The sequence below is a fragment of the Melitaea cinxia genome, chromosome 16 (assembly GCF_905220565.1).
Source record: "Melitaea cinxia chromosome 16, ilMelCinx1.1, whole genome shotgun sequence".
Taxonomy (NCBI): domain Eukaryota; kingdom Metazoa; phylum Arthropoda; class Insecta; order Lepidoptera; family Nymphalidae; genus Melitaea; species Melitaea cinxia.
The window spans coordinates 9,583,146-10,159,861 of record NC_059409.1 but is presented as its reverse complement, the minus strand read 5'-3'; the positions used below and the strand labels follow the sequence as shown (position 1 = coordinate 10,159,861).

Sequence of the window (576,716 nt, the reverse complement as noted above, 5' to 3'; positions counted from 1 at the left end):
GTGTGTGCGTATATATGTATATATATTTCAATGATTTAATGTTTGCTTTTGTACGTCTACCTACTTTAATTTCTGTCTCCAACCGTTCCTTTTTGGGTGTGCTGGAAGAAATCTCTTACAGGGTAATTATACGTGAGTCTCCCCATGACAAATATATTATATTATATATAATTTTGTACGTATAAAAAAATGTAAATAAATAAATTAATAAATATTAAAGTTCTAGAAATGTCTTAAGTCACGGGTTTAGTTCTCACAGGAGCAAAATTTGTATGATACAAATTTAATATGTTAATTTATACAAATTGATACTCGCGTATGTTATATTTGTATTCGTATAAAATATTTGTTTGTGGTCTGTTTCAAAATATTGTTAATTGTTCAGTAGAGCAGGGTAGCAAATTAAGTTCTAACCGTTCTTGCCTAACAGATTAAAAAATATTGTGAAATCTTTGTCCGAAATATTCTGCTCTTGTACAATAACACCTACCTATTAGCTCTAGAATATAATAAATCATAATGTATAGACTTACCACCTTTATAATGTGATTTCGTTCCTCTACAGAATACCTCGTTCCTCTACAGAATACTCCACGATCCTAATTTTCCTGCATACCTGCGTTCTCGTTTCCAAATTCTCCCTTCTCCCACACGTTCTAGGCGGTCTTGCATCACTACAGTGCTCGACATACCGAAGAGCAACACCAAATTCCGCTTGCAATCTTTTCGGTATATGGTGCATCGCTCTGGAACAAACTTTCTAAATATATCCAGCTTAGTCTTTCTATCTATACCTTCAAAAAGAAGATTATGAATATTATTTAATTAGCTTTTTATTTTCAAAAATCGGTATATCTGTATAATCTCAATCATAGCCCATACATTTGTTATATTATCTCTTTGTCAAATGTAAACATACGACGCAATATGCCTTTATATCTATAAAAATCTTATATTTTATAGAACGCATAAGTTTATCAAATCATCATCATCATCATCATCACTTCAGCCTATTGCAGTCCACTGCTGGACATTGGCCTCAACAAGTTCGCGCCAAAAATGGCGTGAACTCATGTGAGTTTATCAAATACACTTTTGTAAAGCACCGAAAAATTATTTATTCCTATTAAGCTCAATCAGTACCTTACTTCTTTAAAAAAAACAATTAGCAATAGTGATCTGCCAATGTTTACTATAAAATATGTTATAGGGTTATATGTCACTACATAGTATAAAACAAAGTCGCTTTCTCTGTCCCTATATCCCTATGTCCGTATGTATGCTTAAATCGTTAAAACTACGCAACGGATTTTGATACGGTTTTTTTTAATAGATAGAGTGATCGAAGATGAAGGTTTATATGTATAATAACATCCATTAAATAGTGGAGAAATACTGTTATTTTTGAGGTTTCTAATGTGATGTCGTAAATAATTACATTTTTTCCGCTTACATTGCAAACGCAGCCTGAACCCTACGAGATTCAAAATAATGTACTAAGTATTGTACACATTGAAAAGGTCTACAGAAAACTCCGCTATGGTATATGTCTATCTCTTATGGATATCCTACAATATCATTTTTTTTTTGTCATTTACTTTTTACGACAAATAATGGCTAATTTTCGAAGCGATTTTAACCAATACATCATTAATCCTTATCTAATTAAATAACTCTAAATACATTGTTGATTTAATATAGATCTAAGGCCCTTTACAGCATATAATTCAAATGAATATTTTCGAAGATATTACAGATTTAAAATTTGCGGGACGTAGCGTTTGCGGCGGTTCCGGACGGCCAGGGGCCGATAAGTATAGAGGGGTATAAAAAGTAAATAAGTAAAAATGTAGTATATGAAATTTAGATATTCCAAAGATTGACATTTTCATGGTTTAGGAAAAGACGAATTGTTTTACTCTAAAGTTAACGCGTGCGGGCCACGGGCAGTAATGAATAAAACAAAACTACTGGATCGATTTTAATTATTTTTTCAGTGAATGACATATCTTATCTTAATATATATAAATCTCGTGTCACAATGTTTGTCCTCAATGGACTCCTAAAATACTTAACCGATTTTAGTCAAATTTGCACACCGTGTGCAGTTTGATCCAACTTAAAAGATAGGCTATATTTTATTTTGATATATTATGTTATTATTATATTTCAGAAAAAATAAGGTGGTACGAAGTTCGCCAGGTCAGCTAGTATTTTATATATTTTATATCCGTGCGAAGCCGGAGCGGGCCGCTAGTATATAATATTTAATTTATTTCTACTCTTAATAGTCTAACTGTATGAGACATTTTCCTTTATTAAAAAAAAACATATAAAATAATACATTGGTTATTACTGAAAATAAATTAAAAGCACTCCGGACTATCAAAGGTTTATCTATACGGTTACACTAGCCATTTAGCGGCATGTTCGTCAATTTGAACCGGAATCAATACAGGCCGGCCGAATCGAGCCGGCACTATCTAGTTTTACAGTGAAGTAATAACGTACCTACAATACTGTATAATATGTTGTGTAATAAATCTTTAGAGGCTGAAATATATTTTAGTGATTTTCTTAATTGCACCTGTGTGACGTCTTATCATAATGTTGAACAATTACTAAGTAAATATCTTTAACACCACTTGTTCCAATAAAGGAAAATTAATGATTGTGTTATAGGTACTGATATACATATATTTGACAAATATATACATATAAATTAATACACTACACCCACACTCAGAATGGAAATTAAACCCATAATCCCTGGAGCAGTAAGCAGGGTCACTGCAAAACTGTGCCAACGGACTAGTCGAATTGATCTTAAATAATAAATGTTTTTAACCGACTTCAAAAAGGAACCACAATCAGCCAAACAATTACGCCTACATTTTTGATCTGTTAGTTTAATTCAGTTTGGCTCAGTAGTTTTTATTTTATGAGCATTTTTGTTCACTTGGACGATGTTGATACTTTGTGTAAGTACGGCTTTTTTAGGGGAAAACAACGAAACCAACCTAAATATAACACTCGCCGTGACCTCGTCTAGAACAACCCAAGTGTAATAGGAATTTTATTACAGTAGTTTACTAGTAGTACAGTAGTTTATTACTATTTGGGTTGTCTGGAAGAAATGGCTAAATAGCCATAAGTCCGCCCATTGTACTTCACAATCTGTGTTTTTAAATGTGTTTATTGTTTAAAATGTAGTTGTGGTGTACAATAAAGTATAAATAAATAAATAGTATTCAATAAAGCTGTTTATAATATTGAGTTTTATTTTATTTAGGGCCTGACACTGACTTGAAACCTATCAGTAGGTAGCACATATAAATAATAGCATTTTATTAAAGGTAGTAAGTAGGGTTGCATAAGAAGACGTGTTTCTAATTAAATCTTCATTGAGTTATTTTTTGCTTTTTGGTTTTTGAACTCGATTTTTTAAACGTAGTTTTTTTTATGCAAAATAAAAAAACGTCACATGTGATCAATAATTCATGTCTTTTTTTTTTATTTCTTTATTATAAAGCTTATCTGTTTAAATTTATTTATTGCCATCAAATTGTATTTATTTACTGAGGTTCATAGGAATTCTGCACCGAAAAGAACGCGGCCTATCGCAGACACTATCAGAAAGCTGAGACTGCTTGCAACCTGTTTAAAGTTATCTATCCACAAGATAAGAATTCTGATGACCCTTTACTTCCCTAAGGCTTAGGTACTAGTCCAACAGCAGAAAACGGATCATTGGCGTAGGACCGAAATCGGAACTCAATCTTCAATTCTGAATCAGGCAGATCTATGTGGTTGCTACTTTTAACTGTTTTTCTTGCTTATTTTATTTTTGTAACCTTCTGATAGTTTTATCCATTTCCGATTTTTTATTATAATTAGTTTTACATAATATTTTTCTTATGCGTATTGTATAACTTAATATAATCGTATTTTATATACTATAATGTACATGTTATGTGTGTTATATAAGTTTAGAGTATCTCATTGACACGAAAACAGTCACTACTGTATCAGTAGATATACTAAACTACAAGAGTGATAGAACAATAATTGATTACTTTCTAGTATATTCGTCTTCACTACAGTTTGATTTTAAAATGACTAAATTAGTAATTTCATTCATTAGGTATAAATGTTAGTCACCTGTCATATTATACTCACGTAATCATACTTATTCGCGTGGAGTGTTGGTGTTCAGCCTGCATGACGTCACTGAGTGGCTTCGAACGCCGTAATATGATGCAATCAAATCATATAATTACAATTTTACTATACCTTCAATATATTAATTTGATTAGGAAAATTCACGTTCTTCTTACTACTCTGAAAAAAATATTTCAGTTTTCTGTTATGTTTTTAAAGGTGGATATTTTTATGACATATTTTTGTATCTCGAAACACTCAGTTTACTGTAAAAAATATTAACTTAAAGAATACCTTGTCCAAGGAAAATCTAAACTTATTGTATATAAAAATATGCTTAATCCATGCATTAGTTTATTTACCTTTTAATTCTCATTTTCTAAGTTTTTTGACGTCTTTATAAATAACCACTAAATAATAAATGCTATTACGTACCACAAAAACCAAATGGCACAAAGAATAACTATATCTTTACTTTTTGAAGTAAAACTTCTTTAAGCACGCTTGACTTGTGGAGTGAGCTGGTAAATGCGTGCAGAAAGCTTTACGAAAAGTGTGATCGGGCAAGTTGAACGGAAATTGAGAGGGAGATATAAGTTAGTGAAGATAGAAAGAGAGCGAGCTACGTTTCGTATATTACTGTACGGGCAAGAGACAGAGAGATACGAGCACACATTTTCTTACTCTCTTTCTCATAATTTGAATTATTAATATATACATACATACATAGATAGAGCTAATGAAGTTTTACTTTAGTCGTATGGCCTAAAGTACACTTGTTTTTTATCTTTTACAAGATCTCTGATACAGAACCTAGGTCGATTGGAGATAATTTATTAAGAGGAAAGGGTACCGGCTCTTTCTCCATACAAACGTAGTCGACTGTTTTCTCCCTGGATAATGACACTAGATCAAATATTTTTGTGTCATAGAACTCTTTGCTGCCATGACCATGCCCCTATGTTTTGATTTTTTTCATATTCTTATTATCATAGGAATTAGGAGACTTCAAAAACTCGAAATCTTGCATAATTTTTTGTACATTTTCAGACACTCATTAAAAAAAATATATGCATATTTTCAAAAAAATGAGAACATAGGGGCATAGCCGAAGTCTTCTTTTATTTTCTAAAAAAAAAATTTAAAAAAAATTGTCATGTTTTGAGGAGAAAACAGTCGACTACGAAACACTGTTTTGGTCAAAAATTATCTACCTAAAACGGTCTGAGCTGCAGTTGTCCCTTTCTTGCTTTTTGGGGGATAGGTCTGGGGGAGGGAAGGGTCAAAGCAATACGTATATACGCCAGCGAAGTGATGCCTCATAGTCGATAATTATATCGATACACTAGTGATGTAATTTTTAGTCGATATTTTCTAAAATTCGTATTAACAAAATTAAATAATTTCTCTTTTCATAACTACAATAAACCGTATTTGTATATGCGGTTTTTATTGTAACACTGTGTAAACCTGGGCTAACGAAGGGTTTCGCTAACAAATAACAATGATAATTATGGTAAATAACTGTGTTGTTTGTTTTTGGTATCAAATTAGAGGGCTCAATACAAGGATTTCAAAAAAGTATATTATGATTATTATTACCGTAATACTAATAAAAAATAGAATAAGAAAGTTTAAAAAATTAGGACTCTGCTCTTTCCCATGCCTATGCCAAGCAAGCTGCGAGCCGCGCTTCTTCCTCGCCTGCTAGGCGAAAAACAACTTCGGGGTTTACTCTTTCCAATATATTTTTTTATCAATTTCGGAATACTCTGTAAAAAGTTCATTCATTCATTACAGCCGATACAGTCCACTGTTGGACATAGGTTCAAGTTCACGCCAAAAACAACGTGAACCCATGTGTTTTGCCCATAGTCACCACGCTGGGCAGGCGGGTTGGTGACCGCAGGACTGGCTTTGTCGCACCGAAGACGCTGCTGCCCGTCTTCGGCCTGTGTATTTCAAAGCCAGCAGTTGGATGGTTATCCCGCCACCGGTCGGCTTTTTAAGTTCCAAGGTGGTAGTGGAACTGTGTTATCCCTTAGTCGCCTCTTACGACACCCACGGGAAGAGAGGGGGTGGCTGAATTCTTTAGTACCGTAGCCACACAGTACACTGTAAAAAGTTATGCATGGTCAAACATAAATAAATATAGGTACGTAGCGACTTTAGAACCTTCTCTGTTTTTTTCATCGGTAAAAAAATGCTTAGTTGTTTTCTTGACATTACTGAGGAGCAGATTATTAAATTGGGTCGAATCTATGTACCTATGCGATTCGTATTTGGACTTCGCAAATAGAATCATATTTCTGAATTGCGTAAAAAACTCAAGTGGCACCACTGGCGTAGCATTCCTTGGAACCCCGGGAACCTTGGGGCCCTGTATCAAAATTAGTGGGGGGGGGGGGGCAGGCAAATGATGGGTAAAGATTTCTCACAAAAAATGCTTGCATTGAATTAAAATAAATATTTATTGATTATAAGTTATTACTTCCTCCTAGAATAGACAATAGTGAGTGTAGTCTGCTGTAGCTGTTCCTGTTCCATCGAAATCCTTAGGTAATTTTTTATCAGTTTTAGTTTTGAAAAACATCAAGTTAATACCTCCGGAAAACTGGATGCAAGGTTATTGAATTTTATCAGTAATAATTCCATGAGTTCTTTAATGGAATGAATGTTTTGAATTTCGGATTTTAAGCTAATTTAAAGAGCTTGTAGTTCCAAGCTGGAGAGTTATTAGCCTTGACCTGCAGCAATAGATGCGGGGGATCGTTCGCTTCAGCCTGTGAGGCCAATACTATTAGTGAATTCCTATGAATCTTCCGCATCTATTAGGGGGATTCACAGGCGCATAACCTGAAGAAGAGATTCAACGCTGCCTCCAGGTCTTACAGTTAGTAAATCGCTAGGGCAAAGTTCAAACACAGCAGAATTGGCGAGAGACTTTGGGCTTTCCAAATGGAACCCGTGCCTTTTGTTTCTTACAAAAGCTGTCGAAGGTAACGTTTTTTAGTCTACACTTCCATCATTGCGCGAACCTGAAGGCTCTCTGGCACATTATGCGAAAAAGTAAGCGAAAATTCTTTGCACTCTTTTTGCGTCGAATTCAACTCTTGACGATGAGGGAAAAGCACCATCGAGCATTCCACGGTGCGAGCACGCGATGCGTAATGTGCACTATGAGCAGTGTCGTTTGTCGTGTTCTGCATTCTTTCGATGCCAAGAAGTCTAGTGGTGCTAATAGTATCCACCAGTGGTTTGCAACCAATGTGTGAGCTTCGTGCGCATTCTTTCCGCGTACATTCAAAGTGTGGAATGACCTTACTAAAATTTGGGGGTTTTCAAGCGTCTAGTGTCTACATCTTTTCTCTAAAGGCCATGGGCGACGGTAGCCGTTATAAATCAGATGGCTTCGTCTGCTTGTGTGCCCCATTCTTATATAAAAAAAAAGATTAATTCATTGTTCATAATGATTAACTGAATCCCGAAATAAACGATACAGAATTTTATCCACAATTGAGCGCACGCTTGACTTGGATATGCCATTTTTTTATTCTTTTTTCCAGGAAGCACAAGATTAAGTGACGTTGTGGATAATATTTTACTAATTTTTGCTTACACACCTTACCTGTAATACCCTGTAAATAGGGGGCCCCGTATCATTGATACGGCTGATACGGCAGTAGTTACGCCCTGAGTGGCACCCAATTCCCTACTGCGGGAATACGTATATTCTCAACTTACTTTACTCTATTCTTTTTAACCCTGTTGTACCTGCTTATCTAAAACGACGATTTAAATTTCTTAGTGATTCCAATGAACACAGTCTTCGTTCTGAGGAAAGCTTACTTCTTGAATTTCCCTCTCACTCCTCTTTCTTTTATACTAAATCTTTCACTGTTCAAGCTTGTCGACTTAGGAATTCTATAGACGTGTAAATTCGGTTTCTATTTTTAACCGACTTCCAAAAAAGGAGAAAGCTCTCAATTTAACTGTATTTTTTATGTATGTTACTTCAGAACTTTTGACTGAGTGGACCGATTTCAACAATTTTTTTTTAATCGAAAGGTAGTGTGTGTCATTTGGTCTCACTTAAGTTTATTTGAGATCTAACAACAACTTTTCGAGTTATATAAATAATACGTTTTTACTTGACTATTTTCGTCGACCTACGTTGTATTATACCGCGTAACTTTTTACTGGGTGTAACGATTTTGATGATTTTTAATTTAATCGAAAGCTGATGTTTATCGTGTAGTCATATTTAAATTTACCGAGATCTGATAACAACTTTTTGAGTAATCTTTAATAACGCGTATTTACTTGACTATATTTTCGTCTACCTTTGTTGTATTACATGTCGATGTAATTGAAGTCGGCTTTTTTTCCTTTGCGTACAAGTCGAACTCGGTCCACTCAGTCAAAAGTTCTGAAGTAAAATATATACAAAAAAAAAAGAAAAATACAGTCGAATTAAGAACCTCCTCCTTTTTTGGAAGTCGGTTAAAAATCAATTTGTTACGTATTATTATTTTCTGTTGGTGTACAATAAAGTGTATTGTTATGTTATGTCATGTTAATCAACCACTCTTTAAAAAAATTGAATAGATTACGTAATTTGCCTAACTAAAAAAACATAAATAAAATAATAATTGAAAAAGCCGCCTTCATGATTTTTGTGAGTGTACAGTACATAATGTGTGAAATTGTTGTGATTTATTTAGCTATCTTTGTGTAATTATTGAATTTTTATCTTGTTCAGGCCTTTTTAGTTGACTTTCTAATAGTTGTTCTTCACGCAGGCGGCTATTCTTGTTTGTTTTTTTTCTTAAATTATAATATTATTTTTAACCATTGTTATATCGCCGCAATTATATGTTAATTAATACATATACCCTATACCTATGTACTAATAACTGCGACAAACATGAGACATTACAAATTATATAGGTACTAAGACAAACGTTTTATACTATGTATGTACTACATTACATAATATATATATTATTCTTACACTTATACTATATACTACATGTATACACTATAATTATGTATGTATCTCAATACCCATTCTTACACACACCTCAACCATGTAATTACATACCTAATTCATAAATAAAGTACCTAAGTATTTCGATAATTACCCACAAAAATATAGTAATGTATCAAGTCACAAAGAGTATCCAAGTCAAAATAATAAAACATAATAATAAGTAGTTTACGAAATCCAATAATAGTAAAGCCGAATCACAGCAATACGATGCAGAACAAATTCAATAAAACAAGCCAAATTCAGAAAAATAGCACTATGTGCTATATGTACTCGTAGTCAATAAGAAACGAAAGATGCGAATACTCAAATATCGTCAACAATTAATAGCTGAATAGCCGGCGCACGCACACTAAGAACGCGACAGTCACACGTAGAAAAAACGGAGCGGAGATGGTGCGGGGCGCGGTAGCGGCATGCAGCGCGACAGAAACATTTTATTCAAATACCTATTTTTGAAAAGTCTCTTCGGTACCCTTTCCTCTTAAAGCATGACAGATACATTATTTAATGTATATGTACATTATTTAATGTATCTGTCCCCATTATACACACTGCAATTACTTATTAGCTACAGTAAAATTTTAAAATAAATCTTATAAATATAATACATATGTTACGTTTAATGTAGAGTCCGAAATCAGTTTGTGAAACTAGGAGTTTGTTAAAGTTACTTATAAAAAATGTTTTTTTAGTAGTTACGACTTTAATTTTTATTTTAGCACTATTTTAATTTATGGTTGGTTTTTGTATTTAGTACAGTTTCAAGAAAATATTGAAACAATAAACAAAACGAAGTTTAACATCCTTGTACGATTGACACACGTTGGAGCAGTGGTCACAACAACTAACTATAATAAATAAGCTGGCGGCCCCGGACGCGATTTACATGACAAAAAATTGTTTATGCTATAATGTTAATATTTTTCGTCATCTGGACTTTTCTGTCTTGTCTTTTTCTTGCTTATGTTGTGTATAATTCTAGCCCCCGAAGCAAAATTCACATCCTACTGGGTTGAGTTGAAAATGATTTTATCGTTCAAGATGTACATTTTCTTAAAATAAACTTAAATCTGGTTTATTACAATGTATAGTCGGTATGAATCTTGTGAACGTTTTCCACTCTTGTTTTCTACAACTTTAACCCATTTAAACTGGACATATCTAGCGACTAACAAGATAAAATTCAATTTGATTATGGCGCAGTACAGAAACCTCACACATGCGGCTTCTTGAAACTGCCAACTTTATTGCGTGTTTATAATATAACCCATGTGATATTTCATCTTTTGTTCTCTGTATCACGTTTTATACAATAATACATACCTACCATTAAATTTCATTTATTATGCCAAGTATAAATTTCGCAATTACATACTTTCATATTAATGTGTTTAATGTGTTAGACTAGTTATTACATTAATAATTCTTGATTCTATGCTCATTTCATGATAAAAGTACCTATTGTTTTATTTTATATATACGTCGACACGATTCAGCCTGTAACATCACACTGCTGGGCCTCCTATAGGTCTCTTTCTCCATGTACGAGTAAGAGAAGGATTGGAGCTTAATGCATTCTTAACCCACCACGCTACTCCACTTCGGGTTGACGGAAATACTGATATAAGTGAGTAACGTTTACTCATTCGAATCAGTGCCTATATTTTTAACTATTTAGATATATAAGACTATGTAAATCGTTTCACAGTTCCGACTCAGTCCATTAGTTTTTAAAAGAACGACTAAAACAAAAACATTCATCTATATATCTCTACAAACTTTCTCATTTATGGTAGTGGTACATATTTGTACAATTAAGAAGTGGATAACTCCCCAAAGTTCTAACAGGTAATAATTTTTTTACAATAACGGTACTGTTCACTATACTAGAATAACAATTTCTTCTCTAATTTATTGAACATTTCGAACCGATAAATAAACAGACCTAAAATAAAACAACTTTTTCCGATTTTATCGCGGTTAAGTTCTTTAGGTCCTCGACGTTTCGAATACTTTATAGCAATCATGGTCACTGAAGGCTGGAATGTCGGGCATCAAAAAAACTTAATAAGCCGCAATTAAAATCTGAAAAAGTCGTTTCATTGTAATAAATGAAATTCGCATAAAAATTAGTGTTTTCTAATTTACACCTATAATAATTACAATAGGCAATGTATAAAACTTAAATCGTACAACAAAATAATTTCTAACATTTTTTTTTTACAACCATTCAATACAACACAAAAAAAAATATTGTATTACACCATTGATTTATTAAAAAAATATAAATCAGTGTATTACCCAGATAATATTCTGCTTGCTGGCGGTTATTCTCTTATAGCTTGGAACTTATAATTTGATAATATACCTATATCTAATTTAAATATTAATAAATAATTACCATATTTAAAAAAAGAATTTGCACATACATGTATATCGCAGCTTATATATTTGTGTTTACTTAAGTTACACTAAATATTAGATACTCGTAAAGAAGCAGAGGCGCCTCCCATAACCAGGAACCCTACTCGTACACCAATACTTTCCGCTTCTCGCGTCCTTGACCTAGATTAGCGTGGGAATTGGGCACTGTAAACTATTATGTATCGATCATTTCGATCCATTCGGAATTTTCTAATAATTTATATACTCGAAAAGTGGGTTAGGGGTCACGGACATAGCTTCTATTTAAGTATTAAAACACATTTTAAATCACCTTCATAATCAGTTCTGCTAATAGCAGAACACAGTAAAGAACACATTCAAGTCTAGCCTTCGGTAGATATAATCTTGTTGAAAAACATTTCTTGTCGTCTTCGCTTCGGACATTTTCGCACATATCCGCTTTGATCCAGTCCTTGTCTTACACTACTATTATTTAATAAGTTCACTAATTTGAGTTCAACCAAATTATCAAATAGATGCCTGCACTCGTATATGGCAAACTAAACATAATGTTGTGATAGATATTTTTTAAGTACTTCATATACGGATAGGCTTATTCCAAAATCAGGTCAGGTTGTGAAGTAAGCTTCAGCCAAGGAACACGTAATTTATTACATGACCGTCACTAATATTTCTTAGAAACTTTAATTTTACGTAGAATATTCTAAAAATAGTTATTTATTTATTTATTTCAATATCTATAATTTATTTATTCATATATTAAATATTTTCGTAATACCTCTTTACTTTTTTGTTTTATAAGTAACTAGATGTACCTCGCGTTTTCGCCTCCGGTAATTTGAGGAAAAATTTACTTAATTTTAATTATTATTATAGCTACTATAAGCCTTAAGGCTAATGGACTCCATGGAAAACTGGAAACAGTAGTTCCTGATAATAGGGTTGTTTTAAATACGTTTAAACAAACAAACAAACTTTTCAGATTCAAAGTATTTTAACTTTTTTTTTCTATTAAAAATAAGTTTTTTCATACTTATTAATTTAAACTAAAGCAGACATGAGCTTACAAGTTATAGGTTACACGAGCACGTGAACTACGTTTAATATTATTTAACATCTAAAACAGGTTTTGTGGGAACGTTTTTGTTGATTATGTCGTTTGTTACGTGTGGACGTGATAAAATATTTCACCATCTATAAATATTAAATACCTAAAAATCGTAGATCTGACCAGCTTATTTTAGTTATGTATTACATCGTTTATTATAGAAATTTATTTTACTGCAAAAAATAACCTTAACACGCTATTGTCTAATTTCCTGTCTATGATTGAATAACATCTCAAAAAATGCGTTTTTAATTTATTTGAGAAATATGTGCATTTTTTTTATAACTCATGATCTCTTTCTCCTAAAAAATGTTTTTATGCTATAATGGCAAACGACATCGGTACAGTGTTTGCCACCGAAGTCTGTGAACGCCTGCAAAGCTAGGAGCAAAGCAAGCGCGTTGCCTGCGTGCGTAGAATTCTGATTACCTTAATCACCATAGAAACACAACGCTACTTAAAAACAGTGTTATGAAGCAGTGATCATCTGTAGAATAGTTGAGCAAGGTATCATGAACCTAGGAATGACACATGATGTGACCACTACTGCCATAAACACCAGTACTTTACCTTTTTTAAACTCTACATTAGGTTATATACCTACCTACTTCCATATTAATCGTGCACGTGGTTGGCCGTTTCCTCAGTCATGTTATGGAAGGACTAAACTACACCTTTTCATATGTATTGCTTTGATTTATGCTTTATTATTTCATTACACAATTTACCTGAATTATTGCATTGTCAGTCACATTAAAATACCCTCACAAAACAATGCTGACACAAAACTAATACAACTAATTTCAAGAACATTCATAAAAATAACTGGTCCCTTAATAGTTTCTACAGAAAGTACTTTTTTAAGCAATGTGAAAACAATGCCAATCATTGTAAAAAAAAATATTCGAAAGTACGGGCTCCATAACAAAAATACTAACATAAATATGCATCCATTTATCCGAAATTGAAACAAAAGACAAAAACTAAAAACAACTATTTTCAAATTTGTACGGTACCATTTGAATAAGGCCAGCTAGAACGAAATAAAAATAGATGATTTTTATTTTTTAAATTTATGTAGGTATGTAGGGTTCTATACATTTTATCAGTACATATTAAAATGTGTCTTTCTAAATCAATTAGAATATATTTTATTGAATGTGACTAAATAGTCGTGAATCTGTCAATTTGTTCGTGCAGTGACGTACAAAGTAAATCAACCAGAGCATTGACGTCAATAGTGTGTAAGATCACTTATAAAGATCAAATTGATAAAAATTGAATTTGGAACATTGTTTTTTTTTAGACATTCATAGTATGAATTAATAAAATTCCTTCGTAGATTAATTCAATTTGACGTTTTATGACTACTATTTAGGAAAAATATTTGTTGAAGTAGATTTATTTTACAAAAATTAATACAATATTTAAAAAATAATGATAGTTAATGTAAAGCTACTTAGCAACAATTACTTTTTTAAAACCGTCAATGATAAATTTAATTATAACCGCAATACTTCATCGATTACTGTTTGATTTTCTTAGTAAAAAAAAAAATACTTAATATCGTATATGACCAGATAATAATAGTTTTGTTTCCTCTGCTTATTTGTACTCGTAATTAATCAACATCTATATTTTATAATTCTTTTTGTTTCTAATATTAAAACTCAAACATTGCCCGAGTAATAAATTCCAAACGATCTTAGGGTGGTAACCCTTTTCAATAAATTGTAGGTATACGATGGTTTTTAAATCATGTGATTTAAAAACCATCGTAAATCCAAATCATGTGATTTAAAAACCATCTAATTGTAAGTTAAATAGTGAAGAAAATTATCTATTGTTAAAACTCATTTTTGTTGTAAAAAGTCCACAGCTTCACGCCGCGCGTTATTTCAACACAAATCTAAATTTAACCTTAACGGTTTATATAAACACCTTTTTTGGATACAAAAGGTGTATTTGCAGGTTCTAAGCATCTGTTACAGAAACAAGTGAAAGTCGGATATTTTGGAAGTCGCCTTGCACAAGCTATCAAACAATGGTGGAAATAATTGGGATGTGAATAGCCGAGCATCCGAGACGGCTATAGCAGACGTAAATGAATGTCCTTACTCTATTTTCTGGGAATCTCCTTAGACATAGTTTTATTTTTATTACGACCAAATAGCTAAAGCGAATTTTCCTATTATTTTTTTTACGTTTACAATCGGACTGTTAGTACCACGTAATAAAGTTGAAAATGTCTCAGTTAAAAGTATAGCGACGGTAATCGATAAAACTAACGTAATCTACTCAGTAGATATATATTTCCTGCAACTTAAAGATAAGGTAATGGAAAATTTCCATAACGAAATATTTAGGTAAAGTTTGTGTGCGTACACTGAAAATGACACACTGTCCACTGATATTGATATTCCGTGGACATATTTTTATGTGACAATAGCACAATACACAGCACAGGTAGTGTGTTTGTACTTTGTATGTGGTTGTTACTTATGAACTAACAAAATAATGTAATCTAGACTAACCCTTTGGTTTTTGTTGGTTATTGTTTGTTGTTGGTGAGCAATGACCCTGCTTTCTACTCCGGAGGTTGTCGGTTCGATTTCCGCTTCGAATGCATTTGGAATGTGGGTGGATGTATTTTTTTTAAATATTTGTGTGTATTTATAGAAAAAAAAAAACAGTAATATCAATCGACTGTTACCTATAACAAAACCGTGTGTATCTTACAATTAAAGATATTTATTTATTTGATTGTGATAAGGATTACGTGATATTTTAAATTCCGAACTTATTTTATTATTTTTATTACTTATTATTTAATTTACATATTTGTTTCATTTTGACAATAGTTCTGGTGTACATACTGGTGCGAAAGTTCTACTATCGTCCACCTTCGTGCCCTCTATATGAATTCAAATCAGATATTCGTTATAATCCCAAGATATATGTGTGTGTGTGTGTGTGTGTGTGTGTGTGTGTGTGTGTGTGTGTGTGTTTGTGTGTTCCACACACAAACACACACACACACTTATATTGGATCTTTTGGTTTTCCCAGCTGTGCCTTGTGAAGCGCTAAAGCCTCCTGTCCCAATTGGTTGCCATTATTACCTCGATAGCGATTGTTACTGTTATTAGATATTAAGAAATTAATTCGTTGGTTCGCGTTAAAACAAGAGCGCAGAAGAGTTTCAAGTATTCTTCTACTTGGAGACAAAACTAATAATGCCAGAAATGCATTTTTACAAGTGTCAATTCATATTTTTGAAACATATTGTATTTTAGTTTTTCAAGCATAAAGAAAACGATTGATTTTACACGAACGATTGATTCATACATAATTCATGAGAATGAATGAATGAATGAATGAAGTACATTTGAAGATGCAGTTCACGTTATGGTGGAATGTGTCCGAAATGAAGATATTAGAAATGATGTGCTGTAAATAACTCAAAATTTTAACGAATTATTTAAGAACTTGGAGGTTGTAATTCAATTTTGGCTTATCCTCTCTCAGAACCGGCTAAACTATTGTATAAGATTATTAAGATTAAAAGATTGTTAAGATTATTTACAACATTGGTATGCGACGACGACCTCATTAATTTCTTGTGTAAATGTGTGATGTTCCTATGGAGTGACGTAGTCCTTATGGACTAAAACTCCTTAAATAAGGAAAAAAATGAAGTACATGTACGAAACTGTACGTATATACATATAATATTATGTATTCATTCGCATGCAGTTTGTATGAATAAAATACGTTAATTTACTATGCAAATAATTATAGCGTCATTTAAATTCCCACAATGCCAGAAAGTAATTTCTTATCGAAGGCATTTGTTACCTAAAAGAAATTACTTCATCGTGTCATGTTTTGATAAGGTCGTATTGCGGTTCTTTTATTTACCTTATCATAATCATATTTTATTCGTTAAACTTGATGCATGCAACTTTTTAGTGCTTGTATTATTTGAACAAAAGTCACCTGTATTGAAAGTATAATATTTTCAACACACTTAAGTACTGTTTTTTATATATATTCCAATAATTATTACAATAATAAATCGACATACATACAAATGTAATCGTAATTTTAACTAGGTAGGTAATTATCATCTCTTGCATATTATTATAATGAATTTTTTTTTAATATTATTATACTGTTACTATTATTACTATTATACCTAGTAAGTTTAAACTTTTTTCATTCCTATAATGCTACAATTTTAACCATGAAGGTACTGTAAGTACAACACGTGTAATTAAAATCCCTTTGAATGTAGCCCCACTCTTCTGTGAGAAGTCTAGAATGTTCGAAAAGCAGTGGATCGCTTTTCTCGAATGCTCGACGCGGGGCGACGACACAAACCTTGAGTACCTTGTAACAGAACAAACATATAACAGAAACTTTACTTTTCTTCCATATTTACCTATATTTGTAATGTTCGTATTAGACTTGTTTCATCATAAAATAAATAATTTCTGGACTATTTTTCAAAATTCTGTATTTATTACAAATATCCCTTTAAAAGTATCTCATTTTATTTCTACCTGCTTATATTAGGTATAAAGACTATTTAATTCTTTGTTTCTATTAAATAAATTCAAGAACTTCTAGGTCGAATTTAAAAATAATCTCATTTCTTTCTAGTAGTAGTAGTACAATATTACTACCGTTTTATATGCCAAGTATATTTTAACGGGAGAAAACAAAATCGCATAATCGACGCGGGGCAAAAAGAGTTGTAGGTATTTAAAAATGTTGACGATATTTTAATTTGCAATTACTCATTTTTAATATTGATATAGGTAGGTGTCAGGTATGTACTAGTTATAATTATTTATAATTACCTGTTACCTATAATGAAACATTTAAACGTTAATATTAACAATAAACAAAAGTTCATAAATATTTATCACCTTCAAAGAAAAAATGAGTTTCGTTAAATTGTTATGAAATTCGTTAAAATAGTAAAATATGGTTGTAGGAAAAAGAAAAAACGAAAACATTATTAGGATAAGCAATATATTTTAAAAAAACCATCAGATCAGACAATGCAGATTACATGCAAATATGTACATTCAAACACTGTATTTAACGATTACATTATTTAGACGAAAACTCAGTAACTTAAATAAATACGGCAGTTCTTTTATTATAAAAAAGGAACTTAATTTTATATGCAAAGAAATCTAAGTAAGTAGGTATGATATTTGCTTATTAATGGCTAAAAGTTTAAAATACAATCACTATAAGTCATTTGTGTTCAGTTTCACTGAATATTTAAAATTTAATATGGTCCATTTACACAGTCATTTTAATATCACATAAAATCATGCATTATTTAACAAAAAAAAAATACTTTACCATACGTAATACAGTAATCGGGACGAGCCCATGTTCAATAGGTAGCTAATATTAATATTATATCTAACATATAAGTATTAAATAACTATATTGTAAAAGTTTAACGCAGGTATACATCTTGAAGTTAAAATGTAGAGCAGAGAATAGTAAACTCAGTTCTGAAACCAACATACATGTATTTAGTAATAAGTTAAAAAAATTGCAAATTTTAGTAAAATACTTTCAATTTGCTCGCGTCTTTGATATTTCTATTAATACGGCGTCCACACTTAAAAAATTAAATAATAAGGTACTTCTTTTCATTTAAAATAAATAACTCCGTAACTTATAGTTATAGTTAACAAATCACAGATACCCATCGCGAACTGCCAGAACTACTGGGCAAACGGTATTAGCTTTTCGTAATAGCCTAATAGACGTTACCGGTATTCCAACTTAAGCTAATCGCAGTCTTAAACATTCATCATACAGCCCCGTTACAACCTCTCTCCTAACAACCCTTTAATACTCGAAGGTGAACATAATACTAAACAAACATGCAACCGTCAAAGCGAATCTAATGGATGACGACTATATTGCTATTGCATTGGGATGTTCAAACGTTAAGGTTCCAGTCCCATCCTCGGTTAACACATTCAAACGTACTCAACTGGTATGCTCTACCGCGTACATATCACAGATGGTGTGTCGGCGAGGGCGCGAGCGCGAGCCCCCGGGGCCGGCCTCGTCACAGGTAGGGCATGCAGGCGCCGCAGCGCGAGTGTCGCTCGGGGGAGCCGGCGCACGCCCTGCACACAAGCACGCCCGGTTAACTCACGAGCTCCTCTCGTCGTTCCGGGTCTCCGAGCGACCGAACGCTCGCCGCAACTTCTTCACCAACCTGCTGTGAAACTTGTCGCTGTCCCGCGCTCCGCTGGACGGGCTACCCGAGTCCTTTCGGCTTTCGTGCACTCGTAACGACGCCCGTGACGGTGGTACCCGACAGTAAGATAGCGAGCGCATCGCAGGGGCGCTCCGGTGTGGGCTGAGCGCGGCGGCTGTTCGCGGTGATAGAACGGGCCCCTCCGATCTTGATTCTGACACTTTCCGCACCCGACCTCCGATCCCCGCCTTGTCCGCAGACTCCGAAGTCCGTCGCGATCGCTGCGAGTTGTAAATGTCCCAATCGTTCTTGACTACAGGCATCATGAACGCCATCTCGGCGACGGTGACGGTGACTCTTAACTTTTAACGTTTTTGTTGAAGTATAGTAGGCGCCGCTGTAAACTATAGCTTATTCACGGAAAACTGTTTGCCGGATCGATACTGGTAAATAGCAGCTAAAGTACTTTCCACTGTATTGACTCCTTTTGAAATTGTAGTTTGATAAAAACTTCTGATTTGGTTTATTATATTATTATTCTTAATGATGATTATAACATTAAAAGGTGTTCAGGAAGAAAACACAAGCTTTCACTTCAATGTCACACACGCTGCAGCTATTAACCTCGGATGTTCACCTTAGGACGAATTGCAGTAGAATGAAGAATCTGTGAAAACACACCCTGAATATAAGGAAAATAATGGCGCTACTGTAGCAGCGGCCACTAGGGAAAACATTCGACACTAAAAACATTTATGATTTCAATTATATTTGTCACTGCTATAATATATATACAAGTAACAATTTTTTTCAAATATTTCCGACACATAAATACTGCAAAAGTTCTTTCAAATTACCGAAAAAGTTATGAAAATACAAACTACTGTAAAAATTAAATTTGTGCTATTCGATAATAGATGGCGCTCTTACTGTAGAGAAACGTAAAATAGATATATCAAATATTCAATTAAATAAAAAAAGTCATTATAAATACACAATAAATAATTATTTAAGAAAAAAAAAAACAATATTACCTTACTATTCCATCTGTAACACTTTCAATATGTAGGTCCTACTGTGCTGAGGCAATATAATTTCGATTAATCTAGTTAGCATTTTTTTCACTAGATGACACTAGTAGAAGTAAGATTTCGCATGTAGTTTGTTATCCTCGTTAGATGGCACCATTTATCATATTCCATAATTCGTAAAATATGTTAATTTCTAAATAGGTAATTTCACCTGAAAATATAATTATCAATTATTAAACGGCAAATATATATATTTTAGTCTTAGCACGATCTATTTTTTTTTTCTTAAAACTTAATTGGAAAAACTAAACGCCTTGTGAAGTTGTGAGTATGTCGGTGTGAATAATGTGTGCATAGCGTAAGTGAAGGTCAAATTAATGGTTCTCATAACGGATGAACGATTCCTTTTAGATTTGGGCACAGGATAGATATAGTAGCAGCGGTTGGGAAGTATAAAATAGAAGGAAATAAATGATGAATAATAGCAGTGTTTAACGGATTCAATATATGTATTAGTGATGTGCCAGATCGTCAAAAATGCATATCCGCGGATACGAATCTGGATACGGATAATTAGTGTCAAAATCCGCGGATACGGATCTTTAATTACTAACGCAATCGGTTTTGGCGCCTGACCTTGAAACGATAGTTGATGTCACGCCTACCACAACGACAAGCAGGACTAGGGTTGCCAGATCAAATGACTTGATTATCGGGAGAAAAAAACAATTTTTCGGGATATTGGGACTTTCGTCGGGAAAAACAAAAATAAAATAAAATTAAAGTTCATACATATATATTTAAAACAACAACATTAAACGTTATTGTTATATCATCTGCTGCCGATACAAATGTCTATATGAATAAATACTAACAAAAAAATTCAGAAAATGGTTCCCTTATTACTTGTATTATCATATTATAAAGTAATTTATTTTTCAGCTTTCCACATGTATTTGGCAGACTTTGTCGAGTCTTCACTTCGAAGATTCCGCAATGATTGAAGACAAAAGCCTTCGAGCAATGCGTCCTGCCTGTGTTAACATACGGAGCCGAGACGTGGACACTGACGAAGGGACTGGTCCACAAGTTTAAAGTCACTCAACGTGCAATGGAACGGGCTATGCTTGGAGTCTCTCTCAAAGATAGGATTAGAAATGAGACTATCCGCGAGAGAACGAAATTAACCGACATAGCCCATAGAATTAGCAAGTTGAAGTGGCAGTGGGCTGGCCATCTGTGTCGCAGGACCAATGGTCGTTGAAGTAAACGGGTCCTGGAGTGGAGACCGCATCTTGGCAAACGCAGTGTGGGACGTTCTCCAGCCCGTTGGACCGACGATCTACGTAAGATGCCGGTATAGTCTGGATAAGGATTGCGGAACATCGGGATGTTTGGCGCGAACTTGGGGAGGCCTATGTCCAGCAGTGGACTGCAATAGGCTGAGCTGAGTGCTGAGTGACATGTATTTGGTTACTTTTCACGAATTTTACCATTTTCTGTGCTTTTTCACTATTTAACTTGTAATTCAAACAATTTAACTCAAAGTTGAGTGAAATTATAACCTCTGCTTTTGTTAAATCCATAGATTGTTCAGCAAACTAAACACTCTTCCACAATAAGCATTGCTTACTGGAATAGACATCACGAGGTGATTTGAATTAAATGTTTCTTTTAAAGAACAATAATCATTATACAATTAACCATTATTGATCCAACAGCTCATTCCATGAGAAATAAGTCTCCTTTTTTAATGAAAATTGAGAGGGTCTTTTATATAAGGAGTTCTCACTGAAATGAAATCGTTCTTCTAAGGACTTAATAGCTCGTTTGAAAAGCTGCTCTGCTCTTTATAAAATTGTTCCTTTTCAGCATCGGATACTCTAATTGATATGGATATGTTCTTACTGATATGTAATTTATCTTGCATTCGGTCTTTGAGCTGGCTAGTAGCTTTCTCATTACAACATCTTTTTTTACACTAGGTCAGTAAACAACCGTAAGGCTCACCTGATGGTAAGCGATTACCGTAGCTTATAGACGCTTGCAACACCAAAAGCATCGCATGCGCTTTTCCGACCCTTTCCCCAATCCCCATAGACACCTTACTCACCACAGAAACACAACACTGAATTCAGTATTATTTAGCTGTGATCAGTATTATTAATGTCGAGGTACTTCCCCAGTCAGGCTGCTACAGATTTTAAACATGATATTTCCTGCTGCGCTCTACCTCAGCTGCGTAACAACATGCCAATACTGCCGGAGCGCCGAGTGGCAACGTTTCATTTGACAAACATTCGAAACTTAAAATCATTGTTTTCTAAACTGAAGTTGTTTTTCGAGAGATTTTTCCTTTTTGGGAGTGGGGGTATACAAAAATTCCGGAGAACCCGCCATACCCGACCATCTGGCAACCCTAGGCAGGACAGGTTTCACCTTGCATTGCGCGCGTATTACTTTTGTTTAGCAACTAGGTCCAAGAAACGTCGAGCATCTAAAAAACTTAATAAACCGCGACAAAATCCGAAAAATTGTTTCGATAAAAAGTTGTGTGTTTTTATTTTTCATTTTCTTATATTTATAAAAGTAATGTCATAACTTTCTATGTGTAATAGTGATATCACAAGATCAAGTATATTTGAGTTATATATTAATAATAATAAATAATAAGTTATATACTATTAGTATGGTAATAAATTACTAGAATATATGTATGTTTGCAATTGAAGGTGCCAACTATTTTTAATTATACTATTTAATGACGTAATCTAAGTTATTATGTAGAATTTTATCGTGTCTATTAAATTTGAAAACTAATAAAAGATCTGTAAAAGATCCACGAGAAAAGTGACGGATACGAATCTCATTTTTCCCACGGATAGCCGCGGATATCCGCGGATACGGCTATTCTGAACATCACTAATATGTATACACCTATTTACCAAAAAAATATTAGAAATACAAATACATATAAATATACACGCATACATATATATGTGTGTGTGACATTAAGATACCGCAATTATGTGTTGAGCGAAATATGGTTTCTTAAAACGTTGCTCAAGACAAGCTAGAGTTGAAACACGTCTGATTGGAAACAGAAGGGAATCCCAAAGTCGAACAGCTTTAACAGTGAAGGAATTAGAAGAGAAAGAGGATGTATGAGGAGTTTTTAGAAGTACATTGTAGTCAGATCTAAGGGAACGTTTATGGGAGTTGCAAAGAAACGTGAACCGTTCTTTGAGGTATTTAAGGGCATCAAAATTGTGCAATATTTGCAATGGTGTGGCAAATGCTGAGTGGCTGCCTGTATTGTTCGTAATATCTATGAAACCGTATTTGTATTTTTTTGATCTTTTTATTGTGAACAATAAAAATATTTTTCTTTCTTTCTTTCTTTTCTTTCTTTAAAATAATGAAAGTACATGTACAGTAATATTCCTGCGTATGAAAATGGGAGACATGGTCATATTTGCTAAGACCAAATATGGACCGTACACAGAGATTCTGAAGGTGCTCAAGCCTATTTAGTTGCTCTTCTTTAAATTTGATCCAGAAACATGTCATAGTATCATCAAGCATGTTTAGTTATAAGATATTATTAGTAATTAACGTGGTCATCTCAATCCATAAATGGTTTTTTTTTTTTTTTTTTTAATAAAACTCACTGTTTTAATAAGAATGTGTATTTACAGCAACATTAAAGTTCTAATTAAATTAAATAAATAAATTACAAAAAGGTGAGTGATTCGACCGGCGATATTCAATCGGCGCATTTCGAATAATTTTGTAACCGACTAAAACTTTAGTACAAGAAAACTTAATATATTGATAAAAAAATGTGTTTTAAATCATCTTAATGAGATTGCTCAATTTGGCATTCGTATGTTAATGTTACTTTTTCATTATTTTAATGATTATATCCATAACTTAAAACATTACTCTACTGGCGCTGACTACATTATTTTACTCAACAAACATTCATAACAACACAATAGGTACACAAAAATTAATAGGTGGGTAATTTATCACATAATTAAAGACAAAGCGTTTAAAACATCATGTACATTTACGTTTTTGTTAACAGTTTACATTTTCAACTAAACAACTAATTATAAGTTAAAAGTTTCGTAAAAGATTTTTTTCCCAATAAAAAGTCGATAGCACCTTAAAATACAATAAAAAAAATTTATAAATAATTTATTGTCCTAAATTATGATATGATCATAGTAACTTTACCGCCAAATAGCATAAATGTCAAAGAATTTTTAATAAAAGTTTAAAAAGTAATATTTACCAGTTTTTTTTACAAACATTTAAACATGATTTAATCCTATATCGCATACGAAACTAATGTCTTGGTTCCTCCAGTTGAGATTATTTTTTGTGTAAAAGCACAAAAACCATAAGCGAAAATAACCAATATTGAATCATTCGTAATCCAAATTTTTTTTAAAGCCCGCGACAGCGTGAACTTCAACTCTGTGCATATTATTGCTGTTGCTCTGTTCCGTTTTCAGGTTAAAAAAAATCTACTGGAATACGGAGTTTAAATTTAGTATTATTATTATTTGTAAATCTGTTGTTCTACTTTAAAATTATATTAGTATTTTTTTAAATATATGTTTAAAAGGATATTTTCCATGAGACCATATATGGCTGAATTTCGCGGTAGTTGGCTTATCTATATAATATAATTATTAAACGGCTTTAAATTGAACAAGTAACAGCGCTCGTTAATATAACCCCTTTAAATTAGCTAGTTTTCCAATTAGAAAAAAAATACATTTTTTTGAATTCCTTCTTCTCTGGAATTATATTGCTAAGTTAAGAAATCCTCAAGCTGCATTCATAATCACTTTCAAGAACCATCACCAGTAGAAGATTGACATGCTTGTTATTACCATAAAAACGAATTAGATCGATTCTAGGGGCAAGCAAACACGATTCCTTGCTTATTACGTACAAGGTCCGAATACATACGAAACTATTTATGATTCCGTCAAAAAATCGCACGGATGCATAAAAAGCTATATATGGTCTATTTTTTTTTTTTTTAGATTCTGGACGTGATATTTTTTTCACGTTTGTTATTTTTATTCGTCTCCTATAAAAACCTCAGTCATAAAATATTTTTCATTTCGATTCATTCATAATTCATGCAGTAAATGATTAATAACAAACATAATTTTTAGGAAATGTAATAAAAATTGTTCAATATATTTACATAATAGCTAATCTTCATTGGTAAAAAACTAACTTAGTAATTCCGTACTTCTAGCATTCTGAAAATGTATAATTGTTTCAGACAAATAAGTCGTTATAATTTACATAATTAAATTTTGAGTTAGTTTTTAGTTCGTGTTTATACATGTAAAGTCCCTTATTTCACACAAGAAGGCTCAGTGTATAGAAAACGAATGTGCAAAAATCATCACCATTAAATTATTAATTGCTAAAGTTTGTCTCACTCTTGATGATGAAGGAAATTCGCTAATTTATAGAGAAACAATTTCGCATTATGATCATATTTTTGACCAAGGAGTTGGGCCTTTGATCTTAGGTGAGAGCTAGGCTTAAACATACAATACAATACGAGAACTAAAAGTTACAGGTTACTTAAATAATTGGTAACAAAGAATTCGTTTCCTACATGTTATGTAACAAAGTTACAAATATAAGTTCTAGGACAATTAATAATACCTAAGGTATTTAGTATCTAACATTTAAAGCAAAGTGTACATGAAATTTTTGGTGACTATCATTTATCATATTGTAAGCTCATATTAGTATCTTCTTTCGACCTGTCTGGGTCGTAGTAGCCATTTAAGTTTACCATAGTCAGTAATTCGACTAAGTGCCTCTGGTATCCACATTCCATTAATTTTGTGATGACTTTGTGTAAGTATTTCGCTAATTTTTCAAACAAATGGAAAAGTTCTTCCATTTGAACATAGTTTGTATGCGTAAAGTAACCGTTGAGTTCGTTTTGACGCCATTCTCTGCGAAATTGTAGATATCAATTTTAATATTATTATATTTAAAATTCGAAATTATAATTATCAAATATAACCTTATTTTTGCACATAAATTTAAAAAGTAACATTTTAATATAACAACTTTTTGTTTTACCATTTATAAATATATAATATTCTTAAACATGAAAATATTTTTAAATTCACCTATAAATGTAACATTACACATAGGCAGATATATTCAAAGGTTTTTAACGATTAATATTACGTGTACATGTTTGTAGTTTTAGAATCATAAAAAGAACTCACCCAGCCTTTAAGACTCGATTAAATTTCAATATAACAGTGAAAATATCGTTCAGAAGTTTCATTACGGGCGTCGATCTATTATTCAAAAGGCATCTAAAAAGAACTTTCTTTATATAAACAACGTGACATTCGTACAAATCGTCCAATGTCCGAGCTTTCTTTAGATCTTTCTCGAATTCCGTCCACGATGTTAGTATACATGTCGTGACAATATAATTGTCTAATGCCCTTATTAGGGATGCCATATTATGTCTATAGATCTGTATCGATATGTATTGCGGCGACTTCAAGAGTTGTCTTGAATGTTGCCTCGATAACTTTGCTGTTAATTTAAGTGCCTGAAAATAGTAAAAATAATGAAAGTTATGATAAATTTTTATAGTAAACTAGTTAACATATTGGTAGTACATATTCAATAACTAAGGCTATAGTATAAGGCAAACTGCGATTTTCGAATGAAAAAAAAAAAAATTGCGCAAGTTCTAAAATATCACTATTCAGATTTATTATTCTCAACTGTACAAAATTTATTGAGGAAAGCCTATAGCCATAAAGTCCTATATACCAGCCAACCTCAAGGGAACTAAAAGAATTTAAGATGTACAAAATTAAGATTTAAAAAAAATATTCACAAAAAAAAAACACTAACCTCGAAATCCTCGCTTAGCACCCAAAATATTCGTCTCATTTTAATTAAAAACTGAAATACTTTGGCGTATCGTTGTAAAGCTTCCTGAGACAAGATAATATTTAACGGCCAACTCACAGAATATGTAAGAGATAGACATTGCAACACATCTGGGGAACTGTGTTGAAAACTTAAAGGAGGTTCCGTGATCGTAAAGGATAAATTTTCGGAAAATTTGTGGACATCTGTAAAATAAATGTAAACTATTAATAAAAAGCGTATGTATCTGCTCCGTTACGTGACTGGAGTTTACTTCTTATGAACGATTAAAACTAAATTATTAATAATTATATTTAAAAAAAAACGAGTGCGCTTTAAACCACACGACTGAAGTAAAACTTCTTTAGCTTCATCTAAATTATATTTCCCTCTCAACTTCCGTCCGCCTTATCCGAACACACTTTTCGTAACGCTCTCGTCCCGCATTAACCAGCTTAGTCCCCAAATCAAGCGTACGTAAAGAAGTTTTACTTCAATAAAAATATTTGTTCTTCTGTATTGCAAACAAATAATAACACAACACACACACACAAATACAAACTATCATATTAATGACACATCATAGATGTATGATGCAAAGAATTCATAGATAAAACTTATTATTCGGTGCAGGATTACATCCCTGATAATAATAGTCTAAATGTGAATGTAAATTTGTTTGTTACGATTTCACGCGAAAACTACTTAACCGATCATCATGAAACTTTGTACATATATTCTTCGATGTATTAGAAGTAACATAGGATACTTTTTATTAAAAAAATTTAATGCGAGCGGAACCGCGGGTAAAAGCTAGTAGATGTTAAATGATGTTAAATTCATGCAAAATATTACTAATTTTGTACTAAAACACAATATGTACATTATTTTAAAAGAAGTAGCTGCGGTTGTTTCTTGCCAATCCTTCTCTGCAGATTCTTTATTCCGAATCAGTGCTAGCTTCACTTTTAAAAACGATTATCACTTAAAATTTTAATTTATAAAATAACAATTCGAAAGTGCTTTTGAAGCCTATTTGAATGAAGTTATTTTGATTCGATTTTGATTTGAATCAATATTTAACCAGAGTTCCAGTACAAATTATTAACTAAAAAGAAGAACTTACGCGAAATCGATGATCCTAGGGCTTTATCTAGAATATTGTGCAATGTAGCAAAATTCAATAATTCTTGTGGATTCAATGTTTTAATTAATTTGGTAAACAAGTTGTGACAGATACTTCTAGAAAACTCTCCATCCATCAGAAAGAAGTAATCCTTCAAACTTCTCAAATGTTCATACATATCCAAATTAACGAGGAAATGCGTTAGAATCGAATTATTCACGACTTCTAATTGATATGTCAGTGGCAACATTACTGATCTTTGTAAGCAAGCGGTAAGTGTTGCTATATTATCACACGATATTTTCTGATCATCCACGTCTGGGTCACAGTGTGACATGAAGATATTGTTATAAGGTTTCCTTTTAACTTCCTCCATTAAAATTGCTGGATGGGTATAAATCGAACATGTGTCTTGATTAATTTTATTATTAAAATAATCTTTAGTGTAGTACTGGAGTTGCTTCATGCCAAATGGATCAAATGATTCAAGACTGTACGAGCCATCTATTATATTGAATAATGATTGTTTACTAGATATTGGTAAATCATAAAAATCTACACTTTTAGAAGGTGAGTTTCCTGGACTGACTTCTGTTTGAACGTCGCTTATGACTTCGGAGGCTGCGGTTTCATCCTCAACGATCAATGAAAAGTTAAATCCTTCTGATGTTAAATACTCTTTATCTGGTTTCACTTTAGCCGATTCTAAATCCTTACTACCTTCACTCCGTGGTGTAAAAATGTCACTTGTTAAGCCTCCGTCCACTGGTATGTCTGCAGTTGTAGGAGTTTCTAAGTCGAGCTGTATATTATAAAAAAATGTATTATTAACAACATATTTAAACATTAATTTGTATTGGCCATACAGATGTTTGCCGTGGTCTGGGTGTGTATGCAGTCAATGTGGGCCTCTCCACCGTGCCTCGGAGAGCACGTTAAGCCGTCGGTCCCGGTTCTTATCATTTACACATGATAAAGACTGTTACTCATAGTAGGGAATATATCCTCCAACCCGCATTGGAGCAGTGTAGTGGATTAAGCTCTGATCCTTCTCTTACACGGCGAAATAGGCGTATGCCCAGTGGTGGGATATTACAGGCTGAAGGTAGGTATTTAAATACAATGTTTTAAAATATTGTGGTTTGGTAAACATTCATTTTAAGGATTAAAGAAATAAGTCAATTTTATAAGACCATCAACTTAATTACTTTATTTTCTATTTACTTCTAAGCAATTTGAGTTTAGGACACAAATTGTAGTACAACACTTGCAGCCAGTTTTTTTGAGATAAATAACAACCCAAAATTAATTAAAATATAGTTATTGTATCTCTTACCTGTGGAAACAAATCTCCAGGAGTTATCGCCCCAGCGTTTGGTGTAACACTAGCAGTCTTCACAACTGATGTTTCACTGTATGGTTTTAAATTTAACCTTAAGCCAGATTTCTTAGCAGAATCAAATTTTTCTGCACTTTTTATGCTAATGGCATACTCCGAACCTAAAACTTTATCCCTATTACGTAAAGCTTCTTCTTGAGCCGTATTTGCTGGCTCTTTTATGACAGTATTTTGTAATGGAAGATTGTATTCAACACCTAATACTTTAAGTTTATTTTTCAGTGCTTCTTTTTGAGCCTCAGTTCTAGGCTCAACTACAACATCTTTATTAGATTTCTCTTTGATTATGTCAAATTCAGCTCCTAATACTTTTAGCTTATTTCTTCTAGCTTCGGCATTAGGCGTCCATTCCTCTTTATTATTTTCTTCATCGAGTGACTGAATATTTATATTCAGCAAAGGATCTTTAGTCTGATTATTCTCTGTATCTAATTGACCGAACTCATGAGCCATAACTTTCTGCCGATTCCTCAATGCTTCCTGCTTATTTTCAAGGAATCTAAGATTATCGATTGCGTTGTCCAAGTTAGCGCCAATGACGTCATTTGACGTTTCTTCTTTAGTTTCCAGTTTATTTTCTGTATTAGCTCTTACGACATTTCCTTGGTTATCCATTTCTACTTCGTTATCACAGGGCGATCCCTCCTTAGACGTTGAGACACCAAAAATACTTTTGGCTACATTACAAATAGAGCTAAATACATCTGAAGAGTTTTGTGTTTTTGCTTTGTTTCTACTGAATTCTGATACTACTGATTGTCCCTCGCTTATATCTGCGGAGGGTGTTGAATCAGCCGTTGACGTATTGCCATTATTGTTATCAACATTATCGAAATCATCATCTGATTTAAAATCACTTTGTATTGACATCGCCATAACTTCATTGCACTGATGTTCCAGTTCTAATTTCTCTCTTTTTAAATTCCTTTCTTCTGTAGATAGAAGTTGTATTCTAGTTTGATCTAATTGTAGACGTTTTATTTTCCATTCTGTATGAATTTTACTTTTCTCTACTTCCATATTCAATTTCGAATAATATTCCATAATCTTCGTCCTGGAATTAAGAAATGCATTATGGACATAAAATTATGAATTTGGCGACTTCGAAGTATATTAGATATTTACTGCCACACTATGTGTCTAAAACTTAAGATTTGATCAATGTTATTACAAATTTGATATAGGGTGAATGACAAATAAAGCTAACTGGTTTGGCTATTTTTTTTTTTTTTTTATAGAATATTTGTAATCTTGCAAAATAAGATAGCATTTAAGAGAATAGAAAAAAAAAATTGTTACTAAAACATACTTTTCATCATCTCTTAGCTTAGAGTCTACTTCTTCAGAAGCCCTTTCAGCACTTTCTTCTAACTCACTAAGCTGCTTTTGCCGTTTTTTAGCCTTGTTCTTTGTGGCTTTTGCTTCAGCCATTGCCGCTTCTAGGATCCTTAAGGAATGCTGCTTTTCTGCTATTATTAATTGTGCTAATCTTTTTCTTTCAGCTACAAAAACAAATATAAAAATATCTTAATAATTAACGTGAAACAAAATATCGCCATACTTTAAATATATAATTACGCATTGTGAGTGTAGACTTTTATACTTGTGGGTAAGCTTACTTTGCTTAGTAAAACAACAACAAATAAACAAACTAGGTGCACCTAGAGGTTTTACCCGCGTAATTTCTGATCCCATAGAAATGTTTGGGATAAAAATTTGTTATTGTGTTATTCTGAACCTCCAACTATCTACGTATCAGTTCAGACGTTTTTAAGTGAAAGAGTAACAAAAATACATTCATCCATCTCTACTACAAAGCTTTCAAATATTATATTTTTCCTTCACGTAGAACTTATGCCAAAATTATATGTTGTATCATGAGAGAGGGTGGCTCATCATCCTTAACACAGATTATACTAATAATTCTATCCATCCTATATATCCATATAGTTTGTTCAATCTGAACAAAAAAAAATTATGTAATTAACCTTTTGAACGCCATAGTCACCTATACTTAACAAGAGCTTGCGGGTCCTGTGCGCCAATGACGTCTATAGGCGACAAAAAACCCGGACCACAAAAATATTAAATAAAATTATTTAAAAAATATTTCTAGTGTTTTAATTCAACATTTCTGAAAATAGAATATCCCTGCAACATTTGAGTATAAAAAACAAGTCTTTTTCAATTTTTCTCAGTACGTGTAGCTACACGTACTGAGAAAAATTGAAATAAAAACATGCATTCTTATTCCACGTAAATGATATGTCCAGGCCGAAGTCTTCTATAGTTGATCGCTAGGGATGTGACGCAAGAGGTATAAATAAATAATAAATAAATAAATAATTATTTACAACATACACTCACGGTCATCTGTTTCTAAAGCAAGCAACTTAATGCTTGTGTTATAGATAACAGCCGACTAGTATAGCTACATTTTTTTTTTTTTTTTTTGATAAACTTACATATAAATAATACATCTAATAATACATCAATACAATATTACATACATATATATATATATATATATATATATATATATATATATATATATATACATCGAACCCACAACCCCCGGAGCAGAAAGCAGGGTCACTACAAACTGCGCCAACGGTCTAGTCAAAATGGTATAATGTTTTTTAAGCTATTCAAAATTGAACTCAAACGTGTTATATTTTCTATAAATAATTTGATATTTGAATAAAACAAAATGTAAAAAACATAGAACTATCAGCTAACACATAAATAGCAAATGAATAAAAAAATCAAATCAACTAAAATCAATCAAATTGCCATAATAAATCTAATATCGCAAATCTGGCGCATCCCTAGCGTTTCACCATTAATCCGTTTACTACACGCCGTTGTCAAGCATAGACGACACTGTGGTGACGTCATAAGCGAATAGTGAGAAAAATAGTACAGTGCAACATAAGCGATACCTTAGAAAATCGTCGCCTTTTGGAATGCGTCGCGTCGATGATTTTAATAATATAAAATTAAAAATTAAAAATAAAAATTTCAATTTTTTATCTAAGGTTAAGAGCGAAGATTACGATTTTCTTTCTCATTCTCAAAATCATCTGGCAGCATCTCAACATCATCTCTAACCCCCACTCTCATAAAAGCTTTTCTTCTGTGCTTAAGTTAGCCTACGCTTGTGTGCGACAGACCCACGGCTTTGGTGTCGTGAAATTAAATGGCGGGATCTATTACTCAATACTGTTTTAGTACTATTTGCTACCTAAGCGAAAAAAACGTACTTTAGTAGTTGATCTGATGAAGCAAATTAATATAATCGGTGCGGTCGGTGCCAGCCTTAGTTAAAAGAAATATTTACAATCGTTAAATATTAAGGCTGGCACCGACCTCTAAATAAATAATTGGCATATTTAGGTAAGTACTTTAGATTTTTTTTAATATGAAACTTATTACTTCATTTTTAGTTATTAATTATCTAATAAGAAAAATTACAAATTTGAATTGTTAATTTTTTTTAAATTACTTTTCATATATATCTATATCGATTCGAGCTCGATATATAGCGTGCGTGCAGAATATTAAAAAAATAATCCTTCCTAGATTACATAAGTAGTAATTTACTGCATAAAACCAACAAAAACGAGTCACTGTGTGGTACTCGATAACGACTCTTGGCAACACTATTTTTTTCGTAGGTATTTTTGTTTATTTTATGCCTTGGCGTACAGGGCACAGGAATGGATTTGAGGCGTGGCGATCAAAAGGTTAAACCCTTTACATAAATAAATTTTGTTATTGACACCTTTTGTTGTTATTACTTTTTTATTTTTTTATTTTTTTTAAGATTTTATGATTAGGACAGACTCACCAACAATTTTCTCCAACGTTTCAGCCTGTTTCAATGAGGCCATTTCAGTGAAGGCTTTCCTCTCTGCCTCCCTCTTAAGCAATATCTGTTCGAATGTGACCGGTTCTCCACTAACAAACAGACATCGTGTACGATAAACGTCTAATATTTCTTGCTGCCTTTCTAATTCTTCGAAGCTAGCGCAACAACGTACTGAGGGGTGGTCTGATGATATAAGCAACACTAGGGGATCCTAAAAAAATTATATTTATATTAAACTAGCTATCCTGGCGAACTTAGTACCGCCTTCTTTATTTTTTTCTTAAATATAATAATTAATATATCAAAATAAAATATAGCATATCTTTCAAGTTGGATCTAACTGCACACGGTGTGCAAATTTGATTAAAATTGGTTAAGTAGTTTAGGAGTCCATCGCGGACAAACAACGTTACGCGTAATTTATATAATTATAAAAAAAACATCGACAAAGTACGAAAATGTTACGTATTTATATAATCTTAATATTATTAAGATTATATAAATACGTAACATTTTCGTACTTTGTCGATGTTTTTTTTTTTTTTTTTATACATAGATAGGCTGGCGTTTGACCGCTATTTCACCTGATGATAAGTGAAAATGCGGTCTAAGATGGAGCACGCTTACCTAGAAGTAACCTATTCACTCGCGAGGTCATAGCTTTCAGGAAACACAGAAGCTGGTAGAGAGTTCCATTCTTTGGCCGTACGGATCAAGAATGTACTAGCGAATCGCTTAGTGCGTATAGGGGGAATGTCAACCATATAAGGGTGACGAAATGCAGAGCGTCTGGTTGTACGATGATGGAAGGGGGAGGGAGGAATCAGGTCATGGAGTTCTTGCGCACACTCTCCGAAGTGTATCCGATAAAAAACCGACAGGCCGGCCACCCTACGCCGATGATGTAAGCTTTGCAGCTTTGTGGCGACCAGTGCATCGTCACCGATGAGCCTCCTGGCTCGTCTCTCAATTGATTCAAGAAGCTCCAGCTGGTACTTGGCTGAGCCATCCCAAAGATGAGAGCAGTACTCCATGCATGATCGAACTTGTGCTTGATATAAATTCAGAAGCTGTTCCGGAGTGAAGTACCGTCTCACCTTCGAGAGGACGCCCAGTTTTTTGGCAGCTGTTTGAGCTTTTGCCTCTATGTACGAGCCAAAATTGAGGGTGGATGTTAGAGTAACGCCAAGAAGCTCCAGGTGGCCGGATATGGGCACGGGCACACCTCGTAAAGAGGGAGTCAGTTGGAAAGGACTCCGCTTTGCCGAGAAAAGACACGCCTGGGTCTTAGAGGCGTTGAACTTGACCAGATTTGCGTCACCCCAATCAGAGACGGCTTTAAGGGACAAGTTCAGACGCTGAATCATGGCTTCCCTCAGCGACTGGATCTCAGACCCACTCGCTCGTGCGTCGGACATGTAACGCTCGACAACGGTGCTGTCATCTGCATACCCAAAGGTCCCGGGTTTGAGCAGGTCGTTGATGTGCAGCAAGAATAGCGTTGCCGAGAGTACAGACCCCTGAGGGACCCCGGCATTGACCCCGGAATTGTTGGGACTCGCAACCGTCTATAACCACGCGAATTGATCGATCCCTCAGGAAGTTAGATATCCAAACACAGAGAGAAGCGGGTAGGCCGTATGAGGGAAGTTTGCTAATAAGGCCATCGTGCCAGACCCTGTCAAATGCCTTCGAGATGTCGAGCGAGACCGCTATGGCTTCCCCGTGTTTCTCGATAGCCTCACTCCAAATGTGTGTGGCATACGCGAGAAGATCACCCGTGGACCGCTTGCGGCGAAAACCGAACTGTCGGTCGCTAAGAAGATCGTTCTCCTCAAGGTGTGCCAGGAGCCGATTATTCAGTATACGTTCCATACTCTTACAGAGTATGGACGTTATGGAAATAGGTCTGTAGTTGACAGGGTCAGCTCGACTGCCCTTTTTGGGTACAGGTTGCATGTTAGCTTGCTTCCAGGCTTTCGGCACTTGTCCTGTCGCTAGAGAGAGACGAAACAGACGTGTCAGGATTGGAGACAACTCAGGTGCGCAAGTTTTGAGTACTATGGCAGGTATTCCGTCAGGACCACTAGCTTTATTCACGTCCAGATTGCGCAAGGTTTTAAGGACCTCTTTTTGACGAATTCGGACTTCAGACATAGACGTCTCGCATCGAATCGAAGAAATTGGAGGTGTGGCGCTGCCTGAGTCTAAACATGAGGATTCTGCAAAGAGATTTGCAAATAGGTTTGCCTTCTCCTCTGCGGTGTGGGCTAGTGATCCATCGGGTTTTAGCAGTGGAGGTAGTGAGGGGCGACAGAAGTTCGACTCAACCGACTTAGCCAGGGACCAAAAGGCCTTACTACCAGGTGGGTATGACGAAAGCCTAGTCCCAATTCTGCCAATGTGGTCAAATCGAGCCTTCCGCAGAGCCTTCTTGCAGGACTTGGCAGCTCTATTATAGGCTTTCTTCCTCTGGCTCACGTCTGTTGTCTTGTGGTTACGAGCATCGACCCAGGCCAGGTAAGCAGTGTTCTTTTCTGCTTCAGCACGAGAACAGTCAGAGTTGAACCAGGGTCGAGCTGCCACGGAGGCTGAAGCGTCAGTGAATGGAATGTAATACTCCATTCCCTGACGCAGCACATCAGCCACAGCATTCGCACATGATGAAGGATCATCAGAGGAGAAGCAAATCTGCCGCCACGGGTACGATGCAAAGAAAGAACGCATCTCATCCCAATCTGCTGACTTGTATCGCCATATTCGCCGGGTGCCTTTGGGGCAGGGAAAGGGCGGCGAATAAATGGCGATGTTGCATATTTATCATGTATTTTATATCTAGATGGTAAAAACCTCAAAAAGAATAGAAGAAAAAATAAAAGGTTATAAAATACTACACTACTACAAATTATAAATTTGAAGGATAAGCTTTTATTTTAAATCGTTGATTCGTCAAAAACTACTGTAGTTTTAGGGACTTTCTTTATTTTTAGCTTGTTTTTATTAATATTATTATTTTATTTCTTTAGCAGATAGAGCCATACGAAAATGTATAAATTTTTAAGCGCCTAATTAGTACAATTTCAAAAATCCCAAAAAGTATGCTGATGCTAAAGTCAATCAGTAGAATTATTAATGTTAAACTATAGACACCCACAACACGACGCCTCCAATATATTTAAAAAAAAAAAAAAACTTTAATTTACTTACACTAGGATTACAAAGTTTCAATAGTCGCAGGGATTTCCCACAGAGCAGTATAAATGTTGCCAGTGGTCTCAAGAAATCAGGCACCGCCACACTTAGTGTGATGTGAAACCCTTTATCCCAGTAACGTTTCGAACGAGAATTCACATACTGATTGTCTTTTCTTATAAAAAATTCGTGGTATTTATCATCTAGTTCACCTTCGAAAATGAATCTTTCAATAAATCTGTAAAATGAATTTAATTATATTTAATTATAGTTGTTATTAAAAAAGCATAAGAAGCAAATTTAACCGAGTGTATTTATTTTAAATTATTGAGGTGATGCTGTTGAACGCTTACAAAAAAAAATGTAGCGCATCACTTGAGTAGATTTATCAAAATCTTGTTAAGAATATGAAATTAGAATATTTTTTATGCTAAACCATTATTTTAATGACAAATAATATGAACATAAATATTACAAAAAGTACTAACTTAAAATAAACCTTGCAAATACAAAACAGTGAGTTGAAAAGTGTAAGTGTTGTCTTCCTGTGGGTTACAAGAGATATTTCGTTGAACAAATATGACATCAATTCGGCTCCATGTGGTATGGATGTCAAATCTAAAACATTAATAAAATATATTAAAAATTAATCCTTATTACTTACTACATATATTACTAATAAGAAGGTAATTTTTAAAATTACTAAGTCCATTTAACCGTAATTTCACCTACAATGACATTTGAAATTTAATTCGTTTATAATAGGAACAAACATACCATTACTTTTACAGATGTTTGTCATGGTCTGGAATGAGTTCCTATTTAATTTTAAAAAAAGAAACCAACTACCTGAATCAACCATTTTGTATATTGAAGCAATAGTCTCAATCTCATAACTTAAAGGTTCTATATGATGGAGAAGCTGCAATAACGTTGGCATACAATTCAGTTCCTCTGGGTTGTCTTTACAATGTTCTTCATATATCTGTGTTGCGATCAGACGGAACTGTAGTAGATATCTCCTTATTACTTCTCTGGAAGCCTAAAAATTTATTAGAAATTTATATATATTTACTAGCTGTGCCCACGACTTACACACAGAGTTACAAAATAAGTAAATTTTCAAAGTTACTAAGATAGCCTAAGTTACTCCTTATTACATCAGCTATCAGCCAGTGAAAGTCCCGTAAAAAATCGGTCCAGCTGTTTCAGAGATTAGCCGGAACAAACAGACAGACAGACAAAAATTGTAAAAAATGTTATGTTTGTGCGACGTCTGTCAGTAATATACATTATTAAAATTATTCAGGATTTGAATGACCTAACACTAACAAATTATAAATATCTGCAGCAGTTAATAAATAATTAAATTAAAGACATGTAATTACAAACATCTTTGTGCAAATAACAATAGGAAAATTATTGTACAGCATTATAAATAAGGACGCCGCGTTGGCGCAACGGTCACAGCCATGGATTGTACCTGTTGCGCTGGCGGTTGCGGGTTCGATCCCCGCACGTGACAAACATTTGTATTGGCCATACAGGTGTTTGCCGTGGTCTGGGTGTTTGTGCAGTCCTTGTGGGTCTCCCCACCGTGTCTCGGAGAGCACGTTAAGCCGTCGGTCCCGGTTGTTATCATGTACACCTGATAGCGATAGTTACTCATAGTAGGGAATATATCCTCCAACCCGCATTGGAGCAGCGTGGTGGATTAAGCTCTGATCCTTCTTCTCCATGGGGAAAAAAGGCCTATGCCCAATAATGGGATATTACAGGCTGAAGCGATTATAAATAAGTGCAATGTTACTTATTTTCTAGCTCCTAAAACTACAAAGTAAATTGCCATAAAACTCACTTCAAAAACAAGTCCTTTGCTATGAAAATGATCTTCAACGTTGAGATTAAAAGCGAAATTATAAAGACGCCTATAATATGTTCCTACAAGTAGTAAAGGTGCTATATATCCCTTTAAATGTTCCTTGGATACAGCCTCCAAAACTAAGTTATCTTTCATGTAAAAACAATTTGATTCCACACTAAACGGAAATGAAGTAGTCTCTACACCAACTGAAAGATAAATGAAATTAATTTTTAATGAAAATATATGTTTTTTAATGATTGCTAAACAATTAACTAATAAACTAAAAAATTAAAAATAAAAATATTATAAAATTAAAAAAAAAAAACAAATACAAAATCTAGAAAAAACTTGTTGAAAATTAAATTTTTAGTATACTTACTAATCAAATACATTATATGTCTTATAAACTGTTTTTCAGAAATAATTTTAAGATCTAAAATTTCTCCACCATAAATATTTCTCCACAAACCCATTTCTCTAGCAGAAGAGGATATTAGCTGTCTATCTTTTATTTGCGGCATTTTGCCTGAAACAGATAAAAGAAAATCTAATATTATTAAACAATAATTGTGTTTGCAGGCAAACGAAGAAAAACCGCCTTCAATTATATCGACAAGTAATACAACGTAGGTAGACGAAAAAATAGTCAAGTAAATACGCATTATCAAAGATTACTTTAAAAAGCAATGGGGGCCTTTTCGAGCATTTGGTGTAATTTTTACAGTCTTTGTAATCATTTCAAAGAATAATAATAAACGATGACAGTATGACTTGTTTTTTTTAATGCCTTGTTCTAATTTACAAGTTAGGCCAAGATCACTCTGTAACAGTAGTATTTTTTTTTATTTTAAGTCTTTTTCAATTAAAATTGCAATAATTTTTTTTATTAATGGGATGGCAAATCATTTTTAAAATCTGTGTTTAGTAGGAATATTTTCAAATGAATAGGCACTGACAGTGTAGTTTTTTTTAAAAAAAATCATAAGTATTAACGCAACTAAATTTTAAAATGTATTTTAATGAAAATCTTCTTTTCTTCAATTAAAATTGGATATCTTTCTGTTAAACAAAAGGATCTGCTATTGTGATACCATTTTGAAATTGGTATTTAGTAGGCATATTTTTAAATGAATGGGCACTGACAGCTTAGTACATTTTTTTACAAAAATCGCTGTTGAATTAGCATGATATGTTAAAAATTTGGGTTAAAAGTAGAGTAAAACCAAGTTTTTTCTTCAAAAGCTTTAAATTTACATTAAAAACATGTTATTTAATGATAGCTCTAGTAATATTCAGCAGTAATTACCAGTAATCAAAATGAAAAAATAATGGTATTTGTTAAAACTACAACCAAATTTGTAACAAGGGGTACAAATATAGTAAAAAAATAAAAAATAAAAATATTTCCGGAACCTTTGGGTAAAAATGGATAAAATTGTAATATGTTATAGTAAATTATATGGTTTATCGAATCCTTAATGGTGGACCACTATTTACGCCACACCCTGTATATTCATACATACACATATACATACATACACACATACATACACACATACATACACATATACATACATACACATATACATACAAATACACCTACATAAATACATAAATATACACGTACACAAATACCTACATAATATGTTCGCAAAGTTCTGAAACATGGTCATATTTACATAAACCAAATATGAACTGAATACAAAGATTTTGTAAGCGCTCAAGTTTATTCAATTGTTCCTCATCTAAATTAACAAAACTAGTATCAGCACAGTCAAGAATCGGTAAAAGGAGAGTCTGTGCAAGCATATTATATATTTATAAAACAACAAAAATTTTATATAAATAACAAAATATAAATTAAAATAAGTTTAGTTAGGTACTCACAAACTATATCCCAAATATCTTTGGGTATATCTTTATCTATCTGAGTAACAATCTCCCAAATATCCACTAAATCATTATTTCTTACTGGGAATATTTCAGGCATGTCTGATTTTGGACTTGTGCTTACTAAAGATACCTAAAAAATTAGTTTCAATAAAAATTAATGTTACAATCAAATATTTTACAAATATAAATTAATTTGTTTGAAAAACGATTAGTTCTAACACTATGATTGTTAAAATATCTTGAAGACTAAACTTTTCTATGGTTTAATTTGGAGAAAAACCACTTTATCTAGAATTTTTGATGATATTGTAGGTTAAAATTATTTTTTAATATTAGAAACATTATAAAAAGTTGACTGAAGTGCTAACAACAAACACACAACAACATAATACAACTTCAATGTAATTAAACCTGACAAAAAAATTCGATGGCAACTGTTTGGAACATTCGATGTATCAGGAGCCTCAAAAGGGTTAAAAGGAATTAACATAACAATTTAATTATTAATCACCAACTTAGCGAGATAACTAACCTTAATATTAACACCTGTACTTTCTGATCTAGGTATTTGAAGATCTCTCGGAGCAGTTAACCTTGGATAGTTAAATTTTGCAGACTCTGTATATGGAGACAGTGATGTTGAAGTCAATGATGCTAATGACATTGGACTAAGAAATGTTTTAACATCTTCAGTTGCTTGCGATTTATTATCAGGAAGAACTGCAAAGATTTAAATAACAAAAGTTAGGGTTGAAATGATTTTGATTCAAATATTTAATTTAACGTCTCTCCGGGTCTTACCCCAAAACTTGTGACGTATGTTCTGTTACTATGAGTCTCAGCAAGATTTTGTGCGCTTATGATACTTCTGACAATGTAAACTACATTATGACTGAGAAAGAATTATTGATACAAATTTTGTAGTACTGATACTGAGGTAAATGGAAACTGAGATAAAGCATAGCAGGAAATATTATGTTCAAAATTTGTTGCAGCCCATCTGGGGAAGCTTAACCTTATAGAAGATTATACAGCTAAATAACACTGCTTTCAAGCAGTGTTACGTTTCTGTGGTGTGTAAGGTGACCAGAGCTCCTGGAGGGGGTAGAGTCAGTAACAAGTTGCAATGCTTCTTGCGTTGCAGGTTCATATGTTATAAGTTATGGTAATCGCTTAACATCAGGTGAGCCATACGCTTATTTGCCAACCCAATTGAAGAAAAAAGAACATTTTATTGATAAGGTATGGACAAAAAAGGAATTATATTATTTTAAATTTAATTTCTTATGTTAAAAACATTTATATACTTCCATTTATTTATTAAATATTATCCAGAGGATTGTACAATGCAATATTAAGAAAATTAAGTGAATATCTTACATGATCTTGAATCAAAGCTTTCTACTGTATACTCAGTGTAACATTGAGAATATTGCCTGTCTAGAATATGTTCCTGACGTTTCAGTGAATATGGTAGTTCAAATACATATTCCGGAAAATATGGATACGGTTGTGGTGACCCGAATATCTCTGTCTTAGGCTTTGGTAGCATTTCATCGAAAAGACCAAGTGAAAATGGATTCTACAAGAAATTTTTTTTAATGATAGACAGAATTTTAAATGTAATATACGTTAATAGCAAACTGCTAATTTTATTATCTCGAAAATACCTGAAACATTTCAGTTGATAGATCTTCCTTTACAGAGTTTATAAGTCGAATCAAACATCGAAGGACATTGTTAACTACATCGGTTTTCTCTCCAAAATTAGTGTTGCGAATTTCCGTAATAACTTTCTTTAATTCAACAGACCGCTTGTATTCAGCTACATTTTTAATTGTTTGATGTGACACAAAATGATGAGACAATAACTCTTTGATTGGATCAGACTTCGATACTGGAACGCCTGAGGGAGACTTCTTTAAAATAACTTCATACGAATGTGCCCTCAATTTTGAAGCTAAAAGCTTGCGTGATATTGACCTGTTCTGACATTTTTCTGCTGTTTTCTCGCATAATTTTGTTATTAATTCATAAACACCGGCGTTTTCTACGTCCAAAGTTTGATTATGCATTTTTAAATAATTCATATAAAAATAAGTTTTTATTTTCTTCAAACCTTTAAAAAAATTTTCGTTGCAATATTAATAATAATTACTCTTCTTTCCTAATTCTTCATAATTACCGAAAACAGAAAACCGAATCAAACGTTAACTATTATAAAATAACAACAAAGTAACAAAACAATAATATTATACATTTATATTTTATACTTATACTGTCTTATACCAAAGAGTATATAGGTAAGTACTATTAAGTACCCACAGATTATTTTAAAGCACAGATTACTATATGAATCACATATAATTATAATTCCGACACGGTAAATTGAAAAAATTGTCACTAATAAGTTCCAGATCGAAAATGTACTCTATATGAAGCTTTTAATTTATTTAATAATGTACAAGTAAAATAAATATAAACTACTAAAATGCGAAGCAAAAAGATTGCGGATATTCGTAATAAAAAAGATGCTAATCGTTCAATTTTCAATAGCTCAATTCAAATACGTTGTCCTTTTAAGTTGCTCACTTCAAATTATTACATTAAAAATTCAAAATTTCAAAATTTTAAAAGAATATTTTTCAACGACTTTTTTGATTTATAATTAAATAATTTGAGGTGAGCAATTTAAAAGTCACCCATCATTGTCTATGCGCATCTGCAGCGCTCACTTTATCGATATAAACGTTAAATTTGTTCCAACTTTATATATTTATTTAAAAATTTAGGAAAGTGGAGCTGTTCAAATCTGTACTTGAGCAATTATAAATGCAACTTGAGCAGGGTTTTAACACGTTGAGCAATTTAAAATATTGTATACATCAAAAGATATAGGAGTTTGAAAATATTGATAAAAGAATATTTTTCAACGACTTTTTTGATTTTTAATTAAATAATTTGAGGTGAGCAATTTAAAAGGACAACGTAGTTGAATTGAGCTATTGAAAATTTATCGATTAGTATTTTTTTTTTTACAAATATCAATATTTTATTTGTTCAAACAATTTATATTTATTTAAAAATTAAGGGAAGTGGATCTGTTCCAAACTATACTTGAGCAATTATAAATGCAACTTGAGCAGTTTTTTAACACTTTGAGCAATTTAAAATATTGTATACATCAAAAGATATAGGAGTTTGAAAATATTTGATTTTTTTTAAAAAATTTTGATTTTTAATTAAATAATTTGAGGTGAGCAATTTAAAAGGACAACGTAGTTGAATTGAGCAATTCAAAATGTATCAGTTAGTATTTTTTTGATTACAAATATCATTATTTTGCAGGCTGGGGTGGGGTAGGTCTTTTAGATGTTGATTTATTTTAATTTTTATCGTCAGTTTCTTTTCTCTATACCTATACCATAGATTATTACACTTATATACTTATACCTATACCAATACCATAAAGTTTAGATATTGGGATTCGGGACATCATTTTGTATTTTCAAATTGTCAAAGAATTTTATAACCTAAAATTAATTGCTTTGCTGTTTCTAAGTAAAATAAACTAAAAGTAAAAAATATGAATCAAGCTGATGTTTCAAAATTAGTTTCAAAATTACGGATAAAGGTACCACCAAAACATCGTAAATTAAGTAGTCCACAAGGCCCAGAAGGAAGGCTAAACAAATTAAGAAAAACTGTTACTGGATTAATTAAATATGAAAGAATTGAACTTAATTATCGGAGAGCAGATGAAGCGCGTCAGTATGCAGAAAGGGTAGGTATTTAAATTACAAAATAACCTTTAATAGATTAAAATAATGTAAATACTTGACATTGATTTTCACGTATAATTTTCAGTTAATATCTGAGGCTATAACTAATGGTGATTGTCACAAACCAACAATGGAAATAGCAGACTATTGGCTACTTGAAAAACAATTGGTACATAAATTATTCAAAGTTCTAGCACCTAGATATGAAAACTTTAACACGGCTTTCACTAAAATGTACAAAGCACCTCAAGCATATTACGGAAGGCACATTGATAAGGCTGTTCTAGAATTAAGAGGAAATCCCTATCCTGCATTAACTAACAAACAATCCAATAATAGGCTATTACTACAGAATGTATTATTGGATGCTGCAAAATATGACTACAGACAAGCAAAATATGCAGAAATGGCAGAAAAATTAGGCAAAATAGAAGAGGTATCATCTGGACTAAAAAAAGAACATCAAAATAAGCCTACTAATGAATCGCAATAATGCCAAAATCCTAATTACATCAATATTACGATTGTTGATATTTTAAAGTTATAGTGAAGTGTAGTGAATTACTTAAAACAAGATTAATAAGTAAATTATTAATAGCATGAAAAAAGTTTTTTTACTTACATGTCAGTCATATTATCTCAAAATCACCTATTTATATACTAGTTTATATTTCTCGAAAGAAACTCAATTCTAATAAATTTAATCAATTACATGTATTTATTTGTGTACTAAATTTATCAAAAAAAAATCAAAAATTAATTGCTTATCAAACAATCCTCATATGTGTGAAAGCTTAATGGCCACCCAATAAACACAACACACACTTGATTCAGTTCAAATTAAGTTTGGTGCAGCTTTTTTTGTTATTTAATCCAGGCCATTTGCTGTAATCTATGTAAATTAAAATGGCTGGACCAATTAAAATAACCTTTTAAGGGTTTCTGATAGTTTGGAAGTTCATACAGAATTAAAAAAAATTGAATTTTTTTAAAAGCAACAATTACTTCAACTTCACACATTTTATAGTCAAAATGAAGAGAAGTTAGATTTACCTAAAATTTTCTCATTAAAATCTAAAATATCAATTATTGGCTTCAAGTCAGGGTGGAGCAAAGGGGCATTTACTTTGCTATTTACTTTGCCTTGATGTCGGTATGCCCATGAAGACAGGACTATGTCATCTCAGCTTGTTTATTAATAAAATTCATGCCTGATAATAATTTCTGGAAGACCATTTGGATGCAACAACAAACGTAAATTCAAGGAATATGAAAAATATTTTGTACTATTTTTTTCTATTTCTCAAGTGTGTAAAATTGTTTATATTTTTTTTGTGTCAAGCCTGGAAAGTCTAATATTATTTTTAGCTTTTTCATTAAATTTCAAAAAAATAAGTTAGTCTGATGGAAGAAAGGAGATGGGGGTATAAGCTCATGCAGCTCCAGGGCACAATCCCCAAAGTACAACCTGTAAAAGACCATTAGATTGGCAACTTTTTTCGGTGGGCCAGAGTGTGAAGAGACTCCTCCAAACTGGCGTTACCGATTAGCCCCCTGGCTCTGCGTTCCACTGAGTCCAGTGTGGCGAGTTGATATTTAGCTGAACCATCCCACAAGTGACTGCAATATTCCATGCACGATCGGACTTGAGCTTTATACAGCGTTAGAAACTGTCCAGGTGTAAAATATTACTCAACCTTGTTTAAGTTGCCAAGCTTTCAGGCTGCAGTTTGTGCTTGTCGAGGGTATCGGACACAGGGACAGGTGTAGCACGGAAAGTAGGAGTCAAGTTGAAAAAACTCCGTTTGGCGGAGAACAAACAAGCCTGCTTTTTGGTAGCGTTGAACGTGCCCAGGTTGCAATCACCCCCTTGAGATACGTGCCCTAGTATTGAGTTCATTCGCTCTACCATAGCCTCTCTCTGAGAACGTATTGTGTCCTTGTTGTCTTTTGGGCTGGACAAATATCTCTCAACAGCCGTACTGTCATCTGCGTATCCAACAATTTTATTTTTATTTTTTTATTTGGACAAACAGTAGTTGCTACATTACAATTTTCACATAAAAACTATAGGTACAATTAAGCTTAAATGCGCAACATTTTAAGTTGTCACAACATGTACAAAAAGAGATGTAACACTAGTATTATAAAATATTATATCTACAAAATTGAAATACAGATGAGTATAATTAAAAATAGATGTAGTAAATTAAAAACAAACATAAACAACAAACACAAAAATCATTTATAAGTAATTAGTATTAAATCCCAAAACAACTTTTTTGAAGGCAGGTAATTTATAATTAAAAACATCCACTATCCATCCAACATGCCTGGTTGTAGCATGTCATTAATATGGAGCACGAAAAGAGTTGCAGAGAGAACAGAACCTTAAGGGACATCGGCGTTTATATCCATCAGGTTAGAGGAGCAGCCGTCGACGACCACTTTGATTGACGGTTCATTCAAAAAGTCTGAGATCCAGCTACCAAAGCCAGCAGGGATGCCGTAAGCAGGAAGCTTGCTAAGAAGACCTGCGTGCCCAACCCTGTCAAAGGCCGTTTCTCAACGGCTTCGCCCCATCCGCCAACCCGCATTGGAGCAGAGCAGTGGATTAAGCTCTGATCTTTCTCCTACATGGAAAAAGAGGCTTATACCCAGCAGTGGGATATTACACGCTGAAGCAACATTATAAGATATATCTATGTTGCGTGAAACGGCAATTATGCGAAACAAAACATTGCCTGAGAAACTGCAGATTCAGTTTCGTTTGAAAATTTGTCACGAACGTAGTTACGCGACCCATCGACGCCACCGGCTCAAGTTCTAACAATGGCTGCTGACCAAGCGTTTCCGTGGGACAATTCAAAAGTGCATTTAGTTCATAAGTTTTAAATGTAATGTTTTAATTAATTATTATTTTAAGATTAGTCTTGTAGAACATTTGTAACTATAAACATCTTGTAATTAATAAATAAATATTTTTTTTAAAAGAAATTCGTTCGCCGTTATTTAACTGGCGCAGTCGGTAGGATCGCGACACTCGAACTTCGAATAAAACTCTCCGAATAGAGTGAACGATATCTATCGTTATTTTCGCGATCCGCTATACAAGAACCTACGAACGGCGATATCCTGCGGGAGTCCTGGCGAATTGGGAGCTCTGCTGTTCTACAAGGCCCGGCAAGAGATGCAGAGAATCCTTGGGTAAGTACGAATCGTTTACCCAGTATCCTGTGCTATATCTCATGTCGTTATATTATATTTATGCATACGAGTATTGTGTTATATGTGATTGTCTTTGTGCTATAATCGCGATTAGACAATTAATTTAATAATAATATATTTTGTGTAATACTTAAATAATTTTTGTCCTTATGCTAGAATCGCATTAGACAATAAATTTAATAATAGAATATTTTGTGCTATACGTAGTTATAGTTAGCGTAACGCCAACGCTATCGCTAATCGTAAACAATTAGTTTTCTAATTTTACTCGATTTCTTTTTATTATTCAATATGAATAGTTCAGACATACATAATTTTAAATTTGTAAGGGATGTTATGCCCAGGTATGATGGTAATCCAAAAATACTTAATTATTATATAAGAGAGGTAGAGAATATACTGTGTATGCTCGATGCACCTGCTAGAGTAAGTCCGCCACTTATCTCTCTCATTAAAAGTAGGCTAAGCGGAACCGCGATAGATGCCGTGGCCTACGAAGAGTCACTCGATACGTGGGATAGCATTAAATCAGCATTAATACGTAGGTTAGGAGAGCCGCGTAATGAGATTCAAGTAATGCAGGAGCTAACGCGTGTCCGTCGTAATAAAAATGAAGACGCGGAGGCTTTCGGCAAACGTCTTAGAGATATATTAGATACGTTAAACTCGGTAGGTAGGCACAGTGATAAATCGTATTACGAAAATATGGTAATCGACCAATATATCAATAACCTTGAATTTCATGTCTCGATCGGGGTGCGTATTTCACAACCTACGACCCTGGAGGTAGCGATAATAACAGCTAGACAAGAGGAGGCACGATTAGCTCATAATAAATTTAATAATTTTCATTCACCTCCCATACAAGCCAAACCAAAAGAGATGCCTAGACCTAATATGCCCATAAGTCAAACTAGCCTGCCGTTTAGGTTTAGTAATATACCCAAACATAGGTTCTTCGATAATGTTGGACCACAAAGACCACAGTGGGTACAGCCCGCGTCACCGTGGAAAAACAAGCAAGCTGCAGGTAACTTTACACCCCAAAGTTCCGGTAATTTTAGGAATTCTGGAAACTTTAGGAACTCTGGAAACTTCAGACAGCAGCAGAATATGCCACATCAACAAGTTAACCAGCCACAAAATATCTCAGATGTTACAATGAGGTCAGTAAATAAACCACCTAGACCTCAGGTGGGTCAGGAAGAATTTTTCTACACAAGTAACGAGCCAGACTTCGACCAAGATAACGACGACCCCTATTGCGAACAAGGTGAGTACTTTACCACACAATTTTCTGACCAAGATTACGCAGATGCGTCCTCAGATCAGACAAACCACCAGGATTTTCCCGAGGACAAGGTAAACGACGATCACAGTTAAACACTGTTGAAATAAAAAGACAAGGTAAGTCCCATCTACCATACATTGACCTCCCAGAGTTTAAGGGTAAATTCTTATTAGATACAGGAGCAACTAACTGCATGATATCACCTAAAGCATTAATAGGAACTAGTTTTGAACATTGCATACAATATGAACCGTTTTTAGTGAAAACCGCACACGCTACTACTAAACATGACTATGTTGCATATTTACCTTTACCCCCTCAATTTAATACCGATAAGTCTCATAAGTTTTTAGTGTTCGATGTTGATCCGAAGTATATAGGAATAATAGGAATAGATTTGTTGAAAGAATTAGGCTGTACAATTGACTTAAACAATAAATTATTGATATCTCCTACTTGTGAAATACCTATATATACAGATTATCCAGTTAAGAAAGTTAAGGTTGAACCTAAATGTGAAAAATTAATTATTGTCAAAACAAACTATACTGATGGTCAATATATTTGTGATGAGTTCTACTGGGATAAAGATCTTAAATCGCCAACAGCCCTAGTTACAGTTAAAAATGGCATTTTTAAGACATCCATAATTAATTTTAGCAATGAAAAGAAAATTGTCATCAATAATACCCAGGTAGCTCTTGAACCTGTACCTGAATATGTATTAAATAACTTGGAAAGCGTCTCTAGTCTGAATAATTTAAATATTCAAGAAAATTTTGACCATGAATTAAAACAAAACCTAAATAAAATACGTACTGAGCATATGAATGACGAGGAAAAGCGAGAAATAATTAGACTTTGTTATAATTATAGAGAAATTTTTCATTCAGACAAAATTCCACTGTCCTTCACCCATACCGTAAAACACGAACTAAGACTGACTGACCAGACTCCTATTTTCGTTAGAAGTTACAGACAGGCCCCTCAACAGCGTAAAGAAATTCAGAACCAAGTCGACAACCTTTTAAAACAAGGAATCATTAGAGAAAGCATATCCCCATGGTCTTGCCCAGTACACATAGTCCCTAAAAAACCAGACGCCTCTGGAAAGGTTAAGTGGAGGCTTGTTATTGACTATAGACGACTAAATGATAGGATTGTAGAGGACAAATACCCCCTTCCAAACATAAACGACATATTAGACAGACTAGGACGAGCACAATACTTTACTACCCTCGACCTCGCGAGTGGCTACCATCAAATTGAGATGCACCCTAACGACATTGAAAAGACTGCCTTTACAACAGAAAGAGGTCATTATGAATTTTTACGAATGCCCTTTGGCTTGAAAAATGCCCCTAGTACTTTTCAACGTCTTATGGATCACATTTTAAGAGGTTTAGATAATGTTTTTACCTATTTAGATGACGTCATCATAGTATCCACGTCTTTACAAGACCATATAGTTAAATTAAAACAAGTTTTCGATCGTTTCAAAGTCCACAATTTAAAGATTCAATTAGATAAATCCGAATTTTTACAAAAACAAGTTAATTTCTTAGGACATGAACTCACGGACCAGGGACTTAAGCCTAACAAAGATAAAATCAAAGCCGTATTAAATTTCCCTATACCATATAATCAAAAGGATATTAAGTCTTTCCTAGGTCTAGTAGGTTACTATCGTAAATTCATTAAGGACTTCGCGAAATTAACCAAACCATTAACAGCATGTTTAAAGAAAAACGCTAAAGTAATACATACACCAGAATTTATAGACGCAGTAGACAAATGTAAGCAAATTTTAACAAATTCTCCCATCTTACAATACCCAGACTTTGACAAACCATTTATTTTGACAACCGATGCCTCTGATATAGCCATAGGAGCAGTCTTATCGCAGGGAAACGTAGGATCTGATAAACCTGTTGCTTACGCATCTAGGACACTATCAGATACAGAAAATCGTTATTCAACCATAGAGAAAGAATTATTAGCTATAATCTGGGCCATTAAGTACTTCAGGCCGTATTTATATGGTAGGAAGTTTACCATCTACACTGACCATAGATCTTTGTCATGGTTAATGTCCTTGAAAGACCCAAATTCAAAATTAACTCGTTGGAGACTTAAGCTTGCTGAGTATGATTACAAAGTGGTATATAAAAAGGGTAGTCAAAACACGAATGCAGATGCATTATCTAGAGTTAAAATTTTTCATAAGAGTGTTGATTCATTAGCCGTAAATCTTGACGACAACGATGACGATGAAATAATCAATCGCATTTTTGATAATGTACGTAGGGAAGCGCAAAACACTGACATTGACAATACGACTGAAGCGCAAAACACAAACACTGACAATGCAAATGAGTCACGAAACACTGACATTGACAATGCGACTGACAATACTGATAACGTTCACGTACAAAATCAAAGAGAAAATGACATACAAACCCACAATGACCAAATGAGTGTTGACCAAGACCAGCTGATCTCCACTAATCATACCCAACCCGACAACGAAAATAGAGGTATACCAATCTTATCAGACGCCATTGACAGACAACTTAAACAGTTTCATATAAGGTCTACACCCGGTTCAGAATATAGAGTAGAAAATAGGTCGACAAACTCTAGAATTGTTATCAAAGACGTATTTATCCCCATAAACAACACTGAGTCTGAAATTATTAGATTTCTGAAAGAACATACTATAGCAGATCGTATCTTTCACTGCTATTTTTACGACGAAAGTTTATATTCAGCCTTTGCAAGGGTTTACACTACTATTTTTAATGACAGAGGCCCAAAATTAATTAGGTGTAACTCGCGCGTGACCTTAGTCGAAAATAAGACAGAACAACAGGAATTAATAAAGAAATACCACGAAGGCAAAACAACGCATCGCGGTATTCAAGAAACATTTAAACAACTCCGTAGAAACTACCATTGGTCCAATATGTTGCTTTCGATTCAAAAATTTATTAATCAATGTGATGTTTGTTTAAAATCTAAGTACGAGAGAAATCCACTCAGACCCCCTTTGACCTTGACCCAGACACCAACAAAACCTCTTGAACATCTGTTTATGGACCTCTATTCTACAGGAGGTGCAACTTTTCTAACAATAATAGATAATTTTTCAAAATTTGCACAAGCTATGCCCCTAAACGCTGCAAGCAGTGTACATATCGCTGAAGCATTGATACAAGTTTTCTCTGTCATAGGCTTACCATTGAAAATAACAACCGATTCAGATAGTAAATTCGATAACGAAGTTATTAAGGAAATATGTGCATCTCACGACATTAACATTCACTTTACAACACCATACAACCCGAATTCCAACTCTCCCATAGAACGATTCCATTCAACCATAGGTGAGATTATCAGAATACAAAGAATGACAAATAAAGAAGACCCAATTAATTTAATAATGAATTACGCTGTAATTGCCTATAATAACTCAATTCACTCTGTAACGGGTTATACACCACGAGAACTGTTATTTGGTCACACAGCTTCTCGAAATCCTTTGGAATTATTCTATCCTAAAGAGTTTTACCAGGACTATGTCATCAAGCACCGCAGAAACGCAGAAGCAGTACAAGAATGTTTAGCAGCTCACATGGCTAAAAATAAGGAACAGGTAATAGAAAAACGTAACCAGGCCGCCAAGGAGATCACATTTAAGGTAGGAGAAATAGTTTACAAACAGGTAGCCAAAACTGCGCGCAATGACAAAACCAAACCAGTCTTCAAAGGTCCGTATAAAATAATTCACCTTCACCCCAACAATGTTGCTGAAATAATAGGTAACCACCCCAATTCCAAATCTATTAGAGTACATTTTAAGCTTTTACGAAGACCACATCTTGTTACAGGACCCTTATCGCAGGAGCCTGGGTGCTCTTCGCAACAGCCAACTTGACCCTTAATCCCGTAAATAATGAAAATGGAATATTATTACTTAAACAAGGACTAGTTCTCAAACAGATTGATACTTTTAGTCTGGCTTGTGTCTATAATATTACTTACCTTCATGAGGTTACTATAAAAATTCTAGCACTATATGTTAGCACGAAAGAAGCAGAGGATAGGTCGTTATTAGGTAGTAAGGATATACGTTATCAAACATACAAGAATCAGATAGAAGCTAGTTTAAGTTTAATAAATAAGAAAATTATGTTTATAGCACCGCATTCAACTAGAGTTAGGCGTGGTATAATAAATGGGTTAGGATCTGTGGTTAAAGCAATTACAGGAAATTTAGACTACGAAGATGCGATTAAATTTGAAAATGAAATATCAAACTTACGAAATTCAGTTTATAAAATTCAAAATTCTCAAAAACAATCTTTATTTTTAGCGGAAAATACAATTAAAGAATTTAGCAAACAAATACAAATTGTTAAAGAAAATGAGCAAAAATTAGTAAACCTGTTGAAAAATGCCACTATTAGTAATAATTTAGTAATTAATCATATGAACTTTTTAGATTTATACATTCAAATAATCTTTAGTTTAGAGTTCCTATTAAATAAGCTCTTAGTTCTAGAAGATGCAATGACTTTTGCTCAGATAGGTATAATGCACCCAAGTATAATAGCTCCACATAATTTAATAGATGAGATTCAGAACATGCAAAAGTCAAATAGATTTAAAGCAGTAGATAGCATAAGCATCAAAAATATACATAGTATAGAAAAGTCAATTAGTGTAAAAGCTTATAGCACAGAGCACGCATTAACATTTATCCTGGAAATACCCTCCGTTGATCCAAACGTTTTTGACCTTCTCCATATCTATTCCATCCCAGATAAGCAAAATTTAACTATTATTCCCAAATCCAAATACCTAGTACTGGGTAGCGAGGAGTACTCTTACCTGGAGGACAGCTGCAAGAAGATCACGCAAGACACCCATCTCTGCGCGACACTGAACACTCAACCCATAGATAAATCTGAAGACTGCGTTATATCACTCATCAAACATCAAAAAGCAAACTGTACAAGAGCGAAAATGAATCTCAAGCAACAGAAAATACAGAAAATAGAAGAAAACAAATGGCTGATAATTCTACAACACGATGAAATTTTAAGAATTCATTGTGGTTCAAAAACAACATACAAAAGGATATCCGGTATTCAAATAGTCAGCATCACACGTGACTGTCAATTGGAAATATCAAATAAAATATTGAGAACAAATTCTGACACAATAACAATAGATGAAATCATTCCATTACCAAGTACTCCAATCATACCAGAAGAAAAGATACATTATAACCTTCAGCTCAAAGACATCTCACTGGACAGTATCCATGAGTTGATGGAACGTGCAGAAGACATCCCAAACGAAGATGGCATTAATTGGCAAGTTATGATGGCTACCCCGAGTTGGCCCCATCGCAATATACATCATCTGCGCTGGGATTATATGCTGGAAATTATACCTATGGAGACAAAGCCGAAGTAAATCATACCAGACGGCGGAACCTGCAGTCAGACAGAACAGTTGCAGCGAGGACGCTACAGGAAGCTGCAAAATGCGCTTCCAGCTTAAGGAGGGAGGAGTTACGCGACCCATCGACGCCACCGGCTCAAGTTCTAACAATGGCTGCTGACCAAGCGTTTCCGTGGGACAATTCAAAAGTGCATTTAGTTCATAAGTTTTAAATGTAATGTTTTAATTAATTATTATTTTAAGATTAGTCTTGTAGAACATTTGTAACTATAAACATCTTGTAATTAATAAATAAATATTTTTTTTAAAAGAAATTCGTTCGCCGTTATTTAACTACGTTTGAGTATAGTAAATTGCCGAACTATCCGAAAGGAACTTGGGGCAATATAGCTCAAAAATGAGTGAGAAAAAATGATTTCCAAGGAAATCAATTTAGTGACGCGAAGGGGGAGAATTTCGGGCCAAGTACTACTAGTGGTGCGATATAAGTGCAAGTGCTAAAAAATTATAGTCTGCGTGCATAATTACTTGACGAAAGTACCAAACACTAGCTAGCATCGATGCTATCGATAGGTGCGGTCACGTGGTGCAGTGCGCACTGCGCACGCCAGTTGAGTGATTCTAATTGGTTGGTTATATTGAGTGACGCTTCGTTGTAATTGGGTATATTAATGACTTTCATTGTAATTGGTTATATTTTAAAACACAAATGCGTTACGTGTGATAGAAAAAGAGATAGAGTGCTATTGTCTTTGTTGCACAGCACACCCATCGGTCGTCATTCCTTTGTCGGCCGTACCATGGGGGTACGTCGCCTACAGTAATGGTACTGTATGACACTGTGTATTATTAAGACCGTGATAGTTAGTAACTTTGTAACGATATACAGCACCAAAAATACCTACGATTACACCTTTTAAAATAACATTCATTTACCCGTTTCTTCTTTACATTTCATATCTACAGAAAAATCTCATAGATGGCGCTGCTTTAAAATTGTCTTGTCTACTTATATTCATTTAATTATGTTTATCGGCTCAGTTACTTATATTGCGCGATTTTTATAGTGTGAAGCTAGCTTATATACCATGGATATTAACACAATAACAACAACATTCAAATATGCGTCGTTAGATTACACGTCGTTACAGAATGCGTTGAGGAAATAAAGGTTCACTGCTCGTTCCCGGTAGGTGATAGCATGATAATATGTAGCATGGAGCATAGAGATATGTAGCTTATATGTTGACCCGACTTCTTAATAATATTCGTGCCAAATTTGAAGTAAATCCATGCGGTACTTTTTGAGTTTATCCCGGACATATGTACATTTAGACAAACAGAAAAACAGACAAAAATTCTAAAAACTATATTTTTGGCTTCGGTGTCGATTGTAGATTACACCCCAAGTATTCTTTTAAAAAAATATTCAATGTACAGTTTTGACTTTCCTACCATTTTATTATATGTATAGACACTTTCATAGTTTGTAACTTTTTACCTTTGTAGGTTGTAGTTTTGTCAATTGTACATGCTTTGTACTATTCAAGTACTATTTGTAGGTTGGCAACGTTGGCCTGACAGTATTAAGAATAACATGTTACATAAAATATAATAATATTTAATATCTCAGATATAAATGATATTAGGATATTGTGTATACAATTATAAAAAAAAGAAAATAAATAAATGATGATTGTACTCATATCTTTTGAAGTTTAAAGTTTAGATTTTAAGATTTCGTATACTTTTTTAGGTTATACAATATCACAAAGTATCATTATGTTTAATGTCATAAATAGTCAATTAGCTAACAAAAAAAACTGTTAAGTATATTAAATAACATTAGTACAATTAATTGTGTTTTTGTTATATACATTTAAATTAATCACCTTTATTTTGATCAATATGTTAGTTACTGAAAACGATAGGTATTTAAAGGTATTGCTTAAGATTATTGTTGCTGATAACGCTATGTTGTACGATTTTAGTTAAAGATAACAGATTATTTAACAGAAAACGTACACATAGCGACTACCTGTCATTTATTTGTATGGGATAAATATAAAATTTATTTAACCATTTAACTTTGTAGTGTAGAGACTAGAGTTGAAAATGCATTCAGAAAAAGTAAAAAATCAGCCAAAAATTATAGTCCTTGGATCTTGCAGCGTCGACTTTACAACGTATGTATCAAGTTAGGTATTAAAAAATTTATCTTACTCTTCGTGAAATGTTTTGACTTATGACCATCAGAGGTTATATTTTTTAAGACATCAAAGAAGTAGTTATTATAAATTGTCTTATTATAAATAAGATTGTAATTATATATTAAACTATACATTACTGCTTCAGCCATAGAGTTAAAACTTAAAATAGTTAACAAACATAAATAACAAATTTTCCTATCTTTATATATCTTTCTCTGTATTTTTAATTTAGAATGTAATTTCCAGATATTGTCCAAGGCTTCCAGCACCCGGTGAGACACTTCACGGCACTAAATTCACGACGAGCTATGGGGGAAAGGGGGCTAATCAATGCGTTGCTGCAGCTAAACTAGGCGGAAATACGTATATGATTTGTAGAGTAGGTTTAAAAATATATTTTATGATTTACTAAGTGACTAGAATTGTGCGAATGTGCGTGTCACGCGTCAACGCGTTCAATTTTGATACTTTTCAGACTAAAATTTGTTCCTTTTTAACCGATTTCAAAAAAGGAGGAGGTTACTCAATATTTATAGGGATAACTTCGTCGTTTATGAACCGATTTTAATAATTATTTTTTTTATTGGAAAGTAGATATTCCAAGTGTGGTACCATGATAAGGAAACCAGGATATGATGATAGAATCCCAGAGAAATCGAGGGGAACCCTCGAAAATTGTAGTGACGACTTCTGCGTTTGTTAATTTTGTTCGTTTACTTACGTTGTATTACTTGTCGATGTAATTGAAGTCTGTTTTTTTACGTTTTTTAGCAAACAAAATTATTCCCTTTTTAGTCGAAATGTCTTGTTTTATAAGCATCATCAACTAACAGTACCTACTGAAGTAGCAGTATTAACAACTACACGTGAAGTACTTTTTTTGAAATTATCGAATTGTCTAAGGTTAAAAGACTTTCAAAAGAAAGATGAAAAATAAATTTAAAAAAAAAAAAATTCTTTAAACTATCTATCTTTCTTTCTTGAACTATGCTATCTTTCTTTATTTATATTCTATCTTTCTTTAAACTATTCTTCTGAAACACTGATCATAAATTGTAAAAGTGTTTCATGTACAAGGTCTTATATTTTATTATCCAAAACATTACTTTATTTATAAATACTTAATTATTTAATGTAATAAATAGATGACCTTTAATGTACTTCATATTCATGTTATTTTTTTTCTTATAACAATTTTACTTTTGATTGCAAATAATAATGATGCTCTTGTAGGTAGGTGATGACCAATGGGGTAAGCAATATAAAGAACATTTGAAAAATTTAGGTGTGAATGTTTCCCATACTCATATAACCAAAGACATTACGACTGGGATTGCACAAATATCAGTTGCGGAAAATGGGGAAAATCAAATAGTTATTGTTGCTGGTGCTAATAATTCTTTAAGTAAACTTGATGTAGATCTTGCCAAGGATCTTATACGAGACGCTGATTTAATTATTGGCCAACTAGAGACACCATTTGAAACGACGTTAGAAGCGTTTAAACTAAATAATGGTGTAAGTTATGTTTTGTACAGAAACAATGCAAATGGCTGCGGTTAACATGACATACTTCTATTTAAGTCAACGTATACTTTAACATTACAGATAAAATTGTTAAACGCAGCTCCAGCTAGGACTGATATTGGGGAAATATTGCCTTATTGTACCATATTGTGTGTAAATGAACCTGAAGCTTCTCTGATAGTAAACTTCGAAGTCGAACTGTCGTAAGAAATATCTTTTAAATTAATATGACTTCATTAAAACGTAGGTATACTTTCAAACAGTATAAAACTAACTATGACTTTTTTCAGTAATGTAAAGGAGGCTCTCAAAAAAATATTAGAATTTGGTTGTGACACAGTAATAATTACTATGGGTGAAAAGGGTGCCGTCTATTCAACAAAAAAATATTCAGATTGTGTTCATGTTTTGTGTGACAAAGTGAAACCAAAAGACACGACTGTGAGTTCGTTATCAACAATTTTTTTTTCTAATAGCTATATTGGTTTATTTTTGACAAAATATATATTTCCAGGGTGCTGGTGATGCCTTTGTTGGTGCTCTAGCAAAATTTCTTACAGATGATAAAAGACAACCGTTACATCAAATAGTCGGAGCAGCGTGTGAAGTAGCTACATTATCGGTTACGAAAGAAGGCACGCAAACAAGCTACCCTGCTGATTTTAGTTATACTAACAAAAGATATGATTATGTAATTCTATAATATCGAATAATTTAGTAAATTTTTAATAAGAAAATTATTTATGAAGGTTTAATAAGAAATTTATTTATTCATACAGCCCTTTACTGCTTACATTTTTAACATTTAAGTAATACCAAGTCAGGTATAAAACAATCAAAGAAAAAAAAATGAAACAGTTGAAGATAAAAAGAACATAATATAATGAAAGAAACTTATTGACAGGCTGATATCACGGTATTACTATTGTAGTCTAACTCACGAAATTAGCCTCACCTAATAACAAAATTTTATATGGCAACATATTGCCACTAATTTTACTTGCCGATATGCTGCGTTTTTAAGGTTTATTGGTTTGTGAGTTAGACTATTACTGATAACATTGTAGTTTATACAGTAAATTAAAGAAGGAAAAAAGACTTAAAACTAACAATCTAGCCAAAATATAATATATATGTAGATATTATTCGTTTTGTTATATATCAACTAGCTGACCCAGTAAACGTAATTTGCATAAATATTATGAAAATTTAGGGTTGTATGTATTTTTTGATGCTAAATCATAATAAAATAAAAATAAAATAAATTTTAGGGGTGGACTACCCTTAACATTCAGGGTGATGAATAATAGATGTTGTTCGATTCTAAGACCTACCCAATATATACACACAAAATTTCATGAGAATCGGTCATGCCGTTTCGGAGGAGTTTAACTACAAACACCGCGACACGACAATTTTATATATTAAGTAGATATATAACAATTTGTTAAACTTGTTGGCAGACGTGTAAAACACACATTTTTAATTATAATATAGCTGAAGCGAACAGCTAACTTAAGTGAACAAAGTAATTGATTCAAAACTATTAGAAGACTTATCAATTATAAATGTCGAACGTATTAAAAGTATAACAGTATTTGTTACATATGTTAAAATGTGTATAAAATGAGAAAGGCTAAAGTAAAACGTTTTATTTTCACAAATAAATTTTCAGCCACAACATTTTAAAATCCCTTAGTTTATACCTATCCATTACAAATCGTGAAAACTAAACTTTTCTTCTATTTTACTGTCAGACACAAAACGTAGAAGCGGCTAGGTTTAAGTGTTAATAAAATAGTTTATAAAATATTTTTAGAGATACCAGATGAAAATAATTGTAAGTTGTGTGTTGAGTTCATGATTACATTATTTGCAATATAATAGACGAATTAAAAACGATATAAACTGTGTACAATACGTTGACATTTGCAGCTGTAATTTTACTAGTGCTACTAGCATTAGGCGTACGCACGGAGAAATAAAATATCTTGCAAAATGATATCTGTTGTAGAACATCATTACCTTGTTTAAGGCTATTTACTATTATTTGCATTAGAAACGCGGAAAAAATGTAAAAAAAAAAAAACTATAGAACATGCTTTTTGTATAGATTCAATTTTTATCCATAAAAAAGAAATAAAAACATCAGTTATACCAACAGCATAAACGTGAATCAATTAAGAATGGGACGAAGTGAGAGTTTCTGACTATTATTTACTATTGAAAAATCGAACGGAGAAGATTTATAACGTTTTAAATTATTTGATAATCTTGAAGAAATTTCGTGGATTCGTATTTATTTATTTGCATGAACAGCGCACAAATAATGGTTGACCGACAAAAGCATACAGCTTTCATTAATTAATGGCGTTCAATGCTGCCAATAAAGCACAAATGTGTCGGCCGATATCAAGTATAATGATGACTAAACAGTAGATATATTTTTAAAAATTGAATTTTTATAACGATTTAGATTTGTTGTAACGTACCTCAAAATTAATTAGGAATGTTATGGAACTGAGTAACCGTAACCGAAACTATCGGATATCCGAAATATAAAAACTTTCGTTGCCGAAACCGAATAACCACATCTGCACTCTAACAATACATTGTTCTATTTCCTTCTCTTCGATAATCCCTTAAAATTCTTACATACATAACCGGTACCCAAAAACATTTTCATATCCGTAACCGTATACGAAAACGTTATATCATTCATAAATCCGGTACATTTTAAACAAAAACTTATGTTCTGTTTAGTATGAGGTATATAAAGATATTAAATAAGGCTAGCATTGTTTATGTATTTCAGTTGAGTATTTATCATAACTTCTTTATTCCATTTGATTTTGTTAACGGATAATAATATTCTTGATATATTGCAGATACAGACCAGATGCCAACTTTAAATAACTATCACATATACAAATATGTATAAAATTATCAATTGATGTAAATGAAAGTGGAAATATTGTCTTCTCCAAGATCACATTGAAATGGTATCATTAAGATATCGATAGTGCGTTGGTGCACTTGACGAATTTGACACTGTTGACTTTTATTAAAATTATTATATTATGTATTGCGTTTTGGTGTCAAACAGTACAAATCAATATTTTTTATTTATTAATTAGTAAAAAATAAATTTTTGATTTGATTAACGGAAGTGGGATAGAATGGGGGTGGTATTTATAAGTATCAAATGAGTTGTGATTCATCATTTAGTATATTGGGATATTTTGATTTGCAGATTTTGGGATAAAACGCCATGGTTTTTTTTGTTATTTTTATAACGGTCGGCAAACAAGTGTACGATCACCTGATGGTAAGCGATTGCCGTAGCATATATAGACGTCTGCAACACCAGAAGTATCGCAAGCGCGTTGCCGATCCTATCCTTAATTCCCCCAGGTGCTTGATCCCCTTCATAAGTTACTGGACACTTTCAAATTCTAAATTAGATGTGTAATATTTCTTTTTTATCTTGTAAAACATTCTAAAGTCTAACCCTGACTTGTAATAAAAAAAGAAATTCAATGAGTGATTGATATTTTTTAATGTTGCCATATTAAAAGTTACTTTTGACAACATATTTCCCAGGAACTTGGAAACAGGAACCAGGAACTTTTACAATAGTTTTATTTATTGTTATGCTGCATAGTCCTGGTCCATTATATTTTTTTTTTTTTGTATTTTAGTGTACAAATAATTAAGTTGAAGCATATTTTTTTATATTTAATTGTTTCTCTACCATGCTGATTAATGTAATTAAATTTAAGCATTTTGCTTTAATTCTATTTTATTTTCTTTTATAATCAAGTATGACTTCAGTTAGAATTTATGGTATTAAATTAAACTGTAAGTTAACTGTTTTTAGCAGAATACTATAGTATTTAAGATATTTTATTTTAATGCAAATAATTTATAATAAGTATAGCCAATTCTTTTTACAGTATATTATATTTTGGTCTGTAATCTATTGGAACTTAGAGTAAAACATTTTTAAAATTGTCAATTTTTAAACAAATATGTAATGTTACATATATAACAAATATTTAAATGAAATATATTAGTATTCCATTTATATCAAGGCCAAAGTACTATTACTATCTATATCATAGTTTTATATTTCGACACCTGATATGAAGAATATTGTATCTGATTTTGTTGTTTTCAGGAGAGCATTTTACAATTTTGTTGCATTTAAAAAGTGGCAAAGTGATATTAAATAAAGCCGCATCTGTAATAAAGTAAATTGTTCTACTATTAATTTTTGCATTCTGTAGTATGAATTTGACCAAGTTGTGATACATCAAATGGAAAGCTGTTTTTGTTCAAGTTACAATGATTTAGAATATGATTGTTTTAATTTATAAATATTGTATTAACAGTTCCAATAATAAAGTATATTAACTAAATTTATTATTATTAGTAGTAGTGAGTTGAAATTTGAACAAAAAAATTGTATTTATTACAATGTTAATGTGTTCAAAGACCAATATTATATATATTTTTATTTTCATAACCAAAGTTACAATATTCTTTTAGCAGAAATCTGGATTATCTTGAATTACAATGAATTTTTTTTTTCATTTAAAAATTGTTCTAGTTGTCGTATAAATACGGTTCCCAGATTGAAAGATACCTTTTGTCCCCTCAGTATTTTGATAGTAGAGTTAGAAAACATTGTTTCATTAGTAACAATGTTCTTCATATCAGGTGTCGATGTCATCTTCCATATTTAGTCGTGACCAAATTACATTCATTTTTATATCAATAGTAAAAGATTTGTCCACAACTAACTCAAACAAAACACAATTTCAATAAAGTACATATAAACTGTTTAAATCTGTTTCATTTACTATTTGTAATAGTACCTGTAAGTCTTCAAAGCTTGATATATATTTAGGAGCACCTAAAAACTCCACAGACTTCCCTTCTAATTCTATACTATATTTTAAATTTTTAGGACATGTTACAGATTTATGACATACACCATCAACCACTTTTTTGAATATTATATGAGTGATATCTTCAAATTGAGTGGTTGGTGGTATATTTAAAATATTTTCTAAACTCTTTTGTTCTACATTCTTCTTAGAACTTTGGTCATCATTTATAATATTCTTATCTTGATTACTGCTATCTTTTTCAACATTTGATGTATCAGTTTTGTCAGTGATGCTAATATCCGAAGCATTAGGAAGATCTGATTCACTTTTATGGGTTTGATCACATGGTAAGTGCTCTTCGATTCCCTTCTGTAGAGCTTCATCCAATATTGAAGGGCTGTGTGGTTTATCAATTTCATTTATTTGATTTTCGTCTGTCTTATCAACTTCAGTACTTGGGGTAAATTGTACAACATCGTCTATTAATTTTTTGACATCAGAACTATCAACCTCCATGGGCGAAGGTTCTATTAGTTTTGAGTCATTTAGTTCTTTATCATCGGTAACTGGATGATTACCAAGAAGCATGGCCTCGACATCACTTGATTCCAAGTTATTTTTAAATTCTATATTAGTACTTTGGTCTTTTGTTTCAGAGTTATTTACAGGGGTATTATCATTAAGAATGTCCATTATGGATGGAAAATCATCTACTTTATTTACGTTAGGTTCTGGCTGAGTTAGCTTAACTTCAGGTTTTTCATTGTACATGAGGTCTTCAAGTTCAGCAGCTATTCTATCATACACTTTATCATCAGTCGGTTCTTCGTTTTTAGGAAAATAATCTATACACCATTCTTCTGAAGGAAATAAACTTTTGTCTACTTTTGGTATTAACTCCGGTAATGAAAAGTCACACTTAAGATCATGATTAATATCGTCGCATGCTGGGTCATTGAAAACAATAGCATACTGTTTAATATTATTTTGATTTCGATGAATTTCTTTCTCTTTATGGATTAGAGTTTTTTCCCTTAGTAGGTCTGTTTTATTCGGACTATTATTTTCTTTTAAAACATTATTTACTTGACGAGTAGCAGATGATAAATCATTATTTTTACCTTTTTTGGAGTGAGTACTAACAATATCTTTAACGGGATGTTGATTATAAGCAGTTCTGCGAAGAAGTACCATACCATTTTCATTATTTTTTAATCTTGTATTTGAGGTAGGCACAGCTGTTTCCAATGTTTTCTGACTTTTAGACGAAGAACTGCTTTCATATTGGATCTTTACCTTAGTAAACTTTCCTAATATTTTGGCAAAATCCATTCGCGTCACTACCACTGAACAGTCACGGCATTTTCCTTCTTTATATAAACGATCGATGCTTCTAGGCATTTTTATAGCCTTACCTCTCCTATTCTCACGTCCTTTGTATGGAATCATTTTGATTGTAAAACACAATATTTTATATAAACGTGTTTTAGTTTGCGGGAATACAAAACGTAGCTATCCACATTTCCCGCGCAGTTGATATCATCTATAGTACACAATAAATGTTTCTTCTGTTAATTTCACTGATAGAGTAATAACATTACACATTTAAAAAATATATACAACATATATATTATAACGTCTTTTAATGTTAAAATATGGTAAATACACAGTTCGACATACAACAGTCGTCAGTCACTGCTGTAACTCGAAAATGGCGTCGTGATAGTGTTGTGCAAATACGGTTGGATACTATCGATATTTTTAACGACGAAGTAAATGTTATACAAGTTAATAAATCTGTAATTTAAAATTCAATCAATTTAGAGATTTCTAATTTAAAATTATTTGAGTAAAATAACTACGATTATCTTAAAATACTTTGTTATGTCATTAATATGATTATTGACGGCAATACGTTAAGATTTATGTGTGTAACGATTAAAAATATCGTTTGACACTCATGAGCTGACTTTGAGTAAATAATAAAAATCTCGACGACCTTCGAACTAAATTCGAAGCTTTGAAATTTTCTGAAATTGAATGTTAATAAAAAAAATTATAAGTTGAAACAGTGTATGTTTTTTATTTAAAAACATACTTTTAAGATAATTATATTTTTTTCGTTATTATAACAATTCACAGGCTCTAATTGCCCATACCCTTTGTTAAGCGTTATATCTTACGCTATAAGGTGATTAATTTGTAAGACTGCAAGACTGCAGATTTTTTTATTTTAGTGATATATCCACAGGCTTATTATGCCCGTGCTTTTGTTATTCCATATATTATTATTATTTTTTTTTTAACATGCATCGGTGCTTCACCGCAACTTTAGAATCTAGAAGCCTTAATAACTAGTCTTAAAATTTCAAATTTCTAAAAGTCGACGCGAGTCTACTGACCAAGGCTATTCTACATATTGCTTTTTTATATTCTTATATACTAATTATTCTTATTATATTTACACTTATTTGCTAACTACGATATATGTACACTTATTTTCTAACTACAATATATGTACACTTATGTGCTACTTACAATGTACACTTAACCTATGTTATTGTTAATAGTTAGGTACTTTTTTTGTGTGCTTAGAAATCGTTTTATCCATTTAATTTTCTTTTTTTTTAATTTTTATTAATATATTATATGACTAATCCTATTTTATTAAGTACATATATAAAGCCTTATCATTACAATTACATTATCCTATACCTATACTATTACATTTAATTTCATTATTTATATTACACTTTGATTTGCGCACAATTTATACTTACAATGATGTACCTGACACCACTACATTTGCCAACATTTTGAGCACATTCTCAATGACGGCAGCATCTCTATGGTGAATGGCCATCTTGAGACTATGCTCAAGGATTTTCTTGTCCGGCAGATTGACAGTCAACAGATTGACGCTGCCGGTATTTCCCTATTACGTATAGCCTAAGCAATATGGGCGTTTATTTTTTTTTATATAATTTGATGTCACTTTATATATATATATATATATATATATATATATATTTCGTCAAGGCAGCCAACAACATTATTGATTAGTTGCTGTTAAGGTCTTTCAAGAGTTCAAACACTTCTAACAACTTATTCAAAGAAAATATTTTTAGTTTCATACAAATATAAGCATTCTGTTTGCTTGCAGCGTTATAAACATATGATTAAAATTGAATGTAATTTCTGCATATAAACGTACAATTTTATTCAAAATTTCATAATGCATAAATTCGCTCAAACATACCTATATTCAAAGAGTGACTTAGTATTTATTTATTAGTTTTGGTTTTTTTTCTTTGTACAATCAATATTTATACAATTATTATAATTTTCTGAAGCTGGTATAATAATTGTTGTCAAGGTAACCTTAAATGCAGAGCACTATAACTTCTTGTTTTAAGATACAAATCTGTAGGTATTACATGTACTCAGTGTTGTATCTAATGGTAGTCCTTAAATAAATAAATAAATACATAAATATTTCGAAGCAGTGGGAAATTTTAATTCACTATATTGATCTCAATGATTATCTCAACAAAGGCGTTATTAATTAGACTACTTTTTTAACAGAACGGGACCTATTTGTTTAAGGTATCTTATTACTTACAAATCTAACTTCTCTTCCTTTTACACTCCCTACAATAAGATTCAGTTTTTACAGCGATTATACTCGTAATAGAATATGCGGAAAACCGGAATGTCTAGCCTGCACTTGGGGAGGCCTACGGCTGAACAGATACTCGTAATATAGGATAGAAAAATAAGTTTACTTCGCCACACTATTTCAATATATTAATAGGCCATTTATTGCACCTAAATTAAATGTCACTATTATGTGCTTATGTGAATAACTGAGACCGACGGATTTATGTTATTTATGGTGTGGAGTATAACGAAACTAAATATTCAGATCAAAAATAATCATAAGAACAATAACATCCACTGCAAGTGATCATCAAATTTTAAACTTAAAAAGCCCGTGAGTCATAATTAATATAACAGCACAACTTTGGACATAGCGGATATTATTACATACCGCTTAAACGAGAAGGACAGGACATAAATCTGTTATTTGCTACTCAACAAGGTGGTGATTAACATTTTGAGAATGACTTGAAAATGCAATATTAATTTGGGTAAGTTACTTTTAGTCTAAGATCCGTGTTAAAAATTACCACAAATATGGGTTGTCAGCCGTTAAAAATGTAAAGTATCAAAGTTAACGTGAAAAAAAGCTAGCACGTAACGCCTCTCGTTAAAGGAGTTCACACAAAAAACTCATTTCACAGATAGCAGCTTATTAAAAAAAGATCTTTAAATTGATACAGAAAACATGAACATAAGTCATTAACACAAACAATATTTATACGCATTAATAATAACAAAATATTACTTGTTAACACTGGATTATGGAATAGGTGCAGCAAAGAGGGCAAGGGCACTCATGGCTTTTTAAATTGTCTACAAACATTGCTGTGGTGTGGATGGTATTTTATTTAAAAAACAAATTATTGATTTTTTTCGAACATTATTTTAATAAAAAGTATTTGCGGGAATATTTTGACTGACACCCTGTTATCAAGTTATTCTCCTATTATTAAATACAATATGTTAAAATTTGACTTTGATTGTCTACGTGATGAATGCAATGATTTTGTAGCCAGATTCCGTATTGTTAATGTTTTGTTTCATAACATTTCCATAATGCGTTTATCATGCCATAAATATGCTTTTCAAAATGTTGATTTAATCAAAATCTTAATTTTGTGTCTCATCATCATCATTTTAGCCTATTGTAGTCCACTGCTGGACATATGCCTCCACAACTTTGCACCATAAATGGCGTGAACTCATGTGTTTTGCCCATAGTCACCACGCTGGGCAGGTGGGATCGTAACCGCAGGGCTGGCTTTGTAACACCGAAGACGCTGCTGCCATCTTCGGCCTGTGTATTTCAAAGCCAGCAGTTGGATGGTTATCGCGCCATCCAGTCAGCCGCCATCAAATTTGTGAAGGCCTATGTCCAGTAGTGGACTGTGATAGGCTGATGCGATGAGAGCTTAGTCAATGGTACGGAACCCTTCGTGCGCAAGTCCGGCTCGCACTTGGCCGATTTTTATATATTTTTTATACTATGTAGTGATTATACCAATTTTTTCAAAAGTAACCATTGTTGCAAATCTATAATTAAAGACACAAAGTTATGTTGTACTAGCTTTAAATATTAAAAAGCATAAGACTAAGTGGTGATAAAAAAATATAGGTTGACTTATAACAGTAGAGTTAATACAAGTACGATAAGTCTGTAAAATTTTGTCGTAGAATGACATCCGTTACATACGTTTCAACCTGTAATATCCTACTACTGGACATAGGCGTTTTCCCCATGTCATAGAAGGATCGAGCTCAATCCACCACGCTGCTCTAATGCGGGTTGGCGTACAAATTCCCCTCCCATGAGTTACGGTTACTATCAGGTTTACACGGTAACAATCAGGGCCGACGGCTAAACGTTCTCTTCGAGGCATGGGAGAGCCACAAAGACTAACAACCAGACCGGAAATAAATATTTGTATAACCACAAATAATCACTTCAAGTGAGAATTGAACTCGTGACCGTCGGTGTTTAGGCGCAGCCGACACCGCACACCTACTATTATACACCAGATATATTATTACACCAGAGCGGTCGTTGGTGGAACGGCGGTGTTACATATTTCAAAAAAAAAAAAAATGTTCGAACAAGTGGAACATTTTGAATAAAATATATATTTATATTACTGCATATTGTATAACATAGTCTCCTTCTGCGTCTCTCTGTTCGTAATAAATTCAAAAATAACTGAACGTATTTTCATGCGTATCCTACTAATTGATGAAGTGGTTCCTTTGAAAAAAAAAATGCAAATTTTTTAACATACTTAAATTCGTTGAAATATGACAATAATTATGTTTGAAGACGGAATAAATTAAGTCATCTGGTAGCTGTCGTCAAAAACATCACCTAATTCCTTTGAGTTATAATAAAACGGTGTATTGTGGAATTATTCATATTTTATAGATTTATGAATAAGTCCAACACAACTTTGTCATCAGGTGAGCCCGTGAGTCATATGCTTGTTTGCTGACGTAATTGTAAAAAAAAATCGAGCGACATATGTTTTTAACCAATTTCAAAAAAAGGAAGAGGTTACTCAATTTGACCGAAGATTCGTATATATATATACATTTTTTTTCATTTTATATCCGGGGATAACTCCGTCATTTATGAACCGATTTTGGTAATTCTTTTTTGTTGGAAAGAAGATATTGCTAGTTTGGTACCATGATAAGGAAACCAGGATCTGATGATAGAATTCCAGAGAAATCGAGGGAAACTCTCGAAAGTCCGCATAGCTTTTTACTGGGTGTACAGATTTTAATGATTTTTAATTTAATCGATAGCCGATGTTTATTGTGTGGTCACATTTAAATTTCATCGAGATCTGATTACAACTTTTGGGAGTAATCTTTGATAATGCGTATTTACTTGACTATTTTTTTGTCTACCTACGTTGTATTACTTGTCGATATATTTGAAGTAGGTTTTTCTTCGTTTGCCCGCAAACACAATTATTGTATCTTAATCTGGCTTTATAAAGGTTTAGTTTCTAAATAGAAAAAAAAGTCAAAATATACGAGTAAAAGCTATAGTATAATATTTCTAGATAAAAAGATTCAATTAACAAAATAATGTAAATTTTATGTAATTAAAAAAAAAAGAAGAAAAAAAAACTAGGTAACCTAAACTGCAATATGAAATATTTTTGATATATATATTAAATATTTAACTTAAAAAACTATATTTGTGTATGTAAAATATTGGAACGTTGTGTATGTGTCTAAATTTCCCACATTTTTTGTCTCAATTCGTGGCATTGTGACGTGGTTTTTAATATGTTTTTTGTAAAGAAAGTATTTTCTATGTAACATGTTATGTGTATTGATCAATTTCACTGTTACATTTAGAACATAATGCGAATATGATACTTGTACAATACTAAAGTGTATTTTATACTATACAATTGGTAAGAATTTTTCGTAATTACTTCTTTTTCGTTTTCCTTTTAGGTTTTACGTCGATATTTTGTTTTGTTGTACATCACTACGTCTACACGCTGCATTGTCGATAATAATAATCTATGCGCAGAGTGTACGTTATCAAAATGGCCGACGTATGTTGTTATAAAATCCATATTTTTTTACTATTGATAACTGACTGTTAGTTTGTCGATGGGATTTTATGCATGTTACAAGAACGCTCAACGAATTAACATTTTATCGAATTAACAGTTAATATAAATAAAATGGCGTGGTCGATGCCAACATCGGGTCAATGGAATCCTGGTATCGCTATGACGCCAGATATGAATATGGGAGGCTATACGCCTGAGCAATGGGCTCTCATGCAACAGCAAAATTGGCAACAATGGGCGCAATGGCAGCAACAGTATGCCCAATGGCAAAGTCAATATGGAGATAAGGTGTGTTATACTGTTATAAGTAATTTAATGTGCATACTATAATCATGATTGTCTCAATTGAAGGTTAACCAAAAAATTAAATTCATTAAAACCTTTCATCAAAAGTAAATTTATGAATGTCATCGTTAAAATCATGGTTTTTAATATTTATTACAGTATGCCCAACAAATGCAAGCTTTTCAAGCAATGGCTGGAGCACCACCGGTTCCTCCGCCGGTTTCTGCTGTGCCTCCTCCAGCTCCGCCACCGCCAGACAAGCCACCTCCACCACCGCACGAGAATGATCAACCGTTATATGGAAATGCACAAAAACAGGACACTTCCATTCCACCTCCAGTCATATCTCAAAGCATTCCACAAAGTGGTTACAACAATGCCAGTTCTACAGCAGGTAACAATCAAACTTGGCCCTATGCATCAAATGTTCAATCTGATCCACAACAATTACAGTCTGTCAATACTGAGGCTCTTAAGAAGCTTGCAGAAGAGGAGAGATTATTTGACATACAGTTTAAAAAATGGGAAGAAGAGATTGAAAAGTGGCGTAAAGAGAATATTAATCATCCTGATAAACAAGCATATAAGGAATATGAAGAGAAATTTGAAGCTTGCCGCTTACAACTCTTAGAACGTCGTCAACAAATGAAGCTAAAGAGGGCTCGCTTAACAGGCAATACACCGCAAGCGTCAAACACAACTAGTACAGGTAATATATCTAGAGCTATTCCTCCACAATTGCAGAATACACTGGTTACAAATTTTCCCCAAAATTTGGTTTCAAATCAACAAACCCAAAATAATGTTCCTGCACAAAGTCACACAATGCAGAATATACATCAGTACCAGCAGTTCCATAATGCTACGCAGCAGGGTTACAATAAGAACAATAATAAAAGTATAGATTCACAACAAAGGTATGAATCTTATAAACAAATGAATGAGGATTATAATTTACAGTCCAAACCTACCACTTCAAACTTTTTACCATCAAGTCAACCCAAGGGTATACCAGGATTGGACTTGGTACCAGATGTTGATAGGTCATCGTCTAGTAAGCAACAAGACGTAATTGACATAACAGAAGAAAAACTTGAAAAGGGACATCATGAGCTAAAATCTAGAGAACCTGATTATTCAACAATTTCAAAAGGTATTAATAATATTCTGGGGGATGAAAAAATTATGAATATATTATCAATGGTGACAAATCAAATACCTCCTGGAAGCAATGATTTGATGCAAAAATTACCTGGACATTATAGGCAAGATGATAATACTCAATACAAAAACAATTACCAAAACAATGATTATGACAATAGACAAGAAATGTCATATAAAAATCATAATATAAATAGTTCTTCAAATAGCCAGGATCAAGCAAAAAATGATTATACAGGTGGTCCATATCAGAGATATGATGATAATTATGTAAGGGAAGATTTCAGACACAAAGAAATGCCTCAAGAACAGCATTATGAAGCATTTAATAAGAATGTACCTCCGAAAAGTTTTCCGTCTCTTTTAGGAGCTAATATGGCTTCTCCTAGGCCATTGATACCAAATTTGTCTACTCAGCAAAATTCTAATGAATATTCTTTTGGTGGATTTGACAGAAGTGAAATACATGTTAATAAACCCTTGATAAGAGAAGTCAAACCAAAATGGGTTGATGAGCCACTCTTTACTCCATCTATCATAGTTGATTATGAGCACAAATCTCTAAGATTGAAAGGTAAATAAAACAATGATCATGATTGTTAAAATTGAACAGATTTTGAAATGTTGTGTAGTATTTTAAAAATAAAGAAACATATTTTTTAGATTAAATTTTTATATATAACACTAGTTGACCATTGTTTATATTAATTTGGGCACTATGTTTAAGTTTAAAAAAATCTAAATTAAAATTAAAATAGAGAGATTGTATTTTTTATATGGGGGTAAATTGTTTTTGTTGAGGATTACAAATGTAACCATAATCACTACAAAAATATAAAACAAAGTCGCTTTCCGCTGTCTGTATGCTTAGTTCTTTAAAACTACGCAACTGATTTTGATGCGGCTTTCTTTAGCAGAGTGATTCCAGAGGAAGGTTTATATAATATGTATAATACATGTATAATATAGTAGAGGAACACTGACAGTTAGAGAAGTTTCTAATGTGATGTCGTAAATAATCACATTTTTTGCGCTTATATTGCAAATATTTATTTTATATTTAGTATCAGCTTTGCACCCGCGCGAAGCCGGGGCGGGTCCCTAGTAAAATTAATATGCTTACAATGCTACCAAAACATCTGCATGTGTAAAATTTAAGGCCATTGCGTAACGTCTTTTTGTTCTACGGAACGGGACGTGAAGTTTTGGAAATATCGTTTTATACAAAATGTAAGCGAAAGAGCATGAGTAAGCGTATGCTTCACGGAAGCAAGGGCGGGACGGGAATGTGAAACGTACTGAGAGGAAAAAATAACGTCGGTGACGATGTTTATCACGTCCCGTGCCTGTCCGTGATTCCGCTGCATATGCACAGTCACTTGGTTCGCTCCGAAGAGCTAAAGTAGAAAGCACGTGCATTTACCTACTGTTGCTGAGTTTCTGTCACAGTGTGCATGCATTCAAAATCCCCGCCAGTGTTTACCAACCACTTTAAATCCCCATCTCATCCACGATCTAACAGATTACCGTGCATGTTACATATGCAGTGGCCCTAATTTTTTTATTATTTTAAAATGCTAACAGTATAATTTTCAGTTGCCAAAAGGCAGTTTTAATTCCGTTTTGAGTTCTTGTAACATGTAATTAGGTAACTATTTTCGTGACAATATGATTATATAAAAAAAGTGACAACAAATATACAAAAGGATACAATAATACCTATTATAATAAATATTGTAACAATTGATATGCTTTTAAAAAAATATTTAAAATTAATATAAAAAGTTTAGCTATATGGTATTTAAAATCGATATACTTGGATAATCAATAATAAATCAAATAAAAATAGCAGGTTTGCCTAAATATAACACAGAGCAGTTACATAAAGACAACTTATATTGAATAGATTGAATTTAAACTATATTTGACACAATGAAAATAAAAAATATCGAATAAGTTCAAACTTGTTCGATATTATTTATTTTCATTGATATTTTGCTTTAAATACTAAATAAAACATATACACACATAAGTTTATCACTACATAGTATAAAACAAAGTCGCTTTCTCTGTCCCTGCACATGTATGTACGCTTAAATCTTTAAAACTACGCAACAGATTTTGATGCGATTCTTTTTAATAGATAGATTGATTCAAGAGGAAGGTTTATATGTATAATAACATCCATTAAATAGTGGAGAAATACTGTTATTTTTGAGTTTTCTAATGTTATGTCGTAAATAATTATTATTTTTTTCGCTTAAATTGCAAACGCAGGCTGAACCCTACGAGATTTATCAAAATAATGTACTAAGTATTGTACACATTGAAAAGGTCTACAGAAAACTCCGCGATGGTATATACCTATCTCTTATGGATATCCCACAATAACATTTTTTTGTCATTTACTTTTTACGACAAATAATGGCTAATTTTCGAAGCGATTTTAACCGATACAGCATTAATCCTTATCCAATTAAATACTTTAAATGTATTTTTTATTTAATATAGATCTATATGGCCCTTTACAGCATATGATTTAAATGAATATTTTCGAAGATATTACAGATTTAAAAATCGCGGTACGTAGCGTTTGCGGCGGTTCCGGCCGGCTTTTACTCTAAGTTAACGCGTGCGGGCCACGGGCAGTAATGAATAAATCAAAACTACTGGATCGATTTTAATCATTTTTTCAGTGAATGACATAGGCTATAATTATATTTTATACCCGTGCGAAGCCGGAGCGGGTCGCTAGTAATATATATTTTTTAATACTTTTATCTTTTCATTAAAATGATAAAATGCATCAACTTCTGCCATCCCATAGTCTATGTATTTAAGTTTAGACTATTTGTGTGTGTATATTGTTTTAATGTTAATTAGTACGATATCTTATCATTTTGATAATGTTGTGACAAAGTATATTTTTTTTTTAAATGATGCTTTATAATTATAAAAAAATCTTTTTTAGCTCGAGGTTTTATTGAACCTGTTCATATGTTTGAATACAATCATAAATCTAAAGATGGTGAAAACAGCCCTAAAAGAGATTTTGAAAAGGAAATTGATGAACTTTTTACAAAGAAGACCAACCGAAATGATGAATGGAATAATTCACCAAAATATATTGAAAGAAGGGCTTACAGAGAAGATGTAAAGGATCGTCTAAAACAACCAAATAGAGATAATCATGATATATATAATAGAAGAATAGATATATCTTATGAAGACCGAAAACGTGATGATCGCGACCGATTATTGCGTGATGATTACGAAAGAAGAGACCGAGCACCTGATTATGAACGCTCTAGAGATCCAGGAAGAGATAGAGACTTTGGTAGGGATAGGGATTTTGGCAGAGACTTCATCAGGGAAAAGGATTTAGGTAGAGATAGAGATCAAGTTAGAGAAAAAGATTTAATACGAGAAAGAGATAGAGACCAACTTAGGGAAAGAGATTTAGGTAGAGACAGGGATTATGCTAGAGACCGAGACCGAGATAGAGATATAGGACGAGACAGAGATGTTCGAGATAGAAATATAGGTAAAGAAAGGGATTCAGGAAGAGAAAGAGAACCTGGTAGATATAGAGACTATAAGAGAGGCGATTCTCGAAATCGTAGTAGGAGTCGAGATAAAGATAGGAAAAGAGAACATAGTAAAGATAATGAGTCAATTGATAGTACAGGATCGAAAAAAATGAAAGAATTAAATGAGAAATCCACCACTCCTCAGGCTAATAAACCTCAACATGTAGTAATGATTGATGATCTGTTAGAACCTCCTGGACGGGATATGAGACCGGAAAAAATCGTTATTATTCTCCGAGGTAAGAAACTGGTTCTATGATATATTAGAACTAATATATTTAGAATTTATACATTTAGTATATCTATATTTTATGGTAACATTTAACTGGTAAATTTTGAAATCAATTTCAGGTCCACCAGGTAGTGGTAAATCTTTTCTAGCTAAACTAATAAGAGATAAAGAAGCAGAGTATGGTGGAACTGTTAGGATAATGTCTATTGATGACTATTTCATGCAGGAAGGTGAAATAGAGGAAAAGGATCCTACAACTGGAAAAGTAGTAAGTTTTTGTAGTTATTATTTCTTAGATGCTTAAAGTTTCTTCTATATTAAAAGAAATTAAATATATAAAATTTTTTCCAAAAGGTAAAAAAACCATCACTTAAATATGAATATGATGAGAAATCTGAAGAGGTTTATATAACTTCATTAAAGAGGGCTTTTAAGAGAAGTATCACAGACGGCTACTTTACATTTTTGATATACGACGCCGTAAATGATCAACTAAAGAGTTACGCGGATATATGGAATTTCTCAAGACAGAATGGTTTCCAGGTACTTGTTTAATTATAATTATTCTATATTTTTTTTGACGCCGCTAATTATTTTGTTTTGGTAAATATTTACTTTTACATTCAGGTGTATATTTGTACAATGGAAATCGACTCGCAACTATGCTTCAAACGGAATATTCATAATCGATCACTACAGGATATTGAAGTGATTGTTTCTAGATTTTTCCCAACTCCAGCACATCACATTCAATTAGACGCGACTACTTTGCTTCAAAACGCCTCCATTACTGACGTTCAAATGGAGGACGCGGACGACGTTACTATGGAAGACACTCACGAAACTGAGGTGAGATAGGAAATATGTATCTAAAACATTAAAAATTTCACATTTGTATGCATGCTCATACCTTTTGGGGGGGGGGGGGGGGGTGTCAAAAACAAATGAACTTAAAATCCGCTAGTTAGTAGAACAATTAAAATTATTTTTATTTATTGCAATTTTTCTTTTGCTTTCACTATCTACACACATCTGCCACAATAATATCTTGCGGAGGTTTTGTCTAAATTTTCTTCAAATTTCCTTATTAAAATCTAAAATATGCGTAGTGCAAATGCCCATGCCCGCCCATACAGGGTTTGTATGACACGTATATAATCGTTTTGTTTGATCAGATGATTGTTTTAAATTACCTCTACTTGTCATTTTTATTTTTCCGATTTATTTTCTCTGTTACGTTAGGGCTAATAAATTTTATTTCAGCATAGTAACTAAAGATATAAGTGCTGTCCATCACAGGTCGAAAGTAGCTTTACTTCGAAGTGGGAGAAAATGGACGACGCAGCGCAATTAGGTAGGTTATTGGTTATATTAGTATTTTGTATTGTTTAATATTGTGGTCTAATAAGTTTAACCTTTTCCCCCAATGATGTATTTTGTAATTATGTTTTTGGTGTTTACAATATTGATATATTGTTTCAGCCCGCCTCGATGGTACCAGCAAGCCGCTACGACCGTCTCGACTCTCAATGGAAGACTACTTACAGCTAGACGACTGGACACCTAACACAGCTAAACCTGGAAAAAAAAGTGTAAGTATACAATTAGGATAACTATTATGTAAATTATGAAATAAAATTTAAGTTTCGGCTTGACTGTTTCGCATATATTTTATGCGATTTTTTGATTTTTTTGTAACAGTTTTCCAAATATATGTAAATAATGACCGGAAAACTTCGGAAATATATACAAATCGGTTTCGATTGTGTGCTTGCACAGTATTCATTTATTACATTACAACTTAATGTTTATTTATAAAAAAAATATTAACACACCGTCAGCCCAAAAAAGGATAAAATATCGTCAAAATACTTTTTAATAAGCATTAATTAACAAATTAATTCGGTTGTGAGTATAAACCCTTTAACTTTTTCGTAAAAAAGATATATTAATACGTCTTGGAGGATGAATTATTTTGATTTTGACGGTAAGTTTTGTCGTAAATACATAGTGGGGTTTCATCATGTTGTAATTAAAACAGGTTCGGTGGGCCGACATTGAAGAAAGAAGGCAGCAAGAGAAAATGCGGGCCATCGGTTTTGTTGTAGGACAGACAGACTGGAATCGAATGACTGATCCGACCATGGGGTCTAGTGCTCTCACTCAGACTAAATACATAGAGCGAGTTAGACGCTTTTAGAAAAAAAATATTTTTTATAAGAACACATTTAAAAGGAAAACTTCGCCATACTGACAACTAATAACACAAGCGATTTGTGATTACCTTCGAAAACAACAATGTAAAGTTTTTCTTATTGTTTGTGCCCAAATATATAATAAAATAAAGGTGAATGTTGTAAGTATTTGTAAATGCAGCTCTTTTGAACATTAATTACAAAAGAGTACAGTAAGACAGTGGAAAGTGTTTCTTTTTAGATCAGATTTATTCTTAAATCGTGTGCATTACAATATTTGCTATCTATATGGAGGAATTAATTAAAATTGACATATTAATTTGTTAATTATTTACTACTGATATACTTTGTAAATAGTAAGTAAATTTACCGAAGTAGAGAATTTTGAATTGATTTAAAATTTTCTTTAATCATTATAATTAGTAGAACTTGATACTAAATTATTTACATTTCGTTAAAAAATTCCAGTACTACTTTTTATAAAAATTAACTTGTGCACCAGAATAAAAATATTTAAAATGTATTGATAAAGTGATTTATTCGATTTTTTTTTTACATATTTAAAAAGCAAAATTGTAATGCATTAAGCAGGGCTTGGTAACGATACCGATAACGTTACCTCTGACGTCACTAAAGAAATATGTTTTTACCGACACCTCTTACACATTGTCGCTCCGTACAAAAATTGCGATCGCATAAAAATAATAATAGGTACGAACTTTTACGTACCTCGCAACTACCGCATAACGTAATAATTTAATACCACGCGCTCTTATCAGTCCCCCCGCTCGGCTTGATGCGGTGCAGGGATTCCCGCGCGTCGAGTTGAACAATTTTAGCACGAAGCGGCAACGTCTAAGAGGTGTCGGTAAAAACACCTTTATTTAGTGACGTCAGAAGTAACGTTATCGATATCGTTACCAAGCCTTGGCATTAAGTATCTACTTCATTTCAGCAGTAGCTGCTCTTACATCTTAAACTCAGACTATGTAAATATGCAATGTGTGATGTCTTATAAATAAAAATTTATAAATGTAAGTAAATTTCTAAATAAGTCTTTTTGTTTCAAAACTTGTGAAGGTTTATAAGTGATTTTACTTTTCAATTACGTAAGATTCAGAAGTTGTCGAATATATCCTAGATTCATAAGCTTTCGTTAATTGCTTTGAAAGTTTGTAAAATTAGTCTGTCATAATAAAGGAATTCACAAAAATCTTTTATTTTTTATTAAATTCTTTATTCGTAAAATTGGTGACAAAAATATTTAGACCTATACAAATAAATAAAATTGGAGTGTATGTTTGTAATATTAAAATAACAGATTTTTACTTAATGCAGATGGATAATACATTTGATAAATTCCACGCGGAGTCGCGGGCACGGCTAGTATAAAATAAATGTTTAGTTGTCCGTGGTGCTTGAGTAATCCGAAGATTTTGTTGGTCTTTGATTGTCGTATGTTATAACGTGCCTGTTGAATTTTTCATGAGTATCGTGTTTTTTCCATGAGCCCTGTTCAGATGTTGTAATTTTCATTAAATACTTTTCGTTATCGTCGTTTGGTGTTTCGACTGCACCTTTGTGATTAAGTATATTTATCTTATGTCCTTGCTCTGTCTCAACTTCTCCGGTTTTATCGACTTTACTGTGGGAAAGTTTTGCGATGTTTTCCTCGCCTTCTCTTCCGCCGGTCATAATCATTACTTGCGGTGTACTCACATTGATCATATGGTCTTTCAAACATTGTTGGAGAATATGTAAAAAAAACAGAAAAGCTAGCAGTGTCAGAGCTGACATTGCTGGACTATTTTTATGGCTTCCATTTACAAATTGGCTGAAACGATTAAAATTATTTTATATATTTGTTTTCATCGTTAATTATGTATACTTTTGCGTATTCTAACAATTTATTATAACTGAATTATTAACTAATACTATTGATAACTCTAAATAAAACATTTTTTTTAAATAATCTTTTATATTGTAATTCACCATGCCTTGTGATATCACCCGCGTTAATTTGAGAAAAAATACACTGATATAATATAGCTTATAGCTTCCTCGGTAAATGGATTATGCAACACAACGAGTTTTTCAATTCGAACCACTAGTTAGTTCCTGAGATTAGTGCGTTCAAATAAACTTTTCAGCTTTATAATATTAGTAGATATAAATATCTATAATATTAACACGTAACGTTAATTATATGGGTAAAATAAAATAATATTAGTTATATTTTATTTATTTACTTACTGCTTAAACGAGCCCTCGTGCCCTTGCGAAGGCGGTGCTGGTTCATAAGGATAATACAAGTGATGATCATGTGCTGGTCCCGAATATTCCGCATATCTATCAAAAAATGTTAGGATGTACTTTTGCCTGATTATATATATTTAAGAATGGTAACACTGGTAACATGGTGCACTGTTCTTATTTTTAGTAATTTGAACAGAACATTAATAATTTTAAAATATCACGTCTTAATAATTACGCTTCTATAATATATTTTAACTTTATTGTAAACAAATGATTCGTTAGTATTATTATTTGTTGATTGTTATATATTTGTTTTCTATTTTTATGTACGTAGATCGTACCGACCTTTCTGTTAACTTATTTTGGGCAATTCCCATTTGAGAAAGGTGGTTTTCCATCGTTGTATCAGGTGCAACACAGAATCGCGAATGTCAAGGTACACCAAGAGCGCTTCTCGTACACACTCTACATTACGCTCCAGTTATTTTGCTTCGTCTAATTTGATGTACTTATATAGCGTCAACGGTACTCACTCGATGATTTTCCGCAAATTATCAGGTAAAGTAAAGTAAAAATAAAAGAGGTTTGTTACTTTGAAAAGTTTTATTTTACAATCACAATCACACAAGGACGTCCACAAACACGCGATCACAAAACTATACACAAATATCATTACTAACTATCCTGTGATATTCATTAATTTATATCACTCAAAACATCAGTCATTAATTACACGTAATTGGCGGAATGAATAACGAATTCAGAGCCAATTTATTCACAATATTAAAATCTATCTGTACGTAAAAATGCTTAGTTTTGGGAACACGAAAATTCTACAACTTTTGCGATTTATCTAACGTGGAAGCATTTATTTCTATAATAAGTTAAATAAATAAAATAATTTAAATAAATAAAATCTTACTTTACGCGCTTTACACTGTGCGATGAGACGAAATACACAACTTGCCAATTATATGCAAAGCAAAAGAAAAAAAAACATATTCTACAAAATAAGCATGTTAATTAATTTGTTTTCAATTAGCCAGTGCTTTTATTTGAATAAATACATTTTTACATTACCGTCTTTTTACACATAATTTATTTAACGATTTATCATTGTTGTTGTGTTTGGCAGCTAATTAATTTAAAATCTATTACATAATATTAAATAATTTATAACTTATTAAACTTCGTTACACTCGAGGTATAGTTGGCGACAATCGATTCCAGAACGGCCGCGTCGTCCAGCCTCATAAAATTGGTTAAATGTTCCGGCAGATTGTCTCTCTAATACGAAGCTTGCAGCATAACTAAAAGAAAATAATTTTAAAAATAAATATATAAATCAATTATTGCATAATTAAACTATTCAATAAATATTTTTTAGGTAAAAACTTACGTTCCGAGTTGACAGAACACGCTTTTAGGTCCTATATCTGCGGCACATTCGTTGTTAGCGTCGCATACGTATTTTTGAAGACATTTATCATCATTTGTTCCGAAAGCTCTTACGTATGTCTTCAACATAGCAATTCCAGCGATGGCGGCGTCACTGACAGAATCTTTACGGCCAATTGATCTTGCAGCTAATGATCGATGAGAGAACGATGTCTTGAGAGCATCAAGCAGATTTACGACGACGTTGATAAACTGAAAAAAAAAGTAAAAATTATATATAAATTTGTACGCATAAGGTTTTGACTAAGGATCGATTTAAATACTACTACTTTATGCTTTTGATAATTTTCATCAATGGACATTTGAAAAGGATAGGAAGGATTGCTCGCGTACCTCTCCAGCCTGCTTTGCCATGGAGGCGACTTGATCGGGATCTTTCGCACCGAGCATCGTCGACAGAACCGCAGCCAATATACTCTGAAGCAAGCGAGAAGCGAAACCGTCTCCATAACCATAATTTTCTATTTACAACAAAACTATAGGAGGACCTCAGAGAAACATCGTAATTTGATTAGAAATTTATGTCTGTGAGGTAGTCCTATGACGTGAAGGATAGAGTTATTTATTGGTGACTAAATTGTAAATTGGTTTACCTACTGCGTTTAGGTGAGGAATAAATCTTATGAGTGCTTTACACTAGTGTCTGACAATAATACGATAAATATGCAATAATATAAAATGCAAGTATCTACATAATCAATGTTAGTAGATGAGTATATATATTGTGGCTACTTATTAAAAAGATATTTTGTACAATAAATTTATATCCGTCGTTTCTGTTATATTTTCATACCATGCGGAAAAATAAACACTGCCATTGCATAATTCATACCTGCATTGGAGAGCCATTGTCTACTTTGTCGATACCATCATTGTTTCCTCCTCCCAAAAGTGCGGTTAAAATTTTAAAGCCCATAGACAGTAAATTTGCCCACGGGGATGGCGAAACTGAATCGGTATCTAAACTGTCACTTTTGTTGGGTCCTACATTTCCAGGGTTGAAAATCATTTGCATTATCGAACCTGAATACAAATTTTTTCATTTAGTATGGAAATAAAACAGCGTATGTCTAAAGTATACTATATTGGTACTTTCATAATATACCAATTTTGAAAACAAAATATACAAATATCTGTACATACTTAATATGTTCGTCCACGAAAAACCGCCCTCCGATATCGAATTAGTCTGCTCGTCGTCTAAATCGTCAAGAGCCACTTTCTTTAGCGCATTGGATTTTTCGGCAAATTTGCGCTCCTGAGCTATTTGCTCTCGTTGAGGTAGCGGCAAAGAATTGCTGTAGTACTGAGGATTTTGTGTTCGCACATTACTTGTGGACTGAAAGTTAAAATAATTTTTATTAGTACACTATATCTTTCTTTTGCCTTAAATTATTTAACTGTTTATAAATAATTTTTAAAGTTCAAAACCTGTGACATAAGAGGCGCATTTTGCGGATATGCGAGCGTATGAAGAATTGCCGATGAACTGATGAGGGCCAAAAGTGTCCAACCTGTCACCTTCTGCTGCATTTTGCTAAAATATACGAAGTAAGTATAATAAGCAAGAATATTTTTCATTAATTTACACGTCCATTAATTTCATTCTATTCATGAAGCGACGTTTTATTTCTGTACCTACTCAGTGGACATCAGATTAGAAAGTGTTCTTATGAGTGAATAATGATTTGCTCGGATTGATTGCTTGTGCTTAGAGTCGCTTATAGAAAGTCGTCCCAGACGTCAACGAGGCATATTTTTACGAGGATGTAGTCTAATTAGAGGATGTACATTACAGTAATTACCCCTGGCGCCATTTAAGTACGACTTTTTTAAAGTAGCATTTTGTTACCTACGTTGGTTCAAATATGTTAAACAACTTTCTACTAGAATCTATGTATTATTGCGTTACATTAATATTATATATTATGTGACGCGCGGTAAGATACGCTATTTGATCACCTATCCGGTATGGAAGTGTGTTAGCGGTTTGACCGACAATCGCGAAACAGGTGACCCGGTCTTTACTAACTGTAGTTCGGATGTGACATCTCGCACCTTACACCTGTCTTAATGAGATGTTATATATAATGCGTCCATTTCATAAAAAATGTCGTTTAGGTATTGGTGTTAGATATGTAAAATAACTCATAACAAAAATTGTTTTTAATCTGTTAATATAATATTTGCTACAGCATTTAAATGCGAAAGCTACTTTTTGGTGTTCAAAAGTAACATTTGAATGTATTTTACTCTTAATTATGTACGACAAATTAATATTATATATATATATATATGTGTGTGTGTGTGTATATAGCCAATTAAACTAGCATTTGAATGTTAAAATTTATACACTTACTAAATTCTTACAAGATTCTTGCTCGGAGAAATTTTGCAGCGGTAATACTAATTACTAATGTATTATGTATAGTTTGTTATGCTTTTCGAATAAATAGTTGCTATAGTATGATTGAGAAACTGTGCATCTATGATAAATATTTTTTTTTTTTAAATAATTTGGTTTAGGAGAGAACGGAACTTGGTTGTCCTAACTACCTATACCAAAACGAAATGCATCAAAAAGACCATTACATGAAATTGAGATAAAATATTGTTTAAAGTAAATATTATAAACTTAAATCAATGATAGATAATTGTTTATTGCTCTTTTAACATGCACTTTACAAAATTTACACAATGAAATAAAATCTATCTATTATTTTAATGTAACTTTACTAAAACTTTTATTTCATGATTTTTTGGTATGTTGACATCGTGACCAGATAGATATGACCCTACATGGAACAGGTGACTGAACTTTGTTGTCTTCCACGAAACAGCGCGACATTAACTAACACAGATACTTAAATGAATCCTGTACTATAGTATTATTACATCAATATCTCTTCGTTTATTATATTCTGTCAAAAACTTCTGTAACTTTAAATTTATAATTTTTTTTGAGCCAAGTTGATGATTATAACGTTACATTAACCTGACACAGGTTTAATATCTGATGAGTGATGGTATCGTAAGGTGCAAACAGTACAACAAACATGGCGATAGGTGAAAGCAACGCAAGCCGGTCGCGTGTGTGCTACTGCTGTGCAAGGTTAACGTTTTTCTAATTTCGGAGTGAGGCTTCAAGACTTGCTATTACGGCGCAACGAACTGGCTCCCTACTTTCATCGGAAATTCACCGTGGAAAAATAAAAGTTGTCCATTAACTTGAAGAGAGTTTTCTCAAATGCATCTATTCTCATCTCGCGCAGATGTATAAAGAAAATGAAAATGTTACATAAAGTCTTTTCTCTTCGTCGTTTTTGATTCGATTTTCGCCCATTCTCTGACCGGTCCGGCGTGCAATCCGCTTTCTAAAACCGCGCATAAGACTACTACTGCGTGTTTCACACGCGGATGTGAGCACGAACTGATTATTCAGCCGTGGCCATATTCTATTAATTTTTAACTGCATATGAAAGAAAAACAAGTAGTGTATTCATCAAAGTATTCCGTATTAAATTTAATCCTTTATGAAACAGATAAAATATGTTACAAAATTGGGTACATCGTGTAGTTTCCAAATGGAAAAAAGAGGACGATAATTTTCATCTATAAATTATTAAACAAGTTGAATAATAAAAAAATGTTTAATACTAAAAATAAATAAAAACAAAATAAATAAAAAAACCTAAAGTACAAAAAAAAAATTTTTTTTGACGGTTTTATTAGCGATCTTTTTGACTTCTCTCACTATTTGCGATGGTCAAGTTTTCGATCATTGTTACGTTCTATAATATTCTGATCCCAATGTATATGATCCGGAAATCTGAAATCAATGTTCCATAAACATAATTAATTGCGCAGGTATTTTATATGCCGTTACAGTCTTAAGTGGACCAAACGGTACACACACTTGAGATGCACATCACACGTTCTAATCACCAACTAAACTTCTAAACGACTCGTTCGCCTATTTTATTATATATGAAAGTTGTTGGTAATTTTTATTGTCGTTTATATTAATATAGTTGTTTGTCCATAAAACTCGCGTGTTATTAACTCAATACGAATAATAAGTTTCCTACTACGAATAACTATCATGTGTGAAACACGAACAAAAATTTCATTAAGAACTACACACATACATTATTAACTGAGGTCGGGTACAGCAGGACCTGCTCAAAATATGGAGCAGCCCGACTGGGGTAGTACCTCGACCTTACAGAAGATCACAGTTGAATAACACTGTTTTCAAGCATTGTTATGTTCCTGTTTGTGAGTAAGGTGACCAGAACTCCTGGTAGGAATTGGGGATGGGGTCGGCAACGCGCTTGCGATGCTTTTGGTGTTACAGACGTCTAATAACTACGGTAATTGCTTATCATCTGAACAGCCGTACGCTTGTTTGCCGATCTAGTTGTATAAAAAAAATGTTATAACAATATTATGATTTACCTATTGATGATTTAGGGTCGATACATTTTTTTATAAAACTGTCTGCCAACTGTATGGTATTACTTATGATTGTACAAAGATCTGTTAGGGATAATATTACAATACAATAAATGTGTATTTTATTCAACTAATAGATATACACATGTTCATAAGTGTGTGTGTGTGTGTAATGTAACCCATGATTATTTTGTGTTTAAACGATTTCGTTACTTAACGACCGGTGAATGACTAGATTCCTCTCTCGTCGTCACAACTTTCACTTTAAACTTTTTTGGATATGAAAGGAAAGAATCAGAATGGTTTACGAGCCGCGAGTCGAAGAACTCGTTTAGTTAACGTGCATGTATTGTTGGCTTTCTAAAAGAATTCTTACGAAAGTTTTAAACTTGAAACTTGACTTTACAATTATGGGGGTTGTAAATTTTTTTTATTGGTGTCTAAAATTTAATGACACAAACAAACTTTCAAATGTATTTGTTGCATAATTCTATCGTAATTGTAATACGTAATTTCTGTTAGAATACGCGAGAAACTACGAGTGGCGTCAATGGCATGCAAACTGTGTATTGACCATTCCGATCGTTGCAGCTTTCATCGCTACTTTCAACATTATCCGCAAACGTTTTAAGACTTTTAATTAGGTACCTACTTGGAAGTTTACGCATATATAAAATGAATAAATGTTCAAATATCAACGTTCTTTTTTAATGAAAACTTCTAGTGGTAATTTTTACAAATAAGTACGACTAATCGCAAGTCATTTTAGTTTTAAAGAGGTTTGACTCCGAAGAATTGTAGTGTCGTTATAGTGTAGTTTGATTCGCTCCATTTACAGATTAGAGCAATTAAAAAGCAAGCCGTTAAGATAGAATACAGCTACCGGTCTAAATCGCGATCTTAACGCGATTTTTCTGAAAATCTCTATATCGCGGTGATTGCAGTATATTTAAAAACATTTTAAATGTATTGTCTCATGGTAGTTAATTTTTGTTATTATTTATTATCGTTTATACAATTTACAATACATAAAATAACAAAAGAATACAAAAAAAACAAGGTTTCAACCTGTGCTATCGTAGTCTATTTATACACATTCATTGCTTATTAACGGTAAATGCATTGTCTTATAAGATGGGTCTATATTTTGTTTCTGTTGACCATGTCCAATTCAGGTTTAAATATTTCTGAATATATTTTCACATTTTAGAAAGTGAAGGTTTTAATTTACATGTCAAATGTTCGCTACAAGAGCAATCGCACGCTCATATCCTCTAAGAACTGTGAAATTCTCGTGACCTCTTCAAGCTATTGTTTTTCTTATTGACGTATTTTCTATAGATTTCCATCCATTCATCTTATGAATGAAGGCGTGTGAATTGAGCTGTGGTATACGCATATGTTATGTAACAAAATAAACAATATTAGGTATTGTCTTTTTTGAAAAAAACGTATATCTACAATAAAGATAGATACTTAAAAAAAATAACTTAACAGTTTTAAACTTTGATGATTTTTCTCGTTTTGTTTATATAATTTTTTTTCTAAATTCAGATTTGGCGCGAATTTGATGCTTTTTATGTCACGTGCAATTTATTAACATAACCATACAATTTTAAAACATATAATTTTTGAACGTGGCTTTTATTATTATTTTAACCGTATTGTAATGTATTATATTTATTAGCCTGTAAGTGTTCAACAATTGGGAAAAATACTATTTTCCTGTTAAGGAAATGGTTGGAGCTTAATATGTCGCGCTGATGATGTCGGTTGTCAAACATGCATTCGTCAGATTTTTTTCCTAAAACATATGTGTTTTCTCACTTCACAATTCGTAATATATATACCTAATACCTAAAGAAAATAATATGTATTTAACTTATTAATGTATTTTCATTAAAAAAAAACTGAAGATTTTTTTCTACAGTAAGTAAAATTATCGTTTAGTTTTTACTTAAGTAGCTGATGTTTTGTAAAAGTTTAAAATATCGATATGATAAAAACTTAAATGTTAAATATGAAGCGTATTCTCAATAATAAGTAATATACATTTACAAAGGATAAAAAGTTTTATGTAAATTGAAATCCCTGCGTACACTTTAAACATCACTTTCTCTTTAACGGCAGTATAGTTATGATACACTATACTTTACTTTCACAATTATGGAAGGTGTTCACAAAATGACCAACAAATCGGACCTAACATTTTTCGAAAATATTTTTCATAAACTAATAATTGACTCGCACGTAACACCAAAATCACTTGTGAATCACCTTAGATAAGTGCGAATAAGATCATGTCCAAGCTAGGAGTCTCCACTCCGTCATTAACTTTCACAGGGTCTTCAAAACACGGTATCACTCACTGCTGAAAATCATTAGCTTCCAAAAATCTCTTACCTTATCTCCTTCCAAAGATCAATCACTGAATCACTAAACACTTATCTATATCTTCCACGAGGTAGCTAATCGTCACCGGTGAAAGTGCGTGTTGCTTGTGCGAGAGTTTGACTTGCAATGAGTGTTGCGCCTTGAACTTCACATATATATAGGATGACCCAGTTACGAAAGCAATAGCTAACTGTGCTAGTCTGTCCGTCCGTGTGTCCAACCTGTTCATCCCGTTGAATGGACTCAGTGAACGCGGGGTCCTTGTCAAGGACATTGAATTGAAGGATAGCGTCTATTGTTTGCCTTACTATTATTTTACTTGGACGTTGTCTTAGTGATGAATTCCATTACAAATTAAAATATTTTAAACTTCAAACAAGCAATCGTCTTAAACAGTTTTTTATTGTTTGTTCCAGGTAGTAGTTCCCAGAGGGCAAGTATCACGATTCAGCCTGTGACATTCTGCTGCTGGGCAGCATATATGCCTCTTTCTCTATATAGAAGAAGAGGCTGCGGGTTGGCTAATTTATTCTCTATTATGAGTAATGATCGCTATCGATATAAAGTAGGTATATAACAACCGGGACCGACAACTTAACGTGCTCTCCGAGGCACGGCGGGGAGACCCACAATGACAGACATCTAAACTGGAAATAAATATTTGTAAACACAAATATCCACCCCCAATCCCCGGGAATCAAACCTGTGGCTGCCGTTGCTTAGGTTCCACTGACACGGCACACACCCGATTACACCAAAGCGGTCTTCAGACGCAAGAGAACAAGAGGCAAGAAAGCAAGTATTCCAAGTTTTAAAATTATTATGCACATATAATATGAGGTATGTATAGAATAATATCTACAGGATCTTTTTCTCTAGCCAAAATATCAAAAATCACGATATACTCTAATAGTATAGGTGTATTTGTTATAAGTATGATCTATGGCAGTATCATAAACATTGTCACTATTGATCTATACTCTTTAATAAGTAGATATCAATCGTGAAAAATGTCCTAAATAACATATCTATAACATTTTTGCCTAGCCCGTTTCCTGTGCTAGAAAGTAACATTTAAAAATAATATGTTATAGGTAAGTACTTAGTATTACTACAGATTATATATTATAGATTCTAGTTTTTAAATGGAGTACCTAATCAAGTTTTCAATACCACTCCTAGTTGATGTTTGAAGTCTGATAAAGATAATGTTTTAAAATGTTTCATTTTTATTTAATTAGCGCCATTACAAGCAAACTTTTCCAATTTCTGTAGTGTATAAACTAATATAAAGCTTGTGATTGATTGTTTACTAGTCACCAACGCTAGTCTCGTCAACTACCTTCCTGAATTATTTTATAAATTAATCTTGCTTTATAATTTTTTCCCAATAAAATATAAAACATTGACCAGACTTATTAAAGTACTCTAAACTTTGTTCATTATCATTGTCATTTCATGATACCCAAAACTAAAGCTTAGTTTTAAAAGCTCGTTTCTGTGAGAGAGCGCAAAGAATTATACACAAACATTGAGTAACATTGGTATACATTTTTATGTAGTGTTAAATTCTGTAGGCAATGTATCTACGGGTACTAATACTGTGCACTATTTGAGTATATTTATTAATGTAATACATATATATACATATATATATATATATATATATATATATATACATATATATATCTGATATATATATATATATATATACATATATATATATCTGATATATAAAATTCTCGTGTCGCGGTGTTTGTAGTTAAACTCCTCTGAAACGGCTTGACCGATACTCATGAAATTTTGTGTGCATATCGGGTAGGTCTGAGAATCGAACAACATCTATTTTTCATTCTTCTAAGTTATAAGGGGGGGGTGGGATTGAGAAGGGTAATAAAATATATGGCAAAACAACGTTTACGGGGTGTGTGCACTATTCGAGTATATTTATTAATGTTATATAATACAGGGTTACTTGTAATATGTCACGATCCCTTTAAGGGGTTGTCAGGAGGGGTATGGGCAATCCCAGAAAAATATTAAAAAAAAATCCATGTTCAATTATTTTAGATTTTTTTAAATTTTATTATTATTGGTGAAAAATCCCCGAATCTATAACTTTAAAGGGCATTAAAAAGCAATTAATTGACGAATTTTCGTAAAATTGTCAGAGAATGATAAACAATATCTATACATATAATAAAATGGTAGGAAAGTCAAAACTGTACATTGAATATTTTTTTTAAAGAATACTTGGGGTGTGATCTATGTACATTGAAAATTTTTTAAAGAATACTTGGGATGTGATCTATTATCGATACCGAAGCTAAAAATATAGTTTTTAGAATTTTTGTCTGTTTGTCTGTATGTATGTCCGGGATAAACTCAAAGAGTACTGCATGGATTTACTTCAAATTTGGCACGAATATTATTAAGAAGTCGGGTCAACATTTAGGCTACGTATTATCATGCTATCACCTACGGGGAACGAGCAGTGAACCTTTATTTCTTCAACGTATTCTGTAACAACGTGTAATCTAACGACGCATATTTGAATGTCATTATTATGTTAATAACCATGTTATAAGCTAGCTTCACACTATAAATAAAGACATTCTGTAGTAAATTTAGTATCGGCATTGCACCCGTGCGAAGCCGGGGCGGGTACGCTAGTTCTAAATAATAATAAATAACAACAAACATAACGATAAATTATTGAATTTTTAACCCTTGACTCACCAAGGTTAAAAAGAGGAAAATAATTAATATCTTTGTTTTACAAACTTATGACGTACTGAAAAAAAAAGTTTATGAATGTGTATCTGCGTATTATTTTAAAAATATCTACACCGAAGCTATCCAACGAGCTACAACAACCATAGTCAAACTCAAAACTAGTCTCAAAATCAATAAATTTCAAGCAAAGAAGAGTAAATAAAAAATCAATATTATAAATTTTTAACTATCTTTATTTACACGACCATGTTCAGTGGAAGATCATATGTGGTCACGATCCTCAACAGTGAGGAAACGACGAAGAAGAAGACTTACATTATGTTATTTCCATTCATTTTCAATGTGGGACCCTTCATTAAGAATACAAAGGCGCATTCTTTTCCTTAACGTGCTTTTTACGACACTTGTTCGTAAAGTTTGCCTGATTTGTTCAGCAGCATTAATAATGCGAATTTTCAATATTTCGATGTTCGGAGGAACACATCATACGCTATACTCTTCGTGTGACCCCAAACAAACTCATTGGCCTATATTTTCTGCCTAACAATTTGAACGGGGAAAACTATGAATTTTTTTAAGAGGTAATTTATTAGATCTTTTAGAAGATATTTGTTTAATCCGATCAGTTACGAGAGATGATATTTATGCACGATGGCTGTCCCGCTCGCTTTAGGCGATCAGTGAGAGAATGGTTAGATATGGAATTTCCCGATCGCTGGATCGGCCGGGGACCTAACCCTATACCATGGCCAGTAAGGAGTCCAGACCTCACTCCTATGGACTAAAACGTTTGGGTACTGCATGCAATTTAGTTTTTAATATGGTTCTACGTAAATATATGCCACGGAATAGCGTAACGCACGCTCCTCCGTGACTCCGTGTCGACAGGGGTAAATAAAAAAGTATTCTAGTAACGTAAAGGTTAGATATTGTATAAAATATTTTTTTTTGTACTACTTATAAGTGATCAATATATACATATATAAATGTTTCTTGAACACATAGGGTTGCAAACGCGGTTTTTTTTTAAATTTAGGGGTGGACTATCCTTATCATTTAGGGGGATGAAAAATAGATGTTGTTCGATTCTCAGATCTACCCAATATGCACACAAAATTTCATGAGAATCGGTCAAGCCGTTTCGGAGGAGTTTAACTACAAACACCGCGACACGAGAATTTTATATATTAGATAAGATAAGACTAGCTTCTGCGCGCGACTTCGTCCGCGTGGAACGGAGGCGCGCGCAATACTTGATCATTATTTTGCTGCGATGTTATTTAAAAACTGCGATATCTCCTGAGATACTCATTGAAATCGAATTATGCAAAAGGCTATTTTGTTTTAAATTAAATACTTGTGATGAATAACGTATTTATTTAGATAAGGATCAATATCATGTTTATAAAAACATCGTCGCAAATAATGCATTATTTTAGAACACACTTGGTTAGTATAAAAAGGCTATAGTGAGCCAACCTTAAAAGATAGATATAATTATGCTGTCGCGGACTTTTTTTAGAACTTTCAAAGAGGATCAATTTTGTCATACATGATTTTTGCGAAACTTTAACTGTTTTCACAGCGCACGCAGCGGAAGTTCTCAAAAGGAAAAAAGAACCCCCGATTTTGAAACATTCTTCATTGGTGCTCCGCTTCTTTTGGTCTTAGCGTAGTGATATATAGCCAATAACCTTCCTCGATAAATGGGCTATCTAACATTAAAATAATTTGTCAAATCGGACCAGCAGTTTCTGAGATTAGCGCGTTCAAACAAAAAAACAAACTCTTCAGCTTTTTAATATTAGTGTATATATATAAATGTCTCACTACCGACAATAGGGTTCCTATGCTAATAATTAAATGAAAGTAAAAATTAATTTCTGCAGTATTTCGATTTGGCGTCGCAATCAAAAACCCTGACAGACGCCATTTCAAATGTATAAACAAGTCTCAACATAATTTTTTGTACTGGTCAACCCTCCAAGGTTTCAGGTTTACGTGATGTGTTTTATTTAAATGCAAATATAAGATAGATAAAGAGAGTTTTGTTTTTAAGGTTAATTGATTTACAAAAAAGTGCGTGCGTAAAAAGTACACATGTCAGAAGCGAAACTTCTTTGGCAAACTAATTTTTAAGTCTTGTTTATATTTATACAAATCTAAAGCTTTAGATTTCCGTTCCAGCGCCATCGACAAAAACGTTGCCGTTTTATCCGTAAACATTTTCCCCGCATACGCCTAAAGAAGTTTCACTTCAGAAATATTTTACACTACATGTTTATTGAGCAAATCTATAAAATACTACGACTTATAAGAAAAACAAGATCAAATAAACTTAACTCCCTTGAAGAGCAGCGAATCTCACTGTGGTCGAAGCGGCAAGGGTGATGTTTAGAACTATATTTATATCAGAAACAAGACTGCATTTAAAAGTTGAACTATTAAATTTTAATTTCCTTAAGATAAAAATGCATTAAACTTCTAACTAATAGTAAACAAATTAACAACATAAATCCCTTTTAACGCATGATTATATCACTTAATTTTCACAGGTACACGGTTGCTATTTACGAGTAAAGTTTTTCATTTATCGACGTACAAAGAAAAATTGCGGATGTTTACAGTAAGTGTTGTATGGCTATTTCTAATTGTATTTTCGATTGATAATAGTATTTGCATTGCTACATTTGTGTTTAGCTGTGCATAATTGCTTGTAATAAAGTTTCTTTTTTTTAAATAAATCGTTTACAATTAACAAAATTTAGTGTTTTATTTGATATTGAATGATGATGATGATGATGATGATGATGATGATGATGATGATACGAGTGTTTTATTTAGTTATTGAACTCATATACAATAAATAAATGTCATAAAAAATTTGTAAAGTAGGTCGGGGAGAAGTCTTTTGTATTTTCAGCAACAGCTGATGATACTTAAGGCTATGAAATATCACACAATGACTATTAAGTAGTATCAGATTAGTAATAAAACGGGTAGGAGTCCGCGAGGATCATCTAGTCATCCACATACGTAAACTACTGTTTTATGTCAATTTTTTTTGTGATTATTTCTGGTAAAAACCTGAATGATCTTTAAAGATTAGATCTACACTTTCCAATCGAGGTTGATTCAATGTTGAGGAAAATATTTGCCCCTTTCACTCGCGTCCTTGAAGTTGAACGAATAACGTATAAAGATTTACAAAGAGAGTATAACGTAACAGATTGATACATTTTGTGTTGTGAAACATATTTTATGTAAGTAATACTGCCATTTCTGATATGTTTCATCGTTAGTCGCGGATTTACTGAGAGGTAAAGTAGTCCGCAGCCGCAGTCAGCAGATTTAAAGACAACGAGCAAGAATGAATATCAAACTACGCGAAATATCAATGATACTTACTAAATAAATAAACTATATTTTGTCATAGTATGTAACGCACAAACATATGTGGTACCTGTATGTAAATACATACGGTAAAAATAATAATTTTTATATATTATTGTATATCAATTTTGTTTTTTCTTTATTAAACTTTCTTTAACTCATCGTTTTGGCTTATCACATAAAATGTGTATTTTGACCCTTGGAGCAGTTTGTAGTAGTGCTGCTTTCCACTCCGCGGGTTGTGGGTTTGATTCCCGTCTGAGTCTGGGTGTAATATTTGTTTGTAGTGTATTTATATATTTTATATATGTATTGTCTCTATGTATATTTATCAAAAATATAAATATATTTAGGTATATCAGTCAGTTGTTACCTATATAGCTTATCTTAGGAACAGAAGACCGTGTGTGAATGTTACAAGCTCAGATTAATAAACAAAAGGGTTACAAGATACTTATTTATTATTTTATTTTCAAAAATAATTAAGATAACCACTGGAAATTACTTGACTTGTTTCTAATGAAAATCAAATGTATTTAAATGTAATAAAATAAAGTAAAACAAAAGGAAATTCTCAATTTTCTGATGCTTAATTTATGTCATAGTTAAAAGTAACTTTATAATAAACTAGCTGTGGTCACACGCGTAGGTTTGAATAAAAAATAGCCTATAGCCGTGCTTGGTAAATGGGCCATCTAACATAAAGAAAAAGTGTGTGTGTGCACTTCATACAGGCAGAAGTGAAACTTCTGAAAAATAGCCTACAAGAGATTTATTTTACCGAGATATAAAATATTGTGTAATTTATCTTATCTCATTTGAATTTTTGATTTGATTTGAGAAAATTTGAAAACTTGAATCGCTCTCCTGTAAAGTTGCTGTTTTTCACATCCGACGTTTTTAATAGTCATGAGCGAGAGCTTAATCCTCCACGCTGCCCTACTGTTGGCGATATATTGTCTTCTATGAGTAACGATAGCTATCAGGTGTACATGACAAACAACAACAATTAATATAAACATTCTAATAACAATATGAGTCTTTTAGTTTCAGCGTTCACTGTAAAGTTCTATACTTATATTGAAATTCAGTCAGCAAATCACATTAATTTTTTTATTATAATTATAATATATGTATTTTCTCTTAACGGCACACAAGACATAATATTACTTACCTACGTCATGGTCTCATGGTTCTAATTCCAATAAAACACTTTACGCTCGGCTATAATATTTACTAAAGAAACCGAACAGTTAATCTTTTAAACTTAATCAATGTCCAATTTTATGATTTAGAATTTTTATCTTAAAGTCATCCCGGACAACATTTATCTACTTAATCTTATTAAGCCTTTAGTTATACTTTTTAATTAGTGTTGCCCAAATGCAAGAACAAGACGAGACTTAGCCAGTCTTGGTCTTGGTCTTGCGCCAATACACCTGGTCTTGGTCTTGGTCTTGGTCTTGCGCTCCCAGTCTTGGTCTTGGTCTTGGTCTTGCAGCAAGAGTCTTGCAAGTCTTGCAATTACCTATTAGTCTATTACTATTTATTAAAGTTTACTTTAAATCTTAGAAAAACGTATTAGAATTGGAACATTGTGAGCTTGAATTAACATAGCCATAGTAAAGATCAAGCAGATTAATAAATAACTGAAGATTTGATAAGAAATTCGAAAAATCAACTGACCTATATGTCGTTTTCCATGGAAGTAACTGTTTCTTAATAAACATTTATGATTTATAAGCTTACATTTGCTAAAACATGTAAAAAAACAAATTAATTACAATAACTTGACTGTATTTTAAAGAACAATACTTATCTGTCTAGAAAGAGATTGAACCCTCAACTTATAAGAAATTTAATAAAAGAGTTTTACGATTTATCATTTATTTGAATAAAAAATAAAATACAACACAAATCAACAGCTTTATCATTAGGTTATGATACTTTATATCAATTTTTTTGACCAAGAATTAATACAAAGTAACCATCTGGCTGACTCATCACTTAACCTATTTCTATGTTTTCTAATTACTAATGATGCTTTAGAAAATAACCTCTCAGCAGGTACTGAAGTTGCAGGTATTGAGAGAAAATCACGGGCTACAATATTTATTAAACGGGTGATATTTGAACACTTTTTGCTATTTTTTCTTGTAAAAACTTAAGAAATATAATGACTAAATGTACAATAATAGTACCTAAGTAATTAGTTTAAAACCATATAAGTAATCAATATTATAATATATACTTACTAGAATGAATTAATATGACATCTACTACCTATCCTTACCATTTTATCCTAATCATAATACTACTTGCGTGATCAGTATAATGTATTCATTTTCATTCTAAGCACTCTGAAACTTATTTATTCTTTGGAACACCTGTAGGTACTCTTAAAATTCGAAATTATTTTGCATGAGTATACCTACGCCCTATGGCGGCAATCAAATAGTGTCAAATGTTATGATTTCGGCGTGGCGGCAACGATTGTTTTAGATTTCAAAAGAAGCCGCCGGCGCGTGTATCATAACCATGTACTTCCGAAAAGCGGCAAATTTCTTTGAGAAGTAAGTACAAAACCTTTGATGCCGCATTATCAAAGTGCCGATGGTTAAAACATAACTATGCATGCACTCAGTTTGATTTTAATAGATATTTTTTTATTCGCTATGTTTATGGTATTAGTCGTAATGCGCATAGGTCCAGTTTTTCATATTCTTTGATACAGTTTTTTGCCTCTCATAGAATTCCTAAGCGTACCTACCTATACACCGAACTGTTACACCTAACTACTCAGTGAAATAGCGCTAAGTCCTAGCTGCAAGACGCAAGAGTCTTGCAGGCTATGTCTTGTTCTTGCTCAAGTCTTGCACGGTCAGTCTTGGTCTTGGTCTTGCTAAAAATACGCGGTCTTGTTCTTGGTCTTGGTCTTGCAAAAACGCAAGAACAAGACCAAGACTGCAAGACCAAGACTGAATTTGGGCAACACTATTTTTAATACAAATTTTTGATGATACACATTAACACAAATTTAATGACGCGGAACAGTAAAAAATTTAGAAATTTTACTCTACCTATATTTAGGTATATAAACAAATTCTTTGCCACAGAAAAATAAAAGTGTTAGTTTGGAAAATCTTCGGAACGACTTACAAATCGCTACGAGTTTGGTAGGTGTCAAAAGATATTTTTGGACTTGGCATTTGGGGGTGAGTATGTTAGGATTGGGTTACTTATTTGCATAATATGTAAATAAATTAGTATATATTTGAAAATAAAGAGTTTTTCAGCAAAAACTTAGTTTTATAAATCAAAATAAAACAATAAATTTAGATAGCAATGACTCAAATTTTTATTGTATTAAAAAGAGTAAGGTTTGGCAATTATGAATGAAACTTTATATCTGGTGGACATTTATCAGATATAATTTTTCATTCGTATTTTCTAAACCTTACTAACTATTTTAAATACAATAACAATTTGAATCGTTGTCGTCTAAATTTGTTATTTTATTTTGATTTTCAAAACGATTCCACAATTCTTCTGCTCTATAAAAGCTGAAAATTTCATATACTTACAATTTTTTATCGATATATTTATTTGTGTATAAATCCAAGATACGCAATCACTATAATACGCAACAAGCGTGAGTCAACTCAACTTTCTTATTCGGGGAAATACGAACACGTTGTTTCAATTAACGATGAAAGGTTTTCTGTTTATAAGGAAAAAAAAAGTATGCGTTTTAGTTTTTAAATTATAAACATTAATGACGCAACTAAGGGTTTAGTACCTACCAATATAGGAACCTATTTCAAGTAACTACATACTATGAACACACATATTACTGTTCTTTTATAGTTTTATACAATATGAAATAAAAATAAAGAGTTTTCGATATAAGTCTCATTTAATTTATTACATAGTAAAGGTTTCATTTTTATTATTTACTATTGTGGCGTACACACAAACTTTATTTTTATATACTTAACAACAAGAACAAGACTTAATTGCCACTACACTATGCTTTATTTATACCTACTTATTTTGATTCCATTCTAAGTAACAAAATCTAAGTGTTTATTTTTGTTTAATAACTTTAACAATTAAATATTTTCGACTTCTCCAATATTGTTAAAGTCGCTAAATTAATATGGTATACCTATTATTAGAAACGGATAACAACCGATAGCGCGCCATATGGAAGTAGTGTTCAAAATAATAATAAAAAAAAACTAAATTTCTAAATTATCCCTAATTCACAACAATGTGTAACTTCACCTGCATATACACCTGTGAGTGTATTTATCAATTTGCATGTGTTTAGAGGACGGAGGGTAACTGTAAACTTGGAATGTATACTTGACTTACTTTTCTCTTTATCAAATTGTCTATCGTTGATGTAGAGAAGTAGGTAATAGATAACAACACTGTTTATTTAAAAAGCAAATTAACTAGTTTATAGTTTTGTGCACATCAAGTGTATTAAATAGCCTCTAAAGTGTGAATGTATAGGTTTTGTTTAAAGTTTACTCTATGTCATTTTAGTAGGCTTTGAATGACTTTAGTTATACCTACTTATATAATTTTTTATCTTTAGAAATTGAAAAAAAAAAGGTTTTAGATAAATGATTAATATCGTCTATAGGACAATTTCTTATTGGTGTTTAAATTTGTCTCGACTGTATAAAAGTAGACAACTTAATTAATATTTCTATTTATTTAACTAGGTATACCTCTATACAGTATAGGAAAAGGTATAAATACAGCTTATTTATAATAGGCGGAACTTGTAGGAATCGTGTCGAGTTCTCATTATAGGTACCTTAGCAATTTCTACGCAGCCGCAAAGGGCGTGGTGAATTGCATACTGAAACAAAGTTCATTTACCTTTATATGTAAAGAAAAAACTCTACGTTAGTATTTAAATGTAAGCGAATAAAATTTAGATCTCGTAATTTAAATTAAACGGTTAATGAAATTACAAATAAATGAAGTGAATTTTAATTTATCTAGTAGGTACATATAGAGATGAATAGGTTACTCGTATTCTTAGTTTTATATTGATTTAATTGACTCTACAATATTCAAAGTCAACCTAGAAGTTCGAAATCATATTCATATACTAATGTACCTATATTAAAAAAAAATCTCGAAATTTGAAATAAAATAATGTTTTTGTCAAAAAAGTGGATGTAAATAAAGTATTATCAGGCGTAAACGCAGCTCGAGTAGGGCAGTAGGGCAGCGAAATGTTGGCTTTCATTCTTATTGGTCAATGACAATCTATTATCGAGGCAGTGACCTAGAAGGACACGCCGCATTCCGATTACCATAGTCGCTTCGCGTTATCATAATGTAAACAGATTTTGTTTTAGGGATAGAAAAAATGTTTGATATTGACAAAAACAGGATGGTACCTAATCAATAGAACTAGTAGGTATCAAAAACAGTATAGCAAAACGAAGGGACGAATGGATTGGAACGAAAATATAAGAAAATGTAGCAAAAATAAACAGAATATACAAATAAATAAAATTGTAGTGTCTGTTTGTAATATTGAGTTAACAGCTTTTTACTAAATGCATATGGATGTATACACGGTACAAATACCAAAATAACGTTTTTTAAAATTTTTATCTGTATGTCTGTCTGTCTGTTTGTTACGGCTAATCTCTGAAATGGCTGGATGGATTTTGACGGGAATTTAAATTTATTTATTTTATAACTCTGCGAACTGAAAAATAAGTTTTTGTTAAATTCCATGCGGACAAAATCGCGGGCACAGCCAATACGTATAATACAAGGTATTTCGCGCATGAATTAAATGTATAATTATTTTAACTTATTGTACAAAATTTATGTCACATAGACTAGGCTTGGACATTGTCTAGTCTAGAGTCTACTGTTAAAGCACATGAAAATGAAAAACAAAACTTTCAGGATATGTTGTCAAGAATTAATAATAAAAGTAAGCAATACCATTTTAAAGAAAGTTTATAATTTAAATAACTATTTGTTACAAAGTTTAATTTTTAATCACGTTGACTTAACTTTCTATTTTGGAATGAAAGATCAAAGTACAAATAAATTTAATATCTATTGAGTGTAGTTTAGAATTTTAAAAATAAATAAAATAAGATGCATACGTGAAAGAATAACGTACGCTTATCGTATTTAAGACGAATACAAACATATATACTTCTGTATTAGTTTGAAAATGTCTCATTGTCAGGCTAACTTGTAACTACTCCTCTTTTAAAATGTTTCAATCATCACGCATATCCCCAGATAAGCGGATAATTATATAACACACAATATATGTAGTATCTTTTTTACTATCACTGAGCGTGAGAACCTTTTAAGATATTTATAAGTAATTTAATAACCATAGTCATTGGCTGCGAAGACTCGACGAAGTCTACCAAACGCCGCCCAGCCCAACTGAGTCTTCCTATCGGCTTCCTTCTCGAAGTTGTTTCGCCCTCGTTGACTGGTATGGCCAAGTTAGATATAATCCTCCCAAGGGAGTTGTTGGATTTCCTACTGGGTGCATACCCAGGTGGCGGATAGGGGAACGCCAATTGCTTGCGAGTGGTAGACACCCCACGGACCAAAACCAGCAGAGGGACAGGTGGGTGGGTTCGCTCGACTTCATCGTCATATTGTGACTAGGTCGACACATTTACCTCCATCTTTTTCTGGGAGTACCTATCGTGAATTTAAGTACTACTCATCGACATACTGCTGACTTCCACAATGTTTCGAATAAGAGTTTTGTGGACCAGAAAACCGACACCACCTTGGGAAAGCCTCTCACCTTCAGGAAAGTAGAGCAAGTGCCCGGAGCCTAGGATCATCGTGTCCTCACCCGCTTTTGGACTTCAGATGCTCCACTTGATGTGAATTATATTACATTATTATTATTATTCTATTATTAGCTCTACATCAACTTTGGTGATGTGATAGTCCAGCCGTAGGGTGCGTCGAGGCGTACATCGCCAGGTGTAGTGTTGGGTGCTCCCATACCCCGATGATTCCTTGCACCCTCCGCCCCACCGCTACCGTGATTGCTACCGTAGCCAGGAATAGTGGGGCTGCCGGGACTGAGTCCCTGCCGCCTGCCGCTTACTCTTAGGGTTTTGTCTATAGCTACTACGTTGAGCAGGCAGGTGGGTTGGTGACCGCAAGACTGGCTTTATCGCACCGAAGACTATGTTGTCTGTCTTCGGTCTGTGTTTTTGAAAGTCAGCAGTTAGATGGCTATCCCGCTATCGGTCGATTTCAATAGTAGTAGTGGTGATAGTGAAACTTTGATATATCTTAGTTGCCTCTTACGATGCCCTTAGGAAGACAGTGAGTGGCTATATTCTATACTGCCTCACATATTATTTCACACAGCATTTACTTCGGAGATTCCGCAATGCTTATAGACAAAAGTCTTTGAGCAATGCGTCCTACCTATGTAGTTAAACATACAATGCCGAGACGTGGAAAAGTTTAAAGTCGCTCAACGTGATACAGAACGGCCTATGCTCAGGGTTTCTCTCAAAGATAGGATTAGAAATGAGACTATCTGCGAGAGAACGACAGTTACCGACATAGGAAATCGCGTTTCGGCAAACGCAGTGTGGGACGTCCTCCCGCCCGCTGGATCGACGCGACGGTTTACGCAAGATGTCGGTTGAGGCTAGATGAGCTCTATGTCCAGCAGAACTGGGACAGGCTGAACTGACTGACTGACTGAATTGTTTGGGTGTGATGTAAATAAGGGTTCTATTGATTAAATTTATCTTAGCACCTGTTTAACCGATTGTCGATAAAGTTTATTCTGCACATAAGTTACAAATAGACTTATGACTGTTTCACGTCAAGAAACTATAACTTTTAGATTCATAATTACATAAGAAAATGTAGCAGAAATAAACAGAATATTTATATATCTATACAAATAAATAAAATTGGAGTGTCTGTTTGTAATATTAAAATAACCGCTTTTTACTCAATGCATATGGATGTATACACGGTACATATACCAAAATAACATTTCTTACGATTTATGCCTGTCTGTCTGTTTGTTCCAGCTTATCTCTGAAACGGCTGGACCGATTTTGACGGGACTTTCATTGGTAGCTAATGTAATAAGGAGTAACTTAGGCTACTTTTATTTTAGAAGTTTATTTACTTTGTAACTCTATGAACAATAATTTTTTTAATTCCACGCGGACGAAGTCGCGGGCATCGTCATTTGACAAATAGCGAAAACGGCGATAGATGAAACAGGACTACTTATTTTGTGGAGTTATTTTTAATAAATAAATAGAATAAGTTTGTTACGGAAATATCGAAAATAATTTTGTTTCATTAAAAGTTGTCTAATTAAAGTAAAAAATAATATTTAATAATTATTACTTAGGTATGGCTACAATCACAATAAATAATCATAACAACAATAGAATTTCTTTTTTTTTTAATAATCTTTCAATCTACCTTTTACGTCTCTTTCAATCTACCATATATCTTAAAAATATTTTACCAGTTATAGGGTTACATAAAAATAAATCTTTATTATAAAATAAAAAAGAATAGTATTTGGTTATTTGAATAAAAAAAAAAAAAAAAACAAAATAATACATCGCGTGTCATGTGTATAAAATTAAAGAGATAATTTTAGCCAGTCTACAAAGTCCTATAGACTATTTTCTATGTAATATTACATAGAAAATAATGTTTGATCCAAATGTGAACCAGGACAGATCATTCAAAGGCACAAAACAATACCTTGTCATTTTGAATTCCTATTTCATGTGAATAGAAAATACTAGGAAATAACATGGCAATTGTTTTCTTATATTTTCGCTAATGACATACTTTATATTCAATATTTATCTGTAAACATTTTTGACTAATACATTCATATTTAATTTTTGTTTTTTACTTTTTTCTCCTTTATTGGATCATCCTAAATTTGTATGCTTTTGACATTGTATTTTATCAGGTATTTCTAAATTGTTACTAGATTAGCACATCAAATTTGATACATATTAACGATATTGTAATTTTGAATTTTTATTAATGATTGCTTATCGACAAATTTACTCTTTAACTAATTTTTTGTATTACTTGACGTGATAATGCATGTTGTGATAACCTAAAATTAAAAGAGCATTGACATCCTATGTAAGCTCATGTGTAACAAACTATTATTAATGTATCTTTTGTTGGTTATCCTTTAATAAATAAAAAAAATATATATAATATAACTATATTATAAGCAACTGCTTAACTTTAATTGGTAATAAATATATCATCGGTAAATACTGTTCTTAGTTTGTTTGCGTTCCCTATATTGTTTTCGTAAATTACAAATACAAGTATCAAAAAATTATTATTATTTTTATTTTATAATTTATATAATTTGTCAGATCTCAATTAAATTGAAATGGGACCACAGGACACGCACCATCTTTCGATTTAAAAAAATCGTCGAAATCGGTCCACCCAGTCAAAAGTTCAGAGGAAGCATACATAAAAAAAAAATTATAAGCGAATTGAGAGCCTCCTCCTTTTTATGGGAATCGGTTGAAAAGTAATATTGCACACAAGTTACCAAAGATGTAAAAATATTCAAGTTTTGTTGTAGAATTTTAGAAGTAGGTCATTGGTTTAAGAAAAATGTGGAGCCTTTAACGTATCACGCCCGATGATCAAAGATTTCTATCATTGTTGTTTATGTTTAGATAGGATAAAATATATTTTTCTTGTGATGATGTTGGATCAGAACTTAGGTGAATGTCCGCTATTTGCAGTTGTACTTTTATTTTAAACAAAATTCGTCTACTTTTTAGTTGGTCGAGAGACCATACCACTTTCTCTGACGCTCATTGGCAACACGAAATGCCTATATTTATCCTTTTATAATAATCTTTTACTGGCTCGTCAAATTAAAGGGAAATTTAATAGATGAAATTATCGTAATGAGAATTCGTTTTATATTGAATTAAATTTATTTGCAATGTTTATTCGCATGAATGCTGTTTAGAGCTTATATGCTATATTACCTATAATATAAACTGAGAACTCCAAAAACTCCTAGTAGGTACTGGAATTTGAGAAAGATTTAAGTTAAATAATATTGTTAGATCTTCAGAAAGAAAGCTTATCAATCATCACTAACTATCAATAGGGGAGAGTGGGGTAATCACGACCGTGGGGTAATCGCGGAAACGTTCGTTTGGCTGTGTTAGAAAAGTGTAGAAGATATTCCGAGTGATGAAATCGTGAGTCTATCTCGAACGTAGTGCCGAACAAAGAGTGGCGAAGCAACAACGTACTCGGTGTGGAATGTTACCTTTTTGTTTTTTCGACTCGAATCTCGACGACTTCGAATTTTCGATTAAAATTGAATAGATGTAAAATATTTTAGGTGTGACGTAAAAATTCGGTATCTTTTTTATGAAATAACGTCCAATTCAAGAATGTTTTTAGGGACGTGCGATGTGTATTACGCGATTCTAACCTAAAACAAGAAATAGTTTTGTGTTACTGTGTCTGTTGGGTAATGACGGACAATTTCATTGGGCTGATCCCAAACGTTCGTAATTATTCCTAAACAATTAAATTATTGTCTTTTATTTTATAATTTATGTGCAGCAGTCGACTGCGTTGCGCGGATGATAATAATGATGAATTTAGAAAAAATAAGTACATATGTAGAAGTTTGTTTGTATATTTCTTTGCTTTCAGTCCTGTACTTTTACGAACTTATTTATACCTACCTACTATGTAAATATGTTTCAGGTGCCACAAAATTACCTAAGTGTCATAACTAAAAAAATAAAAAACCTTTCTAGAGAAAACATTCAGCTATATAGTGAGTAACCAGTAGTCCTATGAAAAATATTTTAGAAGAAAAAGAAGAAAGAAAGAAAAATAAATAAGAAGCAAAAAGGCTGCTAGTTCCACTAAAGGTTCCAAGAAAGATGTGAAGCGTTTGTCAAGCATTTGCAGATTCTAATATTAAGATAAAGGCTTAATAAAAGGACCTACCAAAATTACGTTAGCACAGTCACTCCTTCTACCAATTCTGACACTTTCTATCTTGATCTTAAAGAAGAGCAATTAAATAAGCTTGAGCGCCTTCAAAATCTTTGCATACGGTTCATATTTGGTCTTCGCAAATATGACCACGTTTCAGAATTTCGCAATTGTCTCAAGAAGTGACTTCCGATTCGCTTTCGCAGGAATACTCACATACTCTCGCTACTATATTGTAAACTTTTTCATTCTGATACACCTCTGTACCTTAAGGAGCGTTTCAAGTATCTTTGTAATACGCACGAACGCACCCTTAGATCTGAATCTACTTTGATGCTCGAAACTCCAGCTCGCACTACTTCTTTTTACTCCAATTCTTTTTCAGTTAAAGCTGTTTAACTTTGGAACCCTCTTCCTATAAAACTAGCCCAATCCCTGTCTTGCTTTAAAAAATACCTCAAGGCGCACTATTTGTCACTTAGTACGTCATAATTGTTTTTTATCTCTGCATAACATAATATAGGAGTATTGCTTCACTTGTATTTTGTATTCTATGCTTTTATCCATATTATATGTATTTTGTTTATATATAGGTATAGTATTTTTATGCGTATGTTTATATATATATATATATATATATATATATATGTATGTATGTATTGTGCTGTATATGTATGTGTATTTGTACTCGATAGTTGATATTTTTCTAGGTGACACTAATTGTCACTTCTCTGTTCTGTTCACTTTGCCCAAAGGTTGTCTGGAAGAGATCGCTACTCTAGCGATAAGACCGCCTTTGTACACTGTTTTTTTTTAATTTGTAATATGTTATTGTGTTGATTGTTGTTGTGTACAATAAAGAGTATCTATCTATCTAAAAGGACGCAACACGCAAAAAAAAGCCATAGAAGTAGATGTGAAAGAAAATGAGTATTTTTGCTTAGTTTGTGATGAAAAATATGAAGATCCTCCACATGAAGATTGGATAAAATGCTACAAATGTAATTTATGGGTCCATGAAAAGTGTAAGAGTGGTGAAAGTATATCAAAAGGTTTTATATGTGATGATAAGATTACGTCCGTAATTACCCCCCGTACTGTGGGGTAATCCCGAACCCCATAGTTTTGTTTTCGTAATAATATTTTATTTTATATTGGAAATGTATCTATGTTGCTTATTAGAACTTAAGGTTGATTAGTTAAAATAAACGTTAATTAATAAATGACATTCGTAACTCAATCTGGTTTTGTTCAATTTTAGTTTTCCCTTAAGTGTTCGTAATTACCCCACTCGGAGAGTTACGAACCTAATCTAAACTTTCTTGCATTTATACATAAAATATTCTTACGTAACACCGTTGACCAATTCAGCCAATCTGTCATTATCTAATTATTACATCACTCATTATTATACAACATTACTATTCTTAACATTTGTTTAATCACACTTTTTAAGCGAAAAGTGTATACAACAAGTCAATACAATTTAATTGTTTATATTTGTGCATATGCACGTCTATACAGATCTATGACCTGTTAATTCTTAAAGTTACAGTAGTAGTATAGTGTATCAAGCTTTTTTAATATAATAATGCTTGTACCCTGCAATGGACTACTAAAGTTCCCTACAAGTAAGTCTAAAGAACAAGTGCATAATCTTAATGACTAAGCACATGCTTTAGTGATAGATTTATGTATTATTATTATTTTGTTCTTGAAACATTTATCAGATTACATATTATGTCATAAATAGTTTAAAAATTTTGACTTTCAAAACAGGTCCTAGACACAAGTTTACTACGCCATGCAGTCTCACGCCTAAGACGTAACATAATGATTAATTAAAAAATAAGTACTTGAAATGTTATAATCTTATGTTTGCGAGGTTATTGAACTTTATATTATATAAAGCACGACACTCAAATCTATTAAAAAAGACGACGAAGAAGTGGTTTAGAATAAAATAAGTAATGCATAATTCATAAAAGTATATGTGATTTAATACATTTTGAAAGTAAAGGCAATAATTAATTTAACTTTCACAGGTTTGGACTATTCATGTCTTAAAAATAAGTCAGAAGGTAATCACTAATCAAAGATAATCATAACATTTTATTCATACAATTTACAATCTTTATACTTTTGTTCACAAATCTCGCTTTTAGAATTAAATTCGTCGTTCGTTGGCAAATGTCTGTACATGAAAGATGTACCCTGCGTAAAATCACGATTATCAGTTTTCTCACCAAAAACTGCTTCTTGCATTTTATTTACAAATGGCGTTATTTTACAAATGAAAAGTCGAATGCAACTAGTTTCTTCCTTAGATTCGTGTTCTAGAATAAGATCCTCGATCATGTTTGGTAAAGAGTCATTTTTAGCTGTTGCTAAAAGGTCTTGGAGTTTTCGTGAATTTTTATTTAGAATCCACTCAGTAAAATCTTCTGATCGATGTGACTTGTTCTGACGTCTTGGTCCTGCTAAGAATGTTGTGATCTAAAACAAGTCAATTAAATAGAAGAATGTAACATATTTAGAAACTATTAATTATCATGTATTTTATAAAATTATGTGAAGAAACATTATATAATGTTTTAATGTATTCGTAAATGTCTTTTACTGACTGACAAATTTGTTCGTTTAATGTAAGCTATTCTCGGAATCTGCAAATCTATAAAGTTAGTAAATATAAAGTTTTATTTTGTTTTTAATAAGGGAGACGCGTATTAGGAATTATATCGTAGAGCGTTGCGTTACACTCACCTTAAATAAATTTAATCTTTAACTTATTATATTTTTATTTTTATTTTTTAACCACTAAGGTAGCGTAGTAGCTTAGGGGTATCCATAAATAACGTCACACGAATTCCGCAATTTTTGCACCCCACTCGAGTCTTTGTCACAGATGTTCACATTTACGAGACTCACTAATCACTATAGACAGCGCCACGGTCGCTTAGACCGAATATAAAATCATCATATCAAAAATTTCGATCTAGCGGGTATATCCTTCCATAGCTTAATTGGCTAGAGAACCGACACGGTCAGTCGAAGATGCAGGTTCGATCCCCGCTGGAACGATCGGTTTTTGATATGATATTAAAAAATGTTTAGAATTTCCAAAGTGGGTGCGGTTCCAAGCGGGTGGGTAACACAAAAATAAAATCGTAAAAGCTATTCTTATCTCTAAAATAATTAATAAACACAAATTAATATAGATTAATAACTATTTTCTGAAAAATTTTGAAATTAAAAAGAAAGTAATTACCATTTGAGCGACAAATATAAGAGCATTGACGGCGACAGCGCTGATTTGCTTTGGCTGAAGACCCAATAAACGCACCAAGTGGCGTATTGGTGACATGGTGTTAGGAACTTCATGCATGTTGTAATTAATATTTTCTTCAGAATAATTTTCATTACTGTATTCATTAGAACTATCGGGTATTGGTCGTTTGTTCCTTATCGAAGAAGTAGGTTGGAATGCGCGAACGACAAAATCTGCCACCTTCAACGCTACTGATTCTGATCCTAAAATAAATTATTTAGTTCAATTATATGAGAAATTCTCATTAAAATGTCTAAATGTGTGTGATTTACATACAGATGTTAATAAAAGTCATATTTTTATACAAGTGAAATCGAGACAACTTACGTGTTATTTATAATAAAGTGAAAGCAGACCTTAGGCCGAATTTCAGATACCTATTTCCTCTTACTTGCTTAAAAAATAAACTGGCCAAAAATTAAATAATAATGTTCTGTTTTCTTCAGTTTGATATCATATAATATAAGTACTGAATTGTAGCGATATTATATCATGATTTTTATTATTACTGTTTGTTTATTAAGCATATATTGCTCCCATCGGACAATATATTGTGCATTTGTATGAAAGTTATGGCATTGTGTTAGTCACAAGATTTTGTGTGTAATAAATATCTACAATTATTATTGAAAGTAAAATAACTAAAATTATGTTGAAACTTACCCAAAAAATCCTTAGCGAATTTTATTCCTGAATTCAAATGATGTAAAATACTATCACTTCTGGGCTGTTCCTTTCCTGCTACGCTTTGAAATATAAGAATAAAAATTACTAGTGACGCCATCTCGATATCACGAATGACACTACAATGTGGAGAACACGCAACAGCTTTAAGCTACGCTTCGATTCTCTATGTGATGAATGCGCAAGCGTAACTATCGCAGTAGAGTGTAAAATTTTGCTGTTATTATTTTCATACACTATAGGCTGTTCATGTACGTTAAAAATTAAGAAAAAATGTATGTAATATGCTGCAAGTAGAAACGTAGATGAACTTGTCTACAATTTTTTTTCTTTAAATAAAAGTTACTCGAACCACTCAGTAGATGTCATCAGTTCCTACGTGTATTAAACTTGCACGTAAACTGACTAATTTTGCTCCATCTAAGTCCAGCTGTTATAAGATCATATGTAAATAAATATCGTTAGTAAATAATATTCGGTTATAAATATAATTCTCCACACCGTGCCTCGGAGAGCACATTAAGCTGCTGGTTACGGTTGTCATCATAAACGCCTGATAACAATCGTAAACCATAGTACGGAATATATCCGACTAACCGCAGTAGAGCATCGTGGCGGATTAAGCATAGACCCTTTTCTACATGGATAAAGAGGCCTATGCCTAACTAGCAGTAGGATGTTAGTATGTTACATGCTGAATCAATCAAAAATATAAGATGAAACATGCACCAGTTTTTAAGTAAGACTTCAAAGAGCAATTTAATTGACTCTTAATTACCTATAGCTAATAAAGTTTATAATCATTTGTGTGGTATAAAAGTCACATACAACATTCAAATAAAATTGCTCACTACTTTTTTCTATTTCATTAATTTATTTAGAAAAATATTATATAAGATTTTAGATTAACTAGATTAGATGGTTACTTCTATTTCGAAAATTATTCGAAAACGGGATATTTACCATGTTTATTATTTTCGCTTTGAAATAAATATTATATGTTAATTAAATATTAATGAAAATATTATATACTATTAAACTGTGCTTAATTCATCAATAAAGTAATACAAAAATCATATGTTCGCTACAACATGACAATTTAATATTACAACTTCCGCAGAAAAAAAGCACACTGTATAAGTAAATATGATTTGAATCTTACACAAAGATTGATGACAAAGAAATGAAAATAGGTAAAGAACAATAGAATGAGAGACGCAAAAGGGAAAATACAAGCTATGTAAACGTGTTTTTTTGGTATGATTTATTTTTACTCGTTAAATAACGACATTATTTGAATGAGATTAATTAGGGTGGCTACAAAAGGGGCTGCTACTTCTGTGGTTTTTGTTATTTTATTATTTACCTAGACGAAAATTAATTGAAAATTACAAATTCCCAATATTTTCAAATATATATATATATATAATCAAAAACATGTTTCCATTTCTAATACCTTATTGTAAATTATAATACTTAGGTACATACCTACAATAACCTTACAGTAAGTGTGTAACCGTTAGTTGACAGTTGCGCTCCGCAGACCATGATAATATTTCATGCCATCTCAATAATGTCCTCAGTCAAGTTGACTTCAGTTTCCCAAAGATTAAACTGTGAGCAACAATGTTGTATCTGGTTTTTGTATTCTTGACGTTGTGCCGCATCATAACTTCAGATATGACCACTGAAGAGGTCCAATTCCTTAATGAGTTGACCATAGACAAGTTGTTACAATTAAAGAATTCGCTGAAGGACTTTTCTACTGAATATAATAATGCTACTATTATTACGCCAGTCTATAAGGAAAGTTTTGGTGCTCAGGCTATGGCTTTTAAAGCGCCACTTATAAAAAGAATAGACCATGAAGGTCTTTACAAAAAAGGCGGATACAATACAAAAATCAATAACCTTTTTTCGATGTCAGTGACTACGCTAGCTTTTTTAGCTTTTGGTGGATATTTATTATGTTTAATTGTGCAAGCTGTAAAATCGAAACAAAATACAGTAGTCACAACCCCGACGCCGACAATATTCTTTAACTCTGGTATTAAGAGACCTCAAACAAATTTTAATTCATATGGACGGCGGAAGAGAGGAAAACGAGGATTACAGGAAATAGACGTCCCACCGGAAGAGTTGTTCACAGCCCTCTTAAAATTTTGCGAAGGCTACGCTAAATGGAGCAAAGGTCATGAAAACATTAATTAAACTTTAAATAAACGAATAAATAATAAGTTAATACTGTTTAAAAATTAATACTAAGTTATTGACTTATTGCTTACAGTAATGTGACATTATATATATATTGCATAAGTTTAATAATCATTGGGCGGTTCAAATGTTGTTTTATGTCAGATACTGATAGGTTGTTTTTAACACTATGAATTGTAGCGATGTATTTTATAGTCTACGTTCGTTCAGGATCATGTAGCTTCCCAATGGTCATTTATTTGTTAAATTGGCTAATTATTAGTAATTTCAGCGCAAAAGAATCAAATAGTTGCTATTCATAATTATAAAATATTATATGGTTTTATTATATTCGAAATAAAGTCACAGGCAACAACAAGGTCCTTTTTTCCTTGAGTGGAAGTTCCTGCTATAATTTTTTCTTTGCTAAAAAAAATTATAAGTGATTGAAGATTGTATTAAAAACTTAATGTAATCTACTTATGACTTTTGATTTACAATAAGATGTCATCAATTATTTATTTATTTATTATTATTATTGTAAATATATTGATCGTTGTTAATCTGTTGTAAGTTAATCATAAATTATTTTAGTCGAGTAATATGTGAATTGAAAATCAGATCATATTCGCTATATATAGGTACACCATACACCGTGTATGAATTTTTAGTTTGTTGTATTTTTAAGTAACAAGAATCTTGAGGAATATCTTGCTCCTGGCAAAATGTTAGACAATTTTGCGGGTTTTTTTTTTCTACAGTCTAATTATGAAATTGGCAGAACTACCAATTATATGTAATATAGAACTAGTACTATGTGTTTCGCAATGTTTTGTTTAAAAAAAACGAGATAGCTTTTGTTATAAAAATTAAAAAAATGTCGTGTAAAAATAAAATGTGACAAAGTAGCAAATTTGTAAAGAAACTCTAAGCCATGTTTTGAACTTTATAAATCGTTTACTTAAAAATATAAAGAATTCTTACACATACTATATTGTTTTTAATGCTGATATATAAAAATTGTTTGAAAGGTACTTTGATTTATGTGTACTAAATAATAGTTATAAAATTCCCAGGATTATATAAAATACCGATTAATTTCTACTGAAAACGCCGCAAAACAGTGTTTACATTAAAAGCAGGAAACCAGATTGCCTCGCAATATATGTACCTACAATCTGTAAACGTTTTCAAACTGTCAAATAATCACACTAACACCTAATAATAGCTGTATCTTCGTTTTAAAGATGCTATTGTATGTACCACTCGAGACTCGCTCTATTTACATGTGCAAGAATTATTAGCTTCTAATGTGTAAAGCTTAGAGTTTTTTTTTAAACTAAGCAACGGAAGATTTTATGATATTTCGGTTGTCTAACTAGGAGCGGGTAATGAGGGGAACTGTGGTGGATCTGTCAACAGGAGAGATCTACTGTTTACAGACCAACACAGACGTACTTCGTTAAAACATATTAACGCATAGCCGCTTCGTTCTTTTTAAATAATTTCTGTAATGTTTAGCGATTTACACGGTATATTATTTGAAATAAAACAAGTGTTAGCAATGAAATCGTTTCAACGCTTTATATACGCTTTGTTTGTAATACTTTTATGTAAGTTTAAAAATAAGCTAAGAATACTTTTGATACTTTTGATTTGATACTTGAGAAGATGTTATTTAGAATAGATTTTAAATTGTTTTACTGATACATCTATTACTTTAATTTAAAATGTAAATGTAGAATTTTAGGGCCGTGTAATTTTAACCAGTGATTAACTCAACGATAACAACATGCCTTCGATGTCGGCGGTTAAGATAAGGGCTCATCTACACCACATGCTGCCTGGCGATGATTTTTTACAATTGTTTACTGGGAACCAGTAGTTATTTAACAAGTGTTTACCAAAACAAACTTAAACAACAAATGTTAAGCATACATCTTCACGTTGGTATCCCCTTTGTTTATATTTGAGTCCATTTTATTTTATGGTCACTTTCCTAGCATAGAAACTCCTGATTTTTAAAATATTTATACATTAATCAACAGATATCTAATTTTTTATTGAAGTAAAACTTTATCACGCACGCTTGACTTGGGAAGTAAGCTGGTGAGTGCGTGACGAGCGCATTACGAAAAGTGTGAGCTGGCGAGGCGAACGGAAGTTGAGATGGAGATATAAGTTTGTGAAGCTAGAAAATTTTACTTCAATCGTGCGGTCTAAAGCAAACTTTTTTATATAAATTAAATTGAATGAATACATCACGAAAAAAATGATATAGTATAATGTTATATATATATATATTTGCGAATGCAGAATATGCATATAGGAATGTGTTTCATTCTAATTTTGTAGAGTTATTGTGTAAAAATTATATCAGTAAACTTTAAAGACGTTGTAGATTTTTTTTTGTTATGAAATCTATATCTAGGTAGGTAAGAAAATCTAATTAATTTTTTATATTATAATGAAGTTAAATAATCATAAAATTTTAAAATATAATGAAGAATGAAAATTATTCTATATTTGCTCTTCGTTATGTTTCGATAACTTTCACCAAATCTTTACCTTCAAGAAACATTACTGAATTTGAGGTAGGTATATTATTTGTTACGAATAAAATACTTTTTTAAGGGTGAATGCTCATAAAAATCGTTTTTTTATTATTCCCATATACAAAGTAGTACAAATAGCTGTACACTAAACCTCAATTTAAACACAATATGCCTGTATTAGGATACTTCGCTCTGCCAAATGATTAATTAGTACATAGATTTTATATAAAATCAAACACGCAGCATATAATTATGCGTGTGTGCGTGTTTTAAAAATTGATTTGAACAAAGTATCATAAGGTACAAAGGGCGGCCCTATCGCTGAAAACCGATCTATTCAAGGTAACCTAGGGTAAACAAGACACACACACACAGACAGACAGACACACACACACACACAGACAGACACACACAGACATTTCTCAGAGTTGGTTAACATAAATTAAGAACAAAGTAGGCCCCAAAAAGCTTCCTTGTGGTACATGCTCATTGCATGCTGCATTCCTTGTGTCAGTGCTTATATATTCACCTATATTTACTCTTTGTTTTCTGCTAGTAAGGTAAATTTAAGCACATCCAGGGATAATCCTCACATTAAAATTTCTTCCAATTTCTGTAGAAGAAATGGGACAGAAACGGTATCAAACGCCTTTTTTCTGGTCAAAGAACACCGTTAATCATTTGTTTTCACTATACAATTTAATCTATACTAATATTATAAAGCTGGAGAGTTTGTTTGTTTGTTTGTTTGAATGCGCTAATCTCAGAAACCACTGGTCCGATTTGAAAAATTCTTTTATTGTTAGGTAGCTCATTTATTGAGGAAGGTTATAGGCTATATATATCACCACGCTAAGCTGAATAGGAGCGGAGCACTAATGAAGAATGTTTCAAAATCGTTTTTTTTTTTCCTTTTGAGAACTTCCGCTGCGTGCGCTTCGTGAACTGTTAAACTTTCGCAAAAATCATGTATTACAGAATTGTTCCCCTATAAAAGTTCCACGCGGACGAAGTCGCGTGCAGAAACTAGTTATTGTTATCGTCTATATCCGTACTCTTATACACAGGTGTAGGTATCTAATAAAGGCATGTTTCAACAATGTAAATATATATTATTTATAATATTTTGTTCCTACTTATAAGCAACTAAAATGTGTAAATTTTATTAAAATTAGTAATGTAGCACTTATTGACACATTTTCTTTAAAAGCTCGACTATGTAGGTATCTAGTAGGGAGGTATTGACCACGATGAACCGACTCAGTAAAAGAGCTTATAAAACTACAACGACCTGTCAAACTTTCAAAAACATTTCTGTGGCTTTGTCTATTTTTAAAACCGACTTCCAAAAAAGGAGGAGGTTCTCAATTCGACTGTATTTTTTTTTAAATGTATGTTACTTCAGAACTTTTGACTGGGTGGAGCGATTTCGACAAATTCTCTTTTGATCGAAAGGTGGTGTGTGTCATTTGGTCTCATTTAAATTTATTTGAGATCTAACAACTACTTTTCGGGTTATATCTAATAATGTGTTTTTACGTGACGCTTTTTTCGTCAACCTACGTTTTATTATACCGCATAAATTTCTACTGGATGTATCTACCGATTTTTATAATTCTTTTTTTTTTGTTGGAAAGGGGCTATCTCTAGTTTGGTTGGTTCTAGTTTGTATATATCCTAAGTGTGGTAGCATGATAAGGAAACCAGGATCTGATGATGGGATCCTAGAGAAATCGAGGGAAACTCTCGAAAATTCGCAACAACTTTTTACTGGGTGTACCGATTTTGATATTTTTTAATTTAATCGTAAGCTGATGTTTATCATGTGGTCATATATAAATTTTATCGAGATCTGATAACTACTTTCTGAGTAATCTTTGATAAAGCGTAGTTACTTGACTATTTTTTTTGTCGATCTACATTGTATTACTCGTCGCTGTAATTGAAGTCGGTTTTTTTTCGTTTGCGAGCAAAACACAATTATTGTATCTATTAAACCATTTAGATTTAATGTGAAAATTATACTAATAAAATTATTACGACTGCAATAAAATTAAATATTTATTGTAGATAGCATCATAGGTCAAATTAATCATATTTCTTTTCGAATTTATAAAATATGCTTCATCATTAACTTATCACAGACCTTAATAATAATTTGTTATCCCATTAAGCTATTAATACAATTTGCTAATTTTATCATTAGGCTTACTTATATGCAGAAGATATATATTTTTCAAATAAAATATGCATAGCTTTTAAACCTACAGGATAAGAAACTTCAATGTGAGAGAATTATGAGGTTGTTGTCGCAAGTTCATGATTAATTAGTGGTCTTTTTAACTGATTTCAAAAAAGGAGGAGGTTACTCAATTCGACCGTATATATTATATATATTATGCATGTTCGAGGATAACTTCGTCGCTTACGAACCGATTTTGATAATTCTTTTTTTTTGTATATATCCTAAGTGTGGTAGCATGATAAGGAAACCAGGATCTGATGATGGGATCCCAGAGAAATCGAGGGAAACTCTCAAAAATCCGCATAACTTTTTACTGGGTTTACCGATTTTGATGATATTTAATTTAATCGAAAGCCGATATTTATCATGTAAATTTCATCGAGATCTGATTACAACTTTTGGAGTAATCTTTAAAAATGCGTATTTACTTGACTATTTTTTCGTCTACCTACGTTGTATTACTTGTCGATATAATTGAAGTCGGTTTTTTTCGTTTGCCAGCAGACACAATTATACTATATGTCTTTGTTTTGCTTATTTTTGATGACATCCAGCCGGGGGGAGGGGGGACTAGATCGTGGTTACGTCAACAGTGTTTTTTTATTATTTCTTGTTTTCTTTTTTTGCAAAATTTTGTAGGTTTTAATTCAACTATCCATCTGGCTACCCTAGTTGTCTTTATTAAATATTGGAATATTAATTGTGCAATAAATTCACACCAATATAATAACCAAAATAACCAAACAATAAAGAAATCTGAATAGATTTTAAAATGTAGATAGAATAGATAGATAGAATATACTTTATTGCACACCACTCGGGGAAAAAAGAAATTACATAAAACAGTTATTTACACATAGAGATAGTAATGTACAAAGGCGGTCTTATCGCTTAGTAGCGATCTCTTCCAGACAACCTTTAGATATAGGATAATATGAATTGAAAAGGTAGCAGCGCAATTATCTATATAATTTGTAAATTCAACAATGTATATATATACCAATGTTTACGTAAGCATAAAAGGGGTAGGGTTTTACTTACTTTCACTGACAAGGGGGAGGAAGAGGTTAAAAATTTCTAAAATTCTGCTTACGTAATAGTTGAATGACCTCTAACGCTGTAAAATGAAATAAAATGAATAAAATAATGAACTAAGAATGACTGTAAATTTTCTGTGGTATTTTACATTACATTTTTCTTTTCAATTCTGTATTAAATTACTCTATGTGGTGTACAATAAAGAATAAATAAATAAATAAAATATATTTATTATAATACTATTTCATTGATTTGCTATTAATCCAAACTAATATTATAAAGGTAAAGAGTTTCTTTGTTTCAAAGCTGGTTCGAATAACAAAAATATTTTTGTGTTGAATAGTCTTTTTACCAAAGAAGGCTATAGGCAATATAACATCATGCTACAAGCAATAGAATCTCAGCATTCATAAGAAATGTTACGAAAACGGGAAAAAATATTATTTTTCGAAAGCTTCCGTTGCGTACACTGCGGAAACGGTTAACCTACCAAAAAATGATGTATGACGGAATTAATCGCCATTAAAAGTTCTAAAAAAGTCGGCGAAAGCAATGTCTACTTAAAGTAAACTTAACCTTTATAACCTTTTTTACCGACTTCAAAAAAGGAGGAGTTTCTCAATTTGACTGTATTTTTTATGTATGTTACCTCAGAACTTTTGACTGCGTGGACCGATTTCAATGATTTTTCTTAAATCGAAAAGTGGTGCCTTGTCATGTGGTCGCATTTCAATTTAGTTGAGATCTAACAAGTAATTACTTTTTGAGTTATCGCTAATTCTTTTTTTAATTAAGAGATGGTGCTTGTAATATGGTCTCTTTCTTCTTTGATAACGCGTATTTTCTTGACTATTTTTTCATCTACTTACGTTGTATTACTTGGCGATGTAATCGAAGTTGGTATTTTTTGTTTGATCTAAAATATGCACTCTTTCCAAAGTTGGTTTCGTGATATGATATTATCCTTATTCAAATAAATACACAATTCATCATAACTATTTAAGTCCTTAAGATCATTTGATTTCAAAATAGCTCCGCAACGAATTAATGATCGCAATAATTGTGTTTGCTCGCAACAACATCGCAAAAAACCGACTTCAATTACATCAACAAGTAATACAAAGTAAGTAGACGAAAATAATTAACAAACGCACTAGTCGTCATTACGATTTTTGGGGGTTTCCCTCGATTTCTCTGGGATCCTATCACCAGATCTTGGTTTCCTTATTATGGTACCACACTTGGGATATCTCCTTTCCAACAAAAAAAAAAGAAATATCAAAATCGGTTCATAAACGACAAAGTTATCTCCGAACATACATTAAAAAAAATATACGGTCGAATTGAAATTCCTTTTTTTAAAGTCGGTTAAAAATACAATCTTACAGAGCGCTGAACGTGGCGGCATCGAGTTTGCATTATCAAACTACAACAACAGGAAGAAAGCAATAATAACAACAGAAATTATAGAACTTAGTTAATAACGACACTAAAAACAAGCACAATAAAACAAAAAGTGAAAAAACTCAACTTAGGAAGTTATATAGACAAATAAATAAACAGATTAAGAAAAATATGAGACAATAAAGTCAATATTATAGATCACATCAGAAAATCTGGAGCAGTTAAAAGGGCGTATAAACACCTAAACAACTATAAACACGTGATGAACCAGCTTCAAAACGAGAACATATCTACAGCTACGAGCAGAGATGGGATCATGCAAATAGCCACAAACTTTTACCAGCAACTGTATGCATCACACGTTATCACAAATCAGCAAAAACTAGCCGAGGATAGAGTTCCACAAAACTATGACGAAGTTCCAATATTTAATACAAATGAAATCGAATGCTCGTTAAAGTTATTAAAACCAGAAAAAAGCCCAGCATTTGATGGTATTACAAACAAAATGCTAATTGCCGGCACAAACACTCTCACTTTACCACTAACAAACCTATTCAATTTAATACTATCAACAAAAGAAATACCTAAACAGTGGACGTGTTCAGATATCGTTTTGTTTTTCAAAAAAGGAGACCCGAAATCAATAGCAAACTACAGACCAATCAGCCTCACGTCGTGCGTCTACAAGGTGTTTGCATCGACTCTACTCCGACGTCTTACTAGTATCTTAGATGAACACCAGCCAGTAGACTAGGCAGGTTTTGTAAAGGGGTTTTCGAGAATAGATCACATCCACACTTTGAAACTTGTCACTGAGAAATACAACGAATACGACCTACCTCTCTACATATGCTTTATTGTCTATAGCAAAGCATTAGACTCTGTATTCCACAGTGCAATTTGGCGAGCTCTATCAGGGCAGGGAGTGAACCATGACTATATCAATATATTAAAGGAAATATACAACAAAAGTAACGCTAGAATTAAAATAAATAACTATGGTTCAGTCTTTGAAATTGGAAGGGGAGTGAGACAAGGTGACCCCTTATCACCAAAACTCTTCATTGCAGCACTCGAAGAAATATTTAGAATACTTGGAAGATAGAGAAATAAACATATATGGCAGCCGCCTTTCGCACTTGCGATTTGCGGATGACATAGTACTGCTCTCGGAAGACTCAAAAGAAATGGAATTCATGATACAGTCACTCAGCAAAGAAAGCAGAAAAGTAGGTCTAGAAATTAACAGGGCGAAAACTAAATTAATGACAAATAGGCAAACCACAAGTATAAAGTCAGACTCAACAGAAATTGAATACGCCGAAGACTATATTTATTTGGGACATTTACTATCCTTCAAATCATGCAATGATAAAGAAGTAGAGCGAAGAATCAAAATAAGAACAATTATTGGGCAATGAAAGAGATATTCAAGAGTAATCTACCAGTTGCATTGAAAACTAAAGCTATGCAGACATGTTTAGTCCCTGTCTCACTTACGCTTCCCAAACATGGCCTTTGTCAACAAAACAGACTCATAAGGTCAAAGTGTGTCAAATAGCATGGAAAGGAGTCTCTTGGGCCTTAAGCGAAGTGATAGAGTAAGAAATGAAGACGTCAGAAAAATTACCAAGGTAAAAGACATAGCAAAAACCATTATGACCCAAAAATGGAAATGGGCTGGGCATGTACAAAGATCACCAAGAAACAAATGGTCCAGAATTGTCACTACTTGGTACCCTATTCACAAGAAACGATGGAAAGGAAGGCCATTCAAAAGATGGAGTGATGACATAGGTGACAGAGCGAAATAGAAGGAAATGAACTAGGCTTTCACCGCCAAAGCGGTCCTTACAACAAAACGCGTTAACGCAGTTTAATAACATATACTCACGAACTAGAATAAGTATAATACGAGTACTAACACTACGAATATTATTGAGAATTAATGTAAACTATGTGTAAGGAATAAATAAAGCTTTATTATTATATTATTATTGAGTTTTAAGATTAAATCTGCAAATAAATGTGAGAATGAAATATTGTGGACAGTGATCACAAAATGTTTTGTAAACGGAAATCGCTTATTTTTACATCAGCAATTAAATTGTTTATTATGATTATCTTTTATGCACTTTAATACGACACAAATGGAAACGAAGTGCCCTTTGGGTCAAAGGTTTACGATGTAGTGACTCGAAACAAAATTGAATTCGACTCAAATCACGTCGTAAACAATGCGAATACAAGATTGAAGGCGATCTGATCAGTTAGTAATAATGGAATGGGTGAACGAGATGTAGTGTGTTGAAGAAAAGCAACTGATTTGATTTTATCGGTATATACTATAAACATTACAAATAAACCGCCAAATTTCAGAAATAACAAAAAAATACATGTATAATTTTATTAACCAATGATTGTAGCCTCCTTATAAGCATGTTAATGCCTATGCCAGGAGACTCCGTCCTTACATTGACATAACAATAATATCAGTAGAAAAAAAAAATCTTCTAAGATTGTAGTTTCTTCACTATTAGGTATTATTCGACCATCAAGTCGACGAAGCAAGATTTCTCCGCTAAATGTTTGTTTTGAAAATAATGTCAAATTCATTTTTGTCAAACCTGTCGGGATGTTTAAGAATTACAGCCTCATTCTATTACTTTGAAATTTCTTGTACATATCAACATGCAAAGAAGTCCAACTTTATTTTACTTATTTACATATCATTTTAAGAAAAACTTTAAAGACAAAGTTATCTATTATAATAAATACTAGGAATACTAAAATTAAACAAAAATAATTTATTATTCTGTGTAGCCGCTGTCTCTAGCAGATGTAATTATTCAGAAATGATATACTATCATTGATGACACACTCGCAAAAAATACGAATAATATTTTTTTAATAATTTATGATAAATCTTGATAAGCTGTAAAGACTATGGTCATCGATTATAGATTTATTTCCTTAATAAAATGTTTAACACATACTATTATATATATACGAGTAACTACATGTTTGTATCGCAAATAGCATTAAAAATTAATATCATGTCCTGTATTAAACTCTTACTATTAAATAATCACACAAATACTTTAGTACTCGTCATATATTATGTACTAGGTTAATGATAGAGCTAGTTGCTGTCCGTACAGGCATATATTCACTTAGACTTTACATTAAGAAACTAACAATAAATATCTCAAGGTACAAAATACATCGCGCACTCTGTTGACAAATCCCGCAATAAAATATAAGCATTTACAATAAAATTAATTATTATTTACACGGCGCAGACGACCACGATCTGACGATGGAAAATAATGGACCCGAATAAAAATACATTTTTTATAAACAGATTTTAACTGAGGTAGAGCACAGGAGGAAATATCCTGATCAAAGTCTGGAGCAGCCCGACAGGGGACGTACTTCGACCTTACAGAAGATCACAGCTAAATAATATATACTGCTTACAAGTAGTGTTGTTTTGCTATGGTAGGTAAGGTGACTACATCTCCTAGGGAGGATTGGGTGTTGGGTCGGCAACGCGCTTGCAATGCTTCTCGTGTTGCAAGCGTCTATAAGTTACGGTAATCGCTTACCATCAGGTAATCAGGTTTATCAGATGTGTCGTACGATTGTTTGCCGACCGAGTTTAATAAAAAAACAACGGGTTGCACTTTGGGAGTGCCGGCAGAAGCTGTGAAAATTTGAATATTAACGTTGTGCATTTTTGATATTTTGGAATGGTTAGGGAATAATTTTGCACGATCATTTATGTGGTGAAATACAATATTTAGGCGCTATCGTACACAAATCTGACAATTTATATTACACCCGAACATTCGCGCAAGCGCCCTGCGCCGCCTAAACGTAACAGCGGGCGCAGGCATACATTTTCGCCGCACGGTAGAGAGAGAGCGGGATACTTCCTCTCCTACGCCGCGCCGGCGGTCTACTCTTCCTCCGTCTTACGAATTTTTAATCAGGTCACGTGTCGTGAACTCGTGACGCGAGCTTAACATTTTTTACCCATCACAAAAAAAGTGCACAACGCCGCTAAAGAAGTTTTCACTTTGAAAAAACCTTTAAAAAATCTACTTATACCAAATAAGCGTCCTGTCAGCACGATAATTACAAGTAGCTTAAAATTAAGTAGTTTGATAATGAAGTATTTAAAAAAAAAAGAAAATTTGAAAATATTTGCAGTAAAAACTAAAATAACAGCTTATCCACACAATGTAGCCGGCAGTTCCGCCATGCTGGAGGTCCAGGGACCCCGCGGCGCCCTGCTTTATCGCATGCTGCGCGCGCGCCGGACACCTCGCACCCCCCACGCCCTAGCTGTAGGATAACCATGTTTATTGAAAAACTCATTTACTATTTTATTGACTGATTAAAATGATTGTTATGTGAATAGAAATTTATTTAAAATTAACGTAATTTGAATATTTATGTTTTTTCGTAGTTTGGATCAAATCTCAAATGGAATTTTTAAATATGTCAATACGTTATAGGTAATTCGTTCAATTGCTTTTGCGGTAACTTCCTCTTAAATATGGATATAATGAACTAGTTATGCAAAATATAAACAAGAACGATAAAACAAACAGCGGGGAGGGTTTATTGACTTTTATTCAATCAATAGATTTATACAATAATTTTACGATTTTACCAATATAATCAATAAATATTGCTCAAAGAATAATCAATGACTTTGAAATGCACAGAAAAATACAGTAAATTTTATTTATCTAGTAACAGAGTCTACCAAATTACTTTCCTATACATATACAGATATAAAATTACCTACTATTTTTATTCTTGTAATAACATCAACAAAAACTATCTTTGTTAACAAAGATCTAGTATTTGGTTAAATGCTATTTTACCAATATTAAAGGATTTTTTAGCAATAGAAACTCCATTATACTTGAATGTCATTGGTTCTAGCTCTTTGACAAAACATATTTTTTTCGCCTAGAAAAATAAAATAAAAATATCAGTAAAAAAACTACACTGAAGAAAGTAAGGTACCACCACCATATACCTAATTAAAATTTCTAATTTCTGTTTTTTTGACGACCCGCTGATGCACTAGATAGAATTATCGGGTTCGATTCACACATACATATGTCAAAAATTTACATTGACCATACTGATATTGGTCGTGGTCTGGACGTTCGACCGGCGCGGCGTCTATAGCACCCGGTGCTATAGCTCACCTAGGTGTGGTAGCTCACCGGTGACGTTGTAAAGGCCAATAGGGCTAACAGTAACAATCATTTCGAAAAAAAAAGTCTGAGCGTCAGTATGTTTTCCGACCCCGTTAACGCGTATAACTTTATTACTAATTGTAGATAAATTTTAAAAACTTTCTAGAACGTTAATTTATCATAGAATGATGTATATAATTGCCGTGATCTCTGATCTGTCGTCTTCAACGAACAAACGAAAATGAAAAGTTGAAAACATTTGAAAACGCCCAAGGTTTTTGGTAGACCTTTGTTGTTAAACATTTATACTTGTATAAAGATTGAGATTTGAAATGTTAAGATTGCAAAAATCCAGTCAGTGGATTATCGTGCGCACACCATAGCGTAGTTTACGGCCATCCCGCGGCAATCATAATTCGTCTCCAGCCTCCGCGGCCTCTCAGGCGTCTCTCGAGACTTTTATTGTGATTTACACGCGTATAACCTTTGTTGCTTTTTGCAGTTTTTGCACGAACTTACGACTAGTTGGCGATTACGGCGCTTGTTTGACATAACTGTTCAATATCTCGCTTATTAACTGATGGATTTTTATGTTTATTTGATACAGTCCTCGTTATTTTTGTTTTTTTTTATCGATTGACTTGATTGTTGACTAATTACTTATTGTTAATTTTATGTATTTTATGTGTTATTATTTGTATATTTTAACCGAATGTTTAAAAATGCCGTCAATATATTTTATTACTTTTTTTAAAATATGTGCAATCCCAACCTATCGTACAATTTAAGTCAGAGTTAGATGATACATCTGCAAAAATAATTGTATTTTATTTGAGGGACTCGTTTTACAGAAATAAATCCAAATTTTGTAATTAAATTTATGATTTTCAATAGATTAATCATATTGATGCATAAGATTGTTTAGAAGTAATTCTCGACTAGAATAAATGGTAAAAAATGAATAAATAAAAACGATTAACAATAAAACAATAAAAACGTATGTAAGATACTTATGGAAGATAGTATTTTACATTTTTCTCTCACTTACGTAGGTAACAACTTTTAGGTTAGCTAATAAAAAGTGCATAAAAACATTGCGACAAAAAACAAATACTTTGAGATAATTATTATATTAAAAGGAAATTTATAGCTATAGTTATTATTTTCCAACTGTACGATTGATTAGTTTTTTAAGCTGTGTGGTTACGGCAGTAAATAATATAGCCACTCCCTCTCTTTCCGTGGGTGTCGTAAGAGGCGACTAAGGGATAAAACGGTTCTACTACCACCTTTGAACTTGATGGCGGGATAACCATCCAACTGCTGGCTTTGAAATACACAGGCCGAAGACGAGCTGCAGCGTCTTCGGTGCGGCAAAGCCAGACCTGCGGTCATCAACCCGCCTGCCCAGGGTGGACTATGAGCAAAACATATGAGTTAACGCCATTTTTGACGCGAACATGTGGACGCCTTTGTCCAGCAGTGGACTGCGATAGGTTGAAGTGTGTGTGTGTGTGTGTACTGCAGTTCGACTTGAAACACGACCAGAGAACGTCATTTAAAGGATGTATAGTCAACAAATTATATTTTTAAACTATCTTAATAAAAACCAGCTGTCGTTAGATATGTCAATATATTAGGTAATTAAAACGCAACGATACTTCTCTGAAAATTCTCAGCTATAAAAAAACTAATAAAAATCTTCACTTATAAAGGCGTATTCCGATAATGAATATAAATCATAACGTTATAGATTCGAATTAATGCCATTTACACATTAGGTATTTCTATAAAAAGTCTTTATATTGAGCTAATTCTTATAAGTATTCGTCGATAAATATTAAATTTCATAGAGGAACGTTATAGAATATGATTATGCAAATATTATTAGTTCTTAATAAACAGTTTAAGCATTTGATGGGCGCGCCACACGAGACGAACCTAATTATAATAAATATACTACAGCACATTAGAATCGATCAAGTTCCATAGTTTGTGTAATTTATCGGAACTAATAAACATGATGTACGGTTATCGTTATAATTATTTATTTTTTATTATTGTTGTGTATGAACAGATAATATTAGCTGTTATAGGATCCGTGGAGTTCACCACGATGCTGTTATTTATAGCGTTTATTGGATTGGAGCTTTTCCTGAGGCGACATACTCTTACTGATGATCGCGCGCGACTCCCTATTGTGTAACACTTCGATATATTACAATAAATCCATTTTTTTTTTATATAAGTCGTAACATCAATCACAGCTTGAAAAATCTAAAATATTAAGCTAAATAGTGAAAATGTGTAACTTGAAGGATAGGATTAAAGTAAACTGTTAGTTCTATTTAATATATTTTAATGAAATTGGATTTTCATTTCGTTTTTATTTCGTGGTATGACCGATATTTGGGTTTGACTAGCAGAATAGTCCCCGAACTGTTCTTAAGGCAGACTCGTTCGGCAGACTTATGAGGATAATTCACGTCAACAATACACTTTATTAACAGTTACTTATGCATCGTTTGATGATATCGCGTCTACAATTAAATATTAATATGTGTTCGAGAGGTCGTAGGCGGCCGCTAAGAGATTTATTGAGCTGCTTAACGGCCCTTTGGATGCTGTTTGGTAACAAAATGTGAGTAAGTAAAAGGTGAGAAATTTGATTAATGCAGCTTAGTGCTTGGTGTTACGTGATTTTATTTCCGTGTTGTGTTGACTCCCTATATTAAATTAACTAATTTATTACGAGGGTAATAATAATAATTTCCATTGGTCGTCGACAGAATGATAGGTAGGTATGTGTATGATTATTTGCGATTTAGGATTATTAAACACCAGTTTCACATTCTATAATTTTAAATTAGTCGTTAAAGTCTTATCAATAATTAATTCAGTAGGAACAACGTACCTACCGTATACCATACTACCACATGCCTACCTTAACTTTTCAAATTAGATACTAATTATTATTCCTTCTATAAGAAAATACTAGAAGCTAATTTGAATTTTATTTACTTTTCCTTAATAATATATAATAGTTTAATTTACAAGACGATTTTTTATTAAAAAAATTAACTATTGTAAGTTTTTGAGAATATATATAATCCGCCAACCCGCAGTGGAGCAGCGTGGTGGATTAAGCTCCAATCCATCTCCTACATGGAGAAAGAGGCCTATACTTAGCAGTGGGACATGGTTACAGGTTGAATGCGAAGAATTTGTAACTTTTTTTCTTGTTATAAAAAATTTATTATGTTGGTAGATGATAGTAATTTGCCGTGTGGTTTCGGCGTTAGAATCTAGCACCACTCTACCCGTAGAGGTAGTAAGAGGCGATCGAGAGAAAACTGACTGAAGATATCACGGATGCCAGCCTGTACGACATCAGAAGGACCCTTAGCCAGCTAAAAAATAACACAAAAAAAGCACTGGGAGATAATGGTATCACATCAGACCTACAGCTGGAGCCAAACCCAACCCCGGAGGCATGGAGTAGAAGCCTGGTGTTTTGTTGTTCAAGAAGGGTAATAAAGCCATTTTAAAGAACTCAGAAGAGTCATCATGCTTTTGAGCCACATCTATCGTGTCTTCGAGGGTCCTTACTAATCGAATTACTCGCAAGCTAGACGGTTTCCAGCCGATCAAGCCGGATTCCGAAAACGCTACAGTACCATGGAATCACAGCGGTGCCAGATTGACTACCGGTATATCGAGGTATTGGAGTGTATATACAAAACGGTAACTATGACAGTCTGAGTACATGACCGAAGCACTGAATCTATTCCATTGCAGCGCGGAGTAGGACAGGGGGATGTTATATCTCCAAAACTGTTTAAGTGGTTGGAGTGGGAAGGGCTAGGTATCAACATTAATGGCGAACACCGCACATACCTTCGATTTGCCCATGATATAATGATCCTAGAGGCGTCCCTGGAAGAGCTCAGCGCTATGCTAGGTAACCTCAATAGCGCCTCGCAACAGGAGGGCCTTAAGATGAACATCGACAAGAAGAAGATTATATCTAATGTCCATGTCACATACCTATACCCGTCGTTGTTGATGGCGCTACTCTTAAAGTTGTCGACGAGTACATCTACCTGAGACAACTGATCCGTACTGGGCTGGACAGCGTTTGGTGTCCAGCGGTGGTGGCGTGCTAAATGGATAAAGATGCCTATGCCTAGCAGTGGAATGTTACAGGCTTGATTATTACGATATTATACATATCTACAATGCAAATAAAAAAAACTACTTATTTACAGATAATGTTATGTTAATAATGATTAACATTACCTAAGTCATGTCAATAAATAAATAATTGAAAAGTATTTTTAACTCATTAATGATGCATATAATGACCTAATTTTCGTGTTTCGAAGTGCGAGATTCGATCTGAAATTCTTAAAACATTCACAGCGCATAACTAACGATAGCAATATCAATTTATAACAATTCAAACACCAATAAAGCATTATACCGCAAGATCTCGAATAATATTATGCATATTAAGAAAGCGTGCGTGTATGAGAAAAAATCCATAAATATTTAGAATGAACGAAAAAGTCAATTGATTGCCTCCTCCCGTACGTAAACATGTCTGTGAGCGCTCTCGTAAACTGTAAGAGGATATTTTTAACAGCGTCGATATTTAATATTTATGGCGACACAGATATCCAATATTAACCAAAGATTTATATACGTAATCGCTGTGGGTACCTACTAATTGATAATGCCCTTATGTTCAATTTAGTAATAAAATTTTGTTTCCTTTTATACTTTTTCAAAGGATTCAATTGTTTTGTTTTATGAGGTTTGAAGTATTTTTTGTCGATTCAATATTGTAGATTTTATCGCAGGTAATATAAAGTAAAATGTCGATTATAGATTATTTTTAAGTGTTTTTAGTTTAATCAAAATTAGTGAGCTTTAATCAAAACAATCTCATCAAGGATAAAATCGGTTTAATCAATATGACGTTTTGTTCATCAATTTTACTTTTCTTAGAATATTATGTAAACCATCAAACATAAGTTTGAAAATAGAATTTATTATAAAAAAAGACAATACGAGTATAATCGACCTGGAAACTAAATGCATAAAATTTCTTAACTAATATACCTATATAATTCTCGTTAATAAAGCTAGTCTTATCTAATATATAAAATTCTCGTGTGAAATTTTGTGTGCATATTGGGTAGGTTTGAAAATCGAACAACATCTATTTTTCATCCCCCTAAATGTTAAGGGTAGTCCACCCCTACATTTTTTTTTTAAATTTTTTTAGATAAATTATTATTTTTTAATTTATTATGATTTGGCGTTGAAAAATACATATACAACGCTAAATTTTCACTCTTCTATTACCAACCCCTATTTTTAAATAGCGTGTAGCGGCAAGCCAACGTTTGCCGAGTCAGCTAGTTATCATGTAATTATTTTTGCAGCACAAAGTAGGTAGATGTAACCAGGACTATTTAAATACTCGTGTCTGTTATTAAGATTCTGGTAATTTGATAATCGAAATGTTTTAAAATGTGAACGTTATTTCTACAATTGACATCTGACTGAGATACCAGAAAGTTTATTAGAAATGCAAGTCAAAGACGGTAGTGCTATAGATCAAGAGAAGAACAACTCCAAAGCGCTGGAATGTCGGAATTTGTATCTCGATAAGAAAATGTGGCAAACGCTTTCAATATGTCACGTGTTAACAAATAGAGGTCTATCGAAGTATTGATGATGCAGCTGAACTAATTTTTTTTCTTATAAAGGTAGTAATTAAAAGATTATCAGTACAAAAAAATGTTAAAATATTCTGTACTTTCGCTTTTGACGTAATATAGACAAACAACTTGGACTCATAACGCACACACAATCACCGCTACATTTTAAAATGATTTTATATAAAATAATTTAGTAAAATGTAGTCAACAACTACAAACAACAAAAGGGATAACTTCCGCATGCCTTTTTTGTCTTTTGCTTCACCTCTATCTAGACAGCAACAAAAATGATTAAGCAATATTTATCGGTTATAGTAGACGGTAAATATATACATTTTTATTATATTTATACAAATGGAAAGAGTACACGTGACATACATTTATGTACTATTTTAATTTTTTACAAATATTTTTAACAGTTTGTTTGTCAATGAAGTCAGACAAAGTTTAGGAAATATGCTTTACATGAGTATTTATATCTGACTATATCACTTCAGCCTATCGCAGTCCACTGCTGGACATAGGCCTCCCCAAGTTCGCGCCAAACATCCCGGTTTTCCGCAATCCTCATTCAGCTACCACCGGCAATCTTATGTAGATCGTCGGTCCAGCGAGCCACCACGCCGTCCCACACTGCGCGGCGCCAAACTTGCCAACATACGGTCTCCACTCTAGGACACGTCTGCTCCAGCGACCATCGGTCCTGCGACACATATACAATAGAGTAATTGGACCTAATAAAGTTCAAAATTATAACTACTAAAAATAGAATTTGTCTTAGAGTATATTTTTTGTACATATTAATTTTGTAGATATACGTGAAGCAAAACTTTGTACCCCTTTTTACGAAAATTGCGCGGACGGAGGAGTATGAAATTTCGTACACTCATAATTTATATAGAGTATAAAACACTGTTTAAAAATAACATTTTTTTTTAAATCTATAATATAAAAATGAGTCGCTGAATGTGTTGCTAAGCGCAAAACTCGAGAACGGTTGGACCGATTGCGCTAATTCTTTTTTTAAAATTTTCCTTGAAGTACGAGGATGGTTCTTATGGAGAGAAAAATTCTAAAAAAAAAATTAAAATTTCCCGAAAAAGTCTAAAAACAACACTTTTCTATACTCCCATACAAAAGATTTGTGATAATACTTAAAAGTCACTGTTAGGCGATACGAAGTTCGCCGGGTCAGCTAGTTATTCATAAAAATATATCAAATCAATAAAAAACAACATTACACACACTACCATGTATTTGGCACAACACGCATATTATACTATTTGGTTGATTGTCAGTCTGAAGTCAAATTGCAAAATTTAAAAAAGGTTCTTTATTTTTTGTTTTGTTTATATTTAAATTTTTAGTTATGGTCGAATTTCGACTGCTAAGCAACCACTATTATATACTTATTATGTATCGTTTCCTACCTGTGTATCAACTTATAGATTCCCTAGTATATATAGCCCCCTAGTTTTCTCTTACGTTTTAAGAATGTACTTGAAACGCTATATAATTTTGTGCAAGTTCAGTACAAAGTAACGTTTTCTTTAAATAATCAGTAGATATAACCAAAAGTAAACTAAAAAGCAAGATACGCAAGCAAAGCCGCGATCAGAAGTTCGTTGTAAACACAGCCATATGAGACATGAGAGATCATTGAACGTTATTCCATATTAAGGAAGGATGTTGCTCTGTTTATTGTTTTACTACTTATATCCATTCGGATGGCCTAATTGTGGTGCCGCGTATCTCAGTGATCGACGATAACATTGACTTTATAGTCAACAAAGCTACATTTAGAACCGTCCCACACTTGACATATGAACTAAAGTACAACCGATAATTGTCATCATTTTTACCTTTGATTGTTCTTTAGATAAACAAAATAATTAGCGTTACCATACGTTAAATCAAGTAATATATAGGCACTTATTTAATTTTATATTTACTTAATGGCTGTACAAAAGTATAAAAAGATTTACACGTGTTGGAATGTTATTATATATGTAATAAGTTTTATGTTGTATTAGCACTTATAGATTTTATTTATGATTTTTTTACTTTAAGTGTAAACTCGCCCTTATACATAAATCTCATTAAGAAGTGATTTCCGGAAAGTCATTCGAATCAGAATAGCAAGGAGGTCGTAAGATGCACCCGTTTGTCGAACTAAAGATTGAAACCACGATAAATTAATTTAATTTGTCAGTTATGACCATTATCCTTCTTTTAGAATTTTTATTGTATTGTAAATTGTTTTTTCACGTATTTAACATATGTAGCGATAAGAATGTTGTAAAACAAAAATGATAACCAGTTTTAATGATGAGAAATCTGCAAAATTTATACACGATATTTTGCTCACGTGTTAAATCGCCTTTACGTCCTTAATACAGTTTAAGCACTGTTTATTTTGGAAAGAAGTATGTTTATAGGAATTTGCAGATTACAAGATATATTGCAATATTGGTTGTGGAAAGTAAATGATTATAGTTATAATTCAGCGTTTCGTTGATATCTCACACGTGTGAGGGTGCAATACATTTCGAGGCAAATCTTTTGATCCTATTGACGTTCGGTTTACAAGGAGGTGGTGCGGCGTTCTCTCGCGCTCAGCTGAAGTATGATTTACGTACTTTCAGAGCTTGTGAACGCAACTAGTTAAAGGGAATTAAGAATATACTTATGTATCTATAAGCGAGTTCTGTGATTAGCTTTGTATAAAGTTTTTTATACACATTTATCAAATGAATCACTAAAGCTTTTGAAGTAAAACTTCTTTACGCATGCTTGCGTTACGAAAAGTGTGATCGGGCGAGGAGAACGGAGCAAGAGAGAGAGAGAGTGCGAGCACACATTTTCTTTGTCTGTTTCTTCTATAGCCAGTTACGTTTCGTATATCTAAGACACAGTGTAAGCCTTTTGCTAAAGAAGTTTTACTTCAGTCGTGTGGTCTAAACTAACTCACTGCTGGTTGGCGGATATGTAAGCTACTACGAGTAACGATCGCTATAAGGTATTTATGATAACAACCGGGACCAACAGCTTAATGTGCTCTCCGAGGCACGATGCGCCACGAAGGCAGGGTGTGGGAGACCCACAAGGAGAGACATCCAAACCGGAAAGAATTTGATAGGATGGATATTTGTAAATACAAATATCCATCCCGAGTGGGAATGGAACCCGCAAACCGCCGGTGTGTAGGCGCTGACACGGAACACGTATCACTACACCAAAACGTTTGTTATTCATACAGTGGTTCGTAAATTTTTTTGACGATGAATATTTATAGTATTTATAAATAAATAAATTACAATGTTGCCCGAGCACTAAGATGATGGTAGACGGGTCTGTATTATTTATAACTGACAATATGGAAACTACGCCAATGAGTTGACTGAGATAGACTAGAGATCTCTTTTAGAGATAAGTCCGCCCTTGCAAACTTCCTATGTAATGACAATTACTTGTAACATTATTTGAAGCAAAAAAGAGTATATTTATAATTTTATACATAATAACTCGTTTGTGATGTCATTCATATAATTATATAGTCAAAACCAATAAATTGCATATGTAAGTCACCTGAACAATTAATAGCTCTGCATTTAAAAAAATGTATAAATGTTATCGTGTAACTATTGCGCAAGGCTCTGCATTTTCCAAAAAAAAATTGTTAAAATGTTATATATTATCATAAAATAAATTTCCAACCTAAAAAATATAGATATACCTATAAATAAACATTGAATTCATATATTTAAAGATATTTGTCCGTCTGTGATTTGATGTAACACCTGTGGCCGCCAATATAATGTACCTACCTACTCATATTCAGTTATATATTTGAGAAAAAATGCAACATTTGTAGTTATTTATTTCAATAACTTTATTGTAATAAATGCCTTAGCAACTTTATCGTTTTCGTTACGACTTAAGTTACAAAAGAAGAAAAGAGTTTATCTAAAATTTATTTATGTAGATATGAATATTCTTATTATTCAAAAAAATTTAAGAAAACCAAAAGCAAAACACGTTGTTCTCATTTCCAATCTTTTGATGGTTTCATTAGTGTCTTCGGCTAACAAAATATTTGTGCTGATGTACCTACAAGGCTTTTTGAGCGGCAGTCACTAATTAACTGATTCAAACCGCCTAGCAATGTCATTTTATGTAAAAAAATTAGCGATTTTTTTTAAAATTAACCTCAGGAGCAATCAGTCGTGTTTGTAAAGTTATTTTAGCTTTACATAATCTATCTTTGAGACAGTTATAAACTAATAGAAATTGAAAGTTATGAGGGGGCGAGGATCTGATAGAAAAAAAGCATGTTTGATTTTTTTTAAAAGAACACCTTATTGATTATTATTTTTAATTTTTTTGTACATTATTAAGCATACTTCTAAGAATATTCTGCAATATAAGGACAGTCGGAACGAAGTTCCTTTCGCTTTTTGGTAGACCTTTGCTATAGGTACCTACAGTCATAATTTATATTGTAAAATATCAAGTTAACTGAGTTAAATTAAAAAATTTCTACTTATATTTACTTCTATATAATGATTTAACGCAAAAAGCCAAGGGTACCTATATGTAAAAACCACAAAACTGTACATGAAATAAATAAATAAAACTAATGCTCGGCTGTAACGTAGGTACTACCTATAACAAAGTGTCGAGAAAAAATCTTGTTACGCTTTTTTCGATCTCGCTCCCATCAGTGCGTGTACCGCACGAAAAGGAATTTCGTTTCAAAAGTATTTAAAATTCAGCTAGTGGTAGTGGTGAGAAACAAGTCACCTACAAAAAAAGTTTCCATACGGTAGGTTCACGCATGATTGCTTAGTGTGAAATTAAAAAAAAACCCAAGGGATTTCTTATCTTTATTTACATACATATGTTTATATACGATTCGAATGAAGGATCTAACAAAATATTCATTTTTAGGGTTCCGTACCTCAAAAGGAAAAATCATCATTTCCCTGCTATTATTCCTCTTATGTAGGGTCGGAACAGCATGTTTTCCTCTTTCATTCCTTTCTATTATTCGTCACATCAGCGCTTACTCCTTTCTTTCTCATGTTCTCACTCACAAAATCCATCCATCGCTTTTATCGGCTTTTCCTCAAAAGTCTTATAGAATCACGTTGTTGTCCGTTTGTCTGTCAAGACCCTTTTTCTCAGGAACGCGTGGATATATCAAGTTGAAATTCATATCAAATACTCAAGTCTACTGTCCCTTGGAGTTGTAAAAAAAAATCAAACTTCTAAGCCAAAGCAAACAAAAAATACAGCCGTTTATGCTGCAAATTTTCGCCAGTCGCAAGGGAATCAAAACCTACAGGATAGTGAACTCAGAATCTTTAAATTTGGTACGAAGCAACGTTTTATAGCACACATAAAAGAAAAATTACGAAAAGTATAAATTTGTAGTTACATAATAAAAATATTTTTAATAATTTTGTTTGTACGGAACCTTCGCTGTGCGAGTCTAACTCGCACTTGGTCGGATTTTTCAATTTTTGTAAAGATCGTATCAAATACTCTTTATTTTCTTTTACTTGACTTTGACCAATAATTGCTCTTTTCGTTTAACGAATAAGTTGTAATTGGAAAAAAAACCTTTCGTATAGAAACGAGTATTTAGTATATAAATTATGGGATTAAATGGAGTATAATTATTAATTATTAGGATTTAATATTACTTGTGTAATTTTAAATCCTATATTTGGTGTGGGTGTGTGTTGGTAATCCTATATTTGGTGGCGATCTTTAGGACGAGTAGCCTCTGATGAAGCTTCAGGTTAAACGAAGACAGCGGATGATGGATCGGGGAATCTATCATTGCATGGTCCTGAGAAATGGGGCGACTGTAGTGTTCGAGGGTGCCACTCAGGAGTTGTTAATCTCGAAGAGCCCTTAGAGCAAACGCTGGCGGGATCGCGGACGTCCAATATCGTCCCCGTGATTACGCTCAGGCGTGTCGAAGGTCCAGGGGCTTTTGTCGGTGCGAGTCCGACATAACTCTCTGCTTCTCCGGGCTGTGGTGTATCCATAACGTATTTCCCCTGGGTCAACAAAAAAAAGGGTAAACGAAGATCTTTCTCAAAAACATAGGCAACACTTACGCTGTAGGTATGTGTTCATATGTATCTTGAAAGTCAGACACGGCCTTTCTATAAAGTATAAATTTTGACAGAAAATATATACACTAAGGCTCTTATTTAAAAAAAAAACAAACAAATATTTTTTCCAGCTGATACCGTAATGGTTTACCTGCATCGATTCTGCCAGACCGTCGCGTGGCACTTAGAGTTTTTAATTTTAAATCTAGTAAATGTTTGCAAATTTTCGATCACCTTTTTGTATACGATGAAAAAAAAAAACGTAAATTTCTTAAATTATATTAAAGAAATTCACAGATTTGTGTGTAATATTGTTTGACTTATAGAGCTGGTGATCGGACCGATACCATCGAATTTTGCAAATATCCTTACAATATTGGTATAATTATTTAAATAAACTGAGTAGGTACAACTGTAATTTGTTCTGTGTGACTTACCTACATCTAGTGTGCAATCCAATATCATGAAGAAATATTTTGATTTTTAGAAGTCAAATAAAACTGGACTTACTTAAAACCTGTACTATATTACATATTAAACAAAAAAAAAAAAAAAAAACGGGTTCTTATAGAAGACCAATAACCTATGTTTTGATATAAGTACACTTCGAATACAAAAATAATAAGTAGGTACGTATCTTAAATAAAAGAGCGTTTTTGAAAGTGGCGCAACTATCCGGCTTTTCCCCTAATATATTTCCGTAAACTATAAATTTGTTAATAATGAAATAGTTTTATTAGTTAAATTTATAAACTCATTCGCCTCACCTCCGTTAATTGTATAAAGTAAACAATGGCACGCTGCTCGCGATGTAATGATTGCATCTATATCTGGTGCCGCGGATGTACCGCAGGTGTTTTCTGACAAGGAAAATAAACTAAATCCTAATCGATTTTAGAGTTAGAGCGAGCGGTTGTTCTTGAATAGATCGTTGATGTAGCTTACATTTAAGTGTGTTACATTTGGTGGCATTCGCTAGATTTATAAAACTCTAAAGATTGTAGAGTTTTCTATTGATTTCTATTGTTTTAGCTTTTGGTTAGCTCCTGAACTTATCACAAAGATATTTTTATGGAAAAATTCAGCAAATGAACTGCAGAGCTAGCTTAAATAAAGCAGAACTTGTAATTAGGAACTGCTTTAAAAACTTGATAACTTGTATTTTATTTTATTATGCACTAGTGATCCGCCCCGGCTTCGCACGGGTGCAATGCTGATCATCACATCATCACATCAGCCTTTTGCAGTCCACTACTGGATATAGGCCTCCACAAGCTCACGCCAAAAAAGGCGGGAACTCATGTGTTTTGCCCATAATCACTACGCTGGTGACCGCAGAGCTGGCTTTGTCGCACCGAAGACGCTGCTGCCCGTCTTCGGCCTGTGTATTGCAATGCTGATACTCTAAATATAAAATATAAAATAAATATTTGCAATGTACCTAAGGGCAAAAAATAGTGTTTATTTACGACATCACATTAGAAACCTCTAAAACTATCAGTGTTCTTCTACTATATTATGCATTATTATACGTAGGTAGGTATAAACCGTCCTCTGGAATCACTCTATTTACTATAGAAAACCGCATCAAAATCCGTTTTAAAGATCTAAGCATACCATATATGGTGATCTTTAAAAGGATCTTTATAGGCGTCTATCTAGAGGTATGGAGAATTATAAGTGGATATATAAGGATTTCAATATATACCTTATATATTTATAGACGACGCGTTAGCGATACAGAGGTAATAGCACTGGCTGTTGCGCTGGCGGTCGCGGGTTCGATTCCCGCTCACGACAGACATTTGTATCGACCATATAGATACTAGTCGTGGTCTGGGCGTTGTGTTTGTATATTGTATGTGTTTCCGGATCCCCAAAACAAGAGAAAATCCTACTGGGGGATCCGTTGAGTGTGATGCGTTTATTAATTCTTATTAATTCCTTGAATATGAGATACATAGTGAAAGTGTGAGCTAAAAGTAGGAATTGTGAAAAAAATAAAAATAAAATCATATGATATAAATTAACACCTAACAGATAAAAAAACATAGTCAGACGTATTTATCTACAGTTATAATACTGTGTTAGTATACTATTAATTATGTTGGTCATATATTTATTTGTTTAGAATAAATTACAATGATACGATTTAATAAAAGGCACTGCTACGTTTTACACGGATAGGTAAATTAGTTTGGCATACATTAGATACATCCTCTAATGAATGACGTAAGTTTAGAAGTAATAAAATAAAATTGAAGTTGCAAAGTCATATAAAACACATTAAAGAGTCAGTTTATTGTAAACAACTGCACTGTTTGTAACATCAGTCCGTTCAATGTTCGAAAGCACTCCATTGCGGCGCATACGCAACGCCCAGAGTCGATCAACCAATAAGATCTACTCGTGGAGTTCGACACGCCCATCTCTCGCGCTTACCCTGTGGTTCGTGTTGATAATGCCGTGCTAAGCTCAGTTTTTCAGTTGCGTTCGTAAGGGAAGGTACTATTTGTATACTTTTTTATTTTGTTATGATGTCATGACGTCTGTTAGTGGGGATGTAAATACGTCCAAATTGAAGTTCAGTGTGGACAGTATACTTGGAAACAATGAAACGTCGTCGAGTGCCCCAGTGTCGGAAACTCGTTCTCAGGAGCCTCCTTGTGCTGGATGTGTAGCTGCTTTGTACAGATGTTGTAGGGATGAACCTCCTCTTCTGCAATTGCAACTACCCCTACCTTATGCACATTTGCATCCAGCTTTAAGGCCTACGTCAGGTAAGATTTTATTTGAAAAACTTATTTGTATAAATACCTAAGTCCTTGTAACTTTGATTTGTATTAAGTAATTGTTTTTAAAAATTTTGTACAAATTTGTTTTCTAATTATTTACTTGCAACAATTAAGATATATCTATCTCATTAACTTTTACTCTTATATTGCAACTTTACTCTTTATCTTAATATATATAAATCTCGTGTCACAATGTTTGTCCTCAATGGACTCCTAAACTACTTAACCGATTTTAATCAAATTTGAACACCGTGTGCAGTTTGATCCAACTTAAAAGATAGGCTATATTTTATTTTGATATATTATGTTATTATTCAGAAAAGAATAAGGTGATACGAAGTTCGCCAGGTCAGCTAGTAATATATAAAATTGTAAATAACAGTTGTACCTACCTAATATTTTTTGGATAATTTTGTTTTACAAAAATGGGTAGACATTAATGGTAAATAAAGGAGAGTTTTAATTAATTAATTAATAAAACATTCTTTTGGCACGCCAATACATAATTGATAAAATACAGAATTACAATTGTAAGTAACACAGTTGCAACAGGCGGCCTTATCGCTAATGCAGGGATTTCTTCCAGGCAACCTTTGGGCAAAGGACTGATATTGAAAGTGTGGGAAGGGGCGGACAATATAGGAAAGAAAGAAAAACAAATAAATAAAATACTTATATCTAAAGTACATACTTACGACAAGCACACACATACTTACACACATCATACATATATATGTACATACATAAATACATTTATTTATTTATTTCATACATACAAGTTTACAGAGCTTTGCTCCAGATACAAGTGTCAATCAAAATAAAAAACCACAAAAACACGGGTATGACAAATGAAGAAAATAATGATAAATGTAGAAGTAGAAATATACAATATTATCAAAATACAATAATTAAAATTTACAATATCAATACATTACTCTCAGTGGATAATATTAAAAGAAATAAACATCAATAATTTGGTTAAGAAATTCATATGTAGAAATTACAATATACCTACAACAATGTCAAAATACAACATCTAGTCAAAATTCAGAATTCTGTTTATATTTTAAATATATTAGTGTCAGTATATTAAATGTCAAAACAAAAAAAAAAACGTCAAAATTAGAAAAATAAAAAATTACTAATATCAGGATTAATTATAATAATAAAATTAATTTATGACGTACAAAGATATTTATAGCTATTTTTACAGGAAACAGAGATTTTATCGGCAAATAAGTCTATGTCCTCACAATGAGTGAGCAAATCAATGATCAAATATAGAGCGCCTATTGTTGGGGCGTGTGCCGCGTACCGCGTGCGGGGTAGCTGGCTTGTGCATTAAGCGTGGCTGACGCTGCGTTGCAACAATTCCGAGATTATTAAATTAAATAATTTGGGGGATACGGGAAGGAACTAGAATATTTAAGCTCTCCAATAACACTAGACTATCTACTTTGTTAAGCAAAATGCGAAGATAGTGTATTAAGAGAAGTAGCTTACGTCTAAGACATAGCGTTTCTAGCCCAACCATACCATACACGAATAAAGAGGGGTAAAGATAAGGATAGTACCCATACTGATGCTTGTATAAATATCGAGCAAATTTCCGCTGAACTCGTTCAACAGTAATATTCTGTTTATCTACATGAGGGTCCCAGATGACAGCCGCATATTCAAGTTTATTACGAACGTAGCAATGAAACAGTATTCTAGCTACATTTAAGTTACCAAACTGCGAAGAAGTCCTTATGATAAAACCAAGAGACTTGTTGGCAAGTTCACAAATATTAGTCACATGCTCACGAATGTCAAAATTACTATCCAATGTCAATCCAAGCTCACGAATAGAATTAACTCTTTTCAAAGGAGCGTCACATAATTTACACTACCACTACCTGGATGCAGTTCCGTTTACGAGTAAAAGTAATGCATTTGTCAATATTAAGAGGAAGAGAATTTCTACTACTCCACTCTGCAACTGCGTCAGTATCAACCTGTAAGGCTTTTGCATCAGCTGCATCGGTAATTCCCATGTATAATTTCAGATCATCAGCAAAAAGAAGACATTGTGCCGTTTGAACAACATCAGGGAGATCACTGATCATAATCAAGAAAAGCGTAGGCTCTAAGGTACTACCCTGACTCACACCAGACCTTGTGTAAAATTTAAATGATTCAAAGCAATCAACTTTGACAAATTGACACCTATCCTTGAGATAGTCACTGAAAAAGTTAAGTAATTTAGGAGTAAAACCCATCAGAGTACGCTGCATCAACTTGGCACCTTAAATCAAGTTGAGAACATACATAGTCACTAAGTGCTATTAAGTTTGTAGTGGTAGATCTCGCTTTACGAAAACCATGCTGACTATGGTGCAATCATTCACCAATTTGATGGCTAATGAAACAGTTAAGAATGGTTTCAAATATCTTGGCAAACACAGACTGTATCGCAGTTGGTCTAAATGTGGAAACATCGTTACCTGAACCTTTGGGAATCGGAGTGACTCTCGACAGTTTCCAGCGGTAGAGATAACTCGAATGCTTGATACACAAATTGTATAAGAATTCTTTAGGACAGATATACAATCTTTACCTAGGAACACGGAAATACCATCATGTCCACTAGATAATTTTGGTTTCAGGCCTCTTACTGCAGTTTTTAAGTCCCTTGCATCCACTACGCGTATTGAAACAGATCTTGCGTCAGACAATGCATCCGCGGCCCTGGTGGCTTTAGCATGGTTTAAATACTATGGTTCTGGATCATGAAATACAGACCTAAAGTACCTAGCAAAGCATCAGCAGCAAATTGTCCAGTGACTCCTGTATTTTCATATACATACATACGATTTGGTACGATTCCTGCTCCTTTTCTTGTCTTTTATATATTCCTAAAATGTTATAGGGTCGTCAATAATTTTATTTTGAATGTAACTTAAATGTTCCTGATACGCTTTCGTTATTAGTAGTTTAGCGCGCCATCTATAGTATCGGAATAATAACTCTTTGTTAAATAATTGACCTTCTGATTTAATTTTTTTCAAGTGGAAAAATTTATTTTTTATGTTTTGAATGATTTCTTTTGTAAACCAGTTAGGATAATGTCCCCTCACCAGCGATGATTTTTGTTTAAAGGGGACATATAAATCTATTATACTATATATTTTAGAATAAAACATAGTAACAGTTACATTGACATCATCTACTTCGCAAATATCATACCAATCAAGATTGATTAAAGCAGTTTACAGCGATTGGTAATCAGCCTTCCTTCAATTCCGCTCCAAAGGTGCAAAACTAATAAGGGACTACTAAAGGTGGAAAACCGAGGAGCCTGCATCGAGCAACGAGAAAAACCTACAGATATTTCTAACGCGGGATGATTACTATCTATGGGTACTAGAGGATTATCACTAATTTGAACACCAATTCGATTAGAATCTACATCACTCAATATGAGGTCCAGCTCACCGCCATAGCTATTAATACCAGTGTTGTATTGAGTAAGATTACAAAATTTAGAAAACATGTTTAATTGTATTTAACAACTGGTATCTCCATCACGATCATTTCAAATCACAACGTAACCAGCAGGGAGGAGCTCACCATCGGACACCGAGCTCGTTAAAAATGTCTCAGTCAGAGCTATAAGGTCATATTTAGATTGCAAAATGTTATTATAGGAGACAGAAGTCTAAGAATGCAAGCCTCGTACATTTTGATAAAAACACTCTATTTTTTTTTGACTTATGTGCACTTATTTTCAACCCTTTTAGAGCAAAAGTCCTGACGCCAGGGCTTAATACAAATGCCTTTAGCTCAGTTATGGGGAAGCATCACCAGATCTGCCAGCTTGCACGGAACGTATCTTGAAAGATGCGTAACTACCAAGAGACCTCAGAACCTCGACAGTACAAACATCTTCGCCGCATACAGTTTGCATATGGGCACGCACTTGGTCATCTGTTGTACCTTCTTGAACGTAAAATAGATGTAAAAAAGTTTTTCTTTCTGCGGCACGGAGCAACGTAATACCAGGATGAGCAGTCTCACGAAGCACGCCAGATTGCGATGCACGATCCCTCCTATGCTTTACTTGCTTCCAACTGTGAGAGTCTTCCCGGATTTCAACGACTTGCTCACTGTGATCAAGCTTTTCAGCAGGATGTCTTTCGTTCTTATCAGGTTCTTCATTATTTATTGAAACCTCCGGTTGTACAGCCAGCGCCACCCGAGGTTTATCTTTTTTGAGAAGCCCCGTGGCAGCTTTGGTGGCAGTTGTTTTAGGTTTATTTGATGACGATGGCTTAGGTGACGTTAAATCAGATGATTGTCTAACAGATTGAATGGGGACCCGCGATGCTAAAGATTTTAGAGATATTTCGGTTTTAGTCGGTGTAGTTGCAAGCTGCTTTTCTTTTAGTTGATTCACACAGACAAATGAACCTTTTCGACTTTATTTATACAGTGGATCGTATTTTCTATAACTGTAGGTAATTTAGGAATTTCATTCACAGACAGCTAAACATCTATACATATGGTAAATGAGTAACTAAAACGAAGTAAAAAGAAGACAACGTTAAAGAGCGAAGATTAATATACGTGTCGTGTCAAATACATGGTAGCTGTGTAATGTTTTTTTTTTATTGATTTAATATATTTTTATGCATGATTTTAAAAAATATTAGCATTCTGCACTCCTTCTCTATACATATAGGTAAACTACCTATAAGTGTGCGAAATTTCATACTCCTCCGTCCGCGTAATTTTCGTAAAAAGGAGTACAAAGTTTTTGCTTAACGTATTTATCTATACTAATACTAGCTGACTCGGCAAACGTTGTCTTGCCGCTAAACGCTATTTAAAAATAGGGGCTGGTGGTAGAACGGTGAAAATTTAGGGTTGTATGTATTTTTCAACGCCAAATCATAATAAAATAAAAAGTAAATAATTTATCTAAAAATTAAAAAAAAAATGGGATGGACTACCCTTAAAATTTAGAGGGATGAAAAATAGATGTTATTCGATTCTCAGACCTACCCAATATGCACACAAAATTTCATGAGAATCGGTCAAGCCGTTTAACTACAAACACCGCGACACGAGAATATTATATATTATTATAGATTATAAAGCTGGAGAGTTTGTTTGTTTGTTAGAACGCGCTAATCTCAGGAACTACTGGTTAGATTTTAAAAATTCTTTCAGTGTTAGATAGCCCATTTATCAAGGAAGGCTATTGGCTATATTGCTATATATCATAACGCTAAGACTAATAGGAGCGAAGCACCAATGAAGAATGTTTCAAAATCTTTTTTTTTTCCTTTTGAGAGCTTCCCTAGTTAGCCCAAAGAAACTTTTCCTCGTCCGCGTGAGCAGAAGCTAGTATATAGATATTAGTAGGTACCTACCTACTACGTAATGACATTACCTACCTATTCAACATCATTTAAGGCGATAAATACATTTCTTTTTTAAAAATATTCAATGATTATGCGCGTTTGACAGTGAGTGGTAATGAATTTCCACAATCGACAAGCAGTTTCATGGGGGCATCAAATCCTTGAGACAAACTGTTGGAATATATATTAAATAAAACCATTTATAACATACTAGCTATGATACCCGGCTTCGCTCGGGAGTTGATATGAGATTAGGTGGTAGTTGAAATAAAAAAAAATTATGACGTAAAAAGTAAAAAAAAATATTGAAAACATTTTCTCATTATTTACACTACTTGTTTATAAACAACGTTTTTCATTTTATTGTCTGGAGTATAAATATATTATATACCTAAATTTTAAAATTATCAATTCTTCAATACTTTTCTTTCTTCGCTTTTTCTGCTTCTCAGTACCCTGAGAAAAAACTCACACGTGATACTTCAAAATAAAGGCTCACAGATAACTTATTTCCTTTTCGTTTCGAAATTGCTTGTTTCGCTGTTCAAATCGAACTAACTCTGGCGGGCGACACCGGGCTCTTATACATATATTCAGAGAGCTAGGCTCTAGGATATTCGAGAAAGTTTGAGAATATTTTCTTTCTCACACCTTCTAGAATGTTCTCGACATTATCGTCCGCCGTAACAATAGGTTCTGCAGCTGTAGCATACGCAGTAAAGGTGCAAAATTTAAAAAAAACAAATTTTAAAATGTTTGTAGAATTAATTTGAATAACTAAAATTATGTCGCTTTAACGCCAAAATATAAGTTAGCTACTGCTGTATAAATACATAAAATTTAATAACTTTATTATAGTAACAAATGTAATTTAAGACTTTATTGAAATTGGAATTTTAATTTTCGCGCCATTACTACATATGCTGCAATTATTCGCAGAACCTTTCGAAATGCAACCCAAATAATCGTTCTGAATTAAGTTCAAGTATTCGACAATAGATGGCGCCACTACACTTATTTTCCAAGTTGAAGAGTTGGAAAAGCCCTTAAATCTTTAAAAACACGCCCTTTAGGTTAAAACGGGAACTTTCTTGTGCAAGGGGGGATAAAGGGGTATCACACTATATAAGTCCCTTTATCGTGCCGGGACTCCTTTTTAAGTTTTATCGGCACGCACATTTTATCAACTTAGTTTTATTATATATAATGATAATGATAATGATTTAAGCCGTGTTTACTTTTTATCTTCACACATAGATGTCACATGAACACACATTGTCGATTTGTAAAATCATAAGATAGACACTTTTTTACCTTTTATTAACAGCGAATATTCTACTTACAAGTTTAATTCAACTAATTATTCTCAATGTTTCTTTTTAAATTTTTAGACAAGTTTCTTAGGGTTATTACTAGAATAAAAAAAAATTGATGTAAAATACTATTATTGAATATATATTATCCTTATAATTAGTAAACATTTTTTGGAAAGTTAGAATACGCAGTATAAGTTAAAAATGTAACTGAAATCTTAAAAATAAAAGACGGTATTTTCAGTCTTTTAGTCGCCTCATTCTATATCAGGTAAGTTTCTAAATTATAAGTATATTCTCCCTATACTCGTATTCGCGCTATATTCGCCCTTGTGGTAGGTAGGTACCTATACGAAAATTCAGAATATATTTCAAAATACGTAAGAGAGTAAAAAGCATCTATCAATTCTGAATATAAATAGAGATCAGCATCTTAGAGGATGAAGGCTTGAATGCATCGTACAAAATTTTACTTTTCTACGTTGTTTCAAACGTAAACGTTTGGTTGTAACAAAGGTTGCTAGGTAACGATTTATAAAATGAATTGCTTTTGTGGTAACTGTCAACACAACTAAAAGATAAAAGAGTGATGCTGCGATTATGCCTATAAGTACACAGTTTACATCCATTCGTCTTTGTTTACATGTAACATGCATGTAACATGTCTCCTTGATCTTGTCTCAAATAATATATATTTTTGCTTTATTTTATTTAGAAACTTTTTATACAAAATTACTTACCAGTATCATTGTAACTGAAAATTCTAACAAGCCAATCAATAAGACCTATGAATCTGAAGAGTTTTTGCCTATTTACATGTTGGATGAGTCAATTTATCTTGGAACCTTCCTGCTTAAATTATTCTTTATAAGTGTTACTTCTCTACTAGATGAAAATTATATAGTAAGTAACATTTATTTAACAAATGAAACCGCAACACACTTGAAACCGAAAATTTTTTGGCAGTTTCATCGATTTTAAATTCAGATACCTCAGTTCTACTTAATTAATTATATCTTTTACAGCCGTGTACCGTCTGCCAATACCAACGTCATCGCCGTCGCAATCATCAACACCACGGTGTGACGTCTCCTCCAGCGGAAAACGAAAACGATCGTGGTCCCGCGCAGTTTTTAGTAATTTACAACGGAAAGGTTTAGAAAGAAGATTTCAAATACAAAAGTATATAACTAAACCAGATAGGCGGCAGTTAGCTGCGACATTAGGACTCACTGATGCACAGGTAATGAAATTTATTAGGCATTTAAATGTGTTAAAACACATTTAAAACATGTGAAATAAAACTTGTTTGTTATAGGCATTCATTTTATGGGGCAAAACATAACATAAATATAAAGATTCTAGATTAATAAAAATATTTATAAGCTGCTTCATATTTTGCTATATATTTATATCTTCTTTGGATGGTCTATCGCATTTAGTAACGAAAACTCAGACAGGGTTTTCAAAAGGTCCCCTTTTCTGTTTAATGTGGTCACTATGAGTATAAGCAAGAATCTGAACGACTATATACTTATCTAACTTAACTAGCGGACCCGGCGAACGTTGTCCTGCCCATTTATAAAAAAAATTTACACTTTTTGTCTGTCTGTTTTGTCCGGCTAATCTCTGAAACAGCTGGATCGATTTTGACGGGACTTTCACTGGCAGATAACTGATGTCATAAAGAGGAACTTAATATATAAATAGGACCACGAGACAATCCTTTACCCACTCCACTTCCACTTTTTCAACTGCCCTTCGACTAAAAAAGAATCATCAAAATCAGTTATTCCAGTAAAAAGTTCTGAGGTGATATAGGTACATTAAAAAAATACAGTCGAATTGAGAACTTCCTGCTTTTTTGTAAGTCGGTTCAACCAATAAAATCTAACCTTGATGATTAACTAATACTGAAATTATATTGACAGGTAAAGGTTTGGTTTCAAAACCGACGTATGAAATGGCGGCACACGAAGGAAGGTCGAGCGGGACTCAGTGCGGTGTCTGCTCGCGATCCAGACTCCACAGCCAACGATGACAACGAGGACGTAGATGTCGATACATTGAGTGATTAAAGAAAAGATTTTTAGGTGTTAATAACGCAGACTATACTGTTTTCCTGTAAAGCTATTCCTGCAAAGCTATTCCAACACTTTCCAGTTTTATTTTGCAACCGCTGCAACATACCTATCGTCGGATTTTTGAAAAAGATCTTACTGCATATATATATCTAAAACGTGTACGATACCATTATAAATTTATTTACTTATTTTATCCAGTTAACTAGATTGGAAATAATTTATAATAATTCTACAATAGGAAATCTATAATAGGAAAAATCTATTGTTTTTGATATGTATTGGTCAATGAATATTTTGGCCTAAAAATTGATCTCCATCGATAATAATTATTAAGTTTCTTGGTGTAAATGTACAGATTGTTTTATTGCTCGAAGTATGTTAAAACATAAGAAAAAAATAAATCAAAACTTGAATATTTTCATAACCCATATATAGTTTTTTTTTGTAATATAAAAAAAGTGTTGTAATGATATTCAATAAAAATTACCTATTCAGTAAATTAAAATTGTTAACTGAGCTGAACTTGAGATTAGAGAATCGGTCAATTACAATGTTAGATTTTATATCAAATACATGTTCTAACATACATATTTTGTTAAATTTGGATGAATCCAAGCCTATACATTGATTATTTTTTCAAAATAATAATAGTAAATACGTATTTATTTATACTACAGTAACAAAAAATAAAACTAATTTTGTGTATTGATGTAAATATATTTACATGAAAATTGGAATACGCATATATAGTATTAAGTACTTTGTACAATTCAATAGCCTAAGTAGACTAAAATTTTAGTGTATAGTAAAATAATTTTTGTAAAAATGTATATTGCTATTGTCAAAATAAAACAATAAAGTGACATAATAAACAATTAATTTAATTACACACTTATCGTTTAATTATAAAACATTCGCTGTTACAACTTCAGTAATCAACTAATTTTATTTTACTTTTACTATTGCTAGAACTTTCCCTTTCTTCATCTCGATAACGGCTCGAAGGCCCATCGTCGTAGTTTTGTTCAGAGCTTCTAAAATTCCTACTTCTATTGCTGCCTCCTTGAAAATTAGGACGTCTCCAACTGGGGCCTTGGTATCTATCATGTTCAAACTTAGAACCATAGTTGTCGTGACGGTTATAATTATCGTGATTGTCGTAATTACGACCATGTTCACTATTTTGGTATCTATCGTGTCTATTTTGATAGTAATTTTGTTCTCTATCGTCATTTCTTCTATCCCTGTAACCATCTGTGTTTTCTGCATAACGTCTCCTATTGTAAAATGAGCTCTCCCCTATTTCAGGCTGTTTATACCGATAAGGTTGTGGTGATGGATCTTTGTCAGTTTCCCATATTGGTATACGTTTTCCTCCAGGTGGATTACTTTTAGAGCGACTTCTGTCATCTCTCTTCCTTTCTGATATGGGTGAGTGTCTGGAATATATCATTATAATTAATTACCTTTTAATAAGAAAAGAAACTAGATACAACTAGGCTGGCTAGGCTGGTAGTTCAAAAATCCAAATACAAAGCAACAAATTACCGCTTATTAAAAGCGAATGAAATTTTAACTAAAGATATTGTTTAGTCGCTAGTAGCAAGATTGTCATAAACGTTAACGAGAGTCATTCTAAACAAGACATCGAGGTATGAAATCAATCATAAAATAATACCTGGAAGAGGAGCCACTTCCACTCCTGTCCGAGTCATCATCGCTTGATCGTCGATATCGTTGATGTCTCATTTCTCGTTGCCTAGGAACATTGCAACAAAACATTAATTATATTTAAAATAAAAACATAAGTACGCAAACAGTAGTTTTTTACCACTAAATGAGAACAAGTAGTTAAAGATATAATATTTATTTTATTAAATAATTACAGGCTAAGCCCATACTTAGGTAGGTTATAAAATAAAATAAAAATTGCATCATATCTTATTCCCTAAATGGGTTCCCTAATGGTGGGATGTAACGTCTAACGTATGTTAGGATTCAGTCCCTAACATCCCACCGCGTGACACACGGGCCCTGAGCGCCCGGGCCGCACTCACCGGCGCCGCAGCTTGATGGCCAGCTCGCGCATCTCCTCGTCGCGGCGCGCCTGCCGCCGGCTCTCGCGCTGCAGCCGCTCCGCCTCCGCGCGCTTGTCCGCCCGCACTGCGCGGGGCAACACGAGTCCGTTAGGGGTCTCCATCAATCACGTGGCGTTCGAAAGCGGGGAGGGGAGTTCGGAAGAATGTCCGAGGGGGGAGGTGAGGGGCATATTTAGTAGGAACCTCCACAGAAGAGGAGCCCTCCCCCCATTAGAGAGACACTATCGTTTTTGACACTAATTATCGTTTTTGATTATATTTATGTTTGTTAAATGCCAAAAGAATCTATTTAGTTTCACAATAAATTATCTATTAAAAAGTTCGAGTGAACATAATTGTTCATTTTATTTGGAAAATAATTGGGGGTGGAGCTTAAACGTAAATACTATCTAGAAATATAATTAAAATCGTTCTCTTCTCTTGCCCCATCTGCACTTTACATAGGTTTTCTTTTTTCCTAATGATCAGATTATTATTTATTATTATGACATTATATGCAACCTATGTCATCTATTTAAATAAAAGTTTAACTAACTAGGAAAATATGAACTTTTTCTGAACTAAATTATTCTAGTAAAAAATAAAGTCTAATAAATCGATTATTATTTTTACGTAATTTAACTCACACTGCCTTGACAGCTGAGCCTGCATTTTCCTTTTCAATTTCTCTTTCATCGTAAGCGTTTCACGCGACGGACCCTGTAAAATAAATTATTTGCATAAGTAGGAGAAATATATGAGAAATATATTATGAGTATAGTCTTAATTAAAACAACATATAATATAAAATTATAGGATTACAAATAAAAAAAACGAATGATTTCGATTAGAAGTCATGTTTTGGAATATATTTTATAAAAAAATATAATTTAAATTTATGAGATTATAAGACAATATTATTTTTATGTATGGTTGACTAAGGTATACATTAACTAAACATATATATGCACCAATATAAAAAGTAAAAGAGACAAAGTCGACTTAAGAGAGAAAAACAAGACTAAACTTGTAACATTATATTATTTATAATTTAATAAGATTCACTTCATACAAAGATAGAAAATTAGTTGTTAAGAAAAATAAAATTTTTATGTTATTAATAAAATAATTTGTTTTCAAATCCTTTATAAATAATCAATATCACCCCAGGAAACACGGAATTCATAATAATGCTCGAGAATAAGAATAAATACTATGTAGCACTTTAGAAGAAATTAATGAAATGATCCAGGTACAATGCTTCTTTTTGGGCATTTGATAAATCTTGAAAAATCAGTTGCATTATTACGAGGTACAAAAATTAATTAGGTCGAAATTTACCTACACATTATATTTATATATAGTAAATTCAATGATTATTACTGAACGAATTTAAAAACATATAACTATTTACTTTTTATAATTTTTTCAGTATATGTACAACAAAAAGAAACGTTTTACCAAAATATAACTTTTATCTAAATTTTCAAAGAAGCTTTTATTTTTTCAAACTATAGAAGGGGACATCTATTAATTACGTGGAATCAATGTCCAATGTAATATCACCAAATCTCATTTAAACCGAGGGGGGGATAATCAAAAATCTTACATCAACTTAAAAAAATATAAAATATTACAAATATGAAAAAAAATGAGTGTTCATTTTGCCCCCTAAAATAAATCTCATGGCTATTAAAATCATTTATTTTTTACTTTAAATTTATTTAATTCAAATAAATTAACTATAGTATACTTGAACAGTTTATTATTTCCCGTCAATCTCACGTAAAGGAAAGGGGGGGGGGTCCAGGCAAATTTCACTAAATCTCACCTAAGGCCCTCTTAGGGGTCTAAACTGATCAAAAAATAGCTCACGTAATTAATGGATACCCCCTAAATGTTGTATCACTTTTTTTACTTTTATATCACATTTTACTGAGCTTTTATAGAATTACACACCAGTATACTGATACATTTGGGAAATTATTTTTAACATGGGTGGAGTATAAAAAGGACTAGGAATTATAAAAAAAATTAAATTATCAAAAATTAATTCTTTAAGCATGGTTTTTGATTAAAATTTGATAAGTATGGAGAGACAATATTGGGTTATTTCATTGAATTTTGAAAAAAAAAAATAGCACTGCAATGATAATCCCGATGAAGCAAAGTATATCTCCATTCCATAAACTGAGGGTAAATAACTCAATGTGCTATAATGTAAGCGTACAATGTAGAAACAAGTGATTCTTACTGACTTTGGAGCTGGATCCAGTTAATCGTAACTGATTCGGGTTTGTGTTTGGTTTATTGCCGACCGCCGATCTGTAATTGAATTATTATTTATACTTTAGTTATTTAACATTTTTCTATTATTCACCCAAATTACATATAAAAAAGTGTAAATACAAATAGTGATATTTTTATCACTACAAAATTGATTTTCTAATGATAGAAAAAATTCTAAAATAATAATGAACTATGACTGCGCAGACATGGTCATAGTTAAAACAACGAACAGTTATATACGACACAATTTGATTTGACGGACGTGGCAGTGTAATAAACTTTATAATTAGATCGATTATAGTTTATACGAAGGGCTTTTAATTAAAATTGAAATCCATAGCAGAAAAATCTCCAACTTCTCTAAGCAGCCTTAGGACCACAGATCCAAAGCGTGTAATAAAACGTGTTACACGTAAAAAAATGTGTAACAATAATATGTTATTTTTGAAGATACTCATATGTAAGCGATATTTCATAAAATCAAAGTGTTAAATAAAGTCAGTAAAAAGCTAAATAACTGAAATGAAGATTGAAATTTGTATGAAAATTCTGTATTATCCATTTCACGTAGGATGGGTACGGTGACATTTGATATGTTCCAATACACGCTCACTATTTTCAACAAATCGGATAAATATACATTTTTAAAAATCACCAATTAGTTTCCAAAGCAAATACTAATGCTTGATTAGATTGAAATTGTATTTAAATATGCGTTTTTATATTTTAAACAAAATAAAAAAGGTACAGAAAAAATAATAATCTAAAATTACAGGCATGAAACGAAACGTTTGATGATAGGGATTGACACGTAGTAATCGGAAAAAACAAATAATCGTAACGGCCATCTTGTGAATCGCGTCAACTCACTGATTTGATATATCTCAATCAGTACGAGTGCGTCTGCCTTGTATGCTTTCCGTGTTTTCGTTTTGCCTGTTGTTATAGTTGTATTTGTTGCTGTTTTATTGTTGTTAAGTTCTGTTATTATTTTTTTTTAGTTATTGATTTTGTGTGTGAATATGCTGAAAATAACAAAGAAGACCGTTTTAAACAGTCAAGCCCGGGAGTTGGTTGTCCGCTTGCGGGAATACTTTGAGCGGGAGCGAGAAAATGGCGGTCCATTACTATCTGTCAACCTCATAGTGGATCGAGTTGCACAGGCACTTGACATTGGGCGTAATACAGTGTCAAGAATAACCAAAGAAAAGTTCGGTGACACCAATATGGAAAATAATAAGTTATCGAGTCCTCAAAAAAAAAGGCAAAGGCAATTTTCGGTCATTGAAATTGATAGCTTTGATTCCGATGCCATAAGAAATCATATATATGATTATTACCGGAGAAATGAGTTGCCAACTGTTTTAAAATTATTGAAGTCTTTAAAAGATGCCGAATTATTTAACGGAAGTGCGACATCGTTATGGCGACTTCTAAATAAAATTGGATTTCGATACCAAAAAATTAACAAACGGAAAAGGCTGATGGAAAGGACGGATATCGCTATTGCATGGATGTCATTTTTAGAAAAGATGAAAAACATTACGGATTGGAACAATGTCGTATTCCTTGACGAGACATGGTTGAACGCCAATTGTTAAGGAACGTCTCACATCTTGCGTTGCAACTCTTGGTTCACATCGTGTGGTCCGCACTTTAATTTATCGGTCATCGGTGTGAAGTGTTTATAAACTGTGAGTGCAATAGACAATCAGTGATGTGACAGAACGTTAGGTATATAAGACAGTGATTTGACATTTAAACTCTCTTTCCCTTACTTCTTCTCGTCGTGCGAAGTGTTTGCGTAATCTTGTAATTTGCAATACAGAATTGTTTAATTTCTCATATCTTTCATTTTCAACCATTTCAACGAACAACAAATTAGTAAATACAAGCAGCAAAGCAATGCAAGAAACATTTGGCGCCCGAACAGGGACTTCAAATTCAATCCAGGATCACCGGAACACATGGCCGACATCTTGTGCCGAGCAGTGACGCGGTTCAAGCCTCACCTCGCAACCATGATAAGATAAGTGCCCTACATTCATCCAAACCATGATCCCCAATCCTAATCAATCCTAATCGATCCTAACCTTTTTCCAAATTATTTTTCCTTATTTTTAACAATCATGATTACCAATCCTAAATCCTAATCCATCCTAATCTCCTAAATTTATATTTCCTTTTTTCCTATTTCCATTTATATTTCAAAATTAGCATTCTGCTATTGCAAATTTACAATGATTTTTGGTTTAATTTCTTAATTGCCGTACTACATTAAACAAACATGTGTTCTTATATTCAATTTTCTTGTTCGAATTTCTTCATTTAATACAAATTTACAATAATATTTGTCAACTTAACCTCTAAATTTCTTTCATCAATGCATTAAAATTAATATTTCACAATAACTTCTTATTCCAAATTTCTTTCATTAAGACATTAAATTTAATATTTTATAACAGTAGTTTTTAATTTACTTGCATATTATTTTCCAAATTTACTTTAAATTAAATTTAATGTTTTATATTACTAGTTTAACCGCTTCAGATTTTTATTTCTTTACTTCAAGGTGTGTCACACCTAATACAAATGTTTTCCATACATTATTACAAATGTTTATTCAATACTTCATTCAATTTAATTACATTTAACTTTTCTAAATTCCATTACTTAATACAAATTAAACTTAATATTTTATTATATTAGATTTCGAGTCAACAGCATCAAATTTTTTATACAACTACGATAATACAAATGTTTATTCAATACTTAATTCAATTTAATTACATTTAACTTTTTCTAAATTCCCTTACTTGATACAACATTAACTTAACAACATAATTCAACTCATTTCAAAAATTAATCCAATTCATTTCAAAATTAATTCAATTCTAAAGGCAATATTGAGCCTCAATCCTATTTATTGTGCGATGCTTAGACGATTCGGCCGACTATTTCAGCGTTGCGGTACGTGAGGCGCACCACGTGGTTGGGGCTTCGGCCATCTTGTCTTGCCGCTCCGCGCCGGTCTTCTATGTGTCGTCGATTGAGGAGCTTCAGCTAAGACATTTGCATCATTTCATTTTATTTTCTTTTCTTTTTTGAGGTGTCTTGTAATTAACTTAAATTCAATAGTAGTTTATATTATTCTAGTTCATATTCATATTCAAATTCAAATAACTTTAGTATTAATCCAGTTCATATTCAAACAACTTTAGTATTAATCCAGTTCATATTCAAATAACTTTAGTATTATTCATATTCATATACAAATAATTTTAGTATTATTCTAGTTCATACAGTTTTCTATTTTCAATAATTACAAAAAATATTTTCTATCTATATTTTTCACAATGTCCGAACCTTCAGTATCAACTATGAACAAAGAATCCGGGATAAAGGTTTTAATTGTAAAGCGCAGTTCTATAAAAGGACAAATTACTAAATTCAAAAACTATTTAGACAAGATTACAAGGCAATCTCAACTGACGGGTATCGAAGTCGCTGAGCTTTCACTGAAGCTCAGTCGCTTTGAGAATCTGTCCGCTAAATACGATGAGCTGCAAACTCAAATTGAACTGATAAATTCTGACAATTTAGACGAAGAGCTCGATGAGCGTGAACGCATTGAGCAAGATTTCATATTATGTACCGCGATGGCAAAAAATATCATTGAAGAACAAAATGAATTAAAGAATTTAGAACAGGATAAGAGACGTCGTGAGTCCTTATTCCAGGATGCTCAATGTGGTCGCGATCATAATAATGAAAATTGTATAACCTTGCCGCAAATACAAATTGCAAAGTTTGATGGTTCGTTCTTCCGTTGGTTAGAATTTCGAGATACGTTTAATAATTTAGTTCACAACAATAGTCGCATTTCATTGATTCAAAAATTTCATTATTTAATTTCTTATTTGGAAGGCGATGCGGCTCGGGTAATTTCAAACATTGAGGTTTCCGCAGCCAACTATAATAGCGCTTATCAGTTACTTTATGAACGTTACAATAATAAAAGATTACTTGTAAATTATCATATTAAATCATTATTCAATATTGAAAAAATAAACCGCGAATCGGACACTTCATTACGCTCTTTAGTCGATCATGTTTCAAAAAATTTACGCGCTTTGGCTAACCTAGGTCAACCTACTGATCACTGGGACACGTTAATTATATATTTGGTTTCATCTAAACTCGATACGCAAACACTTGTTAAATGGGAAGAGCTACGCAATAGTTTAGGTGAAATCCCTAGTTTATCCGAATTCAATAAATTTTTGATTGATAGGGCTTATGTTCTTGAATGTACGCGTCACAATAAGAATGATCAAGGTTCTAGTTTTCATAATAACATTTCAACAAATAATAATAGTAAAATGCAACATTCAAGGCCTGTCAATTATCATTACAATCATCATATTAAGCGTGATCGACCAATTTCAAATTCATTTATTACTACTAATCAAAACGACAATAGCACTTTGTCTAGGTGTGTTGTCTGCAATCAAAATCATAGGATTTATGATTGCCAATTATTCAAATCAAAGTCCAGAAAGGACAAACTAAACGATATTTCAAAGTACAAATTATGTATTAATTGTTTAAGGCAGGGTCACTCTTTAGTCGAATGTCGATTAGGGCCATGCAAGATATGCAAGAAACAACATAATACTCTATTGCATCCAGTTGACGAACCAAAGGTCAACAGTGCCTCTGGCGAAGTCTCTGAAACTATAGTAAACTTTTCAAACAAAAATTCAAATAAAGTTTTATTGACTACTGCCCAAGTATACATTTTGAATCCAATCACTAAAGAGCCTCTTAAGGTACGGGCCTTGTTGGATTCAGGCAGCCAGTCATCCTTCATTACAAAATCTCTTCAACAGAAACTTGCAATTCATTCAAATCCAATCTCTACTAATGTTATTGGTATCGGTCACTCAGATAAACAAACAAAAGAAAGCTGTGTGATCCAATTAAAATCCATTTACAATAATTATAAGACTAAATTAAATTGTCTTGTGCTTGATAGGCTGATTGGGAGTCTGCCTAAGGCACCTATAAATATACAACAATTGAACATACCATCGCACTTGCATTTAGCTGACCCCGATTTCAATCAGCCAGCTCCTATTGATATACTAATAGGAGCCGATCTTTTCTGGCAACTCTTAAAGAATGAACGTATTTCTTTAGGTGCAAACAAGCCTACATTACAATATTCCAGTTTCGGTTGGTTGATTGGTGGTCCTATTTCATATCAAGCTAAACAAGTAATTTGCAATCATTCAGTTATCAATGATAACCTCCCAAAGAAAAACAAAATTAACAATTTAATAACAAAATTTAGGAAGCTAGAAAAGCTTCACCAAAAAACTATTCTAAGCGAAAAAGAATTAGCCTGTGAGAACCACTTTCGGTCTCACACTTCACGGCTTCCTTCTGGCAGGTCTAGTGTCAGACTTCCATTACGCAATTCACCTGATTGTCTAGGTGAAACATATAACTTAGCAAAAAGGCGATTATTCAATTTAGAAAAACGTTTCAAAAAATATACTTCATTAAAATCTCAATACATACATTTCATGAGAGAATATCAAAATTTAGGCCATCCGTCGGAATCTACAGTTGCTTTACCAGATCCTTCTTATTTTTGTAATCATGCTGTCTTTAAAACATTTAATTAATCTACTAAGCTTAGGGTCATATTTGATAGTTCCGCTTTCTCTTCTTCTGGTTTTTCAATCAATGTTTGCTAATGGTTGGATAACACAACATTCGGGATTCTCTTTTCTCCATATTAATTCGAGTTAGTTACGGTTGATTTATGGAGAGAAGATGAGTCCCTACCAATCAAAGCAATGCCACTAAATACTGTCACTTGCTGTACCGCAAGTGCCAGCTATTTAAGTACGCGATGTCTAGGGCAGATAGGAGATGAATGCGACGATAGTTTTATCAAAATCATTATACAAAAGGATTTTTATGTAGATGACCTATCTAAAGATGCCTTCATCATGATTTTTGCATAGATTTGTTTCGCGCCGCGGTAGGCCAGCGGACATCTATTCCAATAGCAAACGCAATTTTGTAGGAGCGGCAAGAGAGCTCAGTAAATTCACCGATATACAAAACATCGCGTTAACTGAATTTACAGCTCAGCATACATCAAATTTAACTTTATACTGTCTTACGCTCCTCACTTCGGCGACATATGGGAGGCCGGTGTGACCGGCACAATATCATATCAACAATACATCACACAAACAAACATATATATAATATATAAACGAGTCATGGGAATTCTCATTTAACTTTTGAAGAAATTTTAACTTTTAAAGCAATTTTAACTTTGTTTGCACAAGTGGAGGCTATTTTGAATAGTCGTCCCTTGCGCCCATTATCCATGTTCCCTTGACGATTCCCTTTTCCTTTCCCCAGGGCACTTCTTAATCGGAAGACTACTAAATCAGCTGCCGGCTCGTGCCTTGGAGAATGAAAGGGAACCACAATTAAAACGCTACGCACGTCTCAAGCAAATCAAACAACAAAATGAAGACAAACAAGACTTAAGCTAAAGGTTGGAGACCTGCCACCTTTGTATTGGAGTACTGGATGCCAGTAGCCAGACTATATCCGGGGCCAGACGGGAGCTCTCGCGTTCGGCCCACTACAGGCTGTTTTCGCCGCCCTCTGGTTCGCCTCTCCCCCTTACTCAACGATGAAGACACAAAGTTGAAGAATATTGATTCTTCAACGGGGGGAGTATGTTAAGGAACGTCTCACATCTTGCGTTGCAACTCTTGGTTCACATCGTGTGGTCCGCACTTTAATTTATCGGTCATCGGTGTGAAGTGTTTATAAACTGTGAGTGCAATAGACAATCAGTGATGTGACAGAACGTTAGGTATATAAGACAGTGATTTGACATTTAAACTCTCTTTCCCTTACTTCTTCTCGTCGTGCGAAGTGTTTGCGTAATCTTGTAATTTGCAATACAGAATTGTTTAATTTCTCATATCTTTCATTTTCAACCATTTCAACGAACAACAAATTAGTAAATACAAGCAGCAAAGCAATGCAAGAAACACCAATCATACTGTTGGCAAAGTATGGACAGACGGCACTGCCCATGCTTCTACTAAAGTACCGGAGGGTAAAGGCGAACGCCTAATAATTTGCCACGCGGGTACAGTTAATGGGTTTGTCGATAACGCACTTCTCGCGTTTAAGTCCAAAAAGACGGGAGATTATCATGAAGAAATGAATGCAGAAAAATTTAAAGATTGGTTTATCAAAATGATGGACAATTTAAAGGAACCGAGCACCATTATAATGGATAATGCGCCATACCATTCAGTTCAGCTAAATAAAGCACCAACATCGTGTCACAACAAAGCGCAACATGTCGAGTGGCTTAAAACAAATAACATTGACGCTGACATGACGATGTTGAAGGCGAAGCTAGTCCAATTGGTGCAGCTTCACAAGCCGAGGCAGCCGACTTACGAACTCGACGAGATAGCTAAATAATTGTGTTTGCTCGCAAACGAAAAAAAAAACCGACTTCAATTACATCGAAGAGTAATACAACGTAGATCGACGAAAAAATAGTAATACTTTGTTCGTATTCCATATAACGCGACATTATAAAATTGTAGAATTATATAATGTTCTACTGTTATTTCTAACATTTTGTTAGCGATTGTAGGCAGAAATTTCATAAAAGGCCCGTCGTCGATTCGCGCGAAGCGCTGACATCGCTTATTACGGCGGGTTTTTTAGTTGAAGCGGATTTATATTGAATTACGGTTTATGTCTTTTTTATTAAAAATATGTAATGTTCATGTTTTCACACAGCTCCGATGCACGACTGGAGTTTACCCCTTCAGATCAACTGTCTAAATAGGCACAAAAAGGCTTACTAGTCTAAGAAATATATTATTACTATATCAAATTGTAAATAAATGAATGCAATAACGCCACCTATCGGAACCTAATTGCGTTATTAGAAAACGTCTGAACGCCATCTCTAACAAGGTCATTCGTTCAGTAGATTTTAGTGTTCAATTTTTTCATTCCGGGGCCTTAAATGAAAATCGATTCTTAAGGAGAAAACTCCAAAAACAGTCAAGTAAATACGCCATATCAGATATAGCTCAAAAAGTTCGAGTCAAATCTCAATTATATTTAAATGGGACCACATGACAAGCACCACCTATCGATTAAAAAAAGAATCATCGATATCGGTCCACCCAGTAAAATAGTAATGAGGTTAATATAACGTTGGTCGACGTAAAATAGCCAAGTAAATACCCAGTATTAGCGATAACTCAAAAATTAAAAGCTCAAATATATTTATAACGAATAAACTGCTACTCTCTACTCTAGTGGAATATTGTAATTTGATCGATAGTGAACGAAGTAATTTCATTACATTTTGATAGATGGCGTTGTGGCAAAGTATTGAACATGACCACGTCGTCTTAACATCGTCATGTAAATACGTGTCATCAAAGATTACTCAAAAATTGCTCATTATATCTCAATCATATTTAAAACTGACGACATGACAAGTATTAGCTTTTGATTTATACAAAAAAGATCAAAATCAGTGCACCCAGTAAAAAGATATAACGTATAATACAACGTAGGGTGACGAAAAAACCGTCAAGTAAATACGCAATATTAGATATAACTCACAAATTACGAATCAAATCTCAATTAAATTTGAATGGGACCACGTGACGAATAGTAGCTTTTAATTTATATAAGAAACGTCAAAATCGGTGCACCCAGTAAAAAGTTATGAAGTAGAATACAAACGTAAGGTGACGAAAATAATGTCAAGTAAATACGCGTTATCAAAGATTAATCAAAAAGTAGTTATCAGATCTCGATAAAATTTATATGTGACCACATGATAAACATCAGCTTTCGATTAAAGTAAAAATTATCAAAATCGATACACCCAGTAAAAAGTTATTGCGGATTTTCAAGAGTTTCTCTCGATTTCTCTGGGATCCCATCATCAGATCCTGGTTTCCTTATCATGGTACCAAACTAGGGATATCCCCTTTCCAACAAAAAAAGAATTATCAAAATCGGTACACCCAGTAGAAAGTTATGTGGTATAATACAACGTAGGTCGACGAAAAAAGCGTCAAGTAAAAACGCATTATTAGATATAATTCGAAAAGTAGTTGTTAGATCTCAAATAAATTTAAATGGGACCAATTGGCACACACCACCTTTCGATTAAAACAAAATTTGTCGAAATCGGTCTACCTGGTCAAAAGTTCTGATGTAACATACATAAAAAAAAAAAAAAAAAAAAAAAAAAAAATACAGTCGAATTGAGAACCTCCTCCTTTTTTGGAAGTCGGTTAAAAAAGGGGTCATCAAGTTTTGCGCCTACCACCATATACAGCAGCCAGTACAACGCAATTGAACTAATTTGGGCTCAAATAAAAGGTTAGGCAATCCAACTGTTATTAAAGTGTGGGTGTAAGTATGTGAGTGTTTTTATTAATTACTCAACCACGTCAAAAGAGCTGAAAAAATCTGTTTTGTACAGGAATTGATAAATGATAATGGTCTGAAACAATACGGGGTTTTTCACTTGAATTAATGTGTACCTGTCACGAAAACGACCACGGTTAAAGTATGTGTTAATAAATATTTCTTTGTGTCTCTTTGCAGGTTTCGCTGCAAGAAATAATACAACGCCGCCTTTTACCGCAAACAAGATGATGTCATTACTCTAGCAAGCTTGTGAAAACGTAACGGCTGAAGACTGGAGTAATGTCATAGAAAAAGTTAAAAGCGTCATACGCCAGGACTGGGAACGCGACGTCCACGTCGACACAATATTGGACCAAAGTTTTATTTTAAATGTAGAATCGGAATCGGATGAGTCTTCCTGTTCGTCGATTGAAACAGATTGCGAATAAATTGAATAATTTAATATTGAGTTTCATTTTTACACCCTTAAAACATTAATTATTTATTGACGAAATTAATTTTTAATAAGCAGTTAAAAGTATTTTTTATAATCGATTAAAGGTTAACCGCAATTGTACTCGATAATCGAATCACATAAATTAATTCTGTATGGTCACCTCACTATAGAGTTAATTTGACATGTGTCACCGTACCCATCTTAGGTGAAATGAAATATAATTAATGTAAATATTAATTAAGACTTACTTATTTTTTTCGTCATCGGGTGATTCACTGGAATCTGAATCTAATGATAACTCACTAGAAGATTTGTCTTCTTTACGTCGCCCATAATAACGTGGCACGGGCTTGTTCTGAACATTACTCCTTTCATTACTGAAATATTAACGTTTTCGTATGTAATACACGTTTCATACAAAAGCAAATAAAAAGAGCTAGAACAGTAGCTTAATCCACGTTTTCGTCCACTAGTATATGTTATACAAGCTTACCTTTCATATGACAACGACCTCGATCTATTACGGTTTGGAAACCCACTAGTATTACTGTGAAGAGTAAAAATAAGTGTTCATTTATTTTAAAAGCGTTTATAAATAATGTGTAATTGGTTACATACTAAATTATTTTAATTCAAAAAAAGGATTTTCTTAATTTTATTTCCCTTATCAAGCCCCTTTTTCTTAAAATCTCTTGAAGTGTTAGCAATCAAGAACAAAGACATATTATATAAAAAAATAAAACTTGAACGAACTGTGTAGGACTCCTCGACCGTCTCTTATAGTTCCTCGACTTCGAACGTGACCTCGATCTCGTCCTTTTGTACGAATTGAAGGATCTGGAACGTGACCTCGACAGCCTGGATCGCGACCTTGAAAGTCTGGAACGTGACCTCGATTTCCGAAACGACCTCGACCTCGACCTCGAGCGTGACCTCGACCTCGAGTTCAGAGTTCGAGGACCGATTTGAGAACGCGTCCGCTCCACTGATCCTGATCTGAAATAATTATTAGCCTTTGTACTTCAGTTCATTCTAATTTAGAACATGGTGAATGTCAATGGTGTTAATGAATTATGACTTAAAACTTTGAATATTAATATATAGAATTACATTTCAAGATTAATTGTAATGGACACAATTTACAAATTGAAAAACTAAAAAAACCCCTACGCAATTATTCAATTTTATGCCAAATATCCTTATACCATTTTAAAAAAAGCTGGTACTCTTCAAACGCTGGATAAATTATTGCTTTCATGTAAAAAACCGCATCGAAATCGATCCATTGGAGCGGGTACGTTTAAGAGAGCCTTTTGAGTCGGGGGTTAAAAATTAATATAATAAACTAGCTGACCCGGCGAACTTCGTATCGCCTAACACAAACTTTATCGTATGGTATTAAAGTTCAAATTGATTTTTAAGTATTATCACAAATCTTTTGTATGGGAGTATAGAAACGTGTTGTTTTTAGACTTTTTCAGGAAGTTTAAATTTTTTTTTTTTAGAATTTTCTCTCCGTAAGAACCATCCTCGTACTTCAAGGAATATGTTAAAAAAAGAATTAGCGAAATCGGTCCACCCGTTCTCGAGTTTTGCGCTTAGCAACACATTTTGCGATTCATTTTTATATTATAGATAATATTGAGGTGTTCTTATACAAATTGTTGTTACTGTATTTCACTCGCTTTTTCTAATAGCATCAGAAGGTTTTGGCACTATTAATGTTTATTGTAAGACAATGAAAGCAATATATTCAACCGACATATAAAAACTTGCCTGTATTTACGTCTTATAGGCCATGAGGTGTGGTTAAGTTAAAAAAAATTTAAAAAATTGGTTGTCTGTTATGTTGGTTTACGGACAATAATTTAATGTGACAGTGTCATAAGGCCCTGTAATCGTTCCAATTATTTGTAAAATTTTTCTTTGACAAACGTGTTAGTCAAATTTTTTGAAAGTGTGCAAGCATGTTTGACGTGTTTGTCAAATTATGTAAATGTTTGACGTGTTTGATAAAAATTTTGATTGACGGTGTATTTGACAAACCTGTTTGATAGTGTGCAACTGCGTTTGTCAAATAAAATCTCAGTGTGTGTCTCCTTGAAACCATGGAGAACGCAACTGCAATGGCTGTGTATTCCTTTATAATAATAATAGGAACCTAATGCTCAGGTTTTTGTAAAGTGATATGCATTGCATCTCTTATCTTGCAGCTCCAATGCAGTTATCAAATAATATATATGATCAAATAAATATTATATAAATATCTAAATTTTCGTGCCAATATATTTGCAACTTTCTAGTGTTTTGGGTATTTGAAACATAAAATTACTTATTATTATTGTGTAACATTGATATTGAGTATATATTTGTTGTTTTGGTTTCTAAGAATTATTAGTTTATTTGATCTATTCGTTTGATCGTATGCGCTTTTGTTTGATGAAAACATGAAATTTGACAAACAAATTTGACCGTTTACAGGGCCCTATAACAAAACATCTCCTCGGATGCATAGGCCAATCGAGTGGAAGAGATAGATGCGGCGGAAGCGTACAATGAGCGTAACGCTACAATGAGCGTAACACTACAATGACCGTAACGCTACAATGAGTCCTTTTCGTGCATGCAGCCGGTGTTCATCGATTTATTAGACGTCGCGTCAAAAACTTGTTAAGTATATACGGTTTACTGTACGTATATTATTCTGGATGGTTGCTTAATTCTTATATTATCTTTTAACGAAAATATTTTTTTTTATATATCGTCGGTTAAATGGGAAAATGACATTTCTCAAAAGTAAGATTGTTATTGAAAAGAGCGTTCACATTATATTATATCGATAAAAGACCCTTCATAAAATTACACGTAAAGCGTAGATGATACCAGTGTCATTTCGGTACTCTGCGCCTCTGCGGTCATCGCCATATTGATTGTAGAAAAACGTTCCTCTGCCATTTTTTATAATTAAATTAAAATAACAATGATATCTTAATCTTCATGTAAATACCTTTAAATTTATATATAACACTTACTAACTACTACACTTATAATTATAAAAAATATAAGGAAAAACTAATTTTTATAAAAGTGTAAACTTTAAATGCTATTTTTGATTAATGTCACTTTTCTATTTAACCGACGATACGTCATCATTATCTTACCGAGGTTTTGTTTTTCTTACAGCCTCTGAATAAAGCAGGTCCGGTTTTTTCAAGTTCTGCTTCAATTTGTCAGCATATAAAGGTTTTGGTCGAGGAGCTATTAGAGCAAAAAAGAAATGTTTTAAATTTGTTGTTGTGTATATTGCTGTAACATGCTGGTAGGTATTTAATAATCTTGTCAATTTTTATAAAACCTTATCCCCAGAAAATAAAAAGTGTTGTATTGGTTTTATTTCTATATCATCACATTTTCACAATTACAGAATATAATACAACTCATCATTCATCATCATCATTCCAGCCTATTGCAGTCCACTGCTGGACATAGACGTCCACGAGTTTACGCCAAAAATAACGTGAACTCATGTGTTTTGCCCATAGTCAACCACGCTGGGCAGGCGGGTTGGTGACCGCAGGGCTGGCTTTGAGCGAAGACGCTGCTGCCCGTCACCAGTCGGCTTTTTAAGTTCCAAGGTGGTAGTGGAACTTTGTTATCCCTTAGTCGCCTCTTACGACACCCACGGGAAGAGAGGGGGTGGCTATATTCTTTATTACCGTAGCCACACAGTACATTAAATATTAATCTATATTCATTAATCTATATTAATTAATCTGTATCATTAATATAAAACTTTAATTATTTATTTAATTTCTTACTGAGTTAATTATTTAATTAATTTCAACAGAGTTTTTGTTTCTATTGAAGTTGAAACGTTATATTTTGAAATAGGTATTGATATCATTAATTATTGTGGATTTTTTAAAATGTGTCTCTACATTTAAATTTTAGAAAATTACAGTTTAAGGATATTTCAAAGGATTTATTCCCACATTTCTGCATACCGTCGACATTATAACATTTCTTGAGGAGTATAATATTTATTTAAAAAAAAAATGCTGTCAGTTAGCAGCACTCACGCTTGTCGTCGTCGTCGGGCCCGAAGGACGTGATGAACTCGATGGCGGCGCGCTCGGGCGAGGGCGAGCGGCTCGGCGAGCGGCTGGGCGAGCGGCTCGCGGCCGACGCGCTCGGCGCCGCGTAGCTCGGCGGGCTCACCACGCGCGTCGCCAGCTTCTTGTCCCTGCACACGGGAGACATGACGCCGTGTGACCCACTACACGCTATTCTCACAAACGTCGATGACTACATTTCCAGATGCGTTTGTAATGTGATTGCATTCAATCTCTACATCCCACAGCTGGGCATAGGCATCTTTCTCCATTTAGGAGAAGGATTGGAGCTTAATCCACCACGCTGCTCCACTGCGGGTTGGCGGATATGTTCCTACTATGAGTAACGATCGCTATCAGATATTTATTATAACAACCGGGACCGACGGCTTAGCGTGCTCTCCGAGGCACGCTGGGGAGACCCACAAGGACAGACATCCAAACCGCAAAGAAATATTTGTTCAAATAGAAATATTCATGCCGAACGGGAATCAAGCCCGCAACCATCGGTGGTTTAGGCGACTACTCGTATCACTACACCAGAGCGGTTGTACGCTGTGATGTGATTATGACATGATAAATACAGTAAAAGTTCGTTATTCACGGATTCCGCACGCGTTTTCAGTATTCACGCATTTGTTTTCACGGATGTAGTCGGTTGCAGTAAAAAGATTCGGCTTTATGAACGTGTACGCACTGTTATAATACAGCACTGAACCCTAATTTGCATACATCTTTAATTCTTCTAATCTTAAAACTGGCCATTGACGATCAGTTTTTCGCGTCAGTTGAAATATTTCCCCACTGACTGGCGTCACTCCGACTCTTCAGTTTTCGATCGACCGGGCTGTTTAAAGGATGTGTAGGTACTACCTATTTTTGTTGAGGAAAAAAAAAATGATTCTGATTCCGAAGGACAAACATTAATTCTTAAAGTGGCTACTGTTTGTTGTCATATACTGGTCTACAATGGTCTATAATTCTATTTGAACAGTTTTTATTATTAATTGTACCTCATCTGTAATAAGTATGTCAATGGTCAATCGGTCATGCACGGTGTCGTTAATGCTATTGATTATAAATGTATTTATTTATTTCTAAGTATTAATTATATGTATTTATAAAAAAATATATATATATCAGCCGACAGTTACCTACAGCACAAGCATTAACATTGCTTACTGTAGGAAGAGACGACCGTGTGTATATGTTTTAAATATAAAAAATAAAATAAAAATAGTAGGTGTGTAAAATAAAACTTTTTGTCGATGCTGTTTAATTTTATAATTTTTGTCGGTTTTCCTCAAACATTCTGAATTTTTATATTTTTCAATAAATTTTGTCATTATGACTCGTCTAGGGGACACCGGCGCCGACATTTTAAAAATAAAAACTACACTAGTGCACTCTCAATCACCGCGGACGGAAAATGATGCGATTGGTTGGAACGACGATTACACACACACGGGCAGTTCGGCGCGACGCGCCGGTTTGGATTTACGTAGCGCGTCATCAGTTAAAACTCTGGAGCAATGGTTCTACACTCACGATCAAATATTGGAGAGCGCAAAAAATTGATCAGTTAAACTGACGCGAAAAACTGATCGTCAATGCCCAGCTTAAAACTAAGTTCTAACAATACGGAGTTTAATTCTAATACAAATGTTTTGCAACGCTGGAAAAATAACTGTTAGATGAACTGAAGCCGTAGACATTAAAATCATATTATTATTAAAAGGCAAATTCATAATGGCACAGCTGAATATAAATCATAATTAAAAGCGGCAAAAAAGTAAAAACTACACAATTTTTAAGCCCTCACCTAAGCTTGATAATAAAAATTAATAACTAATAATTGTGATGAAAATTATATTGCCATTAAATTGATTTCAAAGAATTTTAATTTATTTTTTCTTTTACCTCGGAAATCCTATATTAATTTTAATGCCATGGTCACCATCTCACATTCACGGTTTCTGTATTCGCGACATATGGGCGGAACATAAACCCCGCGGCTCCCACTAAAATTAACTCTTGTATTGGGGGTGTGGAACCACACACAATACACGAGCACGAACGCCCAGACCAAACAGGTAAACATCTATATGGCCAATACAAATGTATGCTATGTGCAGGGATCCAACCCACAACCGCCAGCGCAAAAGCCATAACTCTAAGCGTTGCGCTAAAGCATCGTCAATGTATGATGTAAGCAACCCGACGCAATTGATAATAATAAGCAATATACTATATCTTCAGATGTGATTTCAGAGAATAGTTGTTAAATGAAATTGAAGGAAATCGGTTGCCATACGATATTAGAAAAATAAACAAAAACTTAATAGAAAATAACGGCGTCTATTAATGGATTTACCACGACTAGAACTACAAGAGACCTCCCCACCGGCCATGAAATGAAAAAATTAACTGCACCGTATTCTGGCCAGTGTTGAGCTTTATTCCTATATAAAAAGCGAAATTCACATACTGCTTTTGCATACAACAAGGTGTTTTTATTCACTACATAATTGTTTTGTCGGAATGCAAAACATTATATTTCAGTCCAGCCATTATTTTTATATTGCTCAGTTATTATTTGGGGGTAATTGGCCTACACAAAAAAAAACTTAACAACCCAAAAGCAAACCTGTGTGCTCGACGTTCTCTCCTACTCTTCCGACCCGAAAACATAGCTTTCTCTTTCTCCTCCCTTAACAATTGCTTCTGGTGTTCTGCATCATCAGCGTCTCCAGTGAGGAAAGAGAACAAATCACAGCCGGCCATACCAAAATGAGGTCCCACTGCGTTCAACTCGTGAGCCTGCACTCCACACATTTTAGTTACCAATACAAAGAATTATTTTTACATTAAGAAGTAGTATATAAATATAATGATATGACTTTGTGTGAACAGATGTGTTTTTAATTTTCGATGATTGACTTAAAATTTGTAGTTCATTATAATATTTTTGACCTGGTTTAATAAACTAATTAACAAATATGTAAACATAAAAAGTTGTATGATATTTTATTACACGAAAATAAAGAATTATAAAATCTATTTAGTTTGTATTTCAAGTAGTTTTGTAAATTTATGTAATAACATCTAACAAGGAAAAATAAAAAAACCTTCTCACCTGTGATGCATCCATTTTATTGACATCAATGCTCAGATCCACGTCAATCATTTCTAAATCTGAGTCGTCGTCAGATTCTTTGGCTTCTCCCTTCTTTACATCCGGGCCTGTAATTAACACTAAATGCCATAAAATATCCCCAAACATCTTATAAAGATGCCATCTTAAAAAGATCCCCAAAGTTTAATCTTCATCACAGCTGGATAAGAAATGCTGTATCTACCGTTAGAACTGGAAGCTTGTGCCCCTGGATCATTATAATTGTATCCTATAGCTGCACCCGTCCCTTTCTTTTCACTTAACTTCTCCTTTTGCATTTCCTTTTCTTCAATAGTAACTCCGAATTGTTCCTCAATTGCCAGTTGCTGAAGAAATTTGTCTTCACCTACAACCAATCAATAATATTAATCAATAATAATTTGTTTGCTTAAAATTGTTTTTTTTTTCACAATTTTTTTTAGCAAAAACTATACTGTTTCGAATAATAATCAAGTCAAAGTCAGAAACAATTTGTAGATTGCTGGTAAAACACTACTTTAAATAATGAAACTAAGCAGCGTCACATTACAAATAATTTTATATACAGTTTTTAAAAAACATTTCATCAAATATGATCATGATATTGATTGATCTCAGTCGATTACTTCGTATATGTTTTTTTATAAATCAAAACCAAGACATAAAAAATTAATTATAATTTAGACATTAGGGCTGCTTTATCTATAATCTATAATATCTATCTATAATATATATAAAAGCGAAAGGTCACTCACTCATCACGAAATCTCCGAAACTATAACACCTACAAACTTGAAATTTGGCAAGTAGGTTCCTTATAAGACGTAAGCATCCGCTAAGAACGGATTTTACGAAACTCGCCCCCTAAGGGGGTAAAACGGGGGATGGAAGTTTGTATGAAAGTCCTATGTTTTTGAAGTAAGAGACTTGAAATTTAAAATGTAAGCTCTATAGATGGTGAAAAGGTGTCCAAATAACATATCTTTAGAAATCAACCCCCTTTTGGGGTTAAAACGGGGGATGGTACGCTGACTCACTCATCGCGAAATCTCCGAAACTATAATAGCTACAAACTTGAAATTTAGTAGGTAGGCTCCTTATAGGTTGTAGACATTCGCTAAGAATGGGTTTTACGAAATTCGACCCCTAGGGGGGTAAAACGGGGGTTGGAAGTTTGTATGAAAGTCCTATGTTTTTGAAGTAAGAGACTTGAAATTTAAAATGTACTTTCTTTAGATAGTGAAAAGGTGTCCAAATAATGTATCTTTAGAAATCAACTCCCTTTTGGGGTTAAAACGGGGGATGGTAGGTTTACTCACTCATCACGAAATCTCCGAAACTATAACACCTACAAACTTGAAATTTGGCATATAGGCTCCTTTTAGGACGTAAACATTCGCTAAGAATGGGTTTTACGAAATTCACCCCTAGGGGGGTAAAACGGGGGTTGGAAGTTTGTATGAAAGTCCTATGTTTTTGAAGTAAGAGACTTGAAATTTAAAATGTACTTTCTTTAGATAGTGAGAAGGTGTCCAAATAATGTATCTTTAGAAATCAACTCCTATTTGGGGTTAAAACGGGGAATGGTAGGTTGACTCCCTCATTACAAAATCTTCGAAACTATAACAGCTACAATCTTGAAATTTGGCAAGTAGGTTTCTTATAAGACGTAAGCATCCGCTAAGAACTGATTTTACGAAACTCGCCCCCTAAGGGGGTAAAACGGGGGATGGAAGTTTATATGAAAGTCCTATGTTTTTGAAGTAAGAGACTTGAAATTTAAAATGTAAGCTCTATAGATGGTGAAAAGGTGTCCAAATAACATATCTTTAGAAATCAACCCCCTTTTGGGGTTAAAACGGGGAATGGTACGCTGACTCACTCATCGCGAAATCTCCGAAACTATAATAGCTACAAACTTGAAATTTAGCAGGTAGGCTCCTTATAGGTTGTAGACATTCGCTAAGAATGGGTTTTACGAAATTCGACCCCTAGGGGGGTAAAACGGGGGTTGGAAGTTTGTATGAAAGTCCTATGTTTTTGAAGTAAGAGACTTGAAATTTAAAATGTACTTTCTTTAGATAGTGAAAAGGTGTCCAAATAATGTATCTTTAGAAATCAACTCCCTTTTGGGGTTAAAACGGGGGATGGTAGGTTTACTCACTCATCACGAAATCTCCGAAACTATAACACCTACAAACTTGAAATTTGGCATATAGGCTCCTTTTAGGGCGTAAACATTCGCTAAGAATGGGTTTTACGAAATTCGACCCCTAGGGGGGTAAAACGGGGGTTGGAAGTTTGTATGAAAGTCCTATGTTTTTGAAGTAAGAGACTTGAAATTTAAAATGTACTTTCTTTAGATAGTGAGAAGGTGTCCCAATAATGTACACTCACCGGCACGGAAACTTGGCCAAGTATAAAATTTGTGATAACTGTAATTTTTTTCAATTTACACTGCAAATTTTAGCCAATTTTGATCGTTGTTCATCCAATTAACGTCTTTAATCATTTTTAAACATAAATAATGTTTTTTTTAAGTTTATAATGAAGTTTAAACGCAAAATCACATTTACACAAAATTAAACACTGCAGTTTTGAGCACTAGTAATTAAAAACTGTTTGAACTGTTTGATCTTTGGTGAGCTTTTTAATATCGAGTGTTTCCTCCTCTAGCCCTTATGACCGCCTGCATTCGGTCTGGCATGCTTTGGATGACATTTTTGATGTCCGCTTGCGACAAGTCGCGCCAGGCAATCAATGCAGCATCTTGAAGCTGGCTAAGAGTTTGTGGTGGGTTCAATGCTGTTTTAATTGTTCTTTTTAGCTTATCCCAAATATGCTCTATTGGGTTTAAGTCGGGACTGCGAGCTGGCCACTGCAATTTTTGAATACCAACCTCTTGAAGGTACTCATTTACGATATGAGCGACGTGGGGACGTGCATTATCATGCATTAAAATGAATTGGTCATATCCAATAAACCCTCCAAAGGGTAAAACATGTTCTTGGAGGATATCCTCGACGTATCGTGTTGCAGTTAGAGCGTTACTGACGATGACCAATTCTGTACGTGCATCAGAACTAACGCCACCCCATACCATTATAGAGCCTCCACCAAAACTCACTGTTGGAGTGGTAGTAATCGCCAGATATCGTTCACCTTTCCTTCTCCACACACGTTGTCGACCATCAGGTGCATTTAAAGCGATCCTGCACTCGTCCGTAAACAAAACCTTTGCCCATTGTTCATGAGACCAGTTAGCATGTTCGCGGGCAAATTGAATTCGAGCTGCTCTATGCTGTGGGAGAAGCTGTGGGCCACGGGCTGGTCTTCTTGCCCTTAAATTAACTTCCTCCATACGTCTTCTCACCGTACGCTCACTGACATTTACATTCCTGGAGATTTGAAGCCGCTGTTGGATCTCGACAGCAGTAAGGAAGCGATTTCTTAAAATCTCTAACACGATAAAGCGATCGTCATGAGCTGACGTGCAACGTACACCACCACTACCTGGTCTGCGTGTGCAGAGGCCAGTCTCTTGGTACCGTTTTAGTGCATATTGCATCGAAGAACGCGGTACGTTAAGGATAGTAGCCACTTCACGATGTGTCATCCCTTGTTCGACTAATGCCACTGCTTGTGCTATCTGACTTGGTGACAAAGGCATTTTTATGGATTCTTAGGCACCTTTAGATGTTTATTTATCACAATAAAACCAAAGAACTTCGACAACTTAACACTTGCAAATTCCAGAACACAATTCAAAACGTAGAGTTCGTCGGATAAATGACACGATTCAACTAAACTTCGGAACCCAAACCAATATGCACTTCAATTCAGTTAATTACCCTCTTAGAAATAACGTAAACATTATTTCTACCCACTTATATAATAAGAACAAAGTTAGACACACTTAAAAATTTGTTATCGCATGTTATAAGTTTGGCCAAGATTCCGTGCCGCTGAGTGTATCTTTAGAAATCAACTCCTATTTGGGGTTAAAACGGGGAATGGTAGGTTTTATAAAAATAACTATTAAATTATACTAAATTGTGCCTTTTAAAAAGTTACTCAGTTTGATAAGCATTTCAAGTGACTGAAATAAAAAAATAATTTGCGTGAAACATCTTAATAGTAATACATATCTTCATAACCACGAGGACGTAATCGCGGGCAACAGTTAGTGTATTATAAGTCCCCAAAAGTTTATGTAATCGATTCGCTCAAAATTTACTGAATGGATTTTCATGCGGTTTCAACATTGTAGAGAGGGCTCCACCATTGGCAAGAGGAAGGTTTACGGAACGGCTAAGCCGATTTTGATGAGAGTTTCACTGGAAGTTTGCCGGCAAAACTTTGTGACACACTAATTTCAACGCGGGCGAAGCCGCGGGCACCGCTAGTAATATATATAAACGCGAAAAGTCATTCATCACGAAATCTCCGAAACTATAACACCTACAAACTTGAAACTTGGCAGGTAGGCTCCTTATAGGAAGTAGACATTCGCTAAGAACGGATTTTAAGAAACTCAACCCCTAAGGGGGTAAAATGGGGGTTGGAAGTTTGTATGAGAGTCCCATGTTTTTGACGTAAGAGACTTGAAATTTAAAATGTATGCTCTATAGATGGTAACAAGGTGTTCAAATAATGTATCTTTAGAAATCAACTCCCTTTTGGGGTTAAAACAGGGGATGTTACGTTGACTCACTAATCACGAAATCTCCGAAACTATAATGCTTACAAACTTGAAATTTAGCAGGTAGGCTTCTTATAGAGCGTATTCTATTGCTAAGAATGGATTTGACGAAACTCGACCCCTAAGGGGGTAAAACGGGGGTTGGAAGTTTGTATGAAAGTCCCATGTTTTTGAAGTAAGAGACTTGAAATTTAAAATGTATGCTTTATAGATGGTAACAAGGTGCCCAAATAATGTCTCTTAGAAATCAACTCCCTTTTGGGGTTAAAATGGGAGATGTTACGTTGACCCACTCATCACGAAATCTCCGAAACTATAACAGCTACAAATTTGACATTTGGCAGGTAGGTTCCATATAAAGCGTAGTCATATGCTAAGAATGGATTTTACGAAACTTAACCCCTAAGAGGGTAAAACGGGGGTTGGAAGTTTGTATGAAAGTCCAATGTTTTTGAAGAAAGAGACTTGAAATTTAAAATGTATGCTCTATACATAGTGAGAAGATGTCCAAATAATGTATCTTTAGAAATCCATTTCTTTTTGGGGTTAAAACGGGGGATGGTAGGTTGAAGTACTCATCACGAAATCTCCGAAGCTATAACACTTACAAGCTTGAAATTTGGCAGATAGACTCCTTATAGAGCATAAACATCCGCTAAGAATGAATTTTACGAAACTCGACCCCTAAGGGGATAAAACGGGGGTTGGAAGTTTATATGAAAGTCGTATGTTTTTGAAGTAAGAGACTTGAAATTTAAAGTGTATGCTCTATAGATAGTGAGAAGGTGTCCAAATAACGTATCTTTAGAAATCAACTCCCTTTTGGAGTTAAAACGGGGGGATGGTAGGTTGACTCACTCATCACGAAATCTCCGAAGCTATAACACTTACAAGCTTGAAATTCGGCAAATAGGCTCATTATACAGCGTAAGCATCCGCTCAGAATGGATTTTACGAAACTGGATCCCTAAGGGGGTAAAATGGGGGTTGGAAATTTGTATGAAAGTCCTATATATATATTTTTATATATTTATATTTACACAATACACACACGGTCGTCTGTTCCTAAAGTAAGCAACTTAATGCTTGTGTTATAGGTTACAGCCGACTGGTATATAGCTAAATTTTTTTTTTCGATAAACATACTTATAAATAATACATACATAAATATATAAATAAATATTTATATTACACCCAGACTCGGGGTGGGAATCGAACCCACAACCCTCGGAGCAGAAAGCAGGGTCACTACAAACTGCGCCAACGGGCTCGTCAGAGTCCTATGTTTAGTAGAATCCTATGTTTTTGTAGTAAGAGACTTGAAATTTAAAATGTATGCTCTATAGATAGTGAGGAGGTGTCCAAATAATGCATCGTAATCTATATATATAAAAGAGAAAGGTCACCGAGAACTCAAAAACTGCTGGATGGTCCATTCATCCAGGATGGACAAAGATGAAATTTGGCAGAGAGGTAGATTATAATTAGTACACGTCCGCTAAGAACGGATTTTGCGATATTCCACCGCTAAGGAGGTTTAATTGGGGTTGATAGTTTGTATGAAATATATACAGCAGGGTCGGTTTAAAGCAAAATAACCGCGTTGCAACCCTATGTGTTCAAGAAGCATTTATATTGATTACTTATAAGTAGTACAAAAAAAAATATTTTTTACAATATTTAACATTTACGTTACTAGAATACTTTTTATTTACCTATGTCGTCACGGAGTCACGGAGCGTGCGTTAAGCTATTCCGTGGAATATATTTACAAAGAACCATATCAAAAACTAAATTGCATGCAGTATATTTTAAACATATTTACACTACAATACTATACAAGGTGGTCGTGACAATACGACAATAATTAATACTGAGTATAGCTAGTAACATTCTCAATTAGCCTGCAAAAATTAAATTAACTAATATCTCATAGTTTAGTCACAAAACACTTTTCTTTTTTTATAACTAAAACATCACCCCATATCTGTTATTAAGCTGTCATCATGGCCGACACAAGTTACGTATTTAAAACAATTTAAATAAAAGTTGTAAATAATGTAATTTCACTAATCGTGCTACAATTTAACGCAAAATAAACCTTATACCGTTGTTCATAAGACACTAGAATTAATATGTGGAGAGGTAATAATTGATTTGCGCTTTCTTTCTGAAATATTTCGACCGATTTCTTTCGTATTTCGCACATCGTAATTCGTAATCGTAAGTAGGTCAGTGTGTCGCCGACTGCCGTTAGCCTGTGACGTGTTAAGCTATTTGATACCTCAGCGCTCGCGCAACATTCGATCTAGTGACGCCATTGTTTAAAAGTACTCAAGTATATTTTTTTGTTACTGTGAGATATTAGACGCTTGAATTAAGTGAGATTAAGTGAAGACACATTATTTAGGATATTTATTAGGTAAACTGTGCGAAATTAGACGCTTATTTTGTGTGCAAATAGTAATATTTTTAATAAAAATGCCTCGCTATAATTATACGGCTTCAGAGTACACCGATATGATATTAGTTTATGGAGAATGTGACACAAACGCTGCTTTAGCGATTCGTACATATCAAGAGAGGTATGGGCATACCCGTGTTTGTCCAACAAATGGTCGAACTATTGTCAAAGCTATCCAGAGGCTTCGGGAGAATCAACCCTTAATCCCACACTCAGATTGTGCTCCTCCGCAAGTCAGAGTGAACTTGGATGAACGGATTCTAAATCATTTTACTTTAAATCCAACTACGAGCTTACGTAGAGTAGCTCGCCATTTTCGTGTGCCCCACTCAAGTGTGCACAAAATTTTGAAACTCGACAAACGTAAGCCTTTTAAATACAAAAAAGTACAGGCATTGTTAACAAGAGATATGTCTACCAGAGAAGAATTCTGTAACTCAATGTTACGAAAAAATGAAGAAATCCCCGACTTCCTCTTCAACGTAATGTGGACGGATGAAAGTACTTTTACCAAGAACGGTTTATGGAACCGTCACAACTTAAGGCACTGGAGCACTGAAAATCCGCAACTGACAAGAGACAGCTCGCATCAGTACAGATTTGCCATCAATGTGTGGGCTGGTATACACAGAAATACAATAATTGGGCCCATTTTTATTGATGGTAATTTAAATGCGGAGAAATTTTTATTATTACTCAATGAAACAGTTTCAGAGTACATGGAAGAGCTTTCTCTCGATGTATATCGACAGACGTGGTACCAATTGGATGGTGCACCTGCACACTCGGTGACTTCTGCGAGAGCACGTTTAACCGAGATGTTTGGAGAGCGATGGATCGGCCGTTATGGCCCCACGAGGTGGCCACCGAGGTCACCAGACCTCACACCACTCGATTTTTTTTTATGGGGTTACGTTAAAAATGATGTTTACGCCACGGATGTAACTGATGTGGACGACTTAAAAAATCGTATAATACGATCTTTTGATAAATTAAAAAGTATGGCAGTTAATGGTGACCTGTTATCAAAAGTGAGAAATAATATTTTACGTAGATACATTTCGTGTGTTCGAGTTCATGGTGGACATATTGAGAATTTTAAAATTTAATATCTTTTAATGTATTTTGTATGTGTTAATTATTCTGACAATCAAAAACAAATAATTGAATAATAATAGTGTCAAAGTATTGCGATGTATTGTGTTACAGCGGCGAGAGGATACCTGCCCGCCCGCCTTTAGTCAGAGGTCAGTGAATCTAAATTACAAATGGCGTACTATGTATTTTATTAATTTGCGATATTAAGTTTGTTCGAAAATTTCATTTTTTCAAAAACGGTTCAAAATATTTTCTGATAGTTTTATGATATTTCTATATACCAATACGACCTGTGTTTTCATTTATTGTCGTATGGTCGTGTACACCTTGTATAATCACTACATTATTTCATACTACAATTCTGACGAATTCAACGAACCATTTTGTTAAACGCGACCCGCGCTTCACGCGGACGTAGTCACGGGCAACAGTTAGTGTATTATAAAACAAAGTCCCCAAAAGTGTATGTGATCGATTCCCTCAAAATCAACGGAACAGATTTTCATGCAGTTTCACCAATGGAGAGAGGGCTTCAAGAGGAAGGCTTACGGAACGGCTAAGCCGATTATGATGAGAGTTTCACTAGAAGTTTGCCGGGAAAACTTTGTGTCACACTGATTTCAACGCGGGCGTAGCCGCGGGCACAGCTAGTAACTTATATTTCTCAATAGAGTAGAATTTTTTAAAAATTATCCTCCTAAGAGGTATTTCGAAAATATATGCCTAAGTGTAGTAACAAAACTTGCATGTTTTAGATTCGTAACTGAACCCAACTATTAGCTTACTAATCAACTTATTATAAACCATATAAATAGTTAACCAGTTGGCTAGCATGGCAAACTCTTATTTATCAGATATCTAACTTCTTTCAAAAACTATTAGACACTAACTTAATAATAATAATTTAGTCTTTATTGTACACATAAAAAGAAGTTTACAATTTATTAAACTATTCACAAAAATAAATGTACAACCGGCGGTCATATCGCTAAATAGCGATCTCTTCCAGGCAACCAGCTTGGAGGAGATAATGCGAAAAAAGCGGAAAGGGTAACTTGATCTTTAAGAGAAGAGCAGAAAGAACGTTATACACCATTCATTTTTTTAAATATTCTATAAATTAAAAAGAAGACTTACTTATTCCTAAAAATGCATTTTGAGCCAAGATTCTGTATCTTTCATAGTTGCACTGCCGCTCCTCTTGGTTTAGTTCTTCAGGTGGTACATAGGGAGCTTTGACTTCAGGGATGATGTCTAAATGTGCACGGACATCAAACCTATCTATCATGTTATTAATATCACCTTGCCAAGGCATCCTGGGTAAAAAAATATTATTGGTTAAATACAATTGAGTTTCTTTAGTAGTACACATTTAGATTTGATTGTGTAGTAAAAATATACTAACATAATCGCTGGACCTTCACCTGCTGCCGCAACAGCGGGATCCAAATGTATTTTACATTGTCGTCCATGAAGCTGAAGGAATTGAGTTGGTTCTGCTTTCTGTAATCAATTTATTTAAATAAGTCTTGACATATCCTATATTTTTAACCGACTTCCAAAAAAGGAGGAGGTTCTCAATTCGACTGTATTTTTTTTTTATGTATGTTACATCAGAACTTTTGACCGGGTAGACCGATTTCGACAAATTTTGTTTTAATCGAAAGGTGTTGTGTGCCAATTGGTCCCATTTAAATTTATTTGAGATCTAACAACTACTTTTCGAGTTATATCTAATAATGCGTTTTTACTTGACGCTTTTTTCGTCGACCTACATTGTATTATACCGCATAACTTTCTACTGGATGTACCGATTTTGATAATTCTTTTTTTGTTGGAAAGGGGATAACCCTAGTTTGGTACCATGATAAGGAAACCAGGATCTGATGATAGGATCCCAGAGAAATCGAGGGAAACTCTTGAAAATCCGCAATAACTTTTTACTGGGTGTACCGATTTTGATAATTTTTAATTTAATCGAAAGCTGATGTTTACCATGTGGTCACATATAAATTTTATCGAGATCTGATAACTACTTTTTGAGTAATCTTTGATAACGCGTAGTTGCTTGACTATTTTTTCGTCGATCTACGTTGTATTACTTGTCGATGTAATTGAAGTCGGTTTTTTTTTTCGTTTGCGAGCAAACACAATTATACTAATGTTGTAGATGTACCCTAGTCTAGATATACTGATATTTGGTAATATTTTGCGCAAAAGGTACTGAACTGACTGCAATGAAAATTGAACAATCAAAATAATACATTTTATCTCGAACTTCCACGTCCAAGACCAAAAGCGCAAGTTACAGCTAGTAAGATAAAAAAGCAAAGAAATTTAATTTTATAAAATAGTGATAATTAATGTGTGGTTACGGCAGTAAGAATATCGCCACCCCCTCTCTTCCCGTGGGTGTCGTAAGAGGCGACTGAGGGATAACACGGTTCCGCTACCACCTTGGAACTTAAAAAGCCGACCGGTGGCGGGATAGCCATCCGACTGCTGCCTTTGAAACTCACAGGCCGAAGACGGGCAGCAGCGTCTTCGGTGCGACAAAGCCAGTACTGCGGTCACCAACCCGCCTGCCCAGCGTGGTGACTATTTTTGGCGTGAACTTGTGGAGGCCTATGTCCAGCAGTGGACTGTATAGGCTGTAATGATGATGACAAATTGAGTTCAAAGACATAGCCTAGCCGAGCTTTATTCAATCCCATGCCTTTTCATCATTAAGATATTCATTGATGTTATACTAGGCTTTACTACATAAAGTTCGCTTAATATTTTTTAAACTTCAGTAACGGCAGAGATTGAAGCGCAGCCGGAATCTTATTGTATAATAAGATAGACATTCCTATAAAGGAACTACTTTTTTTTCCTGAGCCGGCATTTAGGAAATATTAATTTGTGGTCGTTCCTGAGTGTTACAACATGTGAGGCATGTCGATCACTACGGCTAACAAATAAATGCCTATTTTTCCATATGTACATTATCTATAATATAAAAATGAGTCGCTGAATGTGTTGCTAAGCGCAAAACGCGAGAACGGTTGGACCGATTTCGCTAATTCTTTTTTTAAAATATTCCTTGAAGTACGAGGATGGTTCTTACGGAGAGAAAAATTATAAAAAAAAAAAATTTTAATTTCCTGAAAAAGTCTAAGAACAACACTTTTCTATACTCCCATACAAGATTTGTGATAATACTTAAAAGTCAATTTGAACTTTAATACCATACAATAAAGTTTGTGTTAGGCGATACGAAGTTCGCCGGGTCAGCTAGTATTTTCATAAATATATTGCGATGCAAAGGTCAGAATGTTGATCTCTTTAAATTTCTCTCTCAGAGATTCTTTACATCCCATTTTGTAAATATAACGGATAGTCCTTTTCTGCAGAAGAAAAATGACATTAATATCAGCCGCATTGCCCCATAGCAAAAAATGCCATAGGACAGTGTTTTTCAATCTTTTTAATTTCGCGACCCATTTACAAGTTGAAAAATTCTGGCGACCCCCTTGTGTTATAGAAAGACTAAGAAGAAAAAAAAACACGTAAAAGACCACGTTAATGTTTTTTTTTTTCTATTTTGGTACATTTATCTATTTATATTCAGATCTACTCTACAAGCCGCGAGAGTTGAAAGTAGGTATAAGGTAAGTTGGTAAAACTACGTGGATGCCAATTCGCGCGAGCCAAACTGCGACGGCGACGTTGCCACACCGTATTGTTGTTGCGGCGACAGGAAGTGCCCCGCGCGCACCACCCGCCGCCGCCCGCAATGTTCTTTTGTTTCAACTCTCATCTCACTCAGTTAAGCGCAGTCAACGCTAAGTATGGACGTCATTCTTTTGTTTTTTCGCTCGCTCCGCGCGATTGTAAAATGGATAAGTTTCTCAAGAGATCGCTACCTTCAACATCTGGTACGAGTGTAATAGCGGTGGTGGTGAATCAAACCCGAAAAAAAATAGACATTACGATGACAGTTATTTGAAATACGGGTTCACAGTCATAAACAATAAACCTCAATGTGTAATTTGCGGCGATGTTTTATCACGTGAGAGTATGAAACCGTCAAAGCTTATACGGCATCTCACAACCAAGCATCAAAAAGAAGCTGATAGGCCGTTGGATTTTTTTGAACGAAAGTTGAAAGCTCTTAGTCAGCAGCTAAATACTATGATTCAGGTAATAATATAGTGTTTTCCTAATTGTTGCTGTTGTAGTTTTTCTAATTGTTGCTGTTTTTATTGTTGATGTTTTATGATGTTTATTTCTTTGTTTTTTGCATACAACTTTTTATTATACTTAATTTGTGTTAATTTTTATTGACTATTCACTTTTATATTGTTTTGTTTATTTTCAGGCATCCAGTGTCAATGAGTCAGCATTATTAGCTAGCTACAAAGTCGCGTATCGAGTTGCTAAAGCAGGGAAACCACATACAATTGCCGAAAATCTTATTTTGCCAGCAGCTCTTAAGTTGAATAACATACCACTTTCTGATAATACAATTTCACGCAGAATAAACGATATGGCCAATGATATTCAAGAACAAGTAATCAAAAAATTAAAGAACAGCCAACATTTTGCTATGCAGTTTGACGAATCTACAGATGTTTCAGATTGTGCTCAGTTTGTAGTATTTGTGCGCTTTGAAACAGACGAGAGTATAATGGAAGAAATTTTATTTTGCAAAGCACTTCCTGCAAACACTTCTGGCCAGTGTTTGTACGATATGTTTTCAGAAAGCACTTGCGACTACGATATTGATTGGAAAAAATGTATCGCTATTTGTAGCGATGGCGCTAAAGCTATGACTGGCTAAAATAGCGGACTCGTTGCGAAATTAAAATCGATAATGCCAAACATATTCTGGAAACACTGTTTTCTTCATCAACAGGCCCTAGCTGCTAAGGCAGTACCTTCGGATTTAAATGATGTGCTCAAGGAGGTAATAAAAATTGTGAATTCTATCAAAGGTAAAGCATTGCAAACCCGGCTATTTAGAATCGTTTGTGAAGATATGGGCTCAATTCATCAAAATCTTCTTTATCACACAGAGACCAGGTGGCTATCCAAAGGCTATCCAAGTTCTAGAACTGAGAGCTGAATTGTTAATGTTCTTATAAGATGCAAAATCTGAATATGCTAATCGTCTTTGTGGCCCCATTTGGCTCTTAAAATTAGCATTTTTGGCAGATCTTTTTAGCCACCTTAATAATTTGAGCAAGCATCTCCAAGGTCGAGAAGAAAATATTTTAACAGCTAAAGATAAAGTCAAAGCATTTCACGCAAAACTTCGTTTGTGGTCATCCTCTCTGGAAAACAATATATTTGAGTCTTTTCCATGTGTTCAGAAGATTGTTGAAGATAACGCATCAAACCAAAGTCTTGTGGTAAGGGCTCACATTCCTTGCATGATGCAGAGCTTGCATAATTTACAAGAGAAACTTTTGACATACTTTTCAGACTTGCACTCTGAAGCTGACAATGGGCGTAGATAGATTTTAAACCCTTTTTTGGACAAGTCAATAGATCTGGCTGATGTCACCACAAATATGAAAGAATCTCTTCTAGATTTAGCTGCTGATGGCATGCTTTAAATGGAATTTTATTCCCAAAGTGTCGACGTGTTTTGGATGAAAAGAAAGAAGGGAAAGAGAAGGGGAAGAAGAAGAAAGGGAAGCTCTAAAATTATTAGTACCATTCGCCACTTCATACTTGTGTGAACTGACGTTTTCTGCAATGGTAGACATTAAGGTTAAAAAGAGAAATAGACTGCAATTAGAAAATGATTTGATTATCAACGTTTCAAAAATAACACCACGATTTGATAAACTTTTGAAAAATAAACAAGCCCATTCTTCTCACTAAAATTGTGTTTTTATGTGTTCCTTGCCTTTTTCTTTCAGTCGGCGACCCCCCGACTAAGTCTTCGCGTACCCCTAGGGGTCGCGACTGTATATGAGACCCAGACGACGTAGTACCATTTACTTCAACCCTCTGAGTTCTATCACTAAGATAAGAAATCAGAAGTTTCAGAAGTGCGGTATTTTTAATACCATAGTGACTTGAGTTTCCTAATTAATGTGTTATGATGAACACAGTCAAATGCCTTAGATAAATCACAAAATACACCTAAAGCATCACGCGACTCCTCCCAAGCATTGACTATCGAAGTAAAAAGCTCGACACCGGCATCAGTTGTTGAGTGTCCTTTAGTGAAACCAAACTGCTTGTTATGTAAAAGATTATTTGTTGTGAAATGGTTTAAAAGCTGACCGAGAATCGCTGTTTTAAATATTTTACTACAGGCAGGTAGAATAGAAATGGGCCTGTAATTTGTTAGATCTGTATGACAACCAGACTTAACAAAGGTATAACTTTACTATACTTCATAAGATCAGGAAACTCACCACTTATAATACATTCATTAAATATAATCGCTAAGTGGGGTGCTATGATATCAGCAATAGTACAATAATTTTAACAGATATACCCCAAAAATATTATATATATATTAAGTATACTCGTCATCTTTTAACCATATCTTTTTCCTAATATTATACTTCAAATTTAAAATTGCCTATATATTATAATATGATCAGTGGTACTACATTATTAATACATCAAATCAACAACAAAATAAAAAATTAGTATCATGCAATTATGAAGACTAAAATAGTAAACTCACAATTTTCTCATAAAAATCCTTGCGTCGCTCTGCTCTTCGACGATAATCGACAATCATGCCGCGAATCATTCGCTCCTGCTTTCGAGCTTCGTGCCACATTTTGAGTTTGGGTACTCAGAAATTTGCTAAATATGAAATAAATAAATAATGAAAATATTCTTTAATTTCTATGAAAGGTGTAAATATCGAACAGATACGATACAGACGCCATTTTAAAAATGTTAATGTCATTTTTTTTTAGTAGGCATTTAATAGGGTTACCAGCAGTATATAAGTGTATAATCTATGGTTACCAGTACAATGATTCCATGCTCATAATTTGCTCTAATTTTACACTATAGAGTTTATATCACAGAGTACATTGTAACAGTAGGTTTATATCTAACTATCTGTAGATGTGTAGACACTGTGCATCATGGCTGTGCATTTTCACAATTACAGAGTATAATGCGACTCAATGGCGCACAATAGTAAATTGTGCTGATGCTTAATTGGAACGTAAATTAGTTTTCAAATGCACCTAAAAAACTAAATTACTAACTTAGCATATAAACAAAATCGATCAATGGCAACTTAAAAAAAGTTGCTACTATACCGCATAATGTGCTTTAGTACTGTAATTGGAAAACCACCACTGAAGTGGAAAGTTGGAAACTGTTGAAGTGCGTGAAAAATTAATAATAAAAAAACAAGTACTTTAGACCACACGACTGAAGTAAAACTTCTTTAGCTCCATCTAACTTATGTCTCGCTCTCAAGTTCCGTTTGCCTCACCTGATCACACATCTCGTAACGCTTTCGTCCCGCATTCACCAACTTACTCTAATGAAGTCTTATAGTTTTACTTCAAAAAATGTATTGATTGTAACAAATTAATAGATTGATTGTTTCAACTTGTAACATCCAACTGCTGGGTTAATCCTCTTTCTACATGAATAACAAAGACCAGAGTGTAATCCACCATGCTACTCCACTGCTGTATGGCGGATAATTATATTTCCGAAGAATAACTATCGCTATCAGGTGACTATGATAACAACCTGGACCACTAGCTTAACGTAATGCGACAATCGACATGGTGACATGGTGGGGAGACCGACAAGGATAGACATCCAGACCGGAATAGAACGAAATAAAGATAAGAATAGAACGGAATCGAACCCGCGACTGGCGGTGTTTAAGCACTTTCACGAAAGTACATCAGAACCGCGGAAGTCCAAAAATTGAGGTATCTCATAAAATCCCTCAGAAATGCAATTTTTATAAAGATATCTTACTTAAACATTCATTTTATACGATAATGCGTATTTACTTGATCATTTTTTCTTCGACCGTCGTTCCTTATAACTTTTTATTGCACCACCTCATAACTTTTTATTGAGTGGACCGATTTCGATGATTCTATTTTAATCAATAGGTGGTGCTTGTCGCAGTCTCATTCAAATTTCATCGAGATCTGATTAGTACTTTTTTGAGCAATCTTTGATACAGTGTATTTACTTGACTAGTTTTCGTCTACCTACGTTGTATTACTTATCGATGTAATTATAGTCGGGGTTGTTCGTTTGCAAGCAAACACAATTATTAAGTTTTCATATTTATATATTTTATTACAAAAGTACTTCAACAGCACTGTAATAATACCAGTACCTACTAATTTCAAATTATTATTTATTTCTAACCTATGTCCAGCAGTGAACTGCAATAGGCTGAACTGGCTGACTGACTGACTACTAATTTCAAAATATTTGTTTATGGCGGGATAATCATCCAATTACTGGCACTGAAATACACAGGCCGTAGACGAGCAGCAGCGTCTTCGGTGCGTAATATTTCTTTGCGGTTTGGATGTCTGTCCTTGTGGGTCTCCCCAGCGTGCCTCGGAGAGCACGCTAAGCCGTCGGTCCCGGTTGTTATAATAAATATCTGATAGCGATCGTTACTCATAGTAGGAACATATCCGCCAACCCGCAGTGGAGCAGCGTGGTGGATTAAGCTCCAATCCTTCTCCTAAATGGAGAAAGATGCCTGTGCCTAGATGTGGGATGTAGAGATTGAATGCAATCACATTACAAACGCATCTGGAAATGTAGTCATCGACGTTTGTGAGAATAGCGTGTAGTGGGTCACACGACGTCATGTCTCCCGTGTGCAGGGACAAGAAGCTGGCGACGCGCGTGGTGAGCCCGCCGAGCTACGCGGCGCCGAGCGCGTCGGCCGCGAGCCGCTCGCCCAGCCGCTCGCCGAGCCGCTCGCCCTCGCCCGAGCGCGCCGCCATCGAGTTCATCACGTCCTTCGGGCCCGACGACGACGACAAGCGTGAGTGCTGTTAACTGACAGCATTTTTTTTTTTTTTAAATAAATATTATACTCCTTGTTTAAACGCATAGCATCTAATCCTAGTTATAATTATATATAAGTATACAGTCCACTGCATCTCCAAATTTTTGAACTTCATCAGTTACAAATAAACAGTCAAAGAGTCCAAAAAAAAAAAAAAAAAAAAAAAAAAAATCAAATGTTGACGGCGATAAGGGTTGTTTATTGCTTGTTAGGTTTAAGCACAGTAAAACGACGTGTGGACTCTTTGACTGTTTATTTGTAACTGATGAAGTTCAAAAATTTGGAGATGCAGTGGACTGTATACTTATATATAATTATAACTAGGATTAGATGCTATGCGTTTAAACATTCCGCCCACCAAAGGATCTATCCTTTCAGTGACATTACAAAAATAAAACAAAAAACAATAAACTATAGTTGAATAATGTGCGTAGGCTTATGACATATTTTGACTTAATAATAAATGAAATAGAAATCACAATAGAAACAAAGATATTATAAAATAAAGATATAAACGATAAGTATTAATATTGTATGTAGTATTGCATTTACAGCTCCTAACCGCCCACCGTGCGATATTGTTTAATATTAATTTACTTATGTAGTTTTACGGATAAGTAGATTATTACCAAGCTAGGAATGCTCACTACGTACATAAAAAAGTAAGTAACTTATGATTACATTACATCTACATAACTAATGTAGGCACATTATTGAAAATGTATACAATTTATAAGAATAAAAACTAATTTTGTTTAGGTAACATACATAATTTACTCACTGGCCGTTTATAGACACCGTTTTTACATTTAACTGTTACAACACGAGTAATGCCATCTGGGCCTACATGCTTAAGAATTATTCTACCCAATATCCATTTACTTGGAGGAATATTATCTTCCTTTAGAATGACTATGTCATCGATTTCTGGTTCAGGATTCTTTTTATTCCATTTATATGTTTGGTTCAAGTTCACGAGATATTCTTTGTACCATCTGTTCCAGAAATCGTTAACTATTTTTTGTGTTAGCCTCCATCTATCTAAACTAGAAATATTACTAATTGTATAATTTTCATCGCTTAAATTTATTAAAGGTTCACCAATCAGAAAGTGACCGGGTGTCAGCGGAAGGGGGTTATTAGGGTTATCACTTAGTAAAGTTATTGGTCGAGAATTCAAACAGGCTTCGACTTGTGCTAGTACTGTGGCTAGCTCCTCATAAGTAAGGGCAGTATCCCCAATGACTTTTCTAAGATGAGTCTTGGTGCTACGCACGCCAGCTTCCCAAAGCCCGCCAAAATTAGGTGCATGAGGAGGTATAAAGTGCCACGTAGTACGCTCTAGCGCTAATAACTCTGCTATCTCACCAGGAATGGTAGACTTGGCATTATTAAACATATCTCTTAGCTGTTTATCTGCACCTACGAAATTAGTACCGTTATCACTATAAATATCGTGGCAATGCCCTCGTCTCGACGTAAAGCGTCGGAATGCCGCAATAAATGCCTTAGAAGTTATCTCGGTGACGGCTTCCAGATGTATGGCACGCGTTACCATGCAGATAAATAGGCATATATATCCTTTGTAAGATTTACTTCCTCTACCTGGTGAGAAACGAATGTTGATGGGACCTGCATAGTCCACACCGGCTGATTTAAAAGGTCGGTCGGCCTTTACTCTTACGTCAGGTAACTGACCCATTAGTTGCGTGGTATTCTTCTTAGAATACCTAATACAAGTAATACACTCACGGTAAATTTTCTTTGTACGGTCTTTTGCTCGTAAGATCCAGTATTTTGATCTCAAATAATTAAGCATAACTAGAGGACCACCATGCATTGTCCTAAGATGTGCTTCTTTGATTACTAATTTACTAAGATGACTTTTCGCAGGTAAAATGATCGGATGCTGTGTATCATAAGCTATTTGAGATCTTTGAAGACGTCCGCCAACTCTTAGTATTCCAATGTTGTCTAGAAAGGGACAAAGGTTGCGTATCTTACTCTTTTTCAATACGTAACCATGAGACTTTAACTGCTTTATATCATCGCTAAATTCAATAGACTGGACTTGTTTAATACAGTTATTTAAAGATTCTGTTAACTCCTTTGGGGTAATAAATTTAAAATAAGTTTCACGTTTGTCTTTAGGTAATTTTAAATTAATAAATCGTCTACAATATGAAATTACTCTTAACATTTTTGATAAACTAGAAAATTTTGTCCAAATAAATTCTTCTTCGGTATTGTGTATAACATTTAAAGACCTAACACGTTCTTCTTCTTGTGTATCTTCGATGTTAGTAACACCGATGCTCATATTTAGGTCCGACAACCATACCGGTCCATTCCACCATAGTGAATGATTTAACAATTCTGAACCTTGTAAGCCCCGTGACGCACAGTCAGCTGGGTTGATATCTGTAGATACATGCCCCCATCGCTCGAAATCTACAGTGTTTAATATATCTGATACCCGGTTGCTTACAAAGGTGCTCCACCTGCTGGGTCCACCCTTCAACCAAGCTAGTACAATAGTGGAATCGGTCCACGCAAATAACTTATTTTTTGGTACACACAGCACTTGTGATGTTTCTAAAATCAGTTTAGCTGCTAATGCCGCTCCGCAAAGTTCCAATCTAGGAATCGAGATTTGTTTTTCGATTGGAGCGACCTTTGTTTTGGACGTTATTAGATTAACGTACACTCGTTCTTCGTTTATGACTCGCATATAAACTGCTGCTCCATATGCGGCTTGTGACGCATCTGCAAACACGTGCAATTCTATACTTATTGCGTTACTATAGTGTAACCATCGTGGTATACTCAGGTTTTTGATGTACGCTAAATTCTCACGATATCGATTCCATTCTGCTAACAAAATATTATCAATAGGTTCATCCCATTCTAATCCTGACTTCCATAATTTCTGCATGATAATTTTTGCGATTACTACAACGGGAGCTATCCAACCCAAAGGATCATATAGCTTAGCTATTTCTGAAAGAATATGTCTTTTAGTTACAGGTTGTTTAGGCTCTGGCAAGTTTACTGTGTATTCAAAACAATCGGTGTCTCGATTCCAACTTAGCCCTAATACTTTAACAACACTATTAACCTTTAAAGGCAACTCATGATCATCACGCTTATTTTTTCCTATGTACTGTAAAAGAGCTTCACTGTTGCTACTCCATTTTTGTAGCTGAAATCCCCCAGAGTTCATTAAATTGTTCATCTCGTTGTAAATATTCGTAGCTTGTTCCTCTGTGTCACAGCCTGATAGTAAATCGTCCATGTAGTAATCCGTTTTTGTTATTTTTGCAGCAGTAGGATATTTTAACTGCTCCTCATTGGCAAGTGTCTGTAAAGATTTAACTGCAAGGTATGGTGCACACGCTGTGCCAAAAGTCAATCTTAAGAGTTTGTAGTGTTTAATAGGTTCGTGGGGTGAAGACCTCCATAATAGTCTCTGATAGTCTGTATCTTCATCTGCCACACGAACCATTCTGTACATTTTAATTATATCTGCTGTAATACAGATTCTGTGAGTTCTCCATCTCATTAATATATGACGTAACTCTTGCTGCAATTGAGGCCCAACACACAAGTCATCATTTAAAGAATAGTTATTAGACCCCTTGCAAGATGCGTCGAAGACTATACGAAGCTTTGTGGTTGACTTGTCCTCTCGAACCACGGCGTGATGAGGAAGATAGACAGCTGTAGGCTTATCAATTTCTGAAGAATCGACCTCTACCATGTGCTTTAAATTAATATATTCATCCATTACCTTGTAGTATTCTTCTCGAAGCTTAGGATTTTTAGATAATTTTCTTTCTAAGAAATTAAACCTTTTAGCAGCTATTTCTCTTAATTCACCGTATTGACATTTTGGATCTTCGTTTTTAAATGGTAACCTTACCACAAATCTTCCATCTTCGTCTCTCACAGTTGTGGCATCATAAAATTCTTCACATTTTTCTTCTTCTTTTGAGAATTTCTTTCGTATATTGTTTGGTTCCCTCTCTATTTCCCAAAATCGTTTCAGTAAATCATCGTCTTTTACCTGTGTATGTAAACTTGTGATTTGTTTTCTTGCTGACATGGTTTCTAGTGTCATCCTGCCAGACACCACCCACCCTAGGATTGTATTTTGTGCCACTAATTTTCCCTCAGGGTGCTTGATAATACCATCTAGCAGTACGTCGCCATAAACGTCAGCTCCAAGTAAAATGTCAATTTTACCTGGTGTTATGAAATCTGGATCTGCTAAATCCAATTTCCGAAGTTCTAACCAATTAGGATGTTTAAGATTACTGGTAGGTAACAGTGTTGTTAGCGTACGCATGACATACGCGTTTATTCTAATAGACTCATGGGGATGATGACGTGATTTCACACAAAACGAAACCATATGTTTGATCCTCGTTTGCCCTTCCCCTACACCGGACACCCAACCAGTCACTGATTTACGTGTAAGACTTAATAATTGAACAGTTGCCTCAGATATAAATGACGCTTGTGATCCTTGATCTAGCAAGGCTCTGATAATATGTTTACAACCATTCTTACTATTAACTAACACCTTAGCAGTAGCTAATAACACAGCATTGGTTTGTATACGCTCACTTAAAAAATTAGACACAATATGCGAATCATTAAATGTAGGATCGGACTTACCTATCGTCGTGTCACGAACTGTACCTGTAGCCGTGTTTGTTCCTTCGTTAGGCTTCTCGATTATTTCTTCTCTCTCGAAGTGAAGAAGAGAATGATGCCGACGACCACATCGTTTGCAGCACGTCGACTGTCGACACTTGTTCACCGAGTGCGATGGTACGAGGCAGTTGAAGCAGAGTTTATTTTTCTTCACATTCTCTTGTCTTTCTTTCATTGACATATCGACGAATGCTTTGCATTGATAAATGTGATGCTGGCTTCCACACATTACACATTTAATTTCACGCTCTTTTCCCTCCTTGGTGACATTCACGTGAAATGTTTTAGGCTTAGATGCTGGTTTCAGTTGTGATGTTTTTGACTTACTGATCTCGATCATCTCCAAAGATCTAAACCTAGACTCCAAAAAATTTCTCAAGTCTTGCCAAGTAGGTAGATCGCTTTTGTTAGTGCTCAACTGTTGTTCCCACAGTCTTAGTGATTCTGGATCGAGCTTGGACACGGTTAAATAGTTAATAATTAAATCCCACTTATCGGTCTCAACATCTAAGTTCTTTAACGCCTTTAAGCATGTTGAAGTTGTGTCTACCAAATGTCTTATAAAACTCGCTGACTCCGTATGTATGTATTTTTGCGCAAAAAGAACTTTTAAAATTGCATTACAATTATAACGCTTGTTGTTATAACGTTGTATTAACTCGTTCCAAGCATCAGCGTAGTTTGCATCTGTCGTAGAATAATTGCGTAAGATTACTTCTGGTTCTCCTGTTAAATTGCTTTTCAAGTAATGTAGTTTCTGTACTGGAGATAGTTTTGTGTTTTTATTGATTAGAGAATTGAATAAGTCATAAAATGTTTGCCACTCTTCATATTTGCCGCTGAATGTTGGTATTTTGATTTGTGGCAATTTTATATCACTGTCCGAGGGAGAGGAGGATGACCCTTGACCTACAGAAGTACTATGTATTGGAGCTTGTCCTGCAGCATCCAGGAACGGTTGAAGAGCTTCTTTCAAAGCCGACTTATATTGCACGTACATTTCTTGAAATACTTCGTATGACCTTTCTATAAAGTACGGATTTTTTCTTTGTTCGTCACTGGTAATAGATAAAATAATATTTTTGTGTCCGTCTTTAAAGTGAGTCCAAAGCTCTTCAAGCATTTCTAGCCTCGTTTCCAAATAAGGTCTCTTTATCCTATCCTTCGGTGTCTTTTTGTAGTTTTTCTCTGCATTCTTTAAGTTATTTAATAATTCATTTTGATAAATCAAAAGATCTTCCATCGTAATATTCGTAATATAATTTCACACGGTAAAAATACAAAGTTTTCTATTTATAGATGTGGAATATTCACAAGGGTCGGTTGAGTTACACACTGTTACGTAGCACTTATAGTTAGTTTTTTTTTACCGTAATCCGGTCACACACTGAATATTATAAGCACTGCAGTAACGTTCTTGTTTTTGTAGCCGTTTAATATTTTAAACGAAGTCAAAGTCCAACCACTAATATAACAACAAACAACGAACGCCTTTTAATTTCTTATCGCTATTTTTTTGTGCACGCTAGTCTGCCGCAGGTATGCAACAAAAAATCCGAATCGAAATAGGACCAAATGTTGACGGCGATAAGGGTTGTTTATTGCTTGTTAGGTTTAAGCACAGTAAAACGACGTGTGGACTCTTTGACTGTTTATTTGTAACTGATGAAGTTCAAAAATTTGGAGATGCAGTGGACTGTATACTTATATATAATTATAACTAGGATTAGATGCTATGCGTTTAAACACTCCTCGAGAAATGTTATAATGTCGACGGTATGCAGAAATGAGGGAATAAATCCTTTGAAATATCCTTAAACTGTAATTTTCTAAAATTTAAATGTAGAGACACATTTTAAAAAATCCACAATAATTAATGATATCAATACCTATTTCAAAATATAACGTTTCAACTTCAATAGAAACAAAAACTCTGTTGAAATTAATTAAATAATTAACTCAGTAAGAAATTAAATAAATAATTAGTTTTATATTAATGATATAGATTAATTAATATAGATTAATGAATATAGATTAATATTTAATGTACTGTGTGGCTACGGAAGAATATAGCCACCCCCTCTCTTCCCGTGGGTGTCGTAAGAGGCGACTAAGGGATAACAAAGTTCCACTACAACCTTAGAACTTAAAAAGCCGACTGGTGACGGGCAGCAGCGTCTTCGCTTCAAAGCCAGCCCTGCGGTCACCAACCCGCCTGCCCAGCGTGGTGACTATGGGTAACATACCTGAGTTCACACCATTTTTGGCGTGAACTTATGGAGGTCTATGTCCCGCAGTGGACTGTGATAGGCTGAAATGATGATTAAGTATAAGGTGGGTATCAGAAATTATTCAAAACAAATTACAACCAATGCTCATAATTTTAATTGTGTATAGTTCAGTATCTACAGGAAGTCATGACTTTATGCTATGTATATTATTTATACTAGCTGTGCCCACGACTTTGTCCACGTGGAATTTAACAAGTCATTGCTCATTTCACACAATTATAAAATAAATAAACTTAAATAAAAGTAGCATATGTTACTCCTTATTTCATCAGCTATCTGCCAGTGGAAGTCCCGTCAAATTTAGCTGTTTCAGAGATTAGCCGTAACAAACAGACAGACAGATAGACAAAAATTGTAAATTTTTTTATTTCAGTATATGTACCGTTTATACATACATATGCATTTAGTAAAAAGCAGTTATTTTAATATTGTAAACACTCCAATTTTATTTATTTGTATAGATATAGATGTTTAGATTTATGATAGCTATTCGAGTGACATAATTAATTTATATAATAGTTTTAATAGTAAAAAGTTATACTTATATCCATATAATTAAGATTTTTGTAATGTTAATTTTGTTGATTAAATAAAGAGACTATATATAGTTTCACTTTTTATTTATTGTATATAAATACAACTCGCTAAAATCTTCAATATCAAAATATATCTCATTCTCTAACTGGTACGGCTTGCAAATAGTCAACCAATCCATAAATTCTTCAAACATATCTAAGTGACCTAAAGTTTCAGCCATACTTCTATTGACCACTAAATAGCTACCACTTTTAAAATGATTTTTAAAAAAATACCACAATTCTTTATGCTTTTCAGTGTCAACAAAAAAATCAAAAACATTTATTATAAATACATCGGAACATTCAACAACATCAGGTCGGTCCATTACATCTGAATGTATTACTTTTATTCTGTCTATATCCATAGTATATTGATTAATTATTTTTTCTTGGACCTCACAGCATTCTTTATTCATTTCAATACCAACTAGTTTTGATGCATTTGTTAAATAATAAGCCTGTAAAAAAAGGGAGTAAAAACAAAATGTTTTAAAAATTATACATTTTTCGTCTAAAGAAACATAATAGATATGAAACTTACAGCATATAATACAGTCCCTAATCGAGAACCTATATCTAATAGTTGTTTGTCTTCTAAGTCTTTAGGAAGTAATACTTTGAATATATATTGTAGGGTTTGTCTCGACATTGAATGTGAAATAAATATCAATTTCTGTAAGGAAAAAAATTTATAAGACAGCAATGTATGCTATATAAAATAAACAGACGGAAAATGGTTATTATTACCTGAATATTGCGAGAGTTACAGTCTAGACAATAGTATCTTTTGAGTTTTCCTTTTTTAACCAAAATTTCGACTTGGTCCTCATCATAAAGAAATTCATCAACATGGCAAGTATTATGTTTATCACAATCAGCTTGATCACCAACAACAGGTGGACTAATGGATTCAGTTGGCATAACTGCTTCAAATGGCACAACTTTCTTAATAGAATCTCCTATGTTTTTCAGCAAATTTTCCGAACTTCTAAGCACCTTTTTATTTCCTAAATCTATAGAATAAATAAATATGTTAGTGTTGAATTCTCTTCATCTATATATTAATCCGTGAAGCAAAAAAAATTGTACCCCTTTTTACGAAAATTCCGAGGACGGAGTATAAAATTTCGTACACTTACAGTCTATATAGAAAAGGATTGCAGAATACTAATATTTTTTTAAAAATAATGCATAAAAATATATTAAATCAATAAGAAAAACATTACACACGCTACCATGAATTTGACACACACACGCATATTATACTCTTTTGTCGATTTTCAGTCTAACTGAGGTAGGGCACAGCAGGAATTTCCTGCTCAAAATACGGAGCAGCCCGACTGGGGTAGTACCTCGACCTTACAGAAGATCACAGCAAAATAATACTGTTTTCAAGCAGTATTGTGTTCCTGTTGGTGAGTAAGGTGACCAGAGCTCCTGGGGGGATTGGGGATTGGGTCGGTAACGCGCTTGCGATGCTTCTGGTGTTGCAGGCGTCTATAAGCTACGGTAATCGCTTACCATCAGGTGAGCCGTACGCTTGTTTGCCGACCTAGTGACATAAAAAAAGTCTGTAATCAAATTGAAAAATTTTAAATTTTTAATTAGGGTCGAATTTCGACCTCTGGGCGACCACTAGTAAGTAGTACAAAAGAGGTAATTAGGCAAAGTGTAAAGTTTAGTAAGACTTAACTTTTTTATATGATTGTGAACATATCCACCTTTCAATCGATTCCAAGTCAGAATCATCAAGTTCGGATAATATTTCTAGTATTCTGCATTTTGCATTTACTATTCCGTCATCAGACATATTTTGGTAATAAAGTTTAACAACAATTTTCACTAAACTTTATTATGATTGATGATTATGAATATGATCATATTATGATTTTGACATTTTGAAAAGTTAGGTTATTTCACAGAGCATAGATACTTACAGAAAGGTTAAAGGGGCCTACTCAAAGCACTGCCTGCAGGGCCTGCTTGCAGTTACTGCCGCAGAGGATGTTGCTCCACAAAGCACTGCAAATCATTTACGCGGCATACGTTGTCGTGTTCACTTGTGTTCTCTTTGTCCTTGCCTAAATTCGTCAGTTTTTATAAATGGCTCCTACATTATTCAAACACCAAAAAATAGCATTGGGTTTGACTGTATTGAGTACTTGTAGCGTTCAAAAAAAAAAAAAGGAAGCACTGGTGTAAAAAAGTTTTATATTTACCGACCGCATATCTTTGTTATGATAATGATCGTGGTTAGTTTTCCAAAGACATGGCAAATCCCTATACAATTAGATTACGTCCCTCCACACCTCTTTTTCTCGCTGGCTCATTTTTCTTGAAGAAAACAGAGCCAAACAAATCTTTAATATAAAAATGAGTCGCTGAATGTGTTGCTAAGCGCAAAACTCGAGAACGGTTGAACCGATTTCGCTAATTCTTTTTTTTTTAATATTCCTTGAAGTACGAGGATGGTTCTTACGGAGAGAAAAATTCAAAAAAAAAAATTTAAATTTCCTGAAAAAGTCTAAAAACAACACTTTTCTATACTCCCATACAAAAGATTTGTGATAATACTTAAAAGTCAATTTGAACTTTAATACCATACGATAAAGTTTGTGTTAGGCGATACGAAGTTCGCCGGGTCAGCTAGTAATATAATAAAACCAAACCAACTAACCACCAACTAACTGATTAATTGCTAAATGACAACCACTGACAAGACAAACCCCAGGTCAAATAGAGTAGACAAACGTCGCAATGTACCGACGTAAACAAAATGGTGGTCTAAATCGGCCCGACCGAGCTACACATGTCCCTGATTGCAGTTTACGGAGTGGGGAGATCGTGTGTCGGGCTTGCAGAACGACACTGCGGCCCTGCGACAGGGTGAACAATTAAAATATCGGCCCTGCATGCATACATACAATACGATCGGCAGTGGCACTGCAAGCAGGGCCCTGCAGGCAGTGCTTTGAGTAGGCCCCTTATAATAGATAAAGGTGTTTTAATCTTTTTTTTTCAATTTATTGAGAGCTGGATACAAGGCTTTCGCTACTAATTACTTTTAATATTTTTACCAGTGTTTCCAGTATTATTATTTTTACGAAAACAAGTGAAATGTGTGTGCGTGCTCCCAATTCCGTGATACCAAAACCAAACCTTTAAATTTTTAAAGTTCGAAGTTCCATACAGTGTTGTCCGGACACGACATACGGATATTTGTCCTGCTTTCTGCTCCACGGGTTGTGGGTTGGATTTCCGCCTGATTCTGGGTGTAACATTTGTATTATTTCCATGTATATGTATAAAAAAAGCAGATCAGCCGACTGTGTGCTACTGTTACAAGCATTAAATTGTTTTGTGAAAACTTTACAGGTACTTTTGTATTAAATTTTTCAACCCTAGGTATTTTTCTCTATTTCGCCTTTTCTGCCTTTCACCCCGGTTTAAGTATGAATAGTTTAAAACCTATAAACGGTTAAAAATCTTTTGACGTGATAACGTCTTATAAATCGATGAACACCTGTTGCATGCACGAAAAAGTGTCACGTTCCGCCTGTGCAAGCGAAAACGCGGAACAAGCCATAGAGAGACGACACATTTATTTCTCTTCTCGTGTGACGTCGGAGCTAGCAGTTCGAAACAATTTAGTGATAATAAGTTAATTCAATTCATAACAGTATGCAATTTTTCATTAATTTATTTATGATATTATCAAGTAAAACTATCGTTCGTAAACCAGCTTTACAGACAACCAATTTTTTTCTTCAAGAATATAATTATTTTATCATTTACTAGCTGCGGCCCACGACGTCGTCTGCGTGAACGCTATACAGCACCAAAAATATCTACGATTATACCTTTTAAAATAACATTCATTTACCCGTTTCTTCTTTACATTTCATATCTACAGAAAAATCTCATTGATGGGGCTGCTTTAAAATTGTCTTGTCTACTTATATTCATTTAATTATGTTTATCGGCTTAGTTACTTATATTGCGTGATTTTTATAGTGTGCAGCTAGCTTATATAGCATGGTTATTAACATAATAACAACAACATTCAAATACGCGTCGTTAGATTACACGTTGTTACAGAATGCTTTGAGGAAATAAAGGTTCACTGCTCGTTCCTGATAGGTGATAGCATGATAATACGTAGCCTATATGTTGACCTGACTTCTTAATAATATTCGTGCCAAATTTGAAGTAAATCCATGCGGTACTTTTTGAGTTTATTCCGAACATACATACAGACAAACAGACAAACAGACAAAAATTCTTCGGTATCGATTATAGATAACACCTCAAGTTTTCTTTAAAAAAAATATTCAATGTATAGTTTTGACTTTCCTACCATTTTATTATATATATATATATATATATATATATAGATTATCATAATAGTAAAAAATAACTATGAGGACAAAAGAAAATACTCTATTATTGTTTATATTTTTAACAATAAGATACAGATTATTTCTTTCGAAATTACGCTTTTTAAAGTGCTTTTATTTAACCCTGTTTTACGGTACAGCTCATCTTCTTCTTTTACTTTGGCTCCCTGAAGGATTTGCCAATATGTGAGTGGAGCTTAGCTTATGTTATGAGAATCGTTAAGTTAGGGCAGAAAATTTTGCTTTGTGTAAGGCTTTGTGGGGTTTTGACCACATTCGCAAAGTGAAGAGTCCTTAACTCTAATTTTGTGAAGGAAGACAGGGGAGCAAGAATGACCTAACCTTATGCTGCAGACGAGTTGAGGTTACCCACTTTCTAGCCTTACTATACTTGAAAAACCATGGTTTGACAAGAATGGATACCTGTACACTAGTGTAAAACTTTCCTTTGGTTATACTGGAGTGAGACCAGACTTCAGACCAATCACGTATCATTCGTGTCTTTGCTAGTGAGATCAAATCATGGCTATAGACTTTATAGTGGCTGAGGCCACCTGATGTTGTTGCTTCTTTTGCGAAGAAATCTGCTTTCTCATTTCCTATAATGCCACTCTGAGCCGGAATCCAAGCCATCTCGACACGGATGTTTTGTGCCAGACACTTATGGAGGAGATGTCTAATTTTGAGAATAAAAGGAATCTTAAATTTAGACTTAAATGGATTATGTGAAATACTCTGCAGGCAGCTTCTGGAGTCCGAGAATATAACCGAGTTGTTTAATTGATCTGACTCAATAAACGAAAGAGCCTCCAAGATAGCCACAGCTTCCCCAGTAAAAACTGAGGAGGCAGGGGACATTTTACAGTTCAGAACTACATTAACTCTCGAAATCCAGACAGCTGATCCTATTCACCCATGTTCAGAAAGTTTAGAAGAGTCTGTGAATAAATGATACCAATCTTTGTGATATATTTAATGAAACAACTTTTTTTCGGATTTTATCGCGGTTTATTATTATCTTTTGATTCCCGACGTTTCGGATACTTTACAGCAACCATGGTCACGGGAGGACGGGAGGAGGGAGGAGGGAGTCCTCCCGTGACCATGGTTGCTGTAAAGTATCCGAAACGTCGGGAATCAAAAGATAATAATAAACCGCGATAAAATCCGAAAAAAGTTGTTTCATTAAATGAGTAAAATTCGCGTAAACATTAGAAAACTTTGTGATATATGTTTATGGCGTAGTTAAATTGCTGATTTGCTATATGCGATCCTTTATCTATACCAAGATTGAAAAAAATATTGGGAAGCAGAACTAAAGCATCCGGCTTCTTAAAACTGTCAGTTGTCAAATTGACTCAAATCAAAGAGTATAATTGTCAACACTCAATAGTCCAAATCTACATGTCAATTTGTGATTTACCAATACAAAATTACACAAATATTATGAATCATCAAACCCGTATCTCGAATTATTATCAATAAATGTTGTGTTCAAAGACAATATAGTATTTATTTGTGTCTTCTCTGAGTTATTTCTATAAAAGCAGTCGTATAAATAAAATGTGTTGTGCTATCGGTTTTTCTAATACCTGTTTTAGTATATTATTCTTCGGCAAATTACTTTAAACTTTTATATTGTGGATAGCTTATCATAAGCAAGTTCTACTTAACTTCAAATTACTTTCTTGCACTAATTTTTTTAAATTCCAAAAAAGTCCAAAATATATATAAACAACAAAATTCAAATCAAAGTATATTACCAGAAAAATGAGTGGAAAAAGCATAGGTGTCTGGATGTCGGACAAGAAAAGCCAAAAACTTAATTGGAAGGAATTAATTAAAGCTTGTAATTCACATGGTTATAACTTGGTAAAGGTATGTTAGTTAATTATTTATAAGTTTGTTTTTACATACATATATTCGAATTTATGTTTAATATTATTGTTCATTTAAATTTTATTTTGTAGAATATATTTTTTCAAGAAATAATCCTAATATTTTATTTACTTTCCAGTTAGATTTGGAGAGAGCTTTTGAAGACCAGGGAAAAATTGATGTTTTTTTGCACAAATTGACTGATCTCATAGCAGCAGCTGATCAAGGTGATTCAAAGGTAAAAATCTATTGTCTTTTTTTTTCGATTTTCTGCTGTCTACAAACTACTATTCTTTGCCTTGACGCTAAAAAATAAAATAAAATAAATAGTAGTTCACTTTTAAATTTTAATGTGAGACATCATTACTTCTAATATTTAGTTGCTTACATTATTTTTTGAATCATTATTAGTCATTCAAATTAGGAAAAATATAAATACTCGTTTGTTGAATGTAATTAGCATACAATAATGAGACAAATCATAAAATACATTATTCACATATTTTAGCTTACTATGCAAAGTTGGAATAAAATATAATCATTTATTTAAACTTTCTGTTGGTTTCAGGCAGCAAAAACTATAAGTCGGGTGGAGCAGTATTTGTCTAATCACACTAATATAACTGTGATTGATCCTTTAGATAATGTGAGGATTTTATTAAATAGGTATCTATTTTTATTTACAATTACCTGATCACTAATACTGCCGTCTTTATTAAAAAGGGCACAACTAACATTTTGTAAATAATGAGAAAATGGACTTTAAAATATTTTTTCTTTTTGTTGAAAAAAATCATCACAAAGCTATGTTTTCCGAAATTGTGCGAATGTAAATACTTGCATTTATATAGTACATATTAGACTATAGCAATATATTTCTTTTATTTTTATTTATTTATTTATTTATTTTATACTTTATTGTACACCACAAATATATTACAAACAAAGCATAAAGATAGTTACAGACAGTGAAGTACAATGGGCGGACTTATGGCTAATTAGCCATTTCTTCCAGACAACCCATTAATGCATATAATAAAAAAAAATCTTTTTTTCTTTCAACTTAACATAAAAAATAAGGTAAAAACAGAAATATTACGTTAAAAAGCTTGGCTTGCAGCAATTATTTGTCTAAAATGAAAAAAATTAACACAACCAGTAACAATCGTAAATAATATTCATCAAAATCAATAAAACATAGTTCACAGAAACAATAAAAAATCTTATGTTTAGAGATAGGAACAATTTATTATTATAATAGTAATGTATTAACTACCTCAGTAATTTAAATTTTTATCACAGTCACAAATTGGAATTAATTTCTTATTACTAAAACTTTACTTTACTTTGCACCAAATCTTTCTTGAACTAAAACTAGGTGATTATATAATCAGTAAGAAACACAAATTATTACAAAAATATTAAAAAAGAAGAAAACAAGAACTGCTACGTTAAAAAAACAAAAATACTAAACATTAAAATAAGAAATATCAAGACACTATATTAATTTAATTCTAATACCACTAAAAATTTCACTACGTTGAGTCTAAAAAAAATCAGTCTTGCTTTATTTTAGTTTTCATAGTTTTTAATCAAATCAACTGATTGATCATTCACAGGTAAAGTTTCCCAAAAAACCTTTCTGTTGGTGGGCATAAGTGGGCCAAGCTTTGTAATTATAGTAGATTTCCTTTCACTCGCGATACCCCTTGGAACAAGCTTCTGTCGTGGAGGTGGTATTCCTTGTTTGATATTTTTTAACTTAAGAAAATCTAGCTCAAAATATTCGTCAGAGCCATGACTGCTTTTGAAGAAAAGAAAATTAGATCCTCTTCGAAAATTTGCCTCAGAAATATTGTTCATGTAAACTCGCAGATTAGAATTTTTTATTTTAAATGTCGAAGAGCAGTCTTCATAATCGTAAAAATCTTGAACTCCCATCTTCTTTACTATGGTGCGAGAGCCAGTATCAGATACAGCTTTACAGAAGTCTTCAAAGTCGTAGACACGCTTTTTTGTTTTTAGAGATCGTTCTACTCTGTGGTGGAATTCGTCTGCAGCTATGAATGTATGACCGGTTTCCAAGTAGCGTAAAGTAATAGTTTCAAAGTTAACTTCTGCAGAGTTTACTAAATATACCAGATAAGAATAAAGTGTCCAGTTTTTATTTTGTGCTGCACAGTTATCCAGCCACAAAATTATGTGTTTAAGGTCTCGGTTTTGTATAAAAAAGGCCCTAAAGCAACTCGCGATGTCCTCTTTTTTTCTTCCAGATATTGCTTCATGCCATAAGGCTGCAAAAGTAAGACCCATTCCATGCATATGTTTGTCGCCGATTGGCACAAAACTTTGGTTAAAAACAATAAGCCGCGGGCAAAACATCGCAGTTTTGAACTCTTCCATTCGAGGTAACATTATAACTTTTTCTAAATCGACGGCAAATATTAGGGTGTCAGTGTCATAATTCCTCTTCTGCGTCTGTTTAGCAGCGTCATCTTCGTATTTTTTGCGAGCTAAAATATATCTCTCATGGTGTTCTTCGTAATCCTTACACTCCTTACAATTTCTGTGTCTAATCATTTCTTGATGAGGGTTGTGTATTATAAATTTTTCACATAGCTCACATTCTTCTTGGCCTAATTTTGTAAATGAGATATTAAGTTCTTTTACAAGTTTCAAAACCATAAGACACTTGCGTTTCAGGACCGGTTTCACAGTAATGCTTGTACATTATTCGTATATTAATGTCTGAAGGCAAATACATTTTATTAGGTGCGTGCTCACGTCTGTAGTGTGATACTGTGGGATTAAATGACATTATATGATCCGTAATTTTAGTAGGATCGATTTTTTTAGGATTCGGTTTGTGTCCACGGCCATCAATAAGAGATTCTGGGTACAATTCGGGCTTATAATTACTGTTCAGAACATTTCTTACTGCCTTACAGTTATTTTGGTTGTAGCCTAGGGTAGTGAGGAAAAAAGTCTTGCAAACAGGAACTTTGTTACCGTTTTCATCTGTCAAAAAATATGTTATAGTCTTCGATCGCTTGTAACGTTTACCTTCTTTGACATCTTTTTCTCTATTTTTCGGTCTATCTGGTTTTCTTGTACTGGTATTGCATAAAAAAAAGTATTTCTGTTCCATCCATGACATTTTCCAAAAATTATTATTAATTATTTTCCGAAACTCTTCTGAAAAGCGCCTTGAGCACTTTTTTTTGCAAATGTTTTCCTGGCAACCTGCCTTTACAAAATATTTAGTTAATATTTTTTCTTCATTCTTTAGTCTCTTTCGATCTCTTAAGCTAACGTTGTATGTTTTCCGCTTCCTTATACTCCCTTTCTTAGTCAGTTGAACTGTTTCCCCGTCCGATTGTTCAGGTGATTCCAAAATTGTTCTGTGTTTAATTTTCTGTGAACACGGTATAAAGTCGGATTCCGAGTCACTGTTATTGCTACTGATGTTTTGTTGGCATGTTATAGGTAATTCGTAATCTTTGTCTAATAATGAATCATCAGAATCAAAATCTGACCAAATTTCCTCACTTGATGCCTGTACGGAATTTTTAATGGCACTTGTTGATGGGACAGATATCTGTTCCTTTACAAAGTTTTCGTTGCGTAAAGCAGCATTTACTAATTTTGCGCTTCTTGATGACATATTGCTGAAAAAAAAATAGTATAATTATTATTGCTGAGCAATTACACTCGCTAAATAAATAAGTAAAATAAATATCTTATAACATAGACACACGGTCGTCTGTTCCTATGGTAAGAAACTTAATGCTTGTGTTACAGGTAACAGCCGACTGTTATAACTATATATTTTTTTATAAATATACATAGAAATGATACATATATAAATACAAATATTACACCCAGACTCAGGCGGGAATCGAACCCGCAACCCACGGTACTGAAAGTAGGGCCACTACAAATTGCGCCAACGGGCTAGTCATCAAAGTCAAAGCAACTGCAAGTTCAACTACAAGCTCTGTTCTCTAGCTTTTCAACTTCACACTTACAACTGCGACGTTATATATAGCGATGAAAAAGAAAGACAGACAAACAAACAAATACATAACATTTTTGAATATCATATCAAAAATTGACCGCTCCAGCGGGATTCGAACCCGCGTCTCCGACTGACCGTGTCGGCGCTCTAGCCAATTAAGCTATGGAACGATGTACCCGCTAGAGCGAAATTTTTGATATGATGATTTTTATTTTCGGTTTAAGCGAACCGTGGCGCCGTCTATAGTGAGTTCTTTACAGAGACCCGTAACTATTCAAAGTTTCATATTACAATGAAAATCTTTGACAGGAGACGACACCATGCTATTTTTAATATGTGCGATTTTATTTTTGTGTTACCCTCACATTAGGAATTCTTAACATTTTTGAATATCATATCAAAAATTGACCGCTCCAGCGGGATTCGAACCCGCGTCTCCGACTGACCGTGTCGGCGCTCTAGCCAATTAAGCTATGGAACGATGTACCCGCTAGAGCGAAATTTTTGATATGATGATTTTTATTTTCGGTTTAAGCGAACCGTGGCGCCGTCTATAGTGAGTTCTTTACAGAGACCCGTAACTATTCAAAGTTTCATATTACAATGAAAATCTTTGACAGGAGACGACACCATGCTATTTTTAATATGTGCGATTTTATTTTTGTGTTACCCTCACATTAGGAATTCTTAACATTTTTGAATATCATATCAAAAATTGACCGCTCCAGCGGGATTCGAACCCGCGTCTCCGACTGACCGTGTCGGCGCTCTAGCCAATTAAGCTATGGAACGATGTACCCGCTAGAGCGAAATTTTTGATATGATGATTTTTATTTTCGGTTTAAGCGAACCGTGGCGCCGTCTATAGTGAGTTCTTTACAGAGACCCGTAACTATTCAAAGTTTCATATTACAATGAAAATCTTTGACAGGAGACGACACCATGCTATTTTTAATATGTGCGATTTTATTTTTGTGTTACCCTCACATTAGGGATTCTTAACATTTTTGAATATCATATCAAAAATTTTGATTTTAATTTTCACTATACGAAAATATTTTTACCAGCAACTAACCCTTCTACGGTTTTTTAACAACATTAGTTGTAGTCTAGAAGGGTTATTTGTTGTTAAAAATGTTTAGATAAAAATAAATAAAAAGTATTAATAAGCATAGAAACAAGTAATAAAAATAACCTTACCAGAGCGACGCACCGACAAGCGTGGACTCGTATCGACAGGTTAGGCATAACTGGCGCAATTCCGTGAATACCTCGCCCCCCTCACTTTATTTATATTAATTGATATTTAGTAGCAAAGACATAACCGCCAGTGTGACTTTTTTAATTGCAATTTTTAAGACGTAGGTTTAATAATAAAGCCATAACTGCCAGTTGTGACCTTTCTTTTACATTAATTGTTAATGTGTTGGTATAAAAGATGAGCACAAGTGCCACATAAGCCTTTTATTTTTGACGTACGCCAGTTACGCCTTTTCAATTAAATATACTAAAATTTAAAGGTGGCTTATACGTCATATCTCTCAATGCGCCCTTTTCCTGTACTAAAACTTAAATAATGGTGTAGTTGTGTCCTTTAAGCTTATACTATCTCTGTTAATTTTGCTACTAAAAATACACAAAAAATTAGGCAGATAGACCTCTTTTTTCTGATTTCGAATATATATATATAACTTAATTTCGCAAAAAATGTTAGTTGTGCCCTTCTTAATTAAGACGGCAGAATAGGACAAAATATAATCTATTAATATCCAAGCCAATACAGTTTATTAAAAAAAAAAAAAATTTACATTACCTTTTTAGTATTAAAGATATAATTTTTTTTAAACTAAGAAAATAAAATTGTGAATAGGTATACACTATACAAGGTTTTTTTTTATATTTATAATGAAAATTTCAGGTACTCCTACTATTCAATATTACAAGATGAGTCATCATTTAAAAGTCTTGGAATTTTTACACCTGCCTTTGCGGAATTTACAACAAGCAACATAGAGCGCAATATTGAGATTATGAGGGAAAGAGGTGTAAGGTTTCCTATAATATGCAAACCAACTATAGCACATGGATCTAAATCAGCACATGAAATGGTTCTTATATTTAATGAAAGAGAACTCAGTGTAGCCAAACCTCCTTGTGTTGTTCAAAGTTTTGTAAATCATAATGCTGTTTTACATAAGGTGTTTTTCGTGGGAAACAGGTTTGTCGTATTAATTTATTTATTTTGTATTTTATTTTATGCAAAGAAATAGATGTGGCTATTCATGAATCTATGACCATATTGATCAAACCATCTGTGTATAACTTAAAAGTTATAAGCTATAGAATTAAAAATTTGTGTTTTGTTTATTTTGAAAATTTGTTTAGGCATAGTAATGTGTATTCCTTTTGTACACATCTTCATTGCATTGTTTTTGATTTTAAGATCATTTAAAAATGCGAACTTAGCTTCAGTTTAGGCATTAAATAATATAAATTATTTCATAGACTAAACTTGTTTTTTTAATAGATAGGTAAATTTTTTAATTTACATTTTATTATTAAATATATACATATACCATATTTACCTTTTGCAGGTATCATATTTGTGAAAGACCAAGTCTTAAAAATTTCTATGCTTCAGATGACTTAGATCCAATATTTTACACTACTGGAGAAGTTTGTAAGGCTGACAGTCAATCAACACTATCCATATTAGACCCCTATGATGAGACTGATATAAAAATGACTTTAAATGAAGAAAAAATAAAAGCGATAATACGTGTAATAAGGAAAAAAATTGGTTTAATATTGGCTGGATTTGACGTAGTTATAGACAATGTAACTGGAAACCATGCTGTCATAGATATCAATGTATTCCCGAGCTACGACAACTTCCCTAACTTTTTTGAACATTTATTAGACTGTATTGAAGATACAATACAAAAATCAAACAGTGATTGTTGTTTAGAAGATAATGAGTGGATAGAAGACTGTGGTGGAAACCATAGACATAATGGCTTAATTAATATAGGTGGCAGTCATAATTATGAAGTAATGGGTATGAATATTATGTAAACTAATGCTTAGATGGTATAAACAAAGGAACACTGATATTTATGTAAGCTCTGTAAAAATATTAAGGCCTTAGCTAGAAATATTTTTTAAACAGTTAATACTTTTGTGGCACCTGTAAATCTATGGGAATCGATTTTGTTTTATGAAGGTTTCCAAGAATAAGATTTACATTTATCAAATATGATTGTAATGTTGTTTGAGTGAGAGCGTATTTTATTGTCATAGATCTCCCGAGTCTGTGTGTAATATATATATGTACTATTTATATGTATTTTTATATATATATAGCCGATACCAGTCGGGTGTTAACTATAACAAGCATTGAGTTGCTCACTTTAGGAACAGATGACCGTGTGTGTATGTTGTAAATATTTATTTATTTAGAGAGGTATTTTAAATTCATATTGCATTACTGTATCCCAGTAGGATCTAATACTCGTATTATTAGATTCTACAGAAAGTCGTTATTTTTTATTTTTGTCCTACTGTTTACATTTTAGTAGCTGTACCCTGCATGCGTTGCTACGCTTTTTTGTTTGTACCAACTCGGAAACCTTTGTGGGCTCATGCACAATACTTTACTGAAGATCATGACATGATCAAATGCATAGTTTTCGATTCTATAAAGGACATACAGACAAACATTCAATTTTATATATATATAGATTGGTTATTATAAATGACCAGAAGCTTCATAGATAGGACATGAAATATTGATTTATATATCTGTCTTACTATTTTTAAAAGGAATTTTAAGCATTTATTTTCCTTTACATACAAATTTGAAATTCTTTTGTGGTGAATCTATGTGATAATAAAAATTTATTACATTTCATAAGTATTATAGATATTAAAATTAGTATTAATTAATTTATAGAAAGAGTCTTTTAAGTTTTGTTAAGCTGACATTATTATATATCTTTATACGTTGTATCGTACCTTATCATAATGGCGCGTTTACACATTACATTAAGTAGGTGAATGGAATTACCGGAAACAGACTAACAAATCAACAACATTTGGTCGGAATTTAAGTGATCAGTGGTTAAAAACGAGTATAGTCAATACTGTAACAATTATTTACTAGCTTATCGCATACTGGCTATTGAATTACTGTTATCATATTACATTAGTCTTTGACTTAAAAAGGTTATAGTACTTAGGTACAGTTAATTGTATATGACCAAACCGATCAAATGTAAATATTTCATCGCCAAAATAAATTATCAAGCAATCATTCATTTCCATAATATATATATATATATATATATATATATATATATATATATATATACATATATTATTCACATATGTCGTTTTAGCGATCAGACCAAATATAATCACTGCCTTATGATTCATAACATCAAAATAGTGTCGTAATATACTCGCGTATGAGGTCACATTTACTATACAGCAATAAAAAACTTATCCATTATCAACATACTCATATCCATTACAAACGAAAACAAATATAAGGTCGATATTATATTCGACAATTCGTTTGCTTAGGAAAAATATTTTTTAATTTTGATTTAGTCTACCCGCTTTTAGTAGTAAGCTAATAAGGTCGAATATTGTTTGAACAAAATTATTATATTATTTATCGTTGTGTCCATTTGTTATAAGTATTCTTTGACGGTTCGCAGGAAAGTGGACATAAGGAAGTGGTGGATTGGCACCTTATGTCCACTTTCCTGCGAACCGTCAAAGAAAATAATTATAATTTAATTGATGTAAATACTAAATAAGTAAGACAACATGCGTGCAGTTAAACCCATAATCTGGAAACAACGCTTTTTTACGTACATTTGTCCCGAAAATATTTAAAACATCCAATTTATCGTTTTGAGAGAAAAATTGTAATTGACATGAATTTAATAAGGTGTAAAGTATAGTCTCAATGCTGGGCTTAGACCTTATTGACTTTTTTAAATTGTCTTAAATGACACTCAATTAAAAAAAAAATCACAACATAAAATTAACCTTGTGTCAAATTTTATTTTTCTGATTGGCGTTCTTTTTAAGATAAATATCTTCATTCAATATAAAATCTTCGTATTCTTTTTTTTACAAATAACATTTGTAAAGATACTAATCAATAATCTGAAAGCATTGTCAAGGAATTTAGTCAAACGATGTCACATGTCCGTAACGGAAAAATATCTTACGTTTTTATTAGTTTTATAAAACGTAAAACGGTGGCTAAGAATTATTTTGTTAAAATAGTATTAAATAATAAGGTTGAAAACCGTTATTGTTGTTAATCCTTCCATTAATTTAGTTTTAAGGGTAATTAAATATCATTTGCGTTGTATAAAATTGGAATAACTTGGTACATGATTTATTAATTATTTTTTTAATTACGTTGGATACTTGAATGTCAATGAGATTGATGGCTAATATCCTTGTTAGCTGAGCCTTAAAGGGTTAAATTAACATTCTATTAGAAATACTAGTAATGGCAAATAATTACATTTAAATAAATGTTAAGAATAAATTTGAGTATGTTTGAAACTTAAGTCACTAGGTACGATATTTTTTTTAAGTTTTTACGACTTGTAAAATTAGTAAATAAATGTTAAGAATAAATTCGAGTATGTTTGAAACTTAAGTCAGTAGGCACGATATTTTTATTTAAGTTTTTACGACTTTTATATTAGTTTATAGATTACAGTCATTTTAAGTTTTATAAAAAATAATATGTTAATTGTGTTTAATTTGTAAAAATCTGAAACGAAACATAATTTATGGGTAAACCGCTGAGTTCTGAGAATGAGTTCTCACCCCATGAATGAACAAAATTATTAATAAAATAATTAATTTTGCTTTCAAAATTTGGAATAAACAGGGATAAAGTAATAAAAAACACATAATTATTTCATTTTAATAATATAATGTAAATGCATTAAAACGTCGAGATATAGAGTTTTTAAACTCTCTTTAGAATTTTGAAAATTTCAGTGTGTTATATATAGATATTGTGTGTTATATATCTAGGATATATATAGATATTGTCAGAAATTTTAATAAAAAATATTTAAAAAAATAGACTTGATTTCGGCTTCATTAATATTGTACGGGTAGCTCTAGCCACAAGCCCACAACACGTCACATATGTAATAAAAACTATGTGCATTGAAATTAAGAAATGTCTCATGAAATCGATCTTGATATATTTAGCATTGTATCCAGTCTTCTTCAAAATTTTCACCACAAATTATCCATTTTGTGTTTTAGTTTTGACCCGCCATTTTAATCTACCTTTTTCCTTGGTGATGTTCTTTTTTCTTCATCTTACCTTTAGCTTCTTTTCTTGGAAATTTCTTTAATCTCAATTACCTCGTTTTGATAAGGAAGCGATGTTAAAGTCCTACTTATTTAGATTCGTTTTTTTTGAAACTATTGCCTTTTATTAAAGGCTTTAAAGTCATTGTATGCCGTGTGGTGTCGGCCGAGTAGAATAGCACCACCCCCTTTCTTCCCGTGGGGGTTGTACATGGCAACCGAGGGATAAACCTGGCTAAAAATCATCAGGGCCCTGGAGAAGTAAAACTTCATTTGAAACCCGGAATGGAATCTCCGTCAAGCATTCGTGGCATAGCTTTAAAATGCGAAAGACTCCTACAGCCGAACTGGCTCCACACGTATCGACTCGTCGTTCCTGTGGGCCTAGCCAGTGAGGTCGGGAGGGTGGCGCAGAGCTTAGGCAACTCTGCCTTTTCCTGAAGAGTGTTCTAGGCGACACAGTGTCTGTCTGACACTGTCTAAATCGTCTGCAATAAACGGACTAAGGCCAATGATGAAAAGTCATTGTATTAGATATATTTATATTATATTAATGTGTTACTGTAATGTGGCTAGGAATGCTGTATCTTATTGAGGCAGCTCTCTGAGGTAATGCAGTCTTTTCAGTTAATGGTTCTCTCTTTGAACTTAGGCATTTCAGACATCAGCCATTAACCAAGCACAGGTTATTGCAATAAACATTATTTACGAACTTAAAAAAAAACCTTGCAATACATGACCGAAGCTACTCGCCAAAGAAATTCCTTTTCCAATGGGTTTCATCCTACTATGATTTTTTTTTGGTTTCAAAAAACTATAAAGCATTAGTTTAATAAGGTATAGCTATAGGACTTAACGTTGGCCAGGTAAAGTAGACATTTGTTTACGTATTTTCAACTATGCACTCTTTTTTTATGTGGAGCGGGATGCGATCGTTATTCGATCGGACAAAGAGACCAACCGATTTCTACTTATTGCACGTTTCTAGTGTGATCCAAAAAAACATAGAAACGTGAAAACTTTGATTGTAAATATATGAGGCCTGCTTATACCTTAGACATGGTCGGGGCTACCCACCGGCCTGGATTTCATAAAACATGGCCAAATAACTTTTATATATCTCATAACCTCTCACAACTCGGTATGAGAATTTCGTCTACACTGTCCATGTGTCCATTCCGTTAAACCAAATACAACTTTAATTACTCCTCCATATGATTTTAAATACGTGTAATAGAAATTCTAGACCTCTGACAATTTTCTCTACGCTATCCTATCATCTCATATTAAAAAAAAAATCTTGAAAATATCTAATTACAATTATTTATAAAGGAAACAATAAAACTCCTGTACAACTTTGTAAATATTTGGTGGAGTTTATTGATGTTTAAAAACATAAATGAATTATTTTTACCATAACGTATAGTGTGTACACGGGAAATTTATAAACATAGTATAGGAAGTAAGCTCTCATAGTTTAAAAATACAAATAAAATTATAGGAACAAATATTATTTTATTATAATGCTTATAACTAGATGTTTAACTTATCTGCTTCGTAAACTACTACGAGTCGTAGCGTGATAAATTATAGCCTATAAAATCTATACAATTATCAATAAATAACGTTATTGCGATTTTGTACAATGCTATGATAGTGTATGAAATATCTTTCCTAAGTGTATAAATATTGATGGATGGTATTATCAATTTATATGAAGGTAAGATATTGCTTCTAAAGGAAATGAATGATATTCCGACCTGAAATATTAAGCAAAAATTGTTGTTTAACAAAAAAACATGAAACGTTCAACATTCAAACATGAACATTCCCTACAGCAATAGTAAAATGTATTACGAAGCGAGACTGATTTATGTGACTAATTAAGGGCTACGTAAGTTTTTGTTTTTAAATAAACAATGTCTATACCAAAGAGTGTTTTTTCTTTCTTATGACTTTCGACATGTTTGCGATGTGGTTTCAACTATCTGTGGCGTTAATACGAGTAGTTGCGAGGTAAATCTCCGTTCATTAGATAAATTTTATGCCACAAAAATTCTTGTCATAGGTTAAATTTTTTGGATTAGTTTTTTTTTCTTGCATCATGATTCAGAATATCATTCTGCTGAGGCTGTTGGATGTAAGGTTTTTACTTTTATTAATCATTACTTTGTTCATATTTATATTTATAATCAGTAGCATATCAAAACTTTATACTTCAATTTAATTTTAAGTATTCTTTGTTATATAAAAAATCAGCGATACTATATTAGTTATATTTAATATATTATTTTATGATACGCGAAACATGTGTAATAAAATGCTCGAGGACTTTGCGGGAAAGCCACCTCCGCCTTCGCTGCGCCTGAATTCATACGGGAACATTAAATTATAGGCATGTTACTAATCCCATGGTTTTATGGTTTACCTTTTTGTGAACGTTAAGTGTAACATGTAAGACTTTTTTATTTCTAGTTGAAAATTTTAAAAATAAATTTTAATAGGCTTAGATTTGGTTAAATCTTTATTAACGACTAGCTTCCCGCCCCGGCTTCGCACGGGTATTTAACAAACTAACTTTAAAATAACTTCTTTCCTTTTCCTTTCAAAATCGCTTGTTTCGCTGTTCAAATCCAACTAACTCTGGAGGGCGACACCGGGCTCTTATACATACATATATTCAGAGAGCTAAGCTCTAGGATATTCGAGAAAGTTTGAGCATATTTTTTTTCTCACACCTAGAATGTTCTCGACATTATCGTCCGCCGTAACAATAGGTTCTGAAGCTCTAGCATATATAGGAAAGGCGCGAAATTTAAAAACTTAAATTTTTAAATGTTTTCAGAATTAATTTGAATAACTAAAATTATGTCGCTTTAACTCCAAAATATAAGTTAGCTACTGCTGTATTTGGAATTGTAATTGGAATTTTAAATTTCGCGCCATTACTACACATGCTGCAATTGCTCGCAGCGCCTTTCAAATTGCAACCCAAATAATCATTGTTCTGAATGAAGTTCAAATACTCGACAACAGATGGCGCCACTGCACTTAATTTCCAAGTTGAAGGGTTGGAAAAGCCCTTATATCTTTAAAAACACGCCCTTTAGGCTAAAACGGGAACTTTCTTGTTCGAGGAGAGATAAAGGGCTATCACACTATATTAGTCCCTTTATCGTGCCGGGACTCCTTTTTAAGTTTTATCGGCACGCACATTTTATCAACTTAGTTTTATTATATATAATGATAATGATTATGAAATTTATAAATTAACTAAAAGTATTAAGATTCGATAAGTAATGCAAATAATAAAAGTTAAATATCATTTTATTGTGTTTACCCATTTGTATAAATACTTAATAATAGTAGGTACCTATATAACCGTTATAGTTAAAACATATTTTCCTATAACCAATTAGAATCATTAATTAATTTACACGTTACAAAATGATTCATGTGAATGTCTACACTTAATTACCAATTACAAATGGCTGTGATAAATTAGTTTTACATAAAATGTATAATGTTATAATTTTATTCGCCTCGTCTCATAACGGTTGTCTAGCCGACGTTACTATAGAGGCGGTAAGTGTTAATTCGACACAGTTCCGTGCATAAATCACACCTAGTTGCAGCGAGAGGTATATCTAAACAATTTATTATACATTACGGTACGCGACTTCCGCGGTGTTCCCGCGACATACCGAAAATGAAGGAAGTTGCTCAGTACAAAAAATCAAGAAATGATCTTTGTCGATTAACGGTCAGTATTATAGATAGAAAAATTGAAACCGTGTAATTATAATTGTTGCTGCGTTGTTCCGAATTGCGATTCAGTCAGCTGTCGGCACATGCGGCAAATGCACGTGAGTCGCGCGCGCACTTTCGTCTGTTTTCGCGCAACGAATAACGTCGTTCGATTTTTAAATGTCGCACGTTAGGAAACTGAAAAGTACCAACCTACGAAATGCCAAATGTTTTGTTTAACATGTAATTAAAACGGGTACAAAATACGTTTTTTTAGTTCGTTTGACGTGAATAAAAAATTGATCGATTTTGTATCACTACTGTTGTGTTCGCTATAAGCTCTGTTACGGTTTCGTTGATCTGTTAATTTTATGATGTACGTAGTGTCGAAGAATTTGAGTTGTGTCGTGTTGTGATGCCATAATTGGATTTATTGGTATTAATTAGAACCAGAGCAGGTTAGTGTAGTTTTGTACGTAAACACTAAATATAATAATAACAAATTACCTGTACATCAATTATACAAAATATTTTAATATACACGGAAACAGATTTAAACTTTAGTAAATTCATAATAATACATACATATATAGGTAGTATTAGCTGACCCCGCAAACGTTGTTTTGCCATATACGTAATTAGCCCCCTTAACCCCCCCCCCCTTATGACTTAGGGCTATTAAAAATAGATTTTGGCCGATTCTCAGACCTACCCGATATGCACTTAAAATTTCTTAGAAATCGGTCCAGTCGTTTCGGAGGAGTATGTTAACTAACATTGTGACACGAGAATTTTATATACTCGTATAAGATAATTAAATTTTTTCTAGTAAAATTAAAATGCATTACTATAAGCTAACCTAGATTCCCGTTTTAGTAAGACTTAGACATCTATTGGCCATATAGATGTTTGTTGTGGTTTGGGCGTTTTTGCATGTGTATTGTGAGTGTTTCCGGACCCCCGACATTGAAGAAAATTATACTGAACCGTTGAGTGTGAAGAGTTTATTTTTTATTATTTATTTTCTTATCATTTATTTATTTATTATTTATTTATTTATTATTTATTTATTTATTATTTATTTATTCATTTCTTATTTATTGTTTGTAATGATATACCTAACAAAGTTCTTTTATGTAAACGATGTTTACTTGTGTACTTCTATAAGTAACAATTTCACCATAATTTTTTTCTGAATATTTGTACTCTATATTATTAATAATGAATAAGTCGTTGAACTAACTACTTTTATAGAAACAAATATACCTTATATCTCTAAGCAGCCACTAGCCGCTTACATGTAATTATTGTGTGGATATGGATAGCTGGGGTTCCTCCTGACTTGCTCTGTATAAATGAGAGTTGTGAGTGTTCCCCTAACATAAATAAGAGTTGTTGTGATGACTAAATCTAAATGCGTGTTAAACAAAACGTGTTATTAAAAAAAAAGTTAAAAGGTAAATTATTACGGTCAAACGTACCTACACTTATAATTTAGTAACATGAAAAAAACTTTCAAAATTTTTAAACAATAAAACGTGTGAATCATTTTCGTTCATTGATATGCAAACAAGGTCATTAAATGTGTACTACTTAACTTTATGGTGCAGTCCAGTTGTCTCGTACAGTTTTATTTCAATTTTATTGTTGATCTCAATCTTTCCGTTCGGATCGATTCAATTTTTAACATATAAAATTATTTTATTCAAAATGTTCGTGTATCTTACTTTTATGGCTTTTATTATATTTTTACTACTTTAAAGAACATAAAACAAATGTATTCACCAGTTAAACTTTTATTGTAAAAAATGCCCAAATGATGTTTCATAACTTCAATTATATAAATGACAATCGAGTCGCCTTAATTTCGTCTCGTGAAAAATGAAGTATGTACGTATTAGAATTTAGGTATATTTATTTTAACCCCGCATTAGAGTCAGCAAAAGCTGCAAAAGTAACCAATAAAACTATAAAGAGTTCGCGAACGATATAGGCTACGTATTTTTTCAATATAAAAATAAAATATTTATAACTACTATAGTAACTATATATTTTTAAGGGCTTTAGAGTTTTCAGAACTATCTTGAATTATTACGTTTGCTTATTTAATTTTTTTTCTCTTATCTTACCTTCTAAGCTTGAAAGCTTACCTTTAGACACTTTCTTTAGATTACTCAAGGTTTCATTAATTCTGATCTGTAATCTTATTTCAATAAATTTACACAGTATTTTTAGGAACCTCTGCATACCTATACACCTTTATTAACTGACATCCAAAAAAGGATGAGGTTCTCAATTCGACTATTCTTTTTAATGTAGGTTACCTCAGAACTTTTTACTGTGTGGACCGATTTCGATGAACCTTTTTTAATCGACAGGTGATGCTTATCGTGTGGTCCCATTTTAGTTTTATCGAGACCTGACAAGCACTTTTCGAGTTATCTATACTAATATTATAAAGCTGAAGAGTTTGTTTGTATGTTTGTTTGTTTGATAGCGCTAATCTCAGAAACTACTGGACCGATTTCAAAAATTCTTTTTGTGTTAGATAGCCCACTAATATTATAAAGCTGAAGAGTATGTTTGTTTGTTTGTTTGAACGCGCTAATCTCAGAAACTACTGGTCCGATTTCAAAAATTCTTTTTGTGTTAGATAGCTCATTTATCGAGGAAGGTAGGCTATATATCATCACGCCAAGACCAAAAGGAGCGGAGCACCAATGAAGAATGTTTCAAAATCGGGGATTCTTTTTTCCTTTTGAGAGCTTCCGCTGCGTGCGCTGTGAAAACAGTTAAAGTTTCGCAAAAATCATGTATGATAGAATTGATCCTCTTTAAAAGTTCTAAAAAAAAGTCCGCGACAGCATATATCTATCTTTTAAGGTTGGCTCACTATAGCCTTTTTTATACTAACCAAGTTTGTTCTAAAATGATGCATTATTTGCGAAGATGTTTTTATAAACATGATATTAATCCTTATCTAAATAAATACGTTATTCATCACAAGTATTTAATTTAAAACATAATAGCCTTTTACATAATTTGATTTCAATGAGTATCCCAGGAGATATCGCAGTTTTAAAATAACATCGCAGCAAAATAATGAGCAATTATTGCGCGCGCCTCTGTTCCATGCGGACGAAGTCGCGCGCAGAAGCTATATCTAATAATGCGTAAGTATTTTTCTATTTTTTCCTACGTTCTATTATACCTCATAACTTTTTACTTGTGTACTGATTTAGATGATTCATATATTAATCGAAAGCTGATGCTTGTCTTATGGTCTTATTTACATTTGATCGAGATCTAATGACTAATTTTTTGTTGCGTTGTATTACTAGTTGATGTAATTGAAGTCGGTTTATTTCGTTTGTGAGCAAACACAGTTATATATTGTAATGAAAGAACTTTTTCGGATTGTATCGCGGCTAATAGTGTTTTTTAGATGCCGGACGCTTCGGATATTTTACAGCAACCAAGGTCACGGGAGGTCCTAATCCATCTAAGAAATCTAATAAACCGCGATAAAATCCGAAAAAGTTATTTCATTATAATGAGTGAAATTTGCGCAAACATTAGAAAACAATTATATCTGTTACGGTAAAGTCGCTTCTAATATATAATTATAGATATGTTTAAATACAAAAACGCGGTATTTATAGATTTTTAGAAGTTTTTATCCTACTATTTGTCGATTTTGTACACCGAGTTTTTGTTTACTTGCATTTCGATACTTTTGGTATTTATTGCACGTTTATATTCAAATCATATGATCTTATTTTTATTTACCTTTGAGGTTTTATTAACAGTCAATAAGTGTTCCAGTATGAGGGAGGTGTTTTTTTTGAAGAGGGTTCTAGAGTTCCCGCAAGGAGAGGCTTTACTTATTATGGGAGGGACGTACCCTTTGAACACACGCAACAGAGCATGTTGTGTATTGACATGTATCTGCAAAAATCATGTCTTTTTATTTTAGGTTTGTTAGTTTTCATAGAAGATAAACTTATTCAAAAAAATTGAGTACCTTCTCCTTTTTTGGAAGTTGGTTAAAAAGTAACGACGTCATCATTTGAATCATGATCACAGATAATTAAGAAAAAGGCGTATCCGTAGTGTAACTGTAACATTGTTGCGTAATCAAGAGCGAGCTCTGCAAGCAGTCTAGTAGTTCTAGCGCACGAAAGGTGAATAAATGTGGCATACAAAAATGTGTCCCTACTTCAGACAGATCTTATCGTTAGTACAATTATAAGGTTCCGTTTACACCCCCACAGAACTATAAATAAGGGGCAACGGGTTCTAAAAAATCTTAAAAAATGATGACTAATAGTGGATATTGAGTTATATGTTATCGAGATTCGTTATTGAAATCTACGACTAATTGTTGTTCTTGCTTGTGCATGTACACAACAAATTCCTAATTAGTAGCGCTCGAGTTTCCACGACCTTCGGCTAGGTATCATCGCAGAATCAAATGGTCTCGTCTTGTAACTGTAAAACTAGTTTGGCTGTCGGCCGTTTCTCTAATAGGATCGGACGTTCCGCACGGTAGGTGCTCTTTCTACACTTTTTCTCAATCAAGTGCGTAGACGTGACTGCCGAGGCTTCGTGGTAGCCCAGACCGGATTTGATCATGCATCCGTCCCATTTGCTCGCAGTGTTTGTTTTCATATAAGTATCCAATTTTCTCTCATAAAAGTGGCGTGTAACTTGTTTAATAACATCAGTTTATTATTATTTCCGTTCTCTTTATATTTTAGTGGATTTTAGGTCTGATTGTTATTTATATATGTATACCTACGGGTGTTCTTGCGAGTTTAAAAATTTTACCACATATTATATACTCTTATGTAGGTAATTATTTTAATCTTTTCTTATTCCTCAAACTGTAGTAGAACAGCGTGGCAGATTGCGCTAAACGACCAACCTCTTAAACTCCATCCTCCTCCAAAGAAAAAGAGATCTTTGCTCAGCTAAGAAATTTATACTATAATAGTAACGACAAGGGCAGCAAAAATATAATTATTTGTGTACAGTAATATTTTACTTGCTTAGATGAAATATTAACTACGATAATGAACTTGATTTCGGTTATGCTGATTTTGATTAATTTAATTTAGTTTATTTTTTTTTTTGTTTTATTTATATATCCATCTCAACACTTGCAATATAGGGTTTTTAACGAACAAACTCACTGAACTCTGTTTTTGGCATAATTACTTTGGCAATATTTAGAAACTTGTAGGTAAGACAAGTAGTAAATTAAATATCGTACGTGTGTTTTTTTCAAAGTTCAGTTGAACGACTTATAAGATGCAAAAATATTTATGAGTCACATGTATCTGAAGTTTTAATTTGCTTATGTATGTAACTATGTCTAAGTTTGCACGGAGCAATGAACTCTGGACAATTTGCCAAAATTTGTTTTGACGATTTAATAAACTTTTTTAGTAAGTCATCTATTGTTCTTTTGTTTTAAAAAATGGGGTTAACCTGAGAATCTTTAATATTTCTTTACGATAAACATTAATTTAATGCTTTTTTGTTTCGGTACTTTGTGTACTTTCTCGGTTTAAACATTTTAAAACATCAAATAATTTCTATTTACAGAACTAAAAATAATTAATGTATGTAATGTATGTATGTAATCACTTAAACTACGTTAAAATTATTTTTATACCTTTTAAAATTTTTAATCTTAACTCTGTTCTTCGTTTCTTTCGAAACGTATAATTTTGTTTTACAATCGTAAAATGTTTCCATGTTTAGAGGCACCTTCCAGGTTGGCTCAAGTGCAAATATTGACTATTCGTTAGTAGCATTTGCTAAATGATGGACTGTATCGCTAAGTAAACATGGATTTTTTCTAAAACGTTATTCACGTTAGAAAATCATTTTAAACACGTTTATAAAGATCTCTGACCGCTTATTTTATGGTCAATCAAAATTATTTATACTAAAATACCTATATATTATACATAATATTTATGAACATTTCTAAATAACACTTTTCAGCTTTGTCTCATTGTCATGACTAAATTTGGAATGTATTTTATGACTATAGATAGGATTTATGCTGATCCGTTATCTTCCGTTAAATTATAGCCTACGTTTTTCGTATTCTCCTAGTGAAAGAATTCTTAGAATCGGTCAAGTAGTTTTTGAAATTAAATTATTCCTCTTTATAATATTAATACAGATAATTTTGGCATTTTAGAGTATCAAATATATATTTCAATTCTATATTATATAGAGTACAATATGGGATTGAGATGAGGGAACTGCTGAATCTTCTCAACAGAATGAAATACAATCATATGAATAATTTATATAATTGTGTTATCACTTATGCTATATTGACTGTTTGAATCTATACTAATGTTTTTAGAAGTAGGGTTTGGAAGTTTGATAGTGGGTGTAATCTTTGAATGAACTGAACCGATTAACGTTATACATATAGAGTACTAGCTGCGCCATGCGATTTCATCCGCGTAATTTCCGATCCTGTAAGAATATCGAATGTGTTATTCTAGGTCTCCGTACCAATATGTACCAGGTTTCATTAAAATTGGTCATGTAGTTTTTGCGTTAAAGTGTAATAAATATACATTCATCCATTCATCCTCACTAACTTTCGCATTTATAATATTAGTAGGACAACATATACCTGCCAGTTCAAGTTTGTTCTTGGTTGTCTCACAGAAAATAATCGTTTGTTATAAAAATGTAGGAATTATTAAACCAATACAAACTTCGTCAAATAAATTCGTCGCTGTACATTAAAAAAAAATTACAGATCGGGAGACGACTCGGATGTTCGACTATCTCAGTGAGACGGCTGACATGGCCCAACGTCGGTATCCAGCTGCCTAAATGGTATTTCTGGGGGATTTTAACGCTCACCACCAAGACTGGCTGTTCCCATACCAGAATACCGACCACGCCGGGAGAGAGGCGCTCAAATTTGCCCTGTCGCTAGATCTTACCCAGCTAGTCCAAGTGACTGGATATCAGATTTCCTGAGTGGGCGATCATTTCGGGTGGTCTTGGATGGCTCCTCGTCTGACTTGATGGCGGTTAATGCCGGTGTCCCTCAGGGATCAGTTCTCTCTGCAACCCTCTTCTTGATTTACATTAATGACCTCCTCAGGCCTAGTATCTTTAGATACGCGGATGACAGCACTGTTACGGAGAGATACGTGTCCGGTCCCCGAGCTGGTGGGGCTGAAACTCATGAGCATAGAGAGGCTCTGGTTGAACGCATGAATTTGGCTTTGAAAGAGGTAACCGATTGGGGTGACGCCAACCTAGTCAAATTTAATGCTTCCAAAACGCAAACGTGTCTTTTCACCGCTAAACGGAGTCCATTCCCAATGGCTCCGACTTTCCGGGGTGTATCTGTACCGATCACCGATAGTATTGATCTTCTAGGCATAAATATTTCGTCTAATATGAACTTCGGACAATGCATAGAATCCAAGGCAAAACTTGCTGGTAAGAAACTTGGTATCCTCAATAAAGTCAGGCAGTACTTCACACCGGAACAGCTTCTTACTCTCTACCAAGCACAAGTTCGATCGTGTATGGAGTACTGCAGTCACTTATGGGATGGCTCTGCCAAGTACCAGCTCGCTGCTTTGGATTCTGTGGATTGACGCGCCAGAAGACTCATCGGTGACAAATCGCCGGTTTGCTCTAGACTTCAAAGTCTCGAACATCGGCGCAAGGTTGCCTGTTTGTCGGTATTTTACAGGTTATATTTCGGAGAGTGTCCTCTAGAACTATACAATTTGGTTCCACCATCACCTTTCTACCACCGAACCGCAAGGCATCGCATGAATCTACACCGCTATGTGGTTGAAATCCCACGATCTCGCACTAAACGATTTCAAAAATACATAAAGTTTATACCATAATTGCTTTAGACGAGTCTCGTGAGGTCGCCACTTATGGAAAGACGCCACCGCCTAACGTAATACCGAGCGATGTAAATAACTGTGGAGGTTTATTATCAACGCTAAAGTTAGCTGAAGAATCTCGCGTTATGCTAAGATGAAATATATCGGTTTCAGATGGCCTTGTAAATGGAGCAATGGGTATAGTTAAAAAATTTAAATGGCCTGCTCTTCGGAGAGAACAAATTGAAAAAGGGGAATTACCGGAATGTGTCTTGGTTAAATTTGATGATGATACGATTGGAAGTAGAATTAAAGATGAAAATGGCTGGGTATCGATTACTCCTACTGTTACAACATTTCAGGCAACAAAAGGATACGGGGATGTCGAGCGCCGAATGTTACCTTTGATTTTAAGTTGGGCAGTTACGGTTCACAAGTTACAGGGAACTACACTAGAAAAAGCTGTTATAGATCTAGGCAAGAAAAATTTTGCTAAAGGTCAGGTGTATGTTGCTCTGAGTCGTGTTAAAACCTTGGAAGGAATAGCTTTATCTGACTTAGATTCAAACAAATTATTGAGTAGGCCACACGACGAAAGAGCATTGCTAGAGATGACGCGATTACGTAACTTAAATTCAGTGTTAAATTGACACATCAGCATGCCTAGAAGGTAGTAGTATTCCTATGTAAAACTTCAATCTTTCTTGATAAGGTATTATTTTTGTACGAACAGAACATTTTGACATATTGAAGAGTACGAAGTAAGCCCAACAAAATCTTCAAAAGCTTCAGCCTGCAATATCGTACTTCCAGGGATAGGCCTCTTTTTCCATGTAAGAGAAGAATTAGAGCTTAATGAACCCCGCTGCTCTACTGTTATTTTGTGGATATATTTCATACTATAATAAACAATTCTCGCTTCACACTCAACGGCCCCCAGTAGGATTTTCTCCTGTATGGGGGGTCCGGAAACATACACAGTACAAAAGCACAAACACCATCGATCATGACAAACATCTATATGGCCAATACAAATGTCTGTCGTGCGCGGAGATTGAACCCACTAACGCCAGCGCAACAGCCGGTGCTGTGACCGCTGCGCTAACGCGTCGACATACTATGAGTAAAGTTCGCTATCAGTTGTACGTAATAACAACCGGGACTGACAGCCTAGCGTTTTCTCTGAGGCTAGGTTGGGAGAACCACCAGGATTAACAACTAGACCGAAAATAAATATTTGTATAAACATAAATATCCACTCCGAGCGGGAATAGAACCCGCGACCGTCGGTGTTTAGGCGCCGCCGACACGGTACATGCACCATTATATCAAAGCGGTCGTCCAACAGCAAAAGGTAACTGTTGTAAATTGTTGAGAAATTCCCTCGAGTGTTTATGAGCGCCATCATCAAACCTGGTCCTGCGACACAGATGATCAGACAGCAGGTAATTGCTATAAATCGTTGAAAAGTTCCCTCGACTATCTTTCGTCTCCATCATCAGACTGTTATAGCACTTGTAACTCATATAAGTGCAAAGTTGTCATCAATAGAAACGAATTAAGTTCAAACAGCAGGTAATTGCTATAAGTCATTGAAAAGTTCCTTCGACTATCTTTCGTCTCCATTATCAGACTGAAATGGCACTTATAACTCATACATATGCAAAGTTCTCATCAATAGAAACGAATTAAGTTCAAACAGCAGGTAATTGCTATAAGTCATTGAAGAGTTCCCTCGACTATCTTTCGTCTCCATCATCAGACTGAAATGGCACTTATAATTCATACATATGCAAAGTTCTCATCAATAGAAACGAATTAAGTTCAAACAGCAGGTAATTGCTATAAATCGTTAAAGAGTTCCCTCGGCTATCTTTAGTCTCCATCATCAGACTGTAATGGCACTTATAACTCATACATATGCAAAGTTCTCATTAATAGAAACGAATTAAGTTTAAAAAGAAGGTAATTGCTATAAATTGTTGAGGAGTTCCCTCGACTATCTTTCTTTTCCATCATCAGATCGACTCCAGACCTTTATTAAATAGTAGTGCTTTATAGTACTTAATGAAAACATGATTAAATTTACTAGTCACCCTTACGATTTTTGAAAGTTTCCCTCGGTTTCTCTGGGATCCCATCATCAGATACTATCTTTCGTCTCCATCATCAGACTGAAATGGCACTTATAACTCATACATATGCAAAGTTCTCATCAATAGAAACGAATTAAGTTCAAACAGCAGGTAATTGCTATAAATCGTTAAAGAGTTCCCTCGGCTATCTTTAGTCTCCATCATCAGACTGTAATAGCACTTATAACTCATACATATGCAAAGTTCTCATCAATAGAAACGAATTAAGTTCAAAAAGAAGGTAATTGCTATAAATTGTTGAAGAGTTCCCTCGACTATCTTTCTTCTCCATCATCAGATCGACTCCAGACCTTTATTAAATAGTAGTGCTTTATAGTACTTAATGAAAACATGATTAAATTTACTAGTCACCCTTACGATTTTTGAAAGTTTCCCTCGGTTTCTCTGGGATCCCATCATCAGATCCTGGTTTCCTTATCATGGTACCAAATTATGAATACCTCCTTTCAAACAAAAAAAGAATTATCAAAATCGGTTCATAAACGAAGAAGTTATCTCCGAACATACATAAAAAAAAAAAAAAAATATATACGGTCGAATTGAGTAACCTCCTTCTTTTTTTGAAGTCGGTTAAAAAGGTAAATTAACAGGTTATAGGTATTCAAGATTTGTTTTGTCAATAATGTTTCTGATATTAGATCAATAAACAGAAGTAAAGTGTAAATAATTTAATTATTCAGAGGATACGTTGCGTTGAAATATAATAATCTCTCTCCATAACTCGTTTCAACGAGGTGTTTTGTTGATCTGACAGGTCAAGGCTGCTGGATGTCGACAATTTGTTCATCTCTCAGGACTGACAGACGCGATCTCCTATAACAATGAAAACGTCACGTCGTACTTAGAATTGTTTAGTGACTAAGCATTTTCTACTCAATTATTATTTTGATACTTATATTTCTTACAAAATAAACATAGAGAACTTGCATTCGAAAATAAAATATGTAGGTTATCTCTGTTTAGTAATAGGTAACAGTAAAAATAATACAATTAATAAAGTTATTTACTAAATAATTTTATAAGTTACATCTTATTTTTTATATTTATATATTTACGGTCGATACAATGAATATCTAAAGAAATACATCTTTAAACTTTTATTCCTCATAAATAGTAAAACCAGAAGTCGACGGTTCATTTATCACGTATGCAAGTTAATCTATTTGCTTATAACAATAAGGAAGGAAGTGAGTTGCAATTTTGACAAATAATGTAATGAGGTGGGATGCAGTTTGTACATCAATGTAATGAATCCTTGATGCTGTACAGATTTCCTTTAATGTTGGCAATTTACCTGGTTCTGACGCAAGCTTGAAAAGATCACGTTTCACCTCCTGATTATAGTGCGGAGTATAGTGAAGAATAATTGCTCTCGTTAAAATATTATACTTGAAACATAACTTTGGTCAGTCATCCTTCTTGTACTTGTCAAAAACTTTTGCATTAATAATTCTGAGGCCTCCAAAGATGAATGAACTTTGTATGAGCTCAAATGTAACATTACTGTATGTACTGTCTCGGTATGATAAGTTTTTGACATGGTAAGTTTTATTTTTTTTATCTGTACAGTTTACTAAACCGATATGAATGAATTATTACATTTTTAATTGTTTGCTTTCATTAATGAATCAACGGATAAATTCTAAGAGTAGTCAGTCCGTCAGTTCAGCCTATTGCAGTCCAACGCTGGACATAGGCCTCTTCAAGTTCGCGCCAGAAATCCTGGATTTCCGCAACCCTCATCCAGCCCACACCGGCAATCTTACGTAGATCGTCGGACCAACGGGCCAGAGGATGTCCCACACTGCGTTTGTCAAGACGCGGTCTCCATACCAGAACCAGTCTGCTTCAGCCCTCGGGCCATCGGACCTGCGACACAGATGACCAGCCCACTGCCACTTAAACTTGCTAATTCTGTGGGCTATGTCGGCTACTTTAGTTCTCTCGCGGATAGTCTCATTTCTAATATTGTCTTTGAGAAAAACCCCAAGCATAGCCTGTTCCATTGTATTGAGCGGCTTTAAATTTGTGGACCAGTCCCTTCGTCAGTGTCCACGTCTCGGCTCCGCATGTTAACACAAGCTGGACGTATTGCCAGTCGATGAAATCTCTGCAGAGAGTCCAGGACAGCCCAGGTCTCGACAGAGTCGAAGGCTTGGAAGTAGTTCACAAATGCCATACACAGCGCCTGATTATATTCTTCTGTCTTTTGAATATATACTTTTCAGGTGATAACCTAATAATGTATGTCGCCAAATTTATCTAAATATACCAATCAATAAATAAGAGGTCATTCGTGCGTTACATTCGCTAGTACATTCTTGATCCGTACGGCTAAAGAATGGAACTCTCTACCAGCGTCTGTGTTTCCGGAAAACTATAACCTCTTCTCGGGGATCTTTGAGTCGCGAGTGAATAGGTTACTTCTAGGTAAGCTTGCTCCATCTTAGCGGTCTAAGACAGTCATTTTCACTTATCATCAGGTGAAATAGTGGTCAAACGCAAGCCTATCATTCTATAAAAAAAAAACAATTATAAGAACTTAGCAACATATGCCTGAATCAACATAAGCCCTTTAAAGGATGTACGACAGTTTTATTTGTAATTTTCTTCTCAAAGGAAAGTTTGTTACTGATAATGTTTTTTTATTTTCACATTTTTGACATAACTTCTAAAATATTTACCACTACCTATTAATTTTAATGTTATTCTGTCAACAGTTCAAGCAGTTATTATGTAAAGTCATTATATTTAGCAGTGAGCTGTGACCTTTCGCCCGTTGATTTATGCTAATGCCATGCTAATGATGCACAGTTTTGACGCTTTACTCATTTTTAATGAGGCTTAACAAAATAACTTTTAATATACAAGGCCAAATCACATTATTATTCAAAACAAAAGTTGTAATATTGCGTACTTTTTCTATTCCTATTCAAATTTATACACATTCTTATCAGGTGGCAATACGAACATAATAAAGTTCTTTTGACATTCTTAATAGTGTATAATGAGCTTTTGAATATTTTAGTTTTTTTCTGATATTTATAATGTAAGTGTGTATAAGAATCAAATGAATTCTAAGATATTTTATTAATTTTGCAATCTTCGTTCTTTCGTTTTTGAGTTATTCTTTAATAAATTCCTAGTATCCGATTAAGATATAAGTTGGTATATTTAGATAAATTTGGTGACAATACAGTATTTTGTTATCACCTGAGCAGATGATGGAGGTGGTGGAGTTGGATACCTCTATGACACATCTGCTCTAGCAGTAAACAGTCCTATGACACAGGTGATCAGCCCACTGCCACTGGACATAATTACTGTTTTAGGAGTGGAACGACCTCTTATGATTTAGTTAAGTTTTACATTTACAAAGTTTATATAGTAGTAGTCTATCCCGTAACTACAGGCATCTATCCTTCTTAGTATTTATATGGAGCTATTATGCAAAGTCACTGGGACAACTATCCATACGGCATCTATTCTCAAAACACTACGGCACTAACTCGTTGTCTTGACTGCTCTAACTTAAACAAACTCTCAGGAAAGAAAATAGCACGTTAAGATTCAAAACTCATGTATATGAAGAAAAGAAACAATGTGAATAGAGTTAAAAATTAACCTATATACAAAGGACGCCTCAAGCTTATAAAATTCAAGTTTCTTCTTCAAGTGCGTTCTTAGAACTCTATCTATGCTCGTATACAGTATAATAATTTGTTGCTCAGAAAGTGAGTATAATGAACGATCCTTTTTTATGCAACTAGGTCGGCAAACAAGCGTACGTTTCAGCTGGTGGTAAGCGAATAACGTAGGTAGCCTATAGACCAGAACACCAACTAAAACCACAAGAAACATCGCAAGCGCATTGCCGACCTTACTCCTTATTCTCAAAGAACTAAGAAGAATTAAGACAGATAATGAATACGCCTCAAAAAAATCTTTTGGAACTCTCTTAATAGAACTGAAACTTCCAATCCCTCCCCAAGAGCTGTGGTTACCTTACTCATCACAGCAACACAGAACTGCTTGAAAGGAGTATTATTTAGCTGTAATCTTCTGAAAGGTCGAAGTATTTCTCCAGTCAGGCTGTTCCAGATTTTGAGCAGGATATTTCTTTATGTGCCCCATCTCAGTTAAATAGTTCCTACTCTACATATTTACAGCAAAACTTACATTTGTTTTGTGCTATAAAAAAGTGCTTGTTTTTAAACAAATATTTTTATTTTTCTTAATTTAATTACATCTTACAGAATTACAGGTATTAATTAATTCGTGTAACACTAAGTACACTTAGTTTCTGTATTCATCTATTTAATCCGTTGAAACAACCCGTTGTACACCTGCTCAGACGTTGCGGAAAAATTTAAGCATAACAAGTAACTACATCGTCTCCAGGACGTCAATTATGTGTCGTTGCTACTGTGACGTAATAGTCTTTAAACGAGTATTAGCAGCCGCGTATTTCTTTTTCTACTCCATCGACGGGGTAGCTTATAAGGTAATGTGTGGGAAAGTCATGATCCATGAGCACTGAAAATGTATTTAATTATGATAGATTTCTTTCCGATATTCAAATTAGAACTTGTTTTATATGATTATAATTAATAGTATAATATTTCTTTACAGATAAGACGTATTAGTGCAGTGGAGTTTTTAATTAAACAAATAACGTAAAACGTGATATTTTTAAGCTGCATGTAGACTCGTATAAGTTGAAAGAGTCACCAAGTGTTGGTTTTATTGTATTAAGTATGTTACTAAGCAAGCCGTTATTGGAATTAAAAAATTAACTATAGAGCCAGCATTTTGTGACATGATGATTATGTATGTAAACAGTCAATTTACTGTGCATTGCGTGTGACTTGTCTAAATGATGTTGTCAGAGAAGACGAGAGAACGGTAAACTACTAAGCCGTTTTCATTATAACTTACAATTAGTTACTATGACGTGGATTTTCAATTTCAGATATCGTTGCGAAGTTATTGGTGAAGTTGGTGTAATCGTTAATTTCTTATCGAGAATGGAACAGTTGTAAACTATAGCAAAAGTTTTCCTTGAACGTGCTTCGTTTTAACTATTTTATTACGAAATTTTAATATATTAAGCGATTAACTTCAACGATCCCTTTTGAACTCTCTCGATTACATTAAGTTAAGGAAAATTGCAAATTTAAATGTTATTGAGAGACTATGGCATTCTGGCTATTTGTAATAATTTGTTTATAATGAATACACAACTGAGGTATAGTGATAGTTCGATCTATTTAGATTGATAAATTATTTTTCCAATATATTTAAAGCTAATTTTCGTGTTACCTAATTATTGCTAGAAAAATCTTTAAAAACATTTTAAAAAAAAGTTATTATGTATTTGAAACCGTCCGATGCATTATAATGATACTTAAACAAGGCTTGTAGCATATATTTTTAATAGCGTTAATTGTTATATAATAAATTATATAACAATTATACATCAGCAGGAACGAAATCAGGCGCTATTAAAAATATATGCTACAGGCTAGCATTCGAGTATACTTTGGTTTAATATAATAAACAATTTTTCCAAGAAAAGATAGGTTTCCTAGATGATAGCTTGAACATGTGTTTTCGTATGTTATGTCAAGACTAATGAAGCCATAGCAATAAACCTGTTACAGATAAACAGCCAAGTACGATGTCTTTCATGGATTATTTATAATATGTCGTAATATACGAAGATCATTAAAGTAATGTTAGACTAGTTTCAACACAGAGCGATAGACATCATCCGATGAATAATGGAACTGTGAAATATATGATTAGATTACATTGACAAATCATTTCCTTAGAATTCACATTCTAAAAATATAATTTAAAATGTACCTATATCAAATTATCTACTTATTTGTGTTATATAAATTGTAGATGGCTTTAAACTAGAAATTACAAAAGAATGTTGATTTTTTTATAAAAAAAAACAAAGCAGTTTAACTCATCTTTACAAATGTAGTAAAACATCTGCATAAATAACGTGAATTATTTGGATTGAAGTCGGAAGTTGCGCGGGCGGATTATACGATATGCCGCGTAAATGAGCTAGGTTACTAGGTAAAAGGTGAGTGCTCTGCAAACCCGAGCCGTGTGGGTATGTCGCTTTCTATACCACACTGAAATGGCATACGGAACTCTTGTGTCAAGTTTGTAATATGCTTATTACTAATGTGGTTTTGATGTACTGTAATCTTAGGGGAGTTTCATATAAATCTATCATTTTTTGTTCATATAGAATAAAACAAAGCTTTATATGCCGTGAAAAAAATATGAAAGATATTTTTATAAATAAAAGGCGATAGATAACAACATAAAAATATACATTTTTTTCTCCCTATCTTATGTTATAATACAAATAAAATCTATATATTCACAATCACCTTTTCATTTCAAGTAATATATCGAGTGTAATATTTACTACCGGTCTAATTTGTTATAAATGCAAATAATTGCTACTTTAATGTTTACCAAAAGATCATACAATCCGAATATGGTAAGCATCGTATATCTTATGAAATCATGGATTGAAATATAGTCAGATATTGCGGGTATTGTCAGGCATAACGTTCATTCACATTTAACACAGATGTTCAAACACGAATTAATGAGATGATCTACTTTTTTCTAAAATTGTTCTACAAATTTTTGTTTACAACATTTATTAAAAATGCTTCTAGATACAAATAAGTTGGGTACTTAATTTTGTTTTTTAATAAACTTAGAACTTAACTTTAAATTGATTGTATTTTTGATTGTTTTAGAATCTGCACAATTATGTAATAAATTACAAACGTATCTGTATGAACAATCATTGGTTGCTTTCAGAAGTGAAAGTGGGCTTCGCTAGTTAATAGCCATTAGGTCCCTCACGAACTAATCAAGTTTGTAATATGTTACAATGCATTATTTTTCAAATGAACAAATAAACTCGTGTTACTACTATTCCGAATAATTTTGCTGTGTCAAAAATTTCTTCTTATATCTATGTTCTTGTTTTAAATACTCGTAGTACTATTACTATTCTGTAAACTAAAATTTCTAAATTGAATTCCAGATTCTTGACTTTAAATTAACTCCTTATATTTTTATATATTTGATACTCATTTCAATTACTTTGTATTTTTGTTTTTGTCTTATTTAACTCGAGACTTATTTCTCAAGGCTTATCTCACTTATCCAAATTATAAGACATTCTTTAGAACTTTCATCCTTATGCAACGAGGTCTTTGCTTGGATTCTTTTAAAGGTTTCTTAGACTCCTCTGTCCATCTGTTTGTCCGCCTCCAATGGGAAAAAAATGGGAAAATATAATATATGTTTTTTTTTGTCTTATAATAGCATTGTTTACAGTCACTGGTTACACTTTTAAGTGAAAGTGAGCTCGATCGATACGATTTCGTCTCATTAGCTCCCACACGATCTAATGAGCGGTAACACCTCACTATTGCTCTTTGACTCCTCACGTTACGAGCCTACTGCAGCTGTTTTCAATCGTGATTTTCATAAACGCACCGCTGCGCTGCTTCGTCAACATTAAAGCGAAATAAAAAATAAAAAAATACTTGCATTCTGATTGTACACTTTTGTAGTTTTCAAGAGCTGAAATATAATTAGTGTAAGAAAAAGAGAGCTTATTATTCATAACACAAAACAAGCAATATATACAAAAATTCAGTTCACTAGGAATTTTCCCGTAGATAAAACCTAAAATGACTGGACTAACTGCAATACAGGTTTTAGAAGTTTTATTACTGGTCATATGTCTCACTACTTGAAAAATTATTGAAACTCAATAGAATAGTTCATTTCGGATAAGGAATAATTTTTGGAACTTTTTTGTGACAGGTAGTTTTTTTTCAAGGTGTTTCTTTAACCGTCAATATATATTTAAGTAAAAGGAATATGGGTGTTTTAGCCGAACATGAACAAAATAAATAATAAAATATAAATGACATTCTTACATGATTTCGCCGTTCAGAGGGCCGTCATGGTTTTGTTTAATAGTACATAAGCATGATTACGTATTTTTTTATTTAATGACAAAATTAAAAAAAAATCTCATATACTCGTAAAAAGAAAAACATAGATAAAAAGCCATGATATGCATAGCGGCTATCAAATATACTGTCGAAGAAGAAAGAAGAGTTGTTAGAAGTTTCATGATTGTTTATAAATCTTTACATGTTATAACTCTCGTTTATAGATTTAGTTATTTATTTAAACAATATATTTACACATAGACGGTCGGAACGTGATGATGCATAGTCGTAAAAAGTTTTGATAGGAGTCGTGATTCGAGTTTTGAATGTACCGAGTACGAAACACATACGTTTACAACTATTAATTGACAAAAAACGATCCGATGAAAAAATGTTTTAAGTGCATTTTGATAAAAAACAAAATTGTCGATACATAGGTCCGTAATTACTTTATACAGTTTTTGTTTTGTGACTTTTTAAAAAAAGGAAAATGGCAGTTCCTTTTTTTTCTTTAGCTACATATCAAATATTAGCTCTTATTATAATAAATAAATATCTATATAATAATCTTATTATAATAATTGAAAGACACACGATTTCATGTTGAAGTATGACGAAAAACGATGGACAGATTTTACAAAAATAACAATTCTTCAAAGCATAATCTTCATCCTGTATTGTTGTTAGCTTCACGTTTATTATACATAATTAATAAAATTATTTTATAATTTGAATTATATCATATACACACACACAAGGACAAGCACCAAGTGAGGAAAAAGATATTTTTACAAATACAAATCGAACCCGTACGGTGATCGATTCCGCAACCACCAATTTGTAGGCGTCCTAACGGCACACACGCAACAACAACAGAGCCACAGGAAGCGTTTTTTTAAAAGTCCTTCATAATTATATTAAAATTTAAATTCTTAATTGTTTATTTTTTATTTTTTCGTACATAAAAATCCTTATTGTATTTTCCGTTGGTATTTCTGTTAAATCTCTCATTTTGTTACTCTTAGATATTAAATTGTTTTATTGCCTTAAATAAAAAGAAATAGACATAGTGTTTATTTATACTTACATTTCGTCACACAATTGAATAACGCTTTGATGTTATCAATATGAAAAAAAAAAACGTTTTAAATTTTTTATAATAAAATGTTTTCGGCATAATATTAAATTGTCGTCTAAACCAGTTTTTAACGCCTACGCTTATTCATAGTAAATCGTAAAAGATAAACCATCTAATGTATTATGTATTTAAAATATCTTTCAATATAATTTATTGAGTCGTTTATTAAAAAAAAGTAAAAGTTGATTAGTGAGTGACAATGGCTTTAAGAGTTCAACTGAGAAAGCTTGGAATGTTTTCCTCCTACTATTACACCTCACAAATCATATTATAATATATATTTAATAAGTTCGTTTAAAATGAAATATTTTTGTCATATTTAAAACACGTCACTTGCATTTTATATATAGCCCGTTGGCGCAGTTAGTAGTGGCCCAGCTTTCAGCTTTGCGTGTTGTAGGTTCGATTCACGCCTGAAACTAGGCGTAATATTTATATTTATATATTTATAATTTCCATGTATATTTATACAAAAATATATTTAGCCATAAGCCGGCTGTTACCTATATATAACACAAGCATTATGTTGCTTACCTTAGGAACAGACGACTGTGGGTGAATATTATAATATAAGATATTTATTTAAATATTTATATTATAAAAAAAATCGAAGCAGCCCATATTTCTGTCACATCTTCATAGCGATTTTAAGTACAGATAAATTAAGTAAAAACTTGATGTATAAGTACAAAATATTTTTTGTATTATTTTGGTAAAAAAAAAGGACAGATAAACTCATATTTACATTTAAATAGAATAAGATTTTAGATCAATAAACTTGCTCTTGATCAATAAATTCGTTACTTTTTGTATGCAAATTCATCTCACAGAGTACCACGCACAAACGTAATTTGAGGCTGTCTGTAAGCCTGTTAAAGATACCTCTATAGTCTATACCTATACATAGTATTGAGTTGTGAGTTGTGAACAAGTCTATACTAGTACGTATAGTAACGAAAATAATTTTTTAGCATAATTTTTCAGCTAAATTGATAACTACATATATTTCCAAACCAAAAATACTAATTAACTAAGAATACTGATGTATAATTAAAATCTGTGGGGTAGAGGTCAACGACTGCGTATATTTTATTGTTACCCGCGTCTAATTGATCGTGAATTGATCGATCACTTTGTTCATGTTAATCATTTCACGCAAATTAACACATACATATTTAATTGTGGCTAAATAAAAGCTTTCAGGCCTAATTGCAATTTCGAAGGGTTAAATGAACAAAAACTTTGGTAAATAAGTAATTATTTATTTATTTATATATTTACAAGCATTATATATTAAGTAAATAAACGCCACAAACCCAATAGTATCCACTAATTTTAAATTTTAAAACAGGAATTTCTCCTGTGTATCGAATACGCTATCGCTAGAGCAATAGCCAATTCTATGACTGCTGCACCAACACGTTGTCATTTAATTAAGAAAATAACTGTTATCATAACTAATCCAAATTATTTTTTTTAAATATTTGTAGCAAAGAATTGTAAATTTTGATTGTTTCCGTTGTCTCTATGTAATGCACTCTACACTCAACGTCAAGCTAAATGAAATAAATATATGTATGCTCTGCAAACTTAATAATAGGTAATTACATTAATAAAACTACATGATCAAGCGTATCCAGCGGATGTAATGTGCGTTTTTAGGGCTCAGCTGGATTAAATTAACCTTCGTCAAGTGTAAGTATCATTTGTACAATGAAATGATGACAAAAACAAAATAGCCGTCTTTAGCTTAGTTTTGTTAAAAATGTTTTACTCATACATACATAGATACACATATAGTATGAATTGTGTTCAAAATATATCGCTGGTTTGCGAGAATAGCGACGGAACTAAAAATTATTGATTTTACAGAATGGCATTTTTAAATCTATATCTATCTATAATCTATAATATATATAAAAGCGAAAGGTCACTCACTCATCACGAAATCTCCGAAACTATAACACCTAAAAACTTGAAATTTGGCAGATAGGCTCCTTATAGGACTTAGAAATCCGCTAAGAACGGATTTTACGAAATTTGACCCCTAAGGGGGTAAAACGGGGGTTGGAAGTTTGTGTGAAAGTCCCATGTTTTTGAAGTATGAGACTTGAAATTTATAATGTATGCCTTATAGATGATGAGAAGGTGTCCAAATAATGTATCTTTAGAAATCAACGCCCTTTTGGGGTTAAAACGGGGGATGGTAGGTTTACTCACTCATCACGAAATCTCCTAAACTATAACACCTACAAACTTGAAAATTGGCAGGTAGGTTTCTTATAAAGTGTAGACATCCGCTAAGAACTGGTTTTACGAAACTCGATCCCTAAGGGGATAAAACGGGGGTTGGAAGTTTGTATGAAAGTCCTATGTTTTTGAAGTAAGAGACTTGAAATTTTAATTTTATGCTCTATAGATGGTGAGAAGGTATCCAAATAATGTATCTTTAGAAATCAACTCCTTTATGGGGTTAAAACGGGGGATGGTAGGTTGACTCACTCATTACGAAATCTCCGAAACTATAACAGCTATAAACTTGAAATTTGGCAGGAAGGTTACTTATAGGGTGTAGACGTCCACTATAAACGGATTCTACGATACTCGATTCTTAAGGGGACAAAACGGGGGTTAGAAGTTTGTTATATGCATTATGTGGACATCTTCTCACTATCTATAGAACATTCATTTTAAATTTCAAGTCTCTTACTTCAAAAACTTAGGACTTTCATACAAACTTTCAACCCCCGTTTTATCCCTTTAGGGATCGAGTTTCGTAAAACCAGTTCTTAGCGGATGTCTACACTTTATTAGAAACCTACCTGCCAATTTTCAAGTTTGTAGGTGTTATAGTTTCGGAGAATTCGTGATGAGTGAGTAAACCTACCATCCCCCGTTTTAACCCCAAAAAGAAATGGATTTCTTAAAACACATTATTTAGACACCTTCTCACCATCTGTAGAGCATACATTTTAAATTTCAAGTCTCATACTTTAAAATCATAGGACTTAAATCAAACTTGCAACCCCCATTTCACCCCCTTAGGGGTCGAGTTTCGTAAAATCCGTTCTTAGCGGACGCCTACACCCTATAAGGAGCCTTTCTGCCAATTTTCAAGTTTGTAGGTGTTATAGTTTCGGTTTAAAAAATAATTTGCGTTAGACATCGTGATAGTAATGCATATCTTCATAACCACGCGGACGTAGTCGCGGGCAACAGTTAGTGTATTGTAAAACAAACTCCCCAAAAGTGTATGTGATCGATTCCCTCAAAATCTACTGAACGGATTTTCATGCGGTTTCACCAATAAAGAAAGGGCTTCAAGAGAAAGGTTTACAGGAACAGCTAAGCCGATTTTGATGAGAGTTTCACTGGAAGTTTGCCGGAAAACTTTGTGACACACTGATTTCAACGCGGGCACAGCTAGTTTCTTTATAAATGGTTTAGTGCCTACCGCTAAATGTCAATGATTTATTGAGGGTTTGACTTTACTGATTAAAGGAAAATTTATCTCATTATTAAAATACATAAAAATATTTTAAAACTTTTATTAAAATTATTAAATAAAATCGTCATTTGAAGTGGGTTTCAGATATCAGTCATTATTCACGAGACTACAAACTATAAAAATCAACTTACGTTTTTTTTATTTAACTTAAGAGCCTCTTAAAAATACAAATTAAAAATAAACAACAGTGTTTAAAACTTTTGTAATTATAACAAATAAAAATAGTTTTATATCATACAATAGTAAATTTACGTTTAGGTTTAAAATCCCCTGTTCTTCAAAATTTTGTTATCAACACGACTGTGATTGCCATATTTCCCTCGCAGATCCTCCACTATAATGCCTGAAAGATCACTTTTTGATTTTGAGGTAACGGTTCGAATAAATCTGTTAGTTACATCCAGTGTAGATATTAAAAAACTCTTACAAACCCGAATTTTTTCACCATTTTTGTCTTTTAAATAAAATGCGTTGTTATTTCGACGTGTTCCTATTTTATATTGATACGTTGGAACTATAGAGGACATATTGAATGCTACAAAAGTTCTTTTGCTTTGTAAATCAGGTAATTTATAATATGCATCAAAAATATGGCGTCGGGTCTCATCATCAAACTTTGTGTTACACTTTAACTTGCACTTTTCTGTACACCCTGGTCCTAATCGTCTTTCTCGTATAACTCTGTTATTTTTGCCTACATATTCTTTCCCTGCATTTCGTAGACTTTTTGCTACATTCGATTTCCAAAAATCTGGCTGCGCTTTCCTCTTTCTTCTAATACTTTGGTTTGATTTACTTGAAATATTTTCTTCTTTATCCTCTTCTACTGTTTCGTCTGAATCTGAGAAATCATTATTTTCAATTTGATAATTAGGATCTGCGATACTATTGTAGGCTACCTGGTATTTATTATTTGTTTATGTATATTATATTTATTTGTATTTCACATATATTAACTTTTATTATTTAATTTATAAAATATTATTTTTATATATATTTAATAAACAAGCATATCCGCACGATACCCGTAGTATACGGCGTATTTGACATTACTTATTTCTCTCACAATTTTTAAATTCAAATTAATTTGTCATTTCTAAAAGAACGCTCTAGAAAGAGTACAGAGCGCATGATCGAGAATTTCGACAAGGGCTAGCGAGAAAAACGTAATTTGATTTTGTAATAAATAAAATTGTGGATATCGGATATCTATATTGTTCGAGTGTTAATCTATAAATAAATATATTGTTTAACTCCTAAACTGGTGACCCCGCTTTTGAACGATGGATAAAGAATATCAAGATGCATGTAGCGGTACCACGCCGACAGAAAAATCTCTCGATAGTGATATTGAAATTTTTAAAGTCAGCGCTAGACTCCCCCCGTTCTGCCTGGAGGAACCTGAACTTTGGTTTGCGCTAGTAGAAGGGCAGTTCACAATATCTGGTATAACAAGAGATGCTACAAAATTTTATTATGTAGTGGGCCAGCTTGACAACGAAATTTCCAGAGAGGTAAAGGATATTATTATTAGTCCACCACCTACTAACAAATTTTTAAAGCTGAAGACCGAGCTGATTAAGCGGCTAGTGTCATCTAAGGAAAAGAAAATTAAGCAGCTTTTGATGCACGAGGAGCTTGGAGACCGTAAGCTCTCTCAATTTTTGCGCCATTTAAAGAGCCTTGCTGGTGCCAATGTTCCTGATGACTTCCTACGGACCATTTGGGTTAGTCGTCTCCCGCACGAAATCCAGACAGTGCTCACAGGCCAACCATCTTCAACCAGCATCGACGATTTGGCAGATTTAGCTGATCGTGTCCACGAGTTGGCTACTCCGTCACCCGTGGTGGCGTCTGCCAGCCAACCCCAAGCCAGTTCCAGCTCAGCCGTTGAAGCACTAACAAGAGAAATCGCCGAACTTCGGAGACAGTTCCAGCAACTAGCTTCGGAGCTTCTTTTTGGAGTCGCTTGAATTACATTTTGTACAGGAAGACGAGCAGGAAGATAAGCTAGAAGACGAGGATGACGATGAGGACGATACGGATGGTGATCTTTGTCGCAAACTCAACTTATTTTCTTCTGAATTATTGCCTGAAATTCAATATGCATTTATCTATGTTCAAAATAAATACCAAAATAAACAATTATTGTATTGGCATGCATTTCACAGTTGTCTTCAAGAAAAAAAAGCCATTGTGTAATTTGTACACTCACATTTTTGTAATTCTCGGGAATCGAATCAGGAGGAACAACACAATACATATATGAATAAAATAATATCAAAACAATGTTTTAATTAATTGAGTTCAAATATTTTCTTTTATGTGTTTTATTTCTATAATTTATATCATTTTCGATATTTTCTTCGCGACGTCTTGCATAATATAACGGTAAACTGCTTTTATATACATTGGTACCTAAAATATTTTTAATAGTTAAATAGTTGAAATAATAAATAACATTGAGACAAACTGCAAATATTTGTACTAAACTGCAATTTAATTGTAGGGACATGTTCACTATTCGCTAAATCGTGTTGATCCTCATTTTCTTTTTTTTTTTTACTAGCCGCTTTCAACTTTTTCAAGAATAATATTTTTTCTGCCATCTCGAATAGCTCCTATAAAGTTAATTGTCTAAAACAAATAATTTAACGCAAATAATTAATTATCAATGAATATCACGTAAAAATTAACTCAATATTCTATCTCAAATTTTTTTGAACACAGACGCATTTCCCAATTAGAAGAAAACATGCCCATTTTTTTTTCAAAGATAACGACGTTTCTTTTTTACGACAAAATAAAATCTGTCTAATTTACGTCAATATAGGCTCAAGTAAGACAATATCCGTGTAAAATAACATAAATCATAAGCAGTTGCCCATAGTTATTCAAGAATACAGGCGTAAATAAAAATAAAACATAAAAATATACTTACTTTTATCGAAAACAACGACTAATCACTAAATATATCACTATTCTTGAAAAATTTTCAATAACTAATGCAACCGAACTGTAAATACGTCGGTATTTACGAGAATCAACCGTACGTTCACTCTGTTGTGATCGGCTCAACTGAAATGAGCCTTTATTTGTGATATATTCTAGAATGTTTTGTCTCAAATGAATAATGACACTTCCTCTTTCTAACGAAAGTTGGCGCGAAATTGACGTTGCATCTCTGTTCACGATAAAATATCATAGATTTATAATCGTTTGGCATACATAATTCAATTTGACAGAATTTTGAATTACGTCGATATTCTCGCAAACCAGCGATATGTTATTTGTGTTACCCACACATTAGGAAATTCTAAACATTTTTTAATAGGTATCATATTAAAAATCGCTTATCACATCAAAGGTAGCTTAGACCGAATATAAAATCTATCAAAAATTTCATTCTAGCGGATACATCGTTCTATAGCTTAATTGGCTAGAGCACCGTAACGGTCAGTCGGAGATGCAGGTTCGATCGAATGTTTAGAATTTCCTAATATATGTTACTTACAATTTATTTAAACTAAAAGTAGGTACATATGTTATATTTCATAATCCACGAAATGAATATAAGCGATTTTTGTATGTAATAAAAAGGCTTCCTCATAAAAGCGTTTTCTCACAGAACGCACTGTTTGTGGTTTAATTTGTGGTTTTTATTACTATATTATATTATTGTTTTAATATCTATTTATTTATTTATTTACTTACAAGGGATGGTACACAGCACAGAAAAAATTATAAAACAAACAAGAATGAAATATAATAAAAAAGGCCAATTACGACCATCCATCCGTTTAAAATTTAAATTAACAAACGTGAAAATAATAATTGTAATAACTATTACATTAACATAAATAAAAGAAAAAAAAATCTACTTAGTATTTATACCAGTTTGAAATCATGAATGTTTTAAAGGAATCAAATATTTGCTTGAAGGATCAATACACAAACAGAGTTTTATTTGTAAATGTTCTAAGGCGTAGAAAAACATTACATGATGTATTTGCACTTGACTAGTTCTATCATGATTTGCAAACCCAATAGTGCGTAGATAACGATCGCTCTTAAACTATAGGCATTTACATATCGCCCCACCCACAAAGGGCATTCACATGTTTTTCTTGGGTTTAATGTGAAAGTTTACACAATGTGGGCTAGAAAAATAAACTTTCACAATTACACGGCGTGTTACATAAACGTTTGTATAGGTGTTACCGCGAAACCGTTTTATTATGACAACTCAACCAAAAGTTGGAATATTTCTATATTGACCTTGTCTATATTAAACCTTTTTAAAAATTAATAAGTCAAATACACCACATATCTAAGTTCGAAGGACCGAGTGAAATATTTTTACTAAAATATACAAAATTATATTTTTATTGTGTAAATATAATAATTTTTTTCTTAATGTTTCTTTTACAACACGTTCCTAAACTTTTTGTCCCTCTTCGCCTTAAACTATTGAGCTCATATGAAGCCTATACGAAAAATCTCGAGGGATTCGATTTCTTTGATCTCTTATAGACACGGGATATGAAACGAAATTGACTTTAATTCTTTTTTTATTAAATATCCAGCTTTAGTTTTGTTTTTCGAAATTCAATAAATTGCACGGATATCAATAGATACGGTAGCCGAATGTAAATGCGTTTGTATATTCGTGTGTCGCAATCAGATACTTATTCGAGTACTAATATAAGCTTACAAATATTTCAAAATCATAGGAAACAATGGAATTAGTTTTGTTGTAACAGGGTGCGTGGGATTGACTAATGAACCTAAGCACATGCCTTATTGTGGTCAGAATGTCTATTTTCGTCATACACGTGACCATATATCAATAAACGCAACAGTTTCTTTGTTTCAAATGTAACGGGCGGTCAGAATCATTAACTTTCGCAGCGTAGATGAACTTGATTTTGATTTGGAACAATGGCCTCCTACGAAAATTTATAAAGCGTGGGTGCTTCTGTGTGACACTCGAACTCCGATCTTCGGCATGGTTAGCATAATTAATATTATTTCAAGAACTGTAAATGTTTATTAATTAACTGTACTGTGGGTACACACAGTTATTGTTTGTACCTAGAAAAAGTAAAAATGCATCAAAGAATAAAGCTTTCGTAAATTAATAGTCGACGCGTTGGCGCAACGGTCACAGCACTGGTTTGTGGCTGTTGCATTGACGGTAGCGGGTTCGATCCCCGCACATGACTATCATCTGTATTGGCTATACAGATGTTTGCCGTGGTCTGGATGTTTTTGTGTTCCTTGTAGGTCTCCTCTCCGTGCCTTGGAGAGCACGTTAGGTCGTCGTTCCCGGTTGTTACCATGTACCAGGTGTACACGATAACGATCGTTACTAATAGTAAGGAATATATCCGCCAACCCGGATTGGAGCAGCGTGATGGATTATATATTATCTCTGATCCTTCTCCTACATGGGGAAAGAGGCCTATGCCCTGCAGTGGGATATTACAGGCTGAAGCAAAAAAATAATAATAGTCACATATAAGCAAATAGCACCCAAACCATTGTAATTTTTAATCTCATCGTCAGCTTTGCCAATATATCATTTACTTACAAGAAAGATAGAACTTCGAACAATATCTAGCTTTCAGTACAAGTACCTCTCTAACTCACGTGCAGTATTGATTACTAGCGCGCTCTGACATTCTATTATCTTCTAGAACAAAACAACTAACCTACTCCAAAGCTCTTTGTAAAATTACATTACCGTTAGTTGAATATCTTTAGTGGCAGTTTGTTTATTGATATAAATGTAATGCGTTTAATTGGAAAGCAGCAACGGTTGAGGGTTTATTTGATTGTTATCTATTAGTTTATTGTTAGTATGAAGTAATTTATGTTAAGGTTAGCCATAAAAATTAAGTGTAAAATATTATAGCGTATTAAAGTATTGTATATATATATATATATATATATATATATATATATATATATATATATATATATATATATATATATATGACGTAGAAGTCAAAGTGACATATGAAAAAAAGAAATACATTTTTGTCTGTCTGTCTGTCGCTAGCACAGCAAGTGAATTTTTTTTTTAAATAAAATAACTGTGATTTTTAAGAAACAAAAAAATGTAGTAATTGTTATTGTATTCAAAACAAAAAAAGTAAGTGAATACACTTATTAAATAACTTTAACTAACAGCTACGCTAAAGAATATGAGATGTTTCTCCTAAATATGCCTATATTTACACTCGTAGTGGTGTAACAAATTGTTAACAAAATCAAAATTTTCCTAGACGTTAATAAGAAATTCTTGTTAAGAATAAATTACAATACATTGATATTTGTCTTGGCAATGAAACCTAACTAAGAGACCGGAAAGTTATAAAGTATGGGGAATGTTATTAACTAGAAAACAATCTATCACCCAGCTTTGTATTCAATTTGTAGTAGGTCTTTGACTTATTTTCTAAGATGTCCTTATATTTACAATTTAGGAAGTAAGCGAATATTCGTGATTTAATTTTTTGCTAACAGACTAAATCGTTTTTTTTTGTTTTTGTGTGTGATGTATATCTATAATAATTATGTGTATTCTCTTATTTATATATTATCTCAAAAATAAAATGGTAAAATGGTAATAAAATTTAAAAATCATTTGAATTGTGTTGTCGTTTTTTCGAAACGTAATACGCAATTCGAGTTCAAAGTAACGTGCTGTTTTGTTATTAGTGCTGTTACTTCTATTTATTTAGTATACACTAAATGTTAGTAATAATTATAGTATTATTAAGTCAATAAATAATGTGAACATTTAAAGTTCTGTTAGATATGTAAATTAATTTTGCAAATACACGTGTCATAGATAACTCCAGATAATAAATAATTACCGTGTACATAAAATCAAAAAGACAAATTGTATCGCTATAAATTTTCATTAGTTCGAAGAACACCAGTTAATCTTCTTTAAAGGGTATCGTAATCTACAATTGGTTCGCAATTAGTCGCATGTATCTTGTCCGTTGGATTTATAGAAAGTAATTTACTATGCAAATTAATCTTAGATATATTATCGATCAGTAACAGAGGTTGATTTGAATGCGACTGAATAATTGTTCCTGTCATATCGCCAGGACACAAATGAATTAGAAATTAATAAAAGTGTACCTATTCGTTGCACTACAAACCTGGCAGTTCTTGATATATGATCGTTAATAAATAGTCACAATATTTTTTTCTTGAAACCAATTAAATTTATAATAACACTATCACGCAAACTTTGACAAATACAAATTAATAAATGATGCAGTGCTAGTAGGTACAAACAATAAAAATATTTACAGGTTAACTTTTCACACTCCTGATTTTTGTAGTTTGGATTGTTGTGATAGTAACATTTTTATTTTAATATTATATATTAGCCGACTGATGGCGGAATAACCATCCAACTTCTGGCTTTGCAATATACAGGTCAAAGACGGGCAGCAGCGTTTTCGGTGCGATAGGGCCAGCCCTGTCACCAACCTAACTGCCCAGAGTGGTGACTATGGGCAACACACATGAGCTCACGGAATTTTTGGCGCGAACTTGTGAGGGCCTATGTGCAGCAGTGGACTGCGATAAGCTGAAGTGATTATATATCAAGGAGTTTTTGTAATATAGTTTAGTAATTTATATGAGATATTATATATGTGGCAATTTTGATATTTAATCAAATGTTTCTACTCACTCACTAGACTGTGCGATCTTTAAAACTTTCCTAACCTAAGCATCGTTCCTGACAATTGATGCAATAGACAAATTTATATTTAACTGTATTATTATAACATTATAGAATAACTGTAACGCAGTAAACACTGTTAAACAATACGGATCAACAGATGTGTAGATGACAGTCAGGTTACATATTTGCGGTTATGGTCCGTTTCCAGCGTCCTCATTGCTCGATCCATGCCTGTGCTCCCACGTTACATTCCTATATTGTTTAGTCATTGTAATGTTGGGGTCAACTAGAAAAAAATAGTTCACAAAAACATAATAGGTACGCCACAAGGAATTAGATCGGAATGTATCATATATAGAGACTTATTTTATGTTTATGATCTGAATATATATGGAAAAAGAAGCGTTAGCAATTAAACTATGTAATCAAAGCCTTTGGAGGACTCAGGAGGAGGTTCATGACTCTTGTTCAAAACGTGTAAAGTTATACATTTTAATGCAGTCTTTTTTAGGGCTTTCGTAATTGTAGTTATTACTTCATTAGATTCCTTGAGTAGGCTACACTAGTGTTCTATTCTTTACTGAGATACAATAAAAAATAAAACAAAAAGTTTAGTGTCAAACAACGGGGCACATAGACATGTATTTTTTGAATATGAGAGATGTAATCTTGTTTATTTTATTTTGTTTTTCACATTTATTATGATAACAATGAGCAGCATTTTTTTTACAGATTTGGTCAATGAAGAAGCATCCACGACTCCTATAGAATCGTCCTACGCTTCAAAAATTATTTTATTCTGAGAAGTGGGTGTAATAATAACATTGTTTCGCAATGACACCTAGATTAAGTATTCTTGCGAGACGTACAATAGTTGACATATATTATGTTGTAACAGTTTCTAATAACAATTAGTAAAAATTTCAGTTCATATTGTTAGAAATAATACTAAATTTATGTGACTTTAAGTTTTATGTCATAAATAACAATAAAAACCCCATGTCCTTGATATTCGTAATTCTAAGAACCAACTTGTAGAATTATATAGTAATTTAACACTTTATTATACACTTAGAATTAAATGAAAGAAAATAACAATATTATAACCTAACAAAGTGCAAAGACGGTCTTATCGGAATTAATTACCTATATTTCTTTACGTATATTTAGGTGTAAGTTACGGCGGTTAAACAGCTGGTTGAGTAACTGAGTAGGATTGGTTTAGTAAGGCTTCATAGCACGCGTCATTGCCGTCAGGAAGGGTTGATCAATATCTTTGGAAGTAGGTACTTGTAACATCTTTGGTCGCACTGCTGGAGATTCGCTTATTCTTATTTATTATTTATATTTTCTTTAATACGATATATACTTAAGTAAATTTGAATATAAAACGAAAAAAAAAACTCCTATACTTTTTATTACTTAGAATTCTTGAAAGTGACATTTTATAATAAAAAGTTGTTTATGGAAAATTCGAATGGAATGAAAGTTATGTATATACAAAATTATTAAATGTATATTATCAAAGAATTTTATGTATTTGTTTGTAATGTTATGCGTTATAAAGCAATCCTAATGCGAGCATAGAAACCTCAAGTCATTCAGGGTTTGAATCACTACGTAATAGAGCAATTTGTGTTGTACGTGAGGACATGAGGAATCAATTTCGTAGCACGCGCCACACAAACTGTTCGGTACTAAAACGGTAAAATGGATCGACCGCTCGATCACATTGGGAAATAATGTTTAAATTTTTATATATCGTATATAAGTCGCTCTAACATGACAATTAGACCGAATTATTTTATATAAGACAAGATTACAAAGATCGATGGGCTTGTAGTAAGTTTTATTACGACAGTTTAGTAAAAGTAAAATTTTCATAATTTGATTACGTTTTTGACATAATTAACAAAGTTTATTCATATTTTTTGTCGAAAAAAAAAAAACAAAAATATATACAAAGTGAAGAACTCGATAATTGGATAATGAATAGGGATATTATGTTCTTCAAATCTGAATTTCTCGTTGTTATTATATATTAAAAAAAAAACCAGAACATCAAAAAATAAAATGTTTGCTATTTTTTTCATTATTAACTGACTTCGAAAAAGGAGGAGGGTTTTGTGTGTACCTTCATAACTTAATAATATAATGAGCGAGCAAACGCAATTATTTTAAGATACACAACACGCGTTTTCTTCGACATTTTTCATTCTAAATTCGACAGTTCGTGGTAACCTCTTTACAAAAATTTTACAAGACCGTTCTCTAGACGTCTTTTTACCGTAATTTATTTTCGTCCTCTGTTACTTTTTTGAAATGCGTGACTGTTTTAATTTCTAACGACGACAATTTAGATTAGCAAATTCAGTTTAATAACGACATGACTGGGCTGGTGAGGGTATTGAATAATATTTTCGACCCAAGTTCTGCCATCAGAAAGAAAATCTGTTTTATAATTCAATTATTTTAAGACTAGTAATTTCGATTATTTTAAACCTCTCTAGTATAGTGGTGCATGTGCCATTTACGTACTTAAAACACCGGCGGTTTGCAGGTTCGATTACCACTCTGCTTCAGTTTGTAATATCCAACTGCTGAGAACAGACCTTTTTTTCTGTATAGGAGAAGCATCGGACTTTAATTCACGCATATCTTGCATATGAATATGATATCATATATGAATATGATAACAAACGGGACCGACATCTTAACGCGCTCTTCGGGGCACGGTGAGGAGACACCGAGACACCGCAGTAACCACACAGCAGTAAAGAATATAGCCATCTCCTCTCTGCGACTAAGGGATAACACAGTTCCATTACCTTGGAACATAAAAAGCCGACCGATGGCGGGATAACCATCCATCTGCTGGCTTTGAAATACACCGGCCGAAGACGGGCAGCATCGTCTTCGGCGCGACAAACCTGGCAAAACTGGGCAACTCTGTGGTGGAGGCCTATGATCAGCAGTGGAATGCAATAGGCTGAAGTGATGATGATGATGATGAAAAAATTATGAAACTTTAAAGAATGACAGAATAAACATTACTGGCGATACTAATTTATTTAAATTCTGTTTAGTTGCTTTTGTTGTTTTTGTAGCCTCCAACCTCCCTAAATTAATTCTGTTATTCTATCTATTGTGTTTGACTGTTTCCAAATTGAGAAATATGTTCTGCATTATGAATCTCTTATTATAGAAAGAAAACTTTTAATATATATAATTCATGGAGCTCGTTAAGTACTCGGAAATCTTTCTCGTTTGAGTAAATAGCATTACCTACTGGTCTACGAGAAAACGTCTGAATTGTGAATCAAAGACGAGGGGACTCACAGATATTTCCGTTGCTCTCTACTCCTATTTTAAGAACACCGAACTATGATTTCAATTCCGGTTTTCCTATTATTAAATACATATATATTGTTTGTTTCCTCCCGTCCAGCAGAGTTTTTCAAGAAAGGCATCAACAATTTACCACTACGTTGGCAAATATGCGTTGATTCCATTGGTATAATTACTTTGAATAATAAAAATAAAAAATATAGAAAAAAAGTGCGTTAATTTATTTTATCAAAAACAGCAATTTCATAGGTTGTTGTGTGTGTGTGTGTGTGTGTGTGTTTGTGCGTGTGTTTATATATGTCCGTAGTGTATTTATATATAGATATATTTGTTTACTATCTTATTGTTACCGTCTACAATATTTTCTGTTTGGCCTAAAGGTTAACTGGGAGAGAATGCCACTAGGCATTAAGTCCGCCTTTTGTTACAACTGTTTATATTGTTGGTCAATAAAGTATATAAATAAGTAAATAAATAAATTCCGGTATTATGATATCTTCACGAGTATATATAAAATTTATTAAATAATAGAAATAGGAAAGCTAAGTTTGTCTATATATATACATACATACATATATACAAACCAAACTCGTTCTTCAACGATTCTCGTGTCACAATGTTAGTTACCATACTCCTCCGAAACGGCTGGACCAATTTTTATGAAATTTTGTGTGTATATCGGGTAGGTCTGAGAATCGGCTAACATCTATTTTTCATATCCATAAGTTGTAAGAGAGGGGGATCAAGAGGGTTAATAACATATATGGCAAAACAACGTTTGCGGGGTCAGCTAGTATATATATATATATATACGTCGCTAACCATTAAAGCACCTTTTACAAATCTTTGCCAGGACTTCTTTTTATGAATTATCTATTTCATAATATCATAGCATTATAGAATTTTAGTAGTAGCTCTACTATTACTTAAATTACGCTCACCTTGTTCCATTATCATTAACTGAGTAGCGTTTACTTCAAAGTGGCACTTAGAAATACAATATTATAGGAGCTTTCCTACTAGCCCCTTAATTATTTTAATCGAAATGCAATAAAATGTATACTTTGTAGTAACATTCAGACAGCTCCATTGGTGTTAAGTCGACAAATTATAATTTTCATTAGGTTAAAGGTTTGCTAGGCTTTAATAAAAATAGTAATTTTTTTATAATAAATATTTTTTTAAATAATCATTATTGAATATGAATAAAAAGCAAAAAATTGAACTAAAATACTTTCCTTTAATTTTTTTTAAGAATTAACCGCAAAGATAAAGATATTGTCGAGTAAAAACTCGAGGAGTAAATAGGACAGTTGAAAATTCGACACCGCTGCGGTCGACTTATCTTGAGATCGGTCTACAGTTTCGTATGTTGTAGTGGTTAGATTAAAATGCTTTATTGTTTGCCATGTGCTTTTGTGCTCATTTGTTTTGTCTTTGTGCACATCCTGAACCGAGCCGTTGACCTCCAATGAAAAGCCAATCTACTCGTTGTTATGTGAATCGTACGAGTTTCACGTACCACTCTAATTAGATTTTAGAACATTTGGTACGGCACTGGCACATTTGAACGTAGCGATAACATTTTACTTTAAAAAGTATTGAAATAAGTATTCTTAGTACAATATCAAGGACATTATAAAAAGCCAATTATACTGTATGTTAGAATTCAAAACATGTTCAATATACTTTTAATGGCGATTGGTAAAGTGCCAAAGTTTTCGAATATCAAAGCATATCGGAATAGGTACTGAGAATATGTTTTCGATTTGTAAATTAAGCATTCACGTTGTATTTTGTTACTTGGTATAAATTTTTAGCTTGTGTTACGAAATCTGTGTTTTGTCTTTTAAAATTTCACAACGTAAAAACAACACTCAAGCGTAATATATTTATTTATGCATAAGAGCTATATCGGATGTAATGCTTTATGTAAACATATTATCTATACATATAATAAAATGTTAGGAAAGTCAAAACTGTACATTGAATATTTTTTTAAAAAAATACTTGGGGTATGATCTACAATCGATACCGAAGCCAAAAATATAGTTTTTAGAATTTTTGTCTGTTTGTCTGTTTGTCTGTATGTACGTCCGGGATAAACTCAAAAAGTACTGCATGAATTTACTTCAAATTTGGCACGAATATTTTTAAGAAGTCGGGTCAACATATAGGCTACATATTATCATGCTATCACCTACGGGGAACGAGCAGTGAACCTTTATTTCTTCAACGCATTCTGTAACAACATTCATTTCTGTGACTCATATTTGAAATGTTGTTGATATTATGTAATAACCATGCTAGCTTCACACTATAAGTAAAGACATTCTGTTGAATATTAAGTATCAGCATTGCATCCGTGCGAAGCCGGGGCGGTGTGGCGGGCGCTAGTGTTACAATAATATATACATATTTTTGTAAAACTTTTAGTTAGCTATAAAGATATAGATAGAAGGTATAGAGTTCAAGTAACTTTGTAAGTAGGTCACAGTTAATTTTTCTTTGTCGATGCTGAATCTTAAAATGTAGTCGTAACAAAAAAAAAAGGAAATTCACACACGGCAGATGTAAAACTACTGAAAAGTCGTAGGAAGGTAGGCCGCGGCCGTTGCGATTTATTCTATCAACGATGATCAAGGTAACGTGAAAAAGGTCGTAACCGCTTTGCAAAACGCTGCGTTCGTCGTTTTGAGTAGTAATGTATTTATGATCTATCTTATACTCTCCTATATATTTTTGTGGTTTTTTCTTTATCGTGACGCATTTTAGTTTCATCGAGTTTCAAATCACAACGATTCTAAAGACTTGACAAGCCCGCTGGCGCAGTTTGTAGTGACCCTTTGCTTTCTGCTCCGAGAGCTGTTGGTTCGATTTTTATATATGTATTATTTATAAGTATGTTTATCGAAAAAATAAATATGTAGCTAAATACCAGTCGCCTGTTACCTATAACACAAGCATTAAGTTGCTTACTTTAGGAACAGACGACCGACCGTGTGTGTATTGTGTAGATATTTATTATTAAAGAAGTTTCTAATGTGTAATAATGTCTAAGCAACTATAATTTTTTTGTTACAACGCTGAAAACAACCGCTCTAGTGTAATGGTGCGAGTAGTCACCGAAAACGCCGACGGTTTGCGGGTTCGATTCCCACATAATGGATATTTGTACATATATAAATATTTCTGTTCGGTTTGGATGTCTGTCCTTGCGGAGTCTCCCCGCCATGCCTCGGAAAGCACGTTAAGCTGTCGGTCCCCGTTGGTATCATAAATACCTGATAGCGATCGCTAGTCATAGTTGGGAACATATCTGCCAACCCGCAGTGGAGCAGCTATGCCAAGTAGTGTGATGTTACACGCTGAATTTAAAACTAATAAAAAAAAATTGTAAATGAGACTGCATCGCAATGTAGCAATCGCTTAGTCTGAGAGGCTATAGTCTACATCCTTTCTTCCTTACCGCCCTTAATTTTTTAAAGCCAGTATTACCATCTGTAGCCCGTCTGGTGCAATAAGTTTTAACACTAAGGGCCTGTTTCAGCATGCGGATAAAGTTTATCCTGCAAATAAGTTAGAAATAGACTGACAGCGGGAGATAGAATAGTCTAATAGGACCTGTTTCTCACAACTTTAAGATTAATATATGCGAATAGAAATATTTCATAAATGTAGTAAAATTCGATGGTAAAAAAGAATAATGAATCAAAAGCTTTTAACAGTCGGATACCGTCATACCTCAAATAGCGTAATCCACAACTGATAAAACAGATCTAAGTTATGCGTGCTAAAGTATTGTTTATTCGTAACACAAAGGACAATTCCTTTTTGTTTATATTAGGTATATACTAATGTCACGTGATTATAATATGTTATGAATAATATTTTACATTTCTATTTTGCAGCTAAATGGGGTTTCAAGGTGTGGTTATGCGTCGTCGGTTAAATGAATGGTTTTTGATATTTCTTATTTTCTTCGATAATATATACTTTAAGTGTGGTTTTGATTTCATAACTTTATTTAAATTATTTTCTTAAACGCGTTTACTTCCTCTTCCATACGACACTGACTCCAGTTCTCTTGAAGCTACTGAATAACTATTTAATGATCTTGAGAGTGTACAGCGCTTGTATGTTGGATTTATTTTCGGACTTCGTATGTTAATTAAACTACATCTCTAAGCTTAGGGCTGAATTCAAGTTGTTTTGTTTTTGGCCTGAAGGAGCTATATTCCTATCCACTGTCTTTGTAATCCTTTATCGCTTAATTATTTCTTAAAGTTCTTGTATCCTATTGGTTCTTGTGGTAATGCAATTTCGATTTTCGAAACTTCTTATAACGTCTTCAGTTTTTACCTTTACCTCTATGTTCCTTAAAAAAATATTTATACTTGTTTGGCAATAACGAAATTTGTTTGACAAATAAGAAAAGTCATCTTCTCTAAAACTTAATATAGGTTTGGAAATTGTCTATCTAAAGAAGCCACTGTTACAACACCCCCATTGTTAATCTAGACCGAGAGAAAATTGCTTAATGGTGCTTCCAGGACTATAGATTATACACAGGATTATAGAAACTTAAAAAAGTTTTTTTTTTTATAGTAGGTACTAGAGATGCCACGAATATTAATTTGGCCGAATACCGAATACCGAATGTTCGGCGAGGCTCTTGGCCGAAGCGCCGAACATTCGGCAGCCGAATATTCGGCTACACTTAGTACTTTTCGCGGACGACAAGACACAACTCGTCATCGTACGAGTTTAAACTTGCATCGCTGAAGTATCCAATATGTTTGGTAGGCGCGGGCGGTTTTGTTTCATAATTTCATTTGTGATTAGGTCACGGTCGTGTCACAACCTGCTTTATTTGTTGATCGTTGGTGCGTCGTACGTACTGTATGCTAAAATATAACATTTAATGTGATTGATTACCATAAGAAATATCACTGTTTGTTCGAGAAAAGCAATATGAATCAATTTAATAAGAAATCGCCTATTTGGAACTATTATGAAATTTATAGTGAATACAATAAACTGGCAGTTTGTTTGTTGTGTTTGTTTCTTACCATTGGTGGATTTTAAATATTAATTTGTTAGTTCTTTTTTGGTTAAATAAATATCTTTGAGAGTAGTAAATCTGTTTATCACGATTTCACACCCAAACTGCTGGACATGGGCTATAATTTAGGCGAAGTCGCGGAAAAACAGTAGGAAATAAAAAAATTGCTATTCGCTATTCGGTATTCGGCCAAATGGTTAACCATATTCGGCCGAATACCGAATAGCGAAAAAAAGAGGCCGAATAGCCGAATACCGAATAATTGCCGAATATTCGTGGCATCTCCAGACTAGGTACCTACCGTCCATATTCTCGAGTTTTTTTTTTTGTATAATGGATAGTATTTAAGTAATAGAAAGACACACATAATTAATCCTACAACCAAATTGAAAAAAATACATATTATAGTCATGTTTTAGATCAAAAGTACAACTTGAACAAACATTTTTTATAGTATCGATTTCTTTTTAACAAATCGTAAAATTTTTTACGAATTCCAAGATTATTATATATAATTGGATTGACTCTTTTTTATAATATGAGTATTGTATCACCATCTGTGGCTTTTCTGAAAAGAAAATGTCTCATGACTATGGCAATAAATAATGGTACTACGAAAATAAATAACGTTTAACTCAAATTTCCTCAAATCCTATCGAATCTACATGAAGCATTAAAATATTTATACGTATGATTTACACCATCATATTGACTTTATTACTTTTTAATTTAAACAAAATAAATGCACTCAATATATACATTCTTATAGTCGAAAAACTCAACTACAAAATTTTCCCAATCGAGATCACAGTAAAAAAATTATTTAGACGTTATTCTTTTATTGTTCTCATGTATATCAACTCAGTTTAGTTTTCTTCATACTAATGGCCAGTAAAGTTGATACACCTGCAAATTAAAAACAAGGTGATCGATACAACTCTTATGCGTTGCGACAAATGGATTCCTCGTGCAGAAATTAATAAAATCGCCATACGTCATTTGAGTACTTTAATACCAAAGTATCACTTCCAAGGAGTAATTCGATCCGTCATGTCTTAGTGGTAGGGTAACCACAAGGTATGAGCATTTAATGCAGCGCCTTTGAGTAATAAAGTAGCAATAGAATATGGCTTCTATATTCCTACTTCAGTCACTACTGCTGTTCCTTAACGATTCTATTGCTTGATGTTTTATAGCTGGCAGAATAAGGGAACAGTCGCTCGAAACAAAATATGTCGAAAAAAAATCTCATCTTCATCGCAATATAAAATTTTTGTATATTTTAGTAAACAATATCAAAAATATGAATAAAATAATAACTTTTAAATATAAGGTTAACTTAATCCTCATGTAGGTACGTCAATATAATTTGCGGAATCCGCAAGTCGGCGTGTCGCGGTTGGCATCCCTTGATGTATAATGTAAGCGACACCGCACACTGTCCTCGATGCCTACCTGTCGGTATTTTGCCTTATTTCAACAACTTTTTGTCCTCATCAATAAATCAAGTTTCATAATATAATAATAAGTGAGCTAATTTTGTAATTCAATGCGTCAACGGCCATGAAACCGAATGCGACGTTTTGTAATTGTGAAATGCGAAAGTTTTGTATTTATCTTTGGTATATACTCATTTTATAAATTGACGTGTATTTCAAAAAAAAAAAAAAAAATTGGTGTCATTATAATACATACATGTCCTTTGTTTTGTTTTGTCAACTTCAATTCAGAATTTTAATGAATTGTCAATAAGCGTTATTGGTATTCTGTAAACATGATATTTGCAACGTTAAAATTGATTAGAATAAACAATGTCTGACAATATAACTTGGAACGTATCCAAGAAACAGCTAATGAATCAACGAGCTCTGATCCCCTGCGAGCTAATTAAGCTGTTAGCATAGCAATAATGCCAGATGTTTATGATTTTGTATTTTTATATATTCTTTAAAATGTTTGGATGATAATTTGTCTTACTTCGCACAACAACCTATATTATTTACTAGTTTCTGCCCGCGATTTCTACCGCGTGGCCTAATTCCTGTTGGTCTTAGCGTGATGAAATATAGTCTATACTTTCCTCGATAAATGAGCTAATCTAACACTGAAAGAATTTCTCAAATCATGCCAGTAGATTCTGAGATTAGTGCGTTAAAGCAAACAAAGAAACAAACAAACAAACTTTTCAGCTTTAGAATATTAGTATAGATGAGCTATGAAATGAAAAAATAAAACCTAGGTATTCAATGAAATTTTCTATGTCCAGGTTATAGTAATATTATAAAATAATATTATCTTTTAATTTTCATGTTTGTACGCACTATTCTCAGAATTCGCAGCTTCGATTTTAGAATATAGAGTTTATTTTATTTATTTATTTATTTATTATATAAGCAACATCCTCGGGCATTTAGTTGCTTATGCCATTTGTCATTGTTACATAAAATATTTGTTTTATTATCGGCGTGCGTTTTTTACAATAAGAGTAGTAGTAATTCATAAAATTTGACCAGAAGTAAGATAAAGATTACAAATTTGTAATATCTCACAATATAAAAAGCAACACACCGGAATAAACTAAGCAATCTTAAATAACCCAACCATATCAAGATGATTAAAATTACATCAGTTTTTGCCCCTGAGAAGTGTATTGATAAAAAAAAGCATGGAAAGTGTTGCACGTACTTACAGTGTCAAAATTTAAACGATAATATGGAAGCCTAGTGTTAGCTAGCAGTAGCTTAATTATATTGAGTTAAATAAATTATTTAAACAAGTTTTTTTTTAAATTTATTAAGTATCTTGAAATATAAAAATATAATAATCGTTATTTAGTACAGTTTATATGTAGGTATATATAATAGCTAACTCTTATTGTCGACGTTTTTAAAGCTATTTCTTAAAACATACGTCTTCCTTAAGAATTGCAATGGATCTTTTTAACTTGGCAATAGTTTTTATGTGCTGGTGAATAATGGTAGCTGTCATGGAACACTAAAGTCAGACTCTCATCCGACTGTGACCCTTATAATGCAAAGTATTCTGTTTATGCTTCATGACATTCCCGTGTCATATGGGACATTTTTACATGGTATTTGAAGTATTTTTTATTCAACGACGCATAAAGGAAACGTAATTCTTTGAACCCGTTTCTTGTATCGAATAATGATTCGTTTTGTTAACAAATGGTTCGATTTCAAGCATGTGTTCGAAAGCGAAATGTTCTTTAGCGTAACGATTGAATATAGTAACCGGGCTCTAGTGGACTGTATGTATCGACGAAAACATTAGTGAAATTGTGATTGTTAAATTATATTTATATTCATAACAGCCTTATAATGTAACAATATTTGCTGTTTGTCTACGAGTAAATAAATATCTTATTGAATATTAATAATTGTGTTTGCTGGCAAACGAAAAAAAACCCGACTTCAATTACATCGACAAGTAATATAACGTAGGTAGACGAAAAAATTGTCAAGTAAATACGCATTATAAAAGTTTACTCCAAAAGTTGTAATCAGATCTCGATGAAAATTAAATGTGACCACATGATAAACATCGGCTTTCGATTAAATTAAAAATCATCATAATCGATACACCCAGTAAAAAGTTATGCGGATTTTAGAGGGTTTCCCTCGATTTCTCTGGGATCCCTTCATCAGATCCTGGTTTCCTTATCATGTTAGCACACTTAGGATATCTCCTTTCCAACAAAAAGGAATTACCAAAGTCGGTTCATAAACGACGACATTCATATCCCCGAACATACATTAATATATATATATATATACGGGCGAATTGAGTAACCTCCTCCTTTTTTGTAGTCGGTTAAAAAATTTAAAATAAAAGTTAAGTGTTTTATTTGGGGGTCAATTCATACATAAATAAGTTAAGAATATTTGGAAAGTTCACTAAAACTTTGAAAAGGTCTAGAAAATAAGAAGGTGTTTCTTTGAAATTTATTATATAATAAATTATGATCAGCTTTTAGATAAAAGATGAAAGCATTATAGTAAATTTAGAAAATCAAAGACATTTCTTTTAATAAAATTACGAATACGAATGTAAGAATTAGTTCAAAATTTAATAATTGGGTTTAATTTACATTCCGCTTCAGCCTATCGCAGTCCTCTGCTGGACGTAAGCCTCCCCAAGTTTGCGCCAAACTTCCCCGTTCTCTGCAGTCCCCACCCAGCCCTCGGATAATCGGTCCAGCGGGACGGAGGGCGTCCCAGACTACGTTTGCCAACACGCAATCTCCACTCCTGGACACGTCTGCTCCAACGGCCTGAGAAAGAAGTGAGCATCCCACTGCCAAGTGGCAGTGAGCTGGTCAACTTGCTAATTCTGTGGCCTATGTCGATTACTCTCGTAGATAGTCTCATTTCTGATCTTGTCTTTGAGAGAGCCGAAGAAAAGCCCATTCCCGTTAATTTATATATTGTTTCGATTCTATTAAGAGAACTTCCAAAATACTTATTTGAGCCGTATTCGCTGTCTGTTTTTTCTGAGTTTTTCTTAGTTCTTTGACGATGATGAGTAGAGTCGGCAAGCCATTTGAAATGGTTTTTGTATTGCAGAGGTCTACGGTGACCGCTTACCATCAGGAAGGCCGTACGCTTGTTTTTCGACTAGCCGTCTTCAATAATCTACCTATTTCTGGTTTTGGTTATTAGCGATCGGTTTTTGAAACAAATTGAGTTTATACATAATATGTCAAAATTTTATCTTTAGTAAGCAAATTCAGAGATAGATAGAGTATTGAAACTGGTCGTTAGTCGTATAATAACACTGATTCTGATTGTAACTATCTCATATAGATATTTGTGATTCGGATTTAAAAAATAAACTGTACATATAAACAATCTAGGAAAACATTTTAATAAAAGCTTTTAATGATCGAAATCGTGGATATCGCTTATTTATTCAGTGCGCTGCATGTTGCCGGCGATAACGAGTAAAACGGTTAATTTGGAGAATATTCAATTAACAAGGATTAACGTGCTACGCGTTATTAATTCAATAAACTTGTAAAATCGAAAAAATAGAATATAAATAAATAATTCGTTTGATTTCACTAATTTTGAAGTTAACAGTTCGTTTCGAAACATTTTTTACGCCTTAGATATCCTGTTTATAGACACACTTACATACTTTTGACTATATCATTTTCTGCAATTAATATAGTCTAGTCACTCATACATAATTTTTTATTGTTCTGGTGAAATAATGTTTAAAATCAGTCCAGTAGTTTTGAGTTTGTTTATTATAAACATTCAAATATTCTTTATTTTTTAAATATTATTAGTAGGTATATATGATTAAAGTTTATTTTATCATGCGACAAAGACAATAAAGTAGAGGATGGGAACAAACGTATTTCATGTTTATTTAATACCTTTTATTGAAAACTGATTCTCATTCAACGTCACGATTGTACGATATATAGACAATTGGAGTTCTGATGTGCATAAATTAATCCTATGTCACGTACAGTCATCTTTAAAACTGTTTATAAAAACAAATAGTAATTACTATTATTTTTGCAAGTTAACTGTGTATGTAACATGGCCTTAGATATTACCGAATCGGCTTTTATTGTTACACAAAATCAGTATATATACTAATGTATTAGTTGTTTGTCAATTGTATACATAGTTGTGACGTTGACTGTACGTGTGTGGAAGTATGTCACATGCACATCTACATGTACGGTAAGTCACGGTTCTAATTTGATGGTTGAGAGATTTACTATTCCGTGCTCAGACCATGTTTCAACCGTATTTCAACTCCACAAATCGCTTTGAGTGGTCTGTCAATTGCGAATAGAGTTGCGAATACGACGTTTGTATATGACTACTTCGATGTACGAGTAAATAGTGCTTATTCAAATTCATGAATATAAAGGTAATAAATAGTATTGTTTTAATGATTGCCGCTAAAGCAATGCTGAGTCAAGAGTCCTGGTTTTTTTTTCTTCTATTTTCTATAATTATGTAGTATGCTTTTTGTGTTTGTATTGCTATTATTTTATATTGTTATTGTGTTAATAAGCATGTAGTTGAAACATTGTTATAAATGTTTTAATGACCAATAAAGAACTTTTCTATTTTTCTTGAAATGTGAGAGTGCGATTTGTTTTATATGAGGTTGTAGTATGGTCAATGCAAGGAGACTTACAGGTAAATATGAAAATCAAAGATGATAGATTGAGTTATCTAAGTCAGATGAATTTAATATTTTTAACACCATAACCGAAAGTATTCTTTTCTACATTATAAAATACATTCTGATATTTTTTTTATGTAACTAGTTTGCCAAACAAGCGTATGGCTCATCTGATGGTAAGCCATTACCGTAGCTTATAGACGTCTACAACACCAGAAGCATCGCAAACGCGTTGCCGACCCTATCCCCAATTCCCCCCAGGAGCCCTGGTCACCTTACTCACCAACAGGAACACAACAGTATTATTTAGCTGTGATCTTCGGTAAGGTCGAGGTACTCCACCTAAGGTGTTCCAGTCGGGCTGCTCCATATTTTGAGCTCGAATTGTGCCCTACCTCAGTTAAAATGTAATGAAAAAGGATTAGAAAAATAGATATTACAAAATTCTCTGTTATTGAGAATTATTAGGGAAAGTTCTGAAAGTCATTTTGTCTCTCAACCTTAATAATTAACGTTAACTTTAATAAAAGTTATTATATGCTTTAGGAAATGGCATACCCAACGTGACCTTTGGTCAAATAATAACAACGGTTAAGCAATAGTAAAATTAACGCCGGTTACAAATTTAACCGGTACGTACGAGCAACCGACCCTAAATGTAGCTTCGTAAACTTTAATACGCTTTTAATTATGTAGATATCATTGATATTGCGTATGAGTGTCGCTGGTTTTTATAAAATTATGTCTAATTGATTATTTATTATTTAAATAAATGAATTGAGGACAAAATTAACATTTAGGTTCAAAGGGCTTCTATAAAGGTACTTGAAATAAATAAAACACCGTTTTTTTTTTATGAATGTATACATTTTGCTTAAAGCAAAACTTTCTGACTAACGTACGAGTATTATTCGTTAGTTGTGTTCTTAACCCTAAACTTGGCAGCGATAAAAGTGATCGATTTATTATATTTTTTTTAATCTATATAGTTAATAAGGCATAATAATATATGAGAAAAATCTAAAAAAAAATATATTTTTTATATATTATGATATATAGCATGTATCTTATAAGATACATTGCCAAGTCTTCTACATTTTATTTGAAAATCAATGTGTGTCCTTAAGGATACATTGCCTAGGGAAGAGAGAAAAATATTTTTTTTTAAGACAAAGTACTTTAATATGACATGACTTTTTAAACATGAAGTATGAAGAATAATAATGCTTATTAACATCTTTTTTCACGTCAGAACAATTACAAAACAAAATTTAAAAAATTAACGTACTTTTTTCTATCATGGCACACATAAAATGTGTTTTCTGTGCCTTCTACCTTCCTTCTTCCTACGACCTTCCGTCATAAATCGACTATCAAACAACTAAGACGAACACTTTCAAGAAATGGTCGGATTTTGTAATATCGATCACCGTTGTCTCGTAGATTATCTGCAAAATGCAGATATCTTCGAATTTGCTGGAACCGTTTAATGCTCATTACATCAGCTACTTTATCGAATCTTAAAAAGGCTGACCAATAGTCAGTAGTATTGTACGCCAACAATGTACCTTTTAATTGGAAATGGTACAAGGTCGTTTGTTCCACCATCATTTGTATTATATCGTCAGATAGGAAAATAACAAAATATTCTGCAGGAGACTGTGTATTAGGAGGTTTGCTAAATATTTTTCGATTTCTGCATTCCCACGAAAATGTTGGGTTGTCCATTTTTTTCTAGGTTTTTTGTTTGAAGGTTTTTTTATGACAACTGTAGATTTTTTTCAATCCGGACTGAGTTGCATTAGAAGAGGAAACGGCCGGACAACTGCTCAAGCTATTTGTTGCAACTGATGGTAAGTGTGGATTTATGTCAGAAACTGCTACATTATGTTGGAACTGTACATTTCGAGCAGCTGGAGAATTAGACTGTACTAATGGAGTCAGAGGTGAATGTGTTGGAGCCAGTGGACTACACGTAGTAACATCAGGACAAGACGAAGTCGATGTAAGTAGAACGACTGATTGATTTCCATCTTTAGTTGATACTACAATTTCGTCTGTTTCGCTATCATTGTCTAAAAGCAAATGTAAGTTTTCTAATGATGGAGCTTTAGATGGAACAGGTGAGCTGTCAGAATCAGATATATGTGCAGGAAGTTTCAATTCGTCTTCCGAAGTTTCGCTTTTTTCTAAATATGAATCTGCTCCTGGCTTAGTTACTAATGCCAAAATTCGCTGAGATCTTGTGATTGATTGCAAACATGAAATTATTGAATGATAAAACAACATAGAAGATTCAAACAAGACTTAATTAACTAAATAGTGTTTATTTTATTAATTATGTCAAGAAAAAGATAAAAAAATGTGTTTATTTATTTCACCGAATCACTGGCAATGCATCCAAAAATGCACATTACCATTCCCAAGCAATAATATTCGTAACATGGCAATGTATCTCTAAGTGCACACGACAAAATCAATGTAATCCGTCAATGAACTTGGCAATGTGCATTTATGGATACATCAGGAAAGACGTCTGTATTTTACCAGGAAATTAAACTATTTACTATCAGATACAAATTAAAACCTATAGTTCAATTATTTAACTATAAAATAAATACATTAGCTACTTCCTAAATAAGCAAAATAAGAAAATTTAGTGAATTCTTACCTTGAGCCTCGTAGCCGCACGCGCAGGGTCCGAGATCTTGCGAGCTACTGTCAAATTGTGTAACCAGGGCACAAAAATATATTTATTGGTAGAAAGTTTATAACTCATGCTACCATTATATGACAAAAATATATTATAAAGCAATCGCTGTAACCCAGCAGATTTTTTTAAATAAAATGTGCATTATTAGATACGCTGCCAAGTTTAGGGTTAATAGCTATATATCTGTTATCTAAAATATTGTTTTACTAGAAAAATAATATAATGTTTGAATTTGTTCCAAAGCTTGAATCAAAGAGATTATAGGAATAATAGCAATTATGAGTTCATCGAGTTTGAGTTTTTATATGGTAACCAGAAATTTAGTTATGTTTCTAATACGCTTATAATAAGGGGCTTTTTAAACGTTTTTTTTTTTTTAAATTATTGGTCTTCTACTAGTTGAATCGATGTAAATCGCATTGAAATCTAGATGTTATTATATTTTTATAAACACCTCTCGTTTAACAGCAGCAGGATTTTCTCCTGTGTTAGTTCTCCTCTCTATATGTGGTAACTTGTTATTAGCTTTTTTTGGTTTTTATTCTGTATTAGTTATAGTTATAATAAGCTATCCTGATAAAATAAAATAAGTAAAATAGTTAGGGGTCCGAAAACACAATACATAAGTGCAAACGCCTGACAGTACAAATATACCAAATTTTTATTGCAAACGTTCGTTTATATGTGTAATTTTTAACCGACTTCCAAAAAAGGAGGAGGTTCTCAATTCGACTGTATTTTTTTTTTTTTATGTATGTTACTTCAGAAATTTTGACCGGGTAGACCGATTTCGACAAATTTTGTTTTAATCGAAAGGTGGTGTATGCCAATTGGTCCCATTGAAATTTATTTGAGATCTAACAACTACTTTTCGAGCTATATCTAATAATGCGTTTTTACTTGACGCTTTTTTCGTCGACCTACGTTGTATTATACCGCATAACTTTCTACTGGATGTACCGATTTTGATAATTCTTTTTTTGTTGAAAAGGAGATATCCCAAGTTTAGTACCATGATAAGGAAACCAGGATCTGATGATGGGATCCTAGAGAAATCGAGGGAAACTCTTGAAAATCCGCAATAACTTTTTACTAGGTGTACAGATTTTGATGATTCTTTTTTTGTTGGAAAGAAGATATCCCTAGTTTAGTACTATGATAAGGAAACCAGGATCTGATGATGGGATCCCAGACAAATCGAGGGAACTTCTTGAAAATTCGCAATAACTTTTTATTAGGTGTACCGATTTCGATGATTTTTAATTTAATCGAAAGCCGATGTTTATCATGTGGTCACATTTAAATTTCATCGAGATCTGATAACTACTTTTTGAGTAATCTTTCATAATGCGTTGTTACTTGACTATTTTTTCGTCGATCTACGTTGTATTAGTCGTCGATGTAATTGAAGTCGGTTTTTTTTCGTTTGCGAGCAAACACAATTATTTCAAATTACTTTAAAATTCGTATCAACTTAACTGTATCAAGTTATATTTTAATTGTATTATATAAAATACTTGACGTAATCTTTGATTGTAACCAATAGTTAGTTCTCATCTTACTCTCATACATAAACCTTAATCGTTACCAAAATGGTGAGAAAAAAAAAATTCGTTAAAAAAGAATTCAATTAAAAAAATGAATAATCGTCAATAGTATACGTTAATGATACGATAAAAGAGGTTTATGTTTTTTTTTGTGGGGTGATTATGATAATTTGGTACGGAATTATTTCGATTTTAATAGAGCTGTTGTCCTTGAAACAGATTTTATTTTTTTACGAACTAACAAGTTTTATAAAAACGAGATCGAATTATCTGTCAGTTGGTCTTATTGTCAGCTAGAATTATTTTATATTATTGTTCACTTCAAAAATTGACAAAAATATCTATCTAGGTATCACTTCATTTATTTACTACGACTTACGACTACTACTGAGTTAAAAAAATATTTTATTGACCTGATAGGTGAATATCTTCAATAAACAATAATCTGGGTAATTACTTCTTCAAAAGAAATTCTTATTAGGTATCTATATAATGTATATCTAATTGAGTCCACCTAAGCACTATTAATCTGGAATAGTTCTTTTAATCAACTATCGTAAAACAAATTATTATTTTTTATTTTACAAAATTCAAAGGTTATTATTGAATAGATTTTAATAGCTAAAATATCCACTACAAAATTCGTTAGTATTTATAAATTAATTTATTTGTACTAAAATATTTATATCTTATCTGTGAAATGTTGCTCAACTACTTTCATTTCTCGACCATATACGTCAAATTAATTGTCCGTCGTTTTCTTAATATCTATTCGTAGTCCAGTGAAATTCGGCATTTGAATAGAATGAAGTGATCTAGTCATGGTGATTTCTATCGTGTATTTTTGTTTTCCGCATATCATCAATTAAAATGTTTACACGTGGATGACTGACGCAAGGCGAATTCTTTAAAACCGGTTTCAACAATGGTTCGTCGTAGAATAAAGTTCGATTTAGTGCCACACTAATTTAGACTGACCTCTGCCTCTAAGCACATACGTGCGGGTTTTCTACCACGCCCAAGTAACCACAATAAGCCTACTTCGCAATCTTGACCTCGGGCCTCGGTTCTAATTGTCTGTTTTTCTTACATCAGTATAATATTTTTAATTTTTAATAAGAAACGGTCGATACTATAGTATTAATATAAATCTTTGATGAATTTAATATAAATTAATGTATAGATTAATACAATGAATAAAAAACGTTTGGTAAAATAATCGATAAATCTTTGTTCAAGGATTACGGCTCTTTTTATTGTCAAACCTTAAAAATAATATAAATTAATATGTGATGAATTGATTTATGGAAGTCTTAAAAAATATAAAACGTTGCAACGCTTTCCAGAGTTGAGCACGAATAGTTATCTACATATGTATTTGAATAGATGCTTTTAGTGTGATCCGGCACGTCTGAATGCGAAATTAGACAAGGATAGGATAGCAGTACCATCACACGTCTACATTTTCTACCAAATAGAAAGTAATGTTTAGTTGATTTTATTGAAAGGTTTTGTGTATGTTTGTTTTAGTAAATAGAGTATACTGAAATAGTGTAGAATAGTGTATAGTATAAATAGCCTTAAATAAGGATACATAAATAATAATAAAAGAAAGGTAGGTGATGTTGATTGCGACATTTCATCATTCGATGGTTACTCTTTGTGTCTGTACAATCTTGTCCTCAAGGCAATATCTCGTTTTAAACATAACAAAAATTTTAATGCTTGTTTTTGTGGTTCATTCAAGGAGGCTGACAATCGAAGCGTGAGACGGCTTGCTTGATAAAATCGAATTGAAGAAGTAAATTTTGATTTATGTAGATTTTGATATTATTAAATTAAACAAAATGTGAAGAAACTGGACCTAAAAACAAAATTATCTACGAAAGATAAACAAGTATGCATTAATATTATTAATGCTTTTGTTCTATTATTGTGTTAAGAATTTGAAATAAATACTTAAGTATTTAAGTGGAAGACTTTGAAAGATATCTTTGTAGTTATAATACGTTTTCACCGTAATTTTAGTATTATTTGATATTTTAGTGCGAAAGAACAAAAAGCTGATTATGTAGTAGATGCAATAAAATATTCAAAATACTCGTAATATGGGATTTATGACTTATTGTTCTTTGTTCTTGTTTTTGTTCGGATTTTTAGTCATGCAAAGTGCCATGACCTCCACTTTTTTGGCTTTATTTGGCAGACTAATGGCCTTGGCTTAGCCTCAAAACATTTCCTCAATTAGCAATAGAAGACAACAACTCTATTACGTATAACTCAAGCGCTTATTTCCCGTGAATCAAAATATCTCAGATTACAATAAAAAAACTGAACGCTAATAGTAATTGCGTAGTTAATAACATGTCTTTAAATTGATAAATATGAAATCATGTATGACTACGAGTTACGAATAGATCTATGTGACTCCATTCACTGCTATTAAACAATAAGAAAATGTGAATAACACCTTTTATATTACACCCGCAGTTATTTTTTGTCTGCCTAATGAATACACACTTCTAAATGTCATTAATAATTCCCTTCTTCGCAAGAAAACATACTTGGAAGAATTTGTAAGCTTGCTTAATAATGATACGTTTTCTTTTGTATGTTTTCATAGTACGACCAGATAATGAACCAGTAAATGTGTATTTGTTTTCATAATTTGACGCAGTAGTGTCGGTCACGAAGGTTGTAATTTTCTGTGATAATTACATTCGCTATTAACTTTTTTAGGTTTTTGTTTTTTGTTGGTCATTGCATGTCATCTTCCTAGGCAATAAACTATAAATATTATTTTAATTTCGCAGTATTTTTCCGAGGTGACTTGAATTAACCGTTTTTTTTTTATTGCAGTAATTATTATATTTTGTAATAGATTAATCCCCAATACAGCTTCAATTTACGTACCTGCCTACTAACATTTGACGTTGAAGTATCTTTGTAATATTAATTTAATTGTCCGTTCAACAGTCCGTATAAATCACATGCACTTTTATGTAAGAATTGAACACTTAATCGTCAACTGGCAGATGCTTCCCACGTCTGGTGAAGTGTGTCAGTTAAATATCACCATTACACTTGGCATCTGCTCACGACTCGAAAAACAATGCTTGTTGGACCAGGAATTGTCGAACAATCAACACATTTTGGACATATTTTATATAAAATTGATACTGATAGAAACCAGATCTATTTTAAGGAAATTAGCTATGGATTTAACAGATATATGCATATCTAAATATGTACACGAAATGTGTTTAAAAATCACAAATGTCAAAATTTGGAAATCACTGATATTTGGCCAAGAGAACTTTTAATGCCATTTGTTTTTTACCTATTTTAGAAAAATAGTATATTTTATGATACTAGTTACCTCTAGCGTATAAATGGTGATATTTTATGTAAAAAAAGAAAAATTAAAGACTTATAAATACACATCGCATAACTTTACACCACAAATTTCTCGATAAAACATACTGGCTTAGGCAATGTCTTATATGTTTTTGAGTCTAAGTAGTGTCAGTATTGTACAAATAAAACTAATTATGTACTTAATAAAATAGGGACTATATTTAATATCAGCGGGAACCGAACCCGCGACCGTAGGTTCTTAGGGGCCGCCAACACCGCACACGCACCTTTACGCTAGAACGGTCGTCATGAACATATTGCTTTATTATATGTCTATTGATATTAAACATAGTCCCTAAAAGTAAACATACCTTGAGTAAATGGGCATTTCTCTGTAAGCTCGTACAGCTCCCATACAAATGTTGTCCTGGCAATTTTTTTTGCCATTTGATAAAAAACCGTGTCACATTTCGAAGAAAATTAACTATTATTTTAGTTAGATAAAGAGGCCCACTGAATTTATACGTATTTTCCGAGAAATTAGCAATTTTCCAAAAAATCATGACAGGGGACTGTTTGAGGCATCAGGGGACTGTTTTGAACGTGACAAGGGGCTGTTAAGTGAGACAGGTGACTGTCGTACTTAAAAAAATCATTTAGCATTAGACAAATATTTATTGTTTGTATGACATATTTATTAAAAAAGTTTCTTTATAATAAAATAATACAAAATATTACTTTCTTTAAACATTCATATCAATAATTTAGGCCTAAGTACTAGAAACATTTTGTTCTCACTGAGATCAATATAAAGTCTTATTATTATAATATTAATTATTAAATGAAATACTTATTATTATTAATGTAATTATTTAAATTTAAACATTTATTCACTGAGATCAACAGTCTTAATAATATCAATCATTAAATGCTTTATGTAATATTCATTAAAATATTTACTATTATTAATATAATGATTAGAAAAGTCTTTTCTCTCAAATATATGATATTGCAACTGAGACCTCCAATTAAATCCTAAGGATATTTCTAAATCAAATATGGCACATAAAAAGTTTAATCAAAATGAACTTAATATTTTAAAAAGTTAGGATTATCATCGATTCTATAGATCTGCACTTTTTGGTAACAAATCTTGAGGAAAGTAACACGTAACTACGTACTACATCGTCATTAATCTCATTAATTACATGCAGGCATGCATGGCAGCATGATGATATTCTACATTTTTAGCTGGATATTTTACAAGGGCGTAATCGCCAGTATTGTAACATAAATTCCGAATCCTTTTATGACTATGAGGTATTTTACATCGTTTAGCTACAGGTACATTTAAACCATTGAGATTAGATTTTTTTCCAGGCCTAGACCTCAACTTCATTTCTTTAGGTATCGTGTGACTGTACTTTGTACAATACTGCCAGTAACAACATTCTCTTAAAAATTTGTCTCTCTTTTGTAAGTTTCAATATGGAATAATTTTCTTTCAACTGCTTACTAATGACGTCGCCAAACAATGCTTTCTTAACTACTTTTCTTTGATCACGCTCGTCTAACATTTTCAAAATCTTTGTCTTAGGTGTATCTTCGTTTTTTTTTTGTTTTTACCATTAAATCCCGCTAATCTTATTTTGTACTTCTCAAGTTTTTTCTCTAAGCGTGCGATATTTTCATTTCTTTCTCTGTTAAACTTCATTCGTCGCTTTGTGGATACTTTTTTTGGGCTTTGAGCTGGAGATATTTGAACTTGAACTGAAGTAGAGGGTCTTGTAAGAAGAGTATCTGCTTCTGGATCGGCATTTTTTCTCGTATAAAATTATTAGTGACGCTTTTCAGTCTTTAGTCTTTTGGCTCGGTATACAGTACAATGTTCTTTCCACTTCTTTAAGGCAGCTAGCTATGTGGTCACGAAATGTCATGTCCTTTACTAATTTTCGCAACCCTTTTTATTTCTTCTTTTGCTGCTTCAACTTCTCCTTTTCTCTCATTTGTTCTCTCTTTTCAGGGTCATTTTTTTTCTTTCGTATCGTAGTCGCTCTGCTTATCTCTTTTTCTGTAGTAATTCCTCTCGGGATAACTTTTTCTTTTTAGGAATGATAGTGTATCTGTTTTCGATAGAACTCAACAATAATTGCCTTTCGTTTCTCTCTAAAAAACGTTTGTAAATATTGATGTTTTTTTATTATTATGGATTTAAATTTTTGGCAGGGGACTGTTTGAAAATTCTGGGGACAAAGTTTACAGGTGTTTACTAATATAATAAAATTCGTAACGAGACCTTGTTTTAAGAAAATTATATTAATTTTGTTATTTTTCTTATCATATTAACTGCCAAATGTATATAGTTTCAATAACTTTTTCGTAAATCTCGTTTCTAGGCGGAAATACAGTGATGGGGACAGCCCGGGGACTGTATTTTTAGAGCTTCTATCACGTCTAGAAAAAAAATTAAAATAGTTATGGTTCTAAAAACAATGGGCTCGTAAAGTTTCGAGCCTAAAGTTTCATTAGGAGTGATTTTTTTTTTAAATAATTAAATTACTTTTTGAAAAAAAACGGTCGGGACAGCCGATTACAAGATAACAGAGAATCGCCCAAATACAAGTGATTAAAGCATTATGTTAATCCTTAAGCCAATTAAACTGAATACAAATATCTTGTTTGTGCACAAGTAGGTGATTAATATCAATTCATTACATGAATTATTCAATTTGTTCTTTTTACTTTTTATAATGTGAAGTAATGTTGCATACAAATGTTAAAGTATTGTTAAATGTTACATTATTTGTATCAAGAAAATATAAGAATAATTGTTAATGATGTTACGAAGATTAATATTCAATAAACATAAAATATTAAATTTACATCAAGACGGACTTCGCGCCATCAAATTAAAAAAATAATGACTTTTTTCTTCTTTTGTGACGTTAATCTTTGGTGCGGCATTGCCTTCAGGGTGGTCTGCTAACGTGATAGAGAAGCTCGCCATTGAAAGGTTTTTACGTTTAATTCTCTAATTTGATTAGTTATCGGACATTCGTTTCTGAGTCCTTTAACGTATGCAAAGATTAAATTACCTCTGAAACTCTCCAACCTTTTACGGATGAATGCATTTTGTATTTGATTAAAAATTCTACATGTTACTTATGACCTTAATTTATTTTATTAACGTAATTAAATGTTTTATAGATGTACGGGGATTCAACTTTGAAATGAAAGATGGAAAAAGTTATAATTATTCCAGCATTTTTAATTACGAATTCTGAACAGCTATTCGTCAATCTTGTGTATTATGCTTAATTAGTAAAAATTACGATTTAACAGTATTTTTAGAATCCTATATTATTATCCTAAACGAGAGATAGAATAACTCTTTTATAGTTATACAATTAAACTGTCAAAGTAATTGGATTAGAGAAAGGAGACAAAAGATAGACATTACTCTTTATATCACATACAAATGATAACAATCAATATTCAGAGAATAAAATATGTAACAAATAATAGCAATAAAACATCAGATGATATGAGAACGGTACTTCTGAAATGTTAGCAAGATGCCCGGGCTTTCCAGTCGGACCCTCCTTCGCTTGAGCCGCCTCATTGTATGCAAATCGTTCCGCCGCGCCCGTCGCTGCCGCTACCAAATATTTCACGCCGAACCTTGCGACCGACAGCGACCGCCCAAATTACGCTCTCTCCTCATTTACTAGCATCCATCCGGAACTAGTAGGCTGGTAGGCATTTGTAAATATGATAAAATTGTCTTACTGTTGAAGGGCCCACTTTATATTGTCACTACATTAAACGTCATTTTATAATTGTCGCGATGTCGTTATGCACTCTAATTATTAGTATATTTTATGCAAGACAAATATTATATGATTTGTTTCGTCGGGTGGTCCCTTATAATACGCAAATAGTTTTATTAGTAATCCTAAAGGGTTTACCAATCCTTCCAAAAATATTCCTTGATATCTAAGGTTTTGTTATTTGTCAATACGTGTCATTTGTTCAAACATGAGAATGAGTACTAATAAACATTTAGTCGATCTATTCAATATGGTGAAAACTTTTCACATGTAACAGTACTCGTATGTAGCTTATTAACACCTTCGATGACATATATCGCTATCGTGTCGCATATTCGCATCAAAAGATAAATTGACTGTCAGACAATTTTAACCACAGTATTGCTATTCAAATCCGTAGTGTAATTTGTACCGTCACGTCTGAACCTAGCAGGCACGCCTGCAATTCCTCTCGACCGAGGTTTTACAACAACATAATATTACTCAACGATTCTCACCTTTCATTCAACATTTCGTGGTCGATGTCTAGTGCGGGCTGCCTTTAAAGTTGAAATCTTAATAGCAAGCCTATGACACTCCTAAACTCTCTGGGACCACGATTTGTTTGAATTTATGAATATTTAGCTCGTTGTAACTATTCCTTGAATACTTATGAGAGATCTTCGCAAAGTCAGTTTGAATGAACTTCGATTTCAATTTGCATTTTCTTTAACATTTGTGTTTGATGCATATTTCAGTTATTGCTCTTTTATAAAATACTTGGAAGAAAGCGCATCTTGGTTACGGTTATTATTGACTAAATTGTCAAAATCTGAGAAAACTTCAAAGGCCCTCACAACTTTGTGAAGAAATTTAAGCAAATAACTATAAATTATTAGGAAATTTTTCATTACTTTAAATGGTATCGTTCACTTAACTAAAAAAAGGTTTATTAAGATCAAAAAATTTATGGCGTCGGTTGCTCTCCAAACAAGTAAAAATTTAAGAGAAATTCGAATGAATCGCTTTTCTAATTTTTGTGATAAGTAAACTAAAAATATTTTGGTATTTGATGCGACGCATAATTGTAATCGTTATAGACACACACAAAATGTTAAGGGTGAAGACAATGCCGAAACAATTCAATTAAACGCTATTTGTAGGCATATTGCAAATGAATGCTAATGTCGGAGAATGCTAATTTGTGGTGTTAGATAAGTACTACTAAGTGTTAGAAACTGTAATTTAGTGGTTTAGTTGAAATGTTTTCGTTAATTAGAGACCGCGGCGCTGAGAGTACCCGCCCGGTGTAAGTGTAAATGAATTTCACTTATATTGAACACATTCTGTTTATTTAGTGAGATGCTGGAAACAAGTAATTGTTGGATTAATTAACTTACGAGAAAATTATCTTATTTACAGGTATCTTTTACTTGTTCTGCAAAAATAGCCATAATTATTGCATTAAAATTAACTTATATTCTTAACGGAAAGGAGTTTTAGTTATAAAATGAAAAAAATAAAAAAAAATGTTCAAAGTCAATTAAAAATAAATGTAATATATTATGTGGATACCACCTGTACGTTTAAATCCATTTAGGACAGTGTGAAATTGCCTGGGATCGGATTACATAGGATCTAACCCCAAAATGCTGAAGACTAAGTTATAGGCCGCAATGGCACATAGGTTAGTGATAAGCCGAAGAGAGGATTAAGAGATAAATGATTACACACCTGTAACCCTTACACACCTCAAATAAGTAACCTTTTGTTTCTTTTTAAACATTATTTGACTGTAATCGATGTAAACAAAGATTAAGTGCCGAAATGCATAAACACGCATAATTTCCATAAGACTGCTCCAAACTGGACAATTCTTTTTGATTTATGCTCATTGTTGACAGGAATAGGATTGTATAAAGAAAATTAAAATAAATTAAAAGTATTTTTTTTTACAAAACAAGTTTTTTTTATAAAATTTAAGTAGTTTAATTTTTATTTTATTTACCTACTCATATTTTAAAACTTTAAAACTTTGTCGTACTTTAAAGAGTTTTAAAAATTTAAAGCGATGAGATCAAAGTTATTTAGATAAACGATTATTAATTATTATATTAATTATCTAAAATCAAAATCAAAAATATCTGTATTCAAACATGCTTCAATAATGCACCTTCGAATATTCTTTTTACAAATTAAAATATTAATTATTTTTGAAAGTAAAGCTACCCCCAGTTCGGAATATATATTCTGCAGAGAAAACCAGTAGAAATCTCCGAAGTTACTTTTTAAGTTTTCTTAAAAAAACATTTATACAATTTTGGTTATATCTTGCATGAAATACAGCATTGTTAAGTCCACACACGTATATCATCTATGTAATCCGGCACCAAGTAATAAGCTTTAGCTATTAGTTTCTTTTTAATACAAACTTTAAATTTATTTTCAAACAATTTTAATACTTTTTTGTGAAATTCTATTATACATGCGAATACCATAACCCGAAAAAGAGACGTTTACTTTGCGCAGTCGAAAACATGGAGTTACAATTTTGTTATTCCTTCTCATGTTTATACAGCAATTATTACTATTTATATCAAAACAATCGATATTCTTGTAAACATACATAAAATTGTTATACATATTTTGTGACGCAATTGTTAATATATCTTACCATATGAGAAACATTCCTCAGGGAGAGTCGAGCTCCAAGGTCATAAATGCCGCGAATAGCCCTTTTTGCAAAATAAATACAGTCTCAATATCTGTAGCATTACCCCACAGTAATAGGCCATAAGACATAACACTATGGAAATTGCTAAAATACATTAAACGCGCAGTAGAATATTTGTCGCGTCGTTTTTTCTAACTGTGAATGCTATAGTTATGTGAATGCTAGTTACATATGTGCATTTCAAGTTAAATAAAAGCTTTTAAGAGTTGACAGATACTCGAAAAAAAATTGAGCTACAAAGGTAGGCAGGTCATCTAGTATCTACATTATATTTAAACGAAATTAGTTCTATATTATCTGTAAAACATCAAATACGACTAGATGTAATTACTGTATTTCAATTAAGTTATTACTGGTACTGTAATTTATACTCGTAAATGACGATATCGGTATACTGTCGAACGAGCTATCCTTAGCGTGTTATGAAGTACACTCCATCGAAAGTTATTCTCGATGGTGATTACAGTGAGTCAGATAGATATTATGCGATATTTGCATATCAAAGAACTTCTTTGATGACAGGATAGTGGTTTTTTATCGCATTATTAAAGTTATTCATTCTAAAATTCGAAAAACTACGCGGATAGTAAAAGTCTTATAAATATTGTTATGAAGTTTTAGTGCTAGGAGTAAAGAGAATTACAGTAATTGTGTTTGTTTACAAAAGAAAAAAACCGTCATCAATTGACATCGGCAAGTACTCGTAATACAACGTACGAGTAAGTGGTCGAAAAATAAATCAACTAAATACGCATTAATACAACTCAGAACTCAAAAAGCACTCGTCAAATGGGACCGTCAATATGACAAGCATCAGCTTTAAATAAAAATAAAAAATTAAATAGTTATCAAAATCGGTACACAAGGAAAAAGTTATGAGCTAACCCACATTAAAAAAACAGTCGAATTGAGAAAATTATCTTTTTTTAAAGTCAGTAAAAAATACAGAAAATAAGGTTTTTAGAGTTTCTATCTATACTATAATATTGTAAAGTTGAAGAGTTTGTTTATTTGTTTAAACAAACTAAAACAAGGAACTACTGGTTCGAATTGAAAAGTTGTTGTTGTGTTGAATAATCCCGAATTTACCGCGGAAGGCTATATGATATATAACATCACGATGCGACCAATAGGAGCTGAGCATTCAAAGTCAAGGTTACGAAAACTATTCTTCTAGAAGAGAGAAGAGAGAAGGAGAAATATTCTTCTTTGAGAGACTCCGTTGTGTACGCTGCCTAAACGAGTAAACTTACCCAAAAGCTATGTATGGCGGAATTTAGTGAAATTAAAAGTTTATAAAAAAAGTCTGCGACAGCCCATGTCTATTTCTTAAGGTTAACTTTTAATGGTAATCAAGTTTGTTCTATAATAGTGCACTTTTTGCGAAGGTGGTTTTATAGACATGACGTGAATGGTTGTCGAAATAAATACGTTATTTATTCATCGCATGTTGTTTGGTTACGGCATTAAATAATATAACCACCCCCTCTCTTCCCGTGGGTGACGTTAGAGGCGACTAAGGGATAACACAGTTCCACTACTACCTTGGAACTTAAAAAAGCCGACCGATGGCGGGATAATCATCCAACTGCTGGCTTTGAAAGACACAGGCCGAAGACGGGCAGCAGCGTCTTCGTTGCCACAAAGCGAGCCCTGCGGTCACCAACCTGCCCAGCGTGGTGACTACAAGTAAAACACATGAGTTTACGCCATCTTTGGCGTGAACTTGTGGAGGCCTATGTCCAGTAGTGGACTGCGAAAGGCTGATGTGATGTGGTTATCACAAATATTTATTTTTGAAAAAAATGGTCCTTGTCATCATTTAACTTTAATGAATATTTTTGTAGATAACTGTGCAACGAATTAATAATTACAAAAAATTAAAAGGTGATTTTTTTGCATAATTTAGAAGATAATATCAAATCAAATGAAGCAAATAGTCAGGGTTGCACAGTAACGGTTTAAAAATATTTTAGTACTGTCTTTCCTCAAATTATCGCAGGTGAAACAGGGGCGGCACACCTAGATAACAAAAAAAATGATATATTTTTACCTAATTTTCTGCATGGTTAATTTAAATTAACAATGCTTACAAAATATTAAATAATTTGTTCAACTAAAGAAAAATTATAACACTAAATATAATATTAATAAAAAGTTAAATACACATAACACAGTTGAAGTATCGTTTTAATTAATAGAAATATTGTGTTCTAGAATTTATGTTATAATTCTCTATTGATTATATTTGCTTCAAGTCTAGGATTACCAAGTTCGAGTAATGTTTAAACCTTTAATCTACAAATACCTCAGATGTTCAACTAACTTTGTTATGAAAGTTTGTCTTGATTTCAATATATTGTATACATAGTAATATAGTGTTGTTAATTATTGTTTGTATAAAATAAATTTAGAAGTATTTTACTTTGATGGAATTGATTTGTGTAATGAGTAATTTTATTTCTTAAGTTTATTAAACTTTCCCATTTTTTCTTATAACGCGTTTCTGTTTATGGATGATGGTTATAGGCTATAAATGTAACACAATGACTAATAAAATAATAATTAAAAATAAACAAAAAACCCGCCTGCGTGAAGAATAACTAATAGAAAATCAACTGAAAAAGCTGGAACAAGATAAAAATTCAATATGCACACAATGTCAGCGAAATAAATAGAAACAATATCAAACATTTTGTACTGTACATTTAAAATATATTAATACGGTAGTCCTTCGAAACTTTATGCAACGTCGTACATAAAATGCTGTCGGAGACATGCACAAAGAGAGAATGATTTGACTTATCCTTCAATTTCATGCCTCCGACTGCATATTATCTACGACATTGCATAAAGTTTCGAAGGACTACCGTATTAATATATTTTAAATGTACAGTACAAAATGTTTGATATTGTTTCTATTTATTTCGCTGACATTGTGTGCATATTGAATTTTTATCTTGTTCCAGCTTTTTCAGTTGATTTTCTATTAGTTATTCTTCACGCAGGCGGGTTTTTTGTTTATTTTTAATTATTATTTTATTTATGTCTTTTTAGTCAGACAAATTACGTTATCGGTTCAATTCATTAAAACAGTTTACATCATGTGGTTAAGTAATTTTTTAGGGTCAAGAGAACTGATAGCAAGCCCGGAGAAAGATCTCACTCTGCTCAAAGCAACGTAAGCCTGACCTTTAGCAAATAGGTGACTGCTTAAGTCAACAACTATTAGTTTTAATATAATGAAATTATTATTAAAATTATTTGTTTGTATTTGGTATTATGTATTTGTTATTGATTTTATTAATGTAATTGTAAATTGGTGTGACATTTATTAATTTTTATTTGTAATTTTAATTGTATGTTTTTTTTAACCATTGTATTTTATTAGAAAGGCTACAACCCCGAAGTTGATCGTCGCCTAGGAGGCGAGTTTGGCATGGCATAGGCGTGGAAAGAGCAAAGTCCACATTTTTTAAACTTTAATATTGTATTTCTTTATTAGTATTACGGTAATAATAATCATGATATACCTTTTTAAAATCCTTGTATTGTGCCCTTCAATTTGATACCCATATTGTAGTATTCCAGAAAAAAATTTTTTTTTCATTAACTACAATGTCTTCGCGCAGCCGCCATGTTTGATTTTTTTTTAATGTCACCTATCTAAGAACACTTGGGCAGCTAAGACGAATCTAACGATACCTCAATTATGTAAATCCGTTCAGTGGTTCTGGAAATATGAGGTAGTAAAGAATATTACATACAAATATACATACATACATACAAGATACGCGCGAAAAACATAACCCTTCCTTGGCAGTCGGGTAATAAGAGCGGGGCAGTAAATATAAAAAAAAAATCAACGTGAGTTGATTGCGAGAGTAGTTCAGTTACCATATAAAATTTTAATGTCTTTATAATAACTGTGCATTTGCTTTTTATATTATAAATACTTCTTTTAATATTTATTTAAATTAAAATCGAACAAAACAGAATGTTTTTGTTAAAAATAATATTTTATTTGATTTTGTTTCAGGCAGGCGGTGATATAGAGGCGTGACCACACATGTCCTCCAAAAATGATTCCGGTAAGTGTCTCGTAGATAGAGGCGAGATGGTTCAAAGGACAGAAAGAGGTCGTATAAAACCTGTTTTCTCCTTTTTACATCTAAAAGGCTTTCTTTTGCGATTTTCATAAAAAAGTACAGTGTAAACGTACGTATGTATGTAGGTACGTGGTTTTCCTGAACTGATGGTCCACCCCGACATACTCATTGCGATAAAAAACTTACAAAGTATTATTATCTATAAGCTTACAGATATACTTAATTTCTGACTGAGCTTCTTCAAAGTTATCAGCACTATTAATACTATTTATTGCAGTACATGAATTATTTATCAGTAGCACTAACAAGATTTGGACATATATGTATTACAGAATTTAAATCCTCTTCAACACATCTCCGCTTTCTTTTAGTCTTTGGGAATCTTAAAAATGCATTGAATTAATTAAACCATATATATTTAATATTTTAAATACAAATATAACTATACTTCTATATAGGTATATTTAATATATTATTAGATTAACATCTACAATAAAACCTCATAAAATAAACGGTTACTAACCTAAATAAATGGTTTGGATTTTTGTATTTTTTTAACCATTTGGATTTAAGTATTTAATGTTTGGGACATACATAAGTATGTTTTATTAATTTTGTTATTGTTATATCGGTTTTTAGTTATTAATGAATTCACTCCAAACACTTTTCGCGTCAACTTTAGATTTTATAAACGACACAAATTTTATACGATCTTGCTTGTATCGACTGTCCGAAGTGCAGTTAGCAAATGTAAAATTTTTGGTGGGCATGATAATTTAATTTTTTATATTTTTATTCGGTTTGTTAATTTATTTATTTGAATGATAAGATATGTGTACCCCCTACTAGTGCTGTGTCTGGTGGATCTTTTTTAAATCTTCAGAGGAAAACTCAGCATTTTCATGCCATTTGTTTAGCTATTTATCGCTTTTTAATCTCGTCGTTATTTATCAATTGAGAGTTGAGTATTTCGTAAAAATGGGATTTGAATGCAGTAACTTTTTTTTTGTTTTTTAAATATTTACAACATACACACACGGACAATTAGTTTTGGCTTGGTTAATCAAGATCTATTGTATTATTAAAATTCCGCGAAAAAGGACTACTTGAGACTTTTCAAGAAAAATATTACAAAACATCGTAAAAATTCCCTACTAAGGAATAAGTAAAATTTATTATTTGCACATTGCCTAAGTGATCCTAAAAATGAATAAAATAAAAAACAGGGGAAAGTCGATTTTCGGTGGCAAACAATCGTACGACCCACCTACGGCAAGCAGTTATCGAAACATATAGACGCTTAGAACACCAAAAGCATTATTTACCACAGGAATACAACATAATTGGGACAAATATTACGTTGCTTGTGCTCTTCTATAAGGTTGAGGTGCCCTAGACGCCCTAGACGGGCTAGTTTTATCATCAATTTAATTATTATATATTAATTAAATCATTAAGGATATTCAAAGCATATTTTATCAAATAAACAAAAGTAATATAGTTACATTTTTTAAATTTGAAATATAAATATCTTATAACATTCACCCACAGTCGTCTGTTCTTAAGATAAGCAACTTTATGCTTGTGTTATAGGAAACAGCCGACTGGTATAGTTAAATTTTTTTTGATAAATATACATATAAATAATACATATATAAATAAATATATTCATTAGGAACACACTTCCGAAATTTGCAATAACATTTACCACAGGCGTATTAATTAACAAGTTAGAAAAAATACTTAGTAGCAGATTCAATATTGTTCTATATATTATAAGAAATATTTTATCATATATTTATGACTACTACTATTTCCATATAAAACACTCCTTTCTTTGACTTTAAAATTCACCTCATACTCGTAAGGAAAAAGTTATGAGAAATTTAGAGACATCCGCATTTCGCCAATCCGCAGTGAATAGCGTGGCTGATTAAGTTCCAACCATTCTCTTTTCAAAATGAAGAAGTCTTTGTAATAAATAACAGAGGAACAGTAAGTGTACATGTTCACAATTTATGTAAGATGAAAAAATGTAAGATTTTATGCCATTTTTTTAAATACTACATTGTCACAAAACAACAATTTTCAAATACCTAACTATATTTTCACATCGGGCAAAACTGTAGATACATTTTCTAGTCATCGCTTTCATGCTTTTGACGCAATTATTATCCATTGTAACTTAAATACGATTATTTGGTATTCCAAACTAATAATTAATTTGACAGACACACCTATACATACATTACATTTAAATGTTTTAACCTTGTGTTAAAGTGTTTTGGCTAGTTAGATTAGCTTAGATAACTGGTCCAGTATAGTTTTGACCAAAGTTTTAATAAGCCTCGATGGTCAGGGATCCTGAATACTTGTTTCTGGTAGGGATGTTTCTTTTTGAGGCTCTTGCCATCTTGCCTCGGAAGGAACGTATAGCCGGCATAGCCGGGGTGACGTTCCGTATTATTTAGCGAGTTTGTCGTTATTATTCAGGTGTTTAACCGTCAACGGTTGTTAATTTTGTTAGGAAAAGTATCTGTTAACTCAGAGTGGTTTAGCGTGTTTTTTGCTAAAGAAAAGCCTGAAAATGCAAAATATGTGTTGAACTTGTCATAGAAAAGCCAGGAGAGAAACATAGTAAAATATTTAAACCTATTAATATATCTTTATCACTTGTCGGTTACTATGACTTAGTTTTTGTCATTATTTGGTAACTCATATAGATTACAAGATAATTCATACTTACAACCTATTTCAATTCGAACATTGGCGAAAGAATTAAAGTCGCACCGTTTGTTTAATGCCAGTCACCCCTACAAGTAATTACGTAAACATCTGCTTTAAGGCAGATGGCTGACTTATTGGAAGGGTAATAAAGGAAGCAAGCGCGTTTATAGAATACCAACCGTTTTTTTACACCTGTGTTTAGTTCTAGCGTTCTAGACTATAATGGCACAATTTTCAAGTTTTCATGCCTGTCTGCTTTTATGGTGAAAAAAAATTGTACGTTAAACTTGTTATGGATATGTTAGAAATATTTTTGTTTTGTTTTACTGTGTAGGATGAAACGAATGTCATTCGCAGTTAGTTTTTATAGAAATGATATATTAGTTAAAAATTCTACCTAATACGCACCGATGTCATTATGATAAAACGATATTTTTAGACAGGTACTACTCTAATTTTTACATATATATAAAACCGTTGAGTGATTCACTCATAACGAAATCTCAAAAACCCCTGGACACAACTGGAGTTTTTGGTTAGTAGACGTCTGTTAAGAATGAATTTTTCGAAAGTGCCGGACTAAAGGGCCTCACAAGTTTGTATAAAAATCTTTTAACCCTACATTAGTTAATAGACGTCTATTCAGAATAAGATTTTGAAAAATTATACCTCTCATCCCAAAGTTTGAATGACATTCGTCATTTTTTAAAATAGAAGCCATTTAATCTTTCAGCCATATTTAATCTTTGGACAACTAATTAAAAACGAATAAAAACTTATTTCAAAATTTGTGGAAAATCTATATATAAATAAGGGGCTGAAAGTTTAAATTGAGTGTTCGTTATTTTTGAATGAATATATCAAGCTACTTAATGCCGATGCAATTGAAACAAATATTTTATGTAGTACAGAAGACATGGGCAATTAGTAATATAAATATCTAATGTAAAGTATACGTTTGAGATTTTACGATATCATGTTGTATGGCTAAGGATGTTTTTACTCGTTTATTTGTTTGTTATTAGTAACATCATAATCATACATATATGTATACTTTATATTTACAGACTAAAATATTAGTAATTGTATGCAGGAAATATTGTGCTGGTAAAAGCCTATAAATGCTCTACGGGTGGTTTCTTCTTCTGGTTTCTCTTTCTTTTTTTATTAGGAGAGGTATTAGAACGTAATCCTCTGAATTACGGATCGGTGGATGTACCCTCTGGAATTTTTCCCGGAACTTATAGGTTTCCTTAGGAAACATTTAAGTTTAAGCTCTTTAAAACCAGAATTTATTTAGACCTGGTTAAACCTGCAATAGTTTGATCAACCTCTGTATTTTATGAAAGATATAAATTATAAACAGTTATTTTTAAAGCATGCCTACAAAAATTGCCAGGTTTTATACTAAATACTTGTAATAAGTATTTAATCTTGGCTAATTAAAAATATCAGAAAAATTTATCAGAATAAAAGGAATACTTTTTGTGAATGTTCCAAATTACGATGAAAACCATTTTGTAGCAATTCATACCTACAAAAAAATTGATATTATTATTTATCATAGTGGTTTGTTTTCTAAAAATATGATTAAATAGTAAGTATAATTAAATGCAAGTATTATTTGATGAGCCATTCCAACGTAAGTAAATCACGACATAAATGCAGCAATAGCTTCAAATCCGTCTGTTTTAAATATGTAAAATTATTAAACATCTTATACCGGATACCTGAATGTACTGTAACTCTGTAACTATCACGCAGCAAATTTACATTTTCTTGTGAAAAGAGATATTATTACATTCTTATACCTTATTACGCTGTGATAGAGTTTGGTTTTATTCATGTATAACGGAAGAGTTGATAAATAAGTTCGTCTGACTAATCTTGGGTCGCCCTGACAGATGCTTCTATTCTGATGAACATATAGACAGCTGCCACCAGATGACAGTGATTACATTGAAATTTACATGATATCTTCCCTACAGGGATTGAAATATATGATGAATATAGCAGAAAATAACTAGAAACTTGTAGGGCAATTACCTTTCAAGGGACAGTTTTGCATAGTAATTGTGCTCCAACCGGGATTTGATTTACACCAAGATGTTTGTTCAAAATATTCATATAAATTTGATTTAATCATGTCGTATTTAGGTACAAATTGATACAACTTAATGTGAATGTTAACAATAAATAATCACTAAATATGAATAAAAGGTGTAGCTCAACGTAGTTCATAAAATTAACTGGCTATATTTACGTAAGCTGTATTTAAATACCATTCATTATGCCTACATTCATTCATAAAAATAAAAACTCTATTCATAATAATGCGGACTTTTATTATTCTTTGAAACTTCATAATAGTTATAATAAATAGGCACTACATTTCCGTTCTATTAATACGTGCATGAGGCTCCAAATTCTTAATAATTAAATTCGTGTCGCACACATGATTTATAAATAGACTGTTGTAATTGAAAAGTTAATGAATACAAACTAAGATATTCATTTGCGCACGTCAGTATATGATGACTTGTGGTTTATATTAAAACTGAGATTTGCTTAGAAGTTATATTACATTTATAATAACGTCCGCTTCGAGGTATTATGTCAATTTGATTTTGGTACCAAGTCTTTGAAATTATATTATTGAAGTTAAATAAATACTCGCGTTTGGTTAGGAATTTCAAGTTCAAATTAATTTCAATCTAGCTGTGCCCGCGACTTCGTCCGCGTGGGATAGTGACTTTGGACAGCATTTTTGGATATATATTTTTGTTTATTTTGGATTATTTTAAACACCGTCGTTTGGATATTTAAGTGTTCAACGTGATTCTTTAAATTAGCATAACTTTTTTATTTATGAACCGATTGTCATGAAACAAACATTACATGTTAAGGGAAGCCTACCACAATATGTAAGTGAAATCCACATCTAAATCGGATAAGCCGTTTCTCAGATTAGCTTGCACAAACGCACAGACAAACAGACAAAAACTCCAACAATCATTGTTTTCGGTGCTGTGTTTTTGATAAAGGTCCCAATAGTATTTTTTCTTATATATCGTCCTATATACAGAAAGCGATCCATTACATTTTTGTTGTATGTATTGATTTAGGTTTGTGTATTTATGTTTCGAATTAGTCATTAATTTGTTTTCGTGCCGATTAATTTTTCTTTGATATTAATGATTTGTTAAGCTGCGTGGCTACGGCATTAAAGAATATAGCCGCCCCCTCTTTTCTTCTTCTCCCGCCTGCTCAGCGTGGTGACTATGGGCAACACACATGAGTTCACGCCATTTGGCGTGAACTTGTAGAGGCCTATGTCCAGCAGTGGACTGCAATAGGTTAAAGTGATGAGTGATGAATGATTTGGTACATTTGCCATATGAATATCTTTAAATATTATGTTGTCTGGAAGAGATCACTATCTAGTTATAAGGCCGCCCGTTGCATGCGACGTAATTATTATTTTTTTCCCTTTAAGCTTTATACTTATGTAATTGTTATATGTTACCGTGTGCAATAAAGTTATTATTATTATGTTATTTACGAATGCGAGTTTCACCGATGCACCAGGGCTACAGAAATAGCTCAAAGAATAAAAAGTGTATATTATGTTGTGTAATACATTAGAGAAACTGATATTGGAATGTCTTCCATAATGCTCCCCGACCCTTACCACTTGGGCGAAATCACTATTAATAATAATTTAATAGTAGGCGCGAAAATATTATCAGATTTCTCTGCATAAACTATTTTTCACCGATTTTATAATTTCGTTTTCCCATTAAAAATGTTTTAACTTTATTTTAATGCATACGACGGAAAATATAATAACGATACGAGGTAAAAGTTCCGATTATGTGATTTCACGCCAATTTCTCGCCAGTGCATGCACAGGTGACGGCGGTATCAATAGTTAGCAGATCGTTAGGTCTCACGTCCCTAAACTTGCAGTTGTGCTTCTGGCACTTTTGCTGTTAACAGATTATAGCGTTTAAATGAGTATTTGCTCGTTATTTATAATAAGAAATCCTGAATGATTATATTGACGTAGAGTTTTGATACTTGTTGGTTTGATAAATGACTTTGTACTATAATAAAATTAATCGTGTGATCTTTTATCACTTATTTCTTTTTACAAGATACATAGGTTGTACAAGGTACTATAAAGATACTTTAAACGTGATAAGAATTTTTTGGAATCTGTTCTTCTCTATCAGAAATTACTTCGGTTAATTAGTTTAAAAAGGGTTTTATAACGTTCGTGTATATCTAACGTTAGTACATAAATATAATGTTAGTAAAATTTCAAAGTAACTGTTGAATTGAAAGAGGCATTAAATATAATACGCAAAGAAACATAAACTATTTCTAAACACTTTCGTTGCAATATTAAGATCGAACAACAAATAGATCATAGAAGACTAACTAGAACACGACACAAAATGTCACGTTTCCAGCGATTGTTACAAAATAATGTCTTAAACAATATTTCGTTTTGTTACGGTGAAAGGATCGGATAAAAATGTTTGGTTATGTATTAGACATTTTAAGTGTTCAATTTATCGACAGCTGCATATCTCTCAATCAACAAGTTTGATAAGCAGAACGTTTTTTTAAATTATTTAAACACATTTAGTGTCGTGGGATTCCATAAATTAATTATTATTAATTTACTAAAGTATTTCATCATTATTGTAAAATTGTTGTTTCATCTAATAATTTTTTCACGTTTTGACGTGGACATTAATTTTATATGTTAGTTACTAGCACGTATCGAGGCAAGCGGAAAATTGTAGACATTTTATTCCACAGATCTTAATCATAATCATCATAATCATGAAAAATGATAAATTATTTATATTACGAACCTGCCATGACCATCATATAAATAACCAGAGCGATCGTCAATCTCATCACTTTTTCGAAAAATGTAATGTCTCATAGGATTCAGAACACCTAATTCGGTCTGAGTTAATCAAATCCAATATTCCGAAGTATATGCGAGATCGTTAGTTCAAAACACGCACTCCTTTATTATAAATTATGGGGTGGATTATCAGTTATAAGTACGTAAGTCATTAAAATTATTACCTTATAGTATCTATTGATCGACAACGTGGTATCGTGGCCCCTTTCTCTACGGAAGGCCTGGAAGAAATCGCTGCTTTTGCGATCAGACCGCCTGTTGCAAATAATTTGACTAGCCCGTTGGCGTAGTTTGTAGTGGCCCTGCTTTCTGCTCCGTGGATTGTGGGTTCGATTCCCACCCGAGACCGGGTGTAATTTTTGTCTTTATATATGTATTATTTTCATGTATATTTATAAAAAAATAGCTATATCAGCCGGCTGTTACCTATAACACAAGCATTAAGTTGCTTATCTTAAGAACAGACGACTGTGGGTGAATGTATAAGATATTTATATTTCATTTAAAATTTAAAAAATGCAACTGTTTTATTTTTGTTTACTTTAAATATTCTTAAAATTATCCTTAATGATTTAATTAATAAATAATAATTAAATTGATACTCAAAATTCTGAGTAGCCCGTCTAGGGCAGTACCTCAACCTTATAGAAGAGTAGAAAGAAGGAGAAAGAAGAGAAGAGAAGAAGAAGAAGTAGCTAAATGTTGGAGATAACGTCGTCATCGCGTGTATCGATGCTTTTGATGTTTTAAACGTCTATATGCTTCGATAACTGCTTGCCATTAGGTGGGTCGTAAGATTGTTTGCCACCGAAAATCGACTTTCCCCTCTTTTTTGGTTTATTCATTTTTCAGGATCACTTACATAATGTACCAATAATAAATTTTATTCTTCAGTAGGGAATTTTTACAATGTTTTGTAATATTTTTCTTGAAAAGTCTCAAGTAGTCCTTTTTTGCGGAGTTTTAATAAAACAATAGATCTTGATTAACCAAGCCAAAACTAATTGAGTTAAATAGCTTCGTTTTGTACGTGTTCATTTTAACTGTAAATAATTTTAATAGTGTTTCAGACACGTCTTGAAGTGTTCTAAAAATAGCATATTTCGCTTTGTGCAAAAAAATATAATTTCAACGTAATAAGTAACTTTTAATTATCATCGCTGTCTTCTATTTTCTCTGGGTATTAATTAAATCTATTAATTAACTTTTCATTATTGTTTTTATTTTTTATTTATTTTTATTATTTTAATATACATATAGAATCCTTTATAATTTACTTTTAAACACTATATATAAAATTTTATATAATTTTATTGAAATCCTTGCTTCTTTATTTTTAAGTGAAATATACTGTATAATTACAGTGCTTGTTAATTCTTCTTGTGTTTTTATTTTATATCATTACTTACCTGAACTCAATCGCATAGAGATTAAAGAGACGTTTTATAAGGTGAAATAAAATCATATAATGACGTTTTCGGTGAATGTGTGTGGATAACCGTAGTATAAGTAATTAATGTAGTGAAAGATGATCAATTTGTTCGATTTAACGAAACATCAATTCTGAAAAAGAAATACAATAATACTATTATTCCATTTAACAAGCTCGTCAGTAAAGCTGAAAGACTTGTGCCATGGATCTAATTTGATTATTAATTTCATTACTTTACCTCTCTACTAAATATCAATAGTAGACAGCCAATTAACACCAGAGTATATAGTTACTCGTATATACCGTGACTGAAATAGTGATTTATTGGCAATTTTATTACCTGTGTCTTATAGTACACAAGCTTTAAATTACGTTAAAATGTTATTCCCTTTTAGCTACAGTGGCATTAACCGTTCGTTAGTACTGATATTCGATAGACAGACGGACGAAAGTGTTAGTTTATCTGTCGATTTTGTGCTGCAAACGATTGATTTGTTATGTTTTTATTGATTTATGTTGTTATGAAGTCATTTCATTTACTCAAGTAACATTTCAATATAATTAGGAATATTGTTAGTTTGAAAGAAGCTTCTTTTTTTAAACAATTATTTCATTTTAAATATAATTTCATTTTACAAATAAATACATTGAAAAAGTCATTTCCTAGCATTGAAGGCCTTGTTTTATATTAGCAAAAAATTATTTGCTCACGCTAGCATTAATACTTAAGTCTAGACATAGGTAATATAATTATGTTAGTTATTGAAATACAAATACATTTTGCTTAGTAAATAGTTCAAAAATTGAAATAAAATTAATTAAAATCTAACTATAACGTTACATAAGTAACTCAATAATTGTGTTTGCTCACAAACAAAACTAGTCGTCTCTACGATTTTCGAGGGTTTCCCTCGATTTGTCTGGGATTCTATCATCAAATCAAAAAAAAAAAAAAAGAATTATCAAATTCGATTCATAAACGACGAAGTTATCCTTGAACACACATAAATATATATATATATATATATATATATATATATATATATATATATATATATATATAAGCGAAAGGTCACTCACTCATCACGAAATCTCCGAAACTATAATACTTACAAACTTAAATTTGGCAGGTTCCTTATAGGACGTAGACATCCGCTAAGAACGGATTTTACGAAACTCGACCCCTAAGGGGGTAAGACGACGCGCGTAACTTGATGCGTATTTTGACGACGCGTTGGAGCAGCGGTACTGACTGTGGCGGTCGCGTGTACGATCCCCGCCTACGACAGATATTTGTATTGGCCATATAGATGTTTGTCGTGGTCTGGGCGTTTGTGCATGTGTATTGTGTGTGTTTCCGGACCCCCAACACACGAGAAAATCCTACTGGGGGCCGTTGAGTGTAAAGCGTTTTTTTAAAAAAAAAATCGTGGGTTGGAAGTTTCTATGAAACTCCTATTTTTTTTGAAGTAAGAGATTTGAAATTTAAAACGTATGCTCTATAGATGGTGAGGAGGTGTCCGAATAATGCAGCGTAATCTATATATACAAAAGATAAAGATCACTGACTCACTCATCGCGAGAACTCAAAAACCGCTGGATGGTCCATCCATTCAGGATGGACAAAGATGAAATTTGCCAGGGATTTTTTTGATTTTTTATAGTTAGTAGACGTCTGCTAAGAACGGGTTTTGCGATGTTCCACCGCTAAGGGAATTTAATTGGGCTTGATAGTTTGTATGAAACATTTTTTTTGATATTGTAGGGGAACCCATTTACGGGTGATATCCAGGTTGCTCGGGGCTCGGGCATTCCCAGACCGTATGTCGGCTCCAGCACTTGGGAGTGCAATAACGACCAAAACCCCTGCGGGAGCCTTCAGCTGTTTTAATTAGAGGGTCCCGGATCTGCAGGCAACAGGATCCCTCCAGCGACAGACTGGCCTCGGTGAAAAGGCCAGACTTCTCCTCCATCGGGACTGTCCGGCTCACCTGTGAACAATCCCGAAGACGCCGTGTCTAGCAGGACGGGGTTCCCATCCCGGCCCGACACGGGCACAGGGGCGTTACTGGAGACGCATTAAGTAGCGCCTCCTACGCAACCCCGTTCGTTGTCTGCGGACGGAGGCCTCGTAGGCGGCCTCCTCTCTCATCCGCTCATCATTCTCCTTCTGGGACATTACTGTCTCGCAGAAGAAGACCATCACCTTCCAGGACTCGTCGTCGCCGAGCATTGCGGTGACAACATATGGTTATTTATACTGCAGCCTGAAAATAAAACTAAAAATGTGGTGTATATATTAGTTTTATAAAAATAACTATTAAATTATACTAAATTGTGCCTTTCAAAAAGTTACTCAGTGTGATAAGCATTCCAAGTGACTGAAATAAAAAATAATTTGCGTTAAACATCTTAATAGTAATGCATATCGTCTTAACCACGCGGACGTAGTCGCAGGCAACAGTTAGTGTATTATAAAACAGTCCCCAAAAGTGTATGTGATCGATTCCCTCAAAATTTACTAAACGAATTTTCATGCGGTTTTAACAATGGAGAGAGGGCTTCAAGAGGAATGTTTACGGAACGGCTAAGCCGATTTTGATGAGAGTTTCACTAGAAGTTTGCCGGGAAAACTTTGTGACACACTGATTTCAACGCGGGTGAAGACGCGGGCACTGCTAGTATATACATATGGTCTACGATCTTTTTTGAAGTTGGTTAAATAAGTTTTAATTTACGTAAATAAGCATACTTGCATCACTTATAAAATATATTTTTTATTTTACGAAATTTAAACTGTTGCGATGCAATAAAATCCAATTTGAACGAGTTTTCACGTTGTATTTATAAATTTGCGGTCATATTTTATTTTAAAAATATGAAATATAAAAAATTTAATTGCTTTAGTTTGATTAAAATAAATTTTGCAAGCGGTATACTGCTCAAACGACAAAAAATAAGTTACTTATTTAAAAATGTTTGCATATATTGCCATCGTTGTAGGGTTTTCCGTTGAACTCGGTTCATTTTTATGCAATGATTTGACTTTTATGAATGACTAGAAAAAAAAAATTAAACGAGGTTTTACTTCTAAATTTCTTCTAAAATCAAAAGTATAATTAGTTACTCCTAAACTCCTGAAATATTAACCTAAGGCAAAAGAAAATTTTGTAACTCTTAAGTATTTACATAGATAAGTTCAATCTTAGTTCACGGTTCACACTCACGCTTCAGTCTATAATATCCCACAGCTGGGCATAGGCCTCTTTTCCCACGCAAGAGAAGGATCAGAGCTTAATCCACCACGCTGAAGTATTTCTAACCGTATTTTTTTACAGATGATAGTGCGAGTGTGGTGCGAGAGCGGCGCGGGCTGGTCTCCAACACCGGTGCCGGTGACGCCACACACGACCAGTCGAGATGTCCTCGATTGCTGTCGAGATCCTGGCGACGAGCCTTGCCTACTATTAAGCGTACATCCAAACCATGGAGGTAAAACAATTTTCTATACATATAACTAATGACTAAAGTATCAAACGTTTTTTCACATGCCTCTGTCGCTACTGCTACGATTCGATGGGTCCCGACTAGAAATTACTCCGTGATCGCCCAATGTATATTCTAGTCCTCGCTGGGTGATAAGAGGATTTTCATCAGTAGAAAATCCCTACGAGAGCCCACTCAGAACGCAGACTAGAAAATCCTTACATAAACGAAATAACGTTAGGTCGGTTTATTTTACCTGGGCACTAAATGAAACCGCTGTGGGGAATTCCAAATACTAATAAAAAAATTATAACCAGTATTTGGCAATTAGGTTGTTAGTTAAATCCATAAAGAAAAACCTACCGTAATTAATAAACAATTGTATACTCCCGATTAGATTTACATTAAATTTTCCAACCAGAGCCAGATAGGCCTTTGCGTGACATTCCATTACCGAGATCAACATGGCAGCCGCACATTCAAATTTCTAGTCAGGGTATTGACTATTGACACACGAAAAGCGCTTAAATATAGAATTAGACATTCTATTATATATCATTCTAAATAAAATTTAGTAGCAAGTTTATTAAGTAATTGTTTAATTAAACAAATGTTGTAGAATAAGAAACTTAAGTTGGAAATGATGAAAGTCTTAAAGAGTCGTAACATAGCTTTGCACGTTGAGAAAGTTATTGGTATTACTTATAAACTATTAGATTTATGTTTCTTGTTATGGCTTCCATAATTAAAAAAATATCAATTAAGTAATAGGAAATATTGTACCCATTGATTAGGAAAAAATATTAAAATATTACTGGTTGTAGTATATGTATTTTTTTATGTATGTTCGGGGATAACTTCGTCGTTTATGAACCGATTTTCTTTTTTTGTTAGAAAGGAGATATTCCAAGTGTGGCACCATGATAGGGAAAACAGGATCTGATGATGGAACCCCAGAGAAATCGAGGGAAACCCTCGAAAATTTTAGTAACGACTATTGCGTTTGTTAATTTTTTTCGTCTACTTACGTTATACTACTTATTGATGAAATTAAAGTCGGTTTTTTTCGTTTGCGAGGAAACACAATTATTTTGATTTGAATTTGATATTTGAAATGTCAACAGTCTTATCGTTTTAGTTCAATGTTATTTTATATACGAACTTTATATGTACGTATATATAAGCAGTTACCCTAAGCAGTATATAAGCAGTTACTCTCATATAACGTTAGTACCTACATACATTTTAATACAACGTATGCGGTAAGTAAAGTTTGAAGTCTTCACATTCTATAATGATGTCACAGGTTTGAACGAAGTTCAGTAAAGATTGAACTATAGTTTGTTACGGAAGTTTGTCATATCCACTTAGAGAATACGCGCGTTGGAGAAACTTCGTGTATGTATAATAAAGGATTTCGAAACTTGAAATTTATTGTAATTATTAGCATTATTGGCAAAGACGGAATATAATGCCTCGTGCTTATCTTGATATATTCGTATGGAGTTGTTATTATATAGAAGTATATAATTTAAACTGTACATTTATCTGATGATGATGAATGATTTATCTTGAGTTTTTTTTTATTATGATACTTCTCTTTTTGTATAAAAAAATAAAACGCTTACTTGGCTCTTGAGGCTTTCTAGAATGATTATGTAAAATGGAGGACTATATTAGTTGAAAAAATAGTAAGTATGTACTACGAAGAAAATTAATGCTATAGAATCGATGTTACTTTTTTCGATGTAGGAAACAAACTTCGAAATAGAAAAGATTTCAAGTACAATTGTACTTGTAGACTATAATAATGAAAGAATAAATGACCAAGATTAGATTTGGTTGTTCATTAGTACATTATGAGTCTCATCACTCCATCATCACTTCAGCCTATTGTAGTCCATTGCTGGATGAAGTTCGCGCCAAAAATGGCGTAAAATCATGTGTGTTGCCTATAGTCACCACGCTTGGCAGGCGGGTTGGTGACCGCAGGGCTGGCTCTGTCGCACTGAAGACGCTGCTATTATACATATATGTATATATATTGTTATATATATCACAATAGTGAGTCTACTACATCTATTTTGTTGAAAACTATATATTTTGAAGAATGTTATCTTTTATATATTCGTCGCGTAATGTTTATGAAATCTTAAGAAACATCTGTATAATATTTAAGATAACAAAAGATAATAAAGATCCTACCATTGTTTGTTGCATTAAAGCTACCCATTATGGCTATTTGCAGGAAATTGATAATATTACCGTCTAGATTGTATTCAAGTTGTACCATGAAAACTCCAGCTCCGTTACAAAGATGTCACTTTAATTTATCTTAACAGTACTTGATGGGTCTTCCCTGTCGTAAAATGTACTGTACTTTCAAACTTGAAACTTTGCCAATTATTTTAAACAGGTTTGTTTAAAAATAGTACGATTTATTTCAAAATGTATTTTCAATAACGCAATAAAATTGCGAACAGATATTTTATCATATTAAATTATTCAGCGGCAACAAACAACACGGTAAATGTAATGATTACTGGATAAAGTTGATACCATTTTAAATATGTCTGTCATCATTTTAACATAAATTAGAATAAATTACTCGCGTCCGATACGTTGATGAATTAACTTTTTTATAGCAAAAAAATATAAATATTCGAACACGTTATCATTGATAAACTTCGGCAGTTGAACGCATTTGAAAAATATTTAATTAAAAATGTCTCGTTACTTTATAAAGAGCGATGACGGTTACACAGAGTTTATCTTGCAGTTCACTCTCGGCAAAAACGAGACGCCAACGTAATTGCCTCCCGATCGAGTCCTCCGTGGGAAAGATATGTCCGAAATGTCATTTTCACTCGACGGATCGGTCAAGGAAATCTTTCGACCTCGCTATTGGATACCATTTAAATTATCGACAGTAACATAGCTTTCAGACATAATTTCTCTAAAATCATTAGATTGTTTAAAAAGAAAAGTAGAATTAAATTAATCTATTTTATTTTCGTAAGTTCTTTTGATTTTTTTGACCTTACCGAATAAGAATTAAATCTAATCGTTAAATGAAAAGTAATTTTCAAGCATTTCTTAACAAAATCATATGTATTTATATTTCTTTCATTTAGTGTTATATGTAAGTGTGAGTACTTACTTGACGAAGTTTCTTCAAGTTTTTTTTAGAAATATTGTATATTATAATAAAAGAAAACCGTGTGAACTCAATAACTATTTATTAAACAAAACAATGTGGAAAAAGTATTATCAAAATAAAATCAGAGATCTTATACGAATTCGCAGAAACTGAATAAGTTAGCGTACATTCATTTCTCGTCAGAAAAACATGCTAAAGCAAATTGCGAAGTAACAACTATAATTTGGGGTAATTAGCTTATGTTCATGAAGAAAGGTCATGATAACTAGTACACGCGAGGGGATGGTAATATCATTGTGGTTGGCTCTGCACCGGACAAGGTTTTATGAAAATTTCTAACGAAAAATCCATTTCGAGCAAAGTGCTTCATACATTGGGCGTAATGTGATTTTTGAAGGTAATTTAAAGCTTAATGGAGCAGTCAATTTCATTTTTAATCTATACAAATAAATAAAATTGGATTGTCTGTTTGTAATATTAAAATAAATGCTTTTTACTCAATGGATATGGATTTATACACGGTATATATATATATATATATATATATATATATATATCTATAATATATATAAAAGCGAAAGGTCACTCACTCATCACGAAATCTCCGAAACTATAACACCTACAAACTTGAAATTTGGCAGGTGGGCTCCTTATAGGACGTAAACATCCGCTAAGAACGGATTTTACGAAACTCGACCCCTAAAGGGGTAAAACGGGGGTTGCAAATTTGTATGAAAGTCATGTGTTTTTGAAGTAAGAGACTTGAAATTAAAAATGTATGCTCTATAGATGATAAGAAGGCGTTCAAATAATGTATCTTTAGAAAACAACCCCCTTTTGGGGTTAAAACGGGGGATGGTAGGTGGACTCACTGATCACGAAATCTCCGAAACTATAACACCTACAAACTTGAAATTTGGCAGGAAGGTTCCTTATAAGGCTTAAACATCCGCTAAGAACGGATTTTATGAAATTCTACCCCTAAGGGGGTAAAACGGGGGTTGAAAGTTTGTATGAAAGTCCTATGTTTTTGAAGTAAGAGACTTGAAATTTAAAATGTGAGCTCTTTAGATGGTGAGAAGGTGTCCAAATAATGTATCTTTAGACAGCAACTCCCTTTTGGGGTTAAAACGGGGGATGATAGGTTGACTCCCTCATCACGAAATCTCCGGGACTATAACACCTACAAACTTGAAATTTGGCAAGTAGGCTCCTTATAAGGCGTAGACATTTGTTAAGAACGAGTTTTACGAAATTTGACCCCTAAAGGGGTACAACGGGGGTTAAAAGTTTGTATGAAAGTCCTATGTTTTATGAAGTAAGAGTCTTGAAATTTAGAATTTTCGCTCTTTAGATGGTGAGAAGGTGTCCAAATAATGCATATTTAGAAAGCAACTCCCTTTTCGGGTTAACACGGGGGATGGTAGGTTGACTCACTCATCACGAAACCTCCGAAACTATAACAGCTACAAAGTTGAAATTTGGCAGGTAGGTCCTTATAGGGCGTAGACATCCGCTAAGAACTGATTTTACGAAAACCAACCCCTAAGGGGATAAAACGAGGGACGGAAGTTTGTATGAAAGTCTTAAGTTTTTGAAGTAAGAGACTTGAAATTTAAAATATATGCTCTATAGATGGTGAGAAGGTGTCTAAATAATGCATCGTTATCTATATATATAAAAGAGAAAGGTCACTAACTCATTCATCACGAGAACTCGAAATCCATCCAGGTTTGACAAAGATAAAATTTGGCAAGGAGGTAGATTATAGTTAGCAGACGTCCGCTAAGAACGGATTTTACGATATTCCACCGCTAAGGGGGTTTAATTGGGGTTGATAGTTTGTATGAAACATACACAGCCTGAAAATAAAACTAAAAATGTGGTGTATAGAGAGGTTTTATAAAAATAACTATTAAATTATACTAAATTGTGCATTTTAAAAAGTTACTTAGTTTGATAAGCATTTCAAGTGACTGAAATAAAAAAATAATTTGCGTTAAACATCTTAAAAGTAATGCATATCTTTAAACCACGCGGACGTAGTCGCGGACAACAGTTAGTGTATTATAAAACAAAGTCCCCAAAAGTGTATGTGGTCGATTCGCTCAAAATCTACTGAACGGATTTTCATGCGGTTTCACCAATAGCAAGAGGCAAGTTTACGGAACGGCTAAGCCGATTTTGATGAGAGCTTCACTGGAAATTTGCCGGGAAAACTTTGTGACACACTAATTTTAACGCGGGCGAAGCCGCGGGCACAGCTAGTATATTTATATTTGTCTGTCTGTTTGCTCTGACTAATCTCTGAAACAGGTGGACCGATTTCGACGGGACTTTCACGGGCAGATAGCTGATGTAATAAGGAATAGCTTAGCCTAAGTTACTTACGTATACTTTTATTTTAGAAATTTATTTATTTTAAAACTGTGCGAACTGATAACTTTTTTTAATTCTACGCGGACGAAGTCGCGGGCACAGCTAGTTTTAAAATTTATTTCTATAATGATTTATTTATTTATTTATTCTTAATGTACACCGAAATACAGACACATATAAAGAAAGATATAATACAAGATGTACAAAGGCGATCTTACCGCTAAATAGCGATTTCTTCCAGAAAATATTTGGATACTGGACACGATAGAGTAGCAGCGGTTAGAAGTGTGCACAAATTTCGTAGATTTATTTTTGAATAGCCCGTTGGCGCAGTGTGCAGTGTAGTGCTTTCTGTACCAGTGGCTGTGGGTTGGATTCCCGCCCTTAGTCTGAGAGTAATATTTGTATTTTTTTATTTATTTTGTTTTTCTTAAATTTATTTTTATCGAAAAATATAATATGCAGGTTAAACAGTCAGCTGTTATTCTGTAACATAAGCTTTATGTTATAGGATATGGTATGGTGTGTGTATGTTAGAGACAGGACAGATAGAGATTAGAAGTAGAAAAATTTTCTCTCAGAGTTTAGGTTCCATATCATAGCTATGTAATGCTAATGCTCTCATTTAGTAAAAATATGACTGAATATATCATCAAACTAGGTTCTTGGGAATAATAATAATAATAATAAATAATTAAAATTAGTAGTGATACTTGCGTTTTTATTAGCTTCGACAAATAAAATTTCATCTAAGATTGAAAGACAAAGGGCCGACTCGTTTATAAACGGGAATGAGACGAGAACATTAATTAGTATACGCATTTAAAGCACAAACAAATTGTTATTAGAAAATAAACACGAGGCGTTTCTATTTTATAAAATTAGAATGAGTGAACTTACTTATTTGCATTTTTGTCTTTATCTATACTAATATTATAAAGAGGAAAGATTTGATTGTTTGTTTGTTTGCATTGAATAGGCTCACTTCGGAACCGACTTGAAAAATTCTTTCACTGTTGGGAAGCTACACTATCCACGGGTGACATTAGCTATATTACATTTTATTAAAAAAAAAAACGAGGATAAAATATTTTGAAATTTTTGTTAAATACCCGTGCGAAGCCGGGGCGGGATGCCAGTGTTTTATAATGGTGTACATTAACTACAGTTTGTAACTTTGTTATTGACTGTATCTGTAACACCTATAGAAGATATGCTCACCCTTTAACCAATTACGGTGTTTTTACTGTCTGCTTCAGGGATCGTGGGAAAAGAGAAATGATCTACACAATGCAGGATAAAAATTTTGAAACAATTCAAATCTGCTCTTATTTACGTGACGTTTTGGACAAAAAATTAAAAACAGCATAATAATATCCTTTTGGCAAAAAGGACAGAAACACAGGTACACAAACTGTGAAAGCTCGAAGATACACAAACTGTGTAAAAACAAGATTACTAAAGCGTATCTGACACCTCTGATACCGTAGCGTTCTCTGACAATAAAAGCGTATACCGTACAATACTGTGAGTATATAATAAAATATATTTGACAGGAAGGAAAATTGTTAATAGCAAATACGTGTTACAATTTAATCTACTAGATCGTTCAATAAGTCCCGAGACTAACCTGGAAATGGCGCATATATTAAAAACTCTTTTGATTTTTAAAAAGTACTGGCTATCAATACAAGAATATGTGTCAAATTTTTAAAAATGGAACAATAAAATTATTGATTTGAAACATTTAAGTGACGCTACGGTTGTAATTTCGATACAATGGAAAAAAAACGAGTTTCGCGTGTTGATAAAACATTGTTTTTTAATGGGAAAAAATACCGTTGAAGCACAGCAATGGCTTATAAAATGTTATGCAGGATCAGCTTCCTCTAAAGCAACCATTTGTCGGTGGTATGCCGACTTCAAACGCGGTCGCATGGACACCAATGATGGGGAACGCTCAGGTCGTCCAAATGAAGCAGTGACTCAACAAAATATTAACCAAGTCCTCAAAATCGTATTGGAAGATCGGAAGGTAAAAGTGCGAGAGATAGCCGAGATAGTGAAGATTTCAGCTGGTAGTGTTTTCACTATTTTACATAAAAATTTGGCCATGAAAAAGTTTTTTTCTAAGTGGGTGCCGCGTTTGCTTACAACTAATCAAAAGGAACAACGTATCAATGATTCAGAGCGATGTTTGGCGCTGACGAATCATAATAAAAAGGATTTTTTACGTCGGTATGTAACAATGGATGAAACCTGGATATACCATTTCACTCCGGAATCCAATCGGTAGGCAGCGGAGTGGAGAGCGGCTGGTGAAAGCCGCCCGAAGCGTCCAAAGACTCAGAAATCGGCCGGTAAGGTTATGGCGTCTATATTTTGGGATGCGCATGGAATACTTTTCATCGACTACCTTGAAAAGGGGCAAAATATAAATAGTGACTATTACATGTGCTTATTAGAGCGATTGAAGTACGAAATTGCGGATAAACGGCCTCACATGAACAAAAAGAAAGTGGTGTTTCACCAGGACAACGCGCCTTGTCACAAGTCCGTGAGAACGATGGCCAAAATTAACGAATTGGGCTTCGAATTGCTTCCTCATCCCCCTTATTCGCCCGACTTGGCCCCCAGCGATTACTGGCTGTTTGCAGACCTCAAAATAATGCTTCAGGGTAAGAAATTTGACTCAAATAGTGAAGTTATCGCAGCAACGGAGGCTTATTTTGAAGCCAAAGACAAATCGTTCTACACACATGGGATAGAAAAGTTAGAAAAGCGTTGGAGGGACTGTATCGCTCTTGGAGGAGACTATGTTGATGAATAAAAATTAATTTTATAAAAAAGACCTTTTTTTAGTACTTAGTCTCGGGACTTATTGAACCACGTGTTAATATATAAAATTCTCCGAAACGGCTTGACCGATTCTCATGAAATTTTGTGTGTATATTGAGTAGGTCTGAGAATCGAACAACATTTTTCATCCCCCTAAATGTTAATGGTAGTCCACCCCATTTTTTTTTATTTTTAGATAAATTATTAATTTTTTTATTTTATTATGATTTGGCGTTGAAAAATACATACAACTTTAAATTTTCACCCTTCTACCACTAACCTCTATATTTAAATAGCGTTTAGCGGCAAGACAACGTTTGCCGAGTCAGTTAGTGTTCTTGTATTTTTATTTTAAATTGAAATTATAATTGGAAATTGAATTCACTCTTGAATTATATAAATATGCGATCTGGAGTTAAAATAAATATATGTTATTCTTGTATATAAACATACTAGCTGACCTGGCGAACTAAAAAATATATAATATAGCCTATCTTTCAAGTTGGATTAAACTGCACACGGTGTGCAAATTTAAAATCGGTCAAGTAGTAGCAGTCCATTGCGGACAAACAACGTGACGTGTAATTGATATATACGAAGGTATATAATTGTATACGATATACACTGTTCTAGTAGTAAGTTTGCTTAGTATTTAAAGCGATTTTAAAGTAAATAATTATATAAATTTATTTACATAGTATTTATTACTTTACAGAAGATCGCTGCTAAAATATTTATAATACTGCTCCCAAGTAGCGTTGTGTTTCTTTGGTGAATATAGTAGCTATTAGCCGGGAGTAGGGTCTGCAATGCGTTTGTAATGCTCCTGATGTTGCAAACATCCGTAGGCTACGGTAACCACTTACCATCAGGTGGGTATTACGTCTGTTTGTCATATTTCTATAAAAGAAATTACCATTATACTTATCAATGATTTTTCATATCAATAGTTCGTAGATTTGAGATTTAACAGGAACTTGTAAAACAATAGTCATAATGTTTTTAAGTTTTTATTTTTATAAGCAATGCCACAGACAATTGTATAATTATTCTTATTTAAAAAAAAAGTAAATTTAATTATTTGCACGTAAAGCTATAATTGCTCATATATTTTAATAGGCGCTTAAATTATAAGTAATAGCAGGACTTAGAATAGTAGAGCGATTTGTTTTAATATCGTAAGTCTATACTAACTTACATAAATATCACGTACATAGACTTTTATAGCATTTTGTAAAAAATACAAATTTTCTAAGAAAAATTCAACGAGTAATTTATGGTACCAAACACGGCTGTTCTTAAAAGTTGGTGATATTTTTAATATTAACTTTTAATCGTTACATAAAAGCGACGATTAGTAATAGTCTCAAGGTAATTAAATATTTCTTAATATAATTATTCATGCATTACTTTATCCATAATATAATTGACTAAAGAAGATGGTAGGCTTTCAGAATTTATAAATTATGTTTCTGCATTTGTACACTGTACTTAACTAATAAGAAACATTGTTTTATGTTTAATTTGTAAATATTTATTTAACGATGGGTATTGAATAGTCCTCTATTGTCATAATACTGGTGTATTATGATAATAACCATTGCCATATTTATTAAATACTAGCTGTGCCTACGACTTCGTACGCGTGTAACTGTGACTATGGATAGCATTTTTTGGATATATCTTTTAGTTTAGATTATAAACACCGTCGTTTGGGTATTTACATGTTTAACTTGATTCCTTAAATTGGCATAACTTTTCTTTATTTATAAACCGATCACCGAAACACTAAATTTTAAGCACCTTACCACAATAAATTAGTGAAATCCGCAACTAAATTGCATAAGCATTTTCTGAGGTTAGCGTGCACAAACGCACAGACAAACAGACAAAAATTCTAACAAACATTGTTTTGGGTGCTATTTGCATTGAGAAAGGTCCGAATAGTGTTTTTTCTCATATATGGTTTAAAAGTTTGCATATTATGGTAGGTATTTACGTATTGCAATTGTAGAGATAGCGGAGATCGAATTCCTAACAGTAAAAGAAAAAGATCTGTAATTATAGACAAAAAATTGAAAAGTTATTTATTCAAATTCTCTACGCTATTGTTGAACTGCCATTCTATTCCAATCCAATGAAGTGTAATACTTACTGGAAGTGATATCTGTTTCACATTTACTGTATCTTTTTCGGTTCTATTCGACGGTGATATTCGACTGTATTTTTAAAATTAAAATTATAAAATATTTATTTAACCATTTCTGATTAACTAAATCAAAATACTAATTACTTTGTACTAAGTAAATTTATTTTTCACTTTTTAGTTTCCTTTTTGAAGTCGGTTTTTTTTTGTTAAAAATTATTTTTTATTTATATTACCTCATAACTTTTTACTATTTCGATAATTTTATTAGAAGTGAAAACTTCTTTTGGCGCACCGCACACACATTTTTTCGTAGGTAGTAAGTAAGGCTTATCCGTCACGATTTGAAGTGAAAGACTCGATTGGGTGAACTAGGGACCGCCGAGTGTATCCTAGCGAGAAAGATACAGACAGCTGCTTTTCGCTGCTGAAAGTTAAAAGGTTCGATCGGGTGAAATCGGGACTTATTGCGTTATTGCTTGATTGCGATTGTCAATGAAGTTTTCACTTCTGTCGTGCAGTCTTAAGCACACACTCTTTTTTTTAAGTTGAAAGCTGATGCTTGTCATATTAAATTTAATCGAGATCTGCCTAGTACTTTTTAAGTTATTTTTAATAATACGTATTTACTTGATTATTTTTACATTTACCTCATTGTATTACTGGTCGATGTAATTGAAGTCGGTTGTTTGCATTTATTATTTTTTTACCTTAGCTCTGTTATCGTTGAACAAAGATTTCTTCTTTTACAAAGGAGAAAGGCTGGAGTTTGATTTATCACGTTCTATCACTACGCGTTGATGGGTAAATATACACATATCTCAGAATTTCTTCCTAAATATACAATATTTTTGTTCTAATTACATTTTCTCCTATTTCAAATAAGCAGTGGACAAACCATCAAACACTCTATAGGAACCATATATTTCTATACAAACGTATAATACGTTTGTATAGAAATATATGGTTCCTATAGAGTCTAAAGTCCTGTCCTAAAGTTACATAATATAGTTAGATTTTAGTAACTCATAATGCCACAAGCCACTTCTATTGTCTTTCCTATTCGTAGTCGTTTCTGTAAAACAAACAATGGAGACATTATTTATGAAAAATCAAGGACATTTTTTATAATAATTAGTCTGTTTTAGACGACAGCTAACATATTTCTTTCACTTCGAATGCAGACTAGACTTTGCTTCTGATATTGTCTGCTGATTTGAATTTTAAATGACGAAATTATTGCAGAATAACAAATAAGTAAAATATAAATAATACATATTTTATCGTCGCAGTTTTTTACTTGTATTGTTGTGCCAATGAACTTATGTAAATAAAGTACAAAATATGTAGATAAAAAAGTTAATGTATGTAATAGAAATGTTTAATAATTACCGCAACAGCTTGTACTATCACGCTTAAGAGTAAAAAAGTTTAATACTGGAAAATGTTGATTTTTATAAATATAATAATAATTGAAATAAGTTAAGTAGAAAAAAAATTTATTTATTAAACAAACAAACCTTTACGTAATAAACGTATAGACATTTTTATTAGTCTAAGAAAACATTTCATTTGTTGCGGAATACGGTATGTAGGTCACCGTTCCACCACGTTGATGAGTGAAGGTTTCTTTAGACGGAAATAAGATATTTTGGCGACGTCTTTTCTAAATTAAATGTAATCTTTTCCTTTGATATTTTGTGACTGATCGGCGTGTTTGTGGCTCTCGAGAACGAAATACACTTTAATATACACGATCGCTCCACCAAATGAGATATTTAGAAATACGAGTAAATATTACCTAGGTGTACTTATTCCTTGCTTTCTATTACCTACTACTAAAATGAAATGGTTTTATCACAGAACATGAACAAATTGATATTTTTTTTACGATAAAAAGTTAGTAATGATTTATTGTTACCTTATTATCGTGGGGAGTATTGTTTTGTTGTATGATGTATACTTATACATTTTAAAAGTAATTTTAAATTTCCATTAATGTCCATTAATGCCTGTTAGTTCAAACCCGCTCGGAGGGAATATTTCTATTCGTCTAAACATTTGCATCTACAATGGGTGTTTGTCCTTTTACTCGTATCGTACTGTTTGTTCGGAGAGTACCTACGTATTTATCGATGTTGTTTGTTGTCATAAACACCTGATACTAATCGTTATTCGTAGGGTTTGTATTTGGGCTAGTTGTCAATAAAGTTTATCCTGTACATAAATAACGAGTAGACTTTAACACGTAAACTTATCCACGGAGGATTAACCTCCGATCCTTCTTCTACATAGAAAAAGATGTCTATTCCCAGCTGTGGGATGTTCAGGTTGAATCGTGATCTTGAGACTTTACTACAACTTTTAGATTAACAATTGGGAATAGACATGCTCCATAATTAAATTGGAATTCGGAAAAGAAAAATACATCATCAACTTTTATCTATTGCATACCGTCGACGTCAGATATCTTTAATGGCAACCGGTGACATAAGCTCTTAGTAAGAGAACTTAGGGAAATTATCTGTTAGGTTGTACTTATTATGTATGGTCCATGGTCATAGTAAATATGTGAGATATATGATAGAGGTCTCGGTCCAAAACTGAGACATTAACAAGCTAATTAATAATCAGAAATTCCTTAAAATATTGCGTTATAAAATAAAATTTCATCAAAAACCAAATTTTTATATTATTATATATCTTTTTAAGCGTTTAAAATTTTGTGGTTATTATTAGTATTTAATTTATTTAATTTTGTTTCCAGTGCATATTCTCCGAGATAGTGAACTACCGCTGGAGTTAGCTTCAGCCCTGGGCCCCGATGTTCAGTTCGTTCTCAAATACGTCGATCCTGGTATGTTATTACACATTTACATGCCTTCTATACAAAAAAAAAATCTTTATTATTTATTATTCGAATACTTAAGCATCTCTATTTAAAATAATTATATTGTTTAAATAACTTCAAATTGCCCGACTTAAAAAAAGGAGGAAGTTTTCAATACTACTGTATTTTTTAATGTTTTAAAATGGATAAAGGTTTTTTATAAAGTTTAAATTATTCTATATTGACGCAGCTTATTATTGCAAACTATATCGTCGGTAGCTTAGTTGGATATATTTGATGTCATAATGGTTAGTTAGTTATCCGCCAACATGCGGTAGAGCAGCATGGTGGATTAAGCTCCAATCCTTCTCCTTCGTGGAGAAAGAGGCCTATGCCCAGCAGGGGTATGATACTGAATGCGTCTGTTACAAAGTAATTTAATTATGTTGTATCTTCTTTTTGATAAAATTTGTCAAGCTAAAACGTTACACATAAAGTAATATTTAAATGACATATTACAGCAATTATTTTATATTTTTATTTAATTATTTCATTTCATATGTTATATTATATTATGTGAGTAGGTTTAAACAGTTAATTCGCTGCGTTTGCTATTCAATTAATGCATGCATTAATATCATTTAAAAAAAGAAGTTATATCTGCCGACTTTAAAAATTATTAGTAATTTTATATCACAAACCTTCTATTAAATATAAAAAATAGACTTTGGGTAGTACTTTTATTAGGAACTATGTACACAAAGGATTAAAAACATTTGGGCATTTAACGAGCAACCTTATTTTCTATTATTCTCCGTTTACATTAAGATAAAAGTGTTAAGAAGAACGAATAACTCTCGACGTCCGTTGTTTAAGTTTATCCGCAGGGTTTTCTATTAAAAGGAAGTTGTTAGGGAGTAATTGCTTCGTTTATTTGTTCCTCCCTATATCGAGTGCAATAAAACTGTCGCTAAGGACGAACTCCATATTAGCGGAGGATGGTTTAATTTGACTCTGTCATTATGTAATAAATTTCTTTTTAGTAATGTTTTTTATTTTATTGAAGCATTGGTATTTATTTATCTAAAACGAATGAAGTATTTTTTGAAAAATATAAAAGTGAATATTATGAAATAATACATGGGCATTATTTTTAGATTCTTGCAATAATAAAACATTGCTTTTATAATTAATGTAAGTCTTGGATCATCTTGGGATATAGGTACGTACGTAATTTAGATTTTCGTGATGATATCTGTGCGCATACTGGTTGTTATATAACCACGGAGTGTATTGTATAAGCATATCTTATATAAAAAATAATTACTCGTTAGATACTAATTACATTTAATTTTAATGTTACCAAACATCTTTTGTGTATAATTTCGTTTAAAATACGGAAATAATAGAAGTTCTCGTTTTATTTTATTAAATAAAAATAGATTAAATTATATTCTTTACTATATAAAAATAAACTAAATAAAAATGTCTTATAATTAACATCGATTAAAAAAAATTAAAACCTAAATTAACAAGATAGAGTAGGTACATAATAATTAATTATATGGCAAAATGAAAAATGCTTCATAAGCACTGATGTTTGAATAAGAATTTTTATAGCTAAAACTTAGTCTAAATGGGCGAAAGTTTTCTCATATTAAATTTTTGTAACATCATACAAAACTTCGTTAATAGACAGTTAGATAGCTGTTTTAAACACGAAAAGTGTAATATAATATAAAATAATGAAAGTGACACCGTATACGTTATTATCGTATGCATTGTTATATGACTTTCACTTTATCTATATATTAATCATGATGATGATGATATATTAATACTCGAAATAAAAACTTTGTACCCCTTTTTAAGAAATTTCGCACACTTACATTTTATATAGAGAAGGAGTGCAGAATGCTAATATTTTTTAAAATTATGCATAAAAATACATTAAACCAATAAAACAAAAAAAAAAAAAAATTTACACCCACTACTACGCATTTGAAACACGCGCATATATACTCTTTTGTTTATTATTATAGTAGCATACTCTTTGACAACAGAACCTGAATAATGTTCAAACTTATCGATCACTAGGCGACCACTAGTTATTTAAAAATATGCATTCATTACAAATCAAATTTTCTAGTAAAGAATTACGTGAGTCTCTAATAATTGCCGTTTTTATATATAAATAGGTCGGTAAACAAGCGTACTGCTTATCCGATTGTGAGCAATTACTATAGCTTATAGACGTCTGCAACACCAAAAGCATCGCAAGCGCGTTGAACACTCCACCCCCAATTCCCCCGAGGAGGTCTGGTCACCTTACTCCCCAACAGGAACACAACACTGCTTGACAACAGTATTATTTAGCTGTGAACTTCTGTAATAGTTCGATTCGCACATAAGTTACAGACAAATTTTATCATCTAGTGGTAAGTAGGCTTTCAGAGCCTGTTTTGTTTCAACTAGATAAACTAAACTACAGCATTTGTTACAGTTATTTGTTCATTGTTTACAGGTTGCGAACAGAAATACGTAATGTAAAAAGGGAATATGATGATAAATAGAAAATATATCAAAAAGTTTTAACTATTGTATATGTACATATTATATTATACGCTAGAGTATTTTATCAGAAATAATTAAAACAGGCCCTCAATGTAATTTATAAAGTAGTTCGTACCTGAAATATAATTAAAATAAAGAAACAAGAACATACATATAATTAAAATAAAACCACAAAAAATTCCTTAAACTGTAATTAAAAAGTACTAAAAATATGAGTTATTTATAAGTTTCAAATTAAACCCTAACATAAAAGGGGCAGTTTTTCCTTGGAAACTAAGTAAAGGCAAGGGTTGGATCGCTATAAATGTTATTCACTAAAGTTTACATTTGAGATTAAAATAACTCATTAAAGTAACGAAATAAAAGTAAGAAAATTAAAGTTTTTCTGTTAACAGAATGACAATAAAAGCATTCGGTATTCGACGGCTATTTATCGCGTTAGATTGATAGACTTAAGATAAATCGTTTGAAGCACTCTTCCCAAATTGCCCGCTCTTGATTGCAAATGGATTATTACTTTTTTACTATCTTTCGATCTTTCGAGACGTATTTATTCTAGATACATTTCCTTGTTAATTGTATATTTGAGAGCTCTTAAAACAGTAAGCACTGTCAAATATTTGGGAGTAACTTTGGATAGGAGACTTGATTGGCATGTCCATGTAAATAATATCACAATGAGAGTTCGGCGACTGATTTATGTTTTCAAAAATCTCCGCAATTCAGCTAATAGTGACACCCTTTTCTTGGTCTACCGTGGGTTATGCCAATCAATTGTGTCTTACTGTATATCAGTTTGGGGTTGTGCTAATAAGTCTTCTTTGCTCACACTCGAGCGTGCTCAACGAGCCATCCTGAAGGCCATAACACGACAAAAGCGAACATACCCAACTGACCAACTTTACTCTCAATGTAAAGTACTCACCGTTAGACAGTTGGCCGTTATTCGTATGATACTTCGTAAACATTCCTCATCCCCTTTTACGCAAGCTTCTGTTCAATCTAAATCAAGAAGAATACAGCTTCCATCAATTCCACATATTAGATGTCGTACATCGTGGGCTAGTAACCAAAGTGGGGCCTTGAGTTCCAAAGTATACAATAATATTGACAGGATTATACATATTTATTCACTTACCTACAGAAAAGTCAAACAGGTTGCTCAGAATTTCCTACTTACATTAAACTACAATGATACCGAGGAACTGCTTAAGTGAAAGCATTTGAAATCTGTATCTTGGTCCGCTCTGGTCAGTGGTTGAACCCGATCCCAAGAACTTAGTCGTAGGGCTGGCAGGGGTGGCACGCAGATACAATGCACACACACAGACCCACACACACACACACATATACACACACATACACACAAAAACTCACTCTCTCTTTCTCTCTTTCACTCACACTTTTACTGGCGGACAGGCACACATCACTCCAAATACATGTCATAAATATGAATGATATATATATATATATATATATATATATATATATATATATATATATATATATATATATATATATATATATATATATATATAAATAATATATATAAAAATATGTTTGTATAATAAGACAAAACACCAAACATGCATATATCTAACTTGTGCTATAATTACTGGAGGAATCACTGCCTGCCTAAGATACAGGACTTTCCTACTTTAGGCGGCAGGGGTTTAAAATTCAGTGCACAGATATATTATTAAATATTTAAAATAAGCATATACAAAATAAATAAGCATATAAAGTCTATGAATCCAAGAGTCTTAAAAGACACCAATAAGGTTCTTTATAGTATAAGCGAGCACTTAAAAAGAAATTAATATGATTAAAGGATTAAGGAAATACGTAATGAATAGATTAGAAATAGAGCTTCCTTACATATATACTGTTTCGTCTGTATTTTATAACGTAACTACAACTATATGTCTGAAATTGTAAAATATTTTCTGTTTCTGTTTAATAAATTTCATTTCATTTCATTTCATTTCATTTATCTACTACCCTTTACGAAAATTGCGCGGACGGAGGAGTATGAAATTTCAAATCAATTCAATTTCTCTTATAGTTTATATAGAGAAGGAGCGCAGAAGACTAATATTTTTTATTTAAATTAAGAATAAAAATATATTCAATCAATAAAAAATAAAAACATTACACACACTACCGTGTATTTGACACACTCCACGCATATTATATTCTTTTGTTGATTGTCAATCTGTAGTCAAATTGAATTTTTTTTAATGTTCTTTATTTTAAATATTTTTTGGTTTTATTTAATTTAAATTTTTTAATGATGGTCGAATTTCGACCTCTAGGCGATCACTAGTATACAATGTATAAAAGCGTTAGGGTATTGACTTCTTACGAAATCTCAAAAACCGCTGGAGGCATAAAGATGAAATTTGGCAGGGAGGTAGTTTATAGTTAGTAAATGTCCACTAACAACGGAATTTCGATAGGACCGGATTAAAGGGGTCTAAGGGCTCTTACAAGTTTGTATGAAAGGTCTTTATTTTTTGTGCTACAAGTTTGAAATGTGACTCAGATGAAGTTTAAAGTTAGTAAACGTTCGTGAAGAACGGATTTTATGACAGGGCTGGATTATGGTGGTCTAAGGACTCGGAACAAGTTTATATGAAGGTCTTTCATTTTTCGTGTTACAAAATTTATTGTAATAGATGTCCAACGAGAACAAGTGTTGAAAGTTTGTATTTGTCATACAATCCGTCCAACTGTTTTTTTTTTAAATTACGTTACTTTTATTTTTATTTAGTACTAGCGACCCGCCCCAGCTTCGCACGGGTGCAATGTTGATATTAAATATACTACAGAATATCTTTATTTATAGTGTGAAGCTAGCTTATAGCATGGTTATTAACATAATAACAACAACATTCAAATATGCGTCGTTAGATTACACGTTGTTACAGAATGCGTTGAAGAAATAAAAGTTCACTGCTCGTTCCCCGTAGGTGATAGCGTGATTATATGTACCCTATATGTTGATTCGACTTCTTAATAATATTCGTGCCAAATTTGAAGTAAACCAATGCGGTACTTTTTGAGTTTATTCCGGACATACATACAGACAAACAGACAAACAGACAAAAATTCTAAAAACTATATTTTTGGCTTCGGTATCGATTGTAGATCCCACCCCAAGTATTCTTTTAAAAAAATATTTAATGTACAGTTTTGACTTTCTACAATTTTATTATATGTAATAGATGAAACTTTTATTTACTGTTGATTAATTGATTAAAAATTAATAAATATGCATTTCAGCATTAGTGGAAAGAGATGAATTAGGAATCCGAAGTTGACGAAATGATAAATTCATTATTTCTGAAGCTGAAAACATAAAAGTTTAGTTCTGGACTACTAATTAAACAATGAGTTAACACGTGTTTCAGTTTTTGTGACAATTCTAATCTTAAATGGGTGAAACAGGGGATTAAATTTGTATGGAAATCCGTTATTTCTGTAGTTACTTTAAACTTTTTCCATAGACGTTTTATCAGCATTTTTGAACTATAAATAAAATTTCATATAAATTACGTTTTATATAAAAGTGCGTCTTCTTTTGGTATAAATATTATTTAACCCTTTATTTTTAGACCCAGTTAGATAATGGTTAAAAATAAATAAATGAATAATCAAATGTATGTTTTTAGTCTTGATGTAATATTTTACGCTTCAATATATTTTAAACATTTTCCTGTCATATCGAAAGTAGACATTTTAGGAGTATGAAATTTTTTAATTTTCAGATTGCATATAACGCAAATAAGTATTTCAGCCTTCACGGAAATTCTGGCAATGGGAGATTAGTTAGTATTACTGCTGGGCATGGGCTCTTACCCCATGTAAGAGACGGATGAGAGCTTAATCCACCACGCTGCTCCAATGCGGGTTGGCGGATATATAGTATTACTGAAATTACCTAAAAATATCTTGACAAACATAAGGAAAGACTGTTTTTCTCACGACCTTCGTTCCTTGAAGCGTGATTGAGAGCGTGCTTTGCGAGCAGTGGTAGCTCTAATGTACGGAAGGTGAACCAGAAATGTGGTATAAAGAGGTAGTGAATTGTTGTACGTGTATTACAATGATTGTTACTTTAGCCCCTCTATGTAAATATTATCAATTTCTACGCGAGCAAAGCCGCGGAAACAGCTAGTTGTATATATTTCACAATGTTTCGTATCGTCCATGTTTTGTAAATTTAATAAAAAAATAGCGTAACAAAATTTGTGTAACTAGTATATATACTTAACACAAAATTTGTGTTAGATATTTTGAATTAGATATAATCTCGGTTTTTAATTAAAATATATTAAACACAACATATATATTTTTACCTACTCCGTTTAAGGTAAGCAAAAACTTATTTTGATTAATTATATCTAAGATATTACTAAGTTGTTCAAGATCATCACACACGTTGCGATAGTTATCGACTCTGACGGATTAACTTGTTTTATGAGGCACGAATGGGTTGAGAACACTTATAAAAGCCATTTATGTGTCAGTCAAATAACAAATAAGAGGAGAATTGTTCAAGCTGTCACAATAAAAATACTGAAATAAAATTGATAGTTCAAGGAAATATTAGCATTAAAATAAATAACTAAAAGTTGTATAATAATAATAAAAAAAATATTTCTTTTATTGCACAGGTTAACTTTATATAATGTTTAGTAGCACCTAATGTGGAATTAGCATTTCCCCTAGCATCTAAGTTGTTAGACCATTTTTGATAATAATATGACTCAATGTGCACTTACGTGCTTTGAAACATGTCTACTTTTCATAGGATATGAGTATATAACATAGAAAATCCGTTTAATCTTGTAGTTCATTTTTCATTTATACTTGGTCTTGATTTCTCTGGACCCTTAATTTTTACATTATAAGCTTAAGTGCGTTTAATTAGTACTGTAATATTATGTAATCAATTATGACTTAAGCAGATGCGAGATAGATATAGTATAGGCGCGAAACGCTAGGGATATTTCAATGCAAAATTGCATTTAAATTTGATAATAATAACTGTTTGTGACGATGCTATGTTTATTTTGAACAAATCAATTTATAGCCATAGCAATTTTACCAAACGATGAATGGTAATTATTAACATTAATTTGTAAATTCTAATCTTGATGAATTAAAATAGTTTTTTTTTTTAATTTCTCAATACACATACGGTCGTCTGTTCCTAAAGTAAGCACTTAATGCTTGTGTTATAGGTAACAGCCGACTGGTATAGCTACATTTTTTTTCGATAAACATACTTATAAATAATACATTTATAAATTTATATATAAATATTTATATTACACCCAGACTAGGGGTGGGAATCGAACCCACAAACGTCGGAGCAGAAAGCGGGATCACTACAAACAGCGCCAACGGGCTAGTCGTGGTGAAATATATGAATTAATTATATATCTTAATTTTTTAACCGATTTCCAAAAAAGGAGGAGGTTCTCATTTTTTTTTAATGTATGTTACAACTACTTTTCGAGTTATATCTAATAATGCGTTTTTACTTGACGCTTTTTTCGTCGACCTACGTTGTATTATACCGCATAACTTTATACTGGATGTACCGATTTTGATCATTCTTTTTTTGTTGGAAAGGGTATATCCCTATTTTGGTACCATGATAAGGAAACCAGGATCTGATGATAGGATCCCAGAGAAATCGAGGGAAACTCTCGAAAATCCGCAATAACTTTTAACTGGGTGTACCGATTTTGATAATTTTTGATTTAATCGAAAGCTGATGTTTGTCATGTGGTCACATATAAATTTTATCGAGATCTGATAACGACTTTTTGAGTAATCTTTGATAACGCGTAGTTACTTGACTATTTTTTCGTCGATCTACGTTGTATTACTCGTCGATGTAATTGAAGTCGGTTTTTTTTCGTTTGCGAGCAAACACAATTATTTCCGAGTATATTCTTCTGTTCTGATCAAAACAAACAAAAATATTATTATGTGAATGATTATGTAAATATTCTAAGCAATATTATAGTAACATTTAAATTCGGTAGTATTTGAGTTATGTATATTATGACGTACAATATATTATTATATTATGTAAAAAAAGTATATATTGAAAAATATATACTTTGAATTGTAGCTATAATAAGCCGTTAGATATTAGTAGTAAGAGTACGAAAAATATTTTGCGTAATAACTTATAATATGTTTTAGATTAATATAAATTGATATATCCTTCTATACTCGTCGGTATACCATGGTGGCTGAGTTTCGATTAAATGACATCTAACAAAATACTGTTTTATCGCTAACCACAGTCCACAATCAGGGAAATATTCACACACGCACATAGAAAAAACAAACGCACACATACACACGATTCACCTGTTGCTATGGTTGTGTTGTGAGGCTCTGCCGCTCCGGCGCAGGTTGTAACTTCCCCCACTTACGTTAAATTATATATAGCTGTCACGTTTCTGCTGCTATTGTGAAAACGAGATAGCAGATACTACGTGTATACGTCAGAGAAGTTGCGTCGGTAAAACATTTCAACTGCTTTATCGACTATACAACTGGATCAACGGTCTTTCGTCGCTCATATCGAGGCAAACTTAGTTTCAACTTACCACCTTAGCGTAACGATTGCTTTATACAGTTTAACGGACGGTTTTTCAGTAATGTTGTGTACAACACGTCACAATTAGATTTGAGTTTCGTGTATATAGTTAAAGTGACACGGTGTTCATTTTCAAAGTGTTATTATTATAGTACGTAGTAGAATGTGCTAATTCAGGCTTTCTCTCAGTGAATGCTGGCTTAAATCACGCCATGTACCTCTGTGCACCGTAAGTTCGTTAGTGGTTGTGTTCGAATTTGTGCTGGAGATAAAGGCTTACACGTTGTACTCTGTACAAGTGTTGTGTTGTGAATAGTGTTCAATAAAGGATTGTCACTAAAACAGGGTATGTAGTATTTGGTTCATAGCAACTTTCTAAGCAATTGCTCGGCAACTTGATATAAGGCCTCATACAAGCAATATCTTTGCTATGTTATTTATTTGTATAGAGAATTTTGTAAAAAAAAAACTTACAAAAACCTGCGGTACATAGTTTGCATCGTCCTTTTTATAAACACGTCCTTTTTAAAAAAAACTACCTGCGTCGAATGAAATTGAATAAGTGTGTTATTTCAAATACCTTTGTTTTTTACCCTGCATCCTATACTTGCCGAAAGTAATACTTAATTGTTTAGAGATATTAGAATATTTCTAAAAGTTGAACGACCGGCGTTTACGTTAATTGATGTTTCGTAGAGATGTGACACTTGGATATAAATGTGTTATTCTTATTACATATACGCAATTAGTAACAAGTATTTGATTGCTAATTTCATAGATACCTATATTTTTGTTACGAAATTGAAAAAAAAGTACGATTTGTAACTTATAACATTCGGAATTTAATGTTCCTTCTATTGCAAAAAGAAGTACTATATTTTGCTTTATTTATTTATCTTAAGAAGAACATCAACGCGTGTCGAGTATAACGTTTTATAATCGATTTTTTTTATATACAAAATAAAATGTCAACAATTTTCGTTTTAATCATTTAAGGGTATGTGTCATAACGTGCAATTTTTTCGTCGAATGTCATTTTTCCACCTGTATTTTACGATTACAAAAATATTCAAGTTTTCAAATATTCAAGGTGAAAAAGGACCACAAGACAAGCACCAGCTTTCGATTAAAACAAGAATCATCAAAATTGGTAAATCCAGTAAAAAGTTAGGAGGTATAATACAACGTAAGTCGACGAAAAAATAGTCACGTTAATACGCATGATTAGATATAACTCAAAAAGCACTTGTCAGATCTCGATTAAATTTAAATGGAAGCATATGACAACTACCACCTTTCGTCGATCGATCGATTAAAAAAAGAGTCATCGAAATTGGTCCACCCAGTAAAAAGTTCTGTATCATCACAAATAGAAGAATTGAGAATCTCCTTCTTTTTTGCAAGTTGGTTTAAGTACATTACAATCCAGTAGTACATTTTTTATTATTATTTATTTTTCTAATTTAGAATCTGATATCACTTCGACAAGGAACCTTTACGTTTCCATCAATCTCGCGAGGATTCTTTACAGCTCAGCACATTTTGCGGGATTCCTTTAATTAAAGACAGGTAATCCGAGTGTAGGGCGGCCATGACATTTGTATCTCGAGAGACTTGCGGTTTCAGGGTTGCGAAAACGGTTTTCGTGTTAATTAACATTATTCCACTCTCTAAGATATTACACCTTGTATTACATACTATGGTAGCGCTATTAAGGTAAATCGAATAATTTACATGGCTTGTATAGTCAATTATTTGTTAATTTGAGGTACCAATTTTAACTTCGATCGTGTTATGTTCTACAAATTAATCTTTAACTAATTTTCAAACTTGTAAAGTAAACGTTGCATTTATAAGCAATAAAATTTGTGTGTAAAAAGAACTTTAAAAAAAGGTTAATTATTTTAAAATTGAACCAAATGCAGATGAATAAAAAAAAACAGAGATTTTTTAGTAATTAAATATTTTATAACTAGAATGATTATGATAATATTTCAACCATTTGATTTGCACTTAAGCGAGTGAATGTTGGAGGGAGGAAAATCATGTCTCCAGCAAATCGACCTCATGCCATCATTTAGCTCTAGTAACAGCGCTGATCCACGATATTGCGATCCTTGTAAATCAGAGGCTATTGGAAAATGGATAAAATAGTGAGCGAGCAACGAATTCTATATATATACAGATTTATTGGTGCAATCGTTTGAGAGCGGAACCATTTAAAAGTCGCTTTACAAATACAGTTTTTCGGTATTTAGGCCGTGAAAAGTAAATAAAACCTTTGATCAATTACCTTTGTGTCGTGCGCTACTGGAATTAAATATTTAACATTTGTATATTGGATTTTATTATACTACGATTTGTTTTTGTTTTGCGTTGTTATAATATTCTCATTAAACATTCCCGAAAGAGGAAAAAACAAAGAATACTTAATGATAAATAAATATGAATAAAGAATGTATTGTTGTAAGAATTTTTATGTAGTATATTTTATTATATTCGTATTCGAATGGATTCGCCTGAAGCAAGCTTTTAGTTGTTGACGATGATGCTTGGCCTGTGTGGAATCTCGTGAAAGTTGGCCAACGCGTAAGATCAAGTGGATGGGTCGAAGAACGAGTTTAGTGAATCGGCAAGTGTCAAAACCAGTCGATATTATAGGAAATGGCAATGAATGAATGAGCTATTGGGACCGGTATTTTTGAATATGTTAAAATGGCGATAAAAATATTAGAACTATAATGAATATTATTCGATTGGATCATTGATTTTAGGTCTTTACTAATGTATTCATATTTTTTAAGAGACACTAAACAGGTTTTTAAGTGAGTCGAGTTTACTGAAGTGTTGCATCGTTTAATTTAGAACGTAATTTCACATATGAATATTTTTATTACGATACATAAATTACCTTGATTTATTACCTATAAATTAAAAATTTGTAAAGATAGTTGATATTTAAATTAGTTTGTTCATATAAAATGATACAGAAAAACATTGCGATAGTCTTTTAATAACAAAATTTTATTTTTATAAAAATCAATCTTTATTCCTTGATCACGCCTTAACTTGCGATGATAATTTTGATTTAATTCATTTCTTATTAAGTTTTTTTATATTTTGCAGAAGGTTCTTACGGAACATATTTTGCTGGCAATCGAAAAAAAACCCGACTTCAATTACATCGACAAGTAATAACAACGTAGGTAGATGAAAAAATAGTCAAGTAAATACGCACTATCAAAGATTACTACTCCAAAAGTTGTAATCAGTGAAATTTAAATGTGACCACATGATAAACACCAGCTTTCGATTAAATTGAAAATTATCAAAATCGGTACAGCCAGTAAAAAGTTATGCGGATTTTTGAGAGTTTCCCTCAATTTCTCTGGGATCCCATCATCAAATCCTGGTTTCCTTATCATGGTACACCACCAAACTAGGGATATCTCCTTTCCAACAAAAAAAGAATTATCCAAATCGGTACATCCAGTAAAAAGTTATGTTGTATAATATAACGTAGGTCGACGAAAAGTGTCAAGTAAAAACGCATTATTAGATATAACTCGAAAAGGTGAAGCTTTAGATTAGGAAAAACCGAATTTTGGGACCACTGTCACATTTTGAAACCCCATGGTTATGGAGATATCCATGGTTAAAGTTTTGAGATTAGAAGAAGAATTTCGCAGCTTTCACACGTTATTTTCACATTTCACATGCGTTTTTTCACATAACTAAAATATTGGGTATTTTTCGTATATAACAGTAAGTAAATAAATAAAAATAAAATATATTTAATTAAAAAATTGTAAATTATTGTAATTGTAATTTTGTATTTCTGAATATATTAATAATTCATTCACTAAATTTCAAAATTCAGTTGACCGTCTCCTTGAAATTAGTCCACATTATGCACTTTGCATCTTAAAATATTGTCTTTTCGTCCCTAAATTTACGTATGCGCTCCGTTGCTGCTCCTTTTGGAATCACCCAGATCTTTTAACACAAGTAGACGACTTAATCAAAATTAGCTTAGAATCGATTCTTAATATGCAACTGAACGAGCAATCTTGGACCCAAGCATCCCTACCTATCCGTTATGGTGGTTTAGGGATTCGCAAAATTTCCAGTGTCGCTTTACCAACCTTTCTATCTTCTGTCCATAGTTCAGCAAATCTCATAAGTAAAATTTTAAGAGCATCCCCTTCAAACTTTGAGATTGCTGGTTTGGAAGAAGCTAGAAACGCTTTCTTAATTGCATGCCCAGGTCAAAATTTTCCAGTTTCTCCAAATTCACAGAGGAGCTGGGACGACATAAACTGCAAATTGACTTATGAAAATCTTTTAAGCTGTAGTACAGGCTCGGCGCGTGCTAGGCTTTTGGCCGTGGGTACGCATGAGGCCGGCTACTGGCTTCACGCGTACCCTTCGATAAATACAGGAACATTTCTTGAGCCTGACACGCTCCGAATCGCAACCTGTCTACGGCTTGGGGTTCCGGTCTGCGCTCCTCATAAATGTCCCTGTGGCAGTGATGTCGATAAGCTAGGACATCACGGTCTGTCATGCCTAAAAAGTGCAGGCCGCTTCTCGAGACATGCCGCACTTAACGATATCATACGCCAACGCTTCCAGTATCTTCGGAACCTTGCCTAAAGGGACTCCTTTTAATAATATTTTTTAATTATTATATTATGTACATATATATACTTAAGGTTTTTTTAGTTTAATGTTATTTCCCTATATATATATATATATATATATATATATATAATGCTATTAAAAAAACATAACATGAAACAAGGCTGCATGGTCTTAGATCTTTGCCTTTACAGTTATTTAAACAAAAACAACGAATTTATGCTTACATTTTTTTGGAGCGAAACGATAAGAGGCGCGCCATTTTTTTTAAAGCATCTATATCTCAGTCATTAAACATCAGTTGTATCGTTTGTTAAAAAACCGTGTGAAAACAATAACTTAACGTCTGAAATGTTTAATATCAAGTGCGAAATGTGAATATAACATGTGAAAGCTACGGGACTATGTATGGTTACCGCAAGTTGTATCGTTTGTTGTCTTGTCGATCTGAGTCGAGATCGTTTTTACGTACTCCTGTTCAAAAATAACTTATAAAGTTGCGAAACGGCGCATGGATTGCACTGCCCGCAGCGCCGGAGCTAAGGTGAAGTCAGACGCGGAGCTCAAAGGTATTATAATAGCCTTAAATTCTTCCTCTAATCTCAATTTTTTAACCATAGATATCTTCATAACCATGGGGTTTCGAAGTGTGGCAGTGTTACCTTGTACAGCTTCCACTACACCCTCCGCCCTCCACCCCCCAAAACCCCATAATTCGGTTTTTCCTAGTCTAAAGCTTAGCCCTCGAAAAGTAGTTGTTAGATCTCAAATTAATTTAAATGGTACCAAATGACACACACCACCTTTCGATTAAAAATTTTTTTTGTCGAAATCGGTCCACCCAGTCAAAGTTCTGTCAAAAGTCAAAAGTTCTGATGTAACATACGTAAAAAAAATACAGTCAAATTGAGAACCTCCTCCATTTTTGGAAGTCGGTTAAAAATTTACGGTAATCACGAAGAAAATTGTACAATTTCATAAACCATTACGATTATTTAAATTTACAGCGATTGTCATTTCGCAAAACAGAACAACCTCTGTCTAGTCAGCTCGTATTTTATGAATTACTGTAATTAGTAAGCTGTAAACTATAATTATGATACTGCACTTATAAATGATCGAATGACAAGTTGGTGCAGTTAGCAATAGTCCTGCTTTACACTTTAAGATTGTGGTTTCTTATCATACCCGTTTTATACAAAACAGTTTGTGCATGTTAATCATTTATATTGATGTTTACTAATGATACGGCTAAATCTTATACTATTAAACGAGCAATTCTTGTATATATATATATATATATATATATAATCTGAATCTCGGAAACGGCTCCAACGATTTTAATGAAATTTAGTATGCAGGAGATTTCGGGGGAGATAAATAAATCAAGCTAGGATTTATTTTTAGAAAATGTCGTTTTATTCCTGTTTTTAGGCAATGAAAAAATGGCTACACTATCGTTAGAATACGAAGGTAAATTTCGCACTTCTCATTAAACTTGTAATAGCGGTTCAAATCCTCATGTTTCCGAGATCGATTATCATTTTTGCTTTGTTTTCTAATTGCACTTGTTATTTTTTATATAAATAGCCTCTTCATATTTTTTATTATTATGTCGGTAAAATCGAAAAATATTATTCATATTTTATAAATATGTAATTCGTATTTAAATATGATTCCCAAAACACATGATTTACTAAAAATACCGAGCTAAGCTCGGTAACTCAGGTACTATAAATAAAACTATATAATTATTTGCAATTCATCGGTTTGCTTCTAGAAATAAAACTTATAAAAAAATCCTAATTCGTGAAGCTGTGACGATACTTCACACGTGCGGTACTTCTGAGGTCGTTTACCTTTATATCAAGTATTTCTCTTTTTGGAAACATGATATTTCCTTGATCCTCTTCACACGCATTTGTTAATTATATAATAAATTTTTCAACATTATAAAAACTTTATTTGTATACAAAAGTGAATCTTTCATTTTGCTTATTTTGATGCGAACACCTTGTTATGTACTCCTAAACCATTTATTTATTACATTAATAATCGCTCTGCATTTATTTCAGTCGTTGAAATTTCATTTCGAAATAATTATGTCAAAGTAAAATGAATATTGACGATTTCATTATATTTCGTTATTTATTTATATTATAATATTTATTTATATTATTATAACATTATTAGTAATATTTTTTTTCGGTTTTTTCGGGTCGGTACTTTTATCACAAAAATTTAGTAGATATCATAGTGGTTTAATTAATATCCCGAGTGGTCGAAATTCGACCATAATTAATTTAAATTATCGCGGCGTCGTCACAGCCATGGATTGTATCTGTTGCGCTGGCGGTTGCGGGTTCGATCCCCGCACGTGACAAACATTTGTATTGGCCATGGTCAGGTGTTTGCCGTGGTCTGGGTGTTTGTGCAGTATTTGTGGGTCTCCCCACTGTGCCTAGGAGAGCACGTTAAGCCGTCCGTCCCGGTTGTTATCATGTACACCTGATAGCGATCGTTACTAGTACATAGTAGGGAATATATCCGCCAACCCGCATTGGAGCAGCGTGGTGGATTAAGCTCTGATCCTTCCCCTACATGGGAAAGAGGCCTATGCCCAGTAGTGGGATATTACAGGCTGGCAGGATATATATGGACTTTTTGGTTAATAAAACAATTACACATTTTTAATTTTTTTCATAAGTTACCTACCTTAAAAATTATGTAACAAGCCAATTAAAGTGGTACCATAGCCATAATATTTATTTATATTATTCATTAAAATTTTAATTTTAACCTTTTCTTTAGAATTATTTTTAAACTGAACCTCTAGAAATCCAATAGTTTATTATGTCTAGAAAATAGATATTGTTAGCCTTGAAAATCTAGACCTGCGCGAGCGAAGCCGCGATAAAGGCTAGTGTTAAAATAATGTAAGTTTTTATAATGAATATTGTTTTATTAATGTGTTTTTAGAATTGAGTTATTTTCTTATTTTTGTGATAATTAAAAGAAAATAATAGATGTATTCTCGAAAAAAATGGCGGTTTGAAGTTCCTTGGGCTAACACATAATATTACTTACTAATAAATAACTTACTTTATCCCAAAATTAATCAATTATTACAACAGATATACGATAAACGTTCCTTATTCGTAGTCGTGAATAACGTTTTGTTCCTTCTATTTATATTTAAGTGGAAAAAATCTCCCATGCGATTCCTCTCACGTGCTTTTGTGAATTGTTTCAACCTAATGGCAACGTTTAATTGTTGAGGTATTGTTATGGCCAACGCGGTCCCACAATGGTCTGCCAACAATTGTTCTCGAAGACGTTGAATAGTGAAAAGATATAAAGGAAAATAAAAAACGACTGACGTCTTAGATTGAAAATTAGCAATGTATATTTCTTATCAAATATCTGAGTAGAGTTTTAATCTCTTATAACTTTATTCTTTGCATACGTATACGTATATGGCACTAAGTAAAGAAACAGACGATAAAGAAGACTTTAAATGAGTACAAAAGTTACAATACTATGAAAGGCTAGTAAAAACGATCGATATGTACTATCGATGCGGGAAAATCATGAGTCTGCTTACTAAATAAATATGTTCCGTATTATTTATAAGCGGCTACTATACGTAACATTAATGAGTTTTAACTAAAGTCTATTTATTTAATGTATGCAGTTCCATACACAATTTGTCATTATCTAAATTTTATTTCACTTCTAAATTCTGCTATCAGAAATTACTAGTGATGCTATTAGTGAATTAGACTATGTCTTTTTAAGTAGGTATGTAAATTGTTGGTAAGGGACTTTACGGTAGGTTGTTTTTATTATATTTCTTTCTAAAGCCAGCCATTGCATCTGCTGTATTCATTAGTACTCGCCTCGTTACTTTATCAGGCCAACGGCCTTAATTCCTCGAAGGAAACAGCGATTATATTCATGTCATTTATGTTCACAGTAACAAAGTTTCTTAAGTAAACCCGACGACTAAACATTAGATTATCTTCAATTAGCCTGTATTTGGTTGTGTGAACGGAAACTGTTAGTAGGTCCATGCGATTTGAGGTCACATTACGTAAGTACAACGCATTCACGCACCGAAACTAGTTTTCTGAGTACACGGCGTAGACCCATAAAATAAATAAGGTTACAACCTCTGCAGTAAATCTTATTAAATCTAGTATGCGCTTGGGATTAACAGACGAATGTGTTTCACAGGTGAGCATGTTCTCGAACGTTCCGTTTATTAGATGCCGGACGGGCTAGTATTAGATTAGTGAGTATTTATTAACATTATATGAAGAGTATTAGATTAGTGAGTATTTATTAACATTATAAGATGCCGTTGAAGTCAGACGCTCAGGAAGGTCGTGTTTAATATTTTTTTTACAAGAACAGCTTTAATGATGAAAGCATTGGTATCATGCCCCCATAAGGATTCAGTTGATAAATTAAATCGAAAACCTGACTCGACTGACTTAATTGAATATTTTATAGATATAATGATGACTCATGAACATGACTTGATACGCTTTATTAACATATAAACGACCAAATAAAAAAAAAACCAATATACCTAAAAAAATTCAACCCAATTTTGACTTTAGGAATGTTGCTCAATACTATCTCCTAAAGTTAATATTACAATATTATTAAAAAATTAAAAAATCTGCTTCCACAAAGTATTTAAGTAAACCTAATACATAATTAATGATAAAGTTTTTGGGAAATAAATGCTTAACTGAAGGGATTCCTATCGTGTTGCGCTTGACAACTGTCGGAAGCATAGTATAACTGGGACAGAATTCGTTTGTATGTAGGTATGTATGTATTCATTTACTTGATGCAGTCATTATCGAATTTATTGTACTTTGCTATTTGCTTGAAAAACAGCCATTGTTCACTTCAACTGTTTACGTAAAACGTAAAATTAGATTATATGATATTAGACTTGCTATCGCATAAATGAATATATTTCAATTCCATTTCATTCTTTATTCATGTGTTAATTTTTCTGTTTTAAAATATTGCTAAATTTTACGCACGTGAAACGAATGTGCCCCTAGTAATCTTAATATTTTTTCTTACGTTGAAAATATTTCTCACACAAATAAAATTCTTGCTTCCATTTTTCATCGTGTTATCATAAAGAAAAGCGGCCAAGTGCGAGTCGGGTTCTTACACAGAGGTTTTCATGTAACTGAGATATTTATGAATGCGTGCGTTTTTCATGTTGGAAACCTTGGCCCGATTTATTTTTACTATTTGTTTGTTTGTTATACATGTTCTATGAAAATTATAAGTTTACGGTAGGTAACAGGTACGAAATCATAAAAATAAACATAAATTAAATGTTTTTTAGGCTTTCTGAAGCAAGTCCTACAGAAGCTTAATCTTATCTCATGGCAAGGCCTTATGAAATTCAGTACGGTTCTGTACTGGTTCTTATCAATATACACACAAAGATCACTAGCGAGATTAGCGAATCATATAGTGTAGATAATTTGTTAGTGTATTATAATTGTATCCAAAACCGCCTTCCGTCTTTTGGATATTTATAAAGTATTTTTTACAAGAAAAATTACTGCACAAAATAATAAACACGGAATGAAACAATTTACGGAATTAATTTATATTAATTCCGTAATATCTAATAATGTAATATATTATTAAAATTAAAATGTAATATAAAAACATAAATTTTAATTATGTTGTTTTTGCGGTCGTATTTTTAAAATTACACCTGACACACTTCCAGTTAAAAATACATTTTTAATTGAAAATATAAAGTTAATTATATTAACCTTGACATTTGTGTGGTACTTTGTTGATTCAAAATTTTAGCGGTATGTTGTCAAACAATGAACCGTAATAGAAACATGCACCCTCATGTTACAAGTGGTGCGTGCCATGATCTTCACCTGTTTCTGTTTCTTTCATCAAGTTATGTTAGTACGTGCGATGTACACCTGTACTTTTAAATTGGAAAAAAGGAAGTTGTGTCTTAATATGGCCTTTTTACCGTGTTCCATTGACTTTTAAAGACAGATGTATAATGATACCGTGCATTTGAACTATAATGGTTAAGTATTGGCAAATTAAGACGTCCTTTTATTCCAACTATTGAAATATATTGATACACCGAATATATCAATGTGTATTTTATCATATATTTCATAAATAATTATTATACTTTTAATATTTACTCATAATCACTATTATATATAAACAATTAGAATCGTTATATAACACAGCATTTAAGAATTATCACCGGAAAGACCATTATTAGACTTACATTGCTTCAAGTATTGTAATTAAAAGCGAATGAATTCTAATGTAATCTTAACGCAACCACATTATTTCACGTTTATTTACGAGTTATATAATGCATTGCTATTAAGATAAGATATATACTTTTGTGGTGAATACGAAATAAATTTGAATTAACGTGTTAAAGAAAATGTGTGCTTAAATCTTAACAGTTATCATGTTTGCGTAAGTGCGTACCTATATGAGTCCAAAATTCTAAATTCGCTCGAAAAATAAATATTGTGGTAAGCGAAACCGTTTGTTACGTGTACAACTGTACACTGTGAGTACTTAATAGTTATTGTGATAATAAACAGTAAAAACGATGCCATATCGTTTTTATTTTTATACAATATTGTGTTTGTTTGTTCACGTGCATTTATTGACAGTTGGGTCGCGTGCGGAAATACGTGACTCATGCCCAACCGTGAGGTTCCCTAATCGCATGTTTTATGTAAGGATCTTTAAAATGAAATTATTTATTTTGCTGCTGTTCATTGAATACTTTGAAACGGCGCTTAGAAGCAGCTACATATCAAATACGCAATGTACAACCAGTAACGGGAATGCGTCATTATATTAAAACGGCGTGTAATCCTTAGTCGATCACAAATTGTAGGGCTGCGGTTGGACATGTGAATACCTTTTGGACGTGAACACATTATGCTATCGACATTCGTGCGGTTGAATCACGCGAAAGTGTAATCAGAGCTTTAGCTGTCAGTATTTCAGAGAATTTGAAATTCGGTAAGGGGAAAATATACGCTCGCATTTGAACGATGCCAACTTATTTCAAGTTTCTTTGCCGTATGTATGTTGACTGGGAGCTATTTTTATGCGTTCAAATTCGCGCATACTAAAATTTTATTAAGAACTAGCTGACCCGGCGAACTTCGTATCGCCTAACACAAACTTTATCGTATGGTATTAAAGTTCAAATTGATTTTTAAGTATTATCACAAATCTTTTGTATGGGAGTATTGAAACGTGTTGTTTTTAGACTTTTTCAGGAAGTTTAAAATTTTTTTTTTTAGAATTTTTCTCTCCGTAAGAACCATCCTCGTACTTCAAGGAATATGTTAAAAAAAGAATTAGCGAAATCGGTCCACCCGTTCTCGAGTTTTGCGCTTAGCAACACATTTTGCGATTCATTTTTATATTATAGATACAAATAAGTCTCTTGCCTAATCTCATATTATGACATACCATTCACCAATTTTTATGTGAACAAAAAAGTGTGTAAATAAGTGTCATAGAAAAATAAATTATGTAATACGATTATTTTTAATATCGTAATAAATTCCTTTTAAAATAAATTTTATCATATAGGTATATAATTGCGATAAGTGATTGTTTTTGGAGTAAGTATGAAGTTTCGTGATAATATTTCGCTGAAATATATACGGCAATGTATTTTGTTAAAGTATTTTTTCCGCGAAAGAGTAGGACCTACCGCGAATTGTGCAAGTGAAATTCCAACAAAAGCGATTTTATGCAATTACGCTTAACTTGCAGAGTTATTATACTAAGAGAGCGGTCACGGTGCGGGTAATGTTCGCTCAGTCACGAGCCTCTCGGGCTTATAGAGCAGGACCTTTTGGTTTTTTACAACTATTAACATCGCCTTTGGGATGATTTGGACGAATCCACATTAATCAAGACAATTTTACCCGTAACTATCTTACAATGTAAGCATTGAAACGTGCATGTTGTATGGAAATGCCTATGTATAGATAATGATGATGATGAATAGCAAGATAAATTGTATTTTCTTTGAATTCTTGCTGCAGGATAGCATATACAATACACTACTATATTGGTGGACCCTAAATCAGCGATCCTCTGCTGTCATTTAATTGTCTTATAATTTATTATTTTTGATACAAGTACCATAGATTCGATACATAGTACACTGTCAATCCTGCCTAATTTCTAAAAGGTTTTCTGTGAAAAAAAAAAAAAGTATTGGTACAATATTATTTTTATTTAGATTCTTAAATTTACGGTTATTGAAATGACGTTTCTTTCATAAATTACTAAAATATTTTAGGATTCAGTAATGACCGCTACCGAGCTTATTGTTACCCTCCAAATATCAATAAACGTACTTCCAGAGCTGTCTGTTTCTAATGTCAATAATGAAAGGAAAACCTTATCACACAGATTTTACCCAAAATGAATGGGCAATCGTATTAAATGTCTATAAACATTTACAGAGATCGTCTTTATTTTACTCAGTAAATAGACAGGCATAATAAGACTTAATAGAATATTGAATAGATATAAATGGCGAGGAGAGAAGGATATTCCTATGCCAAATTTTTCATGAAATGTAGAATAATTGAGCTCGTTGGATAAATAATCTACAACCATTTGTAAATAAGTTGTCAGTTAGTGTTAAAAAAAATCTTTAAAAGGCTAACAAAAGCAAATAACTTATTATTAAGGAAATAAAATACAGCCTATGTATGATACTCAGGAATAATATTGCTTTCTATTAGCAATAAAATTTTCAAAATCGATTCAGTAGTTCCAGTATAATCAATCTAAGAAACTTTAACCCTTTACTGTTATAACATATTTAATGTAATGACATACATAGGCCACCTTTTGTACTTAACTCCTGTTTTTATTTTTGTAATTTTGCTCACTCTTGGTATACAATAAAGAGTTATTATTATTATTATTATACATATATAATTATTATATCTATGTATATTACAGGAAATGTATTGATAAAGTTATCTAAGGCGACAATGAAATTATTCAGCTCGACGGTATAATGATTTAAGATTCATAATCGACTTAAAAAAAAATCTATTCATAAAAAATAATGCATATAATATATAATTTTTATATAATTTTTTTTATCAATAGAATGTTGAAAGTATTTTGCATTCAAATTATTTTCATATTTATTACAATAAAAAAAATCGTTGTATTATATATTTTATGCTTAAAAAAATCATTGTTAGTTAACATCCGCAGGTATATTATTGATTTTAATTGAATAAATACATAAATCATAACCTGTAAATAAATAATCATGTAAATCACGCAATATCAATAATTCTTTACATTTACGCCTTGTAGCAAGCTTAACCAGGTCGAATAAAACTACAAATTAATCAAATTATATATCTTTATGCATTTTAATAATGATTTATTAGCATAGGTATTATAATTCATCTAATACCTATGCCTTGCTAAATAGATATAAAGATTGCACTCTCATTCGTAGGTCAGAAAGTTTTACTGTAATTATTTTTCTTATATGAACTTTAGTTGAATTCTCACGGTAGTATCAGCATTAATAAATTCATATAAGTAACCTTGTTCACTTCTCTGTATATAGAAAATATATTTATTTACATATTCCCTGACAAAATACTCTTTACGGTAAACGATCGAATAGGGATGATATAAACGAAATAAAAGAATAAACTTGATCGATTCTGACTACAATCATCTAAAGCATATAAATTGTCTTGGAAACAATAATAAGTTGAGCGACGCCGGATGCCTGCACGTTGCCGATATACGACGCTATCCCGATCCTCCACTGAGTATATATCTCTAAGGAATAAAGTTTGTTGTAAGAAGGATATTCTTTTTATTATATCTTCAAAACGCCCTTTTATAGCTGACTACTTTGTGTGAGATCCAAATAATAATGAATCCCTTTTTATGTTCCGCTTTTATTTGAGTAAATTGTATTCTTTATTCTGCCGTATAGATCCTATATGACAACTCGCTCTTTTTTTTGTAATTACAAACTCTACTCACTGCATGAAACTATGCTAAAAGCAGATTTTTTTCTCGAGCTCAATTTTCAAACTATTTATTTGGATTTTTGGGAAACAATCTAATAAATAAACTATATAATAATAAATAAATAAACGCCTCTCACTCAACGGAACTCACTAGGATTATCTCCCTATGTCGGGGGTCTGGAAATACACAAAATAAAAGCACAAACGCACAGACCACGACAAACATCTGTATGGCCATCATCATCTAAACCGCAACCGCCAGCGCAACAGCCTCAAACCAGTGCTGTGATCGTTGCGCCAAATGTCGCCTTAAAGAAAATTAATATAAATTAAAAATGTTTTGTATAATAGAATAAACACAAATAAAATATTCCACCTGTTTTGAACCTTTCTTAGACGTATTTTTTGCTTAATGCTTTTGATTAGTAAAGTAAATTATTTGAATGTTATATTATCATGGCTGTGTGGCTCCGGCATTAAAGAATATAGCCACCCCCTCTCTTCCCGTGGGTGTTGTAAGAGGCGACTAAGGGATGACACAGTTCCAGTACCACCTTGGGACTTGCTTTGAAATACACAGGCCGAAGATGGGCAGCAGCGTCTTAGGTGCGATAAAGCCAACCTTGCGGTCACCAATCCGCCTGCCCAGCGTGGTGACTATGGGCAACACACATGAGTTCGCGCCATTTTTGGCGCGAACTTGTGGAGGCCTATGTCCAGCAGTGGACTGCAATAGGCTGAAATGATGATGATGATGATGATATTATTATTATGAGTCAGATTTTCGAATATTATTTGGAGCTTAGAACAACCAAGCTGGTATGTGTTAAATTAACAAAATGGTATTGTTACGACCTGATTGGACAATAAGCTTTAAAAAGCTTTAGTTACTTGAGTACGTGTACTAGTCACATGATACCCACATGCAATCAGTTTTAAGTATTATTACTTTCGTTCTAGCTCTAATTTTGTTGAGCCATCCTAAATGTACTATTGTTATAACAAGTGCTAAAAGCTTTCTCTTACTCTACACCGATATTACAACAACGTACACAAGGTTATCTAACAAATGTAGTGAACAGTATATTTAGATAATTTTAATTATGTTTGAGTTACAAGTAAAAGTTTAATTTTTTTTATATTTTGGCTATGAAATAACTTTCATAGTAGTATTGAAATATGTTCTATGGAGTTTACGAAGTCTTCTGCAATTGTAGTGGGTAGTATGTAATTTATCGTCTTTGATTCAGAGAAAGAGATTTAATTTAAGAGAACATTTTTGGCAATAATTATTGACATCACAATAGGTTAATAAAATTTACCGTTTCCTTAGTTAACAATAGATATGTGAAGGGAGTGTTACGGCAGTTGGTTCATAAAGTACAGATCATTGTTCCACCGGAACTTCGCGTCGCGGTCCCGGGCTCCAGTGACGTCACGGCGCCACATCGCTTTCCGGAATAAGTGTAGTTGCTGTATAAATCTACTCTTTTTATTTTTTTTTATTTTTATAAGTCCAACCTACATCGCAGTACCTATAAAACAAGCATTAATTTACTTACCGTAAGAACATGTGACCGTGTGTGTATTATATTGTTTTTAAATAACTAGCTGCCCGGATAGACTTCGTTTCGTCAATAGTTAAAAGTAACAATTATTATTATTTTTAATTTATTGAATTTTCTTTTATTTTTTTTTCAGTATAAAACCTTCGTAGGCCTTTAAGAACATACAAAAAAATAAATTAGCCGAATTGGTCGAGCCATTCTCAAGTTATGCGCTTAGCGACATTCATTGTTATTTATATAGATAAGATAAACTATAATTCACAAATCTTTCGAATATATTTTAAATATCCACTGTCTTATTTTTGTTTTATTTGTTGTAAATATAATTTCGAAGCTATAAACGTTCAAACTTCCATTGATAAATGTAATATATTTTTTATTTTCATTTTAAACTAATCATACCGTTATTTCATTCAGACCGGTCACTCTTTGAGCGGAACTCCGCATCGTGCTTAAAATTCCATGTTCCACTGACTTTACATTTGTGCTACCGCTGAGCTGTCGTAGTCTCATATGTGTGGGTGTATCTTTAGAACTTTAATAGGTAAATACTTGAATTTATATATATATATATGTAGCTATAACTGCAAGTACGTAACAGAAAAAGAGCCAATCGATCAATTTTAAAAAAGTATATGATGTCAAATAGTTTTTGGCGACAAATTTTGTACTAAGTCCAATTAAAATTGGCGGATTTTGTATTAATTAAGTCATTAAATTGATTTCAAAAATGAAGAAGCGCAAAAAGACAATTTTGACATATTTTCGCTGTGTTTGACGTGACATTTCTGCCGTTTTATAACAAACTAACTTAGATTTAGAGAAAAAATCTGCAGTAATACAAAGAATGTTTTCATTCAAACCAGAGTAGCTCCCGACATTCCCTTCAACCAAAGAAAATTGTCAGCTTGTTACATTTGTATCTATAGATTTTTCATTTTTTTTTCAATATTGATTTAATTATGCTTTATGAATGTGTTTTGATTACAAATTAAGTAATATCCGACATAACATATATTATCTGTTTAAAATTACGTAAAGAATCTCAAATCGATTGCCGTTGTCACATGTGACTGTTACAATACCACATTTGGTCAGAAAATCCTGAGAAATTGTAAAGAGGAAATAGGTGAGAAATTATTGTATTATTTTTAGTTTTTAAGGATATTTGAATCACTACTTCAAAAATCAATAACATTTTAGAAGTATAACAATAAAAATTATGAAATTATTATAATAATTAGAGTTTTCCTAAAATAAGACAAATATTCTATAATATTAAAAACAATAATTCATTATTGATAAAGAATTAGTTAAATAATAATTTGATTATATAATAACGTACTCGTTATTGATATTATATATCGAAAAACAAAACATTATTCCATTCTACCGGAACATAAACGTCAAGTTGGATACTTTTCGGCCACACTCACAACTAGACCTGTGAAACCAGTAAATTATCATATTTTAGACCCTTTTTAGCAGACAAGATTCAAATAACATTATTTATTTAAAACTCAAAAGCATGTAACGTACGTACATGACAGGGTTTCGCTTCTAATATAATTTTTCTCATTGTTATGTTATACACAAAATTTAGTACAAAAAAAGGTACAATTTTTTCATCTAAAGTTTAGTATTGCATTTTTACTTTTCGGCTTTTAATAGATTTAGCCTAAACCATTACCTTAAGACAGTAGTATTGGGACAGGCTTTACACGTAAAAACAATACATAAATTTAACAACTAAGTAGATTTGACAATAAACTTTCTTGAAAAAACTATTTATGATGACCTTAAGTTTTATGATGTATATTTTCTAATTATATGTTTTCAAAATTTTCTCTGTATCAAGTAAAAATAGGTATTATAGATAGGGATTCGTTAGGACTCTTCATTAACGAAGATTTTTTTTATAATTGGTACATTTTGTGAAGCTGCAAAAATATGTGTGAATATTTTTTCATGAACACTATACTACAGCAGTCATTTAAATATTTATTGTATTTTATTCACTATGTTGTGACTGAGTAATGCTTACGTTTCGATAACTACTCATGAAAATATTTGTAGCGACTAAAAGGGTATTTGTTGGGCTTTGAGTGCTTTTATTTGGATTCCGTAGATTTCCGTTTCCGTCATAGTCAGTTTTAATGGTGTCCATTTAGGTTTAAGGTTTTTGTTACTATTATTGTTATGTATCGACATTTGAATAGAATAAAATAATGATTTATAATAGCAGTCAATACTATTTTTAAATACCAATTCTGCTTACAATGAAAATAAGTTTTATTAAAAAAATAATGCCTATTCTAAAATAGTGCTTAGTTTTACTGTACGTAAAGGTAGCAGTCATATAAATAAAAGTTTTTAGCTGTTTGTGCGATAATTTTGCTAATCTGCGCCATTTCCCGCTTAAGTTAGTACCAGGAAGTTTGCTTATTATCATAAAAATTTAGTTAAAACGGTCTTAGTTTTAAAGCCATAAATGCTAATTAAAGTCGAACTGTTGTAGGTTTGATTTAAATTCTGAGGAAATATTCGAATTTACTGTATTTGTTCTTTAAGGTCTCCTACGTCACGTAGAACATGTAAAATTGACAATTTTGTTCGTTATTAAAAAACCAAATAATGATCTTGTTAAGATAACTATCTTATAATCAGGAAGCACGGTTAATAGGAAATAATTCTTTTTAAATGCACTGCCTTGTTATTTTTAGTAGACTCGGAAAAATATGAAATTAAAATATGTATGAATATCTTAGCACTACCTACTATTAAAATTTGCAAATACTAATAAATAAAACACGGAATTAAAAAAAATACATAATTATATATTTAACAAGAAAAAAAAAACGCTTATTCTATAAGCAGTTTCATTAAATTACGTAATTTGTACTTCTCTTACGTGGAGAAAGAGACCTATACCCAGCAAATAGGATGATACAAGCTAAATGCATGCATACGTAATTTGTAAAATATGTAAAAGAAAAAAATGTCCAAAAAATATTTAATTAAGTTATTGTGACATAGCCAATCGTACCACATAACATAGTAAATTCTAACTAAAAACTAGTAGATCGATCCGCTCGTTTCCGGAGGTCAGTTCCCGTTGAAGTGGCCCAGTGTGTTGTGTAGCCTGCGACACAAACCGTGGCGTAACTCAAATGAAAACTAGTTTTCATTGGGCTAATGCATATATATATATATATATATATATATATATATATATATATAACGTTCATGTGTTGAAATAAGACGAATATTGGGATATTTTTTGTTTAGGGCAAAGGACATGAATTGCATCTGATACTACCTTAGATATGTTTTTAATTTATACTTTATTAAATCCAACCAAAGTGATAGTTATATTTAAGTATTTATTATATTTTGATTTAAAATATATGAATAATAAATAAACGTTTCACACTCAACGGGCCCCAGTAGGATTTTCTCCTGTGTCGGGGGTCCGGAAACACATATAATACCCAAGCAACAACAACAAGATTTTTTGTAAATTTAAAAGAAGGAACATTATTGTGGTTAAGAAGTCAATAAAGTTATAGACAAATTAGTTTTGCCTTTGGTGTAGTTTCCGTTCGTGACCGAACTTTCAAGTGTAAGATGACCCCGGGAAAAGATTTTTTAAAGTATCGTAAATATGCATACCTTTTGTGCAAACGAAGCCGTATAATATATCAAATAATGTGCCCTAATGATATGAGATGAATAATAATCAACAAAAAATAGCCCACTTCCGATTTTCAAAATTTTGTGATATTAGTATATTAGTTTCTCATGAATATTAAATTAAGAATCTTTATAAATTTAATAAATTCATGGAAACTTTCAGTATCCTCCAAATTCTCCAAAAATAAAGATTCTTAACAAACTTTTGCTTTATTACGTATCGATTATTACTCAGTAGGTATAATCGGGTGTTTTTATTGAAGATAATTGTTATTTTATTTGCGGTTACGATGTTTCAATTTTGGACTTTTATACTCCTATGCCGTTATTTCATTCGAATAAAATCTCTCTATTTCTTTCTTCTTCTCTTTTGCTATTATAAAAATTAGTAATATATAATATAGACAATAAGCTACAATATATTTGTATATATATCCTTTTAACTTTTGTTAAGTAAAAGATAACAAATAAAGGTACATAAATGTAGATGTAGAGAAAGTCCACCCTGGACGAGGTGAAAATAAAGCATTTTTCTTTTAAAAATTATATTGCACATAAATTTTTATTATATATTAGACTATAGCAATATATATCCGTGGTGACAACAAAAACACACTGTTCCTTTAAAAAGAGCATATATTTTATCAGAAAGTTATTAGTTATCAGTGTTAAAAGCTTAAACATAATAAACATTAAAACATCTATACCGTACTGTTTCTACAGTCTACCTTTTCTCATATATCTTATATATATCATTATGTTAGTTAAAGAACATAACCCACCTAAGTGTAAAACTGACAGACATAAAATGTCTCGCGGAAAGAATTTAAGTCCTTTAAAAACTTTAAGCATGAAACCATAAATCTATACAAATAACTAAAATTGGAGTGTCTGTTTGTAATATTAAAATAACCGCTTTTTACTAAATGCACATGGATGATATTTGTCTGTCTGTTTGTTCCGGCTAATATCTCTGAAACGGCTGGACTGATTTTGACCGGAATTTCACTGGTAGATAGCTGATGTAATAACGAGTAACTTAGGATACTTTTATTTGGATTTTTTTTAAACTGAACACTAACTATTTTGTTAAATTCCACGCGGACGAAGTCACGGTCACAGCTAGTTTTAAAATAATAAACGCTCAATAACAAGCAATAGACCGTAAGTTGAAAAACTAATTCATTTTGTTTCTGGCCTAATTATTGTAGTACATTTTTATTAGTATAAAGTATATTCTGATTACTCTAACAGCTTTTATCCTGTTGAAATTACAAATAAAATCCATTCTCTTTGTAATGTATGTTTTTTTATTAGTTTATATTCATAAAACGTCATCGTTTAAAAATTTCGACAGCTAAAATCTCTTTAATCTAGTCATTCTATAGAATTTCTATTAATTTCTAAAAATAAATGTATTTTCTTCCAAAAATATTAAAGTTAACGTTACAGTTCGACTAAATAATGGTTGCAGCTCTGACGGTCTAAAACTCAGCTCGGCTTTTCTTGTCACTTGCATACTTAGCGCGTGACGTCTCTTAGGAAGCTTATTACAAGACCGTTAATGGTCTGATTTGAAGATGTGAAAAAGCGCTTTTATTTAATATCATAATTCTTGTGATTTGTACAATATTTTTTTTATTGTTGTAATTGAAACTATAATCATAATCATTTTATATATTTAGTAAATGTTGAAGATTGTAGTATTCAATATTTTTTTAACATTTTAATTACTTGAGTTCCCTAGGAACTTTTCGTTGTGGCTAAAATCACTTTTGAAAATATATTCAATTTGAAATTACACTAAAGTATTATCATGTATTTACTTTAGGATTTCTTAAATATAATAAATATTTACTCGTCACTTGTCGACAATTATAAATGAAATATGTAATTTTCAAGTAGTTAATTTTATTTATAGGATTTAATTTTATGTCTTATATAAAAGACTCGTTTCCTCATGTATACGAACTTATTGATACGATAACAATCGGTGATATTATTAAAAGAAAACGTGTGCTCATTTCCTATTTCTATGCCTTTTATACCGAAGGCTTTCTTGGAAGCATTCATTGTACGTTTATTATACCTATTTTTATTCTATAATCGCTCCGAGGATCTAATCCGCCATTTACGACAAGTCGATAGAAGCCTGGATGTGTGAAGAGGCGCTCAACCTGATAGCCTGTCTCGTCTGGCAGCGCCTCATGAATGTTAATAGCAATTGCATCTCGAGATTGCAACCAAAATTGAAGCTTACTAGCTTGTACTTGTTGAACCGTTACTACGAGTATAATCGTTCGTTTCAACATTTTACGAGTGTAAAATCAAACCAACTTTTTGACATAAGAGATAAACATATTTCAAATTTAAATTTGTTTAGAACTTTATGAATACAATATGTGACATTTCACATATCCGCTTTTAATATTGGTGTTATATTATAATTAAAAGTTACTTTAATTTTATGTTTAACTTCTGACCTTTTATTATAATGTTATGTTTGCCTAACAGACATTTAAAACTCTTAGGGCATTCTCATATTAGGTTTTGTCGAGCGGTCCGTTGACGCTTAACTAGCGTTTAAGCAATACGCATGCGACATTCGCACCTTTAGACTGACTGTATGAATCAGAGTTTCGCCCTATAAAGAGGTTGTTCAAGCGTCGAAGGAACCAGCACGGTTTACAGACGCCACTACGAAATCAGCTTTAGCGTGCCTATTATTTCGCGCCGCTTGAGCGAATCGACCTACAAAGAATGTGAAACAAAAATATATTATATGTAATTCGGTTGTACTTGGCATAGTACTCTTTTGTTTGAAACGCAATACGTTGTACTTAAACCCGACATAGAATAGGATGAGATACATTGTAGGCCTATTGTATAAACCGATCGTTATGTATAAGTGTTGGTGTATCTAATTGCGATATCTATTGTAACACAAAATTTAGTGTCCCGTTAGGTCATTAGAGCTTAATTAAAAATGTCTGACATCAGCGTCTATGTTGAGCTTTAGAGCATCAATTACATACGCTATCGAATTACAAATGTGTCTTTGTTTGTCAGCGTAAACGGAATGGATCTGTTTGTTTGGGATCAAGTGGGATGCTGGGAAAGGAGTTTAGTGTTCTCCGACGTTCTGTTTCCATTTGATTGATAGCATGACACTTTAATGTGTTCTGTTGCCTTTTTCTGAGCTACCATTAGGTTTTGGATATGGGTCTGGGAAGTTAAACGCAGTTTTTGCATTATATAGTACGTTTTGACTACACGTACAATTGTAACGAAGTCTGACATCTGAAATTAATACGTAAATAAACAAGTAAAAGATATAATTCTGTAAAAATAAAGAGAGGAAATGTATTTACTTGTTATTTTTGGCGATAATAGATATCTTTATAAATAAATCTTCAATGCAACATTGCTTTTTATTTCTAAAATTAAATGAAATCTAAAATTAATTAGCGACTTAACCAACCGCCATAATGCTGGACCATATATATATATATATATATATATATATATATATATATATATATATATATATATATATAGTTCATCTTGATTTCTCACATTAATGTATTAACGTTATCTTCCACATTTCATTCTAGCCATTTATCTCTTTGCTACTAGATTATGATAAATTTGAATCACTTTTCTCGGGTGTTTCGCCGTTCAAGTTATTTGTTATTGTTTTAGTTTTAATTACCTATTACAAAATTTGTTTTATAATTTCTTTCCTTCATACCTCAATAGTCATTGCTATCTCCCGTATATTCAACACTTTAATTAACACCACAATTTATTTTCGTATGTGTAGCAAGAGAAAAAGTTGGCATAAAAATATTTTACGTAATTCCTATGCTGATTTTAATAGGTTTTTTCCTTTATTTTCGTAGTCAATACTTGTTACAGGCGCCAGCTATACGTTTTTGTATTAGATGCAGTTCTCTGCATTTTATAAATAAGAGACTTTTCGCCTCGTCTTTCGTGTTCTTTAATAAACTGATTTTCTTACTTTATTGTTGAAATCATAATCTTTATTATAATTTATGTATATATATATATATCTAATATCATAAGTTTTATGAGTTTCTTAAAAATATCGACTTTGTCTGCAAATATAAGTAGGTAAGTCATGTAAGTTTTGTTTAGAATAACATATAATTTATAATAAAATAATAGGATATTTAGTATTAAAAAGTAAAAAGAGATGTAGATAATATTTGGTTATATGAGGAGTATGTTCAGCTATTGGCCAGTTTAAAATATATGTAGCTATGTGGGTGAGTTTTTATATCTATAAATGAAGGCTAGCTAAGCTGGCTACGGTGCGAGTGTTAAACAAATAAGGAAATCTCATTAGTATGTTTAGCTTTACTTATCCATTTCAAATGCTGCCCGTATTAATTGGTATGCATTACGTTGCAAGTTAAATCCATTATAATATTTACAAGTACATGTAGTCTTTGTATTATAATATTTGTCTTTAACTAGAACCAACAAGAATTGTGTAATTTGACTATAATACTGTGTAGGTAATACGTGCATTACTTAATATATGATGAAAACGATTGGTCACCAATATTAGTAAAATTTGTTGCAATGAATCATCTACATAAGAAATTACTAAACATGTGAAAAACATAGCTCGTAACTATGTTTTAAGGTTTTGTAACTACGTAGTAATGCCATAAATAGTGAAGAATATATTCAAGTTGGAGTTGGTTTATCACAAAAAGCCGCTACACAGGGAATGTAATCATACCGGGTATTGAGTCCACAAATTACACCCGAGTTAAGCAGCCTAAACAATTCTAACAACAAATGATACAGAATGTTAATGACATCACGCTGATAACCGTAACGACGTACTGAGGAATGATTTGTTTGGTCGTGACTAGACGATTTAGTATCAATACGAAAGTTATTGGATGCATATTTATTCGAATACGTGGGCGCTTACTCAACCCAGTTGCCATTACGGTCTGATCACCTTTACACTGTGAGGTCTAGCTAATAATTTGAGAGCATTAAACTTTGGCTTATGAGTCATATTTATAATTTTGCTATTTTTAATTATGTGGTCGTACTTTTCATCACATCGTCATCATACTTTTCGCGACCCGTTTAATGAGACTTTAGACGAAAAGCGAGTATACTATTTTTAATTTAATATTGCATTCCTTTAAAATGATGTTCTTTTCTTTAAATAGTTTATTTTTACGCCGCGTATAGGTTGTCTCATTTCATTAGTTTATATAATATAAATCAAATAACCCATGAAATCTCTCTGAATGGGAACAAATTCTTAAATTAAGATAATATTGTAGAGAAATAACAAAATCCAGTTGTTACAAATAACTTTATTCACACTTGATATCCTCCACTTCACACAACTTACTTCAACCTTATTATTACAACTTCTTTTTCGACTTCTATTCTGTACCGTTGATATCAGAAGACTGCCCTTTTTAATAAGCCAACAACTATTTATAACCAACGACCGGAAACAAATGCTTTTGACAATCCGTATTTAAGAAATAAAAAGGCAATCTTCTCAAATAATTATTTGCTTACAATAAGTATGAAAATATAAAATAAAATGTATAATACAAAATAAATTTGATTTTACAAACAATTTATTAAAAAGTAAACACAGATCCATAGCACCAAAAATAGTCAAAATCACTACTCATTGTAAAGATATTTTTATAAAAATCGTATAAAATATTTGAAATTATTACAAAATCATTACATTCGGCCGTCCTACTACGTGCTGTCTCCTGACGCACGTACAAATATAACGGATTATTATAAAATCATTGTTGAAGTTTTAATCATTACATTCGGTCATTATTTGGTCTCAAATTGATTTTGGTTTTATACACATACATATATTGAACCTAGAATTATCTGATTAGTGCTTATGCCTCGCTCTGCATTTACTATATGAAACCTGTTGAAGTGAATGAGCTACCTCGATCAGACACTATTCGTGATGGTAACACAAAGTCATAAAATATTTCATAAATACAGTAGTAGTTTTGTATCTTAAGAGGCCAATTGGCCATTTTTACATCGTGATGTGTCGTCTTTATTACATGCACATTTAATACATGTTTAATCATATTTTTAACAAACTATTCTCTATTTTGGAAACCAGTAAACATATTGAATTGTATCAGTTGTTTTGGGAAAACCTAAGTAACCGGAGTCATCGTAATTAGACCTACTATCTGCCAGCAAGCACGAGCAGGTACAGCCAGATAAGTTTTTGCCTACTCTCCTATACACCCTATTATTCTTAATGACGTAATTCTTCTTTATATCTTTAGTTCCTTCATCAGACTCATGATTAATTTAAGAAGAGAATTTTAACTATTCGCGAAATATTTGGGTTAGTTATTTGTAAGGTTAAGTGCTAATCACTAGTTTTAATACTATACACAGTTATTGAGTTTTCAGTCACGTTAGGTGATAGTATTATAGATAAGTATTGTGGCTCAATACATCTACATGACCCATATGAGTCCCTGGACGGTATTCTATACTGGAATTAAATTCGCTAATTAAAAGTTACAATCTCGCAATCCGGGGAATGAGATCGCGCTTGGTTAGTGTAGTCCAGAGAGCCTTACAATCTGTCACTACCTAGAATTCTAACTCTCATAAATAAAATCTAAATTTCTTTAACGCGCACATGACTGCTAACGTTTCTAACTCGAAAGGGGGTAAATTGAAACAATCTTCTCTAGTCTCATTATCAAGGGCCCTATAATCAACGCATAACCTAACTATGTGACATTTGTCTGGAAACTTTTAGGTCTGATTATACCTTGTTTAACCCGCTTGACAGTTCACGCCTATAAATGAACCATCAAATTAGGAGTATAAAAATTGAAGTTCCCTATGCTTAACAAACAACCAAAACTAAGGAAACAAAAGAAAGTATCTATCATTCCAATATTGTTTTTTTCTTTTTTTTGCAAGGAATTAAGTCGAAATCTAGGAATTTAATTTCAAATAAGGAGTAAAGAACAATAACTCTGTTCATTCATTTATCCTTTGCAGGCTGCCTTAAAATGTAACTATTCAAGAGCTAGTGAAATTTAACTTTCAAACGCACAGTTAATAAAGTGTAACTTAAGTTTACTAATAAATATACTTAGAAAATCACATGCCTACCTACTTATTTGTTTAAAAAAACTAGCTGTTAGTTTGTTTCGCTTTCACGCGAAAACTACTTAATCGATCATCATGAAATACATAGGCTCATACATAGGTATACATAGGTACGCATATTCTTGGAGATATTAGAAGTAACATAGGATACTTTTTATTTGAAAAATATTCAATGCGAGCGAAGCCGCGGGTGAAAGCTAGTTGGGTATACAAATAAAACAAGTAAAATTATAAACTAAACTAACAAAATCTATACATATAGTAAAATGGTAGGAAAGTCAAACTGTACATTGAATATTTTTTTTTTTTTTGAGTGCGTGGGGTGTGATCTACAATCGATACCGAAGCCAAAAATATAATTTTTTAGAATTTTTGTCTGTCTGTATGTATGTCCGGGATAAACTCATAAAGTACTGCATGGATTTACTTCAAATTTGGCATGAATATTATTAAGAAGTCGGGTCAACATATAGGCTACAAATTATTACGCTATCACCTAAGAGGAACGAGCAGTGAACCTTTATTCCTTCAACGCATTCTGTAACAACGTGTAATCTAACGACGCATATTTGAATGTTGTTATTATGTTAATAACCATGCTATAAGCTAGCTTCATACTATAAATAAAGACATTCTGTAGTATATTTAGTATCAACATTGCATCTGTGCGAAGCCGGGGCGGGTCGCTAGTAACTAATAAACGAATAATTAATATTTTTAAACTAAAATATTTCATTAAATCGATTGAAAATTGTTCTTAAATAAGAGCAATTATTACTTCAAATCGGATCGGTAACGTGTGAGGGACTCGCTAATTTCAAACTTTCTTGAACTGTCAACAAGAAAAACGAATGGACAGAGTATGGACAATTTAGTTATTGCTAGGAATTATTTAACATTATCGACTCTTATAAGAACGCTGCTGTATTTGATATTATTTTTTCAGTCTTATAGCTATATCATCACTAAACTGTGGGTCAGATGTGACAACTTCGACTAATTTTGACATCGTAATATTATTTTTAGTAACCAAATTTAACTGTAGGCAATCCGAAGACTGAGATTTATCATTAACATTAGGACTTGGGTAAAATAATAAACTGATAATAATCAGTATGATATATAACATCCTTAAAAACAGTCGCACAAAGTTCAGTGATATTTTGACCTATCAGCACGGATGATTGTAGAAATTCGGCATTGACACGATATTGTTGCTACGTTTCCTACCTACAAATGTACCTAAAACTTATATTTGTCGTTGTGAACTGAGAAAATTCAATAAGTCTTCCGGTTTCATTACATCTCAATGCCTCGGCACTATTTCTAATTGACTTGTCTGATATCGAATCACACAATCTACGGCCTTTTTACCTCTAATTTCACAGCTCTTTTGTGGACCAGTTGCAAGTTCTTTTTCATCTGACCTGTCGTCACTCGAATATTCACTGCTGAACGCGGATGATCTGGGCGCCATATTGGTCTTAGTCGCGGAATTTCGCTTTCTTTGATATCTCCTTGACCTTGGCGCTCCTCCCTAGGAGTCATCACTTTGTCGGAGTTAATTGCCACAAAAAAAAAGAAATCAATATTAGATTCATATCATTAAAATAAAAACTAAATAAAAGATGTACGTTAAACATTTTCCTCTTAAGATTTCATTTCATTTGATAGATTTAGCTTGTAATCGATAAGAGCAAAAAGCGCATTTGGGCTAGACTCTATACAATCGGTCTCTAATTTATGGGGTTTTGATTTTGGGGGTTAAGTGGGGAAGAAGGGGAAGGAGCGAGTTATCTTCTGGTAGCACTATTATCGTGTGAACCCAGTGGTTACAGAGATATCATGTTGAGTTCTTACAATACCTCAGAGTTCCGCATCTGACAACACCTTAGTTCCGGTGCTGCGGGAAGTGCACTCACGCCCCATTTCCCAACTTGCACACATTTTCGAACAGGAGTATCTAAAATCGAGCTCACTTGGCTCGCTGGGTACACATGACCTCTATCGATAAGCACACTTGGCTTCTAAATAACTAGAGCTCACATGGCTCGCTAGGTACACATGATCTCTATCGATAAGCACACTTGGCTATAACTAGAGCTCACTTGGCTCGTTAGGTACACATGACCTCTATCGATAAGCACACTTGGCTTCTAAATAACTAGAGCTCACATGGCTCGCTAGGTACACATGACCTCTATCGATAAGCACACTTGGCTTCCTAAATAACTAGAGCTCACTTGGCTTGTTAGGTACACATGACCTCTATCGATAAGCACACTTGGCTTCTAAATAACTAGAGCTCACCTGGCTCTCTAGGTACACATGACCTCTATCGATAAGCACACTTGGCTTCTAAATAACTAGAGCTCACATGGCTCGCTAGGTACACATGACCTCTATCGATAAGCACACTTGGCTTCCTAAATAACTAGAGCTCACTTGGCTCGTTAGGTACACATGACCTCTATCGATAAGCACACTTGGCTTCTAAATAACTAGAGCTCACCTGGCTCTCTAGGTACACATGACCTCTATCGATAAGCACACTTGGCTTCTAAATAACTAGAGCTCACATGGCTCGCTAGGTACACATGACCTCTATCGATAAGCACACTTAGCTTCCTAATTAACTAGAGCTCACTTGGCTCGCTAGGTACACATGACCTCTATCGATAAGCACACTTGGCTTCTAAATAATTGCACGTAAAATTATTGCTGGAGCATACATAATAATTCATTAATAATTCTAATTATCACTTCATTTTAATAATCTTTAATACTTAGTAAAATTCATAACCCAATAAAATGTTAAATATATGTGGGTAATCTATAATAAAAACTGATAAAATTATATATCTAATGTAACTTTATAGAAAACATCCAATTCAACATCATATATAAAATCCATTATGAAGAACCAAAAAATCCTAAAAACTTATAGTCATAAAATTTTTTTTTTTATTTTTCATACCTTAACTTGGGTCCTGATCGCACTTCTGACTTGTAGAGAAATAACAAAATCCAGTTGTTACAAATAACTTTATTCACACTTGATATCCTCCACTTCACACAACTTACTTCAACCTTATTATTACAACTTCTTTTTCGACTTCTATTCTGTACCGTTGATATCAGAAGACTGCCCTTTTTAATAAGCCAACAACTATTTATAACCAACGACCGGAAACAAATGCTTTTGACAATCCGTATTTAAGAAATAAAAAGGCAATCTTCTCAAATAATTATTTGCTTACAATAAGTATGAAAATATAAAATAAAATGTATAATACAAAATAAATTTGATTTTACAAACAATTTATTAAAAAGTAAACACAGATCCATAGCACCAAAAATAGTCAAAATCACTACTCATTGTAAAGATATTTTTATAAAAATCGTATAAAATATTTGAAATTATTACAAAATCATTACAATATATACATATAAATCAATTTAATGGACTAAAATTTAACTGATTTTGTATTAAAGTATAAAACAACGATAAAATGCGCTTGTTTGCCACTAAGAACTACATTTGTCAAAAATTTTGGAATACTAAAACTAACACAGTACCTAATCTGTGACGTTCTACTTTTGACCTAGAAAAACAAATTTTATTTTACTCATTTCAACGAAAACAAATTAATTTTTACATGTTTCAACTTTTATACGCAAACTCTGATGTTATAAAAAAATCAGATTTAATGAGTTTGGTCATTAAATGTTCTTTTTAAGAACAAAAAGAAATAAAACGTATCATCAAGAGGCAATTGACCGGTTTTCATATTCCGCAGACGCCAGGGCCCCAGGTATTGTGCAATGAACTTAGACGTGGTAGACGTTTCACTTTTTACGTATCAGTAGGGCTACAATGGGCGATACATAGCTATCGCGAGGGAAAGGCTTCCGGCATTTGTACGAACCGGTTTCGGTGCCCCCGCCTCCGCGAAATGATACAAGCGCGGGCGAAATGCTAAACTGAATTTTGTTTGAGTACATTGCTATCTGTAATGCGTTCTTCTTTTTGATATAGCGGTAAAACGTAATTAAACGGCTAAATAATAATAAAGTTTTTAATGACATTGTAAATTCGATAACAAATGTAAAAATAACGGTTTTTACCAAAAAGCGATTTTCAGTAATCTTATTGAAACAACAAATTTTATCAAAATTATACCTCTGTGGTGAAAAATATATATATATATATATATATATATATATATATATATATATATATATATATATTTATATCTCAGTGTTTATAAAGAACTAAATAAACGAGGTCTTAAGTGTAAGTGTATATGAGGGCCAAATCGTATTTTATCATTAATCGTCATATTTTACCATTTTCAAATGCTTGGCAATCCATTAAAATGTTTATTTAGTTCCAAATCAGTTGACTCTGATTCCGCTTCGGAACCTGACTATAGGATTGTTCTCTAAACATTTTTTTTTTCATTTTTTGTTTGTTAATGGGTGTTTAAAATTTAAATAATTCATAACGTGACAATTTATTTCATATAAACTGTTATATATAGGCCAGTAAAAATAGAATTTAACCTCGCACTAAATTTATATCTGGTAACCGGTTTATTAATGTCGGCTTTAAACTTTTTAAACTATCTATATTCTCTTCAAACGGTTTATTAAATTGACCATAAATCGAAAACAGTAAGTTTTACAAAAGAAAAAAAAAATACAGGAAACAAATGTGAAATTTTATTCTTTACAATAATGGTCTCAATAATTTTTGACCTAAAGTACATAGTTTCCGAGATATCGGCCAAAAAACATTTTTCAAGATGGCGCTTCAAGCTCCAGTACCTGAATCTGTCAGCATCTTGATTTTATGATCAGTATGTGTTTTTAAACCTTATAAAAAAAATAGAATCGGAGGGCGAGTTGACCAAAGCGTCTTTAAAATATAGCTTAATGTAAATATTAAAACTAACTACCTAAACTAATTCTAACCGACATTGATTACTATACTGACTGATAGAGTTGAATCATTAGATTAACTTTGTCGAAAGAACTCAGAACTTTCAGAAAATGATGAACTATCGGGAAAATTGTATAGTAATCCATCGTCGATTGACACGATAACTAATAATTACCAATATTAAGGTTAAAAATAGTGGCACTAAATATAACTTATATATGTTTTTACTATATACCGATGTTCTTGTATATGAATTCTTCGTATTATTATTAACTCTTTTTTTTATATCCAACAATAATGATCTTACAAACAGCTACATATAATTTCCATAAAAACTCAGTTAAGAAATTTTTAGACTAAATTTGCTACAGAATTTGGAAATAATTGTTTTAGATATAAAATTGTAATTTAACACCCATTGTCGTCTTTTGACAAGCAAATATAGAATGAAGAGAGCACGCAGCTATTTAATGACATTACTCGATTATAGATGGCGTATAGATAAACACAAATGCGATTTAGCCTTATTATGGCAAGAGTGAAGATCGATCCCAAAATTGGCAACGGAAGAGGTAAAATGATTTATGTAGGTTTTTATATTGTAATGTGTTTGTTGTAAGCTATAAACTGGTAATTCAAGCGCATAATTTACAATCAAGTAAATAACGAAATTAATGTTTAAATATTACATCGCTTTAAATCCAACGTTAATCACGACCTGGACCAGTTCTAATAAATATACGAGCTTATGAAATTAGGTATTCAATCCAAAGGCTAATTACTTTTTAATTATTCACTCCAGGTTTGCCTTTGCCTAGGTTCAGTATTTACTATTTAATAATCACTTGCCATAGTAGGTAAAGCAGTGCTTTGTTAGATTAGTTTGACGTATATTTAATAAGACGAGCAAGGTTGCCTGCCACAAAGTAGTTATTATGTCATTCTAAGATGAGAGATTTCAGTAAATGAAATAAAAATTGTATTTAATTGTGATGAGTGTGTTATAACCTTCCTTAACCGTCCATTTCTATAATTATAATTTGCTATCTACTTATAGATAGGTTATGTAAAGTAATCCTTGTGAATAAATTGAAAAGTTTGAAAACAATGTACATTGCATACAATTACTCGTTCTCGTGGTCCTCCGTCGAAATTCGACCATAATTAAAAATTTAAATTAAGAAAACCAAAAAAAAAAAAAATAATGAAAATAAAGAAACTTTAAAAAAAAATTCAATTTGACTACAGACTTTGACAATCAACAAGAGAGAATATGCGCGCCTGTGTGTGTATCAAATACATGGTAGTGTGTGTAATGTTTTTTTATTGATTAAATATATTTTATTAAAAAAAAATATTAGCATTTCGCACTCCTACTCTATATAAACTATAAGTGTATGAAATTTCATACTCCTCGCGCAATCTTCGTAAAAAGAGGTACAAAGTTTTTGCTTCACGTATTAATATTAGGTCTTTACCTATAAAATTGCCGTTACGTCATACTGGCTATTTCAAAACTAAAAAATAAAATAAAAAAATCGCTAAGAACTCGAATTTCAAATTATTTTCATTTTAAAAATATAGGATTCTTTTGTATAATTAGCCATTTGTTTAATGGTAAGCGTTCTTTTTACATCGTATTTGTACGTTTTTCGTCATCATGGATATGTTAAAAATTCGATTCGATTATGGAGTATGAGTTCCTTCGTGGTAGGCAAGCTGCAGAAGCGGCACGAAACATTAACGACGCTTACGATGCGAACACTACTAACGATCGTACCACACGTTATTGGTTTGCTCGCTTTCGTTCCGGAAATTTTGACCTAAGGAATGAACCACGTGGTCGGCCGAAAATGTTTGTCGTCAATGACGAATTAAAGGCGATTGTGGAGGCTGATGATTCTCAAACTACAGCTGAATTAGCAGCAGCAGATTTCGAAGTTAGCACTAAAACCATATTGGTCTATTTGCGTCAAATTGGCAAGGTAAAGAAGCTCTACAAATGGGTGCCTCACGAATGGAATGAACGAGACATGCCTTTTACTGCTCAACGGACACACAAACGAAGGCATATTGAAATGAATTCTATTCGACAATCGCAAGCGCTCAGCTAGTTGGTTTGTTCCTGGTTCAGTACCTAAACAATGCCCTAAACGAAAAATGATCCCTAAAAAAGTGATGGTAACTATTTGGTGGTCTAGCGCCGGTTTAATTCATCACAGCTTCTGACCAAACGGCATGAGCATTACTGCAGATGTGTACTGTGAAGAACTAAACAAAATAACTCGTCACCTCATACTGCACACCGACATTGCACAGACGGTCACTAAGTTACAAAAGCTGGGGTTAGAAGTTCTTCGTTATCCACCGTACTCACCAGATCTTGCCCAACAGACTTCCACTTTTTCCAGAATTTGGATAACGTTTTGGCGGGAAAAAATTCAATACCCGAGACGCAGTACCAAATGCCTTTGAAGAGTTTGTTGCCTCCCGTCCAGCAGAGTTTTTTAAGAAAGGCATCAATAAGTTACCACTACGTTGACAAATATGCATTGATTCCATGGGTATAATTACTTTGAATAATAAAAATAAAAAATATAGAAAAAAAGTGCGTTAACTTATTTTATCAAAAATAGCAATTTCATAGGTTCAAGACCTATTTATTATATAATTCATGAAGCTCGTTAAGTACTCGAAAATCTTTCTCGTTTGAGTAAATAGCATTACTGGTCTACGAGAAAACGTCTGAATTGTGAATCAAAGACGAGGGGAGCCGCAGATATTTCCAATGCTCTCTACTCCTATTTTAAGAACACCGAACTATGATTTCAATTCCGGTTTTCCCATTATTAAATACATATATAAAGTTTGTTTCCTCCCGTCCGTCCATAAGTTACCACTACGTTGGCAAATATGCACTGATTCCATGCGTAATTACTTTGAATAATAAAAATAAAAAATATAGAAAAAAAGTGCGTTAACTTATTTCATCAAAAACGACAATTTTATAGGTGAAGACTTATTATATAGATAAATAACTCGGACAAACTATCACTTGCTGCCAAACTAAAATTTTACTTTTTTCCCATACGAGTTTTTTTTTTGTTCGTTCGTAAATTTCTGATCGCTACCGCTTGTAAATTATGCATGCACGTCTTCAAATGCGCAAGTAGTCTATTCTAGATTGCAAAGCGATCGAATCGAATGCAGCTACAGGATATCCAGCCTCGCTTATTCAGTAACTCTCCTTAGTATTACAAACTCCTAGTTCAAATTGTATAACATCGTCAGGTGTTAATTTGTGATTTAGATACTGAGAACGTCGTAGAATCAAGTTTGACTTTTGAAACTAGTAATATATGGCCGTATTATAAAAAAAAAACGAGGAGAAATTTTCGCTGTAAAACATTGATACTTGTTTTATTTATAACCTATAAAATTATTATTTACGTTGATTGGATTTCTTATTATAGAATTTTTAATTTCGTTTTCTTACATGTATGTGTTATTATTTGCTTTTTATTACTTTTATTTAATGGTTCTGGCTGTTTTAATTACTTTACGTTAATTGCATACGCAGACAAAGAATATCTATTATTCTAGTTTATTTAGCGTGTCTTGTTTATAAGCAAAATTTTTATGAAAAATTTGTTTTAAATAATTTGTTCTAAGATATAAATGAATTCAATGCTAAAATAATAATACTATGTAAATCCGAAGACAATAGGCTGTTGTAAAACCAATCATTGTATGAAAATAAGGCAACGTTAACTTCATGATAGAAATCACAACTTATTTAATAGTCAAAGACCTCTTTACTATACGAATATAATACTTTATACAATAAAACGTTATGGAAAATATCTGAAAAGTAGGAAATTTTTTAACCGACCTCCAAAAAGTATTTATTACGTATTTTTTCATAAAAAATGAAACTATCAGTTATCAGTATCTTGCGTATTAATCGGTTGACAATACTTTCTGAAGGAGGGATCTTGTGGACAGTAAGCTGTAGTTAGTGTTTAAATTTGGGCCACTCTGCATTTGTTTTTAAAGATCATTTTCAATTATAATAGTCGTCAGATTAGTCTCGGGACAGCGCGTTACTATATTTTCTTTGCAATTCAACACTTTGATAAAATAACGAGGAATGAAAAAAAATGTGATATGATAAGTTTTCAACTTCCAGATTAAAATTTAAAACAGAGAAAAGGACGTGTTCTTACCCCTCTTAACGTTTATTCTGCAAATAGAAGTGGTCGCCAATACACGTTCCAGTGTTGGTAAGAATATGGCAGACTTTTAATAAGACACATCTCTCTTCTCTCAGCTTAATTTCAAGGCTTTAATTAGAAAGTACATTTGCTGCTTTGATATGACTTTCCTTAAACCCAAGTACTATTTTACTGCTATTTTGCAAAAAATATCTAAAGTTTGTAAAGCTGTAAAGTGTATCAGACTGCAAACAATTTATTTATTAAAATATTACGGAGGCTCCTATATATACCTACAAATATTGTTTAAAACTACAATTTATTGTTGGAGTTTAATGACGAGACACCCGTGAAAATTTAGTTCTGCACTTAAAATAAATTGAGCGCTGATCCGTGGTATGATGAATCGGGATATCCCCTTTTATTCAACCATCTGCCAATATTATCTAAGAATATCATTCGGTATATCAAGACTCAACGATTTCTATTTTATTACTCTTAGTGATTTGTCCGGTCTTTGGTTCTCTTCCACCTTGAAGAGTTCGTTGCAATTTAATTTATGTGACGGATATTATAATAGGTAACGCAGTTTCTTTGCTGGTTTTGGTTTGAATCAAATCGTTATCTTTATAACATTTTTCAACTGTGTTATTTTTTTAATAATTACCTGTGTCAATATTAAATTTGTTTGTAATTATTTATTCATTACTTTTATATAAAGACTTCCAATGTGTCAAGACGGTATAAATGATTACGTCAATTTTACTTAGAATGGAGAATACACAAAAAGGAAAGTAATTAATGCCCGAGCATTTTCGACTTTTGCTGTTTATGTTTTTACCTAAAATATGAAATTCATTATCAAAATTATACCAGTTTGTTCAAATATTGTAATACTTACAATAATAGTTTATCGCTCGGTTTATTTAAACATCGGTTTCATTACAGGCGATTAAGTTAACGAGTTTGTTTCAAACGTTCGTAATAATCTAGTAATTTAAGTGCAGATATAAACGAGCTAGTGTCTTCATAACACGCCCACTTCGCCGCTCGAACCAATGATCAGTGATAAAGGGTAGCATTAGGGCGATGGTGTAAGGGAAAAGTATATGCGAATAAATAGGTAATGACCGTAGCGATGTACTTCTTCAGACAAATAACCTTTAACATTATTGTAAACTTTAACAGCTTTTTTACATATTTATCTTTAGGATCAAATATTTTACATTGAAACACGTGTGTTCAATAAAATTATTAGTGTTTTTGTAGCGAAATTGAAACTATTCAGTTATCTGGAATACTTATTTATTAGTATGCTATTCACTTCGCAAACAATCGTGGCTTGTTTGCTAGTGAAGATAGTGCGTAAGAAGCGCAAGTGATTGAATTTTACATTCGTCCATTATTTTCAATGTCGGAATAAATCAGAAGCCAAAACAATTTTTTATATAACAACTGTTGAGTCTGGAGGTACCAAGTAGATAAATTGTTTTATACGTACGCACGCGTGTCTTATGTCGCTTTCAAAGGATAGGCTAGGAGGCAGAAAAACTTCTAGAGTAAGTCTTTTAATCATCAACTTCATATTTATGAGCGTCGGAGCCTCGTTCTGCGACATTCTTGTCTGTACAAACGAAGCTATATGAGTATGGAGAAAACTTATAATTACTTTGAAAAATAAATAAAAAATGTCACTGCTTCGTGATTTAATGTGAAACTTAATAAATACTGAATAGTATTGAGTCGTTGCATAATTCTTGACAGACCATAGATATAGACTTTTTCTTTCTTATGCTGTATTGATTTAAAGGGATAGAACATTGTTGTATATTTTCCAATTAAATGTGAATATAAACAATAAGCTGTTTAACTCGACTATTTAACTAGCGACCGCTTAATAAAACTCGCCTACTACAAATTCAATGAAAAATTTTGTTTTGAAGATTTGACTTCTTGATAAACATAACAATTCTCGATGAAACAAAAGTAACGAATTTCATGTCGTATGTAAAAATAAAACTAGTCATACGAGTGAGGTAGCAGCAGAAAAAAAATTGGAACGAACCAATTTATCTGGTGACGCGAAAATTTTTAGTACCTTTATTTGCAGCAATATGGACGAGGAATACGAAGCGCTGCACCCATGTTAATACAAATACCAAATATCGAGTTATAAATTTTTCTTCGGTATATTCGCTAAAAATGTATGTTTGATTGTGTAATGGGAAATTTCAGCTACATAACTTGAAGACTTTATTTTATATTCATTGATGAAAAATGTTCGCTCCATACTAGTAATAATTGCAGTTTATGATTATACTAACTTAAATTGTGCCTGTTTACTATATTTCATGAGTGAAGTGAGAAAATTCTAAGTGAAGAACATATTTTGTTATTATTCAAATCATTTGTTAGTATTCAACTCTGGAATACAAGTTGTTCAACTGAAAAAGTATAAATCAATACCTACCTACGCTGTTAAGTCAGTTTCTTGATTTTTTACGACATAGATATTTTTTAATTAAATTGGTATTACGCGACTTTCAATCAACAGTTATTAATTTGCTAGTTGCTACTTTTAGAGATTATGTCCTAAAATATTTTGCTCATTCTAATCTCGATTGCCGATTAGGCTCTTATGTCTGTGGGTGGTCAATTGTGATATATTGGAGGCCAAACAGAATTATCTAGCCACGTGGAAGGAGTCGACACCCACTCGGGCATACATCTTTACCCCGATAGTGATTCATGTGACAGGTTCGATACCGCGAGTGGATATTCTATGCTCAAGGAGCAATTTACTAACAACGGTTATATAAAAGTCATTATTCATGGCAATTTGAGTTCTAGATATATTCGAAAATTAGTCAAGATTCAATAAGAAGGTTAATTTTTGGGTGATATGTAGATACATATGTGATTGTTTTCTTTTACTTTCGAACTAGCTGATTCAATGGATGTACCGTCATATATTGTTTCGTGAATATATCGAATTTTTATTTGTCTTGTTGGACAGACATTTAAAAAAGAAATATTTTTTAAAGAACAATCCAATTGGTTACGGTCGGTCGAATGTTATGCGTGTACATTTCGAGGATTCATTGTTATTTATATTTATAGATGTCTTTTTATAATGACACTTAATATGTATGTACGTGTCTAATTACTCGTGTGGTATACTCGTGAAATATAATCCACGAGGACAATGTACAATACGATACTGAACGCAATGTATACACAGAGAACCTAAATAACGCATAATCAATATATCTTTTATCAACAAAATAACAATAATAACAACTTCAATTTCAAGCGTCAACTTTAAATAAATTCAAAAATTTGAACAATAAAACAATTCATCATATTTAAATTCAATATAATTTTATTAGAAGCGTTTTATTACTTGAGAATTAAAATCACTCGAAGCGCGCTCGATTGATCTCATAAAATATTAAACGAGTTTTTAATACAATGAACTTGTACTTAAACTGGAATAAGATTGTTAAGTGACGGTGACAATCAGTTTAGATGAGGATTAATTAATTTTAATAAAGTCTCCGTTACATTATTTAAACAACCAGTGCTCGTATAAAAAATATCTATTTGTATGTTTATAAAAGCGGTGTTCAAGTTAATCTGTTTTATTTAAATATCTGTTTGTTGGTTTCTAAGTCAAAACGAATCTATTTATGGCTCATAAAGTGCATTTTATGTGTTTACATATTTTGAAATTTAGTACGTTATAATAATAACAACATTGGCTTTATTATCAGTTAATCAAAAGATTTTTTTGGACATTCTTTGACATAAATTATGATAAAAATGTGCGTATTTCTTGTATTACTATGAAATATTCATAGGACCGCAACAGAACCAGCGATTATACTGCGTGTGTAGTGTACTGAATTTTTGTACGACCATTCACTAGTCTATAACCCTGAACTGTGTTTATGAGTGAAATTCATTTATCATCGCTATTTTAGAGTAAAAAATTGTTTTGAATATCGGTGAACTGATTCAGTCTGTAAAGATCTCACTTCTGAACATTTGCCCATCATACCTCTTTGACATGTAGCTTTTTGAGCTTGATATACCACGCCACTCCATCGCGAATAACGGATAATTTTCCTCCTCTTAGTAACGTTACTATTAAGTATCTATAATAATAATCAGGACCAACAGTCTTACGTGCTTTCCGTAGCACGATAAACTGACCCATTAGGATTTAGGCAGTCTCACCAGAAATAAATATTTACGCTTCAGCCTGTAATATCCCACTGCTGGGCAAAGGCCTCTTTCCCCATGTAGGAGAAGGATTAGAGTTTAATCCACCACGCTGTTGCAATGCGGGTTAGCAGATACCCGAGTAGAAATTTTTTCTTTTTCCTTAGAAGGACCGGGCCAGGCATCAGGACTAGATATATAAGGCATGTTACGCAGATGATTTGTCTGAACCTGATCAGGATGAAATGAGATTTCCTGATCTGGACCCGATTAAGAAATCTCATATTATCCTGATCATCCGGTTCGGTCCGGTCCTTTTAAAAAACATGAATGTATATTCTTGAAAAAATTGTTTAACAGAAAAAAAAGCGAATTGATATTATAAATATCAATTCGCTTTTATACTTATACTTAACATAATTATTATGATATTTATTTCCGTTTATTTTTTCCAATGTATTATTTATTTATGTTTTTACTTTAAATATTAATTATTTTTATTTATTTTTGTTATTAATTAATTATTATTATTAATTAAATTTTCCTGAAAATTCCTTAAATGTCCTGATAACTGTATATATACTAAGTGCGCTTAAAAACATTACTACATTACTGCGATTCAGGCTCAGTTCGCGTAATTTCTTTTAGGATATTCTGATCTGGACCGGACGGGGTCCTGATCCTGTATGCCTTACCATACTTGATTATATTTTACATCAGGCTATCCTTGTCTGGATCAGGCCTGGTCCTGATAGAGCTTGCCGGATCTGGCATGCCTCATTCTATCCTGATCCGGTATACATGATATAGTAGATATAGTAGATACATGATTAACCCTACTATGAATAACGATTGCTATCAAGTGTACATAATAACAACCGAGACCGACGGCTTTACGTGCTCTCCGAGGCACGGTGGGGAGACCCACAAAGACTGCACAAACACCCAGACCACGGCAAACACCTGTATGGCCAATACAAATGTTTGTCATGTGCAGGGATCGAACCCGCAACCGCCAGTACAACAGCCACAAACGCCGTGACCGTTGCGCCAACGCGTCATAATAAATAAATATTTGCATAAATGCGAATATTTACACTCAGCGATAATCCAGCTGATGATAAATAATACAGCTTAACAAATAGAACACGTCGTGAATTGAATCTGACGGTCGCGGTTTCAAACCATTTTTTGATTTCCGTTCCGTATATCAATCAGTCTCTGGATCTCTTTGAATTTTGTTTTTATATAAAAAAACTTAACTATATTTATCCTGATTTTAAATAAAATAAAGTCTTAGTTTAAGTTTTTATATAGATATTATTTATATTATTATTATTACATATCTGTAAATTATTTTATGAATATTTGAATACAACCAATACAGAAATATTGCAAGAATAAAAAAAAATTAACACTACCTATACGATAATATAATAAGATTATACTATTCGGAAAAAAAGTATTCATTTTGAGTTCATTTGATTGTTACTTAAATGAATTCGGATTACTTTTCATTATTATTTCATACATAATTAATTATATTATTTTACTTTTTTACTGGATTATATAAATCTTTATTTTTATAACGAGCTTCAAGTTCGAGATATATTTAATACTAGCTTCTGCCTGCGACTTCGTCCGCGTGGAACTTTTAAACGGGAACATACACAATACTTCTTGTATTACATGATTTTTGCGAAAGTTTAACAGTTCACGCAGCGCACGTAGCGGAATTTTAAAAAGGAAAAAAGAAGATTCTGAAACATTATTCATTATTTTGAGATTAGCGCGTTCAAACAAACAAACAAACAAAGTCTTCAGCTTTATAATATTAGTAAAGATTTTAGAGGGATTAGAACTGTTACATTCATTCGTGACTTGATGGACTTGTGTTTCAGATGCTTCTGATCCATATTGTTTGAATATTCAGGTGTATTATACCTACTGCAATTTTGTTCGATTATTGTAATATTTCCTTGCATTATCATATATTATAGAATTTTTCTCATTACTAAATAAATTTTGTGCATGATTCTAGCTTACCAGAATTGGTTATTATTATCATTAGTCGATATTTTTAAGCGTTAAGTACATTTAGCTTTTCCGTTTACGTAATTGGTAAAATTGGTAACAATTTTAATGAGTTGTTTATTATATAATAAGATGTATTTATGAGGATATATAATTATTAATTAGCAACTTCTCACGGTTTCATTTCACTATGTTAAAATTTGATACGTGTTGTAGTAATACGACTAAAAAGTCTTTCGATACAAACGTCAATTCAAACAATACAGTTTTAGAACGTTTAAAGTAAAACATTTTAATAAAGTTTTAAGTTTTACATATAATACAAAGCTCAGTTAAAGAATTTTGTTAAGTTGCTCAAAGTACTATGCCGTCATAAGATAGAATCATCAAAAATTATTGCTTTATTGAAACATAACTATATTCCGTTTTTTTGGAAGAGTCCTAATTGGTAAACAAACCCCTGTCAATCGTATTTCACGTTTTTTCCGCATTTATCACTCACTTTCACAACATATTAGCTAGCGGACACTTGTAAAACTCCATTTACTATTTATTTCACTAAAATCAAATATCAATTTATGATTTTAAACACATAAAAATTATTAAAATACGAATTTCGAGCGTACAGATAATTAATATTTTCGAAAATGACATTTTAATATCTTTTTTTGTGACGCAAATAGGGATGTGGTCATAATATTTTTAGAGGTGAATGAGTAAGAGAATGAACGGCATGAGCGATAAAATGGGCCGTGTTTTTTACTTATATTTTAAATTTTCACGAATCATAATTTGATAGTAAGTTATAAAACAATGTTACCGTAAAGCGATTTGTTATTATGTTTTAGATATTGTTTTTTTTTTTTTTTTTAATTATTTTAAGCGTAAAAAATGCTGACAAAATATTATAAATGTCAATCTTTTATAGTAAAGTGTTTATTGTAAGGGTTTTATTTTATATTATGAATGTTTCTGAATATCAATTTCACTCTGAAAAGGAGATGGGGACTTTTGGGCCAAAATGTAATGAGTAGAGATATTGTTTAAAAAATTGGTCATATTTTTTTATTTTAAAATATAAAATATCAGCTCAATTCTGAATCTAGAAGCGGAGAAAATTGAGAAAGATAGTTTTCATCAAATTATTAGGGTATCGATTCAACTATAATCGATTACAGAATTCAAAAAGAAGATGTTTGCACTAGTTAATTAACTCAAGATATTTAGATGCACAATTAAAGCTGTAAACAATAAAGAACACTTAAATAAAGTTACATTAATATCGAAAATATCAATTAATATCTGATAAACCAAAATGATTATCGATTTCGTATCGATTTAAAATAAATCATATTTTTACAGTAATACTGTGTCCGTCACTCGTTTCATGTTTACTGTTTTCCGATGCATTCTGAGTCCATTCTTGATATTTATTTATGGTTTCAAGTGTATATCAATATTGGTAAAGAGTTTTCAAACAGTCTTCACTAAATTTAACAAACATTAATGCTAGAAGAACTTAGTGATCGGGATTTTTTATAGACATTGTAACATAACCTCACTTTTACAAAAAGTCTAATAACTCCACTCTCAGATAGCCAAAATATAGATAATTTTCAGCAAGGAATCCATAAGCCTAAATGCATTAATTGATACCATTTTCATTTCATTACATTTTGGCCCAAGAATGTATGGAATCGTATCAATCTCCTTTTTGACACTATCCCATATAATATAAAAGCACATAGCATTGGCATAAAAGTTTATTGTAGTTCACAGGAAAATTTTGTGGGACTTTAGTATGAGACTTAGGATTACCCAATGAGAGCTACGTGAGCAACAGTGTTATCAATCCTTTTGTTTACATGTTATAGAGTGTGCCGCCGGCGCAAAGCTTTATATTTATAGAGAGTACAAATAATGTGACAATAATACTAATAGGGTCAGCTTTTTTTTCTAGACACAGGCGGCCCTATTTTGTTGTAAATTTTATTTTTGACGTCTTTTTTACCGACCATTTTACATAAACGAAATATAAATTTGTGGCCTTTTATGCTAGATGCTCGATTAATATATTTTTTTTTTTTCGTAATTCTGTACCTCTACTAATTCTTAGAAAAAATATTCAATATATTATTAGGTTTTGAAACAATTTTAGCAATATGTTAGCGTTAAATATTTGAACATAAAATGAATTTTACTTTCGTCTATCGCTTATTGATATTGTTCATTCATTTGCTCTTTGTGTCACTTTACTATACTTACAATATTACTCTAGTATCTGTGGTCGGAAGTACGCCATATTTGTTTACTATTTAGGACTCTTCCAAAAAAATAGAATATATGTAGTTACTAGCTAACCCTACAACCATACTGTGGTCTGCCATATAAATAATTTCTACCGAATGTGTTGGTTACTTATTGTTACTTTACCTAGCGGTATGAAATATAGTTTACGACCTACCAAATATACTGGAGGGGTGCGACTACAAACACCGTGAAACGAGATTTGTATATATCAAGTATTCGACAATTGTTCTACTAACAAATTGGAATTTACCACTACATATAATAAAATGGTAGGAAAGTCAAAACTGTACATTGAATATTTTTTTAAAAGAATACTTGGGGTGTGATATACAATCAATATCGAAGGCAAAAATATAGTTTTTAGAATTTTTGTCTGTTTGTGTGTATGTATGTCCGGGATAAACTTAAAAAGTACTCCATGAATTAATTTCAAATTTAGCACGAATATTATTAAAAAGTCGGGTCAACATAGAGGCTATATGTTATCACGCTATCGCCTACGGGGAACGAGCGGTGAACCTTTATTTCCTCAACGCATTCTGTAACAACGTGTAATCTAACGACGCATATTTGAATGTTGTTGTTATTATGTTAATAACCACGCTATAAGCTAGCTTCACACTATAAATGAATACATTCTGTAGTATTCATTTATAGTGTGAAGCTATGGTGAATTCTATTTTTTTTGACGTTATGTCATACATTGCAGTATTTTCATCAGCTCATTATATTTTTATTTAAAAAAAAAATTAAAATCAAATTTAGAACCTGTGTATATATTGTTTCGTAAACATAGCATCTATGTATGGCTATGTATATTTTTATTTACTGAGCTGCCCGGCTTGCCGGATTTCTTTTAATACTACCTTCATATTTATGTTGTTTTGTTTTGATTAAGAACTGTATTATGATTCTTGTGTTGCGAATGATTGTTGAACGACATATTCCTATGTAAACCTAATTGTTTTTTTATTATGAATGTGTAATATGTATTTTTGTTACATTTGTATGGTAATAATAAATAAAATGATAATATAAATTGTTATTACGGAAAGGGTAAAGCCAAATTGTGTGCTGTTACGACGGTTATTGTTATTTCTGTGTGGATGATTCCGTACAAAAAATATTAATAACGGTCAAGTAAAATCATAGTAGCACAACTGTTATATGCTATGAAATACACATTGTGTATATTTCATAGCATATATACCGTGTTTCTCACTCGTTACATGTGATACAGATTAAACTTCCAGTTTGAACATAATGACGATTCGTGAAGTTAAGAGCTTAGAAGCTTAATTACGTGCTATAATTTTTATAAGTTTATTAGTGTGTAACTTTGGTAGTAAAAACTTAAGTAGTAAATATTTACATAGCTTCACTTCCTCCTCATTTTTATTTGTGTTTTCGTTGGGCCTAGTATGATGTTTTATATTTTTAACCGACTTCCAAAAAAGGAGGAGGTTCTCAATTCGACTGTATTTTTTTTTTTTTTTTTTTTTTTTTTTTTTTTATGTATGTTACATCAGAACTTTTGACCGGGTAGACCGATTTCGACAAATTTTGTTTTAATCGAAAGGTGGTGTGTGCCAATTGGTCCCATTTAAATTTATTTGAGATCTAACAACTACTTTTCGAGTTATATCTAATAATGCGTTTTTACTTGACGCTTTTTTCGTCGACCTACGTTGTATTATACCGCATAACTTTCTACTGGATGTACTGATTTTGATAATTCTTTTTTTGTTGGAGAGGGGATATCCCTAGTTTAGTACCGTGATAAGGAAACCAGGATCTGATGATGGGATTCCAGAGAAATCGAGGGAAACTCTCGAAAATCCGTAATAACTTTTTACTGGGTGTACCGATTTTGATAATTTTTAATTTAATCGAAAGCTGATGTTTATCATGTGGTCACATATAAATTTTATCGAGATCTGATGACTACTTTTTGAGTAATCTTTGATAACGCGTAGTTGCTTGACAATTTTTTCGTCGATCTACGTTGTATTACTTGTCGATGTAATTGAAGTCGGTTTTTTTTCGTTTGCAAGCAAACACAATTATGTATATAGACCGTTGTTTGTAGCTTATATATAGCCTTACTTGTTAAATACCCGTCTAGTTTTAGGCACAGGACGTTATATTTTTTTAAAAGGGACCACAAAAATTTACCATAGTGATCTTGATGAGGGACTCACTTGATTAATCCTATTAAAAAATAAAGAGCTACTCTTATTAAAAATTTTACTTTGCCTGGATAATCACATCGCATTCCGGCTATTTCAATTAAAAGTTAAATTCCTGTTTTAAAATTACAGAACGTACCTACGTACACGTGTATTTAGAAAACTTGCACGAAATAATAAGATGCGTGAATAAAACCTTTCGAATTGTATGAATAATGTATTCAATTAAAAATATATAAGTAAGTTCTCATAAATTAAGATTTTTTCAGTTGATAAACGCATTACCCAACGTTACGAGTTTTCTATAATTACTTATTTAGGTAATTATCGTTTTACATAATAGAAATTAGAAGACATTTTACATATATCATTTTTATGACCCTAAATAAGTAACTATTACACAATAAGTTTGTCTAAACTCTAATTAAATTAGATACAATAGACAGTTCAAAGTGTTACACAATACTTCGTATAAACGTGTCGAGTAATGGAACTGAAAACGGTAGCACTTTAATTGACGGCGAAAGTTTCGAAAGCGATCAGACTTTATTGTTATATAAAACGTCAATAATCTAGTCGTCTTCTATACGGTAAGTGACCGTAGCGCAGATAAGATAAATGATATTAAAATTTCTTTGCGTAACGTAATGTTACTAAACTGAGACGAGACTTAACGACGATTTACTTTCTGCGGTAAGCAGTTTTTGATGAATATTAAAAGGACTTAAGACACAGCTACGAGAAGGTGTACGTTACCATTTATAATTTAGAGTCGATTTTTGTGTGAGGTATTGATGGTCCGTTAATGCGATACAATTTGCGTGAATGCACGTAACTGGGCTCACCTTTGCGGTGACTAAAATCTGTGAAGCGGCAAATCCGACGTCGGAGATCGTGCAACGTGAGAAACATAAAGGAACGTTTATGCTCATATAGGCGTAATGCATTTTAGTTCTAAAATATTTGCCGCCTTTTACTTCCAGTTCACCGCAAGTTTTTATTTGAAAAATTCAAAAAATCTTTTATGACTACCTTTTCAACGGCTATCGCAAATGTTAACACTAAAATTATGACGAATTACGTCGAATGTCAGTGAATGATTAGAACCAATTTCGAAAAATTATTATCGCGTTCCAAAATCACAATACTGTAGGTATCTACTATTTGTAGACAAATTGGGTTACGAATAGTTAAACTTTATTTATATTTTGTAAAATTAGAAATGTTTCTCTACTTTATATGTTCGTTTATTACAATTGTAAAACCACACTGACAGGACATTTTATAAATTATACTTGGTCTGTGAAAACGTACATCTGTCTGCTGGAATAGCCGAAGCGAATAGAGAAGGTTGTGTCTAAACAGTATGAACGTTTCATAAATTTCACTGCGAAACTAGCGTTTGTTCATATGATATTTTTTTTACATAATAATTTTCAACTATCATTATATGCTTTCTGCTATAACTATATTCTGCAACTAAATTTGTTTCAGCGAAACGCATAGGATTAATGTTGTATGCTGGAAAATAAATTTTAAAACGCGTGTTTATTTTGTTCAAATAGTTTTCGTGTTTATTTCAGAGTGATACGGGTTAGTTTGGCGTGTCAACTTTTCCTTTTATATGCTCGTTGACGTTGACTCTATTTTTGTTTGTATTAACCTCTTTATCTAGAATTTTAATTATCATCTGTCGATTGAACAAGTTTTATTACGGTTGTTACGAAAAATCGTTTTAATTATTTTTAATAGCCTCTCGTTTACAATTTTAAATATTACAACAGTATCAGTATCAATTTATTATTAAATATTATATATTTAATAATATTTTGATACTGATTACTGACACTTATATTAATATACTTACTATATACATACTAAGACTTATATAAATATCATAATATTTTTGTTACTCGTAATAGAAATACTTCGTGGTTGTATCCAGGGTATATTTCAGAATTTGTAGTTATGTTATTGATTAATAAAATATTCTAGTACATAATTTATATACCTAGTTATGCGAAATCCACTAATAAATCCCTTTATGCCTGTTTCTTTATCTCTATTCAATTTTGTGTACTTAATGTATAATACATAATTTTCTTTAATCATCACTAAACAGTTACAACAGCAACAAAGTTTTTACCAATACACTACTACAGCAACAAAGCTTTCCATTATAATAACTAAGTTCGTTAATAATAAAGTTTAAACCGTTGTTTATTGACAAGCACTTAATTTAATCGATACAGAATCTTCCATTCCTATTAAAACATTAGTTGTATCCGACCCTTCTAGCGGGTTCATTAATTTGCTTCGTTTCATCGCCGCTGAACCGCGTTGATTGCGTCAAAGCAATCAGTCCGTATTGACGTATATTCGTGACACCTATTAAAATAATCACTTCTCTCGTTTTACGCTCCCGTAAATTAAGTGTTTAAATTTATATCTACTTAATTATGTATATTATTTCATTTTTTGACTCAGTCTGTAACATTCTCCATATAAGAGACGGGTCGCTTAATTCACCACGCAGCTTCACTGCAGATTAGTAGGCATATTCCCAAGTATAAGTTACAATCTATGATAACAACTGGCAACGACCGATTAACGTGTTCTCCGTAGCATGGTGGGGAGACCCATAAGGACAGACACCCAGACCGGAATGAAATATTTGTACAAATACTAATATCCACTCCGAGCGGGAATCGAAGCTGCGACCGCCGCCAGGCGTTTAGGCGCCTAAACCCCCCATTATACGGTTGTCGTATCAATGATCAATTTACATAATAACCAATACTTTTATTAACTTAATAATTTGATTATATTTTTCCAGATACGGGGAGCACGGATAAGAGCAATGGTATGAAGGAACCGGGATCACCCGAGGAATTGGTGAGTTTGCTTTTATGTAACATATAATACAGGATGGACACAAGTGAGCGAAATTACATTCAACTACTTTTAGTACAAATCTATATACATACATTGTCTAAGCTACGAACTACGATGTAGCTAAGATGGGCGTGAAACTAAACTTAAACTACTCTGCTTAAAGTCTGATTTTTTGATCAAATGGATTAGAGATAGAACATAACATACGTTGTAATGTGTCTTATGTTAATGCCTCTTACCCACACCCAATATAAAAAAAAATACTTTTTATATGAAATCAAGTAAATATCAAGATTCTTAACAGTATTCTTACCAATTGTAATATTTCTGAAACCTTAGTTACACAAGAAAGCAATTTAAAACTCAATCGAATATTCCTTCAACACTCCGTTAAGCATGTCAATTTCGCAAAGAATGATTTATGATAACGCGTCGAACTTAAAAACGATGTTATAATACCACCAATGACGCTGCACGCGGATTTCAATTCATATTCGGATAAAAATTGCAGAGGTATCAAAAATCAGCCGCTTTGTGAGCGAATCGTTATACACGAGGGTATCAATTGGTTTACATTTTTATATCTTTGAAGTATTTTCGAAGGTCTATTCTTGAATATAGTTGAGCTTCATCATCAATAAATTTACCTACTACTATGTTGAAAATATAAATTTTTGTTCGTTATCGATACGCTCTAAATCTATAACTGGTTTTTTATAGTTTGTATAGAAAACTATTTTTATTACAAAAATATTAATGATAGAGTGATAAAAACGAAAGTTTTTTATATAAGTACCTACGAATGATGTCAAGTATATAATGGAACTTAAAAGTTGTTTCTATAGTAATTCAAATGTTAACGTTCATTTTTATGTCCTTGTGGGTCTCCCCAACGTGCCTCAGAGAGCACTTTAAACTGTCAGTGTGTTGTCATAGACACCTGATAACGATCGTTGCTCATATTAGGAAACATTACCGTCAACAGTTGAGCTGCGTGTTGGATTACGCTCTGTCACTTCTACACGGGAAAAGAGGCCGCTGTCCAGCAGTGGGATGTTACATTCTGAATCAATCAATCAATCATGTGCATATGTTCGTACTTCTCTCTTTCTAATTCTCAAATGTATTGTTTGTTTTGATTGTTTGCTGAATTCACAGTGAGAGCATTTCTGAGATGACTTGTCGATGATAGATCACCGACTAATTTCCTGTCCTATGTGTTCAATTTAATGGATTGATTGATGACATAAACACGAATAAACTGAATTTAACAAAGGCGCATGCTAGTGACATTATCCATAAGCTTATCAGATGAAGGCAACTGTGTACAATTATCTATATACAATTGCTTATCATCTATTAGCATATAGTCGATGAACATAGCAAATATTATATATATATATACCTTTTTAATTTGTACGATTTTATTTTTGTGTTACCCACACACTAGGAAATTATAAACATTTTTTAATATCATATCAAAAGTCGACCGTTCCAGCGGGGATCGAATCTGCATCTCCGACTGACCGTGTCGGTGCTCTAGCCAATTAATATGCTATCGAAATTTTTGATATGATGATTTTATATTCAGTCTAAGCGACCGTGGCGCCATCTATAGTGAGTTTTTTACAGAAACAGAAACCGTAACTATTAAGTTTTATATTACAATGGAAATCTTTGACAGGAGACGACACCATGCCATTTTTAATTTGTACGATTTTATTCCCACACCAATTCTAAACGTCTAACCTATTTAATATTAATAACTCCCAAATTATTTACCTCCAAAATTATTTTCATACATATTCGTACAACAGTTAATGATTTATAATTAAGATAATGAAGTTTATTAATGACTGTTACAACTTCATAATTTTATGTAATAATCGTATTTATTTTCTGTATATATTCGACTGTAGACATTTGTATATCATTTTTTATTTAACTATTACCACCTACCGATTCTCTATCCGAAGTTTTCTTTTTTATTAGTTTGGGTTACTTAAAAGAAATATCAAATTCATTTTACTTCATAATCTGTAATCTGTAACAACTATCTTTACGCTTTGTTTGTAATGTATTCGTGGTGTACAATGAAGTATAAATAAATAATTAACATATTTATAATGAATACTATTGATCTAAATATATGTAAATAAATAATAAAGTAAACTGTAAGTATAAAATACGTGTGTCAAAAAAATAAATTAATTCTATATCAATCGTGTTTAAGGTCACGCGATGACCTGTCGATGATAGATGGGCGGCCTATATCCGAGCAAACGGGCTGAAATTAAATTGGTATTGTTGATATGACTTAATATCAAGGATTGAGTAAATATCCCAAATGTAATGTCGACTTTATTTGTTGGTCCCAACTCAATGACTTGTGGCATATATAACTTTTAATTCGTTTGAATTTTGGTCAACATTACTCGTGATACGTTTTTATTGAGTTCTATTTATTTGTCGATGGGCCAACAATTTGCGTCCTTTAAAAACGTAATAATTATATATGTTTGATACTATAGCGTTTAACTCTGACAAATTAGAAGAAAACCGCTATAGCATTATTAAATTTTTTTAAAACTATATAGACTAGCGCTTGACTGCTATCTCACCTGATGGTAAGTGAAGATACAGCCTAAGATGGTGCGCTCTTGCGAAGATGCCTATTCACTCTTGATTTAAAGACACCCAAGTTATAGTTAGTTGGAAAAACGGATATCGGAAGGACATTACAAATTTTTGTGGTGCATATTAGGAACGAGGAAGCAAAGTGCTTAGTGCGAGATCTTGGGATTTCAACCACGTAGCGGTGACATAACATAAACGCCTCATACTTAACAGCCCCTACTGGGATTATCCCCTATGTCGGGGGTCCGGAAACACACATAATACACAACCACAAACGTCCAGACCACGGTAAACAGCTGTATGGCCAATACAAACATTTGCCATGTGTGGGGATCGAACACGCAACCGCCAGCGCAACAGCCACAAACTAATGCTGTGACTGTTGCACCAACGCGTCCTCGTAGGTACATTGTAACTAACTAGTAACATAATAATAAGTAATTTAATGCTAAGATTACATTTTACGTTCATGTTTTTGGTAGATTTATTAGTGAATAATAATATGCTGTATTTTTAGAGTAGACCAACCAATAAATAATAATTATTATTAATAGAATTTGGAATATATTCAATTTTAGCGCTCAATAAGATGACATGACAACACCACTGAGGTAGGGCACAGCAGGAATTTCCTGCTCAAAATATGGAGCAGCCCGACTGGGGTAGTACCTCGACCTTACAGAAGATCACAGCAAAATAATACTGTTTTCAAGCAGTATTGTGTTCCTGTTGGTGAGTAAGGTGACCAGAGCTCCTGGGGGGATTGGGGATTGGGTCGGCAACGCGCTTGCGACGCTTCTAGTGTTGCAGGCGTCTATAAGCTACGGTAATCGCTTACCATCAGGTGAGCCGTACGCTTGTTTGTTGACCTAGTGACATAAAAAAAAAAACCACTTTACAAACTTTTTGAAAAAAAACAAGCAAGTCTAAAAAAGGGTTATCGGTTTTACGTATGAGTAGATTAAGTATAATGAATATTTATGTCAAAACTTTCGAAGAAAACTTTTGTTCATGGGTCATACACTCACGAAACAAACAACTTCAGAAAGCCCTTCATAATTCTGGCATTTACTCCTCACAGTAAAAAAATAATTTTCTTTGTTCTCCGTTTTTGGGGAACTTTATACGTACATCTTGATGGAAGGCAAACATACTACCCATGGGTCTTATTAGGTGAACACAATGCGTGATTTGCACTATCTGAAAAACTGTCTTTTATCTGATCCTCTTGAGTCTCGACAAATTAATAGCTAACTAAGATTGAGACGTTTTCTGCACGCATATGTGGTGTCCCTTTGGCTCTGGTGTATTATTATTTGTCAGAACTTCTTGGGACAGCAGTTTTCTTTTGTAACGCTTCGTTAGCTCTGGTATACCTCATAGAATTATTTTATTCACTCGTTCACAAGGACTGCTGTTTTCTATGGTTCTACGCGACCGTTTTTGTTTGTACCTCTTTGTCTTTCGTGAGAAATATTTTTAACATATTATATATGCTAAAATTTACTAAAACCCCTTTTTTTGTTTCGTTATGCCATTCATATTTTTAATTTTTTTTTTCACAAAGGAATAAATCTGATGTTTATTAATCCGATAGGTTCTATTAATTTAGATTGCCACTTATTGTTACTGCATCGGCTCAAAGCCGGAGCGCGATACTTGTCATGATTGCTGAGCAAACTGCAGCTTCGTTGAAAATGTATGTCTTTTTCATCAACTATACGTATTTGGAAGGCTTTTATGCGGATAATAGAAATATCGAGAATATGGAAAGACACATAATGTACAAAATCCAAACTAGCTATATAGCATACTCCGATTTTATTTATTTATACATTTTTTTCAATAAGTGAACATATTAGTCTATTTTTTAATGAAAAAATATTTTTCTTATAGTTATACAATGAATTCTACAGAACACAGCAATTACAACTTTTAGCATAAACTTAAGTATTGTCTTGAGAAAGTTTGATGGCATCACTTACTTTCGTGCTTAGATTAAATGGCTCCCTATTCGTCTTCCTTGTTATATGCACATCTTATTAATTTACTTAATATCTTCTATGACCCAAATTCTCCATCTTACCTTACGAGATTTAACGCCCTAACTTCTCTTATTCAATAATAAAGTTTAAGGTGCTACATCGAAATATAATACAAATTCAAGTTCATTTTGTTTTTGTAGTTAAGAGGCATTTTGATATTCAAAAAAGTCCTTCACTTGATTCCTTTTAATAATAATATAATTAATAAACATTTCCTTTTATTATGCTGTAAGTACGAGTATATTGCTTACACAATTTTCTTTAACTATTTATGCTTATAATCATAGTATATGTTGAATAATTACTATTCTATGATCTTTCTAGCTTGCATATATAGCATACTAGCTGACCTGGCGAACTTCGTATCACCTTATTTTTTCCTGAAATATAATAATAACATAATATATAAAAATAAAATATAGCCTATCTTTTAAGTTGGATCGAACTGCACATGGTGTTCGAATTTTATTATAATCGGTTAAGTGGTTTAGGAGTCCATTGAGGACAAACATTGTGACACGAGATTTATATATTATATAGCATATATAAAATATTTTCTAATCTTTTAAGTGAAATAACATAACTGGGGGTCTTATTAGCTTAAACTTTTTTCTTTAGTAGGTATATATTTAGATTAAGCCGTCTTTTATGGGTCTATAATAAAATTTGTGGACGAAATTGCTTATTGGGTACTTAAAATGTCTTTAGCCGGTGAAAATCGGATGATTACATTTAAATTGAAGGTTCTTTGAACAAAGGGTGAAATATCGTTTGACACTAAATTGACGTGATTTAATATCGCCTTGTTAACACCGAAACAAAAATTCGGAATTTGATTAAATTCCATAAAAAAATGATATTTGGATGATATCCAAAGTGTTATGCAGTGTCAGAAATAAATTGGATTTCGGAATGAATAGAGATAGCTTATAACTTTATACCTATTGATTTTATTTCTCATTTAGGCTAGATTTATTATAGAGAAATGTATTGCAATCTATATTTATGCACATAAATAATATCATGCTACAGTATTGCTAAAGCTTGGTCAATCTTGAAGATATTTTAATAGGAAAATCAATACAGGAAGTGAAATATACTCGATTGGTTTTGCATGATTGTTTTTGTTGTGAAGATATCTCCACCCCTCCATATAAAACTTGTGCCAAAATTATATATTGTATCATGGGTGGTTGGCTGATCATCATTAACAAAGATTATACTAATAAACCATAAAAGATATTCAGTCTGAACTAAAAAAAAAATGTTATTAATCCCTTTACATAAGTAAATTTTGTAATTGATGTCTTTTGTTAAAAATGTTTATTGAAATAAAGCTTATTATTTACTCAATTTAGCCTAAAGTTCGTAAATTAATATAAATTGGAATTGATTTTTTTTTAGTTAGTTAAATGGTTTATTTTTATGACCGAAAATTATTTGAAAATTAAAACATAAATATTATAATAATAAGTAAAACGACAAGCACCGGAATGAAACAAAAACCACGAAGTTTAGTCATTTTTAAAAGTCGTTAAATTTAATGGAGTCCAAAGTCGAGGCTATGTAAGAATAGATCCTAGTATCTTCAGCGAATATTATATTTTATCACAAAAATATATTTTTTTAAATTATATATTTGCTGCTATTTCAGTTGACTTAGAGGCGTATAATATCGTCTAATGTTCACAATAACAATAATATATTAAACAATTGGTAAATATCCCGTTTTAAATAATTTTAGTAATGACAATAATCATGTCAATTTAAAATATTATATATAAACTTACGCTCGCTTTTCGATTTAATAATATAGTTATGCGTACGAAACCACCTAAACATCAAAGTTTACTTACATTATTATGAAGTAAAACCCATATACGTTTAGGTAATTTAACGGAAGTAGGATCTTACTACAAATGTTTTGATTTAAAATTCGTCATATTCTTGTAATATAATAAATAATTGTTCGTTTTTACCATGTCTATTTTAACCTCTCAAAAAAATGATTCCTATTTCCAAATATTATTTATATTAATAAAACCTAAAAATTTGAAATAATATGACAATTTTTTTTTGTAATTAAAACTGTGTAATTACTAGCAAAATATTACCGTCACTCAGTCAAGTAATATCGACCCACACGTAAAAACCAAACTCGTTTACGACTCGAGCAAAACATTATAAGGCTTCGTGTAAACATCATAACGGTCGACGCGACCCCGATAGTGTCACACGAGCTAAGCAGAGATGTTGACAGATACCTGTATTAGACCTACTTTTTTCACGCCTAGCTGGTTATATGGTATGTCATAGTTACAATCACATCCCGCTATGATAGCATTAAAACGAGTTGTACATTTTAAATTATCGACGTAATAAATTTTTGAGTACTTTCCTATAAGAAACGAAACGAGCTCTGTTTGTGGTTATTGCGCCATAATTTTAGTTATCATTTGTAGTCCATAGCATTGGAAGTTAAATAAAAATTTAAAGAAAAAAATATATATATTCTATACCTTATCAATATATCGTAGAGTAATTATCAGGCTCAAGTAAACCGAATTGAATTAGTGTTATTGTTAAAAACCACAATAAATCACATATATGAATAAGCACATGCTTAAAAAAAATCTTTCTAAAAAAAGGTAAAAAGGTAATTTACTCGGATCGGACTGGGACACATTTTGTCCTGTTTTTATATCAACAATAAAGAAAAAAAAAATTATTCAACAACGCTATCAATATGCAGACACCATTCAAATACATATAATTAAATCATTTTATTTCCTGTTGTTTCTAATCGTAATAATGAGAATTTTCAATATGTAAACAACCCCCAACGTCATATTAATAAACGTCATATGTACGCACAATGTGTACTTTCATAATCACTAAATCTATTTCGTTTAAAACAGATACTTTTTGAAACTGATATATATATTTCAAACATTGACCTGATATATATTTTTAATAGAGAGATATTCGGATATAGCGTAGAATCGTAGACGGACAGCTTTGTTTTAACTCGCATTTTCTGTGTTTTTCTTTTTCTTATATTTTTTTTCTGCAGAGTACAATACGTAAAGTATATGATAACGTTATCAAAGTATCTATTTGTGTAGGGACATTCGGGAATGTAACAAAACCAAACCTAATATCGTATAATTTCCTCTATATAAAGTACAAAATAACGGTCGAGTTCTTGTGTCGACAGTTCCAACTAATGAATGGGCGGGCCATCAATAGCAGACCACTCGGAAGCTTCATAAATATGTACACGACAATGTGGCATGAGTTTTTATGAGCTAAGGGCCCGCTCGTTTTTGATTGATGATCGAGATTCTTAAGGGCTTATTGATTGACTTGATCCCTAGCGGTGTGTGGCGTCGTTAGTGACCAATTGGTCTATTTTTATAATGAGACTAGCTGTGCCCCGCGGTTTAACCCGCGTTAATTTGAGAAAGAAACTTACTAAAATGTTCTTAAACCATTACTGTGAAACTCAGACGACTAACACAGGCGCGATGCTGCGTCGTTTCATTTGATTTTCTTCTTCTTCTTCTGGGTTAATGGCTTTCAATAGTGCCATTTTTGCGATGCACATTTGATTTTACATTGTCTACTAAATTATGAGTAAAAATTAAATACGGTAAAAGACAAAGTTTATCTTCATAAAATTGCCGTGAAGTATTTTTTATTCGTAAGGATTCAAATGCTTGTCTAATAATAATGCGATAAAACAACGTTTTAATTTTTTGTGATCATTAATTCGTTGCGGAGTAATCTTTAAACCTGTGATATATTCTAAGATATTCATTGCAATCAAATCATATTAGATGTTAGTTGTTGATATGAATAATGTGTTTATGTTCTGGATATATGGATATGTTATGGATATAGAATTACGAGTATATCGTGTCTTTAAAATTACCTTCGCAAATAATGCATTATCGTAAAACAGATTTGATTACCATAAAAAATGTTTAAAATGAATTAACCTTAAGAGATACACATATTCTTTCGCGGACTTTTTTTATAGCTATTTTTGGGTAGCCTGACTGTTTACGCAGCGCACGCAACGAAAGCCCTCAAAAAAGAATATTTTTTCCCGTTTTCTTAAAATTGCATATGAATTCTCAGCTCCTATTAGTCGTAGCGAGATGTAATGTATTCTGTAGTTTTCCTCGATAAATGGACTATCCAACACAAAAAGATTTTTTTAGTTCGAACCAATAATTCCTAAGATTAGCGCGTTTAAACAAACAAACAAATTCTTCAGCTTTAGTATTAAATCAGTATAGATTGGACTAAATTATTTCGATCTTTGTAGATTTTTTTTATACGAATTTAATATACTTTTATGACTCATTCAATTTGGCAATTTAGATATTCAAAATTTATGTAAATAGAATGAAATAATTTTAGGCAGGTCAATAAAATAAATATTGAATATGCGATTTCTTGCTATCTCCAACGATATCTTAAAAAAAGAAATTGTAAGTAACTAAATTGTAAAAATGTTCGACGTTTCGTACGATGGCAATAGTAATTGGTGTAAAAGAAGCGTGCGAAAATCGATACAAACGAGAAGCGCCGTTGCGTGTCCAGACGAAATTTAAGTGTTTACCAGTCAGCCAGTCTGTCTAATTTTTGTGTGCTACTGTCTGGAAGCTGTTGCGTCGGCATTTAAATTGCGCGGCCGCTAATTAAATTCCACACGCAAGATAGTTATTTAGATCATTACCTAATTTCTTTTAGCTTTAGTCTTGGATCTAAGACCGAAAAATTCCGATTGGGTGATTTAAGAAATGGGTTTTTATTCAGTGGATGACCTTAATTTAACGTTGTTATTTTAATCGCCAACAGTCGTTTTAGTTGTTTTTTTCTTATTAAAAAAATTTAAGTCGTATGAAAATTAAAAAGTGATACGAAGAGTATATTGTTTTTTATTTTTTTTTTCTTATTTTCCTTATTTTTTCTGATTATATTTAGTTAGAAACGTTAGAAAAAAAATTATTAAAATATACTAAATAATTTAACTATTCATACATAACATATTAAAATTTTCAAAATAGGTAATGAAACATAAAATTCAATTTTGAAATTTTTTTCTCTCTTAATATTATTGGTTGAATTCTTTTTCATATTTCTTTAACCTTATATTACCATACCATATATGTTATAGTTACCATATTACACCAGTCAATATGTATTACGTATATCTATTTTTCTTAATTTTTTTCTTTTAAGTTTTTTGATCATCAACACAGGACTCTGAAAGAAATTGTCATTACCGATATTTAAATGTTTTTCATTTCAATTTTACGATACGCACACTAATTTATCAAAGGATATTACGCAAAATTGACCAGAAATAATCTTGATTTATGTGAACGTTTACTTTAAAACTTGGCGCAAAATGAATTTCAATTGTGGACCAGATATCTGTTATTAAAAGTCTGTTACCTAAAATATTATTTATCGATATTATTACCCCAATAACGGTATCACATAATTAAACTCCTTAGTTAACAATTACCGCGGACTCGAGACGCATTGTATATCATAAAGGACGATTATTAGACGAGAAAAGATGTTGTTTAATGAAAGTTCCTTTGTAAACATTTCATTTTACCCATAAAATATAAAGAGACTGTATCATATGTTAAAGGTATTATTGAGAATAACAAGATTGTACGGCTCGATTTGTACAGAAAGTAGCAATACCGTCAATTTTAATTTACGTGGATTTTTGAAAAGTATTTTTCTGTCTTCAATAATACTTACAGTTATATGGATTGTCGTAACTAATCATCTTTTGGATGTTGTATCAACAAATAACCGTACTTTTATATATAAAAGGAGATGGTTTTATAGGAAATAAAAACGGAAAAATTAGAGGTTTATTTTTAAGAATAGTTTTATACCATACTATATTTTTTCTTTTTTTATCTTAATAACGCATAACTAAACTATTTCCATTTCTCCTAGTTCATCTGGTAGAAAAAATAAAAGACAAATTATGTTTGTTAACTCAAGTGATAATTCTTGTCACTACAAAGTATTTACGCAAACAATCGATGTTTGCGTATCACGCGAAACATGTAACGAGATATATACAAAGGGATTTTGCAGCTTTAAAACAAACATTTGCTCAACAATGGGAAAGACGTACAAACATATTTATCGTTGAAAATATTCAAAAACTCCATAAACATTATGATTTAAGGCTGTTTTGTGGAATTTTAAGCATTAATTAAGTCTGTGATATTAATGATAATAAATAATTATATCGAAAATATTTAAGTATTTGTATTACAAATTAAAACAATTTGATACTACTCCTATCTCTAAAACTTATAGTGCTAAATAAGAGTTCGTTAAAACTTCGCCGGTGTTAATTTGTAACAAGCACATTAGCCAGATTTAATAATAAGTGCTGGATAAAACGTTCGTATCGCATTCGAATTTAACTTTAGACTTTGATTCCTAAGTCGTGAGTCGTAAGAACTATTTTATTGGTCGGAAGTTTTAAATTTGCCCAAAGCATTCAGTCTGTTTTCATTGGGTGCAGATGTGCTGGCAAAGTACCAAGCAGTCGGAGATCGAGACAAGGTCGCGGTTACACTGCCATTAAATATATGTGCACTCTTGTTTTATAAATTTTAATAATGTTTTTTGCCCCAAGAGCCTTAAGTTGGTGATAAATTTTTAATAGGTTTAATGAACATTCATTCGTTTCGTTTCGTTTCGTTTAATGAAAAATATCGTGAAAATGATTGTGATGTAGATTTGTCAAGAAAATGTAAATTGTTTTTTAATTTTGAAATAGCTTTATAGACCAAGATGTACGGAATCATTAATTTTCGTAATGTTAATTTAGGCTATATTATGCTGTAATGTTCATAAATATGCAAGATATTTACAACTGTATTCCAATTGTATCATGTTGAGAAGTCGTCTTATCGGATGGTTCTAACTATAAAGCTTTGCCAACTTCTGCCAAGAGAGAAGAAATCTTAATATAACAATTATGCTAAAATATGAGGTTTAAATATGTATAGTTCCTTGACCTATGTACCTTTCATTTTTTTTTAATTAAAATAGTCACTTGGCCTTCCAAGTGACTATTTTAATTAAAAAAAATATATATTCCATTGATATTTATTGTACCATTGAAATTGAGTCATAGAAAATTTTCCACAAACAATTTTAAGTAGGGAGATGTTTTCAAGTTTAAAAATAATAGTAACATAAACAAGATGCTATTCTAAAACTAATACTGAGCTCCAATAAAGTTCTTCAGATGTATCAAAAGTGAACAAATACATAACAACAAAATACAACATATCAATAACTTCTTGTTTCAACGTATTCGACATATGTATTGTTTATGTCATGCGTATTGAATAAGAATCAGATTATAAAACTCGTTTTCTCTACAATAACTCACAAAAAACATGAATGGCTGATTCAGCGCGTATAATGACATCCCAAGGAAAATGGAAAATACACGAAGATGTATAAGCCAAGAATACGAGTATGTATTACGAATTTAGAAACTTCAGTCTTCGTCTACTCGCGTTGCGCGAGCGCCGCCGGTGAACTTTATATTTACTAGACGCACTTCAGTTACGCGTTCTGTGATCATAATAACTTACGCCTAAACTTAAAAGGTCTTAAAGATTTTACGTGTCAAATTTTTTTTGATTTTATTTAATATTTTACTTATTTTTAAGAATAATAACGCGATATAATTGTAATTGTTTATAACTACCGTATTATTTTTGATTTGATATTGTATATTTAATTTTAAGTAAACCTTGAGTGCTACACGATCTTTCATGTTCAAAGTGATATAATGTTATTTTTGTGTTGTTTTAATTGATAATAATCAAGTAGTTTTGGTAAAATATAATACAATTTGGATAGAAGTAATGCATACTTTTAATTACCATACGGAAGAGATTTAACCATTTGTTCTTTTATTTTATTTACGTAATAATTAAAATATTTTTCCATTGTACAAGTAAGACGTAAATTTTGATCATAATAATTTTATCCTTATTGGAAGTGTAATAAATACTTATCATTAAAAAAAATGTTTATTGTGCGATGTGAGTAAAATTTATACCTACATAAAGAAAAATAAGACTACTTTTAACTACTATAGGTACTTATAACCAGTCTATTTTAGTTTTTATATTCAAATACTTTAAAATAATTAGTCAAAGCTGTGACATGTTATCCATGTTTACAAAATGGCAGTGGGTATTGTGTTGGTTTAAATAATCTTCACGGTACTTGACGTGACGTGACGTGTATTGTTCCTTCAATGAAAGGTTTCTTTGAATTCTAGATAACATTCATAGCGTCACACGGTGTTTATCTCAACGTTATTATTTAAAGAACACGATTTGTCTCTAAGAGTCTGTGTCGTTTTCAGAGAATTTGCGTCAGAAATTTTTTAAATTACATTTCAATATATTACATATTGGCAATTTACGAATTTTTCAAAAACACAATATTTTTTAATATTATTATAAAAGAAAAAAGACAAATAAATAAGTGACGACGTATTGGCGCAAAGGTCACTGCACTATTTTGTGGCTGTTGCGCCGGCGGGTGCGAGTTCGATCTCCGCATATGACAAAAATTTGTATTGCCCATACAGATGTTTGACGTGGTTTGGGTGTTTGTGCAGTCCTTGTGTTTACCGTGCCTCTGAGAGCACGTTAAGCCTTCGGTACCGGTTGTTATAATAATAAATAAATGAAATAATAAGCTCTGATCCTTCTCCTACATGGGGAATGAGGCCTATGCCCAGCAATGGGATATAATTGGCTGAAGCGAAATAAATAAGAGTACCATACTAAATAATCTTGTTGAGACTTTTTCAATAATTTTTAACAGAATTTTTGTTATCTGGCATCAATATTAATTTCGAATACTAATGTAAGAAAAAAATATTTGTATCATAAGGAAACGTTACTTAATAAACGTTAACAGTTTCATCAAATTTTGATATAATCCATAGTTGAGAATCAGAACATATATAAAATGAAACGGTATTTTATATATATCGAGTATGTAATAAAAAATTAAATCACAACAGTTTTAAAATTATTTTATATTGATATAAAATTTTATTTACTTATAAAAGAAACGATTTTATAGATTTCATAAATAAGGATATTAGAATTTTTTATAGCGATTTAAAATTGTACAAAGTTACGAACTATTAAGTTATGAAATAGGTAGGTACTTGAGAACAATACAAATTAAAATCGTATTTACAATATCACCTAAAGCGCTCATGTGTTGAATGTCGCATAACATACATATACATTACTTACTTTAATATTAAATATACTGTCTTTCTTTTCAAAGAAATTATATTTTTATATTCACCAAATATGCAAGCAAAATGTCAGACGACAGCACATTCGAACAAAATATTTGTCACTATATTTTAACTCAAAATATTTGATTCGCTGCGCGTATGAACGGATTTAACTTGACATTGATTTATATGACTTTTATGCTACTTTGTATGTTCCTTAAAGTCGAAAATACAAATATCAGTTTTGATTTTACAAAACGAATATTACAGTTCTGTTCCTCTATGACTTGTAGGATGTTTTCTTAATATAAAATAAAAATGCATGACGTCATAAACAAGTAACATTAAATGTAATAAATGTAAAGTATATTATTTAGAACATTAACATTAAGTTAATTCCGAAATTATAAAAACAACCATTATTACGTCAATGACCTAATTTTGCGATAAGTATTCACAATGCCCTCAAACTATTTTGTTTATATTTATTTTTATTATCTATATGTCTTTTTTAAAAGAAAATGACAAAAATAATCGACATATATGTATGTATAATATGTTTCGTTTCATTGAACTTTGGCATATTGGTCTACTGAGAGACCACGCAGACGTTATTCTGCATCGGGTGCATTGACACAGATTAAGATTGACACACACTTTAGACGGTGACATAAATAATTAACTATTTGAAAATTAAAACCTTTTATTTGACGCCTCTAAATTCGTGTTGCATCGATACTTCTTTTTTTAGATTTTGGTATCCGAATATATTTATGTATTTTTTTTATATCCTCTTCCTTATAGTAAATATATTTTTAATAGGTAGCAAAAAAACAAAAAACAAAAAAAAAAAAAAACAAAATGAACTACTACTAACTTTTTTTGAGATTCGAAGATATGTTTCGAGTATTTTTAATTCAGTTCAGATTTTTAATTAGGTACAGAGTTCAAAAAATAACAAAACTAACAAAATAACAGTAATGATTTAAAATATAATATACTCCGAAATATGATCTGTTTTATTAATAAGTGTGAATGGGAATGTCGCAAGGGTGTACAATTCCTAAGTGTTTTTGTTATAGTCTTGACATTAAAGCGGCTTGTTGTGTCTGCCGCGGATTTATTTAAGATGCCTAAAGGCACGTCACTTTGAATTAGCAAGTGGCGTCTTGAGAAAATTATTGGTCACGTCAATGGTTCGTATGTACCATACCCCGCGAATACTTTTTTTAACTTATACTATGTAGTATTTGCCCTTAGTATACGAATAGTTACCTAAATAATTAGTTGTGTTTAAGACCATTTTAAAATATTTTCATAACGTCAAATAGTTATATTATTTCTGGCACGTTTTTCTTTTGGTTACTGGTAAAAAAAATAATTGGGTTATTATACTAATATTACAATATTTGTTTAAGTAAGTAACCCCAGTAACCGAAGATACAATTTTGTTAAAAATTATAAAACATTTTCATAATTTTTTAAATAACCGTGCCCTCCATGTCAGAGTCATGTTGAAGAATGTTTTGACGTGTTAAAAACCAGTATTAAAACAAGACCCATGTGGGGCGAAGGACAGGTGCTGAGAAGGATGACGAGGGTCGAGTTCCCGACTCTCGATGAACTAATTATATCACATTATATTCATAGCCGCAAATCGTATTAAATATTGCTATTCCGAATTCACAGTCAATATTTATGGCTATTATGACTTTTCTCGTAATTGTGTATGTATTTTGCTATATTTCTAGTGTCCAAAAATGTTCTAGAAAAAAAATTAAGCATATTTTTTTTCACGTAACGAGTTTAAAATCGATTAGTTGAAGCGTGAATTTATTTTTCCAACCAATATCCATAATAAATAAAGTAATCACGCCAGCAATCGTTTTTAGATTGCAGATTGAAATTGGATCTGTACAAACGCCCACTCGACTGTGTTTCATCATTCACTTTAGCTGTCACACAGACTCTTACACAAACATCGTAATACATCAATATTTACATAAGTAACAATGGAAAGTGGACGGTTAATAAATGGACTGCGGTGGAGTGCCTTTTCTTTTGCCTCGATGGATTCGAATACACCGTTATTATCTATAGAAGACATTTGCTTTGGTAATGAGCAAAGTGCAGTGAATGACGACTATCTTATAAGTTACCCAGACGACGACAGTGATTGCGCGTCAGTCAACAAGGAATCTTCCAGGATGAGTTTGAACGAAAATTCTAAACTGAATCGCTACGTACAACCCCTATCCGTCTCAGGCGAAGTTTTAAAAGGAGAGATAACAGACGATGGGACCGTTGAGGAACTAATGAAGAATGAAGCGAAAAAGTTTGAAGATTATAAGTTTTGCGAGGCAGTTAACGACTTCGACATTGAGTTGGAATCGGGTGAGGCGGTTCCTATAGTTTATCTTCCGACATCTCGTGCCGCAAAACTGCAAAGAGCCCTCCGACTGTCTGGGCTTAAAAAGGTTAGTTTAATTTTTTATTCACAGTTTGGCGATTTTAAATTTAAGCAAATTTATATGAATTCTAATTAACAGTGTCACGTGAGATTCGCTTTTTTTTACCGTCATACTTCGTTAGCTTTTTTCAGACTTCATACTAATTGGGGCTTAGAATGAAATTGAATTTTCTCGAGAGAAGTTTGCTTTATTCTTATCATGTTAATTTTATAAAATATATAACAAAACAAGTAGATAAAATATTTTTTGATGTTTTATAAAAATTAAATATCTTTTATTTATTTATACCTACCTGCGTATGTAACCTGAGTCTGGATAAATAATTATGTTAATTTCAATAAAATATAGCCCATCAGATTACAAACGAAACATTGCAGGCAGTAATTACTTTGTCCAGTTATTTAAATACCAGACTGTAAGCTTGCCCTAAGGCGATAATTGACTATTCTAACTATAAAATTAATATATGTGTATAATAAAAGATACCTTCTTTAATCTGCATATCTTAGCATTTATACAGTAATTAAGAGGATGTTATGAGGTTTCGTATAAATCTTTAACTTTTTTTCAATATTAAAACAAAAAGGCTGTATGCGACACAAAAGTTTTTGTTAAAGCGAAAAGATAATCAACTTTGTTATTAGTGTTAAGGTTATATTATTTATAATAGAATAGTGATAACTTAAATTATGTGTGGTTACGGCAGTAAGAATATCGCACCTCCCTCTCTTCCGGTGGGTGTCGTAAGAGGCAACTAAGGGATAACACAGTTCCACTACCACCTTGAAACTTAAAAAGCTGACCGATGGCGGGATAACCATCAAACTGCTGGCTTTGAAATACACAGGCTGAAGACGGGCAGCAGTGTCTTCGGTGCAACAAAGCCAGCCCTGCGGTCACCAACCCGCCTGCCCAGCGTGGTGACTATGGGCAACACAAATGAGTTCACGCCATTTTTGGCGCGAACCTTTGGAGGCCTATGTCCAGCAGTGGACTGTATTAGGCTGAGGTGGTGAGGTGAACTTAACTAATGTGAAAATTTATAATATAATGAAAACAATAATATATATTTATAATGATCCTCTCTCGTATATTGTCGACTTTTTCATTAAAAAAACAACTCTCTTGTTGAAAATGTGTTTGACATTTTAATTTCAAAGAATATATTAACTAATATGCACTTTAAGACAAGCATATAATTGTACAATTAAGCCAATTAATTTATTCTTGTTATTAATATAAAGTTATGCACATTTATTTCCTTTATTTAAATTTACTTTGCTTAAAACACAAACCTAAACATTTTTTTTGCAAAACTAAAGATAAGTCTGATGGTTTTATTTCTTTTAATACGAAAAGGATTCAAATGCTTGAAAAAGAATACCGATTAATACCTAGATAGATACGTTGGCTTCTTTTAGATCTTATCTTTCGCCATGTGTTCATCGATTCGTTTTTTTAGGGAACATTGTAGGATGCTATAAAAAGACTAATATTATACAGATATATAATGATGTAACGATACTTGAAATGATTGGTGGTGGACCCAGGCTCGTTTTTCGGTTTTCAAATCCCGGGACTACATTTGTAACATCCAGTTATTTTCGGGATCTGAAATAAAACAATTTCTTATACATAACTTTTTAACCTATCTGAATTATAAATAAAGGTGCATTAAGTTGGTTCTATTAGTATCCCTACATAGGAAAAACCAAACGCGCTCTTTTCACTTTTGATTTCTGAACGAAACGAAAAATTAAGAAGCCGGTTATGTGATCAGGCTTTGGATTCTTTGTTATTTTTACGTTCTTATTTTTATAATACCAAAAATTAGATACGCTTCTAGCATTATATTTCTATCTTTAAATATGAAAACTAAGTAGGTAACTAAGCTACTTCAGTGAAATGCTAGCGTTTATGTGTTGAGGTTTATTGATTGTTTATCGTACAAAATACTATGTTAAATTATTAGTATTTAATAGTAATTGAAACACACACACACAACACAATCACAAACGCCCAGACCACAACAAACATTTTAATAGACTATACGAATATTGATCATGTGTGTGGATCAAATTTCTGACGAAATAATGTTATTTACATTATTTATTACGTTATATTAAATTCTAATATCTCAAACTACAAAATACATGTTTTCCGTTTAGAATATTCATCTAACTCTGTAGGGACTTCGCATCTTAAAGCATTGTTCAAACACGTCTGTGTCGCGACCTATAAAGTGAACGACAGTTGGAATTGATATTTCCTCGAGAAACTAGAGTAATGGGAAATATCATTCTATTTAGAAATCTTTTAAGTTTTACGACGTGACATCACTACCTACGCTACTTTATTTTAAGCGTTCCTTATAAATAGATATTCAAATAATGAACAAAATTTGAATATATATTTTTTAAATTTCATAACATAGGTTTTGTAGAAGAGTAAGTTTTTTTTTTTATGTCACTAGTTCGGCAAACAAGCGTACGGTTCACCTGATGGTAAGAGATTACCGTAGCTTATAGACGCCTGCAACACCAGAAGCATCGTAAGCGCATTACCGACCCTACCCCCAATTCCCTTTCGGGAGCTCTGGTCACCTTACTCAAAAACAGGAACACAATATTGCTTGAAAACAGTATTATTTAGCTGTGGTCTTCTGTAAGGTCGAGGTACTACCCCAGTCGGGCTGTTCCATATTTTGAGCAGGAAATTCCTGCTGTGCCCTACCTCAGTTGAAGTAGAATAAAGAAGAAACACAAAAAAATAAATATTTTGAATATAGAAATAACGTATGATTTAGTACCTTACGTAATGAATTGCATAAAAGCCGTTAAATGGATGCTGAATGTATACATATTTAAGTTTTACTTGTGAAAGAAACTCACGACGTAGTGTTTAAATAATCCCAGGGAAAATTAAAACAATACAATTCTGATTATACAATGTTACCTCGATCAGGGAAATGACAGCGACTTCCTGTAACCTGGATGAGCGAGTATGTTGCGTAGCAAATTTCTATTTGCTCTCATTGTGTACTTTATAATCTTGTTATAAAGTTTATAATTGCTTAACATTATATGGTGTATGCGTCATGTATGGACTTGGCGTAGGTGCTTGGCACAGCTGTCTCATAAGTCGCATTATATTACAACAGGTTAATATTACTTATATATTGTTTTAAGTCTTTGCAAAGATGATTTACTGTATAATTTTGTTATGGATCATTTAAATATACTCAGAATTATAACTCAATATATTTTACGATATATATCACACACACGCATCAGCCTATCGCAGTCCACAGCTGGACGTAGGCCTCCCCAAGTTCGCGTCAAACATTCTGGGCCCACCGGTAATCAAAATAGCCGGGAATAATGGAGATGCCGGGAACTGAGGGCTAAAATCTTTGACGCGTATTTATGATTTTTGCCCGTAGTCACCACGTTGGGCAGGCAGGTTGGTGACTGCGGGGTTGACTTTATTGCACCTAAGTCGCTGTTACCCGTTTTTGGTCTGTGCATTTGAAAGCCAGCCGTTAAATGGTTATCCCGCCATCGGTCGGCTTCGACCGGGCTTCGGTTTTCAGCTTCGGAGACATCTTATTAGAACACCCACGGGAATAGAAGGAGTGCCTATATTCTAAACTGCCGTAGCCATACAGCAAAAAACAATATATAGTTTTAACTAATAGTATATTTTAATATAATAATGTAATATAATGTGTACTTTGTAATGTGTACTTTGTAACAATAGTAAACAAATCATGCACAATTCATGAAAACCATTACAGAGTCAAATGATAATTATTATTGTATATTTAGTTCATTAGAAACTTATTAGCTTTTGTTAATTTTAGTCGCGGCTTTTTCAGGTTCAATTTGTCGATTTAAATTACAATTTTCTTAAAAAAATATTATTTTTTACGTTTACGTAAATAAAGTGTATGGGTTTTACGAACTGAAAAATCAGTATTTTGTCACTCCATCGTACTTTTTGTGTGTTAAATTTGCAATGAAAAATAGAATACAGAAAAGCAATGAGAAATGGTACATAAATTGAAATAATATTTCTAAAATTATGCTTCTCCTTTTTATTGTTATAACATTTCAATATAATGAACCAAAAATGTGTGAACTTACCGTTAGGTTTGAAAGGATTACAGAACCACGACATATACCGTCTAACTCTCTATGTCACTCTAATTTATTGAAAAATGCCAGTGTCACTCGCATTGGGAGTAAAAATAATTTTAATTAAGAAGGTTACTGCTATTAAGCAATGTTTTATGATTGTCATTGCTCTTTGACAACCACCTTTATTAACTAACAACACGTTCAGCAATCATAAAATCCATGCCATGTAATAATAACATTGTTAGCGTCCAACGTCTATTTATATTTTAGATTATATAAAAATATAATAAACACTATTGCTTGTATTAATACTCCTTTGAAGTACAAAATTCTTTTTTTTTTCAAAATTAATAATCAAATTAAAAAGTTCATTTTTTATTTTTATATTAGTGATATACATCCACGGGCTTTTGAACCCATGTCCTTTTAATTCTAAAACATGCAATTTTTTTTAATCAAGGTAGGCGTTACTCAACAACATCACTGCTCAAGTTAGTCTAACTTAATGTCTCCAAAAGAGACGTGAGTCCACCGACCGGTTTTTATTCTAATGTATAAAAAAAGGTCCATATTTATGTGTATTTAAAGTTAAGTAAAAAAAATCTAAGGCTATACCAACCATATTGTGGCGTTTATTTCTTATATTTAACTAGCTATAATTGTCTATTTACTTTCAAATTTAATAGATTTGGGATTATCTTGAAAATTTTAGATTGTTTTTAAACGACATGTTTTAAAACATTCAATTATTTAGTCAAAATTCTATGCATATATCACGGCCAATTGATGTTATTAGATGTCCACATTATTATATATTATTAAACAATAATAATTTTGAAGTCTTTGTAAATGTGTATAAAAGTGATTATAACTACTATTTTATGTTGGTATGCATAAAATGTCAATTTTACCATCGAGTTTCCCTCTGGATCAAAACAAGGACCACCTTTCTATTATATATGTGTAGATAAATATATAGATTGATTAATTAAGTAAAAATAGTGAAATAAATTAACGGTGTTAATCTGATGAATCGTCAATCTTCTTCTGCTATATAAAAAAAAAACCCTTAAGTTAGGTCATTGTCTCACGAAATCTCAATAACCGTTTTAATTTTTTTGGCAGGGAGGTAGTTTATAGTTAGACGACGTCCCCTAAGAACGGATTTTTCGATAGGGCTGAATGGTAGGGATTCAAATGCTCTTAAAAGGTTGTATGAGAATGAAAGTCCTTTAGTTTTTGTGCTACAGGCATGAAATTTGGTAAGAAGATAGTTATAGATTAGTGGACGTCTACTCAGAAGGAATTTTGCGAAAGAACCACCGCCTTGAGGAAGCCTAAGAGCTCTTGAATAATTTTGTAAATGTTCTAAAAGTTTGTTCTACAAGCTTGAAAATTGATACTGAGGTAGTTTATAATTAGTAAACGACCGTTACGAAGGGATTTTGTAACAGTACTAGATTAAGGTGCTCTAAGGGCTCATATAAGTTCGCATAAAGAAGTCGTGGACTAACAGCTAGTAATATATTATAAATAATTGAGTGTGCAATATCAAAGTACTGAAAACCTTTTAAAATGTATACTATTTATTATATTATTTTTTATTATGTTATATTGGTTTTGCTACAATACGAGATTAATCTGCTTTATTAAAGTTATAATTAGCTGCTGAAAGAAAGATTTTCAATTTTGTTATTACACAACATATTATTGACCATGTATTTTGTCTATTCCATATAATTCTATTATTCCTACTTATATTATAAACGCTGAAGTGTTTGAGGGTGGATGTTTTGTTACTTAATCATACAAAAGGTACTCAACTTATTCTAACGAAACATAGTACGAAGATTATTGAACATCCAAAATACTACACAACACTTTTTAACTCTACATTCTGACAGGATTTAAAATAGCGCGGCTAAAACATGAGGTAGTAAATCTCTAGAAAAATATTTTATTTTTTTCTCAATAACATGTAAGTAGCTGTGGAGTGTTCAAGTTTATTAATTTTATATGAAACTCAAGATAATCAAGTTCTTGTAAATATAAACAAAGGGTTTTCGAGACACTCGAGTTTCTACAAGAGTTTAGAAAGTGGATAAGAACAAGTTATTATTAAACTATGCATCTACTTTTATAGTTACATCAGATAGCTATTCGTAACATTCTATCTTGCTTTAGAATCTTAGTCTTAGTCTTTGATATTCTTGGAATATTTCTTAATGAAAAAAACTTGAAAGTTGTATTCATATTATCTAACATACAATATTGATACTTTCGTACGCAGATGGGATTTAATGTTTTTGTCATATTTATAAATAAAAATGAATTATCGAAATGTATGTGTAGCATACCTTCCAAACGATTGCATTAAATTAGATAATTTATTATTTTTAACCGGCTTCAAAAAAGGAGGAGGTTACTCAATTCGACCGTGTATATAATATTGGCTCGAGCGCCGACACGGTCAGTCGGAGACGCGGGTTCGAATCCCGCTGGAGCGGTCAATTTTTGATATGATATTAAAAAATATTTTTTCATCTACCTATGTTGTATTACGTGTCGATGTAATTGAAGTCGGTTTTTTTTTTCGTTTGCCTGCAAACACAATTATTAATTTTTGCGTTCTTTATTATATGAAGGGGCTAATAACATATAATATGGCAAAATAATGTTTGCAGGGTCAGTCTATATAAATAAAAATGGATATTGCTAAGCGCATAACTGCGAGAATGGCTCGACCAATTCGGTTAATTTATTTTTTTCTTACGTTTCTTTAGGTCCACGGAATGTTTAAACAATAATGAAAAATAAAATAAATAATCTTTACTATTAACTTTTGACAGAACGAAGTCTGTCCGGGCAGCTAGTGTATAAATAAAAAGAAATGCCATATTCGACAAATCAACTACTATTTAATAAAATTATTAGGTATTTATTACTTTTATGTTAGCGTGTTTTTATTGTATTAATTATATAAAATGTAAAAAGTTTCGGATAAAGTAAAGTATGTGTTAATCCTACTAGAATCTTTCATTCTAGAAGCGAGCTCAGCTAATTTTCCGTCCAACACAAACAAACCAGTATTAATTCATAATGAAACTTTTATATTTTAGTATTAAATTACGTAGAAAGTGTAGTTTTGCACGAGTATGATTCTATATAAAACTTGTGTTGGAGTAAGATAATTTCATATTTTTACGTGATAAGTTCTAGATTTTATAAAGCACACAATATACAACTTTGGAAAGATAATATTGAAATTAAAATGAGGTATTTATTATATTTACATATATCTACCTACCTTAAAATACATTTAGTATAAGTTTTAATTCCTATTTATAATTTTCTTTACTATTTTAAAGTCCCATATTATATTTTCTTATTATACTAATAATTTGTTTGTAAATTGATTGTGTGTTAGCATTTAAATTTGTTATTCTAAAAATTATTAAAATATTTGATTTTGTATTGATATTACTGTTATTGTTTATTCATTTAATTCCGGAAGTGTACAAAGATGTCGACACGATCTTCCGAATGGTTAATGTTAATTTATGATTAGTCAGACGCCATCTTTATCATCTATTTTGTAGGGTAGTTACGCAATAAATACTTTTATCATTCGATTTTATTCTTGTAATAATTTTATAAGATTGTATTGATTGTAATTTCATTAGATTGTAGTGTTCTTGCTGTAATTGTTATTTGTTGAAGTACCGGGAGAGCATAAAGATGGTGATACCATTTTCTGAGTAGTTAATACTAATTTTCTGATTGGTCAGTCACCATTTTGCAATCTAATGGCGCGATTATTGTCCTATAAATATGATAATTTGTAAGTAAAGACGCAATTATTGTTTAATTATTGTGCGGCTAACGTTGCTACTCGAAGTGAGTTTGATAACACTTTTAACTACATTAAATAACTTTAGATTTAGAACAAGAAATAATGTTTGAATGAATGAATGTTTCATTGAGTGTTTTCAGTCGTGTTCTACGTGTGCATAAATTATCTTATTCAATGAACAGATGACATTTGTCTATACAAACAATAAAAAAAAAAATTGCAAACAGGGCGTCAGAGAATTTTAATTGATAAATCGTGCCCGATTTTTACTTGACTTACGCTTACTTACCCTGATATACTTTCTCAAGGAATTCTTTGGTAGAATTATTTCATTACGTTTAAGATTAAGTGCGACAGTAATATGTCAATAATCAAATGTTGTCAGTAATACGCAGCATATAAAATCAACAGGTAAAATTTATAAAAAAAATATGATCAATTTAATTATTTAACAGAATGTTCATTTTTAAATTTAGCCTGTATGTATAATATAATTAAGAAAAATAAATACATGAGTAAATTAAAATAAACATCATTCTAACCGCTTGCATTTGAGGTAACTTGTTCCACGTATATAAGACGATTCATACTTGATTGATGTTAGGGATAACAGCTTCAGTTTTGTTCTCTCCAGTATCAGCAACGTGTTGTCGGGATGAAGGATTAAGGTCAATAGTTAGTAAATAAGGAAGGAAATATTATGGTTTTTATCTTTTAATTAAACCGCTTCTATTTTTTTTAATAACAAGCAAGATTCGTAATAGCACACAAAAACCACTTAGTAAACTTTTTAACCTTCATATTATCACAAAAAAAAATGACATTGTTAGGCTATTACTACATTATTTAAGATATGCTAAGCGATACGAAAAAAAAAAATGCCGCAATAGTGACCGTTACGCGCTGACTAAAATTTTGCAAATTTTCCTTAAATTTTTTAAGTCTTAGTGTGAATTTTTTTAATGTCAAGCTGATTTTCACTTAATGTCTTTGATTATTATCATACCTACTTCTAAAATTATGCCTCGACGTTACCAGTTCTAATGATTTTGGAAAAAATATTAGATTATAATTTCATCAAAATATTTGGATTTAAAACATTTCTTAGTGAAGAAAAATATATAGTTGTTAAAAATACAGACATGCTGAATAGATAACTTACATAAGTAAGACGCCTATCACGGACCGTGTGAAGTTTGGTTGCTCGAGCACTATTAAAATAAAAGCCGTTTAAAGGTGCATGTTAATATTTTTTACTAGGGTTCTAAGAAGTTTCAAAAGTCGTAATACTTCAAACTCTCATTCCACTTCATATTTAACTTGTAGATTCAACAAGTAAAGACGTGACTTGATATTTCTATGAGCAGAGACCTATTGGATCAGACGATAAATCAAGTATTAGCTAAAATCAACCTTATCATATTAAACATACAGTTTAATTTCGAATATGTTGGATGGAGTTCGAACATGTAGGTGTCTATATTTTTTCAGACTTTTTGACACTGATGATGCACGAGTGTGATAATACTTTTTTACTCAACGACGAATTTTCTATACACAATCCATCATTGATAAGAAGTTTCGCTTCTTTACGTACACTTTTAGAAAATTATAATAATATCATAATGTTCACATTTTTTGTTTTCAATTTTATTTATATTAGTAATAAAAAATTGGTTAAATATATAAATGACCAATTTTTTTTTAAATTTAATTTCCCATCTACAAACAAATACTGAAAAGATAAAATATAAGTTTTTTATTACAATTATTGTAAATTGACAGTAATATAATTTATTCGTGAAATAAATTATGAGTAGGATAATGAACCATATTTTATGCAACTATGTGTAACAATTAAAATTTAACTACTTAATGATAATAAAAATTATATATTTTTGACCTCGTTATTTCACATTAACAAGACATATTTTTTAAAATATTATATAAGTAGCAAAATACCAAATTGTCCTTTTCTCCACACTAAAATAAGCGTGCTAATAAATAACATCGTAATTTTAAGAAGAAGAATCGTACCTACAACATTATTTTGAACTTTTCTATTTTTTTTTACAAAAAGTTTAATTTTTAATTTTGTGATAATGTGGGTAGTAATATTTTACTCTTTTATATATTTACATAATTTATAAATCTCTTAATTTTTGCTTTTACTTCAGAACTGCATAAACTTATGTAAATTATTTTCAATTAGATATCCGGGCTAAGTGAGTGAATTAAATTACAAAGAAAAACCTAAATCTCAAATTTTTATCAGGATTTTTATACAAAAGACCTTACTAATATTAATTATACAAACTTTAACAAGAAAATAAAAATAATACGTGAACAATGCAATTATGTTAATTACACGTCCATAATAAATGGAGAAAGCGTTGTGGAGAAGTGTGACGCAGCTAGCGAAGTATGCTTCTCATAAACACGAGTACCTTATGCCGAGTTAGAAATTAACAAGATGTTTTTGGCATCTTTATTTACATACAATCAAAATTCGTAGGTACAATGTACTTATTACGCGACTGCTTCCTGTTAAGATTAAAACGTATGATAAATTTAATACCATAATAATTTGTGTCTGCGTGTAATAGTTGTTATATATGATCGCAAAAAGTTGTAAGACCTTCTAAGTGTTCGTCATCAATCTAACGTTGAACTGCGCTACCTAATTATCTTTTTTTCTTTGAAACACCCAACAATTTAGGTACAGACTAATTAATTTTTGTTCATTTACAAGTCGTTTGCCAAGAGTCGTTTTAAATGGTACATCTGAATTTCTTGCAACAATTTTTCCTCTTCGTTTCTTTTGTTGATTCCATTTAATGTATTTTATTTTTTGTTTCAGGTACGTTAAACATTGGTTTCTCATAGATTTAATGAAGGGAGATCTTCGCCACAAATGCGGCCTGTTAAAAATGTAACATTTATTTGTTAACTTAATTAAAAAGGTTTAATGTTAATAATATCTATATGAATTTTACGTACATTTGTAGGTTGTGTACATAATACGGTGTTAAAAATATATATTTGTCAGTATATATTAGTGTACTATTGGACTGAACAATAGAAAATTTTCAATAATACTGAATTTTGTCATTACTTCAACATCTTCGTTCAATAAGAGATTTCTGATATTTCAGAATCTACGAAATATTCAAGTGTCAGTTAACAAGTCAGTAAAGAATATTAAAGCAGAAGAACCAGCGTGAGTTTCCTAGCTATTTATGTTTAGGACACTTCGCAACACTGTCAATCTAATAACTTTTGACGTAACATTTCAACACCCAAAACAATATAATTTAATATGTGTACGATTTATATTTGAATGTTCCGCTTAACTCCCTTAGGGAATAGAACGGACCTACTAGATACAACTTATCAAGTTACACTTGCAAAGTCAGAATGATCTATCATTAGGATGTGTCTGAGCTTGCGAAATTATAGTTTATATACTTGGGATCACATATGTATGTAATAATATGTAAATCAGTACAATATATATCAAATTTCGTATAAGTCTCTCATGTTGAAAAAAGGTTTGAAATTATCTCTACTTTGCACAACTTGTACATTAAGCGTCTATAATTTTTACGTTACCTATAAAATACAATAAATCATAACTAATTTTGTCGCGGAGGTTTCGTACATGTAGCCAGAGGCGTAGCGTTTTTGTTGCCGTCCGAAGCCCGCCGAAAAATTTGCCGCCCCTACCAATTCATTTATTTTTTTATTACCAAATTAATTGAACACACTCATTGCGATCACAATTGTCATTACGTTCATTATCCGACTTCAATAACGGACAAGGTTTACAATTCTACTGTATTTTTATGTGTGTTACATTTGGGACTCGATTTGGATTTTTTTTTGTCAAATAAAAAAAAATCGTGGTGTTGTTGTTGCTCCTGTTTGGCGTACGGGGTCATGCCGCCCCAGCACATCGCCAAGCATGTAGTTTATTTATGTTTCATCCCTCTGAGCCGCTCATAAAATGGTAATTTTTGAAATCGAATTAAATAAATTTCCTGTCCACCTTTCGATAAAACAGACAAAATCTCTTTACTCCTAATGGTAGAAAATAAAATAAGAATAATATTTTATGATATTTGTGCTTAGTGTGTAAATCCTGTTGAAGACGGGATTTAGTACGCACAATACATTTGATAAAATACGAATATTTTCATATTTCAGCAAAAAGTAAAGTAAACAATTTTCTTTTAGACAAATGCCGTAAGAATTTAATTTTATGACAAATAGTCGTTTTGTTTATGATTTTGTATTTAATGTTGCGTTTTTCATTAGGATTTATTATTTTTTATTTTTCTGTAACATAGAACTGAACATGGCCTTTAGATTGAAAACAAAAAAATTAAGAAGAGGTGTAACTTTGAAAATCCACTTAGGAGTTTCTTTATGGACTAGGTTTGGTAGAAAATAATTGTAAAATGTTTTTAAACAATTTAATTAAGTTAAAGATCAAAAATTTTATAGTTCATTTACTATTACACTACTAAAACATCAAAATATACCATATTAGTAGCCGAATGGTCTGAATCTCTTGAGATGAATGTTTATGCATACAATTTTAATTAAAAATTAAATTATATGATAAATTTCCTACTAGATAACTATTGAATTAACGCTAAACTGTAATCGTCAGGAACAGTATAATGTATCTTACAAAGAATATTTTCAAAACTAATTAATACAGTGTTAGTATCAATTAAAACTCAGACAGTAAATCGACCGTATGGGGTATGCAGTATAAAGTTTAATTGAAACGAAGCGTCAGAAGGGAACTTTTCAGAACTTCCATTTATACATCTTCATACGTGTCCCACTAATTAGTAAACTCAGAAAATGTCATCGGTTTTTCTTTTTACAACGTACAATGTTGTTAAATTTGTGACATAAAAAAAATGATTTTAATATTTTTATTTCGACACGGCTAAATCCACGTCTGCCAAGTTAGCTGTCTTTTTTTATTTTTTATTATAGGATAACGACGCGTTGGCGCAGCAGTCACAGTACTAAATTATTAAATAGATAAGTTTGAAATTATATAGGGATAAATTAATTTTATATGAATACATTTTTATTTAGTTCATATTATGTAGGATTTAAACTGAGTTAAACTCTATGAAACAGCGTTCGTATGACTTTAAAAATTCAAGTTTTAATTAGAATGCCACACAAGTCTTTTTGTTCTTGAAAAATATAAAGCAAAAAGCGTGCACGTAGCAATTCTGCTTAAATTCAGATTGGGTCGGTTTGTGAATGTTCCAGTTTTCCACCGAACGAAACGCTAAAGTGAAAACACGATGCAAATTTATTACAAAGAATTCCAATTTTCCCTCACCGCAAAACTAGATAGATCGACAAACGTACTCGTCGTTTTTATTACGTTTGCGACGAATTGTCTTTTTATTAGTCATCATCATCATCACTTCAGCCTATCACAGTCCACTACTAGACATAGGTCTCCACCCTCCACAAGTTCGCGCCAAAAATGGTGTGAACTCATGTGTGTTGCCCATAGTCACCACGCTGGGCAGGCGGGTTGCTGACCGCAGGGCTGGTATTGTCGCACCAAAGACGCTGCTCCATGTCTTCAGTCCTTGTATTTCAAAGCCATTTGTAATGGCTTTTTATTAGTATCAATATTTAATCTTTAAACATTTGTGATGTTCATTATTCATTTTAAATTTTTACGGAAGTATATACTTAATTATACATATATTTATACATTCCAACCAAAGAAATACATTTAGATTATGAGTCATTCAGTGCCGACTTCAACTGGTTTCTCATACCCCTAGAGTGTAGTAACGTAGTATACAACGTAGGTCGACGAAAAAATAATAAAGTAAATACGCTTTAAGTAAAAAAGTCATAAAATCTCGATTAAATTAATTAAATGGGAGCACAAAACCAAGCATTAGCTTTTTATTCAAACAAGAATCATCAAAATCGGTACACTCAATGAATTGTTATGCTGTATAATACAAAGTAGATCGACGAAAAAATAGTCAAGTAAATACGTATTATTAGATATAACTCGAAAACTACTTGATAGATCACAATTAAATTAAAATGGGACCACATGACCCACCCGCACCACTTTTCGATTAAAAAAGGTCTTTGGAAGTCGGTTAAAAACGTTGTCACCGTAGTAGTTGTGTTCTACTTGTTATATTAATAAAAGTAACTTTGTATAAATAAAAATATAAAATAATGTATTTTAAATAATTTTGTGATTAATTTTAAAAATAAAGACCGTGTCTCTTTAGTCAAACTAGATTTTACTAGAAAAACGATAGAAATTTCATAAATTTTCCATTTTATAAGCTGAATTAGAGCGATTCCGCTGCAAGGAATTTCTATGTGTAGGAAATTGATTTCATATATTCATAGGAATTTACTAACATTGTGCTCTAAATATTATGATTAAAATGTCAACTAAAGCAAGAATTTTAGTAACAGTTATTAATTTATAAAAATTTTGTTATTAAAAAAAAATATGAAAATGACACAATATTATTTTTCTGATTTAATAATAATATATACTCTATAATTAATATATGTAATACTTTTACATATTATGTCTATGACTAGATTTAAAAGTAAAATACAAAAACCTTACAATATCATTAATATTTAATTACTCTACCCTTGTATGGGATGTGATGTTTGTTTCTTCAATATTCTTCTAACGACCATCATCTTAGCAGTCATTCCATTCTTTCTACTCTTATCATCTTTTACATAATCCATCCTTAGTCTTGACCTTTCCTGGCACCATATCCATTTATTTCTAAGATTATTTTCGTTACTTTGCGTTCTTCCCTCTTTTACTATATAATATATAACGTTAACATATGTACCTTATTATATCCGTTAGTGGTGCTCCTAAAGACTTCCATATATCCATTTAATTGCTTTCATTCAGGAAAATTTTGGAAAATATTTTATTTCCCTTTACATAGAGTAGTATTATAACTATTATACAAGTTGAAAACAAAAAACAAAAAAAAAAAGAAACGTTCTGGTAATCAAAAAATATAATTAATACAAATAAACAGAATTATTTTAATTTTTTTAAATAAATGTAGTAAATATATGCATAAGTTTCTTTAATTCACGCAGGTCATAGAAGTTTATATGCAGTTTAAAAACCAATACTTACCAATATTTATCGTACGCCATAATGGAAGTTAATTGTCCAAACGACAACTTGATTTACTTCACCACACCACAATCAATTGGTGCTCCCAAGTGTCGCAGTTTAATTTGGTTGTATAGATCTTATCTAAATACATAAAAAAACCTGCATAGGATACTTATAGATATTTATTGAATATTTTTCGATGTTTTACTGTTTTCCACTGACTATACGCGTAGAACAAAATATATGCAACTATAAGTATTTAAAATATTTATAAAATCAATAAAGACGGTACATTTATTTATTTAATTAATATATGAAACGTTCTTTGCAACCTGTATTTGAGTGGATATAATAAAATAAATTCGAGAGCTATTGCAAATAAAGTTTGAATTTTTATGAATAAAAATAAAATTCTGTTTGGTAGGAAGAGCATCACTTGAGAGTGATTCGACTGGTATAACTACATTTTTTTGTACAATAGTTGGAATATGGGTATAGTTAAAAAATTCAAATGGAAATTCAGAACACATCAAGAGTATTTTTATATAAAGATCGCATCGAACAATGTGTGATTTGTTCAAACAGATAATGTCAATCTTTCGACATCTTAGTGCCGCTAGTTTATATTCTCTTGTATACCATAGTTTCCAAATCTAAGTTTTAAGATAAATACGATATTTATTATAGGGCATAAATGACCAAATATAAGTAATAAAATGGAGAATTACGAATTGTACGTAGCCTTGAGAGAAAACGGCGCAACGAAATAGCATCTAATAAGGAAACGTCACATTGGTTCTATTATTTTTTGATCATTTGTAAGAATAATGGTAAAAATTTCAACAACCGTTTGATTTTCCTTTGTATTGAAATCTGTATATTATATAATATTGAGTAATATAATATAATTTTATGATATAAATATGACAACCAACAAGCCTTTTTTTTGATGTAAACCTGATATTGCTAAATTTGTTACTATTATATAAAATAATTTCCAACTTTAAAAAAAAAACTTCAAAGTTAAAATACAAAACTAAATTACATACCTAGAATAAACTTGAAAAAAAAAAAAACAATCCAATAACGTAACATACAAAACAGACTTGTGAACAGTGTACTTGTCGATTGAATTTTTTGGACGTAGACGGAAAAAGAATAGACAATTTGAACTAAAAAAGTAAAAAATCTTGATTGTGCCAAAAACCAAACGCTTTGAGCTTCAAAACTACGGTAAACCTTGGACATTGAATTTGTTTCAGATAAACCGGAAAGTTTAGTTTATATTTGTATTCGATTTTCCATAAAAATAAATATCCTTTTTTTCTGCAAATAAGTTATATACTTTTTGTTGAATATTTAAATTTATGTTGTGTTTCACGCCTTTTTATCTGATATATGTACTTCTAAACATCAAACAGTACTTTCTTTAATTGTATTTCAGTGTAAAGATAAGTGCGAGTTTAATCAAAGCCGCATGGGACACACCAAGTTGTCCACAGTTGTTCCACCTACTGCTGTTACGTGATATCTAATTTTATAAGTACATTTGTAACGTTCCGAAACACAAATATTTATGTAGAAGTTTTGGTTATAAAAATAATAAAATAATGTTAAGTGTCGTCTCAGTCTATAATATTACAATACGATTAACATAAATTTAAGTTCAAATTGGTATTACAGTTATAATAAATTTCTTTATATTAATATATACTTATCCATAAACTCTTAAGAGTTATATTTATAAAATTATTCTGTGGTAAGAAATAATGTACAGGATATTTTGTATTCTAAGCACAGAAACCGAGTCATTTAGAAGACGCATGTATGGGAAAACTTATTACAAATGAACTACCTGACTATGTTCGTGTTCACGTTAATCATATACAGTGTAAATTATTATTGTACATTGAAGATATGGCTTTCGTTTAATTGTGAAAAATGATATATTCTTAATACGACATGTATGACCAGAAATGCAGAGATTAAAAGATTTAAAAGACGTTAATACATTTTGTTCGAAGTGTAACAGATGTGCAGGCGTTTCATTTTTGTAATGAATCTATTTCATTCGTAATCCGAAAACAATTATACTTAACTATCAAAATTATATTGCTTGTATAAGGACAAATGAGCCACGTAGACACGATTAACTCTTTAAAAACCTTTCAATTACAGACACAACTGCGTTACAGTTTTATCACATGCACAACGTATACGTTCTCAGCACAATTCCATCATACCCGATTCATAAGACTCATGCGTATTCGTGGGTTTAATTTATGTTTATGTAAATATTTGATGTTTCATACACTCCCTCGCATGAGTAGATATAAATTTCACTCCCACAATACAATATGAGCAATACGTTCGTGAAAAGCTGACATGGAAAACTGTTTTTCTCTTATCTATTATCTATATATCTATATATTTATATCTTTATTTTATATTTATATCTGTTACCTTTTGTAAATTAACTAAATAAACTGATTCGCTATGTTTGAATATATGTATATCAAAATTTAATATTAAATATTAATAAGCATGTCGTAGTGCTATCACCGAACTGTGAATTAACATTAATTTATGTAAAGAGGCTTTAACGTAACGCAATAACATACGTTATCTCGTTCTTACATCCATTGTACTAAATTTCAATTTGTTTTCGAGTACTTTATTGAGCCGACCGTGTAATAGATAAAATTACGAAACGACACGTTCGCAATTTTAAAATATCCCGCAAAGTTATTCAGTAATATTTATGGAACAAATTTTCCCGCAACTGCAAATCTCGCCGAAGTTAATGACCCACTTTTGGTGAGTCACTTTGTATATATATGTATTGATAATGTTTTTATTTTCTTTTGAAACTGAAATATCTAAATTATAATAATATATATGTATTTAATCATATGCTCAGGTCAAAATAACAAACATACGAGTAACGAAGGGACACTTTATAAACATGAGAAGTAAAGTACTTACTACGACTAGCCCGTTGGTACGTTTTGTAGTGACCCGGCTTTCTGCTCCGGTGTTTTGGTTTCTATGCCTGCCTGAGTCTGGGTGTAATATTTTTATTTAAATATTTATATATGTATTATTTCGATGTATATTCAAAAAAATACTATTGCCTATACAATATACACAAGCATTAAGTTGCTTACCATTAGAACATACGACCGTGTGTGTATAAGATAAAATATATCATTGATAATAATAATTTATTTTAATAAAAGAGTAAGTGGAGTAACGCTTCCTATTTTATTAGCGTTTTATTATTGAATCTCACTCTCTTTAATAACTATGTAATTGAATCAATTAGTGATAGTAATAAGCAATAACAAAGGCTTAGATACGTTGTCATTGAGCTATAAATGTTTTATAGCGTCGAAGTAATGAGTGCAAGTTCAAGAGAAATTGCGAACGTAGAATTTCTGTGATCTTGGAAAATCCGTAATAATTTTATAGACCATTTGAAGGCGTTAATTGTTTTAATTTGTAGGAAAATGCGTCAATTCGACACTACATTAGTGATTGACGATTGTTTGTTATTAGAGTTTTGACTTTTTTATATACACAAAAAATTTAGAACCTACAGCCTGAATTCAGTTCTTTAAATACGTAATAAGTATCTATTAAATGTATTGTTTTAAAGAATAATATGAAATTAAATGTGGAGTTGTTGAATAAAATAAAATAAAGTTTTAAAAAACAATTTTAATCAAATGATACACGTTTTTTAAATTAAGTTATAGATATAGGTATATTTATGTTTTTGTATATAATAAAAAATGCTAATTTTGACACAATATTTGTGTTGAAAATTAACACTAAAATTGTGTCGACCGAAAGTAACTTTCTAAAACCTGAACGGATAGATACATTTTAAAAGGATTTAACTCAAAAACTATCTGAAATATTCATTTTAAAAAAAGATAAACATACATAACATAGGTAGAATATCCTAATTGAAATATAATTCAAATATTAACCAAAATATTTTTAAAGATTTCTAATATAAATATAATAATAAAATAAGTTCATTTTTAAAGTATTTCTATTAAGATCATTAAAATGATGTAAAGAAGTAAGAGTCACTTTGCGTTCCTACTATTGAGCGTAAATGTTTAAGCATTTTGATTATTCTTCTGTACTAAACAATAAAAATAATATCATAAAATAAAACTTTATTCTTAAATTATAATGTTAACTTGACGTAAATTGTTTGTATTGTGGTCAACTAACACATCCATCTACGACAAACAAAAGCTCAATTATCACTTCTAACAAAAAGGTGTGCTAAATTGAATCTTGTACAATATTTAATTAAAAACGTCGCCTTAGTATCCATTATCGCAAAATAATTTGAACGAACGAAAATAGCGCCGTATTCTTAGGAGAACACCGAAGTTTTAACTGTCTTTGTTGTTATAATTAAAATTTTATACAAAATAATTGTTAGCACTCGCCCTTTCCGGCATTAAAGGCAATTGTTTTGGTTTTCTAAATACTAGCAGGAGTCCAAGAAATAAATATTAAACAGAAAGTGTATAACCTATACTTACAAAATTAATTTTCTCCAAAAGTTTGTACTAGAGAGGAAAGGAAGCTTTATTTACTGAGTCTTAATTGAATTACGGGGTCATGAATCTGCTGAAAAAAAAAAACAACACTAAAGCATAACTTAGATCACAATAGACAAACGTACTAATATTATAAATACGTACGCGTGGACGGATCTATTTTATTTTTTAACTAGCGACCCGCCCCGGCTTCGCGTGTTTGCAAAAACTGTCTTTGTACCTCTACTATATTACGCATGTGTTACATACTTACATATAAACCTTCCTTTGGAATCACTCTATTTTTTACTAAAGAAAACCGCATCAAAATCCGTTGCGTAGTTTTAAAGATCTAAGTATACAGACAGCGGGAAGCGACTTAGTTTTATACTATGTAATGATGATTGAATGATTGATTGTTGGAGATCCAGAATACACTACACTACCTTTTATAATCATTGAACAGTTTTGTTGTTGTATTTATTTTAACTTCCAAAAAAGGAGGAGGTTCTCAATTCGATTGTATTTTTTTAATGTATGTTACTTTAGAACTTTTGACTGGATGGACCGCATGTAATGCGTGTCATTTGGTCTCATTTAAATTTATTTGAGATCTAACAGCTACTTTTCGAGTTATATTTAATAATACATTTTTACTTGACTATATTTTCGTCGACCTACGTTGTATTATAACGCGTAACTTTTTACTGGGTCTACCGATTTTGATAATTTTTAATTTAATCGAAAGCTGATGCTTATCACGTGGTCACATTTCAATTTCATCGAGATCTGATTACAACTTTTTGAGTAATCTTTGATAACGCGTATTAACTTGAAGACTATTTTTTCGTCAACTTACGTTGTATTACTTGTCGATGTAATTGAAGTCGGTTTTTTTTCGTTTGCGAGCAAACACAATTATTATAAACTCGTTGTTTCTGATACTTGTAAAAAAATTTAATACTTCGCTTTGAAATGTTGTTTTTATTTGCAAGGCTTTATTTTTTATTTATTTAATTCTGATAATTCGAGTATCCTTTTTATTAAAATTCTAAATACGATATTGCGTATCGTATTAACAAACAATAACATTATTATTGTGACTAAATAAAAGAAACGTAAATTTATTTAATCAAAATATAATAGCGTAATTATTTCTACTTATTTCTATTGGTATAACTTAAATATTTTCTAAGGAGTATGCCGTGACACTTGAGTTTGTCATTTTTAGAAAATATTAGCTGACCCGACGAACTTTATACTGCTATAGTTTTTTAATGAGTATATCTTTTTTTCTTTTCATTTTATACAAACCTTGTCCTGACACACAAAAAGCATGGTAAGCTTCTACCATTTATAAAATATCGTGATTTACATGTGCTGTTAACTATTAATAGAAAGTATTTTGACCGACGTTCTAGTGGTGCATATTTTACGTACACCACGTCACTATTAATGCGAGACTTGTAAAGAATTTAAGCATCATTTAAGATCACGTCGTATTTATAGTTAGGTAAATTCTTGTACTTGGCAATAGAAGTAAAAACGGCTCACGATTAGTATCCTTTGCTATTGAAAATAAATTAAGCATTCTAAACAGTTTTTACAAAAAAAAACCATCAAAGAAATGGACATGGATATCTCCTAATGGCCAGTATAAAAATGAGATTGACTATGTTCTGTCTAACAATGCAAAAGTTTTCAAAGACGTGTCTATTATAAGCAATTTGAATTTTAACTCAGATCATAGAATGGTTAGAGCAAAACTCTCAAGTACACATGTTAAAAGAGCACGAAAATTTAGTAACATTATGAAAGCCATCGAGTGCACTGGTAGTACTGATTTACTTCTGAACAATCTCAAGATATCCTTGCATGATGGTGAAAAAGAATGTATATCTACTCAAGAAAAATACAACAGATTTCTCAAACAACTAAAAACAGAAACTAAAAAAGTAAACATGATTAGCAAGACAGCGATATCATTTAAAAGTAAGCAATTATTACAAGAACGGAAAGAACTCATACAGCAAGGAAAAAGTACTAATATCCATCGCCAAAAGATAGCAGAAATAAGCAAAAAGATTAGCGAACAACTTAGAAAGGAACGGAAAGCAAAAAGATTAGCAACATTCAGAAAATATATAGAAAAAACAGGAGGAATAAAGAAGGCGATAAAAGAAATGAACTACAAAAAGGACTGGATTCCAAATATGAAGAATAAAAATAGTGTTAAAACCAGCAAAAGACCAGAAATACTAGGGATTGCTACAGAATACTATAAAAATTTATACCAAAGCCATAAATGGGAACACGTGATAAAGGAAAATAATTTAATAAATAAAGAGGAGATTAAACCAATTCTAAAAGAAGAAACAATAAAATCTATCCAAACACAAAAACTGGATAAGGCGCCTGGATCAGATTTAGTCACAAATGAACTACTAAAAACTACGTTACCAGCGATAACACCAAGACTTACAGATTTATTCAATGAAATCCTCGAAACGGAAACCATCCCGGAAGACTGGACCAAATCGACAATCGTACTGCTGCATAAGAAGGGAGACAAGGGTGATATAGGAAACTACAGACCGATCAGTTTAATGTCCAATGTTTACAAAATATTTTCAAAAATTATACTAAACAGAATAACCACTACACTAGATGAAAACCAACCTAAAGAACAAGCTGGTTTTCGAAGTAAGTTCTCAACTATAGATCACATTCACACTCTAAGACAAATACTACAAAAATATAAAGAATATAATAAAACATACTACATAGGGTTTGTTGACTTTAACAAAGCGTTCGATACATTGGAACATGAGTATATATGGGATGCTCTAAAAAGACAAGGGGTAGAAGCAAAGTACATACGAATAATCAAAAACGTATACACAGCTAGCACCGCACAAATTAAGCTTGAATCTAAGGGCAAAGAATTTCCTATTAAAAGAGGTGTACGCCAAGGAGATCCTATATCACCTAAATTATTTTCAGCAGTACTGGAGATGATCTTCAGGAACCTAAACTGGACAAAAAAGGGGCTCAATATAAATGGCGAAAATCTCAACCATCTACGCTTCGCTGATGATTTGATTTTGTTCTCAGAGGATGCAGAAACTCTAGGTCTAATGTTGCAGCAATTATCCGATGAAAGTGCTAAAGCCGGCCTGACAATGAATCTAACCAAAACCAAAATTATGACAAACGCCCAACAAACACTAAACAATGAACAAATAACAGTAAATAACGAAAAAATAGAATATGTAAATGAATATATATATCTAGGCCAACTTATATCTATAGATGATTGCATGAATAGAGAAATAGAACGAAGAATAATTAATGCTTGGAAACGATTTTGGTCTCTAAAGGAAATAATGAAAGATAAAGATATGCCAATGAAAGGAAAAAAGAAAGTATATGAAATATGCATTATGCCATGCTTACTATATGGGTGCCAGACATGGGCGTTAACAGAACTACAAGAAAGTAAACTAAAAGTCTGCCAAAATTCAATGGAAAGAAGTATTTTAGGCATAAAAAAAGGAGATAGAGTCAAATTGCAAGAAATCAAAAAGAAAACAAAATTTAAAAATGTAAACACAGTCTACAGACAGCTTAAATGGCGTTGGACGGGACATATGTTAAGAGAAAGTAAAGAGAAATGGACTAAGTTAGTAACAGAATGGTATCCAAGAGATAGTAAAAGAAATAGAGGAAGACAAGCGAAAAGATGGGAAGATGACTTCAAGAATATAGCTGGTCCGTTATGGTCACGCTTAGCAAAAGATAGGAATACGTGGAAATCTTTAGAGGAGGCCTTTGTCGACAGACAAGCTGTTCCACACAAACACCCAGTTGCCGATCATTCAAATACAAGTTAAATTTAATTAATTCAATGTGTTTTTTTAGAAAGTAGGCATATATTATTATGTATTAGTGTTAAGAAAAAAAGCAGCAATAAAGGCTATTTTATTTTATTTTATTTATTTATTTAAATTCTTGTACAATGTCGTCTAAAAGGGAATGTTAAGATCTCAGATTATGATAAATATTCAAGTAATTTAATATTCGAACGTATTAAGAAGCTGGTATCATCACTGAACATTTATGTTAAGCGTTCCGTATTTATAGAACTTACATGAAATCTGAGACGCGTACGAGTTCATTTTCAAATAATATATCAAAGTTAGTCCGAGATTATCGAAAGCTGAGTGCTAAAATATATTGGAGATTAGACCCTAATACTTAAATTTAAGATATTTATCGAAGCGAGATAAGATCACAAATACTTTGAGACAGGCATTACATACGCATGCCGTGTTTACTTTATTACGTACTCTCAAAAGGCGTGTCATACGACTTTACGTTTAATAAGAAAAATGATTTATTCGATAAAAATATTGTAAAGATTAGGGATACATTGCCTTTTGGAACTGAAGATGAATTTTAAGTTCATGTTTGGTGTTATATATGTTCGTTAACTTTCTTCTTTCTCTTTTGATGGTTAGGTACAGTGGCGAGGAAAATACGGTCAAATATTTGACCATGTGTTCACAGCGTGTCGTATTAATGACGACAGTCAAAAACACCAACTAAATATCAACACGAACTAAATATCACGCTTTATTCTGGTGTGAAGCGACGTTTCGCTGTTTAAGCTGTTTTTGTCCTACTTGTAATAGATGCTTTTCTTAAAACTGACAATAACTACCGGTATCTTAGATATATATATATATATATATATATATATATATATATATATTTTGATTGATTCAAGTTGTTACATTCCATACCTCTACTGGGTATAGATGCTTTTATCCCTGTAGGAGAAGGGTCATTATCTTCAGATTAATACCTTCGAATAGCTTTACTTTCCGGTTTATTATGATTGTATAGTAATCATAATATTAATCGATTAATTTTATTTATTATCTTCGAAAGCAGAAGCTACGTTAAATTATAAAAATGTATTTCTGTCTTTTGTTGTTTTTAAGAAGTGTTATATTAAGAGTTAATGAACGATTTTATTACACAATTTTGTGTGAATCAATAGTGTAAATAACGTACTTACCACGATATACTTTTTTTGCGATGTCAATGTTTTTGAGCAGATACGTATCCCGTGGTTGTGACGCGACTGCTGTGGAGTAATGTGTCAATTGTTAGCTGTCAAGGTCAGAGTCTCTGCCTTTCTAGTTCTATATAAAATATGTTTTAAAACTACAACTTGCAGACCATTGTCACATTGTACATATTTACGTATGTCTAAAAATAAATAGTTTGTGTATTTTGTAGTATCTTTCATTAAGAGTCATTTCATTACGCATCATCATTACATATTTATATAAAATGGTAATACAGTAGGCTTCGTTAGGCTCTCTCCACACTCCTTCATCAAGATAAAAGCACCGTCTGTCAATATGACCAAGTTTACATACAAGAAATAAGGTATAATTTATGCGCACAAAATTACGGTTCGTTTGTATTTCTTATTTCTATCTGCTTTCTTCTTCGAATGTGTCTATGGAGTGAGAACGCGTTTTACTCTTTGATTTTCTTAAATGGAACCTTATAGCTTCTATTTACTACGAGTTATAAATATGTTTTTGTAAATATTAGTTTAAACAGGGCAAAACAAAATGGCTTATTTATTATTACATTGTGGAAATATTTTACATAAACATTTTCCCCCAAATTATAATACAATTAATGTATTATTAAATCCGATGTTTTAACTACTTTATCTTAAAATAAAAATAAACAGTAAACTTAAGTATAGATTTATTTCTAGAAACAAATGTGCTTGAATTGTCACTCATAATGAAAAACTACATATATATACGAAAGTTATATTTTTCGTATCCGAAACGCTTGCCGTTATACCTTATAAATGCCACATGGTCACTTCATTTTAATGTATTGTATAGTGTTATATTATATATTTCTTGTAGGACATTAAGCGTCCGATACCCGCTGAATATCGTCACTAATGGCTATTTAATAGTGCTTCAACAGGCACTAATACTCCCATAAACAGCAGTTACACATTCATTACCTGTGATAATATATTTAATAAATATATGAAAAGTTGTCTTAAATATTTATATTAATTTTTATAACAAAATAAAATAAATATAGAAAAACGATGAAAAAAGTTAATTCGTAGTTAGTACACGTTAGTCAGTGAAGTCTATCTGAGGTTTATGGTTTCTCCTTTTGGTTTCTGGAAGGTTAACAATATTTAGGTTATATGTATAAGAATATCCTACTTACAAAATTCTATATTGATACTTTTTTTATGGTAAACCAAGTTGAGACTTAAAGTCAGTCTACATAGATATGAGGAGTAATAATAATAGTAGGAGTGACAGCATTAAATAAAGTTTTTTTCCTTTTATATATATTTTTACTAAATGACAGTCAATGATTTTCTTAGTGTTAGAAGTTTTGTTAGTGATGTTCATTAAAATATGTACGTAATTATAAATAGCTTTTGATATAATTAAATGTCTATCATAAACAAAAATGCATCAGATCAAAATCAAATAACAATGTAACTTTTTATTATTACAAAATGATGTTGTAATATTCTAACTAAAGAAAAATGTGTGGGTGTCTGTGTACTGTACCCTCAAAGTATAGGTTACTGTAGGTACCTACAGTCATTTTCTAGGCAAACACAAATATCTAAGACATATTTATTTCAGACAAACTATTATTTGGGATATATAAATAAAAAAATAATAAATAATTGTGCCAACAAAGTTTATTTGTGTCAAGTGTGTTTCAAGAAACAACCGGCTATACTTCTAATATATATAAGCAACAGCCTACATTTGACCACGCCTTTATCACTTACATTGTAATAAATCGCAATTAACACCCAAACTTGAATATTTGATGCGAGTAAGGCTTAAAGTTCATAAACAACGTTGCAGTTATGTATTTAATGTTTGACAAACTAATGGGCCTCTTAGAGTAGTTTATTATTTGTTGTGGTTGTCTAGTTAAAACGCCTTGAAGTCTCTTGAATTAAGAAGTATACTAAATTATATAATAATGATTCGTCCTTTAGCGCAAATTGCATCTTTTCTGCTCCTGGGGATGTGGGTTTGATTCCCGCCTCGAGTCTGGGTGTGATATATGTATTTATTTATATAAGTATTATTTATGTATTTATAGAAAAAAAAAAACACATAACAAACACAAGCGTGAAGTTGCTTACCTTAGGAACAAACGACCGTGTGTGTATATGTTACAGATGTGTGTGTGTGTATGTTACAGATATTTATTTATTTAAACGAACAATTTATGTATATTTTGTCAATATATTATAATATGTGCATTAAACATAAGTAAGATTAAAATATCATAGAAAATTTGGGTCCGTAAATTTCATTTACACCAATTTCACAAATTGGAAAAGAAATTTCCAAGAAAATATGTACTTATGTAATACATATTTTCTTGGAAAGCATCTTATCGGGTAAGTTAAAATTTTCTTCAGTATCCGGCATTTTTCACAAAAAAGAGTCAACTAGTCATAACTTTTTCAGTACATATGACTAAATTAACACCATTAACATATTGCTAGGATAGTGGTTATTCACAATTAAAATGCAAGATGAACTGCTTTGCCTTCCAACATAAAATATATTTTACTGTTTTGTTCTGATTTTGTAAAGGATATAAAAGGTTTAAAAATGACAACCATCACGAATGAAGATTAAATTTGCGACTACCATTGCAGCAACTAATCGCTGTGATCACTACGCTCAGGCATGATTAAACCACGTATATGTTCATTATTTTGTCGTTAAATTAATATGTTTATTGAGGAAAGTTGTAGGTAATAAAATACGTAGGTCAATACGAAAGTTTCGTGACTCTTGTGATTAATTCTGTGTATGTGTAAATGCTTGAAAAACAGCTAAAATAACATATTATTCTGCCTTTATTTTAAAACTTAGCAATATCCACTTTTTTCGGAGTTAACTTATGAAATTTTACTAACCACTCGTTGAATTTATTACTGTTAATCTACATATTATACGAAACAGTTATTTTTAGGTGTTTAATATTATTTAATACAATCTCTTTGTATAAATAATCTAGAAAACCGAATCCTCAGTTCAAGTTTCCTCTTGTTCATTGGGACTTAATATATTTGTTATATACGTATTTGTGTTCTACTATAACAGCCTGTAAATGTCTTAGTGGGGGATTAATGCTTCTTCATATATCAAAGAGGGTAATCTGAGACACTACTGGACTGCGGGTTGACAGTGAATTGTACGTACATGTTTTAGAACTTTCTTGGCAACGTGTAGGTTTTTTTATGATTTTCTTATAACCGCAAAGCACGCTATTAATTTTACACATAGCATACACATTTTAGAGTTTTGTTAATACCGTTGCGTTAGCCTAAAATTGTACTTGTGTTCCTCGGCGTCGATTTGATTTATGTGTCCAGCTGTCTACCAATATAAATAAATAAACGTATATAATTAGTGATTTATATATGACTAAAAGTACAAGAATTAGAGAACGACATTATATAATGTAACACTATCGTTGACCAGATTTTGTTACAAGAATTGTTACATAAATAGTGACATGGCGCTATGACTTTATAACCGACCAAGTTAAAAATTCTGTCATAAACCCGTTCAAACAAGAATAACGTTGTGATATTTTTTGTTATTTTTAAGTGTGAAGACCGACAAACGCGGTTTGTTTAGTATTCACGCTTCCATTTTAGTAAATATTTAGAAGTTGGATAATGAGTAAATCTTATAGTTATATTTAAACCATGAAGATTATATTATAATACGTATCTTATAAAAACAGAAGTCTCTAAAAGTATTTTTTGTCGATAAGAAAGTTCTATATCTACAAATACCGTTTTTAAATTCCATTGCTGACACTAATAGCATTAAAAATGGTAACGGGCGTGATCCTTTTAAATCGGCGCCATTCCCCTTTATCCACGATTTCTCTAAGTGGATCCAGAAACGTCTGCTTTCCATAAAGTCTCTGATAAGGGTTAAGAGCTATCGAGGACCTGTCTCGCTTAGTGACATTTTTGAGATTTTTGAAATTCCAACGAGTCATAAATAAAGAGTGGATGGCTGCTGTAGGGACCATGGCTTATTAGATACTATCCAGAGGCGAACTTTGTTGATTATGATAAATCCAATACCAATCGTTTTTAAATCCGTTATGAATTATGAGCTTATCAAAAATGAAATGCACGAACTCATGTGTTTTGCCCATAATCACCACGCTGGACAGACGGGTTGGTGACCGCAGGGCTGGCTTTGTCGCACCGAAGACGCATGCCCGCCTTCGGCCTGTATATTTCAAAGCCAGCAGTTGGATGGTTATCCCGCTATCGGTCGGCTTTTTAAGTTCCAAGGTGGTAGTGGAACTATGTTATCCCTTAGTCGCCTTTTACGACACCCACGAGAAGAGACGAGGTGGATATTTTTTACTGCTGTAACCACACAGCTTAGTGTTCAAAATTATGATTAATTTTAATTAATTATGGTCGAATTTCGACCATTAGGCGTCCACTAGTTACAATAATTTTTGATGCATAAGTCTTGTCATTTATTACTTTTGAAAAGACTATAATGATTTCACATTCAGTTAACTTAAAAAATACAAGTGACTAAAGAAGTTTTTATAACGAAATTGGCATATCTCGAGAGTTCTCAGACGCCGCCCCTTTCTCGGTATGTTCACAAATGTTTTGCTTTTTTCTTATCATTCGTCGGAAATATAATGAGCCAGTCTCTGAGTGTGCAAAAACTTAATGAGATATAAAGAAATTACGGTCATTCCTAGAAAAATATTGTTGAAAAATAAATATATTTTGTTTTAAAAGAGATTTTTAAAAAACAGATTAAGAACTCATTCAAGCTAATAAGAATTGTCATTTACAACTACTTACAAAGAAGTATTGAATTATTGTGTAAAGAAAAACGTAGTAGCCCTTCCGGGGCCGTGGTTGCTGTAAAGTATCCGAAACGTCGGCCATTTAAAATACTTAATAAACCGCAATAAAATCCGGTAAAAATATTTAATTATAATGAGTGAAATTCGCGAAAACCAAAGAGAAACGTAATTAAAAATAATAAAAGAAGATCCTTTGCATTATAATTAGGCTTAGAAAGATGAGGTGTTTCAAATAACTTAAGTTTTAACACTTTTTTAATTCAAAGAATGCATAATATTTTAATATTTTAAATGAGTTGTAGAATTCAAATTGTATAATATTATTAATTTTAGAGTTTCAAATTACGTAATATTATAAGTTTTCAACTGCGATAGGCTGAAGTGATGATGAATCATGATAAGTTTTCAAGAAATATTTTATTATTTCTTTGGCAATAAAATAGATCATGCTTCATAATGAATTTACTAAAAAGGATCGCTTTTTTTCTATATTCCATATATATATATGTTTTTGCTCAGTAAAAGATTGGCACGTTAACTTTCTTAGAATCGTGAGAAAAAAGTGAACATATGTGAACGTATCGAAAACTAGACTACCCGAAGATCTTAAAGATTCACCAGAAGTTGGTTATAAAAACAATTTGAACATACTGAAGATAATATTACTAGGATTAATATTTCCACGATTAGTTTTCTGCTGTTTTCTGTTATACCTATACCGACATATATTCAATATTCTAAAGTAACTACTATAAGTGTTCTATACGGGTACATCTATATAATGTATATCCAAGTATACAAATTTCGTCTAAATTTGCAAACTTTACAGGTCATTAGGCGACAGAGGTTTGTATTTTCACTCCATTGCTCTCGAGTCCTTCCGATATAGGAAACTAGTAGTGCATAATCATTATACTACAACAATTTAATATCTCTTTGTATACTGTATTTGTGGTTCATCTATCGTGCGTTATAACTACCAGATTGCTTGCAGAGCTTGCTCTTAATCACGCTACTAAAGCTGAAACACGTGTTAACTCATTTTAAATCACTAGTCCAGAAATAAATATTGATGTTTCCAGCTTCAAAAATGACGAACTTACTTTAAAAATGATGGACTCATTAAATTATTTTTATCCCCTATTTCACTTCATTAGAAGTATAATTTTTTTAAATCTCTATTAACCATAAACTAGTGTCTGTAGAACAAAAAATTAAGGACTTTCGTACAAACTTCTTAGAGCCCTTAATCCAGATTTATCACAAAATCCCCTCGTAACGGTAAACAATTAACTATGTCTTTGCCAAATTACATGTTTATAGCACAATAACTAAAGGATTTTTATACTAACTTGTGAGGGCTTTAGATCATCTTAATCCGGCCCTGTGACAAAATCCATTCTTGGTGGATATCTATTAACAATTAACTACCTCTCTGTCAAATTTTAAGTTGATAGCATAAAAAATGAAGAACGTGTGTAAAAACATGTGAGACCCCTAAGACCTCTTTAATGCGGCCCTGTCGCAAATTCCGTTCTTGGTGAACGTGAACTGACAATTAACTACCTATCTGTCAAATTTTAAGTTCAGAGCACAAAAAATACTTATAGGACATTTGTAAAAACATGTGAGAGCCCTTCGATCTCTTTAATGCGGGCCCTATCGAAAATTCAGTTATTAATGATCGTCTACTAACTTTAAACTACCTCTGTGTCCAATTTCAAGTTTGTAGCTAAAAAATTAGAAATTTTACGAGAGTAATAAAATTTTTCGAGATCTTAATAGGCCCTGTTGCAAAATTAGTTCTTAATATACGTTTACTAACAAATAAATATCTTTCTGATAAATTTCAAGTTTGTAGTATAAAAATGGAGGACTTACATATAGACTATTAAGAACCTATAGATATTTTCAATCCGGCCCTATCGAAAATTTCGTTCTTAACGGACGTATTCTAACCAAAAAGGAAGGTAGCTCCCTGCCAAAAAACGTAAAGCGATTATTGAATTTTCTTGATGAGTCAATGACCTAACGTTTATATATATATATATATATATATATATATATATATATATATATATATATATATATATAGATTTATTAAGTACAAGTAGCTACCAAAATTTCACCCTATTTAATCTTCTACCATTAGGTAGAAGCTTTTATCTAAGGAAAGTTAAAAAATATATATGGAGAGATTGGTATAGGTTAGCGTACCTAAATTTTGTGAATTGCATGCGTTTTTATCTGTAAGTCGTGTAAAAATTGATATTTTTTTTTTAAATAATATAAAAAGGAATATTTAAAAGGTTTTATGTGTAAGTACACATTGGCTCAGGCTTTAAAATAAATTATTAGCTACTTAGTAAGAGTGCGTTATTCTTAGCTTTACGGTTTTCATGATATTTCCTAGTTGCGTAGTTGCTGACGGTATTTTATAAAAAAATATATATGTTATTATAAAGTCTAAACAAGTTTAAGTTTTTGAATTCTGTTCAATTGGTCTAGTTAGCATATAAAATTTAAAATAAAAATGACAAATAGGTACATTTGCTTTTATTTTATCATATGAAAGAATTTCTATTGAACGTAATTTTGTTTGAGACATAGTAAATTGTAAAGGTAAAGGTATATCGAATTAGTCTCGAACCTTCTAAATACATAAACATAAACATTGAAAACTCAATAAACGGACCTCTCGTCAAACAACCTTCAAAGGGCTCACAACTCTTTAGTAAACAAAACGAAACTTGTTTCACCTTCTATGAAGTTTGTTAAAGTATTAGTGTATTACCAAGTAAAGGGTATAGTAGATATATTATTTTCACCATCTGTCATATTTCTATGCTGTGTGGTTATGGCAGTAAAGAATATAGCCACCCCCTCTCTTCCCGCGGGTGTCGTTAAAGGCGAGCAAGGGATAACACAGTTCCACTGTCACCTTGAAACATAATAAGGTGACCGATGGCGGGATAACTATCCAACTGCTGACTTTGAAATACACAGGCCGAAGACGGGCAGCAGCGTCTTCGGTGCGACAAAGCTAGCCTGCGGTCCGCAACCCGTCTGCCCAGCGTGGTGACTATGGGCAACACACATGGGTTCACGCCATTTTTTTGGGTGAACTAGTGGAGGCCTATGTCCAGCAGTGCACTGCGATAGGCTGAAATGATGATGATGATGATGATGATTAATCGATATAAGGGAGATGTCGATTGTTCATACGTCATCTAATCGGTCACTAACAATAATGATGTTTACTAAAACTTTCTCTCTGTCGTCTTGGTGAGGTGAGGACAAGTTGCTCCTACGCTGTAACATGAACTTGATTTATACGCATATTTTCCTTTGAAGATTACGTTATATACGCAAATAAAACTCCTGACTGTTTTGTCGCTACATATAAGCCACGTGTATTTTTACCGTTACGAATAAATTAAAGCTGAGAAATTTATTGTTTAGTTTAGTTGAACATGTTAAACTTAGAATACATTTGTTTGATATGAACATTTCGTTTTGAATTGTAATATTGTAAATGCCTATAGGTTATAGAAAATAGTAGGTGCAGGATTATATAGTTAGTAAAGATGTGTGGACGTAGTGACGCTGTATTTCATACAAGATATTACTAATTTTGTACTAAAACACAGTTTTCATATTATTTTCTACAGAGTAACCGCGGAGTTTCTTGCCGATTCTTCTCTGCAGAATCTACATTCCCAATCGGTGGTAGCTTTACTTTAAAAAAATAATAATCACTTTAAAATTTTAATTCCTAAAATGTCGATTCGAAAGTACTTTTGAAGCCTATTTGAATAAAGTTCTTTTTGATTTTTTTGAGTAATAGAATTATAGGATAACATAATAGAGTTCGATAGAACATCACATTACCAACTCGATTATAAATGAAATTTTTACTTGTTCAAAAATTAAAACCTTGTGCAATAGAAAGTATATAAAATATTTTAATTTCCAAGCCATAAAACCGTTTGTGCAGATTCATTATAATCGGTTCAAATAAACTTCCATATTATGACTGATCGTAAAATTCTTTTAACACTCGGCCAAGTGACCCAAGTGTTGAGATTTTTATAATTTACTTTTGAACTGAAATTTTTATGGTTTCTTTAAGGCAAATCATATATCTATTTATATTTATATTTTATGTACGTGATCTATTTAACTTAATGGTGAATGTGTATTGACTCATAAATAGTAAAAAGTTTTTATATACTTCATATAGGAATGTGGTGTGAAAATTAGTATTTGCAGTCAAAGTAAATTAAAACTTTTACAATACCATTCTAATCCATGTTTAAGTAACAATTGCCTCTAAAATTCAAAATGTCACACAACATAACACATTCATTAACCTAGTGACTAATATTAGATAAAACAGAGTATCCAACTTGTTTTGGTCCCTGAATTTGCATTTAAAATGACATAACTTAGTTGATTGTACGAAGTCCTTTGTGTGGAATGGCCTCATCTACACATAATGTGAGACAATATGGGTGACGAGATGTAATGAGGGTACTTTGCTAAAAGTGATTGACGTTTCTTACACATGGTAACATTTAAATTGGCATTTATGTCTGCTAGTCAAACATGAAAAATTCTTGTCCTTTGTTCCTTAACTATATATCATATTTGTATAATAAATTGTTATTAAAATTTAGTAGGCTTAACATTTAACGAAACATTTTTGTACACCATCTAACAAGAATTCTTTTTTTACAGGTAATTACGCCGCCAGTTTTATTCGAATGGTAAACTTAATATATTAATCTACCTTGAGGAATCCCGAAGAAATTATCTCAAAGAATTAACAGCTGTTGAAATAAAGATACTTTTGTTCAGTGGATAACCAGAACTATTTCATTCGACCTTGATTTATGCGGTGGTCGTAAACTTTACGACAGGTGTAAATAAAGATACGTCAAATAATACCACGACCAACACAGTAACATTCCTCTTTAAGACGCGTCTAAGAGCGGTCGAAAAAGTTCATAATAACATACTTTATGCATCGATAAAGCCCTTATCTCGGAGCACCCTTTTCTCAATAGCACATTCTGGAGTTCGTGATAGATACTGTCGGTATGATTATAGTAGTAAAAGTCGACCTTTTTCTACGGTTGTTATGGGCGATTTTCCTTTTTGCTCGTCTAAAATTATCTGATTTACGATCAGGTGTGGGTGCTTCTCGGTCGCTTCTCGGCTATTCAATTTGCACAAAGTGGGAACACCTTTGAATTCGCATGTCACAATAAATGTGTCCACCTTTAAAATCGACACGCTATTTTAAATTGATCTGTTTTTAAGTTATAATATTCTATTTTTGCATTAGAATGTGCCTCGTAATTTAAAATTATAAGATATTCATTTTATTCGTCTACACAAAGGTCATTGTTTGCGGCTTCCACGGCGAAACTTCGGTTGAACTAAATTTTTCCCTTTCTTGACATTTACATAACAAGCGTATTCAGTACCAAACGGCGTAGAGTATGCTTATAAAAATGGGAATACCATACTTCGTCTTCTTTACCTCGATCAGATAAATTCTGCATCGTATGAATTTAAAGTGCGCTAACGTAGCAGTTCGCGCACTTGCAATCGTCTATACCTATACTTGTAGTGCAAGAATTTAACAATGAGCAACGTAAAAGTAAACTATGCGTAGCCTGTAAAGTATTTTTTAGTAATTTAGGTGTTAAGAAAATTTTTAAATACTACCTTTTAACTTTCTGACATACCTTTTACTTACTTTTATTAGAATTTTGATTTGATGTAATAAACATTTTCTTCTTAGTCATGTAAACAACAAGTAAAACAAGTACAAGCAGAGTAACAAACGCCTATAGATTAGCTTCCTTCCGAGTACTCATTAAAAAGTAAACAAACGAGGGTAGATCTATTCGTCGTTTAAGAAGACAATTGCGCACTTCTTGCATTCCTTTGTAACTTTTTCTTAAAATTTGTGCATTTTAGTAAGGGAGAGAGTGAGATGGGTGATTCCAAGCTTTCATTGTGAAGTCAGCCGGTGGCATTCGCGCTAGTCAACGTCAATTCAGTAGCTTCTAGCCCTCGGCGAGGGGTGGTTGTACGTCTCGACGTACCCGTCCGCGGTTTTATGATATCGCGAACCGGGAAGTGAAGTTTGTAACGAAAATTTTGGTAATTTGTACGACTTAAGTAATAAGTCGCGTGTCTTTAATATGTCTGGAAATCTAAAAGATAGTTTTTTTTTTGTACCATTCTCATCTTATGTAATTTTTAGAATAAATTGAGTTGGTAAGACTTGTTTAGTGTTTACTAACCGAAGCTTGTTTTGAAACGATTGATAACGGAGATAAATCATAAAATTATTTATACACATTGAATTTATTCGAAGAGAAAACTTGTTAAGAAATAACCGGCGGTTGCAAGACCGGATCTGAATAAATAAAATCTGGTAGATACTTCACTTCTTATCTTATAAACTATTTATCGGTGACATTGCTTTGGGCACTTTCATTTAAATATTAAGTAATAATAAAATTTACAATAAAAACTCATTAAATTTGATATGTGATAAAACACGAACGATAAGCATAAATGTATGCTGTAACCTAAATTTTACGGTAATAATGTGTAAAAGTAAAGTTTAACAAAATATACTGTGTATTGTATTAAACATGAAATAAGTTTTATGCTGAAGCATAATAAAGTCTACTTTTCTTTGCGTACACATAGTTATCGCCATCAGCGAGCAGGTAGATAAAGATGTATTCATTCACTCTCCACATGTGACTACTTGAACTTTTTGGAGCTAGTTTGATTTGGCCATTTGAAATTTAAAGGTTTTTCTGTAACTCCATAAATTTGAGCCAAGTATAAAAATCCCATTAACTGCTTTAACAAACATGGCAATTAGACGGATAACCAGTTAGAATTTAAAATATTAAAAAAAATAAACTTAGTAAACTTTGTCATTATTTTACTATATTGTCGACCACTAAATTTTTTATAGCCATGATTTATATATTACTTTGATACAATTTTTTTTATGAACAAGTTTTTAACTCTATGATTCTATTATTTTTTTCCACGCTACGCTTCAGCCTATATCTTACTGCTTGGCATAGGCCTCTTTCCCTATGTAGGAGAAGGATCAGAGAAATTTAACTGTCCTTTATCATTTATTCTGTCGCAGCATCGCCAGTGCGGATTAAGCTTCTCGTCTCCCAGTAGGATTAAAGCTATAGTTCATAACCGATTTATACCAACGCTAAAGATGAAGAGAGAAAATTAAAAAATATCTTAAATCATTTAAAATGTAAGTTGATTAAATAAATACTATATCCGTTTTGAAAGGTATCAATATTATACAAATATAATAAGTTTTCCTGGCATACTTGACCTATTTTTGAGACCAAAAAGTGCTTACATACTGTGTTTCAAAAGTACCACATACACACCGTGTTAAATATACCTACTATATTTTAAATAATAATTTATTTAATAATATAATTAATGTTTTAATAAGAATCTAACAACTAGCTTATTTTTAATTAAGAGTAAAAATATGATAAAATAAAATTTATTGATATATTATATACACGTATATCCATGTTTTAAGTTGCTTTAACGCTTTTATCACAGTGTATTACTGTGTTCGCGGTAGTTGGTGCTCAATTTTTTTTGCATATGTTTACATAGAACATAAATACAAATATTAAAGCCAGACTCAGGCGGGAATTGAACCCAAAAACCACGGAGCAGAAAGCAGGGCAAACTACAAACTGCGCCAACGGGCTGGTCTTGGTTACTGCCTATCTGATATAAACGACATTAAACAAATTAAAGTCCTTCCATAATCAAATATTGCCGTTTTCAAAGCACGTTTTTCAAAGCGTTGGCGCTGGCGGATGCGGGTTCGACCCCCGCACATGACAAACATTTGTATTGGCCATGCAGATGTTTGCTGTAATCTTGCTGTTTGTGCAGTCCTTGTGGTTCTCCCCACCGTGCCTCGGAGAGCACGTTAAGCCATCGTTCCCGGTTGTTATCATATACATCTGACAGCAATCGTTACTCATAGTAAGAAATATATTCGCCAACCCGCATTGGAGCAGCGTGGTGGATTAAGCTCTGATCATTCTTCTACATGGGGAAAGAGGCCTATGCCTAGCAGTGGGATATTACAGGCTGAAGCGCTAGGTTTAAGTTTTGTTTAGTATAATCCGCAGTAACTAACCTAGATTTCATAACCTAATTATTATTATAAATGTAGTGTTTAGTGTTCATTTTCTATTTGCAAATGAACACGGCGCAACTCTCAAGTGCTTAACACCACACTAAAATAGCTTATAACAAAACTTTACTATTAAAACAACCACGGGAAATATTTAGAAGATATTCAATATAAATCCTTAATATTAAAAAGTCCTTAAATATTCGCAAGAATGAAGATATTGATCTAAAGTATGCCAAAGCTTATCCATCGTGATAAGTAAAAAATATTAAAAAAAAAAGTTTCGTATAATTAACAGCCGAGTTTTTGAAACTCAATATCGTGAACATCGGTGCGTCGGTGGTTTTTTCATCATTCAAAGTTAATTTCTAATTATTTTGTTGAGTTAATTTTCTGAATTTATAAACTTCTAAGCTTTCATATTATTGTATACCGAAGAAATCTCCACGATAAAGTTTAAGACGAGGGTAAACATTTAAAAGACGAAGAAATTTTATTTGTTAAAACGTAAAACAATTGTTACTAATTTTATTCTTAATGTGTTTTAGAATTATTAAATATGTATACTGCATATATCTGTACAAATCTAATTTAAAGTTACGAAATTGTAAATTCCAGCTTGTTTAATGATAGCTGTGATATATTTTCCACCCAAGTAGACTTTTGCAACGTTACAGGGAAAATTAAACGTTTTCCTTAAGTGTAAGCAATTACAGAGTTCAAAACATAAAAATTATTATTATAGAAACATTTAAAAACTAATTAATAGAATCACAAAAAAAAACAAAGATACAATTGCTAATAATTATTTAATATTCTTCTATTAATCACCATAAAGAATAATAAATGAATAAGTTACTAGTTATTCAGTAGCCAACAATTTTACATACAATATTTAAACGTGTAATTTTTTTTTTGTAAGCTTTTGTTATAATTTGATACATATCCTAATATTCTTACATAGATTTCGTTAAAGTAAAATTTATTTTAGGTACTGTGTCTGGTTGTAAAGAACCCCACAACGATCCGAAGCGGAAACAAATATAACATTACAAGTATCGGAACTAAATTTCGAATCCGTAAAGGTCAAATAGTTAATAAAATAAGAAATATTTTGATACTTTAATATTAGTGTCGTAACGGTTCAAACTGACTTGACCTTAGACGTCAATTTCTCTTGATTTGTCAATAGTGTGTCAACATTTTATAACTACAATATCTTTCTTTGTAATAACTTGTAAGTTACGTGGAAAATGATATACATTTTATTTAGTTACGATATTATGATTATGGGGCGATAAATGTTTAGTGGCAATTACAATATGAATAGAATTTTTTCTAATCATTTAAATAAAACTTTTATGTTAAACATTACTGTAAATAAACTTTTAAATTTTACTGGCAACAAACACATGAGTATATTAAATAGTTGCCGTAGATCTATGAAAGTGGACCTTACTTATTGCTAATAAAATGTAATAAAGATTCCAATATATAAGTTCCAACGTATTATCTATTTTATTACCGCTGTAAATAAAAGGAATAGTCATTGTAATATCTTAGTTCTTGAATAGTTCTTTGTGAGAGTCAAGTTTACTGTATATATAACAAAACCCACCGTTTCTTTTATCGAAATAAATGGCATCTATCTATTCGATTTACATAAAGGCCGAGATGAGTTCAGTCAGGTTCGTATATGCCTCGACAAGTGGGATATAAGGTCGCGGTGCGTTAGAATTCATTTTTCAGTAAAGGAAAATTGTCTCTATTTAGAACAAAAGAGCAGATGTGCCAGTCGTATAGATAAAGTCAATTTAGAAAATACATATTACTTATAAAGCAATCTACGTCCTTATTTATTTAATAAAAAAGGTTTACCAACAATCTTTGTATTGATGTAAATATAAAAACATTATTCCGAGTAACAGTAGCCATCTGTCATGTATCTATTACATACATATATGCTTTCACTTACCATATATTACTTATTATTTCTGAAATTTGGCGAAATAAAATGTACGCTTCACATTACTAAAATTTGTGTTAAATATATCAAAACTAGTGCTATAGTGGTTGACTATTCTACCGAATCTAGGGATCGCGGAATTGGCTCCTAGGACTGTACGCCGAACTGGAGCGTTGAGTGGTGTTATTAGTTTTCGTGGGCACCTAAGAGGAACTCTATAGTTAATTTTTCTAGCAATGGCGGTCAATATGGCGGACTTATTAAATAATATCGAGTTATTTCTGTAAATACTCGTCACAAATAGAAAATATAATTTTCTTTATAAGTTTCACATACGCTAAAAATTCATTATAATTTTTTGCAGTTAGTGTATTTCGATTGACTTCCTCCACATATCTAGTTTAGCTTGGACCAAATTATTTAGTCTAAAGATTAACTAGATATATGCTATAAGATAGCTTTAACTAATTTCGTGGAATAAAGAATCTGTTAATTAGTATAAGAAATTAAATACCGCGATTAATGTCCGAATGTTACATGAAATACAAATTAACAACCGTCTGATTGATTAGCGTTTTTTAATTACATTTATGCCGTTATATGCTTTGGACATGAACGATCAAGTTTGCGACGATCAGCAAAACAGGGAGTGATGTGACCGCCGTAACAAAGTTTAAATGAATACTATTGTAAACATAATATTCATGGTCCTCTATTTTTTTAAAACTAATATCTGTAAATTTCATTCGGCCCAAGCAGTTTCATTCGGTACGGTTATTACTCCGTGCCTGAATTCTACATAATATTTATATTTTCCGTAATAAACAATTTCTAAGCCAATTTATAGATCCTAGGTTAACATATTTAAACAAAGGAAAAGAGATATTTCTTTTTATTTTAGTGTAAATAATAACCGTAGCCGTGTGTAAGCACATACATACTAGCACAAATGACCGAAATTTGTCATGAATGGAAATCGGAACCCAGACCCCTAAATCAATAATCGATTACGACCGCTGTGCTAAGCCGTCGTTATTGTGTATACAGCTAATACATTACTTTTATCTTTTAAGATACTCGGACGTCATTTCTAAGCTAGGTAACTTAATGCTTGTGTTATAGGTAAAATCCGATTGATATAGCTACTAATTTAAATGTGATAAGTGTACATGTAATTAATACTTACATAAATAAAAACATGCTTCATTAGATTCTTTGGGGCGTATTTTTATAGCTTTCAACAATTGCATCTTTTTATAGCTTCTCTGGGACAGCTAGTCAAAAATTGTGCGTAATTTAAGTCCCCTCTATATATATATATATATACGCAACCTTCAGTGGACAAAAAGTGCGTATAAATTAAGTTAATGTTATAGCGTAGGATAATTTGTTTACACTAGAGGCTTTAAATATTCATAACAACACAATCAAGAGGATCGGACAAAGTTATCTGAACTAATTATCCACGAAGATATAACACAGAGAAAGTTTTAGTTAGCAGTTGTGTTAATAACAAAACGAACCGCGTAAATTTATATCCATTGATATTAAATAAGTAATCCATATAACTAAAACGCGTTTGCGCAGCGGTCACAGCACTGGCCGTTGTGGGTTCGATCCCCGCTCACGACAGCCATTTGTATTTGCCATATAGATGTCTATCGTGCTCTGGGCGTTTGTGCTTGTATATCGTGTGTTTCCGGACCCCAGACACAGAAAAAATCCGACTGGGGTACGTTGAGTGTGAAACGTTTTTTTTCCATATGAATCATTAATAAATTGTGGTGTCAAGCGCAAAGTTCGAGATCGACAAGACTGACTCGGGTATTTTTTTTTAAATTTAAAGTTTCATATTACTTATATTACAAAAAAAATTTTTTAGAAAATTGTGTAATTTCAGAAAACGAAAATTTTAATTTTATGCGTGTAACAATTCGCAAGACAGAATAACGTCAGTCAGGTCTGTCGGGCAAGAAATAAATATATTTAAGGTACACGCACGGTTGTCTGTTCTTAAAGGTAGGCAACTTAAATGCTGTGTTTTAGGTAACAGAACTCGGGGCTATCGAACCATACTCGGGTATCGAACCTACGAATCTGGTACGGAAAATACGGTCACAGTAAACTGCGCCGACGGGCTGGTGTTAAATTTTGGTAGTGAGCATAATTATACATCCTTGGGGACGCATCCCCCCGTTTTGCCTTGGTACGTAAATACGTCGATTCCGTTTATTGTTATTATAACAACTAATGGCGATTGTTACTCATGGTAGGGAAATTATCCGGCAACCCTTAGTAAAGCAGCGTAGAGGATTGGGCTTCAAACATTTTCCGATATGGACATTAATCCTTTTCGTACAACGACAGACGTTTGTTGGCCTTCACTTTAGTCCAGTTCAATAACCATATAAAATAACAAACATTTAATATAGATATTTATTATTTCGTTCCAACTCTTCTATATAGAGAAAGGTATTTGCCATGAATTTAGACTTTTAAATACTTATTTAGCTCAACGTGATGCTTAGAGACCAGCTTATCATTAAGTATACGTAACTATAATAAGTTTAAATACATTTATCCACATAAATAAACAAATCTCCAAGCGGGTAAATAACATTATTTTAACTAAGTATATCCGTGCAGGACAGTTTTATTATTCATAAATATATCGTATAATCCAACGTTTTCAATGTTTAAGATTAAAAATACGTACAAACGAATGGACCTCATACAATTTTACAATATTAGTATAAAACTTTTCCTTTAGTATCGTTAAATATTTGTATCTATTTGCGAATATTCGCAATATTAATTTAGCCTCAATAATATTCGTGCGATCTACAACGAATAACTTAATTATAATCGTCGAAACAAAGGATCTGGGATAGATCGATTAGCTACAAATTGAAATGTGTTATCAAACATTTTGCTGAGAATGAAAAATAATACTTTCTTATCTTATAAGATTAAAAAAGTTAATAACAAATCTTCAAGGATTTATTTAAGAGACTAGCTCCTTTTTTTTCGCTAGCGAACGATTCATAAATGCAGTATATAATGAAGTGAATTTACTTTACTAAAATAATTAGTTGTCTAAAAGAATAGTATTGATATAATAAAACAACGGAACGTCATTTATATTACTAAATACGAGTGATATTTTATATTGTGCGTTTTATGGCGATCTAAAATAATTAAATAAATCTACATTATTATAAAACGTAAAACCACCAAAATTATATATAAGATCAAGTGTAGTTTCTGATTAAATAATGTTAATCGCTTTATTCAATTTTAAAAATGAATATATATTGAGCGAATTTGATTTGTCATGGCCACATCTGAGCCAAGAACTAAATAGAACCGAATGCTTTTAGTTTTGCTTTTAAACCGATTTTATCCTAATATTCGTCCTCATATACGCTCCAACACGAGCTCGGCAAATTTACAAATCAGTTCAATTAAATGGCAATGACGAGGTCATATAATCATTACTGAAACAAAGAATTTCACTATACCTATATTTAGAGTTAAACTATTAATTTAAAATATGACTTTTGTTCATCAATTTATCTTCTAACTATATCAAAAGTTTTCGAAGAAATTATGATTAATCGTACAACTTAGTCGATAATTTGATTTGGTCAACCATAAATGATTTAGGGTACTTTATAATTGAAACCTACAGTAAGATTAAATCGTTATTAGCTATTGAAACGGTTGCTTTCTGACTGTATTAGTTTAACATTATTAATAGAATGACTAATGTAGTATAATTGAATGTTAATATTTAGGCAAATAATTAATTAATAATAAGAACCTAATTGTTATTAATTAATAATCATGTTTATTTAGAAGTAGTCGTATCAGCTAAATTACTAGATGCGTAATATAGCTTTTAGCTTTTTGTATATTTTCTTTTTATTAAAAAAAAAAAAAACTACGCGCAACTATATATAAATATTATTCAGAACTTATAATGAATGAGTATCGTTCACAGTAAAAGGTTAAAATTTATAAAAGATTACTCATAACTTTGAAAATATATATCAATTAACATTACTATTAGAAATAAAAGTGCATATTCATGAAAGCCTTTCCGCATGACGCCTCCTATGTTATATTTCTAATTATTTTCTGCCTTTTTTCATTTTTACATACAAAAAAAAAAAAAACAATCGAAAGTTGAAGTTGTTGATTCTTAACAATATGTGCCAATCGCTTAAATAACGTCTGAAGTTAGATAATGATTTGATCTTAGGCGACTTTTTCAATGAGGTCTACTAATGTATGCTTTGTTTTAATAGATTTTATCAATCTGACAGCTGTTGATATATTGGCGAAGCATTTGGCCATTTCAAATTTATAAATTACTTTAGTATTGTTTTGTGTCTTTAGTATTTTAGTCACCTAATACTTAAGTTTAATGTATAATTATAATTACATTTTAGACAAAAGGTACTTGCACAACTTGTACATATTGTAAGCTTTTATACAGTCGTCAGTCAAAACTTTAATAATTCTCTAGACCAGTCACTGTACAACGTACATCAATTAGTTAATTGAAACCTTTGGCAGGTTTTGAAAAGTTACGTTGAATATTAACTAAACTCACAACCATGCGCTTTGAGGTAGAGTTAGTTTTAAGTTGAATAAGTTGCACAATGTAGTTTGATTAGGCTGCAACTTTATAGTAGCATACGAATATTTTGACTTCCCTAAAATTACGGAAACTAGTATAAAGCAACATATTATAGCATATAATGACAGTACGAGACCATTGTACTGATTCTTTTCTTACAGAGGATTTTGTTAAAGTTGATACGTTAAGTTAAGAAAATATAATAAATATATTGCTATTGCTAGTTTACGAAATTAAATTTACTAGTGGTCGCCCAGTGGTCGAAACTTGGCCATAATTAAAAAATTAAAATAAAAAAATAAAATAAAAAATGAAACAAAAAACTTTTTTAAAAATTTTCAAACTGACTACAGACTTTCACAACCAACAAAAGAGTATATGCGTGTGTATGTGTTAAATACATGGTAGTGTGCGTAATGTCTTTTTATTGATTTAATATATTTTTATGCATTATTAAAAAAAATTAGCATTCTGCACTCCTTCTCTATATTAACTATAAGTGTACGAAATTTCGTACTACTCCGTCCGCGCAATTTTCGTAAAAAGGGTACGTACAAAGTTTTTGCTTCACGTATTAATATTTCATGTATAATTATTTATACTTTATCTTGAATTGTAAAGACTAGCCCCAGGAAGCCTAGTCTTAAAAAGAACCTTTGACAGTGTGTAACGTTTTAGCGCATCGTCAAGTACTCGTACAATTTGGTGAAAGCGTTGACGTCTTGACCGCGATGTTATAATTTTATACCTTCAGTGACAGCTAAGATTAAGTAACTTTGTACTATTTTATTTTTAATACAGTCTCGTGTTCCATTTTACGGGCAATACAGTTCCGGAATTTGATTTTCTCTGTGAATTCCGAGGGTCTTTGTATGCGAATTCGGTAATTAAACCTTGGTCTAATTGACTCGCCCAATCGATACAAGTACGTGATCTATATTTCATGAAGATACTTCACTGCCATTAGCACATGGTGCCTATTTCATACGGTCATTATCGAAACAGCTGATACCAGTAAAGGATTTATCAATAGTAATTTATAAATAAGATACCGTTTCTATAATATTTTAACAGAAGAAAACTTAACGTTTTTTAATACAAATCTTTTGGAGTCATTGAGCAATCTATTAGTAATACAACAATTCTTTACTTTTCTTATTTATTATCTTTAAAAAAACTCAAAGAACTGTCAACTTATAATAGAAATACCGGCGTTGAGTACATAATCTCTTTTTAGAATATGTAAGAATTCACTGACCTATATTCAAAGATGACAGTTTTAGACTTCCCTCCGTTCGTTACTTTTCATTCAAATGTTTTTATAATAACACTCAACTTATGAAACTTATGTATGAATAATTTAATGGCTTTATTACATTAAATTCATTGAGGATTTTACATTTATACCACAACTACAAACACAAATACAATTCGAAAGTTTGACTCGGTATTGTAGTTCAAATTTTTATTTGATTCTAGATTCAAAAAATCTTTTAATTGATGTACATTTTATTTTAAAAGATAAATACATGTACTGTCATATATTCACCATCCTAATTGATAAACCGTCAAGTTGTAAATTTAAACGGAAATACGTTTATTTTTTTTAAATTCAATTTCACAATGGTAAAAAACATAAATAAAAAAGTAGATTAAAGTACATCCGAGCATTAACGATCATTCGAATTATGAGTAACGTTTAAATTGTTTTAAAAATGTATTTCTATATTTTCTCCCCCATGCGAGCACTTGCATGCCAATTAACTACTTGGATTTTATCACGACTTGTTTTTAGTCCCGGAAAATATTAAAGGCAATTAGTCTCGTCGATTGCTGTACGCTCTCTTGATTCGAATATATGAATAAATAGGTTTTGTAAAATGGCTGTATTTATTCCAACAGTAAATTATTTCTACAGTATTTTTAATAATGTGAGCCTTATTCTCATGTGTATTGAATAATATATGAATAAATATTAAGGTTCCGTTTAACGAGAGTGACATTTTGATAGAATACATCAAATTATATTGTTTTCTAATGTTTACGCAAATTTCACTTATTATAATGAAACAACTTTTTCGGATTTCTTTCTCGATATTTTGGATACTTTACAACAACCATGGTTACGGTAGGGCCACCAATCCCCCGAAAAAGTTGTTTCATTATAACATCAAATTATAATTTTAATAGGGTACATGTTACTTTAATATATTATAAAAATACGCATTTTATACTAGTTAACGTATTCCACTTTTTATTCGATTGTATTTAAACTTAATATATATACATATTTATACACTCATAAAAGTCATCTATCTATCTATCGACATCTTGGCGCGTAACTTCATTGGCGTGTCTTTGTAAACGGCACGGCACGCAGTCATTGTCCGATCAACATGTATTCTTTATTACTTTCTCAGTCTAAAAAAATTGAAGTCATCAAAATGCAATCTTTGTTTAATTTGAAGTATGCAAAAAACACGAAATTATAGTATAATTCTTTTTGAGCTTTTCATCAGTTCAGTACCATATTTACGTTTAGCTTATATGAATAAGCATGACTTACACATTTTAATTAGTTGTATTTATACACATTTCTTTAAAATTTGTTCCAGTGTTGTTCAAACAACCTACATTATGTAGACAAAGTTAATTTAAACGTCGCCTATTTATACTACGAAACAATACTTACTGTGAATGCAGTTTGATTATAATAGCTCTTTTCCTACAACTCTCAATGAAAAACGTCAAGACTCGTTTATATACTGTATAAGTACAGTTCTTACACTACCTTCTCGTAATATTAAATGCTCTGCTTACGTAAACATTCTGAGATTACATTCATAAAGCTTACTTGAGGATACATATTCCAGATTAAATTGTGTGTCACCTCGTCGCCAGCTCTCATTTAATCAGTTATGACATTGCATTTTGTATGGTAATTTCTTAATACAAAGGTATAAAGTTGTGAGTTTACTTTTTCATTCGTACTAGTAAATCGATAATTTTATGACTAGGTCATATATGTATACCGAATATCAATACGTTATTTGGTATCATTTGCGCAGCCAGTAATGTGCCTCGCAATAGAATTTAATTTTCACTTTTTCATGACAACATGATAAAGGAGCGCATTTTTTGAACTTAAAGTACTTGGTTGTTCAAAACATACAAGTATGGTAAAAATAATACTTTGAATAATACGAGAACTTGCCAAATTTTCATAGTTCATTTGTAAATGAATATATTATTTGTTTTATTTACTTCTCAAATAATCCACAAAAGCTAATTACAAAATTACTAACCTATTGTTGTATTATAGTATTGTATAAAGTTTTTAGTCGAATCGAAGAAGTATAATAATCAAAAGATTTTTCATCGTCGTTTAAAAACGAAGAAAATATTGTTTTCTTTTTATTTAGCACTAAGTATTTATTTTAATTCGTTTGCTTTTACTATTATTAAAACGGTTTTTAATGATTGGTAACTAAAACATTTTTTAACGGTGATTACTCTGTTTATTGAGATTTCAATAGTATTTTCAGGCCATTGTCTAAAAGATTCTTAATTATCCGTTGTTTTGTTGCTTTTAATAATGGACATTTTAATGACTTTTTGGGTTGTCGTGAGTGCTACAAATTAATTACAGTTTAAGAAGATTGCTCTTTTAATTTCTTTTAATGTCGAAATAATTATATTATCTTTACACAAATGTTTTATTGCTTTCCAGACATTTCCCACTTCTATTTTCTACGAAGCTTGAGTTCGTATGTTTTATGAATAAAATTTCTGACATCATTATTTTTTTCTTATTCTTCTATCATTTAAATGTCTATTAATATTGATAACTAATATAATGTAAATATCTATTCTATATTTATAACTAATATATTGTAAATATCTTGTTTGAAATGTGCTAAAAAAATATACTTTTTTAATTTAGACCGCCTTAAAAATATAAAATATACAATGGCTAGATTTTGTCTAGAAAAGTCGTTGCTATTTCCCTTAAAAGCAAATCTTTCATAGATACAAAAGTAGTTTTTGTGTATCATCTTAAGTCGGTTTTTATGAAGGATACGAATGTACGGCAATAACAATGAAATCCCCAGCCGAGATTATTATTTTACTGCGTGAGCTCTTTCGCCTTTTGTCTGCCAAAAGGGCCACCTTTTTTAAAACTTAACTAAATGTGATTAAAAATATTTTGTATTCTTATATGCATGATTTATAATACGCTGTTTATTTTTCTTATTTTTTTTTTTATCTAACCTATCTGATTTCATAAATCACAATAAATGTATGAACGTGCACGATTTTGGAGCGATTGAACCAAATTGGATTAGTCTTTTTTGTGATTCTGAAAATTATTTCAGGAAAAATTTTGTATATAATAACAACACACACAAAACGAAATAAAATATGGTGGCATAAAGTTCGTTGAGTCAGCTAATTTAAAACATTAATGATAAACCAAACGAAAGAAAATAAAAAGGTTGAAAATTCATGAGTATATTTACTGTTCAGTGCCTTATAGAAACCTAATACATCTGATTTAGTTTCGTATATATCACTGTCTCCTAAAATATCGTAACGTATGTTGAAACCACTTCCAATAAAGTCTTGGTCAACGAAATTTCAAAGGAAAAAAGACTGGAACTATTTAATATACTTTGAACACGCTCGTGATAATTATATATTTTTTATGTAAATCAATAAAGTACGAGTATGTCTTAGGTAAGGACTGCAGTTTCTTTTGGATCGAAGTTCCCTATCGCGGCGCGGTACACGCACGGAGCGAGATCGAAAAAAGCGTAACAAGCGTACTTTTTTCGACACTTTTTGCTAGGGTATAAAATTAGGTGTCAACCATGTGTCATATTTTTAACAGACTTCAAAAAAGGAGGAGGTTACTCAATTCGATTTATCCTCCAAGGTTGTTTATGAACCGATTTTGATAATTCTTTTTTAGTTGGAAAGGAGATAACCCAAGTGTGTGTGATAAGGAAACCAGGATCTGATAATGGAATTCCAGAGAAATCGAGGAAAACCCTCGAAAATCGTAGTGACGACTAGTGCGTTTTTGAATTTTTTTCGTCTACTTACGTTGTATTACTTATTGATGTAATTGAAGTCGGTTTTTTTCGTTAGTGAGCAAACACAATAAAATTATAGTTACCACTAACCAATTATTACTATGATTGAAAATAATGATTAAATATATTTGTTTATTTTTATAATAATTAATGTTTATTTCTGAAATTAAAAAATTATATTAGAAAAATAAAATTAAAAAGTTTCTAAATTTTTATTTGATATATAGGTACACTATATAAGTAACTCAAATATTTTCTATCATTCAAGTGTATAATTTATCCTTGTTTCTTTGATTTTATTTATTTATGTCATGTACAGCTTTGTGCATGGAATATGTAAATAAAATTAAAAAATGCATGTACATTAAGTCTAAAAATTCTTCTTATTCTTTAAATTAAATTCTAATATATAAAATTCTCGTGTCATGATGTTAAACATTGAACTCCTCCGAAACGGCTCGACCGATTTTAATAAAATTTTGTGGGCATATCGGGTAGGTCTTGAGAATCGGCCAACATCTATTTTTCATACCCCTAAGTTATAAGGGGGGGGATTAAGCGAGTTAATAACATATATATGTTATTAACTCGCTTAACCCCCCCCCCCCCCCCAGGGCAAAGAAACGTTTGCGGGGTTAGCTAGTCATTATATAGAAATTAATATTTTTTATTAGAGCTTTTTAAATTTAACTCTGTTAACGTGATATTTTGCAATGTAAATTATGACTGTACCTACAGCAAACGTCTATCAAAAAGTAAAAAGAATTTCGTTCCGACCGGGGCTCCATAGACCCCACACGCCTTTTAATTTTTGTTTTTGGTGTTGAAGAATATTTGCTGTGCCTCAGAATAAAATATGAATACTTGGAGGATAAATTAATTTAGTTTTAATGTGACGTTAGTTTACCCTTTACAAAATTTAAACTATAAATATATAAAATAAATACGATATCTTTTTATTTATAAAAAGACAAGTCCTGACTCACTCATCAACGCCCAGCCCAAACCCTTGGACCTAAAAAAGCTGAAATTCTGCACAGGATTTCCCTTTATGATGTATACAAGGAATAAGGAATGATATTTCGAAATTTAACCCCTAAAGGGCTAAAATGATTATTCAAAATTTGTATGGCGAAACAATATTTAATAGACATTGCGATTCTAAACTTCGTAGGAGTGCTCCCAAAAATAAATCAGTAAATACGTATTTCGTGATTTTCCGAAAATCAACCCCTTAGGGGGTGAAATCGGGTGAATAAACCTAATAATCGACATGGGTGTCGTTGTTTATGTTTTTTGGGACGTTGATTCGAAAATGGCAGTTATTTCGAAGTCTAAGACGGCGGACATGACATAAAATTAATTAAATTGTTTCCCAATACAAATTCTGAACTTTTCCGTTTCACCACTATGGCGTGATTATTCAATTCGAATCTCCGTAGGTACTCCAATAGAAAAAAAAAAAAATAGTTTTAACCTTTAGGTACTTCCTTAGGTAGGTTTCCTGCGCGAGCGAAGCCGCGGGCAAAACTAGTACTATTATATAAAGAGTTTAAAACGTCCATTACATAAAAACTCTCTTAGAACATTGGAAAATAGCCCTGGGACAAGCTAACGCGAAGTGCCGTTCAGTCCAATGGTCGTTTTATACACATAACACTAGATGCTTTAATGGAGTTTCTAAACGGAAAATTTGAGATTAAATGAGTTTTGCGCTAATGCACTAAAAAGGTTATAGGTCAACTGATAGAATGTATAAAATGGATCAAAATAATAATATATGTTAAGTTCTTTTATTTAGTTAATATAAAAAAATAGAATAGAAAATAAATTCACTTATTTTGTTTAATGGATTTTTTAAATAAACTATTTAGGTACTTGTATCGTGTTTGTGATTTAAAATTCGAACATTTATAAAAATTAGCGTTTATTCAGACCCAAGGTAAATTACTGGGTAAATGTTTGTCACGATGAAGAGAAATGAAATTTAAAAGATATTTGAAAAAATTTTCCATTTATTCAACTCATAGAGTAGTATAAAGTATACTGAGAGAAAAGTTTTCCTTTCATTTATGATGAAGCTAGCGTCGAATTCTGACTGGTAATCCTAATTCAAGAAATTCCAACCACATTTTTTCCTTTGTCGTGGTACTATTCGAGGCTCCATTCAATTCGCTCTTTTCAGTGTCAAGCGGCTTTTATTACACGTTAAGAGGATATACATATGTATGTGTTATTATTTACTTGACCTGTTTTTTAACTTAAACAATGTTTCGTTAAAAATAAATTCATAGACATTAGAGAACATTATAATGTTAACAAACTTTTCTGTAATAAGTCTTTTAGTATTTCATTTGTTAAATCAAATTTGTAATTAAAAGTTATTTGAAATTTCGTGATAAAAGCCCAGCAATGTCATAATATTAGCCATTGTACGATTGTTTTTGTATCATATTGTGTTTCTCGCTATAAAATATATCTGCCTCCAGCGATACGAGTAATTTATGTTATCTTGAACGGCGAGTGATCTTTTATATATATTCCTTAAAAAATATGTAGGCTAAAATATTAAATAAATAATAAAAGTATGTTATTATTAACATGTACAATTTCTTATTATGTTTATATAACTAAAAGAATAAATGTGAAATGTGCTACAAGCATTAGTTTTAATAATTCCTATACACGTGCTTTATAGTCAAATAAAGTAATCTAATACGTTTTATATAAATTTAATATTAAAGATATCAAGGAGATGCCTACATCCGTTCATCTAGAAACAATGCGCCATAAGTCCTTGTAACAGAACGGAACTTTAATATCGGTGTAAGAACGTTGGGACGCTATGTAGCGACATGATACCACTAAGTACATAGGTATTTATCTCGTAAATACTCTTGTAAAAAAGGGTTTCATATAACTTAAAGATAAAGGTTTTCTATTTAATCAATTGTGTGTTTCCAGACATATTTAAGGTTTTTTTAAAATAATTAACAAAACATTTTATATAACAGTTAACACCAAAGTATGTAAGTGATAGTAGTGATAGTATCTACTCTTATGTTTAAGTGAAAATGCTAGCTTGTGTGTGTCAGCCAACAGAGACAGCATTATTATTTAAAGGAGGACCACCAGTTACCATGGGGCCACTCGGATCTAGTAGTAAAATACGTCAAAATTCTAATGAAGTTATGAAAATAAGTATATTTCCAAATACCGAACATGAAATTAATGAAAATATGAAAGAGAATTCATCGTCAATGACACCTCTGCCTTCATATGTTGATACATCGGGTAACTTGTTAAATTTAAGAAAAATAGAGCGAAAAGCAAAATCTACTAAGATTCTAGTCAACCCCGTATGTTCCGATAGCATTAGTGACGACAGCGCTACGTCAAAATCAGTCAGTATGAAATGGAACGGCAAGAAAAAGCGTCTTAAGATAGGACTTATCAAAAAGGAAAATAAAGAAAGTTTAAGTTTAGAGCATAAAGCAATTAGTCGTGACGAAGCCGATGAGGATAAAAAACCAATATCGTGTTTTAAAATCAAAAGCAGGGAAGATAAATCACGTACTAACGAAGACAGAAACTCGGGCTGGGAGAACTGTACAAATGAAAATGTAAATAATTCAATGAGCGCAGAAAAACCAGATCTCATTAGACATTCGAGAAAAAATAGCAAAGAAACTTTAATAGACGAAGCCACTATGACCGATACAAGTTTAAATATTGATTGTTCAAGAAAGAATGAGGGTACCGCTGTAAAGGACAATCAGGTAGGACTAAACTAAATTAAAAATCAGTATAATATGTGTATTTTTAACCGACTTCCAAAAAAGGAGGTTCTCAATTCGCCTGTATTTTATTTTATTTTATGTATTCTTCAGAACTTTTGACTGAGTGGACCGATTTCGACAATTTTTTTTTTTTATCGAAAGGTGGTGTGTGTAATTTGGTCCCACTTAAATTTATTTGAGATACCACTAGGTACTTTTCGAGCTATTATACGTAATGCGTTTTTACTTGATTATTTTTTTGTAGACCTACGTTGTATTATACCGCATAACTTTTTATTGGGTGTACCGATTTTGATGATTTTTAATTTAATCGAAAGCTTATGTTTATCATGTGGTCACATTTAAATTTCATTGAGATCTGATAACAACTTTTTGATTAATCTTTGCTAACGCGTATTTACTTGACTATTTTTTCGTCTACCTACGTTTTATTACTTATCGATGTAATTGAAGTCTGTTTATTTCATTTGCGAGCAAATATAATTATTGAACTACGAAATAAATCCAAATTTTTAATTGGCAGAAGTATTTAGTTATTTGTATATTGTAAACTAAATTCGCTGATAAAGAAGTGATTAGATGTCTAATTTTACATATAATTGACTTCATTGTGTTTCTATAGCCTTCGTTGTGCGGGTCAATCTGTATGCTAATGAACCTCTGAAACATCCTGGGATTCTATTCGCCTTTCTCTTCTTATCCGGCTTATTACTTTTGTCTGGCAAATGTCTACCTATTTTATATTCACTTAGGAATAATTGTTTTCTTAATTAATCGGCTAAGATAGCGTTACTTTGATGTATCTCATTCAAAGAAGTCAAAGAAACAATAATAAATATAAAAGATCATATTTTAAATATAAAAATATTTAAAAATAGTAATTTTGTTTAAATTATATTCGATGTATTTATTCTTTCGAAAACAGGCCACTCTTGATACCAAAAAAAGTATAACAATTTTTACGAAGCTACGTTAAAAATTCCTTTCTCCCAGTGGTAAAGTAAAATAAATAACAACGTACAAATAAAGATATGGAACAAACCTCGTTTTGACACGAAAGTTTAAATTACAAAGAAAAATAAATAATACTATCGTGGACTTCCACAAAGAAAATATATTTTTCCATTTTTTTATCAAGGAAAGTTAATAAGAAGAGTTTGCAACAATACAGTTGCTCATTAATAGGCAATACAAACAATTGGTTTCATAACTTAATTATATCTATAGCTGAAAAAATCTGCTATGTCAATTATGAAATGTTCAGAGCTTCTATTAAATTAGAACAGCGAACTTTAATTTCTTTTTATTTTTTTTTAATTAACTTTTATTATTGGATTATAAAAAAGATTTCAAGAATAAAAAATGCTTCATGAAATAATTAGGTACCAATATTAAAACTACGCAAATTTTTGTGAAAACACTTTATTATTTATTTACATTTTATTATAAGTCACAAATATTCCAAAAACAATAACAAATTTTTAGACATAAAAATGTTTCAATAACAGAGAACGAATAAGTAAATTGTCAATAAGATGTATGTTTCTGTTTCATGGAGACTAAAATAAAACTATAATACATTTTGTAAAAATTCAAAGCTATATAATGAAAAACGATATTTGAAAGGAAACGAAGTCATTTCTCATAAAAATCGCCATGCAAGAAAGCGAATCTTGCTAGTATCCACCAGTTTTCATGAAGTAATAACCATTATACTATACTTATAATATTTAATTATTATTATATTTATAAATAAAATGATTTAAGAAATTGCAAAAATAGTAATAGTCGTAATGTTTGTAATCTTTGACTATATGTATTATTGAATCTATACATATAATAAAATGGTAGGAAAGTCAAAACTGTACATTGAATATTTTTTTAAAAGAATATTTGGGGTGTGATCTACAATCGATGCCGAAGCCAAAAATATAGTTTTTAGAATTTTTGTCTGTTTATCTGTTTGTCTGTATGTATGTCCGGGATAAACTAAAAAAGTACTGCATGGATTTACTTCAAATTTTACACGAATATTATTAAGAAGTCGGGTACATATAGGCTACATATTATCAAGCTATTGCCTACGGGGAACGAGCAGTGAACCTTTATTCCTTTAATGCACTCTGTAACAACGTGTAATCTAACGACGCATATTTGAATGTTGTTGTTATTATGTTAATAACCATGCTATAAGCTAGCTTCACACTATAAATAAAGACATTCTGTAGTATATTCAGTAAAAGCATTGCACCCGTGCGAAGCCGGGGCGGGTCGCTAGTAGAACAATATTACTTATTCTTTCATCGTTATAAAATTACATTAACCAGAATAATTTGTTTGGTTACACTCTATAGCACCTTAGTGGTATTCGTACCTACTACTCGTAACCCGTAGCAGAACCATAGCCATAGGTAAAAAACAATTTAAGTGAAAACAAGTGATATCTAGTTTCTATAGAGTTTAAATTATAATTAATTAAATAAAACAAATATAATTTCAGTTTTTAAAATGACGATTTAAATGTTATTTTGAAGCCTACTTAAATAAAGTAATCTTAGATTTTATTAAACTATGTAGATAACTTGTCTAGCTACATAAGTGAGTTTATATTCTTTTTGTCAATTTTATGACATTAAAAAAAGTATATTCTACGTTTATATTATCATGAAACGGCTCGATAAATTAAGGCGTAATTAATAAAATTATATCGTCACACATTTATTAACAGAATATACAATTACCATTCAATATGTTTTATGTTTTAACATTAAATTAAATTTCGTTGTTATTGAAGTAAATTTAATTGATTTTAATTTAATTTATTTATTTGATTATGAATTTAATTGATTTTTTGTTAAATAAGGAGTGGTGTTGTTTTTATGTAACTAAGGACTAGCGTTCATAGCGAAATATCAGTGTTTTCTTTGTTATACGCAAATCAGGCAAAAGCAGCATTGTTTACCAAAGCTTTGTGATGGATGGCCTTGTGATAAGAGTCGTGTTACGTCTCAAAAAGCATTCATTACTCCCTCTTGATAATGGATACGTAAAGGAAAAGAAGGATTTTATTTTTTATAGTGTGTAAAACAGTTCACCTAAAATTAAAAATTTAAACATAGTCTAAGGCAAATTTGTTAAATTCTCACTCTGACCGATGACAAATGACAAGGTCATATATATAGAGAATATATATAGTAGATCATATTCGTAACATCTCTGATTAATATTGAACTCTGTTTGGCTCCTTACCTTTTTTTAACAAATTACTATAGTAATCTTTGTTTGACAAAATATTTCGTAAATTAAACAAAAGTTATTTATATGATATATAACTCGAGCAGTTAACAAAACAAAGTTCAGAATTGATAAGCAGTGTTTGATTTAAAATGTTAAAATGTAGCAAAACAAAGTCTAAATTGAACAGATAACAGTCCCTGAATTTGAAAAATATTATACACACCACCGCTCAACAGTGCTCTTGAACGGAGTTTAAAACTTATAAATGTATACTAAAATTGTTATACCTTATATTCATTAGTATTTAAAAAACTAAAAACTGTTAATACATAATATAAAATTTGGAAATCCAAAACTGCACGCATCCAGGTAATAGTTGATAGGTAATTAATTATTGAGTTTTAATCTCATAAAAATACTTCACATTATCAAAATTTGTAATGAAACGTCCCGCCTCCGCCATTAATCCAACACTAAACATTATTCTATTAATTTGCAGTAAACATTGCACGACTCATAATGCAAAGCATTAGAGAGCGCTTTACGATCGAAATTTTTCTTGCCTCTTCTTGACCATTTTTGTAATTTTAAGCTTTTAAATTTACGGAACCAGGACTGTTTGCATATCATTATGCAGATATTTAATGAAGATCAATTCTGTAATCATCGAAAATTTATTTATTGTTATTTTGTATATTAAAATTAGCAAAAATATTTTATGTAAAAAATTTAATACTTTTTAAACCTTCATTTTCTATAGGTTTCTTTCTTAATAATTTCATGAGATAACAAAAAAAAAACAGCTTATTTCATCAAGTGGTTCTCGCTTAATTTTACTTCATCAATTCTTTTTACTCCAATAATTTCAAAAAAATAATTTCAAATGCTATTTAATTTATAGTTTGATGTGTATTCTGTATAAAAGTGTTTATTTAATAGTATATTAATGCATTGTTATAAAAATAGAGTTTTAAGAGAAAGCATTTTCCGTACTTTTAATTTTGTGAGAATAAAGCACGGCTCCTTGGAGGCGTACAATAGCGTATACTCGACATACCTTAGAACCTAAAATAAGTTGAAAATATTTAAAACAGTTAGTCGATTTCCACTTTACAAATTTTTTTAAGAATTGAATATAAATTGAAATTTTGCTTCATAATTAAAAGTTTTCAATTGTTTTTCAAGAATGAAAAGGTTTATTTTTCAGTTTGACTTGTTTGCATTTGTGTGGGATCTTTAACAATGAAATGAAGCTATTTTTAAATACTGGGGGTATTTTTTGTACTGTGTTTTTGTGTTTATTACATAATGTAGCGTTTCACTTTGTTTAAATTTATTTTATAGATTATAGCTATATATTCGATGTGTGGCTACGGTAGTAAAGAATATAGCTACCCCTTCTGTTCCCATAGGTGCCGTAAGAGGCGATTAAGGGATAACACGGTTCCACTACCAGCTTGGAACTTACAAAGCCGACCGATGATGGGATAACCGTCCAACTGCTGGCTTTGAAATACAGAGGCCGAAGACGAGAAGCAGTGTCTTCGGTGCGACAAAGCCAGCCCTGCGGTCACCAACCCGCCTGCCCAGCATGGTGATTATAGGCTAAACACACGAGTTCACGCCATTTTTGGCTTGAATTTGTGGAGGCCTATGTCCAGCAGTGGACTGCAATAGGCTGAAATGATGATGATGAACATATACATGTTGTATGTGTGTTTGTAAATTTGTTTAAGAAATTTTTATTAAATTTTTGTATAAATGCTAATATTTAGATTAGAAAAAAATTAAAATACACAACTCGGCGTGGAAATTAAATTAGTTGAGCTTAAATCAGTTATGAAGTTTACTGGGAGTCAGGCGAGCTGTCGGCTTTGTTCGTAACTAGTTAGATGGTAATTTTGTAACATAATAATATGAAATTTCATATTATTCAGACATTTTATGAAGAAAATAGCATATCCAAGGTGTTATGGTGGATTTATCGTTTGTATCATCCAGCATTATTTTGTGTTATCATAGTATATATCATATACCAATTGATCTTTCCCTTAGAAACAAATCTTATCCGTTTTAAATTTACAATTTGGGTGTTTTAAAATAATAAATTAATAAACAACGTCATGTTATTTTAATTTAGTGCTGTTCTTACATGTGTCGTTTAATAAATATAATTCAAATACTACTAAACACAAAATAAACATTAAAGTGTTCATTTCGCGAGCGTTAGAAAACACGAGCATAACGTTTGGAGTTATTTCAAGTGTCTTATATTGAAACATCCGGTCCTCTATACTGTAGAAGCATTTTTGTTTTGGACGCCTTTGATACCTAGTGTCTGCCAAAGCCACTATGAGTCAAACTTATTATTTGACCATTGCTTCTCCTGGTGGAGGGCATATGTGCTGAGAAATTTTCAGCTTTTGTGAAAAGAAAGTCTGGCCCTCGCGGGCTCTTAATTTATTAATTATTCAAGCATTAAACCGATTTTAGGTTCGGTATTAAAGTGACCAAACGGTTATTCATATTCAGACTTTTAGACTAAAATAAACTCGAAAGTGAATATTGAGGGGAATTAGAGTTAGAATGTTATTTAAACATTTATTTTTAGTTAATTTACCTAGCACACAAGAAACGTGTATTCTACACGTAATACTACGTTTTACTATAATTCATAATTTACTTTTTACTATAATTCAGAGCATTTGAGTTTGCAGTAGTAAATAAAATGTATGAATTACGTAATTTTGAATGAAGTATCAGGACTCTGTTATATTATTTTATAAAATCTTTATTATATTTTACTAAAATAAATATGAGCTTATTAATGCGGTAAAGTATATTTTATTTTTTTCAATATAAAACTCTTTTCTGGCTCATAAATTTAATAGTGAATGAAATGAAATATCTCTCGAGCACAATATGTCATAATTAGGTTAAATTGTTTTATAAATAAAAAAACTTATCTACCAGTGTTTTATCCTAAATATGTCTATCTTTTTTTAATTAGATGAAGTTTCTTCGAACATTTTCTTCTATTAAATACAATATTTCCTTGCAATTTATTAAATATTATAATAAAACTCACGTTTTCACATCCAAAACATAATCGTCGTTACCGGTTTTTGTATTGAATATAATATTACAATATACATTCATAGTACATAACCTTAGCATTACAACGTCCAAAATTTCGTAATTAATAACGGTGTTAAGCTACAAATTAAATATCAAGAAGGCCGTAGATAGTTTAAAATTCAGTTCCCATCGTAACGGGCTCATTCCGAACTTACGCACCAATATAGGATCCATTAACATTTTAATTAAGGCTAAGGTAATTTACCTTTACAGGTTATGTAAACTGAACACGTTGCCATTGTAAAAAATATACTCTCAACCAACATTTGTGCGTAAATAGCGTGGTTTGATGTAAATCATTTATTAATAAAAGGAATTTTTCAATTGTAAAAATTGTTTTCATTATGTAGTGTTTTTTTTTAAATAAACGGTGGTTATGAATAATTGGTTTGTTCAACTTGTTTTAGGGTTCTATACCCAAAGGGTACCAACCATTTTACTAAGAACCTACTGAGCTAAGGATATCTTTAGAACCGTAATATTAAGACATTTGAAATACGGAATATTTATATTGTATTAAATAATGTGAACGTCGTGGTATCTAACGCTTTGCGAGGAAGTCGTGTTTAGCCAATTCTTATTAATTAAAAAGCTTTGAACATAATATTTACCATAATTAATATTTATATTATTTATACTACTGCTTCTCATCTCAATCAGAATATTTTAAGACAAAAATGCTGTATTAATAAATGTAGACCCAATTACTTACACTTTCAAGATCCTAATGATCGTATAACCGAAAAAGATTTGGGTCGTAAACATATTCCGATTTTATTCTGAATTTCAGTACTTTGCGAAAAGACAACAGTATTTAGCTTCAATTCTCCTAAAGAACTCTCTTATCGCTATACAATAAATCTTAGGCTTATCCTTCTTAGTAATGTCTTGATTAAATTTATGGCTTCCATAAACACTTATAAACTTTACAAGCGCATATAACTTAATTCTAAATAAATAGGAAAATGAGATAAACATTTACTTATTATACTCGTATTCACCAATGCGTCCATGCAACTTCATTTGTGTAGACGATGTGTATATTGATTAGGTAATTTTTAGATCTACGCTTATGTATAAAGATTTCAGATGATTTTGGCCGCTGTATTGATATTAATTTGAAACGATAACTTTTAAATTATTTTTTTATATATTTGCTGGTGCACTCTTACGTTTTTTTTAAATATCCAATGTACAGAATTTGCCTCGTAACGATTTTATTATGCAGGCGCTGTTAATTATACTCTCTCGCTCCTGTTTTGTACAAGCTTATTTATAAAAATAAAATTACTTTTAGGGTGTTCTGTAGCTGAAATGATAAAAGGGGTACCTTTATCGGGCCCCATGTGTGATTTACTCGAAATCTGCTAGACTTCTTAAAATATGCTGCTATACATATATATTAAAACGTGAAGCAAAAACTTTGTACTCATTTTTAGGAAAAGTACGCGGACAGAGGAGTATGAAATTTCGCGCTATAACACGTGGTTCAATAAGTCCCGAGACTAAGTACTAAAAAAAGATCTTTTTTTATAAAATTAATTTTTATTCATCAACATAGTCTCCTCCAAGAGCGTTACAGTCCCTCCAACGCTTTTCTAACTTTTCTATCCCATGTGTGTAGAACGATTTGTCTTTGGCTTCAAAATAAGCCTCCGTTGCTGCGATAACTTCACTATTTGAGTCAAATTTCTTACCCTGAAGCATTTTTTTGAGGTCTGCAAACAGCCAGTAATCGCTGGGGGCCAAGTCTGGCGAATAAGGGGGATGAGGAAGCAATTCGAAGCCCAATTCGTTAATTTTGGCCATCGTTCTCACGGACTTGTGACAAGGCGCGTTGTCCTGGTGAAACACCACTTTCTTTTTGTTCATGTGAGGCCGTTTATCCGCAATTTCGTACTTCAATCGCTCCAATAAGCACATGTAATAGTCACTATTTATATTTTGCCCCTTTTCAAGGTAGTCGATGAAAAGTATTCCATGCGCATCCCAAAATATAGACGCCATAACCTTACCGGCCGATTTCTGAGTCTTTGGACGCTTCGGGCGGCTTTCACCAGCCGCTCTGCACTCCGCTGCCTGCCGATTGGATTCCGGAGTGAAATGGTATATCCAGGTTTCATCCATTGTTACATACCGACGTAAAAAATCTTTTTTATTATGATTCATCAGCGCCAAACATCGCTCTGAATCATTGATACGTTGTTCCTTTTGATTAGTTGTAAGCAAACGCGGCACCCACTTAGAAAAAAGCTTTTTCATGGCCAAATTTTTATGTAAAATAGTGAAAACTTTACCAGCTGAAATCTTCACTATCTCGGCTATCTCTCGCATTTTTACCTTCCGATCTTCCAATACGATTTTGAGGACTTGGTTAATATTTTGTTGAGTCACTGCTTCATTTGGACGACCTGAGCGTTCCCCATCATTGGTGTCCATGCGACCGCGTTTGAAGTCGGCATACCACCGACAAATGGTTGCTTTAGAGGGAGCTGATCCTGCATAACATTTTATAAGCCATTGCTGTGCTTCAACGGTATTTTTTCCCATTAAAAAAACAATGTTTTATCAACACGCGAAACTCGTTTTTTTCCATTGTATCGAAATTACAACCGTAGCGTCACTTAAATGTTTCAAAATCAATAATTTTATTGTTCCATTTTTAAAAATTTGACACATATTCTTGTATTGATAGCCAGTACTTTTTAAAAATCAAAAGAGTTTTTAATATATGCGCCATTTCCAGGTTAGTCTCGGGACTTATTGAACGATCTAGTATATATATTTTTAAATTATGCATAAAGAATACATTAACACTATACCACACCATACAATTTGACACACACGCGCATATATACTCTTTTCTTTATTATTATAGAAGTTTACTTTTTGACAACAGAACCTTAATAATGTTCAAACTTATAATTAAAATTAATTATGGTTGAATTTCGACCACTGGGCGACCATTAGTTACAATAATTCTATGAATATCAACTATCAAATAATTACATTATTTTATACATGGAACTGCAAAATAATTCAATGTATGGAACTTTTAATTATGATTATGTATTAAAAATTAGATAAAGTCCTGAATTAACAAAAAAATCTCATAAAATGCAAAAGTTTAACTAACATACTTAACTCGCGTCTAAAAATAGGTTTGGCCTTAGAAGCTTTGCCCAAGAATTAAACGTGTAAGCTCGACAAATGTGAGCGTCTTAATATCTTGCAAACATACACTGTTTGCTAATGATAACTGTGCCTGTATTAGCTTAACGCACAATTACAAAAATTACCAGCATATACAATAAATTTAAGGCATATCCCGAACACATTATGACTCGTTGTTTATTATGGACATGATTCTGTTGGTCGTTGAATAAGTAAGGAATTTCAAACGGTTGTTTAGCATCAGGGTTTCATTTTAATAGCTAAAGAATGAGTATTAAACGAACATTCTACCTGCTTTCATGAAGCGCTTTAGTTCAAGCATTTAATTAAAACATTTTTCGAATATTTTGTCATAAATCTAAACATTATGTGACAAAAGTAAAAGTCCTAAGCTGTTTACCGCAAAAAGCAGAGGGTCATAAATTATTCCGTAGTCACTGTATTAAGGTTTCCGTAATTGCAAGCAACAATGGTCTTTATTATGACCGCCACGTTTCCCAAAATACGAAGGGTGTCGTCGAATCTATTTATTTTCTGGACAAAATAAGCGTCCTCATTTTTCTACTTACGAATGGCGTTCACATCGCTGCGGAGAATCAAGGATGGGTAAATCTAAGTGCAGAAAAATGTCTGCTTTTAGACAAGGTCGAAGAAGAACTACTTTGTCTTTTTAACTGCCAGTTTTATCGGGTTCCATAAAGACCTGACGTGAGTTTCATTTTTAAATCTAGGCTGTATTGTCTTTTATTTGAAATTCCCTCTGTACAACACTTGACTTTTCACAAGTCGTCTATGCCAGGTAAGACAAAAGGGAAGTTATAATGTCAACCGAAAGAATAGGGGCAGAACAAAACAGGGTGAAGAGGTGAGCCAGGGTTAGACTATTGTTATATCTGCGCCGTCTGCAGCGTTACATATGCTAGGCATTTGTGAAATGGCCTCTTAGGGGACTACTGTAGTCTTATGTCAATATGCACTGAGCCCAAATTTATATTACAAAAATCTTAAACAATATTAAAATAATGATCTTTTTTACATAATGAGCCATAATTAACAAATTGGTAATGCGTAAGCATTACTTTAGTTTGGTAACCTGCTAATGAGTTTATTGTAATCCAATAAACAGTATGTTGTTCTGAAATTCGTGTAAAATTTATTACTGGATTATTTTGTAAAGTAATTAGCTTAATTGTTTAGTAATTAAATTCAGCAAAGGTAGGCCATAACATCTACCTTCAGCATTTTATTAGTCTATTTTAAATAATCCTTTTCAATTCTAATAATTTATTCAAATTATATCACACAGTAAAAGTAAAACACCGTGTTATAAATGTAGATTTGTGACGAAGAAAACGCTATTAAGAACGTGAATTAGTATTTCGGTCAAGGCAATTGCCATGAAGCGATTACATAGAGGTAAGGTTATTGCATGTGATAAAGGCTTTCATGATATTTATCTGTGTTATGTTCAAAGTACAAAAGAATACATGAAAATAAATAGAGTCGATTTTCGTACTGCATTCCGTGGTATTTAAAGTATTCATTATTCCCGTTGCAAAGGCTTACTCGATTAATAAATCAGAATACGGCAGTCGGTACCGGTACGTACAGCATTTGGTCTAAATCGTATTCTATTTTAAACTCTACGTCTTTTGATATAAACGTGAAATTTCAAAATTGGCTCGATATTGAGTTTTTCTCTAACTAAAAAATATAGTATAGAACAACAAGGTAATCCCGACAATTTTCAGTAACTGTTTATTTAAATGTAAACCAATTTAAAAAAGTACTATTAATTTAAAAAAAAAAGTACTTATATGGTTTGTTATTTTCATTCGACCCTTAGTGGTCATTTTGGCCGAAATTAGTACAATGAGACAGTATAAGTATTGATTTCCTAATAACTTGTCCCCACCCTTAACGTGTACTTATTAAGGGTATGGATTACGTCAGTAAGGCTTGGCTAGAGTATAAATCTTTCATTTTGTTTGCGTTCATTGCTTAGGAAACCTTGTAATTATTTATGGAAATTAATATTTTTGTGTTTAGTGTGTATTAGCTGTTCTGAAGTAGTAATGAAACTTTTATTGAAGTCGGCGATCGTGCGTCTGTAATTGCTGAGAGTGGATAATTTTAATTTTAAAAACATACACTTTTTGGTCTGTGTGTTTGTGCTTGATTATATTTTCACCGTACCTCGGAAAGCCCTCATTATCATAAACAGCTAACAATGAGCATTGCTTTTGGTAGAAAATACCCACCAACCTATAGCGCGGTGCGGAATATCAAGTTCCCAACTCTTTATATATATGTCGCAGGGTATGAATACGGAACGTCAAGTGTTTGACTTGGGTGTATTCAGATAATGTCAGTTGTCAATTATTAGCTGTTAGAGTAGTGGGGTGATCGACGCGCCACCTAGCACATCGTTCCATAGTCACCTACCCTCAGTTATTATATTACTCGAATTGTTCTGACGTGTATAAAACGAACGGTGTCACCTCGGCTAAAGTAGTCTTGGCTCTGGCTTGACACGATACATTTGTTGTATCCTGCTAGTAGCTTAACCTAGACTCATTCGATAATTAATTTGTGCATACGAATTAATTGTTACATATTATGGCGGATAACTCGAGCAGTGAAGGTGAGCGTTGATGCGCATCTCAAAGGAGATCTCCTTAAACCTACACCTGGGTCGCAAGTCCTAGGCACTGCTCTGAGTTACTCCCTCTGCCACACGATGGACTCGGTACCCGCACGGTGAACCGTGAATCCATCGAATGCTAAGAAGTTAGTCTTCGCCCCCTTAACTAATAACTACCCGCCTTCCGTACTGCGTTACCTTTCTGTTAACTGATTCCTGTGTTATAATAATTTGGTGATATCATTAATTGTGTTTACTTGTGTCAACATTACCCACTTATGCCCACAGTAGACTGAGTGAGTACTCTGAGACGATGAGAAAGAGAAATATACCTTCAAGCCGAAAAGTATACCTTCTTCCTTCTTATTAATTTCTGACATCAGAAGCGGGATCAGATCCAACCCCACTTTCAAAATTTAATTAATTTAGTTAGTTACATTGAACGAACAAATGTCTCTCTTCACTTCCGGTATGGAAGCTATTATTCAGAAAATATGTGAAGTTATAGGCCTACCCTCTGACAATACATCTGTTTTTAGCAAGTGTGCGAGTTAGTTGCAATATTTTGTGGTGATTGGTAGGTACATCGATATTTTAGTTCTTTTCGGTCGTTCTGTTGTATTCTTATCGGTGTGTAAGTGGTTTTTGTTCAGTGTTCGATTACGTTATTCGATTTACCGGTTATTTGTTGAATTTAGTTTTGTTTTAATACGTGATACGTAGGTAATTGTGTAGCGATTGATTTTGCGATTCTGTTTTTGTTTCGATTCAGTTACAATGTCAGATTGTGAGCGTGATCGTAGTATCGAGCCCCCGCGGTAGTCGCAACCCCATTCGTGAGTGTCGCCGCAATAGCCGTGGTTGTCACAACGGCCATGAGCGTCGTGATGAGTTTCAGCGTCGCGGCAATCCCGGCGGCGCTGTAGCAGAGCGACGCGTGGATGTCTGTACAGTGGCAGGCGTTTGTGGAAAATTACAACAATCTTGTGAGTCGTACTATTTTTATTTTGATTCCAGTGCCGAATGTTATCTTGTTAGACAAACTGTTGGCCGTAACTTCATAGGGCGATTATTCATTTACAGGCCGTAGGTTATGCTAATGAAGATTGTACTGAACAAGTCCTTTGTGACGCGTTGATTAGTGGTAGTCGTTTATAGATTCTACTTCATGTGATTGCCCGATGATTGTTTCAAATATGACGTAATCATTGGTCGAGAAATTTCAAAACAAGGTGTACAATTAGCATTACTGAGTCGTTTTTTTAATATCGCAAAATAAAAATCTGTTGCTACCTGTACTTACGAATCGGAATTCTTGTACAGTCTTAACGATATCGACATAGGTATTCTGAGTAATGAATCTCTGCTGTCCTTGCTTAAGGAATTTGTTCACGATTTTAATGATTGTTTACCCCACACGCGTGTCACATCTAGTGAACTAATAATTAGATTTCATGATGCGAATCATACTGTTTACCGTATTGTTTAACGTCTTACAGGCTCAGTCCAGATGAAAGGTAGATAGTGCGTTCTAAGATTAGAGAGCTAATAGAAGCTAACATCATTTGCCCCAGTCGGTTTCTGTTTGTGAGTCCTATCCTACTTGTGAAGAAATGAACTCTAACGCGGTGCCAGATAGGTTCTCTTTGCCTTTTATAGCAGAGTAAGTGGCTAGGAACATAGAAACGAGTGCGAGTTACGACAAATTTAAATTTAATAAAATTAAGGCTAAAATTTTAAAGTTTGACATTGGTGACTTGGTCTTAATTCAAAACGAAGAGGTAAATCAGACAAAATTAGAACGTACCTACAAAACTCACGATAGGTTAGGGAAAATACCAGTAGGTCATGTACCAGGCGAAATTGATGTAATTTAAGATCTTGTTGATAATGAAGCTTAAGAAACCTGAGTGAATGACTTTATCGACCGTAATGTGTTTGACCGTACCAGTAGTTATTTCGTAGTCCGTGGATGTGCGATGTGCGTTTAACTCTGGCGGAGGTCGTGGTCTATGGAGACCGTTGTGAGAGAGTAATGTGTTTGCTCTTCGGCTAGAGAGCCGTGGTGTTAGAGGTATTCACTCGGAGATTTCTGAAAGCTTGGTTGTAACTTGTTGTGGAAGTAGAGTACGTCTATAGTTTTGGTTGTGATAACGTCGATGGTACATGGCTGCGTGATTTATGGGTAGTGATTAGTTATGACTGAGATTATTGTAAAGTTCTTCAAATATCTTAAGTTTAGAGCGTAGTTTGTCTACTTTCCCCTTTTACGTAGAGTTTGACTGAGTAGCATGAGCTGCTGTCGCTCGATTTAGGTGACAGTGGCGACTCTTGATTACGGTTATCGTCACTCGATGGAGGTGGCAAGGTTATCGTCACTCGCTGAGTGGCATGAGCTGCTGTCGCTCGATTTAGGTGACAGTGGCGACTCTTGATTACGGTTATCGTCACTCGATGGAGGTGGCAAGGTTATCGTCACTCGCTGAGTGGCATGAGCTACTATCGCTCGATTTAGGTGACAGTAGCGACTCTCAATTACGGTTATCGTCACTCTCTGAGTGGCATGAGTTACTGTTGCTCAATTTAGGTGACAGTAACGACTCTTTTAATTACGGTTATCGTCACTCTCTGAGTGGCATGAGCTACTGTCGCTCGATTTAGGTGACAGTAGCGACTCTTTCAATTACGGTTATCGTCACTCTCTGAGTGGCATGAGTTACTGTCGCTCGATTTAGGTGACAGTAACGACTCTTTTAATTAAGGTTATCGTCACTCTCTGAGTGGCATGAGCTGCTGTCGCTCGATTTAGGTGACAGTGGCGACTATCTTCTTAGTTTAGTTAGTTAGTTTCTTCTGGACTATGGAGGTCTGTGTCGCAGCTTTGATAGGGTCTGTCCAGCGCGTAGGTGATCGACCGCGTGACCCCTTGCCTTCTACCTGCCCTTGGACAACGAGTCGCTCTATGGATTGTTCGTTTCGAACAATGTGTCTGAAATATTTCAGGATTCGAGTTTGCACAGTCGACGACAATCTCTGCTTGATTTTTAATTCCTGTAGGATCGAAATATGGGTTCTAAACGCTGTCCCAAGGGATCCGCAGCAGTCGTCGCCAGCACCACATCTCGAGTGCATCGATTTTGCGTCGGTCTTTGAGTCTAACCGTCCACGTTTCTGCGCCATAAAGAAATATCGGAAAGATTAAGCTCTCATTAGGCGGACTTTCGTGGCTCTGGTGATATTACGGTTGCACCAGACTCTTTTTAACTTGCCAACGGCAGATCTTGTAATAGCACATCTCCTTCGAATCTCGTCTTCGCATCCTCCGGTGTTTGCAATAGTGAAACCAAGGTACACATAAGATTGGACAACCTCACAGTTGCCAATCATAGAGATGTCAGGATGCTTTAGTTCGGCTCGATCCACTATCATCATTTTGGTCTTATCTCTGTTGATCGTAAGTCCAAAGGAGAGGCTTGTTGTCTGTAGAAGTGTCAGCAGGTGTTCCGTGTCCTCTTTTGTTTGAGTGAGAAGAGTAGTATCATCGGCATACCTCAAGTTAGATATTTTTCTACCTCCCACTGAAATCAGTCTGTAGCGACTTTATGTAGAACTAATAATGGAGTCCTGTTCATACCAATCGGGATTGGTTAATTTTGATTTAATGATAGTTTCGCGTATGGTTGTATGGTGTGTTATCAAAAGTGGTTGTACTATCACTTTATCCTTGATTAAGTGTGAATCAGGATAGGCCGAGATGAGACTTTGATACCGCAGTACCTTTTTCCTTTTTACAGCATCACACGAGGACGTGTGACTTGTCAAGATGGCCGTGTCGCAGGGTATGAATACGGAACGTCAAGTGTTTGACTTGGGTGTATTCAGATAATGTCAGTTGTCAATTATTAGCTGTTAGAGTAGTGGGGTGATCGACGCGCCACCTAGCACATCGTTCCATAGTCACCTACCCTCAGTTATTATATTACTCGAATTGTTCTGACGTGTATAAAACGAACGGTGTCACCTCGGCTAAAGTAGTCTTGGCTCTGGCTTGACACGATACATTTGTTGTATCCTGCTAGTAGCTTAACCTAGACTCATTCGATAATTAATTTGTGCATACGAATTAATTGTTACATATTATGGCGGATAACTCGAGCAGTGAAGGTGAGCGTTGATGCGCATCTCAAAGGAGATCTCCTTAAACCTACACCTGGGTCGCAAGTCCTAGGCACTGCTCTGAGTTACTCCCTCTGCCACACGATGGACTCGGTACCCGCACGGTGAACCGTGAATCCATCGAATGCTAAGAAGTTAGTCTTCGCCCCCTTAACTAATAACTACCCGCCTTCCGTACTGCGTTACCTTTCTGTTAACTGATTCCTGTGTTATAATAATTTGGTGATATCATTAATTGTGTTTACTTGTGTCAACATTACCCACTTATGCCCACAGTAGACTGAGTGAGTACTCTGAGACGATGAGAAAGAGAAATATACCTTCAAGCCGAAAAGTATACCTTCTTCCCTATTAATATCTGACATATAGATAAAAATAAAGCTTATAAGCCTCATTTTCTGAGTTTTGTTCAGCTTATTTAGCTTACATAAATTACAAATATATACTTTAGAATTATAAATAAAATTAAACTGTATGTAATCTGTTACTACTTAGGATATAACAATGCATGTAATATCCATAACTCAAATATTAAGGAGGGTAAGGAGAAATCATCCACAGTAAAAGGATGCAAGCTCACATAATTTCGAGACTTACCCTCTAAAAGCTAAAGGATATATTGCGATGAATATTTATATTCTTTAATATTTACAAAGCCATTTTTGGGTATTTTGTGTAGCATGCCGCTAAGAAAATTAATTGTCAAAGTTTGTTCAGTAGACACGCAATATTCTGCTATAAATATTCATTACAATTTATCACAATTAGATTAAGAAACTTAATATTTTAATAAGCAATTCGCAGACAAGCTTATAATCTATCATTTGAGTAATTGTATGTATAGTCTTTTAAAGTATTAAGTAAAATATTTCCTCACTGATTAAACAACTAAATTTTTTACGCATTAATATGAGAACAAAATCTTTCGGATTCTTGCGATAGTAACGTCAACAATTTATTGACTTTTATTGAAAAATTGCATGGTAGATGATACAATAGTAAGTTGTTTCCTTAGATAAAATTTGTTACTCTTTTTACAGTAATTCATATCAGTATAAAAATAGTTGAGTTTTTACATAGTTTTGTGTAAATTTAATTGATAGAGTATTAAAAAAAGTAGAAGGAGCATAGTAATAAAAATAAAAAATATTTAGACACAATCATTTTCTTTATTACGAGTTTTGAATACATTCACAAGGCGTATTTCGAAAAATTGAAAGGAGATAGAAATTCTTTATTGCTGATTATTCCATTTTTGACATCTCGAGACATTGATGTGACGTAATATTTTTTGTTCAGCGTCAGCGCTACTCACTACAGCGCCAAATGTACAAAATGAGGTATTACAGGGACAGATTCCTTTTGAAATATGAAAATGTAATCTTAAATAACATTTTCTGATCGTAGATGAATTTCGGCTCTCGGAAAAACAATTCTAAATGTTATTTTTCGTATAGAAGCAAAATAAAGAAATTTGATTTTATTTTCGTGTATGTCGTTTTGTTATTTGTATTTCATTCTTAGATTTGTTTAATATGCCATGACATTAATTCAGTATACTTGGTTATATTTTTTCAGTTAAGTAGACCTTGATAAAATAAATTCATGAGTTTTGTATTTTAGTTTATTTTTAACGACATTTATTTGTACTCTTACAAAAATATTAAGAAAGAAATACATTTTCGTATTTATTTTTAGTTGTAAGTATGTTATAGTAAATAAAGTATGCAAATTTCATATCTACATAACGTCCTTCTTGTAATTATGTATGATCTCAATAAGTTATATACCAATATTAAGCCTAGTATATAATTGATTGAGCTCATACATAATTACATTATATTATATACTAATATTGAGTCCTTAAGATGACAGCTGGAAGTCGCTGGATTCAGAGGGTGCAGGACCGGACGTAGTGGCAAAAATTAGGGAAGCAGCAGCAGCGGTGGACTTTTAAAGGCTGATGGATGGATGGATGATTGAGTTCTAAGTTTTAATAATGTGTAGTAGTTTGCTGTATTATACAAAGTTAGTAGCTGTTGTCAGGTACAGTGGCGTAGAAATTTGATATCGGATTTGAATTTTTAGTTGCTCTTAAATTATACAGACTAGAACTCTGCTGTAAAGTAAAATATCTTTGGGGTAACCGCATGTTTTAGAACAAATTCTGAGACTTGTATATCAGCCGACTTGCACTTAAGCAGCGAAACGGTTTAAGCTCAAACTCATAATATAAGCAATCATAAGCAGTTGCAAGTCATAATAATTTCAACGACTCTGCAATATTCATTACAATTGTTTGTCATAAGCGGGGATCGAACCCGCAACCCCCAGGGCAGCAGCCACAAACCAGTGCTGTGCGTCAACGCGTCGTCACAACACGTTTGCTTACGGTTCCAAAATACAAGTCTGTCACAAATGGAAAAATAAACAAATCAAGGACAAAGGAGATTTTGTTAATAAAGTTAAAACAAATGATGTAACAAAAAAAAAACTTTTTATTATATAATTATGTCTAATTGTACCAACGACTGTTCTGACTGATGTGATAATTATATTTTTATCAATATAAATCTTTCACACGAGTTCACGCCCTTTTTGGCGCGAACTTGTGGAGGCCTATGTCTAGCAGTGAACTACGATAGGCTGAAGTGATGATGATGATGATGATGATGAGTGATGAAATATTTCTAATGGAAGACTGATAAAGGTATTCAAAGAAAAAAAAAATACATTTTCAACTTTATATTATAGTATCGATAAGTGAAATGTTCTGAGTGTTTCTGAGGATTCCTTAATGAATTGATAAACTTACGTTTAAAGTATAAATTGAATCAAGTAATTAATAAAGGCCAATCCCGATTTCAATTCCGATCATTTATTAACAGGTGAGATGAAGAACTGTCGTCTACATTTCTACTGAATTTATCAAATTTATCAAATAATTTGTCAAAATTTCTCTGAACCAGTAAAATAATATTGAATGTCTACGTCGAAAGAAAATTATTATTAGAGTATTTTGTTGAGATTTAACTGTATTTTCGTTTTAAGGATATAATTTTTGTTTGCAAAAATAAACTGTATTTAATAATGTGTTCTATTTCTTTCTTTCAAAGGCCGCTTTTGTACAATTTGAAAACGTATTGTAGATAAAATTAAACATTAATAAATAATGAAATAAAAATATATTCCAAACCCCATATTAATATACCTCATATTGAATATTTATTTGTCTTTATCCTATGTACTTTGTTAAAATACGTTTTCTGTATTTTATGGTTTTGAAGAGAGTATACAAAAAAACAACGTTTATCTATAGTCACTATTTATATAATATACTTGATATTTTAATTTATCCTTCTGAGTTTTTTATAGCCGTGATTTAAGTTCAAGTTTAACTTTTCGTTTAACTTTAGTCATAATCATCATAACTAGATAAATTTTGACATTACTTTGTAATTTGTAAAACGTGCTTTTATTATAAATTTATCCATAAAGTCGAATTTAAGGTATATGCTTAATGTTTATATCAAAATCAGTTTCGATAGTATTAAATCGGTGGTTAATCTGAGTTGTAAACGATATTTGGTATTTTTTTTCGATACTTATAATCCACACATATATATGCTCGTATCTATATTATTGCTGTACATGAACCTTAAATCCTTAAAAGATTAGTCTGCACTCTTCGCAAGATTTAGAGAGTCGCAACTGCAGAACAAGCACAAATACCCAAAGTGCATTCGAGATGCGGGTATCCGAGATAAGATTAGAAATAAATGCTATTACAAACATGCGGAGGTTTTAGTCGATAATATATTTGGAAACAGCTTAGAGTAAGCATATAAACCATCACTGATAATGTAGGTATTTCATTAGTAGTCATTTAATCCCGGTAGTTATACTTGTTTACTACAGTGTCAAGTACATATGTCATAACGTAGCCAATAGTTACACTATTATTAAATATAATGAAATGCATAATATGTTTATTATTAAAACGTGAGTTAAATTCGAATTGGATTAATATCTTGTAAATCGTTGTATAACGAATTGCAGGTGCTTAATTACTCAAGTATATAATTATCAATTAATTTATCAAATTAGTATGACGAAGCCATGCTGCGTGGCATCGACCACGAAGACGAAGTGAATTAAACTCTAAAGCGTCAGTTTCACTCTAAGCGAGCAATTAATTTGTGTTAGTTCTCAGTAGGTACCTTTGAAGTGATACTTGCCACGAAAGTAGTTAGAAATTCCTAACTATTCCATATACATATGGAATGGACGGTAATTGACCTTAAAACTTGTCAAACTTAAATTACCCGGTGCTAGCTTAATAGCGGAACTTAATTTGCGCTAAAGTTGTAATAATGTATATTAAATTGTAAGAATTAAATGAGCTGACCTACCAGCGTGAACATCCGGTTCATAGGGTATGAAGATTCGTGATAAAGAGTTGAGACTAATAAGAAGCAATTTACTTATAAATAACGTGAATACGATTTTCAAGATACATGGAAGTAAATGTACTAAAAACTGTATTAATATATTAAAGAATACTATTTTGATGTATAAGTTTTTTGTCAATAGAGATAAGAATGTTCTGTCTATACACTAATAACGTGTCAGACCTTGATAAGAGCAATAAGCGAACCCTAGCAATAAGCCGAGAAAATACTTGAGGTGAAAAATTTTGTAATAGATTTTTGTTATTAATTAGAAGGGATTTCTTTTATATATTTTTTATTTAGTTAGTATTATACATTTTTTAATTAGTTTTTAAGGCCATAATTTGTCATTACATATATTTAAGGGGAGGATACTGGCGTCTGCAACACAGTGCAAACTAGTGCAGGAGTCAGGGTAATCTGTATTGTATAATTTATGATTGTGTCCAATAAATATTATTATTATTATTATTATTATTATTTATATTAAATGATGTAAATGTATATTGGAGTACCTTGATAGATGATGATTATAACGCAAGAAACTTATTAGCGTTGTGCCTTTTATTTGCATATTCACTAATATAATTTTTGTGCGGACGTTTTTCTTGCGAAGTTCTTACAATAAAATCTCATTACAGGATTCCACGATGTTAATGAGATGCTTGAAGTACAATTAAAATTTTGCTCAACTCGGAGAATTGTAATATTTAAATTTAATGAATGATGAATTTACAGACACGGAAACATAATATAATATAAGTTTTTATTAAATAAAAAATTATGGTTTAAAGGTAAAAAAAAAGTTATTCAAAAGAAAATCTGCACAGTTGAAATATAATTATTATGACTATGTTTAGCATGTCAGTCTGTACCTACTCCTTTTTTGAACATATACCGGTGTTTGTTTATTTCTAAGTAGGAATTCAAATGAAACAATCATTACGAAAATCGTACTGATTGTCCGTGTCCGTATTTTTTGTACATTTTAGTAAGTGAATCCGCTTGTGGTGAACACGCGGTTTGATTTAAGAAATGTACTCGTATAAGTTTAATTTAATAGGTAAATATCTCTTATTTCATTTAAAATACATTACTGTGAATCTCTGGTGGTTTAGACGCCCGCTAAAAGTTTTTATAATCATTTTTTTTTTATAATATAATCACAATTTTTTCTATTGTTCTTTTTAAAAGGGATGAAGTTAGAATTCGAAAGTTAGTATAAACCCTCCTTAAGTTTGTCTTCCAAGGCAAAGATGTTGTAAATCGCATTGATAAGCTTTGTACCCTATTTTTGCATTCACATGCAAAATACTGTCGCGTGTGAAACTGTAATTCAAACGCGGCACCGCGCCTGCATTATTTCGTCGTTAACCTATTTCTGTCTGTGTACGTATGTTTAAAAGGTTTTCACGTGTGACCTTTTCTTCGTAATATCTGTCTGTAATGATTAAGTTAGACACTAAGTTGTGGGATGCTTTCATGAGAATTTTAATGAGATTTCTAGTTACACATTATTTATTTTAATTCTGTTTTCTTTTTTACCTAACAATTAATTTAAACACGATTTATGTTATTCGTAACAATAAAACTTACTCTAATATATATAACATCAGAAAAAAAATGTTCATACAAATGACGCAATACTTAATTAAACTTTGTATATTGTTATTTGATGTAGGTTATAATTTACCATATTCGTTAAAAGATATAAATTTTCCGAATTCCGCATATTTTACACGATCATTATTCATGTCACACACGTGTTGTGAAATATCCTCGGCTTTAACATATTTGTGTAACATATCCTCGCCAATACGTTACCACGGACGGACGCTATCAACAAGTGTCAAGATTTACATTCGGCCACTTAATTCTTCCGTTATGGCGCTGAAGGGAAAAGTCCGAACTTTTTCTGACCCAATAGTAACAATCGATAAGGCAATTTATTATGTACGAAGAATTGGGTTTATAAAACATGTTTTACATTGTATCTAAAAGACAGTGTATTTCTTATTTCTGTAAAATGTACGTTTGTTTATTTTTTTTTATTTTCAATCCATTTCGGAATCAAAAACCCCTTTTTTTCTAATGATATTAAATTAATACTTTATAAAATAAAACGTAATTATTTTTTGAATTATAAATTCTAGATTTTGATTTAAAAAAATAATAGTCTTAAAAGTTGAATAAGGCCATAAATCACTTTTGTTGTTTCAGTCAATCAGTTGATGTTACAATATTATTTTTAAAATAAAACATAATTTAATCCAATATTGTAGCAACAAATGTATAAAATTGTAATTATTTTTAAGTAAGCACAAAAGTCGCAGTTGGTAGTTTACCGGTTATCGCCGAGTTTCACTCATACTTCAGCTTCTACAAATACGCTACGAATGTGGGTTACGTGAAAAGACAAAGTGAAATATTTGATGTCATACATCAGTAATGGCGGAGGGAATGACTTGGAAATAGTTTCTCTACAAATTTAACGTTAAATTTGATGAAAGCGAAAGTTCTTAAAGACATGTGAATCTTCGCTTAACAACATTAAATAATAAACAAATAAACGTCACAAACTCAACCATAGAATTACATTCCAAACGGCAGAATGAAATTCCTTTCAAACTGAATTATCGCTGTATTTTATTTGGTATTTTCGGTGCTTAATCCGTGGATCTGACAGTGCCAATAAAACCGAACGCAGGAATTAACTGGCATTGACTAACTCTATTGTATTGTGTTTCATTCATAGGATTAAAACTCATGAATTGGTGATATAATTCGAAAATGTAATTATTTGTTGAATTACATTACATTATAACAGCTTATATGGTATTAAAACATTTTCAATTAAATATGAAATCGAACCTACTCATCAACTAAATTAAACTAATAAATGAATCCTAGAATTTTTATTCCATATTTTAGGAAATGTGAAATAAAAAATATATTACACTGCAGTAAACTTTGCAAAGCAAATTTGCAGATAGTTAATGAGAAGTAAACCTCGATTCGGATCGAATAAATGAACAGATTCTTCTAATTATTATAGCCGATGATCAAATTAGCGTTTACTCTTTAAAATTTTCGAATAAATAATTTTTAGAACTGTAAATTAAATTAAACTTCCTGTTTTAATTTTAAAACTAGTTAACGTACGCACATTCATATATTATATACCATGGGGGTAAAAAAACACGTTTTTAATTTTATAAGATTGTACTGTTAACGAAGCTTTAAGCAGTGTAAACTGGTGTATTTATTGCTTTGTAAAGTTTTTTGAGTTAATGTATAACATAATATCTCTTAACTTTTTCAAAATAAAATTGAGCCCATTTTTAACAAAAAATTAATAAGAACCTCATAATTTATTCCGAAACCTATAAAAGGCGTTTGTTTATTTTGTTTATTTTTATAACAAAACACGAAAATGTCGTTTCACATTTTATTATAACTTTTATTAACTTATCTTAATAAACTTAGCATACAACATTCCTAAGCTACGTAACACTTTTTAGTCAATGTATTCAAAAAGATAACGTTCAAGAAATGTTTTTGATACCATGTGTCGTAATCTTCGGAAAGAAATTGTTTTATTATTAGATTTGATCAGTTTTGTTGTTTCTTTATGGAAATGATGTTATAGATAAGTTTTTAATATTATTTTTATTTTGTGTATTGAATATTAAGTCTCTTCAACGAAACCCAAATCGTACTTTGATTGATATTATCATCTGAATAGTACACATCTGAATAGTACACAGTTAAAATGATTTTAAAGATTTTTTTTTTGCATTGCTTAATTTGCCCTAAACACCTAAAAAGAAATCCAATTAAAATACTTTTTGTACCTAGTAATTGGGTAAAACTGGAAAGTTTGGCGCAAACTTGGGGAAGCCTCTGTCCAGCAGTGGACTGCAATAGGCTAAAGAAAGAGTGAAAGAGAGAGAGGGAGAGACCTAGTAAAGTTTAATCAATGGCGTTTTTGTTGTGTTTGTTGCAGTTGGGGGAAGGGGTGGAGCTGACGCTGGGTGAACTTCGGGCGATGGCGCTCCGACAGCAGCAGCAGATCGATACCCAGCACCAGTTGCTGTGCGCCAAAGAGCAGCGGCTGCGTTACTTGAAACAGCAGGAGGCGCGGCAACATCAGGTACCATTCTATTGAGAAAGTTTATCGGGATTGATAGAAGTTTCAATATCGTGCATGTTTGTGTGTATGTATGCGTGCGTGTGTGTATGTGGTGTGAATATTTAACTTTAATTTATCGCTCAATATTACCAGCTAATACATAACAGTAATATTTATGTATCTTTCCAAATGTTCTAACTACAGCAATGTCGATAAGAAACTCATACAAAATTCTAGACGTTTTTTCTTTTACCTTTATGATAGTACTGAAATGCCTTTTTTCTTCTGATTATATATTCACCTTAAGAATACGTGACATCCGGGTTCGGGATTTAAAATAAGTGTAGGTACGTAATTTCTGTCAGAAAATTCTATTTATTTGAGAAAATGTCAGCGTTACACGTTAATTGATATTCACTGGATCAAACTTCTGTGTTCGTATTTTCGCAGTTTCAGTATCATTTAAATCAGATTGTCTACACGTGCGTATAGACTTGCTGTCATATAACTGTCGAATAATATCAATGTCACACGGCTTACTGTTTCTGTCGTTAGTATTTTTTTTTTGTTCTAAAGCGTATCAAAAGAATCTCTTATTACACAAAGATATTACAAAAGTAAGAATAAACATAATATATTATACATTATGTTCCAACCAATAAAGGCAGTACGTACCGAAAACATCTATAATGGAATTACTATCACAGTACTTCCAAGATAATGTTTTGCTTGCACTTTTTTTTTACTGTAACCACATTGACTTTGTTAAAACTCAGCGTTACCTTGGTATTACTATAGATACTAACCTCAATTGGAAGGTACATATAAACAATGTTTGTGACAAATTACGTGCCCTTTTAGCCAAATTACCTAACCATAATTAAACCCAAAATTCCATTCACAATACTATTAATGTTTTATAAATCTTTAAGTGAATCTATTATATCTTATGGACTAAGCACCTACGGTCTTACATTTAAATCACATCTCGATAGAATCTATCATCTCCAATTACGAATCTTAAAAACAATCATACCCATATACATAAGAAATAAATACAAAAACAACTCATTGAAATTATTTAACTACTGCAAAGTAATGTCAATACATACTAAAATAAAATATACGTTATTAATAGAACAATATTTTAATTCAAACATTCAAATAAAAGTGAGTCACTATACACTAACAAGAAATATTACAAATCATACATTAAAAATACCTAGGCATAGTAATTTTTATGGAAAACGTACGCTTGAATATATTATTCCATTCTTAATAAATAATCTGCCATCAAATTAAAAAAAAAATCAAAAAAATAACTATAAAAAACATATTTAAAAAATTCTTTTTAGACCAACTTAAAGAGAGAGATTGACATGACCGCATTTATTATTTTTATTATGATTGTTACTATTTTTTAACCACTTAATGTTATTTTTTTTTCTTTCCAATATATTCACATGTATAATCTATATTTGTAAAGCTTTATATCATATTTTTATGTTAGTATATAATGTCGTATGTACTTTAGTATTATTACTTTAGAAACACAGTGCACTGTTAAACTGCGCATTGTTTTTGCTGCACTGTTTATCACATAAATTGTATCTTTTTTTCTTCTGTAAATAAATAAATAAATAAATAAAGTGGCAAACTTTAAAATATAATCCCCATTGGATACATTTTGTACTATAACATAAAATAAGTAGGTATAATGTTTTAACTTTTTAGCGTTCCGTTCCCAAATGGTAAAACGGGATCCTAGTACTAAGACTGAGCTGTCCGTCCGTCTGTCACCAGGCTGTATCTCATGAACCGATGATAGTTAGACAGTTGATATTTTCACAGATGTCGTATTTATGTTGCCGCTATAACAATACTCCAAAACTGAATAAAATAAATATTTAAGGCGGCTCCCATACAATAAACGTGATTTTCTTGCTGTTTTTATATATAAAGGTACGGACCACTGCACGTGCGCGAGTCCGACTCGCACTTGGCCGGTTTTTAAATACAACTTCGCTCTCATACTACATTCTTTAAAAATAGTTTCGTTGCCAGCGTTCATATCTTGTATTATAACTCATTAAGAGGCTTTAATCGACGGAGGACTCGAAACTACTCATAAAGGTGGATCAACTTAAGTTATTATACTATTAGACGTTATCCTGCCCTTAACATCTATTCATTCTTAATAGGATTACTTGCTTCGTTTCTTACAACGGCTTAAACATGCTTAGCCACAGTGGTTTCCGGCTTTGTAGCACTTATTTTGAGGGAATATATCACCGGTTTTCACTCCTTTAAATAACCTTTTCTAGCTTTACCTTTGGTATATTTTTAATTTTAATTTTAAGAGCTTTGTCTGCTATTTCTGACTATGTCGCTATGTAATTAATAATAAATACATTTGTATATAATAAAATGAGGCTTATAAAAGAAAAGGACTAGCCAATTAGCTATTTCCAATGCTAATCCCTACCAATCGCAATCTAAGCCTAGCTTCAATATTCCGCATTATTAAATACTAGCTTCCCGCCCCGGCTTCGTACGGGTATTTAACAAAAATTTCCAATCCCTAATTTTTTTTAATAACTTCTTTCCTTTTCGTTTCGAAATCGCTTGTTTCGCTGTTCAAATCGAACTATGGCGGGCGACACCGGGCTCTTATATATTCAGAGAGCTAGGCTCTAGGATATTCGAGAAAGTTTGAGAATATTTTCTTTCTCACACCTTCTAGAATGTTCTCGACATTATCGTCCGCCGTAACAATAGGTTTTGCAGCTGTAGCATACGTAGTAAAGACGCGAAATTTAAAAACTTAAATTTTAAAATGTTTTCAGAACTAATTTGAATAACTAAAATTATGTCGTTAACTAATTTGAATAACTCCAAAATATAAGTTAGCTACTGCTCTATAAATACATTAAATTTAATAACTTTATTATAGTAACAAATGTAATTTAAAACTTTATTGAAATTGGAATTTTAAATTTCGCGCCATTACTACACATGCTGCAATTGCTCGCAGTGCCTTTCAAAATGCAACCCAAATAATCGTTGTTCTGAATGAAGTTCAAATACTCGACAACAGATGGCGCCACTACACTTAAAGTTGAAGGGTAGGAAAAGCCCTTATATCTTTAAAAACACGCCCTTTAGGTTAAAACGGGAACTTTCTTGTTCGAGGGGGGATAAAGGGCTATCACACTATATAGGTCCCTTTATCGTGCCGGGACTCCTTTTTAAGTTTTATCGGCACGAACATTTTATCAACTTAGTTTTATTATATTTAATGATTTAAAACATTTTTCTTAACTCTATACGTAATCCCTTGAGATATATCTAAATATATTACAATTTAAATATTATATAAATTTTATTCTTCAGTTAATTCTACGCCAGAAATTTAAAACACGTATAAAATTCTCTTCGTAATATCAAAGCTTGATGGAGTGTTGTAGGGGAACTTTTGAAATGAGCCTTTTCTGTAGTGAGACATTAATATGTTTTTACTTAGGCGCTTCATTTTGTAGTCACGTATATCTGATGAATCGCTTCAAAAGCCCTTTTTATTTTATTATAAATTAAAAAGATAAATCGACATGAAAATTGTAGTTACCGGTATTTAAGTTAAAATTAAAGTTAAAATAAAATGAACCGTAGTATTTAATCGTGTTTTAAGTTACAACTTAGCCATAAGTCATCTTTGGGTGTTCTAAAGCCATCGTCTTCTGAACTTTTCTAATATGTAGGCGCTATTATTTCTTTAAAAAGAAAATCTTTTGTAATATGCGTCTGTTCTGTTAAATGACGTAGATTTAAACTTTATATAAATAGTATAGTATTTTGTATGTATGTAATGAGCTACATTGAATTTAAATTACTAATTTTTACATAAGTCCATCTACGTTTTAAGAGTTTTATTTTGTTGTTACGAGAAATAAAAATTAAATTACCAAAAGAACGTGGGATTCAATAATGCAAAGAAAAACGGAGGTTGCTTGCTAGTTAATAATAAATTACTTTACAACATGCCACATGCGGCTCCGCCAGCGTATTTAATGCCTTTCCCGACAGTAATGTGTACGACAAAACGTCTTAAAATAAAATGATGACAATATGACTAAACAATATTCAAATTATTCCATATTAACATGATTAGCAATATTACTGCACTATAATTTGTCTGTCTTATGTAAGGATAAACAAATAATATTTATAATTAAAGTTTTCGTAAAGGCGTTAATGTTATAAGTTGCATTGCTCATTTTCATAATTCTTTTACGTCAGACGCTCTGTTATAAATTAGGTATATATAGATATTGATACAAATAAAGGATAAAAACTCAACCATTAAACCGCGAACAAAGATTTCATTTTTTTTTCATAAATATTTGTTATTTCTATATTTTCTTTCTAAGCAAATGTAATTTAAAATTAGCCGCAAGCAAGAGGTGGTAAGGTCAACTGGGGATTTGCGTTTCAGTTATTAATTTAGTAGGATGAGCAAAGCAAGCGACCTGCTTTGAGTAATTTATGTTGCCATAATTAGAAAAGTCTTTAAACACTTATAATATTATTTACTGCTAATTCGTTATCACACAAGTTTAATCAATAGATAAAAACATGAAACAGTAGTCAGTGTTCTAGGAGATAGCGAATTTTTTAAAAACAATATTTACAAAATTAAAAAAAATATATATATAATAAGTTGTAATTTCAATCTTTATAGTTTCATGTTTCAATAAAGCAATCATGTAACGAGTAAAACACTATTGCAGGTACTTCAAATATCTACAAATTTGTTAGTATACGGCACATCCAATATGTAAACTTTAGTAGAGGTAAACTGTTTGTTAGTCTATCTTAGTTTCTACGTCTCTCATATTAACGGTTGCTTCATGTACGGAAATACAACAATACAAATGATTGTGGCTTTGCGGTACCAAATGTAGTTCGTACTGTAACTATAGTATCTATTCAAAGAGATATGTAAAAGGAACAGATAGGTGAACGGAACTAATTGCTGATAAAGTTCAGAATGTTATGTGATATACCTAAACATTATTACGATTTGTATGCTATAAAATTATCTGGATTGTTTTTTTCATGAGCGAACTTCAATTTATCCGCCTGGCATGCGTGTCTATTCGTAAACAGTGTAACTAATTTTGTTAACCGACTTCCAAAAAAGGAGGAGGTTCTCAATTCACGTGTATTTTTTACGTATATTACCTAAGAAATTTTGACTGGGTAGACCGATTTCGATTATTTTTATTTTTATCGAAAGGTGGCGTGTCTCATGTGGTCCCATTTAAATTTGATTGCGATGTAACGTAATTTTTGAGCTATATCTAATAATGAGTATTTACTTGACTATTTCGTCGACTTACGTAGTATTACACTGCATAACTTATCACTGGGTGTATCGATTTTGATAATTATTGTTTTAATTGAAAGCTGATGCTTGTTTTGTAGTATCATTTAAATTTGATCGAGATCTGATAACTACTTTTTGAGTAATCTTTGATAAAGTAAGTTTCCAAAAGAAAAAAATTATTTATTTAGTAACTTATGTGCAAGGTTAACATTATCGACGATCAGTTTATGTTATATGTTAAATTGGCCCTCAGACTCGTAACTTTTTAATTTTAATTTCCAGGATACAAATACTTTGAAACCCTGTTACTAAACGTTTGGATGTTTGTACGTCTTCTGTATATCAAAGTCTATTATCTACCTTTTACATCATCATTGGTGAGCTTTACGTTAAATTTTCATAGAATATGTAATACTATGGCTTCTGTAAAGAAAGTTAATAAACATTAAAAAAATTAGGTATATGAAAAGTGGTTTTGTTCAAGGTTTATAACTCATCTTTAACAAATGTGTCATTAAAAATACACTGGCTCGAAATACTTCTTGTGATTAATCAACTCACACGACAATTTTTTCGTAAACTTATTTAAATAACTTCTAGTAATATACTATACCAGAAAAAAAAAATTACAATTATTTAAAAAATGTTTAATTTTCTTTATTATTTCACCTTTCGTACGCAACCTTTATAATAGTGTCCCGAGAATGAAAGGAAGCGAAAAATGAAAATAATGAGGGAAGGTATGAAAATTGTCCATTAAAATTTCTATTAGATTTAACTATGCAAATGCTTTTAAGTTACGCGTTTAATTTAAAACAGGACATTGCGACATTTCGGTCTTAATATATGATTTCTTTATTTTGCCGTTTTCAAATGAAAATGAAATTCCTTTCATACTTTACTTTGATATTCAGAAAATTTTGTATTGTATAGAGAAAATTCTGTTTAGTTATTTCTAATTCCAAACTTTAAAAAATATTTTAGCTTCAGAATATTGATCTCAATATTGAATGAACACGCTAAGTGTCAAAAGTGACTACTAGTCTGGCTTTATTAGACGTATTATCTATACTTTTATACTAATCTAGACTAATATTATAAAGAGGTAAAGTTTCTAACTTTGTTGTTTGCCGGGGGTAATCTTCGGAAATACAGATCCGATCATGAAAATTCTTTTACTAACGGAAAGCTACACTATTCAGGAGTGATATAGCCTTTATTTTATTTTTATTGAACAACAAATTCAGTGAAAAATAAATGTAAATCAAGTCGGAGAAATATGCGAGCGAGATGAAACCTTTACTATATATTAGCATCACATGCTTGTTCTTTATATAATAAAAAGATGCGTCGTACATTCATTCAAGATTGGAATGTCTTTTCTCTTCTCAATGCGCGGGCGCCTTAGCTTAAGGCACAGTTGCGGGTCACTCAACAATATCTATCAGTGTACCTAATTATGCCGTGAACTTAAACCCCTTTCTCATTTCATGTGAAGAAACGTGTGAAAAGACTATAGCCACCCGCACCTTGACTACAAAATATACCAATACACCGGACCTTGACCTTGTTACTATGACGACTGCCAGTTAGCAACCCACCTTGTAGGTTATAAATCATCACTTTACTAAGCTACGATTCAAATGATCAATTCAGCTATTATAAATCACAATCAATCTGACACATTTCGAAATTTATTACGGGTAAAACCGTGTCAGTTGGGAAAGAATTCTAGGATTTTTATACCTAAACCTAATATAGTTTAATTTTCTTTATTTTTAGCCAGCGTTGCTAGTTAATGTAAATTAAGTCGCTGGTATTATCAATAATTGAATAAGTCTTTATAAACGGGGTCTTTTCAGACGTTGAAGGAAAGCCAAATAATTTATTAACGAAGCTTTTAATTCCGAACAGAAACAGTAACAGTTAGTGATATTTTACTTTATTGTGTATTTAATAAAGTATAAAATAACTTACGTTCAATGAAGACGCTTCTTCATATTTTTGAAATGAATTGTTTTTCTTCGTTAATTGGCTTCCTTGGTTCGTCGTTCTAGGGATTGTCCTTATTGTCAGAAGAATATTTTATAACAATAACGTAAATTTCATTATGAGCAAGAACTATTGACCTTAATCGTATATTTCAAATCTTTTATTATTTACAAATTTAAATGTAATCAAAACTTTTAGAGATCTTCAAAAAATTTTAATGTGTCTAAGGGATTATTGCTTAGACAATAAAGAGATCAATACTAAAACACGTAAGTCTTTTCTACATTTAATTTCACAACATCTGTTAAACACATACACATGGAGGCCGTATTGTGAGAAATGTTTATTTTAGTATCATAATTACGACCATTTTATTGTACTGGTAATGAAAGTTATATTAACGCTGAATAAATTGTGTTGTTCAAATATTACTTTTGGTATTTGTTCTTGTTCCATTCCGCCTCGGAGGGAACGTTAAGCTGTTGGTCCCAGTTGTTTTGATTAACCAGGTGTTAAACAAAATCAAATAATTACCGTTAATCTTGATGAGACGATCCGCTGAGCCGCTTTGTATCTGCGAATTAATTTTTTCTTATATAAATGTGACTTTTGTCCAACAGTATTACGTTAGCAGACTGCTTAAGCTTAGCGCGTTAAAAAAATACTAAAATTTAATAAAAAATGTAGGTATCTAAACAAGCTTGTAAAATATATATGTTAACAGTCTTAGGTTACTCTACTCGGCTATGAATAAAAGTGTACAATACAGTCTTTTCAGAACTTGGTGGTTATTTAAAGCCCACCCTCCCTCATTTTCAAGTTTTATATTTTGTTAGGCGATTTAAAAGTTTTAAATTGAATATATAAACGTGTAACGATAAAGAATTAGGTTGCTTTAATGATTAATCCCATTTGTTTTGTCTAACTTTGTTGGGCTTACTTATATTTCTTATCTTTTAACATTAAAATAGGAATTTCATACAAGGTGACTTTAAATTTCGATATTTATCTGGGATCATAACATTTTGAAGTAGAAACACGCTGTTTGGCTACGCTAATTCTAATTTAACGAAGTAATTTAATAATGATTTTTGTAAGTAACTCTCAACTAGATAATGATAGTTTATACTAAAGATCATCGCTCTGATTTAGTGGTGAGCGCACCGTGTGGGAACTCACACATCGGCGATTGCGGGTCCGAGTCCCGCTCGGGATGGATATTTGTATTTGTGTAAATATTTCTTTCCGGTCTGTTTGTCTATCCTTCTGGGTCTTCGCATCATGCCTCGGAGATCACATTAAGCAGTCGGTCTCGGTTGTCAGAGACACCTGATAGCGACCGTAATTCATATTAGTGATTATATCCACCAACCCGCAGTGGAGCAATGTGGTGAATTAAGCTTCGACTCTTCTCCTATGTGGAGAAAGAGACCTATGCCCAGCAATGGGATGTTACAGGTTGACTCGTGATACTAAAGATACTAGTCGCAGATACAAACCCTAATAATTTTGCGAAAGGTAAGAGATTGAAAATTATTTTCCGAGGAAAATATAAATCTCGCAGCCTGAAGTCGGACGCCGTAAGCCTAATGCGATATTTATCGCTCTTAAAATAAACTTTTCCCACCTAATAAATAAGAATGAAACATAAATAAAATTACCCTTCGGATTTACTTTGTTTCGAAGTCACACAATCACAATGAACCTAAATTATGAGTATATTGTATCGTCACGTTAAATTTTATACGTTTGTGTAAAAAATGTTGTATATCTATTTCGTTCAGGCATAACGATGTTCATTTCATTCATTCATTATTTATACGAAATGACCGTTAATATCCTCATAAAAGTTTTGTATCATCATATTAAATATGTTCTCTTTATATTCATTTTTTAATTAAATTTTAAATTAAATTATTTTTTAAGATACATAAAATAATATAAATTACAAGTAAAGGAGATGACCTTATTTGAAATCCACAAATTAGTCTCATTATATCAATACTCACAACTGTTAAAAAATAAATAAATATTAAATGAATATAAATCTAATAATAAAGTATTATTAGATTTAAATTAAAGTCGCTTGTAATATCAATACTAATATAGTATGCTAATATCAGTTGCACAATTTCTCATGGAAAATACGCAGGTGTTTAACTACTATATTAAATGACTCTCAGCTATTTGCCCTTACCTATTTTATATTCCCTTACCTACGCTACACTTCATATAGATTTGACTTACAACCAAACACGTTACAACTATAAATACGTTTAAATAAAGGGAACTGGTGAAAGTATTCCGTATGGAAATTATATTTATTTTTTGAGTATTTAATGTAGGACGTAATATTTAAATGACTTTGTATGTATATATAGTGATACTAAATAATGTTTCAAAACGTTTGAAATATGTTGAATGTTTTTTGGGAAGTAGTTCGAATCACTAGATTTAGAATTAATTCCCAATCGGCGTTCCCTTTATTGTCAAATCAAATTTACAGAAATCCGCAAGCTCTTTAGGAATTTCCTGTTTTATTCAATACGAACGATATTAATGTGGATACCCTTTTGATATTAAAGGCAGAATCTCTTAAGGGAATAAAACCCCGATGAATAATACCAACTGGGAAATTTAAATAAGTGTTTTATTTTGTTCATCGTTTCACAAAGAAGAAGAAATAGAAAAACATTGTAACTTATATTCTTTATTGGCCTGTTGTCATTTTGATCTCATAGGTACATACATAGTTATTTGACGTGTAAATAGGACAGTAGAACCTATCAAAGACAGGAAATACTCCAATAGAAGATTACTAGTGTATAAATGAGTGATTTGGTCAAGTTTTTTTTATTTTTTTGTAGAGAACACAGTACCGACAGCACAAAGCTAAATTCAAATTGCAGATACAATGCAGACTTAACCATATATCCACAACATGAGTTACGTGTAATAATAATTTAACATGGATTTAATTCAATATTACAGAAGATGGTTAAGTTACTGATGCTAACATGTTAGTAATTTGAATAGGCTTTGATATACAAGTGTTTGATTTATTGAAGACTAGCTGTACCCCAAAGCTGCCTAAGCCTAAGCTGTAAAATTAATTAACTAATGTTCGTTGTAACTGATTTTTGTTGTATTTCGAGCGTAATGTGAAACGCCAAATTTTAATTTTATTTAGTACATGGTATTTTAATGACGTTTAAGTTCACTCTTCATTTTATTTATAAGTGAATTTCACGCGTTTAAACAGGCACGTTTCTATACCTTTAATTATAAATTTAATGTGTCATAATTATAATAATCGATGTTAACAGGTGGCGATAGAAGGCGAGCGTCTGCGAAGGTTGCGCGAACGCGTCGAGGCGCAAGAGCAGAAATTACGGAGGTTAAGGGCGCTGAGAGGCCAACTTGACCGGAACAAGCAGGCGAATATTGCTCTTAGTGAGTATACCATAAACTTTTAATTACTTTAACCAATTAAATTTTGAATATTTATAAAGATTTTTTAAATAGTTATTCTGATATTTCCTTGAGACCTTTGATTGACGTTTGGTATTAAATATAACAATAATAGGCGCCTGAAACCTAGTATTAGTCGATTATTTTTCTTACCGCACTGAAAAAGGCTTCCTATCTGTAAGAAAAAAATAAGGTACCAGAACTAGTGAAACAAATGAAATGATTTTTGATTGAAAAAATATTTTCTCTGAACAATGTAGAACGACACGAAGAAATGTTTCATAAAATTGGATGTTAAATTCATTTTTACATAATCGTACTATGCAAGAAAGGGAACTATATACAGCTACGTTTAACTAGAAGATCCAACATGTGATTAACAAACTGTGGTCGTAGTTTTAAGGACAGACAGGTTGACACATTTGTCAAAACGTCCAATTCGACACGTTCTTTGCAGCAAAAGCAGCGTTGAAATATTTTAGGTGGTTAGGTGAAAGTATTCTGGAATATTTAACTCTAAAATAAGACAGAATGACATTTTTTTTGTGCATGTGTGGGTACACGTACGAAATATCGGAAGTTACAAAATGGCAATCACGGGAAGACCCGTATTTGTAAAAGTGTATACATATGTTTCCTTGCATTTTGTAGCCCTGAATATTCTTGACCTATATTCATACTTCGTCACATTGACAGGTCCAATTAGCGCGAAGATCCATCACTATTGTTAAATATTTACCTTCATTTAAACAAAGGTATAAAGGTAAAGGTAAAGGTAAATAAATATATGGCTGTTATTAGTCTCTCTATATCACAAGAAAATACTTTGCTACTGTTTCACAAAATTTAATTTATTTAATACATTAAAAGTAATATAAATTCAAACACATAGTTTCATGGGCGACGGTAGCCATTTAATATGTAAGTCTTTTATTAATTGTAGTGATATCCTACAAAATAGCTAAAAAGATTTTTATTATACTACTAAGTCGGCAAACAAGCGTAAGACTCACTTGATGGTAAGCGATTACAGTAGTTTATAGACGCCTGCAACACGTTACCGACCGCAGGAACACAACACTGCTTGAAAGCAGTATTATTTAGCAGTGATGATCTTCTGTGATGTGATGATAATATGATTTGATGATAAAGTTTAACTTTACCATTTTCTCGAATGTCTTATTATGAAATTACTAGTAAAGCTAAGATTATTACGATATTTGTGGGATCGTAAATTAAATTTTCTTATAATATATTATAGTGTGTGTAAAATATTAGTGGTCGTTCGTGTAAAAAACTTACGTATTACTCCGGAAAATGGAAAAAAGAATATTGAAAAAGCTTTCAATGTATTCGACTTCCAAGCGAAATAACAATAAACCTAAAACACAATAGCAACCTAGTTCATTGTTCTAAGGAAAAACCTTCAAATAATTTTTATAAAACCTACATAAAAATAGTGTTGTATTTATTTACGGACTACTTTTTTGATACCTTAAATTGAACAAATTTTACGACATTAAACCAATACAATTTAATTTCAAGAAACTGGGTGACCGAGCATAGCTCGGTTTTTTTTTTGGTAAATCGTGTTTTTGGATATTTAATTTAAAACATATTGATGAAATATAAATAATATTTTTCGACCTTACCGTCATAATAATAAAAAATTAATACGTTAAATAAAAAAAATCACGAGAGCAATTAGAAAGCGGGTTTGAGCCGGGGTCTTCTCGTATCGAGACCGGCATTTCCCACATAAGCTACTACAACTTTGTAAATAATGGCGAAACGTAACTTCGTATTCTAATAATTAACTTCGCCAACGCTTTTTAACATTTATATAAATGATTTGATAGCGGAGCTCAGCAGTACCAGAGTTGGCTGTTACATAGATGGTGTATGTGTGAACAACATTAGCTACGCTGACGATATGGTGCTGCTGAGTGCGTCCTCTGTGGCATAAGAAAATTATTGTCAGTATGTGAGTCGTATGCTAAGTCACACGGCTTAATTTATAATGTAAAAAAGAGCAAAATAATGGTGTTTAACGTCCGAGGCAAGTGTACGAAGGAACTACCACCGGTATTTCTAAGTGATTGTATCCTGGATAGGGTGGATAATTTTAAATATCTCGGGCACTATCTGATTTCCGATCTCAAAGATGATGCTGACATTGAACGAGAGCGGAGAGCATTGTCGGTGAGAGCGAATATGCTTGCTCGTAGGTTTGCACGTAGTTCACCCAATGTTAAGATAACATTATTTAGAGCATATTGTACATCCTTTTACACGTGCAGCCTATGGGCGAGATATACTCAAAAATCTTATAGTGCTCTCCGCGTTCAATACAATAACGCGTTCAGGGTGTTGTTGGAGCTACCTCGAAAAATGGAACGGTGCAGCGGTGATTCGTGTGTTCTGTAACATTTATTTATTAAAAAAAAAAAAAAAATTGTAATAACTAAACTAACATAGTATGTAAGAAATATTGTTTACTAACCAAAATGAGTCACTGGTCACTTTAATAAAGAATATTATTATTATTATTATTATTATTATTATTATTATTATTATTATTATTATTATTATTATTATATTGTAACAATTTTTCATTGCCTGAAAACTGACACAATGATATTTTCTAAAAATTAATAATAGCTAGTTTCATGAAAATCGATGGAGCTGAGCAGATTTCCGAGATTCAGATTATATATATGTATCCAAGAATTTCTCGTTTAAAGGTATTAAATTCAATTGAGTTACCGTTACGCCTCAATTATGTAACGTCATTTTACACTCTTAATTGTAAAACGTTATGACTTTTAAAACATATAGCATCACGTGACTTAAAATCCGCAGACACATTTCACAGAATATTTTTCATCTAAATGGCATCGTAAGCAATCTTAATAATACTAAATATTACTTATGCTTTATTATTGTTTTTAATAATGTTTATGTTAACATCAACTTGTAAGCTAGACTAAGGTGCAGGTGCGAACCGGTTTCTTCGTGGCATACTGAGTACTGACTAACATCTAACATCTGACTTAAATCTAAAAGCTCCACTTTTGCAAATATTTTATGCATTTTTATTAGTAACCAATGTTTTTTATTTTATATAATTATTAGATAATCATTTGTAGGACATTTATTTTTTATAATGTAATAATATCTTTTAAATGGTTATTAAACTACTTCGCTAAAAGCCGTTCAATCATTCTGTTCAATTTTGCGATCATCTGTTCGATTAATAGATATTTAAGCTTGTATTTTAAAATAATGGCGTTGATTAATGAATGAGCTAGCCATCTAAATAAACGACTGTTTCATCCCAATTGGCTGCGACATACACAGTGTTCAGTATTTTTTATCATTTTATTTTTAGATTCATTTTGAGAGAAAATGGATATTCAAATTTCTTTATGGTAGGATAATTTAATAAATTCTAATCCAGTTTTATTTTAGTTACCGGATCTGTTTTCTCCTGTATATAATTCAATGTGACCTCTTGTACGCGTAAAGGCCTTGTCAGCGAGTAAAAATCAATAAATATCCATTCATTATTTAGCAGACGCGGCTAACAAATGATCGATCATATGTTTCGAAGACGATGCAAATTGTCTTTTAAATAACCTTGAAAATATAAATTTCCGTCAATTACCTACTGCTTAGATATAATCGAACTTTGTAAAAAAGATATTAGTATAAGATCGATCGACTTTAATAAACCTGATTTCCTTTCTTATTGTAACAAAATATTAGATCTTGAATATGATATTAAATTTTATGTAATAATTCAAGAATTCATTTTGCAGAATAGTTAAAATCGAGTATTCATATATCACATTATATTTCCTAATCTGTAAAAACAAATCTGTATCCGTACTATCGGATACCGTACATTTATATTTGCGGCGTTTCTATAAGTAAACGAATTCTTCAATCGATATACGAGTACAAGTTGTATTAGGCAGTCTATAGAGTTCTTTAAGCAGTATATAGTGTTTGTCAATCCTACGTCTGAATAAATTCAGTGTCAAAATAAAAATAATATATGTAACGAAAAATTGTACTATAATAGTTATGTAAATTATTACTGAAAATGTTTATCTTGACAGGATTGTCGAGATACCAAATAGTTAGAATATAATTGAAGTTAGATAGATTCGATTATAGCTATGCTCTGCAGTTTTACACACAGTATATTTCACTCATTTTTAGGGTTCCTTACTTCAAAAGGAAAAAACGGAACTTTTATAGGATCACTTTGTTGCCGTTTCTCTGTCAAGACCCTTCTTCTAAGGAACGCGTGGAGGTATCAAGGTGAAATTCATGTCAATAACTCTGTAAGGAAAAACTACTCCTGAAAAACCTTCTATTTTTAAGCAACCTAAACTGAATTCATAATTTATATTTTACACATTTCCTATCTACGTAATTGGTTTTAAAAATTCATAATGTAATTTTAGCGTGACTCGTAAATCTCACCTGGGGCACTGTCACCTGTCGGGATCAACGTTATTCTAACATACCCTTACTACAAATAAAAACTTAATCAGAATTTTCAATAACAGGAACTCAGTGTTTACTTTACTTAATAAATCATAACATATATTAATTAAAATTAGTAACTTTGTAGGTGTTTGTTTGATCTTGTTTGATTTGAACTTGTTTGATCAAAAATTGTTAAATTGAAATATAGTGTAAACATATTTTTTCTTATAACGCACCTTTGAATTGAATACTAACTACTACATTTGTAAGGCTAATATTTAAGATGAAAAGATAACCTAAGAAACGTATATGATATAAAAATATTATTTTGACCCATTTCAATGCGATTGCGTTTGTGTTTGACGTTTAGCCTGCGGGAATAATCAGAACTCTAGTAGTACAAGATCCATTGTCAAGACTCCAAATAGGAATTCGATTGTTATAACTATAATTCGCTTCCAAATGCTGGCTGTTGCATAAGGAATGATCCGCCTGAAATACCAGATTCGACCAACAATAGGAAATTCAATTAATGTCTGAACTATTGACTGCCTAGATTGTCCTATCACTATTTTAGTATCGTTTTCAAGTTGTACTTTTTAGATTAAAGAAAATGTTTCTGACTTATAATGGATATATTAATCAAGTTTATATATTTCTTTCTGGTATAGCTATTTCTGCGTTTCGTTAGATATTTAACTCAGTAATAAACAAACAAAAAATAATAATTATTTTTTATAAATTTCAAATATTTAAAATCTTGTTTCCTTTTTCGAATTGCGAACATTAATGAATGACAAATTATATTCATTAAATATAAATTTCTTACTCTTATAAAACGGTGAGAGTAGGAATAAATCAAAATTAGCGCTCGAGGTGTAAAACCTATTATACACGGGACAGATTGCAAATGGAATGTCAATTTGAGATCTAAGGGCCAGCCATATCGTATCGATCACCTTTTCTAGAGTCGAGCTTACACGTTCTATAGGAGAGAAATTGTTAAAGAGAATCGTCGTTTGATTCGCAATGACACACGATAGAGATCGTTTAAGATACTTGTAAATGATTTGTCATCTAATTGAAAGATATCATATAACGTGACAATGGTTTTTGTGAAAAAGTCATCAAAATTTGGTAACTATTAGAATGTATTACCTAAATTACTATGAGACAGATGCGCAAACCCGAGTATCTCAATATTAGATCTCTAAATAGAACGATCTTGATCTGACATTGCGACCTAATTATGACAAATTTATAATGACATTTAGTTAGTAGAGGATTCCAAGTACGGTCGACCTTCACTCATCTGCCTAACAGATGGTAATAACTGTTATCAAATAAAATATGTTTTTGAACAAGGACCAACTTTTAAGAAATTTTATTGATGAAAGTGTCTGCTGTCACATTTTGATATTACGTTGCTGGTTGGATTAATTCGAAACTAAAAATATTTTGATATTTTATTTATTTTTAACCGACTTCAAAAAAGGAGGAGGTTACTCAATTCGACCGTATATATATTTTTTTATGTATGTTCGGGGATATCTCCGTCGTTTATGAACCGATTTTGATAATTCTTTTTTTGTTGGAAAGGAGATATGCCTACCTGGGATCCCAGAGGAATCGAGGGAAGCTCTCGAAAATCCGCATAACTTTTTATTGGGTGTATCAATTTTGATGATTTTTAATTTAATTTAAAGCCGATGTGTATCATGTGGTCACATTTAAATTTTATCGAGATCTGATTACAACTTTTGGAGTAATCTTTGATAATGCGTACTTGACTATTTTTTTGTCTACCTACGTTATATTACTTGTCGATAAAATTGAAGTCTTATTAGATTTATAGTATTCAATTTTCATTGCCTCTCCTGCTTTGCAAAAAAAAAAGCAAGAAAAAGCCGCATTGAAAGAAATTTTAAGTCGTCTATGTCTAGCAACGGATAATAGTGTAGTGTAGGAGAAAGTTTACAAACCTTTCTATTTCATAGGAAAGCTCCGACAATAAGTCGTTGGTGTTTTATCCATTTACTAATTGTAGCTTCGTAATGAAACATTGACTAACTATATTTTTAACCGACTTCCAAAAAAGGAGGAGTCATATCTAATAATGCGTTTTTACTTGACGCTTTTTTCGTCGACCTACGTTGTATTATACCGCATAACTTTCTACTGGATGTACCGATTTTGATAATTCTTTTTTTGTTGGAAAGAGGTTAGTTAGTTTGATGCCATGATAAGGAAACCAGGATCTGATGATGGGATCTCAGAGAAATCGAGGGAAACTCTGGAAAATCTGCAATAACTTTTTACTGGGTGTATCGATTTTGATAATTTTTAATTTAATCGAAAGCTGATGTTTATCATGTGGTCACGTATAAATTTTATCGAGATCTGATAACTACTTTTTGAGTAATCTTTGATAACGCGTAGTTACTTGATTATTTTTTCGTCGATCTACGTTGTATTACTCTTCGATGTAATTGAAGTCGGTTTTTTTTCGTTTGCGAGCAAACACAATTATTTCTTGCATTTTTAACTGCAAATTTGAAATACGACGACGTTATACAATAAATTCTAAGAAATTTTTGTGTGCAGTAAAATTGTATGAATGTGCCAGAATTACACACATTGAAATGCCGCCAGGGATTTGTAAGAGGACTATATTTATTTTAATTTTACATACCTAACACGTAAATGTACTGTTCAATGTATCCAGGCTGCGAAAATGCAATTTTAAATAAAATGTAACAAAAATAATGTTTAATAATAAAGCTTTAGTAACTGCATGACGAAATTGCTTCAAAAGACCGTTTGGTGATCAAATATTCATTCTATAGTAAACAATGACCATTGTACAAAAATATTAGAGGACTATGAATTTTTACTTCTTTTTAACGAAATTTTTTTGCTTACTCATAGCAGTTTGTTTAAGGGCTTTTTAAAAATATTTCACCTGGCTCTTTCATAAAATGAATGAAACTTTTTGTAAAGAATGATTGAGTCCTATCCAAACATTCTTAAAATATTTATAATATATTTTAAATTAAAATGGAACTCCTTTTTTATAGATCTATGTTTATCTCTGTATTTCTTTACTTATCTAGATTAAATATTTTTTCTATTTAGTTGTGCATTATTTATCTGCATCAGTGTGCTATGTCATAAGTCATTAAAATTAGATAAAATCCATTACGATATATTATGCACTATAACTATATCGTATATGGACTTCGTATTGGATTCAAACATGATCACATATCTAAATGATGTAAAAAAGTAGTGACTGCCAATTCGCTTTCGCAAGAATACGCATATTCTTAACCTATTTTATTCTATCCTGTTGCAGCAGCTTATCTAGGATAACGATTCAAATTTTTTTGTGATTCCCATGAACGCAGCCGTCTTTCTGACGAGCAGCCTTCGTTCTGAGGATAGCTTACTTCTTGAAATTTACTCTCACTCCTCTTCCTTATATACTAAATATTTCACTGTTCATTGTTCAACTTTCTCGACTTTGAAATTCGTCACCCTTGCATATTAGATGTGTACAATCCCGTTTAAAAAAAAAGACTGTCAAGTAGCATTTTCTAAAAATTCAACTGTAATATTGATATGTATATATATATATATATATATATATATATATATATATATATATATATATATATATATACATATACGTATGTATGTGTTTTTGTGTGTATTTATAAGTCATTTTTATCTCATGATACTTTGTTATAATCTATCTTTCCATTTATTGTTTGGTGTACAATAAAGTATATTATTATTATTATATCTTCATTACAGCCTATACAGTACACTGCTGGACATAGGCCTCCAAAAGTTTACGCCAAAAATAACGTGAACTTATGTGTTTTGCCCATAGTCACCACGCTGGGCAGGCGGGTTGGTGACCGCAGTACTGGCTTTGTCGCACCGAAAACGCTGCTGCCCGTCTTCGGCCTGTGTATTTCAAAGCCAGCAGTTGGATGGTTATCCCGCCATCGGTCGGCTTCTTAAGTCCCAAGGTGGTTGTGGAACCTTGTTATCCCTTAGTCACCTCTTACGACACCCACGGGAAGAGAGGGGGTGGCTAAATTCTTTAGTGCCGTAGCCACACAGCATTATTATATAGAAAGGCTAGAACATAATAGCTAGTTAGTAAAATATACACAAATAAAATATTAACCAAAAGAAAAAAAATAACCGCTTTTAAGATAAAAAATTGCGACCTAGGCTTATTGGGCTTTAAGGATTATCTCGACGAAATGTTTAGCTTTGTGGTTTCTGAAATATAATTAAAAGAAGGAGTCAAAATATTTTTATGCTGATCCACTCTAAATATCTTTGTTTGATTATTATTTTTTTTATGAACAACTATACCGTGTGTTGTTTTTATTATGTTTGAAAGAGGATACTAAAATGATAAAAATTATTACTTTTAAACAGTTTTAACCTTTCCCACGGCAATTATTACAAAAAAAAAAAAAGTTTTAAGAAACCGCATACTCTATATTTGATAATTAACATTACTTTATAAAAATTAAATTGAAAAGAACTTTATGTACTCGAAATAATATTCAATTACTTAAAGAAAACTATATTTGGAAGAATATTTTGCGTTTCACAAACAGTCTTGGAAATGATTATACACAGTAATTGCTTAGATAATTATGTGGAAATGTATCCCTCTTAGATTAACGACCAGCGCTATTGAAGTATGAGAAAATGGTGATTGCTTGAAAAAGCGTGTTTCTTATAACATGATTTAAGATTTTTACATTATTGACCTAAAGATAATTGATAAGATTTTTTTATTTATTTATTATGATCGTATCTTTTTGAATTTACTAAATGTTTTTTTTTTTATTAAACTGTCAATCGCGAAACATATTATTAAAATCATTTAAAGTTTTAGAGCGTTTTTCATTTGTCAGCGCGAGTTAGCCATAACCTCTCTCTCTCTCGTCGCAGATGTTCTTTAGCGATGCCAATATTATGATTAAGCTTTAATAAATATATTACTGACTCTAAAGATGGTACAAGTAAAAATTCTCGACGTAAATTTAAATGTAGCAGGAGTTTTGCAGTAAAAGTACTTCTTAAGCAAACTAACAACCAAGAAGAAAATCTTTTGTTTTATATAAATTAATATTTAAGCGATGGAACACTGTATTAGCCATTGCTTACATAGTTACTTGACCAGTATGAACTTTTGTAAAGGTTTTAATCGTTTAACTGTAAATGCCTATGATTTCGTGTACGATTCTAAACTTATGTGGTCAGCGGTATTTCGTGGCCATTGACAGATTTGGCCAGTGACAGATTTATCACTAACAATATCCTAGCTTCGAGACTTTTTTGGATTTGGATTTCCTATGTGTTTAATTGTCCTACGAAATTTTATGAGGTTTATCGTAGTCTCACTTTTAAAACCTGTACTCAAAATACTTTTATTTCTTAATATAATAACTAACCTATTCAATATAAATTGTATATTTATCGTATGATGAATGAACGATGAACAAAGCTTAAAATATGAGAACTTTCGATTCAATAAATAAAATATTGTAAGAAGCAGCTCAAGTATAATTTACTTGTGGCAAATCGACATATCACGTCGTACCTGGCATCGAACGACACAGAGTCGGTCACGCATCCTCAAGTCGCGGCAAATCAATAAGTTTCATAGTTGAGTCACTTGTTACTGTTTCTTGATTGTTCGAAAGTAAAATTTATGTAGTCGTGTTTATATTTTTCGCTTGTTCATTTTCGTCAATTGTTTGAAAAACTCATTGACCTATTTTAAATATAAACTTATTTTAAATATATCTTTCTAATTATGTTTGTGTTAAATATTTGAACATTATGCAAGGTCCGTGTTTGAAACAACCGGTTTTTATCGTTTTAATAAAAAAAGTGTGTGTGTCCGCTTCGACGCGCGACTGGAGTTTATTCCTTCAGATTGACTGTCTAAATAGGCACAAAAAAGGCTTACTAGTCTAAGAAAAAGATTAATAGGTACCACATCAATTGGTAAATAAACGAATCAAACAACGCCATAGATAGATAGCGTTAAAAAACGTAACACGCTCATTCGGTCAGTAGATTTTACTCCTCATATTTTTTTCATACCGGGGGCCTTGTATGAAATCGATTCTTAAGAAGTAGGCTCCAAAAATTACAGCAACCGTTTATGGTTTTATATTTCACCTTTCTAAAAAGAAAACAGTATTTTTGTATTGTTTGAGACTCGTGCATCTTTGTAGTCACTATTTTGACTTTATTATTTTTTTTTTATTAGTAAATATGTTGAATTAGTCGCTTGAAGTTGTCCAATGAAAAAAAAACCTTCACAATTATTTAATAGCTCTCGGATATTATGTGCGAATATTTTCTCGAGGGTGAAAAATCGTTTCAGAGATCATTTTTCATGTTAACCCTCGTAAGTGTTAAATACCCGTTTTGTTTTTGCCAGCGTACATCAATTTGCGCCTGTTAAGCTTTTTGTGGTCTATTTGAAATAAACATTTTAACGTACCTACGTGTAATAAAATCGCTCACAAGCCAATACTGTACACACAATGCGAAAGTTTCTATGGATGGATCTTTCTACTGTTTCACGAAAAAAACTACTGAACGGATTGTAATGAAAATTGGTAAGTAGATAGTTAGAGATTGAGAATAAGGCTTAAAACATCATGTTATGACTCATATAAATGAATTAATAATCTTTAAGGTGAACATAGATTAAACATGACAAGTAGTAAATAATAAATTACAGATTTCGATATTTTTTACATTTCAGTACATTCTAATATATCATTTCAGTACATTATAACGTTATATCAGTTTATTGTTAAAGCTATGGAGAGGATACTAAATCCAATAAATTATATTTTAATTATAGGAAGAGGTTATGACAGGTTATTCGTATTTACTTGTAGTGGCCTCGTGGACCCGGGTAGACATTTTCATGCTAGTCGTCAAGTAATAAAGTACAGTCTATCAGTGAATGATAAACGAATTTGATTTACACAGTATCATTTCTATGTTAATTTTCATGTGTTAGTAAGTGCTAGATTTATATGACTCTAATGCTGTTACGTTATTGTTTGTTTTTGGTTATCATGGATAGTAATAGAATATTACACTAGTAAGGTAAATTTATGATATTAAGACAGTTATTTTATCTTTCGAATAAAAAGAAAGTAAGTGATATGTACCTTAGCAGTGAGTGATATGTATTTTTATAGCGAGTGATGTGTACCTTTGAGAAATGTAAATAAATATTTATTTAATAAATTAACTTATTTACAAATGTATTTATATTCAAAAAGTTTTGTAAAATAATATACAGAGTAAACACACCATATGTGATTATAATAAAATAAATAAATTAATTCAATAATTATATTTTTTTTTCACATATTTAGTATATTACTGTTTTAAATACAACACCGCCACTGAGAGATTGTACACGATTATATAATAAAAGTAAAATTAAAATTTTAAAAACCCCCGACACAACAAATAAACTCTAAAAACTAATAAATAATATTCTAAATCTATTATAATTATTATCCTCAGATATATTATGTAAGTTCAAATATTTTAATTTTCCAAGCGTCGTCGCGTCGGGTGACCGTTCAAGATTATGCAGTATTTTTTCAACAACAGCTAATTAATTAACGAATTACATTTAGGTACGAGCGATCTTACGCACGGCGAGCTCGGTGTGCTGTACGCGGCGCGAGGGTCGTTGCAATTTGCGACTACACCTACCTGGTTTTCTCACTAAGTGGTCCCGCTAGATGGCGCTAGTTTCTTTGTGTATCCTTAACACTACTCCCCTCTTAGAGATGCTCGTCCCGAGCATCGTTGTTACTGCCATGGTAACGCGCCAGACGGTCTATGTGTACCACTTTGAATGTCCCTCTTGGTTGCTTTTGAATCCTGTAAGTCACATCATTCAGTCGGGTAACCACTTTGTATGGACCGTCCCACTTGGTCTGCAACTTTGGCGATTGCCCTTTCCGGCGGGTTGGGTTATGCAGCCACACCAGTGACCCTTCCTTGAAGCCGCTCGTGTTCGATTTCCGGTCATATCTGGTTTTCATGTTCTCGCTTGAATGTAACCCATTTTCCCTAACCAAGGCGTGTATATAGCGCATTTTTTCCCTTAAATCGCTGACATAGTCTTGTACGGTATTTGGTCCCTCCGGTGCCCCTCCAGTCAATAGGTCTACTGGTATTCGTAATTCTTTACCGTAATTGACATATGCCGGGGTACCTTTAATGCGCTCATGCTCGGCGGTTCGGTACGACAGAAGGAAGAGTGGTATATACTTGTCCCAATCTTTTTGTTTGTCGTCTACCAATTTCGCCAAATGCCTCTCCAGGGTCTGGTTAAATCTCTCAACCATTCCATCAGACTGTGGATGGTACGCGGTGGTCCTCGTCTTATGCATGCCCAAAATTCTGCGCACTTCCTGGAGTACTTGCGATTCAAAGTTCCTGCCCTGATCGGAATGGATTTCTAGAGGCACGCCAAAGCGACATATCACTTCTTCGACTAACTTAGAAGCGACTGTTGTAGCTTCTTGGTTTGGTATGGCGAACACTTCGGGCCATTTGGTGAAGTAGTCCATGACGACCATAAAATACTTGTTTCCCGATTCCGTTACAGGAAATGGCCCCGCTACGTCAATTGCAATCCGTTCCCACGGTGCACCGACGTTATACAACCGCAGATTCCCACGGCTCCTGGTCTGTGGTCCTTTTACAGCAGCGCAAGTAGTACATTTGCGGCACCAATCCTGTACATCATCTCGACAATGCAACCAGTAGAATCGTTCTCGCACTTTTGTTAACGTCCTCTTGACACCTAGATGACCTCCTGATACGCCATCATGTATTTCACGGAGAACATCTGGTACCCTCGTTCTTGGGACAATTATCTGAAGTTGGAACTCTCTGCCGTTAGTCTTCTCCCATTTGCGGTAGAGTATTCCGTTTTGAAGTATCAGACTGTCCCATTGAGCCCAGTACGCCTTAGTGACAGCGCCAGTGGGTGCAACCTCACTCCAGATTGGTTTTACATCACCCCGTTTCTTCCATGTGATGATGTGCCGAAAGTCGTCATCTCTTTCTTGAGCTTCCCTCATAGCATCATTCTCCCAGATACCCAAAGGACTTGTTCTCGTTAGCTTTAATGCTACTTCATTAGAATCCTGCTTAACACAATGTTTGCAGACTTCCGAACACTGCCTTCGTGAGAGTGCGTCGGCATTCCCATGCATCTTTTCGCTGCGGTGTTTCGTCTTGAAGTCATACTCCTGATCCCGGGCAGGGGGCGAAGCCCCTTGCTTCTTCAGCTCCTCTATTTGTTCCTCGATCCTTTTCATCCTTGCTATCTGGGTCTTCTTCTGCGGACAGTTGAGCTGAAGATGGCCCTTCTCGCCGCACTTGTAGCACATGACTCCATAGCTTTTCTTTGTAGGAGCCTTGACCTCCTTGACTTCCTCAGAGACCTCGCGGATCTTATAGGTCTGCCGTATGTCATGGCGAACAGCCTCGACCTCCAAAGCATGCGCCATGCTTCCTTTAACGATGTATGGTGACGAAGCCTCACTGCAGCTCTGACCTCCAGGTCTTTGATTCCGTCGATAAATGCTTGAACAATATTCGTGTTTACCATTTTGGTGTCGGCTTCTGGGTGTGCCTTCCTGACGAGTTTTTCAATTTCTAACGCCCATTGTTGTAGTCCTTCTCCTGGGCGTTGAACTCTGTCACGCAGTTGGGCACGGAACACGTGCTCCAGATGTCGATCCCCGTATCGGGATTCAAGTGCCTCCATCAAGTCTTGGAACCCGTTTCCTGTATGTGACAGTGCTTCCAGAACCGACAAAACTTGCCCTCTGAGCGCAACAGTGAGAGCGGTCAGGCATTGCTCTTCCGTCCATCCGTTGGCAGTAGCAACAGTCTGGAATTGTCGACGATAAGCGTTCCACGAAGTAGTGCCGTCGTATGGAGGCACTTTCACTTTTGATCCTTGCGCCACTCCGGTAGTTCCGCTAGACATCACAATTCCCATGGTTTCAAGGCGTACTACTCTCTTCTGTAGTTCAGTGAGGCCGGTTTTCACATTTTCAAGATCCAATCCTAACCCGGCAACTCGTTCTTCCACTACGTCGACATCTCTTCGAAGCTTAGTCACCGCGTCACTAACAACTTTTACAGCACAAAGCGTTTTTTCTTGTAGCTCTTTTTGTTGCTCTTGTAATTCTTGCAAAGCACCACGAATTTCAGCCTTTTGTTGCTCTTGTGATTCTTGCAATTTGAAACTTGTTTGCTCTTGTGATTCTTGCAAAGCACGAATTTCAGCCTTTTGTTGCTCTTGTGATTCTTGCAAAGCACGAATTTCAGCCCTTTGCAGCTCCATTAATTTAATTAAACTTCCTAATTGAAGAGCCACTTGAGAGTCTGTAGAAGTTACGGCGGAGCTTGAGACAAAGTGGGTGGGGCCTGAGCCTGAGTGGGCGGGGCCTGACTCAGGGTGGGCGGGGCCTGACTCAGGGTGGGCGGGGCCTGAGCCCGAGTGGGCGGGGCCTGAGTCTGAGTGGGCGGTGCCTGAGCCCGAGTGGGTGGGGCCTGGTGGGCGTGGTCAGTGGGCGTGGCATGATAGGCGGGGTCAGTGGGCGGGGCTTGGTCCACGGTGGGCGGAGCTTGGTCCCCAGTAGGTGTGGCCTCCGCAGCTCGTTGCGCCCTTGTCCTGACGCCCTTGACGTCCTTAAAGTCTTCTCTCGGAGTCAATGGCATCTCCAAATCTCACTTCCGACACCAGTTGTTACGTGTTAGGGTTCGAAGGATTTGGAGAGAAAGACCTGCTGACTCTTTTCAAGACTTTATTCACAAGCACTAGGTCCAACACAAAGTACTAGGTTCAAACACTAAGCACTAACAATGTCCTATGTCGTAGCCAATGTCGTAGGTTTCGCTGTTACCACACTTGATCACTAGTTTTCACTCTTGAAGTCGCCTCGAAGATCGCTCAAACTGAACTATACTCGCTCGCCTCGCTGCGGCTATTTATATCGGCCGAGACGAGGCCCAGACCATTCTGGAAAGTTCGCGCATGTACCCGGTTTTCGAGACTATACTTCTATATAGTTCCACAGTTGTTCCTCTAACGCCATCTAGTATTGAGTAGAGAGTTTCATGCTGTTTCTGTCTTTGCGTGGTTTCAATGGTTGCCGCTAGATGGCGCTAGTTTCTTTGTGTATCCTTAACAATATTACTAGTAAACTTTTTTTAAATTATTTATGTAATTTTATACTGTCGACAAAAATAAATAAAGACATGTTTTTTTATTTCACTTAATAGTTTGAATTATTATTATTATTATTTTTTTTTTGATTTATTTTACGGTATGTGTTATTTTCTAAAATACTAAATTTCCTAAATACTTTTACGTACTTAATGAAAACCAATCAACAAAATAAAAAAAAATAAAAAAATCAAGAACTGGAAAATATATATAAAATTCAACATTTTTTTTTCATATTGTGTTGCTTCTATACTATCCGAAGGAACTTCGTTCCTATTAATTTTACTTTTATTTTGTCCTTTTTAAAGTAGGTATAAATAGTAGGAAGGTATTTATAGTGACTAGTTAGTTGAGTTAGTAACTTAGTTAGGTACTAGGATATCAGTTTTAATTTTTTACCTAATTTCGAATCTATAGGACATACGGAAGGTAGTCAGATCCCCTCATCAACTACTAAAGAGCTGGGGATCTTCAAACGGCTGATCAAGTCATGGTTACCTTACCATATACTTTCAATATCACTGAACTAGCACGGTTCCAAATTTCGAACTATAGTATATAAGGAAGTTAGTCAGATCCCCTAATCAAGTAGAAAAGAACTGATTATCTTCAAACGGCTGAACAGATTTTCATGAGACATGGTTAAGAACACGCGGAGTAAAATTATCTATGACATAAAAAAACTGAACGAAAATCGGTTCATCCGTTTGGGAGCTACAATACCACAGACAGATACACAGATACACAGACACGTTAAACTTATAACACCCATCTTTTTGCGTCGGGGGTTAAAAATAAAAACAGAAATTATAAAAGGATTTAAAAATATATATATATTTGAATTTTATTTACAAAAGGTTAAAGCTTGTATAGATAAGTAAAAGGGTGATTGGAGCTTGTGATTTTTTTCACTGTTCAAAACAAATTTGAAAAATTTTGGTATTGAAATAGCGAAAGGGAAAGTTTGTTTTGTTTGTTTTTTTTGCTATATATTTATTTTCCTAAATGTATTTATTTAATTGATCAGAAACTAATACATAATATTTTATTTTGCTAAAGAATATTTTTTTAGAATTATTTTAGTGTGTTAGATCTTATATTTTGCGTACAAATTCTTTACACAAAACCCACTTTTTATTTTTTAAAGCTACTTCGAATAAAATATATTTTAATAATAAATACTAAATCACAGCAAGAAGTCCATAATTAAATATTAGATAAGGACTTTTGGGTCATAAAATTGTACAAGAAGCTATATTTTCAAACTTACTCTATTATTTAAGCCCTGGAGTAAACGAATCTGTTTTATCACTTTATTATCCAATGTAGTCAATTAAGAATTTTTTTAATGTAATAACTGTAAGACCTGAATCCGCCAACCCGCATTAGAGCAGCGTGGTGGATTAAGCTCTGATCCTTCTCCTACATGGGGAAAGAGGCCTATGCCCAGTAGTGGGATATTACAGGCTGAAGCGTAAAACATGAATATATTAACTAATTTGTACTTAAGTAAGTATCAAATAAAGGCAGTAAAAACTTTAGTAAGTTGAGTGTAAAATTAATTAAAAAAAAAAAAAAAAATTAACTAAGGAGAAATTAACTTAAAATTTATTTTGATGTGATATGATGATTTTTGATGTGATATTCAAAAATGTTTAAAATTTACTTTGAAGTTACCTTATTTTTCGAACAGTTATTACTTGATGTACTTATTTCATAAACTTTCAATTTTATCCAGTTATTTAGAGGTTAAACTTGCACGACTGATCAAAAGAACTTAAGTTTTTGTTATTATTTTTTGAAAGATAAGTAATATTCGATGGTAAATATTTCCAATAAATAAGATTTAACTTGTAACTTCTGTTTCTATTTGAACATAAAAAAGATAATTGAAAAGCGTATTACGAACATTGCCTAGCAATTTGAAGTAAACTTAGCGATAAGAGTGAATGCAATCGCATACATTTTACGATCCTTATCAATTGCGAAACAATGTCCCATTCGGTTTCATGGTTTTCCACATCATATAAGAAACGAAACAGCTACATCGCAGTATCTATAAAATCTTAAGCAGTTATCATAAACATTACATATTAATAAATTTAGTACGAATATTTACAGGTTAGCACTTGTTTTTTAGAATAATATTGTAGTGTTAATTGCAAATGAACGGCCTGCTTATAAGGCTATGGTTCTGTGACGACGTTTCATATAGATAGAAGCCCTCTTTATTGTCTTCAGTAATTGAAAGGTCTGAGGCATTTCCCTTGGAGCATTTAAATTGGTCGCAGCTGGCTATTTTTACAGTGAAATAGCATTTTTTGTTTCAATTTGCTTTCAATGATGAAAATTATACGTAATTACAAATGGCGACACCTTACTTTTTTGCAAACTGATTTTTCACAAAATTTGAGTTTATCACAAGGAAATTTAGACAAAAACATGGAGCTGAACAAACCAGAAGGAGAAAAAAACAAATACTTAAATCACAGCATTGATTTAATTTAACTAAGAACCTAATAATTATTACATACTCCTCAGTTATTGGCAAATGTTTAAATGACAAGAATTCTGAAAATATTGATTACTAACATGTAATAGCTGTCTGTTATTTAAAATGTTAATAATAATTTAAACGTATGTAAGTTTATGAGAAGAAAATTTTATTAAAAAAAAATCCATTTCTATTCTAGCCAGTGACCTCGAGTCAATACGGGCACTATTTAATGAAAAAGAAAAGGAGCTCTCAGTCGCTGTTGCGAAGGTAGAAGAACTAACGAGACAATTGGAAGAATTAAGACGAGGGAGAGTTCAGCCAGCGCCGCCCTCAGCGCATGAGCTCGACAAGTTGAGGCGAGAGTTGATGGTGAGTTACGAGTTGATTAGTAAAATTATATTAATTATATAACCTGTGTTCGACAGAGCCGTAGTTTGTTCGAGAGAATAAAGAGAAAATGAAATTTTCTAGAAATCATACAGACCAAAATACGAACCCGATATGTAACCTATTTTCGGGAACTTATGTGTGTATAAAAGTATAATATGAGTGTAATATAAAATATATACTGTAAATATATATATTGTAAAAAAAATCTGACATTTCCACTAAAACGTCTCTAATTTTAGGTTCCAGCTATAATCAATCTCAAGTGCAACTTGTTATTATAAGAATAAAATCTAATCGAATTACATTCGGTACTAAGAAATATGAGAAAAACTTCGTAATCTCAATATTCTAGGTTCTATGTGATAGCTTTTAAATACATTGCCTTTCCATGACTAGCCTGAGTAGACCAGCAAATTGTTTCATAATAAAAGTATTTATAATTACTATTGTGTATTGTGCTGTGTGGCTACGGCACTAAAGAATTTAGCCACCCCCTTCTCTTCCCGTGGGTGTCGTAAGAGGCGACTAAGGGATAACAAGGTTCCACAACCATCTTGGAACTTAAGAAGCCGACCGATGGCGGGATAACCATCCAACGTTGAAATACACAGGCCGAAGACGGGCAGCAGCGTCTTTGGTGCGACAAAGCCAGTACTGCGGTCACCAACCCGCCTGCCCAGCGTGGTGACTATGGGCAAAACACATGAGTTCACGTTATTTTTGACGTAAAGTTGTGGAGGCCTATGTCCAGCAGTGGACTGTATAGGCTGTAATGATAATTACTATACTTTAAAAGGAAAAGCCACGAAAAAAAATATATTTATCTATGAAATGCCTACGTTGTCCATCGTTAAAAATAATAAGCAAAATAATTTGAGCAAAAAAAAATCTATAAAACATCCTACAACGCAAAAGGCAGAAAAAAAACTGTAGAAACAGTAAGATATGCTTTATAAACGTATAAATGTCATTAAAAAGTTTAAAGTTAAATTTAGAACTAAACCGCAATTAAGATGCCGACATCATTCGCTCATTTAACGAAGTAAATTTTAGTCATACTTACTCGAATACCGCTCAGACCAAGAGATATGAAAGGTGACAAATGACCATTAACGTTTTGAAAGACTTTGCAGCATTTATTTTTATTTTTAAACATAACTTTATAACTGCATGGAATGTGCGAGATGCCTCAACATCAGTCGAACAGATGAATTGATATCAGATTTTATTTCAAATATGAGCTCCAATAATTAGATTTTCAACTGCTAAATATAAATTTTGAAAATTTATTTAGTTTTCGAAGATATCTACCAACCGGCAGTCCAATGTGGTGATTTAAAAGTGGTTTTTGTCTAGCAGTAGGATTGTTTCAGTTTCTAACTGAACAGAACAGTACCTATCTCTATATTATAAAGCTGAAGAGTTTGTTTGATTGTTGAATGAACTACTGGTCCGATTTGAAAAATGCTTTCTGTGTTAGATAGCCCATTTATCGAGAAAGGCTTTAGGCTAAATATCATCACGCTTAGAACAATAGGGGCGGAGTCCAAGCAGACGAAGTCGCGGGTTGAAGCTAGTACTAAAATAAGTCTTTATATATTTTTTTGCTTTCTATATTTGTAATAAACTGATAAATTATCCACTTAAGTTAAAACCTAACCTTATTCCAAAAGTGAGGTCATAAGTGATAAAATGTAGTAGTGGGTTCGTAGGATAATTTACATTCAGTAGAGGTCATACTATGGAGATGAGTTATGCGAATTTAACATCGTTTGATTGATGCGTAGGTTTGTCTTTTCGCATTAATTTAATAAAGCATCGACCGTACTTGTTTTTTATTATAGATGCATTTGAAAAGAAAATAAATCGGATAGAAGGCGTATTCATTCGTATAAAATTACAAAATAAATAAATGTCTAAAATAAAAGTAGCCTTTACTTTTTTAAGTTACTCCTTACATCATCAGCTATCTACCACTGAACGTCCCTTAAAAATCGGTCCAGCCGCTTCAGAGATTAGCCGTGACAAACAAACAGACAGACAGATAGACAAAAATTGTACAAAATGTTATTTTGGTATATGTACCGTGTATACATCCATATACATTTGATAAAAAGTGGTTATTTAGTATATACTAGTATTTTTCTTTTCTTTTTAAAAGGTACAAATGTAATGTTATAGTTATAAAAAGAAATGAACATAACCGTAGCGAGCGCATAGCTGTCAGCACACTATTGCATTGAGATCGTCGCCAAGTAGGTTGCGGGCATTCGCTCAGTCTTGATAGTAGACTATTTCAAATGTCATTTTCTTAATATCTTTTACTAAATATCCATTATTATTAATGTGTTTAATATTTTTTAAGATATATAAAAAAAATAGATAATGAATTGTATGAATAATACGCCAAAGTTTCGGCCGCTATCTTGCGTCAACATGAAGGAAATGTTATTCTGCATTTCAGAATTACATAATAAATGACCGATATATAAAAATGTCACTATATTCTATGGTCAACCCATAAATGGAGAACGACTTGATTAAATTCATTTGTCTTTTGAGAAGATTCTCACGGGAGAAAAAATTAAGAAAATAAGTCCAATAAATTGTAAAATTTAAGAAAACCTAACGACTATAACTTCATGCGTTTGATAGTTCGCACTCTGAATGAACGCTTGGCAGGTCTGCTAATTTTCATATAAATTGAAATGTAACATCCTGTGAATCTAAGTATCTATTCGTTATCAATTCACATCGAGCTAGTCGCCAACTAGGTTGCGGACATTAGGTCGTGATTACAAACTCTCGATAGTACGATCTCTTTCATAACCACTGTCAACAAACAAGACATTTTATAAGATTTCAAATATAAAGTTTGGAGTAAAATTATATATTGCACGATATTGTTGAGCTCATTTAGTGCAAAAAGTTATTCTTTCGTGACAAATTTATTTCGATATTATCACCAAATGTTAAAGTTTATGATGATTAAGACAAGATGACATACTAATTGAAAAAATGTTTTCATAGTAATATTATTAAATTCACAAAAAAAAAAAAAAATAATATGGTGTGTAATTACAAAATTAAAATATTCAGTAGATTTCGCATTTGCAAAAATCATAAATTCGTATGATCTAAATACTATTTTTATTTCAATAGTCATAAATAAAATTATAATGTGAATAATGCGTTTAAGTGTTGGCAAGAGAATAATTGGCACTTTTAAATAATCATGTTTCGTGATTATCACACTAGTTAGCAGATCATTTCAGAATAGATCTCCGTAATGTTAAACGATACTATATACATCTTAAGGTATTTATGAAAATAATATTTGTTATAAGAACGTTCATAATATCGATCTTCTATAAAACCCGATGATACAAAATTATAAAATTCTAGAGAAATTCATTTATACGCTTAGTTGGGTATATTGGAAAAGGCCAGCGTAACAAACAATGTACGAACATGCTAAGGGAAATGTTCAGAGAATATAATATTAATCTAACGTTGTACACATTCAGAAAATTTGTTTCAAACGTAATAGATTTTATAGATATAAGTGATATTTCTCGTATAAATTATGCTTCGAATAGAAACCTAGTTAGTACCTATTAAATAGTGAAGTGAGTGTGTATGCGTATAATATGTGAGCTTATTTTGAATTTAAAGTACTTTTTTATTAAATCAAAAGTTTCATTCAAAATGAAAACCTATTCTCGTTTAAAATTTTTGTTACTCTAATGAGTTATGAAATGAAACTCATTACAAACTCCATGTAAACGTATCCTTATTCGTTGACTATATATAAAACTTTATAAGATAAAGCTTAACCATGTTTGAAATCTAATTTTTGATTACTTTTCCTCGATGGATCTTAAGATTTATCTCAGCGTTTATAATGCTTGTGTACGTGGTGCAATGTTTGCGCTTGATTCAGATTCTAATTTGACAATTTAGTTGTAGCTACAGCGTCGCGCGAGTTGCTTCATCTGATCTCACTGTACCTGACCCTTGACTATTGACATGGTCGAATAAACAATTACAAGTTCGAAGTGTTGTGCTATTAAATTTTCAAAATCAAAATAGCTTTATTCAAATAGGCTTCAATAGCATCTTCGAATCGTCATTTTATAAATTAAGATTTTGATTATTTTTAAAAGTGAAGCTACCACCGGTTCGGAATGCAGTGTCTGCAGAGAAAAACTGACAAGAAACTTCGCAATTACTCTTTAAAAAAAATATAAATTGTTTTTTTTTTTTTTATATACACATTTGGTAATTAATATCTTGCATGAAATACAGCGTCACTAAGTCCATGCATCTTTATCATTTATGTAATATAATGCATACTCATAAGTAATATAATGTATGTAGATCTTTATACTTATTACTTACAGTGTGTGAAGTGCAAGAGAGTTACAGTTCGGAAGTTTTAGTAAATTCTCACGTTTGCTTTCTTGTAAGTGCAAACTTTTACATAAATACTGTAATACTACTTTGACAGAATGTTCTTTTTCAATTTGAACTATTTAATAAACTGTACGTACTTTATTTTATTTCTGCAATATTTATTTAAAATTTAATACCAATAATATTTATTTATAATTTGAATTCAGACTTGTGTTTGGTCGCAAAATAAAATGCCAATAAACAAAGAACAAAACAATTTTCGAGTGATAATTCAATGTCACCCAGAATGGGTGAAAGTCAATCAAAGTAAATAAAAAATTACTATTGATAATAATGGTAGAGAACAGTAATTTATTAAAAATACTATACGATTCGCACGAGATGTGAAACCATCAAATATGTTCGTCCAAACAAACAAACGCAGCCTTCGCTTTGCAATTTTACTAGATAACAATTAGTACGTTTTTAATCTTTCTTACAGTTGTTACTTTTATGTGTTTGATTGGATCTTTAAATAGCTTAGATTAATTTCAAATGATTTTTGATTCTTTTAATCTCCTACACCGACTTTACACTCAAAACCTTTTGATATTTATAAAACTATTATTTTAAAAGTGCATAAAACAAATTTTTTGTCAACTGTTCATAATTTTCTGTTGCTACGAGAATGTCGGTTATCTAATAAAACATTACAATTAAGATTTATTAGCTTATTATATTTTATTTATTAGAATATATATTATATTTTATTGTTCTTTGTATTTTCTATAAGTATTAGAATGTACACATTTGTATTTAAGTTTATTATACAACTACACCACCTACCTAATTTTGATAATAAGTTGTATTGATATTTTTATAATAAATTGTGGTGTACATAAAGTATAAATAAATAAACATATTTAATATAATGTATTTGTTTATGTTAGTAAAATATTTGGCTTAAAATTAATGCAATACGATATGAATCTTAAGTAGTTTCTATTCCTTGCGAAGGCGATATATGTATACGAGTATACATATGTATGTTTAATATAATTGCGACGGTTACCATCTCATTTTGCCGTTGTCTGAACTTACGGTACCAATCTAATGTAATATCTACGAGATGAAATTTGTCGAACGAGTTCCCATCATGAAGCCCGTCAAGGCTTTAATAAAAAAAACTGTCAACTCAATTTTAGATTTATTATTCAAAAAATTGTCTTAGGTACGTTTAAACGTGATATTTTTTATAATTTTATATATTTTTTCCGATAGATTTTGAGAAATGTTAGTTTCATCGTCATTATTGATTTTCAAATAGATTATAGACTTATATTGTACCTAAAAGTAAACATTGTGAGTGTTACGAGAAGTGATTTGGTATTTCAATTTGGTTTTTATATTTTATTTTTATGTAATATTTTAACATTTCCTTATCTTATTTTTTTAAAATTTTCACTTACATTTTTGTACGTGTTAATTGCATACTTAATAATTACTTTACAAGTGTTTAAGATTATTATATGAGTTCGCTATAACTTTTTAAGCATGAAGTAATTACAGAAGCAAGCATAATCTAATTCCTATCGGACCCATTCAGCTTTAAATTAATTCTATTAATTTAACATTTGTTCAGCCGATCGCACCATATAATTGCTATTACGTAGTTTCGAAAGCCTCATTAATACATGTGCTTTTGCGTGTAATGTAATGAGAATGTAATATGGATACAATAATTATTGTTATATAGACAGACTAATTGTTAGACTTGCTTTTTGTATTGTATAATTTAGCTAGTAAAAATTGAATTCTAATTAAATACATTTGAAAGCGCAGTGAACATATTAACTATGTTTAAAATAGGTATATTTATGACGAAACAACAGAAGGTTTCAAAATTCACTACGAATAATAATATCAAATCGTAATCACCTTAAAACATACTAAAAAATGGAAGACATAAATAAAAAGACAAAATCGGTAATGTGAAAGTATTACAAGTGATAAAAAATAAATAATGACAATACACGAAATGTAACGGTACTTGAAAGTCGTATTGTTATTCGCGAAATATGCGGGTATATCGTTTGAATTGAAGCAAATACGTAAAGCTTACTTCCTTCTTTAACACACGAAAATTCACTTCATTCACACTCGCTAAATACTACCAGAATCCCAAGTTACTGGCGAATCGATTCTGGATTATTCGATGTGTCGATCGTATCGCTGTAAAATAATTTGCTATATTTCAATAAAATATCAATTAATGTGCTGAATGTATATTAGCTAATAGAAAAATAAATAAAATTTATTATGTAAAATTAATTAAAATATCATAATTGATAGGTATATGAAACCTTAAAAGAACGAATTAATACATATTGTACTATTTCTACTTATATTACAACGCGAAAAAGTTTTGTTGGTTTAGTTTAGTAACACTAGTTTTTTTATGCTGGATATACGACTGAATTTATGTGTGGTCGATGCTGTTTTATTGTTTCTTGACTGTTATTCTCAGCAGAATCTTCATATTGATATAAAGGTACCTTTACATATTCTATAATTATTAATTAAATGCATTTTTGGCGCTCTTTTTTGTTTGTTTTCTTGTTTGTAAGGTAAAGTTACAGACTTATACATACATATTATTTAAAACATCACGCTACGACGCATAGAAATGGAACAGTAAATAAATCGGACAATAATGAGACCGCGCGAATCCTGTCCTAAAAACTAATTTGTTTTAAAACAAATCTGAATTAACGGAAATAGTAGCCAAAAAAGTAAAGTTAGTTGTAGTAAATTCGTCTTAAAAGTCCTAAAGGATGATTCGGTTAGCTTGTTTGTGGGTTGGCTTCGTGGTTGTAATAAGACCGCATTAGGTCAAACACCACAAAACTATGTTTTTGGCGTTGACGAAGGTTGTGAAGAACAGTTTTTTTTTAACCTTATCCGTTTTTTTTTAATTTTCAGACGTCGTTTATAATATCTTCATGGCTAAAAAGAGACATTTTTAGTAGTACATAAGTACATAAAATAGCTTTACCGGATTTACGCGAAACTGTCTACGTTTTACTAAAATGAGAAATTTATTTAGTGATTGACATTTGGTTTCTCTATAGAATTTAAAATAAATGAAAATGAATGATAAAATACGATTTCTAAATGTTTCGATTTTTTAAAAATTTATCATTCAGATAAATACTCATTATTTAAGTCAGCTTTAGTGTCAATACGATATGTAAGAGAATGAAACAGCTTTATGCAGGTTACTGTATCATGATCGCTAGTGATTGGATTATATTAATATAACGCTATTCGGGCAAATTAATATGCACTATTGATCAAACTTTATTGAAGACTGCGTTTCGATTGTTTTCAAAGTTTTATTTCAATGCTAGCATATGAATTAGTACATATCTATAAGTTCCGGCCTCCTCAAGTTCAGGCCCACATTCCACATTTTCTACAATGCTCATCCAGCCTCCATCGGCAATAGCCGGGAAAAGTTGGGCCGGGAACTGAGGGCCGAAATTTTTGGCGCGTACATGAGTTTTGCCCATAGTCACACGCTGGGCAAGCGGGTTGGTGACGAACTTGGGGAGGCCTTCGCCGAACAGTGGATTCCGATAGGCTGATGTGTGTGATGATGATGATGATGATATAAATTCCGGGTGTTATTTTGCAATCACTTCAAGCTTTGCAAAAATTAATTAAAAGTTAATTGAATTGAAAAGTACCTTAGCAAGTATTACGAGAACACGATTTCACATAGTTTCAGTTGAATTATTATTATAAAATATTCAATTAAGCGTATTACTGACATATTATTTAAATTAAACAGATCATTTTGCCGTGAAAAATTAATTTTATGGTATGTAATCTAGAGAATTATTGAATTTTCGAACTCTTTCCGTATTACCGATTTTCAGTGCGGCATTCTGCAGAATCACTTGAAACTAAATCAATTTTTCGACGACTTTTTTGTAAAACTTGCTTAGTAAAGGGTTAGTACCTATACAATTTTACGACTGACCCACGCAAACGAAGGTCTTTTATGTGAACTGTTTTGGTAAAGCATAAAAACATACGAAATTGTACGTTTATCGAAACATTTTTTACGTTTATTTTATTTGCTTAATAAAAAGTCAAGTGTTTTATGAATATATTTCTATTACCAAAGTATTGTTTTTTTTTTCTACCGAAGAAGTTTTCCAATTTGTATGACAAATATTTCTTACGCGAATGAAAAAAAATGTGAAATTGGTCTCAACGCTGAGCAGAAAATTCGTTGACATGGAAAAAATCATTCAGGCGGAATTGATTCAATCCTAGAATGTATTGGTGGTCACATAAATCGAGTATAATAATGGGATTCCGATTAAATTTGGATAGTTTTATTTTATTGTATTTACCGGTATGTTTATTTTATTATTTGTTAAGTGTTTTACTCATGCCGGATAAGAAACCGATAATAGGAGAAATAAACTAAAAGTAAAAAACTTTTTAAAGACAAGCTTTCATTTTAAATTCGTTAAAAAGAATAACTTAAACTTTTCCTTCACAAATTTTGCTATCGACATTTGACGTCATTACAGAGTTTATATCAAAGCAGCTTGTCGCAAGACTTAAGTACTTGTATTTACTTAGTTCGAAAATTATAATGAATCAGATCAAGTCATTTAATTGACTTCTTTATCTACCAAGTTAAATCTCGAAAATAAATTGTGTACCGACGTTATACATACTTACGTACGCTACGTTACGTACGTAAAGCTATTAAAATAAATACCTGCTTTTTTCTTAAATTCTTGTTTTAAAATAATTTAGTGTACCCATTTCCGTGTCTTGTTGCGAAAAGGGGTGTATTTCTCGAATTTCCTGCATAAAATCTAAATGACTGAATCCACCGTGTAAATCACAATTAAATAGAGTAGTTACACATTAATAGTTATTTTTAAGACTCATCAGTTAAATAGAAATCGTACCGCATTGTCGATAACGTGTCACCAACAATGAATAGTGCATCGCTTTGAGTGAGATCAATTTGTGAATGGAAGTCAAACGATATACTCGTATATGTTTGCAAGGTTCTATCTAAAATACCTGTAGAGATAATTTTAACACTATACGTAATAGCTTTATTTATTATTCAGCTTTCTATTGGAGTAATATTAAATTAAAAATAAACTAGCAATACCCGTGCGAATAATTCGCACTAAATATGTAAAAATTTACCGACCGTCTATCAGGTTGACGTTGTTTCAATATTAAAGTCGTCATATATATCATTTTAATAATTAATTAATTTACAAAAACAGAAGCAATAATATTTTTAGTGGATTCCGGTAGAGCGAGCAATCTAATATATAAAATTCTCGTGTCACAATTTTCGTTGCCATACTCCTCCGAAACGGCTTGACCGATTTTGATGAAATTTTTTGTGCTTATCCGGTATCTATGAGAATCGGCCAACATCTATTTTTCATCCCCCTAAATGTTAGGGGTAGTCCACCCCTAATTTTTTTTTATTTTTTAGACAAAATTTTTAATTTCTATTTTTTTATGATACAACATTAAAAAATACATACAACCCTAAATTTTCAACCTTCTACCATCAACCCCTATTTTTAATAGCGTTTAGCGGCAAGACAACGATTGCCGGGTCAGCTAGTTATCTATAAAATGATATATAATTTATGTGGATTAATTGTGAGACTTTTTCAAAAAAGGGATGCAAATATATGTGTATGATTTTGTTTTGTTCGTAACATAATCTGTTTATTTAGCGTCAGTGCTAGAGTAAAATCGAGTATATTCATATCATAAAAAAAGTTAATAAAAATGTAATAAGTAAAGAAGGTAGTGAAGATTAAACCTTATTTCTATTGTTTTATACTATTTCTTTCATTGCACACGTGTAATTATTTAAAACTAGATACAAGTACCGTATGTGCATTATTCCTGATTTTTCCTGATTTTTTTAGAAGAATCAAGTGGTTGGATTTTGATGAAACTATATATCGACGATGGAAAGGCATAATGTATTATCCGCCATCTAGTAAAATGATCAGGAGAGACGATTAAAGTTTTAAAAACTTCATAACTTTTAAAGTATTGGAGATATCTCTATGAAATTATGTGAAATAGTAATAAAATTTATTACAAATGTATACATTTAATAAAAAATAACGTATGTCTAATATTTGTATTATTTTATGGAGTTAATACAAAATAACATAAAATCTCAGATAGGTAAAATTAGTTTATATCCAAATATTACATCCAAAAAATGTCAAGCAAAGTGTTTTATATCCAGAATATAATTTAATATTTTCAAGTAAATTGTATTATATCTAAATAAATGTGATATTGCTATCGCGTAAAATGACTTAAAAAGAAATCCAATCATGACCAGAGAGAGGTAAACACTTTTATGTAACCTTTTCATATCTATGCGAACCTGGTAAAACAGTTGTACAGACATCAGTGTATTCGAACAAAGAGGGTCAAGTAGCTTAACCATACACTTAACTACCATTTAAGCCACAAACTAAACTTTAAAACAAAACAAAAAAAATGAAAAATTAATGTTTAACTGAAATTATATTTATCATAAAGTTACAATTAAAAAACTGAATTAAACTTTCATACTGACGTTTACAAACTTACTATATAACATATAATTATATTATTAAACTTAAATTAATACTTGATAAAAAAATTAAGCTACAATATGTTCCTTGGACAGTTTTAATTTGTATTTAACGATTTTCAGTATTTTTTAAAAGATTTACAAAAAATAACTCAAAATCTTAACACCTAATTATTAAAAACTTTTCAGTCCACCATAACGAGAGGTTAATTAAAACTTCTTAGGTAATACTCAGTTATCATCTATCTCAACATTAGAAATGTCTTCAAAATCTGAGTCTGGTAGAACATCTGCCTTATTGGCGGAGGTACGAAGATTCAAATACTCACTATGATATCTTTGAGGAATGACAAATGGTCAGTTTAAATGCAGATTTTATTTGTAAAAAAAAAACAAGTAAATTTTGTTTTATTGTATTAAAATAGATTCTAGAAAAAACAGAAAAACGACTCAACGCATAATGTTACCTTATTTTGGATAGGTAAAATGTATTATCTTGGAAACAATGGCATTTTATAGTAGAGTAAAATGTATTAATTTACAATGACTAACATTTAAAATCGGAGTAAAATATTTTAATTCTACTGATCAAGAAAAGTCAAGTTGGGTATAATGTATCAATAATAAAAATGATAATATTAGAATTTGGTAAATTGTTTTAACATTTAAATTTGGTTAAAGTCAAGCAAGGCAAAGTAGCATAAGATAAAATTTTTAGTTATGAGGTGTTTTAATGACAAAATCCACTATTTACTATAGAGCTAAAACACAAGAAAATATGAAAAACTTCAAAATCACTGGTATATTAACGACCATAAAAGTCGTCAGATCGAGCTGAAACCAGGACCATTCGAAAGAGTTCATTCTCCCGATTCCAACGGTATATATAACTCGATATCGCCAAAAATGGCGGTTAATACAATATGCCTTTCCACCATCGATATCCATTATTGAAAAAATATTTATTTATTGAAATTGAAATATATTCTTACAAAAATTATTTATCACTTTTCTGTATATTAATTTTATTATATATTTCGATGATGGTCTATACCACCATATAAATAATTTTTATGTTAATACGGTACGGATAGACAGTAAATATGTAAAAGTATTTACGATTGCGGTAAAACTTATTTCACGTGAATGATACAAAAATACTTATATGCATATGTACGAACAATTATGATTATAAATGTAATAACACAAAAATAATTCTCAAATAAAATATTTAATACTTAACCAACAGCGATAAAGCAAATACTCCGAACATTGTTTTAACTAATTATATCGGATTCGAACAAACACGCACTTATTGATACAATTGTACTAAAAATTTAAATTAATTTATGTTAAAATACGTTCATAAAATAAATAAATATTATCATATTCGATTTTTAAATATCATACAAATATAAATAGATTTAAATGAGAAGGCAAGCCGTGTTTCCGTTCTTCAACTCGTAGTGCGAAATTGCTATTCGTATTGTAGTTATTGTTCTGTAGTTTAAAATTACATTGTCGATCTTTTTAATATTTATTTATGCTCTATCTTAGACATTACTAGATGTACTGACTCTTTACTACTTATGTTGTTTTATGTTAGTGTTTTATTGCTAAAAAATGTTTTAAATTGTGTTGATAAAGATATAGGTATAGCATAAAAAAATAAAGGCGCAGGTAATTCTTTATAATGTTTTATCTATGAGCTTTACTTCGTACTTCGAACTTTTGTAAGAATTTTTTTTATACTTCTCGCTGTTTCGTAATCCTCTTGTGGGGGATTATATTGGATAACTTTTTGAAACATTTTTATGTTAAAATCGCGGTACAAATATGAAATAGCTTAGTTTTTTATTTCAAGTTAGTATGTAATAATAAACTAACAAAAATTAATCAAAATCTATATAAATTTATGTTTGCTATAAAATTAATTATTTAAGTATTTTGTAATTCTCTTTTCAATTTAGGACCAGTTTATATTATAATTGTATATTATTTTAAAACTAATGTAAAACTTTAAACTATGTAAAACTTTTCGTAGTTAAAACGCTTTTCTCTTTAATTTTAGTACCGGAATAAATTAAATGAGCAGCAAAATGGTAGACTGTCTGCGCAACGGGCAGCTCTGGGCGCGCGACAAGAAGAAATGCGCAGCATAGATCGAAGGGTTTCTGAACTACAGGCCAGGCTACTACGGAAACGAGCGCTCAATAGACAGCTTGCAGCCGCACATCGACAGCCGCAACAGAGGTATAATATTTCTATATTAATAGGTTTCGTAAAACCTAGCTTAGATCTAGTAAGTACTAGTCATTTTAATATGGAAATATGAACGCTGTTTCATTTCGTTATCATATTAATGATATTAAAACCGGTGTTTGTAACTTAATTATGTACACGACTTTTTTATAAAATCGTGATGTACTTTGAGAAAAGGTTTTAGGAATATTTTGTTCATCATGGGAAATTGAAGAGTTTGAGTGTTTGTAAGCGCCTAATCGCGATGCATTGATATATCCGCGATATACGAATTAAAATTATTACTAACAATTTGAAAGTATATTTAGCAGTAGAAAACCTAAAAAAAGTTAGCTATTTGCCATCACGTTACATCAGAGAATAGTATCCATAAATGTCATTGAAAATGTATTTAAACTCCAAACGGCCACAACAGGGAGGCACATATAGTAATAATATATTACGTAAGCTAACGCTGAAATATAGAGGTAGAGTAGGTACATAATATCGCTCGAATATTAATTTCGCTCTTGGTAATAATTAATATATAATTAATGTAGATTGCGGAAATGTACAGCAACAATATACAACAAATATGTCCTGCGAAGCATATGTAGCTATTAATTAAACATTAATATATTGTTGAGAGTTGCTTTAGTCGGACACTGGTCGTATTATTAATAGAAACTAGTTCAAACTATGTGGTTTGGCTATGTTTAATATCTATTTAATTTTGTTAGTCTTTCGTGTGTATTTACGTTTTTACTATAGTAGTTTATGATACTGTACGGACTTATGAATCCTTAATAATAATGCTGGAAATGACAATGAACAAAACTTCTCAGTCTAGTTGACCATATCGATTATAGTTATGCACAGTACTGTTGCTGTTAGATAGAATAGAAATGAAGCAGTTCATGCTAAGCCTGCGCTTAGATACACTATTACGAAGAACAAGACAGATAAAAATAAGACAGACGCATAGACATTAAAAATGTAATTACCTAATTACTTAGATATTCGAATGATTTTAATTTGTAATATATATAGCAGTTTTTTAATATTTGCTGAGGTACATAATCGAAAATGTCGATTTTAGCAACAGAGGTAAATCTTTATCTTACTTATGTTAACTATTCATATTAATCAATATACTTTTCCTCGACGTACACAATTTTAATAAAAACTACAAAATAAATATTAAACGTGATAAAGTAATAAAATTACAAAACACAAAGAAAAATATCATTGGATTATTTTCGTACATAAAAGGAATCAAAAGTACGTTTTGAATTAATTGTTTAATAATGATGATAGACATCTGAAAGAAAACTTAATTTAATAAGTCAGTTTTAACTTAATGTTTCAAAGTGAAAACCATCATTTAAAAGTTCATCGTCTCGTTGGACTTATACTTTTGTGTCAACAAAAGAAACTTTGACAATGTTGTCATTTTGCCCGAAGTTAAGTAAGACTCGCGGACTGAGATACAGCACAATGTAGTAACTAGATTTATAATTTGTAGGGCATCACAATACTGTACTACAGCTGTTTACTTTGTTCTCATTCTATAGAAATTCATTAACGCTGATTTGCAAAGTATAAATAATTTGCTTCGAAGTATAAAATTTTTTCTCGAATATTATTTCGAGACTCAAAACAAGAAAAACTCCATTATTTTTGTACTATTTGCACTATTTAAAATCATTACTAGATTTAGTAGAAATGTATGTGATATTTTATTTTATTTTCTAGAAGCACCTTTTCATATAAATTTGCAATTATTATTATAAGCTGTCATTCCCAGAAATAATAACTTCAATATAGTGTTAATTACAAAGATAATAGACCATTAAAGCTTTGAATATTGAACAATTCACAATCTATTTATCATAAACAGAGATTGAACGCGTAATTATCCCTAACACACACAATCAACTTACGTAGGTATATTGTTTTTCGAGCGTTTGTTCATATATAACTTTGTTGTACACATTTGTACATTTGTTGTTTGTTGTACAACTTGTAATATAATGACGTACTTCCGATTAAAAACCAATGTAACAAAATAGGACATCTGTAAGAATCTAAATTATCATAATATTAATAATTAAAGCCGACCTATTTTCATACGTCAATATAAAAGAAAAATCAAGTCAAAAGCTAAAGAAAAGTTGAAGCATTCATGACTCAATGTTCTATAAATCTACAGAGTAGTAAGATTGGATCTCAAAAGTGGAGAATTCAACTATAGGCATTAGATTATTCAAAGAACGACGACGCGTTGGCGCAACGGTCACAGCACTGGATTGTGACTGTTGCGCTGGCTGGTTGCGGGTTCGGTCCCCACGAACGACAAACATTTGTGTTGGTTATACAGATGTTTGCCGTAGACTAGGTGTTTATGCAGTGCTTGTGGGTCTCCCCACCGTGCCTCGAAGAGCACGTTAAGCTATCGGTCTCGGTTGTTATCATGTACACCTAATAGCGAACGTTACTCATAGTATGGAATATATCCGTCAACCCGCATTGGATTAAGCTCTGATTCTTCTCCTACATGGGGAAAAAGGCCTATGCCCATCAGTGGGATACAGGTTGAAGCGTAGCGTAGTATATCAAAGAATATAATATTGTTTTATATACTAAATTTGAATATAAGCACAGAGCCATCTATCTTGTCGTGTATTAATTAATTAACAATTTGGGAAACAAGGAAATATGTTTAATTTTGTCATGTTCCAGAACGAACAACCCCACGCCAATGCAACAGCTTCCTAACTATCCAGTCGGCAACAACGCGGTGAACCAACCAAAGAATCAACAGGCGCGCGGCAACGTAGCCGCTGTGGAGCCATACAATCACGTGCCACATGCACAAAGCCTTCATAACAATAATTTCCAAGTAAGTGTCTTTAAAATATAATATACACAACGTGTAATTACACTGGCGTCCTTCCATTTAACTGCGATATCATATTCGATATTATAACCTAAATATGCCACTTACTTGCCCCAACGTTTTAATAAAAACTACTGGTCGCCCAGTAGTCGAAATTCGACCACAATTAATTTAAATTATAAGTTTGAACATTATTAAGGTTCTGTTGTTAAAGACTATATATGCTTCTATAATAATAAACAAAGGAGTGTGTGCGTGTGTCAAAAACGTCTTTTATGCAGATTTAAAAAAAGATTAGCATTCTGCACTCTCTTTCTCGCTCTCTACATAAACTATAAGTGTGCGAAATTTCAGACTCCTCCATCCGCATAATTTTCATAAAAAGGGGTACAAAGTTTTGCTTCATGACTTAAAATATAGATAATAAAATTAATTATTAAATTATTATTTATAAAATTAACGTCACGTTTACGTTAGTTTTACTGTTAAGGTCGATTATTTAAGTTATAAGTTATTTATAGCCAATTCTCCCATATTTTCTCGACATTTTTTTATTTCAAATTGGTTGATTTTAAAGTTACGTATAAATGAGCTGTACTTACTACTGCTTTTTTTCACGTATAATTTCGGCAATTGTATACCTCCATATATCTATATAGCCCTAAACGAAAGGACGCCATATTAATAATACGTTGTAAAACTTATAACTTTACATGATATAATAACGGTATAGAAAAAAATCATTTGATTTTTCATCATCTTTTTTTTCTAATTTTTAGGCCATGAAACAAAATGTTATACAAAACAACGTGCCATTAAAACAGCTAACTCAAAGTGATAACATTCAAAGTCATTTAACGCAACAAGAAGCTCATTTCTTGCAGCAGAAACAAATGATGAATCCTTTATACAACGGCAACTATCCGCATATGCCGAACGTTCAAGATAATCAGTATCAAGGACAATACACGAATAAACATGATGCAAATGCTTTCAGCCATGTTCAGCAAGGCATCACAAATGCATTTGATCAAAAAACGATGTTTGATCATGTAAACAAATATCCCGAATATCCTAAGCAATCACAATACAGTCCGAATAGTACTAGCAGTTCAAATAGCAACCAAACAAATAAAGAGCCAAAAATAAATGAACAAGAATTTCCCCCAGAATTCGCAGCAAGCAAATCGGACCCTAAGTATCAAACATTACCATATAATACTAAATTTCCACAAAATGCAAACGGAAAATTAAAACAACCTGATTTGAATGGAAAATTAAACGAGCAAGACTTGAAAAATCAAAATGCTTCAAATATAAATCACATGACGGTACACTCAACGCCGCTTTCTGTTGTAAATAAAAGTCTGGCAACTCCCCTAAGTCAAAACGAAGCAACATATCAACAAGATCATGCATATCAACTACAAAAATCAGACTCTTCTAATAGATGTAATCAAGAAGGCAAAGAAAACCACGCATATCAACAAAATCCTAGGTTAAGTCAAAATAATGATGGTTCTAAAATAAACGGGGTAAAGAGTCAACAGGGTAATACCACAAAAGGCAGTTCTCCGAGCCTGTTATCGAATACAACCTCTGCCAGCAGTTCAATAGGGTTTGGGGTAAGAGAATCTTAGCATTTTTTTTAACTTACATTTCAGAATCATTTTTCATTTCACGAATTTCTGTGTATAATAAATCATGTTCGCTTTCATCAAATCGTTGCTATTGCATCCACATTTGTAAATATCGCCATCAATCATTCATTACAGAAACCCGTATCGAGTGTAGCACCTACATCGGTTCAGGTATCCAGTGGAAAACCATCACCCATTTATCAGACATCCTCAACAAAGATCCAACCAGTTCAACCACAAACCGTCCAGACCCAAAGCATATCTGTACCTTCATCAAATCATGTAACTAGTAACATGGTAAATTCCCAAACCCAGATTGTTAGAAACACCGCGTCAGGATTATCAACTAGCACCCCGAGCTCGAACTTCAGTGGCCAGAATACATCATCACAAAGTATATTGCTATCTCCACCTCAGAGTGCCAGTACTCCGTTAGCCACACCCGATGTTAGTGGAAGTGACAAATCGCCTAAACCAGCTCTACCACCAAAACCTACAATTAAGGTAACATTTATAATTAATTTTATAACAAAATTTCAAAAAGTATTTTCAGTATATTTTTGGCATAATATATTTTAATTAGGTCAGTACGACGCGTCGGCGCACCGGTTACAGCACTGGTTTGTGACTGTTGCGCTGGCAGTTGTGGGTTTGATCCCCGCACATGACAAACATTTGTATTTGCCATACAGATTGGTGTTTGTACAGTCCTTATGGGTCCCCCTGCCGCTCTTTGGAGAGCACGTTAAGCCGTCGGTCCCGGTTGTTATAGTATACACCTGATAGCGGTCGTTACTCATAGTTATATATCCGCCAACCCGCATTGGAGCAGCGTGGTGGATTAAGCTCGGATCCTTCTCCTACATGGGAAAAGGGCATGTCCCCAGCAGTGGGACATTACATATTAAAGCTAGGTCGGTAATATCTTGGGCTTGTATTTTGTATAAATTAAAATCCTTAAAATTGTCACTTTCAGACTCCACCGAGACAATCAGTTAATCACGATGCAGGCTGCAATCAGTCTTCTGAGACAATTAATATGCCTACAATATCTATTCCTGATTCATCTAATGAAAGCGAACAACAACAAAATTATAAAGAAAATAATAATGGTAGTAACAACGAAATGATAATCAAAGCACGTCCTTTAACGATTAGAAAGCCGCCACTTAGTGAACAACCGAAACTTCGAAATGTCAACAATTCTAAAAATGGTATCAGTATAAATATGAATCGAAGAATAGAAATGCCACCAGCGTTTTTATTCCCTGAAATGGATCATATAAACCTTGATACTGCAAACGAAATGCAGAACGGTCAGAAAGATAAAACGAAGATGAAAGATGAAGTAGACAGATCGTTAAATAATAACATATCTTTAGCTTCTAATGAGAAACAGGACGATAGTAAAGATGTTGTTGTTTCGGATATTACCGACCAAATAAGTTCAGTAGATTTGAACGGTCAGGATTCTCAGAGATCTGAGAATGTTCTGAGACGGTCAAAAAAAGGTAATTTAAAACAGGGAGGAAAGGCTCCACTGACAAGAAGAGTAAGCTTTGATCCTCTAGCATTGTTGTTAGACGCAAGCCTAGAGGGTGAATTGGAACTTGTGAAGAAGACGGCAACTCAGGTAAACAACTTTTGTATTATAACTTCAGTAAGATATTATGGTTAAGTTGAAACATTAAAATAGTTTCATTACAACCATTGATCGTTGGTTCGATCCCCATTCGGAATTTTTAATAATAAATTTTACAATATTTTTATTTGTCTCGATCTTCGCCGAATGCGTTTGTTATCCTTGTTACGTAATAAGGCTAATAATTTTTTAATCGGCTGTATCAGATAGTCTGATGGCGAATTAGACTCTTAACCCTCCCTTTGGTCTAGTGACCATAAAGACGATAATAACGATATTCTAAGGACAGGGGCGTAGCTACCGCCGTATCAGTCGTATCAATGATACGGGGCCCCCGGGCTACAGAGGCCCCTAACGAGAGTAAGTAACAATTAGTAAAATGTTATCCAAGATGTCACTTAATCTCGTGCTTCATGGGAAAAACATATAAAACACTGTCATACGTGCCTATAGATTTTTCGCTCCAGAAATGACAAAAGCCAAAAAAAGCAATCCCCTTTTTCTTTTGGTAGAAATTTTTACCCTTCATTTGGAACCCCCCAGCTGACTAACGATATAATTTTCAGGTGCAAAATGCAAGCGCTGCCAACGATGAAGGAATAACTGCACTTCACAATGCCATTTGTGCTGGTCATTTCGAAATAGTCAAGTATGTACAAATAATAATCTCGGTGCCATTACTAAAAATTAAAACAAAACTTTTATATTATTTTATATGGGATCAAAATACTTAAATTAACACATATCTACTATTTCTTTTTAGGTTCCTAGTAGAGTTAGGTTGCGACGTCAATGCACAGGATTCAGACGGATGGACTCCTCTACACTGTGCTGCTTCTTGTAACAACTTACCGATGGTCAGATTTCTTGTCGATAATGGTAAGAAACAACAAAATTCTATAATTATATACATAATCTTTCGACTTTATCGGTATTGCTTGACATTTTTTAGTCAGCGTATATTTTCAAGTAGGAGAACGATGTTCTAATAAAATCGCTATTACAGTAGTCACTTTACTGTATTTGTAGATAGAACAATAAATAAAGTTCACAAAACAACCATCATAATCAATAAGTTGATTTAAAATGTAACGTCTACCGAATATGTGGTTACGTGCGCTCTGTTTTCAAACATCTTACTATCTCTGTCAATGTCTGTTACTATCACGGTCTTATATACATGTCAGGTAACTAAGTCCAATTTCAATGGTGAGAGATTAATACAAGAATGTCATAACTTTTCGTTCGTGTCAACGCCGCTGTACGTCACTGCTATCGGTGTGTGCGGCCAGGTGGTGTGGTGCGCATTGCGCACGCCGGTTGAGTGATGCTTCATTGTAAATGGTTATATTTTAAAACATAAATGCGTGACGTGTGATAGAAAAACGCAGTACACCCAGCGATTGTCATGCCTCTGGGAGCTATAAATCATTAAACCGACATACCCCCACTACCTACTACGAGTATACCACGAGAAAAGACCGTGGTTATTCGTTATGAATTTGTAGTGTCATATAAGGTTAGAGCACACATTAAAAAGAGATGACGTCTACACATATAAAATATAATACACACACACACACACACACACACACACACACACACACACACACATATATATATAAATGTAAATAATGATATTATTTTTATGTGATTATTCCAGGCGCTTGCATATTTGCAACAACCCTGTCAGATCATGAAACGGCAGCTGAGAAATGTGAAGAAGATGAAGAAGGCTTCGATGGTTGTTCGGAATATCTTTACAGTTAGTACCAACTAAATTAACACCAACTAAATTAATCCAAGCTAACAGTAGAAATATACAACAGGTTTTAATGATACCTCACACATTTAGATTAAAATGCAAATCAAAAATAATTTTCTTCTTTGAATATCAACTGACTACCGCTCGGGTGGTGTAGTGATGCATGAAGTCGCCTAGACACAGGCCCTTACGACTTTGATTCAGGGGTAAGATTCAGAGCAAGGTCAAAGTGTAGTCCACGACGCTACTACACTGCGGGTTGGTAGAAATATTCCCTACAATCGTTACTAACGATACTACTACTACTATAACTACAGTTAAATCATGTATGTAGTCATTATATCGTATTCAAAATAGTATGTTCATTGATGAAAGTTGTAGCGAATTAAATACGTGGGTTAATACGAAACATTCGACGCTCTTGTGTTGTCGAATCATGGGATGGCATGGGCGTTTCTCATGGGCGTATGTTTAAGCATACGTATTAGGAACGTGAAAAATAGCCGATTTGTACAAAAAACGATAAAAAGGTCAGTCGTATAATGGATATTGTTAGTTTCGTACAATATTGTACGAAAATTATACGAAATAGGCGGCCTAGAAAAGATCAGCCGAAAAATTCAAAAATAATTGACTATTTTACGAATCATTTATTAAGCTATTGCATAGCTTCTATCGCGGGCCTTGAGCGCGGGGACCGAATCCAGAAATTCCGTAACGAAAAAAACCTCACGCTCCCCACTCCGACGGGCACGGAGGTGTGGCTTGAAGGCCGTGCATCGTCTAACGTCGTTTCAGTTCGGCAGTCTTCGACACGGCGTTGTGTGCGTGCGTTAAGTCGCAAACTTATGTTTCTTATTGCAGTTATCATAAACCTATAGTTTCAATGATAAATATTCCTGAATAACCAACAGCTACTGTAAGATAATAAAACCCACATGTATTGTAAAATAATAAAAATATTTTAAACAATATTAACTTTTTATTTATTTAATCAAAGAAAAACAAATTGTTTTCTTATCGGTCACCACGCTCAAAAAGTGTAACTTGAATTAATATCAAAGAAAAAGAAATACTGCATAAATAAAATAAATAAATAATTATAATTGCATAAGTTGATACAAAATGCTATGCAATAGCTTTACCGCGGCAGTCGCCGAGTGACACACGTTATTTATTTGTTTGGGGTGGAAAGCTTCCTGAACTGTCACGAGAGGTTTTGATTTATCACCAGGTGTCCAAGAGAAGCTCGGCATCATGAACGGCGGGCAGGTGTTCGCGGTGTTCTCGTACGGCGCGGCGCGCGGCGACGAGCTGTCGTTCGAGTGCGGCGCGCGCCTCGCCGTGCTGCGCAAGGGCGACGACAGCGAGCGCGAGTGGTGGTGGTGCCGGGACGAGCGCGGCGCCGAGGGCTACGTGCCCAGGAACCTGCTTGGGGTGGGTCGCGCCTTAGGAACTCTTTGCTGGCGCAATATTGTTTTGTGAAGTAACTGTATTCTTGTGCGCTCTTAGTTTCCCAATAAATAAAAAATGCATACGGGTCTATAGTAAATTATTGAGGTGAATGGCAACTGGTGGTTTTGTAATGAACTCACAAATGTAAGAATAAACTTAATGATCCCTCTTTGATAAACTATATTTGTGTTTGTATATTTTTACATAAAGTAGTCGTCCACTAATCATGTTAGGCTCGACAGGGGAAAAAGAGGTTCGGAATAGTCACAAATACGGCTAAGAGTTGGAGGGACGTATAATGAAATGCCACGTGTATTCATTTTTTTTTATACAATATGACTCATCTGATGGTAAGCAATTACCGGAGTCTATATACAAATGCAACACTAGGAGCATTGTAAGCTCGTTGCCGACCCTACCTCCAACCCCCCGGAGCTCTGGCTACCTTACTCACTATAGCCACACAACACTACTTGAGGGTTGTATTATTTAGCCGTGATCTTCTGTAAGGTCGAGGTACTTACCTAGTTGGTGGAACAATTTGGTGAAAAATATTTCCTCATAATTTCATCTTCTGTTATTTTCCGTCCCGTGCTTAGATAAAAGGCAGTAAAATATAAAAATCGAAATCTAAAAAAAAATATATTAATTAGTTGAGAGTGGTGATGTGATTTCTTTCGTGAAATAGCGAATCTTTTTTACTTTTGTTTACCTATCACTTGAGGTATATATTAGTGCCTTTTACATATACAATTCATACGTATTATTTGGTGGTTAAGCGTTATTAGTGAGTTTAATTTTTATTTATTTTTTTCAGTTATATCCAAGAGTAACCCCCCAGCAGGAATAAGGAAGTAGTTTTACGGCTTAAATTATGAACTTATCAATTGTAAATACATTGGGTAACTTTTATTTTTTATGTATTTATAGCACTGTAATCTAATAATGAATATTGTATACAATTTTAACAGATTAAATATTTTGTAAATATTTAAATAAGCAATTAAAGTTCAAACGAATGAGATTATATTGTACATTTTATAAATACGCGAGTCATCATTTTAATTGGTAATGAAATTTGTATTATTCTTAGGGTTTCTGAAAATATTGTGAAATATTATAAATTGACAATACAAGATAATGTTACAAACGATACTGGCCTTTCTTTTCCTTTTTCATTTTTCTTCCCTTTTAAATTTAGAACAAAGTAATTTTGTGTGGTCTAAGATCTGAAGTAAAAACGACTGATCTGTTTAATGGATAAAGATGATTTAATATTTACTTTAGTATCTACTTTAATATCTACTTTTTTTTAGATCAATTGTATTAAATATAGATAATAACTTACAAAATTTTAATATTAATAGAACAACGGACAAATAAAAGCGCCGCATTTTATTCTTGCATAAATCATTTCAGGTTTAGCTCGCTTCAGCCTGTAATATCCCACTACTGGGCATAGCCTCTTATTCATGTAGGAAAAGGATCAGAGCTTAATCCACCGCGCTGATCCAATGCGGATTGGCTGCTATATTCCCTACTATGACTAAAGATCGCTATCAGGTATACATGATAACAACCGGGACCGACAGCTTAACGTGTTCTCCGAGGCACGGTGGGGAGACCCACAAGGACTGCATAAACACCCAGACCACGGCAAACACCTGTATGGCCAATACAAATGTTTGTCATGTGCGGGGATCGAGCTCGCAACCGCCAGCGCAACAGGTACAATCCATGGCTGTGACCGTTGCGCCAACACGACGTCATTCAGCTTAGAATTATCTAACTAAGTTTTCGACAGTATTATTAAATAAAACGTAAATAGAATTATAAATTGATTGCCGTATTATTAGTTTCGAGTTCAAGGTTGCTGAAATCTGTGTTTTCCAAAGAAACGAACAATGTGTTGTTGATGACATTCTGATTCCATTATAATGACACCAGAGTTGTTCGTTCACAACGATTTGAAGCCGGACCGATATGGCCGAATGAATCTTAGCCCCAAGAGAGGGATAACACTGTGAAGGTTTCCTCATGCTGCATGTATATACCTACATAAACATATTAAGAGTGGATTCTCGAATTCTCTATGAAGCTCAGATTAGGCAAATCCTATAAGCCAGCTTGTAATATATTGCAATTCAGATACTGAGAGGAAAACGATTTTTTTAAATACCTGTTTAGCTACTAAATACCGTCGGTTTGTAGGTTCGATTCCCGCTCAAGGTGGATAAAGGCTTAAGCTGTCGGTTCCGGTTGTTATCATACACACCCGATAGCGATCGTAACTATCATAGTAATGATATATTAAGGAGGATTAAGTTGCGATCATTCATAGAGATTTTCATCCTCCTACATGGATAATGATGGCTATGCCCAGCAGTGGGTTGTTATACGCTGAATCGTGTTAAGTTTAAGATTTTTTTTACAATATAATAGTAAATTTATCCCAGTTTATAATGTCCCAACTTTCAACTTGCTTCAACTGTTACCTAAAACAATGGACCGCGTCTTTATGTTAATAATATTTATATACTTCCATAATTTATTCATTATAATTAAAAGTACACAATTACTTCAATATCATATTATATTAAGTAATGAATAATGATTTAAAGTGTTCTAAAATGGTCAGAAGAACAAAGAAGGGAAAATAAGTCTATAACAAAATTATTAAACTTTAAATTAAAATGATATAACGTAAATACATTGGAATATTTATCAAAACCCGCTGTTTAAGAAATATGTAGGTATTTGTAGAATGAAGTTACTAACTTTTTTGTCATGTAACTTAAACATACATATTTTTTGGGTCTAAAATCAAAGCAGCACGGTTATATTCAATAAGTGTAATACAATATGAAAACAGCTAAGAAAATAGTAATAGCCACGTAAAATAAAAAGGATCCATACGTAATACTTAGTGAAACCGCACATGAAATGTATTAATGGCATGACCTTGAAGATATAAATGAAAAACGGAACAAGAGAGTGCATTTTTATTGAAAAGAAAAAGGAAAACGACAGAGTTCATTAGCATATTTCTGTAATCCTATATACAAATGATTCTAAGATTCTAGGTAGCTAAACAAAGATTTCAATACTGATTCGGTATTTATAGTGATATATTAGATTTAAATTATTATTAAAGAATTATAATTTTGATAATGTATTTGCTTAATCTAATTTTATTATTTATTTATTTTTAGCCGACTTCCAAAAAAGGAGGAGGTTCTCAATTCGACTGTATTTTTATTTTATACTTCATTATACACCACAAATATATTACAAACAAAGCATATAGATAGTTACAGATCGTGAAGTACAATGGGCGGACTTATGGCTAATTAGCCATTTCTTCCAGACAACCCAGACATATAAAGGAAACTTATTATCTAAATTATAATATAATTTTGTGATCCTAGTATAATTAAAGAAAAAGGTAAGCATAGATTAAGTTAACTATTTAGTACATTAGATTAATATGAAAAAAAATATTTTAAAATGTGCTAAAAATGTATTAAAGTATATATATTATTATATAATAAACCAACGTCTCGACTTGTTCAGCAGAAACTTCATCTGATTAAAAATAAAGCTTAATAATGCTAACGTAAATATAAAAATTACAGTCCAGTATCTTCATACATACGATTCAATAGTGAGACATACGACCAGGCTGTTGTAATGATCTGAAAATATCACTAATTTAATAATGTTATTAATTTCTCTTATAATAACGCACTAGACAATTTATCAAAATAATCTTACTTTAGAAAACATAGCAAGGGTTAAATATGAAAATCCCAAAGCTGACAAATAGCATTCTTTTTGAGACCTAAAAATCAGAAATATAGAATAACAAAATATAGTTTATATTAACAAATAATTATAATTATAAAGCAATGAAGTTTGGAAAATAGTTACCTCGCAATAATTATGGCTATGCATTTCCTAAATTTCTTGCCTTTTTGATACCAAGCGCATTGATATGCTGCAACTCCTACGTTATAACTCTGAAACATAAAAGCTTACGAAAGTAGGACATTAAACGTAAAAAAAAATAATAGCAGATTTTAATTTTTGCCTTAATACTACTGACAACCTAATTACAATTTATATACACGTTTACGACACGTTATTAGTATCGTAAACAAAGCTTCTAAGTTCTGTTTTGTACTGTTATATCCCATTTTACAACGTAGTAAAAGCTTCATAAGCATTTATATAATACACTGTATTTTTCCTATAGTTTTATCATTACTCAGCAATTGAATTATATTGTTTCTTCGTTAATATTATTTTTATTTAAAAACAGTCAGTTAGACTCAGAGCCCCGAGTAGATCGGACATCAATTAAAGTTCGGAAGTCAATATCCAACATTGTGTCCAATCTTTTTAAATAAAGCAGTTAGCGGTGTAGTATAGTTTTTTTTAAAAAGACAAACAGGGTCGGCATCCTAACAAATTGGTGTCAGAAGTGGGATACCAGAGAAGTCTGACGACATAGAGTCAAACAACAGACGCTGGTATCCGAACAGAGCCACCCTCGATTTTTGACCGACAGTAAGCCTTGACCAAAGGTTAAGCCTGCGTCAACTACAAAGGACGACGATAAGCCTCCGCTCTTAAGCGTGAGCCCGCTCCAGCCGCTCAAATGACGACGATCAGCCTCCGCTCTTAAGCGTGAGCCCGCTCCAGCTACTGCATCCAGGACGACGGTCAGCCTCAGCATATCATCTGAGCCCGCTCCAAGTCTCCGGGTCTCCAGGTCTAGCTCACCACACCAAGAAAAGTTCCATCCGCTCCAGTTACGAAAGACGTCACCGCAACGCGACACCGGTTCCCACGCGACGACATGCGAGTGTGTATTGCCGTTTTCTTGTAAGTGTTTTGTGATATTTATAAAATATTAAGTAAATCAAAAAATTTAAGAGCTAAAAGTGCCGAAATTAGTAAAGTTTTCAAAATTAGTGTTCTAAATCAGTGTTCTAAATCGTAAAAACTCTGAATCTACTTAATTTAAGATTTAAGCATTTTATTCTACCATTGTCATATTGTACTTATCGTATTTTTTGTCCTATTATAAGCTCAGCATACATAATAGTATTTTAAGCTAATGTCTCTTAAAGCGGAATCATTAAAAAGAACCGAAATGTCCGAAAAAATAACTTTATCCTTTTTAACAAAATTTATCAAATCATATAGTGGGGATAGAGAATCACTCCCTGCATTTCTCACCAATTGTGAGAATGCGATGTCACTGGCTAATTCAGACCAACAACAAATTTTATGTAAATTCATATTATCGCAGTTAGAAGGTAAAGCTCAGGTTGCATGCAGTTTAAAACATTTTTCAAATTGGACAGACTTAAAAACATTTCTAAGGTCTACATTCGGAGAAAAAAAACATGCGACTCATTTATTGTCCGATTTACAACATTCTAAACAATTGCCAAATGAAGACGTAACAGAATATTCATTAAGGATAGAGCAAATTTTAACGCGAATACATTCAGATATCCATTATAGCTGTAAGGACGAGAGCGAGCTGCCAGGCCGTATAGCTGCCATGGAAGACCTTGCTTTAAATTCATTTTTATTAGGGCTTAACCCTTCAATTTCTAATATCGTTAGGTGTAAAAACCCTCTAACTCTCAGTGATGCGATACAATATGCAACTGTCGAGGAAAAATTATTTAATTTATACAAAATTAATTCAAAACCTCAGAAACAGTGTTCATTATGTATTAAGATAGGTCATAGTTCCTCTGATTGTTATAAAAATAAAGAGCCTAAATATTCGCGAAAACTATTTCACATAAATTCAAATAATAATTTAAATACAAACTCTAATATATTTTATAATAAAACGTGTAATTATGGTAAACACGTCGGTCATACGATCATGGAATGTCGCAAGCGTCAATTTAATATGAAACGCCGTGTGAATACAAGCAACGTGCAACGTGACACGTCAAATGCTAATTCTAATATTGCCGGTGCACATACATGTGAAAACGAACCGAATAATTATATAAATGATTCTCAATTGATTAATCGTCATGAAGATTTAAATTAAAAAGGATTTTGGTTCCGTGTCTGCCAAAATCCATTCAAGGTCATAAGGACACGCCATATTCTAACTTTTCTACTAATTTTACTAAATCTAAATTTCAACACAAAATGTTGAATCCTACTACGAGTAATTCTACTAAATCCAAATCTCAACCAAAAGTGTTGAGTCATACTAAATCTACTAAATCTAAATTTCAACAAATAATGTTGAATCCTACTAAATCCAAATCTCAACCAAAAGTGTTGAGTCATACTAATTCTACTAAATCCAAATCTCAACCAAAAGTGTTGAGTCATACTAAATCTACTAAATCTAAATTTCAACAAAAAATGTTGAATCCTACTAATTCTACTAAATCCAAATCTCAACCAAAAGTGTTGAGTCATACTAACTCTACTAAATCTAAATCTCAACCAAAAATGTTGAGTCCTACTTGTTCTACTAAATCTAAATTTCAACTAAAAATGTTGAATCCTACTAACTTTACTAAATCTATATCTCAACCAAAAGAGCCGAGTCCTACTATTTTTAAGGGCAAAACTACTCATCATAAGTCTCAAAATGTTACTAACTCTAAGAATATATCATTCAAATCTAACTTAAATAACTCTAAATCTATCTCTCGATCAAATGAACTTAATTCTACTATTTCTAGTGGTAAAATTAATTGCCAAAATAATGGCCAAAATACTAACTCTAATGTAACTCTAAAAAATGTGCTGTGTGGCTACGGCACTAAAGAATTTAGCCACCCCCTCTCTTCCCGTGGGTGTCGTAAGAGGCGACTAAGGGATAACAAGGTTCCACAACCACCTTGGAACTCAAGAAGCCGACCGATGGCGGGATAACCATCCAACTGCTGGCTTTGAAATACTCAGGCCGAAGACGGGCAGCAGCGTCTTCGGTGCGACAAAGCCAGTACTGCGGTCACCAACCCGCCTGCCCAGCGTGGTGACTATGGGCAAAACACATGAGTTCACGTTTTATTTTGGCGTAAACTTGTGGAGGCCTATGTCCAGCAGTGGACTGTATAGGCTGTAATGACTAACTCTAATATTAAAACTATGTTACATACATGTGACTTAAATACTAATTGCAAATCCAAACTTATTTATGAAATTAACAATTATAGCAAAAAGGTGTCTTTACCTCATATTTACTTAAATTCGAAACTTGCCTCGAATAAATTGTGTTTCCTTGTCGATACAGGATCATCTATCAGTATTATAAAAGGTTCCTGTCTTTTACAAATACCAAATTTATCAAATGAAATTGTCAAATTAAAAGGAATTAACAGTTCTGAAAATCCTGTGGAAACCTTAGGTACTTTTCAAATGGAATTTAATATCTCTAACGAAACATTTAAATATAAATTTCACGTAACAGGAGATAATATTAATTTAAATCATTATGATGGAATTATCGGTAGCGATTTTTGCAATTATTTTAAGTCAAATATTAATTATCATTCTAAATTTATGACAATAATGAATCATTCTATTCCGATTATCTATACACAGCCAACTTATATTATTCCGGCTCGTGCTGAAGCCGTTATCGAGTGCACTGTATCAAATTACTCGCCCGACTTATATCATAATAATGAAGCTCTCGTATTAAATCACACCTTAAGCGAAGGTGTTTATGTCGCTAATTGTATAGTAAAGGTAAAACCAAATAAGAAAATAAATCTTTCTATTTTAAATACAACTGAAAATGATATTGAAGTAAAGAATTATCATGTAAAGTTAACGCCAATTGAACGTTATTGTTTCGATTCGGAATCTTGTTTTAATATTAATTCTATTTCGATTAATAAATTTGATCGTGCAAATAAAGTTTTAAGCCTTATACGCTGTTCACATCTAAATGATGAAGAGCGAAAAGCTCTCTTAGAGTGTTGTTCTTTATATACAGATATTTTTCATATAGACGGTGAACCCTTAACCTTCACGAATGCTATTGAACACACTATTAATACAGGTGATGCACCTCCTATTCATGTCAAATCTTATCGGTTTCCCGAGTGCCATAAAGAGGAAGTCGATTCCCAAATTCGAAAGATGTTGGACCAAGATATTATCCGACCTTCTATTTCGCCATGGAGCGCCCCGGTTTGGGTAGTTCCGAAAAAGATGGATGCTTCTGGCAAACAAAAGTGGAGAATAGTAATTGATTACCGTCGCCTTAATGACGTCACTGTTTCCGAAACTTATCCACTACCTCTTATCACCGACATTCTTGACCAACTAGGTCATTGCAAGTATTTTACTACTCTGGATCTTACAAGTGGTTTCCATCAGTTAAAGACATGTCCCAAAGATGCTCCAAAAACAGGATTCACAATAAGCACAAATTCAAGCATGTCTGGACACTACGAGTTTACTAGAATGCCTTTTGGGTTAAAAAATGCCCCAGCCACGTTTCAAAGGCTAATGAACACCGTATTATCAGGGTTACAAGGCTTACATTGTTATATATATTTAGATGATTGTATAATATACAGTCAAAATTTACAAGATCACGTGATGAAATTAAAACTTGTATTCGACAAATTTCGCCAATTTAACTTAAAGCTTCAGCCAGACAAATGCGAGTTCCTAAGACACGAAGTCACTTACCTTGGCCATATTATCACCGACAAAGGTGTTTCCCCAAATCCTGATAAAGTAAAGGCCGTTTCACAATTCCCAGTTCCTAAAAATCCTAAAGAAATTAAGTCTTTCTTAGGTCTAGTAGGCTATTATCGCCGATTTATCGAAAATTTCTCCAAATTAACTAAACCACTTACTTCTTTATTAAAAAAAGACGCCACATTTCACTGGTCTCAGGAACAACAGATTGCTTTCGATGTTTTAAAAGGAAAATTAATTAATGCCCCGCTGCTTCAATATCCAGATTTTTCTCAACCGTTTATAGTTACCACGGACGCAAGTAATTATGCCGTAGGTGCAGTTTTATCCCAAGGTCCTGTAGGTAAAGATAAGCCGATAGCTTACGCGTCACGTACTTTAAATCGTCCTGAAGGTAATTATTCGACTACTGAAAAAGAACTTTTAGCAATTTTATTCGCAGTCAAGACGTTCCGTCCCTATCTTTATGGTAACAAATTTAAAATTGTCACCGATCATAGACCATTAGTATGGTTATTTAACGTTAAAGATCCCGGTAGTAGACTCATTCGCTGGCGCCTAAAACTCGAAGAGTATGATTACGAAATCGTTTATAAACAAGGTCGCCTTAACTCTAACGCCGATGCGTTATCTCGCTGTCCCGTCAATGTTATAAATATTAACAATTTAAATAATTCTAGTTATGAAAAATATTTTAAGGATCAATTTACTAATAAACTTTCTACTTCGAATACTATAATTTGGGAATGCACAGAAGGATTACATTTATCTAAACAGAAAACCATTGTCTGTCCTGTCTCTTTAGATTTCGATTCATCGATACCTCACTGTGAAGAAATATTAGCGCGGTTAGAAAAGCCCGAGGACTTATTAAATTCTGAACGCGAACCTTTTACAATTCAATGCGTAAACGATAAGAATAACTCTTACTATTTTCTGTTTACTAAAGTTCATCATTATGAAGAAACTAAATTTAAAGATATTTACAATTTACTAATAAAACTTAGAAATAAAATTGTAATTGAGAATCCTGATATTACAGATCTCGCTTTATCGGACTTTTCAGATCCATTTTCTAAACTAGCTTATATTAAAATATATAACATGATTGCTTATATTTTCCATAACACTAATATTAAAATTCATATATATAAGAACCAACTAATTTATCCTACTCCCGTGGAAATCCCTAAAATTTTAAAAGAAAATCATGACTCACCTATTGCAGGTCACCCAGGGTCAAATCGTATGTATAATCGAATTAAGGCTGCCTATTACTGGAAAGGTATGCGCTCTGATATCGTAGATTACGTAAAGAAATGTCAATTATGTCAAATTAATAAACCATTGAGAATGTCCAATAAGGCTCCAATGGAGATAACTTCTACTTCTACTAGACCATTTGAACGTTTAGCTCTCGACATCGTTGGTCCCTTACCTGAAGCAGGTTATCAAAAATTTAAATTTATCCTTACACTACAAGATGATTTAACGAAATTTTCTAGTGCCTATCCCATGGTCACGGCTACCAGTGAAGAAATAGCCAGAAATCTTGTACATTTTATGTCCCTTTTCGGTTTCCCTAAAACAATTTTAACGGATTTACGCACTTGTTTTACGTCTGAATTATTCAAAGAATTAACTCAAATCCTAAAAGTTAAAGCCCTATTTACTACACCTTATCATCCACAAACAAACGGAGCTCTAGAACGCTCACATGCTACATTAAAAGAATATTTAAAATCATTCGTAAACGAAAACCAGAACGATTGGCATTACTATTTATTTACCGCAATACTAGCTATTAATACTACCCCTCATTGCACTACTAATTTCACCCCTTATGAATTATTATATGGTCATAAACCTAACATTCCTAATTCTCTATATGAAACCAATAATAATACAACTTACAATGAATATATTCGATCTTTGCAATATCGAATGCGTCTTAGTAGGGAAAAGGCTATTCAAAACATAATAATTAGCAAAGAAAAATCTAAACAATATTATGATTATAGTTCACGCGAAATTTCATATAAAACTGGTGACTCAGTATATGTAAAATACCATCACCGACTCCGTAAGGCTCTATCACCGATATGGAAAGGTCCATACAAAATCATAAAAGTACACAATAAACATAATGTAACTATACAAATAGGTCGTAAACATATTAAATATCACACAAACGAGATTAAGCCTGCTCTTTCTACACCTTAAATTTATTCATTATTATATTTTTCAGAGCTTTATGCTATGGAAGCCGAAGCCACGCTGAATCGAGTATCATTCTTATATCTCATAGTCCTGGAATTTATTTTGAACCTATTACAAATATCAATTGTTATAACGATTATTGGAAAGTCATAACATATATAGACCTTATATCTTTAAATCCTTATCTTAATAAAATTGAAAATTTACTATACGATACCTTAAACCTTTGTTCAAAAATAAATACTGACGAATTTTCTCAATGTAAAGATTTTTCAAATCCCGTTGAAATTTTAATAAAGTACAATTACATTAAACTGCAATCTTTAGAGCATATAATAATTAATAATCAATCGTCAAATAAAGTCAAAAGATCTCTAGAATTTGGAGGGGAAATCCTTAAATTTTTCTTTGGTACTCTAGACGCAGATGACGCGAGAAAATATGACGCCGCGATAGAATCTTGTCGGAAAAGTGAATCAGAATTATTCAATTTGTTTCGAGATAATATTCACATAATTAAATCAACAATAAATAATTTTAACGCCACGATTTATAAATTAAACCAGAATGAGTTAAGATTAAATAACCAAATTAATAACATGAATGAAATATTTTCGCAAGTTACAAAAACTAATAATTTACTTCTTCATATTTCTAGAATAAATAATTTGCTAAATATAATTGAAAGTTCCTTACTTTCTATTTCTAACTTGCTAGATACAACTTTAAACGCTATATTATTCTCAAAGTTAAATATTTTGCACCCTAGTGTAATAAGCCCCTTAAGTCTTTACAATGAATTAACAAATCATATTAATCAAATAAACAAACACTTAGACTTTCCAGTTCAATTAAATATACATAATATTCATTCATTGATTGATGTTTCGAAACTTAGTTCATATTATTATAACAATAAGATTGTTTTCAGTTTGCAAATTCCGTTAATAACACCAGATAAGTTCACTATTTATAAAAATATCCCATTACCGACTCCTCACGATGACTCACATATACAAACTTTTGCGCTTATCCAACCTTCTAGTTCTTATACCGCTTTAAGTGACGATAGAATACATTATGCTATGCTTAATGATTTAAATGATTGTAAATCTATGAACAATAACTATTCTATTTGTGAACAAATTACTATGTTGTCTAGCATAACTAATCCTAATTGTGAATCGAAATTATTAACAGAAGTAACTCTTTCTTTACCTTCTGAATGTAACGCCAAGTTATTATTCGGCCAAATCGATATATGGCATAAATTAAAAAATAACAGATGGATTTATGTACAATCCGATATTAATAAATTAATAATAAAATGTAATGACGATATCACTGATCATTCTATTATTGGCACAGGCATTGTCAAATTAACTGAAAATTGTATTGGTTATTCTAAAACTATTCAACTAGTGCCAACAATTACTTATCAATTTTCTGTTAAATCAGCTATAGATATAAGTTTTAATATAACAAAAGACGATTGTTGTAAAAAGAGCATATTTAATAAAAGTTTACCATATTTAACGCCAATTTCTTTAAGTAAAATTAATTTAGATTCTTTGAAATACGCGAATCATCAGCTGGATAATTTAGAATTAGAATTAAATAATCTTCAAAATGAATCACATGTTATTAAATATGGCTCATACTATTCCGCATTCACGTATATTTTAATTGTATTCCTATTTTTATTCTTAACATATAAACTATTTAAATGTTTAAGAAATCATCAAGGTAAAGATAGATATTGTATACAAATATTTAACCAGTGTCATAATAAAAAGTCATTGAAACATAGTTCTAAAATTACAAATTCAATTGAGATGACTGATATATCAACTTCTGAAGAAGATAATAAATCGGTAAAATCATTACCAAATTGTAACAATTATGAACCTTATAAAACTGTAAGCAAGGTTCACTATTCCTCTGTACGAAATCTTAATAACTAATTCAAGTTCTATTTTATTTTTCAAGTTGTATTTTGTTAGTACTAAAAATGAATTAATTAAGTACTATAAAATTTTAATTTCTATGTCATGCTATTTTACTATTTCTACTATATTATTTTATCAATGTGATTTACTAAATCCTAAATCTTTTGTAAAACGACTTGTTTTACTTATTTAACAAATGTTATATTATAATAAGCTAATAAAGCTAATAAGTTAATAAATGTAATTGCTACATTTTTACTATTTCGCTAAGCACACTATGTTATTTGGAAAATTCATTATTTTTGTTCAATACATGTTTTATATTTTAGTTTAATTTCTAATTTTACTATTTCATAAATAAGTAAGAAACTAACTTTAACATTTACTATTTCTCTTTTGTACGATTTTGTTTAATTTTTATACAATTTTATTATTCAATTGTACACTAATTGTTTGTTAAATTTTACTCTGTTTCTTTTATACAATTTAATTGTAAAATTGTTCGAATTTTTATACTGTTACAAAATTATTTTGCAATATCTTACTATAATTTTTATTTTCTATTTCTATATTTTGTAATGACTTCTGAACTCTAATGATTTTTCTATTTCGAAACTTCGCTTCATCTTAATTTAGAAAAAGCTCAGTCAAAAGGGGGGGGCTGTTATATCCCATTTTACAACGTAGTAAAAGCTTCATAAGCATTTATATAATACACTGTATTTTTCCTATAGTTTTATCATTACTCAGCAATTGAATTATATTGTTTCTTCGTTAATATTATTTTTATTTAAAAACAGTCAGTTAGACTCAGAGCCCCGAGTAGATCGGACATCAATTAAAGTTCGGAAGTCAATATCCAACATTGTGTCCAATCTTTTTAAATAAAGCAGTTAGCGGTGTAGTATAGTTTTTTTTAAAAAGACAAACAGGGTCGGCATCCTAACAGTACGAAGAAATTACAATAACTTCATAAAAGTGAGCTTTGTTCTAAATCTTAGGGAATTTAAATCCAGTTCAGTTTTATTAATTATCCATTCATCCATCCATCATAGGCCTCCAATGTTGGCCAATCCGTCCGGTCATGCGCTCTCTGACTCCAGAGGCTTTCCGAAGACATATTTAGGTCGTTACTCGACCTGTTGAAGGGAGGCCTGTGCTCCTTTTGACGAAACGTGGTCGCCATTCGAGAATCGTTCTTTCATGTCGTTTGTCGGTTCTACTAACAATATTGTCAGGCCATTGCCACTTTAACTAGCAAATTTTGAGAACTATGTCAGTGACCTTCATTCATCTACAGATTTCATCATTTCTTATTCTTTCGCGTAAAGGAATACCAAGCAAAGCTCCCATCACTCGCTGAGCGACCTTGAGCCTATGCTAATGGCTAGCGGTTAATGACCACGTCTTAGCGCTGTAGGTAATCACTGGTAATACACACTGCTGAAACACTTCTGACTCTAGGCACTAAGGTATACTGGACAAGAAGAACTCGAACAGCTGTCTTACCGAGTTAGATTCTACGAGTAACCTTTCTCACGAAGTTGGACATATTCATACGGACCAGTTGTCACAGGTAAATGTACTCGTCGACAACTTCGAAAGTAGCGCCGTTAATAGGTGTGACATGGATATTAAACATCACCACACCATCACAGCAGCCTTTCACAGTCCACTACTGGACATAGGCCTCCACAAGTTCACGCAAAAAATGGCGCTGGGCAGGCGGGTTGGTGACCGCAGGGCTGGCTTTGTCGCACAGAAGACGCTGCTGCCCGTCTTCGACCTGTGTATTTCAAAGCCAGCAGTTGGATGGTTATCCCGCCATCGGTCGGCTTTTTAAGTTCCATGGTAGTAGTGGAACTTTGTTATCCCTTAGTCGCCTCTTACGACACCCACGGGAAGAGAGGGGGTGGATATATTCTTTGATGCCGTAACCACACAGCATAACACATTGACATTAAACATAATCTTTGTCTTTTCCTTTTTCATTTAAAGACCCGCCACACTGTCGTAAGGCGTTATGGAGATTACTTAGCAAAGTGCTGAGGTCTTCTATGGATAAATCAAAGGTGTGTTCGCCACTGATATTAATATATGGCCTCAGTGGTGGATTTACCCATAGGCTGGGTAAGCTAGAGCCTAGGGCGGCATTTTTGCTTAAATTTATTTTCTTGTTGAAATTAAAAAAAAAAAAATCTATACCCAGAAAATGAATGGCTATGACCCACAACTTTTTTACAGCAATGGATAATAAAAAGAAATGTCAGCCGAAATATAATGTTGCTTGATTTGAATGTATTATCGAATGAGCAGCCTAAAAAAATGGATCTGGATCTGCGTCTGATTGTATCTACTCTTACTAGGAAATATCGAGTTTCAGAGGTCACTAGCAAAAATTTAATAGCCTGCTAGCGGCAAATTCTTTACTGCTTAGCCTTTCCCATTCTATCAGCTTAAGCACGCGGAGCGTTAAATAGTTTCGGGATTTTTCCTGTGTGTGTCAAATACATGGTAGCGTGTGTCATGTTTTTTTTTCATTGATTAAATGTATGCATAATGTAAAAAAAAATATCATTCTGCACTTCTCTATATAAATAAGTGTGCGAAATTTCATACTCCATTACCCTTCGGACAATTATCGTATAAAGCTACAAAGTTTTTGCTTTACGTATTAGTATGTATATATATTTTACCGTATCACATAGCATTTGTCCAGGCCAAGTTATTACAAATATTGCAAACATTAAGCTCAATGCACCGGTAAAATATCTTAGGAAAAACCCCTCGCTTTTCTGAAACAAAATAAATACCTATATAATATAGTAAAGCAGAGGTTCTTCAATTAATTGATATGATTGCAGAACCTTGTCTTTTATTAAGACCTATGTAGGTTTACCAATTATTTTCAACAAGTTTTTCGTGATATTGAAAAATAGCGACTGAAATTTATAATTTTTTTAGTAACTAGGTGTAAAATCAAAAAAGTTACTGATACTCCTACAATTTTCATTAAAATTGGCATAAACTATAAAATATATTTACCACAGCCATGAACACATTACAACAAATAATAACAGACGATGTCGTTACGTGACTGAAGAGAGACACTTCGAAGATCTGGTTCAACGTTTCTGAAAGACTGATTAATGAAAAATATTAAAAGTTGTCAATATATCCTCCGATGTGGCTCAATTATGTACAAGTTCTTATAATAAAGCTAAATCACTTTGTAATATTATATACTAAAAACGATTAGCTATTAACATAAAATTGATTATCGATTCTCCGTAACCGCCGATTAGAATCAGAGCTCAATCCACTACGCTGCTCCAATGCGGATTCGCGGATATATTCCCTACTATGAGTGACAATCGCTATCAGGTGTACATGATAACAGCCGGGACCGACGGCTTAATGAGCTCTTCGAGGCACGGTGGGGAGAGCACAAACACCGAGACCACGGCAAACATCTGCATGTCGAATACAAATGTTTGTCACATGCGTGGATCGAACTCGCAGCCGCCTGCGCAACAGCTATACCAGCGCTGTGACCGTTGCGCCAACGCGTCGAATTAGAATGTGTTTCGTAATAAATAAGTATAGGGCATTTCTTTATGTAAAAGTTCTTTTGCTTAAATAAAAAAAAATAGTTTAAAAAAAAATTAACTTCTGCAAATTTATTCCTTTTGAATAAAAAAGAATATAGATTTAGCAAATTACATTTTTATTACATATGTTAATTGTCAAATACCTTAATAGTTTTTGGTGTTTTTTAACTATAAATTTGATGTCTTCGCAGTCATCATTGAGAATATTGTAATTTTCCGAATCAGATTTTACGACATTTTCTAGGTCTAAACGAAGTAAACTGAACAAAGCGCTTAAATCGAATGTGAGGTCTACTAACAAAAAGTCACAGGACACGTATACGCACATATGGACTGCTATCCCTATAAAAAAAATGAAAGATTTACATATTTAAAGACAAAACAAGAAATAAATTCATACTGACTTGAATGCTGTTTGGATATAAAATATATACCTTTTAAAAAATTATAAAAATATGACTATCATGATTAACGTAGTTGTCCTTGGGAACATTTTAAATATATACACTACAGTAATTAAATATGAGTATTATATATAATATATATAATAATATGCTGTGTGGCTACGGCATTAAGGCAGCAGCGTCTTCGGTGCGACAAAGCCAGCCCTGCGGTCACCAGCTCGCCTGCCCAGCGTGGTGACTATGGGCAATACGCATGAGTTCACGCCATTTTTGGCGCGAACTTGTGGAGGCCTATGTCCAGCAGTGGACTGCAATAGGCTGTAGTGATGGTGATGATGATACTGATGATTTAAATATTCTTTTTTAGAAAAAGAACGAACTTACCTACAAAAAGTTGAAATATGTAAGCCATAGCATACGTGTACGGACATTGTAATGACGAAGGGCATACAAAATGCATTTGCACTGGCAACTGAAACTGCAGATCTCCATCCGTAAAGAAAGTGTAAATCAAATGTATTACCGGCAAGAGTTCGAAGAATATTAAGGAAACAATCGAACCTCTAAATAATACTGAAAATAATTTAAAACTTAAGGAAACGATTTCAATATTATTCTTATATTTAAGAACAAATACAAGGCACAGTATTTCATACCATAAATAAAGTTATTTAAAGATATAAAACTTTTTTAGCTTTATAGGAAGAGAAAATGATGAATAAGATAAAGATATTTTAAGAAATTGTCTGAATTTTTTATTTTAGTAAAGTGATTCCACCTAAAAAGGGCCTGTTCGCGATAAAGTCCGTCTCTTAAAAATAAAAAATAAAGCGTGTCTGTACATATGTTCACACGTAAGAAGTTATACTTCATTGCCTAGCTAACTTCACGTCGCTAACTTCTTCGTTAACTAGCTAACTTCAGGGTGTCGGTTTTTTGTGACAGAATTTACTCTCATCATTTTCCCTAACGCGCCAAAGAAGTATAAAAGGTTCAAAAAACTCTTCAGCTCTATAATATTAGTATAGAAAAGTTTTATAACTAAAATACCACACGAGCCTATAAACCTACCATCATCGAAGAGCTTAAGACGTCTCGTCCAAGAATTCAATGTGCGTTCTTTCTCCTCATTGTCTATTTCTGTCGGCCATATTTTACCAATTTCCATTATCAATGCTTTTATTTGACCACGTTTATAGGCCACTATTGTCATCTTGATATAATCTAAGATCATTTATATATTTTTAGAATGTTTCTACAAATTACATTGTTTGAAAATGTAAAACGAATGCACATTGAGTACCAAAAGATACCTATAGTTAGTTATTCAATGATATAGTTTAGGTTTTATTAAACTTTCACACGAGCTGAGCGGGCGAAACGGAAGGGAGACAAGAGTAAAAGCAAGTGGCAGCCACGTACCAAATGAGAAAATTATAAAAAACTAACTTTTTCTTTTTTACGATTTTTTTATGATTTAACCAAGTTTACTAGCAGTTTAAAATACGTCGGTTAACAAAACAGACTAGAAAAAAAAAACAATGTTCACTATGACATAGTGAAATGCGTTGATTTACTGGTTTCGTTACGAACAAGCGCTGTGGTCACTTCAGCCTTCCGCAGTCCGCTGCTAGACAAAGGCCTCCCTTAGTTCGCACCAGACATTACAGTGCGAACTTATGTGTTTTGGCTATAGCCACCACGCTGGGAAGACGCTATTGCCCGTCTTCAGCCTGTGTATTTGAAAGCCAGCAGTTGGCTGGTTATCCCGCCATCAGTCGGGAATATCGGCATCGGTGGACAAGTATCTTAAAAATATTTTATGTCCAAAGATATTGCGAGCTCATGACTTGAGTAGATATGTACCTTGTGTAACAATAAAAATATTTGCCATAGCACTGACAATATCCAAAAATTCCGCTCTCATTTCATTTTTCTTGAATACATATAGGTATTGACTAGCTAACATTATCGTTAGTAGGCTACCGTAGAAAATCAGTCGTCTATGTCTTTTGAAGAAGGAAGCCTTCGAATCTTCAAATATATTAATGCCAATTATTTGTATCATATTGATTTGACGAATAAAGGTAGCAACATATTTTGGTGGCAATCGATTTAATTCTTCCATCTTAGTATTGAATTATCGCTTTGCGAATGAAACATTCGGCTTTGAGTAGAATATTTTAAAGACTTCTGTTAAGTAAGAGCTGAAAAAATTGTACCGACAGAAAAATGTGTGTACAAATAGGTGAATATTATGATAAAAACAAATATTAAATATAATACTAGCGAAAAGCTAGATATTTTTAGTTAAAAAGAGGGCGTAGCGCGGTTGTGAGTCTTAGGCCTGCACTTGGATTTATTTTCGAGCCCATTTTTTCATTCGACGATAATTCCTAAGATATTCATTTTAATTACATTAGAGTATTATGTATGTACATTTATTAAAAATATAAGCCTGTCTTTATCCTGTCTAAACCACCCAGGATTAGATAATATGTAATTCACGCGACCACTCCAGAGTAAATTTCTTGATCGTAATATGGACATAGATAAATACTTACCTTTTTTTTGAAATGCTGACTGTACCTACACGCTAAAATTGCCTATCAAATATTTAACGCATGTACATTAAGTCTAGGCATCAATAATCAAATATCGCCGCGAGCATTATGCTTCTATTATAGGCAATTTAGTCATTTACTTTTTTAAATTTTCTAGACCTCTAATAGGGGCCTATTACAACTTCATTAAACTTTAAATGTCATAAATATAGACTTATGTGACTCATATTATATAGTAATTAATGGTTTTTGTTTTAATTTCTGCCACCAGCGGTTTCGCACCGTTATTTTGAAATCTTCAAGGAAAAATTGTAGTATCGTTTTGGATATATCAGTTACTTTTTTATCGCTGACTATCCCAAGGAAATTTTTTGATTCAAAACCTCTAGTTCAGTTCTAGTTTAGATTAATGATAAGTTAACTTACAATGTAGAAATATATCTGAGATATATGATAGATGATATCAGACACCTACTATTATTGTAAGGTGGAAAGGTCTGATTTTTTGTTCGTTTTAATATAATTTAATTAGTCATAGGTTCATTAACTTATTTCATCTACCAACGTCAGTACTGATCGTTACATTACTTAATAATAAAATACTTATCTTATATTATCTTGATTGAAGGCTTCATGTATAAATTAATTTTTATTATATAAAAATTAAAATACTTTTTGTTTTTGTATTCGTTACTAGCGACCCGCCCCGGCTTCGCACGAGTGCAATGCTGATACTAAATATACTACAGAATGTCTTTATTTATAGTGTGAAGCTAGCTTATGACATGGTTATTAACATAAATAACAACAACATTAAAATATGCGTCGTTAGATTACATGTTGTTACAGAATGCGATGAAGAAATTAAGGTTCACTTCTCGTTCTCCGTAGGTGATAGCGTGATATTATGTAGCCTATATGTTGACCCGACTTCTTAATAATATTCGTGCCAAATTTGAAGTAAATCCATGCAGTACTTTTTGAGTTTATCTCGATTGTAGATCACCCTTAAGTATTCTTTTAAAAAAAATATTCAATGTACAGTTTTGACTTTCCTACCATTTTATTATATGTATAGATTATTAAGAACAAAGTTTGTATCATAGAAAATTTAAAATAAAAACTAATTATTCACAAAAAAAGTGTGTGCTTTAGACCACATGACTGAAGTAAATCTACCTTAGCACCATCTAACTTATATCTGCCTCTCAACTTTCGTTCGCCTCACACGATCACACTTTTTATAACGCTCTCGTCGCGCATTCACCAGCTTACTCCCCAAGTCAACAGTTACGAAATAAGACTTTTTATTTTATATTTAAGATAGCTTGAAATTTATTGCAATTGAAATAAACTTCAACCTTTTTTTAAATAACTATTTGTTGCGACATTATTTTGTTGAATTTTGACATGCGAAGGTGTTAACAAAGAAAAGAAAATACATTAGAGAAATTTTGTAATAAATTTTATTATCTAAATATGTTTTTACATCTCTCCCTCATCAGAATCCTCGATATCAGCTAAAGCTTGCTTGGCTTGATTCTCTGCCTCTATCGCCATCTCTTTCGGTACCAGCTCGTGACGTCCTTTCGTATCCTTCGATACCCACGATAATTCTAGTTCAAATTGTTTATCCTTAAGCTCATCGTGAACCAGGTATATGCTGAAAAAAAAAACATTGTTACAAAATTGTTAATTTTAATGTAATAATACATATGTACAAAAATAATCTATATATTTGGGTTTGAGACAAAATGTAAACAAAGAATACAATGTTTCTCAAACTTTTATTTCGTTGTTTACTTCTATTTAATTTAATCCATTTGCGTATCTAGCAGCTAGCTAAACTTTCCTTATATTGTATTGACTGATAGCCTGACTCCGTGATAAAAACAACCTATGTATTTATAATTTTTTTTTAATAAATTTTTCGTTTAGGCACACACTAGATATTTCTACATTCATTGAAGGAAAAAAAAGGAAATTGAGGAAACTGCAAATATACCAAACTATCTGTGGTGTGCGGTTTTACCTGGGGATATTTGAGGAAAACAATAGTCTTCCTTCTTCTTAAAGCGTAACCTTTCTCTTTAAATGGGCTACAACTTAAAGACATTTTTCAATTCAAACCAGTATGTAGTTCTTGAGATTAGCGCGTTTAAACAAACAAACAAACCAACTTTTCAGGTTGTTGTGGACTGTGATAGGCTGAAGTGATATTTGTCAATCCTTTTTCATTACTGATATCATTTTCATTTTAAAAATATAAAATATGCCACTATCCGAATAATTTGGGATATATATTGTTGATTCGAAATCTTTATTCAACTACATTCTTTATTGTTAGGAGAGAATTTACCATATCGACGGGGTGAACATTAAATGTTTGACAGTTAAGTAACTCATGAACATTTGTATTGGAAAAATTGTTTTTTTCTTATTTAATATTTTCGTCATATCCTAGTCAAAAATTCAAATGTCATAAAAATTGGCCCAGTCATTCTTGAGTTAGAAATGGTGTAACTAACACGACTATTTTTTTGTAATTATGATTAGTTAACTAGTTTGCATGATTTTTTTCAAGTATATACATTTAAAAATAATCCTATTTAAATATGATCATAAACTGAAATCTGAAGATGTTTTGGTAAGAATTACAAGTGATCCCAGTTTGTTGTTGTGTGATGTTATTTGCAAAAATATTGTTTATGTTAAATCTATACCAATAAGAAAAGTTGAGAGGAAGGAATTTACTTGGAACTAAGATAAATAAGTCAATATTGAGGTCTAAAACAAAATTGAAAATACACGACGTGATGCATTTACAAACAAATTATTAGGTTAATCTTATGGACAATAGAGAGCTCTATATAAATCTGCTGTTTGACTTGTATCTTTTTCTTATCGTCGTCATAAACTAAACCTATTAATTACATAGTAGAGACTACTATATTTTTATGTTGAATATTACTTTTCTATTACTTGAACAATTAAAGAACCAACTTAATGTCATAAGTGAATCATAAGAGGGCTCACTGAAAATCAGTGCTGCAACTAATAAGTCGGAGTAACATGCTGAATGAGATCTATTCTCGGATACTCTAACGCATGTGATGCTATTCATTGTTTGCCTCCACTTTTTGTACTTTATTTAGTTTAATTTTTCTATGTTGTTAGAGTGAACGAAATAAATGATTATTTTTTTAAGAATTTTGTAAATTACTTGTATTTTTAAGTAAAAAAGGAAGAAAACATATTGTAGCATTAATTTTAAGTTGCTTTATTGCATTTTTTAAACAACATTTTTGGGATGTTCACATCTTACTTTCCTCTTATTTTGTCACACTGAGGCAGGCTCTCCTGTACCTCTTGTATGTACTAATTAATGTAGTTCATAAGTGGCCAATTTTCCAATACCCTTCTTTACATATTCATTACACTTGACACAATATTTTTTCTAATAAGCAAATTTTTTGATTTTAAATTATAAGCAGTGTGGCATTTTACAAAGTGTATTTATATAAGTATTGCAACTTTCTACTTACATTCTGGCAGCTTCTTTCACCAATTCCTTTATGGTCATGTCTGCTAGTTTCAACTTTTCGATCTCAGTTTTAGCAGCTTGTTTTGCTTTTCCGACCGCACATCCAAAATATGACTGTAATTTAATGATAAATTCATATAAAATATATAGGATTTTTTTTCACATGGAACATGACCACACCTACAGTACCACCCTTTTTAAGGAACATAGTTCTTCATAAGGAACTAGTACCTGTATATAGATATTCATATATAGTATATATGCCATTGCTTTTGCTTGATTACTTCAAGATAGTATTGGTGTGTTAATAATCATGATGGGTGATGGTAAATAAAAAATTTACTTATTTAAGTAGACTTCAAAGGCACTTTTGAATTGTCGTTTTACACATTAAAATTACAGCTATTTTCATAAGTTATACATATTTTTTTAATTATGATTCTTATAGATATATAAATTATCAAACTATTAAGATATTCTAAAATTAGCCTTAATAACTTACAAATGAGACTCCACTGGGCTCGAGCATGAACATTTGTGGTCCCTCATAATCTGACCATGTGCCCATGATCACAGAGCATCCATATGGGCGGACAGCACTGTATAGAGTGTATGCATGCATGTACATAGACACACGCTCATTCAAGTACTTAAGTGGCACTGGAGCACCAAACTGTGATCTGTAGCTTGATGCTTCTGATCTTGCTGTTTCTACTATTTGCCTAGCATCTGAGATGAGGCCAGCGACTGCCTGTAAGTTATAATAAAAGTTGTTTAGTAAGTATTTTAGCATATCTTAATAATAGAGTTTTATACTATGTCTGAATATAACAAACTAGCTTCTGCCCACGGCTTCGTCCGCGTGGACTCTGCTTCTATTGGTCATATAGCCTATAGCCAGTGGCGTAGCGTGCCTTGGAGGGGCCCTGTATCAATATTAGTTTGGGCTCCCTACTTGAAAAGTAAAGATTTTTCACTAAGGAAAAAGGGGATTGCTTTTATTAACTTTTGTCATTTCTGAAGTGAAATCTCTATATATGCCTATATATGCCTTATGACAGTTTCTTTTTATATGTTTTTTTTTGGGAAGCACGAGATTAAGTGACATTGTGGATAACAGTTTACTAATTTTTGCTTACACACGCTAGGGGGCCTCTGTAGCCCAGGAGCAAATCGGACGTGTAGTTTCTGAGATTAGTGCATTAAAGCAAACAAACAAATAAATTATTCGGCTGTATAATATTAGTATACATATGTACTTTTAGACATTTAAAAAAAAATTAAATATATTTTATTGAGCGCCAATGTCAAGTTAAGGATTGATTTGATGTGTATGAGTAATTTTGGATAAGAAAACTGACCAAAATAACGACAAACAATACACTGTCGGTTAACAAATTTAAGATAAATTGTAATTGTATTTAAACTTGAATCAAGTAATAATAAACATTTCCATACCATGCCCACATGCTCATCTACATGAAATATTCTCTTGTTGGCACCAGGTTCATAAAGTTTTGATGTCACTAATTTTTCTACAGCAAATACAACTCCATCTTTTCCTCTAAGGCCAATAACTGTACCTGAGTTTTCTACAGCTTTTGCTGCATATTCAACTTGAAAAACTCGACCGTCAGGTGAGAATTGAGATGCAGAAAGATCATACTGTAAAAAGTAATAGCAGAAGTGTTTAGGAACTTTTGTTTTAGAACAAAAGTTATACAAATCGTTGTTATATGATACTCAATCGTAGATTACGTTATGTTTATTTTACTAGTCGACATTAAATTCAAATACGAATTCTAATAGAAAAGAATAGTAAAGATCAAATCTAAAAGCGATACTTACACCGGTACCGATTGAACTCATATTTGATATTAAATAAAACTTTAGCTTAAGATTTTTTTTAGAACATAAGCTACTTCAATGTTACAAAGTAAAAATTTTCGCTTCTATTGTTGGATACAATTTTAATTTATAATTTTGTATAGCGACTATTGCCGACAATGACAAGCAGTCAAGCAACTCATGTTTGCCACAGATTATATCTACCATTTTATACTGTATACAGATTACAGAAGATGATTTGCAAAAAATATGAGTAAAAATAACTTTCATAATAAACTTAATATGAAGTGATTGTAAATACGTATTAGGTAAAATATAATTAGATAAAATATATTTCTCAAATGAATTTCTCCTAAAATAAGTATTTAAAATAATGATTATTTGGGTTAATTGTTAAGTGAGCCAACGAAATAGTTCCAATGTACGCTAACAAAGAATGCTTTTTATATTTTTCTTTTACATGACTTGATTCGCTACATGTTTAATCGACTTCAAAAAAAGGAGGAGGTTCTCAATTCGACTGTATTTTTTCATGTATCTTAGTTACCTCAGAACTTTTGACTGGGTGGACCGATTTTAATATTTTTTTTAATCGAAAGGTGGTGTGTCATGTGGTTCCATTTAAATTTATTTGAGATCTGATAAGTGCTTTTCCAGTTATAGCTAGTAATGCGTATTTACTTGACTATTCTTTCGTCGTCTTACGTTGTATTATACTGAATAATTATTTACTGGTGTACCGATTTTGATGATTCTTTTCTGTGTGTCCAATTTAAATTTGATGGAAATCTGATGCCAAACGCGTATTTACTTGTTTATTTTTTTGTCTACCTACGTTGTATTATTGTCGATGTAATTAAAGTCGGAGTTTTTTTCGTTTGCGAGCTAATACTATGTATACATACAGTTCATATTATTTTAACACACATTTTATTACAAATTAAAAATAAGTCTATTTATTCAACTTTCTTATTTCAGCGTGAAGATAATAACAAACTGTGGTAGGCCTTTTATATATTATCACAAGCTTTTTTAAAATTGCCGTATATAATATTAAGTAACGATTTAAAGGGATTTTTAAAAGTAAGTGTATCTTTGTAATTTTATAATATATATACAATACCTATATTGGAATAAAATAATAAATTGGAACTTAAGCGGTAGGTACTTAAGGTTAGAGTAAAAACCGCTTGGCTTGGGTATAAACGCTTGGCTCCGGCGCTGCGGGATGTGCAAGCCCTTCCGCTCTTGCGTGCGAAAGCACGCTCACTCATGCTCCGTTCCGCTGAGGAGCTCCGCGCGGAGGGCTGCACTCCCTCCGCGCCTTCGGCTTAAAAAAACACTCTAGGGGTAGGGCAGACCAAGACCACGTGGACAGTGGGGTGCTCCGATTCGGTTTTGGGTATTTTTCGAATTTCTATACCTATATTCTAGCGCGCAATGTTACTAATTTTATTAGAATATTATACCGGACGCGTTATTTTGTTTAAAAGTGTCTATTTGTCAGTCGTTAAAGGTCAGTTCGTATCGTATTTTGATCTTGCAGTAAAGATCGTTTTTACGTAAATTTGTTCGAAAAACACGTGATAGTCGCAGTACGGAGCATGAGTACACTTACCGCAGCACCGGAATTAAGGTAGAGTCAGAAATAACAAAAATTTAACCTCCGTTAAAAATCTACCTGTATTGTACATATAGCCAAAGTTCCAAGGTAGTGGAACTGTGTTATCCCTCAGTCGCCTCTTACGACACCCACGGGAAAAGAGGGGTTGGCTATATTCTTTGATGCTGTAACCACACAGCATTTGCACAGCAGCAGTGATTTTATACCTAAGAGATAAGGAAACGTTGTGGTCTGAAAGAAGATGTAGTACAAAAATTGAGGAAGGTAGGCTCAGATGGTTTGGCCATGTCGAGAGAATAAGTGAAGAACGATTGACGAAAAAAGTTTATAAGGCGAGTGTGAATGGAAGGTTTGGAAGGGGTAGACCTAGGCGGACGTTTCGAGACCAAATAAGGGACGTCTTGAAAAAAGGCCAGGTCAAGAATACAGGGAATAATGAAAGTGGTCGAAGCGAAAAAAGTCTGTAAGGATCGTAGCAAGTAGAAAAAAGTGGACTCTGCCTACCCCTACGGGAAAGAGACGTGATTATACGTATGTATTTATGTATGTAAATTGTTAAATTTAATTTCTTAAAGACAATTTGATGATTCTAATAACATGGATTTATCAGTTTTACACATTAATCTTTAATGGGATAAATTGAGCTGAGAAATTATTTTTATAAAAATAGTTTTGTTAAAGTAGGTAGGTTTTTGTTGTTAAAGTTTTTGTTTGCGGCAGTGACAAAATTGACCTTATATATTAAATTAAATAAAGAACGTCAACAAAGTAGATATAAAAGTCCAATATTATATGCAAAACTGCTTTCATTATTCCAGTAAAAGATTACACGCACTGATTTGTTCAGTATTTTCTGCTTTTTATTCGTCGGCGGTCGAGTAGAAAATGAATTTAACATTTTATGAAAGTAAGAAATGCAATAAATGTTTGATCATAACTGAAGAAGAACTGATACAATTTTAACTATCGATACTCATATTGTTTTGGACACATTCTATTGTTCTACCTACTTATTTATTTTATGTTATTAATTCTATTATTTATTTAAATATATATTCAATTATTTATGGCACATGTTTATTTATTCATTTATTTCGTAAAGTGTAAGTTTTATGATACCAAAAATCATAAAATAACTGAACCACAATTAATAGGGTCAGTTAGAAAATCTTCAATATCTCCAAAAGTGCCTACCACCTGCCACCTAGCTTTATGAAATAAAGACTAAATTAAATACTATTTTAATTGCTTAAATTAAAAAATAAAATAAGTATAAAATTCAAGCTTTTTTATTTTTTTTATAAATGTTGGAGATTTTCTAACCAACCCTATTTCTTTGTAGCTCAGTGTAGTATCATATCATCATAAACTGTTTATACTATGCTTCTTATATGATAAACATATTGTGATCGTAATTTCTATTAAAAAAAACATTATGCAGTTATGTGCTATATATATATATATATGCAGAGTAGTGACTTTGGACAGCATTTTTGGATACATCTTTTGGTTTATTTTGGACATCAGAATAGCTCTAATATTTTGATCTTGTCGCAAACTTATAAAATATTCACATAAACCTTACAAATTTCCATACAAACTTTCATCCTCTATTCCCTATTGTTATTTCACACCCTTGAGGGTAAAACTTTTACAAACTTTGAATTTCATATTTATTTATATCGAATCAACAGCCTAAAAATATTCAAGCTTCTAGCTCTAAAAATGACGATACTTCCATACAACTTTTTAACCCCCTCTTTAAACCCCTTACACCCTTTTTCCGCATTAAAAGGTAGCCTATGTCCTTTCTCAGGCTCCTTTTCAGATCTGTGTACCAAATTTCATATAAATTTGTTGAGTAGTTTTGGCGTGAAAGCGCGACAGACAGACAGACAGGGCTACTTTCGCATTTATATTATTAGTAAAGATTATTAATCCATTCTTAATTTTATACTTGAATATTATTATCGTATGTAGTTCCATTTATCTTTTGTGCCATCAGTTCTAATAAGTTATAATTGCGATTAATTCGGATTAGAATTATTATTGTCTACTAATACAACCTATCGCCTAGGGTGCCGTAATATAGATTCGTATAGGGGATAACTATTAAAATTTCTTTAGAGCATAAGGCCTCAAATTTGCTTGGAGAAGTTTTAAAATAAGCAAATTATTGAATAAATTATACTAACTTACACCTGCGGTATAATTATAGTGACATTATTTACAACACATCCCACTCATATACGAGTGTGCATTACAAATGCGAAAGTTTGTAAGGATGGATGGATGAGTTGTGGTGGAATTTTTGTTGGAATTTTTGACTAACTTACTCAAAACCTATAGAAATTCGCGGTGAAACTGCGAGAGACAGCTAGCATTCAAATAAAATACAAACGGATGAATATTTTTGCTTAAATTTTTTCCACGTGATTCTATGGAACTTACATAAAACTTTAAATAATTTATTTTTAGTAAAGTCTGTTTTACTAGCATAATATTTATTGAATTGTAATAGGAATGCTGCGTCTCCTAAAACAAACAAGAAATATTTAATTTACATGGATACACCAATCCCTTCCCAATCCCTCTATCATCCCCATCCCTGTGTGTAATTGAGGGTGAAAGTATAAGTACACACATGAACCATACATATTTTGTATAATACGTACCTACCTACATAGCTTAGACGACAAAGAAAAACATCAGGACGTTTGAAGAAGCAAAACCAGATTACCATGTCAAAAGAATTTACTGCCGTCCCTGTTTACACGTTTTTGTCACCCGCCATAAACGCCGAAAAACCTAAAGGAACTTTATTATCGCGAAATCCACACGGCACTCGACACAGCCTTCAAAGTACTTGTTACTCGCGCTGAAATGTTACAGCGTTCCAAATTTTCCGACTATGGTTCGTTCATGTGTGACTATTTCGAGTGAGAATTTATTAAAGATACAAATTTTGTGTTGACTGTCGCTAGTTCAACGGTATGATTTGTGCCCTAACAAGCTTTAACTATATTTTGAAACTAGCTGTGCCCGCGACTTCGTCCGCGTTGAATTTCACAAAATAGTTATTGTTCAGTTCGTGAGTTATTAAATAAAATAAAAAAAATTAAAATAAAAGTAGCGTTACCCCTTATTACATTAGCTATCCTGCCAGTGAAAGTCCCGTCAAATCGGTCCAGCCGTTTCAGAGATTATCCTGTAGCATATATTTTTATTAGCACGTAGTTTCGTTCCTGCTGATGTATAATAGCACAGTTATGCACTAGCGTTGCTATTTACTTTTTCTAGGCGACTGATTTAATTTTTTGGAATACCCTCGTATCGTATTACGTTGCGGTGCACCTTAGGGGGTAGTTGTGTCGCGACACACGGGGTTTGCTGTATATAAGGCTCAGGACGTGTGTTGCGGGCCTCTTTGCTCTTTTCTTTTTTGGGTTGGTTTCTCTCGCCGTCTTAAGAGCTGAGTGCGATTTGTTGTGGGTGAGTCATTGTAGTTCTTATAGGTTTAAGCTCTGCTTTAGTGTAAGGTGATTTTGTGTGTTTTGAAAAAGAAGATTAAGATTCTGTAGGATTTTTTTTTTACTCTCTCTCTTGTGTCTCGTGTTAGGAGTTGTGGGTGACTCTCTAACCCAGCAAACAATTTTTTAACACGTAGCACTGGCGCCCAACGTGGGGCATTGTAGCATATATTTTTATTAGCACGTAGTTTCGTTCCTGCTGATGTATAATAGCACAGTTATGCACTAGCGTTGCTATTTACTTTTTCTAGGCGACTGATTTAATTTTTTGGAATACCCTCGTATCGTATTACGTTGCGGTGCACCTTAGGGGGTAGTTGTGTCGCGACACACGGGGTTTGCTGTATATAAGGCTCAGGACGTGTGTTGCGGGCCTCTTTGCTCTTTTCTTTTTTGGGTTGGTTTCTCTCGCCGTCTTAAGAGCTGAGTGCGATTTGTTGTGGGTGAGTCATTGTAGTTCTTATAGGTTTAAGCTCTGCTTTAGTGTAAGGTGATTTTGTGTGTTTTGAAAAAGAAGATTAAGATTCTGTAGGATTTTTTTTTTACTCTCTCTCTTGTGTCTCGTGTTAGGAGTTGTGGGTGACTCTCTAACCCAGCAAACAATTTTTTAACACGTAGCACTGGCGCCCAACGTAAATTCTATAATATTTAAAATTATTTGTTTGTCAGTGAATTATTTTAATTATTTTATTTTGTAGGGTATCGCATTGGAAATCAATTTTTTTTTTCTTATTCCTGGCAAGTGGTTTTCTCTGGGTATGTAAAGGGTCTTGTTCTTGTGTCTCGTGTTAGGAGTTGTGGGTGTCTCTCTAACCCAACGAACAATTTTTTAACACGTAGCAATCCGGAACAAAAAGACAGACAGACAGACAAGAATTTTAAAAAAATGTTATTTTGGTATAGGTACCGTGTATACACCCATAAGCATTTAGTAAAAAGCGGCTATTTTAATATTATAAGCAGACACTCCAATTATTCTCCGGGAACTCTTTAATTTGTTGAGATCAAAAGTATCCTATATATTGACCAGGGATATCACAATACAAAATTTCATTTAAATCGGTCCAGTCGTTTTGGAGATTAGCCTGTGCAAACAGACAGAGAAACAGACAAACAGAGAAAAAAAAATTGAAAAAAATCTAAATTACTTCATTTGTGAAATATCGTCTTACATCCCCTTGACTCGGTTTTGAGAATTTTTTTCAATGTACAGAAATTCCACCTCTACAGTTTTATTATATGTTGGTAAAGAAATCTAGTACAGAGTCGATAGTCTTTACAATCGCATTGTTTATCTTAAGTAATACAGTCGCAACTCCAATAGCGAAATATAAATAAATGTCGTCCTTAAAAGGGTAGGGCGTTTACATCGAGTGCTATAAAACAAAATGAGCTTTCTGAGCCAAGCGTGCTTTTTATAGAAAACCTTCGAATACGAATGAGATAATTATACTATAATAATAATATGCAGGATAGGCAGAGAATGTTATTATACATTAAATGGTACGCATCTATAAAAGATGCCTATTATTGTATATAGTAGGTAATATGTTTTTTCTTATACCTTACTTACTATCTTAGATTTTTTTTTTAGCTCTAAAGAAATAAGAGAAGGTTCACACATTATTTACAACGAAATGCTTTCAAGTATTACTTATGAAAGTAAAGGTCACATTAAGTAAATATTCCTGTAATTGTGTTGTCACAAAACGAGATAATTTTTTTGGACAAGCCTTATTCCGCATACGAAATGAGGCGCCGGATTATTATTTGCGTAGCTGACGTCCTAATTAACGTGACTTTTGTTTTTTTCATCCGCATTTAAAATTAGGGTCTCGACGTAAAAATGGACGAACCCGTAAGCCCTGCGTTTAACGTACCGTAATGTATAGTGACTGCATTTAAAAGAAATCTTTTAGGTTTTTATGAGACCGTAAACGTTATACATTTTGTTTAACATCCATATTTATTTATTAAGAATCAATAAATAAAAGTATACATCATTTTTTTTATAAAATAAATTGTAAATAATATTACGATTTAAATTGAAACTAAAACAACGGAAATAAATTAACCAATATAAGTTAAATATTTCTCACCTATTTCTTCGTACTTTAAACAAGATAACCCAATGTTTGCGTGTAACTATTTTTATACAGCTAGGTCGGAAAAAAATAGTACGGCTCACCTGATGGGTAAACAATGACTATAGTTAATAGACACCTGCAACACTGGAACCATCGCAAGTACGTGGCCAACACCTCCAGGAGTTTTGGTCACATTACTCACCACAGGGATACAGCTACTTGAAAGCAGTATTATTTAGCTCGAAAGTCGAGGTACTTGCTTCAAACTTTGATCAGGATATTTCTCGCTATCCTCTACCTCAGTTTATTATAGTGAACATATGAACAGCATCTTTGTAACACAGTTTTATTACAGTAAGGAACATGGCTAAGAAAACTGCCATTTTACTTGTATATAGGTAAAGTTAAAATAACTAATGTTTTAATATCATAATGACAAAATTATTTACAGCAATATATAAATACAATTAATAACAATACCAGAAAGTATTATTAGCTCGGATGTTTTCCTTAAATATCGTTTCTTGAGAGTTTTTCCTTTGACTTTTTACTTAACAGTTGAAAAAGGAAAACAAGTGATATTTTGAAACAAATTCACAAGTTCCGAACAATTAAACCGCTTTTTGACATCAAAAGGAAGAGCCAGACGAACTTTTAGCTAGAAAAGTCTTAAACTTGAAGCCGGACACTTCGTCTTATAATTCAGGTGAGGGAAGCTTTTGAACAACTTTACTCTTCCATACATTTAAGTAAACATTGTAAACTTTAAACAGTTTACTAATTGTTTATTAAGGTTTGTGTGAGTGGTTATGTCCATATTAAATTAACGGCAGGATAATAACTCTGACACACGAAAGCAGAATATAAAACAAAAAATATTAAAAAGCTTAAAAATGTACCTAACGATAATTTAATTAGTAAAAAATAATTTAAATAATATAAATACAATAATAGTAGGTACTGAAACAGTTTAATAATTGAAAAATAACATAATGACCTATAATTTAGTTTTGTTGAATAACCGTTCTATCAAAAATAAATAAATAAATAAATACCATATCTATCCAAAGCTTCTCGAATCTGAATGATGCTGTAAATGTACACATTCCACATAATAAATTGTAACTTTGGTCATATACATAAGCATATCATGGATTGGCTTTACGTATCTTTTCATGTAATTAAAAAAAAAAAAAACTATAGTTGGATGGAATGATAAAGCTTTTTACAATATTCCGTATTATTTATTCTTAGCCTCTTCTTTATTTCAAAAATATTTATGCTTATACTAAGAGTATATCCATCAATTAGTAGTTAAGTAATTGTGTCGTCTTACATTAACGGTTTTATGAATAACGCGTTTTAAGTCAAAGTGAATCTCTTTTCACAATAACCCAAGTCCTTACGAGCATAATATAAGCACAAGTTACACAGTGTAAATATATACAAATTCGCTACAATTTACGTTCTTTTGCATTACATACTCGTAGTAGTATTATTTAAACATTACCAATAATTTAATGTTAATATCATCAGAATTTATTATTTTCATGTTTAATTTATTTAAATATGTTTCATGAAATAAATTGTAAAAATACAAACTTTTTTATAAAACTATTTTAACTAGTTAATTCGTAATAAATTGAAACTAGCATTTTGAATAAATAACTCCATATATTAAACTACTTGCTAAATTTATGGACTCAATCAAGTAACCGAATACAGCTACAATGTTAACATAGTAAGGTACATGAAATTTAGACTCCCACCTAACCTCAGGACTTGCTGCCAAGTTACTAAATATTACAAAATATTCTATTCATTGTCTAGAAACTGGAATTAGTATTCGAAACTGCTATTATATTTTCTTGAAAATTTCGTTCTCTAAATTAAACCGCTTTATTTGATATTTTAATTACGCCTTAATTAATTAACTAGCTAAATTAAAGAGTTAAAATATTTTTGAATGCAATAATCTTAGAAGTTATATTTGAAGTACTCTTCTTCCTTTTGATGACTTGCTAATTTATGAAATTTATATACTCATCATCATCATCATCATTTCAGCCTACCACAGTGCTACACACTGCTGGACATAGGCCTCCACAAGTTCACGCCAAAAATGGTGTGAACTCACTACATACTAGTGGTACAAAACATCATATTACGTCTCAGAAGCAAAGTACTTAACTATAAAAGTTAAATAAAATGCAATATTTTTGGAAGTTATATACAGGCAAAACTTCACATTCAATCAATTGTATTCATCGACGCGTAAATTTTGATTTGTCATGAGTATGTTGTGTTTACTAATAATTAAGACTGTAATCCCTTAATTTTTACGAAATATGGTTAAGAAGTCATTTCACAGAATAAAATTATAATTGCAAAATAAAAAATTTTTAACTCCGTTTTCCAAGACACTTAGCTTAATACAGCTTACGTAGAGAATAAATTTTCAGAATTGAAACTGGAATCACGGAGGTAGCTATAAAATTTTATATAGGAATTCACATACATTGTGGGTAAAAGAGGCCACTAAGAATAATCTATGTGTCATGAAAAGCGAACTTTTCTTTCATTACATTTCGTAGACTGCGGCAAAATGGGGCAATTTAAGTCCCGGATATTTAAAATTTTTATATTCATTGTTGAAAGTACGCACGGAAATTAGGCAATCCCGTATAGTAATTTGATTGTGTATGTTTATTTATGATGTGATTTCCTTGCTCCGGTTTGTTTTGATGGAAATAAATATAACATAACATAACATTTTATTGTACACGTAAACAGAAATAATACATATCAGATTGATTTTAATTTTAATATATAAGGTACAAAGGGTGGCCTTATCGCTGAAAAGTGATCTCTTACAGACAATCTAAGGCTAGAGGAGATGGTATTGTGTCGGTGTAGGTGCGCAAATTGAGATATAAACGTTTAAATATATTTACTTAATGAACTGTTGATAAATAAATAAATAGGTGATATCAGAGTTATAACAATGAACCTAAAACTAAAAACCTTAAGTATATATATAATATAATAACTAAAAAATATTATTAAAAGGAGTCCCTTTAGGCAAGGTTCTGAAGATACTGGCAGCGTTCCCCCTTTGAATAGCTAGACTAATTCTATGTCCGAAGTAGCTGCCAGTTCTTCGTTTTTTTTTTACTTAAACATATATAGATATAGGTACATACATACATACACACATGCATACATACATACATACATACGTAAATACAAACATACACACACACACATATATATATATATATATATATATATATATATATATATATATATAATTTTATTTACGTTGAATATCAAGATAATGCTGAATGAATATGTTTTGGTCAACGTGATATGTACATGAAAATAGTACAACCCGATGTTGTCCTTTATCATGTTAACAGTTTCTAAGATAAAGAAGTAAGAAAGCTTCTCATTAAATTAAAATTATATAAAAGGTTTGTTGTTTTTTCTTTTTTTGTGTTTATTGACTTTTATTTACAATCATCTGAATGCATATGTACCTTTAATAACATATGGGCTTAAACGTTAAATACGACAGTGAAATATTTGATCACGATAAAGGGATTCCAGATTACATCACGATCAATTTAGCTTCGAACGCAATAAAATATCCATTAATTTCAAAGATGGCCATTTTCCATTTCACTGAACCACGTTCTGATTTTTAGGGAGGTTCTACGCCTGACTTTTTTGCATAATCACTGTATTAGGTACATATTCGGAGTTCGTGAAGAAATGTTTGTGAGTAGTTTTATCTATGTATTTTGTTTGCCTATTATCATTATTTGTCTAAACTAATTATTGTATTCTAAAAATTAAAAAAAAAAATGAGATATCTAAAGACTAGTTTTAAAATAAGCTGATTTGGCTAAAACAAGGCTGTATGCATTATTTTGATAATATCTAGTTTATACCGAGTATAAATTTGTAGTATCGTATGATTTCTATGTTTACATATTAATATGTATTTAGCTTTTAGTTTTGTTTCCTATTTATAAAAAAATTATGTTTAAATGTTTAGAAACAATTGATCTGTGAGTTTGAGCAATATTATTTTGAGTTAAACTTACAATTTTTATTAAAACTTTTAAGTTTAAGTTATATAAGTATCTAACGGAGTTGAAATTGACTTTTATCAAAACAGGAACAAACTATAATTTGTGCTCTTAGCTACTTTTACAATTAACTCAACTAATTGAAGCAAAATTTTTGCCACTATTCATTTCCGATTATTTTAATATCATTATAAACAGTAAGCTCTACCCCTTTTTCATAAAAAGAGGTCTTAGCTCGGTAATAGAATATTTACTGGATGTCTTAGAAAAGTGCTTTTTATATTATGTATATTATTATAACTATACATATAATATTAACCTGGAGGGGTGTTTGTTTTAATGCTCATCACTGCAACTACAGTACTGTAAAACAGTTTAAACCATTGTTTTAATAAATATTTGTGAAGAGATGTGTTTTAGAACTCGATAGCTTAGTTAATCAAGGCATGTTAATTACCTGTAATAGATAAAAATTCGGTGACGGCATACTACGAGTATACTTTTGTAAAAAAAAATGATAAATACGAAAAATATTTTTGGTGTTCTTAAAAGTTTTGCTTTCATGTAAATAGTTATGGAGTAATTCGTAGGATATTATGACGGGCCATAAAGTAATACTTTATATAATGACATAAGAATTTAATTTTCTTGAGTAAAGTAAAATAGATTTTGTATGTAAGAAACAATAAACAGATGAAATATAGCCAGAAACACTCAAGAAGAGTACTTTTGCGGAAAACTAATATCAGTGTTTGCCAAGCAGTTCGCTATCCTTGAATTGGGGTGACGACAGCTAGGGTAGCACTGCACTGTCGGAGTGGTGAAATTTTATTACACACTATTATTGTTATTACATTAATAGTAAGATCAGTTTCATATAATTAAGTAAGTGTTAGTAATAAAAATTTAAAATACATTTATTTATTGATTTGACTTTATAAATTAAATTTTAAAAATTAAAATTTTCTCTTATTTGTAAAAGGTTGTTGATTAATATAAACTTGTCTTTATACCCATTGTATTATCGAATTACATTAATGTTCGGTATATGACACTAAGATGAGTAATTACGAGTTTTTATAAAACAGTAAATACACTCAGACGAACAATTAACAGCAACCCACAACAACATAGGTATCTAAAATGCAATATCGTTTCCTTCTGTTAACTTGCATTTTAAGTGCTAGGGGCAACTTTATAAGTGGGTAAATTATGTCAGTCCGACAGACAAGTTGCAAAAAAAACCGAAATTATTACAACTAATTTATTTATTACAATTACAATTTATAAAAATTAATATTACATGACAATCGTGTTCGATGTGAGAACAGAAAGTGAGGTAAAAATGCCGTGAACTTGATTCCGTTGTTTGTCGCAACTGCAGGTCACGTTGAGCCGATTCAGCGTTCCCATACTCGTCGCCAGGCTGATGCAATATTTATGAATAATGTAATCATTTCCCTTATCTTGCGTAATCCATGGAGTCGGGATACTTAACATCTCCCTCCCAAAGATCAGCGACTATTCGAAGATTGATTTGAGAATAGCGCTGATAATCCAGGTAGAGTCGAATTCGTATTGGTAGCAATCTCTGCATAGACGTTGCCTCGTTCTATCTCGCCATTCGCACGTTCAATTGTAACTTCTGATGAGCGCTGCTTCGCGTACTTTCGTAATGTGAAGGCGATACCCAGTACACTTGCACCTAATAGTACTAAGTATAGCGGCGTTATAGTATAGTATACGCTATGCAGATCAACATTGTTTAGAGTCAGCGGTGCTTCCATAGATATTTCTTTAGCAGCAACGTGGAGGCTGTGAAGATCTGCGGAGTTGAGTGTCAGTCTTCGAGTTTCGAAGTTTTCGGTGGTTCTGTTTGCAAAGGGGATGTTCATTATTTTCAAAACTTGCCCTTTCAGTCGGTCGTCCTTGTTCGTTAGTGTTAGATCCGGCGTTTGTACGATACATCCTTTTGGAATTATAATGAGGTAACTGCCTTTTATAGTATTATATTGTGTTTCAGTACAGGACATGCGGATCTTCGTGGGTACAGGGAAGCTTGCTACGTAGTGGCGGTCGTCGAGTACTTCTACAGCTTCAGTCTTCAGCTCGGTAGTAGTGTATTGGCATGATTCGTCGATTTGTTGAGTAGTTATTAGACGATGGATACAGTCGCCTTGGCTCTTGTAGTGTCGATTGATGCTATCCTCGCAGAGATAGTACTGGCTGGACTTCGGGCATTCTGCCTCTATGTACATAAAATCTTTATCGTGAATTGCTAGGAAGGGATAGGATGGGATTAATGTTTTATTATTTTTATTCGGGACTATGGATAGTTTGTAGAGGTTATAAGTAGTAGGAAACACGACTGGGAGCTTAAATACTAACACCAAATTTTGATTGTTATAATAGTAACCTAACTTAACGATATCGAAATATTCTCTAAAACTAATATTCAGCGTTTGTTCTCTGCTATAGAGTGCATTTAATTGTTCTATCATTCTATGAAATACTTCTAACTTAAACATAAGAAAATGTGTGCTTTTGGCACGTATAAATGCTAATAAATTTTCTAATCTTAGTAATTCATTTGATAGGGAGTCAATGTTATCTGCTAGCATTATAATATATTGAGCTAAGTGGGCATATTTAACTAAATCTTTCTCGCTTTTTACATTATTTAACATAATTTCATCGACAACTTCTCTAATTTTATTTTGATTTTGAGTCAATTTATTTAAAATTTCTGAATTTTCTGACATCCAATGTTTATTTAAACTAACACGATTATTTAATTCCGTAACAATTTTATTCTCGTTTTCTTGTAAAGACCTAATAGCATTATCATAGCGAATCGCGTCGGTATAATCTAAATTTCCAGATATGCTTTTTATTACCGAACCTAACCCATCGATTAGGGCTCGTTTAGTGCGATGAGATTGAAACAGTTCTACTTGATCGGATAACTCTTTAACCTTACTATACAGATATTCGATGTGAGGCTGATATAAAGAAAGAGTTTTATTATGAAACTGAGGCGAAATATTATCTAACTGGTTCTTTACTAAATTAACATTACTACGAATAATATCTAGGTTAACGGGTTGAATGAAAGAATGATAATGAGAAATGATTTTTGTTTTTCCTAACAAGAAGGGTAAGATTCCGGGTCCACTATCCAAATTATTCAGGGTTATGTCTTCCGCTCGTACTGGGCTCAGGATCAGAAGGACAGTCCTGTAACAACCGACTACTATTAGGGACTCGCTTCAACCGAGACTTAGCAACTGGCCCCCGTCTCTTTTTAGTATAAATATGTATTGGCAGGTCAGCTAAGACTGTGTCACTTGTATATCTCGGGGCTAATTTTTGACGGTTGGCCATTGGGTTCCGTACAAATATACGTTGATCTGGGGAGTACTCTTCTTCGGGTTCCCTGTCTTTATTTATATTTTCTGTTATACGAGTACGGTCATGAAGAGAAAATTCATTGATCATTTCGAAGACTTTTTGCATTTTATTGCGGTGTTCTTGTGTATATAACTGTAATATATTTTCCGATAAGTTTATATCTAAAGGATTGCGAGGATCTAGATGACCAGTAATTATATCTAAGGGTCGGCACTTCGTGAAACTATGGATAGAGCTATTATATCCTAAAATTGCATAAGGCATTAAGTTTATAACAGATTCACCGTGATTTTCTAATTTTAAAATGCGTAGGTGTTCCAATAATGTTGAATGTAATCTTTCCACCATACCGTTCTCATTGGGTGTAGATGCTAATATTTTATGATGTTGAATTTTGTGTATTTTAATAAACTCCAAGAAAAGTTGATTCGTAAATTCAGGACCTCTGTCCGTCACAATAGTCATGGGGAGCCCGTGATGCGTGCTAAAATTTAAAAGAGCCTGTATGACACTGATGGCTGTCGAATCTTTTAAAAAGTATGCTTGAGCATATTTTGAAAAAGCGTCTATAATTGTAAGATATTTTTGTGACTCAACACTTAGTGAATCAAGATGTACGATTTCAAAAGGCCTAGTTGGTGGTGGCACGATATGAAATCTTTGTTTTATGGGATTTCTATCATATTTAGCCTGGCCACAAATATTACATTCATTTATGTATTTTCCTATGTGCTCTTTCATTTTAGGCCAATAGTATTTGTTGGATAAGGATAAGTAACACTCGTTAATTCCACGGTGGTTTGTTTTTCCCTCGTGGTAATTACGAATTATTTCCTGTTGCTTAAGGTAATCTTTAATATTTTCTAATTCTACTTTTGTTAAAACTAAATCCATAGAGGCACTTTTAAATTTATTTTGAATTACGGGGACAATATCATACATGGCTAAAGGGGGGTTTATGAGGATACCTGTCTTTACTTTCGGGTTGACATATTCTTTTATTGCGTTTACGACATCTTCTTCAAGGTTACTTTTAGAAATTTGAATATGTGTCCTTATATGTGACTCAAAAGGCTTGGAAAATGAAGGACGACTTTTTATATCGTCAACTACCGTTAGAACTATTTGTTTGTGATATTTATTAAGTGGAAAGTCAGATATAGGTATTTCTAATATAGGATTTTCAGAGTCTGTATGAACTGTATCAGTATCTGAGTTAACCATTAGCGAAGGTGATTTTTCAGTGGGGTTAGCTATTACGGAACTAATCTCTTCGTTATGTAGTTCGATGCGGGATAGTGCATCAGCGTTAGTGTTACACTTCCCTTGCTTATAGACTACTGAAAAATCAAATTCACTTAACTTAAGTCGCCATCGAGTAAGACGTGAATTGGGCTCTTTAATGTTCATTACCCATTGCAAGGGTCTATGGTCAGTCACAATTTTGAATTTTCTACCAAAGAGATAAGGTCTAAAATATTTTGTAGCCCATACGATCGCAAGGAGTTCCTTCTCGATGGTGCTATAGTTGATTTCGCTACTATTCAAAGTCCTAGAGGCATAAGCGATAGGCTTATCCGCACCTATAGTTCCCTGTGACAATACGGCTCCTATAGCTAGGTTAGACGCGTCCGTAGTTAATATGAATTCTTTGGTGAAGTCGGGATATTTTAATATAGGGTCATTAGTTAAGAGCATCTTACATTTTTCGAAACATTGAATATAATCTTGATCCATTGTAATTTTGGATCCTTTCTTTAGACATTGTGTCATGGGTTTTGTTACCTTAGCAAAATCTGGGATGAACTTCCTATAGTAACCAAGGAGGCCTAAAAATCTTTTAATTTCAGTAGGGGTTTTCGGAAGTGGGTAATTTTTAATAGCAAATATTTTGTCTGGATTTGGCTTGATACCGTCTTTACTAATAACATGTCCTAAATAAGCTGTTTCGAGTTTAAGAAATTCTGATTTATCCATTTGAATTTTGAAGTTTGATTCGCGTAATCGCTTAAATACCTTTTCTAAATTTACCATGTGTTCTTGTAATGACGTAGAAAATACGATGACGTCATCGAGATACACTAAACATATCGTGTTCTGTAAATCTCTGAGGACGTTGTCCATAACACGTTGGAAAGTAGATGGACTATTTTTCAAACCCATGGGCATTCTTAAGAATTCGAAATGGCCATGTTCTACTGTAAAAGCTGTTTTTGGTATATCTGAGGGGTTCATCTCGACCTGGTAAAAACCACTCGCTAGATCTAGAGTCGAAAAATAATGACAATTACCTAATTTATCTAAAATATCTGCAATGTTTGGTATGGGATACTTATCGTCCAAGGTTTTCTCATTTAACTTCCGAAAATCTACTACTAGTCGCCATTTAGTCTTGCCTGAGGCATCCACCTTTTTAGGGACAACCCAAATAGGAGAGCTCCATGCCGATTCTGAGGGTCTAATGATTCCTTGTTCTAACATTTTGCTAATTTGATCTCGAACTTCTTGTCTATGTACAAAGGGATACCGGTAACTTTTTGTATATATAGGGGTTTCGTCAGTGGTCTTAATCGAATGTTTTATTTTATTAGTAAAGGTTAAGTTTTCCCCTTCTAAATAAAATACATCTGCATAACGCTCGCATAGCAATTCTAGGTTAACGCGCTCTTCTTCATTCAAATGATTAGTGCGTAATCGCGATAACACTTCTTTAACGCGCTGAGACGCATGTTCGGTACGCATGCGCTCAACATTATAAAGCTGCGCGCAAACGGGGCGGTTCATGGAGAAAATAACATCGCTACGACTAGGATTATGAATTTCTAATATACCTCTCTGATTTTTTACAGTAGTTAAACATTCACTTATGTGGCAATTAGATATAACCTGTTCCGGAATAATGACTTCGCCGTCTTGGGTATTAATCGGTAACCTGACTAATTTAGAGGAACTAGCGGGTATGATATCTTCATACAAGTTAGCGTTTCGCGAGTCATAAATTCGTATGTTATTCGACGCGTTTTTCGTTATTAACGATTTAGTCTTAAAATCAATGGTAGCTTCCCACTTATCTAACAAATCGGATCCTATCAACCCATCAAAATAATCATGAAAATTATAGACAAAGAGTGTAATGTAGTCGCTATCGTTTAATTCCGAGAAACAAGGTAAGGTTATCGAATAATTACTACGTGATACTGCGTGTACGTTACATACTTCAAACGGATCGTAGTTTAATTTTACGTTACTAAAATAAGTTTCGACTGCTTTAGGACTGATAAAAGATTGATTAGCGCCTGTGTCTATCAGCAACTTTAAAGGAGGATTTTTAATTTGCAAGTATGGTAGTTGGCGCTGTGTTTGAAGATTAACTTCTATTTTGGTTTTTCTAACTTTTGAACATCCCGAAAATCCTCTTTTATAGTGGCTGGTCCGTCGTTATTAGAGGGAATACTATCCATTTCGAGTTGCGGGTGATAGCTTTGATCATATTCAATATCATTATAATTATCAATATAATATTCGCTAGGTTCGTAGTAAGAGTAATAATCAGAGTAATAATCGCTATAATCATAATAGTTAGTGCAATCATTAAAATTAACTTGATTATTTTTGATATAATTGCTATGAGAAGGGTTACCCGACTTATTCCAGTCATCTCTTAGCGCACTACTAGGTGGTAATTGTTTCGGTACAAAATGACTAACACCACTCATAGGCTTTGGATGTTGATAACCAAATTGGGGTGCAGCGCTACGCGGTGTAAATCTGAACGCATTATTCGGATTATAATTAGGAGGAGGAGCGCGAAATATTTGTTGAGTACGTGTTGGACCCGTCGGATTTTGATTATTAAAATTAGGTCGCCATTGTGGGGGTCCTTGCGGAACCATTGGTTGTACGAACGAGTTCTTAGATGGCCCGGGCATATTAAAACTGAATGGCTTAAACTGCGGTATGCTATAACTTTGTACGGGTTTTTGAGGCGTCATTTGAGGTATCGGTGCTGTTTTCTTATCAGGTAATTGACTATTACGTTGCTGTAAATATACGACGTTTTGTTCCTCGTGGACGAACTCTAAGGCTTTCTCGATACTCTCCGGTCGCATACATCTAATTCGTGAACCTAGTGGGTCTCTAAGACCACGTACAAAAGCTTGTAAGGTTAATTTTTTATAAAGTTCCCTTTTTGCCTGTACGGTAGTTTCTACATTTTCGTGTAGTGAAACGTAGGTCATTATCGTACTATATAAATTTTGGCATTTTTCGTAGAATTCCTGAGAGCCGTCAGACCCCTGTGATAGTAAAGCTAAATCATTATATAACGCGGTTCTATTGGGTGGATCTTGGTTTGTAACGAATTCTGCTACTAGTTGATCACATAAATGTATGAACCTAGTTAGCACATTGACATTCCCATCAAACTCGGGTACTAATCTAAGAGCGTTAAAAATGCGATCTAAGTCAGCCATTTCCCTTTTTGAATTATTTAAACTAATTTTCCTATTAAAATCTTGAACGCTATTCCTATTACTAACCCTATTCTCTAACCTAACGCTCCGTGATTCTCGTGGATGGAAAATCTTGGAAGGATATTATGTAACACAGGACTTAAAATTAGGAGTGAGCAATCCACTAAAAAGAATTTAATGTACTCACATGAATTTCATTTCGGCTTCCTCGCTGTATCGATGGCTGGATACGCTTGCTGAAGGTCACGACGTGTAGATTCGGGTCCTCGAACGGGCTTAATAACCACTAGGATAACTCGAGGATCCTACCGACTGCGCCAATTATGTCAGTCCGACAGACAAGTTGCAAAAAAAACCGAAATTATTACAACTAATTTATTTATTACAATTACAATTTATAAAAATTAATATTACATGACAATCGTGTTCGATGTGAGAACAGAAAGTGAGGTAAAAATGCCGTGAACTTGATTCCGTTGTTTGTCGCAACTGCAGGTCACGTTGAGCCGATTCAGCGTTCCCATACTCGTCGCCAGGCTGATGCAATATTTATGAATAATGTAATCATTTCCCTTATCTTGCGTAATCCATGGAGTCGGGATACTTAACAGGTATATCTACAATAAACAAAACAATCACACACTCGTTTTGTTTATTTTTATGATAAACTAGCTATGCCCGCGACTTCGTCCGCGTGGAATTTAACAAAATAACTATTGTTCAGTTCGCAGTTATAAAATTTAAAAAAATGTAAAATAAAAGTAGCCTTAGTTACTCCTTATTACATCAGCTGCCAGTGAAAGTCTCGTCAAAATCGATCAAGCCTTTTCAGAAATTAGCCGCATCAAACAGCAGACAGACAGATAGGCAAACAAAAATTATAATAAATGTTATTTTGGTATATGTACCGTATATACATACATATGAATTTAGTAAAAAGCTGTCGATTTAATATTACAAATAGACCAGACTTCAATTACATTTATTTGTAAAATCAACAATAATGAGTTTAGTCGAAATTTAACTTTCCAGCCACACATTTTGTAAGATGGATACACTTGTTTTAAAACGTTGCGATATCATGTCTTCGATTTGAATAAAGGTTTTAAGGGTACCATAATTTTATTCAAAAATGCCAAAAAAGCCACTAGACGCAGCTGGAGCAGCTAGGGTTGTGGCACTTGCGGGTGCTAGGTTTAGCCAGCGTCACATTGGCTGAACGCTCGGATATCCACAAACCATTATTCGATACGCTTTCCAGTATTACAGACGGACCGGTTCTTATACAAGAAGGTCAAGGAAAGGTCATAGAAGATTTACATCAGAGAGAGACGATCGTTACAAAGTCTCGAACGTTCTTTGAAATCGGTTCATCTGCCGACGGTCGTAATAGTTGTTTGAGGTACGAAATGTAAGAGTGAGCCTAAGAACCTTAAGGAGAAGGTTAACAAAGAGTGCCCTGATATCATTTCAACCAGTTTAAGTCCCAGAACCTAACCTTAAACAAATCAAATTCGCATAGAATTTTGTTGAAACTGAAAAAAGGTAAGTGGCCGGTTAATTGTGCCGCCGAGTATATTTTTAACAAATCGTTACATCTACCGCGTTTTGTTTATGTTATTTAATTTGTCGAAAATGTGTCTGTTTTATGTTGAAAGCTATGATATTCTTTATTTTATAACATGAGAATTCTGAAACTGCCATGACTATGGTTAGTTAAATAGTTTGTTTTTGTTAACGTAATAAAACAAAACCACAGTACCTACCCTGGACTAATTTTTATTATACATAATTATGTCGTCTTAGGATGTTATATGTATAACGTCTTCGCAGGATTCGTACAATGGCGTCTCTTATCAAAACGTTGCAACGATATTTAGTAAACAAGCATCAACCCTTGTTTTATAGTAGTTTCTCTAAAATTACAGAACAATTTTCATAGTTATATGATTACAATGTATTTATTTTATTATTATTTTTTTTTTATTTATTTAAAATACAAAGAATCTTACAAAAATAAAAAGTTAGCATTTAACGGTGTGACAAAAATCATCGTTGATTTATCCGCACACCGGCATTCGACATCGTACGCTCACAATATCAAAAAAAAAATAAGTCGTAGCATAATTATAACAACTTAACAGTAACACACGATCAACATTTTTACACATCTACCCTCCAAGTTTTACAATTAATCAGTCACAAAATATTACAGTCGCAGTAGCAGGATACACACGGGGTGATTTACTTTGATGATATTATTTAATGTTTATTTTTTATTAATGATAAGAAATATTGTTTTAATTTATATTTTATATTTGTTTTTGTAATTTCATTTTTTAGTGAAGCTGGTAGGGCGTTTATTAATTTTGGTAATACTTGAGACGCACTACGTGTTTGGTAGGTACGCCTGATGACGTGTTGGTGTTCACCATTATGAAACTGCTCGAGCAGTAATATGTATTTAACCTGATCATGTATTGGTATTATGTTACAATAATAAAAGAGCTCGTGATAATCGTTTTCGTGATAGGTTTTAATTTTTTTAGGTATTATAGCTTTCATAATTCTTATTTGCAAATTATATATTGTATCGAGGTTTGATTTACATGTTCTACCATAGCTACTCAGACCGTAAAATATAATTGTTTCACCTAAAGCTTTATATAGGTTTAATAGAACTTTATATGGGATTTTTCTTTTAATTAATGTTATTTTAGCCAATATAGTACGCAACTTATCACATACGTGATTAATATGTTCAGTCCATTTTAGTCGATCGTCAATTATAAGTCCTAGATATTTTTGTTTAGTGACTATTTCAACCGCCTTACAAGAACAATTGTGGAGATTAGCATGTAGACATTGGTGACTGTGCGCTATTAATTTTAAATTATTAAGTGATTTCCTATTTTGGGTAGAACTGATGTACATTAGTTTCGTTTTATCAGCATTTAGAACAAGTCCTACATCATGAGACCACTTTAACAACAAGGTGAAATCTGTTTGTAAGTCTCTCAGAGCTGCATCGAGATCGCTATTTGCTGCTATGAGACAGGTGTCGTCAGCAAACTGGTAAATTTCACAGTTAGATATTAGGTTGACGACATCATTTACATAGGTTATATAATGTAATGGGCCGAGTACGGATCCCTGCGCTGTTCCGTCTAGTACTTGCACGTTTTTGCTGGTAACATTGCCAATCTTCACTACATATGATCTATTATTAAGATAGTCTCGACACCAATTGTTTAAGGGGCCCTGTATACCACAGTCGTTAAGTTTCTCGATAAGAATGTCATGTTTAAGCGTGTCGAAGGCTTTACTATAGTCAATAAATACTACCAGAACATGTTTTTTAGCGTTGAGGTATTTATAAATATTATCCGTAAAATTTGAGAGTAATTTGGTTGAGCTCTTCCCTGATTGAAATCCAAATTGTTTATTTGTTATTATATCGTGATCTTTATAGAAGGAGTGAATTTGTTTTGAAATAACTTTTTCAACTATTTTATCTATTGTAGAAAGTATAGTAATTGGGCGATAGTTGTCATAGATACCCTGGCTTCCTTTTTTGTGTATAGGCCTTACTATTCCAGTTTTTAGTTCATGAGGATAGATACCTTGTTTGACAGTTGTGTTAATAAAATGTGACAGTGGTTCTGCAATTTCAGCGTTTATAATTTTTAGATCTTGTGCTCTGATTTTATCTATACCTGGTGCTTTGTGGTTGTTTAATGAATTTATTTCTTTCATAACTGATTCAGCTGCTACTTTTTGGTATCTATGGCATACATTTTTAGAAAAGACATACGATTTTTTATCTAGTAATCTAATATTACACTTTGGAACAATGTTATTTACACTATTGGCAAAAGTGTCTGCAAATATATTGGCAATATTATCAGTTGTGCAATTGTTATTTAGAAACGCGTTTAAAATTATTGTATCGGCAAGACTTTTTGATCTACCAGCGATTTCGTTTAGTATTTTCCATAGTGTTCGTGGATTATTTTTATTATTATTTATATCGTTGTGAATTTTTTGATTTTTAGTTTTAGTTATTAATTTATTTGCATAGTTTCTAGATAAGTTGTACTTTTGTTTTAATATTTTATTGGTTGGATCTGAGAGCCATTTTTTGAACAATTTATCCCTATTTTCACATGCTTTTATGATACTGTTATTTATCCAGTGATTGCTAAGCCTATTTTTATTAGCACGGATTTTGAATTTTATTGCTGCTTTATCATAACAATTATGAATATTATTTATTATAATTTTATAAATTTTTAAAGGACATATCATTTGTTTTACCGGTTGCCAATCTATATTTTTAAGGTTTGAATTAAGTATGTTGTAGTCATATCTCGTAATGTATTCATTTTTCACCCGTGTGTTCCGACCTAGTACACCAGTCACTGCGAGAGCGAGCGAGCGGTGGTCGGCCAGTGCAGTTCCAAGCGCTGCCGTGTACAGGCCTAGTGAGCGGGATCGCGCATATATGTGATCTATACAAGTACAACTAAGTCCATTTTTTGTCAGTTCAATGCGTGTATATTCAGTTATCCCGCAAGCTAAGCCGTAATTGTACATAACGGTGTTATACGTATGTTTTACAGGACAATCATTGCGAAGATTAATGTTAATATCTCCCAACACATACAGATCGTGATGACGATTCATACCGGACAACAATGAGTTTAGTTCTTTTAAAAACAGGTGTTTACTATTACTTGGTGGGCGATATATACAGCACAAAGATGCCGTATAGCCAGAAGGTGTAGTTATACATCCCATTAAGACTTCACTGTGTTTTATATTATACTCGTGGATATAAAATTTGTGTTCATTTTTTATATACATTATTATACCACCACCCCTTCGGTCCGCCCGTAACTGTCTGTGCATTCTATATCCGCGAAGCTGATAAAGATTACATGCAGTATGGGAAACATTAACCTCAGTTAGCATTATAACGTCAATAGCTCTCGCCGAAGAGTTAATAAACTGTTCAAGCGCCTCGAAGTTTTTAATAATTGAGCGAATATTCATATGAATACATAATAATTCTACAGTTTCTGTAATATTTTCTAAGAATGATTTAAGATTTGTGCGATTTTTTATTTCCACTATATCATCCGATACCGTGTCCATTTTATAACAAATGATTATAATAATTTTAGTCTTTTTTTTTAAATTAATTTATTATTATTTTTTTTTTCTTAAATTTTTTTTTTATTTTTTTATTTTTTTTTTAATACCAGGCATAAGCTTTTTAGTTGGAATGATTTTTTGAAATTAGATTTTTTACATCTTCCTGAGAACGAATAATGTAAGTCTTCTGCTTATCTCCTTCTTTCCGCACACGAAGTATTCCTTTTTTTATCCATATGTATTTGAACGTATTCTTCAGTTCTTGTTTAGTATACCACAGCAGTTGCTTATTGTAGGGTGTTAGGGCTTCGCATATAAATATACTTTTGTTTACTTCCAGAGAGTGACTTTTAGGTAATATATTAGCAATTGTGAGTCCATGGTTCTGTGATTTAGTTGATAACCAAGACTCCTGTGTTCGTTCATTTTTAAACTTTATTAGTAGCGGACTAGGCTTGTCATTTTTTCCAGGTAGGCGCTTCACCTGTTTGACGTCCTCTGCGTTTTGATTAAGCGCTTTTGCCACATTACCTGTAATTTCAAGTACATTTTCGCCTTCAGTTATTGGAAGATTATGAATTTCAATGCATTTGCGCAATTGCTTTTGTTCCATGTCTTGAATACGTTGTTCAAGAGCGCCTACCCTCGTTTCTAAACTATTGTTCCGATTAGTTAGAACAATAATATTAGTTTTCATAGTCTCGATTGTATTTATTAGATCATCCATTTTATCTGAATGATATTGAAGAGACTCAGTGACATCTTTTAGTTCTCTCTTTATAGTTTTCTCCATTTCTTTCGAGATGTCATCAAGGAGTTTTTTAACATCCAACTGTACTGCTGCAGGTGAATAGTTTTCGTCTTCGTCCGCTTCATCGTCCTCCGGAATGATAATGGAGCGTCTTCTTGATGTATTTTGACAATCTTGACAAGTCCATTCCAGATTTTCTGTCGCTCGAACAGCAGCAAGTTGCTTGTTGGTAAGGGCAGTACATTGGTCGCTTAGATGCACAATTTTTTCACAACGATTGCATTCTAGACCCGGTCTAGATTTAGTTATATTACGATTGCAATGATCGCACTTGGTTTGCATAATTATAGTTGTTAGTACTTAAGGAACACAATATAAAAAAGAGACTAGCTAACGAATCGATACTTTCGAGTGATGCCTATGAGCGCTCGACGCGAACTGACTGGATTTATATTTCATTCTAACATATGACAGTAACTGGAATTTAAGTCATTAGAATTATGATTGCATCAAAATGCCGAGCAGTCTTGTTTTTAAGTTTAGTTAAAGATAACAATCAAGCTCTTTTATACAACTTAGTTACTTTACTTTCTTTTTTACATTTTGTGAAATCGTAAAATAAGGTAGACTTTTTCTTAGTGCATTCAAAACGTTTAATCTTGCTTTATTTCAACTAAAGGTAGCATTGAATTATGGGCACACCTCAATGGTGGCAAATGAGGCGCGTTCGCCTGCAGTCTTAAGGAAATTTCTTTAAAGAAGCTTTAATTCACCGTCTTTAGAAAATGCACGCGGATTTACTTTTAATGAGTTTCGAGGGTTCAACTTAGGGTTTACTTTGTAGATGAATGGTAAAGTTAGTATGCTGCCCTGCACTGAAATCATCGTATTTTGTAATATCGCCTTTATTTTAGATTGAAGCCGTTTCACAAAATAGAAACAGGTTATCAATGGTTAATATGGATAATACGAAAATCTTTATTACACAATAATTAAAATATAAATTAGTAATATACAAAAAGGTACAATATTATATGATAACATAATTAATAGGAGTTAATGATTGATAGGAGACATTTGTCACGATAGTTTGAGTAACTTTTGAAGTAAAACTTCTGTACGCAAACTTGACTTGGGGAGTAAGCTGATGAATGCGTGAGGAGAGCATTACGAAAAGTGTGATTGGGTGAGTTGAACGGAAGTTGAGAGGGAGATATAAGTTAGTAAAGGTAGAAAGAGAGTTACGTTTCATAAGTTTTATTTCAGTCGTGTGGTCTAAAGCACACCCGTTTTTTATTTTTTTCTTTCTTTTACAATATGATTCTTTAGTTCTATTTAAAATATGTACACCTAATTTAAACGTCATAATTACATATAATAGGTACCAATAATTCACGCAAGATTTAACTGTCGCTATCGTATAAAAATGTAAATTTAATAATATAATAATTATAATTTCTTTATTTCAGGTAACAATTGGTCCATAAAACAATTCTTCTTAAACAATTCTTATAACACAAAAACAACAAAAAAAAAATACAACGAAAAAAATTAACGAATGTCTCGACAATGTGCAAAATACAATAATACAAAAATAAAAACACATTAATAATAAATAATACGAATTATATTTAAAGTAAAACAACTAATTACAGTAACACAATATCAAATATGAATAAAAAAAAAAAATCTTTGACGGTTCGCAGGAAAGTGGACATAAGGGCCAATCAAACCACTAATTGCAAATTCATGCGACGTTTCGATCCTTTATTGGACCATCATCAGGCATCTAAAATACATACAAACATTGAAGAAAGTTGTACAACTAATTAATCCATACAACAACAAACCAAAGAAAACCAAACGTAGTACCTTTACATATAGCAGTCAATCGACATCTCTTCATTAAAGTTCTTTCATTATGTATGATTCTAAATCCAAATGCATTATATATTATTTGTAAGTTACGTTTATAGCTGTATTATATGAATTTTAAAAATTTAAACTAAAACATTTAAATTTAAATAGGTAACAATATGCACAACTTTAAGTTATTAAGTTTTTTGGTTTGTACAATTTCAAGGCATCAAATTCTCAGAACTTGACTATTGAACTGCATCTAAAACATCAATCATATATGTACATATAAAACTATAAAAGACTGATAATGTCTACACAACGATCACAAACAGAATTTTATATTACCTTTACATATATTTTTTTATTTATAATTTCTTTCTTCCTATTTTAATTTTTTCTACATGTATTTTTCTTCAATGTTATATATCATTTTTTATTATTAATCATTACAATTGTTAAATTTTAAAATTTGTCATTTCTTATAAAAATATGTCATTCAAATTAGCTAGTTAAAAAAAATATTTTTAATGTAATTAGTTGTACAACTTTCTTCAATGTTTGTATGTATTTTAGATGCCTGATGATGGTCCAATAAAGGATCGAAACGTCGCATGAATTTGCAATTAGTGGTTTGATTGGCCCTTATGTCCACTTTCCTGCGAACCGTCAAAGAATACTTATAACAAATGGACACAACGATAAATAATGAAAAAAAAAAATTTAAAGCTTTCGCTCCAGCATTTGTATCGCAAGGTGTCTATTGCAGCAATGCTGGAGGTAGAAGCAGTCAGAACGCTCCGCGATCATCTTCAGCACACTATTTTGGCTGCCCCTTACTCTACGCACAAAAGATGCGCATTGCTTACGCATGGTGGTGCGGAAGCAGTCAGTTCTTGCGTCTGCAAACACGCCTGAGGCGCTGCAGCATCGGGGCAGCCCCAACAATATCCTGAATGCATTATTGTAGAGGACACGGAGGTCTCTGTATCTTTTCTTTGTAAAGTCAGCTCACAAGCTACACGTATACAACGAGGTGCAGTATACTCTAGAAAGTGTTATCTTTACTTGGGCTGAGCAACGAGCAAAACCTTCGAGCCAACATGTTCGCTCTAACTGATAGTGCCCTCCGCCCCCTCTCAATATCTGCATCATCCCTGAGACAAGAGGTAACTATTTGCCTTAAATACTTGAATTGCTCTACCATCTTTAAGGGTACACCAGAGAGAAGCACGGGTGGGAGATTCTAGGGCATTTTGTTAAATTAAAATACTAACGATTTTTGAACATTTTAATAAAATCTTCAATATGCTTCTACCGTTACCAGGTATATTTTTTTTAAGTTTGTCCAGACAATTTAAGATTGACTGGAGTCATCAAGTTTGACGTGTGAGAACGTAGGAGCAGAATTTGCTCATAAATCTTCGTTTAGGGCAGGTTTATATGCCTATAAAATGTTATAAAACTTTTTGATAAATTGAAAAATAGATAACAAGTATTTTATTTTAAGCAACTTTTTTAACCGAATTCAAAAAAGGCGGAAGTTTTCAATTGGACCATATAGTTTTTTACGTGTGTTCGCGGAAAATTTTGTCATTTATGAATCGATTTTGATGATTTATTTGTTGGAAAGGAGATGTCCCAAGGGTTATATTATGATAACGAAAGTAGGACCCGATGATGGCATCCCAGAGAAATCCAGGGGAAGCTTCGAAAACTGTAGTGGCGACTAGTACGTTTGTAAATTTTTTTCGTCTACTTGTCGTTGTAATTGCAGTCGGTTTTTTTCGATTGGTTGTAAACATAATTATTAAAAATGTAATTGTATTTAGCAGCTTAACACGACTCAAGTCAGCACAACTTATATTCAACACACACACGGCGATCAGGACTCCGTAAATAGAAATATATTCATTGGATAGTAGTTTAATTTCCGCTTTTAATAATATTGAAGTTTCATAAAAAAAAATAAGAGAAATTCGGATTACGATGTAAAAGATATCCATGTAATACAAAGTTCGGCAACTAGGGTTAAGTGTTGACATTTACGTCAATTGAGTCGGCCCCGTGATGGATGAAATGCTTGTAATGGGGTTCAGTTCAACCTTTTAAATTGCCAATATAACAGCCGAATTTTTTAAGCGTCTTTTAAGATGTATATTAACTAGCTTCACTCGTGACTTTGTCCGTGGTTATCTTATTATATTTTGTATACTCTCCCAAGAGGATGGTATTGAATTTTGGGATGGAGGTACGTAATGTTCTAACGCAGAGCGCAAACTTAAATCATAATAATTCATTAAAATTATTTATTTTTTAGATGCGTAGCTATAATGAAGACAAAGGGATAAATATAAAAAGCAATCAGGAATATTTTGGCTTCAGTAGGTACCGAATATAAAATCCTGAGAGATAAAATATATATTGATGTTGAATAAATTAACATTCATATATAACGTATCTTCTTAAAGTTTAATAACTTAGGTATAGTACCTATACATTGTCTGTAAAATTTACATATTGCTAGTAATTTTACAAATATATTGCATTCAGCCTTTGACATCCCACCGCTGGACATAGATGCTCTTTCTCCATATAGGAGAAGGATTGGAGCTTAATCCACAACGCTGATCCACTGCGGGTTGGCGGATATGTTCCCCACTATGAGTAACGATCGCTATCAGGTATTTATGATAACAACCGGAACCGATGGCTTAACGTGCTCTCATAGGCACGATGGGGAGACCCAAAAAGACAGACATCCAAACCGGAAAGAACAAATACTGATATTCATTCATTTGTACAAATACTAATATTCACTCCAAGCGGGAATCGAACCCGAAAACCGTCGTTGTTTTACCACTGCACTAGAGCGGTTGTTAGAAATAGTTTGGCAGCGTATGTAACGTTTTCACTTCAATGACAGACACTAACGAGGCTTCGGCAAGCCTTTTTGTTCTGCTCCTCAACCGCAAGGAACCTTACGCTACTGAAGTATTTCTTAGAACGAAACGTTCTACATTCAGGACATGTCGCCAAGAAAAGCAAAATTTTAATCTATGATTATTTTCACAAACAATGTTTTTGTTTATTTCGAATATTTTAGAATAATTAGAGATTTTTAAGTATTTTCTGAAACTAAGCGAACTTATTTTTTATTATTATTTACTAGCTTTAGTCTTAGTATAAATAAAAATAAATAGTTCTTTAGTTTTTAAAATAATGTTACTTTACATTTATAAGTGCTATCCTATATTTATAACTTTTTAATTTTATGTTACAGAAAATATTTTATTGAATTTATTAATTTGTCAAAGGTCAGGTAGTAGCAAAACAATGGGTGACTAATTTTCCAATTTGTAGGTTTTGTAGGTTTAAGGTTTTGTGGGTTTTAGTTTTTTTAGTTATACAGCTATTTTATTCATCATATGCATATCTTCATAAAAGGAGAACTTTTGTTTTATTTAAAGCGACATTTTGCGTTTTTGACATGGTTCAGCTGTTGGCCCTATGTCGAACTAGTGCAGCGGATGCTTTTAATCGTTATACATGATTCACTTTTTATCAAAAGCGATATTCAATTCAGAATCCCATTTATGTGTCCATTCAACAAGTTACTCCCTGCTTTGAGGAAATCGTTTCATTCTTATTTAGCAAGTTTATACGCTACCCTCTTTTCGACCTTTATTGCTACCAACTTAACGTAAATTAATCAACATGTTGTCGTTAGTTACTTATGTTAAATGCTGCTATTAATTATCACGATTCACGTGGTTAGAGATGAATTTGCTTTTATTATGGTATTTACACTGATTGTTATCGAATCACATCTAATATTAACTAGCATTTTCGGATAGGAAATAATAGTCAAACCATAAACGTATTACCGTGCTTTTTGTTTGAGATACATATTACGGTTGACACCCATGAAGTTTTTTTTCTAAATTATTAATAATATATCGCGATATGATTTACGTTTGCAAAAATTGTAATTATAAGTATTCGCAATAAGAAGATAGTGATTCATCGTTCTCATTTAGCTTAGCCACGCTCCTTGACCAAACATTGTGTTATTGTGATCAGTTTATGTAAACACTTCAACAAGTGTTCTAATTTACTACTATTTAGATGGTCAAGGGGTGTGGGTTTCTTAACGAGTATACACTATGATAATAAACGATGTCATATTAATATTGAACAGGTTAAGTCATTTTCGGTTATTTTCGATCTTGTTTTTAAACGCTTCTTTGGATTTCTCGCTGATTTTTCTTACTAGAATTTGCACAAACTATTATAGTATTATTGTAAAATGAATTTTCAAAAAATACTTATTGCAAACCTCTTTAATGCAAAGTTTTGATTTTGAATTTCATTTGAAACGTTGGTAGGAACGAGTAATAATTAATGTATTAATTTAACTTATTAACACAGACGTCATTGATGCTTGCTGTTAGCGTTACAATTAGTCAGTGCAGTCTACAGCTGGACATAAGCCTTCCTAGTTCGCGTTAGACATCCCGCTTTTCCGCAATCTTCATCTACCCTACACCGGCAATCTAACGTAGATCGTCGGCCTAGCGGGCCGGAGAACGTCCCACATTTCGTTTTGCTAAGACGTGGTCTCCACTCCATGATACGTCTGCTCCAACGGTCACTTCAACTTGCTAATTCTGTTTGAGTTACATTGGTATTTAATATTTGGTAGACGTAAGTTTTAACTAGCTTACCTTTAATTTTGTTTTTTTTTTTCGGGAAAAAAATGATGAATAAAAAATTAAATTCAACAATGACAATGAACGAGTAAACGACCGAGTTCATAAAAGAAGTGTCAAAGGATTTATCTCTGATAAAAAAATTAATTTAAATTTGCGATTGTATATCTAAGCGTTAGAAAATTTTCAAGACCGAATATTTATATAAAAAATAAAACATTTTATTAGCAATACTTCAAAGTACTCTCACATTCACTTAGATTGAAAATACATAAATTTGTATACAATTCCATTTAAATATTTTTTTACTGATTTTCATGTTTATAAAGAGTAATTCGAGTGTGTATGTATAAAATCAGAGAGCTTCTTTCGACATAAAGCAGCGTTGACAGTTTAATAAATTTCTATAACAACACTTAATTTGTAACTTTTTTTAAAGGATTATTTTTTCTATTGATTTTATTGTGTAGGTAATGCAGATCATATCTGTAATACACAAAGTAATCGCAATATAATATTAATGCATCTGATATTGATTATTTTAAAATAAGAATGTCAACATTCAATTTCTTTTTAAAAATAAAACCAACTATGAAAAGCTAGGAATTACACAACAATTTTGTCTACGTATAATAGAAAATGCTGACGCAGTATCCTAAAAGCGACGCTATCCCATCGAGGTAACATACAAGCAATGTAAGTAATTCTTATTCCTCCTACGTCCCTAACCTAACGTCGGCAAGCTAATATTGGTTGTGAACGTTGACGCTAACCCCTCAAACACCACCCATCTTATTTGGATGTCTGGTACTAACTGCAGTCTGTGTGTGTCTCGAGATGATTCTTTAAAAGAAATAGTTAGAAATATTAGTTTGTAAGCCGGATGAGAGCAGTATACTGAAACGCGAGTCTTTTTTTTTCTTTTAGAAAAACTTAGTAACGAACAGTTCCCCATTAGTGGCTACCCAACCGTGTGCGTTACGAGGAAAAAGTTGGCGACTAATGTTAAAGTTTCTGAAAAGTTTCACATACAATTTCTGTGAAACCTTCACGGGCTGTAATGGTATGGAAGATTGCTTCACGACAAAAATAAAATATTTTTCTTTATAGAAGTTCAAGCTACTTGTGAAATGGCCTGATTATAAAATAGGATATCATTATCGTTAATAATTTGGTTTACAGGAGTTTACTTATTAAGAAACGGTACGCTCGAGGGATGAAAAAAAATATGGTCAGAGAAATCGTGTGAAAAAGTAACGGGATTGATGTTTTTTTTCGCAATGTCTCTTGTGAGAAAGAGCTAAGTATATTTTAAATATTAACGTAACCGTTCTTGAGGTCTTAACAGAGTAACGTCGTGCGGACTACAAACGCGTTTTCTTATTCTTTATCAGTTTAAAAACACGCAAGGCCAAAAATTTTTAACACTCAATTCTTTTAAATGGATATTAAATGAAGCATCATTTTAACACAGCTGTTCATTCATTAATGAACTCGTCCTAATAAAAATTAAAAACATTAAATACTGATTCTGTGTAAAAATAAAGTCTGTCTCCACATGAAATTAATGAAAAAAAAAAAATATATATACGAGCAGTAAAGATAATCCCGACTTACTTGTATATTGGATTTGGAATTTCATTGCGACTACAGTAACTCCATCAGTAACTTTGAAAAATGTCTGTATCTTTATTTATCTTTAATCTTTATTATTTGTATCTAAAAGAGAGACCAATCTTTTATAATTTCCTAATTCATTTTCTTCTTTTTATACGCTTGAACAAAGTAAATATGGTTTTGTATTTGAGAATTACTAGACATTTTACTTTAGGCCGTATTTTACATTCTAATATATAAAATTCTCGTGTCGCGGTGTTTGTTGCCAAACTCCTCCAAACCAGCTGGACCGATTTTTATGAAATTTTGCGTGCATATTGGGTAAGTCTGAGAAAATCAGCCAACATCTATTTTTTATACCCTTAAATGATAAGAGTGACCGACCCCTAAATATATATTTTTTATTTTCTTGACAAAAATTTTATTCTTATTTTATTATGATTTTGCATTGATTACTTTTTTTTCGACGAAAAAATACCCAATCATACTAAATACACCAAAATTAACATAAGAGCTCTAGCTCTATTCACTCATCAACGGGTTACAAATTAAAAAAAAGTCGAAACGATTATTCTATTCATTATATTTTTTGAAGCAAAACTTCTTTAGAATCGTTGTGATATGAAACTCGACGAAACGATAATGAAACAAAGATAGATGTGTAGGATAGGAGAGTGTTAGCGTTTTGCATGACGCTAACAACCTTTTTCACGAGACCGTGATCATCACTGATAGAACAAATCACAATGACCTACCTTCCTACGATTTTTCAGAAGTTTCACTTCTGCCGTGTGTGAATTACAAACACACACGTACTTTTTATTTTTTACTTTTTTGGTAGATAAATTTAAAATTCAACATTTTCCACAATTTATTTATTTATACATTAACAATTTAAGTATGAATATAAAATATTTATTCATATAACATTCGAAATAGAGTCCTTGAAACAATATTAATATAATCCCGGTTCATTGAATTTTCATATTCATGTAACTACAAAATAGAAGTTTATTTAATATGATATCGTAAATATATAAAGAGTAGGTCATCGAAAACGAAAACAATCATAAAATAAAAGTTAATATCCTGAGTTAAATCGATTTAATACGAAGTTTATCTGAATCCATGTTGAGTAAATCGGAATTGCTCTTGCCGGATGTAATTGCTTTCCTTTAACCGATCCAATTATTTTTCTCAGCCCTGAAAAGATTTACCTCAATACGGGCAAAGTTTCCATTTTCAGCGGCTAGCGATATTCTAAGGACGACTAAATGGGTTGTTACCGGATTGAATTTGGAGTGCTGTTTTCTAATGGCTATACACATTGTAAGTGAAATTGAATTTTAAAAGGTATAGTCGAAAGTATATGAACTCATAATTGGTAATTTCATTTTAGAAGTAAGGATTTTTCATCTTCATTTATACGTTGATGTTTGTTTTCATAATGTATCGTTGCAAAAATAAATTTAGATTTATGTTAGAAAAAATATAATTTTATATTGTCTTTGATCTTGTGTACATATAATTATGTTTGCTGCCAAACGTAAAAAAAACCGACTTCTATTACATCGACAAGTAATACAACGTAGGCAGACGAAAAAATAGTCAAGTAAATACGCGTTATCAAAGATTAATCCAAAAGTTGTATTCAGATCTAGATGAAATTTAAATGTGACCACATGACAAATATCGGCTTTCGATTGAATTAAAAATCATCAAAATCGGTACACTCAGTAAAAAGTTATGCGGATTTTCGAGGGTTTCGAGGGATCCCATCATCAGATCCTGGTTTCCTTATCATGGTGCCACACCACAATTATCAAAATTGGTTCATAAACGACGAAGTTATCCCCGAACATACTTAAATATATATACAGTCGAATTGAGTAACCTCCTCCTTATTTGAAGTCGGGTAATAAAAAATAAATAAACTATTCATTTTCCTTGCCAATGACGTTCTTGTGTAAATCGTTAAATCTAATTATTCTAAGGTTTAATATTTACATTATCTGTTCCAACACGTATATGTTACGTGTATAATGTATTAGGTTATGAATTTTGTTTTAAGTAGGTCGAGAAATTTGAAACTTAACGAATTCTTATTGAAATTTAAAAATATAAACTGTATGAATTTCAATATTGAGAACGAGGGAATTCACTATTGTTATACAATTCGATCATTAGGATTGTCGCCAACGTCTCGCTCCAGTTGTCCGTGCTTGTTAGAACGTCTAGATTCTAGAAATAGGGAACGTATCTGGCTTTAAGACATTTGTCTTTGAGGTTAAATTGTTCCAAAATTTATTTTATTAGAAGTAGGTATTGGTTTTTAAAATCGTTTCTGATTTCTATATTTACGATTGACTGTTGATGATAAACGTAATGATGATAAATGTATAAGGTTTTCGTTGATATTAACTATTTTGTTTATTTATTTGAATGTGAATATTATTAATATAATTCTTAATGTAACTTTGTTTGATACAATGTTTTTATTATGTAATACATACCTTTTTAATGCAAATTTATTATTATTTGGAAACTGCATTTAACAATAATTGTATTATAATGTTTATATATTGTTTTCATATGTATACTCACTCGTATGTAATAAAAGTAATTTTACATTAAAAATTGATAATAATCAATAGAATAATGTCAGCTGAAAAGTACTTTATAAAAAAATATTTTTATAAAGAAAACATGTGAAAATGTAAGTGAGAATATGTTATTTCAGAATAGTCAGAGCAGAAATGAAAAATGTGTTTGGACGCACTGTTACCTTATGTACATAGTGAATGAAATGCAAGGAACTTGGGAAATAAAGGGGCGGTAGAACGCTTTGCCGAGACAAAGGTGGGGCTTATTGCAAATTCCTACGTTCACCTCGCGTCGCTGTTAAGCTCCCTCCGCGGATAGTATGCAATATTTTAATGTTTCCAAAACCTCTGAGGGTGCTTGGGTTTTCGCCGAGACGTAATACGATGCAAATACTATTAGAGCCTTTTTTATAATTTGTCTAAACTGTTAAATTATAAATAGTATTTTAAAATTTTGTTTTCACCATGTTTGTCGTTCGTTTTTTGTACGCTATACAAAAGCGATTATTTTATACTATAGATATATAAAAAAAAAAAAAAATCCGTACCATATTTATGTTTTATAACAACGTAATCTAAAAATGTATAGCTTAACGAATTAAAAATTAAGGTTTCATTAAAAATGAAAACTAGTAAAGTTTTTTTTTTGTCAACATCAAAAGTCAACCTCATTTTAAAAAGCCATTATATATATATAAAAAAATATTCATGTGGAGTACAGAATTTTCACAATCAGAAAAAGCAGTCCCCGGCGGCATATTGCGGTACAGAGTTTTCATTAAACAGAGCAACGTTTGTGGCCAAAAAAAAATTTCTATGCCCTCAGGCGTCTCGCATATAAGAAATGTCACTGCGAAATTAGTTCATAAAATAAATTTTCCCTAAACTAAGGTATCCTTTCTAACATATTCAAGTACCCGTTTTTTTAGGATTTTATTAATTTGCTTAGCATTTTAGGTTTATTTACTGAATAAAAGATAAGAAAATCATACAACTGATAATATAGACTTAAGGAAAAATGTGTATTTTTTTGTGTCAGTAAAATTTTGTCCGGAAAAAGGGCTAACTACTCGATTGCTGCTGTTTGGATGGCGATCGACTTTCTTTTACCACATAAATGAAAGTTACGTGTTTAAAAATACACGTAGGTACATGCAGCCACGCGTTATTATTCTTTGTTGGAAAAATTCCTCATCATAAGAGAAAGCATGGTAAATGCTTTAGAATTTCCTCCAAGCCAAGTAGTTTACTTTCAATTTTTCTTTTTTTCCCGATACCGCTATGCTTAATGTAAACAAATTTGGCACTTGAAAATTAGGTAATGCCAGCTGGGTTTCGAACTTTAAACATTAGATAAAATTCATATGTTTTGTTTAATCAACAAAATAAATTCATCCATATACTGTATACATCTATAACTATATAACTCTGCTAAATTTTATGAATATCGCATTATCGAATTGTGAAGGGTTGTTATATAAGTATGCAAATGACAGATGGGTCAAGCGAACAAAAATACCGCAAACAGATAAAAAGAAACATGAAACACATTACACAAAAAACACTTCTAATGAAGAAGTTTAACGTTAGCCTGAAGTATAAAACAAACTTTTCATAACATCGGCCAGACACATTTGGAACATGTAGCTTACCTTAATGGGAAAAGTTCCCGAAAAGAGATGTTGTGGTCATTGAAAAAATCGCCGCCAAAGTTCCAAAGCTCTCATTCTATTACATCTAATTTGCCTTGCGAAATACCTTTAAAATAAAAGTTTAAAAATAACAAATACTTAAGTTCACATTTGTAACATTAACATAATGACAGATCTATTGAAGAATAGTGTACCGGGTTTAAGTCATAGTCTTTTAATTCAAAACAAAGATATTTTTCAGTGAAATTGTAACAGTTTTTCAATGGTTTTTTTTTCTGTCTTAAGGTCACCTGGCATATAAGACTGTACGGCTTTAAGTCCAGCTTTTGCTCAACGTATTCAATAAATTTGAGTAATAAAGATAAAGTAGTCTCCATTGGTCAAAATTCGATCATAATTAATGTAAATTATAAGTCTGAACATTATTAAGGTTCTGTTGTGAAAGACTTTACTTAATAATAATGAACAAAAGAGTATTTATGTGCATGTGTGTGTCAAATACATTATTAATATATTTTTGATTTAATGTATTTTTTATGCATAATTAAAAAAAAAAGTATTATTCTGCTCTCCTTCTCTATATAAACTATATGTGCGAAATTTCATACTGATCCATACGTGCAATTTTCGTTATAAGGGGTACAAAGTTTTTTCTTTACGTATTAATATATAGATAAATAAACCTTAGCCCCAATTCTAACCTTCACCTAAACTTTCGATCACGTCGTGATAATCGGCTGAAGATTTTTATTTCGCAATCGCAAGCGTACTGCAATTAATTAACAATAAAGGCTGAGACACTATGGAATAGCTTACCTGGCAAAGTTCGTCAATCTAATTCGTTATCAATTTTTAAGAATCGCTTATACAAACATTATCTATCGCTTTAAACGTTTTTTGTACTTAATATTATGTGATACTTATATATGTATCTATATTGTATATGTATTTATGTTTGTATGTATGTATCGCTTCAGTCTGTAACATCCCACTAATATGCCTTTTTTCCCATATAAGAGCCTAATCCACCAAACCTGTTTCAATGCGGTGGTTTCAATGCGGGCAATGGATATATTCTCTACTATGAGTAACGTCTACGCTGTACATGATAACAATCGGGACTGAAAGCTTAACATGCTCTCCGAGGCATGGTGGGGAGACACACAAGGACTAACAGCCAGACCGGAAATAAATATTTGTATAAACACAAATATTCACTCCGAGCGGGAATCCGTCGTGTGATGTGTGTATGTAAGTAGGTATATGTTGTATGTATTAATTATGTGTATATATTCTTATGTAGAGTTTATGTAAATTTATTTATTTATATACTTTTGTGTGTTTATCTTATATCTATATGTATTGTATATAAAGTCTTGCCCTAAACATAGTTACAAAAAAAGAACATATTTTTTATTTCACGTTAATTTTGGATACGTGTGCGACTTCCTCCGGCCCGTTGGACCAACGATCTACGTAAAAATGCCGGTGTAAGCTGGATGAGGATTGCGGGAAATTAGGATCTCTGGCGCGAACTTGGGGAGGCCTATGACCAGCAGTGGAATGCAATAGCCTGAACTGACTGACTGAGTGACTGGCTGACTGACTGACGGAAAATTTATTACTATCACAGTGTGTTAGTTTAATAAATTTATATAAAACCATTAAAATCACAACGAAAATCATTTAAAAATGACAGATTACAAATTCAAATGTAATATTTTGTTTATTTTTAATTGTATTGTAATGTATATGATTTTATGTATTTATAATTATATTTATGACTACCCACTTTTACACTATCTTACACTTTATTATTAATAATCTCCGTTTACCTGGGGTTGTCTGTAAGAGATTGCTGAAAGACTGCTTTTGAATGTTGTCAGTGTGTCTACTTTTTTACTATGTAAATGTGTTTTACTATGTCAATGCAAAAAATGTAACAAATAAATGAAATAATAACACGTAATAAATAATGTGGACATAATGTGATAAATTTATGACGTATTATTTGATCTTAAATGTGATCTAAAACGACGTATAAATGTACGAACTGTAAATTTCGATACGATTTATTTCATATCGGTCTTCGGCACGTTTTTATTAGGATTCAATAAACGGCACGTGGTATCAACGCCAACAGAGTTAAGGCCGTATTACGTACGAATAACAGAGGACACTTACGAAAATTGCTTACACAGAAAACTAATATCAGTGTTTGCCAGCTTGCCGCGATTTATTGTGGTGTAGCTGTAAAGCGCATGTTATTGTATCGGGAATATGATTAGAATTACTTAAGTGTAAATTTCATAGTGAGTTGTAATCGTTGTTTGTAAAGCAAAGTTGTTACAAAAGCTTGGAAAAAATCATACATTATATACTTTCATCGTAAGTTCAGTTCTTCAGGATAGTGATGATCGATGAAGATGGATATATAAATAAATGAAAACGATTTATTTCGGATTCTTATATCCATAATCGCAGCAGTCGCGACAACATTTAGAAGGCATTGTTTTACTGCACGCGTAGTGCGCTGTAGGCTCGACGCGTGGCCACCCGAATAAACGAGTGACAAAACGACCAAAACAGGGTATTGTCATCAGAGTCTTGACATCTGTAGTACCACGAGCGAACCTGCGTGCTAGCAAATTGCTTCTTACCGCCAGTGCCCTACGCTGCCTCGAAATCCCATCAATAATCTCTCAATATCTTGATATGATCTAATCATTGGTGTTATAAGTTTTCGAAGGTGATATAATTTTATAAATTGTTTTTAATAGTAACTCACCAACAACTTTTCGTCATTTTGTTGAAATAAACTTTCGATAGTTTGAAAACTTTAAAAAAAAAATGTTATAAATCCCATAGGGTTCAATTATTAATATTGTGTTACTGAGACACACAGTCCTGTTTCATTACAGAAAGGAAAAACTGTAAAAAAGTCATGTTTCTCTCTATTAGTTCTGATTTTATGCGAGATTAATCAACTAATTCGATATAATATGTAATTATGTACACATTGAATATATTACGCCGCGTTGGCGCAAAGGTCACAGCAGTGGTATGTGGCTATGGTGCTGGCGGTTGAGGGTTTAATCTCCGTACACAACAAACATTTGTATTGGACATACAGATGTTTATCGTGGTCTGGGTGTTTGTGCAGTCCTTATGTGTCTCCCCACCGTGCCTTGGAGAGCACGTTAAGCCGTCGGTCCCGGCTGTTATCATTTATATAACGCGGTGGATTAAGCTCTGATCCTTGTCCTACATGAGGAAAGAGGCCTGAGCCCAGTAGTGGGACATTATAGGCCGAAGCGAATATATTACATATATGTAAATATGTACGTATATTTAGAGTTGATGTATATCTATAAATTATGTGATGTTCTTTAAATTCTTTTCCACTCCTATTTGTATCGCTTTCGCCTTTGACTTACTACAGGTATTGCGATCCCGCCCGCGTTATTGTACGAACGATTGGCAGATAGAGACTGTGGGGATTGACCAGTCATGAACCTTTTATTGCTTTTTATAATAATCTGAAGCTAAAAGTTATTCCTATACTTGTTATTGCAATTTCTAAAACCATACTACAAAACTATACTTAAATTAAGCTACTGATTAAAGAAGCTTAAAAGTAAAATGATATTGCATTTTAAATAAAGTACAAAGGTCCGAGTTAGGTCTTGTTAATTATTAATTATAGTTGAAACGAGCTTTTTAAATATAATTCACAAGTTACTTTTAGTTTGGTATTGTTGTTCAACTTCGTCAGTGTCCGTTGTTTGACGTGCTTGTACTAATACCGGAATTTTAAGTTTACTTTAATTACTTATAACTTTGTTCTTCTACACGTCTGTAATATTAAGCGCTTTGATAATATTTTGAGGCCTTTGTGAGATTAATTTAGATTATAATGTTTGTGAGTTGATAAAGTAATTTGAATGTCAAACTTGTGACAGTGAATTGAGTAATTAGGTTTAAATTTTCATTTTACAGCTATTAATAAGAGTAATTTATAAGTAAGATTGACGCGGTACCAGTAGCCGGTTGCTCAATTTTTTTAAGATTTAAGACAAGTTTTTTGACAATTTCAGTAATTGAAGTCATATATTTATTATACTGCAACATACAGTTCAGTTCAACCAATCGCAGTCCACTGCTGGACATAGGCCTCGACAAGTTCACGCGAGTTTTCCGCTATCCTCATCCAGCTTACACCGGCAATCTTACGTAGATCGTCGGTCCAACGGGCCGGAGGACATCCCACACTGCGTTTGCCAAGACGCGGTCTCCATTCCAGGACCCGTCTGCTCCAACGGCTATCGGTCCTGCGACACAGATGACAAGCCCACTGCCACTTCGACTTGCTAATTTTGTTCGCTGTGTCGGTTACTTTCGTTCTCTCTCGGATAGTCTCATTTCAAAGCCTATCTTTGAGAGTTACCCTAAACATAGCTTGTTCCATTGCACGTTGAGCGACTTTAAATTGTTACTTTTATTAATTTGAT

General features: G+C 32.4%; 17 protein-coding genes, 3 long non-coding RNA genes and 1 pseudogene across 25 annotated transcripts; 8 read left to right on the top strand and 13 right to left on the bottom strand.

The window, feature by feature from the left end:
- Window positions 1-16,761: 16,761 nt before the first annotated feature.
- Window positions 16,762-19,631, bottom strand: LOC123661045. 3 transcript variants are annotated; one of them, XM_045596059.1, is made up of 3 exons: window positions 18,989-19,631; window positions 18,779-18,896; window positions 16,762-17,118 (listed from the first exon to the last, which is right to left on the bottom strand). In XM_045596059.1, the coding sequence occupies exons 1-2, from the start codon at window positions 19,303-19,305 to the stop codon at window positions 18,836-18,838; spliced, it is 378 nt and encodes a 125-aa protein (XP_045452015.1). In that variant the 5' UTR covers window positions 19,306-19,631; the 3' UTR covers window positions 16,762-17,118; window positions 18,779-18,835. The 3 variants fall into 3 exon arrangements, with proteins under 3 accessions (XP_045452015.1, XP_045452013.1, XP_045452014.1); XM_045596057.1 differs by lacking the exon at window positions 16,762-17,118 and adding an exon at window positions 17,750-18,266 and having other exon boundaries at window positions 18,759-18,896; XM_045596058.1 differs by lacking the exon at window positions 16,762-17,118 and adding an exon at window positions 17,750-18,266.
- Window positions 19,632-25,189: 5,558 nt separating this feature from the next.
- Window positions 25,190-42,375, bottom strand: LOC123660905 (gamma-tubulin complex component 6). The gene is made up of 16 exons (XM_045595924.1): window positions 41,971-42,375; window positions 41,681-41,882; window positions 40,833-41,020; window positions 40,295-40,430; window positions 38,787-38,933; window positions 38,402-38,613; window positions 37,390-37,585; window positions 37,032-37,161; window positions 36,559-36,781; window positions 33,331-33,562; window positions 30,790-30,982; window positions 29,418-30,534; window positions 28,082-28,883; window positions 26,938-27,161; window positions 26,289-26,626; window positions 25,190-26,006 (listed from the first exon to the last, which is right to left on the bottom strand). The coding sequence occupies exons 1-16, from the start codon at window positions 42,373-42,375 to the stop codon at window positions 25,766-25,768; spliced, it is 4,986 nt and encodes a 1,661-aa protein (XP_045451880.1). The 3' UTR covers window positions 25,190-25,765.
- A 1,369-nt stretch (window positions 42,376-43,744) lies between these two features.
- Window positions 43,745-44,690, top strand: LOC123660759 (39S ribosomal protein L17, mitochondrial). Its single transcript, XM_045595790.1, has 2 exons — window positions 43,745-44,084; window positions 44,168-44,690. The coding sequence occupies exons 1-2, from the start codon at window positions 43,887-43,889 to the stop codon at window positions 44,573-44,575; spliced, it is 606 nt and encodes a 201-aa protein (XP_045451746.1). The 5' UTR covers window positions 43,745-43,886; the 3' UTR covers window positions 44,576-44,690.
- A 2,582-nt stretch (window positions 44,691-47,272) lies between these two features.
- Window positions 47,273-54,387, top strand: LOC123661135 (annotated as a pseudogene).
- A 1,210-nt stretch (window positions 54,388-55,597) lies between these two features.
- On the top strand, window positions 55,598-58,565 carry LOC123661010 (ribokinase-like). 2 transcript variants are annotated; one of them, XM_045596026.1, is made up of 7 exons: window positions 55,598-56,014; window positions 56,169-56,259; window positions 56,530-56,662; window positions 57,517-57,801; window positions 57,892-58,013; window positions 58,101-58,251; window positions 58,325-58,565. In XM_045596026.1, the coding sequence occupies exons 2-7, from the start codon at window positions 56,189-56,191 to the stop codon at window positions 58,511-58,513; spliced, it is 951 nt and encodes a 316-aa protein (XP_045451982.1). In that variant the 5' UTR covers window positions 55,598-56,014; window positions 56,169-56,188; the 3' UTR covers window positions 58,514-58,565. The 2 variants fall into 2 exon arrangements, with proteins under 2 accessions (XP_045451982.1, XP_045451983.1); XM_045596027.1 differs by lacking the exon at window positions 55,598-56,014 and having other exon boundaries at window positions 56,073-56,259.
- Window positions 58,566-61,754: 3,189 nt separating this feature from the next.
- Window positions 61,755-64,430, bottom strand: LOC123660861. Its single transcript, XM_045595890.1, has one exon. The coding sequence runs from the start codon at window positions 64,152-64,154 to the stop codon at window positions 62,634-62,636; it is 1,521 nt and encodes a 506-aa protein (XP_045451846.1). The 5' UTR covers window positions 64,155-64,430; the 3' UTR covers window positions 61,755-62,633.
- Window positions 64,431-70,066: 5,636 nt separating this feature from the next.
- Window positions 70,067-77,471, top strand: LOC123661275 (zinc finger CCCH domain-containing protein 13). The gene is made up of 9 exons (XM_045596262.1): window positions 70,067-70,243; window positions 70,400-71,975; window positions 74,373-75,230; window positions 75,343-75,491; window positions 75,578-75,766; window positions 75,851-76,072; window positions 76,523-76,577; window positions 76,706-76,815; window positions 77,265-77,471. Exons 1-9 carry the CDS (start codon window positions 70,067-70,069, stop codon window positions 77,421-77,423), a joined length of 3,495 nt encoding a protein of 1,164 aa, XP_045452218.1. The 3' UTR covers window positions 77,424-77,471.
- A 1,348-nt stretch (window positions 77,472-78,819) lies between these two features.
- LOC123661274 lies at window positions 78,820-80,072 on the bottom strand. Its single transcript, XM_045596261.1, has 3 exons — window positions 80,020-80,072; window positions 79,672-79,767; window positions 78,820-79,252 (listed from the first exon to the last, which is right to left on the bottom strand). The coding sequence occupies exons 1-3, from the start codon at window positions 80,070-80,072 to the stop codon at window positions 78,820-78,822; spliced, it is 582 nt and encodes a 193-aa protein (XP_045452217.1).
- A 190-nt stretch (window positions 80,073-80,262) lies between these two features.
- On the bottom strand, window positions 80,263-82,665 carry LOC123660864. The gene is made up of 6 exons (XM_045595892.1): window positions 82,564-82,665; window positions 82,276-82,471; window positions 81,965-82,155; window positions 81,466-81,549; window positions 81,074-81,324; window positions 80,263-80,984 (listed from the first exon to the last, which is right to left on the bottom strand). The coding sequence occupies exons 1-6, from the start codon at window positions 82,663-82,665 to the stop codon at window positions 80,858-80,860; spliced, it is 951 nt and encodes a 316-aa protein (XP_045451848.1). The 3' UTR covers window positions 80,263-80,857.
- An 8,434-nt stretch (window positions 82,666-91,099) lies between these two features.
- Window positions 91,100-91,263, bottom strand: LOC123661068. The gene is made up of 2 exons (XR_006744281.1): window positions 91,226-91,263; window positions 91,100-91,138 (listed from the first exon to the last, which is right to left on the bottom strand). It is a non-coding gene; the product is annotated as an uncharacterized LOC123661068 (long non-coding RNA).
- A 15,868-nt stretch (window positions 91,264-107,131) lies between these two features.
- On the bottom strand, window positions 107,132-109,329 carry LOC123661103. Of its 2 annotated transcripts, XM_045596104.1 has the most exons (4): window positions 109,145-109,329; window positions 108,422-108,684; window positions 107,262-107,649; window positions 107,132-107,215 (listed from the first exon to the last, which is right to left on the bottom strand). In XM_045596104.1, exons 1-3 carry the CDS (start codon window positions 109,263-109,265, stop codon window positions 107,266-107,268), a joined length of 768 nt encoding a protein of 255 aa, XP_045452060.1. In that variant the 5' UTR covers window positions 109,266-109,329; the 3' UTR covers window positions 107,132-107,215; window positions 107,262-107,265. The 2 variants fall into 2 exon arrangements, with proteins under 2 accessions (XP_045452060.1, XP_045452059.1); XM_045596103.1 differs by having other exon boundaries at window positions 107,132-107,649.
- A 1,462-nt stretch (window positions 109,330-110,791) lies between these two features.
- On the top strand, window positions 110,792-111,376 carry LOC123661273. The gene has a single exon (XM_045596260.1). The coding sequence runs from the start codon at window positions 110,792-110,794 to the stop codon at window positions 111,374-111,376; it is 585 nt and encodes a 194-aa protein (XP_045452216.1).
- A 26,789-nt stretch (window positions 111,377-138,165) lies between these two features.
- LOC123661250 (homeobox protein DBX1-B-like) lies at window positions 138,166-147,276 on the top strand. Its single transcript, XM_045596238.1, has 3 exons — window positions 138,166-138,462; window positions 146,224-146,441; window positions 147,130-147,276. Exons 1-3 carry the CDS (start codon window positions 138,225-138,227, stop codon window positions 147,274-147,276), a joined length of 603 nt encoding a protein of 200 aa, XP_045452194.1. The 5' UTR covers window positions 138,166-138,224.
- Window positions 144,385-460,281, bottom strand: LOC123661253. The gene is made up of 3 exons (XR_006744319.1): window positions 460,172-460,281; window positions 421,105-421,112; window positions 144,385-144,416 (listed from the first exon to the last, which is right to left on the bottom strand). It is a non-coding gene; the product is annotated as an uncharacterized LOC123661253 (long non-coding RNA).
- Window positions 147,979-184,071, bottom strand: LOC123661251 (CLK4-associating serine/arginine rich protein). Its single transcript, XM_045596240.1, has 16 exons — window positions 183,841-184,071; window positions 178,552-178,649; window positions 178,284-178,462; window positions 169,088-169,249; window positions 168,865-168,971; window positions 168,376-168,548; window positions 165,696-165,859; window positions 164,778-164,874; window positions 162,370-162,612; window positions 162,110-162,163; window positions 161,865-161,993; window positions 151,619-151,685; window positions 150,008-150,080; window positions 149,340-149,445; window positions 148,961-149,041; window positions 147,979-148,721 (listed from the first exon to the last, which is right to left on the bottom strand). Exons 1-16 carry the CDS (start codon window positions 183,937-183,939, stop codon window positions 148,211-148,213), a joined length of 2,343 nt encoding a protein of 780 aa, XP_045452196.1. The 5' UTR covers window positions 183,940-184,071; the 3' UTR covers window positions 147,979-148,210.
- LOC123661249 lies at window positions 193,797-195,694 on the bottom strand. 2 transcript variants are annotated; one of them, XM_045596237.1, is made up of 4 exons: window positions 195,466-195,694; window positions 194,519-194,786; window positions 194,313-194,444; window positions 193,797-194,229 (listed from the first exon to the last, which is right to left on the bottom strand). In XM_045596237.1, exons 1-4 carry the CDS (start codon window positions 195,579-195,581, stop codon window positions 193,804-193,806), a joined length of 942 nt encoding a protein of 313 aa, XP_045452193.1. In that variant the 5' UTR covers window positions 195,582-195,694; the 3' UTR covers window positions 193,797-193,803. The 2 variants fall into 2 exon arrangements, with proteins under 2 accessions (XP_045452193.1, XP_045452192.1); XM_045596236.1 differs by having other exon boundaries at window positions 194,519-194,784; window positions 195,493-195,694.
- LOC123661248 (inositol-tetrakisphosphate 1-kinase-like) lies at window positions 199,416-207,323 on the top strand. The gene is made up of 5 exons (XM_045596235.1): window positions 199,416-200,046; window positions 200,186-200,284; window positions 200,615-200,712; window positions 205,983-206,282; window positions 206,659-207,323. Exons 1-5 carry the CDS (start codon window positions 199,939-199,941, stop codon window positions 207,137-207,139), a joined length of 1,086 nt encoding a protein of 361 aa, XP_045452191.1. The 5' UTR covers window positions 199,416-199,938; the 3' UTR covers window positions 207,140-207,323.
- Window positions 224,879-225,746, bottom strand: LOC123661252. The gene is made up of 2 exons (XR_006744318.1): window positions 225,520-225,746; window positions 224,879-225,038 (listed from the first exon to the last, which is right to left on the bottom strand). It is a non-coding gene; the product is annotated as an uncharacterized LOC123661252 (long non-coding RNA).
- LOC123661247 (apoptosis-stimulating of p53 protein 1-like) lies at window positions 378,677-510,936 on the top strand. The gene is made up of 14 exons (XM_045596234.1): window positions 378,677-379,107; window positions 457,383-457,529; window positions 468,213-468,339; window positions 486,889-487,061; window positions 500,213-500,394; window positions 503,125-503,284; window positions 504,061-504,906; window positions 505,237-505,425; window positions 505,898-506,554; window positions 507,130-507,212; window positions 507,327-507,442; window positions 508,227-508,328; window positions 509,563-509,765; window positions 510,601-510,936. Exons 1-14 carry the CDS (start codon window positions 378,700-378,702, stop codon window positions 510,631-510,633), a joined length of 3,426 nt encoding a protein of 1,141 aa, XP_045452190.1. The 5' UTR covers window positions 378,677-378,699; the 3' UTR covers window positions 510,634-510,936.
- Window positions 510,937-513,360: 2,424 nt separating this feature from the next.
- Window positions 513,361-528,700, bottom strand: LOC123661270. Its single transcript, XM_045596257.1, has 9 exons — window positions 528,528-528,700; window positions 527,754-527,906; window positions 526,422-526,620; window positions 525,713-525,809; window positions 525,364-525,462; window positions 514,365-514,563; window positions 513,714-513,816; window positions 513,558-513,624; window positions 513,361-513,478 (listed from the first exon to the last, which is right to left on the bottom strand). Exons 1-9 carry the CDS (start codon window positions 528,649-528,651, stop codon window positions 513,413-513,415), a joined length of 1,107 nt encoding a protein of 368 aa, XP_045452213.1. The 5' UTR covers window positions 528,652-528,700; the 3' UTR covers window positions 513,361-513,412.
- A 1,994-nt stretch (window positions 528,701-530,694) lies between these two features.
- On the bottom strand, window positions 530,695-534,827 carry LOC123661157 (proteasome subunit alpha type-3). Its single transcript, XM_045596147.1, has 5 exons — window positions 534,639-534,827; window positions 534,249-534,455; window positions 533,293-533,541; window positions 532,792-532,904; window positions 530,695-530,909 (listed from the first exon to the last, which is right to left on the bottom strand). The coding sequence occupies exons 1-5, from the start codon at window positions 534,657-534,659 to the stop codon at window positions 530,732-530,734; spliced, it is 768 nt and encodes a 255-aa protein (XP_045452103.1). The 5' UTR covers window positions 534,660-534,827; the 3' UTR covers window positions 530,695-530,731.
- Window positions 534,828-576,716: the final 41,889 nt, after the last annotated feature.

Coding starts and splice junctions, on each gene's coding strand:
- LOC123661045 (XM_045596059.1), bottom strand. CDS start 19,305: ATGGCGTTCATGATGCCTGTAGTCAAGAACGATTGGGACATTTACAAC. Junction 18,897..18,988: donor AGCGACAAGTTTCACAGCAG/GTTGGTGAAGAA, acceptor GCTTGTGTGCAG/GGCGTGCGCCGGCTCCCCCG.
- LOC123660905 (XM_045595924.1), bottom strand. CDS start 42,375: ATGCATAATCAAACTTTGGACGTAGAAAACGCCGGTGTTTATGAATTA. Junction 38,614..38,786: donor ACATATAATGTATTTGATTA/GTAAGTATACTA, acceptor TTTATCTTTCAG/TTGGTGTAGAGACTACTTCA. Junction 33,563..36,558: donor TGAAACTTTGTAATCCTAGT/GTAAGTAAATTA, acceptor TAATTTTTTTAG/GATCCCCTAGTGTTGCTTAT.
- LOC123660759 (XM_045595790.1), top strand. CDS start 43,887: ATGAATCAAGCTGATGTTTCAAAATTAGTTTCAAAATTACGGATAAAG. Junction 44,085..44,167: donor CGCGTCAGTATGCAGAAAGG/GTAGGTATTTAA, acceptor TATAATTTTCAG/TTAATATCTGAGGCTATAAC.
- LOC123661010 (XM_045596026.1), top strand. CDS start 56,189: ATGCATTCAGAAAAAGTAAAAAATCAGCCAAAAATTATAGTCCTTGGA. Junction 56,260..56,529: donor TGCAGCGTCGACTTTACAAC/GTATGTATCAAG, acceptor TGTAATTTCCAG/ATATTGTCCAAGGCTTCCAG. Junction 58,014..58,100: donor AACTTCGAAGTCGAACTGTC/GTAAGAAATATC, acceptor GACTTTTTTCAG/TAATGTAAAGGAGGCTCTCA.
- LOC123660861 (XM_045595890.1), bottom strand. CDS start 64,154: ATGATTCCATACAAAGGACGTGAGAATAGGAGAGGTAAGGCTATAAAA.
- LOC123661275 (XM_045596262.1), top strand. CDS start 70,067: ATGGCGTGGTCGATGCCAACATCGGGTCAATGGAATCCTGGTATCGCT. Junction 75,231..75,342: donor AATCGTTATTATTCTCCGAG/GTAAGAAACTGG, acceptor AATCAATTTCAG/GTCCACCAGGTAGTGGTAAA. Junction 76,578..76,705: donor GGACGACGCAGCGCAATTAG/GTAGGTTATTGG, acceptor ATATTGTTTCAG/CCCGCCTCGATGGTACCAGC.
- LOC123661274 (XM_045596261.1), bottom strand. CDS start 80,072: ATGGAAAACCACCTTTCTCAAATGGGAATTGCCCAAAATAAGTTAACA. Junction 79,768..80,019: donor CAAAATAAGTTAACAGAAAG/GTCGGTACGATC, acceptor ATTTTTTGATAG/ATATGCGGAATATTCGGGAC. Junction 79,253..79,671: donor CACGAGGGCTCGTTTAAGCA/GTAAGTAAATAA, acceptor TAATCGTTTCAG/CCAATTTGTAAATGGAAGCC.
- LOC123660864 (XM_045595892.1), bottom strand. CDS start 82,665: ATGCAGCAGAAGGTGACAGGTTGGACACTTTTGGCCCTCATCAGTTCA. Junction 82,156..82,275: donor TTCGTGGACGAACATATTAA/GTATGTACAGAT, acceptor ATTTGTATTCAG/GTTCGATAATGCAAATGATT. Junction 81,325..81,465: donor TGGCAAAGCAGGCTGGAGAG/GTACGCGAGCAA, acceptor TTTTTTTTTCAG/TTTATCAACGTCGTCGTAAA.
- LOC123661103 (XM_045596103.1), bottom strand. CDS start 109,265: ATGGCGTCACTAGTAATTTTTATTCTTATATTTCAAAGCGTAGCAGGA. Junction 108,685..109,144: donor ATTCGCTAAGGATTTTTTGG/GTAAGTTTCAAC, acceptor AATTTATTTTAG/GATCAGAATCAGTAGCGTTG. Junction 107,650..108,421: donor TTATATTTGTCGCTCAAATG/GTAATTACTTTC, acceptor GACTTGTTTTAG/ATCACAACATTCTTAGCAGG.
- LOC123661273 (XM_045596260.1), top strand. CDS start 110,792: ATGTTGTATCTGGTTTTTGTATTCTTGACGTTGTGCCGCATCATAACT.
- LOC123661250 (XM_045596238.1), top strand. CDS start 138,225: ATGACGTCTGTTAGTGGGGATGTAAATACGTCCAAATTGAAGTTCAGT. Junction 138,463..146,223: donor AGCTTTAAGGCCTACGTCAG/GTAAGATTTTAT, acceptor TATCTTTTACAG/CCGTGTACCGTCTGCCAATA. Junction 146,442..147,129: donor TAGGACTCACTGATGCACAG/GTAATGAAATTT, acceptor TTATATTGACAG/GTAAAGGTTTGGTTTCAAAA.
- LOC123661251 (XM_045596240.1), bottom strand. CDS start 183,939: ATGTGGCACGAAGCTCGAAAGCAGGAGCGAATGATTCGCGGCATGATT. Junction 178,463..178,551: donor GGTGAAGGTCCAGCGATTAT/GTTAGTATATTT, acceptor TTTTTTACCCAG/GATGCCTTGGCAAGGTGATA. Junction 162,164..162,369: donor CGGTCGAGGAGTCCTACACA/GTTCGTTCAAGT, acceptor TACTCTTCACAG/TAATACTAGTGGGTTTCCAA.
- LOC123661249 (XM_045596237.1), bottom strand. CDS start 195,581: ATGTCTGATGACGGAATAGTAAATGCAAAATGCAGAATACTAGAAATA. Junction 194,787..195,465: donor TGTTCACAATCATATAAAAA/AGTTAAGTCTTA, acceptor TATTTATTCTAT/AGATTTAGGAAATAAAAAGG. Junction 194,445..194,518: donor GTAACTCTCGCAATATTCAG/GTAATAATAACC, acceptor TTTTCCTTACAG/AAATTGATATTTATTTCACA.
- LOC123661248 (XM_045596235.1), top strand. CDS start 199,939: ATGAGTGGAAAAAGCATAGGTGTCTGGATGTCGGACAAGAAAAGCCAA. Junction 200,713..205,982: donor GTGAGGATTTTATTAAATAG/GTATCTATTTTT, acceptor TGAAAATTTCAG/GTACTCCTACTATTCAATAT. Junction 206,283..206,658: donor GTGTTTTTCGTGGGAAACAG/GTTTGTCGTATT, acceptor TACCTTTTGCAG/GTATCATATTTGTGAAAGAC.
- LOC123661247 (XM_045596234.1), top strand. CDS start 378,700: ATGGATTCGAATACACCGTTATTATCTATAGAAGACATTTGCTTTGGT. Junction 504,907..505,236: donor GCAGTTCAATAGGGTTTGGG/GTAAGAGAATCT, acceptor TCCCAAACCCAG/ATTGTTAGAAACACCGCGTC. Junction 507,443..508,226: donor CAGATTTCTTGTCGATAATG/GTAAGAAACAAC, acceptor TGATTATTCCAG/GCGCTTGCATATTTGCAACA.
- LOC123661270 (XM_045596257.1), bottom strand. CDS start 528,651: ATGTTAGCTAGTCAATACCTATATGTATTCAAGAAAAATGAAATGAGA. Junction 525,810..526,421: donor AAACACCAAAAACTATTAAG/GTATTTGACAAT, acceptor TTCATTAATCAG/TCTTTCAGAAACGTTGAACC. Junction 513,625..513,713: donor ATAGCCATAATTATTGCGAG/GTAACTATTTTC, acceptor TCTGATTTTTAG/GTCTCAAAAAGAATGCTATT.
- LOC123661157 (XM_045596147.1), bottom strand. CDS start 534,659: ATGAGTTCAATCGGTACCGGT. Junction 533,542..534,248: donor TAGATGAGCATGTGGGCATG/GTATGGAAATGT, acceptor TATAACTTACAG/GCAGTCGCTGGCCTCATCTC. Junction 532,905..533,292: donor AGCCCAGTGGAGTCTCATTT/GTAAGTTATTAA, acceptor ATTAAATTACAG/TCATATTTTGGATGTGCGGT.